At 40.4% G+C, this 561,627-nt stretch overlaps 7 protein-coding genes across 17 annotated transcripts; 4 read left to right on the forward strand and 3 right to left on the reverse strand.

Moving 5' to 3' along the window:
- The first annotated feature begins 29,870 nt into the window (after positions 1-29,870).
- On the forward strand, positions 29,871-155,292 carry TMEFF1 (transmembrane protein with EGF like and two follistatin like domains 1). Its single transcript, XM_075084492.1, has 10 exons — positions 29,871-30,424; positions 100,323-100,432; positions 105,028-105,157; positions 114,601-114,627; positions 126,891-126,987; positions 143,594-143,742; positions 144,588-144,653; positions 148,325-148,448; positions 152,597-152,755; positions 154,440-155,292. The coding sequence occupies exons 1-10, from the start codon at positions 30,163-30,165 to the stop codon at positions 154,522-154,524; spliced, it is 1,209 nt and encodes a 402-aa protein (XP_074940593.1). The 5' UTR covers positions 29,871-30,162; the 3' UTR covers positions 154,525-155,292.
- A 754-nt stretch (positions 155,293-156,046) lies between these two features.
- CAVIN4 (caveolae associated protein 4) lies at positions 156,047-171,751 on the forward strand. Its single transcript, XM_075084491.1, has 2 exons — positions 156,047-156,598; positions 169,631-171,751. The coding sequence occupies exons 1-2, from the start codon at positions 156,188-156,190 to the stop codon at positions 170,285-170,287; spliced, it is 1,068 nt and encodes a 355-aa protein (XP_074940592.1). The 5' UTR covers positions 156,047-156,187; the 3' UTR covers positions 170,288-171,751.
- A 1,364-nt stretch (positions 171,752-173,115) lies between these two features.
- LOC142053209 (dynein axonemal heavy chain 5-like) lies at positions 173,116-351,716 on the reverse strand. The gene is made up of 76 exons (XM_075084498.1): positions 351,401-351,716; positions 348,148-348,248; positions 346,658-346,846; positions 346,484-346,558; positions 344,065-344,151; positions 342,583-342,654; positions 339,607-339,708; positions 338,506-338,692; positions 336,826-336,991; positions 336,617-336,710; positions 335,337-335,435; positions 328,964-329,145; positions 327,001-327,120; positions 326,097-326,298; positions 322,987-323,082; positions 322,118-322,291; positions 321,935-322,024; positions 321,095-321,250; positions 319,969-320,108; positions 318,227-318,378; positions 316,242-316,449; positions 315,349-315,436; positions 315,109-315,232; positions 314,832-314,995; positions 313,571-313,663; positions 312,237-312,440; positions 311,573-311,653; positions 311,085-311,489; positions 310,808-310,926; positions 308,410-308,546; positions 307,170-307,332; positions 304,035-304,146; positions 303,568-303,696; positions 302,050-302,249; positions 301,794-301,947; positions 298,550-298,816; positions 298,242-298,370; positions 297,628-297,843; positions 295,849-295,995; positions 294,117-294,289; positions 291,278-291,456; positions 282,370-282,557; positions 280,990-281,184; positions 275,288-275,422; positions 274,074-274,263; positions 270,373-270,590; positions 269,140-269,451; positions 263,976-264,065; positions 263,641-263,877; positions 262,960-263,127; positions 258,774-258,980; positions 257,461-257,790; positions 255,893-256,099; positions 255,564-255,806; positions 254,606-254,760; positions 251,700-252,364; positions 250,170-250,450; positions 249,578-249,793; positions 246,758-246,925; positions 238,135-238,353; positions 235,108-235,284; positions 231,469-231,663; positions 228,321-228,476; positions 227,899-228,081; positions 221,926-222,096; positions 221,126-221,504; positions 219,788-220,059; positions 217,754-217,918; positions 213,225-213,492; positions 208,446-208,567; positions 206,860-207,207; positions 201,200-201,388; positions 191,396-191,528; positions 180,996-181,204; positions 175,897-176,118; positions 173,116-174,535 (listed from the first exon to the last, which is right to left on the reverse strand). The coding sequence occupies exons 1-76, from the start codon at positions 351,561-351,563 to the stop codon at positions 174,317-174,319; spliced, it is 13,971 nt and encodes a 4,656-aa protein (XP_074940599.1). The 5' UTR covers positions 351,564-351,716; the 3' UTR covers positions 173,116-174,316.
- Positions 351,717-352,924: 1,208 nt separating this feature from the next.
- On the forward strand, positions 352,925-380,536 carry EXOC3 (exocyst complex component 3). 3 transcript variants are annotated; one of them, XM_075084484.1, is made up of 14 exons: positions 353,033-353,140; positions 356,039-356,223; positions 360,231-360,450; positions 362,005-362,081; positions 362,460-363,141; positions 367,281-367,398; positions 370,292-370,417; positions 371,883-371,983; positions 372,465-372,575; positions 373,315-373,465; positions 374,849-374,971; positions 377,548-377,709; positions 378,990-379,117; positions 379,572-380,536. In XM_075084484.1, exons 4-14 carry the CDS (start codon positions 362,060-362,062, stop codon positions 379,741-379,743), a joined length of 1,896 nt encoding a protein of 631 aa, XP_074940585.1. In that variant the 5' UTR covers positions 353,033-353,140; positions 356,039-356,223; positions 360,231-360,450; positions 362,005-362,059; the 3' UTR covers positions 379,744-380,536. The 3 variants fall into 3 exon arrangements, with proteins under 3 accessions (XP_074940583.1, XP_074940584.1, XP_074940585.1); XM_075084482.1 differs by lacking the exon at positions 362,005-362,081 and having other exon boundaries at positions 352,925-353,140; XM_075084483.1 differs by lacking the exon at positions 362,005-362,081 and having other exon boundaries at positions 352,958-353,070.
- Positions 380,537-382,249: 1,713 nt separating this feature from the next.
- Positions 382,250-392,670, forward strand: PDCD6 (programmed cell death 6). 4 transcript variants are annotated; one of them, XM_075084493.1, is made up of 6 exons: positions 382,250-382,397; positions 384,864-384,925; positions 388,507-388,551; positions 389,750-389,908; positions 390,579-390,688; positions 392,155-392,670. In XM_075084493.1, the coding sequence occupies exons 1-6, from the start codon at positions 382,315-382,317 to the stop codon at positions 392,251-392,253; spliced, it is 558 nt and encodes a 185-aa protein (XP_074940594.1). In that variant the 5' UTR covers positions 382,250-382,314; the 3' UTR covers positions 392,254-392,670. The 4 variants fall into 4 exon arrangements, with proteins under 4 accessions (XP_074940594.1, XP_074940596.1, XP_074940597.1 ...); XM_075084495.1 differs by having other exon boundaries at positions 382,252-382,397; positions 389,750-389,902; XM_075084496.1 differs by lacking the exon at positions 382,250-382,397 and adding an exon at positions 383,802-384,767.
- Positions 392,671-398,575: 5,905 nt separating this feature from the next.
- LOC142053205 (uncharacterized) lies at positions 398,576-436,098 on the reverse strand. Of its 5 annotated transcripts, XM_075084486.1 has the most exons (16): positions 435,995-436,098; positions 435,581-435,672; positions 434,551-434,619; positions 428,436-428,469; positions 421,159-421,209; positions 419,148-419,225; positions 416,018-416,154; positions 415,324-415,443; positions 414,778-414,808; positions 411,073-411,094; positions 410,406-410,430; positions 409,457-409,495; positions 407,948-408,049; positions 402,198-402,303; positions 400,171-401,079; positions 398,576-399,404 (listed from the first exon to the last, which is right to left on the reverse strand). In XM_075084486.1, exons 2-16 carry the CDS (start codon positions 435,653-435,655, stop codon positions 399,349-399,351), a joined length of 1,854 nt encoding a protein of 617 aa, XP_074940587.1. In that variant the 5' UTR covers positions 435,656-435,672; positions 435,995-436,098; the 3' UTR covers positions 398,576-399,348. The 5 variants fall into 5 exon arrangements, with proteins under 5 accessions (XP_074940587.1, XP_074940588.1, XP_074940590.1 ...); XM_075084487.1 differs by lacking the exon at positions 421,159-421,209; XM_075084489.1 differs by lacking the exons at positions 428,436-428,469; positions 435,995-436,098 and having other exon boundaries at positions 435,581-435,658.
- Positions 436,099-443,419: 7,321 nt separating this feature from the next.
- On the reverse strand, positions 443,420-530,171 carry AHRR (aryl hydrocarbon receptor repressor). 2 transcript variants are annotated; one of them, XM_075084481.1, is made up of 11 exons: positions 530,061-530,171; positions 512,072-512,143; positions 504,819-505,000; positions 472,172-472,272; positions 455,788-455,877; positions 454,426-454,555; positions 452,833-452,966; positions 451,260-451,459; positions 449,469-449,587; positions 448,394-448,535; positions 443,420-445,835 (listed from the first exon to the last, which is right to left on the reverse strand). In XM_075084481.1, the coding sequence occupies exons 2-11, from the start codon at positions 512,131-512,133 to the stop codon at positions 444,716-444,718; spliced, it is 2,280 nt and encodes a 759-aa protein (XP_074940582.1). In that variant the 5' UTR covers positions 512,134-512,143; positions 530,061-530,171; the 3' UTR covers positions 443,420-444,715. The 2 variants fall into 2 exon arrangements, with proteins under 2 accessions (XP_074940582.1, XP_074940581.1); XM_075084480.1 differs by lacking the exon at positions 530,061-530,171 and adding an exon at positions 529,384-529,661.
- Positions 530,172-561,627: the final 31,456 nt, after the last annotated feature.

The raw sequence follows: 561,627 nt of genomic DNA on the forward strand, positions 1-561,627 counted from the left end.
GATACAAGCCAGAAGTAGGGGGGCGTTTTTGTCACTTAGGGTTCTGTACTGCCACTGATTACGGGAGTCATCTTCAGTGTAAAATCAATAGTATTAGCTATGTCTTCAGTGGATTTATGGAACATCTATTGCCTTGCTCCTGGATCTCATACAACTTTGTTCTTGGCTTTGTAACCTACTTAGTGCTGTAGGAGTCCAGCTATTTCCTGACTGCTGTTCAGTCTGTAATGGAGCTGGGGACAGACCCATTAATTTGATTGAACATTGAGAAGAAAACATTGCAAGCCTTAGAATCTGATCAGGAATCAGTGAAGAAAGGCTGGGCTGCATTTACAGCAATAGGTTATTTTCATTAGAAATTTCTATTCATCACAGCCAAAATTTTTATGGAAATGTATAAAATTTAGAGAAATTTCGGTAAGAAAGATTATATAGGTGTTGCATGGAATTTCTGACTGATGGGAAAAAGTTCAGGTCCTTGCTCTTTTCTGAGTCAGACTATGGTTCTTTTTGTTTCTGCAAATCTTTTTCTATATCCAAGTTCAGACCCTGAATTGGTAAACCCCACCAGTACTGGGAGGTTGAGGAGATAGCAGCCTAGACTAATGTGGTTAGGTGCTTGCTTGAAAGAAAGAGTGAAATTTCCTGGAAAACCAGACATGAATTAGCATCTCTGTAGAAAACTGATGCAGTCTGACATTTGGATTTTTCACTCAGCCTAGCAGGGCACAGGTGAGCCCTCAGGCTAATGAGTGGGGACTATGTGCTCTCCTAAAGCGTCACAGTTGAAATAATTGATGTCTTATTTATCTAGTGTGGATTTTACCCTGCATTTTACATTACTTAAGTTTACCAGGATTCTTTCAGTTTTCAGAGGCTTTTAACACTTATACCTAGCTGACAACACAAGATGTTGCACAGAAGGGGAGACTGGTGCCCACGGCACAGGAGCGGCCATGCAGCCCAGTGCCTTGGCACCCCCTGGCTCAGCTGGTGCCCCCTGGTGCATTGTGGCAAAGGCAGCAGCCAGCAGTCCCTGCTCTGTGAGCAAGGTGGGAGCCAGCGGGGCAAGGGAAGCGACTTTGTCCCTCTCCTCGCCATTTTTAACACCACAACTGAGGGGCTGGCTCCACCCTTGGGGCTCCCCACCACAAGAAAGTCACCAGTCCAGTGGATGGGGCTCTGAGGAGAGTGGTGAAGGGATTGTACTGCCCCTCGAGTCCAGTACCCCAGGGATTGGTCATGGGGGCTGTGCTATTGAACGTCTGGAGGACGCAATGGAGTGATTGATCCTCTAGTTTGCAGATGACACCAAGCAGGGGGGACCGATCGATGCACCCACAGGCAGGGCTGTTATCCAGAGAAACCCAGACAAACTGGAGAGGTGGGCCAGCAGGGACATTGTGAAATTCAGCAAAGACAAATGGCCAAGTGCTGCACCTGGGAAGGAAAGAAGCGTTTGTGAGAATAACAGCTGGGGTCTGAATGGTGGGAAGCAGCTCTTAACTCGACAGTGCCCTCAGGGACATGGTGTGAATTTTGGGGTTGTCCTGTGCAGGGACAGGAGTTGGACTTGATTGATCCTTGTGGGTCCCTTCCAACTCAGGACATTCTATGATTCTATGATTCTCTGCAGAGAAGGACGTGGGAGTCCTGGTGGACAGTAGGCTGGACACGAGGCAGCAGCATGGCCTGGCAGCAAAGAGGGCCGACAGCATCGCCAGCTGGATTGGCAGCAATGCAAGCATTAGATGGAGGAAATGATTATCTGTCTTGACTTGGCACTCATTGGACCCTCTCTGGAGTATTGCCGGAGTCTCCAGTCTCATTATTACAAGAAAGGCATGGATAAACTGAAGGAGGTCCAGTGGAGGGCCGCCAGGGTGGCCAGGAGCTGGAACATGTACCCTGTAAGGGGAAAGGGTGAACAGGCCTTGTTCTGCCTGAGGAGGAGAGGGCTTTGGGGGCATTGTTCCCATAGCTACAGGGAGGTCATGGAGAAGATGGAGTTCAGCTGGGTTTGTTGTGCGTGACAGGATGATGGGAGACAACAGGCATAAATTGAAACCAGCGAAATTCAGAGCTGATGTAAGGAGAACCATTTTCCCCATGAAGAGAATTATGCACTGGGACATGTTGCCCATGAGAGTCTTCATCCTTGGAGGTTTTTGAAACCTTAGTGGATAAAACCCTGAGCACCCTGGTCTGGCCTCATAATAGTTGATTTGGCCAGCCACCTAGGGTGCTGGTCTACTACGATGCATGACGATGCGTGCAAATGAAGAAACTGGAGTTCAGGTCATCTTTAGCAACTTGGACAATACCACCAGCACACAGGATGGCAGGGAGACCTCCAAGACTGCTGTTGGGGCTGGGCTCCAGTGCTGCAGGGGCACTCTCAAGCATTGTAACAAAGTCATGGGCAACAGGGGAGGATTGGTGGAGCAGCGGCAGTTTCTGAGGCCTAGAAAAAAGAGCAGAGTGCCCCCCACCTTCCAGATGGGCAGAAAGGAGGGATGCAAAGTGCATCTTTGCCAGCCATACTTCATAGCTCGCTCAGCTAGTAGCAGGAGGTCGGATTAGATGACCTCCTGAACTCCCTTCCAATAGAATTATTCTGTTATCATGAGCTGGCAAGTCATCTGCCACCTCCCAGAGGCCAGGAGTTTGTAAATGTCCTGGTTTGGGCTGGGATAGAGTTAATTTTCTTCACTGTAGCTGGTATAGTGTGTTTTGGATTTGGTATGAGAATAGTGCTGATGGCACACTGAAGTTGTGGTTGTTGTTAAGTAGCGGCTAAGTGTCCCTAAGTAGTGCTTATACTAGTCAAGGACTTTTTCAGCTTCCCATGCTCTGCCAGGGGCACAAGAAGGTGGGAGGGGAGAGGGCACAGCCAAGGCAGCTGATCCAAACTGACCAAAGGATATTCCATACCACATGATGTCATGCTCAGCCTATATATCTGGGTGGAGAATGAAGGGGGGGGACGTTCAGAGTGATGGCATTTGTCTTCCCAAGTAACCATTACGCGATGGAGCCCTGCTTTCCTGGAGATGGCTGAACACCTGCCTGCCCATGGGAAGTAGTGAATGCATTCCTTGTTTTGCTTTGCTTGTGTGCACGGCTTGTGCTTTTCCTTCTCATTATATTATTATTGTTACTGTTACTGTTACTGTTACTGTTACTATTGCTATTACTATTTTGCTTTACCTATTAAACTGTCTATCTCCATCCACGAGCTTTCTCAGTTTTACCCTTCTGATTCTCTCCCCCATCCCGCCGAGGGGGAGTGAGCGAGTGGCTGTGAGGGGCTGAGTTGCCAGCTGGGGTTAAACCACAACAGTAAACCAGGGCTGACCACATCCCCTGCATCTCAGAGGCAGCCCAGGAGAGCTGTAACTATGGGGCAGCTTCCCAGCTCTCCCTTCTCAGCCCTCCCTGGCCTCTGTGACTCAGTGAAATGGGCAGAAGTTTAACTTCTAAATCTTTGCCCTCAACCCATACCTACTATGTTTCCATTGTATGTCTCATTTGGAGCTGATAATTCCTACACAATTCAATACTGTCTCCATTTGCTGTTTTTGACTCTGATTGAGTTTCACCCATATGGTGTTTAAAGCAAAAATGTGACCCTGTGATTAGATACAGAGAGTAGGAAGTGGGGAGAAGAGTATAGGGTAAAGATGCTGAGTTCAGATTTTGTTCATGTTGAATTTAAAGATTTGTCAGATAAAGATGTGGAACTTGGCAGAAGACAAAACTATTGTTAGAGAAGAAAGATCTGTGAGAGTGTCATTGAAATGGAGGCCAAGGAGGGAAACCTGTGGATGAGAATGGTGTACCACAACCCAGAAGAAGATGTTGAAAACAGTCATCGTTGAGCTGCACAAATGAAAATCCTCTAGTCCACTAGAGAGGACTGTGCATGACAGAGGAATTTGAGTTCCTAGGTTTAATTTCTATTCCCTTGGACTGTTGCAGCAGCAGAACCTTTGCTTGCTAGGTTTTGTTTCTGTTCTGTTTAAGAGAAGATTAGTCTTAGAGACTACCACAGATTGAGGAATATAGGCTGCCTTGCAGAACACAGGTGGTGGCATCACTTGGCTTAACTGTGTGGTGGGTCATGTTGAAGCAGAGTTAATACCGGTTGGAGTCACTGAACTTTGATCTAAGAATTTGTTCTTGAAATTGTGGAGTCCTGACTAGCCATTACAGTATGAGGAGAATTGACCTATATCAAGAAGAGTGTTAAGGAATGTATCTTTCTGAAGGATATAATTTGTACTATGAATTGCTTAAAAATGCTAGGTCCCTAAAAAATAAAAAGGTCTCCTAGTTTTTAACTTTTCCTTTGAAAAGCATGGGTAATTTTCCAGAAATAATATGTCTTGATAGCCCAGCAAATTACAAAAATGTAATTTCTGCAAATATACTGGACTGAAAGTCTGTGCTGAGGAATAACGTTCTGCAGAAGGGAAAATAAGGAAGTGCCTAGGGAGCCAATACAAGCATATATTTAGCATAATATGGTCTATATGTAATCTATATCCTAGTCACTTCTTCTCTTTGATTACAGACCTGAAATGTATATTGATAAGCTTTCAGACAGTGCCTAGTAAAATGAGATTATGAAGGTACTTGGTTCCTCTGAGTACTACTGCAGTGTAAATTTTAAATTGTATTGAGATAACTATGTGAAAGGACCATTGGATGGAAAAGTCAAATATTGAAAAATTAGAAGAATCCAAAATTCATGCTTTTAAGCCTCCATGTACCGGTTTAACCCTGCAGAGCAAGAACTGTGCAGCTTCCTGAGTCTTAGTCTACTATGACCTATAAGGAAAAGTCAAGAGGTCCCATGGCAAAGGCCGTTGAACAGTTCAGAGGAGCAGATGTGCTTTATGATGGTGAGCACACAGGGACCAGCAATGGGTGTGCCATTCGCCTTATGGTTTAACTGTAGTTGCAATTGCTATACTATGCTTGTGTTGTGATTTCAGCATATTGCTGCCTCACGCTTCTAATTCAAAATGGAATGTAACGCCAAATATATCAAATAAGTAAACTCAGTGTTAAAGCATTAAACCCTCCTTGTGTGGAATATCTAAAAGAACTTGGTGAGAGACTGTTGGATTCTGACACCATGAGAGGTCTGGAAATAGTTCAAATGAGGGAATTTCATGCATTATTTATAAATGCATTGTAGCATCCTGATAGCAGTTTCCTTCCAGTAATAATACATTTCTGAGGTATGCATTTTTTTCATTGCAATGTAGAACGCTGTTCTAGAACATTACGGTTTTCAGGACTTGAATAAGTAGCAATGGGTCATATAAGCTCATTAAGTAGACTAGGTTCAGCCATAAAGTCAATATTTATAATTCCGTATCAAGGGAACTAAAGCCTTTTGTGAAATACTTGAGAATGAAGCAAAGCATTATTAGACTATTCCTGTTTAGTAACAGCCAAAGTGATTATTCTTTCACATATGAAGGGTGTGACCAAGTAAAATAGAAACTAAATTATACATTCCAGGGTATTGTCCAGATACAATCTAAAATGTTGTGTCTGAGAGGTGTGAATATTTATCTGGCTTAAGAAAGGTATGAAACAAAAATAGAGATTGTCTCTCCAAAAGGTTACTCCTTTGACCCTTTTTTGGTTTTTTTTTTTTTAGTGTCTGCCATCTTAGCTAGACTACTCATTTGGCTGGGTGTTGGAAATAAAATTGGGTTTATATCAAATAAACATTAGCTTGCTTTGCCTCTTTTTCTCTGTGAGTAAACCGCTGAATGTTTTTGGTGTTAGAACTTTCGTTACATCATTTGCTTAGTACAGCTTAACAGTCACAGGTTTTAACATCTCCTATTTATTTTTCTAAGCTTTATTTAATATAATCCTTTATACCCCTAGACTACAAGTGAATTTTCTTACAGGGGCTAGATTAAATTTGGTCTTGGCCTATATTGGTGATTGCTGAACCAAGTAGAATAAACTGAATCATAATTTCACAAATTACAGTCAAATCAGCATGACTTTTTTTGAGAACTTTAATATGTTTGTCATGTTTATTCACCAAACTACTGGTGATTTAGCATAAGGTTGAGCATTCAGTACGTAAATATTCACTGGAAGTATAGCACTTAATTAAAGTATATACATGTGACTAGAAAGTATATAAGTGACAAGAAGTTTATAAGTATATAAGTTACAAGAAGTTTAGAGGCTACTATGTCAAAAATGCAACCATGGCTTCACAAACTTTGCTCAGAAAAGCAATCACATTACAGTAATAACAAAAGTTATTACTAGTAAGTCACATCACAGTTGTGGTATGTATTGAAATACTGAGCTGTTGAAAAGTTTTAGTCATAGTATTAATAAAAAATCCTCTTAGCACATGTCATTAATAAGATGTTTGGAAAGTTGCTTTATAAATAAGCCCTTTAACCTGACCATTTGGAATATTCAGTGGCAGAATCTCCTCCTCTTTCATTTCAAAGAAATCTCAGAATATATGAAATGGATCTTTGTTCCCTCATTTGCTCTGTAGAAAACATCTTTAACTACACCTGGAATGCTGCCCATACAAATAACATACATATATTTATGTATGTATTTGTATAAATATATATATGCACCCATGTAGAGCAAACCAGCAGTTAAATAATCCACAATATCCAAGTGAACAAGCCCATTATACTTCTGAGAATTGACAAGTTTCAGATGAGAAGATAGTATTTTTTTCTCCTTTTCATGAAAAAGCTTATAAATCTTAAGTGGAAATATTCACTATCTCTTTACATGAGCACTTTTATTTTCTCTAGTTACGAGGCTAATAAACCTGTCGTCTTAAGGCAGATTGACTGATGGCCATGGATAAACAGAAAGTTTCCCCAGCTCACTTGGACAGTTAACCAGGGATCATTTGCAACAGATCTCTATCATCTCCCTCTCCATGGAAGAACTATACTGCAGAGCATGGTGTTTCCACCTCCGGGTGGAAGTGGTTTCATTTCTTTCTGTGAGCTTTTCTAAGGCTCAGTCTCATTTTCCCTCCTAGAATATTTTTTTTTATGGCTTCCTCAGGGCAGCAGTCCAGCACTATGTGCTCTGGGTGTTTTTTTGGGGTTTTTTTTTTGCTTTTTTTTTCCTGACAGGCTAAAGGTTGGCATTGCTAAAAACTTACGCATGCTATATTGACCTTTGTATTAATTTTCCTTCCCCATTAACATCGGTTAAACATAATCTATCCCTGCATAAGTTAATATACTGCCTGTTAGCATCTGCCAATGGGCTGCTGTTATAATGGGTATGGGTTTGGCTGAAATACATGGCCCATGATTACTGAGAATAAAATAAGAACAGTTACAAGTTATCCATATTCTCTGCACCTAAGCAGGAAAAATAGTGTTGCTGAAGAACAGCTGATTTTACCCCATCCGTTCTATCAATTATCTGAAGAAAGGAATGGCAGAGGCAGGGAGGGTAAGAAGAAAGTGCCATCTAATTCCCGAGTAGTCACTGAAAAGGGTTTTGCATTTCAGTTGAGCAAAAATTGAATAATCTCAAGGATTTTTAGCACAGCAGAAGACATGTATTTATCTAATTGTGCCCTCCAAACAGAGCTCTGTAAAAACACTGTGAACTGAAAAATAACTTGAAAAGTAACTCACATTAAGGCATTTTACAGAGATGAGTCTACTGTTCTATAACATTTGTTGCAATATAATACTTACAATGAAATTTGAGGAGTACAGTTTTTACCCGCAAACTTACTAGGATTATAGGGGGAACACTGAAAGACAAATAAACCAATGTAGTTTGAAAGTATCTGAATTATATAGCTGTTATTTCTGTTCTTTAAAACTACACATCAAAAATTAATTCAGAATGTATCAGAATAAAGAGAGTAAGAAAAGTAAAGCATAATAGTTTTAGGGTGAAAGAAAGCTTGATTTACACTAACTGACCCTGTCCATGTACTGGGTCACAGATAAATTCTTGACGAGGATACACATTCTGTTTACAAAAGTCCAGGGGAGTTCCTTAAAAGATTAATGAAGGTGATGTTTTAATGAGCTTCCCTAAGAAGAGATTAACAGTGGTAGCTTTTAGAAATATAATTTTCTTTACCTGGAGCAGACTCAGTGCCTGAGTATCGTCAAGGAACACTGAGCAGAAGCCTGTGACCTGTGACAGCACCTGAACTGTGCTTTCCCTTAACATGCTCCTTTCCCCATGCTCTGCTTAATAGGCAAGCAAAAAGACCAGTTCCTAATTTTGACTTGTTCTAGCATCCTCACAGGGTCAGGAGATGGCTGCATTGCATGGGAACTGGTACCTTATATCTTCTGTAACCAGAAGTTGGAACATAGATGCATTTGAGATTCTGGAAGGTCTGTCTTCTACATATGCCCATTCTAGCCCTCTTTTCTTCAAGGATGCATCACACTGTGGGGCTGAGCAGAGAGTGATGGAGAAGTTCACTGCAGGAGTGGGCTCCCCATGGAGTCAGCTGTAACGTGTTCAAAGAACAACAGATGATGTTAAAGGTTTAAGCCAAAGATGGAGTCATCTGACATCATGCACAGCACAGCATTCTTCGTCTTCTTTCCTCCCCACTGTCTCCTGCATTGCTTTGCACAGCCTTCTCCCTCTAAAAGCAGCTGCAATGGCAACATGAAGAGGCAATCTGCCATTTTTTTTCTCTTCTGCTGATTGCAGCAGCATAGGAAAGAGAATTTTAGGTCTTCGTAGTTGAGGTAGTGGGAGAAAAGCATCTCCTGCACATCCTTTAGTGGGGCTGGTGAGCAATCTAAGTAAGTAAGATGATTTGAGGGTACGTAACATACCTATCTTTTCAACAGTAATCTGAGATCTACCTTACTATGGCAGGGGCATATAGCAGTGCTCTGCCATAACCATGCAGTACGATACATACTGGCATGCCTCATAGTGGTTAAGCAGATTAAAATCCCTTTAGCGTTATAGGATAAGCAGGAGCCACGGCTTTACCTAAGAAACTGTATGTAAAGTGTGACTTGTTGTATTGCTACAGCATATCTGCAGCCTGAATCCTTGGTTCAGATTTGATTATTTTTCTTGAAAAGCTTGACAGCAGTGATGAAAATTAAGAAAGTATATGTGGGAGGGGAGAGAAATCTGTATATAACAAGAATTTTAGAAGAGAAATATTGTGCAAGATCTATATATCAAATACTGTGAAGTAAGCAGACTTTGTGAGCATTAAGAAAGTAACAAAGCAGAACACAAAGTGTGAAAGCAGCATATTTAAAATGGACAAAACATATACTGCAGCCAACACAAACGCTTTGTTACTGATAGATGTCATGGTGTCAGAAAGTCCAGCAGGCTTTGAAAGAGAATTGCAAAATTTTACTATTATGACATGGGAATATTATGGAAATGAGAAAAAAAGCAGGGCAAACCAGATGCAGTTTTTGCTATATATGTACTTTGGCTGAAAGGAAAGTGAAGAACAGTACCTATTACTAATACACCATGTCGACAACACTTAATGCATAATATTACAACACAAGAGCATAATATCATTACTGTCTGCCATAACTGAGCCATACCCAAGGTCTGATCCAAAGTTCACGGAATATCAATAAAAAGACTTTCAGTAACTTCAGTATGCTTGGGATGAGTACAGAAATAAGGGAACGGCTTATGCTACTCCTGCCGCTAATAGCTTATCTAATTAACACTTGGGTGCAAAGACCTCTTAGAGGTGGTTGCAGCAGCCCAGAGATAACCAAAATGCCGCATGCTGTGGAAATGCCAGTATGGGTTTACTTGGACCCTGACATGACCCCATGTTACTGCTGAAAGGGCAAAAAGCACTTAGCTCTTAGCTGCTACTGAAGTGCCTGTGAACCAATTGTCGCAAACTCTGACCACGTTCAAATGAATTCTTCCTCATGTGCTCACATGTCTCTGTAAGTATTTTAAAACATGTAGCCTGTAAGTATACCAGATTTATCAAAGAAAAAGCTGTAAGAATATGCTAGCTGGTGATAATCTTCAAGAAATGAACTTTTTGCTGCAGTTGTCAGTGTAACAGAGACTGTGTAATGATTAATAGTATAGTTAGAGAAAACATGTTGTACTTTCTTGCTTGCCTGCCTTAGATTTATTCTACTGCTATGCTATGCACATACATCTTAGAGAAATGGATATTTTGTAAAACTAGTAGCAAATGAGAGCTCAGCAATGCTGTCAGAAAGTTCTCACCACCACACAGACATGAACCTTCCCATCGCCTCCAGAAAAGGTTATTACATTTACTGTGATATTATATGGAATGAAAAGCAAGATGCAGCACTTTTAATGTTCAGTCTAGGATATTCTTGGGCAGGAAGTGCATAAAGGGATGCTTAAAAAAGGCTGTGGGTAAGAAAGTCTTGAAATCATGTGGAAATACATGTACTGTTTAACCGGCATCTTTTGAGAGATTAGATTCAGACTTGTCCTAAATGAGACACTCTGTGTTAGACCTCAGACTGAAGTCTACATCACTACATAAGCCTGTGGATTTGAATATAACTTAAGGTTAAAAAAACCCAAAACCTCTTCTTTTTTCTTTAAGGATCTTCGAAATTTCCCATTTACCATCACTAGAAGAATGAAGCGGTGAAAGAATGGCTACATTTGTTCCCTGAAGTGTTTTAACAGTTGTTTTAGCAGTTTCATTACACTAGCTGCCCTGTTTTCTTTTTAATGATTTAGTATGGTGACAAAATAGTCTTCATATTCATTTAAAAATTCTCATGTCTGTAAACACTAGCAGGGATCTCATTTCTTAAGCTGTGAGTTCAGCATGCTGTGAGTTTTAATAAAGCCATTATAACTGGCTACTCAGTTCCCTCAAGTGTATCATTTTTTTCTTTTAAAATGTGAATAGTGACATTTTTATTGTGAAGGTTCTCCTTCTTTAAAGTACTAATATTATTCTCTATATATCTGAAATATTTGCTGATATTTTTCGTACAACTGCAGTTATGGAGACTGAGAGACACACGGCCTGCAAAACAGCCAGTCTTATCTGGAAGACTCAGGACTTGATGTCTAACATAATGATGCAGCAAGGTGGGCTCTCAGTTTAAGGACATCCACACATTGAATTTGCTGGTGTTCATTAGGTAACTAACATACCTAACTCTTGGCTAGAAAAAATTGGTAAGATCCTCGCTTCCACACAGTGTATTTTCTTTCCTTGAGGAGATACATAAGGTATCTAAGATCCGGATGCTCAAAGGCTTGCACTCTAACCTGGAGTCACTTCATCCAGCTAGTAGGAAACAGAAATCTCTTAAGTAACTCCATCCTTAGTATTTAGCCACCTAATGCTGGATTGCAGGGATTTAGGGTTTCATTCACCTGAAACATTTTAACCTAAATTTTAAGTGCCTGAGCGCTTTCTATATCAAACAAAAAAGTGTAGAACAGCCTTTTATTTCAGGGGGCTGTAAAGGGAGAGTGTTGTGCATTCTCTTTTATGCAAAACGTGGAGGAACACCATGAATTTTATAGTCCGCACAAGACAGCTGGAAGACCAGAGTCTAGTGTCCTGCTCTGGCTGACAACGCGTAAACGTGTCTTTTCCACAGATATCGTTCTCCTTGGTCCACCAGGTATGTAATTGTTGTGCGCAAAGTTAAACAGCAAGAAAGATAGACAAAAGGGAGCCAGAAGGTCCCATCCCAGAGCAGTTTGTAGCAAGGTTGCGCAGCTACACTGTGTGGGAGAGCATGTGGAGGACCCTGACCCCACAGCTACCAGGACAGATCTGTGTTGCCCCATTTTTGTCCAGAGACGTAAGATCTGTTTTCTGAAAGCAATGTATGTAGAGAACACTAGACTGATTTTGAGTTACTTTTATGTTCAAATGCTTAGTCCTCTACATAGGTGTCTGACAACACCCTGCTGTAGCACCATCTGCTCTGATCCCAAGTCTGAAGCTCTCATATCCCCTTCCAATCCCTCTGGCTACTGGAAGCCATACTGGTCCTTAGTACTCTGCTGTCCAACCTCCATACTCTCTTTTCCAGCTGCATGCTACCGCTTCAACATTTCCATGCCCCAAGGGTCCTTTATTCTTTTTTACTGCATACCCCTAACTTCTTAGCCTCCTCTTCCATTTACACAGCCTCCTGGCCAAAAGTCTAGTTTCTTTATCCTTTCTGCCCTCCTCCCTTGCACCAGAAACCCTGTCCTCTTCATCTCTCAAGCCTTCTGCCCCACAGCCTCATGCAGAAGTGCCGTTGTTAGGATGGACCCAGCTGCTCCACAGGGTTTTGCTGATATTTGCGGGAAACAGCAGCTACTGTGCTTGCCATGGGAAATTACAGATCCAGGAACGACTTGCTGAAAGATAAGAAATCGTCATGCATCAACTGCTCCATGACAGCGACCCTGGTTCACCTTATTTTGTCTTGGTAAACAGGAGATGGTTTGCCACTTTGTAAAAGCATATCACATTTACTCTGGGGTAGGAACGTGTGCCTGGGCAGTTACCAGGATAAATTTTCTTCATGTGTCCACACAGCTTGCTTTATTGTCAAGCCAAATTACCATGCACCACATGACTGGTAAACTGGTGATGTCAGGTACCACACCTGGTCTTGGTACCCCGCTTCCTCCTCTCTGCCCATTACTAGGGTTGGGGTCAAAAGGAGAGACTTGAACAATTCGCAGAAACTAAAACAATTTTCTGGTCCAACAACCAGAAGAATGATGTGGATTACAGCTAAGGAGCGACATGGAAAAGAAATGGCTTAACAGCATGTGAAATGGTTTGCAGGATTGATCTAAATTACCACTGTAGCTGTACCCCGAAGTGTAATTCTGGTCCTAATTACAAGCTGAGCAGCTAGATTTTTGACAGCTGGAATGGCAGTCAGTAACAACTTGTGCACCTATGCAATAAAATTTCCTGTATTTAAATTCTAAATTTCATAATAACTAAAAAGAAAAAAACCCAACCCCAGAATGTTTATGAAAGTCCTCTTTCCAGTGAAATTCATTGCATTCTAATCCTAATTCAGCCTAATGTTATATTCTGGTACCAACTATCAATACTGATCCAGAATGGAAATATGAGGGTGTTTTATTTTCTTTACTAGTTCTTGCTTGCTTAACAGGATTTCATTTAGGAAGTGTGTGAAAAGGCCAGTAGTATTGTGCAGCAATTGGCTATAGTCAAAATTTAACCTCAGATATCAATAATATTTTCACACTTTTTAGTGATTGTGGACTATATTCTCATTTGTTAAGATGAAGAGTGTCGTAGTCTGTAAGCAGTAGCTGCAAAATACAACTTGCATGTGCCTAGAAGTACTTAATTATCTCCCTGAATATAGAATAAGTTTGTGTCGTTATGTCTCAGTTCACAAAAAGTACTATATATATCTATATTTTCAAAATAAATGGCTTGTTTTAAACAGGATGAGAGATTGTTTGTACAACGTCATCTGTGTCAGTCCACAGAAAATTTTGTAATGTTTACCTCCACTGAAAGCAGAGGTGATTGATATTCCATATATACAGTGGAAAAAACGCATGCCAATCTAAGTGGAATTATACACAAATATCAGTCTCTGAAATATGAGACGGAAACATCTAAAGAAAATTGCATGTCATATGACCTAGAACCCTCAGAAGCCTATATAACCTTCTTAAAGTATGTGCACAAACTGACTTCAGATTTATTATAATTTTGTAAGTCACAGAAACCACAAAATCCAGATGGTTTTGCTTTCTTTGATCTAAAATGGTAAAACTGATGATGACTCATGAACAAGCACTGTAATTTTTCAGACTCAGCATTGAGGATTCAGAAGTATCCAACCAATATAAATGTTAGATTACCAGCATAGCTGCAACACTGTCAAGTATAAAGTAAGCAAACAAATGCAAATGCATTTTGTGTGTGTGGTAATTAAAATCTGAGTCAGAATCTTCTGAGGCCTTGAGACAAGGGCAACAATTACAGGATATACACTGCTTACTTGGGGATGGTGAGATGCAGAAATTCCAGGTGTAGTTCACAAACAGAAGGCAACTGGTGGCTTCCCAGATGATCTGTTGAGGAATAGTGGTGGTCTTGGTGTGCAGCTGGATCCTTGAGGGGTCTGGTTCTCGCTGGCTTGCTTCTTCATACTGCTGAGGATTTACTGAGCAACCTTTGCTCCAGCTCTGCCCAGCTGCCAGTCACGTCCGCGCAGTCCTGGCATAGGGATTGCTCTTGAATTTGTCACAAACAGCTCGTCAACCACTACTGAGGCCTTCTGTCATAGAAGAATGGAAATAGGCTACCTGAAGTTCAGTTCAGCTGCAGACTGACTGATCCTACCAAAGGCTTTTGCAAGATTTTTCCCTAAGTTTTCTAAGATTTCTCAGAACGTTTATGATAGCAAACACTAAACCTTTCAGCTGAACTTTAAAATATGCTTTCTTTCACCTTAAAATACATGATGTGCTCTGCCGCTATCATAATTGGGATTATACAGAGTGCCTCTATTTCCAGTCATAGGCTCAAGGCAACATCAAACTCCCACAAACTTAGAAGTCATCAGGTTTCATGACAGCATATGATTTAGCTCTCAGCTTCCTAAAATTTTCTGATTGCCCCCTTACAGTCGGACACAGATGCTTGCTGGTTGTGGTGGGTTGACCTTAGTGGGCTGCCAGACACCCAGCCAGCTGCTCTTTTGTTCCCCTCTTCAACTGGATGGGGGAGAAACTAGGTTGAAATTGCTTGTGGGTCAAGATAAGGACAGAGAGATCACTTACCATCACAGGCAAAACAGACAACCTGGGGAAGATTAATTTAATTTATTGCCAATTAAAACAGATTTGGATGGTGAGAAACAAAGACAAAAGCTAAAACACCTTCCTCCCACCCCTCCTTCTTCTCAGGGTCAACTTTACTCCTTCATCCCTGACTCCTCTACCCCGCCCCCCAGCCCTGAGTGGCACAGGGGGATGGGGAATGGGGGCTGTGGTCAGTTCATAACAGCTCCACTCTGCCGCTCCTTCCTCCTCATGCTGTTTCCCTCCTCCAGCATGGGGTCCTTCCCACAGGCTGCAGTCCTTCAGGACACACCTGCTCCTGTGTGGGCTCTCCATGGGCCTCAGTTCCTTCAGGAAACATCTACCTGCTGCAGTGTGGGGTCCTCCAAGTGGATATCTGATCCATCATGGTCCTCTCCATGGGCTGCAAGGAAACACCTGCTCCACCATGGGCTTCTCCAGGGGCTGCAAGGGAGTGTCTTCTCAGGCTCCTGGAGCACCTGCTCTCCCTCCGTCAGGTCTCGCCTCCAGGTTTGGAGGGCTGTTTCTCTCACATTTTTCTCGCTCCTCACTGTCAAGCAGCATTTTGCCCTTTCTTACACATGCTTTTCCCTGAGACACCACCAGCTTGGCTGAAGGGCTCACTGTGCCCCGTGGTGGGGCTGCCGGAGCCAGCTGGAATGGGCCGTGTCCAGTGTGGGCAACCCTGGCCACTCCTTACAGAGGCCATCCCTGCAGCCCCCCCCACTAACACCTGGGCACCTGCACCCCATACACATTTTCAATTTCTTTCCAATTGTCTGGCTTGTTGTATTTTTAACTTGCTCATTATAACCCAAGTATCCTACAATCAAAAATATCTGAAGTTGGTAAGCAAAATTCGAGATAACTAAGTTACCTTAATATAGGTATTAAATAACTTATGGAGCTCCTATATAAAAGCCTAGTAAAGTTCAGATCTGCTTGGAAAAGTCAAACCTCAAAAGCTTTTGCAGAAGCTGGTACCAGAGAAACGTTTACATTTGTGTCATAGCCTGGCACACACCTGAGAAGAGAGTTAATATTTGGGGAAAAAGACAAATTGTCCGACACATCTACAGGATTTTGTCATCCCATAGGTATTTTGTCAAAACCAAGATCAGATCTTTTTGTCTGTGTGGTAATGTGCTATCCGAAAAATTAAGCACAGGTTAAAACTGGCTCAGATATGATACTGCCATCACGAAGGGAGAGTTGCTAATATATGGTGATGATTGCAGGCAGCGCTCTGCTGAAACCCTGAAAGGCCCAAACACCACAAAAGTGGTAAAAACAAGAAACTGATTTCTGCTTGAAAAGCTTTCACGCCATTTTTCAAGCGCTAAAATGAAAGGCTGTGCTTCTCGCCCAAAGTGCCATGATAAGAAAAATAATAAAGAGACTTCAGCATCTAAGCCCCACAACGGAAAAAGTTCAAGGGCGGAGAGAGGGAAAGTTAAAGAAAGGATGAGAGTATACAGGCAAATGGCAAAATAAACGTTCATGTAGAGGATGTGTGTCTGGTTTTCTGTCATCCAGGCCCCATATGAACAGACCTTTTGAGATTATATCTACTTATTTTTTGCAGTCTGGCTAATTATGAGTACATCACATAGGCATTTTCATAATTAGCATCTTACAATATTAGACACAGTCATTAATGAGGTGTTGTGTTGGTCTGTGAAACCTTTTGCTTCAAGTGAACGGGAACTTCCACGTCAGATACGATTTTCATGCTGACTGAAAAATTCTAGTTCCCTAGACAGTGTGCATTTCTGCCAGGGCTAAGCCCGTGTGATCTTCTTGGGGCTAGAGCTCAGGGTGAGGGGTGTTGGAATAGTTAGTTCAAATTCAAAGGATGATTCAGCCACAGGTGCCGCGTATTTGCACTTCCATCAGCAGGCCTTTTGTTTCAATGGAAACATGATGATGAGACCTAATAGAAGAACTCTTGAAAAGATAAATCAATACAACTATGCTATGCAATTCTACATTATAAGATGATCAATAAAGGTGCAGGAGTTAATAGCGTTCTGTAAACACATAGCAGTACACCGTCCCTTTCCTTCTATTGCCTTAGAAACAGGGAGCAAAACTCAGAAGTTACACCGTTTGCTTTCTGTGGGTTCATACACTGTGTTACTAAAAAATACTTAATAAGTAAGGCGAATGTTCAGACTGATATAATTTAAGATGTAACTTTTTTTGGTAAACATCAGTAGGTTAGCCTTCTCTTCACTTCTCCTCCTCAGCATTTCAGTTTAGCTGGGAACAACAGCAACGCACCAGAGACACAGCTCTTCACTCGGCATTGGATTTTCATCATTTTCCTCCTGGAAGCATAGCTCCCCGTGGAACACAGCAAAACTCACTGGAGAGAAATGACACCTCTCAGACACAGAAAACACAGCCACTTACTCTCTTTTGAATGAATCTACCTTGTTTGGATCAGTAGTGCAGCCCTGGAGTGCATTTCCTAGTCCTCTTTAATGATCATGATTTGCTTCACATTATGGAGGGGTCCCTGAACGCATGAATTTGATTCCTTTTGCATGAAACTAAACCGGAAGCTGCAGTCCAGGTGCCAATAGACATGCAGCTCATGGGACCAACTTCATCCTGACGGAAGACGTCATCAGATGTGTACTGCAAGGATGGAAGGTCCTCAGAGCCAGCTGACTTACAGATCTGCTCTCGCTGGTCCTAGATACCTGCTAATGTGAACATGGCCTTTGTGGTGACCTGCCTTGACCTCAGCAATTCACCACCAAGTTTTCACCTCTCCAACTACAGATGTAGCTTTGAGAAATTGTGAGCACTGCCAGGTGCGCTGTGAAGTACACAGGTACATTGTGCACAGCCAGTTTAGAGCACATCTCCCATCGACCAAGGAATATTTTGGCGATCACGCGGGACAGAAGAATGGCTGGATGATCAGCATCTCTTCCTCCTCCATGTGCAATGCTACCCTGAAATGTTGGAACATCATAGGAGTAGGTTTTATGGCATTTTAAGAGGTTTTGCCAGTCTTTCAGGTTGGACTAAACAAAACATGTGGAACATGCTAGGGCCTGGAAGTTGGTAACTTGCCCTTTTCTGTTTTTTATAAAGCCAACAAAAGGGATCCTGGCTTTTTGACTCAAGGCCAACCCTGGTGCCAAACGGTAAATCATGGAGAAACCACAGTTCCTTAAATACTGCTGCAAGACATTGCATAATGAAAAAATTCTGGTTTTCCTAAATAAAGGTCTCACCACTTCTTGCCTCACCAAGCAGAGTTTAAAATAATATGACAGAGCTTGCTGATTCACTTCAAAAGAAACTGCTGCTGTGCTGAAAGCATAGTTGGAACATTACTACCCAGAATAGATTAGTATACCCAAGTTAGGAGCAATTGAAAGGTGGTGGGAAGATGCTGCAACAGGAGTTGCATTTCTATGCCAGTTAGAACTGTCTTTGCCACAGCATTTATTTTAAACAGATGAATGAAGCAGACTCTAAGCACTGGATTTTTCAGGTGAGTTTGGCGAGCCACCCGCAGTTAGAGGTCAAACCAGCCAGATAGGTTTTCCAGAGAGCCCAGACCTGGGAACTGCTGGATGCTGGGCTCTTTGGAGCATGAGGGTCCACGAGGTTTCTCAGTGTTTGGAAGAATTACTGAAATACTGCCTAACATATCCTAGTCTGAGGACCTACCTAAACTTCCAGATGCCATTCCTAAATTTCTGTGTACCTACTGTTCCAAGATCAGCTTTTCTGAAGTAGTTTGTGTATTAGTACACACAATGTATACAGTAGTTGCATGTACCAACAGTAGTTAGTAGATCCAGATCTGCATCTAGCCAGGACATTGTTGGGGGCAGCACAGTATTTCCAAACGTGGCAGGTGTTTTTTTCTAGATGAGACTGGCCTTTTGTATATTACGAGTCAACAAATTTATAAATATGTCTTAGAGCCTACACATAACAAGTGCCTATTTTTATATCTTCATATTACATTTCTCTTAATTTCATATTAAATTTCCTTGTCTAATTAGATTTTTTATAATGTTAAAAAATTATCTATTCCCTAACAAAGCTCTCACTGTATCTCATTAGCTCAAAATGATAATAAGACATTTGAAATAGCAACATCATGCTATTGTAGCGCTGGATTATTTTATTTCTCTCCCCTAGTGGAAAAATGCCTTTTCAACATTAGTAATTTATGTTCATTTGTCTAGCCACAAAAATAATAACTTTTTGAACCAAAAATAAAAATTTGTTTATTAAAAATTTATCTCAGTTCGAATCCTTTCTTGTGAACACATCTCACATATCATTCCTCCCAAATGTCATAAATTAACAGGAGACTTTTTCTATTCCTCTCACAATAGTCTTCAGAACAATGGAAGGAAAGCAGCTGTATTGTTTTCTTCTTAGACATCCAAGTGCATACGATAGAGTTAGATGGGCTTGTTAGTTATGTATCATAAGTATTTGTTAGCTGCTTTTCAGCTCAGCATCTAAACACTTAAGGGAAACAGAGATGTTTTTTCAAGTGGGTAGTTGTATTGTCATTTCGAAAAACGTAAAGCGAAGTCCACATAAACGTTGGTTGGGGGAGATTCTGAAAACTGAAACAGTTTCCTCTTAAAATAATGTAGGAAAAAACTTCCACCAACACAGAGGTATTTTAGAGGACTGTTTATTTCCTACAGGAGTCAGTCAGCAAATAATGAACATGTACAGGAATAGTTTTCTAATAAAATACATGCTCACGTGCACTTGTGCTGTTCATCATCACTATGACTACAGTGTTCCTCACAATTCAGCATCTTTCATTTCAATCATAAACTAAAATAAACCAGGGATGTGACAAATCCATTCCTCTCCTGATTTGTCAGAACCGGCAGTGCTTGTAAGCACCAGCTGAGGTACTTCTTTGCCATGCCAGCCTTGCCTGGCCAGCATCTCAGCCGAGTGGGGACGTCTGTCAAGCTACCCATCCACGAGCTTTCAACTTCTCAACTCCAAAAATGAAGACCTGCATGGCAGATGAGGTTTCCTTTTCATTTCCTGGCCCACCATCTGCCTTGCAGAGAGGGTTTTCAGAAAGGCAGCGGAGGATGTGGCTTTGATAGTTCTGGCTACTGCAGGTTCCCAGAAGGCAAATAGAAGTTGGGTTTTGCTCCTGCCTAGAGGTGTGCATTGAAAGGAGGACACCAAATCTACCTCTGACACATACTCGTTGATTCGTCCTTTTTGGTTCTTTTGGTAGTAAGCCTGTCCTCTTCACATTCGTAAGCGTGTGAGCAGCATGGCTGCAACATATGGGTCTTGTCCTGGAAGACGAAGTGGAGACTGGGATAAAAAAAGGGAAAACATCCTGGTGGGGTGGGAGCTTCATGTGTGATGAGGCTCTGAAAGAGTACGTATGCACTTTGGAGGTCAAATTAAAAGCTCCTTGTTTCTTAGCGGGAGATGAGCTTAAACATTTTCTCCTCGGTTACACTGACTGTATTTGGCTCTGAGCTCATCCCAGCAGCAGTTTTGCCGGAGGAACTGTGATATTGTACAGCATAAGGAAACTTCAGCAGCCCTTCCACCACTTGTTCCCAGGGACAGAGTCTTGCTAAAAGTGTGTATAATATGAAAAGATGGTATGTACAGGAAGCTATTTCAAGCAACAGCTTCCTCATCCACAGCGGTGTGAGTGGGTGTGCATCTGGGGGTACTGGAACCAACACATCTAATATATCTATATGGAAAACATACTTTCCAGCATACTATAATGTATTTCAAAGTATTGTATGTGAGTAATATAGATGTTGCACATTTCAAACACCTCAACTGACAGAGATAAAAATAGAATTTAAAACATTATGCTGAACAAGCAGAAACATTTCTTATTCCAAGAACAGAGCCTTAAAAGCAGATTACATGCTACCATCATTACTACAAATTCATTTTAATATTCTTTTAAAAATGAGTTATCTCAGTGGTACTCGTCGCTAATGAATGAAAGATTTAAAAAACGCTCCATAAATTTTAACCCCACTTAATAAAAGCAAGTTTTTTCTCATTTCCCCTCAGCCTGCATGCGAAAGTTCATTGCGTGCAGATTGAAATTCAGAACACAGTTCAGAACCAGTTCTCTTTCCTGCAGCAGCAATCCTATTCTCAAGCTCCACACAACATTCAGAATCATGTTGTGCTATTCTAGAAGGAATATAAATATCCAGAGCTGTATCAACAATAAGTCCACTACATATTATGCTACTAGGCATAGAAAGTGCTTTGGTAAAATATGCCTTTTTAGAGCAATCTGCAGTTTTTGTGGCTCTGATGCAATGCCATTTCTCCCTTTGTAAAAGCAAGGAGTGTAGCAAGTTCAGGGTCTTGTGAAGTAAAACCCCTTTCATCCTCTCAAGCATCAATACCATGCATGACCTGATGAAGAACAAAGGGATTAATGATATTCTGAAAGTTAACTATGACTCACGTCAGTATCCACAGCATCATGTCTTTCGGGGAGGGAGGAAATAATAAAATTTCATTGCATCTCTTGGGGCTGCACGATAGTCATATAATTTCTCTCTATGTAAGATGTAGTGCATCTCACTTAATAGTTTTATCCAGTGCTTTCATATTGATTGATATATTTCAGCCAATTTAGCCTCTTGCCTACTTATAAGCAATTAGTGCCACTTCCCAACACAAAACACATATCCTGGGGCAGGGAGAAGGACTTATTTGAACCTTACAAGCTTAGAGCCATCCTGTGATACAGACAAAAGTTCTACATTTAAAAATCATGTGTAATTGATGCTATAATACCTACTGAATCTGCACCCTAATGCCACCTGTATTTTCTACAGAAGAACCCTGACCATTAAATATGGAGCAATGCTGCCTCAGGAGCATATGCAAATGCTCTATGTTGAATGTGTTTATACCAGCCATGCGCCTCTCAAAAGGAAAAGGTAGCCCCCCGCGCTCCAGGCAAGTGTCTGAGAAACCAGAATATGTTAGGAGACAACAGGGACTCCAGATATTTAGGCAGCTTGGTGATGAGGTTTCATCCCTATGACGTAGTCATCTGTGCCCAAGTCAAGTGGCAGAGCAGCCCGAAGAAGGAAAGCCCTGCAGCCTGGTGATGGCCGGGGAAGCCTGCAGAGCAGCGCCCAGCCACCAACACCCAGCAGAGCTGTTGTGGGAGCATCCCGCAGAAGGAGCTTAGGCTTCAAACAGGCTTTTAATCTGTCAGAAGCAGCTGGTCTTTGAGCAAATTAACGCTTATTGCAATATATCCGTCTAGGGCAAGAGGCATAACATTTCCTGAGGGGAAGCTGGGTCAGGAGACACTGATGCATACAAACAAACCATGTAATTACAGTAAGTCAAGAGATCTGCGTTACCTGCAAAAAGTTATATTACTCTCTTATCTGTTCAAGTAGAAATTTCACTATGGATATTAAGGGACTGCTTATTAAATCACTTTGTCAAAAAGATTGAAGCTTAATTCAGACCTTTATTACAGTTGCATGTGATTGATGGGAAATGCTTGGTTCAGCTAGCTGCTTTTTTTTTTTTTTTTCCTAAAAATGGGCAAGTCATTGTGAAATCATCCTAACTCACTATAAAACCACTATTATGCATTGGCCAAAAGTGCCATATTTCCAGGTGCACCCTCACCAAGGTGCACCAGCTGTCACTTGTCAGATGGTATGACAGCTTACCCACTGGGTCTTGTTCTTATCTTGAAAACTTCCAGCAGACAGGCAGAAACACACAGAACAAAGTAGCTGATGCTCTGGATGGTCTAATTCCCTAATAGTCTCATATTTCTGAGCACAAGTGTAATCATATTAGACAAGTTCCTGTGGAAATTTATTCATTTGGCTTTATTATACATCAAAGGAGATTTCACAAGGTTCTGGAAATCCAATAAACCTCCCATTTATAAGTCATGGCTTGTAAATACTTAGAGATGTACTCCACTGGAAAAAGCACATTACTGTGTTAATGGACATACATTGAGCTTCCACGACATTTGGAAGTTCCCTCTGAATTTTTGGGGAGAAACAAGACAAGAATGTATTATTACTTAAGAATGTCACTATTCTAGACCCTAATCTCTTATTGACCTGAACACACATCACGTTAGATTTGGGACCATGCCTGTTTCTTATTTTATATGCCACAATCACTGTGCATGTTAAAAAAAATACACAGTTTCTGTATCTCCTTCCGGTTATTTTTTTTCTAAGTATATAGTTACATATTAACATAATAATAATGTAATTGCTTTTCTGTGTATAAGCATTATATATAATGTGGATCAAGAACAATGTGATCTTTCTTTTTTGTGTGAACATCATTAAAATATCTAAGAAGATGAAGTTTGGACAGTTTGGTAATGACACAAGCATGAGAAATATAGCTAATGATGACAATGCATATGGCTATGCTTGAGAAGACTAACTGTAATGATAGAAATCAACATACAGCACCATGGAAATGGTTACTAGACTTTGAGAAGTTATGCAAAACTAGAGTACAAGAACAGCGGAAGGCTGGAGAAAATTAGACTGGGAAATGCAATGCAATATCGCAATATAGAAAAGCTTATGCAATTCTGAATTACACACTGTCACAGCGCAGGGAAGTAACAGTCCCTTTCTGTATGTCTTTAGCGGGCTGACAAGCTGTATGCCCCATCCACTTGTGTGCTTCCGTAGCAAAAATTAAAACAAAATAAAATTGAAATTACAGAGCCCCTTGACAAAAATGTTTGAGAATATTTTACTATGTAATGTACTACTAAAACCAGTCATGGGGGACAATTAAATGCAGCATAAAACATGTCATTCCTTAATCTGCTTTTACATTTTGATTAAGAATTGCAGATAACAACATGAAGGGTATTCTCAAAGCAAGGGGCATAATTGGCAAGAGCCCTAGTACTCATTAATTGAAGATTACACTTAAAGAAAACTGAATACCCATCTGATTCCAAATAGAGAGAGCTTTCAGGGCAATATAGCTCAAGTTCAGTGAAATATACTATATTTTTTCCTTTGAGGATGCCAAAAGCAAAAAGCAGGATTTAAAAATCAGCATTATTTTAGGGGCACAGTGGAAGAACTGCAGAACTGAATAAGGTGTGACCTTCCTGGCGCACCTGGGTGCATACAGGTTACTGTGGTGCGAATTAGCGGCAGTCTACACATGATTCACTGGGGTCCACACGAACAAAGAGCTGAAATAGTCCAATCAATAATCAACAAAAGCATTTATCAGCATCTGGAAATCACACTTACTGATCAGTGGTTAGATCCTGGCAGTATTTGAGTAAGAGAAAGATGTCAACAATTCAGAAGAAACTGAGAAAATTATAACAAACTGATTAGTGTGCTGAAGATAAATGAGGAAAGATTAAAAGACCTAAAAACGTGAAGGTGCTAAATGACAGCTCGTATTTTATTACACAAGCCAAGAAAGGAGTAAAGTTGGTTGGAATGCATGAGTGAGAACAAAGAATATGTACGTAATGACAATGCAAGATGGGCAAACCTATTTGTGCCAGCCCTGAGAATGTTTTGCAGCTTCCACTACTGCTCCTGCCACCACTCCAAGTCAACAGAAGGTGTTAGTGTTGGGAGGAACCAAAATGCCCTGGAGAAGCATGTGTTTGAAACTGGGTTTTGAAAGGTAAGGATTTTGTTTTGCCGTGGCTACAGAATCCTTTGTGTCCTGCAGTTGTCGCTGGAAAAGAGAAACCTCTTGGTGCTCTGGTTTTCTCCGCAGCAAAATGGGCTCAGCAATATTTCTTGATTCATGGGGATATTGCGACAGAAAATTCAATAACTGGTGTGGGCCAGCAAGCTAGTGTGGGGACAAGTTCATGATTACATTAGTGGGGAGATGAACTAGGAATGTCACTATGAAGACACGAGAAGAAACGTATCTCTAGCCCAGTTCTTAAAAATCCTCATTGACCCAGATGGGTTTTTGGTCATGTCTTTCAACTGAATAAAGATAGTCTGGGAAAGGAGAGGCAATTCAATTGCAAGAAGAGAAACAGATCTGGCACCACGGTGAATGGAAAAGTGAAAAGCAGAAAATTAGGAAAGAAAAAAAGTGTAGGTAAACATCTGTAAAACTAAAGATTGAAGGAGGGAAATAACAGAGAAAAGAACTACAGGAGTGAAGGTTTAAGATGCAAAACAGTGGCACAGCAAAACAATGGAAAGGGTTTTCAGCTTCCCAAGAGCAACTACACTGAGTTTTGCTGCCTCAAAAACCCATGAGGCATTGGTGCAGCTTTATGGGCTGGGAAAGGGCACTGCTGCACAGGGCAGCAGGGTGCTGGAGGGGTCAGTAAAATGGCCACTGCCCCGCTGCCCGTGTTGCTTTCCCCAGAGCCATGAGCAAGTTATACTGGGGGGAGAGTGGGCACAGGCGGTCGTTAGCCTTCTCTTTCCCACCTCCTAGGACCAGCAGTGTCCAGCCTGGCTTTCCTGAGCTCTTCCCCTCACTCTGTCCTCATTACTGTGCCAGCAAATTCAGCTTGGCCTTAACTGTCTTTTTTTCCTAGCTTTGAGAGGTGTCAAGTACTTTAATCACTTGATCAGCCTTCTGGACCAAAAGTTAGACACGTGAAACTTTAACAGAGGGCAAGTATTGATCTGAGGCTGCTGCCACATATTTAGTCCTGGGCTGAAAGGAGCAAGAGAGTACTGTCTAAACACTCTTTCTGTTCAGCAAAGAGCCTTCCAGGCAAGAAAACTTCTCCGAAGTGATGTTTGCATTGCAGGTGGACGAGTGTGGCAATATAAACCTGTGCAGGGCCTGTTGGATACGCTCCCATGTCCTGCACAGTCCTTGCTCTAGATTCTGGGCCACCTACTTGGTTGCTGAAGTGCTCAGGAATAACACAGAAGAAATCCTGTGGCCCTGAAAAATAATTTTAATCTGAATCAATTAAATATGAAATTTAATAGCTAGTGAACTTTGTATGAAACTAAATGACATAGCCAGTACTGCCTGGTCCTTTCCTGACTGTTTTGATTTTGCTCTCATTTTATGTTATCAGAATGCAGTGGGATCGTACGCTGAAGATCCTTATTTGTATTACCCAAGTTGTAAATGCTGAAGGTGGCAGATTTAAGTAGGTGTCAGCTGAGGTTTTGTGCACAGAAAATGAGCAGAAAAAACCAGGGACAGGTAAATGAGTTCAGCTATTGGACAAACTGAGTGTTTTTGATAAAAAATCAAAAGTGAAAGGGTTTATATGAGAGGGCTCCTGTGCCTTGAGGCTTTTGTTGAGGCTGATTCTAGATTTGGTTAGACAAGGTCTTTGGCTCAGGACAAGAGGCAATGTGCACAAACTGAAATACAGGAGGTTTCCCCCAACATCAAAGAAATACTGCTACTGTGAGGGTGACCAAGCACTGGCAGAGGTTGCCCGGGTAGGTTGTGGAGTCTCCATCCTTGGAGATATTCAAAAGCCATTTGGACATGGTCCTGGGCAACTGGCTCTAGATGGTCCTGTTTGAGCAGGGGGGTTGGACCAGATGACCTCCAGAGGTCCCTTCCAGCCTCAAACTTTCCATGATTCTTTGATTCTGTGAACACTGTTCCAATTTATACTCCTAATATTTTTGATGTCTTCTTCACAACTACAGGAGCTGGAAACGTTTTTTGGTTAAGAATGAAAGTTGAGATAGTAAGTACAATTCTCAGGCAAAATACCTGGCAGGGGGCTCTGAACAACAGTATAATGGTTTCACTAAATTGTAGTTCTCTCTTCTCCATTTTGTTCTCTAAACAAACATTCTCTAAAATAAAACAGCACTTTCACAATTAAGTGTATCGGTACTGTATCCAGATCTCTGGCAAATGAAATCACTCTCACTGGTCTGGCAGCTTCTCTCTGCTCTTGCATATTCCCTGCCTCCCCTTGGTTGTGCATATTCCTTTCTACAATTACTAGAGAAAAATATAGGAGGGCAGAAATTGTGCGTGCACCAGCAGCAGACTGAAAAACTGCTCTTGGTGTTCAAGAGCTCACCAAGCATGACAATTTTTGAAAATCTGTAGAGCTCCCTGCTTTCACAGGAGAGCAGTTGGAGGTGAGCAGGAGTGAAATTACTGTATAATTGCTATAAAGTCACGTTTACTTGCCAAAGATGGAAGGTACCAAATGTGACAAAGTTTAGCATGATCTCAAGGACACACCAGATCTGTCATTTCGTCACTGTGACATTCTCTCTGCCTGTAACAATTTGTGTCGCAGAAGCAGCTTGTTCAAATTCTTTCAGAGTTCCTTTGCTTCTTTAGCTGGCAAGAAAGTGTTTAGGTTTTTTTTTTTTTTAATACATGTATCAGAGAACAGAATAAGAATGAACACCCAGCTGGCATAGTGTGAATTTGCCAATCAAGCATGACTGTATCACTCACTTAAGACTAGCTAAAGATGCATCCAGGCAGATAGCTAAACTCAAGACGTGGCTTTTCTAGCTAAAAAAATGGCATGTCATCCATCCCGGGAGTCAAAACATAACCACAACAAAAACCCCAAAGCCAAACCCCATGAGATTTACTTACAGTCTATCTGGACTTGTTAAAAGCGTTCGTATGATGCTGCATGGGGATTTCCTAGTTAAGCTGAAAGAGATGGGGAACTGAAAGAAAGCTGCAGATTCAGTTGGGAAGTCACCACAGCTGACAACACAATGCCCTGGAAGGGGAATCTTTAAACTGGGAGAAGTTACTCTGGCTGTTTCTTAAAGTTTGTTCTGGGACCAAAAGTTTGTATTTGCATTTATTTCATTAGCATGAAAGTGGGAGTGTTCTGGACACAAAGAACTGGGCGGGACTGTCCCCAGAAAGAACGTTCAGAATATCCTACAGAGATTACTACATAATTTTGAGGACCAGAATAACAGAAATGAGATGAAATTCATTAATGGAAAAGATAAGGTCATACACATAGAATTTATAAAAAGAACTTTTATTATGGACTGTAAATGACAGACAAGTAGAAGGAGTTGCCTGTATTAGTCACTCACAACATGACCCTGAACCATCAGTGAGATTTGGTTATATGAAAAGCAAATTGGCTGTATGAGAAAAGGTCGCTTTGGAAGAAATCAGGAGAGACTGCCTCCGTTGCAAAGACTGGCAATGCTTTGCGAAAAACTGTTACACACTGCATGTCAGCTGTGCTGAGGAATGCTGAATTCAAACTATCTAGTGCAGAAAAATCGGAGTTACAGAGGCTCTGTGTTATAGGAGAAGATTAACAAAACTTACTGATAGGCTAGACAAGCTGAGAGCAGCTATGACTACTGCCTATAAATATATTATAGATTTAAATGCAAGGGAAAGAAAAATGCCTAACTGAAACACTGTATGGCACAAAGGCAAGTGGGTATGAACCGCTCTTGAATGTGTTTGGGCTAGGTGTTAGAAGGAGCTTTCTAACATAGAGATGAGGGCAGTTCTGGTCCAGCCCTCCACCAAGAAGTGCAGGAAAATAACATATTTAGTGTAAGATGAATCTAGCTGGTTTTTTTTGGAAAGTGTTATATCGAGTATTTGCTCCTACAACAGCGAAGTACTACGTTCCAAACACAAGATCTGTGCCAGTCCCATGACCTAAAGATCCGACAGATTTACCTGCTTAGCAGATGAGATTGCAGTACACAGATCTGGCAAGCTTTAAACATCCTGGCCAACGTGCCTCAGCAGCCCAGTTACAGCAGAGCAGGCTCCACGCGAGTCAATGCACCTCACCTTACCGAGGAGCAGAGCTCTTCTGTCATCTAGCATCACTGCTAGCAAAAGGAGCAAATAATTACAGAACATTTACTTGGCAGAGGCAGCCAGCGTTGAACCCCATATGCGAAAAGGAAATTGCTCTCTCAGTCTCAGTAATACAGGATTTATCTCTTCATTGCCGTATTTAAAAAGACAACAATCTGACTTTATGTGTCTGACCACTGTGCCTTCCCAGAGCTCACTGCTGGATTTATGGCCTTGTTCTTGACTGCTCCAGTTAATGAACTACTCGAAGGTCTCCTCAAACAAGAGCTATACCTTAGAGCAAGCCAGGTGCCCTCACACAAGCGCTGTACCTTGCAGCAAGCCGGTGGCACACAGCAGCAGCAGCAGAGAGACCAGGGAAATGGGCAGTTCCTGCCCCTGAAAAACAAATGGTTTGTACAGTGGATTAAAAAACTTACACAAAAGGTAAGTGATAGCTGAGACGGGAAAAATTCTTGTTGAAAGTAAAGCGCTGTCCTGTGTTTTCCCAATGTAAAAACGATAGCAGTGCTGTCAATTTAAACAAAGCTTTCAGCCACACAGCAAGATGCTGAGGGTCTGCACTCAAGATACGTGCCCGGCACCCTGTACCCGTGCAGTGCTTCTGACCCTCTGAAGAATCAACATGTATGGGACTGAAAAACCCCTGGACAGTAAAAGCACTGTGTTGCAAAAGTCACTACCTTCGCCGTAAACATATTTGTTTACTTGGATCGGTACAAATGCTCCCGCCGTACGTGCTGGGCTTCCGCTCAGTAAAAATTAAACACAGCCCTTAGAAATAATCAATAGCAAGGATGGTCTCTTCGCTTTTTTCCCCCCATCCCCGCTCACGCCGGCTTATTAGTGAATAAGAAACCATCTCGTGGGATGACAAACGACGTGCCAGCGGCCCTCCTTCCCCGCCGCCCCTTGGGACCCGCTCTGCTTTCATTCACCCGTCAGCACGATCCCCGCACGCCTGCCGGCGGCACCCACCGGCCCGGCCCCACGCCGCGCCGCGCCACGCAGGGACCCCCCACCCGCTCCCCGCGGGGGCGGCCCCGCCGTGCGGGGCGGCGCTGCCGCCGCCGCCGCTCGCCCTGCCCGCCGGGCGAGGAGAAGCCCCTCACCTCCTCTCCGGTCCCGGGGGAGGGGGCTGCCATCACGTGTGCTTCCTCCCCCTTCTCTCCCTCCTCCTCCTCCTCCTCCTCCTCCCCCCCCTCCGCGGCGGCGGCGGCGGCAGCAGCAGCAGCCGCCTCGGCTGCGCTCCCTTTGTTGCAGCGGAGCGGCGGCGCTGCCGGGCGCCTCGCACAAAGGAGCGCGGCCGGGGCCGGGCGCGGAGGCGGCCGCCGCACCGCCGGGCTGCGGGGGCCGCGCTGCTCCCCCGGGGCCAGCCCTGCCCGCGGCCGGGCGGCGGCGGAGGCGGCGGCGGGTCTGTGCGGCCGCCGCGGCGGGGATGCTGAAGGTGTGCTCCGGCGCGGCGGAGAAAGGACGGTCCCGCCCGGGCGGCGCCGCGGGCTCCGGTTGATGCTGCGGGCCTGCCGTCGCCGCCGCCGCCGCCGCCATCCCGCTGCCGCCGGCGCTGCTGCTCGGCCGCCCCTCGCCATGCTGGGAGAGAGCGCGGCCGCCGCCCGGCCGCTCCTGCGAGCGGGACCCCCGCTGGCGCTGTGCTACACCTCGGCCCTCCTGGCGCTCGCCCTCTCGGCGCTGCCCGCCGGCCGCGCCTCCCACCCCGTGCCCGGCTCCGAGTGCCAGGGCGGCGGCAAGGGGAAAGGCATCAACTGCTCAGGTAATGCCCCGCCGGCGCCCACCCGTGCGGGCAGCCCACGCGTGCACGTGGGGGGCTCAGCGGGGCTCCCCCCCCCTCCTCCTCCCGCCCCGGCGCGGCGCTGCGGGCGGCGGGAAACAAAGGAGCGGCGCCTGCCCGGCCCCGGGTGCGGCGGGCCGGCGGGGAGACCCCCCTCTCCGGGGGCGGTGGGGCGGGGGGACGCCACTCTCCAGCGGCCCCTCGCCGAAAGGAAGGAGCTCGCCGCCGTCTCCCGGCTTTTGTTGCCGCCCCCCGCCCCGCCGCCGCTGCCGCCGCTGTGCCGGCAGGTGCGCGCCGCCAGCCCCGGTGCCGCCCGCAGCCCGGCCCGCCGCCCCCTGCCCGTCCTGCCGCCGGCCGCGGGGCAGAGCCGGGAGGGCAGCCCCCGCGGCGCTCGGGCGGGCTGCTTCTCCCGCCTCAATGTGTCGGGGTGTGCAGCCCGGAGCCGGGGCAGCCTCCCCCTCTGTCCTTGTGCCGGTGGATTCTCTCTGGGTGAGGTGGTGTGGGCTGCAAAACGCTCCGTGATGTGCGCGGAGTAAGCCTTTTAGGCATTTTGCCTGCTTTGGCTGCATGGCAGGAGAACGCTTTATTAGGTCTGCCCATCCTGTGCATAAGTATATGCCGGCATAGTGCAGTTTCAATGTCGATGAATCGGTTTGGCATGACAGCGGTGTGTTTTCTCGTATCTTGAGGGATACGGTGTTTTTAAAGTCGAACAAAGTAAATAGGTACAACATAAAGTTTGCGGTTTGTCAGAAGGACTCGTTTTGCTTCTAAACCGACTATTTAGAAAAGGTAATTATTTTTTTTCTCAAAAAAAAAAAAAAAAAAAAGCTGTGTGTGCCTCCTACTGCTTTTTAAAACGGTAGGTTTATTCCACTGCGAGGATCGGCCAGCGAGAGCCCCGCAAAGTGCCTTCTCCAAGGTGATGAACGTTTCTTGCCCTGTGCGCAGAGGCCCCCGCTCCCATTGTCTTCAGCAGGGTTTGGAAGGCAATTTCCACGTTGGAAAGAGCTCTCGATACTTCCAGGATAGGGTCCCCAAACTGCGTAACAGCTTTCAAGAAATGAGTGAATGGAGTAGTTGGAATCTTTCTCCCAGTTACGTTTTATAATACAGGTAATGCCGCTGAAGCAGGCTATCAAATTCGCAGACCAGCAAACTGTGGCAAAATGATTTTGCAATATAATAAATCTGCTATTCACTCTTGATATGCTCATTTGCTCTTCATTTTAGCCGGTTTAGACATCTACTGTGTTAGTGTGTGATACCACAATGCTACTGTTTTACTGCTGCCTGACTTTTTCATTCTATCTGTATTAATATCGTGGTTATTTTTAAAGAGAGGTTAATAGGTTAATGTGTCACTGGCGTTAGTGGCTTACCCATCAGAGACATGTGGGTCATTAGACCACGGCATGTGCATAAATCAGTGAGATTAAATATGAAAGGCTGATGAAATATATGAGGAAGTTTCTAAGATAATGGTGGAACTCACAGATACACCATTATTTAGAAACCATCATGGAAAGAGGGCTTTTCAACCTGGAATTAGAAAACCGTATGCTATATCGAAGACACTCAGAATGATTTGGCTTTACTAAAAATAGCCAGAAGCCAATATATGTGCTATATATGTACGTATGGCAGGTGCTGGTTTTAGTGTAACTACAAAAATACAGAAGGAAAATTTAATTTAAAAGTGCAATAGTCAGATTCTGCGGTGTGTTAACCGTTTCATGCAAAACTGCAGTGTTTCAGTTCTCAGCATTTATTTTGAAAGAACTAACATCAACACCTAATATCTGGGACAGATTTTCCCCTCGCTTACCTCTGATAGCTTCATTAACTTTTACCGGATAAGCTGCTCCCTGCGAAAGATGCGTTTCCTATACTTACACGCTGGGCCAGACGTTGGTGTTAGCACCTTTCTCAGGGGACTGCTACCATGTACATTGCTATTTGTACTGAAAGTTAAACTTAAGAACACTATTATTAGTTTTTCTTCAAACATTTGGACTCCCTAAATTACTTTCCATACTCGAAGAAGCAAAATTCTTCTCTGTTATTTTGTCATTTTAATAACTGCATCTGGTTGACCTGCTGCCCTGGAACAGTTTCTTACACTTTTTGGGATGGTTCCTGAGCTTGTATCATTTTATTGTCACTAGATTAGGTAGCTACCTTTATTTTTTGTTAAATTTTTAGGAAATGCTGAATTCCTCTCCTTTATTCTGCAAAATATACTGCTTTTGCTGTAGCAAAAGAACATTATAAGGTGGAGGACACAGGCAGACAACGTGAAAATTAAGATAGCTTTTTCAGCCTTGATTCTGCCCTTTTAGCACATGCATTGCAGTTTGTTTTTTTGTTGAATTATGATATAATTGCATCCCCCCTGGCCAAGGGAAGAATAGAAGGGAAAGGCTGTGGATGTTGTCTACATAGACTTTAATAAAGCCTTTGGCACCATTTCCCATGGCATTCTGGAGAAATTGGTTGCTTGTGGCTTGGATGGGCATATGCTGCAATGGGTAAAACACTGGCTGGATGACTGGGCCCAAAGGGTTGTGGTGACTGGAGTTAAACCCTGCTGGCAGCTGGTCACAAGTGGTGTTCCGTAGGGCTCAGTATTGGGGCCAGTTCTATTTAATATCTATCAATGATCTGGACAAGGGGATCAAGTGCACCCTCAGTAACTTTGCAGATGACACCAAGTTGGGTAGGAGTGTTGATCTGCTCGAGGCTCTACAGAGGGATCTGGACAGGCTAGATCTATGGGCCGAGGACAATTGTATGGGGTTCAACATGGCCAAGTGTCAGGTCCTGCACTTGGGTCACACAACCCCATGCAACGCTACAGGCTTGGGGGAGAGTGGCTGGAGAGCTGCCTGGCAGAGAGGAACCTGGGGGTGCTGGCTGACAGCCAGCTGAACATGAGCCAGCAGTGTGCCCAGGTGGGCAAGAAGGCCAATGGCATCCTGGCTTGTGTCAGGAATAGTGTGGCCAGCAGGAGCAGGGAGGTGATCGTGCCCCTGTACTCGGCACTGGTGAGGCCGCACCTTGAATACTGTGTTCAGTTTTGGGCCCCTCACTGCAAGAAGGACATTGAGCTGCTGGAGCATGTCCAGAAGTGGGCAACAAAGTTGGTGAAGGTTCTGGAGCACAAGTCTGTGAGAGCACCTGAGGGAACTGGGCCGTTTAGCTGGAGAGAGGCTGAGGGGAGACCTTATCGCTCGCTAAAACTACCTGAAAGGTAGCGAGGTGGGTGTTGGTCTCTTCTCCCAAGTTACTAGTGATAGGATGAGTGGAAATGGTCTGAAGCTGCATCAGGGGAGGTTTAGATTGGATATTAGCAAACACGTCTTCATCAAAAGAGTTCTCAAGCATCAGAACAGGCTGCTCAGGGAAGTGGTTGAGTCACTATCCCTGGAGGTATTTAAAAGATGTGGTGCTCGGGCATGGTTTAGTGGTGGACTTGGCAGTGCTAGGTTAATGGTTGGACTTGATGATCTTAAAGGTCTTTTCCAACCTAAATGATTCTGTGATTCTATGACCCTATACGATCAAGTGATTAGAGCAAGAAACAGACAAATAAGGCATTGTCTGGAGTTCACTGATGATATAGACTTTTATGTGTTTTTTTATCTGTTAATCCATACTTTGCTAAGCTAGGAAAACTGAAATAGCCTCATTTTATCAGAATGGAGTAAAATACAAGTTAGTGTTTCTGGAAAAGAGAATCTTACAGTTGATGTTTTAGAGATATTGTATTATTCCCAGCGCTACCTGTAGTAATCTTCCGTAAAATTTCTAATACTCAGTGACTGTCTGTGAGCAGGGTGGCGTGATGCTTGCTTCTCGGCTCAGGCTATAAGATAGTTGTGTCTTTAATAACGGCTGTGAACTGCAGGGGGTTATTAAGCATCCTGAGTGTAAAGGTAAGTACAAAGTGTAGTTACTTCATGAGTTCCTAATCCGCCGGTACTCTCGAAAGACACACACTGTATGGGCATCTTCGGTTTCAGTTTCAGTCCAGTTGGGTCTCCGGTGTGGGATAGGCTCTGGTCACACCTGTGGCAGCCACAGGGGTTGCAGTTTGATCAAAACTGAGCAAACGCTGAGGACTTCGGTGAGGGGTACACAAACTTAACAAGAGAGATTGCTCAGCGCATTGGTCTGGATTTGTGCACCCAGGATTCTGATTAACAGAGATACGTTTGTGTTGGTAAGCCTCTCAGCTTGCTGCTCCTTCATGTGATAAAATACACTTGTTTGGGATGATTCCACACACCTCCTATGAGACTCATAGGCCATATACTGCCCCCAATTTCTTAAATTCTCTCTGAGTGAAGTGAGTAAAGATAAAATTGTTTCAAGATAGCTTACTGACGATTGAATGAGGTCAAGGAAAATTTAAGGACACCTTCTCTGTCACGGAATTCCTCTTCTGAGGGGTATAAATGCTTTTCTTTTACACAGTCATAACGTCTGAAATTGTTTGTAGATAAAAGTAGGTGGAAATTGCCGATTAGGGAGAGGGAAGGGGATGGAAGGACAAAGGGAAGTATCCATCCTGTGACAGGGTGATGGCTGAGTGTGTGATGGGCTGTTTATCGAACATGGAAGCACAAGCTGTCAAATAGCTTGTAAATTTTTAGAACAGCAGAGAAAGTGATAGTGGTACCATCCTTCACCATATATACATTATGTTAACTTTCAGTATGCTTTAGAGAAATGGTTTCTGCCCTGAAGTAACTCATGGAGTAAATTAGACAAACAGAGAATGTGGAAACATTAGAAAAAAGAGAGAAGTGAAGCAGAGAACATGGTAAGCCAACAGGAGTGCAACAAACACAAGCAAAACTCATGTCTTTTGATATTTTAAAATGTGGTAGGATGAGAAGGGAGGGGTAGACATCATCAGTGGGGTTGAAAGCATCTGAAGGCTGGACAAGGGCAGAACCTGAAAACGGATGGGAATGGAAGGTGTTGACTGGTACACGAGTGGGAGGGAGTAAGGAATCCATACGAGAGAAGATATGCGGCTGAGAGCAGGAGCAACTCAGAGGAGATGGACAGCGTGGCAAGAATTGACCACATATATGGTTTTAGTTTCCAAGCATGCCTTTTTCCATTGTGTGAACAGAGTTTTAGAGGAAGAAGAGTTGGGAAGGGTACAGAAAATGAGTGAGACGAGCAACAGGAGATCCAGTTTATATGTAGATAAGGCAGGAACGTCCAGGAGCATGATCGTAAGTATGTGTAGTACAACAACAGAAGAGAAAAAAATATGTTAATTATTGATTACTGCACACACCCAAAGAGGGAGCAGTGCATTTAAAGTATGGCTGCTGTCACTGTTACTAGAGATGCATGTGGTACCATAGAGAAATAATGCCTCTTTTTGTCTCATCCTTGCTTCTATCTACTTTCCATCATTTTTTCATCAATGAATGTGGTTTCCTTCAGAATTTGCAAGTCTTTTTCCTTGGCATCTCCTGCTGAGGTCATTGTTCCCCCATAACCTTCATGTACAATGGAGGCCATTCGATTAGGGACTCTTTGTTTCCATTACTTTATTAGATTCCATTAAGTCTGTTCTCCAGACCCTGTAGGAGGGATCCCCAAGCTTATGATCACTGGATACCAGTGCTAGCAGAAGAGACATAGCATGCATATTTCAAGAAAAAGAAATCTGCTCAAATCTTGCCTGAGTAGCACTTTGATGTGGTCCATGTAACATATTTGTACCTGCTGTAATCAAGGACTGGAAATTAAGAACATATCTTCTGCATTTTGTATGTGGGCTACCAGTGGTGCTGTCTTGTTCAGTGCTTGACAGCTCGTGGGGATGGTGGGGAGTGGCAAAATCTGAGGTCCTGGGGGCCAAACCAAAACAGAGGAGTACTTGGAATACTTTCCTTTGGCAGAAAACCATCTTTGCTCAAACATTGTCCTTGCCTTTGCTAGCTCTTTTTTCTTCCAAAAGGGTTTGACAGTGGCAGAATGAGACGCTGAGATTTTTAAAAGTGCTAAAAACCTAAATGAACAAGTCTACTGTAGGGTTAGAAGAACAACATTTGGGGCACAAGCTCTAAATGCCTAAGGAAGCCGTTTCCTAGGTATATGATTGTTCAGTCACCTTTGCAAGAATCTCTTTCTCAGAAGTATCTAAGATATGTCAGCACTGAGGATGAGGCACGCTTTCAAAAATGCTGTCTGTAGTTATCGACAAATTACAGTTTTAGGGCTCAGACCAGGATGAACTGTCACTACTTTAAGGCATGTTACCTATTATGTGCAAGCTATTGTAGCTGAAAATGTCACCTTTTTCCTTAGGATACAAAGGAGTCTAAAACTACGCACATCTGGTACATCTACACTGTGAGGTGAAGACTTGACTTTACGAGTGGGTTGACCAAAATGAGTTTTATGTACACTCTTTCTCACTCTAGGCTTGTGTGTTGTCTGAAGCATGGCTCCAGACTGTCCCTGCAGCTCCCTTGGCCCGGCCTGTACTCTATCCATGTGGCAGATATGAACACAGATTTGGGAAGATATAAACCTCAGGCACTCCCAGCCTCTGCAGCTCAGCCTTGGTTTGTGCCTGGGCTCTGTGGGGACTCACCCAGAATGAGATGTGGCCTCAGGACTGGCTTTTATCCATGCTTATCTGCTGGAACAGACATACTCTTTAGTTTTTTGTGAAGATTAAGTGAGTGAGGAGTTTTTTTGGTATATCATTCTAAGGTACACAAGGCCAAAACAATTTGTGTTAAAGGTGTGAAGCCACACTGGCAAGAACGTAAAGGCAGGGGATAGAAGAGATGCACAGGTTCAGGCAAATAGCCTAACTGTTTTAAAGGATGCACATCTTTTTTATGTTTGCATAGATAAACTTGATCTGAAATCAAGTGTACGGGACTAGAATAATTGGTTATTTTATCTAAGATACTATGGCTTATGTTCCTGTAAATTGATTCTAAGTCAGGACAAATAAACTGTGATATGTGTTTGTGCCGATCGAACTTCTGAAGTAAATGATCTAGACTCAGTCAGGTTACATATTGCTTTGAGAAACTATTGTAAGGCATGAATATAAATCAACTGTAAGTAAAAAGTAAAAACAATGATTAAAAAGAGAAATTAAAACTTAAACAGTAACATGCACGTATTTGTTTCCCTTTAGTGTAATTACCTAGACATGAAATGTCCTTTCAGTACAGATTCTTATGCTGATTAAAGAGCTGAAAGGTAATTAAAGTAGAATTTAAAGTGTCAGAATAGCAGCAAATCATCTCATAACAGGTGTCACTCCATCATTGTCACTAGTGGGAACTGGTAGCGTGATGGAGCAATTGAGGCTTGACTGAAGGCACTGGATTGAATCCAATTTCTTTTATCATTTTCTCAAAAGGGGAAAAGAGGAGTTATGTTTATTGTGGAAAATATTGCCAAGAAAATATTCTTTCTGTAGCAAGACCTCTGATAATTCCTGTTAAAGAGAGAACTAGAAGTGGCGTTATTAAGAGCAGTCTGGCCCTTTTCTCACTATTGATGTATGGATAAGTTCTTCTAGAGTTGACAGAAGACTGGATAAAGGGGAGAGTTAATATTTACTTGGGCTTAAAAAAAGAAGCTGTGGTCAAGGTCTTTGAGCAGCAAAGTACAAAAGCAGAGAATCGCACAGATAGCGACAGGAGGCTCGATTTACCCTTTTCCTATAAAGAGATTATCACGTTCCACCATTGATCTGTCAACTGAAAGTGCTTGTGACCTTTCCAGCCTGTGGTCAGACTTTGGCGAGTGTCCACAAAGCAGGTAGCGGCAGCAGTTCCCAGAATAACAGTAGCCGTAACATTTGGGGAAGAACAAATGCTGAGCACCAAAGATGTTGAAAAAGGATCTGTTCTTCTGACTCTAGACTACTGGTTATCCTCCTTGATAAGTCCCTACAGATGCTGTGGAACGGAAGTGGACGTAGAGAATGTATTGACATTTCTGAGGTTAAAGCCTGTCTTTTTTTAAAGCAGACTGTAATATTTAATAGAGCTGAAGACCAAGGAAGTTCTTTATAAAATTATTCTTTAAAAAATCATTCTATCCCAAGAATAGCTTTAGATAATAAGAAAATTATAATTAAATAATGTGCTGTAAACTAAATCGTTCTCTCTAATTGCTGTAGTTTATTCTTAGATCATCTTGAAATTATAACAATTTAGAAATACAGAGAAATAAAGGAAGAAAAAAAGAAAGAGCGTGAGAGAGTGGAGTTGTATTTTGTTGAGCTCCTAAGTGTGTAGAGAAGGGCTTGTTTGACTAAATCAATCCGTAACAAATTTTATTTTATGAAAGCATTTCTTGGCAAAATGTGTCTCCTTTATGTGATATTTTTCTTCCAGAAAAGGATAAGAAGATACAGACAAAATCTAGTTAGGAGTAAGTTCAGCAATCAAAATTGTGATCTGATGAAATGAAAGTTTCCCCGAGAACCTTAAATCTGTTCCTTTGTCGTGATGAACAGCTACAGTGTATGTTTAGTTCTAATTTAGTCCACAGATGGCTTCAAGGGGATCGGAGAGCAGAATTATTTGATTTTGTATTATTAGATAGATACCTAGTGGTGCCATTAGTTGTTTAAATATTTGGGATTTGTGGGTCATACGCTTTTCAATTTATTTGCTTGCTTGTTTGTTTTAAAAAAGAAAAAAACTTCAGGTAATTTTTTAACCTTAAAGATTCTTACCAGGGAACCTTTGTCTTCTTTGGAGTGGGGAGCAAGATGCCAGCGGAGCTCTTTGCTAGAAGAGTACCTAGAAGACTTCTGTTCTTGCTACCCAGTTACATCTCCAGACCTGTCTGGGTGTGGGCTGGGAGACTGACCAGGCTCTGGATGTATTTGCATATATATATTGCTGGTGTGAATGTCTCTGTTCCAGAGAGCAACTTGATGTTACACTGATATCACATGTACATTTTTTTTTAAGTTGCTCTAAAACTGCCTCATTGGTCATAGCATGGTTTGTGAGGAGGTGGTGTTGGACTAGCAAATCAGGATTTATTTTAGGATAATTTAAATTCTCATTATAGTAGATGATATCTAAAGACTGAAAAGAGAGGGCTTTTCTGATAATAGTTTATGTGTTACAACAACAGTGTTTAAAGGATCTGATTCAGAATAAAATTAAATCCTTGTAATACCTCTTTTTTGACTTGGTATTATAAAAATAAATTTAGTTGCAACTACAGTCTTGAAACACCCACATTATATAACAGTGCTCAAGCTGGCAGGATCCTCATCCATGCTTCAGATATAGTGTTAATTAAGAACAGCAGGAAAACGTGAAAATGAAAGAGAAGAAAATCAGGAACAAGACAGAACTGTCAGTAATTTTTCTGAAGGGACCTGGCTTCTCTTGGTAGCTGCCAGCTCTCCCCTAGCCTGTTTCTACCAGGCTGAGACCTTGCTAAGCTCCTGTATGTATTAAATAGGTGCAAAACTCTGTGTGCTTTTGTAAGATGCATAGAGCATCCCGTGGGGTGCAGCTGAAGAAGAGGACAGGAACGATGTTCCTGACAGACAAAAGGGTGTTCAGGACATGAAATGGTTCTCAGGTCTGGTCTGGAGGCCAAAACCTCCTCAAATCTGGCTCTGCCTGGACACAAAGCCTCTGTAGGCAGCCTCATTCCAGCTGCCTGGCTTGCTGGCAGGCAGCAGCCAGGTTCCTCAAGGAAAGGTGCTGGGGCGTCTCCTCTGCCTCACACCAATCTCATGGGATCGATGTGGAAGCAGATGGGGTGAATAGGGGTGGCCAGGCAACCTAGAGAGCTGGATCTGTGCAAACTCTGGTTAATCTGCCCTTGATCACCATAGTCTGTTGGAGATGAACACGAAATGCTCAACTTTAGGAGCTCCAATTGCATCATGCCAGATCCAGCCCTGGATATTTCCCAGATTGGCACATTTCCACCCAGCTTCAGGAGTTCGACACATTTCAGTGTTCACCTACCGCTGACCATCCTGCTTTAAGAAGCACTTAACTGGTCTCAGTTACTAACTCATGTGAGCACTGCATATGATGATGGAAGAAGAAACACACAGCCCCCAGTGAAATCATGCTGTCACATCTACTTGAGTATGACTGTAGAAAACCTTCTATAAACACGTATATCAGCAGTGGGTGAGAAAGTGCTCCACTGTTTAAACCTGAGGCGTAGAGAGGAGTTCATTGTACCTACCTTACAAGAGTTTTGCTTGCTTTCCTAATCAGAGACTGTTTCACATGCAGTTTCACATATGACTACAAAGAATGAGTGATTAGGTAAGTATAATTTGCAGAAGTTGCTGAATTTCCTCTAGAATTTTAAAGCAAACAAGAATCTTAAGAAAAGCAGCATAAAAGCTTGAGATATGGGCTAGGTAAAGGTGTCAGTGCATGTGCAGAAAATGCCCAGAATAGCCTATGCATTCAAAATGAGTGAGTGCTTTTGAAAATGTAAGTTTCAATCCTTAAGGGTGTCCATAAAACAGAAGACCAAGATATAAAGTCTTTAGCTGGTTGATGGAGACAGCCTAACAGTGTTTTTCAACAGGTATTTCCATGGAAAGTTTGATAAAAAATTGTGGCTAGGTAGCAGTTTGTTGCTGTAAAACTCAGGGAAGCATTGATCTAATTAAATGTTTACGTTTTGCTAATTAGTATTGACTCTGATTGTGTGCTGCCTTTATCTGATCCCTCTGGGAGAGGTAGAGGTCAGTGTGTTGTGCCGAGTGGGTTCTCTGGGGCAGAGGAGAGCAGCAGAAAATCCTTAGAAAGGCTGAAGAAAGGGACCCCCACCTGATATGTGCAGTGGTGGGCAGATGAAATGTTACTTACCTAAAGTACCGTGTCCCTCCAACCCCTTTTCCTTCATCCTCAACCTCTCGCAGAAGTTTACCTAGTCAATTCTGTGAGGCAGAATTCCTTTTCTCTGTCTTGATTGGAAGTATAATTTTATGGAAGTATCATTTCAAGGTTATAAAAGTGAAAATAAAATAGGCAGGCTCCTGTTAAGGTTATAGAAATTCTTCCTCATATAAAACATGGGCTGGGAAGGCAATTTATTTCCTTGTATTTCTTCTCTAACTGCAAAGGATGTCTTTTCTTTGCTTGCATGGATATTTACACCTAGAAGAATGTCTTTGCAAAAATAGTTATATGTGTTTGAAATGTGCAAAACTGGTTCTGAGCTGTAAGAAATATTCTTTTTCATGTCAGAACCTAGTGGCTATGGTAGCGATGAAACAAAAATTTTTGCTGGAAAACACAAAGAACAGCTGCTGATTATTTTTTTTTTAAAGTGAGGTTTATCGTTATCTTGATGCTCTTTGTTAAAATCTCTGGCTGTAAGAAGAGTTATCCAGGTGAGAGAACACAACCTCCACATTTGCAAGTGATATTCCTGCTGCTGGCTGAGCAAACAAAGAGGATCACTGGAACCAGACTCCGAATTTGAATGTTTTGGGTGATTTATCTACCAGATGGTAAATGCAGTCCAATGTAAAAAATTAGTCTGGGAGCAGGGAATCAATCATCCAGCAGGCTGATCAGCAAAGGGATTTGGGTGTTATAGCAGAAAAATTAATGAGCTGGCAATCCACTGCAGAGCAGCATTAAAACAAAAAGATACTACACTGTAATAAAAGAGTCCTCATCCAGAAGACAAAAGAGATGAACAGACTGCTTTATTAGACACTTGATAAACCTAATCTAAACCAGTGTATTAGATGCCAAAACCCTAATGTTATTCAAACATAATGATTAAAAAGTTCAGTATAAAAATCTGGAAATCAGAGTTAATTTAGGAAAGTGAAGTTTTTCACTGCTTTCACATTTGTTTCCCAAATGCATAGGCTCTTCTGTCATAGGAATTATTTATTAGTATGCTATATTACAGTAATAGATATTTCTGTGCTATTTAAAGTCACAGTACAGTGCATTCAGAATTACCTAATGAAAGATTATAAGATACCAATATAGCTTTGTGCCATAATTATGTCTTTCTATAAAGATCTTGAAAATGTGTCCCTAGCCCCTTTCAGTTACTCAGGCTACAAGAGATCAGAATAGCTTCGCCATCAAAAGCTCTTCATGACTTTTCTCTGATTTTTCATGGGAAGCCATGGAGTCTCCTTCTACCAAAGACTAAGAAGAGGTGGCTCCTGTGCTCAATTTCGACTTTTTAAGGATTTCTTTTTTATTCTAAGGTGCAGGTTAGGCTTTTTGGGAAATGACACTATGTACAGGCTGCTTCTGTTGGGAGGAAGGGCAGCAGCAGGCTTGGGACGTGCTGGTGTGGGGCCTCTCAACACAGGTGGAGAATGTAGCCGTGGGTCCCCTCTCAAGCCTGGGGCATCAAAGTTACCTCAGTGACTGCAGGTAGCAGAGGGAAGTAGGTTGGAAAATATCTCTTTTCTACTGTGGAAAACTGCCTGACACCGCTCTTGTGTGTCTTCTGTGAGTAACCGCTTTTATTTCTGAAAAAGACCAAGGAGATAGGGCTGGGATTGGTAGGTTGGTGAACAGCTAGTGAGGCACACACCCAAAATCTGCAGTGTCCCTGTACATCAGGCAAATGTAATTCCCAAATTGTCTTGCACTTACTCAGTATTTCGTGCTTGGGTTTGGTTTTTTTTTGTTTGGTTTTGGGTGTTTTTTGTTTTTCTGTTTTTTTTTAATGATTCCTGGAGAAAGATTTCTACAAACACAGGGGAAAGGAGGTGACAGTCTGACTACGTAAACAGTAGAGTGAAGCCCACTACCTAAGGAGTTTTTCCAGAAGGTCTAACCATTGCTTAAAATCAACAAGAGCTCCTTGATCACGTTCCCTGTGAAAAACCAGATTTCTCTATGTACAGAGTAAGCAGTAAGAACCTGCAAATATTAGTCTCATACAGCTCTACAGATTAAGGGTGTAGAAACAATGATTTTCCATAGACTAGCAGGAGCTGCAGCCAAGCCCATACCAAAGTGATGGGCTCGACTGCCTACATTTCTCTGAACCACAAAGATATATTTGCCTTAAAATTTTGCAGAGCATGTAAAAGTAGTTTCTGATGTTGTGCTGGATTATATTTACACAGCTCCAGTGCTAATCAATTTCAGCCTGGGTGTAAAGAGGAACTGTACCTCAGTCAGTGTTTGTGTATCTTGGGGCTGAAATTGGCCTTCTGTTTCATTTCAGTTGTATGGGTGTGAGACAAAGGGCAGAATTTAGTCATGTAAATATTTACATATACATGTAGGTTGTTTTTTTTTCTTCCTGCTATATATGAAGATATTTGCTAGCTGTATTTTTTCTGCCATTTTGGATGTGCACAGCACTGTTAAAGGTGGCTGACCAAGGCTGTGGCCTGAGGGTGCCTGTGGCCCTGCATTCAAACAGAAAATGCAGATTAAATTCAGATTGGCAGCGATGCAAGGTCTGTCAGCGTCACAGCAGCAAGATGATTCAGAGCAGGGGTGATAATGCGCCTGCGATCCTGGCCTTGTGCCCTTCCTCACCCTGTCCCCCTGGCCTGACTGGATGTACCCGGGGGGAGGAAGGGGCTCCACTCCTTGCTCACTTGGCCAGCTGTTGGAGGACACCTGGCAAAGTCAAGATGTCCTTTGCAGTGTCTAGGCAAGGGCAAAATGAGAGGCAGCAAGTCAAAGTTCCTTGATTCTCCACTCTACACCCGGTAATAGCGACTAATTTATGGCAATTAGGAAGTCTCCCACAAGAGCTGTAAGCTGACACCAGGCGTATTTTGGCAGTGTCTGATAGCAGTGCTCCTCGGCCCCGGGAACCGCAGGGAAGACAACCCATGAACTGGCTAATCCGCCGTTACATTTGCCGAGGGGATCCCCAGTAGGGAACTGTGAATAATTTCCACCTGCTTCGTACTGCATGAGTGGCGCGACAGGAACGGGGGGAGATGGATGAACGTATTGAAGGAGAGGTGGCCGCCTGTCCGTCCTTTACTTGTTTCTTAGTCTGAAATGCTGAGCATCGCAGGTTTAGCGGCTTTGTCCGGCTTGCTGGTGTGGTGGGCTGCAGGGATGCCATCGGCTCCAAGCAAGCTGGAGGTCATCAGTTCTCTGCAAACCTGGCAGCTCTACCAGCCCTGCGAAGCCATTGCTATAAGAGACGATGAGGCAGGAGAGAGAGCATGCCTTGCTGTAGGGATGCCGTGCTGTAGCCTGACTATAAACTCCCAGCCCCTGAAAATCCTTTCAAGGCTGGCAAAGGGGGTTAGCAGGAGCTTTGGGAATTGTATTTCTCCTTGTGTCTCAGTAAGGATAAATGAGCAGGCAGAGAGAAATTACTAGCTATAGATTTAGCTGACAAGAATGTGTATGGGAGAAAAACATATTTCAGTAAGCTGAGCAACTCCTCACCGGTGATTTGTTTTTTAGAAGCATAATATAGTTGTTGAAGTTTGAAAGGAATGGAGCTGGTGGCTTCAGTCCTTCCTGGTTTCTGTAACTTACTGGAATTACCAGAATTCATTAAGAAACCTTGACGATCAACTGGGGGCTTGCTTGTTTGTTTTCTCCCTGTGACTTTTATGTGGCTGGTTATTTTGTTACTTTTCCAGGGGTTTTCTGACTGTTTAATTATGGCTTTCAAAACTAGCCATAAATAGCATAGTGTATGGGTGTGTGGAGAAGAGAGTTTATGCAAGCCTAATTATGCTCCAGCACTATTCATGCTGCTTAAGTTTCAAGGATATTACCCAAGAGTTAATTTATTTCCTTTCTCTGTATACAAAATAGGAATCTAATGCTATTTTTATAAAAGTATGTGTATCATAAAAATGCACCACAATGATTTTTTAATTTATAGATCTGTTAAAGGATTTTAATGAGACTGAACTGCAAGAGGAAACTGAGGTTTTTGTATTAATTTGGAAACTACCAGATTTAACTATTACATTTTGATCTCTTACATGGAAAATATTCTTTTGTTGGAATTAGCTTCTATATAATATTCTGAAAATAAAAAGGTACTTTGTCTTTCTTTTGAAATCAGTAACTACTTAAGATATTTTTATAAACTCTTGATTTTAATGTAGACTGGCAGGGTCTGTGGGGACCCGGAGGTATGATTACCTCTAATTACATTTTGAAGTACACCCCTGTTGTTCCCTTCTTGAAAAGGTCTGTAGTTTTAGAACACTCACCGCTGGCACTAAAACCTTTCAGACCACAAATACTGTGACAGCCTTTAAATTCTTTTGGTTGGATAACTCGCCTTCTTAAGTAAGTCGATGTTTCATTTCCTATATGTAGTTAAGTTCTGTAACTTAGTTAGGTATTTCTTCCTGTGCTTTTAGATAGAAAGGTAATATTCCCACAAAAGAGCTTGTCATACATGCTGACTGTCACGCCGACAGTCTGTCATCCACATGGCTGGAAGACATCTCCCATGGCGTCGAGCCTCCTTGGTCACTATTTCTGCACTCAAGCCTATTCCTCAGAATTGCCCATTTCTTTCTGATTGACTCCACCATATACTATTTGCTTAACCACGTCTTGCCAATGGAATTGAAAACTTCGTTTAAAAACTTAATATGCAGCTTATATTAAAAAAAAAAACAATAAAGAGAATAGACATTAGGGACGTTATTGTAAATATTCTTACAGTAATCGTGCTCTTGCAACTTCTGTCTTCAGAAATTTCCCACCTCAGGAAGAAAACCAGTAACTTTTTTGGATGTGTTTTCAAAGATCTCTAAAACGTACACATGGACCAGAGCAGCCTGAAAACTGCTTTACACGTTTTTGTGTTAATTAGACTTGAAGCTTGAGTGAAAACTTGGATGTTAGGAAAAGAGTGGATTAGGGTACTTAGATTTTTTAAATAGAACTCGATATATTCAATGAACAGCTTCTACTGCTGGGAGTTATTGCATCCCACTTGAATTGCTTTAAGAAAAAAAAAATCCAGACAATGAGAAATGCCCAATTAGTGAATATGTCTGGAAAATCTGATTTGAGCAACTTGTCTAGCATTGCACAAGGACATAAAAATTACATTTGCTGAAATAACATTAATTTGGAAATCTTCTGGTTTCTGAGTACTTGATTTGCTCTTTTATTATGGCTTTGCTTAACGTAAGTTCCTTTGGAAAAAGAAAAAAGAACCACCCTGCCCCCTAACAGGTAGGGAAAATACAGACATTTCATAGGATGGACTGATTTTTAAGTGGCTGCAAGGAAGGTTAAAATCTTTATATCCTGGCAGAGACCTCTCACTTGAATTGATGGCATAATGGATACCACTGAAAGTAGTTCTCTTTCAGCCAGCCACCTGAAAAACAGAGTTTTTCTATATACTTACTGGAAAGCAAAGACCTAGCAACCCTCTCTGTCTCTCTGTCCAGGCCTGAGATCCCATATTTTCCAGTGGTGGTTTTTTTCACCATCCTTGCCTCTTCCACTCTGTGGCCCCTCTCCTCTGGCTTCCCTCGTGGTCTTCTTTCCACCTGTGCTGTACGTGCCAGCTCTCTTTGCTTCATAGTCAGTTCTCCGCTTTGTACTTGGACCGTTTTCTGCTCTCAGGCAAGGAGACCACTGAGACCTTACAAATAGGACAAACATACAAGCTTGCCAGCGCTGATTTTTGGTGATAGCTCACCTGGGACACCGCAAAGGAGGAGCACGTGGAAGGGGGAGCCTGTGACCAATTTTGCTAGTGGCATGTAACAGGTAAACCTCTTCTAGTGGCTTAATATTTCAGGTGGATTGGATGTATTTTCACATAGCAGAGTACAATGGTCTGAGCCTTGGAAATCATGCCTCCTTCACTGCACCTTGTATCTCAGCTCCTGTGTGCAAATGTGGAGAAGCTCAAACACCTTAATGGTGCAAGTTGCAATTTTATTACTTTAAAAAAAAAAAAAGACAGAACAACGTACATGCCCCAACTTCATTCTTAAAAATTGCACAGCTGGAAATTTTCTATGAAAACGATGAGCCTGCATGCTATAAAAAACTTAAAACATGATCTTATGATGGAAAATGTAACAGACTGTTAACTAAAAAGACAATTCCCAGCTCTGTGTATTATGGCAACTTTGGAGTTAGCTAGTTGCATTAAATCAAAGAACTCCGCATTTGAATCATAGTGTCATAGAATCAGTTGCTCGAGAAGCTGTTCAGAGGTTAGAAAATGCCAACATTTCAGACTATCAGATTCACTTTCTCAAATAAGTCAAATAATACCCTCATTTTCATGGGGACGTTCCTGAGATACTCTCACAACCAAACCTGCAGAAACTGTGTACAGCTTTTTCTTCCTGGCTCAGTAAGCCTGTCTATTTCTTGTTATGGAAAGGAAAATAATACAAGTGTAACAAGTATTTATGCTATTTATCTCATAGAAAAATCAGCTGAATAATACCATTAGATAACACTGGAAAACACTTTTGCAGAGCAGGAAGGGAAAGTTATAGGTAGGGTTTGGTTTTGGGGAGGGAGTTGGTTTTGGTTTTGTTTTTTAAATGTGACAGAAATCCTGATTTGAAGTCTGGTTTTATGAGCCAAGGTATTGACCTTATCCAGGGTTTCGCCCTCCTGCTCCTGCTTGCCCTACCTCAGCCTTCAACGCACCCCACGCTCAACTAGGTCACCTCACTAAAAAGTGGCAGAACACTAACGCAGCAGAAACTGCATATTTTCTCTTCTTAGTGTTATTACTGACTTGCTGGCTGTTGTGACAAGTACCAGACATGACAGGGCCACGAGTTGGAGAGAAGGGAGGGAAAACGAGGAGACGTGAGGCCTCGTCCCTGTCGGTACCAGCGAACTGCCTGCAAAACCGTACCCTTGCCACACCTAGAGAAGGTCCTGTAGCAGGAACTCTAGCCAGCGCTTCGCTGCCTGGCCAACGGGGCAGTCTATACTCCAGAGGTTAACCAAATAGGACGATAAAGTTTTTAGGAAAAAGTTTGTACCTCTTTGCTTGGCTAGTGAGACCATGTATGTATTTTACGTATGGCATGACTTTTGAGTGAGTCCTTGAACAGGCATCATGTATTCGTCTTGCACATCTCCCTGGCTTGGAAAGACTCGCTACAGCCATAAATACATCCTTTGCCATAGATTTTCATCATAACACTGAAATAATGAAGTTCAGTATTTCTCTTTCTGCATACTGGGCAGAAATCTTGTGGAGTAAAGATCTGATCTTTCTGAAAATGGGGAGTAGCGTGTGGGGATGTGCAATCAGATTGATAGGGAAATTTCCTGCAGATTTTCAGTGTAACTGAAGTCTGTCAGACAGAAAAGATTTGTTCCCTTTTTCAGAGTCTTAGTATAGAAGCTCTGTGTATGATTCATTTTCTTGTTTAATTTGCCTTCTTCTTCATGTTACATTTCACTAAGTATATTTACTTTTATTCCTGCCATTCCACATGACAGAATTTATCTGCAAGAAAGGAATTTTAACTGCAAGAAAGGTTTTATAGACAGAGAGTGAAGCGGCAAAACATGAGGCAGGAATCTAATGCAGGATGTTAAGCACTGTCTTTCCCGAAATCGAGGAGCAATTAAAGTTCTTATTCCACTGAAGAGCTTGAAACCTGTAAAGTAATATGGTAGCATAATGGGAAGCAGCTCTTAATGAGCTTATGCAGTTATTGCAAGTTAAAACCAGTTGCATGTTTGGCTAACAAAATACTGAGAATACATTAACATTAAATGTTGGTGATAATGCAGTCACAACAATAGCAATATATGTAAGCCTCACAGAGCTATTAAATTCACTGTATTTTCTATGAGGAGCAAAGAAGCAAATAAACCAAGACACAGCTGTAGGGTAAAAAACCCCACAGGATTAAACCAAGAAAGCATGGTAGCTAACAAAAAAGAGCAATCAAGTTCACCTTGAATGGCAAAAACAAAACAACCCCAAACAAAACAAAACATAAACCTTCTGTCTCTGAGGAATCTTTTTTCAGAGTTAGCGTCTCTGAAAACATGCTTGGTGGGAGATTTTAATCACCTAATCAAACAAGTAATAGAAACATTAATGAATTCTAACCTGCTGAAACTCGACATCTCTTGGGGTTTGCTTCATCATCTGAACTTACAAGATCTGCATCTGCCAGCTTGGCTCACGAGCACAAAACCCGAGAAAAACAGGCTATTTCTGAGAGAGCTGTGTGAACCCTTCCCACTTTAGCAAGACAGTTGATTTGAAACACAGCATAAAATACACAGGGTTTTTCCCTTGTGTTTGCGGAAGCAGCCTTCCCAGGTACTGGATGGTAGGGAAGCTGAGGGGACAGTGGCTGTACTGTGCTTCTACTCCTGCCCCTCCCTGCAACCTGGCATCGCCTGCGAGCTTGGTGACTTCTGTCTCAGCACAGGCCATGGATGAAGATATTCAAGGCTATGTGTCCCTGGTGTACCCAGCTTGTTACTGCCTACCAATGGTATGTCAAGGCATTGACCACTACTTTTTGAGCCTGGCAGTCTGGCCTATTTGCAGGCAATTGGCCTGTCCCACCTGTATTTCCTTATCTTAAAAAGGAGACTGCTGTAGGAGATAGTGTCAGAAATTTAAATGTATTTCACGTCTGCCACTCTCCCTTCAGACTCTTCCTTCATGGAAGAGAGTGAGTGGCAACAAGCATGATTTGCCTTTGAGAAACCCATGCTGGCTGCTCCTGCTAGTTTTCTTCTCCTGTCTGTCTTTGGAGATGGATTATGAGAGGATGTCTCCAGGGGACTTTGTAGGGGCTGAGGAAAGGCTGACCCACTGATTATTCCCTGGGTCCTCTTCCTTGCCCTCTATAAAGATCGGAATAATGTTAGCCTTTTTTGTGTCGTCAGGGACGTTCCCCTATGACCTTGGTTTTTCATGGGTGATTGACACCTTCACAGTCACTCTGTCAGATCCTTGGGTGAAACCCATCTGGCCTGATGGATCTAATCATATCCAGTTTCTCCAAGTAGTCTCTAACCTATTGCTACTTTGCTGTTGGGTGGCTCTCTGGTTTCTGAACAGGATTGATACCTGCTGGAACTTTGGAGCAGGCTTTGTTTACAAAGACTTGTGAGAAAGGACACTGAGTGCTTCAGCCTCTTTTTTGATGACTGTTGCTTGTCTCCTCCCCATACATCAACAGGCTCGTATTTTTCCTGCCCTTCCTCTTGCAAATAGCATTCCCACAGAATTGTTTCTTTTTAACCTTAATGTCCCTTGCTAGTTCCAGCTGGGCTTCTGCCTTCCTGTTTTTGTGCCAGAGTGCCCAGGCAATGCTTATATTCTCCTCCCGTCTTGCCTATCTTTATTTACACTTGTGTGCTCCCTTTTTGTGTTTTCAGGTCATTAAGACTCTTCTCAGACAAGCGGGCACTCTGCCAGAAAGGTGAACTCAAGAATAATCAAAGCCATATAAAGGTGTACTTGTGAAAATACAGCAGATGAACAACTTTCCTAAAGGAGATAGATTTAGGTCAATGAGGGCAAGGACTTTAAAATAAGAGGTAGTGGTGTCCTTGTCTGCCCAGGAAGAGGACATTGACAGTAAGGACATCAGAGTGGGTGAAATGTCAGACTGTCCATCCTGGTTTTGAATAAATTCTTCATTTCGTGCTAAACTTCATATTACTGCAGCTATATTGCTGCCAAGACATGATTCACTGTGGAGTCAAAAGTGGACAGGACAGCAGGAAAGTAATGAAAGCAGAGAGCTTCCTGAGGAAATGGAAAAGTTGTGTCTGTCTATGTAGAAAGTCTGTTGAAGGTTAACGTATAAGGGGAATTAGAGAGAGTAATTGGCTGGATGTCAGAAAAGGTGGGGCAGGATGGCAGAGTGAGCTCTGTGGGGTGAGGAAAGTTATTCCTCAGAGAAGAGGAATTTGAAGATGAAAAGATGAGAAGGAAGAATTCGTTATTAAGTCTGGGTCAAGTGGCTGAGACAGGCTAAAACAAGTGAGTAGGGAAAGGTCTTCAGTCAGAAGTGAATGAAGATTAAAATTGCTTGAGTTCAAGGCAAAAGTTAAAGAAACGGAAGAGGAAGACGCAACTATAAGAACAGAAGGAATGCTAAAAAGAGGATTTTGAGATATCAGCTTGGAAAGAAAGAGTAAAAATCTTGCTGGCCTCAGAAGAGAAGGCACAAGCCCATGGGGTGAGAACAGGAACCCTTCCTAGCCATTGGGGATCAAAACTGCATCTTTGTGAGAGAAGAGGCTGTGGGTGGTGGTGAGGCAGGATGCAGTGAGGGCATGGCAGGAGAGGTCATGGGCAGCAACCAGGGTGTTGGAAAGGCAACTGGAGAATTGGTGTTCAAAAAGGGAGAAGAGAGCAAGGGATAATATTACATCTAGCTGAGGAACTGGCTAAGTGAGAAAAAAGGTAAATTAAGAGGAAAGAAAAAACCCTCCTACGTTAGGAAGCAGGAGAGGGAAAATCAGTTCACCAAAATCTAATTTCTTTCTTTTTTTCTTCTGTCTTTCTTAAAACAAAGAACCCAGAAAAACAAACCTTCAGCCTGCTAGTGTATCTTTATCAAAATTCTTTTATCAGTTATTGTGGTTTCCAGTTAGAAAAAAAAATATATTCTGTGTTTAACAGACTGTAAGGAAAATTGACAGATTAAACCCCTAATCCTGAAAATATGCACGTGCTTAATTCTGCAGTCTTATACTTATGTTCTTAACTGTTTTGTTAGATCAGAGCTGGAGTGCTCAACTGCTTTAAATAGTGAAAATGAAGATGCTTTCAAAAGGATTTAATACCATTTCAGACTTAAAAGATTTGGATATTAGATCAATAATACTTTTTAAAAAAATCCACCCTGAAAGACACACATAATTTTTAATGTACTGTGATATCTTTATACAACAGTAAATTCCACGTATTTATTATTCATGAGATTTTCAAAGCTGAAGTTACTTACTTAATGTTTATTGGTACTTTTGAAAATCTCCTCCTAATTAATTTCAGAAAAATGTATATTCAAATCCAAAATTAAATTAAGACACATATGATGTTGGACCTAATCGACAGTGACTGGATCAAGCCTTTAATTTAAAACTAGCTAAGTATTTTTCTGGTTTGGAATCAGAAATATGGAACTTACACAAGCTGGTTTTTGTCTTCATCATTCATACCTAATTCATTCAAAACATTTGATTAATAGTTTTAGATTGAGATTTCTCATTGGAACTTCTAGCTGTGCTGTCTAGTTAAAATGAATTAAACTATATTGTCAGGGTTTTCTGAGCATACGCTGACTTTATTCCTAGTGTTCCATATTAAAATGAATGAGGCTGATATGAGAGAAATTTATGAACTCATTTAGAGGCCATTCTGTTTAAAAATACAATTAATTTTTGCATTCTTTTCTTATATGTTTCAAACTTTTGGTGAAGAAAATTAGAGTGGTGACAAAGAAACTGTGCCCTTTCTTTCCGCTGATTAATATTGTTTATAAATATGGAATCACCCAGTGTTATATTTTTATCCCATAGTCTTTATGGAGAAATACGCAAATGGAGGTGTAACTCTATATCTGTGACTTACAAAAATAAGTCTTATTCCTCTCTTCTTTTACGTAGTTATTATCCAATATAAATGTTATGTTATTACACTGTCACAGCTTAATGTAGACAGGCTGATCTTCATCAGCTTTTATCTTGGCAACTGCAAGAAGTTCTGCGATAAAATTTGGTACCCTGATTTTGGTTCTCAAATCATTACATTTACCTATAGGTGGGTTTTTTTGCACGTTTACAAGTACAGTATAAAGTTTAAATATACGAGTTGGATTTGAAAGACAGACAATCCAGAAAGGATTATACTTTTCTATGTGTTACAAGATTTTTCAGGAAATTAGTGTTGCTTGCTGTTCAGGTCTTAAACTAAGGGGCTCATAATTAAATGTCACTGGTATCATTTTGATTTGGTGACTTAGCAAAAACAGGGCATCTTGATCCATAGTGTAGGCATAAGAGAATGCGTGTTCTGGAGAAAAACTGGTTGGAGAGAACTGATGAAAATGAATGTTTATATACGGAACCAAGGCCTTTTTGTAAAAGCTAATATTTACAGCTGTAGTTGAAAAACATACACTAGGTACAGGAGGCACAGTTTTAGGTTCTCCTTCAGCCCCAAGGGAAATAGAGCGTCCTGGTGTGCTGACCCAGAAGCAGCACAAGCCAATGACTGATTCATCAGAAGGTCTTCTAGCTGAATATTCCTCCCTCGAATGCACCTGCCTGCCTAAAAAAGGACCAGCTAGTTCTGGAAAACCTTTGCTGACCCATCCTGGAAGCAGGGAGGAAGGCAATGTTGCAATGAGTGTATGTTTTTCTTTTAATAGCATGAGGCCATCTGGGTCATTCTCTGCTCCCATAATTCGTACTCCGCACTGCAAGGAAGACAAACAAATGTTCTGTTGGTGTGCTTATCTTATACATACAGTGATTTTTATGTTAAGGGTTTCCCTGAGACAATATAATTTAAATTGTCTGACATTTGGACAGTGTTTGGGTTTGACTGAGCTGTCTGACAGATGAATAACACAGTGAATTAGGGCTGGACGCAGCGCATGTGCATTACATATGTATATAATTTTTGTGAGGTTAGATGAAACACATGACCTTGTGCCCATAGAGACACATTCTCCATGTAACGTGCTCCTGTAGCAATATACTAGGGTACTTTATAGTATTACTAGTGTACTAATGCTAGCAGTTACTCCTGTAGAAATAGTACGCTAACAGATTTAGTCTGGTAGATACAGTATATATCCTTGAGCAGAAATATTTCTGGCAATATCTTTGTGAGAAATGGTCTTCCAGCCCTTGGAAAACAGCTCATTGCTGAATTCAGCAAGTATCCCATCTTCTGGCAGCAGTGTGCATGAGCAACGCACCAGCATCTCCAGCTTTTCACAGTGGACACAATTTAGAGTTCAGAAACTTCCTCTGCAGTCCATCGCTTTCTTGATTTTATGGAGCTGTGCTCTTTGGTGGGTTTTTTTTTTTAGCTCTCTTGCTTTTTGCCATCCTTTCCCTCACTGAGGTCCTTCTTATAGACAGCCTCCTCCTCTTCTCCTATTCTCCTTAGCCTTGTGATTATTTCATTATTTTTTAACAGGCTTATGGACAGAAGAGGTAGAGGCAGCCTGCTCTGCTAACGTGTTGCTGTAACCAGCTCATAGCTGTGGTATCCGAGTACCTTCCTACTGCGCGTTAAACAGAACGATAGCATTTGTCTTGTAGGATCCTCTGTTTTCTCTCTCCATCCCCTAGGGCAAATTGGATGCTGATTATATTGCTATACTTAATGAGTTTATTAGTGAAGCAAAAGTTGAGGAGAGGGAAGATGCAGACAACAGGAAAAAAATTGGAGGACCAGATTTGTCAAGACTCTCAGGCACTGTAAAACTGTCTGGGGCAGAGCACGGCTTGTCTCAGCAGGAGATGGAGTTCTCCCCAGGGACTGCAGAGTATGCTGTCTCTGGGCCTACGGACCATCACAAACATCATCGTTGGATATGCAAGGGAAAATGCATCTCCTAGTGTTTGTGTGTTCAGTCATGTTCTGTGTTTGGCCAAGTGCTGTCTTCTTCCTTCATTGAAACTCACATCTTCCAAGAACTCTTTGTGCTTTATGCTCCCTCTGTTATTCTACATTCTTTTTGCTTTTCTCATCTTGCACAGAGGCTGACTTTCTTGTGGCAGGACAAAGACCTTTTACTGTTGATGAACTACATCAGAAGCATTTTTTGTGCTCTATGTTTAACTAAAAGTGATCCAGCAATCAGAAGAGCACAAGAATTTCAAGGAAGATTTTATTTCCCAGTGCTAGGAACAGTAAGGGGAAGATTCAATCATTGTGTCCTTCTCCAGGAAGCATCCTCGGCCCAGGATGAGTGAAAAAGTGAAGCTGTGATTGGATCTATCACTTGTATCCAGTGTTGCCTTTGGTTTTTCTGGATGCCACTTTTAGTCCCACTGCTCCAGCTGCGGCGAGTCATTTTTACTGATATCCCCTTATCCCTCTCTGAAATATGGGCAGGAGCTTACAGCAGTCAGCATATATTGATTGTGGGCTGGATGGGGAGGATATTTGGACAGATGGGATTTTTCAGAGCTGTTTGTCCAGCATGGACATATCCAGCTGCTCCCTCCTTGGGCTTATTTGGTGCGTGAACAAATAAGCACTACGTATCTCCCTCTTTCTTCTCTGGACCTCAGAGAGGGCCAGACAAATTTGAGTCACTGCCATCGTTTCAGTAGCTGTGTCTTGGAGATGCAGAATTTTAATTATGGAGGTGTTCTGGGTCCCTGCCTGCTCAGCACTGTTTGTTACAAATATAAATAACATGCTCTATCTGTGTGCAACACTAGGAGAACAGATTTCTTAGCATTTTAAGACCAGTTTCAAAGAAGATTTTAGCAATGAGTTTGGCAAGTTTTCCTGCTGTTTCAAAGAAAAACAGAAGAGTGCCTGTTCTTACACTCCAAGCACTCTGCCAGTTCTTTAAAAGTACAAAATAAAAATTTACATTGGTCTCAGTCTTAATACTGCAGAGCACAGAATAGTGCCTCTACCTCCTCAAAGGGGCAGATGGGCAGGTATGTATACTGTGAAGGCTCTTCTCTAACAGGACTTTGAATACTCTGCTACTCTACCCAAAACCATCAGTTGGCCCACAGACGACAAAAATCACTGGTCTTCCATTTTGCAGGGTGATGGGAGTACCAGTGGGGGTACATTTCAAACACAGGTTTAGATTAAAATATGATAGCGTGCTTCAAAATAAAAACATTCAATACTTTAATATTTCATGTTTATGATGAGACATTTAGATGTTATTGTCTATATTGTTTACAAAGTACTAAACTTGCTTTCTCTTTTTTATGTATTTATATACACAGAGCGAAAAAAACCCCACACAGCAATTTGTGAATTTAATTCTGTTGTGGCAAATATCCACAGAGGACTTAGGTAAAAAATGTTGTTTGCTTAGCAAGAAATGTAAATGCTTTCTTTATAAAATGTGTTAATTTTTTTAAAAAAAAAAGACAAACACTACATCAAAAAACTTACTAGATCAATTTACGGATATGTTTAGTAAAACATCCCTTTTTTCCTAACTCTTCCTTGTAATGTTGTTGTCATTTCATGATGTAATAAATGGCCAGTCTACTAACTACTTTGGGGAAAAATATATTTTTGCAGAAATTAATTTGCACAGAAATCCTGTAAGCTTATATTTATTGGTTAATTAACATATAGCTCCAGTTGGCATAAATCATTGTGTCTGATATATAAGTATTAGATTAATTCAGTTGTCAACAGAATACGTGGAAGGATAGTCACTGAATGATATACTGCAGGTTGTGATAAATGTATGATTACAAAAATGAAAGTATTGCGAAAAGCATATGAAGCATTTTTATAGGGCACTTGGTTTTCAAATGACCTTGTAAAACTAATTGTTTGTGGAAAAAGAGTGTTGTTCTTCCTTTGAAAGCCTGCTTAATATTCTTTTGTTATTTTATCTATTTAAAGACAAAGTCAAAGGGAATTTGAAAGATTTTATATATTATTTTCAACCTAGTCTCTCTCTGAGGGTGATATTTTAAAGCCAGGTTTTTGCAGGTAGTCTTTTAAATCCCGTCACTGAAAATATACAGTGAAATGGAAACATAGCATTATTGCAGAGTTGCAAAATTCTCCTGCAAATAATAGCATTTGAATGTTTGACTACTGAACAGCTTTTATATAATGTAATTCAGATTAAGGCTGGTGTACAAACATAAGCCTTAGTTAAACTCATTCAAAGAACATGGGTGTGTGTATTACCTTTTTTAAGCCAAGAGAAATTACATATTTAAGTCATCACAAAATGTAAAATGGGACGGGAAATCGTCTGAAATTTAATTTTAGGGCCAGAAGGGACTGCTATGAGCATGTAGCCTAACCTCTGCATGCACATAGCCTAGACATTCCTTCAGTAATTCCCATATAAAGTCCATAATTTCTGGCTGAGCTGCAGTGTGCATTTTAGGAGGACATCCTCAACTTGGCTTTTAAAGACTTGAAAAGGCAGAGCATCCACCAGGTCCCTAGGTATGTTGCCACAGCGGTTAGTCCTCCTCAGTATGAAATCTGCTCCACATTGCAGCTTTGAATTTGTTCAAGCTTCTGCTTCCAGCAGCCATATCTTGATGTTCCTTTGTTTCCTAAATTAAAGTGCTCTCTACCATCAGGAGCCATCTTTCTGCTGAGGTGTTTGTACACAACATCGTCAGCTCAGCCCCCGAGCTTCCAGCTGAGAGAGAGGATGCTAGTGCTTGATGCCAGAAATTATATAGCCTGTTTCCAAATGACTGATGACAGAGATGTAAGTGGTCCTCAATGTCTATGAATGTGTCGTATGTGTTGTCCCAAGCCTAGCTGTTACAGACCACCCCACAGCTCTGGGGGATGTCATGGAAGACCCTCTCTAAGCATCTATTTTTAGTATATATGTGAAAGCTTTGTTCTAACACATGCAGCCAAGGTTCAAGAAATGTGTGGGAGCTTTGTCCTTGAGATTTCTAAATACTGCAGAGTTCCTTTGCTACTAGTCCCAGGTGCGGGGTGGTAGCATTTAATTGCTCACCTGAGGAAAGCCTCTGCAAACCTCCAAGTCGTGCTTTGCTGCTCAGGTTTAGGGGCCCCAGCAGCAGCTTCTGGGGAGCAGAACTGGGGCGAGCTTGCTGGCACTGGCTGAGCAGCCGCGGCAGGTGCCAGTGGCCTGCGGCCAGGCGGGAGCTGCTGGAGGGGGGAGCCAGCACGGTGGCACAGCAGGGCACCGAGGAGAGGGCTGGAAGAGGGATGCTGCGGGTCTCCTCCGCTTCGGCAAATCCTGACAATGACAGAAAGAAGATGCACGTGATACAGGGAACTGTGCAGCCATGCATGGGCCTGACGTGGCTGAAGAGTCCATGTTAAGCAGAGCTTTGATGCCTCCTCTCTTTGAAAACCAAGGGCAATTTCCCCACTTACACGCGGCTGTAGCATAGGAAAGCTGCCCTCTGCAGAAAAAAAAGAACTCATCACAAAAGCAGTTTTTGATGAGGTACAAATAATAATTTTTGTTTGCACATTACTAATATGACGGAAGCGTAAACCTCAGACAAGTATGTCTGAGGATAGTGTATATGTATATATGTACTTGGGCTTTTAAAAGGGCCAGTTTCACAAAGCTGATAATGCTAATGAAGCTCTGAGGAAAAACTGTTTTCATAGAGCATTCATATTGTTTTAAAGTTTAGATTCCAAGTATATTTTACCAAATGCTCTAGTATACTTATTCATCCACAGTCTGGTGCAGAGCGGAAAGAAGCAAAGTTAACAGGTAAATTAAAGTTTCCACATGTACATTAACAATTCCCATTTATATTTTTTTATCTATATATATGTGTGTGTGTGTAGAATCATAGACTTACGGAACATTTATGTTGCAAGCTACCTCCAGAGGTCACCTAGTCCATCATGTATATGTATATGTGTATGTGTTTGTATATGTATATGTGTTAGGAAATGAAAAATACGGATGTTGATACAAATTCATTGTTAGGAAAAGTAGTGAGTTGAAAAGGGAAACGAGAGAAGAAATCAATGCCCAGCAGAGGTAAGAATAATACAATGTTTTCAAGGCACAATGGGATGGAAAAAAAAATTCTAACAAAGGTATTTTTCCATTACTGCATGGAAAGAGTAGAAAATTGCCAAGAGTTGTACAGAAAAGTGCTCAACTTGAGGAAAAATTCAACAAATACTTTATTTTGAATTCAAAAAAAGCCAAATGATACATCTATATCTAGAAATAATGAGAAGATGAAAGAAGTATTTTCCCATTCAACAGTGATCGGGAAGAATTTAAAACTACCTGTTGATAATTTTCAGATAGGGAACCGAGGAGTTGTGTCAGTCACTGTCGCTGAGCTGGAATAAGCCTGAAAATGGGGATGTTTTGAGGACCCCTTCACCAATAATTGAAAGTGCCAGATGGGATCCTCCCCTAAGAAATGCTTGTTAGCCATGGTGGGACTGTTTTCCGAGCAGTGCCCAGGTCAGAGCAGTGGTTGACTGGGGACACAGCTGTGGCCAGTGCTGCCCAGCAGGGCAGCCTGACAGGTCACACGTCCAGAAGGTCTTCATGCTGTTTGATCTAGGAGTCAAGGTGTAGCTAAACAGCTCAATAATCACTTAAGCAGGGTTTTAACTGTGCAGATTTTGGTTTTATTACTCATCTCTGATATCTTAGTAGACTTCAAACATGGTTTCCCTTTTGGGGGGAATTGGGAAGAAGAGTTTCAGTTCCTGTTAACTACAGGTTTCTATCTCATTTTGGTGATTTTTAAATCCTTTTCTGAGGCAGTTTTACCATAACAAAGCTCATTGTTCTATAGACACGCACAACATTTTTTTGTTTCTCTTCTTCTCTCCATTGCCATGACGTGGTGTTGTGGTATTAAAATCCCTTTGGGAGTTCAAGCAAGCCTAAGCTAGCTGGCAAAACAGATCACTCTGTAGGTCAGCCTGTCTCCATCATATTCGCCCTTTCATCTGTTGTATGGCCTGTGAACTTTATTTGGATAAAGACTATATTTTCTCTCAGACCACTGATAAAAGTGTTGAATGGTGTCAGGATGAGACTAGGTCTCTGAGCATTTCATTGAAAATGCCCTCACAGAAATCACAATTCCTGATATACAATTATTGTTGTTGATTTATAAGTCAATAAGTGTCACGGAAATCTGTGTATGATTTTTTAAATAATTCCAAATGAAGTGCTTTGCAAGTCTATTTATCAACATAGTTACCCTTCACAAAGAAACAGTAATCTCACCAGAGAACAGTATCAAGTTTGCTGTCTGTCATAAAACTGTTGATTCACAGTAATAAAAATAAATGAAGAAATAAAGATGACAGCATACTCATTTCATTGTCCATCTGCTGTTGTGTGATGTTACCCAGGACCTATATCAACCTAACTTGAATTCTTAGGGGCGTATGATGCAGTATAATTTGTATAAGGAGCTGCATCTATTTCACAGTCTGTCCTGATTAGCTTGTCCTGTCCTTAATTTTCCTTCTGCCAGCGAGAAACAAGATTAGTCTGCAGAGCTCTCCTGTCCTTAGCAAACTGAGGCAATCCTCCACGCTGAGGTAGGACCTGATCAGAAGCCACTGTGAATTTTTTCAGAATTAGAATAGGTTTTGTGAAACAACAGCAAAACTTGATCAACTGGCTGGAAAGCAAATGGGCCCAGCTTTGCCCATCATTCACATGCCAGTCAGTATCTCTGTTGAAGGAGCTAGTACGTGATGCACAATACTTGGGGGAGGACCAAAGCCTTGCCATCAAGTTGGTTCCAGCAGATGAAAATCAATATTTCCTGTAGAACTCTTCTAGCATGTTCAGGGAAGTGACAATGCAGATATCATCCATTTAGATGAGAAGAAAGGGGTGATGAGGCACAGCATGAAGTAACATAACTAACCAGATACATCTAGAAAATGTGGTGCAGCATGGACTCCTGCCCAGGCAGCAAGGAGAGAGGCAGATAAACCATTCAGCCTTTCCCTGCAACTGAAGTGAATAAATCTCCCAGCGAGGTAATAAATCCCCTAAATTTTATGAGAAATGGTTTTCAGCTGCTTCCAACAAATGTTGGAAACCTACCTGATTTTCTTCTTGACCTGGAGACTTAGTAGCTGGATACTATACAGACATCACATCTTTAACGTTTACATTTGAATAAGCTTGCATTTCTAGCTAGTGAGCAACCACCACATTGTCAAGACTTCCAGAAACCAGCCCCCTTCCAGAAACCGGAAGATGAAGTATATGGTCCCCACAAACATTACCTAAACTAGCCAGAGGCAGCCTCACCAAGTCTTTTTGCTGTAACACCCAGGCACTTTCCCCTAGATGTTAGCCCTTCCTCGGTTGCTCCTTCCGTCACTTAAAAGGAAATTATAGCACAGAGATGCTGACAAGGTTTGTGATAATGAGATTTTGAAAGACTGAGCTCTTAGAAGTAAGTGATCAGAGAAGATGGTCAGTAATGGCGAAGAAAAACTTTGGGAACATACAAATCCAGAAACAAATGCAGGGAGCTTTAATTTATAGCTCCAAACAACAATTCATTAGGCTGACTGTAATGTGGAGAGCCTGCCTCAACGCTTTTATAAGACTGAGACTGGCAATAATGGATAATGCTGCTTTTTTGCCTTGCCGTCATCTTTCTTGATAAAAACTACTTTCCTCACCAGTCTCATAGCAGCAGGAAACATGTACTCATATTTCTGGAAACTGGAGAATATCCAGAACTGGGGAATTGGGGAAATGGATTTTCTGATCAACCCCTGTCCTGGTAGATATCAGTGATATTAAATATCTCAAGGGCTGGAATATCACATGCACTGTTACACCTGAGATGGGAGGAGAGAAGAGTTGCTTAAGTCCACTGTTTGGGAGAAGTTGTTAATGCAAATAACTGCAAAGACATCAAGTCAGTTTAATTAGGATTTTTTGTTTTTTTGGTAGCTACTTACTTGCATAAGTCCTTTATCCACAGTTTTTCTTTTGTAGGCCACGTCTGAGTTGAGCATAGTCTGACCAGGGTCTTTGTGCTCCTATCTTGCAAATCTAAAAAACAAATGTGTTGTCCCTTTAAATGAAGGCTGGCTTTTGCTTCTGTAGCTTTCTTCCTTTAGCTCTGATGGTAAATAGGTGAACTCCTTGGGGTCTTTTTAGAGCAATCTGAGACTTGTGATGCCAGAAAGCGTCTCTGAAAGGAATAAGGCTGTGAAATGAGTGTTCCCCATTATACAACTGTCTTCTAAGTGGTAATTATGATTCTCCTAAAAAAATAAAAAATACAAAAGCTGGCTGAAATGATGAACCAGATCAGCTCTTCCCTCTGTTCCACACAACAAAAATGTGGCTATTAGCCTCGTTCGTGCCCCATCCTCCCCAGCCTTCTATATCAATTTACCTTAGTATACTATACAGCACAAAGAAATTAGTCTTAAGTGAATATTTAGATATTATACAAGAATAAACCTGTCAGGAAAATAAGTTAATTATAAATGCCTCCCCTGTACACAAGTTATAATATAGGGGGTTTGTGTGCAAGTGGAGTAACAATATAAAAGACACTGTGCTCAAATTAGAATTTTAATTTCTACTCTAAAATTTGAACACTGTTGTTCAAAAGGTTTTGCTCTTTCCTTTGTTGTAACTATTCACCCTGGCTTTTCAAAAAAATGTTCAGTTGTGTGAGACAGGAGGTTCTTTCCTTTAAAGCTAACAGCCACTTTTAGGGTACTTCTAGTAAGGATGTTTAAAATTATCCATTCAATTAGCAAACTATTCTGGGGCATTTTGATGTCAGGAAAATCTATGTGAGAGCTGCCCAGGCACCTGGGAAGATGAGAGGAGTCATCTGTGAGTCAGAGAAGGGGAGAACCTGCCAGAATAGGTTCAGTTCCCAGCAGCACCACTGCCTCACTGTGTGGCTCCCTCTGGGTGGATCAAAACTGGAATAATCCACCTGATCAATACTTCTTAGCCAGCACTGCTGCTGCAATTACTAATGTAGAAGATTCGGAGGTGCGTGTTCCAGGTCGCAGATGGCTGTTCCTGGTCATCGTTAGCTGTGTCAAAGGCAAGACATAATGGGTTGCAGCATGCCTGAAAATCCTAGTCGGCGCGGCCCATCTGCTATTCATTTTACTTATCTATAAATAGGCTTAATAATGCAGATGTCGTCTTGAGAGGGAAATGTATGCTTTTAAGGGAACAAAGTTTTCAAATAGGAGGCACAGCTTTTCCCATGTATGGATTTGATAAGAAATGGTGAGTGCTTGCAGTGGTGGGTTTCTGTAGATGCTGCAGTTCTTCCAGTGTAGGCAAGCCAATTCCCCTGAAGTTAGGAAAGATGAGTCCAAGTCATGGAAATTTATGAAAGAGTGAAATACAATCATGGAGTATCTGATCAACATCTTCCCTTTTGTCCAGAGCAATGTGCATCAGGGAGGCTCAGGACGCTAACACGTTATTTTGTTTTCACTTAACCATTTTTTGTAGAATTGAGTGTCTACATGCTAGTTGTTGGGAAGGTGATGGATGTGGCTGAAGAAATGGAGCAACTATGAGAAAAAGGCCAGAGGGTGTTGCCAGAGAAATTCAATGTTCAATTAAGCAATTAACTTTTGCTAAACAAGAAGAGAAAAGAGCATTTATAAAACCATTCTATGAATTTGTAATCTGAATTTGTTGGTTTTAACAGCCAGTATTTAAAAACAGGGCTTTGAAGGTTAAATCTCAACCTTAAAACAGCACTAAAATTCAAAAACTGTGAAGGAAAAGGCAGATTTTAATGTGCTTTCCATATCTTCCTGAAGCTTCTTCTAACAGGTTTCCTTCTATCCTCATAGATAGGTTAACCATAGCTTAATCAAGTCACAAGTGTTTGAAATCTCTCACACATGCCAGCTGAGCTTTGTAGTGTCCTCCTGATCACACTGCTGTGCACCCCACCTGCGCTGACCCTCAGCCAGAGGACCACCTCGTGCCAGTATCACTAATAACTGAGAGGTTGTATGCAGAATCCAAAGCTTACCATGGTAGTTTTATCAATCCATCTCCTTTACAGGAAAAGGGTGCTAGGTGCGTAGATACTAAATTTCAGGACAAGTGATATGCTTTTTATTGAATGCAACAGAAATGTAGTGAAAACTGAAAGAGAACAACAATAAATCCTCAAGATAACGATAGTTTAAAATCAAGTTAGTCTTGTTAACACTAACACTTCAGGGTATTTGAAGTGCTGTGATACTTTTATCTATTAATGTGGGCTATATCTATTTTCTCAGCTGTGAACTTGGTTAAATGTTTGGGTTTGTATTTTTTTTAAATGCAGCTTTATATTAAATGATTTAAAAAATTAAGGTTGTAAAAAGAAATCATATAAAACCTCAACCTGTCACACGTCTTAATGCTTGTGCCATTAAGGATGCTGCCCTTTTGACACGGGGTCATGAAATACTGAGCAAATGACACATTTATACCCAGCCCTCCCACCCTCTGGGACCTGGAGGCAGTTACTCTCTGAACTCCCACCGACGCAGTTCCCTCTTTCTGACCACCACCACCTTTCTTTCGAAAGCCCTCAACCCCTTCCCTCCTGCCCATCCCCACCTGGCCTTTCTGTGACCTCCCATCCACCAAAATCCCTGACACCTCACTCTCAGCCCCATCCTTCCTGTCACTGCTCCCAGCTCCATTAATTCAATTCTTGTCTTGTTTCTGCTCAGTCTGTCTTTAACCCTGGGCTACCGTTTTCCTTTCTCAACACTGTGTGTTCAAAGCATCCAACTCTGGCTCGTGCCTGGCATATATGTCAGCCACGTGCCTCCACAGAAGAAATCTCAGGACCACCCAGGGATGTGCTGCTGAAAATATTTTCTTGCTTTTTCTGCTTTATTCTGTCACAGCTTGTCTTCTGCATGCTCGTGTTGTATGTCTGCATGCCTTTCTACAAAGCAGGCACCGGTTCCTTCTGTCCTCAGACAAACCCCTTGCCCTCCCTACAAGTAGTCCCGTTCCAAGTCCTTTTGGTCTCTGATACCCTGACGGCTGCCTCACCTTTTCCCTCTTACTTTGTTCAAATACATCATTTTTCTGCATCCTTCTTTGTGAATTTCTCTCCCTGAGGTTTCTAATAATCTGGAAAAATAATCTGAATTAAGCTGCAGACCTGCCATTGCTTACTTCACTGTGGTAGCTGAGGCTTACTGTAACACATGCCTTTGCTTAAAAAAATGTATTTTCAGAGTATGGCCTTCCCCCCCCTCCATCTGGTTCTCATCATACAGTATCTTTTGGTCAATTGTACCATCTATCCCCCTGCCTCCAGCCAGCAGTATGCGAGGATTATACTTTGATGTTCTCAGGGTCAGACTCTTGGTCACACAGTATGCTTTCTCTTTGCTTGATTCCCTTCCCTTCCCTTCCCTTCCCTTCCCTTCCCTTCCCTTCCCTTCCCTTCCCTTCCCTTCCCTTCCCTTCCCTTCCCTTCCCTTCCCTTCCCTTCCCTTCCCTTCCCCTCCCCTCTCTTTCTGTCTTTCTCTTCCTTTCTCTTTTTTTCTTTCTTCCTTTCCTCACCAAGTACCTGAATTTTCTTTCTCACTTAGTCTCTCCCCCCTGCTGTTCTCCAAATTTTCTCAAAATTACACCCGCAGACAGCATGCATCTATGGGTGAACAGTAAAGGTTTGTGAATGGGCTTCTTGTAGCGTTCCCTGGGAACCTTCATGGGCACCCACCCCGTCATAACCAGATATCTAGGTCTATTCAGGCTTGGTGTGGGTGTGGGCCTGCCTTTGTTACTGCTGTTTCTTAAGCACAACCCCCTCCCCAAACCTAATTTCAGGAAGCACAAAGAAGCTCCCTTTCTCTCTTCTGCTAGTGTTGTATCTGCAACTCTGCATCGTTACTACCACCTCTGTGGTCTGCACATTTAGGGCTTGTTTAAATCCTGGTAAGTACTTCTGAAAAAACATTTACCCTGGCTGGCCTTTTGTCCCTATTGCAACAGAAAATATAAGATCTATGTGTTGCCTCCTGTTTTGCTTATTGTAGTCTGTGCTAACACCTCTACCTCCTACTTCAAGCCCCGTGAAAGGCAGCCATCAAAATCCCCTTTCTTGCCTGTCACGATGACCTTATTACCTCCCTCTCTGAATCCTTGTGCCGACACCTTTGGCTGCCTCTAGTTTAAATTTCTTGTTCTTTTGTTTTCAGGCCTCCCATAACTCTTACCCTAGCAAAGCTGGTTCCCTTTCATTTTATCCAACTCCCGTCTCTTTCTGCTCAGACACTTCTGCCACTCGCACTCTTCTTTCTCCTTCTCACCCAGCCCTCTCCCCTAGTCCTAGGCTGCAAGTGCCTTGACTTTGTTGTTGTTGGTTATATTCATTCACAAGAAGCCTTGCTGGTTTTTTGTACAGACAAAGGAAGAAAGACTTCTTTTTTTTTTCTACGCTTCCTCCCATGCCCTGACTAGAGGCACCTCGTGGGCTTGCCCTGGTCATCTTGTCCGTCACTCATCCGCCACTGCTTGGCAGCTCCTCGGGGTCAAGGTGCACTGGGAACTTTGAGAAGGGGAGTCTCTTTTCCTCTGCACTTTGAGGTCTCTAAGAGGCACTCAGGCAATGCAAAAGGAGTTTTAATAATTAATCATGGCAGTTCAGGCATACAGATGCTGGGTTATTTCGGCTTCAGAGTATCTGGTTGTCCCTAGGATGAAGCTGATTTCCTCGCTGACTGCACTGACTTCTGGCCCAGGACACCACTGCCATGCCTGAGTGGTATTTCCTGAATTGGACCCTTTAATTTCAGTGATAAACAGCTTCCTGTACACTTTGAAGTATGCTAATCATGTTGTATGTTTTATAGCTTGTTCTATTTGTATTTATAAATCATTTCAGTTATGGATGATCATTATATTGTGCTAAAATATTTTTATATTCTTTTGTTTTATTATGCTTTTTGGTCACATTATCTTTCCCTACGTGGGCAGAATTCAGTGTCTTAACACCTTCAAGTGATTTCTAATATATTTGGTCTTTTTGAATGAATGAGTGAACATCAGAGAGAAAGCTCCTGATTTTCCTGAAGCTTTCCTATTATCCATCTTCACTAAGGGTCTGTAGCAGTCACCCACAATTTCAATGTTTTGCTGGTAACTACTCATATCTTTTTGCTGCCTGAGAGGCATCACATAAGGGTATCTTGAGCTGTATCGTCTGCTTTGTACCTCCAAATCCCACAGTGTGTGACTTGCAGAGGAGGCTTGGCAGAGCTGCCGCAAGGAGGACAGTGGGTGCCTGTGCCTTGGCACACCTGGCACAACCAGAGAGTCAGCCATGGCCATATGAAAGCAACACGGATTGGATCCATGGATGGAGAAATGCCCTGCGTGTTTTAGTCTTCTGTAGCATCTGGCTACCAAGCGGCAGACATAAAACCTGGCCAAATCTTGGCTGTCAGATGTGGCATCATGCTTGCAGTCCAGGGGAGAGCACCACCTGAGTTCACTGGGGCAGCTGAATCTTCAAAACTGTTAATGTTTTACATTTCTAAAATTACATTATCATGTTCATGCTTTGTCAAATACAAATTTACTCCTTTGGTTTAGTTTTTATCTGTATTGAAAGACCTGGTTTAAAGGACTTCAATGATAGGCTCCATGGGACTTTGTTGAAAACTGATTGTATTTTGCAGCGGTAATGGAGTTTGAGTCAAGAGATCAGTATTACCTGTTGATGAGCTACTCTTTTTCTTGATTTATATATATTTTTATTGGTAATTTTATGCATTGCCAAAGAGTTTAAACAAAACCAGTATTATCACTCCATGGATGCTGTCCAGTTTTGTAGAGCTAAAAAAAGCCACTCAGTGAAAAAGAGTTCCTTGATGAAATTATCATTAAGTCATTGGTATAAGTGAGGCTTTTTACTTACGTTTCCCACATACTTTTTTTACATTTATTTGAAATAATGTTTACAAGAATCTGCTAATTTTCTAATTGCCTGTATGTCTTGGAAAAATATTTTTCTATTAATGACTTGGGATTTTTAAGATAGCAATCAAGCTCAATCACTTTACGTAATCTTTTGTATTGTTTCTCTCCTTATTTATTAACAGCCATAATTTCTCACTGGTATTTCTTCCCCCTTCACAGCTGCAGTATATTTATAAGAACCCTTTTGTTCTCTGTAATCACTTTAGCTAGCATTAAATCATTCTTCTTTTCTGCTCCCCTTATCTTTTCTCTGCAAGGCTTAACCGACTGTAGTTTTCTTTCATTTTTCCCTCCTTCTCCACTTCCCTTTGCAGTTGGATCTGCGAGGAGTTTCTACATAAACTGTATTGGACACCTCCCACCCCTCTTTTCTGAAACTGTTTTTTTCTGCCTCTTAACTCAGGTTGGCATTCAGAATTTTCCAGCCTTCTTCCCTGCTCCTGGATTTGAGAGCGCCTTGCCTCATAGTGACTTACAGTAACACTATTTGAAAACTGATTTTCATCTGCAAAGTCCTTTGTAAAAATTAATTGATGAATAGTAAAACATTCCCTGAAGGCATTCTCTTATCAAATTCTGAGCACTCTGTGGGCCTGCTCCGTGCTCCGAAGAGGTGAAAAAGCTCATGAATATTGTCCTCAGTACTTTCTTTTATCAGGCAGGTGTGTCCTTAATCCTCAGGGAAGAGCTAAATCTAACCTGAGTTCGGGGTGAGCAGTTGAACAAAAATTTAAGAGAAATTCTGTCTCTTGCAGGAGAGGGCGTCCCTTAAAAGCTCAGTTTCAAAGTTGCTTCTGGAGCCAGAAATAAATGCAAATAACAAAATGCGAGGAGATAAATGTTCAAATAATTTACCTGCTTCTGTAGTTTTTTGATTGAGCTTTGAAGTAAATGTCTTATGCATTGATTATTTGCTTTTTAATGATCTTATCAAGAACGCCTTTTAGAGATGAAGAAATGCTTTTGAATGAGGATATGAATGGGCACAAAAAGATCCTCTCCGGTATGAATACCTGCCATTCAGACAGGATGAATTGCTTTTCAGAATCGTGTGGTTTCTCTGATCAGTTGCTACAGTCAGGAGCAGCCAAGAATACCAATAAAAAAGCAGACTTTCTGGGAGCAAGTCAGCAGTACTCTGCCTGTCGTTAACTTCCCAACCCTCTCTGCCCTTCAGAGGCACTGAGCAGCAGAAGGGTCTTCTCCTGCTTCTCCTTCTATGCTGGCTTTATTTTGGACATACTGAAGAGAAAATCTTAAAATACAACAAAAATTGCTGACAATCTGGGAGAAGTCGATATCACTTGTTCTCACTAGAGCCCGCAGAGATTTTGGATTTTCGCTTTTCTTCCTCACTGTAGGTTTGGTATTTCTCAACAGCATAGGTTTTGGCTGGAAAATGATTATTAACAGAATAAAAACTTTCCGCCAACAGGCCACCATTCTGAAGAAAGCTTTCGTCTCCCCAGAGACGAGAGGCAGCTGAGGCAGCCCTCTAAAGGCAGGGAGGTTTCATCCATCCTTCAGAGAGAGAAAGAGTCTCTCAGCAGAGGATGTCCCTCTGAAAGTTGGCATCTGAGCTCAGAAATGAGTTCGTGGCCCAAAGTGAATCCCCTAGTTGTCCTCACTTGCTGTGTTTTGATTTACATCGTGCGGTGGTTTTAGTGAACATGCGCTGGATTTGTTCAGAGAAAAGTAAACTGAAACGTGCAGTTAAGGGTTGCACCTGCCATGCTAATGGGCATTCAGTGCGTGGGGCCAGCCCAGAGCTAGGCTGGAACGGTGCCTCCAGGGAACACATGGTGGGGCATCAAGTCCTCAAGACAAATGGGTTTTTTTGCAGATCCTTCTGCTGTGCCACTCTGGAAGGCTGAAATTTAGGACAGTCTTATCTAATAAAAAGGAACTGGGGACTAGCTATGATTTTTAGACTTCTGAACTTGTAAAAGAGTATTTTGCTTCCAGTGTGCTTCACCATCTGTCTTTGCTCTGTCTTCTATTTGTGTTTCAGACGACAGGTTTAATGTGAGGAAAGTTGCAGACAGGTTCGACAACACAGACTTGGAAGTAGTGCCTTATGTAGATATGACAATATCGTTTCATGTTATTGGGCAAATCTGTAGGATGCAGGTTTGTGATATTGTCACATTTTGGTTGAGGGCAGCAGGTACTTTCTCTGCAATTTCTGGCCTGGAGTGGGTGGCTGGACTCCTGGCAGGAGAGACCGTGCATTTTGCGTAGCAAGTGCTCTTTGATACATGGAATGACTATCAAATTTTCTCTGTGAGATAACAAATTCATTTTTCACCGTGAAGCCTTTCCACCATTACTGGGAGCAATTTTTTTTCACTGGTTCTCACTGTCAGTATGAGGTCTCTAATGTATGTCAGGACCTCCTGAACCCTGCTTACTGTTAAATATTGAAAATTATGACAATTACCTTGCACACAGGACGCCTATTTTAGTAGTGGTTGGAACAACATCCCTGCTTGCGACTTAGCAGCAAATTGAAGTATCTTAATATTACAGTGGACGCCTGCTATTTTAACATATGTGATGCCATCTCAGGATGCCTACCTGCATTTAAGGTACTGCACCAAAAGGGTGCAGTGCTCCTGGGAATCCCATGCATTGTCTTTTAGCCCCAGATACACTATAGCATCTAAAATGGCTCTAGAAGCCGATGGTCAGGCAGCTAAACCTCTAGTCCAGCATGCTGGTATGGGAGGTTGTGATGAAAAGCACCTCCAGAATCTCTCAGCCGCGCTGAGGAGAGGGAGGTATTGCAGGGTATCCCAGGGATTTACAAGATGAGCATCAAGGCGACTGTATTACAGAAGGAAAGGAAAGAGTGATTTTTTTCCTAAAATTCTGTTCCATATTAGATTAAACATTTGGCAAAGGTGTTGCATGAATCACCAGGGAGATGTTGGTTATCCTTGAATTGCCCAGGCATTACATAGTTTCATCTCTTTCTAGCTCTGGTAATTCCTTGCAAGCAGATCAGGCACAGCTTGGTAGCAGCATGATATCCCCTGTATGTACTGTTGGTCTATTCAGCATATCAAGACTTCAGGTGAAATTACATTTATGGCATCATAATAAGCTACAGGGTTTCTTTGCTAAAAGAGCAGATGGTGCTTTCTCAAAGGAAACAGAGCAGTAACTTCACTCGCTAGTGGAGACTCGCTGCCTTTGCCTCTCTCTCTCTAAGCTCTGTTCAGATTGACAAGGAGGTCAGAGTTTAGTCTGGGAATTAAAAAGTTTTCTTGCTGGGACTGTGAGAGAGGAAAGCAATGTTAAAGATGGCAGCAGAGGGAGCATGTACCTAAGCAAGCCCTTGGCATGCCGCGGTTTAGCTAGCTGTTTCACGACAGCATCCTCATGTGCTTTGTGGGGTCATTGGGAGGTCTGTCGGTGACTGCAGAGCATGCCTGTGCAAAAGTACCTGAGTATTACTCCACTGGTTCAAGCAGGTGTAGTGAAGATATTAAATTAATGTGCTCTTCTCCAGTAGGTACAAATCAAAGCCCTTTTGTTTCAATCACAATGGAAGTCTTGGAAAAGAACGTTTTGCAGAAAGTACTGGTTTTGATCATCTTTATTGCTTTATGTGTCTTTTATAGTTTGGTTTTGAAAGTGAAAGAAAGCTAGCTTAGTTTAGTAGAATACCACTGTGTTTTGATTATGTTTGCTAGAAATGAGGTGGGGGTCTAGGTTTGCACTAGGAAATTCTGCAGGTTTTGCTTCCAATTAAATGCACATACAAGTTAATTTGAATTTTTGCAAAGCAAGTTCCCAGACACTGTGTAAAGAGGGAGAGAAATAAAGACTTCTCTAATAAAGGCTGCTCTATCTCACTTATTTTGATGGTGTTTTTCAAATTGGTCTTTCTCGGCCCCCAAGAAAACATGATTAAGATCCCTGTATTTCTGCACAGCCAAAAATTTAGTCATATTTCAGGGAACAGAATGCCTTAATGCATACAATTCACATTCAGCATCAGAAGTAATATTTTAAGTATCAGCCCCCTGCCTCAAGGCGCTTCTCTCTTTCTCTTCATTTCTCTCCATGTATCCTTGTGAAAGCCAGCTCTGCCCTTTACAAAGTCATTTTATTGTAGCTTCCAGTTCATCAGCTACTGGGAATATGCAGGCTAGGTAATATTCCTTTTGCTTTACAAGTGGGAGAGAGAGCATACCAACTAATAAGGGCATAGTATCAGAGAATAAGGAGGCAAATGAAAAAGTAATAAGAGAAAAAAGTATTTCTAGCCCTTACAGAAAAATCGCATGCAAATGTGATAGAGAAATAAAGGAAAGGAAGAGGAAATAAACCAAAGTGGACTTTAAAGAAAGGAATTATGCAGATACATATCTTGATTTTCACAAGTGTTATTAATTTTTTAATTAAATTGGATCTTGTAAAATATGCAGGATTTACAGTTCTCTTATGAACAGCATGATCAAATGATGACAATTCTTTCCCCCCTTTATACTCTCAATAGAGCACAGCAATAATGGTTTTTCTCAATTTAAAAGCTTTCTTATGTCTTATTTCAAAGATCAACTGTGGTCAGCTGGAAAAAAAAATCAAAGAAAGCTTAAAATAAGGATGAAGTGACATGCATTTACTTAAATTTTCTTGAGAGTGCTCCTTGCAAATACTATTTCTCATGGTAATGATAATATATTCCTGAAGGACAACATTTTACTGCTATGGCGATATTAGTAATATCATCTGATGCCATATCAAGATAGTTAAAGACCACTAGTAATTTCACCAGGAATGTAAAATATGCTATTGGACTGTGAAGAGGAAGAAAACAAATCAAAACCAGTTGAGATATCTCAAAGTTAAAAGCAACATCTCACAAAGCCTGTTTTAACGCAAAGAAAGGGAAAACTTTGTGAAGTATATTGACATCATTATGGGTGCCCCTACTAACGTAAATGGTGAAGACTTATTTCTGACGTTAATTCAGCAGTCTTACCCCAGATCAGAAAACCACCAGAGACAGGATTTAACTTTTAAACGCATTAGTATTTTGCACTGAAGTCCGTAAACACATTTTTCTGTATGTGCTGAGCCTGGAGCAGCCTGAGTATTGAATCTTAATTCTTGGTACAGAGTCTTGGGGCTCTTGAGTTACCAGAAGCAGAATCTGCCCTTAATCTAGACAAAGGAATTTGAAAACTCTGAAAAAAAATACTAAAAAGGACAAAAGGAAAAAAAGAAACCCCAAAGTGTTCATGCCTTCCAGAAAAGTAATTGTATTACTTTTGTTGTTATTCCCAGCTGTAAGCAATTGGTCTTTGAAGGTGGCCCAAACAGACTGCAGCTTGTGAGCTGCTGTTCCCAGCTTTGACCAGCAGCTGAACAAGACCTTAATGTCTCAAGTTTGGGGTCTTTCACAGCTTGTCATCCATTGTTTCACCCCTTCTGTCAAGGACATTGTGCAGGATGAAGAAGAGTCACGTAGCAGCTCCCATCCTCTTCTGTGATGCTCAGGGGACTTACATATGGCAGCCACGCAGGGAGGGTGCCTGCTGTCTTTCTCTCCCATCACCTGTGAGTGGGATGGGCTGAAGCACGTTAGACTATGCGGTTCATCCCAAGAGCAGATCAGGAGGACCATGTATCAAGGTTGCCTGGAAACACCAGGGAGTTCAGAGCAGGTCTGGGACATGTTGGCCACAATCAATCACCAAAACCAGGGAAGTGCTTCTGCAGACATAAAGGCGACCAGCAAACATGTTTGTTTCCTGTTGTTTTTTTTTTATTCATTGGGCATGAATTGGCCTAAGTAGTGCCAAATGCACCTCAAAATACAAGATTTGAAAAGCACTGACAATATTACCCTTATGTGATACCATAAAGCATTATCTGTTGTTCACTTTACTCCTCATCCTGCATCCCACAGCCTCATGCATTTGCAGGAAGGCAAATGCTGGGTGAGGAGGTGGACCTGTCATGGCAGGAAGGAGACCAAGTGGTTTGTGTGGTCCCTTGTTTTAACATCTGATACACAGACACAATGCAAATGTGCACTGTTGACACAAATGGCCAGCTGGCAGAGTATGTGTCTGTGCCTCTGATATTTTAAATTTAGGACATCTACTGCTCCATCCCTATTCATGATGATGAGTTTTTCAGAGCCCCTGTTTGTTTAATGTAATCTGTTTACTACAAAACATCTGATAGCTATTATAGAAAATGTCAGATAATTTATGTTCTATTTTTCCATCCTGAGGAAAAAAATATAACCATTTTATATCAAGAAACATTTCAATATCTTATAGACAAATGGACAAAATGCACAAATGTCAGATACACAGCCCTGAGCAATGGGACATGAGCTGAATAAAATTTTAGTTGCATTTTTTAATGCCTGATAATCAACATGATAATAGAAGATTACAGATATGGGTATTGTTTGTACTCTAACCCTATTTTCTGAGATTTTCACACTGCAAAGACTATTCCGAAAATTATATCCTTTTGGTATTGAGATTAGTTTTATCGATAAATTGAGATTTGGGAGTGACACTTCAAATTAGCTCTCAGGTAATGTTCAGGGGGAGCTGGATAAAATGGATACTGGAAAACCTATTGCATTTTCAATCTGATTACAGTAATTTACCTGAGATAAGAATGAAGCATCTCTTTCACTTTTCTGTAATTATTACAGGGTAAATTTTGTATTGTAAAATAAAAAATTTGTTTTCCAGTCTTAAATGTTTACTTGATTTTAAAATAAAGTAGCAAGCTCTAAGAATGCTTTTCTTATCTAATTAAGAGGCACAATGTATAATAGCATAATACTTGAATGATGGGATACTCTCTGTGAGTCTTTTTATTTACAAGTAAACATGAGCATTCCTGATGAATTTCAGTGAGGTTTGAGACATATAGCTGTTTCTGTTTAACCCTTCCATTTGTATTTTCAGAGAAACAGAACACTGAACTCAAGCCAAAACATTAGTACTTTGTATATTTGTGAAAGAAAATAAATTGTTATTTGAAGGCAGTTCTTTCAGATGAGTCAGTTAAATGTGAATGGAAATTAAAAGCTACGATTTAAAAGCATCTTGTGAGTTATACTTTTTAAAAACAGAAGGAGCCTGTGCCTTTGACACGGTGATTTGTAGGGAGACAGATTTTCCATGGTTTCAGTTATTGTGCTCCAGGAGCAAGAAAGAAGCAGCCGGTGTCCTCTTTGTCAGTTCAGGGGATTCCTGTCTCGCTGTGTGTGGCAAAACACTATCAGCAGCACTCACAAATATTTCATAAGCTAAGAAAGATCAGCTGAGGTTCAAGTGAAAGGAATTCTTTTCAACATCATTGACATCACAAACAATCTGTGTATGTTCAAGGGAGTGATTTATTATTAGCAAAACCAATACTCCCTTATTTGAGAGTCTGGCTGCTTTACCCAGACCTGTGTGTTTCTGAGAAAATGTTACCTTTGCTCTAAGCTTCTTGCTTTATAAACCTAGAGTGAGGATTTCCGCCCGCTTTTCACAACAGCTTTGCATATATCTTTGTCCTGGAGAGTCAAGAGAAGAGGGAATTTCCCCTTAATCTAGATTCCCTTTGCTCTTTCTGGAGCCTTACAGGTTGCCCCAATCTTGTTCCACTCTTATCACTGAAATCCTATGCTTTGAAACCTGGTTTATTTGTTAATGGTGGATTTGGCTCCCTTTGTCTAGATTTAAATACAAGGAAACCCCTATATTCTCTCTTCCCACACCCAACACAACTTATTTTGCATAATTAAGCAAAGGAAAATAGCTGTTTTATAGAAGCCTTGATATCACATTTGCAATGAAGGCAACTTAAGTCTTGTCCTTCAAGTGGTGGGGTTTTTATCTTCCTTCATGTTTTATTTATGACGTTTTGGCTGGCCTACTTCTACTCCCACTGGAAATTCCCCAGAACACGCTTTATAACGCTCTGCTGATGGAAGAACTGGCAAGCTTTCTCTCCATTAAACGTAGCCACCAGCATATTCTCAATCAGAATTTAAGTTTCTCTTGTAACAAGCAATGAGAAGAACATTTGGAAAATTTTTTGCCACAACTCCTTAATCACAGGGTTAGGCAGTACCGATCCTGCCTGTGCTCTCTTGTGTTTCTTTAGAGGAAATTGTGAGGCACTGATTCGTTTAATCCATGTTAGTTCCCTGCCTTGTGACTCCATTAATGCAAATGGCAATTCATGCCAGCTGCCTGGCTTTCGTGTTTGAATCCTGTACAACCATCCCTCTGTCAGCGCTTTCTTCAGCAGGTCCTCTTTACTCCTTCTCGTTTACGATGGTCTTGCCCCAGGCCTCTCTCCTTGCCCTCCCTCCTTCGTGGGAAACACAAGGCTACCTTCATCCCTGCCACTTCTTTGTCTCATCCTCAAAAGTGCTTTGTCTTTCAGTCTGTAACTTGTATATGGGTTTGAAAAGTGACTTACTGTATGTTGAAACAGAGCCTTGGGGTGGAGCGTTCCCGAGTGACCTGGCTTCTGTGCAAGCATGCAAACAGCAGTGTTGAATAATTATCGCTGATGATGGTGGCAGCAATGACTGACTATTTGTGTCTGTAGCTAGGGTGTAGGAATGGTTAATAGTTGCTCGTCTTTAAAGCTCTGGAAGAAAACGGAATTAATTACAGAGGGCCAGGGTGCCTCACGGCTTTAGTCCTAGCGATGCTGGTCAAGCAAAGCTAAATACTGATACTGCCATAGTAACTTCTAGTTAGCTAAAATAACTTTGCTTTGCTGAGACTGAACAATACTTAAACACAATAAATAGTTAGATCCTAATGTCTTTGGAAAAAGGCATGGGAATTGTAAAACCCATTTCTAACATCTAGACACCTCAGAATTAGCTAGAAGCTACCTTATTTGAACATCCACTTGGCAATTACTCTGACAAAGCACTCACTATTAGCACAGGGTCTGACTCCAAGACTAGGATTAGGTTTATTTATGAGCCAGGAACTTCTGAAGAACATCATCATTTCCTCTGAAGAACATCATTGTTTCCTTTTAAATCTTTAGAGCTTTCGAGAAGCATCTCATTCTTCAGCCAAGTATCTCTGTTATTACTAGTCCTGAGCAAATGCTGACATTTACACTGAATAGTATGCTAGCTTTTGGATTTCAGAGGCATACATTGCAGACACAGCACCTTGTAACAGAGGGCTAGATTTCACTGGAAGACTATAACCAGTCTATAACCAGAATATAACCATGTATTCAGTGGGGAGAAAATGCTAAATGAAATTGTATTATTTTACTGGAGAACAGGTTTCAGCACTCATTAATTTGGATTTAATACATTTGCAATGGAAGACTGCTTTACATCAGATACAGTGAATATTGAATTATTTAGATGAGGTCAAATTATAAAGCATTGTGATCATTTGTAGTTCTTACTTGTAAATGAGTAGACTTTTAAGCTTTTCAAGTAGTGTGCAATCCACTTCAGCCTTTTAATAATGATGACCTGTGCTTCTCTAAACTCCTGAGCTTTTGAAAAGGTTTAGTTATTTTTTTCCCTCGAATGTTACCATTGTGGTAGGAGATCTTCTCGGACAAAATATGTTCTTGTTCTTTTTCACTTTTTCATTAGTTTCTGCTTCACTCTCTTTTCTCAGCTGTGCTGTGGTAGGCATGGAAATGAGTACAGATGCTTCCTCACAGGTGGGATAGTGGGTTTTCTCCTTCAGAGGGTGAGGGAGGGGGAAGAGGGAAGAGGAAAGGATAGACATGCTTTCTTTTCACCTCTACCTGTGAAGGCTTGCTTTTGTTTCCACATCTGTCCAGATGAAAGAAAAAATGGAGTGTAAGGCCAAACGTCTTGGGGCGTTTAAAACAGTGCTATTGATTTGTACTCTACTTGACTTATACGTAATGATAGGTGTAGAGTATGCAGGGGACTCTTCCCGCCTGAGATGAACCAGAGCCTGAAAGGGCTCTGTTTCTCAGAGCTGAGCATCCAAGATGCTATCAGTGGTATCCACCTATATATTTTCATAAAGAAAATTCAGTCCAGCACCCATTCCAAACTGTTAAATACGGAAATAATTGCTACTGGGATTTCAAATGTACTCCTACTGTAAGCGGATACAGCTTACAAATTTGGCTTAGTAACTTACCCTTATAGTCAAGTTTACTTCTAGGACAGGATCTTCAAACATGCTCATCATTCTGTTTTTACTTGAAGTCAATGGGAATAAATGGGCCAATGCAGAGCTCTTGAAAATGCCACTGCAACCCAAAGACAGATTTATATTAAAGTTCTGCCCCTACAGAAAAAAAGCAAACAATGAAATTTATTGTTGGGCACTTAAAATGTTACCCAGCACTTCCTAAAAGAAAGTGTGATAAATTATTTACTGTTCAAGGAATGCAGGTATCTACAGTGGGATCTTTTTAACACCAGGGTTACAGAATACAGTTAGAGATGCAACTTCACTTGCACGACAACAGTTTGACTGTGAACATTACCATTTGGGAAGGAAATATGCCTGCTTTATTTTGCTTTTTCAACTTGTTTCTCTTATCTTGGGACTTCCTCACACCACAGGAGAGTGATTTCTCAAACGATCTGATTAATATGAAAAAGATAAGCCTTGAAAATTCTTCAATTTAAAAAAAAAAAGCAAAGAAAGGAAACTTCAGAATGAAAGAAAAATGTAAGAGGATACTGCAAGAAATCATGCCAGATGGAGCATTTCTCCAACAGTTTGCTCAATCACAAAGGCAAGGCATTATTTATTTCAATACTTTCCAATCAATCCCATTGTTTCTATGCTGACTTTACAGTGTAGGTCCTGTGTTTTGGTTTGCCATTGCTTCGAGATATCCAGGCAATGCTTCTGCAGGAGTCTGGTCATTCAGAAAGGATTCTGAAGAGGCCCAGGGGCTCTGAACAGCATTGAGCCATGTTCTATCTGCTGCACATCAGAGGTGGGGACCATCTTCCTCTTCTGTGAGAGTCTTTGCCTTAAGGTGACTAGGTAGTCACGTCCCAGACTTTCCTAGACATCCCTTTTGGTTCTTCTGCCCGGGTCCCATCTGATTCAGCCTTAATGTGTCATGCATCCTTTTTTCCTTCCCCCAGATTGCTTTAACAGGCTTCAACATTTCCTTCTGTGGGGCCCAGTGAACTACCAACCTGTTGCTCCCTTTACTTTCTCCTTGTGTTGTGTCATAGGGTGCTCAGCATCTTATGGTGTGGGTAGCAGTACGTCTTCTAGTGGCAGGAAGGAAAGTTAACCACTGCCATGCTCACTAAAGGGGGGGCCCCTATTGAAAAAGGAGGTGAAAACATAAAGGACGCATATTTTTTTTACCCAATAGACTGTCATTATATTTTATTTTAGCATCTCGCCCAGTGTTCTACGGTTATGTTTGAGGAGATGTTATTTAGTTTATTCCCTTTGTCTTCAGGTGCTTATAACTTTAGAAAACTTACCTCTGGACTAAAGGGTGTTTACAGCAAAGATCTCAAATGGCTTCACTCAGTCTACCTTTTTATACCAAGAAAATCTCATAGAGCCACCCATTCTACTGTATAATATTCTTTGACCCTTCTGTCTTAAAATTTGAAATCATACTACAGTTGCAACAGTAACTTAAATTGACAGATTATGCTGGGAAAATATCTTCATTGCTTATGCAAAGAGCTTTAGTTTTAATCATTTGTAATGTAATACTGATGACATTTATTGATAGATATTTATATATGGAAGCTTCTCTGTGTAGTGCCTCAAATACTGAAATTCAGTGCAAGCATTTGTAATCTTAGGGACTCTAAACTTCAGTCCTCTTGTCTGAATTTCAGGAAAACATGATCTGGATCACATTTGCCACTTACTGTTACCTTTCAGCTTTGTGTATATTAGCCACCTGCTTCTCCTTCAATCCTTCCCATCGGTTTTATTCCATATAAAATCCTTAGATAGCATATTCAGCTTAGAATGTAACCTATGGTCCACATGTGTCACAGATGGCATGGAGATATGTCCCTGACACTGAAGGTGGTGAACACTGACGGGGCCCGGAATGCTACAAGGAAGTCCAGCTGAATTCCTTCTTCCCCGCATTGGAAGGGGAGGCAATCCTTATTATTCTAAAAGCTATTCAGATACCTGTGTCATAAAGCTGGTTATTTTCCCTTCTCATGCAAAAGTTGAACACTTCTGAACAGACAGGAGCAGCATGTCTCAGTTTCCTTGTGAAGTATAGAGAGGTTGAGAAAAGCTGTCCAAAGCTCAGGGCACCTGCAGGTCTGACTCAGGTAAGCTGTACTTGCTGTGAAGCAGGAGGATCCATGGCTGCAGCTTCAGCTGTCTGAGAATTTGTCTCTCCATCTTCCCCTCTGAGTCCTTCTCCATTTTCATTGCCTGCCTACAGAAGAGGGATGATGGAGGCTCTGTGCCAGCTTCAGGAGGTCACTCGGATGTGCCACAGTCAGCATAGCAAGGGCAAGTTTGTCTGTCTGCTTTTTCTAAGGCCCTATCAATATAAGGCAGTGTACTAGAAGACTTCAAGCGTCTGCCCTGTTGCTATAGCATGTAGCGAGGATCTCAGCCTGAGCTGGGGAAACAAGTAGAGGTGGAAAAACATGGAGGGTTGCATCAGGGCTCCTGGTGGAGAAGGTGTAGGAAGATAAAGGAGTATAACGCCTGCCTGGCATGGGTGTTGATCAGATGTGACTGACTGAAATGGTCAAAAGCTCAAGTAAAATGCAGGTAGATCTGAGCTGCTGGACTGGGGATTTGCACAGTAAAAGAAGCAGTGTGGTGGTAGCTTGAATGTTGTGCTCCTCCAGGACAAAACTAACTACCTGAGTTCCTCTTGGGAGGCAGCCAAAATGCTGCCAAAATTATGCCAGGTGGAGACCATAAAGCAACATGGATTATATCACTAGAAATGCCTCCTTTTCCTCTTTAATTTCCATGCTGAGAAAATGCTTTTCTCAGAGTTGTGCTGAGAGGTGGGGATGGACATGGCTAGGAGCTAGGAGTACATTTAGTAGAACAAGAATAGAAATAGCAGTTTGGGGTTTTCTCTTTATCTCAGTAGGAAGCTAAATAGCCTTTTTAGAGAATGTGAGACTCTTAGTGGACAGAAAAACAAATTGCGTAGGATAATTTAGAAGATTGTGCCTTTAAATTCAGTTTGTGACACAACACTCTAAGGCTTTGCAGTAGTTTTCTGAAAAGTTTTTCCTCTTTCTCATTCAAGGATACCGGATAATAATGTTGTTATCTACATGGTGATTTTCACCCAAATGTCTGTAATTGCTTTACAGCTGTAAACATCAGGAGTCTCATTGTACAGCAGCTGCAGAAAAACATGCTGAAGTTTGTTACATATTTAGTAATATGTTTGAAAAGGAAAAAATCTGTGTTTGGACTCTGTTTTTTGCTACAGAAGAACCAGATTCGATATTTTTGTTTTCCTTTTGTTGTCTCTGGACTTTTTTCCATTCTATCATGTCCTTTTTGTGATAATAGACCAGACGGCACACAATATTAAAAAGGCAGGGTACGCTCTAGATTATACGGTGGCATAATAATGTTCTCTGGTTTATTCTTTCTTCTCTTCCTAATAATTCATAACATTCAATTTGCTTTTTTTTATCACTGTTAAGTATGGACTTGACATTTTTGTAAAACTGCCTATTATAATGCCAGCATTTTGTTCTTAAATGGTAATAATAATCTCAGGACCTATCGCTAATATATATGTGTATAGAAAGTTGGATTTTTCTCCGTATGGGTTATTTTACATTTATCTGCATTGAGTTACATCAACCATTTTATAATCCAGTCGCAACATTTCCATTAGCCATCTTTTTTAGCACCCTGAGTAACCTGATACTACCAGAGTCTTTTCACCTTCCTGTTCATGCCCCTTTCCCATCGTTTATCAACAGACTGAAGAATAGGGCTGAACACAGACCCCTCTTCGACTCCACTGGGGACATCCTTCTGATCTAAAAAGTGGCTATCTGTCCCCTAAGGTTTCTTTTGGGATAGCCAACCCTTTCTCCATGTGACCATTTGGTGCATTAGCTTTTTTAGAGTTTTTGATGAAGGCTTTTATCAAATGCACATTTAGGCTCCTGAGGATCTCCTTCGTCCACCTGCTTCTTTGTTCCTTCAGAGGACTCTAGCATGTTTCTGAGGTACAGATCTCTTTTGCAAAGTCATGCTGGCTCTTCCACAGCATACCATATTTATTGGGGGTGGGGGGAGCGTGGTTCTGCTATAGTTCTGTTCTTCTGACTGTTTTTCTGCTAATTTGCCTGGGAACGCTCTACGGGAACTGTTCACAAATTAGGAATCTGAAAGTTTACCAGTCATTGGGTGCCAAGCTTTTGTGTATGGGGAAGGATCCTGAACCTCTCCCCATCTTCACAGTGAACACTGAGGCAAAGAAGCTATTTAGTTCTTGTTGCCTTTTTATTTTTCCTAAAGGCTCTTTCTTGCTCTTTGGGCACGGCTGTCAGCCATTGTATTCGTGGACAGTGCCTTCCACGTGTCTGTGGTCCTTTTCATGCTCCTTCAGTTGTGGCTATGGTAAATAACATTTAAAAAAATCTAAATGCTGTAGTTTGTGGTTTCCCCATTGCTTTTGTCATATACACTGTTCTGGGTCATGTACAACCTGCAGGAGGGACCCTTGCCCAAAGGATTTTGAATCTAAAGTAATCTGAACTAAATCAACCAGGTATAAGACCAGTATACATTTCCATTTTCTCTTTCCATGACTTGTAGAAGTCCCAGGGGAGGGTTAAATCATCTGACTTTTCACTAAGACTGCAGGGCAGAAGCACTCATGACAGCTTCTATAGCCACGAACCACTGGTTATCCAGACTGTGGGGCTGGTTAGAGAGTACTGAGACACTCTTTTGCATCCTGTGCTCACATTCCCTTCCTAAGCAGTTGGGACATCTCTGAGGCACTCACTCAAATGGAGAAGCTGGAAAGTTTATATTAAGTGTAAATCCTACTCGTATATCAGAAAAATGTGGTGGTCCATTTTTATTGTAGAAAGTATTGATAGCTATGGAGTTGAAAGCTACTGCAAAAAGATTCTAACATTGTATATTAATAAAGTATTTTAAATATAAATGAAAAGATTTTGTTGTCAGACATGGGAAGCATAAATGTCATAATGATGAGGAAGGGGTGTAAGAAGTACAACATTCAGGTACTCTGAAAGAGAGAAAATGCTCCCATGATGACTGAAGCAATGTTTTCATATTTGTGTTTTGTATTGTATTGTACAGGCTGCTGCTTTCAGAGACCATTAAAGAGTTAGATCTCAAATGAAGATACTGGAAAGAGGAAGGGAAATGTTACATTTATTTTTAATAACTTAGTTAAAGAATTGTTTGAACCATATACAATAGGTGAGAAAAGGGCTCAAGAGACAGAGTGAGAGAATATCACCATCTTGCTGCTCAGATAAAGCAGCTTGTGCTGGGTACGGGCAATAAAAGTTGTTTTCATTTCTCTAATACATTCAAATCTTATCAATGCTAGCATAACTTTTACCCGCTCATGTAGAAAATACCAGATTCTCTATTTGTAGTCAGTGTTTCCAAAGACAGTTCTAGTGACCCCATCATTGCTTATAAGTTTAAGGTTACGTGAAGTAGACTTTTGTTGCAAAATTGCATTTTCATATAATTGCTTTTTTGCTTCAGATTTGCTACTGTCTTTATTCTCTACCTTTGTTTACAATGACAGTTGGTCCCTTAGTTGGTTTAAAACTGTAGGGTAGTTATTATAAGAATAGCCTACAACAACCTATAATACATTTTTATACAGATTCTTATTTATTTCCTTTAAAATTGTTGTATTTAATTTTTACACATTCTAAATGTGGATAATGCTTTTTACAATACCCACACGGATCCAGTTTCTTCTCCAAAGGGTTGGCTGTCAATGTGTTACAGCCTAAATATTAGTTCCAGGTTGAAAGCTGACCCCAAGTTACCATGAAAATTAGAAAATGAGATGGCAAGTCTAAGAAGAGAAACATAATAGGTGGGCAAAGAAATAATAAGGTTGGGATTGCTCACAGATAAAATGGAATAAAATTTCCCTACCCACCATGGTAGGTTTTAAATTGCTGATGAGTTCTATACGATGCTTCTCAAAGATTAACTTTCAGCCCATTTTGTTTATATCTTACATTTTAATACTAGCATTGAATTATGGATCTTTTCAGTCATCTTAATTATGCAAGATCATGGTTATCAATGAAAGTATGACTTTGACAAAATTTTTTTTTCTGTATATATGAAATAGGGAAGATGCACATAGCCTTACAATACAGTTGGAAACAGAGGGAAGAGGATGAGCGAACCCTGAAGCTGATCACTAAGTCTTCCAGTTGCCTAATTGTAAGGGTCCTTTCCATCCACTGAAGGATGCTGTCCAGCTGAGCAATGCAGGATGACTGAGGTTAATATTCTGTGGTGAGAAGGAAGAATTGAATAGGATAAGGAAAGAAAACACATTTCTTTGGATCTCTCCAAGGCTTCACGCTTTCTGAGCTAGTTAGAAGTGCTGAAGTCCAGTACCATGCTCCCTCTCCCCTGCATGCTGAAGGAGTGATCCCAGGGCAGCTTCAGTTCATGCGCTCAGCATAGGGGCTGCTTATTGTCCTCAGCACAAAACTGTAGCTCAGGCATGTACAGTGAGACGCCCTTGGAAATCTGCAGGAGGCTTTTGCGTAAGTGTATCAATAAGTGTCATACGATGGCATTCGACACAAAGCATTTTGTTTTCACATTAATGTGTTGGTGGGTTAATGGCTGTTTGAAAAATCTGCACGAACCGGGAGGAAAGGCATGAAGCTCTAAATGCACAAAAAAGTGTAAAATCGCACGGCACCAGCAACATGCATTATAATAAGGCTCATGCTGTTCTAAACAGTGAATGCTTCTAGCCCACTCTTTTCCCCCAAACCTTCTAAAAGCACCCAGCTGTGAGCCCTTTTAATGAAAGTCTAAAGTCTAAATAAAAAATAAAGATGTTAAATTTATGTTTTGAAATCAATTTTGAAAAGATTACATGGCCACTAAGCAATGCTGAAAACGCTTATTATGTGGGGCAGCTAAGAGTAACTACTGAACCCCTCCCAAGAGTTTTTCTTGTTATTTATTGTTAATGCCTGCCATCCTTTTTTCTGACTGTTTGAACTGCTCTTCATTATATATTCTTTTTTGTATTTTGATCTAACTGAATTACTATTTACCTTGCTTTTGAAATTTGTGTTAATCTGTTTTAAAGTCCTGCAGACACCTTAGGTGTTACAGAGTACATGTTAATAATATTTTTGACGTCCTGCAGTGGCACAATAGCAGATTTATGTGTTTGATATCTTAATGTTTCAGACAGCCTCACGTAGACAGAATGTTTTTCCACAGCCACCAAATCACCAAGAGACTAGCCCCAAATCAGTGATTGTGGGAAAACTGCACACAATGACAGAAATTTAACAGGTGTAGAAAGTTGATTAAATGACTGCATAATTACCCCTCAGTATCAGGTATGATCTGTTCATAAAAGCCATGTACTAAAAATAAGACTTGGCCAAGTTTCCTTGGCATTTCTCTGTAGTAATCCTAAAAGGTCACTGCTGTGGAAATGTGACTTCTCTGTCTCTAAACAATCAGGTCTGTTTGTAATAGTTTTTGCGATTTTTTAGTATTCTGAAGGTATGTCGGCTATGTCTTCATATTGCAAAGAGCGTTCTGGAAAAAAAAATATTCCACACAGTGGATATTTTAAATGTCTTCGTTCTGTGCAAAAGGGGCCAAGGTAGGGTGCAGACTTGGTGTTTGGGATTTAAACACTTTTAGAGGATAGAAGGGAGCTCTTTCAGTCTGTTCATGGGGCCCTTTGAGCCGGTCTGCTTTAAAGATGTGCATTTAATGGACCCAGAGGCCCCAAACATGTTTCACAGGGCATGGTGCAGACAGAAGCAGAGACTTGGAAAGAAAGAGGTGGCCCATGGGCTGTGCAAATTTCCTGCAGAAAGACCGGATCTTGGAAGCATCTGCAGGTCTTTCATTTGGTGTGCCTATGAAAGATCTTTTTTTTCATTTGTTTTAAATTTTTCATATGGACAAGTGCAGCTGACCTTTGAAGTAGCTACTGAGTCAATACATGGCTCTAGATGTATTCAGAGGCTTTGTTCTTCCCCCCACTTAGCATAGCAGAAATAGAAACGAAGTGATCATTTGGGTAATGCATGGGGGATTACAATGATATATACAATTAAAATTTAGTATTAGTGTATACACTTAGGGAGAATCCTTCTTTTAGTGTTCATCTCCACTATTGATTAAATGAGCTACTGGCATGCAGATTTTAGTGGTGGGACCTGCGATATTTGTGTGTTCCAGTGCATTGTGTGTTTCTCCATCTATGAATGCATCATGTCATACCTCAGGTCCATTTTTATACTTTTCTACCCTATTTGTAGGCTGTGACTTGGAATTATATAATAGCAATATAGTCGATATTCACGTAAGCAGTAATAAAAAGTTTCCAGTTATGTATTTGTTGAGAATTTCATAACATTCTTATATGTAGGATAAACACCAAAAATATGATTTCCTATCTGAAGAAAGTCCTCCTTCCATTTTCTTCATACATCTTAAAGAGGCTGTTAAACAGTTTACCTTAATGTTTAAACAGCTGTAACTGTTGATTGAAGAGCTAGTTAGGATGAAGGTGATAAAAAATGTTATGTTCTTGTTGAACCTGTTTCAAGTAACAAGTAAGTAGAACTAAGCAGATTTTCTTATAGGGAGTATCCCAAAGTAACTGGAAGTTTTTTGCAAAGTGCGACTCTGTTTTGTCATACGCTGAGTAATAGCAGAACATAATGCAAATTAAGAATTAATTCCTGATTCTCTTCCATATTTAAGACATTCCAGCGCTTATCAGTTGTAAATAAGAAATCATCGGAAAGCATATGGCATCTGTTGCATACCACATCATGCATTTCAGTACCAGGAAAATTACAAAATTAAGGGAGGAGCATGGATACGAAAACCTTTTCTTCCCACTTATAGCAGATGGTCAGATTTCTGATTTAAAACTTTCTTGGAGTTTTGGCATACTGCCATCTGTCTCCACAGCTGCAACAGTGCAATAACTCTGTCACCTCTCTTAGAAAATGTTTCTTGAGAGTAAATTTAATGCCTAGCGAAGTGTTGAATTTACAGCTGCTGGGAGCAGAATATAATATGTAAGAGATGGCCGTGAGGCCCTGCTGATTTCCCTCACCTGGTTACAAATAAGGTTGTGTTTATACGAAACTGCTGTGAACAACATTAGGGACTTGAAGGGAAGATGTTTCCAGTTATTTGTTTTCACAGGCCCTTCAGTAATCCTGTGTACAAAGAACCGATCAGCAGTGGAGTCAGTGGAGATCTTGCACAAAGGTTTGGCTGAGATTATGCAAAACATTCGTAATCATTATCATTGCAAGAGGACTGTTTTCTGTTTTTCCTTTGTCTCACCTCTGTCAGTCTCTATTAACATTGAAAATACTAGTGCAGATGGGCAGTTGTAATGTTAAATACCTTGCCAAGTGTTCAACCCATCTATCTGCCTAGGTATTCAATTGGAAATGGTGGCCCAACTCTGCAGTTTCCAGAAGTAGCACTGAACCGGTACTCGTGGCATGGGAAGTGTTGAAGGCAAGTCAGTCAGACTCTTCCAGATAGAAGATGAGTACCAGGCACTACTAACTTGATTTAGATTTGAAATTCAGTTTTGGGATGAAGATCTTCCTATCCTGTGACCACAATATGAATCGTCAAGTTTGATCTGTAGTCTCTGCTTGCAACAGCATGGAGGTTACACGTACATGAAATTTACTTCCTTTCAGAAATTTGTGTATATGTTTGGCTGACTATTCTACTTTTGTAAACATAGAAATAAGATTTATGACAGGTTTCCAGTTTCCAGATCTTGCAAAGCTTTCAAATCTTTTGTTACCCTCGTCACCTTTGGATGACTTGCTGGCATTTTTGGAAAATGTCAATTGGATACCCTGGATTCAGCAGGTTTCTGCCCACGTTCAGTCAGCCTTGAGCTATGCTTATAGTTGAGGCTTGCAGGAGTGGTTTCTCTTACAGTTTATCTGAGGAATGGATCTGTTCCTGGAAAACTCAGGTGACTGGAAAAAGGGAGTGGGGGACATAAGGTGTCTCACTTAGAAAATGGTGCTGGGTGCACAGGGGTGACAACTGCTCTGTCAGAGGAAACCGCACAGGTGAGAGCTGCTCGACAGTGGGAGAAATTGCAGAGCAGAGATCCTTTCCCTCACACCCTTGCAAAGACAGTTTCCTTTCTGAAAAATCGCATCTATGTTTGATTCGAGCCCAGCTTATGCTCCTGTTTTTTGTCTTCTTTCTCTCTGTCTCACCCTCCCTAGGGCAAAACACACTCCAAAAGCATGTTCATGTGTTGCTGCTCAAGAGCCAACCCCATACAATGTTGTGTTTCTGAATAAACAAGGGTTTTTCCCAGCGGGGCTATGAGGCACGTTTCTGGATTTGCATGGTGGTGTCTGCATTAAGCTCTGTCACAGTGGCACAGTTTGAATTCTGAGCAGCGATTATCAGCCATTTGAATACAGCAAATGAGTCCTACAAGCTGCATTAATACATCAACATAGCTCTTTAGTTAGCATTAGTAGCCTTAGAACGAGTTAGCATTCAATTTTCTCTCACTTTTTAAATTGACCAACATGTACTCCCTAAATCTTTTGTGTCTGCCCCGTTTTTGGTGATCATAATGATTTTCTAGGTGTGGTATTGAGGATATTTTGTTTAAAGGGAAGGTGATGAGACTGAGGAAAGATAACCATGTAGCAAAACAATTGGAGAGGGACAAGTTCTTTTGTGGCATCCTGCCTTGGCCTTGTGTTGTAGCCTTGGATAAATAATTTTATCTCTCTGTACTTTTCTTCCTCACCCATTGAAATGGACACAATAATATCTAATTTTTATCACAGTTCATATGACTTCTCTGCTTATGCTGTAACTAATGGATTGACTCTCATCTGTGTCTTTCAGAAGAGGGATCTGGTCTTCACTGCAACCTCTAGGTATTACAATATTTCACATAGCTGTTAATGATAATGGCTGGAAGTGATGAGTAATGTTTAAAATTTAAGCTATTTGGAGGCCATTTTTTAGATTTCTACTATCAAATCATGTTGCAGACAGCAACATTTTCCCCTTAGACAATGAATAATTAAGAGTAGATTAATATACTATCTGACAACATTTTGTCAGGTATTTTCTGCTGCTTTTAAGCGAGGGTTTCAAATCTGAGGAATAAATGGTGTCTTAAAATACTTGTGCACACTGTAATTCTACACACTTGTCTCCAATAGAAGGAAGACCTAGTCAAGTTAATTATTATTTGCATAAAAATCAGGTCCTCAAAATATTGCTCGTGTCCTTGATCCTCCAAGCACTTAAAGACATTCTTAATCTTACACATGATCGGTTCCATTTAGTTTGTTTAGACCGCACAGATGCTCAAGGTTAGGTCTCTGGCCAGGCATTTATAGGACTGGAACCTCAGATTACGTAAGCTAAATGGCAAAGCATCATTTCAAATAGAGTTATTCTTCATCAAAAACCATTTTGTAGAAAATAGTAGTTTTCTAGAAAATTCACCAAAAGCCACCTGGTTTTCTTGGTTTTGTAGCTGAGAAATGAAAGAACTTTGCCATCCACATAGATAGTTTTCTTCTTCTGTCTTTTTAAGTCTAAAGGAAAAATGTTGGGGTAATGGGAAGGCAGAAGGGGAGAGAGTGACGTCAGAGCCAATACTGAACACTGAAAATATTATTACTGAAAATATTGGGTTTGGAATATATGTATTTATATTTGTTTCACATTTTAAAAATATTTCTAATTTTTCCCACGAAACATACCATTCTTGGCAATCGTTTATAATAATCTGTGTAATATGCAGAGTTTGTATAATAACCTGAGTTGTGCTGTATAATCTACTTCAGCACTGTGTTGGTTTATCCCCAAAGGTCCGTGAAAACGTATTGGTTTCCTTCAGTATTTTCCATTATCCATGGGATATTTCTTTTTTTTTTTTTTTTTTAAAAACCAAACCAGAACTTATTTTAAAGCTTTCAAGATGAGTCACAAGAAAATGGCTCCCAGAAGGACGACACATCCCTAAGTGTATTAGCTGACAACCTGGGAGGCTGTTCTGCAGCTGTGACCACAGTTGCCTGTGGAGCTCTGACAGATCAAGATTCAGCTGCTCTTTAAACTTCTCTCTGGCACTGAAACCACAAGAAGAATACGGACAAGGGAAGGTGGTGGGGTTACCATAGTGTTTATAGTTGGCTTCGATTTGCCAGTCCTCCCAAATGCCTTTAAAATAAAGTAAAACAAACAGAAAGACCCTAAGCAACTTCCGTAACTTTCCTTAAAGGAAAGTGTAAATCCACAGAGCCCAAGTCTCCCTTCATGTTAGGGCTTCCAGAGCGCCAAAACCAAGCATATGTTGATGGGAACTTGAGAGCAAAGAAAATGTATTGGCTTTGTGATAAATGGACACACTTATGGTGTGCTTAAACTTCCGCTGACTTTAGCTCTTGTTTCAATGACAAAAAAACTCATGATCAGACCCTTTTACTGCTTCCCTTACTATTGCTCACAGAGGCATAGACTCCTTTTTCTGACAGCAGCACAGGGCTCTGAAGGCAGTGATCAGGGAAGGGAAATGACTGAAATGGCTATAGAAAGGCTACGTCTTCTTTGCATCAGAACACTGTTCACATCAGGGCCTGTTTCTCTTCCACTGCAGAAGAAGTTGAAGTGAGGACCAGACAAAAGAAGGAGCTGGGCTTTTACCTCCATGGCTAGGTAGATCCATTAGCCACCCATCCCCCACCTATAAATAAATACTATAATTCTGGAGGCTCGACAAGGCATGATGCCTCTCTTCCAGCTCTTAATCTGGCAAGCTGGTCCCCAGACTAAAGCAATGCCTTCAAGTTTTGTGCCAGAAATGGGATCAGAATTTATCCAGTGTCATTTTGCAATTTAGAATCGACTTGAGTTACATGTCACCTACGGATCAAAGAAGAAATTACCTGTAATGTTTATGGAAGCTAATTAGGTGCTTCAGTGTTGGTTTTTACCACTGTTTTACTTCTCTTTGGCCTTCAGGTTCTTCAAGATTATAAATGAGATCTCTCTTGTTTTGGAGTGTTTGAACAGCTTGTCATTCCTCTACAAGCTTAGGGAAATGACTGTTGTATTTACTTAACGAACAGGACTAAAGAGTTCACTTTGGTTTGTAACTGGCGTAGAAGGATTTCTTCAGGACAAAAATTCAGTAGCCAAAGCTGTAGCTTCCTGGGGAGCAGTATGCTTGCCTCCTTGGTTCTTACATGGGCAATGATGCTAGGAAGCAGGTGGAACTCCCCAATTTGGGGGCCAGGGGAGAGGAGAGTTACAACAAACCCTTAGCCAATCACTTGGAAATGTTTTGGATATTTGACCGTCCAGTCTACAGACTGAGAGACAGAGCAACTAGGCATTAAAGGAACAAAGACAAATAACATTTTCCCACTGACTGTAGTTGCACATGCTGCACAACTGTCAGGAATTAATGGAATAATTCATGCAAATGAAAAGTCCTGCCAGTTGAAAAGGGCTGGCGAAGATTACGAGCACGATTTTTGAAGTTACCCTACCAAAACGCATCCATTTGTATAGGCATCAGCATTCAGCAGCACAAGTTATATAGTATCCTAAAATGTCCATGTGTTTAGAAGTGTTTACATGATCCACGGTCTGAATTTCCAAGTCTCAATATACAAGGGCCATAGCAGTGCCCAGAGTGGAAAACAGACAAGGACCACTTATTTGCACTTGTTTGTGGCAAGGCACACTTTGCATGTGTTTGTGATTTTGTCGGGAGCCTTGTCCCGATGTATGTTCCCTCAACTCCTTCAAATAGCATGACCCTGGGCTCTTTTTCTCCAAGCAGCCACTGATTTTTCATGGACTGGTGGGAAGCTTATTGTCCCAGGCCCCTGCTGCTGTCAGATTTGGCTGAAATTTCTCAGTGAGTGCAAAAGTTGTTGGAAGAAACCAACAGAGACTCGTTTGAAGAATCGCTGCTTTTGCCCAGCCTTGATTTTCTTAGAAACAAAGATTGATAATACGTGCTGTAATCGGTCTTGCTGTAAATATGCTATATGATCATGTTTCTTTTCTAATATTTTAATTTTATGAAAAATATGCAATGACATACTAAATTCTTTATAACAGGCTTGCATAATCACATTTAATCATATTTTTGTAGTAGGACAGATTCTTCTTTGTAAGCAAGTTTTAAAGGCAGTGTCCTGGATAGTTGCTAGCAGAAAAGCACACCAGTCCTGTGTCCTTGTCCTGAAGGCCAAATTGCTGTACCGCATAACCTTGCAACAAAACTGTTTATGAGAGAAAAAAATCATTTCAAGTTCTCCCCGCGTCTTTCCCTGACTCCAGCCAATTGCACAGCTGGTCGATTTGTACCAATTGATGAAATATTCACCTACAGATTATACATAATTTCTGAAATATTGTCAAAGCTTTTAATGTAACAAAAAGGTGCCTCAACTTGCTCTACAAATACATTTTTTTAATGATGGAAAGAGGAATGCACCATGGGCTGAATCCAATATTTTGACAGAACTGTCATCCAAACACTCATCACTATGACACTTTCCTTACTTTTTTCGCACTGAATAGAGTTAGTCTGAAGCACAGTGGTAATGTGAATAATTGCAGTGTGGGAGACTCTCAGGTTCAAAGCCAATCTTGTTACCTTGCTGTGCGAGTTCTCGTTGTTAAAATTCGCTGTGGTTTCCTATTCTGTGCAAGAATACTAATTACTTTAGCAGCATGTATGCATTCTGTTTTTCTGTTTTAAAAGGAGATTACAGTGACTAGAAATGTAAAAGTATAATCATCCTAGGTAAATTGGACCGCACTTAAGCAATCAGATGTTAATGCAGTCTTGTAGAAGTAGTTTTAGGGAAATATTTCAAGCTTTATTCACTTGGATAGCGTTTTCAAGAGCCAAAGTACAGCTTTTTTTCTGCTCCGTTGAGTCTTAAATATTGCATCAAGACACAACAAAACAGGTTTTACTAGTTCTATAATACCGCTTAAGACTGTTTTGAAAACAGCAGATTTGCCATCAGCCACCCGAGGCATCCATTAACTGACCGACCGATTAAAAGAAACGTTGTCTATGTTTTGTTAGGGTAAATCTTGTTCCTTTTTTCTTCGTATAACCTCTAGGCTGTTCCAATGAATTGTCTTCTGATATGCCAGTGTGAAAGAAAAGTATACCACATCTCAGAAAAGGCATGGAAATGAGATTTAACTGTTTCAGTAATTTAAAACTTATATTTGTTTTAGATTGTCCTGTGTTACATATTTTATTTTTCTCCTTTTGTTCTCTGACTGCTTTTTTAAAAGCCTCTTTTCCTCATTCTTATCTTTCAATTATCCACACTTTCCACCTTCTTAATTTCTTATAAATTGTGTCTTGCTAAAATGTCACCTCAGGTCAGTGACAACAGCCATCTTCAAAGGGGATGTGCAGTGTCTGAATGGCACCCTCCTTATCCCTGAATCATTTCCCAGTAGAATTTGTCTTATTTTCTGGTTTTATTTCTGAAAAATATACTTTTTCCTATGAACAATATAATACAATCCATTCTGTCTTGCTTTGACTTAATTGACATGAGCAAGTATTATTTATTTGGACAAGTAATTACTAATTTGTCTGAGGGTTTCGTCTGCTCTCATATTCCTCCTTCATAACCCCAGACAATTTCTGAGAAGATTCAGCAGACAGAAACTCTAAAATGTAAATTATCACGATTTTCATAATCCACAACTGCTGAAACAGATGGGGACAGCAAAAAGATACGGATAACCTAATGTAGGGACTGTTCATTAGCTACCAAAAAAATGGTATTTTCGGGTTTTGTCAATGATACATACTTGTTTTGGAAGGTCATGGTTCTGAAGGCATCATGTTTTAGGAATACTTTGTGCTCTAACCATTGAAGTGAGAAACAACACTCACTCCTTTGGTTGCAGGGACAGGTAGCAGTGGCCAGTCACTCACTGTCTGCTAGGATGTTTCAGTGAAACACTTCAGTACATGAGATAATAAAAAGCAGGGGTAAATACTAGGTGGTTTCTTCAAATGGCTTCAGTGGCAGGTGTCAAAAAAATTGGTGCAAAGCCTGGGGGCTTCCTTTCCCCTAGAACTTGTTTGTGTACAGGTATGCATCTGTGCAGTACGTGCTGGCTGGTCTTAAGATAAACCATCTTTACCACACAGGCACAAAGCAGGTGGAACAACACTTCACCTTCAGTATTTGGCATATGTTAGGTGAGTTTGGCTCCTAGTTTTTCTTTTTGCTCCAGAAACACAGCACATAAATTGGAAGAAGAAAGACACAGAAGGCGTCAGGTTAGGGCTGGTGGATGTGGCACACTGAAGCTGGTAGAAGATAAAAATATCCTTCTGTGTCCACCACGCAAACAACCTCTGCTTCCCATCTCCTGCAAGGAACTAAGATATGTGTGTGTGCGCGTGAGTGTGCCCGAGTCCGTGTCCTTGTTTCACATTTCTACTGCACGAACTAGAAGCCCAACATATGGTTTCACTATCTTAAAAGAAGCCACAGAGTCTCCAGGAAAAAGGCTATTCTTAGCTAATCTCACTATTGGGGTAGCGTCATGCCAGTAAGGGGAATGCTCCATCTCTGCCAGTCATTGCTTCTTCAGTGGTTCTGCAAAGCAATCCCGTGAGATTCAGAGATTCATTTTCCCCTTAAACTTATTTCAGCTGGCAAAGCAGAAATATGCTGTTTCTTGAATGTTGCTCTGATGTTTTGAAGGGGGCAGAGAAAATATAGTGGATGAGATGTAAAGAAAGATTGGTTAAGGAGGCAAACTGGTGTAGTAGGTGTAGTAGGGACCAGTAGGGAGTTGAAGACCTACAATAAAATAAATAAAAACAAGTTCTGTTGTATATGGCTGTAACTTTTATTTATCTGTGAGATTTGTACCCAGTGGCTGAAATGGGGAATAAATTAAATAAATGAGTGCTGCCTCACTTCAAACACACATGCCAGCACTTCGCCTGCATCAGAAGAAGTAGATCACATGCAGAGACTCCCAAAATTACGCCTCCTGTGTGTAACAGCTCTGTAAGCAGTGGCAGTACTGGGTGCACCTTGAAAGACCAATGGGATGGGGCTGACCTTGTAGATTAAGACACCTAAATGTAAATGATTATGTGATGATCTGTACATGTGAGCAAAGTGTCTGAGCCAACGTCAGAGCCGCTGTAGGCAATGGTAATCTAAAGTGATTTAAGCTACTACCAGCTGCGATGCTCATATGTCTGCATGGGACTGGTAGGATCTATGGGAGAGCTGTGCTGTTTTGTTCGGAGCTGGCAGCTGGAGGCGAGCAGCAGTATTGCAGGGTCATCCAAAATATATTTTTTGCAGCAATTTTATTTACCTGTGATGTCACCCAAACTCACCTTCATGGTTCAAGTGGACAGGCTGTGCTTGGGAACAACTAGGGCGTAGGACTGTCTCTGAGTGTCATCTTTGTTGTGGGGCAAAGGGTGTGTCTGGCAGGTGAAGTTTTATTCAAGAGTTTAAGACACGTTATTACCGTACTTGTCACGTGAGCAGCTCAGCTTTATAATCCTTAAGGAAAAGGTTTTCTTTTTTTTTTTTTTTCTCCTATTAAGTTCTCCAAACATTCCTAAATAATTTGCCAAAACCAGAATGACCACCAGACAGAGAAGCCAATCTGGAGTCATATGACTGACTCCCAGAATCACATAGGATATAGGTTTTCTTCTCATCAAATTTTGATTCTCTTCTGTCTCCTGAGAGCTCATTCAGTCATAATGCCACTATCTCCAGTATACTTTGTGGGCTCTAACATACCCTCACACAACATATTTTCTCCTCTGAACCCTTTCCCAAGCCAATCTTGACCTACTTCAGCTGTTCTTACAATTTTGGCAGCTCCCCTGGTTGGGGTCTTACCCGTAGGAAACGGAAAACAGGCAGGCAGGCTGAGAGTTTTTTTTCCCAAGGCACAGCTGAAATAATCAGGAGGGCCAAAGCTGGCAGCACAGCTACTAAACCCATCCACTCACTTCCACATGGGAAAGGTATTTTTTTGGTTCTTTATATCTATTCATCATTACTTTGTACTATTGCTAACCCCAGGAGACACAAGTTCTGAAAAAACAAATTGCTTACGAAGTTACCAGATTTGCCCATCTTAAATTCCATTTTATTCTCAAGGTATCCAGATGGAAGCAACGTGTTCAATGTACTTAAACCTACAAATTTGATTTCATCTTCAGGTTCAGCATTTTGACAAGTGTAATTTAGCTTATAATAAGAGGTTCACACTTCAGAGCAATGCATTTTGAGGTCACAGGCAAAAAGCCAATCTCCAGCTACTTGTATCAAGCTATACTTCAAACTCCCCGAAAGGAGTCAAAATGGAGAAGGCTTTCCTCATTTTTCTTGATGTATCAAATTATCACAAGGTGAATTCATTTCAAAAGAGAGAAAAAAAAAACCAAACCCAAAAGACCTTGATGTGGGTCTTTGCAGCCAAATTCCTGCAAGCTGCTCTGTGCTGGTCAGCCCTCACACCACCAGGAAGTGTATTGGCTGCACAGATACTAGCAGATCATTTTTAATACCTCATTTCAGGTCTTTGGAGATTAATTTTATCATAAATTTGGAAGCCTGATTTAATTGCGCTAATTATATTTTCTCCTGGGAGTTGATGGATTACTACTTACCATCTTCTTTGCCGTATGTAATGAATCACACTGAGGCTTTCTCTTATTTATACCTGCTAAAAGTCTAGGATATGAGATGCGATAGGCATTAAAGAAACATGTAAGAAATTACCCTAAACCATTCGCTACGTGTTCTTACTCCTTTCATAGATCTGTTCTCACATATGATGATAATGATTCTGTTCTTCTGGAAATAATTGCAGAAGCTCGATTTTAATTCTCTCTCCATGGGGAATCCACTGAAGGGAGAGCATATTTCAGGCGTGCGAGACATCCACTGTTCCTCATCACATCGCTTTATTAACATCCATTCTCATCTATTAATTTTTGAACCGAACACTGTAGATGTGGGAGTCATTATAGCCACCACACTCCTCCGTACTTGTGAGTCCATCAGATGCAATCATGCTTATGTTGGAGGCTTGATTTCATGGCTGCTGGAATTTGCCACTGAATGGAAGCAGGTATTAGGTGAATTCCTACATAGAATAAAGTTCATCTGTCACGTTTAAGTGCCAGTCACCAGGGTATCTTGTTTATTGTACAGTTTTGGAAATCACACCGGTCCCGGGTCTCTGAATGACCTTCCCTGCTCAGCAATCATCTCATGCAGAAAAGCTTATAATCAGTATTTATCATTTATGTGGAAGGAAAACCAGCCCACTCCTAAAATGAAGTAATCATTAAAGCAGTGTGCTTTCTGTCATCTTAATTCCTCCTGTGGATTTAAAAAAAACCAAAGGAAGTCTCAGTTTCTTTGAGTGAGGTGGGCTCATAAGGGCTGATTCCCCACCCCCATCTTCACATCTCCTGTTACAGTTTTGTTCTGAAATCTTTCCCTTTCTCACTGGCTTTTGCAGCCAGAGCAATAGCTAAGTTAGGGACAAGTATACCTCTGGTTCAGCCTTGATGCTGAACTGCTAGCTGGGGACTGTTTCTGACTCCCCCTTGGTCCCTCCCCTCCCATGCAGAAAAGTGAGGCCCCTTGTCCCACCCTGCCCCAGCAAAGAGGCTCCTTCCTGGGCGGTCGTGTGCCCTGCTCACACTGGGGGACACAGAGGTTGGGGCAAAGTCTGCGCTACACTGCTTGGGTGGTCGGACACCGTGTAGCCCTTCAGGATTTCATGCGAAAGTTGCAGCTAACAAGGGGTTTCTTCTGCTGATGGGGCTATCGGGTAGGATGCTGCTAAGCACCGACTCCAGCGAGCTCAGCTGAGAGTTGAGAAGGAGGACCCACATCTCTTTAGTTTCCTGAGCTGGTGAAAACAGGATTTTGAAAGCTGCTTATGCTGTAATTTGTCTGGTTACTCCCTTTTATAAATTGCATTTTTTTATATGCAGTATCACCTAAAGATGGATCCTTCTTTCAGATATGACAATCATTTCCCCTTGTTAATCTTGATATTTTGTTCATCTTTGCAGAACAGATCTTCACGAGGAGAAAGAAAGGCACATTTCCTTCAGGAGGGAGTTATGAACACACTAAATTGAAAAGCTGCGATGTTCTATCACATTAACTCGGTCCTTACAATGCAGCAGTCGCACTTGATAAATGGCAACATTAAGAATAACATTAGAGAACACATGGAGGGGGTTGTGATGGCAACCAGGATACCTAAACACCCGGTGTTACATGCATTGCCCTACTCATTTATGCCTTTGGATATGATGGACATAGGGAAAAAGAAAATCAGTATTTTTTCAAATTTTTTCACAGTTGACAAAATAGAGTCATAGAATCATAAAATAATAGAATCAGTAAGGTTGGAAAAGACCTAACTGGACCTTCTGTTGAGCTGTAATCCTGAAACTTCAGTGCTATGAAAAAATACTTAATTGTGCTATGTTAAATATAGACATATATGACACGTACCATGATTTATTACACAAATTATTATATGATTATATATTTATTTCCGCAAACTATGTGTGTGGGTGCATAATGTTACATAAACCCACAGGAGCAGTTTTCCAAGGTGTCAGTCACTGTCATACCGAAGTGCTGACACTGCTGTGAGCAGGAGGGTGATGGCCTGTTTAAAACTGTGAAGTGGCAGCCAGCATTATTTTCTTCTGCTTTTGACCTACCTTTCCCCATTGCTGAACGGCTGGTGTTCAGTGCTTTCTTTAAGCCGGCTATCTGGATAGGGCTTGCTCATTAAATGTCACAGACATTATTTTCAATCACACCGCTGCCAATGAGTCTCTTTAGTGGGTCATATTACTGTGGTGTCCTGGAGGTTTCTGACTCGAGCCGAAGCACAGACAACTTCGAATGATATCTTTGATATCAGTGCAGCCTTAAACGGTGGCAGGGGATTTTTCCAGAGCCCTTGGTGTTATTTTCACCTCTTTATTACAATCAATAGTAACAGCACTGTTCCCATGCAGCCTGGTGAGGTCATGTTTGGGCTAACACTGACCACTTCCTTTATCCCACCAGTGCCTTCTTGTGCTCTCTCTTCTATATATAATTCAAATCAAATACTTATTTCAAAAGAATATATTTATTCTCCTTTAAAACTACCCTTGGATATGATGCTTAAAAAAGGTTGAAGCCATTTAATCAACTCTTATGTTGGAGCTATTGCCTATGCAGTTGATGCGTACAGCCCCCTGGTTTCCCTCTTGCCAGCTGTACCTCTGCTGCAAGCTTAGTGAGGCAGGAGCTGCATTTGTGCTCCATATTTTTATGCAGCAGCTAACACAGAGGGCTCTGGTTCATTACTCTGGCTCCTAGAGTGCAAGGAAATTATAATAGTTTAAACACACTTTGGCTTATTTTTAGTCTGAAGAGTAACAGTGTGGGCAAGGCAAAGATTGGAAAAGCGGGTAGAGAAATTCTGATCATCTAGCTTTTCTTCTTCAGGAGCTTTGTGGCGAGTAAGGCAAATAGAGGCAGTGGGAGAAAGACATGGGCTATGGTTTATGTAAAGTTCCTGATTCCTGCTAGGCATAATTTCTGCAGAAGGTTTTGTACTGGGGGCAGGGGGGACATGGAAGGGAATCTGGGTGGCGTAAACACGTGCCTGCTCTGTGTCTGTTTGCACGGTGAACCAGTGTTTAGCCACAGCCGCTGTGCCTGCCAGGCAAAGCTGCCTCTGGGGAGCAGGACGGAGCCAACACAGGGCAGCCCTGGGAACAGCTCTGGCTTTTTCCTTTCATTTCTTTAGGGGGGTAAGACAGCGGGGTGGGGGCTCAGTGAGTTTCGGGACAAGACAGTCCTCAAAATCACTCATCTTACAATTTCTTTTCTGTCTCCTTTTTCTATTTTTTCAACAGAGTTAAACGTAAGGGAATCTGACGTAAGAGTGTGTGATGAATCGTCATGTAAATATGGAGGAGTGTGCAAGGAAGAGGGAGATGGCTTGAAATGTGCGTGTCAGTTCCAGGTACGGGCTGCTCACCTTTTTGTTTGCCATTTCTGACCAATCTTTCAGGTGTGTTGAAGTATTTGTGGAATCACCACTTCAAAAATTTTGCTCATCAACAGGTTTATGTAGTCTAACCATAGGCTCCTTTATTAATGGCACTGATTGGGATGGTGTGTGACCATACTTCACCAGGGTGTGCTCAGGGAGCAAATGAAGAGCGTAGCAGCACGTTAGCTCCCCGCACGGTTTTGGTAAGTCAGCCAGCAGCACAGACCGACGTGGGGAAGAACGGAGGGCCACCACGTGCCAGGCACCCACGGCCCCCGCGACCAGCACGAGCAGAGGTGGGGAGTGCCGGACGACAGCCACTCTCTGCCTCTCTACCTTGCCTCATCCTGCCCTGAGTCCCGAGATGGGAGGGGAGGTGACCAGGAGCAGGGCATCCAAGTGTTGTCACACACACCAGATGGAGCTTTATAATTTAAATGCATAACTTATTATGGATTGCTTACTCTAATACCCAGTATTTGGAGGATTCTTCCCTGCTCTGCTGGTGGCCAAATGTGGTACATTAGACCCTGGAAGATCTTAAGGCATTTTGAAAATGAGATAATAACAGGATCACCAGTGATCATAAGGTTTTTGAATGATAACAGTGAATTTGTCCCACTCAGGAAAACAAAAGGTTTGGAAATTTTTTTTAAAAATATCCTCTGCACTTTTAAAAAGTAGTAAAGTAGTAAATAGCAAGTTCAATTTGCTTTGTTGGGTTTTGAGCCTTTAGTTTACAGTTCTTGTAACTATAATGGCAATCCTTCCTCCCCTACTGCCCCCCAGTTTTTAAAGAAAAGAGAATACTGAGGGTCTTTTTTTTTTTTTTTTTTTTTTTTTTTTACAGTTTACACCCAGGACAAATGTGTCAAATATTATGAAATGCCTGGTAAAACTGGAAGAGGTGTCAGTCTTATCAAACAACCCTAGAGTGGGCTATCTTTTAGTGTTTTAAAAATAATCGTGTGTTGTGTTCCAATCAATAATAAATCAAGGGGAACCAGAATCGCAACAGTGTGTATGTGATCTTACACTGGTTTTGGATTCCAGTGTTTCAGAGCTGGCTTTTGATGTGGTGTTGTTCAGGAGGGCACCTATGCCGAGGGCATCCTGCAGCTTACGTCCCATAAGAACAATGGGACCTGACTGCCTTTCAAAGGGAGGAAAATTTCCTAGGAGAAGGTTTATTCATCAGCCTTCACTCTGTAACTTTTATTTATGAAAAATAATAACATCAAAACCCAGTAATGATTAAAAAAAATTAAAAGAAATTCAACCCTAGTCTAAGCAAAGGTTTCATTTATTGTTTGTAGGTGGTAAATTTTACAACTTCCTAATATCCAGGTCAGGAGGACTAAAAAAGATATTTTTTCTTAAAGAACCCATCTTTAAAGCTAGTATTATTTTAAAGCTAATTATAACTTTACTTGTACGTCTTGAAAAATTTAAGGAAAGTCTAAGGATGAGGAGAATGTATTGTATTTTTCAGACATAACAGGTTGAATTCTTCCTGTAACTCTCAACCTTAATTATTTATCTGCATCTAGCACCACCAAAATATCCCAGGCAACAAACACCCAGCATGAACTGTTAGGTTTTCTACATGCAAGACTATCTGATAGCTAGGTAAGTTTGTTTTGCAGACATTGCAAGGCTTCGAAAAGGAGTTATGCAAATTTGTGTACAGTGGTTCAGCTGAACGCGCGCTGAAAGGAAGAGGCGGGGATACCAGCCTGTTCTCCCTGAAGCGCCTTTCCTATTCCCCACAGCTGGGACAGAGCGTGTGGATATATCGACCCCTGGTCCGATCCAGCCAGCCATTTCTTACGCTCTTAAAACTGCAGTTTTTAGAAGAACGCACTCTAGTGAGAGAGTTGCCAAATTAAAATGGTCTCAGGTCCACGTGCTGGTCAGGTGAGGATTTTCCTGCTGGAGGGGGGCTGCTGCCAGGTGTGGGGCTACAGCCCTGGCTGCCTGACAGTGGGGCATTTTGGGAAACAGAGGGGCACGGCTATTCGCAGCCATCTCTGAACTAAGTCCAAGGCTGGCACAAACCATCCCTCAGATTTGGGAAAATATATAGAGGTTTCTTCTCCCTTCCAGGCATCACCACTCTTTCTTCCTCCTCCTTATCTGTCCCCATTCCCAACCTGGCAGAATTTCTTAACTGTTTGGTCTTCTTTAAATATTAATGAGTCATAGTTTTTGCTCCTGGCATCCTCTTTGGAGATGGTGGGCTGCCAAATGTCAGCTTTGTCACTGAAACAGCTATAACGCTGTGGCAGCAAGAGCTTTGCAGGCCACGACCTCTCTGAACACCTTGTAGGCTTTCTCTATCTTGCCAAGTCACCTAACGTAAAGCAAGATACTGAAGTTTGATTCCCCAGAATCAAATTTACAAATTAGACTGTAGGAGGGGTGCTGGCAGATTCAGCTGGGCTCTGCTTGCAGTGACCTTAACGATATCCTGACTTTCTGCAGGTCTAGTCAGGAAAAAGGATAACTCCATTTTTATTACAATGGAGGTGGGGGATAATACATAGTCACCAAACTTTTGGAAAAGTCTTTTGCTGTAATTTGGATGATGTTTTACAGAATCTAAATTAAAAACTGATCAACACCTAGGGAGTGTGTTGTGGACCAGCAGGGGGACATGAGGTGAGAGAGACCGGCGTGGGGCCGCTTTTTCAATCTCAATAAGAAAGACTTGGCAACAAATGGGTTAATAAAATAACTGCTTTAATAAAACAGAATATGAAAAGGAATGTAGATAGCAAGTAGACCTTACATCCCTCCAGATGCTGGGCACCCCACAATCACACAGCACTGGATGGAGCCCTGATGGATTTTCTCATGGGATGCTGTGCAGAGCAGATCCTGTCCATGGAGAGATGCTCTGCCTTTTGGTCATCTGAGCTATTAGAGTATTTCCTCACAAAAAACCAACTCTACTCCTAAAGGACTTTTGCGTGAGAACTTTTGGCTGCACTGTGCCAAATCACTAAAGGCCTACCAAACTGTAAAAAAAGAATCACTTTGCCTCTCATTTTCTATCCTCAGGACAGAAACCTGCAACGTTAAAACATCACACAGCAACTTTAAGATTCAATAGAGAATTATCTGTTGGAAAGCGTTGTTCCCCCCATCAGTCACCTGTTTAATTATTCCTTAGAAGTGACTGTTCAGTGCGAGATGTGACAGGACTGACAGTTGTGGTTGAGTGTCTGAGAGCTACCGACTATCGGAAAGTATTACAAAACTGTTAGAAATAATATTCAGAGCTGGCAGCATGATTTATTTCTGTCCGTGGATGCTTAGTTCATTCTCAGTTGGTCATCTATGGCAGGATGACAAAGGAAGAAGGATAATTCCCTTCAACACTATGTTTTAAAAATTGAGTATTTTGAGGTTTGTGCATGCCAAAGCACAAAGAAACTGTTGTGGCAGAGACTGTCATTTGGAATTTGGAGAAGAAACTCTTGTCCTTTTGGGTCAGTTTTGTTTAACTAATGCTGCTATTTCTGTGTGAACTCTCACTGGTTGAACTATACCGCTTTAATCATACACTTTTTAAGGTTAAGAAATGTGGTGGCTAGTCTGTGTTTTTCTTCATTGCTTTTTGTTGTTTGGGTTTTTTTTCACCTTAGGGTTTTAAAGATGCAAAAGGTATCTGGAATTACAGTTACCATTGCCGTCCCAAACAGGGCAGCTTCTCCTTTTCCACACAGTGAAGTGGGGTTTGGATCTCCAGTTCAGCAGGGAGCAGTGCAGCACTCACCGGTGTTAGGTGGATTGGCTGCCTCAGTGTGTTCCCCAGCGTTTTAGTACACATTATACATACAAGGGGTATATAATCCATGTCGCTTAGAATGTAACAAAATAGCAAAATACAGGCTACCTCTGCCAAAGCCATTCGGAATGATACATTTTCCTTTCTTCCTTTCTTTTTATTAAATGTACTAATGCTACTGACTTCAAGCTCAGAATTTTTCAGCATAGTAATACAAAAACATTATTATAGTTGTTGACCAAGTAAAACAGTCTCATGATGCTCATGAATTTAATGGGGATGGTGATTGTTTCCACCTCCCCTGAAAGATCCCTCTATGATCAAAAACTCAGCAAATCTGCCCTTTAGCACTGATCACCTTAAATTTTCCTTTGCTCAGTTTCAGCCCACTGTGCCTAGTCATGCATTCTTCTATTATCTTGAAGAAGTTTTCTCCTTTCTCAGTGTGTTTATCCTTCAAATACTTCTAGATGCTTGTCATATTGCCTCTAGCCATTACTGAGTCCCACTATAGTTATTTTGTTCTTTTAATCTTTCCTACTGAATTCCTATATTCAGCCCATATGGAGTTGGACTATTATTTCAGTGATGTGAAAGGAATACAGAGAGTGATGTTGAGAAACTAATGTATTTTAAATCTTCCTTTAACGAGCAGGGCTATAAGTTACTGCTAGTAGTTCATATTTACACAACTATCTTCCTGTATCTTAATATGCTTTTGAGATTAATCACGTTTTTGTGTGACTGAGTTACTTTATACTTTCTTTTTCAGTGTCACACAAACTATATTCCTGTTTGTGGATCAAATGGAGACACTTACCAAAATGAATGCTTCCTCAGGAGAGCCGCTTGCAAGCATCAGAAAGAGATAACAGTGGTATCAAGAGGACCTTGTTATTCTGGTATGTAAAACATCACTTTGCGTCACTAATGAATGATGTTAGATGGTTAGCTCTTTAGTTTTGCCCTTAATTCCAAACATTGCGATTTTCATGCTTTTCATAGAATGAAATAACGTGGAAACCCCAAGTCCTCTTTAGCAATGGAATATTTTCATAGAGAAGAAATCTGATATATCTTCTGATATGCTAACAGGTTAATTAATAAACATTAAAAGTAGAAATACTTTATCTGAGAAAACAGTTTGTGAATGCTTCTGTTGTATGTATAGAGGAGCCTTGATATTCATCAAAAGGCTTACAACAAATTTGGAGCAGGCTCCACATTAGTCATTCCTTCAGGGCTTATTTTTTGGATGTACAAAATTAGTGTGACATTCAGCAAGTGACACTGATCATCCTGACTGCCACCCTACTTGTATTCAAGGCATCATCTTTGACTAAAATCACTTTGGGTCATTACATTGAAGGTATGCACAACTCTTACAAAATCATTGTACCTCACATTTCCTGCCCTTTTCTGTCTTTCCACACACTTAAAACAGATTTTCCACATGCTTAAGATACATGAGACAGGTTTTCACCATCTTGAATATTGGAGTGTGCTCTTGGACACAGAAGCTTTAGCCACCAGAGGTCTTCTGAACCTCTAGACAGATTCAAAACTGGTGAGACCAGACATGTCGCTGGATTTCTCAGAATGAAATTAAATGACTCAGTAGCATCAACAACTGCATTCATTGGTACACAAATAACACACCAAAAAATTTACGTTGTGGGACATCCCTCATCTTTTGATACAAAATAGTTACTCGGATTAGCCTAAGCGAGGTTACACCTGTGTGGCAGCCAAAAGCATGGTTATAGATCAGGTGCACACATCGAGCTAGCTTTATGTTGTCTAGTCTAGTTATCGATGACAATTTAGAGGTAGCAGCCTGTAACTCACAGGTAGCTGCAGCCTCCTACCTGGAATTCAGGGTAAATATCTGGGCAGAGTACCTAGGCCAAGTTCCTTACTGCTGCCGCCAGTTCCAGAGCTACCACATTTAAATGCAGTGTAGCTGTGTTTTGCCTGAGCTGCCTTTGACTGCAGCACAGACTTATACTGAGATTTGGGGTCATTTACCAAGGTCCAAAATGACCTATGACATTGGTCCTAGAACCAAAGGAAAACCTGCGTTTCGTGCCCAGCTCAGCCACATAATTCCAGCATACCTCAGGCAGGTGACTGAATCTACCTTCTTTCTCAATCTCCCACCTATAAATTATCTCCAGACACTGCAGAAATAGGAAAAAAATGCATTATAGTTTTGGAGCACTCACATATTCCTATAACAACACCCAAGAACTATGAAGGATTGAACTGAGGATATATAAGTCAATAATTCTTTTAAATTTCATACCCAAATTATTTTAAGAAACAGACTTACAACACAAAGTTTCTTTGCCTCACTAAAACAAAATACTAGGATAATGTTTTGGGAACAACAACTAAAGAGTGATTATTTTTATATGACTTCTACCCTAGTAAGAAAAAGACATTTTGAAATGAAAAATTGATTCTTCTCAGACTCAGGTTGCTTGCAGCTAATTACTACGTTACTGAGCTTTTTTTTGAGTTTTTTTTTTTGAGTTACTGGGATTTTATTTTTTTTTAACCTCCCTCACCTTTTCTTTAAGTCCTACGTAAAACCCAGGAAACACAGCATAATTTTTATCACTTAGTGTTATAGATACAGACATGTGCTGAGACACAATTGATCAGAAAGTACTGAGAACACATTTCCAAAACTGAGGATGCAATTCAGGCTGCATACACTGGTGCAATTTAAAGTCTTCAGCGGGCAGCTACCAGATTGGTACCTGTGACCCTGAGCGTCTGACGTGCTCCAGCTGATGTGAAGATATTGGACGATAAAAGCCATCCTCTGGAACCAATCCATGCCCTGGTCATCAAGAAGTCAGTATATTTGTATTCTTGATCTGTAATACACATATATGGAGAATCAAAATCCCAAATTTCAAAAAAATCCTTTACAGATCCCCATTAATTTTTACCGTGTGCTTCCGAATTTGCTATGAAAATGTGTTGTTCTGGGACATCATTGGGAGCTAAGTATAGGCTCACTGGTTTCCTATCAGAGTTTCGGTTTTTCAGAGCAAAGCTTCATCCTGGCAGGATGCACCCAAGACAACAGGGCAAAATTCCCCCAAAGTGTTGTAACAACTATTTAATATTTAAAGTACACCAGACTTCTGAATCTCATACAAGAAAGAAATACTTCCCATTTGCTAGGGATTGATACTTTCTGAGGCTATGGCACTGGAACAGACTATACTGAGCGATTTATTCAGACCTATTTCTTGGCAGGTAAAATTCTGATTAAACTTTTATAGTCATTTCATAATTATGCCGCATATAACAGCATAATTTCCTGTGTCCAAGTGCTGTTACAGTTGCAAAATCCTAAAATAAGCAACGTTAAAAAAAAAAAAGAGTCAATTAGAGGTGCTTTAGAAATTAACAAAATGCAAGCTTTGGCATTAAAAATGGTGTTTTAGAGAAAGATAATAGAATATATGGCTGAAGTTTTCAGGAATGCACAAATAGGTCTTAACATTGTCAAAGCTCATTTTTCAATGAAAGTGACGTCAGGTTTTTTTCAAAATACTGAGTTTACAGAGGTGTTTCCATGCCTAATTACCCCTGGCACAGGCTGTGATGACACGGGGCTGTGGGTTTCAGCCAATGCACGTAGCCCCACGTTGCAAAATACACAGAAACTAGGAAAATGAGCGAAATGCAGCTTTAGCGTTCTCTTTGCTTAATACCTTAATGTACCTTTGAGAAATGATGGCTCAAATCAAGGTATATACAATTTTGGTCTACACCTAACCTGGCCTTTTGCATTCATAAAAAAGCAATCATCTGGTCTGTGCCAGGGCTGCGAAGCCAAGTCCTTGCTAATACTACTTCCCATCTTCCACAGCTTCTCCTCCTTGCTCTGTGGGATTATGTCATGAATAAGATCAGAGCACTGTCCCAGCCTTTTCCTTTTGTTCTTTATTTCTCACTCATATCAGTTCCCAGTTTGCAGTTCAGCCCACAACCAAGTGCAGGGACAGAACCATCCAGCAGGCATGGGGAGATGGCAACACCTACACCAGCACTCTTGCCAAGCTCACAGCATCAGCGGTCTTGCTGCTGACCTGAAACCTTGATCAGTTCATAAAGGATGACATTGCACTGAAATTCATTCATGTTATGCCATCCTCTGCCGGAGGTTCTCCTGAACCGGCTTGCTAAACAGATATAAGAAACCGTGAAGAGAGGGCGGTCAGGGTGCTCAGAGCGTTGAGAAGGAGTGTCACCAAGTCGCTTGATTTCTCCTGCATTCTTTTGTTGGTGAATTTCTCTTTTATTAGTTTAAATAAAATAAATTAATTTAGTAAATAAGAAATAGACCTTTGCAATTCGTTTCTAAGAATGTGTTCCTGTGGCCTGCACACAGAGCCAGGATTTTGACTGCTGTCAGATTTATATTATGTGCACTTGAAAATATAACCACACAATGATGTAGTACTTGATACACTGTGCTTATAGATTCTCAGTGTACTGTATATATTTTGAAGGCACAGTGCATTGCTTTTTCTATTGGGATTTCTAAAGTTTTTTAAAAAAAGCTATTTGCAGAGCTAGAAACAAACACTATGGCTCTATGAGATTTAAGGAATGATTCTCTGAAGAGTGGCTTTAACTTAGTATTCTTCAGTCTGAAGTAATCAAACTCTTACCCTGAATTTGAATGCACAGGTTTTTACAGTAAATGCTTTTTTTTTTTTTTGTGGGAGGCTTACAGTGAAGCATAATTAGATGCACATATTGTCCTGAAAAGAAATATAATAAGCTCAGTTTAATCCTTTTGAGGGAGTTAAGGAAGACGTTCTAGGCAACTCACTTCCAGATTAAAAAAAGTGTGAAAATAACTCTTTATGCTCTCGCAAGAAAGCTGTAACAAACCTGAAAACATGCTATAAAAACATACAGTCATTCTGAGAGCCCAGCGAGACCTTTACTTCCAGATTCAGTGCGGTGCAGGAGCTTTCGTGTCCAGCCTGCAAGGAAGGTTTGCAACAGCACAGCGTCGCCCTTCTATCATTAGAAAATGTTTTGGAAGCAAAGAACAAGGCATACCCAGGCATACCTCATCAACACATGCAAAGATTTAATATCCTGTTTTGGGGTTTTTTTTATTATTATTTTTTTCACAGCATAATTAAGCAGGAAATGGCTACCAGGATGATGCAATAGCAAATGCCTTTCCCCTGAAGATGTCAGGGCAAATGGACATTCCCTACACACAACCTGGAGAGGCGGAGGTTAAAAGCCTGTCTCCAGCAGTCAGAGGCCTTGCAGCTGCTGGCAATTAGGCTTGTCAGCATTCCTCCCCATAAGCTCCTGCTGGCATATCAAAATCAAGGGTAATTGCTAGTAGGCAGCTCTGCTGCTGGAGGGTGGGGATACAAACCCAGCAGGAGGAGTGCTGATTTGTTGCTGCTGGGAGTGTGGGGCGGCTGGGCTGGTGTGCTCCTTCTGCCTGACAAACTGCTTTGCACAGCGGCGTGAGCTCCACTGTGCTGCCAGCAGTGGGAAGCTGGAGTTTGTTTTGCTTTGGTCTTTGCTCTGACTGGTGGCTTGAGGTGGTCTGTGCTGATTTCAGATCTCTTCCAAAACACTGGCTGTTGCACTGCTGCTGGCAGATTTCAGGGGTCTGTGCTGCTATAGGAGCTGATGGAGAATTGCGTAGTGCTGAGGAAAGAGCAGAAGTTAATCTCGCTGGGCAATGCAACAGCACTCTCATCATCGATCTAGTGCTGGCTGTAGATCAGGATGGTCTTCTTTGGTAGCAAGGTCTTGACAACTTTATCCAATTTTTACCTAGAGGCAGCCTTGTGTACCCAGGGTTAAACTGCAGGAAGCTCGCCCTGTCCCACTATGGAGAGGGCATCCTTGTTAGCTCTGTTAACTGGGAAATCCAGGCAGAACATAGTTAGCTAACAGGGAGCTATAACCTGAGACAGCAGCTGCCCTTTCTCTTTTCCAGTTCTGTTTCTCAAGATGAGTAACCAAAGACAATTGAATAAAAGAGTCACATTATCCAGGACTCGCTCAGTGAAGTTTCTGGAGTGCTGGTGTGGGAAGGCCAATTTCTGCTTAATGCAAAGAAGTGGAACATACTGTCTTTGTACTAAAAAAGCCCCACAGCTGTATCCCAAAAGCTCTAGGGAAAAATCCAGGACTTGGGTATAAAGACTGTAATAACTCTTGGGTGCTCCACTTCAGAAGCTGGAAAACCCTTCTCAGGTGTCGGCTAAGCTTTGCAATACCTAAATTCCACAAAACCATAATTTTTGGCTTTGTTTCCAGAACAATGGCATAGAGTTTTACCTCTGATGTGTCAAGAGGTGTTTTGTTCTGCCTGTGCCTGGATAGCTGCTGACCTGTTTCTTACAGCTCTACAGCAGCTGACCTGTAGATCTAAAAATGGTGCAGCATTTTGATGTTTCTTTGCCTGCCTCTCTGTGAGCAGGAGCAGGTAGGTTTGCTGTGGAGGTGCCCGCTGGATCACCTGCTCATGTGAATCAAGGGGAAGGGTCTGCTTGCTTAAAATTTGTCAGTGGACTGTTTACCCTCCTGTTTGTACTTAGCAGCTTGGAGCTGTTGCCCTAAATGGGGAAGAGATGGGTTCAGTTTTCACGCTAATTTTATTTAAAAGCCATCCCTCCTGAATGCGAGAGGCTGCAGGCTCTTTTGGATTTGGAGAGTGTACCTTCTGCCTCTGCACCAAAGCAGACCCACAGTACAAAAATGGCTCCTGTTCAGAGAGAACCAAAAAAAAAAAAAAGGGATTCTGACTGTAGCATAGTGCTTGCAGTGTTCAGTTGCTGTCTCTGATCCCAGTGCTTCTTTATGTATTTTATCCAGAAACTCCTTCACGGATAAAAGGAGCTTGCAGCCGAAGCCTATACATTTGTGCATAAGCATATTTTTATAAGTCTGTTTGGAAAAGGGTGGTTTAAGTAAAGAGAGATGTCAGTCACTCACTCTCTAATTACTGACCCGTGGCTGGTGATGCCATTTCCGTCCAGCTTCCTCTCTTGTTTGAGCATCTTTCTTGCCAGGGCTTGGTGCATGGAGACCACTTTTGGAAATCCTGAATTGGTTAGGGACCTGAAAAGATCGGGGCTGCTTGTCCAAGCAAGCTTGCAAAAAATGCTACTTTTTTAACCAGCAGCTGCTTGGGAAAATCTAGCCAAGACTCAGAAAAAAGCAGGAACACCGGCTTAGTTTAGCACAGTTACCCTGGAGACAAGACTCCCAGCACAGCTCCCAGGCTCAGAGGGAAGGCACGAGCTCCCAGTGAAAAGTTGAAAGTGATGCAAAGTGTTATAGAGGATGACACTCTTTTTTTTTTTTTTTTTTTTTTTTAAAATGATTTCTTGAGATCTGAAAGCCCAGAGAAGTGAGACTAGATCTATCCTGTTACTAGAATGTCTGCCAAGTGGAGAGTTGCCTGTGGACTTCATGTATATCAACCCAATGATCTGTAGAGACGGGTGGTCTGAGCATCACCTCTATCATTTACATGGCTCTCCCATCACAGCTCGTACTGTCTATGTGATGGTGCCTCCTCTGCTACACGGTGGACATACCTTCTGGTGTAACCCCATCTGCAGCTGAGCGGCATTTCTCATCTTGGGATTGAATGTGCAGGGGAAAGCAATCGGAGAGTGAGAGCTGGAAATAAAAACATGGAACAAGTCAAGTTTCTCTGAGACATTTTTGCCTTTATTTTTTATATGAATTGCGTGTTGAACTTGCTCATGTTTGTGTGTCAACCTTCTCTCCCCTAGAGCAGTTTATGACACAATTTCACCACTACAAATAAGCCTATATTCTTACCTCATATCAGTAAATTATATTCCTTCAAGTTTCTTAATGAAGCAATACCACATCATAAGGCCTATTTCTTAGTCAATCAACAGTGACATTTTATATGGTATTGTCTGCTTTATCAGTAAAGTGGGTCACTATCTATGGAACAAAAGCCCTTCTGTTTTTGCATTCATTTCTGTAAGGTAATAAGCTCGGTCTGTTAGACACAGAATAGTGGTATAGGAGGAAAGAAAGGAAAATTTAGGCAGAGGTAAAAAAAAGTCTCTATTCCTGATACTCCATGTGACAGGAGATTATTTTTAATGTGTGAAGTGACCCAGTAATGTGGAATTTCTCACTTTCATCCATGCAATAGAGGGAATTATTCTTAGAAATATAGCTGCTTAAAGAAAAAGCAGGGGAGGGAACTGGGCAAATGGAGAGTTTGTTTTTTCCCTCTGATGTGAACAATGAGCTCATATGTGGAAGTAAGAACCCCACTCCTCTCTCTGTCTGGTCTCCTCCTTCTTTCAGATTTGTGGAAATAAATTCAGCTGCCTTCTCTATCACCAAAGCAGGCATGAAAGGAGAGGTGTGGGATGAGCAGCGTGTGTGCTCTGCTCCTCTCCTCATCTTCAGAGAAGCTGAGCTAACGGGGATGGGGAGCAATTCACTGACAGTAATTGCTATCCCATCCTCTCCTCTCCATCTCCTTTGAGCAAGAAAGGCTGAGGGTGGACTCAGAGTGTGTATTTAAAAGCTAGCTGAAGACACTGTGCAGAGCACTGCCCAGTGGGATGAACATCCCCGTGAAAAAATCCCTAGCCAGCTCCATAATGCTCTGAAGTGGAATTAGTTGGCCTGGGGTGTCGAGGAAGCTCAAGTCCTGCTGATGCTTGAAATGCTAATGAAAGGGGATCCAGCCACAAGCTGTCACTCCTCAAATGCTAATCCAGTCAGTCTAATGTCAATGAAATAACTGTGCAATTAGAGCATCCTTATATGAAGCGATTGACTCAGCTGAGAGGAGCTATTTTGTCATTAGATGACTTAAGCCAACTTTACTTTGAGGACTAGTTGTCTTCTGGAGGTACTTCCCCAGAAAAACAGGACTGGGTCCAGTCCCATTCAATATATTCATTGATGACCTGGATGATGGGATAGAGTGTAACCTCAGCAAGTTTGCTGATGATACCAAGCTGGGAGGAGTGGCTGACACACCAGCAGGCTGTGCTGCCATCCAGCGAGACCTGGACAGGCTGGAGAGCTGGGCCCAGGGGAACCTGATGAAATTCAACAAGAGCAAGTTCAAGGTCCTGCACCTGGGGAGGAACAACGCCATGCACCAGTATGGGCTGGGGGCTGAACTACTGGAAAGGGGCTCTGTTGAGAAGGAGGTGGGAGTGCTGGTGGGCAGCAAGCTGACCAGGAGCCAGCACTGTGCCCTTGTGGCCAAGAAGGCCAAAGGTATCCTTGGGGTGCATTAAAAGGAGTGTGGCCAGCAGGTCTAGGGAGGCTATCCTCCCCCTCTACTCTGCCCTAGAGGCCACATTTGGAGTACTGTGTCCAATTTTGGGCCTCCTAATTTAAGAGGGACCGGGAACTGCTTGAGCAAGTCCAGCGGAGAGCTACCAGGATGATCAGGGGACCAAACATCTCCCTTATGAGAAAAGGCTGAGAGACTTGGGTTTGTTCAGCCTGGAGGAGAGAAGACTGAGGGGGGATTTCATCAATACCTGTAAATATCTGAAGGGTGGGTGTCAGGATGATGGGACTAGGCCCTTTTCATTAGTGCCCAATGGCAGGACAAGGGGCAATGGGCACAAGTTGGAACACAGGAAGTTCCAGCTCAGTAGGAGAAAAACTTCTTTCCTGTGAGGGTGCCAGAGCAGTGGCACAGGCTGCCCAGGGAGGCTGTGGGGTCTCCTTCCCTGCAGACATTCAAAACCCACCTGGATATGTTCCTGTGCCCCCTGCTCTAGGTGTGCCTGCTCAAGCAGGGGGGGTTGGATGAGGTGATCTCCAGAGGTCCCTTCCAACCCCTGCCATTCTGTGATTCTGCAATTCTGCAGTCAGGTGACTTACATATTACTTCTTCATATACCATTCCCAGGGCCAGAGAGAGAAAAAAAATATATACTTACCTTCATAAGTAGATTCCAAAAATCAGACTGGGTAGTCCACATCTGTTTTGGGCTTAACAGGTTTGGGTCTTAACAGTTGCAAAAAGGCTAGGAAAACAATTTAGTTTTCAGTATTGAATGATGGTGTTCCTTGAGTAAAAACATCTTGACAGGGAAGAGAGAATAGGGCACAGTAAGCATGGACAAACTGTATTAAAGGATGCCAGATTTTATGTGGGATGTTTGTTTTTACACCTGACTCATGAAATGTAACACCAGTATAATGTTTTACAGTGACAAATTCCTGAACAAACAGCTGCTCCTGGAGCAATATTTTCATTTGCTTTCTTTTTTTTTTTCTTCCCCCTCTGTTTGTTTTTCAGATAATGGCTCTGGGTCAGGAGAAGGCGGTGAGTACCAAACCCCAGTTACACTTGCATTTGGCCTTTCTTTTCTACTATAGGTGTGTCTGTTTTCTGTACATGGTTTTTGTATACCACATGAGTTAAGGAAAAATTATGAGAACTTGAAAATAAGCTTTAACATTGTAGTGTTACCTGACCATCTCAGAACAGTATTTGGATAGGAATAGATTGTAGTGTGCATTTGACCAATGTGGTTCTTTCAGATTTGACCTATATAATTTTCCATTTGTTGCCAGGATTATAGTATGATATTAGATACCTATTTTACCTGTATTTTGCTCCTGGAAATGTCCGTTCACAATAAATTTCTTACCTTTTTTTTTTTTTCTTGCATTCATTTCCTTAGCATCTACAATGTGCACTTATTACTTTATCCATGGTCAAATATGTTGCCTAATAATCATTACAGTATGATATCTGTTTTTACCAAATATTTTCCATGTTTCTATTCAAATCTGTATATTCAAAGAGGGGATGTAGTACAGCTGGTACTAGGAGAAGTGTTCCTATCTTTGAACACATCTTAACCTTCTAAGGATTAAAAAAAAAAAGTAATTTTTTCATAATTCTATCTTTGATACTACTAGCAAGGATGCATATAGAATGAGAATGTGAGATACAGGTGTATACAGACATGGAAAAGGCATTTTGCATTTAGGCTTTGCCTGTATTAAGGAAGCATTGCAGTTCATACTAATGGGGGACTGAGCTTTGAAATATTGGAAATCTACATGAAAACATGCTTTTGTGGAAAATAATAAATGGCATTACTGCGTGGCTGAACACAATAGTTAACTTTCCAAAAATCAGGAGCTAGCTCCCTCTTTATTCATGTATTGAGTGAAGACGAGGCATTTCCCTCCCCTTTAATAAGATGCTATCAGTAAATTCCTGGGCTGCTGCTAGCACATGGCCGGTCTCACCTTTGTTTCCTTTTGGAGCAGTGTCTGAAGGAATAATTCTCTGCTCAAACACTACCTCTCTTACTTTCACTGGTGATTTTTTTCTGAAGCTCTCCTTCCTGAGATAACATCATGCTCTTTCCCAGCTCTGTTTGCTTTTCCTTCCCCCTTTGTTACCCAGCCTGTTATTCCACTACAGCTGCTCCCTGCAAGCCGAGTGTGGCTTGCCTCAGTACTGCTAGGCACTTCTTATAGCACACAGATGACAGTAATTTAGTCCATGTCTGACTTTTATTTTTGGAACAGTTTTAGAAAGGTTTGAATGCTGCTGAGAATTTTTTTTTCAGTATTTCCCAGTCAAATACAAAAATCCCTGTTAAAGTCTCTTGTCAATGTTACTGTGTTGGGCTAGAAGGGATTGGCAGCTGACTGACAGATGCAGGGATTCTTTGGGTAATTTTATGAATAGTTTGGAGAAAAGTAGGACAGAACATTCTGCATTTTGTTGGTTAGGCTGCTCACTTAAAGAGGTGAAAGTTTCAAGTTCATATATACTCATTGCTTGATTTGGAGCAGGAGACTGCACCACCATCTCTTGGTAACAGAGGTTTGGACCTGGGTTGCTACTGTTGGTTTTTTTTTCACTTGAAATATTCATTGAGCCTGGGACAAAGGGAGTGGGAGGAAGGTGGCAGCCTGGAGGCTGGGAGGATGAATGCTATAGAAAGCCTTTGTTAGCTAAGGCTCAGCGTGCTAGTGAATTTTAATTATTTATGCAAAATCGAATGGCATCAAGGAGATTTGGTGGTCCCTCCGTGCTACCTTTTAGCAGTGGTTAATGCATTGTCTTGGGAGGTGGAATATGTAGGTCCAGTTCACTTCAGGCAGAAGGAATTGAAACTGGGTGCCTTGTCCCTGGGTGAGTAACTGCACTGCCTAGGTATTGAAGGGACGACATAACCACTACCTCCTCCAGCAGTTTTGTGATGTTAGCCCTTTATTTATGTGGCTTTCTTCTGAGTGCCTTTGGGCCAACTGAAGTGTTCCCACTTCTGTTCAGTATGAAAACAGTTGGGTTTAGTTCTTAATTTTAGAAAGAAAAAATATTTTAACCAGAAATTGAAAATCCTACTTGGCACTTTTTCTTTTTTTGGATATGTTGTGGTTTGACCCTGGCTGGATGCCAGGTGCCCACCAAAGCCACTCTATCACTCCCCTCTTCAGCTGGACAGGGGAGAGAAAAATGTGAGGAAAGGCTCATGGGTCGAGATAAGGGCAGGGAGGGATCACTCACCAGTTACCGTCATGAGTAAAACAGATGTAGTTTGGGGAAATTAGTTTAATTTATTACCAATCAAATCAGAGTAGGGTAATGAGAAAATAAAAACTAAATCTTAAAACACCTTCCCCTCACCCCTCCCTTCTTCCTGGGCTTAATTCCAAGCAGCGCAGGGGGACAGGGAGTGGGGGTTGTGGTCAGTTCATCACACATTGTTTCTGCTGCTCCTTCCTCTGCAGGGGGAGGACTCCTCACGCTCTTCCCCTGCTCCAGAGTGGGGTCCCTCCCATGGGAGACAGTCCTCTATGAACTTCTCCATCTTGAGTCCTTCCCACAGGAGACAGTTCTTCACAAAGTGCTCCAATGTGACTCCCTTCCATGGGGTACAGTCCTTCAGGAAGAGGACAGGGTCACAAGTCCTGCCAGCAAACCTGCTGTAGTGCGGGCTTCTCCCTCCATGGGTCCACAGGTCCTGCCAGCAGCCTGCTCCAGTGTGGGCTTCCTGCAGGGTCACAGCCTCCTTCAGGGAACATCCACGTGCTCCAGTGTGAGGTCCTTCATGGGCTGCAGGTGGATATCTGCTCCACCGTTAACCTCCATGTCTTCACCATAGGCTGCAGGGGAATCTCTGCTCGGGCATGTAGAGCACCTCCTCCTCGTCCTTCTTCCCTGACCTTGATGTCTGCAGGGATGTTTCTCTCACATATTCTCACTCATCTCTCCACTGCTGTTGTTGCACTGTAGTTTTTTCCCCTTCTTAAATATGCTATCCCAGAGGTGCTACCACCATCACTGATGGCCTTGGCCAGTGGTGAGTCCATCTTTGAGCCAGCTGGCAGTAGCTTTATTGGACATGGGAGAAGTGTGTAGTAACTTCTCACAGAAGCCACCCCTGTAGCCTCCCCAATACCAAAACCTTGCCCCACAAACCCAGTACATATACCTAGGCTATTTGTTCTCACAATATTTTTGTATCTGGAATTGGTTTTGTTCCATTACTGAAGTAACTGTAAAAGTGTTACAAGGAGACATTAAAACCATGAACTCATATTACAGATTAAGAGGAATTAGAATTAAAACCAAGCTTCTAAAAGAATGCTGAACCTATTGAGGATGGAGGGGCATTGTTTGGGATCCCGACAAGGAGAAAAGGCAGGAACCCAGGCAGAGGGTCACCTGCAGGATCAGGGTGCTCCCTGGTGCACACCACAGTCCTGCCTCCCTTGTTATTCCAGCTATGGGACTGACAAGCACAGCACAGCTCCTTCCTGGACCAGCCTTGCCTTTTTTCTTCCCAAGGAAGTCAGGACGTGCTGAGATACAGTAATCAGCCAGGCCTGACCATTTAGTATCATCTCCTTGGCTAAGGGTGCACAAATGGGAACCAAGCTGCATGGAGAGCTTCTGTGCCCTGTGGGGTAGGTACAGCTACTGCCTGTAAGTACGAGGAAGCAGCAATGCAAGTGGAAAAACGAAAGGATAAGTGAGAGAGCGCCAGCAAGTAAGCAAACATGCTAGCATAGAGATTTGTGTTTTCTTCCTAGGATTTACATTTCCAGGTGTTAATCACAGAATCAGTGTTTGCTATGTTTCTTAAACACACAATTAGTGTGATTGTGTATGCACCAGTGATGCTTGCACACACGGAATGGATGAGTGCAGCTGCTTGTATACTTTCAGGAAGCATTGCGATTGCTGTGCAGGAGATGTACTGTTTTCTGGTAGATTTTTAACTGTGAAGGCAAGTACTGGGAAAGTGTCAGAGTTGTGCTCTTTAGTTGCTATAGCTCTGCCTGTGACAGTCTCTGCTGAAATTAGCTGCTTGCCTCACGTGCAGCTGAGATTTGTGCTAGTGGTTCACACTGTTCTCTTTCATTTTTCAGATGCAGAACAAGCTCATTAATGATTCTGAAACTTGACTTGATGCACATTTTCCCTCCTACTCCCAAACTGTATGATGTTAAATGCATTCATTTTTATGTAAAAGAAAAAAAGAGTAGATTTAGAAGTGATTAAACACCTCACAAAAATCCTCTTCCTCAAAGACTCTTTCAGAGAATGTCTTGCCTTAGAAGTTGTCACACTGCCACAAAAATGCTAAAGACCATGGAACTACTGATCCAGGTTCTCTCCTGAATCATGTTTGCTGTTACAAAGATACCAGGTTTTCGGAAAATAATTTGAAGTGGGAGAATTTTTTCAGTATGCCTGAATGAGATGAAGGAGTGTAATTTGTAAGGGTGACACAATTGTCTAGTTGCCCTCTGACATTCTGGATAAGCGATTTCCATTTTCTGTGCTCTGACAGCACAGTATTAATAGAGAGTTGTAATAAAATTACTCATTTTGCTAATTTCAGAAGTCTGAACCTTCAATTGGCATAATAAAAATTACTCTTATGAAACCAAGCTGTTGATCACTTGTGGCAATGGGTATCCTGAAGCCACTTCTAGGAAGAGTATGCATTGTTAATTCAGAAATTAGAGAGATTTCAAAAACCTCATTACTCTATCATTTTGTTTCACCTCTACAGAAAGCAATGTCAGAGAGTGGGGCTCAGCCCTAAAGATGTTGCTTAGTTGAAGTCACAGCTGAAGATGGTGGGGTCCTTCAGATTTGCATTTAAGACATGGGCTTTACTCTGTAATCACATATCAATCATTCTGCAATTTCCCTGTTCTGAAGAATACAGTCACAAAACCAGCTCTTGACCTACTTTGTTTAAACAGTGATTTGTTAGTTCGAGGCAGAACTGGTGAAGAAGTCACAGGCTCAGATTTATGTTCATCTCTGCCAGTTGCAAATTGCAACACTATTTGACCTGCTGGATGAGGTTCCACAACTGGTAAATCGGGGCATGAAAAGAAATCCTGAGGCTGCAACATGTACATAAAGGAGGTAGATTGCTAGTTGCATGAAACATTTTCTTTTTTCTAACAAGAATGCTAAATTTTTATTTCTGGTGGAACCTGACATGTTCTCCCTGTAAAAAGAACTGTCGACCCAATAAAGTAGCCATGGGAAGATTAACTTTAGTAGGCTTATATGAATGTGACTAAGGATGAGGTTTTACAGTTTTTTCTTCAAGGTGCTTTCTATATGCAAATAGGGTTTTTTTTTTCTCAAGTTTACAGCTTGGTACTAGCTGAGAATATCTGAAAAAAAGCATCTGCGGGATCTTCTTGCCCTTTCACTATACAGATTGCTGGCACTCAGGATTCAATGTAGATTCAAAAGTAGATTCAATGTTTAGAAGACCTCAGTCTTGTGTTAAAGCCACTGTCCTTGTCAATATTCTAAAAAAGATCCTAGCACAATATTGCCCAGCTGGTACTGAGACAACTAAAAGGGCAATTGGTCTAAATTTCTAATTGGTCTAAACATCAGAGCCATTGGTCTAAATTCTGCTCAGATTTACAGTCACATATTACACAATTAGAAGAAATTTTGGCCCACTTGCAGATGGGAACACTGATTCTTTTAGGAAAGCTTTTCGAAGAAGCTAGTTCCTTTTTGTGTGTGTGTCAAAGGTATTGGTGACAAAGATAATTTGCTTTCATCTGGCAGTAGTCCTAATTTGTAAGGCTTTTTTTGGTAGTATTTTCCATCTGGCATCCAGGCATAGTGCAATAACTTCTGAAGGAGAACCTTATCCCTTCTGAGCTCCCAGGTCCCACCTTTGGTAAACAAGACTTCTGAGGTGTTCTTCCCATGTGCCTCCAAGTAAATGCCTTTTTTCCTCTCTCTCCAGGCAGTCCTTACTTTCTCTATTTGATACTGCCAGCAAATGGCAGCTGTGATGTTGACTTTGTGATACAGTTAAGCCTTTGCAAGGATGTGTTGAAAACCATCAGCATGTGTTACACACACCATCAAAGAGTTAACAAATGGTAATGACTTTCAAGCCAGCTTCTCAGAGACAAACCTGTGTCCTAGAAGAGGTAGGCTCTGTAGTCTAGTAATCAACCGACATGGGTAAGATTTCTAAGTGTCCTACTATGCCCATAACATTAATTTTTTATTCTTTTTGTTCAGCATTTATCCATGTACCTAAGCAAAATGCACTTTTGATATTAAAAAAGATGTAATGGTAGTTAGGCAGATGGCACCCAATCATTTCAGGCTTTTAAGCTAAGGAAATAACATGCTTGCAATACATATAGCTAAGTTTATTATTATTAAAATAATTTGTTTTGAATTTCTAATCCCTCTGAAATTTAATAGCTAAAGTATCTTGTGATGAACGTCTAGCAGATTGCATTTAGTAATTAATAAATTGATATACAGTATGTCCTTTTTAGCAGGCTGCCATCTGTTCCTTCCCCTCACTGGGGACAACACTTACCCAGTAATTGTCACACAGTCAGGGTGGTATACAGACACAGTTTAGAACCTCAAATATTTTTTATTTTCATTTGTAATAATGCTACTGATTTGTTTTAATGTACTTTAATATGACTGCAGAAACTTGATGGTGATTAACACCCTAGACAGGAGGTAACATCACGTCTTTTAGCATATTTCTGTAATGGTGTGCAGCTTAGAAAGATTTAAGTGCCGTTTCCATCATGTGGCTTGTCACTGAGTATCACTTCAGCTTCAAATAGCCCTATTTATGTCTGTTGAGATCCTACTCCCTGTAGGTAAAATTAACACTGAACTAAAACTTGGAAGAATGACTGTGTTTTCACCAAAGGTTTAGCAATGCAGAGGCAAAGGACCTGAATGTTCAGACCTGTTGGTGAAAACTTATTCTAAGCAGAGGTTTTGGGGGTCTGGAGCTTGCTTAGAAGGGTGCTGGAGCCAGGGGCATGGAAGAACAGATTCCTCTTGCTTCTTGTTCAGGATGACAGATAACAAACGAGGGCAGGTTCATCTTATGCAGCCTGTATAGGGCCTGCAGAATGGCATTTGGTGTGTTCATGAAATTGTGGGACACCTCCCTTGGTGTCTGGTGACTTTCTTGTCATTTCCATTTTCCACCATTGTCTACTCATCCGTAATTTACCTGGTGGTTACCCTGAAGTTGTTGTGTCTTCCTTTGGAGAAAAAGGAGGTAGCTGCATTTGAAGCAAGACAGCAGAGTAAACGGGTATGAATTTGAGTTCTCCAACCAGAGGGTCCTGCAGTGTAGAAGCTGATCCAGCTCTAGCAGTATGCCAGCTTTCCCCACCATTATCCATGGTGTCATACGCACAGAAGCAAAACAGGAGTTGTAGTAGTCAGCCATGTATAATACCTCACATGACGAGTAGTGATGGTAGGGAGTCTTACAGCGCACGTCCTCAAGTCCTTTGCTTAAAAGTGCACATGCTATCATTATCATAAACACTGGGCAAGCACATCAGCTTGGCTGGCTTGTGATTAGAGCATCAAACTTTGAACTCCCCTCCTCCAGGCTTCTCAGTCATAAATAGACCTTGTGTTAAACCTGTAATGCCCATTCTTGCAAAATCAAATTTCAAAGGCTGGTGTCTTTACTGGAGGGTGCTTACAGCTACAAAGTGTAGTCTTATACTGCACAGGGAAAGTGTCTTTCAGCCAGGGATAGATCTCTAGCTGTATCAAGCCAGGCTTTGCTTCTAAGCCAGCTGGGTAGTGGGATAAGAAAACAGGTCCTTCCACATTGGTAAATATTGCTTTTGCGTACGATCCAGCAGGATGGTCATCGTCAAGGTAATTCGAGACACTGATTGCCAAATTTTGGGACAGCTAAGAGTGGTTGTTGCACTTGCTTTAAATATATTCTTACAGACAAAAGAGCAATTTGCAGCTTTGCTTTAAATTATGGGGACAATCTCCATTTTAGCTAAGCGTGTCATTAAAGCTGCCCTAAAAATTAATGGAAGAGAGGATAAGTCACTAAACTGTTCAGTGAACTTCTGAACTGTTCAAAGCCCATAATGTGTGATGCTGTGGACTGTGGTTTTTTGAGAGGAATTTCCAGTGCTAGCTGTACTGAGAGAATCACAGTCTGATCACGGTGGGGGTGGTTCTTCTGTACTTTAGGGTGCAGAAGGGATTTGCTGTGGACCTTCCTATTTTTCCAAAACTTTTGGAGACTAGTTGCTCACATGAGACACAGCAAAAATCACTATGGTTTTCAGAGGGGCTTTCCCAGACAAGGGAATCTTTATTCCATCCGTACATGGCTACTGAGTAGTTTCAGCTCTCCACAAGCTCCCCCTGCTTCACTGTGAACAGTGATAAATACATAGTTACAGCACAGCTTCCTTTCCAGGCCATGCCTTGGGGCAGACCAGGCTTCTCCTTGACACAGACTGATGCTTTTACTTCAAGCCTGATTGAAAGCCCTCAGCAGAAACCCAGCCATATTACAATTGTAGGAACACACAAATGAGTTGCCGAGGGAAGCAATTTACTGCTGGCCAATTGCTCTACTGCTGCTGTCCTTTTGCAGGCTCCTAGCCTGAAGCTCCTAAGATACAGCTAGCCATCTTCTGCAGAGGAATAATGACTTGAGGAGAAGTGTTAGGGAGTGCTGCAGCTCAGAGAGACAACTGGGAGTCACAGATCCCATCCTTGTGCCTCATTTCTTTTGAAGGACAGAGCATTAATGAGGTGCTGCCCTGGAACACGAAAGGAAGCTGAAAAGGGGGAAAATGAGCTTTCACTCAACATGAAATTAAGATGTCAAAGAACAGAATTAATCAAGATACCAACGAAAGTGAGGAGAAGAAATTCTGTAATCATCTATACATCAACATTAGAAGCCTGCATAATAAACAAGAGGAGCTGAATTTCTCATTTAGGAGAATATTTTGACCTAATTGATATTACTGAAACCTGCTGGGAAGATCTGATTGATTGGGATATTAAAATTAATGGCTGTAACCTATTTAGGAACAATCAAACATGAGGGAGAAAGGAGAAGGGAGGGGCAGTCTGTCAAGGGATGCATTGCCTATTTGAAGACATATGCACCAGAGAAACTTATGGTCTCAAACATTAACTTATTTTAACAGCATGCAAGTGGGGTACTGAAAATATCTGCTACCAATTCAGGCTGAAAACCAGCATTTATGAAATGAAATGAAAGTAATGAAAGAAGCTTCTAAAAATTATAGATGACTGCTGCTTAACTTGGAAATGTTGCATCAGTACACATCCATCTATACTACACCTCATCCTGACAGGTGTAAATTATTAGTATCTGAGGTGCAGGTGTTCTTGACTTGCACATATTTATTATATGCAAACAAAATAAAGTACAGATAAATAATTCTATGTACATGAGGTCCAGCAAGTTCTGTCAAGAAAAAAAGGCCATACTCTAAAGCAAGCCTCATTTTAAAAGGTAGAGAAAGCAATTTAGGGGCGGGGGAAGGAGAAAGAGATTTACACTGAATAGCTTATAGAAACAATGAACAAGTAGTTGTGGTCTACTGTTTATGAAAATGAAAAGGTGTTGGAACATTCCCAGGGAGCAGAACTGAAGCCCATGAGGAGCGACGTGCGTGTGTGTGTGCGTACGTGTTGCTTCTTCAGCTCCGTTACAAAATTGAAATGCTAATAGTGCAGCGAAAATGCTCGGTAAAGCATTCTGGTTGTATTTGTAGTCAAGTCAGATAGCATATGTAGGATATGATGAAATATTTTCCATGCTAGCAGTACTGCAGAAGGATATTAAGCGCCAAGTGTTGAAGACAGGTGTTTTGTAACCAGGAGTTCTGACTGGTTTGCACCTGAAAACTTTAAAAATGGGTGGTAAAGAATTCTCTGGGCTGACGATGGCTTTGTTTCTTTTTCTTCAGTAGAACAATGAGAAATAATGTACAAATGTTTTGAGAAAAGATAAATGGGATGATTGGGTGGGCTACAGCCTCTCATTCTGGCATCCATCAGAAGCAAAGCAGTGGAATAGAAGCTGGAAAAATCAATTGAGTACAGAATTAAGGGAGGGGAAGATATTTAATGCCTGTCATCATGGGATCATGGAAAACCTTTACTGAGAAATTCACATTTTTTTAAAACTTATTTTTCCAAGAAAGGCATTTGTGCAACAGAATATCTTATGTAAACGTACCACCTCAAAACCATAACTTTTCTCAGTCAAAGGCAATCTCTTACAAGTCTAAGTAACTAGAGGGCACAACACCTATACAGTGCATGTCTAATGTGCCAAAATATTGCCAATCAGTGTGTTTCTAGGGACTGTTCTTGGCCTCATGACCCCTTCCACTGGTGACCTGGGAGCAAACCAGTCAGTACTGATCAGGCCTGGATGACAGAGGACAGGTCACTGAGCTAACAGGATGCAAAAGTAGGCGTGATTTTAATGCCCGAGGACAGAGTTACATGTAGGTAATCTTTCTAGGTGATTTTTCCTTGATGTCAGCCTCTCTCCTACAGACTGATGACCCTAAAAAGGAGTCACTGGGAAATAAGGTGAATAGTAAAGTGAATGTGAATAATAATGGTCAGTGCAGAAAAAGGGTCAAAATTTAATATGATTGTTGGATGTTTTAACTGAAAAGTATCATAGACAGTATTTGGCTTTGATGACAACTCTTCTGGAGCAGTGTGTCCAGCTCTTGCACCTGTAAGTCCAGCAGGTGTTAACATGCTGGGGAAAGGCACCGAGAGCCATAAGAACAGCAAAAGAAGTGGAAATACCATGAATGAAAGCCATAAGCAGTGCCATTTGTTTGACTTATTCAAACTGTAGGGGGTCATTTATTGGCATGGAAAAGTGAAATCTGACACTAAAGGACACTTTAGGATACCAGGCACAGGAATGTGGTATCTAGAAAGAAGGAAGAATCAAATGAGATGTACATTTGTAAAGATAAAAGCAAATGACCTCTACTGCAACTTAAAGTGATAATAGAATGTCTACAGTGGGAATTTTGTAATAACGTTTGATATGTATTAATCTTTGAAAAATGCACAGCATGCTTTAGACAGGAGTTAATTCGAGAGGCTCACCTGCACTGTTCTCCATGTAAGCCCAGCCTTCGGTTAGGAGAGAGAGGTTCCCTCCAGCCAATATCCAGGAAGACTAGGAAGGACTGTTGTGGATTTATTTTTCTTATTTACATTTAAAGAATGTAAATGAAGCTTTTTAATTGGTGGTGTTTGATTATCTGTTGCTACAGCACATAAAGCTGCTATGAGAAAGAGAATCACTTTGATCTCTGTCCATCTGACAGCCCTGTGTAGTCAGCCTTATACCACCATGATACTGCGATATGTTAAATGGTTCTCGACTCCCTCTGCAGATCACTGTGGTTGTTTTCCTGCTTTTCAAATGTCTCTCTCTCCTTTATGGCTTTGTTAAAATAAAAATAGGAGTTACTAATGCTAGTGAACCAATAAGGGTATAGTTATATTTCTCTTTTTCTCACTGAAGAGTTTTGATATCCATGTCAACAGTAAGACTGGTGCACATGTTTTTAGGATCAGAATATTCAAGATATTAATCTTACTTTTTTGGGGACATAGATTTTCTACCAGTTTCTTGTTAATATGGCTTTTTCTTTTAGTCTTGTACAACTAATCAGAGTAATCTGAAAAATATACCACGGCATATATGAGATATGAGCACAGTCTAATCCCATCGTCAGAAAGAGAAAGGGCAAAAAATGCAAGCAGTAACCTTGCATAAGGATATCAGTAATTAAAGACTGTCAGAGAAAATAGCATTCAAATCCCCACTACCTAATATTCAAGGACATTAAAAGGCACAGGGTTTACACATTATCAGTGCCAATTAAGATTAAATGTGACTGGGACATGTGTCAATGCCAGTTGTGTGTCTGGTGGGGTGAGAAAAAATACAAATCACTGAAATAAGAATAAAGGAAGAGTCAGTCAATAAAGCATTAGTGTTTTCAGGGATGCTTTCTTGTCACTGGTGCAGTTCTACCAACCTCCAAATGCCTGATTTTGAAAAAGGGAGCACTATTCAGGTTAATAGCTTCAGTATATGATAAGTTCATGTTGACAATATACCTGAAAGCAAATGGATTTAGGTAAGCAAAATCAGAGCATAATATGAAAGTGATGCTTTCTGTTAAACGTACCTGGTTTTTTTTTTGTTTTAGAATATGAAGGATCTGGGACAGAAGTTCAGAGAAAACACTCAAAATGTGGGGTTTGCAAATATAGGGCTGAGTGTGATGAAGATGCAGAAAATGTTGGGTAAGTAATAAGTTTTCCTTAACAATATCACTGAACAAAAGGGGGAAAAATGTTAAAAAAAAAAAAAAAAGAAAAAGTTTGTGATCATCTGCATGACTATGTTTGTTCTTACTAATTGAAGCTTTAATGCTGTGCAATAATAATGCGTTTGATATGTGTCTGTAAAGAACAAACCATCTGCAGCTGCAAGGTAAAGGAAGAAAACAACAAAGAGGTATACTGGAGAATCTTTATCAAATATTTTTCAAACAAAGGACCTTGATTTGTTTTATCCTGGCAACAAAAAAAATCCAAAAGCAAACAGGAATCCAAAGTAAATACTGCTAATTAATCCCTGAGATCTTTTTTTCATTACGTTCTGCTTGTTCTTAAATTATTACAGGCATTTGTTTCCATCAGTGCAACTTGGACCTAAGCATTAAGTTGAATTGGTGACCTGAGCCAGTCACTTCTTCCAAACTCACTGTGCCACTTGACCTCTCAGATGCACCCAGGGGAAAACTGATGAAAAATATCATTTACTTGTCAGAGCTCAAAACGAATGTTCAAGAAACCAGAAGATTTTAAAGACAATCCTTAATGCAGAAGCAGATGCACCAAATTTCCCTACTCAGGGTGCCTGATGATGAGAATATCATGTGGCTGTCCAGGCTCTGCGTGGCTCTCAGAAGGGGCAGAGACATCATGGAGGAAAGGGGTCCTTTAGACACCCCCGTGAGGCATTAAGGTTTGTTGGGAGGTAAAAGGAGTCCCATCTAATTGATGGGGCTTTGTTTTCCCAGAGCCGTTGTCCTGGCAGTGGCCATCAGTATGGAAGAAGCTTAACTAGAGGCTGGGCTGATGGTGGGTACTGAGGTTGCAGCTGTAGAGCATGGGAAGGTGTTTGAGAGGCACGCAAATGGTACGTTTTTGTGTACATAGAGGGAACAGCATCTCAGAATAACAGCGCCTGAACATCACTAATCAGGGGAAGCATCGCTCTCCCTTCTCCTGTCTTCCAGCTGGAATCCATTTCATGTTGAAATATGCCTTAATTGCACAAGATTTTATTATGGGATATCAGCATGAAGACATCTCACACAGTAAAGCAGCTTAGCACTAATATTCAAGAGGTATATTCAAGATTAAATCATAACGTACAAGGGAAAGCAAAATGGTAGTAGTACGCATGAATGCTAGCATGATACCTCACATTTCATAAGATGTAATACTACCAAAGTAGGCTTGCTCTTTTGTGGAGAGACAAATGAGCTGTAGCAGGTTTTTTATATTACTAATAATTTTCTGCAATATTGCCTTGGTCTGTTTCATTTATGACTGGCAAGATGGGTATAGATTTGTTTCTTATATGCACTGAGATGTGTTCTTGGCTTTGGAAAATAAATCCTGAAGCATTCCACTCCAGTAAAAGCTTGCCTGTTCGTTCCATACTTGTAAGGTTGATATTCCTGCAGCTATGTAGTATCTATAAAAGCATTAGGATAAAGTTGAGGAGAGTGGAAGATTTATTCCTTACAACTCACATAAAATGAAGCCACGCTTCCTCATCTCGATAACAGGATTAGAGTGCTCATTTGCCTGTAAGATTTCTTTAATTAGTCCTCATTTTAAAAATATGTGGAAGTAAAAATGTTTATCTAGCAAATAATCAAAAATTAAAAAATATTCCCATGAGGGTTGGCCACAAGCTATCAGATCTGTCATTTTTTTCAATTTTGTCAGTTTTTTGGCCTAAATAACTTTAACTTCATTTTTTGCCCAGTACCTTTGACCATTAAAATAGGCTTTAGTAATAGTCACTGTCTGTTTAGACTTAGATTAAATCAGGCTCTATTAACGTATATTGCCTTCACAAGGTTGATTTTGACAAGTCACGTAGAAAGTCACAGACTTGCTTAAGTAGAAGTTAGGGGTTGGCTTCTCTTTTTCCTAAAATCAAAATGTTTATTTACCTGCCAGAAACAAGATGGGATTGAGATCTTCTGTTTGGGAAACTCTAATAGAGCACCCCTTAAGAATGCTTTTTACATCTTACTTTGACTCCTTTTCCTGTTGGGTTTCAACATGCTTTTTAACCTCATAAAACTATATCATCATATAAAAAATTACTGGCAGCACAAGTACCTTTCATCAGTCTTGTATAAACACTGCTAGGTTCATATTATTATTGAATTTAATTTTGCACCACATTACAGTCACTATCACCCCTAGCTCTAGCAATCATACAAGCACCCTACTTTCATAAAAATATTCTATCTTGATTTTCCTTTTTAAGGCATGAGAATGGCCACTGTAACTATTTTGGATAGTGGGGTGTTGTCCACTGAACCACGAACAAAAAGTATTTGGTTCAAGTAGGCTTCTTAGGCCTGGATAGCCCTTGCAATGTCAAAACGCTTAATAAAGTGATTTACATGATTATGGAAAGCATTTTAAGAGATTTTGTTTCATGAAAGTAACTGAGTGAGTTAGCTGAACTGTCTCCTAATGTTCAGTAGATAATCTAGAGCAAAATTCATGAGATGCTAATAATTACGGTAAATATCCAATTATGCGTTTTTCATCCTCTTTTCCAAGCTGTGCAATCTGAGACCTTACAAACATCAGCTCCTTCTGCTCTGAGTGCTCTCCAGAAGCAAAACAATACCTGTATTCCCATTTTATGAATAGAGAAACTAAGTACGGAAAAAATTATTAGCCTGCGGACAGACAGCGAATTGGTGGAAGGGGAATCCATGCCACAGAGTGTTGAGTTGTTTGAGGTAAATGAGCTGGCATTAATGAGAAATCTCATTACCTGCCAACAGGCCAGCCACAACAGCCTGCAGTGGAAAATAGGCAGATTTTGCACCAATAATGGGAATATCCTGCTAAAGACAGTTTTATTCCATATGGACTATGGTTCATCTTTTGGGCCTGGAAGGATGTGGGAGTCCTATGCAAAAAATGGTGGCACCTGATAGTATCAGTGAAAACTGTAGGATGATTCATGCAACAAAGAAGCAGGAGCAAGAGCAACCACTTGGCATTTCCTGATTTTTAGAGTTGGATTTGCTGATGTCTAAGCAAGTCCTCTCTTCTCGGAGGTCCACAGTGATAGCGTGAGGGGCAACGGGTGCAAGTTGGGGCATGGGAAATTCTGATTTGACATAATGGAAAATGTTTCCACTATGAGGGTGGTCAGACACTGGAACAACGTGTCTGGTGAGGCTGTGGAGTTTCCATCTGTGGAGATGGTCTGGACTTGATCAGACACAGCCCTGGGCCAGCTTTGAGCAGGGGTTGGACTAGATAAGCTCTACACATCCCTGCAAGCCTAAATTATTCTGTGTAGTTACCAAATATTGGTGCTTTTTACAAGCAAATTTAAACAAGGTCAGCTGTACACAGCTGAGATGCACCCCATGTTACAAGTTAGTGATTTTAATTTTTTCTTGCTCTGAAAGTGTATTTTCCCCTTTCAAAAGTTATGAAGTTTTAGTTTTCATGTTTGGCATTAAAGCATTGTGGCTGTCTCTGATCAATGTTGCTAGGTATGTTTTTATTACAGAAGGTCACACATAGTCTGAAGAATTCAGGCTTTGCACAGTTTTAGATTTCACAGAATCACAGAATTACCTCAGGGATCATCTAGTCCAACCTTTCTAGGAAGAGCACAGTCTAGACAAGACGGCCCAGCACCCTGTCCAGACGACTCTTGAAAGTGTCCAATGTGGCCAAGTCAACCACTTCCCTGGGGAGATTATTCCAATGGGTGACTGTCCTCGGTGTGAAAAATTTCCCTCTGGCAACTTCTTGGAAATAATATCTATCTAAATCAGAAGTGGTTACAATGCATAGTAAATTGAATGCAAAAATATAAACAACTTTATAATTTCCACTGCTTCTGCAAAAATTTTCTATGTTGATTTTTAAGTGGACTGATTGAAACGAAGAAAGAAAGTCTGAGGAGATGGTTGTCATAAACAGCATGCCATACTTAGAAAATTAATGTTCAGCTGTATGCAAATCAGTACATTATTTCTTTATATAAATGCAAAAATGAATCTAGTTGAGGAAATACCACAGAAATATATTTCTCAATTATTTTTTTCCTTTTCTTACACAACTTAGAAGTATTTTTTAAAGAGTTGTTTGTTTATGGGCAGGCTTTTCAAGAGCGTAGAAAATCACTTGTGGATGCACTAGTCTAAAATTGCGTAAAGGCATACTATGCCATATTGTCCATACAGTGGTTTTCTGTAGGTGTGGTAGCAGGATGCAGGCAACAGGTTTCACATGGATTGGCTGTGATTTTTTTTCCCCTTTAGCGTAAAAGCTGGAACTTGGGTTGTATATGTCATGGGAAAAGCTGCTGCCTGAGACCTATCAGTCAGTACCTTCCTTTCTGCCCTGCCTATCAAAACGTGTCTCTGGCCAGAACCTTCCTCCGCTGTGTTGGAAAGAAAACGTGTTACACATAATGGTCCAAAATGTGCAGCAGGGGAGCGAAAAAGTATGTGAGAGGTTGGTAAATTTAAACTTTTTTGTGGGGAAACTGGCCAGAAGCCTAAAGGCATAGGAGTATGAGGATGGTGAGTATTTTCTGCTGGAATATTGAATTAGAAATGAAGTTAAGTTGAGAAGTGGAGAGGGAGGTGGCAGCACATGGGTTGGGGCCACCTAGAGCTGATGGGGTAAATCCTGCAAGGCACCAACCCAAACACATAAGGTTTGCTGCTGATATACTCTGGGGTAACAAAACTGCAGTTTTTTCTTAGCACTTTTCAGTTCTACTGATTGTTCATGTGATAGAGATAAACAGATTGTCCTATCAGTACACAATCAGAAGCTGGTACACTGATAATACTGAACCACTTAATACAGTATGAATGGAAAACAAATGAAAGCAGATGTGGTTGTAAAATCATTTTCACCAGTGTAGCACTTAAACCAACTCTTTCTTCAACGAAAGCAGTGTATATAAATATTTGTAATACTCTTGTGGCTATTGAGGACTCCAAATGAATTTTTTTAAAACTCAGATAAATAACGTTCAGTGTAATTTTAATAAAGCTTCTAAACAACATGATGCCTCAGTTTAGTGCATGTGATTGAAACTGAAATTATTATTTACAGCCTTCTGAGAGCTGAATAGCTGCTTTTTTTTTTCTTTTTTAGAATAGCCACCTGCAGCACTGGCGAAGAAACTGATAAGATAAATTTACTTGTGGATTTGGGGTTTTTTGATGTGTGATTAGAAAGGTGAACTTTTAAGTATATGTATTTCTTCATAAAACCAATTTTCAAATGGTCCCAATTTCCATAAATTTTTTTAAGGTTTCTTGCTATTATCTGGTAATTTTTTCGACAAGTTTCTTCTTACACATACCAAAATTCATGCTCAGAGTAAGGGACAACATTTTAATACTTAAATATAAAGAATATCTATTATAACAAATATAAATAATATATATTTATACTATTTCACAGAATCACAGGTTGGAAGGGACCTCAGGGATCATCTAGTCCAACCTTTCTAGGAAGAGCACAGTCTAGACAAGACGGCTCAGCACCCTGTCCAGACGACTCTTGAAGGTGTCCAACGTGGCCGAGTCAACCACTTCCCTGGGGAGATTATTCCAACGGGTGACTGTCCTCACTGTGAAAAATTTCCCTCTTGTGTCCAATCGGAATCTCCCCAAGAGCAACTTGTGTCCATTCCCCTTTGTCCTCTCCAGGAGACTCCGTGTAAAAAGGGAGTCTCCGTCTTCTTGGTAGCTACCCCTTAAGTACTGGTACATGGTGATGAGATCCCCTCTAAGCCTCCTTTTCTCAAGGCTGAACAAACCCAGTTCTCCCAGCCTATCCTCATATGGCAGCTTCCCAGTACTTTGATCATCTTGGTGGCCCTTCTCTGGACCCCTTCCAGCCTGTCCACATCCTTTTTGTAGAGCGGGGACCAGAACTGTACACAGTACTCCAGGTGTGGGCTGACAAGCGCTGAGTAGAGTGGGATGATGACTTCTTTATCTCTGCTGGCGATGTCCTTTTTGATGCAACCCAGCATCCTGTTGGCCTTCTTGGCCGCAGCAGCACACTGTTCGCTCATGTTGAGCTTCCTGTCCACCAGGGTCCCTTTCCACAGAGCTGCTCTCCAGCCAGGTGGATCCCAGTCTGTGCTGCACTCCCAGATTATGTTTTCCCAGGTGCATGTCCTTGTACTTGTCCTCCTTGAACTTCATAAAGTTCTTGCTGGCCCACTCTTCCAGCCTATCCAGGTATCCCTGCAGAGCAGCTCTCCCTTCTGGAGTGTCTACTTCCCCACTCAGCTTGGTGTCATCTGCAAACTTCATCAGGCTACACTTGATGCCGTTATCCAGATCACTTATAAAGATATTGAATAACATTGGGCCCAATGCTGATCCCTGGGGGACTCCACTAGCGATAGGTTGCCAGTTTGAGAAAGAGCTATTTGCCACCACCCTTTGGGTACGGCCTGTCAGCCAGTTCCCCACCCACTGCACAGACCACTTGCCTAGGCCATAACGCATCAATTTCTCCAGTAGGAGACTGTGGGGGACCGTATCAAAGGCCTTGGAGAAGTCCAGGTATTTTAATATTAACATTTAAAATATGCTGGATCGATTGAAGAGTAGGTGTTTCATCTCACATTTTCTTCTTCAAATGTGAAGTGTCTTTCCAACATAAAAAGTAGTATTGCTTACAAGGAGTTATATCCTCTGCTTTTGCACTGTTTTGTGTGCTGTGTCTCTATTCTTGCCTGCCAGATACCTGCTAGATACCTGAATAAAACAACGTGCCAACATCTAGTAGGTGTCAAAAGAAATGTTGCTTTAAGAGGCAATTTAAAGTATGTTGTAACTTCAGGAAGACAATATCCAGAATGAAATCGTGAACTGTAGAATAATTTAGGCTGGAAGGGATCTCTAGGGGATTTTCTGGTCCACGCTCCTTCCCTGCACTGCATCAAGGGCTAGTTCATCCCGGTGGCTCAAGGGCTCCTCCAGGATAGCTCTGAGCATCTCCATGAAGTGAGATTTAACATCTGGGCATCTCTTCAAGGGCTGAACTGCTCTTACTTTGAGAAATAATCTCCTTGTGTTCAGTCAGGATTTCTATCACCACGACTTGCAACTGTTGTCTTTTGCCCCTCTGCTGTGCACCTCTGAGAAAAACCTCCCTCTGTCTTGATAACCTCTCTTAGGTAATTGGTGACAACAATTGGTCACCTCCTCAGCCTCCTCCAGGCTGAAAAGCCCAGTGCCCCTAGCTATTCTTTTTGCAGCACACGCTCCAGCCCTCTACCCATCGCAGTGGCTCATCACTGGACCACCTCCAGTTTCTCAAAATAATTGCTGTTACTAGGGGACCCCAAAATTGGTCAGCGTGCTCCAGACGGGACTTCATGAGTGCTGAGTGGAGGACAACAGTCATTTCCTTTGCTCTGCTGGCGACTCTCCTGTGATGCATCCCACCCAGCCTGCTGCTCCCTTGGACCCTCACGGCCTTTTCTGCAGGGCTGCTTCCCCACCAGACCGCCCACAGGCTGTTCTGTGGCTTTCCCTTCATCTTCAGACTTCAGGAGGTTCCTCCGTCTTGTCAAGGCCCCACTTGACTGGTTATCTGGCCCTCCATTTATGCTCAGTAACAACCTTCCTTTCCTTCAGTCCCTAAATGGCTGGAATAAATTTCTTTAGTTTAAAATATTTTTTTCTTCCTTTTTTTTTCCTTTGATGGGGTAATCGTTAACTTAAAAATAACCTCACTGTAAAAGTTCAAATCTCTCATGTTCTCAATTTTACCTATATTTTGCGTTTTTTAACAGATAAAATATAGAAATGAGATTCTGAGCAGTCTTTTTTTTAATAAGCGTACTATGCTGTCAAACATTGGTTTTGAGTCATAATGTAGATTTTCAAGAAAGATTGACAACTAATCCCCAAGTAGACCTTTAGAGATTAATATTTTATGAGATTTACTTTGGAAACAAAATGTGTTTCAGCAGCATATAGATTCAACTGGCCTATAATGTACGTAATGTCTATTTTCACATTGGCCAAATCAGAAATTCAGAAGTGTAAGTATTATCACTTAGAAATACCAATATGGACATTTTAAAGTCCCAGTCTCTGCTATGTCTATCTAACTTGACTTCCAGGTAAAGATTTGGTCTGTTTGAAGTATGGCATGCTGGCTTATACTTGCCTCTTTTGACCACTTTTTCACTCATTTACCCTAGCTTTTTTTTTTTTTTTTAACCTTTTTAGCATATGATATCACATGAAGGTATTAATAAGGGAGGGTGTCTTAAACCTGTGTAAATGCAATTCGCAGCTTTCTGGTCCAGCAGAAAAGAAAGCTGAACTATCCATACGTAAAACAAAACACGTAAACAGAAACAATAGAGGAAATCAACCTAAACAAGGGATTTATGATTGTGTTGTGGGATTACTGAATTATGTCAAATTGGGCAACAGGTAATCCTGATATGAAAGGAATAATATAATGGTCTTTTCATTATACTGATTGTTAAGAAATTGAATAGATCCTAGATGGATAATAATCCAGGCCTGCTTTTTAATGTATATTTTTAATGATCTTTGCAGCGGTGTGTGCCAAGTCTTTCAAGGTTTCTGTTAATCGAGGGCGGAGGGAGGGTTAGGTCACTCTTGTGAGAACAAGAATCAGTTCGCCGTGTATGCTACTAGAAGCTCACTGCAGTTAGGGACTAAATTTGTACAGTGGTCAGAGAGAGTGGTGCCATGAAATTAAAAAAGGGCGTGAAAGGTTGGCTGGAAAGTAGCTGAAGCTTATGGTATTTAAAGGGTGTTCTGCATTGCTGGGCAGAATCAAAAGCTGAGAAGGAGCTCAAGCAAGACACAGAGAAGTTCATAGAATTGAAATTTGCTTCTCTTGCCCTTATCTCCCCAGTCCTACAAAGGGATTTTTAAAAAGACACCAAAAAAACTAATGAGGATTCAGCCTTAGTCAAATATGTAGAGAAATCACTTTGAAATCCAGATTTTCTTAGTTGAGGTTTCATCTGGAAAGAATTGCACACAAGGGAAGAAACGTCAAATGAAAGGTAATCCTTCATTTGACATGGTTATCTTCTTAACTGCAATTGCAACACCCCTGCTATTTCAATTCACCTAAATTTATTCCATCAAGCATACACTTATCCATCTGTGTGCATTTCACGCATTTTGTTTTATTCTAGTGTTTCCATTTTACATTTGTAAACAGATGTGCCAATAAAAGGGTGAGTAGCTGAGAAAGCTTACTGTTGCTTTCGGCTGCTGGGAAGGAGTAGCAAGCAGCACCCTCTGTGAGGCCAGGCCAGAAAAATACACTCATGAGCAGATCCCAGATGGGCACAAACACAGCAGCCTGATCTGTTGGTTAGAAATGGCAGCCTCTCTCCATAACCAAGCCCACTCCACAAATCTGTAATGCTTTTCCTTTCCTTTGTTTCCTCCTTCGAATCTACTGTGCTTCTTAAGCACACAGAACTTCCAACAAACCACATACACCTTGAAGCCTGAAAACAAAAAGGGGCCTTGAAATGTGTTCTGATCTCTGGGGATCTAATTAATTTACTGATAGCAGCAAGCGCTCTTACAGCCTGAGCTCATTTCAAACGTGTCACATCATTTTACTAAACACGTTTTCTCTGTTAAACTTAGTAGCCCCTATAAATGAGTTGTAAATTTTAATTTCTTATTTATTAAAACCACCTAAAATTTTTGTTTAGTTTAATTATAGCACTTTGTACTTTCCTGAAATTCAAATGCTTTCCTGTTTAACTAATGGTGTTAATGAACGATATGCATGAAGCTTCTAAAAGCATGTTGTCACAGCAAGCTGGTGCCTTTTTTCTTAGGACATTGACTCCCTGATGACAGGTGGCAAAATTAAGGTTTTTTTTATATATATATAATCTAGTACATCAGGAAAACACCTGAATATGTTCTGTTGACTTTCCAGGGCTAAGTGAGAGAAAAGATCTGTTGAGGACACTGAGAAGCAACCCTCTCCAGCAAGACATCAACTTAGAGAATTAGCTACCTGTTTCAATCCTTTTGGTTAAAAGCAATAGGAAGGTTACAATGAAAAAAAAACACTTCTCGAGCTTTGACTCTTGTAGTGCTCTGACTGCTTTTATTCCAGTGTGACTTTTACAACAAGCTGTTAGAGCAAAAACTTGAGGCACTCATTCACTTCCTTCTGATATGAAGCATCAAGCACTGTCAAGATGTCCTTAGCACATGATTCTGTTAAGTGACTTACTCTTTTCTTTTGAAGGTTGCGCTGACCAGCCACACATCAGTCTGAAGGTGCCAGTTGGTAGCTTTTTATTTTTTTCTTTATTTTCCTGGGGCACGAAGCAGGATCATGGTATCAAACACAAACAAAAGCCAACAGCAGAGGGGCGGTCGGGCTCAAGCTGTGGAGTCCTCACTCAGTTCCAAGCAACAGCGGCAAAACACCCAGGATCGGTAGTAGGGCTGAGATTTTGCCATAGTCTTGACTTGTATTGGGATGCGATGATTGATTTTACACAATGTGGCACAGCTTTGGCAAGCCTGAGTGAAGGCTGGCACTATGAAAAAGCAGCTGGGGTAATGAAGAAGCCTTTTATTGTAGAGTTTTGTGGGTTTTTTTTGGTGCAGACTTTGCTGTGCTTATCCCCACTTTCATCAGCTCAAGACCAGCTTCACACACTAATTTATGCTTGCACCACTGCTGGACTTCAGGCAATTGTTCCTGGATGTTACTCCAAAAAGCAGAAATAAATAATTGACAGCTAGCAGAAAGATACTATGATATTTAAAACTACTCTGACATTCTTGTTTTGCAAACTTTCAAAATAATTAATTTTCTCCTTCTGAAAATGTGCATGACTTTGGATTTTCTCTTGCAAGATCCTTCCTGATTCCCTTGTGGGGGAATAAACATACCTGTCAGAGTGGTGTTTGCCTGAGAGACAGGGCTCAAGCTTCAGAATTGTCTATCCACATGGGATGCCAGGAGTGTCACTGACTGTGCTTTGCAGGTGGGCTGCTCACCTCCCCTGTGGTTGTCCCATGTCCACCTTCCTGGTCTGGTTGCAGCATGGAAGCAACTCAGACCTCAGTTTGAACCTCAGGTTTTCCACACCAGAAAGTTAAGTACAAGGTGTTTTTCTGCAGCTATTTATGGCTGATATCATCCCATGCGATCATCTCCTTGGATTGTGTCAGCCATCCAAACTCAGACCAGCCTTTAGCATTTGTGAAAATATACCGAGGGGTCAAAATAACAGTGTTTAAGAGCTTCTAGAAAGTTAGTTTCTCACATAAGAAATTATGCTTCTATATATGAGTAGTTTCCTATTATTAGGAATACTATTGTGTGATAGGTACTTTTTTTTTTTTTTCTTTTTATTGCAAATGAGCCATTTTGTTACCTTGTAATTTCAGCTTGCACCTATCTCCTCACACCAGAAAGCACATGCTTTCAGCACACCTCATTTTTATTTCTACCAGTAGTTAGGGATGAAAATGCATCTCACTTCTTTTCTAAAAGGAATAGAATGAAAATGTTATCTAAAAATCAGTGTTAAAAATATTTAAAGCTAGAATCAAAGCTGTGGTGTTGTCTCAACAAATGCAGGATAGTGTTTTAATAGATCTTTAAACTGAGTAGAAGTAAGGTAGAAAATTCTGTTCAAAATACCATTTTTATATGGAATAAAATCCTAACCTAAACCTTGCTGATACAGGCTTTCCAATGCTTCCTGTTTCATAAAATAAGCTTCTGTTGCATATTGTTTCCCTAGTCTCCAATTGTATAGTCTAATGTTTTCATGCTGGGTACAGGCTCACACGGAATTGTGTTTTATTTTTTAAAAATTTCAGGTGCAATTGTGTAGTCATGGATAAGAAGGTTAGAGGCAAAGACCTGGAAGAGGCTAAGATGGGGAGAATGCCTGTCATGCTCAGGCCCGTGTCCTAATTCCCCAGTGTGTTACAGGCTTCCAGACAACATAATGTAGAAATACAGTCAAAACCTTTGCATCCCTTTGCCCCTGAAGCTAAGTTTTCAGGCTAGTGCCCATAGTGGGCTGGTAGCCACCAAGGCTGCCGTTCAGCAGTTATTTGGGTCAAGTCATGCTGGAAAGTGTCTGTAGCTGCACAGCTGAGCTCGGGGAGCTGCACGTGGCATTGCTCTCATGGACCACTGTATGTGGACACAGCGCTGGTGGGAGCTAAGGCAGAAGTGTGAATAAGTGCTTAAAAAGCAGGATATTAAGAATTTTACAATTAGGGTCTACTCCCTTTCCTCCTGGGTGCCTCTCTTCTGCTCCTCCTGCATATCCCTCCTCCCCCATCACGACCTCAGGTTTTCCCTGCCCTCTCTTCCTGAGCAGCTCTCCATGTTGTCCTCTGGTCTCTTTGTGCTCTCTCCCCAGCGTAAGCGGGGCTTGTCAGGGAACAAATTACAATATGGGACTTCAATTCTGTGTCCAGTTTCAGTCATCTGTGAAGAAAAATGAAGCCCACAGTCTGTGATGCCTCACATGGATTTCCCTGCCTACAAAACACAGGCCCCCTTAAGATTTCTGCCCACTGGGGCCCCACTTTTAGCTCATTAACACTGTCTGCTGCATCTTGTCCCATACTTTGTGTGCTGCTTATATGGCCTGTGGGATGGTTCAGCCCCATAAGCTGTGCTTGGTAGACTTGGGCTTTGACTCCTGCCTAGCTTCAAACTGGATGATGGGGGGAAATTTGTTGCCCTCAGAATGCTGGATTTTCTGTCATGTCCTATTGTCTGCCCCCTGTAGCTCTCTGACTTCAGGGTGTAACATATTTTCTGTATTTCATAGCGGGTTCGTTTGGGGATCTTCCAGTACTTCCCTGAGCTTCTTTTTTGTTTCGGTCTGTGGTGGGAGTCTTGTCCTCTTGCAGGGACTCAGCAGCCAGTTTTGATGTGTTTGATGTACAGCATCAGAGCAGCAATTCGCTCTCCCACAGTTTTACCTTCCTTCACAAACACCAAGCAGTTAAAAACAACTTTTGTGTCATGTTTTCTACTGAGAGCAGGACTCCCTGTGTTTCACTGCTCCCATCTCACAACTCAGCAATTCCAGCAGGCCTGGCTGTATTTTGGGTCTAGTGCCAACCTGCTATGAGGGAGGACAACTTCACTGCACCCCACGCGGACCCTGACAGGTACAGGTTTCTAACGTGTGCCCCTGGCTCCCTCTCTGCCACCCTACTGCATCTGCAGAGGCCCTGCTCCCTTCAGAGCATCACGCCCCAGCCATGTCCCCACCTTAACTTGTTCCCTTTCATCCCTCCTGAACGGCTTCAGGCTTTATGCTGGAATAATGAAGCATAATAGTCTCAATCTTTTTAAGTACATCAGTCCAGTTCAACTGTTCATTATCCCGTGGTGTATTTAAACCAGCTGCTTTTATGTGCCAGACAGCTCTGTCAAAGCATCTACACCAGTAACTGAATGGCCAAGTGAAGGCCAGACATACCATCTGGCATCATGGTTGTAGAAGTAGCTAATAGCATCAGGCAGATAATCAGGTGGATGTCCCAAATTGAATTCCTGAGCTGCAACCAGCATGGACTGGTTGTAAATTTTGGGTAATGCCTGGGCTATACAAAAGCGTCACATCCTTAATCCTCCAGTTAATAAAGAGCCATGAGACAGTGTCAGCAGCTGGGAAGCTGGTTGTGCAGTGCACTTCTGCAGATAGACCATTTAGACTGTGAAACCGAGGTCCTGGGCTCTGGAGAGAAGAGGTGTCCCAAAAGGCAGTGTCTTTGGACAGAAGTTGGGGGCCTGGAAGGAGGATGGCACCATCCTGGAAGCAGGGGAAGATCCTGGAGAGCAGGCATGTGTCCCACCGGCTGGCCGGGTCTGTCTCACTGCAGACCTGGTATGCCTATAGCACTCATGCCTGTGGGTGGAAAGCATGTACGTCTGCCAGCTGGTCAGGGTCTGCTGGGCCAGCAGGGCCCTGCCTGGGCTTTGGTGTGCTCGCAAGCTTCCCGCAAATCCCAGTATCCAGACTGGCAGCGGGCGGGCATTTCACTCGCTCTCACCCCTGGCAGTCACCAGCTCTGTCCTGCTCCAAAGCCACAAAGCAGCTGCAAGGCTGTTGCAGCTGGTCAGTGGGCTTCACCTGCTTCATGCTGTCCCAGGACAGATGGACAGATTACAAGCTCTCCTTTTGTAGGGGTTTTTTTTTCATTTTTTCTACCTTTAGATGTAAATTTTGAATTATAAAAATACATTTTTGCACATCGAAGAGATGGTTAGAGCTAAGACTGAGAGTGTTTTTCAGAAAAACAGGATCAGGAATTCATAACTATCCCCAAACCAAGCATTTGGCAATGCTAAGAAAGTAAGCATTTAACATTAGATGTTAAATCTGAACACAAAAAAGCCGGAAAATGTAAGCAGTTTCCAAACACTTTCAACTCTAGCCTGCAATGTCACCATGAGACAGAAAAAATTATTTTCAAAAGTCACCTTATTTGTCACCTGGAATGAAAAAACCAACAGTAATTATGATGCTACAGACCTTGAATGGTGACTACAGACAGAATTAGAGCTGTTTGGGCATAGAAATACAGATGGAATTGGTCTGCAGATGTGGATAGGAATGTGCTCCAGTTTGACAAGGATGGGCACATGCAGGCAGCAGTGATCCCTGAGAGCTAAGGCTGAGCAAAGGTATTCATAAGCACATAGCCAGTGTCATATAAATGAGGACTAGCTCTCTGCTCATTTGTGTCAACAAATGTGCACAACTGCTGAGCCATAAGCCTTTTATTTGCATATAGTAAATCCCAATAAGCCCCTCATTAGGCTTGTTAGGCTTAAAATCATGTGGGAGCATGTAAACAAAACAGTACTTCCTTTCCTGGGTCTAAGGTTTGCAACCAGCACCATTTCTAATGAGAAAAATTATCATATGTTCATCACGTTGATATTTAGCAGCTTCATGAGTACTTTGAGGAAGGTCCTTAAGATGTGTAGACTCATTACTGGGGCAGTTTTTCACTGTCAGTAGGTGCACTTAAAAACCTGTTTGTGCTAGAGACGGTCTTTTGTCTAGCAACAATCTGAAGTTCACGGGCATGAAATATTACTGGGAAAATTAGTATCTTTAAACTTACATAACAAAAGGTGCTCATGGAAAGAAAGGGAGAGGAAAAGATACGCTGGCCATTTTCAGTGTTTCTGCAGCATGGAATTAGGAATTAGGTTCTGCTGCAAGGTTTGTTACTGACTTGAGGCACACGTGCAACTATTTAATCATTTAATTGTACCTGGGACAGCTGGAAAGAACATAAAAAAACCTGGCAAATTGGTAGCTTGGGTTTGTTTGTTTTTTTTTCTACACCCTGTCTCTTACAAGAGTGAATCAATATGAAGCTATCAGCAGCTCCTAGCAGTCAGACCATGTGCCCCCTGTGTAGAGCTTTCTGGCATGGAGAGGACTGCGTGCCCACTGCCACATCCTCAGAAGATGCAGAGCAGGTCTTCCTGCTCTCACGGCATCAGGAGGAGCTCGATGGAGAGCTGGACTGGGTCCTGCCATACCTCCTGTTCTGCAGCCACTGCCCTTACTTTTCCCAGTCCAGAGGTGGAGCAGAGCTTGTGAAGCAATGTGAAACACACAGAGAAACTTTCATTCAAAAACAGAGGTTCCATTAAAAAGTAGAATATTAATTAAAAATAAACAAGGGTGTGGGGCTTGAAAAGTTGGAAAGTTTTCCTGTGCCATTCACATATGTAAAATTTCAGGACTTTTTGTTGGGGCAACAAAAATATCTAACCAAAACCAGGTAAGTCATAGCCCTATCTAAGTCTTTGGCTGTCCTACATTTGGGTGGTTAGGAACCAGCTACATACTAGGTCTTCAGATTTCCCACTTTCATTTTACAATGCCTAGTTGCAAATTATATGGAAAATGCTGTGTCTAAAACAACCAAGGTGTTGATTCGATGCAATATGAAATAATTCAGATCACATAATCCTGTTTTAAATCCAACATAATAAACCCACTGTTAACTTTCAAAGGTATGAATGAATGTCTGAAATGACACAGTTAACCAAGGATATTGATTCTGTACAGCCTCTGAAATAGCAAAACTCCTTTTACTACTTAAAACAAATGGGAGTCCTTTTCTTTTTGTTTCCTTCTAGGGATCCTGACACCCCAAAAAGAGCAGAAGACTCATCTGGTTTTGCTTACACTTGAGAACAGACACCACAAATGGTTTTTTTTAATGCAGTAAATCTTCCTAGCAATGTGTTATCAATTTTCAGGTGTTAATCAACAAGATTGATATTATAGTAAAACTACTAGAAACATCAATACATTATATAAAAGTGCACTAAAGCATCTATTCATAATTTTGTACATTCTGCTTGGAAGCCTGAGACATCAACAAATTCTTCAGCATCCTCGTGCAACATGTTCTTCTCTCCTGGTATTAGTGTATGAGCTAGTGTTTACTCAGGACTCTAGCTGACTTAATTTTTGTTTGTTGATTGTCAATTTTGTTTTGCTGTATGTTTCAATTAATAGGTGTGTATGTAACATAGACTGCAGTGGATACAGTTTTAATCCTGTATGTGCTTCTGATGGAAGTTCCTATAACAATCCGTGCTTTGTTAGAGAAGCATCATGTCTGAGGCAAGAGCAGATCGACATCAGGCATCTTGGACACTGCTCAGGTAGGCTTAATTTTTTTCTGGTAAATGTAAATTCTGACATACATGGGCTTTGTAGAGCTTTCCCTTCTCAATTTTTGATCGGAGGTCACTGATCCAGTTATCAGTGAACTCCCCATCTGTATTTTAGAGTTCCCTACATACATACGTGCTATGTTTACATTACCTTCCTTTGGCTGCTGTAACCTGGAAAGACAGTAAGAGCTCTCAGGAGAATCTAAGCAATAGTCTAACAACGGGTCTTACATGAGGGGGTGGTAAGAAGTAGGAGAGCAAAAGGAGTACTGGTGTATGGGAAACGTTCCCTCTTGCTGTTGTGGGCTGTACAAGATACTTCCAAAGTGAGCCAAGTTGGGTCCCGACTTGGGGCAGAAATATTTATCAGTTTCCTTTTCCAGTGTTGGAATGGTCCATTGAAACCTTCTGCCTGCTGCCTTGTAGTTAATCATATGCATGACTCTTCAGTTTTGGGGTCTTGCAGTTAGGACCTTCTGATGGGAATAACAGCTTTCTACCATCTCTTTGACAGTCACACCTAGATCTGTAAGTTGGACAGTTCCAAAACTGAAACAGGCTGTCACCAAAATAACCTAGACCCATACCATGGAAGAGTTTTTAGCTCAAAACCTACAGCCTGAGGTGTGCCATGTGTTGGTCTGGCCTCTAGGGTTACTGACCAGATGTGCTACCAGCTTGGTTGTATGGGGGGAACAATGTGGGAATGTGTCCAATTTTACTGCAATTAAAATACTTATTCGAATATTATTCTGGCTTCTCAATGGTGTACATGTAGTCATCCGGAAATAAGCCTCTCCTAATAGCTATCCATGCATGTATTTATTGTCTAGAAACAGATGACACAAACGCAGTTGGAAAGAAAGACGATGGCATGCAGTATCGGCCAGAGGTGAAAGGTACCGTGCTGACTTTGTGCTGTTTGGTCAGGGTTTCACAGAATGAGAAAATAAGAGCATGCAGGTTCCTTCTCGTCTGCCTTACAGCTTTAATTTCTCTAACTGAGACAGACCTGCAAACAGCTGCTTTCTTACCGCACTGACATTGCAAGGCTGGCAAGAAGGAGACGTGCATGATTTGTGAGGTTTGCCTGCTCTGTTTCTCTAAGATGCCAAGCTGATCCCCACCCTGTGCAGTGGTCACAGGATTAGACTCCCCCCAGGTGCTGTGAAAATACCTTTACTGCATGACAGCAAGCTGTGACATTCCTGATGAAATGACAGAAGCCGCCTGTGACCCCATCTTTTCTGGTAACTTCTGCAAAAAAATAGCAGATCCTGTATTTGTTAGGTTGTCTTAAAATGTTTTCAGTAAACTAATATTCTGAATCGCATTGGTTGAAAGCATTTCACCTGTATGAACCTTACCGTAGCTATATGAACCTTACTATGAATGAAATAAGGCAGAGTTTCACTTTCTGCTCAGTAGTTTTACATGGCAGCAGCCTGTGTGGTTAGGTACATTCTCAGAACAAATGTGCGCCTGCATTTCATGGCTCTTGCTCAAAGTGTTTTTCTCCAGGACAAAACATCTCTGTCTTTCTCAAGTTATTGGCAAAGAGCAGATCTGCATAGGTGGTAATCTTTCTTCCTCTTCTCTCACAAATAATAGCACTGTTATCTTCTCTGTTAGCTGTGGTCTTTAGTTGTTTCTGTCATATTTTACACTCCCATGGCCTCCCAGAGTAAAACTATCCCACCATGGCTTTTGACATTCTTTGTGTTCTTCTTCAAAAGCCATTCAGTGCCTGAAACCTCTGTATATTTTTCTTTTTTCACAAATTATCTTATTTTCACTCCATAAAATGTACCAGTTGGAATGATTTAATGTAAATTTTCAGTGTCATTATGAAGGCATAAAAGGCACCAAATGGAATATACATCTTATTATGTGATGTAATGAAACACTGCTTTTGGTTCCTATTCAGAAGAAGTTACAGCCTTTTATTCATTGCATATAAATTGCCCTTGAAATCTAGTTAGTGAAAAAAAGAAACATTCTATATAATTATTATTATTAATGTGTATAGCATGTGCAGTCTCAAGTTTGGCAAATGATGTGCATAGAGGGAGTATGCCTTGTGCAAAAAATTGTTTTGAATTTTTTTTTATGCAGTAGTCAGATGTTTTTAGATAGTGATAGCCTGAACTACTTTGAATGACTTTTTCTCCCAGAGTAACAGTCTGCGCTTCTGCTTGTTTGCTTTTGCTTTAAACTCCTCTGAGTTACTCTTGTTAAACCCTGTTCTCTGAGTGTATAATAGCTTCCAGTCTCTTGAACCATGATGGTCTCCTTCTCCTGTAGTGCAAGTGTCTACCTAAAGTTACCTCAGAAATGTCTCTCTTCCCGGATTCAGCTGGCTTGCTGGTTGTATTGTGCCAAGATGGGCATTAGGGTTTCAGTTTTTGTGCATGCCTCTTGCTTCTGGTGAAGTGTCTGAACTCTTATATCCAATCACTCTTTCAAGGCTCCTACACCAGTAAAATCTTTCACTTTGAAGCTCTGAAGCAGTCTAGCAGGCCTCTCAGATTAAAAATGGATTCCCGTCTATAGGTAGGTAAATATCTATTTTACACTAGGAATCACCTACTGCATTTAACAACATCTCTTTGCTTAATACAAGCTTTGCTTCTCACTTGGGTGGCCGTGGCTACCTGGCCATCTTTCAGGGGGTGCGTCTTTCACTGGGCCTCACATTCTGTATCAGTACACACATTAAAACCAGACATGGAACAGATATCTGAACAGACTAATATAATTGAATGTAGCTTATTACTAGACTTTGACTAGGACCAGATGTGACAGTAATTAACTGCTTGGAGGAGGAGGGAGGCAACAGTTTCAGGATGAGCCATCCCTACTTTTCTCCTCTTAGACATGCCATGACATAGTCTATTCCATCAGGGCAGCAGTGGACAGATCGTCAGTATTAGGCAATGTTCTTCCATTGTATCAAGTCTTCTGTATCTTTGAAGCATAGCCTGAACCAACGGACTTCCTTATATCTAAAACCTCTAATAGATTTTTTTTTTCTCCTGGAACAAATTAGAAAACATTCCAGAAAATGTTCAGGGAAAACCTAAAACAGCAGCATGCCTTTTTTTTTCTTGTATAAATACATTCACTTTCTTGCTGGTGTTATTTCAAATATCTGCAATTGTATCAGAGATTTCTTTTTCACAGACCCTTTTTGCTTTGCACCTGCAGTTCATTACAATCTGTATTTGTGACGCTGTAGTCTATTGCCATGGAAATGAATACAATTCCACAATTATGCTCACATCTTCAGATCCGTGCTCTTTAGAGAAGTTCATTATGAAATACCAGCTTCTGTATTTAAGACTTTTTTACAGAGCAGTTTCGGGGAAAGAATGGTTGAAAATGTACGCAGCTCTAGATAGTTTTAGTAATGTGACAGAAGCATGAAAGAAGTTGGTGCAGAAGGGGCTGCCTTCCTACGCTGACCTGACCCAGACAGCAACTAAGCACCCACCAGCCACTCGCTCAGCCCAGCCATCTTCTCAGCAGGATGAGGGAGAGAATCAGAAGAGCAAAACCAAGAAAAACTCATTGGTAAAGATAAAGGCAGTTTCAGAAGTGAAGGGAAGAAAAAGAGAAGAAAAACAAACGATGCAAAAGCCATCACTCACAATGTCCCACCAGCAGACTGATGCCCAGACAGTTTCTGAGCAGTGGCCACCTTGGAAAGACCAAATCCCCAGGTTTTTATGGCTGAGCATGATGTTGTGTGGTAAGGAATACCCCTTTGGTCAGCTGGGGTCAGCTGTCCTGGCTGTGTCTCCTCCAGGCTTTTGCCCACCGCCAGGCTACTTGCTGAGGGGGATGCAGACTGAGTAGCAGAGGAAGCCTTGATGGTGCGCAAGCATCAAGCTTCAGCAACAGCCAAAACACTGGTGTGTTATCAGCACAGAAATCTAAAACGCAACACCATATGGGGCTGCTGTGAAGAAAGGTAACTCCATCCCAGCCAGACCCAGTACACTTCCCAAAGGATCGGATATTTTAAGCTCATGGAAAGTTCCCTTTCCATAAAAGTGTTTCCCTGAGGAAGACTGCTATTGTACTGTGTTTGTTTTCAGCTATAAGACTGGTTGTACCAGTCAGATCAGGGCTTTATCGAGTTGTTTTCTACCCAGTAATCATAAAATGTGGTTTAGCTTCTTCCTAACCCTTCAGGTTTTTTTCCCTCTGTTCACCGTTCACACATGGCAGAGAGCTGTCTGTGTCTATGTATTAGCTCTTTGCCCCAATGCCACTGACAAAACTTCTGCTGATCTTCCTGCATTGGCTTGTTTCTGTCATGAGTACTTTTCTCCTTTTGGGAAACCTGACATAAGAAGCATATTTTGATGTCTCTGAGGGTCATTTTTCAGTGTAATACATCATGGCAAATCTCTGTAGGTGCCTGAAACTTCACCCTTAAGCTTTTGCTTTATTATTCTGTATTCTTTTAATTACTGCAAGTTTTAAGAGTATGGTATTCTTGGTTGAGATTTTTTATAAATATCATACAGCTGTGTATAATTGTTTATGTATATTTCTTTTTAAGACGCCAGTGATCAAAGAGAAGACATTTACATTGGAAACCACATACCTTGCTCAGAAAGCTTCAACGGCTACTGTATACATGGAAAATGTGAATTCATTTATTCCACTCAGAAGGCTTCCTGCCGGTAAGTCCTGCATGCCTCCAAAATGTGCTTGAAATTGCTGTAAAGCTTAATCAAAATGCTCCCTGGATATAATTAAAGCATGTATCGGTTTGCAGTTATCTAAGCAGCGGCACAGGAGCCAAATCCCTATGCTGTGGGCAGCTCCCAGTTGCTCCAGTTGTGCAGGAGACAGTGCTCAGAGGAGAAGCTTGGTCAGCCAGAAGCTGAATCCCTCTGAAGACTCTGGCCTCACTGTTGGCTTCTTATTTTCAGCTGCTAAATCCTGTGCAGAGGAAAAAAATCCACAAAAATCCTGCCTTTGCCTTCCATGGCTTCTCTGTATGACTGCTCTTTCCCCATCGACCTCTCAGTGTTATGCTTTCTACATGTTTTTTCCTCATGTCATAAACTCTCTCTAGAGTATCAATATCTTATCTTTAACAGTTATTGCCCTTTTTCACAATAATTGGCTTAATCTAAAGAGTATAACATTGCAAAATATTCTTTAGCCCACATTATTTGTCTACAGTATAATCTAGCAGCTCAGTACACTCAGTATTAAGCCACTCAGTGTTTTCCAGGAAATCTATTTTCCATTTTATTTCCTTAGCTCCCAGATAATTTTTCCTTTACATTTCACCAACTAAATTCTGCCTTTTTGTTTTCTTTAAAATATAAAATTGATTTAAAGAGTTCTTTATAGAAAAAGGCCACTTTGTAATAACATGAGTGCCCTTCTTATTAGGAGGTTTCACTCCTGAGCTTTTATCTTGCAGGCTTGTACTTTCAGATTAATGTGGTTGAAGATGCTGTAACTCTTTGCTTTCTTTTGCTTTGGAAACCTCAGCTGTAAATCCATTAGTTGCTATCACATTTTCCCCCTTGCTCTTTATTGATCAAGGATATTTAAGGTGTTTTCCACTGCCGAGATGTAAGGGTTTCCAGACTGACCAGGGAGCAGGAAGCCCAAAAGGCAGAACAAGTATGGTTGTCAGCTTAAGCATTTGAAAGCTTATATTATTCTGTTTCCTATCCAAGACCCTTTCTTGTTTATTTTCACCCTTCCAATAGGACTTACTTGTTTTTCCCTTTTTTCTGGCCAGAACCAAGAGAGCTCACCATGGCTTTGCTTCTCTTGGGAAATTGGGTGCATCCCCAACATCATCTTGATGGACATTAGGCAGCATTATTTGATTACAGTATTCTTTTGATCTAGATTTAACACAATTTCTGATGGATTTGTTCCTCAAAAGATTAAAAGTAGAGGTATTTCAAGGAAAACATTCCTGACTAAATGAACTGATTTTTTTATTTCTCAGAATTTTTTTTTGGGTGGCGCTCATCTTATAGTCATTTATTCATTGATGATTCAATTACTATTCAACAATTTAAATATTTGTTATTACTCTCTTAATTACTGACAGGCAATGTTTTGATTAATTTAATTAATGTGTTGTCCCTTAAATTCTACTTTAAAGTTACATTTACTATTTCTGCGTTCAATTATTTATTTAAAGAGCCTGAACAGTATCTCAGGACTGGGCCTAACACAACAAACCTCACATGGTTCCAGTCAAGAATTTCTGCCTCTCAGTTCTTAACCCTAAGTATCAGATCTCCTTTGGATTTTTCCTAGCTATTTAAATACTGATGGCCTCGTACTTTATGCATGTTTCCTGCTGGCGCAGAGTTATGAAGGGAAGAAATTATTTACATCAGACAGCAAGCCACCGTACTAATCTTGTGCTTCTACCAAAGAAAAAAATTCTCTTTCTCTGGAAGGGAAAAGCTAATGACCAGAGTTAGGGGCAGATTGTGCTTTTTAAATGCTTTGCACTCCTATACACATCTAGCACATACACTGTTTAATTTGGTCCTCATTTCCTAGTAGTGATATATGTGAGGTATCAGATGACCTACAAAACTGCAGGAAATACCTGCGCAAAGCAACATTCACTTCTGACTTTCACTTTCGCTGGGGCAATGGATTTCCTTGCTCAACGTACAGCAGAACCCCAGGACTGCCAGCAGGCAGATGGAAAGAAAGTTTTGTAGTAGTCAATTGCGTAATATTTACTTGCACAGCCTTTCCACAGCTGGGATCTGGGCAATCTCCTGCTGCCCCCTTGTGCAGTGCAGTTCTGCCCAGTCCATATGGCAAGCTGCAACAAGGAGGCACACTTCAACCCCTTGCAAAGAAATCTAAATTTCTTTATGCTAGCTCAATTAAGCGGTTGGTCAGCATATTTCGATAAATTCATGCTGACCTCTATTTATCTTGCTATTATATTAATGCTATGTTATCTTGCTATACATTAATGCAACAGAATGCTTTAAAATCTGTTCTACTAGCTTTAAGGTAGCTTGAACTAGTGCCTAGCACTTCATCCCACCACCAATATAGTTCTTAACACAATCATTTCTTCTTTACAGGAGTTCAATACCCCTGAATTTCCATTCAATATTTCTCAGAAATAATTTCCTGTCACTTCAGTGTTTCTGAGGAAACAACTTTGAATTACTTGTGCCTCCTCTGCTTTGTTTTGCCTCCTCTGCTTTAAAGCAATTCTGACATTGATCACACTTTGTTACCTTCTTTAATGAAAACAAAAGCTAAGTAACAAACAAGAATTCAGTCCTCTTCACTAGCAAGGAGTCCTCTTTCTTAATGTTTCTTTTTGCATGACTACTGACACGTTCCCCCTCCTTTCTTGCATGCTAATACATGTTTCTCTTGATTCCCTTCCTAGCCGGTCCTTAGCTTACTTAGAGTACCTGGGGGCTTTTCTTTAACAGCTCTGCTCTTAATGGAACTTCTTCTATGCCTGAACCAAAACTCCTTACACAGCATCTCATGGCTGGAGAAAGTAGAGTCACAAGATTATGAACATGTAAACTCCAACCATTATCCCGGCATGCAAAGGCGGATTAGGATTTGCATTAGCATTTGTAGGAAGGTCTGTGGAGTAATTATTTCATTCCTCCAAACAGAATTAATTCCTACCCTAGCACAAGGCTTTTGAATGGATGAGACTGTTTCTGTGTTGCATTCGGGCTTATCTGAGCCAGTTTTCAAAAGGATTGTTTCTCTGCTGGCATGTGAGTAATTTTTCTCCAGCTTTATACTATAGAGCTGGAGACCAACTCTATGATTCTGTTGTCCTTAATGATGCATTCACATCAGTCGGTTTTAAAGGATAGCTGTACAAGCCACTTGCTCAGGGTGTAAGTGGTGGCCTTTGATTCTGCAGACTCCAGCTCGTTGTCTTGGGTAGTTCTTGCCTTTCCTAGTTGTGCTTCAGCCTCTCTTACCTTACAACATGAATTCTTCTGGAGCATGTTTCCACTGCCATCTTCACCACTGGCACATCTCTCATTCCTTGAACACGCGTTGCTGATCAGGAGCAGCCTCTGCTGAATTTCTCACTGAGGAAACTGCTGCTTTTCTCAGGCAAATTTGCTCAGCCATTTAGAGCAGCCAATTCTGTCTCCGGCCATTTCTCTGCCATCCCTGGCCAATTTTTATGGATTCTTCCATGAACTCTCACTTGAACAGTTGTGGGCCATTGGGTCTTCTAACCAAACCCCTGTCAAATTTTAGTTTGGTGACAAGGCAGGAAGGGCTTTGATGCTGGTCTTGTGCAATAGGTTTTGCAGGATTCCACTTCTGTAGGCTGCAGCTTGAAAAGGGATCTTTCTTCTCCACCATTTTTCAAGGTTTCTCTTCCTCTCTGTCACTCCTCTCCCATATTGACATTGCAGCTGGATGAACATGCTCACTTTGTGTTTCGTGAGCATGCTTCATGTTTCATTTAGCCTTGTGTACTTGTTTCACCTAGTTGCTTTATTCTTCTTAAATATTGCCCCAATTTAATAAAAATCCCATGTATTTATTTTGCTAAATCAGGGCCTTCACCACGCTGGTGTGTTTTCAGAGGGCCACTAGTAACCCTAGCCAGGAAAGCAGAGCATATCTGCTCTGTCTCTTCTCTTGCCATAGAAATCCAGACCATTCTCCAACCCAAGCGCTGGAAATCATTCTCCACACCTCCACCTTCTCAACAGCTCTTTCACAGCTGAAGTCACCTTGGACTCCTTGTTTCATTCTGCAGAATGTCTGGGCTGTTGTCAAATTACAGATTCCATGAAATATTCCTTTTCTTTTTCAGGTGTGAATCAGGATATACTGGACAGCACTGTGAAAAGACAGACTTTAGTATTCTTTATGTTGTCCCCAGCAGACAAAAGCTTACGCATGTCCTTATTGCAGCAATAATTGGAGCTGTACAGATTGCCATTATAGTTGCAATTGTCATGTGCATAACAAGGTAGGTAAAGATAAAAACAGTGAAAAATTATACATTGTATGGATATACTTTTTCTGTATTTAAATATTTGACCCCCAAAATTTTATATGCTTTAACATATGTCCTAAAATACCCATATGAAAATACCTAATGAATGAAGTGGAAGGATTATGTAACATCCTATTGCCCTTTTTTTTTTTTGTCGCAAAGCACACAATTGTTTAAAGTCACAACCACCAGTAACCACTCTGAATCCCCAGACCAAATACCCAGCAGAACAGATCAGCCCTGAAACGCATCCAGAAGGTCAGCTACTGTGTTAGGCCTTCACCTGAGGAATTCAAGCATTGCTGATATCTTAGAGAAGCTATGATCCCCTCCTCCCCGCCCAGTGAAACCAGAGACGTTGACAAGATGCTGTTCCCTGCAGTACCGCTGTAAATGGTGTTACACAGAGAGAGAAGTATCCCTCACACCATATACACTTTCTGAAAATGAATGTGCAGCTAGTCCCCTTATTAGGCACTCTCCATGGAAACCTATTTTATGAAATGTAAAGATGCACAAGCACAGAGTTCAAGTTTCTGGGTTGTCTCAGGCTCTCACACAGTATGAAAACTGAGATGAGAGCCATGGATTCTTTTTGATGGGACGGGGTTCACTTTGCTCAACAAGGCCTTGAACCCAATGAGGACTGAGGGATCTGGGATAGATTAAGGATGACGTAGTTACCTTATAGCCACACGAAGCATTTAAGTCCTATGCTTGGGCATCCATGCCTTACTTTGCCTTTTTCTCCTCAACTCATCCTTCATTTCTTCAGCTCCAGTTACACTGGGCCATAAAACTTTCTGCTACCATGTTAGTGCATGGCTTCCCAAACTCGGTGTAGAGTGACATCTCTGTGAACGAACAATATAGGCCTCCTTCCCTATCTGTCTTGTAAGGTTCAATGTAGCAGGTATAAGAACACATACCTAACACCTCCTGCATGTGTAAAAGAGTTATTTCACCCATGCAATTGACGTCATCCCTTTTTTACTCCACACCATGCTGGCCAGAGAGTGGTGTGGAAGGCTGTGGTTCAGCAGCCCTCCTCTTTCGGCCTCCCTACGACCATTCCCCAGCTCACAGTCTCCCAGGGACAGTCTATCTTGCTCCATCGTGCATTGCCTGCTGTCTGAGGGGCTGAGTAAATCCCGTTCCATTCAGAATCACTGACTTCTATAAATCCTTTCTTACTTGTGTGTTCACCCTCAAGAAAGAGATCGCCTGAGACACTCCACAGAGTCCTGGGTGGGCTCTGTCTCAGGGGCTGCCATGAGCAGCAGGGCGCCTGGAGGTCTGGTGCTTCAGACTGATTAATCCAGTCTTACCATCCACTGGATCTTAAGTACGAGTGCAATTATACACCATGGTATGTGTTTTGCTGGATCAAGGCTGAAGGACATAGCACCTTGCTGTCTTCAGTCTCAAGTTCAAGCAGAACTCCCTTCTGCCTGATCTGGGGTCCCATGGACATCATCCCAGGTGACAGTCCGGTGCCAAAGGGCAGGAGCGTCCCCCCCTGTCAGCACAGCTCAAGGACTCCTCGCTATTGTTAAGTACAGCAAATTAAGTCAATGTGTTATTGCTAGATGTAATTTTATGCAGCATATATGAAATCAGCCCTCTTTTTTCTTTCTCTATCTCTTTTTTTTAACAGAAAATGCCCCAAAAACAATAGAGGACGTCGGCAGAAGCAAAACCTAGGCCATTTTACTTCAGATACATCATCCAGAATGGTTTAACTTAGTGATTTTTATACCTACATTGACCATGTGATGTACATTTTTATTATATCTTTTTTTAAAGAATGGAAATATTTATTTCAGAGGCCTTATTTTTGAACATTTTTAGTGTAATAATGTTGGTCTGTATTCTCGAAAGCATCAGCTCTAACAGCTATGGACTGTTTTAGTATCTTTACTTTTATGTTTTTGAATACAGTAGTTCATTTTCTGTATCTCTCTGTATCACATGGTTATATAATAGACTTGTGCTTTATCCATGGAATGTAATATTTTTGGGAACACAGATTTATTCCACCAATGGTTGTAGATTAAAAAAAAACAAACAACAAACCAACAAAAAAGTCCACATTACCTAGCAAACAAGGCATGAACTAAAGGTAAAAATGTTTACAGCTTACTTTTCTTATGAGAAACTAGAAAACACTGTGTTTAAATACCGTAGATATTTAAATGTTTTTGGAAGTTAGTAACTGATTTTTTAGACACTGCCTATCGCATGAACTGTGAAGCTGTGTGCTGTGTGTAGTTGTAACATATTTATAAAACGTGTGGGCTGGGTCTAAGCACTGCCATCTTCATCAATAATTCCAGCAATTTATTTTTAAAGAGGAAAATTATAAATTTCATAATTTGGGAAGTTACCTGGTGGAGCAGATGGCACAGGTCCAAAACAAGTAGGTCTTAGTAGATTTAGGTATTGTAAAAATTGGTGTTGAATAATTGAACACAAATAATTGGAATAAAGCCTACTTTATCACTGTTAAAGCTGTTTTAATACTTCGTAAACTTTTTTAAAGAAAATACGTGTTTTAACACCTACAATACGGATTGTATAGTGTTTGTGATTAAAACAAAAAAAAAATAAAAGTGAATGAATTACTAGTGCTCTTGTATAGAGTATTTTCAAGAGCTAAAGAAGTCCATCCAAATTAGTCTGCTGGTCATAGGTATATTAATAGACTGTTAGTTGTCGTTTGAAAGATCCCAAGATAAAGTGTGAATAGGATGTGTTCAACTGTTTTAACATGTAGTTTAGGCTTTCAAAATTTTGCATGTAGGATTTAATAATTTGTTCAATAAAAAAAAAAATGCTTTCGACATTTTGAACTGGAAAAGCATGTCACAATACAACGTTTTCACTATATTGCCTCTGGTTGAGTGTGTTTATTTGTTATCCCATGTGGTGATCGCAGCAAGCTGAAGACCTGAAGTTGTTTTGCTGGAAAAAACAACCATGTTAATTTTCCTGACCGCTCTTTGAATTCCCTCGGAGGAAAGCACTCCAGTAACATGAAAACAAAAGTAGATCGTTAAAAATATGCAAGTTTGCTTTCCTGCTTAATTAGTAAGTTACTTAACTTTCCTGGATTAACACTAATAACTTCATCAGTACAGAAGCGTGACCCTTTAGGCGTATGTTCCTTTCCAGACATTGCTTCCTAATTTTAGGGGTTTCATGTTGCTGAAAGTATCCGAACAATCATGTGTGGATATTTTGTAGTCAGAAGTATTTGACCAAGCTCCAGGAGTGGCTTTTCACGCCCTACTTTGAGCATCACCGGAGCCAGCTGTCGCCCTGGCTCCCTGCAGCAGCGCCAGAATCATTCTGGCAGGATCACCGAAACTTCGCCTCCCGCCGATCCGGCTGAGGGCAGGCAAAATGGATCGCCGTGAAATCACCTCGGAGGCTGAGAAAACCCACCAAAATCGTCTCTCCAGTGTCACTGAGGAGGAAGAAGAACAAGATGCAGCTTACACGATTGTGACGGTCCTCGACAAAGTGGCCAACATTGTGGACAGCGTGCAGGAGAGCCAGAAAAGGATAGAGGAGAGGCACAGGGAGATGGAAAACGCCATCAAGACCATACAGATTGACATTTTAAAGCTTGCCCAGGCTCACGGCAACACAGGCTACACAGTGAACAAGTTACTGGAGAAAACCCGCAAAGTCAGCTCTACCGTGAAGGAGGTGCGGGCACGGGTGGAGAGGCAGAGCGACAGCGTGCGGAAGGTGGAAGCCAAACAAGAGGAGATGCTGAGGAAAAACAAATTCCGAGTCGTAATCTATCAGGTAACTGCGAGCCTGATTTCTTGTAGCGCTGTCGTTGTGCCACTTCCTTGGTAGCCACTGGTAGGCATTGGTTAATGAACGAAAAGATGCAGCCTATCCAACACGAGGGTTATTTTATGCCACCTTTAAACACTGAGTTGTGCTCCTCAGTGCCTTTCAGCATGAACCTACTGGCGGCAGCACACACGGTCTATTATTAGTGTTGGTAGGTTTCTGAGCCAGTCGTGTAAGATTAACTGCAGATCAGCAAGGACTATTTGTTGCCTCTCCGAAAGGTAATATGAGGCAGGCCCTGTAAATCTTGTCATACAACCCATGCCTAACATTCATCCCTGTTATTTTGTTCACCGTATTAGGTAGAAGTCCAAATAGCAAAAATGTTTGCAGGCTCCCTGGAACACAAACTTTCTTCTAACACTAATTTCAAAACATAGGGTTGGTTTAACTTGTGGCATTACCCAGGCTTTCATACTGCCGACAAATTGGGGCTTTTTTCATTGTCTCAGTCTATAGCAGTATACGCACAAACTGAAGCTCAGACCCACAAACCCTCATGACAGCAACCAGTACCTTGCATGCTCTGCTTTGGAAATGGTTTAACCCAGCACTGTCCTTCCAATCATATTGGGCAAGCAAATTATACATTTTTCTTTCATTGACCTCACTGTAGGATGTCCATTGTTCTTACAAATTATTGTGTTTGAACAGAAGTTTCATGACATGCCAAGGTCTTGCCTGCATTCATACAAGCAGACAGGGCAGGCAGGTCATGGAATCTGTCACTTGCTAGCGAGCACAGTGAAACCCTTTTGTTTAACGGCCTGATCCTGCCATTTGCCGAAAATTCCCAGTTCCCCAAGTCAATAGAAAGTAAGAGCGTTTCATCTTTTGCCACAAGCATAGTTTCTCCTTCATACCAGTGAGTCCCCAAAGCTTCTTTCGAACCAGTCATATTCATCATTAGGCGTTCTTGAAAATACCAGCCCTGGTGAGTAATGCAATGCGCCCCCATCGCCCAACCTTACACCCTGGTCTTGCATCTGTTTGTACGTAAATAACATTACTTGCCATGAATGGAGCCGTGTGTTTCACTGAGCATACTCACCACTGTATACAGCTGACAAATTCTTATGCATAATCTAGCTTTCTTAACTACTTCAATTTCTACTACTGGGAAGAAATAGCTAAAAAAAAAGAATTTGTTACCTCTTTAACGTTATGTCAGTACCGTATGCAGCCAAATTGTGCCTCCCTGAATGACTTACAATGGATGCTCAGGTGAAAGCATGGCACAATTTGGCCTGTTATTACAATTATTGCAAAATGCACCATCGTGATGGAAGAGAAAACAGGCACTTTTGCTTTTTCCTTGCAAATCATTTCCCAGCTAAAGGTAATAAATATCTCTGACTCCCCTTGTTATTGGCATAATGCCATTTCATTGATGGCCTTTACCATAATATTTGCAGCAGAATCAATGCTTTGAAAACATTTCTTCTTAAAACAGCATTCATTACGGAATGTAATTTTTTCTCCTAGGAAGACATGAGTTGTCATTTATTTAAAAATACAGTAAAATATTGTGGAAATGGATTTACACACAGCCATAAAGAACAGCTGTTGCTATTTTCAGGTATTTCATGCAAAAAGGTGGCTCTTACTTTCTGTAAGAATCACCTTCAGTAGGAGTTTCTGAACTCCCTGCTGGTTTTGCCAGACAAAAATGAGCTTGCACCTGGTTCCATATGTTTAATTCTTAAGCAGTACTTTTCAGGAAGGGAAATGGCATTTTTGATTGCTCTCTTTTTAGCTGCTTCTATCTATGGCGGCTGAGAACTGCCAGCCTTTTGCAAGGTAGATCCTTTCCCCTAATGCATGGAAGAGGAGCACATATGCTGATCCTCTAGGATCCGACTTTTAACACTTTTCTGGAGGAGAACTGCATTGCGTCACAAAAACTGGAACATGCTAGGTAGCCAAGAGCGTGCTGAAGCTGTGAGGCACAGGTATGCTTGTGAAAGTCTCTTTCACACAAGCGCAGTGATTCTTAGACTGTTGATTTACACCAGTGTAGGCACACTGCTGGAGTGCCAGGACCTGAATGACTGAAGCTTGTCTATGACGAGTGGGAGTCTGTTAATAGCATACTCCCTTCACTATATTTTACAAATGGGTGTAACCATGTTGTTTACTTGGTCGTTGTGAGTGACAGCTCATCTGTAGTGAGATTTTTTTCCGATGAACCATTTGAGACATTGTAATGGAGCCAATGACCTGTGTGTAGCCAGCGTTGAATGCCTACGTGGGTGAGCGCACGTGGGTTTTAGTTTTAACTTTTGCCAGAACATTGGCATATGAGGAAAAGGGAAACACCAGTTAAATCCTGAAGGTTTTCTTTCAAGTGGATAGCTTTGATCTTATCATTGACAGAAGGAGTAGGCAGGTAGAAAAGGATCATTGGCTGGAAGTGATTCTCCCAAGAGACCTCAGCCATGATGAAAAGGCTTGGCAATATCCTCGCATTAAAAAGAGACAAAGTGATCATCCGTGTGCATGATGATTAGGGAAATTGAGAGCATTCATTTTTAAAAGGCCATGTGGTTGAGGAAAAGGCTCGGTAGCAGGCAGCTCTCCTCCCCAGGCTGATTGCATGATTAAAAATGCCAGGTTACTCCAGAGCTTCTAGCGAGGTCTTTGACCCTGGAGTGCTATGTGCCTAAGGGTGTAGTAGGGAATGCAAAGTACATTATAGGTTGTGCAGGTCACTGTTCACTTCTGTTCAGGTTAGTCTGAATAACCAGCTGTGAGAGCTATTATTTCTCTGCAGTCAAAGGGCATCTAACAATCTAACTCGTTCTGGCCAAATTATTCAGAAATCAAAGGGGATTTTTTTTTAGCCTGAAAAAAATTCGTTTAATTTGCTTTTCTGCATGTTCTGCTAATCCCTCTTTGTATGTGTACATACGGGCACCAGAAAGTAACAGTTACTGGGCTCTTTTCTACTATTATTTTACATAAGCACCATAAATGAGTAACAACTTCCCAAGAAGGGACATTGCATTTGTTTCCCTCACTGCTGTCTGACGTCTGAAATTAGTGGATAGTCGCAGTGGATATGTCAGAAACCAAGTAAGGCTATGGCTTGACTAACCTACACAGACAAGTTACAAACAATTTGTTTGCCCTACGATTGCTCTACCGCATGCACAGGGAGAGGCTAGCAGAAGCAGCCTTGCATATGCCACTCATATTATGCATAAATAAATTAAAATATAAGTGGCTTTTCCTGTCCGCTGTCCTTCTGCAGCATAATGACTTGCACAGTAAAGATGGTGAGATCAAAATGGGGACAATAATCTGAAAATCTGAAGTGGAAGCACTGCCATCCGAAGTGGCAGCAAAAGTCAGGGTGTCACAAGCTCAAGAGACAAGGTTGCAAACACAGACTCTGAAAGACCTGGTGTACAAACTCAACGTCCATCAGCACGGAGTTTTAATTATAGCTATTCCGAGAAAAACCTGTGAGAGTAACCGTGACATGAAAGGCAGCAAATATAACACTTCTATTTAAAAAAAATAAGACAAAGGAAATTATCTGAACCATTGCCATTCATCTGTTATAATTTGGGCATAAGAATGGCAGGCTCAGAAGGGGCTCTGCAGGACAGAATCATTAGTACCGTGGAGTTAAATAGCTCACCAAGAGCAGATTGTGCTAGGTAACTCATATTTGATCATTTTCTGTTTCACAGAAACATGAGAGGCCTTACCCTTTCTCATATTTATGTACCTGATAACTTACCTCATAACAGATGATCTGGAAAAACAACAGATGACAGTCAATTGTGTTGAAATGGGAAGTGAGGCTTGTGATGGGTTTCTAAAAGGGTTTGCTTCTAAGGCAGTCTTTGTCAACTGTTTAATATTCTCATTAAAGATCTTGGCACAGAAGAAGGTGTGGATACTAATAAAGTATGCTCAAAATGAGGAGCTGTCAGTCTGGAGGAACAAATATAGTAAAGAAACCAAATCATCTTTATAGCTGCAGTAATGCTAATCTAAGTCAATTCCTGTACTTGGCTACTTAGCAGAAGCCCTTGTTGTCAGTCTGTCTTCTGAGGCCCCATGGTTTGGAAAGGACAGAAAATGGTGCGCTAATTTCTCTCACAAGATGACCGAGAGCCCACTTGATGGTGTGGCTCTTAAAAAAAGTGATACGTGGGCATGAAATGCTTCAGGCAAGGTATTTCCAGAAGTGATAGACAGACTGCCCGTACCCTTGTCCAAAACACTTCAGAGCCCACCTAGACTACCAGGTACAGCTCTGATCACCCCTGTTGAATTATGTTGTGTTCAAACTGAATGGGTTTGGAAAATGGCTACCAGGCCAATCAGAGCAATGGGAAGCCCTTGTAAATGAGAGGAGACCAGGAGGTCCCAGCTTGGTTTGGCCCAGCAAGAAAAGAGGCTAAGCGACATGGCTGTCATTTTTACATACATTGGGGTAGAGATGAAGAGTCCAGTAAAGATCATTGTCAAACAGACGAAATGGGTGTAAGCTGTCCACGAGTCAACTCAGGTCAGAAACCAGAAATGGATTCTTAGTCCTGGAGACATGAGGGTCTGGACTCTGGTTCAGACCTGGTTCTGCTAGAACCCATGGGGAGAGAGGAAAATCTAAATTGCTATTAAAGTGGAGTCTGAAAACATGACAAAAAAGGATGGCGTAGGTTGACTACCTGTGACAGCAGAGCACTGGCCTCAGACACAGGGCCTTTGTTGGAGTCTTGGGGCATAAACCTGATAAATATTTTTACAGCTGGGACAGGTAATTGCCTTCACTGAGAGTACAGAGAATAAAAGAAAGGCAATGGTTGTGTCAGCGAGTGTAGCAAGGGGCCTTTGTTTGCAGTGTCAAGCCCAGTCCTTCAGTTCAAAGGGCTGAGCTGGCCCCGTGCTGTGCAGCCAACTGCTGGCGGAGTGGCAGAGCCAGCGCTAAAGTACTGGAGGCAGCCAAAAGGATCATAAATTACCCGTGATTTTTAGGAAAAAAATCACTGCTTTCAGCCAGCTAAAGAAAAACCATATTTCTAGGGATGTGTTCACAAGGAAAGAGGAGAAAGGGAAATAAATAAATAAATACAATTTAAAAGCAGCTATTGGGCCATTTCTGTGTTCCTAAAATGAAATATATTTCACAGGGCTGTGTTCACAGCAGATTATAAACTTGCTGCTACACCAATTGATCCAGTCTAACTGGAGTCCCCAGGCCTGTTCCTTCTTGGTGATCTTCACAAGGGAGAGGCTGTCATCTTCTCAGGGCTGCCATTGATTTTCCTCCAACTGTTAACATTGAGTGGTGGAAACAATGGATGCTAATTTACATCTGCACTGGATGCAGTTGTTCAGGGCTTTGCTTGCGGTTGGCCTGCAAGCTAGCGGAAGAGCATAGCTACATCATAAGCCTCTCATGTCATGCCTCTTCCCCACAGTCGTAGGGGCTGCCTGGAGTGACTTACTGGCAGGAGCTGTGGCTGGCCGCTGTGGGCACACACCTATCGTCGGTGATACCCTTCATGCCTGAGGCCCAGGTTCAGGAATGGACTTGACTCTGGGGAGATGCAGTTGGGCTTTTTATTCTCAGCACTGCTGAAGACAAGAATCTTGCAGTTGTTCTTTTAGCACAGTGATAAAGATCATCAGAACAGCGCAGGCACAGATGGGAGGGACATGTGATATCATTAACAGCAAGTCCAGAATTTGGGAGAGGGTCCATCTTGCCAGGCATTAGGCATTGGTAACGCAGATGTTTGTACATTTGGCCTATAGGCTCCCTTCAAATGAGCAGAGGGAAACATGGAGCCAGATTCACCTGGCCTGTTGTAGACATCTACTGCTGGATAGAGTTTCTACTTCATAAGTACCTGTTCTCTCTGCTGAGTTGAAAGAGTGTCCAGAGGCCAGTTCATAGGGAGACATGGTTGCTTGGGCAGATGAATTTGGCAACTCCTGATGAATGGTTAGGCTTCTGTCGTACTTGAGAGCACTTCCCTTCTCCAGCTAGCTTGCAAGAGCAGTCACCTTGTGATGAATGAATGAATCAAAACATTACCAAACATATTTTTTGTCTTATCGCACCTTGTGATCTCTCGTTCTCCTCCACTTACAAAGGGTTGGTATCTCCAGATAAATTGGAAGTGAGAAATTTCACGAGTTTGATTGCAAACCTGCGGGCTGACCTGCAGAACTATTCCCTAGGCTAGCTCCATAAAACAACAGCAAAGCAAAGTAAGTGCGAAGCCTTAATATTCCCCTAGAGCTGCAGTAGTCCTTTTTACACAGCATGTGGTGGCCTGGAGCCAAGGGCTTCTGCGAGTGATGTGGTATAACTGGGTAACACTTCCTTGTTGTCTGTAGCTCACTGCAGTCAGACAAGGGAATGAGCTGGGTTTCTTTATAGTCATTGTATGCTCCTGGTTAAATTAATGAATTTCTGTCGGAATTTAAAGAAAAGGGGTGTGTATTAGGCCTCACAAAAAAGAATTGAGAGGGGTTGACTGTTCTGGCCAGGCTGCTTTTTCATTACGTAAAAATAATTCTAAATACAAGCTACAGCACTTGATCATAAAGTCTTGCGTGCTGAAGTGTTTATTCTCTGTCTACTTTACCTGATAAAAATCCCTTAGGTGCCCTTTTAAAATAATCCTATTTCTCTGTCATCAGAGCAGCTTTTTGGCCTGATGGCACAGATTTTGAAATGGCATATTTGCAGAAAAAAAAAAAGAAGGGATTGCTTGAGATTTGTAAATCTTCACTCCTAACAGTTAGAATATGAGTAAAAGTATGGAATGATTTGTAATTGGTTATTCATCAGTGGTTTCGTATTGATTTAGAGAACAATTTCAAGGAGATGTTTTAGTGATTGACCTTGGCTGTCGGTTTGAATAACAAATCATTCATTTAACATGCAAATTTCTAGGATTTTTTGTAAACATTGTGGCAATGCAGTTTCCTGCCCATACGCTGCCAGTCATTTGCATCACCAGTTGTCATAGACACGGCAGCAGCACCAGACCAGGCGCTGAGTGGCCTTTGACCATTTTGCTGCTTCGTGCTCTGCTTCAGAATTGTCAGGTGATCACCAGTCCCATCTGTGCCTATGTTAATCATCACCTGCACCTTCCCCGTCACACATCCCAAGGCTGAAAGGCCGTGACTTTTTCCCTGTGCAACACAATGAATCCAAGTTATGGAGTTCCATCTGCCTCTCCTCCCTATTCTTCCTGTGAGCAGTTTAGGAATATTTTGAGTCTTGGTTATATATACACACACACACACACACATATAATGTGACTATATATATTAAAAATATATTATTTTTTTAGGTGGGTTTATTTGGTCATTCTGTTTTACACTGTTGTTGTTTTTTGTATTTAAAAAAATTGTTCTGCTGAAGTTTTAATTGAAATTAGATTATAGTTGAGAATTGATAACAGTTAAAGACTGTTAGAATTATATTTTGAAGCATTCCTAGCATATATTTGCACATAAGACGATGTTTGTTGTTTTTTTTCCTCCTCGCCAACTCTGGGCCCAGTCTGGGCTTTGAAATACAAACCCAGAATACGTGTGCAAAAAACCATGAAAGGACAAGGGGGAGTAAAGCTCCTGATCTGGCCACACCTATTAAAATAACCCATTATTTTATATTTTAAATGACATAATAAAATTATTACTGAAATAATCATTAGAAGTGTTAATGTACTTAAAGCCTAAGTATCGTTGTACAGTGCCACTATGTCACTGCTTCATGTAGCAGATCCAGTGGACTCTAAATTAGCAACACACCTTTTGTTAATGAAAAAAATACTACTGCTGCTATTAATTATTGATCCCACCTGTGCTTACTAAGAGTGGAGATTTAGCTAGCAGGTTTGTGAGGGAATTTTTTTAATAACGCTTTTTCCTTTGCATATCCTCACTGACCTCGCTGAAGGCATGACATTCCTCTTCCAGGAGCCCCTTTGGCTCCTTAGTTCAGCAGCAAGAGAGAAAGGTGCTATTAGAGCTGACCTGATCTTTGCCAGGACACAACTGCAGCAAAATAACCTGAAACGTCGCTAAACAATTTGTTCTGCCATTTCCCTTCTTTCTCTGCCCAGATATGAGAAAAGCCCGACTGTGCAGGCAGGGTTATCAAGTAGGCACATATTGAGACAGTCTCTTTTCCCCTGCAGTTTTCAATTATCTGAGCATCACCACCTCGGGAAGCTCATAACATTGATTAGGGGCATTGCCACATTTAAGACTTTTTACCTACTGTTTTTGACGTTTCTGTGAGGTGAAAGAGAGTCAGTACTTTGTGCTTTGCATAGTTTAAGGAAGAAGTGCATTAGCTTTCCTTCATAAATGCCTTGTTATAGCTTATGGGAAAAAAATGCTACTGCTGTGATCCCTTCCTTGAGATCAGGAGACGCCGGCAGTGCCTGCAAACTGGTCAGCGCCCTCACACGTGGGCACAGAGCAGCCAGAACTTTGGCAGTCAATGAAACATTTGCAGAGAGAAAGGTGTGTGAAGGACACAGACTGTGTCCCTTCGAAAATTCTCTAATTATGAATGAAACTGAAATGGGAGCAGAGAACAAAAGTGGCAATGACGGAGTCAGACTTTCTTGGGAACCCAGTGTTAGGAACATCTGGGTCTCAATATTCACTGTCCCCGGAGCCATCTGTTCAAATCAATGCCATACTGGCCGCCTTCACCAAAGCTGTGGTTTCCTCATGTGTTTACTTTGTATTCAGCCAGGCCCTTAAAAACTCAAACTTCTTTGGCTAGGCATATTTGAGAAGTTAATTTCTCAAAAACTAGGAAAAGCCAAAGTTCAGGTTTAAGTGCTTTCTTAGCAAATTTACTGTGGCAGGGGCATCAGCAGCCATTCCTGAATTGTACAATCATTCTGTTACAATGTTATACCTTTAAGTTTTGTTTGTTAAAGTTGTTTCTTAAGCAATGGCTCTAACTAACCTTACAGCATTGTGGCCTCTGTATTTCTCTCCCTACCCGGCTGAACTGCAAAGGTCTCCAGGCTTTCCCCTTATCACTGCAACCAGTGCCTTCAGTCCTTCCTCTGCTACCACAGAACCTGAAGCCTTTCTCCTTCCAGACCTCATTTCCTTCCACATACATACATTTCTCCAAAATATTTCCAGTTTCAACAGTGCGACATCTAATATGACTCCTTTCTCCCCTCTTCCCTCCTACACCCATTCACAGCACACCCCGCCTCTTCTAGCACCCCCATCACCTGCCGAAAACATTGGATCCGGATCTACAGGCAAGGTACTTAAACCACTGGCGTGTTTGCTTAGGACAGACATCAGCTGGGAGGACAGACAGAATGACTCACAGCACAGCGAGTTCCTCAGCATAGAGCTTATTTCTTCATCTCTGAGCTCATATCCCTTCTCAAACTGGTGGAAAATGCCCAAATGTTTACGAGTTAGTGGAGAAGCCGTGTAAGGGTGAGAAGGTGGGAGCTGCGCAATGTGGGCACGTATGCTACACTTTTTGTACAAAACCAAGACAACTTCCAGATCAACCACTTACATGACTGATTTCCCAACCTTTTTCTTGGAGAAAGAGGAAAAAAATTGTTTTGTTTTGAAAGGTTCAGGTCAATTTTCAGTTTGTTGAGTGGTGGACTGACTTTTCAGATTATGGCCAACAAGTACACCAGCAGCAGCGTGAGCACCCTGTGCAGGGTGCACTCTCTCCAGGTGCTCCCTCTAGGAGGATTGATGGAAGGGAAAGGGAATGATCAGCTTCCACAGATTTCTTTCTTGGTTTCTGGTTCTGGCATGTGAATGTCGTTAGTTTTTTGCCAGTAGGTAGGGCAAGCAGAGTACATGTCCTTTGTATTAACCAATAGAGACACCATATGACTGCACTCCTCTTCCCTCAAGAAATCAGGTTAAAAATACCTGACTGTTCAGTATAATCTTTTACTGTGATATTATCTCCTGTTTTCATTTTATTTAAGCACTTACAACTTTACCTTGAAGAGCCTCCCTTACCCATGAGGCGCTGGCAGCAGGTACAGGCCCTTCCTAGCAAAATGCTTAAGTAGAATTTTAACTAAAAGCCTGCAAGTAGCATCATCAACTGTTCAACTCCTTCTCACCCTCCTCAAAGGCTGGGCTGCCCAGCCCTGCTATTTCCAGTCCTGTCTGCTTTAAAGCCAAGAAGAAAGCTGTCACTCCATTTAGGGCTTTGTCCTGTGCAACTGAAATCAGTAGGTATTTTGTCTTTGCTTTTAGTGAATCTATAAAAAAGCTGGCGGCTATATGCTTTGACCCCAACAATTTCCCACCTGATGCTAAAACTTATCATTCCTGCTGTAGGAAGGATGAGCTCCTACCTTCTCTCTACCCCAGTGATATCTAGTGATAAGAAATGGGGAGGGGCAAGAGAGAGAAAGGAAGCGGATGAGAAAGCTCTCCTACTGAGCCTAAGTCACTGTATTTTTATGATGAAACTCCCCTAACATGCTGGCCAGTTTCACTGATACTTTCCACATTGGTAACATCTTCCATCCAGAAACCTTGAGAGGAGATAGAAACTCACACTAATTTTTAGCCTTGCTACACTCGATTCTGCAAGACGTGTGCAGAAACCAAGGAAAAGGGGAAATAGCAGATTTGGTAAAGATCATTTTCAGAGTCTGTAACAGAATGAAAAATGTTCCTCAGGACCTCCAGCTCTAGTTTCTGTGTCTTGTCTACATGGCCTTCGTCTCACATGTTACTGTTCGTAAGTCTTAATTCTAACACGTGGGTGCAAGTTAAAGCACTCTCTTCTGTAGGTAATAGACTATAAAGCGAAATAGAACAAAAATCTGGCAAACAATTGACAAAAAGTACAGAAAAATGTTCTTCTTCCAAAGGAAGACAGCTTAAATATTGCAGAGAAAATAGTCTCTCTGCCTTCTCTCTTTTTCAGAAGTAATCTTCATATGAACAGCATACCCTATTCACCACATTGTATTCATTTCTGCATGTATTGAAATTTCAGAATAGTCATTCTGGAAACATTTTGTTACCATTTCAGCTGAAGGAGTGGGCTATAATTTACAAACTTTGAGGAATTATTATCCAGCTGTGTTTTAGTTCATTTTCAGAAAAGAAGGGATTATGTTTATATATAGAAGTCTTTATATAATTAATGTTAATTTGCACGTTAATGAAGATGATTATTAGCAAAGCATTGTAGTTTTGTTCCTGCTGATTTTGATGGATGAGTTGAATAACATTCTGCTGTAATCAATGCAACAAACTCGTCCCTATTTTTTCTAAGCATTACCAACTATTTTACTAGGGAGTTTTTAATGAAGCCAAGACATGCTGACAGACTCTTCAGTGAGCTTTATCTGCCAACTAGCTTAATGTATTTTATTTTATGTATTGCTAGTACTTGGTAAAATAATGTTAAACATGACTTGCTACTAATAAGTTGCTGTGAAAAATTACAGTAGTCTTTTTGGCCAGAAATCAGTTCACAGCAAAATATGCAGACAGACTGACCCACTCTTCATGGGTCTACGACTTCTAATATCTCACCTATTTTCTGCATTAAGGCAATAATACTAAGGATAGAGCCCAAGCACTGTCTTGCCTCAGAAATCAACTGAAGTAGTTACTACTAATGGGAAACAGCTTACAGAAGTTTTATATAGCTGTTGTACCTGTCTGCACCCTAAAGGGCTGCTCGGCTTGGGAGAAGACCACATGCACGTGCACATAAACAGCTAGTCAGGAAGAAGGGGCTGGCGTTGTCCATCTCATGCACCTCCTACCAGTTATGGGTTTTCTACTCTGCATACACCCATACTTCTAGGCAGAAGTGACTCAGCGACAGTGAGCCACAAATTTGTAATGTCCATGCAGACAGCAGGCTTCAGATCAGGTGATCAACTCTCTTAGGAGATTCTCCCTGTTCAGATAACTCGTACTCCTGAATCCTTCCATTACCACAAGCTTTTTTCCTTTTTTTGCATGTCCTTAACTGCTAAGTGATTTTTCATAAATTATTTGTATACTGCAGACAGCTTTTGAGTCTTCTGTGTGTCTTCAAGTTTTGACCCTCTCGCAGCCTTTCTTTGGAGGAGCTACATACATTCCTAGTGCTAAGATATGGAGGATAGTCGCCACTTCCAAGCATGCAGCTAATATGTATCATATGTATAATATAAATACCTAATGCCACATGGTCATACAGGTCACCAAACTCACCACAGGAGATAGAGGTGCTTGCTCTGGGTCATTCATATTTTTCCAGATGGATCAAGTCAAGTTGATCTCAGCAGTGGTGCAGGTGCTGGATGAGTTGCAGGGAACTGGGTTCAGCAAATAACATCTCACTCCTTTAGTGACTTTGTCCCCTTGTGGATCCAGCACATGTAAGTTAATATAGTGGGGTTCATCTCCTTCTGGGCAGGAACAGAAATGCTTGCTAAGTTCCAATTAGTCAAAAATGTGTAATTGTCTTGGTGACAGTAAAGTGTGACAGTAAAGGTGTCACTGAGGCACCCATTTGGAGAGTGTACAGCTGACACAAGCACAAGAGCCTCTTTTGTCTACAGATGTCTACTTTTATTGGTGAGGAATAATGGATCTATGTCCAGTCTCTGAGAAGCACATCAGCTTCAAAAAAAAAAAAAAAAAAAGAAATGGACTAGACAAATCTGCTCTGAAGTCCATCAGGGGCCAGTACACCTAGGACCATGGCATTCATTAGTCTCAGGTAGAACCACACTGAAAAGAAATCTTTAGTCAGGGATAACGTCTTTACAGAAGCTGGCAAAGGTTTCTTCTGCTGTTTGCATTCGGTATAGCTCACGTGTGATGGTACAAGCCTACCTTCTTGGTTACAATACTATATTTCAGTTAACATTAATTAACTACAAGGCAACAAACAAAGTACTTGAATCACTAAAACACACTTGCTGGAAGATGACTCTGTGCTTTCCTTCACAGGAGGAAACCGAGTGTCCTTCATCTCTCTCTGTTATCAAAGAGAGGACAGCAGGTGAAACTCTAGAGGATGATTTCTTCCCACCTGACGATCTGTCTTCTGATGAAGAATATTATATCGAAGAAAGCAAAGCAACCCAGTTCAAGAAATCAGGCATGAGGCGCATAGATGATATCAAAAAGGCATTTTCAAGGGAAAATATCCAAAAGACGAGACAAAATTTTGGCAAGAAGGTAAACAGGCTTCGAACTAGAATAGTGACCCCTGAGAGGAGAGAGAGGATCAGGCAGTCAGGAGAGAGACTGAAACAATCTGGGATAAGGATCAAGAAAACCATTTCACAAGCTGCCCCTACGAAGGAGACGTTCAAGATCCATAAAAAAAATAAAGAACGAACAGGAGCCGAAGGTCAGGAGGGGATCCAGGAAGCCGGTGTGCACATCGCCTCTGAGCTCGCAGCAGCAGAGCCCTTCACTGAAGAAATCTCTTACACAGAAGTGATCACTAAGGTAAAGAAAGACAAGAATAGCGCAACAAAAGGTTCTTCCCAGTCAACTGAAAAAGGAGTGATGATCCCAGAAGTGGTTCTTAAGCAGGAAGGAAAAGAAGGAGGAGGAGGTGACGATGTCCCTTTGCTAGACTTAAAGCAATCGGCGTAAGGAATCAATTAGCAAACACACCATACTATCCCTACTGAACAAGAGATAACACAGTATGTATCCGCTCAGCTTTAGAAAAAATGCGTGAATTTGTGTTATATCACAAAACATGTTGGTGGTGTTCTATCATTTACACGGGTGTCTGTAGTGTTGTCTTCCTGCAAAAGCCAAGCTGTGCAAATGGAATGAAGGGGCTCCCCCTCTGCCTTGCAGTGTGCCGATAGCTATCATCCACCCAAATGGAACTTGCACGGCAAAGGGAGATGAAATCTGCTGTATTTTTCAAGATTGATTTAGCAGTCACTTTACAGCCTAATCACTCTCTTTAGTTTTATGTACAACAGCATAAAAATTATTTCCATTATCTTATACCAACCCTAATCAGAAAACAATAACAAAGCTACGACTTCATATTAGCAAGAGGAAGAACTGGAAAATGTCCATTTAGCGGTACAAATCTTTTTGTTTAAGGGCCCTCACTGAAACAGCAGGGGGAGGAAAATCCTGCTTTATCCAGGGTGTGACAAAATGTGGCAGGAATGATAAGGTTTGGAGTAAATTGTGTTTCTTCTCAGTGGAAAAGAGAAGCTCCTGAAAGGACTAAATATTATTTCCAGAGTTCTGGAAGAGGAAGGTTTGATGTATGTAACCAATGCATTTTCTGCACTTGTGGAGTAAGAATAAAAAAGCAGAAGACACATTAAATATGGAATAGCAGGAGGAAAAGAGAATGAGGTTTCATATTGATGTTTCGGGAAGATGCGATTGTGAGAAAGGCAAGGGTATGAAGCAGGGAAAGAGGAATAAGATTGATGCATGGGTTCTGGATAAATAGAGAAGAAAATCAGAATATTGCAACTGAAGTTTCCTCAAGATCTTTTGAAGAATTGTTACTCTATCCAGAGGATCACAGGGCTTATGAACATAACTGACCAGACAAAGGAATTGTTTTGTCTTCCATTCTCTGTGCTTTTTCTGAGTTTAAATTGCAATTGCAAAGTGCAATTAAAATCTATCCTACAAAGCCACTGAAGTACAGGGCCAATCCATAACCCAATTCTTTGTTTCCTTTGTTTCCATCATCATTATTGACCAGCCACAGCCTCAGGGATTATGACACAGACACCCTTTGGAGTATGGAATGCTGTTTATTTGCAACACTCAGGAGCCAGTGCCCTGACATCGGATATGTTTGTAAACACGACCCCTACGCTGACATGGGGTGCAGGACTGTATTGCTTTCTTCGTTCTTAAATGGAGTTGCCTTCAAAGCACTTATCTAAAGCAATGTTAGTCATTATTATCTGTGTGAAACTTGTACAATATTGCCAAAAGTTGTATGATTGTATTTAATATCTGATTCATTTTAACAGCAGAGGATAACTTGGTTATCCATATACATTGTTTGAGGACTCCCAGCTAATTGTTAATCTATAATTTAAATATAATTAGTTTGATTTCAAATATTCTGCCTGCCAGTTCTTTCATTTAGCCTGGTGTACATCACATCTGAAGTGAAACAGCTTTAGCAATAGTAACTAGCGAACACTGGTTGGGGAAGGTCAATGTTATACTATGTCAGTGACATTTCAAATCAAATTAGTGTTGTCAGATTGGAAGCAGCAGCTCCGCTGAATGGAAGGGCAGGATAGGGCAAGAGAGGGAGACAGGGAGAGGAAGACATTTCTTTCAACAGTAAATTGTACATCTCCACTGTACTGTAATAACATGCTAAAAGAAAAAAAAAAGGTTTTGTTATAGGATAGATAAGAGTTCGTGTTTGGTTCGTATTTTACTCATTATAGGAAGTCTTTTCTGGAACCAGGCGACTATATTCTTCTTCCAGTTCTGTATAAAACTGCAGCTATCTTCCATGAAATACTCTATGATTTTTCTTGTCCTTCTGTAATATGGCCTGCATTCTGTTCCACAAGATTTGATGTTTTCCTAAACTGACAAACAGGGTTTAGTTATTGAAACGAAAAAGTCGAAGTTCAAAGAAGCTATTTCTTTGCATTTTTGTACAGCAGAACACTAAGTGCTAGAACATAATTGCCTATAGATTTTCTTTAGATAGCATTTAATTTTCTCACTTGACTTGACAAAGACAGGAAGTGATGCAGCTTCCACGGAGCTTATCATGTAGCACCGCATATAACCTCTGTCAAATATGTATTCTTTAATGTTTATTTCTAACTTCTATTGTTCAGGGGATGATTTGTTTTCGTAGCAAGTAGTGAGTTCTTCAGGTGTGCAAAGTATTTCAATGTACGCTCTTCGTTTTAAGTTATTATCAATGCTACTGGCTTGAATTTTACACATACCAGGAGATGAAAGTTAATTTACTCCATATCCCCTCCCACAGATAGGGGATGGGGAGAAAACCGTGGTTTAAAACCTCAATTTCTATACAACAGCACAGCCTTTTGCTGCTTGAAGTCCCTATTTTTCATCGTTTCCAAGAGCAATGGTCTTGAAGCCCAATCTTTCACCCTTCTCAGAAACAAAGTTCTCAATGAAATCGGTTGATGTACAGCTTACTGCAGGGAGGCCTGGTGTATATTTTTGGAACAGGTGCTTTCACTTGGGAAGATAATCTCACCAGCACTGCCTGTGAAACAAGTGCCGCTCCTGGCTCAGTGGGAGAAAGGGACCCTGTCCCTGGCTGCTCTGTTTTCCAGGAAGAAATCTGGCACTTTCTGCTTAGTTGTGGGTGGGAGTGTGAATATCAAACTTCCTCATGGAGGTTGCTAACTCCTCATGCAGTTGCTAACTGCAGAGTAAAACTGGTTACGGGGAAGGATGAACTACTTTCTTAGACACCAGCTGAAAAGAAATTGAAGTGTTTATACAAAAATTGAAAGTATTCACAAGGAGGAAAAAAAATGAATAGCAAAGCACTCACTGCAAGTCCTTCTTTCATAACATCCAACAGCAATTTCTTTTGCTTTGAATTTGTGCTAGCGAAAAAAGCCAAAAATGTTTTCTACCAACTGCTGTCTGTCTATTAAAAGAGAGGCAGGAAGCATCCTTCAGTTACAGGGTAGAAAGCAATGGTGGTAGCAAACAAAAATTACTTCAACCATTTCAGGTGAATCTACTCCCAGAAATGGCCTGTGTGTCTTCTACTTTTCTTTTACACCTAAGCTGATGCAAAATACAGAATAAAAAGCAGTTAAGAGGTTTGAGTTTGCAGGATTCAGGCCTTAACACCAACGGAGACAATAATAACAGAGCCAAACTGGTGTTCAGATATGTTTACTCTGAGAACAGTTTTAAAACTTTTTTCTCACTAATACTGGGTGTGTGTGGGTGCGTGTGCGCACACATCTTCCTTACAATGGGATATAGGTTTAAAAATGAGTTAATATGTGCAAAGGCCACTGCTTGTGCAAAAATAAACTTGCCCGTTTGTACAGCTTCTGTGATTGTTAGCATAAAGAAGTAACTATTCAAGGAAATGGTAGCATCCATTTGTAAAACTGCCCAGTAAGTTTGCAAATGCAAAATCAAAGGAACTGTGCATTGGAATACATGCAGATAAAGTTCTACCATATGTTTAATTCACTTGTCATTACAGCTTTAATAATGCTATGGATGATAAGGTTTTAACTACAAAGTTGAATTTAAAAAGAATTATAGCGTATTATGAAGAAGTCTTGCATTAAGAAGAAAAGATGACATCTACAAAAGAACCACCATGAATGTCAGAGCAGTTGTCAGTATCACAAGCACTTTTTTCCTAGTGTTTCCATTATGTTGATTATATTCTCATTTGCTTTATAACAGTTACCAAATTTTACACCTGCAATGGTTCTCCCTCTGACATTCCCCGGTTAAACACATTTAGTATTTTTACTGTGAACAGAGTAAAACGATCTATGTGTAATTAACACAATCTCTATATGTCACTTGTTAATTCCCATGCCCCTGTGAGAAGGTAGCCACCACTTTGTCAATAACAGAAATCCTACTGGCCACAGACTAATCTTCCCAGGCGGTTCTTTCTTTATAGCTATCTGTTGGTCCTTATTTTGAATTGCAGAGCAGTGCAACCCCCCGTAAAGTCCAATGATCAGGATTCTGCACTGTTTTCAGATACAAAGAGAAAATGTAGGTCAGGTCTGTTCTCCGGGGCTTTTTGTAGACAGGGCAGGAGTACGCACTTCCTTGTTGCTTCTTTGGGTCATGTAGCGCTGTAGTGCTAACGGCATACACATGGACTACAGGAAGGCTTGTGAACAGCACCTGAGAATGTTAAAAGAGACATGGGGCTCAGCATTAGAGGAGCAGGATAGGGTGCATGAAATCCAAATGATGGAAATAAGTTCAGTGATGGCCTTCAGCAAAAGTGCCAGCACCCCAGCAGAGGTACATGCAAGAACAGGGGTTCTATGCTCACTACTACACTGACCCTAATTTTAAGCCAGTGGCAGCTCAGGGACAACATACATCAAGAAACCTGGAAGGAAAAGAAAGCAGCAGAAACCTGCAAAACTCCATGCCATGGAAGTAGATGGAAGAATGACAGGGTGGTTCTATGAGGGAGAAAGACCATTGGCTTTTTTCCCATCCTTTGCCCCTTTGGCTAGCATTCCCCGTTCTCTCCCCACCTCCTGTTCCCTGAATGGCAGGACTGGAGCTACGAAGGCCAAGCTGCATTTAGCAAGCCTCCTTGTTACCTCTGCACTGCTGGCAGTGGAGCTGCAAAGATCCAAGGTGCCTTTGGGTGTTTATGCAGACTAGATCCCGTCAGGTCTTCCAACAATATAAAGTATTCATTGGCGGGGGGAAAAAAAGACCCAAACCCAAGAGCAACATGGAGCCTTGCTGAACACTCCAGAGCACTCAAGTAAAAGCCATGTTTAAAGGTGTCTTTTGACAAACCAGGCAACAGCTGTCACCAGAAGCTACAGCTGGCACAGTTTGGTTTGGAAAAGTTTGCTCTCAGCCAGACACAGAAGTGTTTTGCCTACAGAGAGGAATTACCTCAACTCCAATTCCAGAATATTTATCACTGGTTTGGAAAAAGTTTATCAGTGCAGACAATGGCAGCTTTCCCTGGGCAGTGACCACAGCATCTAATCACTAGTCCATAGCTAGGTTTTAAATCTGCTTAGCCACGTCAGTAAAATGTAACTCCATGCATGGATAAGTAAGCATAAGCTCAGAACTAATACTCTTCCTCCTATTAAAAAACAAATCCCAGAGATCTCTAGTCATCCAAACACTGACGTCCACAGCCGCTGTTCTCAAACCCAGTCCTGGGGTTTGGAAGTTGTAATTGGGTCCCACTCGGTCAGTCAGAAGGCGGCTGCCTATGGGCTGCACTATTTTATTCAAGCACATCTGTGCTTCTAGGGCCCATGAAGCCAAGGAGCCCAGCATCTGGTCTGCTCTAGTGCAGTACATCCTAAATTCATTTTCTGACAGAAGTCTTCTTGTTCAGTCCTGGTGGATAAACACTCTGTCCTATTCCCAGTCCTGCTAGTGTTTTATGCTCTTAAAACCTGTTGTGCAACCACTGCTGCAGGCCCTCAAAATACTTCCTGGTGTTCTCTGAGCACTCCATATTCTGGCACAGTCAGTCATGCTCACGTGATCCTTACCTTTGGTGATGATTCAACCAGCTTACTGTTTCTGCGGTCCCAACCTGCCCCTTCAAGGAACAGGCCATATATGTAAACCCCACCAACGTCAGCAGGAGGAGGGCCAGCCACATCTTCTTTCATCATCTTGGTCACTTCATTGTGTAAAACAACACTGTCGAGTGCCCACCCTTTTGCTACATTCATGCGAGTTGTCTCTTGCCTCATGGCAGTTAGGAATCCCTAAGAAGATTGAATATGACACAGAGTGTTTTAAAATACTTAAACTTACCCATTTAAAACTTTTTTTTCCCTATGTAATAGTGACATCAGCAGTATAAATCCTTATCCCACGGAATTTTGTCTGCATACAAAACTAAATTCAGTTGTATAAATCCAGTGCTTTCCCACATTTTTGCAGTACCATGCATTCTTATATATTTGGTGTTCATAGCCACCAAATTGGCTTATTTAACATATTGGAAGCTGCATGTGTAACTCACCTCACCGCACATGCCTACTTCACAACCAGTCAGATGGAGAGAGGTTTACAAGGCTGCCAGATCAATGCGTTTTGTGAGGTTCCAAATACAGGTAATTGTTAAGCTACCAGTAACACTGGTATTTCGTGTGCTATATTACTCACCTTTTCTTATACCAACATTGTAAAATTGCTTTTCAGTCAACAAATCATAAAGAATTTTATAGAACACAAAGGAAGTACAAACTGGAATCATGCAATTAAATAGTGAAATCCCTCTGTCGCTTTGCTCAGTGCAAAGCCTTAATATACTACAATAACATACTATTGTAGATACCAGCAAGATACACTCACGGCACTTCAGCAGCACAGAATGAAACTCACTCTCTGTTCTAAAGAGCTACAATCTCATTACATGGTTACAAGCTATCACAAGACAAGCCAGGCTGAGGAGGCTGGTTAGCCTCTCTCATGTAACTGTCCATGTGCACGCACACTGCAGTACGTGGGAAGTGCCTTGCTCCTAAGAGACAGGAGGGTAGGCTGCTTTGCGCTTTCAGTGGACCTGCTGTGGATGCACAACTTATTTTACCTTATGGAAACCCGTTTGCATAGCCAGGAGATGAATAAAACACAAAAATTGAAGATGCAAGAGGGACTTACTGAGAAGGACAACTAGGAAGGAAGAAGTTTCAGGCCAGATTTCAGAGCAGAGAAAGAAGGTATCTGGAGACAGAGAGGGGGAATACAGAACCACATGGTGAACACACAGAGGTGGGTATTAGGGAGCCGACAGCACGGCTAGGAAGAAATCAGGAGCAATGAGGGAACCGAACAAGCATTTTATTTTTCTTCAATATTCACAGTGCAGGATGCTCTGCTGAGCTGCTGTTAGGGCCATATGATGGAAAGAATTCAGACGCAGAAAATTAACTTGTTGGTCTGCTGAATGCAGGAGCCAACCTCTGGCTGCTGGGACTCACTCTAAGCACTTTGTAGGTACGCAACACCCTTTAGGTTATGAGAACATGAGATGACATTCATGAACTCAGGTGTTTCAGTTAACTGACATTGGTTGCTTCTCATTAATATCATTCCAGAGACTCCAGGACAAGTGTTTTAAAGAGGTTTTGTGATGGCACAGATAATTGTAATTGCATTTGAAGTAGTTGAGAACTCCAGGATATAGCTAAGGGAGACAGGATTAAAGGCCAAGTTCTTCTATCAGAAATGCCATTAAATGAAAGCAGAATCCTTGTAGTTAATCTGTGGAATTTTAATTTGTAGAAACATGCTAGAACCAATAGTTTAAAATACATGGTGTTCACTGCCAGAAGGCCCCAGAGGGCTACTGGATCCCAGAAAAACTGAAATATTAAAGAAAGAAGAGCCTGAAGAGGACAGGACAGAGCAGTGACTGTATTAAGGGAATTGGTTCAAAGGCACTATGGAAACACTAGAATAAAAGTAAGCTCGGAGCTGTGAGTTGTCTTCAGGGATAAGATTTAGACTGCAGACTATTCTTACAGAGATGGCAGGACCTATTCGCTGTCTGCATAACACTCATAACACTTATAACACTCATAACCCCTATCTGCTCATTTGAATGAGTCCTAGACAGCTTTTAAAGACTACAGCTGTGAGCTGGAGGCCCAGCTGGGTATCTGGGAGTGGCTGAATGGCACAGTAAACTGCAAGAAAGAATCAAGTGGCTGAGTGCTTGGCTCCCCCCCCAAAACCCTCTGTCAGAGACATAATAGACCACTTGCCATGACATTTGTTTTGATTTCTGGTAATCTTTGCCCTGTTTTTCTTCTCTGTTTGTGTGTGGGTTCTTTGGTTCTTTTTTTTTTTCCTTTGGAGGCGTGGGGTGGGTGGGAGGGATGGATCTGGTGTGCAGCATGTTGAGATTTCAGAAACAAGGAAAATTATTCCTTCTTTTTTCACCTGGCTTTTCCTGAACTTCTCCCTGGCCTGCTCACTGAAGGCCGCGAAAGCTTTGTCCCTTGGCTTCTAACAACCCATGCAAACTAACTCTGAACCTTCTAGTGAGGGAGAAGCAAGCATCCCTGCAACCAATGACGAGAAATATGGAAATGTTAAGTCTATTGCTTTCACAAGCATACTCTCTCCTTTCTTTAGGAGGTTCCTTGTTTGTCACTTATTTTGCAGTTTCTACAGAGAGCAAATTATGTCAGGTTTACTAGACTTGAGTGGGCACTGAGGAATGGAGGCATTGTACTTCATATTCTTATTTATATTCACATTACTTTGGCATCTAAGGTCTTAGAAATAGGCTGAGGGTTCATTACGCTAAGTACTATACAACCAGAAAGACAGTTCTGCCTCTCAGGGCTTAAAAGCCATATACAGGACAAGTGACATAAACTAGATAGAGAGATGCAAACAAGGAAACAATAAAACAGTATCAGCCACAACTTGGAAACTGGGAGGTAGAAATGAGATATGCATAGTGTCAAGTTTTTTGAGGAAAAAATCCAGCAACATCAGTTTAACTTCCAGGAGGGAAGAAAACTCATAGCACTTCTTGATTTTTTCACCCCATTTATCTTGGCCCAGTGCAGACGCTGGGAATCCAGTTTCTTTTGCATAAAAGCCTAAGCCTGCTCTCATTTGTATCACTACAAATAAAGATTAACTTCTGTGAAATTACTGAATTTATCCTAGTGTATAAACAGTCCAAGAGAAGGCAGAGTCAGATCCTATATTATTTTTTATTGCCAGAATGCGTCATTCTCCCAGTGCTATAAATCTACTTTATTGTCTTGTGTTATCCATGGCATTTATCCATTGACTATAAAGCAGTGAAATCTATGCAAGTAGACACATTACAAATTACTTAGAAGCTGCATTTCATCTCACAAATGAAAGGATTTTCTGACACTTTCTCTGATATTACAAACAAGCCATTAGAACTGCAGGACTAATACTTCATCACCTCAACCTGCTTGAGAAGATGAAAATCAACTTTCTTAAGATATGAAATACTGATTTTAAACACAGCAACATGACTATTAACAAAATAATAGTTAATTAAATAGAAAAGAAGTCTTTGCTCAGGTGAATTTCTTGTAAAATTAGCTGCTGCCACAGCCTGGGTTACAGAAAATAGAGACTATAACAATAGACATCTGATTCTTAAGTTTGTGATTGTCAGCACAAATACATTTTTAAATCAGGTAAGCGCATCTCATTCTCAGATTTTTTTCTTTGCGCACTATGTATTTAGGGCCTTTTAGACCTATGCGTTATAAGTGTTTAATTTTTTATTTCTGGAGGCTTTCTCACTTATTAGGGTCTATTAAATGACAATTTGACTGGGGACATTTTACTCTCATTATTTGGAAGCTTTTTTAAGAAATCCAGATGCATGGATTAAAAAAAATATAGGATACCCAATTCAGGCTGGCAAAATTTCAGAACTGACACCACCTCAAAACACAAAAAGGCCAGCTAAAATGTCCAGTACAAAGTCTGTATCAGTTCTTGCTCACCTGTAGTGCAAAATCAAACATGACCAACACCAAAGCCTATTAGGGTTGCAGCTTGTTCATTGCAAAAGTTACTTAGGAATATCTTAGCATGCTACTATCAACATGATGCAAACAAACCAAGTATGGAAGCATAACCATTCTATTAAAACTCCTACTCCTCTCCCTCAGATATTTGTTGGGAGCCCTTTGCTCGGGGATTCCATGAGTACACTTCCATGCTATAAAGTGGTATTGGCAGACAGCTGACACAGACAGCATAGATGACAGATGGATATTTCCCAGCAGTAGTCGTAGAGAATATTTGCCACTGTTGCTTTCTCTATTCTAGGCAGCTGTTTCAGCTAGCTTTTGCATTGCTAACAAGTGCTGAGACTAAAATAGATCTTTAAAATAGCTTTTTGCTAAGGCTTCACAGCAACCTGTTGGCTGCATACTCTCACAATGACTCACTTCCACAACTCTTACTTCCCACAAACATCTGTGAATCATAAAAAGCTTTAATGAATGTGGATAGCTGTGCAAAGAAACTACACATCATCTAGGTATGTATACTTTACTCCTTTTAGCTCTGTTCTCAGCTGTTCCCTTTTTTGTGTTTCATTTTGTGCCAGGTTTTTATTTTAGATGGTGCAGGGAAGAGGCTGTATTTTTTATATGTCTCTGCAGACCAAGTCTGGCACAACTCTGGGGTGGTATAAATAACAAACCTTCCATTTTAAGGAACTGTTTTGCAAGGATTGAGAGCCAAGACCAAATCTCTTCTTCCTATGTCAAAATTTTGAAACTTACCTTGTTTTGTAGTCAAAGGGATTTTCATAGAAAGAATGAAAAGCACATTACTGTAAGAGTAGAGGCGAAAAAAGGGAGGATAACATTGCAATGTGAAAAGATGTATTTACCCCATTTTCACACAATAATTAAAACAACCAGGAAATGCACTCCATTATTTCAGTAACGTTATTTTGGTCTAGCAAAAATTTCTTTTGTCGAAGTTAATTTATCCTACATTTATGCTAAAAATTGAATTTTGATCACACTTCATATAGTCTCGATTGGGTCATCTTGAACTTGTCTCAAGGCCTAATTTAACATAGGATTGAGAAAGATCAATCTGGCAGTCTTACCTGTGGATTAAAGAATCCTGTCATCCAGAACTGATTTGGTCGGCCACCCTGCAGCCAGCTGCTGAACTGCTGGTTTCTTTCAAGAAGCTCAGTAAACCAAAATCCTAAAGTAGTTGACTCCCAGGAAATCCTAAACCATAGTTTGGGAATTCTAGCATCATACATACTATCTAAAGCATCTTGCAATTCTTCTGACATAATTATGGTTCCTAGAATATAAATAAAACATTCAGAATTAACTTTCCCTTAGCTTGCAAAGGCAATTAAAACTTCCAAATGACATTCTGAGTCTAATAAACCCTCTTTTGTTGTGCCTTAATTGCACACCTGTTGCACTAAAGTCTTATCAGTTTGCAGTTAATTTGCTGAAACTTATAAGACTTGATTCAAAGTAAAAGGTGACAAGGTAAATGATATTTCTTCTGTTATTTTGATTGGAAATAAAGATTTTTTTTTGAACAACTTCTGCCTCACACATAATATTTATATTCATAACATTCACGCTGTGTTTGGAATGTGATTAATCATTTAAAGTTTTTATATATTTTAATGGTTCCCACATATATGATCAATGATAGAGGTATACTGTGTAACTCCTCTATATCTTAAGCATGTACTGGCAGTGATTATATTAATGAAATTCACTGTTATTAATGATAACTTTGTACACTTCCGTTATCAGGATTCCCAGTGGGAAAGCAGTACATAGAATAAACCTAGAGGCAAGATTTTTTATATATTTTTTTGGCAGTGGCAGTGTGCACTGACATATTGCATGCATAGTACTGCTGCCTCCATTAAAATATTGGCATTTACTAAGACAATGATTTTTCAGTGTCACCATTTCCATGTGCCAGAAGTGCCTACATCTTATCAGTTTGTACTCTCAATAGTACAGAGAGCTGGCACATGGCCATGCCTCAGGATTTCTTCTCTAAATTATAGAAACTGGCCTGGCAGCCCCTGTTCCAATTAAATGTTCATGTAATGCCAATGTTCAATGCATCGTTATACACACAACTGCTGTAATTGCCACACGGATGACATGAGATACCAAAAAGAATTAGGTGGCTTCCTCCACAAAATATGTAAAGGAAAGAGAAGTGCTCTGGGTGCAAACAAGAGCTGCAGAAGCCCATCCAAACATACCTGTATTGGAAATGTGGCCTGCAATAAATAAGCATTTCAAATCCCTTCCTTCCATTGAGGTTGGCAGGTCCCCTGTTCAGGGGAAGAAGAAGAATATCCAGAAACCAAACCCCAGCTTTTAATTTAGAAGAATGCAGTGGCTGCCTTAAACACTAGTATAAGTGTATGTGCAAATCCAGCACTTTCTATTATATATCAATGGCAAATTGGCTTCATTTTCTTCTGGCAGATCATTACCTGCTCTATTTTATGGTCTGGCTCTTCTTTTTGTGAAACAAATGCTATGAGAAAAACATCAAATTTTGCAAAACTGCAAATATTAAAAAATACTGTCTACCCCACTGTGGTGGTTTGACCCTGGCTGGACACCAGGTGCCCACCAAAGCCACTCTATCACTCCCCTCCTCAGCTGCACAAGGGAGAGAAAATACAACAAAAGGTTTGTGGGTCAAGATAAGGACAGGGAGAGGTCAGTCACCAATTACTGTCATGGGTAAAAGAGACTCCCTTCTTCCTGGGTTTAACTTTACTCCTGATTTCTCTACCCCCTCCCCAGCAGTGGCGCAGGGGAACAAGGAATGGGGGTTGTGGTCAGTTCATCACACCTTGCCTCTGCTGCTCCTTCCTCCTCATGGGGAGGACTCCTCACGCTCTTCCCCTGCTCCAGCCTGGGGTCCCTCCCAGGGAAGAGAGTCTTCCATGAACTTCTGCAATGTGGGTCCTTCCAATGGGCTACGGTTCTTCACAAGCTGCTCCAACGTGGGTCCCTTCCACAGGGTGCAGTCCTTCAGGAAGAGACTGCTCCAGTGTGGGTCCCCTACGGGGTCAACAGTCCTGCCAGCAAACCTGCTCCAGTGTGGGCTTCTCCCTCCATGGATCCACAAGTCCTTCCAGGAGCCTGCTCCAGCACGGGCTTCCCATGGGGTCACAGCCTCCTTCAGGCATCCACCTGCTCCAGCATGGGGTCCTCCATGGGGTGCAGGTGGATATCTGCTCCACCGTTAACCTCCATGTGCTGCAGGGGGACAGCCTGCCTCACCATGGTCTTCACCAAGAGCTGCAGGGGATTCTCTGCTCTGGTGCCTGGACCACCTCCTCCCCCTCTTTTGTCACTAACCTTGGTGTCTGCAGGGATGTTTCTCTCACATATGTTCACTCCTCTCTCCACTGCTGTTGTTGCACAGCAGTTTTTTCCCCTTCTTAAAAATGTTATCCCAGAGGCACTACCACCATCACTGATGGGCTTGGCCTTGGCCAGTGGTGAGTCCGTCTTGGAGCTGGCCGCATTGACTTTATTGGACGTGGGAGAAGTTTCTAGCAGCTTCTCACAGAAGCCACCCTTGTAGCCTCCCCACTATCAAAACCTTGCCATGCAAAACCACTACACCCACATTCTCTGTGATGGCCTCATAATCACGTTCAAAATCATGTTTTGGGATAGCTAAGAGTCTTTTATAACACAATTAATAAACATTCTCTTTGGGTATAAATCTTCTCTAAGATATAACCACGAGCACCAATATTTAAGAAAGAAGCCACTCTGTGTCATCTCCCCTTTGCCTAGAAAAATGTAATATTAGACCATACACTCTATTCACCTTCTGGAGGCAGAAAAAGTGTAAAAAAATCATGCAACTCATGTCGATTTCAACTTCAGAGCAATGGTAGTGAGGGTAGAAAACAAGTGAAGAGCATGCCATTTGAGCCCTGGGAACCATTACCATCTGAACTAAGAAAGAACAAACTCTTTCATCTCTAGTTCTTCCTTGTTTTCAGGCTGATGCAGTCCATTTTCTCTTGCAACATGGGTTGTGAGAGAGATATTATTGTGGTCAGGCTGGAGCTTTTCAAGTAGGGAGATACAACCAGTCTCTGCTCTGAAGCATAGTGAAATAGGATGTCTGCCCATTATGACTCAGAGCAGCTGCTGAGAACGCTAAGCCAGAGTGTTCTTGAGGATGAGGTATGTTCACAGTTCGGGCCTTGCCCATATAGCTGCATAAATATTCCTAGTGAGTGGGTGTAATCTCTGGCAGTAGGCATACAGTGATTGAATTTCAGCACTAAATGACATCTACGGGTGTTGGGATGCATTCCTGCAGCTAAAATACTCCAATAAAAACAAAAATAGTTTAAAAAATAAAATAATTTTCAGAAATAAAATTAGTAACACATAAGAAAAATAATGGCATCTTTCTGGAGAAAGGTGATACAGGTAATGAAAAACTATATTTGATAAACTGAATGAGTAGCACAATACCATAGGCTTCTCATATTTAACTAATGAGAAGTTCAGAGCACTGGCTACCATATGAAGAGACGGAATGTCCTATGAACTTAACATGACAGGATTGAATGGTCTATGAATCAGACAGGCCAGCTGGCTATTTTGGGGTTTACTTTGTGATATTCCATTTATTCCTGAATGGAATAAATCCCATCTGAAAAATGACTGATGAAAGGTCGCTCCAGTTAAAGACATTAGGGTATTTCCATGCTTCAAGAATAATATGCACTGTAACCATACTATTTGCACAGTACGCACAGTTTGGAAATCAGGATTCCCCTTTTTCATTGCCCTATATTTATAGTCTGTATCTGGACTAGAAAATGTGTATCTCATTTAAATGAGTGGATAAAGTTAGGACAAAGGAAGGATCTTAAACTCCAACACGAACCAAAAAAAAACCACCCCTCGATCCACTGACTGTTTCTCTTCCCGCAGGCACAGATGTGAATCAAGAATAACCAGAATAATTATGTAGGATATAAATGAGATGAGAAGAAGGTAGTTTCTCCATCAAGTACAGTTTGCCAGTAGCTGACAACATTATAATAGGATTGGAGACTATCCCTTGAGGACAATACTTGCTAGACAATGAGTCTGTTAAGCTAGCCGTAACAGTACACAGAGGAAAAAGCTCAGTGAAAGCATCAATCCATTCTTGACTGTCAGAGTTGCAGTTACAGAAGTTGATCTTTTCAGGCTTTAATCCCCACTTAAGTTTACCTCCCAAGCAACCACGTTTGTTATTGGACCAGTCATTCCTTGCCTCCATGTCCAAGATGCAACTCCCTCTTTGTCATTGAACGTGTTGAAGAGAAAACCCCATCATGCTTGTAACTTCATAAGCTTCCCTCCCTTTCTGCCTTATGGCAACAGCTAACTTGCTTGTGCTTTCCCCAAATAAAGCATTATTTATTATTCCACCTAAAGGCACAAGGTATACAGAGTACCAGATAAAAGCAATAAAAGCTAATGTATGTTTCTCCATACATAAAACTTAATCTTGTTTTTGCAAGCTTTAGTATGTTTCTGCTAGCTCAGTGACCACCATTGCTGTGCTGAAAGAAGTCAACTTCTTTGCCTCAGGCGGTTCTTCGGGTATTTCCCTCTTTCTTGGCTTGCAGCACTTGGGCACTTCAGCACTTGGAGATGCTTCCCAGAAAGCTCTCAGAAGCTCATTTAACCCCACCATGCTGTTTTAATCCAAAGGCCCTCAACAATTTATCACTTCCTTTTGTTCCTTGTCTCCAGAAGAGAAAGAGTAAGTCGGGCAGCTGAACCTTGCAATGCACAACACTCTCTTCATTTTTTATTTGTAGACTGTGGTATTCTCTCCAGCTGCACCTGGCCTTTGCCCCTGTTCTGTTTTCTGTTTATTTCCCACCTTGCTTTTCTGGTGCAGAATCCTCGAATTTAATTCTTCAAGTCAGGAGAGATGAAAGGCATTGGAAACTTGAGTAGCATGCAATTTTACCCATAGATGAGCACACAAATCCTAGATTCTCTGCAATAGCTAATTCCTTCAGTCAGTAAGAAGGCAATTTGAAAGTAACCTTGGCCAATTGTTCTGAAAACTTACCAGCTCCAGTACTAAATGCACCCACCAAAGGACTGAAAATAAAAATTTTAAAGCAATAACTTGAAGATGAACATACATGCACTCTTCCGAAAAAGTAATACAAATCACTACCCTGAGATAGAGTAATAGAATGGGCAGATAAACTTTCTGCAGTTTGTCTGAAAAGTGCAATGTGTGTTTCTAAACAGTTGTGCTGGCCGGCATCATGGGAAGCATACATAACACTTATTAAGAAGTCCAGAAATAACATGCCACTCTTTGTAAAAGACAACAAGAGGCCTTCTGGCATTCTTATCAGGATGAGAAGTAAATAACGGATGAGAGCTGCTGAGCCAAGAGTAACTACACCACAAGACATACTAGACTCATCCCCTTCATTCTTCAAATGAATTCCCCATTGTTGCATTCCATCACTGTCCTCACTGAGTGCTCTTAATCATCTTCAAATAAAATCCATATCCAAAAGTGAAATACGCAGATGATCCCTACGAGCCTTGCACACACACACTCTAAGAATTAGTAAGGTAAGAGCCCAAGATCCATCAGTCCAAAAGTCCATTACCATTGCAAGAAGGCCAAACTAAAATTATGTTAGTGTTAGCAGCCTTAAAGCATTACAAATCAAAATTACCTTTCCTGTGCACTCTGGCAAGACTAGTTTCCCAAGCTTCAGTTTTTCACCACAGATTAGCATAAATTATCAGCTACCTCTTTTGGCTCTTTTGGAGTTCATTTATATCCTTCTTGTAAGGTGCTACATACAATGAACAGAAGTTACTTGCAGCAACATGATGCAAAGACTACCATCAAGACCATGGTACTCTGACTTGGAAGAAAACAGTGAATATTTACCTGATTCCTTCATGGGCTTAACATACAAGTTTGTGCAGATGACACAGGAATTGTAAGTGATTCCTATTATGTATGTAGAACTATATGCTACCGCGCATCCATATGAAGTTCTGGGTGTCCCGACATATTCTTATATGAATAACAATAAGGAAACACCTATGGCCAACATGCTGGTTAACAATGCAGTATAAGGATGGTAAGGAGCTAAAAGCAGGTCATGAAACAGGTTTTAATAAGGTAGCAAATCAATGACTGAGATGTACAGAAATTAGTGAAATGCACGAGTATTCCTCAAGGCCTTGTTATTAACTGTTATTATTCAGCTTTTGTCTGAATTATAAAGTTCCAAAAATATTAGAAACACATACAAAAATGCACAATTTTTTACTCTTCAATACTGCTGTCTCAATAGTCTAATTCATATTTTCTCACACTTCTCAACCTGAAATGTGCTAGTGTATTAATTTTAATGAGTTGTCATGCATATAGCCTATGTGTCATTTAAAGAACATGCACATGGTACACATCTATGTGGGTATAAGGAGGGCAGAGAGCGAAGTCCCATCCCCCTTTAGTTATATCCTTGTTCCTGATCCTATTATTCCAAAAGCTCTTATTACCCTCTCTTTGAGTGTAGGATAAGAGTGATCTGTGATTTTTTTTCCCAAGTCCTGGCACGTAGGTTATGTACAGTGTGCATTACATGCATGAAAATATCCTAGCTTTGTAACATGAGGGGTGCCAGATTGTAGTTGTAGTGGAAAGTTTAAGCCTGGTAGACCTTCTCCATGACAAATGCCATGATGACTTCTGAAGCAGATATTTGTATTGATTCCACTTCTTTTGCCTTCTGTGTTGGCCTTAAAGGTTATGGCTCCTAAAGGTACTTGTCTTGCAAGTACTAAGAAAAATGCAAGGAACAAAAATTCTGGGCCTGTGGAAACAAATCTTTACATGTTACAAGTCGTGTAAAAGCTGTTAGAGGGATTGCTGTATTCTTAGGGAATATGTTAACAGGAAAAGGGCTTCTGTCTCCTAACTCTGCAAGTATTGCACAAATAGCAGTGGGGGCTCTGTGATCATGTGGCACATATATGACATGAAAGGGTAACAAATCCAAGGCTTTTGTATGGCCTTTACTTTTTCATGAAGTAGGCAGTTCCAAAGGTTTAGTTTGAAAACACAAAGCTATAAAGTACCAGAAACAAATGCGAAGTGGATGCAGTTTTATGACCAAAGTAGAGTCTAGATATACTAATATATAAATGAGTGAAGCATTTGTTTCTTTCACAACACACCCTTAAACAAAATGTTAAGTAGGTTTAAAAAAATCAGGAACTATAATCAAATTAAAAGCCGTGCTTATTTCCATTGCCAAGGATTCAATATCCACTTTCAGTGCTACTACAAGCATGCTCCACTGCTGAGACTCAGGGAAACCAGTCAACGGGGACTAGGGATAACTCCCACGGAATCTCTCTTCTCGCTTTCTTCACCAATAGAGGACACATCAGAGTGCCATCAAAATGCTTACCACTGCTGCTTCAGTGCGTGGAGAAATAAAGAGAACCCCACCCAGTCTCACAAATAAGCCACATTCAGTTCCCCTCTACTCAAATAAACTCCAAGAGACTACGAATAATTGACTGGGTCATTAGATTTTACTGCATTTAAAGACACTGTCTTTATTAGTGGGAGAAGGGGTTTGAAGTGCCCCCTCTCCAACAAGTGCCTCAACGCTTCCACAGGAGGAAGACAACGCACGTACACAGGAACTCTATAGCTCATATACTGCCCTAAAAAGAATACGGTAACCTTCTGCCAGGGACTCCCAATCTGATATTCATAACCCATTAGGATCTAGAGCTTTGATTCAAGCCCTGTGTCTTACTGCTCCTCAGATGAAAAGATGAGAAAACAGGTCTTCCCTTGTCTCTAAAAAGATTTTTGTGTTTGGAACTTAGCCTCTATTTAGGTCACTTGAGAGGAGAATCATCATTGCTGTTTTCTGATTTATGCGAAGCTCTGTATTATACCAACTGTGAAATAAATTCAGGGCAATCAATAAGTAATTAAAACAGAACTAATGGTTTGGACATAAGTGAGAGTACAAAGTACAGCTACAATCTAATTATTACAATTTGATCCAAAAAAAGTATCCCTCTGGGCAGCAAAGTTTATTGGTGGAGATGTAGGCTTGCAGGGCATGGCAAGTATCTCTCCAGGCGGCAAAGTTTATTGGTGGAGACACAGGCCTGTGGAGCATGGCTGCCAACAAACATGTTGGACACATGGTAAGCACCCTCCCCCCTCCCCATAACTGATAACTGCTTAATCTGCCCTCTGGATAGAAGGACGAAACTGGCTCTGCTAATTCCCTCAACATCCCTCATGTTCAGCTGCACATGGGCTCTCACTGAGGAGGGCTTTATATTACCTCAAATGTACCTCAGTGAGCAACAGCAAAATGACAAGGTCCATCTATTCACATTCAACCTGCAGAACCAAATATTCTAACCTTTCACAAAGCTACGTGACACAACATAAAGACGGACTATATTCTTAAACACAAAATTTGTTTGAAAATTTAGATCTGCTGTAAGCCGGTGCTCAGATCTTAGCAGGTTCACGAAGCCAGAGCCAGGTGCATGACCAGGGCAGATGTCAAAACTCACATGACCTGTTTGAGCAGGCAGATCAGTTTACTGCATTGCAGTGAAAAAGGAGCACCTCAGATGATCTAAAACTGCAGTTGACCAGTTTTGGGGGAGAATCTAGCATGAGAGAGTTCTGGGTTTTCTCCTTTGCTGAGGCAGGAGAGAGTGCCAAAATGTTCTTTCCATCCCCTAATCTACCACATGCACCTATCTGCCAGAAGCCGTTAATGGTTATTGTTACCCATACAACCAATTTTGTTTTCAGAGCAATTTTTCACTATATTTAACTTGCCTGTCTCTAAGAAAATGATAATGTTTTTAGAGGATTGCACAAAAGTTACAGCATTAACTTGATTAAACACCGGTAGAGGATTGTGCCCACTGTGAAACTGAACCCTAAGTGCAAATAAATTATGTTACTTATCCACCCCTCTGCAGAATATTGTACATCTTGAGCATTTAAATATATCTGTCACAATCAAGGAAAGATTAATACTGTCCGGGATGGGAAGCATTATTTTAATTTACTTGAAAAGGGACTCTATGCACATATAAAAGGGAACCTTCAGCTCAGTATTGAAACAGAGGACAATTGTTCCTTCCAGTTTGATCTTTGCATAGGTTATTACAGGATATGGAAGCTAATTAGCCTTAGGCACATTTATGAACCTCTTTCCTAGATAGAGATTATAGGCCCGATGCTTCTGAAGCACGCAATGTTGCCTTAGTGTATCATACAAATGACAGAAAAAAAAAAAAAATCCCTTTTGATTCTTATGTAACAAACAAATTTAAAGAAATCTCCCTTCATTAAAGATTTATTATCAAAAGACTGGGAAATTCCAGTAAGACAGATCACAGTACTTCCATTACAAGGCACTAGTTCTGAGGCACTCTGACCTCCTTCCTGTGGGGACGGTTTGCTCTCTCAGATATTTTCTGCCTTTCTGCTGGAGAACAGCAGACTTGAGTGAGGTATTAACCAGTGGAACTGAACCATTCCCGCTTCGTTTTCATTTATTGTTAATCCAAGATGCTTGGCTGAGCAACAGTATACTTTCATTCCTGGACATTTCAGCTCTTGCAGATGAGCAAAATGGGAAGTGAAAACAAAAAGCAGATGGTGACATCATCATCTCTTCTCTTTCCTCACTCCTTTTCTAATCAAATTTTCCATCTGTTTCTAGTCGCCTCTGCTCTTGATTTATTTTAACTACATTCACCATTGCTCACTTTCAGCCAAATACTCCTATCTGAAAGATAGAGTGCTGTTGCCTACCTCCTGTGATGGCTAAAAGAAGAACCTTATCACTCTCGTTTGACTAGCACTCCCACTCACTTCAGCTTCCATTTAAAGACATCCTATTTGATATAACCAGTTTCAAGAACATTGCAAATCTCACCTTAAATTAGAGTCTTTACCACCTGGCTCCTGCATGCCCTGTCTCTGAACTACTTAGCGGCAACAATTCTACCTTGTTCTATATCATTATGTCTCAGCTTAATTTCATAAATGACTCTGGCACACGACCTGTGGACCTAATGATGCAATTCCTCTCCTCTGAGCTCTGTAGAGATCCTGGAGAGAATCACAGAAGTGTAGTAATGCTGTGGGACATGAACTGCAGTACTGGAGCACATACATACAGAATAAATTAAGGTGGAGTGTCCTTAGAGATGCAGTCAGGAGGCTTTAAGGGCTAGAATTAGTGGTCATATGACAGAGAGAAAAATAGGAAAATTGGGGGAGGGAGAAAACAAAAGAGAAAGAAAGGGAGGAAAGGAGGGGAAATATTTATTTAGTTATATAGTATAAAAAACCATTAGTAATAAACATTGCATCTTAATTAGCATGATTTTTAATATTGCAACCTACCATCAATAGCCAATTTGAGATCAGTCAGTGTACTTCGAACTCTCGATATAACATCTTGCATGCAGTCAATTTCTTGACGGAGAAATATGTTCATGGGTTGAAAAGCTCCCATTTTTTGAAGCTGGGCTTTCACCTAAACAAGAATAGTGTAATGATTATAAAATTTAATCTCCTGTTTCCCATGAAAAAAATTTGAAAGCAAAAGTATGTTTTTCAATTGTATCACATAATTTCTGAGAAAAGAAACTTCTATGTAACAGATGGTCATTCAAGTCCTGTGCCAACTGTAAGATTTAGCACACTGTGACTTATTAGCTTACCAAAAGAACCTTCTCCATCATTCTAAGAAGGGAAAGTTCCCTCTTTTTGAAGGGACACAGCAGTTCCTTCTGTCCTTGTTATACTGCAGGGTCTTAGATCTTAAAAAAAACCCCACATGCCAATCAAAAGCATGTTTGATGGTAACTTCTTCATATTTCAAAATTGTGCTAGGTGAACTTTCTCACCTCTTCTTGCCCTGCTGAGTTGAAATAATGCTACAGAGTTTGACTTAACAAGCACAATTACATATAAAAGCTGCTACTTCCTCTAGCATGTGACTCACGAATAAGGCAAGGTGCTCATAGATGCATTACTAGAGAGGCAAGATTGCCAGGAATAACACAGATGCTGCCGGATTCTGTTACATCATTATGTGCACCATTTTGTAGGCAGAAGCTTTTGGCCTTCTTAATTTTTAAGGATAACAATTTCACTCATTTTCAACAGAGAACGTTTTCAAAATGGAATTAGTTGGCTGTGTTACTTAAGTACACACCACAGCGACAGCAGCAAAAGCATTGCCTGTCTCACTTCAGTATATGATGCATATACAATATGCTTCAGGCATACCATGTATGTTCCATGTATATCAAAGATTACTGTATACAACAGTGCATGAGAGAGGATTTAGTGGCACCTGCAGAAGTCATGGTGCCTATACCTCACATAGTACCAGAATTCTTGATTTTTAAGACTTTCAAATGTTTTTCCTTACTATGACTTGGCTTCCAGAAAGCCAATGGCCTTCTCTCTGTACTTGCTACCACTCAGTCACATGCATCATCTTTCACATGGAAGCAGCCTGAACCCTGATCTTTGCTACAGTCATTCCCTCCCTCTGCAGGTAAAATTCTGCAAGGCGACTCTGGAACCAAAAAGAGATTTCAAACAGTAAAATAAGATCCTAAATCCAGATACCTGTATGGCCATTAATTTATCATAAAAAAAGCTGACCCATAGGATCAATTTGCTAAAAATGATTTAAGAGCTTGCTTTGAGCTTACTAACAAAAGGTGAAGAAAGAGTTAGAAAGACTGTTCTTTTGAAGAGCAGCCAAGTAGAAGTCACAAGATTTGGTATAATGTGTGCTATTTCATCAAGGCCAGAAGTCCACTGGATTTTGCTTTGTGTTTTTCCAGATATATCTCTCATTGTGGACATTATTATGTAATATAATTACATATTAAAATATTATGTAATATATGTAATAACATATAGTCATAATTACATAAATACAATACTATATTACAATAAATAGTAATACACATAGTAAACATTACCAAATATCTTATTATTACCCTGAATAGTGAGTTTCTGCACAATGAATACAATATAGCAGTTGAGTAGTTGTAACCACTAGTATAAATGAGTAAATGCTTTGACAATTTCCAATTCTCAAGCTTCAACTCAAAGCCCAATAAAATATCCTTTTTCAGCTTTATATGCTACCCTTCCTGTGACAGATATCAGCAATGTTATTAATCATATTTTAATCAAAGACCCATGAGTTTGTCAGACAGAATGTCCAAGAAGTAGGTGTCAGCCAATTATGCTAATTCTTTGCAGTGTGACAGTTCATTTTACAGACTGAGTTAATGTGTGTCTTCCTGTAAAAGACAAAAAATCTACTACAATCAGCTATCATGAGACCAGAGCTGAGAAAATAAACTCTTTTTGGATAATTTACACAATTAAGCATTCTGGGTTTATTTTTTCATACAAAATTCAGGGAAAGCTTCTGCTTTCTGAAAATTTCACAGGATTTGATAATTCTCCCTCTTACCAAAAGAGCAAAAAAATGTTTTGGTTTGCCTTTTTTTTTTTTTTCCGGAATACTTAGAAGTCTAGTGGATGCCACTAATAAGAAAGGAATTATACGGAATATAGTCCATGTATTTTATCCTTTGAATAAGAAATACAGGGGTTTTTTTAGTCTACAAAGCATGTGCTGCTTTTGGGGATCATTTAGAGGAAGAATTTCTCCCATTTGAGGAAAAATTGCATGGGAGACATTGTTAAAGGGGTTATTTTCAAAATATTGATATTAATGAATCTACAAATAGAAGATGAAATAAATATTATAAAATATGACTGTACTAATAACCATACAATTTTTTTAACTAGTGAATTCTCAGAATTTAAACATTCTTCTGATTTGTTTTCATGTACCTACAAAAATACCTGTAATGTTTTGACTAATGGAGTGAACCAATAATGCAGAAATTTTTTAATCCATCCTAGGTACGTTCACAGCACTCAGCCTGGAGCACCAAGCATAACAAGATATGAAAACTGAAAAACAGGACATACTTCCTACCTTATTGTATACAAATCAATCCTGATCTGCAGTAAGATTTACTACTACCTTTCTTGGAAATCTTGCTGTTAAGATTAGTTTTAAATACCAGGTCTGAGGTATGGTTGACTGGTTTTGTATTAGAATTCTTACCAAGCAATCAGATGACTTACTACCAGTGCTGTATATATTACGACATAAAGAGACGGACGTCAACTGACAGAAAAAAACACAGAAGACAAAACTCACTAACCAAAATAGTGCTTCTGAGATTAATATACTAATTCCATAAAGCCCACTTACAACATCTCTTTTTCATCATGAAAACAGCTGTCTTCTAACATAAAACAAGGTGATTTAAGAAAGGAGCAACTAAAATTATAATCTTAATAGCTTTGTCTACATGATTTTGCAATACATATCTCTACTATGTCAGATTCTTCTATGCACTTTTTGTAGCTGTCCTATCTATCTAGTTAGTAGTAAGTCTCAAGTCACCAACTCCTTTATAGGACATTCAGCAGAAAAGCAGTTGCCGAACTCATGCCTTTTAATGATCAGTGATCAAGTTACTGTAGTAGTAACTGCCTAACACTTTCTGAAAATGCTATCATTTTCAATTAGACTTGGTTGCTTACTATAGTCTCTGTCAGCAGATATGGGAAGTCTATAATTTTGTGAGAGGGTCTAAGTAAGAGGCCTGAATGAGAAAGACGAACTCAAGGTATGTCCAAGCTAAAGTTCTTTTCAAGTGGTGTCAAGGACCAATTCCTGTTGTATACAAAGAAGCAGGCAGTGAAATATGTAGAAAATAGCTGAGGCTGTAGAGCTGGGTGACCACCATGTCTGGTAGGGTTGGTAAGTAAACCAGAGACACCTTACAAAAATATCTACATTAGTGTTTCAGTTCAGAACCCAAATAATTTTTTTTTTTGTAGCACAAAACCTACACTGAAAAGTAGACTCCAGGCACACAAACTGGCTTAGCTTCAAATTAAACTAACACAAAACGTACACTTACAGGGAGTCTAATGTACTCCAACCACTAATGGGTGTTCAGCCTACAGGCCCAGATAGAATTAGACCAAAGTAAATTCCCCAATAAAACAACTAATGCAGGTCTGAGGCCCTCAGATGAACTCCTATTCCCACGCAATACTTGCTAATGTTGTCATAGCCTTAGCGGAGGATAAGGCGAAGTCAATACTACAAAAAAAAATTAAGGAAAAAAAAGGTTGCTACTTGGGTTAAGAGCCAACCTCCAATAAAGTGCAGTATTTTTGGAATGTCTCCATGTCTATTCCCTAGCAAGCTGTTTTCAAAGCTGCAAGGATAATTTGCATTATAAACCTCTGTGTGTGACAGGCTGATATTTATTCTTGCATCTATCTTCACTCACATGGACTGACTGGACCTAATCATTTTACCACTAATCTCTTTGTTACCTGTGAGACATGACCCAGAAGCAAAAACGGTCATGAAAGCAGAATTCTTACTCTGCCTCTGCATCTGGACTGATTAAAAACGAAGACAGTTTTAGGTCAGGAAGAAGGTTTATTTTGCTTTTCTATCACCTGTGTCAAACTGCAGTGTGATAAAGCATGCAAAGGTGACTTGTTTTATTTACAGACTTTTGGGTGGACATTGAGTCAGTTATTTGACTGATGAGAGGAAGCATTACAAGAACACAACAGAAGAAGAAGCAGCATATATCATGGGGTAAAATGGTTGCCCTGTTTTGAAAGTTGTTGGTTCCAAAGTCATTGCCAAAGGCTAATAATTGAGAAATGAAGGCCTCTGTGTGACAGCCTGAATTTACTCTGGACTCAAATATATCAACAGAAAGTACAATCCAGAGCTCTGAATGTCAGCAAATAATTGGTTTGAGTACCATCTGTCCCTAATCTAGTCTGTTGGGGTTTTAACTCTGAGCAAATTCACTCCACGCTTTCTAAAGAGAGCCACAAGAACTGATCAAAGGTGGCAAAGGCACCTGCCACTTTCCCTGAAGGGTATTTACTTTTAATTACCTTCATTTGTTTCCTAGATTTTTTGTTCCTTTTTTCCACTGATAGTATCTCCATAACTGGATTTCCAAAGACTACCACATCATGGCCTTGCTGGAGCACAACATTCTTCTAAAAGAAAAACCAAGCTGCACTGCTAGGACTACTGAGTGTTTTTCTTTTTACTGCTCTTATCCAATGAGGCATGCATAGGAAGTCTTTTTGACACATTCCCTCAGTCTCTTACAATTTAGTACATTAGTTTTATTTGTTTGAGAATTGTTAAACTGATCTAGTAGGTAATAACGTCCTGAATATAGGTAATAACGTCCTGAATGAACAAACGTTTACTTAAATTGACAAACAACAGAACTCATCTCATTCCTGGTTTTTTCAGACATCACAGGAAATAACTGCATAATCCATTTCACTCCTTATACTTGCTTATTATATTTTAGCTTCTGTTAAATTCTGTTGCCTCTCCCCTCAGAGGACATCTAAACTACCCCTTCTTTTCTGCTCTGACTAGTGTAATTCTTGGCTATATGTTAGTGAACATAATTTTTTTTTTCCTTTTGGTATTTTAGACATTCTTTTTTTTTTTTTTGTCAGTTTATGCAAACTTTCATTTGAAAGTATAGCTTTCTTTACAGCTTACTCCTGCCATCTCTGCCCCTTCTAAGAGGTTCCTGAATAACAGAGCTTCAGTTCAGATAAGAAATGCATTTGAGACAGAATTTTTGCATATTGTGTAGAGGTGGCTGCACTCCTGGCACATAAACAACTGCAGCAAAGAGTTGGAACTGGACAGGAATGGCAGAAAAGGGAAATTTCCCTCCAACAAAGAAAGCATTGCTGAAGACCCAGATGAGTTCTAAGATCTAGAGAATGAGAAAATGGGTAAATCCATTAGGCAAAATGAAGAAGGAAATATTGAAGAATCAGGAACTGCAAGAAATAATGCCAAATCTCATAACATGGCAGAAGTAAAATCTGAAGTTGTAGTGCAGCTGACACAGCCAAAGAAATGTACAGAGGAACACATTATTACCAATAACAAACTGTTGGAAAATGACCAGAGGATGTTCTGTAGACCCTCAAAGCAAAGGAATGATTACCATGATACAGAAGCAAAGCGTGATTTTTTGATGGTTCTGTGGAAAACAAATATGTCATCCATCAGCAATGTGGACTGAAGAAACAGCATGTAAACAGAGTGGTGTGATTAATCAAAGAGAAGTGCAATTCGCAGATCAAGGTATACAGAGCCTGAGAAAACTGGAAATCACCAGGAAGAGGTGGTATCTACACTTACTGATAAATGAACGAAGCAAACTTACATCCTGAGCTCAGAATATATTTACAAGAAATACAGAGGGGAAAAGTAGATCCAACAGGACATCATCTGACTGTGCCTGTAAGAATGAAGGACCGGGAGTGAGGGAAGCAAGCTGATGCTAAAGTATTAATACCTAATATTGGTTTGTCCTGCACAAACATGAATCTCCTTACTTGAATCATAAGAGAACAGCTGTCAAGCAAATTGAGGCAAAAGAGGTTTCCTTGAAGCTCAGAGAAGATGACAGAGAGGTTGCATAGAAGCAAAGAACTACCTAATTGTGAGCATCATTATAAAGATGATTGCTTATAAGAAAATGAAAACCTGCATGTATGATTGGCAGATCATAGGAAAAGAAAATAGCTTGTCATACTACTGGGTGATGAGAATGAAACACCAATGAAAACAATTGGTGGCGATTTTTTCTTGCAATCACATGGAAAGGTATGTATTGTACCCAAATATAGCAGTAACATAGAGACAAGTTAAGAGTGCAAAGTGGAACTTCCAAAATAAACTCTCCAGTCTCTTTGTCCTTAACTACAGCTCCTGGCTCCATACTGGTTGTCTCCAAAGCTAAAACACTCAAGACACTCATGACTGAAAAGGGGAGGCCTCCTTTGTGTGTGTTTAGTGTGGATAAACTAAGTGAATAAACCAAGAAGGAACGAGAATGAACAAGACCAAGATTAAACAGAAGAAATGCCAGAGTAAAACAGTATTTGTTCAAACCATTTAGAAGTGAAATTTGGATTAAACAAGCATGTGAGCATTTTACAAGACTAAAAGGCACTGCACAAATTTCCCAGAGGTCAAATCTGAGGGAAAGAATACCCTCTGGTTACAGTATAAAGTCCAGTACTATTTATGTCTTCTAAGTATTACAAATTTTTCAAGGAAGAAAAAAGTTGGCAGTTTAACAAGGGAATGAAGAAATACCCCTTTAGAGGATTTAGCAAATATATTGAAAAAAACTAGCTCAATACATGTATTACAAATATGGTAAAACCATATATGCTACCCAGGCATTCAGTATTCTACTGCTAATGCAAAATGAAAAAAAATTTCTAAGGAACTGAATAAAACCAGAAGAAACTATTTCCATGAAAAAGCTTTACTCTGATAGGAAGGATAAGGGAAAAGGATTGAGAACAATCCAAGGTGTAGATTATAGGTGTAGATCCAAGGTGTAAATTATTAAATGTATTAAATTAGTATTTAAATGTAATTAATTATTATACTTACTATAATTAAATTTATTTTGTATTTCTAATATTTATTTACTATTAAATAATAATGTGAAAACTAGAAAAATTCTAGTTGCCTGGTTGACATGGGGTGTTGCCTGGTTGACATGGGGCGGGCAGTGGACATTGTCTACCTGGACTTCTCCAAGGCCTTTGATACAGTCCCCCACAGTCTCCTACTGGAGAAATTGATGCGTTATGGCCTAGGCAAGTGGTCTGTGCAGTGGGTGGGGAACTGGCTGACAGGCCGCACCCACACAAAGGGTGGTGGTAAATAGCTCTTTCTCAAACTGGCAACCTGTCACTAGTGGAGTCCCCCAGGGATCAATATTGGGCCCAATGTTATTCAATATCCTTATAAGCAATCTGGATAACGGCATCAAGTGTAGCCTGATGAAGTTTGCAGATGACACCAAGTTGAGTGGGGAAGTAGACACTCCAGAAGGGAGAGCTGCTCTGCAGGGAGATCTGGATAGGCTGGAAGAGTGGGCCAGCAAGAACTTTATGAAATTCAACGAGGACAAGTGTAAGGTCATGCACCTGGGAAAACATAATCCGGGAGTGCAGCACAGGCTGGGATCCACCTGGCTGGAGAGCAGCTCTGTGGAAAGGGACCTGGGGGTCCTGGTGGACAGGAAGCTCAACATGAGCGAACAGTGTGCTGCTGCGGCCAAGAAGGCCAACAGGATGCTGGGTTGCATCAAAAAGGGCATCACCAGCAGAGATAAAGAAGTCATCATCCCACTCTACTCGGCGCTTGTCAGCCCACACCTGGAGTGCTGTGTACAGTTCTGGTCCCCTGTAGCTGTACGCTTCTACGGGAGAACTTATCTTGGGCCGCATATCTCCGGGACACAGGGCTCTACCCACCCTGGGGACAGTGATGCACAGACATCAATATGATGGATACAAAATGTCCGTTTATTTAACTGCGTCACACGCTTATATAGCTCTTGCGCTTCCTGTTCCTGCCACTCCTATGGGGAGGAGTCTATCTTTCCGTCACATCCCGTGATCTTCCGGTCGCCGATCCCTGTCTATTCCCCTACAGTCCCCGCTCTACAAACAGGATGTGGACAGGCTGGAAGGGGTCCAGAGAAGGGCCACCAAGATGAAAAAAAGTACTGGGAAGCTGCCATATGAGGATAGGCTGGGAGAACTGGGTTTGTTCAGCCTTGAGAAAAGGAGGCTTAGAGGGGATCTCATCACCCTGTACCAGAACTTAAGGGGTAGCTACAAAGAAGATGGAGACTCCCATTTTACAAGGAGTCGTGTGGAGAGGACAAGGGGGAATGGACACAAGTTGCTCTTGGGGAGATTCTGATTGGACACAAGAGGGAAGCTTTTCACAGTGAGGACAGTCACCCATTGGAATAATCTCCCCAGGGAAGTGGTTGACTCAGCCACATTGGACACCTTCAAGAGTCGTCTGGACAGGGTGCTGGGCCATCTTGTCTAGACTGTGCCCTTCCTAGAAAGGTTGGACTAGATGATCCCTGAGGTGCCTTCCAACCTGGGATTCTGTGATTCTGTGTGATTCTGTGAAACTTATTCCATTCCAAATCAAATTCCAGAAATACATGATTCGCATACTATCATTGGGAATCACTCAATAAGCAGGTGACAAAAAAAGAGAGACACAAGCAGGGATGGATGGAGAAATAACTATATGGAGAAAGCTTTTAGGAAACCTCACTAAAAAAAGTTGCAGATTGTAAGTAGCTTGCCAAGAGGGGAATGAAAAGAGATGTTCTGAACTGAATTATGACAGTACAGAAGAGGTTATTTATACAAGACATATTAAATCTGAAATGAATAGTAGAACAGAAGACAGGAAATATTGCTAGAGCCCCAAGACTATTGATTGTAACCTAAGCAGACATTCTAAGTTGGCCAGAGAAGAAAATAAAGTAGAACATAAGTTTCAATACAGCATACTGGGCACTCTATAATCTTGGACTGCAACCAGGGAAAAAAAGCAGTATCAGTGCAAAACAGAATTGTAAATAATAAAAGCATGGACATGAGGGGGTTTCAACAGTTACTGTTCATGTAACACATTGCAAGACACCAGATCCTATTACCAACTGATGCAAGAGTGCTTTATGCTGGACTTCCATTTAATAAGACTGTTAATCAATAATGCAAGAAAAGATTGACAAATCAGTTATGGCTCAAACTCCAAAAAATCTGGGGCATGAAAAGGTTGGTAATAAAATCCATTATTGATAATGGTGGTATCATAATAAGAGTAGGTAAATTGAAAGCTGCAACCACTGTGAGATCACTGATACTTCAGAAGGAGGCACTGGTGTCCTTCTCTAAGCTACTAGGAGGGCAAGAACTTTCTGAAGGCTCTAATGGCTCTTCTGAGGTAAGGTGACTAATTAAGTGGACTATGGCCTTTGAAACATATCTTTCCAATGTAGCAATATTTTAGATAACAAACCAAAACAGACTTATAAAACACTATGCATAATTTTAAGAGCCTTTTAAAACATGTGACAGGTAAATCTAAGAAGCACAGTAAAACTCATAAAACATATATATACACATACATACATAACCCATCTGTGTCTATAAAGCAGTATATACCTCATGAGGGTTATAATCTGGAGGCAACTTCTCTAGCATCTCATCAGCAAGACGCTGCACCACTGCTTCTCGGGTTTCCCCTCCTCCAGTGCTGCTGTCTTTGGGCTGGATGCTCACTATTGTATTTAATGTCTCATTAGCCAGGTTAATCTGGTAAGTTATATCTGCGTTAGGGTGAAGTCCAAATACCTTAAAGTAAAAGGGGGAAAAACAGAAAAAGAATGTGATTTTCCTTCTAAAACTATATCAGTGAAAGAATGCATGAAAATGGATAAACAAGGAAGAAAACCCTCAGCTCTATAAAACAATAGATATGAATAGCTCAGTGGAATTACACCCATTTAACTGGCCAAAGACCACGTCCAAATTACAGAAAAATATTAACATAGGCTGCATACACAATAGCATTTTCATTCATAGGAGTGGGTTTTTTTAACTGATCTTCTGACTATCTGCACATAAGAGGCTTTGGATCATGCTCTGGAGTGCTATCATGCAGTAAGAACTGATTCCTTTCCACTGGCTCAGACTAGAGCTTGTTAGAAACATGTCATACGTGGATACCGACCGCTCATGACTAGCTCTTTGCCTCTACAGATCTCTTGCTGTTGTACCAGCTCAGGTAGATGCCCCTAATAATCAGACCAGTTACAATTTCCAACACATTCTGTTTTACTCTGTCTCTTAGGCTTATAAGGCATGCAGCATAGTGAATAAAACACTGCCCATATTGGAAGTACATAAAGATTTTATGACTGGAGATATATTTAGGATATTTTATGGTTTAGCTATTTTTTTGGTTTAAGTCTCCCACTCCTTACTTCCCCTTCTTCTGAAACTGAATTATATTATTTAAGATACAGCTAGCACAGAATTACTGCAAAGCTGCCCTTTGTCTGAATGCTAATAGCTTTCTCAGAAACTTCCACTGAAATATCAGTAAGTCTATAATTGTCAGGTTGACAATTGCAACTCTTCTCCAGGAGGAATTGTACTGTGAGTGATTTCACAAGCCCTCATTTAATTATAGCCATTAACTATCTCTTACAAATGTTGAACCACTGATCCAACAACAAGGAATTCTTGCCCTCAAACCGAGCACCAAAGCCAAGCAATCTTCCGTTTCTCATTTTTCATGTTTTCATATTTTACATTAGAATTGGTATATTACAGAAGACGCTTCTAGTAACCAATGTTTACATACTCTGGGGACAGAATAAAAAGGGCCATATGTAATTTTGTTATGCTTTCAAATCTAGAAACTCAGAGACAAGGGATATAAGTGGCTGCACCTGTGTCAGAGCCAGCAAAGCTGCACTGATTTACACCAGTTGTGGATCTGATCCTTACAGCAGCACAAGGAACACAGTACAGACCTAATACCCTGTGCAAGAGAAGATGTGATTATAACTAGCATGGAATTAGGTTCCAAGTAAGATTTAACATGTTTTACACATAGTGGTTTACTTAACCTGAATATTTAGACCTGTAAAAAGTGAAAATATCAATGCACTTTATTACATTAATATTCTGTATGAAATTGAATACACATTTGAAGATACACTCTTTTCTGCTTTTGCTCTTGCACAATATGGGTTTGTTTGTTTGTTTTTGCTCCAGCAGATTTTGTGGCAGTGCCCAAGTTAGAAGTGTGAAAAATATCTGCTATTGTGAATGTAAATTGTAGTTCTAGCCCAAGCACTAACTTCAAAATTGGTGTAACATTGCCAAAGACAGGGATGTTACATGGGAGACAACTCTGGTCCTATGTTTTTATGCAAGTGATGGATGAAGGAATAAGAACAAAGAAACTCGAGTAGTAAAGCAGTGGGTGGACCAGTGTCCTGGATGTCCTGTATATTAATCAAGGAGCCCAATCTCTCATTCTTTTTGATCCAAAATCTCTGGGAATTTTGATTAAAAAGAGGATGTTGAATTCTGTCTTTCAGGTTGGTTTTTTTTAGCCTGATAAATCCTGAAAACCAATTGCTAAAGCTCTATACCACTCTGAAATCAAAGTCATTTTCAAAGGGATTGCTGAGTTCAATAGCCCTCTTCAGAAGTCAGTGTTTATTCTGATCAGAGGTTGAAATCTCATCAAAAGAGCAAGAATACAGCAATCAGACTTATTCTGCCTTTCTTTCTTAACCAAAAGTGGAAAGGGGAGGAAACAAAGATAAACTGTTTTGACTAGCACAATATCCTTTGTGGAATGAAGAAGACTGGGAGATTAAAAGGTTAAAGGTTTCCATGAGCAATATTGACAGATTTTGGAATGACAGAAGAAAGTCGTAGCTTTCTTCCTAACCTGTGAAAATGTGAAGGATGAAAAGATGTTTGCATTCTTGAACTTGATCCTATTTACATAAAAGTCAAAGGTAAAACCCCCCTACATCAAATTATACATACAGATTTTTTTACAGTCATCAAAATACTTTAAAAATGCATTGCCACATTGTGAGAGAGGTTCCCATGTGCTTAGAAAAACAGATCCATGAAAGTAGCACCTGAAATCTGATAGAGTGAAGGTTCATACACTGATAGGAACCACTTCACGAGCTGGGCTCAGATGGATCCCACTGGTGCTTTATCATGGCTGCATGTACCCTCACTTGGAAAAGGTGCATCACTGCCAGCACAAACACCCTTCCATTCTGCTTTCACTACCTTCAGAGATTCAAAACTTGGAATCTTCTCACCCTCTCAGCCAGCACATTATCATTAACAGAAAACCAGGGGGGTTTTTTTGTTCAGTCATGTCTATTTAATTTTAATAGAACTTACTTACAAAGTCATTTATCAACTTAATAGAAATGAGACAGAAATCCAGATCATTCACTGCTGTTGTAATTTTAACTAACTTCATCACGTGAGCATGAGGGAGGGAGCAGAAAGTCACAGTCCTCCAATTAATATGACTACTGCAGTATAAACACACTGGGTCATGTAAAAGTATGGGCAACCAGGAGCTACCCTGCACTCTACCCCATCAATTCTTGGCAACATCCAGATCTTCCTGTTGTCAAAATGGAATAATCTCCCAATTATAACTTGCAAAATTAGACCATATGGCTTTTTTATTATCATTATTGCTCAGTCCACAGGCCTGCTCAATCCCATACAGAACTGCAAAATCATAAAATAGTTTAGTTTGCAAGGGACCTCTGAGGGTCATCTAATCCAAACCACCTGCTTAAGCAGGGTCAGCTGGAGCAGGCTGTCTAGCACAGTGTCCAGCTGGGATTTTAATATCTACAAAGATCAAGACACTGCAACCTCTCTGGGTAAACTCTTCCAGTGCTTGACCACCTTCACTGTAAAAAAGTTTTTTCTTCTTGTCAGATGGAATTTCCCATTGTTTAATTTATGCCCATTGCCTCTTATCAAAAAGGCTCTGGTTCCATCTTTACACCCTCCCAACAGGTATTTATACACATTGATAAGATCCCACCTGAGCCTCCTCTTCTCCAGGCTAAAAAGTCCCAACTTTCTCAGCCTTTCCTCATATGACAGATGCTCCAGTCCCTTAATCATCTTCATGGCCCTGCTCTGGAATCACTCCAGTAATTCCATATCTTTCTTGTACTGGGGAGCCCCAAACTTGATACAGTACTTCAGATATAATCTCACCAGTGCTCAGTAGAGAGGAAGGATCACCTCCCTCAACCAGCTGGTTCACCTCCCTCTTCCTAATGCAGCCTAGGATACTGTTTGCCTCTTTGCCATGAGGGTGCATTGCTAGTTCATGGTCAGCTAGTTTTCCACCATGACAACCAACACAGGAATTTGCATTTCCCCTTGTTGAACTTCATTAGATTCCCCTCTTCCCAGTTCTCCAGCTTGTCTGGATCTCTCTGAATAGCAGCACAACCAACTGGTCTACAAGCTACTTCTTCCAGTTCTGTGAAGAAGTTCCACTTCTTCACTCCTGTGAACTTGTTGAAGGTGCACTCTGCCCCATCATCCAGGTCATTAACAAAGATATTAAACAGTATTGGCCCCAGTATTGACCCCTGGCATACAGCACTAGTGATCACAACCCTCTGGGGACAGTTAATTAGCTAGTTTTCAAACCACCTCACAACACGCTTATCTAACCCATACTTTGTCAGCTTGTCTATGAAGATGTTATGGGAGGTAGTGTCAAAGGCCTTACTAAAGTTGAGGTAAAAAACATCCACTGCTCTTCCCTCACCTGGCAAGTTGGTCACCTCATTGTAGAAGGTGATAGGTTGGTTAAGCATAATTTCTCCCTCATAAATCCATGCTGGCTACTCTCAATCACCTGCTTGTCCCTCATGTGTTTGGAAATGCTTCGCAAGAGGATTTTCTCCAGCACCTTCCCAGGGACTGATGTGAGGCTGACCAGCCTGTAGTTCCCCAGATCTTCCTTCTTCCCTTCTCAAAGATTGAAGTGATATTTGCTATCTTCTATTCTTCAGGAACCTCTTTCAATCACTGTGACCATTTAAAAGTAATTGGGAGTGACCTGCCAATGACATCAGCCAGGTCTCTCAGAACTCATGGGTGCCACCCATCAGGTACCATGAATTTACATATGTTCGGTTTGTCTCAATGCTCCCTAACCTGGTCCTCTTCCACCAGGGGGAAGTTCCTTGTTCTAGACTTTTTGTCTCAGGGGCCTGGGATTCCTGGAGGCCAGTTTTACAGGTAAAGACTAAGGCAAGGAGCCTTTTCTATATCATTTCTCACTAGTTCTTCTGTCCCATTCAGCAATGGTCCTGCCCTATTCAGCAATGGACCCACATTTTCCCCCACCATCTTTTTGCTGTTTATGTAGTTGTAAAATCCTTTCTTGTTGCCCTTCACATTCTTTGACAGATTGAACTCCACTTTGGCCTTGGCTTTCCTAACCCTATCCCTGCAAGATTGGACAGTATCTCTATACTCTTGCTGGGTCACCTGCCCCTGTGCTCACCTCTTGTACTCTTCCTTTTTATGTCCGAATTCACTTAGGAGCTTCTTGTTCATCCATTCAGGCCTCCTGCTGCCTTTGACTTCCTACTTGTTAGGATAGCTCTTTCTTGAGCTTGCAGGAGGTGATCCCTGAATATAAAACAGTTCTCCTGGACCATTCTTATCTCCAGAGCCATATCCCATGGGATTCTTCCAAGCCTGGAAGAAACCTCTAAAGAGGTTGAAGTCTGCTCTCCTGAAATCCAGGGCTGTGGTCCTGCTTTTTGCTTTACTCCCTCCTTTTAGGATCCTGAACTCCACCATTGGTCATTGTGGTCAAGGCTGCCTCTGGATTTCACATCCCTGACCAGTTCTTCCTTGCTCATAAGTATCAGGTCCAGCCAAGCACCTTTGTTGGCTCCTCAGTTACCTGTGCCAGGAAGTTGTCATTAATTCACTCAAGAAATCTCCTAGCCTGCATGAACCCTGCTATATCACCCTTCCAGCAGGTAATTAGCATCATTGAAGTCCTCCATGAGGACCATGGTCTGTGAATGTAAGCCATCTTCCAATCGTCTGAAGAAGGCCTCATCTACCTCTTTGTGGTCAGCAGATTTACACTAGATAGCCACTGTAATGGTCTGCCTGCTAATCTTGACTTATACATTCATGGATCTGGAAAATATACCTGACTAAATTATTTATCTAACAAAAACTCCCTTTAATATATCAAAATATTTTACCTCAGGTGTATCAATCACTGGCAATTGCTCTATGTACTGGAGATAGTCTTCAACTGTTTTCCCTTTTGGAATAACATAATCTTTGTAGAAACAAAATTTTTCACTAAACATATGCTCCCCAAACCACACTCTTGCATATGTATTCAGCAGTGCTTTGTCAAGGTCATCAGTTACACGGCCGCCATACTGTACTTCTCCAAGCATATAGCGAACACAGCTCCAGTTCACTCCACGTTTAATGTCCATATCATCCAAATGATTTTGAACAAATTGCACGCTGGCTGTGAAGTCTGCCTGATTAAATTCATAAGGAATATTCCAGCCCAATGGACCAAACTTTCGTCTTTCCTGTAAAATAGAGTTAAAGGTAAAAGGCTGATTGATAGTAATTGTAAAGAAACATTAAATACAGAAGAATACATGAAATATGCTAAGAACAGTGTATTCTAGCTGGGGCTGTATTTCACCAATTTAAAATAAATTATTCTTCTCTTAACACACACAAGGCCAAATGCTTGATTGATTATCTAGTAGTTAAATATCTCTTCATTTATCATCATCAGTAGAGAGATATGAACAAAGAATAGGAATATTAACATTTTCACAAAGGAAAATTCCTCTTTTTTAAGTGTAGTGAATCTGTGAGATTCAGATATATAGAACTATAGTTTTTGAATTTCAAAAATAAAGCTACTGTTTTAGGAAAGGATGTCCAAGCTCGTCAGCCATGACCATTGTCTGTGGTCCTCCTATGGACTAGGTGTATTTGTACCACTGATACCTCTGCATGGTGCAGATGCAAGTAGAAAGAGCTGCTTCTTAGTGAATCATTTATGGATGGAGCTGGCAGTATGTAGTTGTTAGGGCAATATCTGGTATTTAAACATTCTTAACTTCCACCAAGAAAGAAGTGATGGGCCAAAGACAAGCATACTTTTCGAGGCTTCCATTTGACCACAATGTATCAGTGTATGGATGCCACATAGTTAAATTAACTAGGCACCAAATATAAACTAAGGATATTGCAAAAATCTACCAATAGAATGATGAAAAGTTGTGGTTAATCCATAATGCACTTTCTTTAATGGAAGTCCTGAAAGGCAAGACCCAAAATCATCTTCTACCTTCATTTCCTCCTACAGGTTTCAGTGCGGGAAGGATTTATATTCACCCTTTTAGCCCTTCTCATTGTAAAAGCAGCAGTTTTAAGACTATGGTTTTCCAACCCAAGCTGTAAATTTCTTTAATGTGCTTTTATGATTTAAAATATTAGTAAAAAACCAGTTAGTTGAAAGACAGATCACACAGCCAGGCCCAAAGACTTTAACAGAAGAGTATACGAATTAATCACTGGTGACTGTTCTTTTTTCCTCTGAAATATCATCCCTGTTGGAGGTATAAGATCAACATAAGCAGAATTCTAAGACAGTTGCAGTAATAGAAGTGTGTTGTTTTCTTTCTTATTTTATTTGTCTTAGTTTACCAACATGGGATTTCCATTTAAACATGTTTTTCATTTAATAACATGGTGCATTAATAAGTGAAACATGGCTTTATGACAGAAGAAAAGAAACACATTTTTAAACCTGAACAGTTGTGTGAAGAAATGCTACAGCGTATAGCAATGGTTTCCACTGTGGCATGTTGCTCACTTCTAGGTGATCCTGAGTAACAGCTGAGTATGTTCGTTTTAAGCCAGCTTTCACACCTAGAAAATAAGTACAAAAATGTAATATATGAGAAAAAAAATGTATGGAACCTGTAAGTCCAACTTCTGTTAAGCAGAATTCTCTATTCCAATTTTGAGTATCATGTTATTTATAACCTCAAATAATCTCTCTGAATCAATTATCTGTTCAGCTCGTCATAGCAGGCAAACTTCAGTTACTTTTTGTTTCAGGTAGATGACACACCAAATCGAGTTCAAGAGTCTGGAAGGAATTACAATTAAGTAATCATACCTAAATGTTATCAATACAACTGTAATATAAACATAACTATTCAGCAACTATATGGCAATCAAAAAGACACCTAACGTCATATGAAATATAGCACTAAATATTCAAGAGTTTGTATTTCATTATTTACATATAAAATGAGATTTTAGTTCTACTGAAGAGAATTTTATTTAGATTTCATTCTTATAACAATCCCAAAATTCTATATGCAGCTTCTCAAACTGGCATACAGGCACAAAGCTGATGAGACAAGAACCTAAATTCATAGTGGAAATACTAATTCTTGGGGAGTTTTGTTTGAGCACTGACATTTTGTATCCCATAACAGCTTTAGGCAGATGATATTAATACAGTCTCAGCTTCCCTGGAATATGTAAGCTCCACTACTCCCAGATGCTTTCAGGCAGCGCTACTGAAGCATCATCTGCCTTTGGCACACAACACTGAGCATGAGTTACTGTCACCAAGTCCCTCTTACGATATCTTCCACCTAATCAGCTTAACACAAGGCTAAAAAGACAGAATTCAAGTGCAGTGAATAGATTGTCCAAGTCATCATACTTCCTATGACACAATAAAAACCCTTTGGCTTCTTTCCTACTTCACAAAGATCCTGTAGAACAATATTCAAACAAATAGCTTTTCAAAATATTCTAAGGATATCATAAGAGTTCCAAAATCAAGACAAAGTAATCAAACAGAAGTGTCTTATCACATTGTGCTACCATGTGGCAGGACAGTGTCAGAAAACTAAAACTGTTTATATTTCATCCTAACTTGAACTGTTACACTGGGCATATTTCTTTCACTAACTGCAAGCTGTAAATTGGCCATAACCTGACTTATAAAATAGCCTCTTGGAACTACAGGCTGTTATCATTTGAATGATATCATCTGAATAATCATTTGAAAGATCATAGTACAATAAAAAGATGCTGAGCACTGAATTAAAAGGGGGTGAGGAGAAATAAGTAAGACATTTTCAACAGCAGGCTAACTGCTCTTGGGACTGGAATATATACACTGCAACAAGATGCCTTTCACAAGATCAGACATTTTGTAGACATCTTACTAATGTTCAGAGGAAGATGAATACTGAAATAAGAGGTGTAAATGATTGAGGCATTAAATATGACCTTGGATAAAATTTCTCAGCTCCTACTGACTTCATTAACTGAAATCAGTGGCAACACATATATATAAATGAAGGGCAATTTAATGTATTACACAGTTAGTTAAAGATGAGGGAGTTAAAAGACAAAATAAGCATCAGGCCTGAGGATTTCTTTCTGCCATAGTCCAAAATACAAAGTAACCTTCCCTCATCATAGATAATGAGTAGATATAAGGCAGGGTAGTAACTTGCTTCTATAAACATATAAAAGATGTCTGCAGGTAGCAGCATAGTTTGGGTAAGAGAGACATTCAACAGCAGGAGAGCAACAGGTAAGGAGCAACTACTTTGGAAAGCTGGGTGTTTTCATATCACACAGAAAAACACCAAATAGTTGAGGTTGGAAAGGACTTCTGGAGGTCACTTTGCGGAACACCCCTTCTCAAAGCAGGGTCAACTAGACCTGGTTTTTCAACACCTTGTCCCTGTGGGTTTTGAGGATGGAGTCTACAAACTCACTGAACAAGCTGTTCCAGTATTTGACCACCCTCACAATGGGTTAAGTTTTTTCTGATGCTGAAGTGAAATTTCCTGGATTTCCATTTGTGTCCATCACCTCTCTTTCTGTCACTTGGCACCACTGAGAAAAGTCTCGCTGTTTTCTTTACTTACTCCCATCACATATTTATATACATTGGTAAGATACCCCTTCTCTCCTCCAGGTTAAATAATCATAGGTATCTTAGCCTCTCCTCATATGTCATGTTCTCCAATTCCTTCAGAATCTTTGTGGCCTCTCACTGGAGTCATTCTGTCCATGACTTTCTTGCCCTGGGGAGGCCAGACCTGGACACACCACTCCAAATATGCTCTCACCATGGTTGAGTAGAGAAGACTCACCTCCCTCAACCTGCTGGAAATTATCTTCCTAATGCAGCTGAGGATGTTGAATACCATCTTTGCTCCAAGGGCATATTGCTGGCTCATGTTCCACTTAATTTCCATCAGGAACCCCAGGTACTTTTCTGCAAAGCTGCTTTATAGCAGGTCAGCCCAGTCATGTGAGTGCATGATGTTCCTTCTCCACAGGGGGAGTACTTGGCATTTCCCTGCGTCGAAGTTCAGCAGATTCCTGTCAGACCATTTCTCCAGCCTGTGAAACTCCCACTGAACAACAACATGACCTTCTGGTGTATCAGCCCATTATTTCCACTTTGTATCAACTATAAACTTGCTGAGGGTGTCCCATCATCCAGGTCATTAGTGAAAATTTTAACCACTGCTGGCCCCAGTATTGACCCCTGGGGTACATCACTGGTGACAGCTCTCCAGCTGGATTTGTGCAGCTGACCACAACCCTTTGAGCCTAGGAGTTCACACAATTTTCAGTCCACCTTACAGTCCACTTCTGTAATGCCTACTTCATCAGTATGTCTATGAGGATGTACTGGGGGGCTGTGTCAAAAGCCTTCTTCAAGTCAAGATAAACAACACCCTATGCTCTCCCCTCATCCACTAAACCAATCATCTTATTGTAGGAGGCTAGCATGCTGGTTACTAGGTTCAAAGAATAGTAATTAATGGCTTAAGATATCCCAGCATCCAGAAAAAAAAGCAAAGTACACCAGGGAGAGATAATGTTCAATATCTTCATCAGTGGCTTGGATAAAGAGACAAAAGGCAACCTCAACACTTTGCAGACAATATTAAATTAGAGAGTGTGGCTAACATACTAAATGGCATCAGTCCAGAGGGATCTAGTGAGAGAGGAAGACCTGGCCAACAAAACCTGCATGAAGTTCAACAAGGAGAAGTGTGAAGTTCTACACCTGCAGCACAACAACCCCATGCATTCGTACAAACTGAGATCTACTAGCTGAGATCTACTGCTAAGCACCTCAGGGTTATCGCAGATGGTAGTTGACTATAAGCCAAAATTGCACTCTTCTTGCAAATAAGGCAACCCAGACAGTGGGCTGCCTTAGAAGAAGCACAGCCAGCAGACTGAAGGAGGTTCTTATCACTTTCCACTTAGCACTGATCAGGCTAAGATATATTGCCCACATTTGGCACACAAGGGAGGTGTGGAGAAACTGGATGGGGGAATAAAGGTGATCATATACTGAGAATGCATGACCTACAAAGGTAGGACAAGAAGGCTGAGTTTGCTTAGTCTATGAAGAGGAGGCTGTGGTATGCAAAAAACAGCTTAAACTGTGAAGACTGAAAGGTGGCAGTGCATGCATGCGTGCATGCATGAGGGATGGTGGCTGTCCAAAACTGAAATTTTGAACTCTTTGGGGCAAACCTGATACTTGCTAGCTGCAAATGGTACAGGCTGCAAAAAAATGAAACATCCTGAAACCTCCAATTAATACAGAAACATGAGTCAGAACTGCCAGTTAGGATGCTGATCACACATTGTGCTTCTGCACATAGACTACTTAGGTTAGGAAAACTGGAGGCTTAGAGGCCCAGAAAGCGTGACATTAATATCCTAGCTTGAGGAAATCTCCTGAAAGTGGGGAAAGATCCTGGAGGTAGGGGAGAAGCACGGAGGAAAATGCCAGGGGATGCTCAGGGACCTAGGCCTGTAATGTCCAAGACTGGTGTGCAAGTAACTGCACAGCATGAAGCCAATCTGACTTTCTGCCCAACTTTCCTGGAACAGCAGCAATCTCTCCAATGGGAAGGGAAGTCAAGCAGAAATGGATGCAATACAGGAGGCATGAAAGAGTGAGTGTGTAAAATAAGTAAGTAGCATAAAAGCCCTAATTTCATCATTTCATAAGTAAACCCCACTATAGTGGATCCACTATGGGTTGTTATAAACTGTTTTGCCTGTGACAGAGCCTAAGGGGTATATAGCCACAGCTATATACTGCAGCTTGGGAGGTTGAGGTTGGGTGTTCAGAAGAGTCCTTCCTTTTCCTTATGGGTAAGGAAGAGAGCACAGGATCGGTCCCCCTCTGCAGCCTTGGGTGGGGTCAACAGGACAGAAAGGAGAGAGTGATGAAGCATACTAAGCTTAACAAAGGACCACTCACCTGGCATTCTCCACAGGTTCTACACAAACAACAAAATCACTATCAATTTCTGTTACAAAACCAAACAATATAAATTTTTTCCCCCAACGATTCATGCTTTACACATCGCAAGACTGACTTACACAGTGCTGTATTTAGCTAATGAAACAATGGAGAATAAAAACTAAAACACTGCACAGAGTATAGTGGTATGGCGGGGGCTACAGAAAGCAAGCCCCAAAACTAAAAAAATGTATGGTTTCCTACCTTGAGGGGGTTCATTGGTAAATTTGATAGAGGACTGTAAAAGATTAATAGGAAAGTCTGGGTGAGCCTCTGTAGTGATCCAGGTCCTGAAACCTTCACTTATAGATTCTGTTGTTGTGATGATGTCCATCAATTCACTAAGAAACTCCAAGCCAAGGTGGCAGTTCTGTAGAAGGAGCCATCCTCCATCTTGCATGCACTGATTTAACAGGCGCCTTGCGTGGACTTCCTGGCCCTGACCCATTGAAATGGCACGACAGGGAATGTTCTGCAAGGAAAAAAGAAAGTTTCCTTCATATAGAGTTCTGTAGAATGACTATACACATGATGTATTGCTTCTGTAGGTCCATGTGTAGTGACATTGTGCCACGAAGAAAACCACTACTATCAGTGGAGACTGTTTATATTAAAATAGAGTAAACAAAAAAGCAAAACCCTTCATGTTGCTCTTTTCTTCCACCTGCTGAAAAAACTACACCCACTGGACATAAACTTTTTTTGCAGGTCTGACAATGGGATAAGACAACTGAAACATTTCCCCGTCCTTTTCTTCGCTTTCCCCAATAAAGCAGGACATACACACAGCAACATAGCTGCCTGACTATTCTGTTTTGTATGATGTGGACTATCTTGAGATGGACAGATATTAAGGCTCCACATAATAACTAATGCACAGAGTAAAGCCAACAATTTTGGTGTCTTTTTAGTGTCTGAACATATTTGTTTCATCTAACAGAGAACTGTCAAGTAAGCAGGCAGGACAGGAAAGACTGGTTTACGTTAAATCATTCCTTAGCAAATATCCTGTATTGTTAATTGGCAGCTGTGGAGCCACTGATTCAGAGGATTCTAGTTTGGTGCTCTTCTAGCTTTAGCTAGTTTTCTAGCTGTTAGTTTTCTGGATTCAGAAGAGAGAAAGCTTATAAATGCAAACACAAGAATTCTGGAAATTTATGGAGTCTTTCCTCCAGAGGCCATGGGAGAAGAAAGCCAGTTGTTCAGAAAAAAACAGATGATGATACAAGCTCTTACAAGGGTATCTGAAAAAGTCAAGCTGATGAGGTTGTGATCAGGACCATACAAGTCTGTAAATAGCATGCAGGCAGACCCCCTCTTACTCATTGTTCTTACTACCCTTGTTCTTATTAAGTCCCCTGGTTTAGGTTGCCTGCCTGACTCCTACCAGGGAAAAACAGAATTATCAAACCCAGGTGAGCAGATTATTCTATATACATGCTGAGGACAAGGAAATTGATGAAAAGACTTAGTTTCATGGACAGTTTCATGTTTAACACCTACAGCTGAGTATCCCTCATGCTGTGAGCGATAAACTGCATAAAGACTTATCAATCTGGGCCTATCTTCAGCTAGCTGAGAGCTACAAAGGTTAGTCTTATGTATTCCTGCTACTGGGACTCTCTCCCTGTGAAACAACAAAGAAGGAAGCCATCCAGTCCTAAACAGTGTGGATGAGGCTGCCCTACTTTTGCAGGAGAAAAAAGTTAAGTGCATGGACTCAAGCTGTGCTGGGTCATTTGGCCTTAGGGTCAGAGAACAGGCCCTGACCTGATTTTACTGAACAGTATAAATACAGCTCCTGTATATGAACCCCCACATCCCAGCAAAAGGTTTAAGAAGAGAATGCCAAAGATAAGAAAGCAGTCAAATACTGCTCTCAGGTCAGTAAAACCTGAAACTGCAGCTAAAAGAAGCAAAGCTAAATAGCTTGTGAAGTTGCGTGTGTGCTGGAGGAACAAAAATGTTACCTTTTCGAAGATGTATCTAAGTAGAGCTAGCACCCCCGTTAAGTCAAAGACTGTGACTACCCCTGCAGACTGCATAAATATTCAGTGGGTACATTATTCCCTAACAAAGCATGTGCTCATAATTTGCTTTTCTCAGCAATATTACCTCTCAAACATACAACCATTAAAAGTTATAGAAACATGAAGACAAGGAGAAAAGTCTTCTTCACTATGGGTTGTCCTAATTTTACTCCTTCTGAAAGAACTCTATCAAAATGTTTGTGTACAGAGTGTTTCTCTCAATGGTGAGTCATACCAAAATATCTGCATCATCTTAATACTTCACTATCCAGATGAAAATACTATAATTTTAGTCACTAGAGTGTCCCTGACAGTTCTTTTGAAGGTTCTGTGATTCATTCCCTGAAAGAAAATATCTCTACAATAATAAAAATATCTGGTTTTAATGAAGCCAAAGTGCTAGGCATAATGAACTTCATTTTAATTCAGAAAGTTAAATTTTCAATCCATCTTCAGGTGAAAGTAAAAGGGACAGAAATCCAACTAGTTTTAAGATAGAGCTTGCTTGGTGTATAAACAAGGTTATATAGGTAAGTGTTCACAGATACTGTTTCCATTTCTTTGGGAGAAGGCCATCTGAACAACTAAATTTTAGAGTGCAGAATAAAATCTGGTCACAAATGTAAACATTTCCAACTGCAGGTAATTGATTTATATTGTTAATATCATACTTAGAGGTACCATCAGTACTGATAACCCATTTTAAGACTACAAATCATGGCTGTAAAAAGGAAATCAACTGAAAAATAGGCCCAGCGTGTCTTTTGGAAGTTTTCTATCATTAAGTTGAAAAAAAAAAAGGATACTTTGGAGGTATAGAATCACTTTTATACCAAGATCAGATCCTTGGTGTAGCTAACCTATGTTAAGTCAAAGGATTATTCTGGAAAAAAGCAGAGAAAGCCCAGAGAAAGACAGGAACTAACTACAATTTGTTGACAAACTAGCTAAATAAACACAAAGTGCTCTTGCAGATGTTTCTGAAAACTGTAAATGTTTTCTAGATAAATTTTTCAAAAGCTAGAGAACTACTGAAATACTCTTCCAGTCCCACAATGTTAATACACATTTTTACATTAAAAAAAAATAAATCTGTGTTTGTAGTTGGATTTGCAGAATCTGGTTGGCTTTTGTAAATTTGAAAGGTTTCTATATGCTCTGTGGTAAGATATTTACCGCAAGAAATCAGACAAGAACTTTAGAGTTAAACTTTACAGTTAACTTTACATTTACAGTTGACATTACAGTTGAACTTCTACTTATGACAGCCTAGCTGATACTGCCTTGTTCATAAAATATTCCTCATGGTTTTAGACGGGATAGAGTTGATTTTTCTTCACTGTAGCTGGCATAGTGCTGTGTTTTGGACTTAGTATGAAAATAGTGTTGATAACACACTGATGTTTTAGTTGTTGCTAGGTAGTGCTTGTACTAGTCAAGGACTTTTTAGCTTCCCGTGCTTGGCCAGGTGCACAAGAAGCCGTGAGGGGAGGGGGCACAGCTGGGACAGCTGATCCAAGCTGGCCAAAGCGATATTCCGTACCATATGATGTCATGCCCAGTGTATTAACTGGGGGGAGTTGGCCAGGGGACACAGAGATCACAGCTCAGGACCGGCAGCGTTGGTTGGTGGGTGGTGAGCAGTTGCATAGCTTGTGGTTTTTTTCCCTTTTTTTCCTGGGCTTTATTTCTCTCTCTCGTTACTTTCCTTTTTATTATTATCATAATCATAATAATAATTATTATTATTATCATTACCATTATTACAGGCCACCTTCTACCTACCAGCACTTCCCTAGACAGGCTAAGGTCTTGCTTAAGTTTTGACAGAATGGCAGAGCATTTTGTTCCACTCCTTGCAAGAGTGACTCTAAGTGACAAGTTGACTTCAGGTGACTCTATTAGGAGGTTAGTGTCCCTCATCCCCTTACAGGGCCAATGGGATAGAAATACTCAACTCCTCAATGCAAGTCAGAGTTAAGTTTCAATCATGCGCTCGGAATTGCTTTCAAAGGAGCCTCTCTTCATTGATTACAGAAACTAACTCCCACTGGAGACTTACTTTTGCAGGTAAGTCTTAGTTAGTGCATACCAAATCCTGTGCCTCTAAATGAAAATGCATGCTAACAGGGAGGAAAATTTATGGATATCTACTGTGAATGACTTCTTCTTGGGAAAGTTATACTTGCATCTACACTGTGAACCATAAAACAGAAAGCACAGAGTGCTTTAAAGTGATGCTGTGCTGTAAGAAATGTTGAACCCCTCCATCAAGTGAACTGATGGAGAGCAGGGTCTCCAAATTAATTTCTCATGTCACCATATTTGTGATTTTTTTCCTCTATCTTCCTGTAATCATAATTACTGGCAGCTCCTACAGTGAATGCGACACAGTGTAAACCACAAGTATTGCTTTGTTCTTATAGCCAAGTACTTTCACTGAGCCGTGGACTATCATAGTCTGCTGGATAGAGACAGAGGGCCTGTTGGAATGAAACAACTGGAAAAAGCAAGAATGTAACATTTCCATTTCTTCAGTAAATGCATTTTGGCTACCAGTCCAAAGTTAACTTCCAGAGAACACTGGTATGAATATAAATATCATCATGTGAACTTCTATAAAAAGTGGAAATACCATTACTTGTTCAAAGAATAGTTTTAAATCTCTTCATCAGCTCTAGGAAACTTGACTTCGGAGGATACCTTTGATTTTGCAAGACGTTCTATATTTTCAGTGGGGTCAGACCCCGTTGATAAAAAGCATGTCAAAGGTGTTCGACAGTCACTTTCTGTCCACATTGCTTCCATTTCAAGAATAAACCCTTCCACATATTTCCCTCCAAGAGATTCTGCAATGTAGTGTCGAGCCTGAAAAAAAACAAGTTACCAGAAATATATACATTTAATTTTTTTTATGTAGCATTAATCACTGATGTGGAATTTACCAACACCTACATTGGAAGGCAACAACTTTCTAAACTTTCATTTTCAACTTTGATGTAACAAAAATTGCAGTCCACAGGAGGCAACCATTGAAATTCTCAGATAGCAATCTTCCAGCAAAGAAAAGAAAGAATTCTGCTCACACAACAGACATCCTGTGAGAATTGTTGCTAGAGGCTGCTAAATGTTTTTGAAAAAGAGCTGAAGAAATCCATGCAGAATAGATCCACTGTCAGCTTTGAGGACAGCCCAGATATTGCCCCTGAAGTACTGACTGCTAAAGCTTGGTGGATAGCCAAACAAAAGAGTTTCTCTGTACCAGCCCCATTCTTAGCTCCTCTAAGTATGTATTGTTGACACTGTCTCTACAGCATAGCAGATTAGACAGATCTTTCATCTGACCCAGTTACAACCTTCCATATATTTGTTGGAACTTCAAACAAATTCTCCTGTCCAGTGGTTATCCAATTCAAGTCTCTTATGCTGAATATCTGTTTCTACAAAATATAAATGAAACAGCTCAGACTTTATCCTTAAAGGTCAAACCTTCCCTATGCCTCTATTGTCCTCTTTTCACAGACATTTTCTAAAAGGACTAAAGCTATCCTGGTCTGCGAAACGGTTTTTTGTCTGATACGATTTTCCAACTGTGTAAACTACTAGCACAGATTCTGAGGTATGTATTACAGAGAGAAACTCCCAGGAACAAGGTGGACTGAGGAAGATGCCAATTCCAGAAAAAAATAACTCAATCATCTACTATTAAGTGTAACTTTTGCCCTAGTGAAAAGAGGTAAAATTTTGTAACACTTGGGGATACACAGGAAGGAAAGAAGAGATAAAGAAGATAATAACAAAAAGGATCCTCTCTTTCCTTAAAATAAATTTTAAAAATCCAGTTTTTAAAACCACTGTTCAGAGACACTCTCAAAGGTGGCTGTACAAGACAATAAGAGTGTTCATAAATGAGCAGTAGCAGCTTTATTATTTTGGTCTGTTTAAATCGTGGCAGATGAAGTTCCCATACCTCTCTCTTACCAGCTGAAGAGAAGAAAAGGAAGGAGGATGGAGGGGTCTTGCTGAAAAAGAGGTCCACAAAAAAATGGTGGCCCTTAAATACAACACAAATGCTGTCACAACATGTAACATGTAAAGTTGAGATATGCAGGAAATCAGAAGTACTACTTTCCAGTGTAGCTAAAGACAAAAAAAAAAAAAATTGAAAAAAGGATACTCACAGGCTCATACATCTCTTTAGACTTACACAGAGAAGAAAAATCCATATATCACAGACTGTGGAGAAACTGCTAGTTTATTGCAGTTTCTTTTACAATATCTACCATGAGACAGTCTTAACTATTACTTCCTCAGCATAGAGGGTACAGAAACAGTTTATCCGCTATTTTAGTGCACCTGTAATCAAAAAGAACTGTTCTCTTTCCACTTCTTCTCTGAAAAAGCAGGGATGTGTCTTCTGAATCACCAGAAGAATGCAAACGCTTTACAAGTTTCATCACTCCACTTTGGAAGTGCCACACAAACAGAATGGTATTCTTACAGCTCCAACACCATTCATTTAATGGTTTGCAATGCCCTTTCTAATTCATTGCAATTAAATAAATTAATAATTCTTTCACATGTATTTGTTATAAGGATTTCAATATCTGATTTTCAATATGGCTCACTCTGCAACAAATATTATGACAAAAGCAAATTCAGAGAACATAAGTTTGGAACTAGCAGTTCTACAGGAGACGCCACATGGCTTAACCAATGTACGAAAGCATATCTTACTTGGGCAACAGTGTGATCAGGGCACCAGCTACGGACAAGGAGCAGTTTACGGAATTGATCCAGTAAGCTGTCATACCCATCAGGAATAACAGCTTTTTCAGGTGCTGCTTCATCAAACCAAGCTTTCCAAGACTTCTCATTCCTAACAACTTGCACCAGAAGTTGATTAAAAGGGTACAAGCTGGATAACTGCACGAGATTGAGCCATGTCATGTCAAAAATCCACTTTTTTGGTTTTGGTTCCACAGAATTCATATCCAAACTGGCACCTCCTGCAAAACGAAAAGCATTATAGAGGAAAATCACCATGGTTAAACAGAAAAATGACAAGTAATAAAAAATATTTCTACAATTTAGTGAGTAAAAATCTTTGTAAACCAGGACATGGAGACCTAGAATTTGCATGGAACAGTAATTTAACAAAGAACTGTTGGGGAAGTGGTCTCAGTGCCTCCCAAACCTGATATCCCAGTAATTTTTGTGCTGCTTTTTCTCCATCTGTACAGCTGGAATAGAAGCTGCCTACCTAAAAGGACACTCAAACCCAAGTCTTCACACCAGACATAAAAAGGACCTATGGTGCATTCATTTCCAGGACAGTGCAACTTCAACAGCCTCTTAGCTCAACCACCACTCCAGTGTCATGATGATTTGCACCTCCAACACAGGTGAGTCGAAGCTGAACATTAAATCGGTGTTTGCAAAGAAAACTGAGATATTTGGATGGCAAGTACCTGACTGTACTTATCTCGGTACCCGATTGTACTTACCGCATCTTGGAGACAGTGGGGTCCACCCCCATCAAATTTTATAAACTTTACTAGAATTTTTTTTTGTCATTGTGTCTGAGTAGTGACGTACAGTGGTGGCATAATGCAATGTTTTACAACATGGTAAAAGATTTCCTTTTTTTTTTATACTGACACTTAAATGTGGTAGAGTCCTCATGCATTCATATGCCTGCTCACCAGCCATCAAAAGAGATTTTGCTGACTGTCTCCAAGCCCACAGACATCGGTATGTGGCAACTCAAGAAAGAGGCTCACAGGAGAAAACTATAGGGTCTCTTACAAACTAATGGACTTTTTTTTCTTTCTTTTGCAATGTAAAACAGTTAAATATCCTCATCTAAGCATTATTTTGATAATAATTAATCGATATTGCTTGCATTTTGGAAAATTTGTCCCTTAATCCCTTCTTGGGCTACATAGGCTTTCACTCACCAGTTTAAAAACATTAGATCCACCGGATACAACGTACTGTTATCGCAAGCACTGCAAAATCTGAATTTGGCAGTTCACAGACATATGCAAACAGGAACATTTTTAGAGAAATTACCTTTGATCAATGTCTCAAACTCAGCGTGTGAAACTTTCTTGGCCTGCAAGTCAATCTTCAGTGCCAGAAGCAATGTAAACAGGAATCTGTGATTTTCATACAACCCTCGAACTGTGTACTTGAAGACTTCATAGGTGAGATGCTCGATTACATATACTACCCTTTTTGCAGTGATCTGAGATTTCTGAGATCTTTCCACTGATAGGTCAAAAATGCCAAGGAACTGCCGTAAGGATGTTTGGTACATGACATTAACCAAGCTCATTTCCACAATTAGGAAATAAAGGATGCTACCACGACCAGCAACAGGCCGATACTCTTCACGTGCAGTATTGATTTTCACCTCTGTCTCCGCTGCTATGTTTAATTTTTCACTGACCTTAAAATTAATGGAAAGACCATGAAGATTAAGTCATGTCACTTGTGATTTACACTGCACAAGCAAAGAGAAAAGGTCTTAAGATCACAATGGTATTTTTAGTCAAGCTTTGCTTCCCTCTGTCAGTGTTTCAACACACACATTGTGTCTTCATGTGTTCAAACACCAAATACAATGGGATTTGATTCAAGCTTACGCCTGCAAAGTATGCCTGGAACATAAAGCGGTATCCAGGTAACAGTTTAATTTTGCAATATTTTAGGAAGAAAAAAATTATAGTGTTTCTACCATTTATTTGTTAGGAAGTCAGATGTGATATAGCGGTTCTGAATGGAAAAAACAAAATCAGAAAAAAAATCTGTCTACAAATAATCTTCAAATTACAATTACAAAATGTATTTGCAATGCACTCAAAATTCACCTCTTCCGCTGTTGTTTTAGTGCTTCTTAGGACTTCTATCAGAGACTCATCTTCAACCAAAGAGCCCTCCGTACTGGTTAGGCGGAAGAGTAGATTATCTTCAAGCTCCTGCATTTTCCTCTTGTTAGACGTCACTTCTTCCATCAGTTTGACTCTTTCTGCCTCCAGTTCCTGTATTCAGAAATTTTCCTTAGAATGTTTAAGATTAATTCAAAGAAAGGTTCCTTGTAATGACACAGAAAATGTAATTTCATGCATGATAGATTGGAGGCTTTCCTGCTTTTTCTATAAAGTACAGAATTATTATATACTATAGCAATTTATATGCATCCTGCATTTATTTGATTAATGCGGCATACTGAGGAGTGAAAACACATCAGAATTACGAGGAAAAGCATCCTCACAGTAAGATCCACGAAGCACTAAAGCTGGTTTCCAATGGGAGGTGATAAAAGCCACATTACATTAAGTACTTAAAATTAAATCAGATGAAAGACTGAAAGATGCATTGTATGAATGGATTTTACATTGTTAGGGAAGGTGACTGGATGACTTTTTCAGTCTCTAATTTCTACGATTCTGTGAATTTTCAAAATACACTCTCTATTGCTATAAAATAGGAAATGTTACAATTATCTGTGTCATATGGAATTTTTATGCTATTTCTACAAGACACACAATGGCAAGGGAACAATGGCAGACAAGTCAACACAATGCCAAGTGAAATGAGGCGTCTATAGTGCACAGTCCAACACAGCTCAGGGACGCTCTTGCCGGCTACCTTTATTTAATGAATCAAGTCAACCTTCCTGTAAGAAAATCGTAGTTAGTATTACCAGTCTACCTACACCTATGGCTTCAGTTTATTTTTTTTTCTTGTCAACATGCCAAGTTAGAGAAAAGGGAGATGTACAGAGTTATGCTGTACAGGAGAGGGTCTCCTGTATTTCAAAGAAGTTACAAATTTCTTTACTCTCACAAACTTCTTGTTTGGAAACCTGTCTGTCATATATTCCAGTGCTATAGAATGTAGCTCTGTGGAAGCTACAAACTGCGTCCCAGAAGAGGAGAATGACTTAAGAATCAGTCATTGAGAGCTTGCGGGTAAAAATTAAGGGACAGCCAAATATGGGTGGCACTGTTGTGGGCATTTGCTACAGGCCACCTGATCAAGAAGAGGAAGTTGATGAAGCCTTCTACAGACAGCTGGAAGTAGCCTCACAGGCCCTGGTCCTCATGGGGGACTTCAACCACCCTGATATTTGCTGGAAAAGCAACACGGTGAGCCATGCACAATCCAGAAGGTTCCTGCAGAGTATCAAGGACAACTTTTTGATGCAAGTGGTGGAGGAGCCAACGAGGTGAGATGTGCTGCTTGACCTTATCCTAACAAACAAGGAAGGGCTGGTTGAGGATGTGAGAGCTGGGGGTACCCTTGGCTGCAGTGACCATGAGATGGTTGAGTTTAGGATACTGCGAGGTAGAAGCAGGGCTACGAGTTGGGTTACAACCTTGGACTTCAAGAGGGCCGACTTTGGCCTCTTCAAAGACCTGCTAGGAGGATTCCCATGCGCTAGGGCTCTGGAAAGCAGGGGGGTCCAAGCCAGCTGGACAGTATTCAAGGACCACTTCCTCTGAGGTCAAGATTGGTGCATCCCCAGGAGGAAGAAGTCAGGCAGAGGAGCCGGAGAGCTACATGGATGATCAAAAAGCTTCTGGAGAAACTCAAACAGAAGAAGGAGGTTCACAGTATGTGGAAAAAGGGACTGGCCACGTGGGAGGAATATAGCAATGTTGTCAGGGTGTGCAGAGATGCAACGAGGAAGGCCACTTGGAATTAAATCTGGCAACGCATGTCAAATATAACAAGAAGGGCTTCTTTAAATACATCAGCAGTAAAAGGAAGACTGGGGATACAGTGGGCCCATTGCTGAACAAGGAAGGGGCCCTGGTAATGTAGGATGCAGAGAAGGCGGAGTTGCTGAATGCCTTCTTTGCCTCGGTCTTTACTGCTAAGGCTGGCCCTCAGGCATCCCAGCCCCCAGAGGAGAGAGGACAAATCAGGAGAAAGGAAGACTTACCATCGATTGAGAAAAACTGGGTCAGAGATCACCTATGCAAACTGGATCCTCGCAAATCCATGGGCCCTGATGGGATGCACCCATGAGTGCTGAGGGAGCTGGCGGATGTTCTTGCTGACCCACTCTCCATCATCTTTGAAAGGTCGTGGAGGACAGGAGAGGTGCCTGAGGACTGGAGGACAGCCAATGTCACTCCTATCTTCAAAAAGGGCAAGAAGGAGGACCTGGGGAACTATAGGCCAGTCAGCCTCACCTCTAGCCCTGGAAAGGTGATGGAGCACTTCATCCTGGAGGTCATCTCCACATGTAGAGAACAAGGTTATCAGAAGTAGTCAACATGGATTCACCAAGGGGAGATCATGCTTGATCAATCTCATAGCCTTCTACGATGGCGTGACTGGCTGGGTCGATGAAGGGAGAGCAGTGCATGTTGTCTATCTCGACCTCAGTAAGGCATTTGACACTGTCTCCTATAGCCTCCTCACAGGTAAGCTAAGGAAGTGTGGGTTGGATGAGTGGACAGTGACGTGGATTGAGAACTAGTTCAACAGAACTCAGAGGGTCATGATCAATGGAGCAGAGTCTGGTTGGAGGCCCGTCACTAGTGGTGTGTCCCAGGGCTCTGTGCTGGGTTCTGTTCAACATATTCATCAATGACCTGGATGATGGGATAGAGTGTAACCTCAGCAAGTTTGCTGATGATACCAAGCTGGGAGGAGTGGCTGACACACCAGCAGGCTGTGCTGCCATCCAGCGAGACCTGGACAGGCTGGAGAGCTGGGCCCAGGGGAACCTGATGAAATTCAACAAGAGCAAGTTCAAGGTCCTGCACCTGGGGAGGAACAACGCCATGCACCAGTATGGGCTGGGGGCTGAACTACTGGAAAGGGGCTCTGTTGAGAAGGAGGTGGGAGTGCTGGTGGGCAGCAAGCTGACCAGGAGCCAGCACTGTGTCCTTGTGGCCAAGAAGGCCAAAGGTATCCTTGGGGTGCATTAAAAGGAGTGTGGCCAGTAGGTTGCGGGGAGTTATCCTCCCCCTCTACTCTGCCCTAGTGAGACCACATCTGGACTATTTTGCCCAGTTTTGGGCCCCCCAGTTTAAGAAGGACCGGGAAATGCTTGAGCAAGTCCAGCAGAGAGCTACCAAGATGATCAGGGGACCGAAACATCTCTCTTATGAGGAAAGGCTGAGAGACTTGGGTTTGTTCAGCCTGGAGGAGAGAAGACTATGGGGGGATTTCATCAACATGTATAAATATCTAAAGGGTGGGTGTCAGGATGATGGGACTAGGCCCTTTTCATTAGTGCCCAATGGCAGGACAAGGGGCAATGGGCACAAGTTGGAACACAGGAAGTTCCAGCTCAATATGAGAAAAACTCCTTTCCTGTGAGGGTGCCAGAGCAGTGGAAGAGGCTGCCCAGGGAGGCTGTGGGGTCTCCTTCCCTGCAGACATTCAAAACCCGCCTGTATGCGCCCCTGTGCCCCCTGCTCTAGGTGTCCCTTCTCAAGCAGGGGGGTTGGACAAGATGATCTCCAGAGGTCCCTTCCAACCCCTACCATTCTGTGATTCTGTGTGATTCAGCTTCAAATTTTCTGCATTTTCTCCTCTTTCTTCACCGTTAACACAAAAAGGATTAGATCACAGAAGGAGTAGTTCTACAGAACACTCAAACACGCCTTTAAGTACATGCTTAAATTCTACTTAAGGACATGCTTAGTTTAAGAACAGGCACCTCACCCATTTTATTTGGAAGCCTGTAAAGAGTGTCTTTCAGAAAATTAGCAAATATACCAGATGTCAGGCTTTTGTTTGCAAGAGGATTTCACAACCGCATTTAATATAAAAATAGCTCTTCTAAACACAAAAAGTGGCAGCAACTTCATTATCAAAGTACAAAATGATGCTGATAGTAATTTTTTTTTTTCATATAGTTACAGGAGCAACCTTTAAAGCTGAGAAGAATAAACACTTCTTTGATCATATATGTTATTGATCACTATAGCAACCTTTAAGAATGTCTTGGTTCCTTTAATCTATTACTTTAGCTCAGTGATCATAAACTGTCTTCTTGTTTGTAATAGAAAACCTGTTCTTCAGATTCTCTGTTCATGCTCTATCTTTACTTTGAACTAAATTTATCAGAGCTCGATTGGCTCTGGCTATCTACACTGGGATCTTCATCTCCTATTGAGACAGAAGAGACAGAACAACAATTATTTATTCTTATCTGCTAAAGCAAAGAAGTTTATTAAATGTTGACCTGTAACCATGTCCCTGTGCAGCAAGTAGTGCTGTTCGTAACCAGCTACCCTTGCAGCTCTCTTCAGCTGATATGCACCACTGGATGAATGCTTTTCAGTAACTATATTTTTGACCCAAAATGTAGTCGAGGTGTTGCTACATTCAATATGAATTCTCTAACAGTTTTGTCCAGGAAAAAAAACGCAGAGTGAGAGTATCTGTGTGTGGGAAGATGAGTTTTATATGTAGGTCATAAGAAACCAATTTCAATTCTATCCTGATTTAAACCTCTGTCTCCTGTCAGAGGTAAATTATTGAGTCAGGATAGTCCCAGCCATTCCTGCTGATGCTGTTCAATTTTGCTTACATAAACGTACATCTACTGGAGTAAAGATTAAAAGTTTTGCATCCCTGGCATTTGTCCCACCCTGCTAATGGATAGCTTTTCCTTACTACCTGCTGTTGTAGCTTTTCCATTTTTCATGGAACAATTCACAGGAAGTTTGGGCATAACAATAACCTTCTAGCCCCTGGTTGTGACTGCCAGATGAAAGGAAAGGCACTTGAATTCTTGTCCTTTGCTCATTTGAGCAAAGTGGAAAGGCATTGGTCAGAGAAAGTGACAGCACTGCTAAAGCACACTGGTTAGAATATGCATTGGGAAGTCGAAGGAGGAGGAATTAATTCCCTTAGGCAGGGAACTGCTCTCACATGAGCAAGCCTACCCGAGTTACCTACTGAAAGCAGCAGCTCTGCTAATACAAACCTTCATCTTTGTTACTTTTCTCACAAAGACACAATTACGAAATGTTCTACCTGAAATAAGTCATTCAGTTTGATGTGAAATACAACTTCTGTGCTTTCACTTTAATGAGAAAGGAAGCAAATATTTCATTTTAGTGTAATTGGACCATAACATTAATGTATTTATTGGTATGACTGCCACAGTAAAAAACCCACCTTTGTCCCCAGTGCCTATGATGAATTGACTCCTAAGTTTTTGGATAACCAGGCTGTTAAATTAGATCACACAAAATGAAATAGGAATGATCTAGATTAAATTATTGTGAATGATATCTCAGATTTGATATTATGAAATAAAATTCCTGAAGAACACTTGAGAGAGGATTTTCTTCCTTATATTTGCTTCCACATAATCAATGGAAATTTTAGTAAGAGCTCAGTCAAGTCAGTGTTCAGGGCTCCTTAAAAATCTCATATCTCCTTGCACACTAGAGCCTGGCTGGCAAAAATAGTTTGAGTTCATAAGCAGTTTTTCATGTAATTCAAATTAAGTTTAAAAAGGTATTCAGAAATAAAAGACGTTTTTGTCTGAACAGGGAGCCTTTGCTATATATGAAGGAATAAAGATGCTTTATGTATGTCATATATATGCCTGTGATGCATTTTTAATGAATAATTTTATTCCTTCTCTTTCCAAGGCCAGATCTTAAAATAACTGTTTAGGTCCCTCCACACAGTTAAAAACCAGCTCCATATGGTCTTTCAGCAAATGCACAAACCCCTGAACTTTCAATCACGTTTTTATTCTTGCATTTGATTTCAACCAAGACATTTAATATATCCACTTACAGTGCAGATATCGAACAAGCCTTCCCTCTATACAAAAATTGCAAGCTACGAGATACCTGTTTTTCTGTGAGGATGACACGGCCAAGGAGCTGATCTTCCAGCCCTTTCATAGTAACAGTAAAGTCAATCACAGTTGTTCTTGCACTAATTTCTGGAGTATAGGCAGGATTAGCCAATTTCGTTGTCATATAAAGTGTAAACCCCTTCATCAGATCTACCTCCTTGTCACCTACTTTCACCTGGAAAAAAAAAACATATTACTCAGTTTTCAAAAGCTGAATTCAGAAAAAGTTATTTTATCCCATGAAAAATAGATAAACTCTTTTTTTACATTTTCATTTACACTTTTTAAACTTTCTGCTTTCACTACTCATCTTTCTAAGTGTTGCAAAGGTGTGAATGTTGGCAGTATCCAGACTACCAGATACCCAGCATCTCTCCTATTGTTTTTTAATTTCACATTCACAATTCATCTTACTTTGTGTGCTGAACCAGATTTTATGAAATTTTTTTCCAAGACATTATCTAGGGCAGGATCAAGTTCCTCTCCAATATCTTCAATCAACAAAGGTCGTCCAAGGGACAGGCAGTCTTCTATATGACTTCTGAAGAACTTGTGGTTCATAGCTGTAACCTGGGAAGATTGGTTCACAATATAGCATGCATTTGCAAGCACATAGAAAACAGTATAAAATCTATTGCAACTTTCAAAAATTATACTCATCCTGGGATATCTACACAAATTATTACATTTTAGAGACCAACACTCACTTCTACTGAAATGAATAGAAGTTTTTATTTAAGCTTAACAGAACAGGAGATCACACTTCTTTATTGTTATCTGTTTATTTATGTATCTACATATCTATCTAATCACTGTAGTATCTTAATACATTTTAAATATTAATGGATTTATGCTCAGAACGCTAATGTGAAGTAGGGAAGTATTTGTAGGTTTCAGACAGGGAACCAGCATTACATAGGAGGCCTGGTCTCACATCAGGTGTTGAATTTCCAGTTCAGCTCCCATTTCACAATATAAAGTCTTAAAATTGCTAAAAATCACATAGACCCCTTTTCATTTATTTAAATTCAATAATTTTAACATAAGCCTTTGAGATGATAACTGAATAGCCTTTCCAGGCATCTGTTAAGCCATGGTTTTGGGGTGTTTTTTATTAAAAAAAAAATCTAGGATAGACATGTTTTTAAAATAAATCCTTGTCTTGCAGGCAGTGCTCTTTGAAAAAGGTATAATTAAAATATCCAGAGGCACATTACACAGTCTTAAAACAGTATATCATTTAAAAATTAATACTATGTTCCACCACTCTGCACTTTTAGCTTTGTTACAATGTAAGCATATGTGTATCCACCAGAACAGCATGTTGCCTGTATTTTCAGTCCACATGAAACTGAGGGATGAAGTTAGTGTCTTTGTGACCAACAATATAATCCTAAAAAGACCATAGCAAATTACAATATCCCCAATGTAAAAGCATAATGTAAACACTTGGGTATTTAGAGTATTAACTCTGTTCCTGTTGGACTTTACAGGGGGAAAAACTCATACTCTTCTAATACAGCTGACACCTGAGCCAGGATGTCTAAAAGCCCACCACTGACCAAATTTTCAACTGAATTTCCATCAGGAAAGCTTCCTCTGCACTTAGAGGCTACAACTGCGTGTATTCAAATCCGTGTAAGTTTTCAGACTACTCAGGATCTCAGTAGTTAGGGTCCATCAGGATTCACAAATCTCATAGGCTGGATATTCACACATCCTGACCAGAAGGCAAGCCTGGTAGACATTTTTCTCTGGCTCATCAGTCAAATGCCATCATCACTTAGAGTGTATGAATAGGGGGGAAAGAGGAAATGGTATTTTAATCTACATCTCCCAGTCCCTGCTTTGGTGAGTATGTGATATAAGACCCTTAAGCAATTACTGGACCATGGAATGGAACTTCTGTGTTCGCAGTCTCCTTCCACAGGCTGCACGCTGGCACATGGTGAGAGCAGCCACCTGGAGGGGGGGGCAACTGGGCAACACAGCCTCAGTGCCAATTAAGGGAGGGAACTGAAGGTGCAGGTTGGAGGACACTTCAAAATTTTTTGGGAAAAGGCTACAGCATGGCAGAAAGAGACCGTGCAGGTCCCTAACTGAAGGAGGTTCACTGTTGTCACTCCATAGCTCAGCTTGGCAGCTCTCTGAAATCCTGAGTAGGATATGCAAGTATCAAAGAGGGTGGAATATGAGATACATCCTTCTCTCTATTATTTCTTGTTGGTTACTCACACTAGTGTTTCTTGATCCAAGTTTTGAGGGCCAAAGTAAGGACTGATGTAATTTAGAGGAAGCCATGTTATCTACTGTAAGACAGTAGATTTCACAGTGTCACACAATGCCTTAATTCTTCTGTCAATACAACTCATATGTTTTAGGAGAGCTTTTCATCATATTTTTAATAAGGGCATCCATTTTTCCAAGATCTTTGAATGTTCCACATTATTTTTCTGTTTCTTCTCAGTCAATACTTCCCATTTCTATCTGTGTTTTAAACAACTTTTTGAGCATGTTCAACTTCCCAGAAGTTGAAGATTTGGTGTGGGATTGAACGTTGGGCCTTTCCTAACAGTACTCGGAAATACAGATACATCTGAGTCAAGCTCCAGAAGGTTAAGGATTTAGCTAATGACATCAACATGATGTCATCAGCTCTCTGGATGTCACCAACCTTACCTTCATTCTTAGTGTCTTTTTCTTATCCGTCACACTCATTTTGAGTGAAGATAGTATACCATGGTATTAATGTGATCATCTACAGTTGTAGGATAAACTTGATTTATTATCAGCTAACACTTTAGTATCATGCTCAATCTGGACTGAAAATAGATCATGTGTTTATGTTTTTATCATAACCCATCTTATCCTTATTGGTGTAACAAAGCATGGAGGGTAGGCTGATTAGAAGAGAAAAACAGATAAAATTTTGAATTAAATAGAAGACCCAGATCCCAAGCAGGATGTACTGCTAGACAGAAAGTGAGAAGGGTGGATAAATTAAGCAATAAATATTTTTATGACAAGCATTTAATCATCAAGATGCAGCCTAAATTTGGGCTTTGTGTTTGATATGGCTCAAAGATCACTAGATTCCCATTCTACCTCAAGCCACCATTCTTTTTCCAACTCCTTCCTTTTTCTTTTCCCTATTGTCCTCTTAAAACACTTAAGCTAAAATGTTATTGCCACGCAGCACTAACTGCCTGATCCTGTCTGATCTTAATTTTGCAAGTCAGTTACTTCCCTCTACATTTCTCTTTCTCTATGACAAGCAATTAAAAGACTTGTCATAAAAATACATATGGCATAACATATAATTCCAATTTGCTCTTGAAACTGTCTTTCTGGGAGATGACAAAGCAGTACAAGCTACTTCACCCTGATACAGATAGGTCACAGGTTTTGTGTCAGTCTTGTTTTAATTTCTGCCTAACTGTGTACAATAAACATCAGAATTAAATTACACATGGCCAAAGTATGATGACAGAAAAAATATTTTGCATTGCCAACTATGATGTGAAATGAGACACATATACAAAATATTAAATGAACTATTTACCTGGAGTCCATTATTCTTTTCCTTATTTTTAATCCAGATCTTTCCTTGACCTTGTGGATCAATCAGCAAAGGATATCTTGATGCTTTTGTGACAATGATACCATTCTGAATTGAAAGGTCATCGTTTGGAAGACCCTGGAGGTTCCATTCACCCACTGTAGCATTGTCAACAAGCATACCAGTAAGGTTCAGGTCCTAATAGAAAATATGTAATTACAAAATTAGTACCATTTAGGGTACTAAAATGTTTGATGGAAGGTTTTTCTTCTTATTCTGATCATAGAGCATGATAGAATGTATTTGGTAGGTATTGTTTATTGTTTCCTTTCTTTAAAGTTCAGTGCTTTTTACCCCTTTGATTTTTTTACTACTCTGATTATTGAACAATCTGAATGAAGTAACACAAACCATTCTCAGAAGACAGAGAAACTTTAAGAGTCCAATCTCCATTTGTGAAAAGGACAGTAAATCATTTAATATCCAAAATTTTCAGCAATTGGAACCTAAAACCATATTTAGCTCCTTAAGTAGATGAATAGGGTCTAAATAACTCTGAATTTTTTCCTACTGCAGCAGGAAGTATCAGTCACTATGCAACTCTGAAACTTAGCCAATTTAACTGCCTAACTATACAGATAGATAGCTAATTTTAAATAGATAGCTCTCTTTAAACTGTTATGCCTAAATGACTCATACACCCACAGTCAGTTAGTCTGTGACAAAGGCAGATGTCAAGCCTTTTGCTTGAACTGCAAAGCTGCTTTCTTTCCTGTAGTGTGAAGTATCAAGAGAAGCCCATATGCTGCCTTTTGTGAGTACTTAATTCACTGGAAAAAATTAAAACCCTCTTCCATCCGCTATAATTGAAATCATAATCCTGTCTTTAAAGGCAACTATCTAAACAGAATGGTAATTACGGTTTGAAACTCATTAATCATGGCATTCTGTGTCTAACTTGTCCATATGGAAAAAAAAAAAGCAGCACAGAAAAAAATCAAAAAGTATTCCTCAAATTTTGAAGGAGGTAGCTGAGTCGTAATGTGGTCAGAACATCTTCATAGAGGCAGAATTTTAGTTCTTTATGTCTTGCTTTCTAAGGACATTATACATCCAAGTTCTTATCCTTAAACGGTAAGAATCTTGACAGATATTCTCCAAGGTAAGTAGCTTTTAAGAACATTTTGTAAACTGAATTTGAGAAAGAGCCTCCCTGGGATGAATGTATGTAGGATAACTCCCATACCACACTGGTAAAGAATCTTGCCTGAGACTGCACTGCTACTGGTACTTTATTAATAAATCCATCTTGGCCTTACATATTACTTATCATCAGGAGCTTTCAAAGAGCTTTGCTGGGCAAGTCAGAATCATTCATCTTTGCAAGTCATAGCATAAATTGGGCTGGGCTGTGAGGTTCACTCTGTCAGGTCAAGGTTAATCACTGTTACGAGAAGCATTATGCACCACCTAATGTAAAAATAATATTCACAGATAACTTCTATGAGATGAACAGCATGACAAGCCTCTCATGGCAAAGAGGTCTCCCTAATACAGGTTTTAAGTGTCAAATATCCCAAGAAACTGAAAAGAAGATGCAGCAGGGATCCTAATCTACCTTCAACTGTCTCACAATGGTACAGCCACAGCTGTACACACGTTGCTCACTTGCTCCAAGCACTTTCCAGGAGCACCTGCTCTGTCGAAAGCTTTCACAGCTGAGGACAGGAGCCATTTGGGCTTAGTGCCTCCACTCCTGTACTGTGAGAAAAAGAGACTCCCTGAGCTTTTTCTCCAACCTTTACTGCTGGAGAAAATGTACACAGGTATTCACGAAACCAAGTGGAATGCAACAGGAACAGATTACTCAGAAAGACAGTTTTGATTATTATGGCCTAAATTCTGCCTTCAGCACGAACATGTCTTCCAGGTGCAAGGAAGAATATTAGACAGACCTCCTAAAAGTCATGGAATAGAAACAAGGCTGCTGCTGGCCACAAGCAAAGCCTGTGCACCAGAACAGCTGCCAGGTCCGGCACTCCTAAAGCAGATAGTGGTAAAAGGAAAGAACAAGATTCATGTTAAGGAACCTGCCCTGTATCATGGTCCCAGCATGCAGGTTGCTCACTTTAATAAAGGTAGTATATGATGTGGCAGGGAACTGAAGCTGCACAATAGGACCGTAGCTCTGCTGCATTTTAGGCCACCTCTGCCCGCACCGACTTAGGCCAATTGAGGAGAAGCTGTACTGTCGGACTCGCTGAGAATAGCCTCACTGGTGACAAATGTACATGGATTTAAGAGCTTAGACTGGAGCAAGCTGAAGTGGTTTAAACCAAGTCTTACAAAATCCAGGTTTTGTTTAACTTACTCATTTCAACAAGACACTTCAAATTAAACTAAATTAAATGGTGTGGGTACACAGCAGAGGGTATGACAGAGGGTATTAACTGACAATACATGGAGGTGCAGAGGCGGTATTTCCTGGTTCAAAATGTGCAATGGTCTTTTCTATAACTGGGTGAAAGAGTATTTTTATGTCAATCATGAATTAATCAAGTTACACTAAGAATAAGAATGTGAAACTTTAAAAAGGAAAAACTGTTTAGTTCCATTTTACAAATATTTTCTAGCAAATCTAGATTATTAGAATGTTGTACTTAAGTAATCTTAAAAGAAAATAATTGAAATTTTTATTCCTAGACTAGCTTGTTGTGTTCAAAGTTTAATATATTAAGAACAGTAGATTAAAGAATTTATGACATATGTCAGAAATACAAAATACATTAAAAAACTTCCATTCAAATTTACTCTTTATAGTCCAGATTTACAGTTCAGAGTGAAAAGTGGATATCTAGAGCAGATTTTTAGTGGCAGCACATGAGGCTCTAAGTGATAAAAGTGGAAAAATTCCCTGAAAGTTGGTTGGGGCATAACTTCCATCCAACTCAGGAGCCACAGACCAATCTCCCCACCTCTGCACCATTCTGTGGGCCTAACCTGGGAGCGGCTGCTTCAAAGACTACCTGGAAAATTATAGGGGCACAGCAATACCAGTTGGGGGGTGCTGTTCTCAACCACATATTCACAATTTCTTCCTTGTAAAAGGATAACTTAAAATGTTAAAGGACACAGTTACAACTGGTGTTTTCTTCAGGATACATATTTTCTACTTCCAGTAAAAGATCGATGTGGCTAATTTGCTTGACTGTGACTGAAATTATGGACACAACATGGCATTTGCAAAAAAGCACCAACTATGGGGGAAAACTGTGACTACCTGATGGAACCCCTTATGATAAGATAAATCTATTCTAAGCTGGTAAATTTTACATTGTTCCCCAAATTATGAAATTTCCTCCCAGTGCAGCTGACCTCAGACAGCACCTCTTCCTCAGATTTGCCAGAGCGATGGCCTAGATACCGATCTTGCAATGCATGACAGTATAAAGAGGATCTTAGAACACATTTTTTTAGAAGCTCAGTTGTCAACTGCTCAGATTTTTTATATATTAAAAATCTGATGGAATGTGACAGCCTGTAAATAATCTTCCAATTACATACTTTTCTGGAATGGAACGCTCTGAATATTATTTCTCTGCAAGGCAAAGAGTAAGGTCAGGACAGAGTGTGACCACTTACATTACTATATGGAATCTTGCTGTTGTCCATCTCCTTCTTCCACAGGTGAAGCAGCAAATTCCTGTACTCCTGATTGAAAGGTCCAGAGTAAGAGAGAAATCCAGTGGCCAGAAGAACATTCCCCACTAAATTAACAATTTGATTTTGAAAGTTTTTGCTGCTTGCTGTCCAACGAAGCTGTATGTAGAATTTTATAAAGAAGTTAGTCTAAGCAGGCACAAAACTAACATGAAGATCTAACTTAAGAGTTTATGTCTTTCTGGTAAATAACTGTTCTTTGGACCAGGAGTATTTTTGGCTTTAAATCATTCTTCGGAATTTGAAGTTTTCTTGGAAAAGATGGCAACCACCTGACAAAGTGAAGAAAAAGCATCTTTGCCAACAAGCTGGCCAGATTGGAGGGAGAAGATGACCAACAATCATATGAGGAAGTGGAAGACCAGCTGGCAAATAAAATATGTGGTGTGATATAAACAGCAGGGACCTTGTAATCAATAAAACAGGGCTAATGGAGGAACACCCCAAGCATATCCACAGAAACAAAGAAGTGCCTATGAGACAGAATGATGGGGATAACTTTCATACTGTTTCTGGGAAATTAGCACAGCTGGGTACCTCTCTGAAGTGCTTGTACACTAATGTGCACAGCATGGAGAACAAATGAGGAATTAGAGGTCTGCATGCGGTTGCAGAGTCATGATCTCATGGGGATCATGGGGACATGGGAGGAACGCTTCCACAGCTAGAGTGCTGCAACAGGTGTACACAGGCTTGTTAGGAAGGGGCATTTTCTTTTATGTGAGAAAGCAGCTGGAATGCATGGAGCTCTGCATGTGAGACTCTGGGATGGACAATGAGCCAGTTGAGAGCTTATTGGTTAGGATTAGAAGGCAGACCAACATGGGTGATGCTCTGTGTGTCTGTTCCAGACAACATGATCAGGAAGAAGTTGCTGAGTTTTTTTTTCAGACAACGGGAAGAAACCTTGCATTCACAGGCCCTGGTCTACACGGGGGACTTTAACCACTCTGATATCTTCTGGAGGGACAACACAGCAAGACACAAGCAATCAGGAGGTTTTAAGGAGTGCACTGACAAAAAATTCTTAGCACAGGTAACTGAGGATCTGATGAGGGAAGGTGGTTTGCTGAACCACAGACTTGCAAACAAGAAATAACTGGTCAGAGATATAAAGGTTGGGGGCAGCCTTGGCTGAGAGAATTGAGATTGTTTAGCCTTGAGAACAGACACAGCTCAGGGGGAATTTTATCAATGTGTACAAATACCTGACAGGAGGGTGTAAAGATGATGGTGCCAGACTCTTTTCAGTGGTACCCAGTGGAAGGACAAGAGGAAATGGGCACAAATTGAAATACAAGAAATTCCAATTAAACACAAAAAACTTTTTTACAGTGAGAGTGGTCCAGGGCTGGAATAGGTTGCCAAGACAGGTTGTGAAGTCTCCATCTTCAGAGATATTCAGAACCCAACTGGACAGTGCCATGAGCAACCTGCTCTATTTGACCTTGATTCGAGTTGGGGTGGAGTTGGGTTAGATGATCTCCAGAGGTCCCTTCCAATCTCAATTATTCCATGATTCTGTGATTGTTCTGAATATTATTTTTGAGTTTTACTTGTTCCTTTCTCTCCAGTTTTCTGTTCCCTTCCAATCACTCTACATGTAATCTTGGTCAGAACCTTCATGCTTTAAATTTAGAAAATACACATTTAACTGGGTGTCAGTTTTGCCCAAGGCTCCAAGTGCCCTACATAGTCTTTCAATTTTTTGTCTGAATTTTCAAAAGTAGAATGGGATGACAGCTTTTACAAGACCTGATAGCATAAGGCTTCAGAAAACTCACGATAAGGCACTTTAACTTCCTATTTTGGTGTTGCTCTTAAATATAGAAATTCACTGAAAAATATGATAGACCATCTAATATTTTTGACTGATATATTTTGAAGTACAGCTATGCAAACAAATGCTGAAGTCCTGGCCTCACAGGACGCAATGGTTGAAGTCAAAGCTCTCATCAATTTTGACTCTGTGTGAAATCAACCAAGGAATTATCAAAGCAAATAATCAGATGAGAAAAAAAGAATATCCTGCTTCCTCTGGAAGCCTTCAGGATGAAGCCAGAAAAATCTGCATAGGAAAGGTAAATTTCAAGCGTAGTGCAGAGGATAACGATTAGCCCGTAATTCTGTAAACAGCTCCAGTAGAAATCTGAACTTCAAATATAATTCAGGAAATTACTCAACCTTCAAATTGGTATTCTTGTACACTTGGTGAGAAAAAGAGAGTAATCCTTCTTATATATAGTTTAGGTTAAGCCTAATTCCAATTCTTACTAAAGCTAAACGGAGTTTGGCTCTTTGGCTTTAAATCTGAACTTTACCCCAAAACAATCCAAATGATATGACATAAATCTTCACACAGAAGATTTAAGTTAACACAAAAAATTGTTTTACTTTGTTAGATACATTAAGTTCAAGCAAAAAGCCATGCATATAACTAAAATAAAGTGTCATATGATATTGAGATGTCACCATGCTTTGAATTCCTTTAGCACTACTAATGATCTTTATGGAGTAGTCTCAAAACTGAGCACCTACTTTGTGTTGGAAACCTGCTCATATATACTACAGAATCACACACAGAATCACAGAATCACAGGTTGGAAGGGACCTCAGGGATCATCTAGTCCAACCTTTCTGGCAAGAGCACAGTCTAGACAAGATGGCCCAGCACCCTGTCCAGACGACTCTTGAAGGTGTCCAACATGGCCGAGTCAACCACTTCCCTGGGGAGATTATTCCAATGGGTGACTGTCCTCAGTGTGAAAAACTTCTCTCTCATGTCCAATCGTAATGTCCCCAAAAGCAACTTGTGTCCATTCTCCCTTGTCCTCTCCAGGAGACTCCTTGTAAAACGGGAGTCTCCGTCTTCTTTGTAGCTACCCCTTAAGTACTGGTACAGGGTGATGAGATCCCCTCTAAGCCTCCTTTTCTCAAGGCTGAACATACCTTTTCTCCACCTAATCCTTCAATCAGAGCTGTGGCATTGTTCATCTTCCTTCTGCATGCCTCAGCATCATCAACTAAGGCCTGCTTCTCTTTCATAGCAGTATCATACATGGCTTGTACTCGATCCAGTTCCATTTGCTTCTCATCCAGCTGAATTTGTGCATTATTCAGTTCCATTTGGGCAGCTACAAGTCTTCCCTCTTGCAATGCTAAATTTGCCTACAAGCATTTAAACGTAAAGAGTAGTTAATACCTATTATTTGGCAAGAGCAAATGACATTCATTTAATGGCACATATTGTACTGTATTGGGTACTTTAAAAAATAATACATGATTAAGATGACAGTGGATTTTTTCCTTTTTTACTGTTCAGACTGGAACACAAGCATAACATTAAAGTTATTCAATGCAGTCTTAAAGTGTTTTAATAATATTTTCAGAATGTTCTATTGATCACACAATGATCAATGATTTGAAATCACAGTACACTTGAAATTGAACACTAGATATATGAGGCAACCTATACAATGTTTTCTGTAATATATTCTCAGTGCAAAAGAAAATTAAGATTGTCCTCATGGATTATAAAATAATAATAATGATAACAGAAACTACTCTTCTGCTCTTTTTTTCCCATCAATTACTTCTACAATAAAAATATAACAAAGGCATTTTTTTCTCCTCTGGAAACTAAGACTCTAGAGACTTTTCTCACATCTCTATATAAATTTGAATAAGTTGCCAGTCATTTAAATGTGGCCTCTTAACTTGTATATTCCTAACAGGGAGGGAAAAAAAGTATTCTGTGAATTCAGAATGTGTTTCCAAATATATGTTTGCAAAGGATTAGAGACTGACAAAATTCTTGTGAAAATCACACTTACAGATAAAGGTTGCTTCCATTTACCCTGAATATTTAAAACCCTTGTTTAAGTATAATGAATCTTAGTTCTATTTTTTCTGCTATAAGATTTATGAAGATGGAAACCAAGAAAGTGTAAAAACTGTTTTATTACAAGTATGAAACTCGACTGGATTTTTACATTATATCTCAACTAAAAATAAAGATGTAATTCTTATCAAAATACGCTAAATTCAGCAAGTTCTTCTTGCATTGCATAGGGAAAAAAAAAAAAAAAGAGGAGCCAAGATCATATTTTGAGGTCTAGGCATGATAAAATGTGCAGCATGAAGTCTGGTGGATTTCAAAAGCTAGGTCTGTGAGCAGGGAATTAGAGAAGCATATACGTACTAATCAACAAAGTAGTACTGCTTTATGAGTTACACATCTAGAGAATAGCACTGTCAGCCAAAAAAAAAATGCGTTTACTGTAGCCACTGTCTGTTGACAGATCCTAGAGATAAACAAATATTTTATAATGGAGATAAGCCAGTGAAATTGTTGCTTATAAAATTTCCATCATGTAAGAATACGGAAATATTTTTACTCCACTGTTCATCAAAGAGCACATTAAACAGCATCTCCTAGTGATAAACACTGTTAAATCAGTCTTGTTAAGACCCAGATAAGCAGATTTTAGAACCACTGCTGGGTTTTTTTCAGTGGATCTTGGACTATCAGGAAAAGTTTAAACAGTAAAGGATTTTTGAGTAGGTGATGTAGTGTCCTGCACCAGGTGAGAGGTGGAAAATGGGGGTGGGGGGAGAGAGAGCAGGGCTTTTTGTGGATCTTAATAAGAAAGGCACAACAAAAAATGGCTTAATAAGATAACTGCTTTAAAAAGATGTATAGTAAGAAGAGGAACATAGATAGTGAGAAAGTCTTACATCCCTTCAGATGCTGAGCACCACACATTCAGGCAGCATTAGACAGAGCCTGGATAGATTTTCCCATGGCATGCTGTGCAAACCAGATCCTGTTTGTGGAGAGAAAACTCTTGTCTTTTGGTCATTCAAGCTATTATAAACTCCTCTTATTATTCTGTCTAATTTAAGCAGTTACCTTATGAAACCATCTGTTGTTGGGCCTTTCTTACTGAGACAGAAAGAGCCCTGCAACGGCCCTCTTTCTCCTGCCTTACCCCTGCCCCCCCTTCTCCAGTGCAAAGCATCCTCTTATCCTTAAACACTGTGAGGGCTAAAAATGGGGGTAAAACAAAGTTATGACATATTGTTTCACCTCCAGCTGACAGATAGTGAGGTTACACAGGGAACAAGATCCCTGGAGAGCTGGGAAGAACAGTCTAGGCAGAACCGCTGGAACAACAGATAACTTACACCTGGCTGTGTGCATCCATATTTCACCTTGACATTTATCACAGCAGGATGTGAACCTCAATGGAAAAGAATGGCCACATGAATTCCCAATACATATGAGCAATGATGCCTTGTAAAGATGAAAAACAGACCTCCGTGCAGCAATAAACTACCCAGAAAAGTGCAAAAGACTGATAGAACAGACTTCCCAGTTTTTAAATCTTTAAAAGGCTACCAGCTTTGAAGATGTAAGGACAACGAAAAAATATTTCAGTCAAGTACAAAGAAAAAATATACTGTACTCTAACATGAAAAAAATTATTTACAGAAGATTTTGCGGGATCTTTAGAAGATGACTTACAATAAGAAATTATTTTACAGACAATTTAACAAAAGTTTTCAGCCAATTTTAGCGTAATCGTAACGAAGTAGTAATACATTTTGGTACTAGTTTGATTTGTAGGCTGCTTAATTATATTTGATGAATAATGGTTGGTTGCACAAGAATGACTGCTAACATGCCAGGATGACTAATCTGTGTGATTCCCAAAGGCAGAAAGACTACTTTTTCAGATTACCCTATGAAATCATCACTATTTTCTTGCTCCCTGTCTTTCCAACTCAATTTTTCAAAACTGCATGGGTACAAACACTGTTTTTGTATTGATATCACTGGCAGGTTGGCTGGCAGCTTCCTGTGCAGAGCTTTGCCATGAGAGCAGGAGGCAAGTTCTGCTGCCAAGGAGAATCTTCTGCACAAGAAGGCTATTACAGTCGCAAGCAGCTTCATACAAACATTTCCAGCTAGTTACGGGCGGGAAGCAAAAGTGTCTCCCAACCACAAAGAACCACTGTGGCCTTTCTAATTTTAGCGGCATTGCTATTGAACAAGCTTCACACCCTTCATTTCAACCCTCTGAGTCACACAGCAAAGCAAGGATTCACAATTTGTTCCAGCTGGATGCAGTATGAAAGCCTGAATAAATGGATTTTATGTGAATGAATCATGATTTGAGACATGAGATCCATACTCTTATCTGTACTCCCGGAGGTGGGGGGTGGCTACATTACAACATGCCTAGGCTTGTGTGAGAGCAGCAGTTTCAGCCTTTTCTTGCCATTGGCTTTGTGAGGAACCACAGAGACAATCCTCTCAACATCTGCTCCAGCCAGTGCCTCTACCTGCTCTCTGTATCTGTCTGCATAGGGCAAATATGGAGACAGTACCTAGAATCATAGAGTGTCCTGAGTTGGAAGGCACCCACAAGGATCAAGCCCAACTCCTGTCCCTGCACAGGACAACCCCAAATTCACACCATATCTCTGAGGGCGTTGTCCAAGTGCTTCCTGAATACCGTCAGGCTTGGCACCGTGACTGCCTCCCTGGGGAGCCTGTTCCAGTGCTCCACCACCCTCTGGGGGAAGAGCCTTTTCCTAATATCCAACCTAACCCTCCCCTGGCACATCTTCCTGCCATTCCCTCGGGTCCTATCGTCAGTCACCAGAGAGAAGAAATCAGCGCCTGCCCCTCCTCCTCCCCTTGTGAGGAAGGTGTAGACTGTGATGAGGTCTGCCCTCAGTCTCCGCTTCTCCAGGCTGAACAAACCAAGTGACTTTAGCTGCTCCTCGTATGGTTTCTCCTCTAAACCCTTCACAAACTTCGTGGCCTTTCTCTGTACACTCTCTGGTAGCTTTATATCCTTAATGTACTGTGGTGCCCAAAACTGCACACAGCACTCGAGGTGAGGCCACACCAGCGCAGAGCAGAGCAGGACAATCCCCTCCCTCGACCGGCTGCAATGCAGGGCTTGATGCACCCCAGGGCACAGTTGGCCCCCTTGGTTGCCAGGGCACACTCTTGGCTCATGTTCAACTTGCTGTCAACCAGAACTCCCAGGTCCCTCTCCACAGGGCTGCTCTCCAGCATCTCAGTCCCCAGTCTGTAGGTACATCCAGGGTTGCTGTGCCCCAGGTATAAAATTCAGCACTTGCGCTTGTTAAAATTCATAAGGTCAGTGATTTCCCAGCTCTCCAGTCTGTCCAGATCCCTCTGCAGGGCCTCTCTGCCCTCGAGAGTGTCAACAGCTCCTCCCAATTTTGTATCATCAGCAAACTTAATTAGTTTCAATGACTGCAATGACTACATCCAAGTCATTTACAAAGAGATTAAAGACTACCGGCCCCAAGATGGATCCCCGTGGAACCCTGCTAGTGACTGGCCACCGGCCCAGTGTAACCCCATTTACTATGACCCTTTGAGCCCAACCGTCAGCCAATTGCTCACCCACTGCATTACGCGTTTATCCATTGCGTCCAGGAGGATACTGTGAGAGACAGTGTTGAAAGCTTTACTGAAGTCCAAAAAGATCACATCAACTGGCTTCCCTTGGTCAGCTAGGTGGGTAGCCTTGTCATAGGAGGAAATCAAGTTTGTTAGGCAGGGCTTTCCCCTCGTGAACCCATGCTGGCTATGACCAATGACTGCATTGTCTTCCAGGTGTTTTTCAATAACTCCCAGAATAATAATCTCCATAATTTTGCCAGGCACAGAAGTGAGACTGACAGGCCTGTAGTTACCAGGGTCATCCCTGTTGCCCTTCTTGAAGATTGGGACAACGTTTGACAGCTTTGAGTCAACTGGGACCTCCTGTGCCAACAAAGGCCAGACTAAATTGTTAAGCAGCTCTTTTGCCTTCTTCTGAGATGCCCTCAGAGAAGGCTTCATAGCAGGTGGTGAGATGATCCCGCCCCTTTTAATCTTTTTGCATTCCACAAAAAACCAGGACAAATAAACATGTTATTACCATCCACAGCTATACTGTTACATTAAACATGCTGAGGACCTTTCTCTGGCATTGAGGTTAACTAGTGTAAAACAGGTCACATTAAGCTCTCCTGGCCTCTAAAACAGTACAGCTGCATGCAAACAGCCTCATGGAAATGGCCCTTGGACCAAGCTAGCTCCTGAAAGGTGCCCAGAAATTGCTGAGAAAATGCTTAGCCAAGGCCAAATTCACACTAGGGACCATTCTAACAATTTAACAGTGCAGATGATCACTTTCCAATGTCTAGAAAAATTCTCTAGTACTGTTTAATTTATTAGTATTGACATAGCCATAAGTTTCTCGTTGATTCATTACAAACTCAGTTTTGCTAAGCACTGAATATAGCTGGCCCTGATACAAGAAGGCATTTAAATAAAAATGCCTTGTCCAATAAAAAAACTCACACCATTTAATGGTATCCCCGCTCTTGAATGGAATGCCCAGACTAACTCCAGATCACTCTGAAGAGTAGGTGTTGCTCAGTAAATTCAGGAAACGTTACTAGAAGTAGGAGAGCCCATAAGAAAAAAAGTGGCTGAAACTTTATAGTTCACCAGAGGTAAGGACAATTTGGAGCTTTCCTAGCATCCCCAGTTTCAGGAATTGCAGTTTTCCAAGTTCACTGTTCTTACAGTCCATTAAGCACTCACTACTGCTGGACCAGGCCAGAGGGCTTCTTGCACTTGGAGACTGTCACTCTGCTCGTGAGCCTGTCGATGTGCTGAGTGACCACCTTTGCCTTTTGCTTCGGTCCTGTCCTGGGCACATGGCATCTGACTGACAACTCTTCATGGAAATGCAATCTCAAGCTGCTCCTGTCGCAGATCACTGCAGATTTTTCACATAGACACCCCATTGGCTTTGTACCACTTTGTCAGAGCCTCAATATCATAGTAAATTTGGGTTCATCATTATTTAGGGCAACATTATAAGAGAGGCGAACACATACACAGGTTTTGCAGATATTCCAAAACCAATGTGTTCACTTCACCAATCTAAAAAAATTATACTCATGTACATATGTATACATATGTACATATGTACACATGCAAACAGATCCATGCCGAGTGACATTAATAAAACCTTGGCCTCAATTTCTTTACTATCACTGACCTTTCTTTTGGATTAAGATAACCTTTGAAAGGCACAGAGATCATGCCTCTTATCTGCTTTTCACAGCTTCTATTAGCTACTTAAAGATTCTCCATTCTTTTCATTCGGTTACATGTCCTGACTTCAATCTGTTTTGTTAGGTGATCCAACCCTCCCCTTCACCCCCCAGAGGATATGCTTTCCTTCCACAGTTATGGAAGGGGCACAGTTACGGGCCTTGAATTCAGACCTGAATGTTTGCTTTCCTGTGCACTGGGCATCACTTTGACAAGGACACACCTATTTAAATGGACGATCATCAAATTTTGACACTCCTTGATTGTTACCTCCTCCTCAGGTGCAAGATTTCCTCTTATTGCTTGCTGTGGTTTTTAGTTCACATGGAGACAAGTGAAAGCAGAAAAGGCAATGAAGTCTCATATTAAAAACTGAGTTGGACAGGGATAATCCTCAGTATCAAACAGAATTTATAAACTGTGGACAAACTTCCCTTGATCATCATTAACAGCATAAGCATAACTTAATTAATATCACTGGAGACATCTCTAAGGGAAATTATACCCCTATAAACAGTATTTTAATTGGAGGCTAACAGAATCACAGCAAAATCCAGGCTCGCTTCATTCTGCTGTTGTATTCTTCAACTAATGGATAAATAGCGGATGGTGATTCAGAGCTACCAGGTTAATCCAGCAGGCCTGTTTACTAGGTAACAAGCTAGAGAGGAACAGCTCATGGTCATGCTGAAGGTTTATGGAAAAGTAGCACACATATGGTGACCACTGTATGATAAGCAACTACACAGCATTGTATTTGCAGGCAACATTGTTTATACTTTGTGTGATTCTAACTAATGACCCTTCAGCTACAGGCCACATCTCTAAAGAATGCAGGTATCCATTTCTAGGAATGAGTTAATTATTGCACACTATATTTACTAAAATATAAGTCACTATTAATTAGTTTTCATAAGATGTCACATTTAAGATAAATGAGGCACTGAGTCTCGGTTAAGGTGCAATTTAAAAATATATTGGTTGAATTTTGCAGATGTTGAAGGGGGTTTAGCTCCTAGAACAGCAGTTAGGACAAAGCAGCTTGAGTAATTCATTCAGTAAAACTGCTTTTAGCACTGGATGATTTAGCCTGTGCTAGTACTTTCTGCAGTTTAATTGTACATTCATTTTCAATTATTTTCTTAGCATCACTCCAGTGCTTTCCGCAATATCTCCTGCATACTTTAAACACTTCCTCCCTCTGTTATCCTTGGTTTTAAAGTATTTGTAACTGTTGCTGTACCTAACAATAGGCACCACTTTGCTGAGAAATGCGTGCTCAGTTTCTTATCAGCCACAGTGTGACAAGAATGTAAATACTTGAATACAAAGTTAAATTTACACATAATCTTAAGTCACTTTTGCAGCTTTCAGAGTTGCATCTGCATATTAAGCCACAATTTCCTCTAGGTCTTGCTCTTTTATAGCTCTCAATAGCCACATTTCAAACTGTTTTCATTAAGTGAACATCTCATTATTTGAAAAGGGAATTGCTACTTATATATCACAGAAATATGGTCTTCTCTATCAGTAACTTGGATCAGAAATATAATGCTTTTAAGGAATTTGAATCAGATCTGTCTAGATATAATAAAAGAATATGCCAAGAGTTTTGAACATATTATTGATACAGTAGCTTATACAGTAGGAGACTGAACATAAGTACAGTGGAAGCATAACCAATTTAATGTATTTCTTCAGAAAAGAGCCATAAGATCCCCCACAGAAGCAATGATTATAAATCACTATATGAATATTCAAAGTCCTTTTTTTTTCCAATACGCTCATAAACGAAACATTTCTAAGACAATAAAGCTATCTGTAGGAACACAGACAATGGTAGCTTATCCCTTTCTACTGTAGTTCAATGTTACAACAGAATTCTATTCCAGGTGACTACTTACTTTATTATATATACACTCACATGTAGCAGTTTGACACTCCAAAGTTTTCTTAGAGAGCTGAATTCCAGCTAAATCCATTAAAGAATACTTCTGTGCCAAGAAGAGTCTCTCCTCTCCCAGATTCTACCAAGACCACAGTGACCTCAGGCCAGCATGACTGAGGAGAGGTTTTCTTGAAACCATAGTGCCTGGCACCAAGTCTGAGAGCAGAGACAGTATCGGTATCTCCCACTTGCAGATAGCCAGGCTCTATAAAGAACCTGTGTACTAAGGCTTCCATTGAAAACCAACTGCATTCACAGAAATAACAACTGTACCACAGGGTAGCTGTGTAAGGGGAGAAAATTGCCAGGACATATTTAACCTCTGTATGCTTGACTTCACAACTGGATGTGAACAAACAAGAAGCTCTTGTAATTTGTGATCTTTTTTAGCCAAAATAAGACAACATTTTTTCCACTCAGCTATAGCCATCCCTCAGAACAATAAAATTAGTAATGTGGAATACCTTAAGAGGAAGAACTTCTTTATTAATACCATAGAAGTAAGCCATTGCTTGTGTCCATGAGCAAAGACCTGCTACATTTCCACACACTTTTTTAGCAGTCTCAAGATTATAATCCTCCATATCCAAATAAGGCTCTAAAAGCTCCACGGTTTCTCCTGTAATTGAGTCCTAGTCAATGGAGAGGAAAAAAAAATTAATGGATTTTAGAATAAAGTCTGCTTCACAGAAACATTTTTCTTTTTAAAAACATGGTGCTACCACTTCTTACAAAAGAAATGAACAAACCAACACTGTTGCTTCTCACTCTTATAAAGGACAGAAGGTAAGTTGGTTTTTTTTGTGAACTCAGGTGAAAATAGGTCCTACTTCCATTGCAATAGATTGACTTGAGTTTGCATTTAATATCCTTATTTGACCCATAAGATTTACAGACAGTACTTGTACTCATAGCTCCATGACAACTTAAGCTGATCTAAGTTATTGCTGCTACAGCACTGTACCTTCTCTCCTCTCCCCCTCAACCAGATGTTCTTGCCCCATCTTTAATACCATCATCAATGCTCAGTGAGCTAGTTTGGAAGCTAATATGACAGAAATCTAAGCCAGCAAACTAGTCATTGGTTTTCTTCTAGGCTAGTTCCCTGAACAAACTCACCATGGCATCAGACAGGCATCAGTGTGAACACAGCTAAGGGAGTCAAATGTGCAGCTTAGGAAGGAACAGGGTGAAACTGCAAGGCACTGACTTCACTACACTGAAGCTAACCCTTTTCCTTAACCGTAAAAGGGATTTCTTTCATCTGTTCACTTATTTATTCTAATCTCAGATTTTTTCCACCCTTCACAATCTGTTGAGAACATGAAAAGCCAGATCTTTGATGATGGCAGTTAATCTATAATTAAGTGTCAGAAGAAAATGGAATTCATCTCCTTAAGCAATGTAGAGAGCAGAAGAGCTTATACAGGGTAACAATGGTTGCTTAACAATAGAGGCATTAAGAATCTTCTGGTTTTTTGGCAAATGCCTCTCTTTTAATGCATTTAAAAATCATCCTCCATTCATACTGTCAGGCAATATACCCTTTTCCTGCTTTTCTGCATAGCAGAAAGGACTGTCTTGCACTTGTCTGATCCTTAGCTACTATAATAACAAAGACATTCATTATATTATTCCTAAGATCAGCCATGGAGATGTTTTCACTGTGAGCATTTGCTAAAATGTAAAGAAGTGCTGGAAAAACTTTTTGACTTTTTCATTATCCGACTCAGAGTTATGAGCTAGCAAGCTGGCAAAGGTAAAAAGCAAAGACCAATCAGCAGAGGCCTAAATTTCTGTTCAAGAGCTTGGAAAATGTCATGCTTTTCCTTCTAAGTAATGAATTTTAAACCAAAGGAACAATTTCATCCACTAATCTTTCTTGCCTAAAAAAAATTAGGAAAGAACAAAAATCTCACAAACAAGTAAGCAGTGTAGTCTACTCAGAACTCCAGACACAATGAGCTTTCTTCTCATATATACTCAATCTTAGAAACAAGAAATGAGGCAGGAGGACCTCATCAGGGACAAAAGTTATCTAGTGTTCTTCACCACATTCATCAGTATGGCTTCCTGCAAGAACTCGGTCGCACAGAGGTTGTTCTGACTCCTCTGAGTAAAGTTAAATGTGTTGCAAACTACCAGCAGGAACACATACACTATTAATAAGTGCCCAGACTGGAATCCTCATTAGAGAAAAGATTAAGGAGTGCATAATTAGTCCCCATTATCTGTAAACTTATTTCCTCTTTCTGTTTAGTGAAGATAGCACTTGGAAAAGTGACCAGCTGGACAACCACAGGAAGAGACTGTCTAGGGAGGCAGTGCAAACTTGCCACATGGTGCCTTGTCAGTATAGCTCACTGGGAGAAATGGCTTCTGGGGATAGTGAGAATCATGGTTTCAAGCCCCAGCTGCACAACAAAAACACTCCAGTAGCTTAGAAAAGGCATTAGCAAAATGCACAGCTGAAGCAGATTAAAAAAATCAGTGTACAAGTGAAAGAGTATGTTCTGCAACATTGCAGAAAACCCAGGTTTTGCCAAAACCTGCTTGGTTTCTGGATTCTAAGGCTGGGCCATGATTCTGCCATTCCATAGCCCTGCCTGGCTCTTTTTCTGGTCCAGCTACCTGTGACATTTTTCTTCTCTTCCCTGCAGAGAAATTTCCCTTGTCTCACAGTCCAGTGAATCTTGCTGTAAACTGGACAAATTTCTGTCCTGACAGAAATAAAAACCTGTGTTTGGTTTTATTTTTCTTACAGTTGATACTAAGGTTCTTAGTTCATTCTGCATTTCACTACTTTTCTAGTGAAAAAACCCTGAAAATTCCCAAATATCTCAGTAGTTTTCCTGACAGGAAGCTCATTTTCTTCTGTATTTCCTCCTAGCTCCTCACCAAACAATTTTGGACACAGAGTTTTAGAGTGCCTTATATGCAAACAGGCCTGGTAGCACTGGAGATGGTGAGCCATTTGAAAAACTAACAGTGAGTCCTTTTAAGGCAAATTCCTACCAAGAAGCAGGAACTGCCTGAATAAAGAGAACACTAAGCTTCTCAAGACCTGATCTAGCGCTTGGGATACTTGTCTCTGCCATCAAAACTGTGTCACCCAGGAGAAAGTTTACTGAAATAACGAACCATGAAAATGGAGAGGAATACAGTCACAACTATAGGTATACAAAAGCCTCATCTGTTTCAAACTGTCTTTGAAGGCAGAAGACACTTTCAAATTGTCTCTAAAAGTAGTTACAGGAGTAAGAGTGCCAATATTAACGTCCTACCTTCTGGAAAGTAAGCAACATGCTAAGAAATCCTGAATTATTCATTAGCTTCAGAGCCTCAGTCCATGATGGCTTCACACATGAGCGTTCTTGATCAGGTGTTACTGAGTCTATTTTTCTTTGGAATAAAAGTAGCACACAATCCATAATTCGCATTATCAAGTGAGGAGGTTTACCCAGCTTGCGAACAGTTGCAATGTCAGAAGGTTTTATTGTCTGAAAAATTAAAAAAGAAAATAATCCATTTATTTAAGCAATCACCTGATGATAAAGATGGTTTTTGGGAAGACTGTATGTGTAATGCAATTGCTGCAGTTTTGCAGGTCACCCAGAAGAAGTACTGCAGAAAGCCCTTAGTACCACTCAATGACTGCTTTATTACCAGTGAATAGAGGGAGTACTGCCCATCTTACCTCTCCACTGCCTCAGTTTTCAGGTTTTTTCCTACAAGGATTAACAGGTCAGTGCTAGTCCTTTTGATATGTTTGTTTGGTTTTGTGGTTTTTTTTATTTTAAATCAGAAGCATAAGCCATATTATTACAAACAGCAATCATTAACTACATGCACGTTCAGAATATCTTTGATTCTGACCTGCAGGGCTGCCTCAGCTTCTTCCAGTGCAGGTCTTGCAGCTTCAAGCTTCTCTTCTGCTGCTGCTTTGTCAATGGCAATGTCATCCACAATGGCCTGAGCTTTGTCTTTTACCTTTTGCACCTGCATTTTCACCTGTTCGGCAGCTTGGGCTTTCATAGTTACTTCCAATAAAACTTCATCAGCTCTTTTTGAAGCTACAGCCAAATCTTTCTCCTTCATCACCAACTCTTTGGAGAGCTGATTTACTGAAACCTCAGCTTCCATCAGTTTTGCAAGACCTGTGTTGAACAAACTTCATTTTAGCAATAGGAAGACCTATTGAGAGAAACCTCAGTGAAGCAATCTGGGTACTTAAAATAAGCCACTCAGATTCATATTTAGGAACCCCAGTGAGTGATCCTTTTTACTGATCACCAGAATTAAGCAGGGGTAATATCCATTATCTATTTGCTATTTAAAGCTTTTTTTTTTTAAATGGGTAAAAGTCTTCAGAATCTGTCACTTGATCACTTGTTTGTATTCTTGTATATGAGAAGGACACTAAATATTAAGCACATGTAGTGAAAAGCGTTAGTTTTGTGAATGGCACTCTTAAGAATTATGTGTGCAATTTCAGAAATTCATGAGGCCGTAAGAAGTACCAGAGTGTACCCTCTGTACAAAACAAAGAGGAGGAACCTGGCATCCTAAGCAATACAAGTGAAGACACAAGGAGACTAGGCCGAGCTTCTAAATTCAACATTACTTGAACGTCCAGATGAAATGGGGTAAAAGAACTTAAAGATTCTTGAGCAATGAAATGTTCCAACATTCTTATGAAGTGATGAGAAAATCACCCAGAAAAGCTATAAGTATAAAAATCCTTATATGTAAATGCATGCATCTAAATGCAAACGCATCATGTAAATCTTTCTAACCCTCAAAAAAACCCACATATGTTCCTTCCAGGCACCCAGCCACCCTCTGCCTATGGAGATATGTGTCCACAGCTCCGTTCTGCAACTGGCAACAGTGGGAGAAGAAACGGTTTAAGTTCACATTCACTTCCAAACAGCATTCAGTTTCAGAAACTCTTTAATTGTATACTGTGTATGACCTTGTGCACTACAATATTTTGGAAATTTTACATTTGGCATATAACTGTTTTTTTAAAAGATTCTTCACAGTGATTGAATCTGAACATTTACTTACCTTCCCTGAGATTTACTTTTAGCATGATTAAATGTGAAAACTAGGATCTCAGTAGTTCCTTGGTATGCATACATGTCAAAGCAGGAGTTTCAGGTATCTTAACTGCTAACTAATACTATTTTCAAAATTAATCTGCCACCTGAAACATGCACAAAGTTCATTGAAACAAAACCTCCGCATATTTGTAATCACACACAACACAGCTGAAAACATATGAGTCGGCTTCCAAATGAAAGCGAGCTCACAATTTAAATCCATACTTTTACATTCTTTAACTCAGATTCTTCTCACCTCTTTAAAAACAAACAAACAAAAATCAAACAGATTTTACAGTACCTGTTCTCATGCGTTCAGACAAACTTCCAACACTGGCAAACTTCTCTTCGTAAATAGCTTTGTAGCCTCCAATGAAGGACAGGTAAGATTTCGGAGTCACAAATGTCCGCCGCCTATATCGTTCAAAGTATTCAACACATTTTTCAGCTACGATATCTTGAAATGTTCCCATGGTGTTAACAACACTCTGTTTCACTTCATCTGTGCACTCAATATGGTAGGAAACTAAAAAATGCTGTGCAACTGCTACAAGAGCATCTTTAGGCCAGCGCTGGAACCAGTCCATGGTACAGCCTGAAATCAGACCTGGAAATTTGAGTGCATGTGTTCTGAATTTTTCCCCAACAGGAGAAAAACAAAGAACAACATGCAGGTTATTACGAACTCGAGCAAGAAAGTAATTATAAAGGTTTTCACCAGTAGGAGTACGCCTTGGATACTCCCTCTTCATTGCTGGTATCAGGTCTTGTGTGATTTCACCTATTTCATCTCGTGCAAAAAGATTTGAGACTTCACCTGAAGCCAAAACATTGTTCATGTACTCAAGAAAAGATTCGTCTCTGATTTCATTGTCTGTGAATATAAAGACAATGCCCTTTCCTTTCTGCCCAGCAGTGCGGTACAAGATTTTCAGATCATCCAAAAGGTTATTGGTGGCATATGTTCTGGGATAGAAAAGGATTAAAGAAAAAGAACAAAAATTACAGATCATTTTAGGAAATATCTATCATCTGGCTCAGCTTCCTTAAGGCAAGAAAAGAACTACATAAGAAATTAATACCATATCTCCTGGTTTAATTTTTTCAGGGTTTTTTTCTTAAACATTTTCTCAAAGTGAATGATCAGTACCATAAATCACAGGAGAGGAGGTGAAATCAATAGAATAAAATGCTGGGAAAAAAGATGGTAAGAGCAATACTTCATCTAAGGTAAGTTTGCTATTTTGCTTCCCTACAGTCTGTGGATGTAAACTCTTTATTAAACTGAAGGTTACTACAACTGGATTAAGTTGTCAAGTAGGTTCTGATACCTGGAGCCATTACATACATACAGCTAGATTATCCTTTGAAGATACTGAGAGCAGGTCAAAGGAAATCACAAAGAGACAAAAATAACCAAGACTGAGGTTTTTACTGTGTTATTTGGTTTAACTGAAATCAAGCCCCAGAAACGACGTTTGAAAATTATCATTTGGGCTGGTTAATTCTGCTGCAAATAGAGACCATGACTGTTTTTTTATTACACCTCTTACAGCTGGTGCATACAAGTAAGATTCAGATGAAGTCCATGCAAATTCAACTACAAATTTCAGATTATACAATATCAAGTGAAGTAAATTAAGGTTAATAAAATGGCAGATATTGTCCCTTATTTCCTTAGCCAATTAAAGCTGAAGAACCCCTTTTCTTTGAAACCAGTTTATTATTTCCAAGAGTCTCTTCAAAGTCATAAGTAATATTTGCATTGCACACATGTCCCATTCTTCAGTATTTGAAAAGAATACTCTATTTTGAAATCAAATATACCATACAGAAAATTCTCCAGTTCTCTTCCAGCTCCATCTTACCACTGGTCTATAAATATCCCTAACGCAAGCACTACAGAACTTGCAAAACAATTTAACTCTTCAGTTTGCATGTGTCAGCTACTGTTATTACAGTTACAGTGATTTGTGATATTCTGATAAGAATGTAAGAATTTCTCTACTGAGTCAGAATCATAGAATCATTTAGGCTGGAAAAGACCCTTAAGATCACTGAGTCCAGCCAACTGCTATCCAACCAGAATAGCAGGCCATCTAGCTCAATACTCTTAACCCCAGCAATGGGAAATGCTACTTAGAAAACACGAGCCAGCACCCACTCTTACTGCTCATTTCTTTCTTCTCCCCTCCATTCTCATTCCATTGTATTAGGACTTTTAGAAGGTATGTCCATCTTGTCCTCTTGGTATCCATTTATGAACCTGCTGATACTGTCTTCCTCCACAGCCTCCTGTGGCAAGTCACACAAGATGACTATCCGCTTTGTAAATACACACTTTCAGCTACCTCCTTTTAGCCCACCTCTAGTTAGCTGCATCAAATGCACGTCTCCTAAGTGACTGAGATATTTATTTGCCTTCTTAGTGCATTTTGAATCTTGCAAGTCTAGGGACTTTATTCTGTGACTCTACACATTTTTCTTTCTTGCTTTTTTTTGTTCCCACTGTTCCTTGCTTCTGCGTCTGGGACACAGGAAGAGGCTGTGATATTTCTTTCTTTCTCTTTCCTTTCATTAGAAACCTCATAACATAGTTCAAAGTCTTGATTTATCTCTCTAAGGAAGACTTCTCACTGTTGAGTAGTTTGCAGAGTGAAATACACACTGCTGGCCTCCACTGCTTACCCCTGGAAACCCTATGTCAAAAATGAAACAGATGGAAGGCAGTAGTTACTCCCAGTCACTTCAAATTTCTACAAATTACTAAATTCCAGCACTATGTATTATTAAGCTGTAGATAGCAGCTGTAATAACACAGTCTGTGTTACTTAAGCATCTATAGAAAAAGTTAGTATTTCCCCTGGCCATCAGCATTTGCCCACTATGCAAGAATACACCATCAGAATATTCCATGTTATCTTTAGTGCAAAATGGTATTTTGGTGGGATTTCACAAGGGTGCACTGCAGACTCAAAGGCTGAAGGAAAGACAGATTTCTTGTCAATAGCATAAAGGCAGCAAAACAAAGACCCAGGATCTGTCATCTGTAGACTGTGCATTTGCACAGATGCTTTTGATTGAAAATGTAGTTTACAATGAGGGATAAAATGTTTGACACATTTGCATTTCTTTAAGTTGATTGTGAGATGTTAATTTCTATGGCAAATTAAGGAGCAAATGTCTTTGTACACTGCACTATGTTACCTTGTTAAAGTAATCTGAAAGCTCTCATATCCAGCAATATATGACGCTAGTCTGGTCAGACTCTGTTTTCCAGATCCACCCACACCCACCAACAATGCATTTCCTTGTGGAGTACGAATAATCCGTGATATTTTAATCAAATGGATGATTGCATCCTGTGCATTGAGAGAAAAAGGAATAAAAAGATGTAAAAATAATATAACATATATCAGCTAGAAGCACACCACCAAGCAACTGCCTCTCAACAGCTAGATGACTTCTCTGGAGCCTATGCCAAAGACTCAGTCCTGTACTCACCAAAATCAACAAGATTTCCCCCTGACTTCAGTGGGCAGTAGGGCTAGCCCAAGAGAAATGTCCTTCTATCAAGCTCATACAAAGCAATGTCAGATGCAGTGTTCATACTTGGCAGAGCTGAGGGCATGTCCCTTAGGGGACAGAAGGAAAAGTAGAAAGGATGTGGATTATCACCCTCCCCCAACCTTTTAGTTGAGCTATTTGCAGGCTCTCTAAATAGGCTGCCAAAAGTAAAACACAAGTACACTATAGATATTTCTTGTTCTACTCCTGTATTTATCTTAAATCAAGAATTAATCTGGAATGCCCTGAAAGTCTAACAAACCCCCCAGTTTAAAGCTGAAGAAAGCATCATGCATCAAGAGACCTTTGAGAAGGAAGTAACGTTAGAGATAGAAGATGACATTCACAATGCACACTGAAGAAACAAATCAGTTGTGCTTTGGGGAACTGCAAAGAGATGGAATAATTTGTGAGAGCAAAGGCAGCCAGGAGAGAGCAGCATGGCTTTATAGGGTTTATTTATAAGGCTTGCTGGATACAGGGCTAGCCATTCTGGGCTATCTCCAAAATAATTTGATAGAAATCTACAAGATCCATTTATCAGTAAGTGCAAAAGACCTGACATTTTCTGTATTAATATAATTACAGGCACTAATACCTTGAAAAATACTAAATCCATCTTTGATCCTCTGATGGTTTCATTGTACTGTTGCATGAACATCTGTAATCTTCCAGCCAAATAATCCAAAGATGGGATAGGCTCGTAAATTTTAGGAGCCTTCAACTCTGCATCATCAGGTTCATCTCCAGTAGCTTCTGGGACATCGCGCAAGAAATCCACAAAGTATAATTCTGTGGATTTATCTTCAAATAGATTTTGACTATGTTCTGCAGTAGCAATCTACAACAACACATTAAGGACTGCTTAGTAACAGAACATTTCATTGACCTCTTTCTGTGGCAAATACTGGAACACTATTTGCCTACCTTTTTCATCATATCTTCAAACCAGTCTTTATCACTTTGGCTGATGAACCTGTCTGCAATAACACGTCTGCATTCATGCTGGAACAAGGCTACCAAAACACTGATGCTCTGGCAGACTTCAGAAGTAACTGTAAGTATTCCTTGCCAAATACGACTGAGGTCTCGTAAATTAAAGATGTAATGAAATTTAGCTGGAGTTGGCAACATCTACAAAACAACGTCGTAAGCTATATTCAGATAACTACTACGTAAAAATATTTTTTTATCTAGTGTTAAATAAATATGGAAATTTTCACAGACTTCAAAATCAATATTGCATTAAAGCAGAAATACATGCTTGGCATTTAAGAGGTAACAGTAAAAATGAAGAAATGACAGTAGCAATGACCAGCTCTTTAACTTCACATAGATTTAACTCAAGTTTCTTTGGATCTTTCAAGTCCCACAAGCATAGACTGAAGGGTAGCCAAGACAGGTTAGTTAACGATGGCATTAAAGGCCACATTAAAATGTCAGTATTGCTTAACCTGTGGTATTGCTCCTGCCCTTTCTTCCCATTCATCTTTGTCACTGCCTTTTGTCCTTTCCAAAAACATGTGAGGAAAAGTTCGTGAGGAAAAGTAGATGAGAAAAAGCAAACAAATGAGAGCGGAAAAATGAGAAAAGAGGATTTGAAAAAATTAACAACTTAGCAAAAGCTATATTTTCTCTGTAGGCAGTTAATTAGCAGTAACAAGCACCATTTCTGTTGAATATACTGGTCAATAGTTGACTGGACAATAGTTTCAATAGAACACACTCTATATCTCTGTGTAAGCCAAATTTATGTCTACAGTTGAGTTGTTTGGGAAATTCTGACCAACATTTTTTGGACTAGAAAATATCATTTATCAAATCCCTGCCTATCCCTATCTTTCTACCATCCTCCTCCACTTTCTTCATTAGAAGATAAAATCTGGCACATATTTCTATGCTGTAATTTCACTCTTAACTTTTAAAATTTCATTCTACACATAAATTTTATTTTCTATTTCAAAGCAACATTTGTTTAGGAATTGCAGTTCAACATTTTTACAATCTGTTTGAAATGGAAGAAGAAAATATTTGGTATTTACTAAATACCAGATTTCATTTGATTTGAACTGGTTCCCTCTCTGCCAAATTTGAATTCTTTCCTTTAATTCAGATCTTTAAAGTTTCTCACAATCCCAAACATTTTTACAGAATATTCCTATCTAATTTTTAATTTATGATTCCTTATGCCCTTGATATTTTCTCAACCAGAAGACCTCTAAATCTTCCTATCAGCTATGCTGAATATATTATACTTACATAATGTAATTCTTAGATTAGCTATAGAAGGCACTGCATATGGTTATGATTTTAGTCAGCTAACTAGGTGCTGATAGCTACAAATTCAGAACACAGGCATCAGCCAGTAGTTATACACACAGGTCACAGCTTCCCATTATGAAGAGTGAACACACATGACAGTACAAAAGACCTGGGTCTTGTTGCTTTGTCATAGTACAGATATTTCAAAGGCTTCTTAACAAATGTAATTATACCTTCGCTTTTGTTGTCTGCCAAACCTTTCGAGTTGTAGATACTAATGCTGAAGCCAGTTTACATATTTCTTCAGGGAAACCTCGTTGTTCACAGAAATAGCCTTCAGCTATTGTTTGAAATATTCTATCAATAGAGGAACTGGAAGGCAGTGTGCAGTTGTAGATGGTGAACTGGCGTTTCAGGCGCTGTGGGATGTCGTTTCGACCTCCCCCAGGGTGAATCATAGCAGCTACAAATTGGGTGTCAACCACATTTGTGAATTCTCCTGGCTTCTCCAAATTGTAGAAACCTTTCTGTTCCATCAGCTGTCTTACAATCTCATTGGTGATCTAGTTGTTGAAAAAAAAAAAAAGAAAAAAAACCCGAGCAGTTAAGTATTTCAGGGTTCTCAACTTTAAAAAAGGGAAGAGAAAATCTCCAGTATAACAAATTAGTGGACAGAAGAAAAGACATCTCTTATCTTTCTTAATTTCAGGTATTCTGCTGGATACTTCAGCAATTTAAAAAGCTGTGCAACATGGTACCAAGCGCTCTAATGCAGTGGATTGGCTGCATGTAAGCTTCATGTGCTAAGTAGCTGTGGACATGAGGCCAGACATTCAACTAGACTTCCATAATATCAATCTAAGAAAATTCAGCACTTTAACGTTTCAAGCCAGACTATATATTAAGATTGACAGAAGCACTTAGTGACAAAGAATGGTCAGTTTAGCACGAAGTATAGTCACACATTCACTTGTATAGAGTCAGCGACGGAACAGGATTAGAGCTACACTGGGAGCAGCAAAATTACTTTTTCTCAGCAGTAATTTTTTTGAATTTAAGTCAGATTTTCTGAGATAAGTCTCTAGGTATTCATTTATCAATATCTCAAGGCATCTCACTAGCCTTGGATGTCAACTGTGATGTTAGATTTCACCTAATAATAACTGTACTTTAAAGTCCAGAGCAGATGGAAGGAAAAAGTCTCTGACTGCTTCTTTGATTTGCATGCTTCCTTTCCCAGACTGGTTCTTAGTACAGCTAGTTTGGAAATTCTGCAAGCTCTGTATATAACCAAAACAAAAGGCTTAAAAGCTACAATGATTGCACTGAGTGGCTTGATGCTGACCATAATCTTTTAGGACTGACAGCTTATCACTCCTGGCAAAAACTGGCTTGGGGAAATTGCTTTTAGTCGACGTACTTGGTCTTGTCCATACTATGATAACTTTTTCCTAAACTTCCCTATTTTTGCAACCCACAGACCAGCATTTCCATCAGCAGCAATGGTAAGACCCCCAATTCCCAAATGTTAACGTTTTCCGTTTACCTGATCACCCCATTCATTAATCACAGGCATGTTGATGTCATCAATAAAGACAGTCAATTTTTTCCCTGCCGGAGGACCGTATGTGGTGCCCATTCTTTTATCTATGTAACTTTCTATGCTCCTTTGGAACATATTTGGCAGAGTTGCAGAAGAAAAGTTTAGGCATTTGGTCAGGTGAACATCAGGATCATATTTGCGTGTGTAATCCTGCAAGATAAACCAATTTTAAGTAAAGTGCACCGGTAACTCTAGATGAATTCAGCCAAAAGGAGACGCAGATGCTCAGCAGCCCTGCAAAAACCAGACATGTACAAAATCTCAGCCCTGCTATTAACTTCAAAATGTCAAACAGCAGTTTATTAAAGATACATGTACCATCTCCGACCTCTCTGTTAATGTTTTGCATAAACTTCCTAAGTATTAAAATTTATAAGCTTTTAACAGACCTCACGAAGTGTTACAAGTAGATGTTGCAACTCAGGATGCAAATAAACTTTGCATTAGCAGTTGTTAGGGCTTTTCTAAATTCAAGCTGTTAGTGATGGTCTGTTACAGCAGTCTGCAAGGAACAAGTGAAAAATTAAATCCTTTTTCACATTTACACTGCAGCACCGTATCTTACAACGAAGGCAGTATAAAGGAATGGTAGTGTAAAATCAAACCCAGCTGCATTGTGTTCACTGATATTTATCCTTTCTTAATGAAGAAAGGAATCCTTGGGTTTTATGAATGCATACAATTCCCACAGCTGCTGCTGATGCCCTAAGGCAACAAAGCTCCATTTTTCATATTTAGTGAGATTTTATCACAGAACCAGAAAGAAAAAGATGTAACCCTGGAGTCATGCTTAGGCATATATATAAAGCACAGGAAATATTTTGTTTAGCAAGAGTCTTGGGACATAAAAATAGTGTTAAAAATTCCAGACTTCCAACATTATTTCTTTTTAAAGATTAGCTCTTCTGCAGTAACAAAGTTGAATATAATTTAAATTCTTATCTTTATAAGAGGTTAACTAGAAATGTTCCCATTTTGGTAACTCAGAAAAATAAACCTGGTTAAGCGCTCTGCGAACATCTCCAGTGAGACATCACCCTATGTGACAATGGAAAGGAATATACAGCTAAGCCCCCTCAAAGTATTTTGGTGAATAGTGCTAAACTGTTAATTTTGTTGCTACAAGGTTGATAAAATTATCCCAATTTAAGAAAAGGTGCCCTTCAGAAATAAGTTTTTCTTGGACATCACACAAATGACCGTCTACACATGCAATGTACATGCAACAGCCCTGTTTTGGTGAGTACTCTTGACAGCTGATGGGTTGGTGCAGGTCACTGCTCAGATCTCTCCTTGGGGCTCCAATAGTTTGCACAAAACCAGTGTAACAGGTGCAGGTGCCCAGGTGCTGGCAGTGGGGGCTGTGGAGCAGCCCCTTGTGAGAAGAGGACAAGACTTCCCCATGCCAGATGCAGCTGGTTCCAGATGGCTCCAACAGACCCACCAGAGCCCCTTAGTGTGTGTGTAACAAAGGGCAAAATGCTGCCTGGCAGTTAAGAGAGAAGTGAGAAAAATCATGAGAGAAACAGCCCTGCTGACACCAAGGTGAGAGCAGAGGGAGGGGGCGAAGGTGCTCCGGGAGAGATTCTCCTGAAGCCCATGGAGAAGACCATGGTGAGGCAGGCTGTCCCCCTGCAGCCCATGGAGGTTAACGGTGGAGCAGATATCCCCACTGCAGCCCCTGGAGGTCCCCACGGCACAATAGGTGGATGTGCTCTGAAGGAAGCTGTAGTACATGAAGAGCCCACATCAGAGCAGGCTCCTGGAGGGAGGCAGAGGCCTGTGGAGAGGAGCCAATGCAGGAGCAGGTTTTCTGGCAGGAACGGTAGCCCGTGAGTGACCCACACTGGAGCAGCCTGTTCCTGAAGGACAGTGCCCCAGGGAAAGGACCCATGCTGGAGCAGTTTGTGAAGGGCTGTATCCCGTGGAAGGGACCCCATGTCCCCATGTGGGACTGTGAGGATGAAGGAGTGGCAGAAAGGAGCTGTTATGGATTTACCACAGCCCCCATTCCCCATTGCCCTGCACCACTCGGGGTGGGAGGAGGTAGAGGAGTCGGGGCTGAAGGAGTGAAGGTGAGCCTAGGAAGAAGGGAGAGGTGAGGGAAGGGTTTTAAATATTGTCTTTGTTTTTCACCATTCTATTCCATTTTTAATTAACAATAAATTAAAATAATTTTCCCCAAGTTGAGTCTGTTTTGCCCTTAATGGTAATTGGTGCGTGATCTCCCTGTCCTTCTCTCGACCCATGTCCTGCTGAGGAGGGGGAAGGAACCAGCAGCTGGGTGGTGGTCTTGCAGTTAGCCAAGGTCAACCCACCACAACTATGGATACACAACTATTCAAAAAACACACTTATTCATTATGGCATTTCATAATCTTTACATGGTAACAGTATTACTCCACGGTACATAAATGAGAACTATGAAAAAGAAGAGGTTATTTAGTGGGATTATTTTTTTGTTTAAACTGTCAGATTCTGGCTGCAATTTTGAACTCTACCATATCAGTTTCACGTTAAATTCTGGGAGTTTTGCAATTCATTAATTAATAGTATAGAGAGTAAAGGTCTTAAATAACACTCTGTTGTAAGTTCTTTATTTTGATATACACTGGTGCCTTACTCAATGCTGAAGATTACTTCAGATGAATTCAGATTACTACCTGAAGTGTCTTTACTCTTTCATGAAACCAGCTGCTTATATCTGGAAATTTCTTTTCCATGAAGTATAGTAAAGCAAAATTCTACAGAAGTTGAAAGCAGAAGGGATCAGTTGTGACGGCCGTTAACTTTTACTCCTAACCTTCAATGAGATCAAGTATCTACTGGCATTATGCTCCCTTGTGTAAGGAACATACTCTGCTCTATAGAATAGACACGGGGTAAGCAACTCTCAAGAATCAGCTCCAATTATTTTTAGGGACAGGAATGGCAGCTGAAGGTTGCCAGTATCTGGCCAAAATCCAGTATGCAGAACATCAAGAGCACCACCCAGACCCCGCCTCTTCACTTTGCTAAAATAGTTCTCCAGCTGCTGCCAGGAACAGAAGCTGACATTACACCAGCATGCATGTTGGCATCAACAGCTAAGATGAAAAAGTAGTATTAATGGCTATTGGCACTGGTACAACTTGCTTTATGTCAGGGCTCAGAAAGCACATGGCTGAGGGACACAAAATGTCTCCAGATTTTAAGAAAGCCAAAGGTCAATTTAGGCCAGTGTTTTTCAGCTATTTTCAATTTCAAGACCTCTACAGATCATCCACTGGAGGTACAGATGCCTGAATGGGCAAATTCAGCTTTCCCAACAGTAGATCAGTTTTATTTAGCTGCCTCTCATTGATCAAAGAGTCTGCAGATTCCCCTGGAAATCACAGGCATCGTGCTGAAAACCATTACGCTTGCATTTTTTCAAATAAGGGATGCCAAGTTTGGAATGACATCTGGGTTTGTTCAGCCTTTTCATTATCGACCCTTCTGTAGTAAGTTATTAATTTTTTAAGTGTCATATGATTAACCTGCACCACTTTATAATATGGAAAGCATGTATTTATTAATTTAATAGCAATCCTGTTATTATTTTCTTTTACAGAAAGAACAGTATGTCATTTTCAGTGAACGAATTAAGAGAGCAGATAATAAACAATAAATTTACCCTCTGAAAAACTACCCTGAGTAAAGAAGGAAGTTCTTTATTTCTCTTCAGTTTGGCTTGTGAAGAAAGTCTGTGCAATGTCTGTGCAAAGCGGATATGCAAAAGACAGTCCACACATGGCACCACCGACAAAGCACAGGGAAATAAAAAATCCTCCAAGGATCAGCATTTTCTTAGCAAAATCTCCAGTTTGACTTCTCAAAAGAAAAGAAAGCATATAAAAGTGCATTTATCACATGACCTTGTGGCCATGGTTAGCAAAGCTTAAAAGCACCCTTTATACTAAAATACAGACACTTATAGGTTTTTGCTTGTAGGCCATGCGAGTACTGGTAAAATGCTTCAGTAAGAATGCTAGTATGTAGTCTGAAGAAAAGCCAAATTACTCTTACACATCAATTTAACATTTGTGCCAATGTCAATTATTGCAATGTTATCATACAAAAATATTATATATTTTTCCATTCCGCTTACCTTAATCATAACTGTTTTTGCTGTTCCCTGTTCCCCAATTAGCAGAACAGCTTTTCCTTGCCTCATGATAATGTCCATCAGAAAGTCTGTTCGGACACTGTCTACATTTGGAACTAGAATGGAAGTATATTCTGGTACCAAATCTTTAGGGTAAATATATTCAGGGACCTGTATAAGAAAGACACACAAAAAGTTTGAGACTTTCGATCTGCCCACACAATCACTTTGCATCAGAACACAAAACCAAATGTAATTTATAAAATGTACATTAGCAAAACTTTCTTCCTGAAAGCCAAGCATCCATTTATAATCAATCAGTACCTTGCCAAGCTTTTCTAAAAGGGTGTTAGACTAACGGGATATTTTCACTCCAGTATTCTCTGTTACATAAAGAAAGCTTTCCCTTGCTGGGAGCTCTTAAATAGTAGGGCAACAGACAAAGCTAAGATCACCTCTGTTTCACTTCCAAAGCTATTTCAAATGTATGTTCTTATTATCTGCCAAAGATATTTATAAAGAAAGAAAAATATCTTTCAAAAAAGAAACTCTTTAGCACTTGGTAGGGTTAATCTCCCTAACCAAATTATGCAGGGTTTTAAATAAGAAAATAATATGCCTCTAACCAAATACATCTTTCTTTTATACTCATTAAGAAAGCTTAGCATGACACAGCATACGAACCTTCTTTGACCAGTGCTCCCACTGGCCACAGGCATTGATACCAAATTCAAACATGGTTTCTTCTCCATTCACAGCTGGAAGTTCTTTCACTGCGGAATGCTTCCGTAGGAACAGCTCCATTTTCAGCCTGTCATCTGGTTCCAAAAGAGCTCCAGCTGACCACATTACAGCAAAAATGAACAAGCGAGCAATATGTTCCTCACTGAGCTGCTTCTCATACCGGTCAGACAATAAACCCTGCAAAGCAGACACAATATGTAACGACTGCCCTCCTAGAACAATGTCCCAGCATAAATAAGAGAATGAGAGAGGGAAAAACTGAATGTCATATCTACCTGTAGGAGGTCAATAGCTTGTTTGATGTACATACATTCTAAAATTGGCATTTTTGGTGTCACAGCAGAGAAAACAAAATCTATCACATCCTGTAAAGGAAAAACATAATTTAAAGAATCTATTTACGAGTTTCAATGGTACAATTTATTCTTAGATGAGACCAATTTCTTAATTCCAAATACATTCTAAACTTTATTCCAAACAACATTTTCCCCATTTCTGGGATGATATATGCTCAGACTTAGACCCTGAAATCTTGCTAACAGTAACATATTAGAAAAATAATTTTGATGTATCACAGTCAGCAGAATTATTCATACGAGCCCCATACAGCAATTTCCTGAAGAGCAATTTGAAGACTGCTTTTCAGTTACATCAGGGATCTGCCATTTCTGCTCTCCACTGTAGATTTTAGTCTACCATTGCTATTTTTGTAGTGGGAAGATAAAAACACTAGAATTGTTATAATGATACATATATAATGCACAACCTCACCGCTATAAATTTCTATCCCTCTGATCTGTTCTGACTGCACCATAATGTATCTCTCCCTCTCAAAACCAATACTCTCAGTTTTCTATAAAACTCTGGCAGGATCCAAAGGGAATTTTGTAATCGATTTTAATGGAATCTGGACTCTCCTCAGGTTACTCCACAGTGATGGCTACCATGCCTGCCTTTGCCAAGTGTTCTGCAACATCTTTAAGAAAGTTTCAAATAATGTAAAGTCCTCTCTGAGATTTGCACTGCAGAATTATTTTAAAATATCAATTCCATCCATAGAAGAGTGATGTAAATTATAACCTACTTTTGCCTTCATTTAACAATTTTTAATACAATCCCCCCCCGTGGGTTCCATTTGCAATCTTTGGAAATGAACACTGCCTACTCATTCTGGGAAGTAAAAGTACAACAGGGACACTGTGGGAGATAGTAATTTCGGAGGATTTCCATTTATGACTCCCATGTCCTCTCAGTGAAAAGCTAAGACAATGAAGACGTTCAATCACCCAAAGATGTAAACCATCACCTAGCTATTTTTGAAAAATCAGTGAGCTGCGTGCCCACTTACTCACCAGCTTTGTTCCAATTTTCAGTTTACTTTTTCTGCCACTAAAGTTCTATAAGTACTCTATGCTGAGTATTTATTGGCATAGAGACTGAATCAAGACTCCTACCCATCCTCCTGAGTTCCATCTCACTAGAATAGTTGGTAAGACACACAACAAATATATATATTATGAGAAAAACCTCACTTAAGCATCTTAATCTAGAATAGGGCTTATGTCTAAGTGGTCTGAGAAAGAAGACAGTCTGAATGTGGGCATACACAGGAGGAAGAATGCTTAGAAAACATCCATTTTTATGTTATTCCTTGTTGACTAGCAAAAGTGCTTCCACCTCTGTGTGTTGCTTTTTGTGGCTTAGCCTCTAAAATGCATGTTTTGTCCCTGAGCAGTACCTAGGGTGCTCAGGAGAGTAACTGGGGGTTTGTGGGTTCCACGAGGAATGGGTAGAACTAAGGCACTGAAAGCAGTGTGGAAGATTCAAATTGAAAAATCTTTAAAATCTGGACCTTAATCTCTCTGACATTCAGTTTCTTCATCTGTAAAATAGACTAGATGTCTCACAGGGCACTGTGAATTGTTTAATAATTGACACTCAGAATAAAGATATTTAATGAGTCAAAGTAGTCTGTATTTCCAAGAGTGCAATTTTCACCAGAATGAGTTTTATGCTACTTATGATTCCAGTGAGGTTTCTGTAATTCTTGATCTTTGAGATTATGAAAAAAAACAATCAGGCCCATATACGCTAATACCTTATGACTACTAATTTTAAAGCAATACATGGCAGAAAGAAGGATGCAAGATCAAGATAGCAATTAGCATGAATTAGCTACTTATTATGGTATTTTTTTTTGGACGGGGGGTCTGGAGAAATGAGTTGGGCCATGACAAATACACACAAATTGCAAAGAATTTGGATCAGAAATTTGCTATCCCTAAAAGGAGACTGCAAAATGAAGTCAGGTGGTAAAAACTCATACGAGAAAAGACCCTTTCACAGAGAGTACAGTCACTGTGGAACTCACGGGACTGTAGGATGTTCTTTAGGACAAGAATTTGGCAACATACTCAAAGGGGTTACACAAATGCAAGAACAATTAAATAATGCAATGTTATTAGTATTTGTACTACTAATTTGAACACCAGCATTTAAATATTAAAGCCAAGAAACTCTTCGGATTATATATTTAACATCATGTTCCAGAGGCAATAGCAGCCTTCACCTAAATAAGATCAGGGTGAGATTTAATGTGGGGGGAGGAATAAGTCACATATGACTACACTGATGGTTTTAAGGCTTCTCTGAAGCCTCCAGAATAGATCAATAAGGGTTCCAGGGCACCAGGTGTTATTTAGGGGCGGGGGGGAAGTGAGTGTGATTTTAAAATTACTAGATTTTTTTTCATTTAAACAATACCTAGACATGCTGAAACTTACATTACTTGCATAGCATCCATCGCTAGTTTGAGTTTCACACTTTGCAGACAAACTAAATAGTGCCACTCAGGTAATTATTTCAATTATTTCAGTTCTTTGAAACTGTCTCTGATAATTACTTCCATCAGCTAAGCAGTTCTGTGGCTTATAGGTAGCAGCATCATTCACAGACAAGAAATTGGCAGTAGAGCTTCTAAATTTAAGAGTAAAGACTTTAGATGTGGATGGGAATTTATTTAAAATTACTTCTAAGCATGAAAAGTTGCTGAGAAGAAAGAACTGGGAAAGGGAGGGTGAAAGTCCAACCCCTCAACCACCATTTTAAAAAAATCCTGTGGAAATAGAAAGAACTTAAAGATAAGCTCAATTCAAAGTAATGTTGTTTTTTGGAGGGTGGTTTGGGTTTTTTTTCCATTTGTTCTTTTAAATTTTTACTTGTCTTTTGGGCTACCTTCTGTCTTTTATATAAAAACTAATGACCTACAGTGGATTTTAGAATATACATGAAAAGAATAAATACATTCTTTCCACTGATTCATGGCTATTATTCTCTGGTGCTTCCTCCTACATTATTGCTGCTTGCTGTACCTTTATTAATAATGATTTTATCCAATATGCAGACTTTCAGTGACAAACACTATTTCTGTTAGCATAAATAATAACTGTTTCTTGTAAGCAAGTTGGAATTACTATAGCAGTTGTCTTAAATCTATTTTGGTTGAATTTAGATTGACTTCAAAAGGTCTCTATAGGTATACTTAAAGACTGATTGGCATAGTTACTATATTTCCATCTATAGCCTAACCTTCATTTTCTTCTAAAAATAATATATTTCTAAGCTGCTTATATCCATGTTTTTCTTAATACTAGCATTAAATTCACTGAGGTCTGTATTTGGGGCTTGACTACCACTGCTGATCCATCTTATTTCACAAATTTTCTTTTAGAATTTATTTATCCATTTTTTACAGGGGGGGAAATAACTACTGTAAAAAGAGACACCTGAACACAAAAGTAGTGTTACCCTCATCTATAAAATCATTGTTATCACTTCTATTATTTCAGAAGAAAAGACAGCTCATTAAAAATGAAAGAAAACTGACAGCGTGACAGCTTTCATTTACATTTCGGTAGTTCCAAATGCAGCCTTCAGCACAGAACTAACTTCATATTTCACTACATTTTCATCTCTCAGTCTAATAAAATACATATTTTTCTGGACTTTATTGCTATTGCTTCAGGCTTGGGTATTTTAAGTGTTGTCATTATGCTTTCAGAGCAAGTTGTAGCATAAAATATAAATAGAATTGTGGCAAAGAAGCAGTAAATTGACCCACATATACATTACTTTGGAAGCCTATTTTAAAATTCATTATCAGAATTGTTTCTCTTGCTGCTGCAGTAAATACTATGTCATATCATTATGTTTTAGAGGTAGAACAAAATGAATAGCTTGTTAAACATTGGTTTTAAAGTAAATGGGCACTGAAATGAAACATATCTGTAAGAAGACATTTGCTAACATTCAAAGCATTCCAAAACCATATTAATCATTGCTTTTATCATGATTTATAAATAAAATCTCTGAACTGACACTCAAAGTTCATTAAAATCTGCATGTGTAAAATCCAGGAATGATGAAAAATATTACAGGAGAAACCCCTGTGAAATCCAACACCAATTACACAAAAAAACTGGCAGGAGAGAGCCAATGGGAAAGCAAGGTCTACAAGGAGGTTGCATTTGTTCCACAGATGCTGAGGAAATCAGAAGATAACACCACTGAAAGATTGGAAAGGAATAACTATTTCTTTTAAAAATTCCAGAGGAAAAATAAGAATTTCAGTGTCACTGACAACAGAGTATACTACTGAGATTATGCTTTTAGATCCACTATTGAAGACAACCATCCATAATATTAATGAAAGCTTTTTAATGATTCAGTATGCTAAGACCAAATGGAGGGAAAAAAGATTCAGAATTCTCCCTTTGGATCTACTGATTGAACACAATTTAGTTAAGGAATGTATCAAAGAGATGCCATCTCAAAAGTCTCCTTCCGACAATAATCATGGATTATAAAACAGAAGACTCCACTCCAGTCACCTGTGCTGAGCTTCAGAACACCAGAGAGCACAGAACTGCTCTTAATTAATTTGAACTGTAGAATGCCTTTCAAAAATAAATAATGGGCCAAATGCATTCTTGTTGCAGCTGAAATCAAGAAAGATTCCACCAGAGTGAATATAGCTTAATTTCTTTCCAAACTGACTTCTTCACATTTGAAGAAAACAAGGAAGTTTATCCACTCCCTTTATGTATCCGAACAAGAATGAATATTTCAGTTACAATTACAGCCAAAGAAAATATCTGCTTTTCCAACATACATTCTAAAATAATCAGATTTAACAGTTCATTGTCACCTAACCTATGCAGACAAAATAAAGCATCCAAATTGTTCATCTGTTGTAGTTTCACTTGTTCATTAATATTAGAGAAAATTTTCTCCCATTTTCTTTTAAATCCTTCATCCTTATTTTACTACATAAACAAAGATAAATAAATAATTGAAAAAGCACCGAGGAATAAACAATGCTTCATTGAATAAAGAATAAGAAATACAATTTTTTTTTTCTCAAGTTGTTGACTTAAGTACCTGAAACACAGCATTAAAGCAATTCCATAGGACATCAGAGTACGTAACAGGTAGTGTTTGCAGCCAAGCTCTTAAAATAGGCTTCCAGTCTAACACTGAAGAACTCATGAAGACCATCCCATTACGAGAAACTGTTGCAGGGGAAGCATTGTCAATGTTGTGAGGTTCAAAAATAATTTTGCAGCTGGGGGACATCGGAATGCGATCTCCATTGGCCAAAGTAAGGGTCTTATTATCATCCAGAACAGAGTTCAGATTTTCAATCCATATTGCATCAACAGGTCCATCCAAAACTATCCAGATATGCTCACCCTAAAAAAAAGGTGAAACACACCCATGCAACTTAATGTACATTGACCAAAAAATACATATTTACTTAGTCTCAGGGAACATACTCTTGGATATAAATATTGAGTCATAATTAGGTGCTGATTAGCTCAGCATGAACTACAGTTTTTATCATTAGCTCAATTATTTTAATCCTTCTTTTGTTATCCTGTGTCACACCAAAAAGGATATTAAGGAATACTGACAAAAATTAATTTGAGCTGTTCTAAGCACAAAGCTGTCCCTTTCTTCTGCAAAAGTACATCAGCCAGCCCAGCATCCATCAAGGCAGATGAAAACATTTCCCATTAAATATGGTCACAGACATAGGCACGCAGTCAGTCCTCATGGGATGTTAGCTAAGTATTTCATGTAAGGCTTCTCATTTTCCAAGTGAGAACTGAATGAAACTTCTGAAGATTTAAGTGTAATTATGATTCCATGAAACATGATCTGCAGGTTCAGTAAGAGAATTTGGAAACGCTTATACTGATTTCTTAGCAAAGCCTCTTACATTCTGATACAATTAGTGAAATACAGCCGCAATGACATAAAACCAGACAGGAGAAAATTACCTTTCCTGTCCTCACACCAAAACATGAATAGCCCTTGCTTTTGCATTTGAATGGTAGGACTACCTGCTAACCAAAGGAAGCAAAACCCTTAAAATCTTTTCCAGTTTAATTCTGGAACCACAAGTGCTTGGGAAACCTAGTGTTTTGTGGCATATACATGTAATTGTGACTCCAGCGTAAATTGAGCTATTCAGACACAAAGCAAAACTAACTCTGTATTTTCCCATTTGATTTTATAATCTAAGATATTTCACATAAATGGCAGGTAATGAGATCTTACAGAAACAGTATTAAATGTCCTTATTAACTATCATGATACAATATCCATTACCTTCTTTGCTTTTAAAGTTTTTCTCCATAACGTAGAGAAAATACCATCTGTCCAGTCATTTGTAGCAACATCAAGGGTACCAAACATCTGGGAAGCTGTGATTGCCTTTGGGTTCATTCTCATCTCTTTATGAGGAGCACCACAATCTGTCATTGCTTTCATCAAAATATTAATGCATTTTGTCTTTCCTGCACCAGTTGGGCCTAGAGTCATCATACCTTAAAAAAGTACAAACATGGTTTAAAATGAAATGTCAAAAAGTCATGCTGCCATTTAATGGTTCTTTGCATCAATGATCTTTGATTTATTTTTATCAGAAGCCAATACAAAAAAAATGTTTCTCACTCCACTTACTGAAATGGAATTTAAAAATGTTATTAAAAGGCCTCTATAAATGTCTGCTCTATTATGATAGGCAAGCCTATGTGGGTCTGTGTCCTCCCTCAGGCAGTTCTGTTCCTTTTTCTAATTGGAAACCACAACTGCCTTTTGATGTTTGCATGCAGTGACATTGACATGACTGGTAGTAAACAAAACCAGTAATTTCTAAACTTATTTAATGAGAATGAGTAGCTCCCAATGATATACAAAATTCAGTGTATCTTTCTGAAGCAAAAATAACAAAAATATGTACCTGCATCAATCCATGCTGATATAGAAGTTTTTCTTACATGGAAAACAGTTAACAGCAACTACATTTTTAATTTCGTCAGTGTATACATGTATCACCTTAGGAAAAGAAGCCATGCTTCAACAATGAATTGAGCCTACAGTTGATCCTTTTTAGTTATATTTTCTAAACCAACTATTCAAAAGGCCCAGAGTATGTCCAAAAGCAGATGCGACATTCAAACTGAGACTTCCGAAATCATCTAACGGCACTAGATAACTCCTATGAAACCTAGAGGAACCTTGACAACATAATCCTTAGTTGGCTTTGAAAACCTTTTCAACAAAAGTATGGAATAAACAATCACAAACCCAAGTTACAAATCTAATTGAGTACAATGCAGACTCCCTCTAAAACTAAAGGGAGCTGAATGTTCCCAAAAACAGTTTGGGTACCCGGACAATCGCTTACTCATGCCATATATTACATATGGGGAGATCTAATCCAAGCCTCTCAATATTAATGGAAACTCCTTTCAGCTGGTTTCATCAGCATTTGGATCAAAACTGTTATGCAAAAGAGATTTCAGGATCCATGCACTGAATCTCCATGCATATGTGCACACATGTGTGTGTGTGTGCATGAGCACTCCATTTGCATATATTGACTCTATTGCAACCAAGAGAAGTCATGCATTTTACAGATTTTTCCTCATTACTTGAAATCCCATCATGACCTCTTCATAAATCCAAGCGTCCATGAGTAGGACAAATGGAAGTCAGGAAAACAGAAATCTTTTTGCCTCCATGCAACAACTTACATCATAGAAAGGCCCTGGCCATCCAAGTGTTAGGCCAATTGTAGCTGCATGACGCCTGAAAATAGCAGGGACATGTGGAGAGAAGAGGCACCTAAGCAGAATGCCAGAGTGGATCCTGGAGATTTTTGGGGAACAGCAGTCTGTGGTGTCTCACAGACCAAACAGCTTCTTCTAACAAGAGGCACATTTAATCATGACTGAAATCATTAAAATTTCATGTTTCCTATACAGATATAGGTCTTATGATTTGACATGCAACATTGGCAGCCAGTCACAAGTGGTGTTCCCCGGGGCTCAGTGATGGGGCCGGTCTTGTTTAATATCTTTATCAATGATCTAGATGAGGGGATCAAGTGCACCCTCAGTAAGTTTGCAGATGATACTAAGCTGGGTGGGAGTGTTGATCTGTTTGGGTGTAGGAAGGCCCTACAGAGGGACCTGGACAGGCTGGATCAATGGGCCAGAGCCAACGGTATGAGATTCAACAAGGCCAAGTGCTAGGTCCTGCACTTGGGTCACAACAACCCCATGCAACGCTACAGGCTTGGGGAAGAGTGGCTGGAGAGCTGCCTGGACGAAAAGAACCTGGGGGTGTTGATTGACAGCCGGCTGAACATGAGCCAGCAGTGTGCCCAGGTGGACAAGAAGGCCAACAGCATCCTGGCTTGTATCAGGAGTAGTGTGGCCAGCAGGAGCAGGGAGGTGATCGTGCCCCTGTACTCGGCACTGGTGAGGCCGCACCTCGAGTACTGTGTGCAGTTTTGGGCCCCTCACTACAAGAAGGACATTGAGTTGCTGGAGCGTGTCCAGAGAAGGGCAACAAAGTTGGTGAAGGGTCTGGAGCACAAGTCTTACGAGGAGCGGCTGGGGGAATTGCGGTTGTTTAGCCTGGAGAAGAGGAGGCTGAGGGGAGACCTTCTTGCTCTCTACAACTACCTGAAAGGAGGTTGTAACGAGGTGGGGGTCGGTCTCTTCTCACTAGTAACAAGCGACAGGACAAGAGGAAATGGCCTCAAGCTGTGCCAGGGGAAGTTCAGGTTGGATATTAGGAAAAACTTCTTCACAGAAAAGAGTGGTCAGGCATTGGAACAGGCTGCCCCGGGACGTGGTTGAGTCTCCATCCCTGGAGGTATTTAAAAGAAGGGTAGACGTGGTGCTTGAGGATATGGTTTAGTGGTGGACTTGGCAGTGATAGGTTAGCGGTTGGACTCGATGATCTTAAGGGTCTTTTCCAACCTTAACAATTCTATGATTCTATGATTGAACCCAGTGATCTGGATGTTGATTATTAGCTCAGCACAGCATTAACCAGTTCTTTGGTCTAACCAATAATCAGAGCCAGACCTTTAAGGCATTTAGCTCTCAGACTGTGCTATTCAAATGAGTATTGCCTTTTATTTGTTCCATTAGTTTAAGCTTACTATTCTTTTATTATTACATGAAAAGGGAGAATAAAAAGGATGACATCTTCATAAATCTTTGCTACTTTAGTTATATGAAGGAGAAAATATAGAAGGAATGTAAAAAAATCCTTAATTGTTGGAGGGGTGGGGGACATTTCAAGGTAGGGGTACTTTTTTTTCCCACTCAGCTATGAACTGTAAACCTGGTTTTACACTGTCTTTGGTGCCCTTCCAAGGACAGGATAAACTTTACACATTAGCCTTTTGTGCACTGTAAAAATGTGCATAAGATAGCTCTGGAGGCTATCTTGTCCAACCCCCTGTTCCAGCAGAAGGTAGGCTTATTTCTCCTCGGTTGAAATGGCCAGAATTGAACACAAAGAACAACACTTGGAATTATACTGCATGCTTGGTAGAATCTATCAAAGTAAAGGTTTGAGAGATTATTTTTTATAATCTTCTCAGCATCATAATCTCACAGTAACATTAAACACGAGCTTCATGAGTGAACTGTGTCTGAAGGCAACGACTGTTTTCAGAACACTGAAAAAATCAGCTGTTTTTGAATTTTAAAGTATACTCTACATTTTAACTTGTTCCACAGAAATTTCAGTCACCGAAGGCCACACTCATATTTCCCATAAAAATGTAATACAGAGGTAAACAGAGGTAAAATCTCACTATGTGTGCATTGCTCACCAAAAAGAAGTCATAACAGTTTCCTAGCAAAATATCCACATAGGCTTTAAAAATTACATCTGTTCAATTTTAAAACACATTTTTCATGAAAATAATCTGCATTCTGTTGCAGATAGTATAAAAAACTATTGCTTTTATGCAGTCTCAAAACCTTATCTAGCATGCTAACCATGTCGGACTTGTTGAGTTTCATACAGCTGAATGAGTTTAAGTATCCATGGTGGATGATGAATAAGCCCTGCTTTCTCTGCCTGTTTCTGAATGGCTGACTGTAGTTCAGGATACCCAGCTTTATCCAGAGTAATTCCAGGGAATAGGTCATTAATGAGACTCATAAATAAAGGTTCATCTTCATCCACCTGTCAAGGATAAAGTAGGGGGAAAAACATTATTTGTTCATTGAAATTGTTATTACAGCTATAAACAACCTTCAAGAATATGCCATTTAAAAGTTGGCAGTAGAAAACCTTATATTTTCCAAAGAAAGTATTATAATTATGAATCAGTTTTATTATGTGAATTTCATACAATGCAATCACAAGTAGTAATTTCTAAATTAAATACACAAAAACTTATAAAAATGTTAACATCTTAATACAGTTTTCTTTGAGAGAGATATATACACACACACACACACATTCCTTCATGTGTTACATAAACCAGCAAGATTCAGATCATATTTTGCCTTGGAGTTTTGGGGTTTTTTCCCCTCTGTAAATCGCTGGAGCATGCCTATAGGTTTGAACACGTGTACCAATATGCTGAATAGATTAATATCAGAAACAGAGTATTGGTTCCATCACAGAACTGGCTCCCAAGGTAAATACACAGAGTCTAGACATGCTATAACCTTTCAATTACATCAATAAAAAGAAAGATGAATACTTTAAATAGTAATATTGAAAGAGATTAGACTATGCAAGTAGGCGCTAGCTGCTTCCAATTACCTCACTCATTGCAAATCTTATGACGTTCTGAAAAGGTAAGAGAATCCCAAGAAATTTATAAATTGAAATTCTGCATTAAGAAGGATCTTTAATGACATTATTAAAAGTTAATACAATGTATTCTTCCTTTCTCTACTTAGGGCGGAAAGAAGAAAAAACAAGAGCCAATCGGAGGACCAGGTTAGGTCCCCTAGGTTTTAACAGTATTTCTAATGATTTTTTCAGCTAAGGCTCCTGATGTGTCTTCCTCTCTTCAAAAGACAAATAGTGCTCACACTGTAACTGTATTGTGGTTCTCCACTCACTGATAGACCATATTAAAAACCGCAAAATAACATATCCAACTGCTGAAAAAAAGAGATCTTTTCAAAGTGCTTAATAAATACATTTAAAAATACAAGTGCTTTTCCTGGGAAAGTCACCAGTGTTACAGTACCAGTTTGGAGAGGTTCATGTCCCGCAGAACTCTCATCACTACAGTTTTCTCCGGCTCTTTCGGATTAGATCTTTTCACTGCTCCAAGTGTTCTTAAAACAGACAGGATATTTCTAAGCCCGAAGTCATAGTGAACCTTGAAATAATGCATAAACACAATTGGTAACAAAGATTAAACACTTTAAAATCAAGAGACGGCTGAATACTAAATTAATTAAAGAAATAAATATGTTATTGAACCTTTAAAGATTATTACTTTTTACAGCTCTTCGTCTTTTCAACTGGATTTTCAGTTCTGTTGCTATCATATCCTGAAGACACTTTCCAGTGTTGCATGTCCACACCTGCCAGCTGTCCCTTTTGGTGGTAGACTACCGCTTTTACAAGTCACCTGTAACAGAGCTTCATCTCCTATCATTTTCCTAAATTAATAATTTGCCAGATGCACAAACAGCAAACCACACATCTTCCGACTATGCCGTTTTCTGCTTGTGCAAGGACTGTTGCTATCTTGGTACATGGATTCATGACTAAAAGGGCCAATATCTTGCTCATATAAAGAAACATACTTAAATTATTCAGTTATAATTTGTTATATGTAAGCCTAGCAAACCCTGTGCTTAATGACTTTCTGCTCTGTGGATGGTTTCATAACAACTTGGTTCCGAACAGAAGGATTTACTTCTGAGAGCCATGTGAATTCTAGAGGTCAATCTAACCAGCTTTGGACTTAGGCAGGTAGGGCCTGGAATATTTTCCCTTTCACTACAGGTGCAGCTGCATATTTGCAGAGCCATACAGTCATATTCAGTTAATTTTAGCACAGGTACCCAAACATACAATTCTTTCTTAGTTAACATAGATTTGAAAATATATGCAAATGTTCTATAATAGCTTTCCTTCTAGGATTTGTATCAACATTCAGAGATGAAACATATCAGGGTAAAGGTTTTAAATTATGAGGTCTCCATTACTGTCAGCTCCTTGGAAGACTAAGTGGTAAAGAGAGACATGGAAGGAGATGATAAAGATATTCTTACATTTGGAGAATATCTGCTCCCTCTGATTGATCAGAAATGTTTTTGAGACCAAGTGCATAGACTCTTTTTTACACTATCTGTTGTGCATTGACCTTGGCCAGCTTCCAGACACCCAGACAGCCACTCTCTCATTCCCTCTACTCAACAGGACAGAGTAAGAAAAGAAGATTAAAAGAAAGGTCATGGGTCGATATAAACACAGGGAGATCATTTACCAGTTACCATCACAGGCAAAACAGACTTAACCTGGGGGAAGTTAATTTAATCTATAGCCAAGCAGAATATATCTGGATGGTGAGAAACAAAGACAAAATTAAAACAACTCCTTCCTCCCAGCCCCCAGCCCTATTTCCCAGGCTGACAAATTGGAACGATACATTGAGTACAACCCAGAATTTTCAGCAAGAAATAATTTATTGATGATACCAAGCTGGTGAACTAGACCACAACTACAGTTCAAAATCACCAAACGAAATTCAATAAATGATCTATGTATGATGCAATTAAATAAAGACAAGTACAAACTACTACACAGATAGAAATAACCAACCACACAAATAAATAAGAGTAACAACTCTTCTTCATGCAGTTGAGAAACAGGTCAGGTGCAGAAAGCTTTGTAGAAAAACATCTGACATTGGACTGAAGCCACAAACTCCCCAATGACATATCTACAGCTATAATGGGCAATAAAAATAAAAGCATCCTTTTTAGGACAGTTGAAAAGACATTTCCGTAGCAGTTGGTAGTTCTGTACTGTGCCCAAGAGTTGGATTCAACACTTGAAGATGAACCCTACTGAAGAGATCTAATTAGAAAAGAACTTAAAATTATCAGCTGAATAGAAAACATGCTATAACAGGAAGAAGTAAACAAAAATCTACTGCTGAAGTAGGAAAAGAAAATATGTAGGATAAGTTGACATGCAAAAATATCTGCAAAGAGGAAGACAGAAGGAATAGAAAGGAAAAGGAGTAATGTACTTAACTACAGCAAGGGACATTCAAGTTAACTTCTAGAGAAAACTTTGTGACCATGAGGAAAATGAAACTTTGGAACAGATTTCCCAGGAAACTGCAGGCTATATGTCAATGGTAAATGTTAAGGACAGTCACAAACATTTATAGCAAACTATTTAGCTAAGAATTATTTTCCCTCCAGAAAGGTGAATGGATGACCCCTCAAGGCTCTGTCCAGCCTCATTTTCTATTACTCAATCAGGTGCCAAGTTGTTACCAGTTGAAAAAGTTAGATATGAATATTCATCCAGGTACTGCCAGGAAATCTCATTTGTATGGAAACATTAAGACAAACAGATTAACAACTTCCTGTGAAGTTTGGAAGGCAGATTACATATTGATGATGGAGTCCAGTATCATCTACTAAATGGTATGTCCTAGTGCAATATCCAGAGTCATGACAAGGGCTGATATATTTATTATCCTCCTTTCTAGATGACCACCATTGACATACTGGAATGAGTCCAGCAAAGGATGACCAAGAGAGAGGAAAAGAGACAGTGGTCAAAATTTGCAACAGGGGAAATTGCAATGGTTTGCATAAGCAAAAGATTCTTCACAATGAGACTGGTCAAACACAAAAAAGAAAAACTCAACAAGTGCCTTATCAGCCTGCTCTAAATTGACCCGTGTTGAGCTAGAAGTTGGACAAGATGACCTCTGAAGGCCCCTTCCAACGTAGGTGAACCTATGATTCTATAGGAGAGACAACCTTGTTAAGTTTGAAGAAATACTGTCATACCTATCAGAACATTTAAAATAAACTAAAATGACTTTTAAACACAGATTTTCTGGTGCATTACAACTGACCTACACAATGGGTGGTTCAAAGCAATCCCCGTTTATTTTCCTTAATCAGTCTGCCAGTTTTCAACTGCTTTGCCTTTCAGAAATGGCACAGAACAGCTGGAATTTACTGTCAAATGTGGATTATGAGCTATATCTTTACTTCATCTTTTCACGTGAGGCAAAAGAATGCATTTGGGCAAAATGGACTACAGTAGTATAGCTGATGCTCTTGTAAGAAGAATCAAAAATCTGCAAATAAAAATCTCAATACTAGAATCATAGTTTGCTGTTGTGGGGAAAAGAAAAAGGGTATCAGCAGTTTTATCCATATGAAAGCACCTTAAACAGATGATCCTCAAAGAGAGATTATGCTTCTATTTGCTTTCAAGCTTTGTTAGGTTTTTATTTTCAGTCTCTATGGTTTTCCCTAATCTGGGTGAGGCTCTGTAGGAGGAGTCAGTAGGGAACTTTGGCTAGAAGCCCTATAACAAAGGCAAATAATTCAGCTTTGGGGGCTCTGTCAGAATAATTGTTTCACAGGCTTGTGGACACCTTGGGCTTCTTACATCTTCTAAGGACTAGTCTTTTACTTTTGTATGTTTTTCTTTACTGAAGGAGATGATAGTCACCCAGGGTGCCTTTGGCTATTTGTGAGTCAGAGTTTCTCTTTCTACAGAGTCTGCATCTGTGTGTGGAAAATGTCTGGAGGACTTCATGCATTCCTTCTGGCAAATTCCTGTTAGAATTCGTGGGAGGTAAATTCAGCTGGTGAATACTTGTTTGGTGTTATTTTCTTCTTTTGATGTATATTGCTGAAAACAGGCAATGTTCTGCCATTTCCTATTGCCTTGATTCTTTATGTGACCCTGTTCTTTCCAGTCCACTGTCTGGATACCCAGCAGTACTTACTTCAAATTTAAAATTTACCATTAAATAAAGAAGTTCCACTGGGAAAGACAGATTAATATGCCTCTAAGAAAGCCTGACTGTACTTTATAGTTCTAGTTTTCTGGCTAGACAGAAGTCATTTCCAGGAGGGCCAGATGGGAAGTTGCTCTTTAAAGTGAAAGAGTGGGAGCGCTTTGCCTTAGGATGCCTGGTGAGCCAGTTGAGAGCATTTGGGTTAGGATTAGAGGGCCAATCAACATTGTGGCAGAGGTCTGCTGCAAATTTCCTGATGAGGAAGAAGCTGATGAGACTTTCTTCTGGCAACTGGAATTAGCCTCTTCTTTGTAAGCCCTGGTCCTCACTGGGTGCTTGACACAACCAATATCTACTAGAAGGGCAACACACCAGGGCAGAGGCATTCCAGGAGATTTCAACGCTATCTCTAATAACATCCTCCCAGACAAAATCGTGACTAGCAGGGTGGTCAGACACTTCAACAGCTTGACCAGAGAGGATGTTCAGTCTCCATCCTTGGAGATATTCAAAGCTCACCTAGACAAGGTGCTGACAAGTTTTGGATATAGTTTTGTTTGGGAAGGGTGTTATTTTTAAGTACACTGTCCAAGAGTGAAACAGTGCCAATACAAAATAAGCAAAGCACTTTTGCAGAGGTGGATGGCCAAATTTCTGATGCTTGCTTAAATGTCTCTTCCACAGTGAAGGAAAGAAACATGTCCAGGACAAAAATGACCACACAAACTGAGGCAATGAGAAAATTTAATCCTACTGAGGCCAAGCCTGAGGGTAAAAAAGAGAGATCCATACTCAATAGTCTGGAGACAAGCTATGTTGCTAACTGCTGAAACTGTGCATATACAAATTTTCCTAAACAATGCCCACAAATTCCACTTAAGAGAGAGCTCTTGGAAAATGATCCTCTGACATGCAGATGAGAGGATTGAGAGAGCAGGTTGGACAGCAACAAATGGACTAACACTAGTGATGCTAGATCAATACATGGTGATTCAGACTGCCTAAATACTAATTCTAAGGCTAATGGCGGCACCCTGGGCAACATTACAGGGAAGCCAGTAGCAAATATGACCCTTCAGAAGCCAGCCTACAACATAAAGCTGGTGGAAGAAACCTGACAGAAACGAAAATTGGAATACAGTTTGGTTATATATAGAGAGAATGAAATTACAGAGGTACAGAGAAAAGAAGAGAAAATCCAAATCTGTACTTTTAAAAGTCTGAAATAATAAGGGCAATATTATCTTTTTCTGGTGTAGTCCAAGCTTTCTACATGGAAGTCAGCATAGTCACTAATAAATATGTGGTATAGGACTGAAATAATATAACGGACAATGTAGACAATATGCCCAGGTTCATTAGGATCCAACCAAAGCTTGTTATTTGAGCTGCAACCTCCCTACCATTCATATGATCTCTCTTTCAGACCCTCTAGTGAACAGCCAGCACAGGGCATTCAAAAGGCAACAACTAGTTCTGTTCTTAAAAGCAGGTTTATCCTTTGTTCCTACTTTAATACCCCATACCAAACAGAATACCACTCTTCTGGTAGAGCTCAACCAAACAGTGTCTTCTAGGCACTCTTCAGTTATTTACAATTCATACACTGTCTCTCCAATAGGCCTAGTCTTTGTAAGTGAGGAGACTGAAAAATATGTTCTCTACAAAGTTCAGCAGAGCATTCTACACCGTTCCTCATAACTTCTCCAATAACTGCACTGTATTTAAAAATCACAAATCAAACTTCCTTTACTACACAAATTAGTTTGAAAAATAAAAATGTGCTGATTTCACACTGTTTCTAGAACTTGAAACGGAAAATCCTAAAAAATGAATAGGTTCATTAGTGTCAAAATAATTATATATTCTATGAAAGTATACTCTCTACATTCCCTTCCAGTGACAGCTTACAGTTGGACAAATATTTATTTTACCTGTTTAGATAACTGCTCTTCACAGAGTTTGTAGAGTGTATAGAATTTTTGACTGAGGACTTGGTTGTCTCGGAAACCAGCACTTGCCAGCTTGACTCGCATAATAATGCTACGGTCAGGCACCATCATAGCAACTGTGCGAAACTGAATCTTCAGATTTTCTGGAAGTTCCTGTCGTCCTGCATAGCCAGGGTTCTGACAAATGCAAAACATAAAATAAAATATTATATAATGAAAGTAGGATAGGAAGGTTTATCTTTTCTGATAATTACTTGGCAAACACAGGAGCACATGTTATATCACAAAGGGTAACTCAAGCATGTCACGGTTACACATCACTACACAATTGCCTAAAAACTGCCTTTCATGAAGTATGCAGTATCACAGGTGTTATTTGGAGATGTCGAAGACACACAGAGACAGACAACCACTTACAGATCTTGTTGGACTTGTTTTAAATGGTTAATTCCTCAGGGTCTTGATAGTAGTCCAGTGCTGGAGGTTACTGTCCCTTGTGAGCATTCCCAGACCATTTCAGTGCAAAGTCAGTCAAGCAGTGTGAGCCATTACTGAACATAATTTAAATTAACAGATCTGACCTTTCAACCACAGATATCCGAGTCATTCATGTGACTACTGCATGGCTTAGCTGTGAGAACAGTAGTCGCTGGCCCTGCAGTGATAACTTCTTAAACTCTTCCAGCTGTTTCCACATTGCCTTCCCACTGGCCTTTGTATGCCACTAATTTGTCCTCTTTTTCAAATTAAAGTGATAACATCAACACCTTTTCAAAGGTGGGAAACCTTGAAATAAAGATAAATGTTTCCATTCTGAGATGTGGGTATGTAAGCCTACAGCTAGGGAGGGAGGTATACAAAGACGTTTTTAAGGTATTATTAAGCTTTCCTGCATTTTTGCTTCCTGCACTGCTAGTAGCAGTCCACAGGCACCAAAGATAAATCTTGAGGAGGCCAGTGAACAGGAGCAAGGGTGGTTTCCTTCATGTTGTCATACAGAAGGATTGTGGTCAAAAGCTCTCCACAGGTGGTGAAATACTGTGGTAAATTACACCTGTTTTATTTTGACTGACTTTGACTAAAAGTATGAGGTGGTTGGATTTAGTCTCAATCTGTCAAATTTTTAACTAAAAATCCCTTAAAATATGTAGTTAATGATAATCACATACCTCAAGTCCTAAGTTCCAGTTAAAAATATGGGGAAGAGAAAATATCATCATTATTATTTCACCAAATTGTTCAAATTGTATTCACTATTTTCTAACAGACCATTCCAATATTTTCAACAGGGAAATTTCAATGGGAAATTATATAGGAAAGATTTTTCACAATGATGTCATTTACACATATGCACACACATACCATAGTCAGAAATATACCAAATTCTCTGTCCATGTCAACAACATCACCATCAGTGAAAATGAACTGAGGTTTCTTGTTTTTCTTACACTGAAGTACAATATATATCTGCTGAGCAGCTACTGATAAAACTGGAAGTTCAATGCGGTTAAATTCATCAAAGCAACCCCATGCACCTGACTGGGCTAAACCTAAAAAGGCAAAAAGAAAAATATTTTGTTAAAATATCAGATCAAACAAGAATAATTTATATATCAAATATAGCATGTCCCATATAACTTAATGTAACTTGAGAAGAACAGAGAGTAAAATGAAAAGTAAGAACTCAAAATAAATTGGGCTGTGCATTAATGACACCCAGAAAAAGAATTACCCCTTGGAAGAAAGACACACAAACTTCTTTACAAAGAATCCTACACTTTTACAGCAACCATAAGGCAGAAAGTGTTCAATAATATTGTATATAGCACCTAGAAGCACAAATATGCATATAGCATGGAAACCTATTATGCAAGGGTGAAATTGTCAAAGATGAGCTTGAGAGACACCTACCTAAACAAAAAGCACATAATCAAATTCAGAAATCACTACATTTGTGACTGAAGCATTGTAGCATTTTATAACAATTCATAGCTCAAAAATTGTTAGAGAATAGCATCCTGCTGTTCAGGAGAGAGGAATCTGATGTCACATTTACAACTGTTATTTGGAACAGGCCATGGAGTTCTAGACAGACATGAGTATCCATAAACATCATGAAATGAATGTCTTTTGGGAGAGTCAGGTACTCCCTCTTCTGTATCGTGTTAGCAGGATTGAAATAGGAGAGTCTACAGTGGCAGATTTCCAGAGCAGTAACGGGAAAGCTATGTAATCCCCTACTATTCCACATCCATTTCACAAGTGACAAAGGCTAGTAAGTCTACGTAGGAACTTCAGGGGTGCCATCTCCTCCCTCCCCTCCCAAAGCCCACACCAGAAGTATTTCCTATTGCCTGGGTCCAGAAAGGACCTGGATCTGTACTTTAACTGGTGCTACAAACAAATATTCAGAGGTGCTTAATCCATTCCACTGGGCTGGTGAAGCTCTGTTTGGCTTAAGCCATTTGAAGGCAGTGCTAAATGCAGAAATAAAGCACATGTCCAAGAAAAGGCATTTGTGTGTTTGCAGTGTTGAATGACCATGCCAAGAGCTCCCCCAAATCCCCATACTTTATATGGCAATGCCTATAGCACCGGTAAAATAAATCAAGGGGTGGTTTATGTGTAATGCTAATTCCTTAAGATACTTAAGCTAATGGAAGAGAAAGTACTCAAAAATTAATAATAATACTATTAATACATTTTCTCTCTACTTTGTTTTGTTTTCTCTTTCATATTTTCTCTTCTCTTGTCTTTGCTCTGGCCTGTTCTGCTCATATTATCCTTTTTCCCTTCCCTCTGCTGTTCCTTGACTGATCTCTTGCTCTTCAAGATGTTCCTCTAGAAACACTCATCTTACTGCAGATCCCCTTGAGGCCCCTTTTATGTTTCTTCTCTGCCCATCTCCTACTCTGTCTCATCTTCTGCTTTGATCAGCTATCATAGCCAAATCAATACTTACCAGTTTTTTCAGATAGCAAAAGGAAGAAAACTAAAATAATTCTTACATTCATTTTTTACCTTCTTTCATGCCCATCAACCACTCCTAATATTGTTGCATTTACTGGTCTTTTTTACCCGTGTAACTTTGGAAGAACTCTTCAACAAAATTAGTGGAGTCACATCAGAGAGAAATCAGTGGTAGTAGAGCCAAAATTGGCTCTTTAAGATTTGATTCAGCCAGGGCAATACTGCAGATCTCCCATGAAATTCAGTTCAATTCTATATGTAGAGTAATCTTTTTCCTAAACTGCTTCTAACTAATTTCTGTGATATTACAAAGAAAAACATGCTCCAAAAGGAAATAATTTGAAGAGAATAAGAAGTCACATGGACTTAATTACAAAATGTAAAAGCAAATGGAATATATACAAATACCACAATGAATCAAATTATTGAATTTAATAAGAAACACAAATAATGAAGCAAAGATTAAAGTAATTAATTCTAAAAGCAAAGACTAAAGTAATTCTATTGACAGGTACCAAATTTGAAAACATGAAAGACTCAATCCTACCATCTTTAAAAACAAATGAGGAATGTTCCTTGACTTCACTGGTCTGGCAGCAAGTCCTTTAAATAATGTTCTCCCTCTTGTATGAGGAATATCAGGTCCCTGGATGCACCAATAGGCCTTAATTCCCTGACCAACCTTACCTAGGGCTTCTGTCCACGCTCTCTGTCCTTCAGTCCAGGAATTCCGTTTCAGCTCAGGGAGGTCTGAGCCTTCAGTCTTTGCCTGAGCTATGTTGTATGTAGGGCTGAGCACAGCCCTATCTCCTGTTGCCCTGACTTGCTGACTGAACTTCCTGGAGGACCTCAGAACTATCCACAGTGTCACCTCCAGCTCTGCCTCCTCAGCAGTTCCTGACGCAACTTCCTAGATGGACCCTGGACCCAGCTTATTATTTCACCTTGTCTGACAGTCACTAGACAGCTGATGGAACAAACTGTCACCAACCTGCCCTGCTCAGGCACTGTGGGACTGTACCCTGGACAGTGAAGTCCCTGCCCCTGCCTGTGTGGTGGTCACCCTTGGGCTCCTGGCTTGTCACCCCACGTGGAGCTGCCCCGCTCTTGCTGCTCCCTGATGAAAAAGTCTAGCAGAGATTTTTCAAATACATTCGGCCCCTTTTGTTACATGTGTTACATGACCACCAGGATCCATTCTGGAAAAAAAATATTTTTTGCTATTTTTTTAATTAAACATCAATATCTACTCTTTGGGATACAAGAACAAAAAGCCCTAAAGCCGGACATTCATTGAGAGACTTTGTTCCATTTAATATTGCCTCTTACACTTACTATCCCTATAGTAAAGATTTTTGGTATTAATTTCTCTACAGAATGGTGAGATGAGGTTCTAGCCAAACAATTTCTCCTTGGGAAAGGGAAAATAAAATCACTTATTCTGTAATGCCACCTGCTGCATGGAGTTAGGAAACCTGACTCTCATACAAGGCCAATATCCCACAGCTTTGAATAAATCCAGTTCTTGCAAAATTATTTCATTCTTGTGGAGCTTAAAAAGAAAAAAGAAGAAAAACACACATGCATGCATACACCTACAAGCAAAGGCACAGCCAGCAAACTGTCAGCTGTGTAACAGCTTAGAGACAAGGTGATTTTGTTGTGCCCTGTCATGCTGTGCACTAACTGTTGTCCCCACGCAGAACATAGTATGGTAATCAAATAGAGAAATTGAGTAAAGGTAGAAAATAAAGGACAAGACTAAAGTGATCCTTAACAATGAGTAAGAAATATGACACATCCCCAAATCGGTACAGACATCCTACAAACCTGGTATTCATATGATATAAGAATCAGACAGCATAGTAACTTAAAATGCATCTCTGCAATGAGGTGCCATGTCCCTTTCCAGGTCAGTGACCCTATGGCCTAGGCACAGCTGGGTGGCCTGACCCCTGAATGCTACAGTGGGGCCATAGTCCCCAGTGCAGGCACTAGGGCCCCACACACGAAGAAAGTATGTTGCAGCCTACTGTGAAAACCTCTGTTCTGCCAGATGACCCAACAGGCCCTATGTGCTTCTCCACACTGGGAGGCCTGGCTAAATATAGTGTGGCAGTGCAGTAATTAATCCTGATGAACCAGCTATAAATTCTCTTTTGTATTGAAACAACACATTGCTTAAGATTTTATGCAGGGGTAGAACTATAGTGACATAATTCAAAGCAAATTTCACTAATGCAGAACTCTGTCTAGCCAACGTACAGCCCACAAGCAGTAAGCTACACAGTATTCATTGGTTCTGAAAGAATTTACAGAGCTCTTACTCATTTATTCACCTTCTGAATTAAGATAAATATCACATCTTACATTAAATATTGCACTAAATATCAAATCACAAAACGCACTTCAGGTAAGACTAAAGTTGTTTGACTGTAACTACAGAAAACAGAACCAAAGCAAACATGATTTTTGTACTCACCTACAGACAACCACAGATTAAAGGTTTCCTAAAGGGTATTCACCAATGCTTTTCAGTAACAATAGCCTTGATTTGTTATTCCTGGGCAATTCTAACACTGAATTTGATACAACAAAAAGATTGAAAATTCACCTTCTCACTTGCTTCCCTGGCACTTTCATGATTTACCTTTGGTTCAATTCATATGAACCTACTTTTTGGTTCAAATTTCAAAAATAAAACTATCAAAGATTAAAGTCCAAGCCTTGGACATCTTGATTAGGCCACCTGCCTGTGAATAGCTGGAGTTACTCAGGAAGACAAAAGAGACAGGAAGACAGAGAAAGAGGGAGACAGAACCTTATCTCTGAGCCAACCAGAGGAACTTTAAATTATAATTCTATAGTATACAATATATTGCTATGTTATGTATATTATATTATATTAATATTATATTAATTTTTCTATTTCCTTATTCTGAAGATCGAAATTATTGTCCTTACAGAAAAAATCTGGAAACATGGCTGCACACACAACACCACCACCTCCACACCCTCTTTTTCTCCTCACTGCTAAATCTGTTAATATCTCATCACTTGACCCACAGCACCAGATGAAGTGAAAACTTTGGAGGAGGAAACACTGGTGATCGAGTACAAAGCCTATCACAGACATGTGGAATTCTGAAGAATTTCTCAATGTATGCACTAAAATACGTAGTATGTTTCATGAGAAGTTTCTCATCAATCTGCATGAAAGTGCTTCTACAGCTGTGAAAAACATCCTTCTTTTCCATTAAAAATCTCATATGTATTAAAGAATCTTTCTCTAAACACACTTTGCTCCTACTAAAGCAAAAAAGAGCTCATTTTCTTCCCTGACTTCAGTATATCCGCTCTTCAAGAAATTCTAGATATCTTAAAGACGTTTCAACACAAAAATTGTGATTCCAAGCCAGGCCTTTCCAAATTGTGAAAATAAGTCCAAATCAACTGGTGCCCTTCACAACTGAAAGCACCAGTGACTTATGTAAGAACATAAGAATCTTACTTTTCCTCCCAGACACACAACAGTCTGATGAACACTGAAAAAAATCACCCTATCCAGCTTCTATTCAGCTGGATCTATTATCTAATTCCCAGGCAACACCATCCCACTAGCAAATTGAATGAGGTAAGCAGTCACAGGCATCACAGTTGCCTGAGCACCAATTTTTTGAATTCTGTAAGCACCTTTTCTAACTCATATTGGACACCAGCATGCCATTAAATGAGGCAGCCAGATAACAAGGACACATTACACAGTATTATTTGGCTTTTGTTACATATGATGACAGTACTACATGGAAAATGGTCAGCTTATAGAGAACAACAAAGGTAGCCGAGCCCTAAAACTCCATGTCCTTAGACACAACAATTGTGCCCCATTTTACTAAATGAAGGCAATGAGAAACTGCAGTTATCATTATTGCCTCAATCTGAAACAAGAAAGGATAAGTTACCAAACTGCGCAGGATAAGAAGGCAGAAACAAAGAAAGGATACAGAGGCTAGACGTCTGGGTTGACTCAAGTCAGCAACAGTTTAATACAAAGAAGTGAAATCACCAGGGTTTGTGGGGGGGAAATCTGGCAACATAAAGAGATACAAACATTCTCACAGAAGGAGCAGAGAGGAAAAAGGCAGCTTGGTGAGATCAAAGACAAACCCACTGCAAGGAGAAACAAAGACTGACATGCCCTTTCTGGACTGATGACTGCAGGTACAGCAGAGACCCAGTAGATGACTGTGCTTGGTGTTAGGAGCACATTCATGCTTAGTCAGACAGCAAGCTGGTCCCAGCCCTCTTCTGTTTATTACCAACAGGTAAAATAAACTGGGGACCCTAGAAGTCTGCAGTGTCTCCTTGACACTGTTTTCTCCAGCTATCCTGCTTGCTCCAGGCTGGCCCCTTACTGCAACTCCAGCTTGGGAAATCCCCAGTAGGAGGGAAGGCAACAGACATGAGCAAGCCTTAGAGAGAGAGAGCGTGAGAGAGGGAGCAGTGCCTTTTCAAAGTTCAGTGTATCTCTTCTGTCATGGCTTGTGGCTCAGAGGAATAGGGGATGGAGGCTTGCTGAGGCAAAGAAAGCAAGAATGGAAATGTTTCTTTCTTATCTATTTCCATGTTCTTATAAATGGAGCTACTGTGTTCAATTAGTGAGAAGCAGGGCATTCTGCAGAATGCACAGCTACAAAACTTCTGAGCCATGATTAGAAAAACTTGTCAAACTGGTTAAATAATTTTTTCCTTTCTTTCTCTGCTCTATTTCTTCCCATTTCCCTCTTTTTGATATGGTCATTAAAGAAAGTTAACAAGTTAATGAGGCCTAAAAAAGATCTGTAAAAGAAGAAAAAGATTAGAAGGAAGAACAGCTGTCGGTGAAGTCAGTACAAGTACTGCTTTTAACTCAGTTCTTCCCAAATACGTACTGTGGGTCTTCTTGATCTAATCCAGCCACAAACAAACCCAGTAAGGCCACAGCAAAGATAAGACAGAAACATGAAAAATCTTTTCACAATTAATTACAAAATCACCTTGATCCAAACCTGGCATACCTTTCAGGCTTTCTGTCTCCATTAGAAAAGCTTAACTGGATAGTTTGAAGCTCTTGGATAAGAAGCTAAAGACAAAAGTGAGTTCTACTAAAATCTTGGCGAGCTTTGCTGACTTCTTCATTAAAACTAGAAATGATCTCCAGGTTATCTTTTAACCTTCAGGAGATATCACAGCAGTGAAAATTATGTTTATGATGCCTTCTGTTAGATTGCCAGAAGAAGGATCCAGGGAACTACAGGCCTATCAGCCTGACCTCAGTAGCGGGGAAGGTCATGGAGTGGTTCATCTTCAGGGAGCTCACCAGGAAAGTGTAGGACAACCAGGGGATCAGGCCCAGCCAACATGGCTTCATGAAAGGCAGGTCCTGCCTCACCAATCTCATCTCCTTCTATAAGCAGGTGACCTGCCTCATGGGTGAGGGAAAGGCTGTGGATGTTGTCTACCTGGACTTTAGTAAAGCCTTTGACACTGTCTCCCACAGTATCCTCCTAGAGAAGCTGGCGGCTCATGGCTTCGACAGGTGTACTCTTTGCTGGGTAAAACACTAGCTGGATGGCCAAAGCCCAGAGAGTTGTGGTGAACGGAGCTAAATCCAGCTGGTGGCCAGCCACGAGTGCGGTTCCCCAGGGCTCAGTGTTGGGGCCAGTCTTATTTAATATCTTTATCAATGATCTAGATGAGGGGATCGAGTGCACCCTCAGTAAGTTTGCAGATGATACCAAGCTGGGTGGGAGTGTTGATCTGTTTGGGTGTAGGAAGGCCCTACAGAGGGACCTGGACAGGCTGGATCAATGGGCCAGAGCCAACGGTATGAGATTCAACAAGGCCAAGTGCTAGGTCCTGCACTTGGGTCACAACAACCCCATGCAACGCTACAGGCTTGGGGAAGAGTGGCTGGAGAGCTGCCTGGACGAAAAGAACCTGGGGGTGTTGATTGACAGCCGGCTGAACATGAGCCAGCAGTGTGCCCAGGTGGACAAGAAGGCCAACAGCATCCTGGCTTGTATCAGGGAATAGTGTGGCCAGCAGGAACAGGGAGGTGATCGTGCCCCTGTACTCGGCACTGGTGAGGCCGCACCTCGAGTACTGTGTGCAGTTTTGGGCCCCTCACTACAAGAAGGACATTGAGTTGCTGGAGCGTGTCCAGAGAAGGGCAACAAAGTTGGTGAAGGGTCTGGAGCACAAGTCTTACGAGGAGCGGCTGGGGGAATTGCGGTTGTTTAGCCTGGAGAAGAGGAGGCTGAGGGGAGACCTTCTTGCTCTCTACAACTACCTGAAAGGAGGTTGTAACGAGGTGGGGTCGGTCTCTTCTCACTAGTAACAAGCGATAGGACAAGAGGAAATGGCCTCAAGCTGTGCCAGGGGAAGTTCAGGTTGGATATTAGGAAAAACTTCTTCACAGAAAAGAGTGGTCAGGCATTGGAACAGGCTGCCCAGGGACGTGGTTGAGTCTCCATCCCTGGAGGTATTTAAAAGATGTGTAGAGGTGTCACTTCAGGTCATGGTTTAGGAGACATGGAAATGTTGGGTTGATGGTTGGACTTGATGATCCTAGAGGTCTTTTCCAACCTTAATGATTCTATGATTCTATGATTCTATTTAAGAGCCCACCACTCACAGAAAATGGTGGCATTCTGTGGTCTGCCAGTCCATATAATCAATAGTAGTTACATACAAGAAAATAGACATAATGGAGTCAACAAATATTGGATCACCTGATGACTGTTTGCAAAACTGACTTCAAAGCCCTGCTTATCATGCAAAGTTATCAGAGTTTGACACTATCTCATTTTTATAGTTTCAACAAAAGTTCCAGAGTTTGAAAGAAGACACTGCACCACTTTGCATGTTTCCCTGCCTTGCACAACATCATTGAGCTCTGCATTTGTCTGTCTTTCATGATACAAAAATGGCAAGGGAGGGCTAAATGTCCTTTAGTTTTTCTATTTAAATATTATTCCTTATCTAAATTCTCCCTTGGAATGGGTGGGATAGAGGCATAAAGACAATAAGTAGAAATTATTGAAAGGCAAATGGAAAAGAGGGCAAAGATAGGAACCACCCTCCAAGAATATAAAATCTGGAAAGCAACAGAAAAACAATTCAAATATCAGGAAAAGTTCACGAGAATCTGGGAGTAAGAGGAAACAGAGAAGAAAACACCCTACTAATAATTGCTAACTCACTAGTGAAGAGACAAAAACTGATTACTCTAAAAGAAACAAACCAGATTATTTCTTACCTTTATAGATACGGCCAAGTCCTCTATAGTCCATTTGGTCTGAACAATTGAAAACAACAACATACTTTCCCAGGCATTTGCCCATGTCTTTAGTTGTCTCTGTTTTCCCTGTCCCTGCTGGTCCTGCTGGTGCACCACCCATACTCATGCCCAGGGCCTGTGCCAGCGTGATGTAACACCTAGTGAAGACCAAAGAGGTCTATTAATCTTTTTCTACTATTAATTACTTGAAGTCTATTAATGTAACTACAGCAGTTGTATTACAAAGAGCTGGGGAAGGGGGCAGAAATGACTGGGCTTTCCTGTGGTAAGTCCTCAGTCACCCCCTTTGCACACTGTGAAGCTGACTTACCAGGTACCACCTTTGCTCCACCTGCAGAAAAGCATGTGTCCAGCACAGTGACGACTGCAAGAGTCCAGGAAAAACACAAGCCAAATCTAAATGCTGAACACCAAAATACTGCAGTATTGTGATTTTCTCACACTAATCATGAACCCTCCCTCTGTGACTCAGCCTTATGCTGCGGTACCCAGACATTATGGGTCTCTGCCTTTTTTACCATCTTCACACTCTCTCCCCAGAGCACACCGGATGGGCTCCTCTGATGTGGTAATAGGAAGGCACAAAGGCTGAAAGCAGCTCCTGTTCCTACCGCTTCCCTACCAGCATGCCAAACCAGAGCAATGCTGCCAGACATATTAGGTCTTTGAGTTCCAGGGGGAGAATGGAAGAAAGGGAAGATTGTAGTGGGCAATGAAGAAAGAAGAGGAGGGACGCATGAATCCTAAGACCATCTTCTGCTTCAGTCTCCATCCTGGGTTGACATCCTCAGGTTTAAGTGTCAGCCTCCCCAGATGGTGTGGAGACTACTGAAGGGTGTAGGAAGACTGTTGTTCTAACCTACAATGCTCCAGAATCCCAGTAAGCCCATTTTAACACTGTGAAACTCAATAGCTTTATCCTGTATCTGGGGAGAGAAAATGGGCACTGACAAAAACCAAATGATACCAGCTAGTATCACTTCCTATAAGATAATACAGTACTCATTCTAATTATAATAGCAGCAATAATGCTTTATCACCTTATTTCTCTGTAATCAGTTAACAGGCACTCAGTTAACACAGAAAAAATAACACTCCTAATAATTCTGCTACTGAAAATGAGGTAAAGACAATCTGTATACATAGAACAAGTCCTAAACAGAACTTGCACTTCATTTCTTGTATCTGCCATGACACGGACTGTATCTGACATGGTGTTTAGGAGCACCCAATTTCAGTCCCATTATCTTAATGTACTGTACGTTACCGCCAGTGCGTATTTATCATGTGCTTCGGGAATCCTTCTGAACACAAAATCATTAGCCAAACAGCCCTTGACTCCAAGTTGATTAACGGAAAGCGAGGATATCATTACCTGAAAATTGCCAGAAGCTCATACAAGTCCGTATACCAATATCAAAAATGTTAAAATGGAAAAAGCCTATAAGGGGAATAAAATTTGTTCTTACGCAACACTGCTGAGGTACATAAATTTCCCATGCCAACACTAGAAAACATTTCTGCTTCAAATACTCTTTCAGTGTTCAACAGTGGATAGCCACCAATCCCTGCAGCTCTGTTTGGCTCTTCTAGGTTTGCCCAAAGACTGATACCTCGGTTCTTTTTTGTTGTTATTACTAGAGTTTAAACTCATTCAGAAGACTTATTTTATTCAATAATGTCATCCTGCGCTAGCTTTCAATCTCATGTGACATAGTGCCTTGGATCAATCCCTAACTAATTAGACTCCATTTTAATTCTGTGAACAAATATTGCATGACAACATTTTCTTGATACTGCCTCTCCTGGTGGGCAAAAATATTGTCTGTGTGGTAGTGCTGCCATACTTAGTAATCACCTGCATGTTTACTGCTGCAAACAGATCTCTATCTAGCATAGGAATAGTAGGGTATATAACATAGAATTTGGCATATATGTGTTACTTATTAAAAGGCAGGTATCCAAGCACAGGATTTTGGCTCTCTTAAATAGCTCACTGGGCATAATTTTGGTCTGAAACTTCACTAGTAAACAAAATCTAGTAGCACAGAGAGCACAAAGACAACTCCAACATTAATTCAATGGCCTACAGCCATTCTTCATACAACAAAGGACTGAACATGCACAGTATTTTGACATTCCTATCCATACTTGAAAGAACAAGCTCTGGCATAGCAAATACATCTGCCTCTTGCCTAGCTGAAGTACGATCAAGTGCTTTAGGAAAACATGCATCTAATGGAGTTTGTACTGTGCTGTATAATTAACATTCCAGCAATAAAAAGTTCTCCTTACGTTTTGCCCTCTGAGCTTTTCTGTGTTTATAGTCCTGTAATTCTCCATAGGCCTTGCTTAAAACCATATTGGCACTAGTTATTCGATGCCATGTCCTGAGTTACTGCTTTTTCCTCTAAGGTGACTTCAAATGAACCACTAGCCATAATCCCAAATTCTCATACAACTACTAGCTTATTGAAAGCAGCAATATATTGTTTTTAGATCCACTCTGTTTAGGCTAGCGGCATGTATGCCATTCAGCTATATTTCTCTTGAGTACAATTTTTTCAATGCCTACCACAGCACATATAGCTCAAGCAAACACTCAAAGAGAATTCAAGACCACTCCTAGGAGTGCCTGCTTTTGCTAGGTGAATATATAAGCACTGGCCTCTGCTGTTCATCATCGATATTGCAGCACTATAGTGCAAGAAGCCTGACTCGTGAAAGTTAGAGGAATTAAGTCAAAGGAATTAAGTCTTAGCTTCAGTACTATGCACTGCATTCTTTTTATAAATACCTGTCGGTTAAGGGAGTTATAACAAGTCTGTCTGTACACCCTAAGTATTCATTGCAGTATGTGAACTCTACATCAGTGATTTGGATAATGCATTTATCCAAGTCTTCAAGAAAATAAAATCGAGACTGTTTTTGCCATTCAAAATCAGACGCAGATTTAATGTTCATACGGACCTATAATGGAAAAGAAAAATCATTAACACAGAAATGAAACAGTATAACAAAGTAGTCTTAAATTCCATAGAAGAAGAAGGTCTACCGTGCGTCAATTCAAGAGCTGGAAGAACGAGCACAGAATCTGTCAGGAGTCAAGAACATCCAGAAGTATCTTTTCAACCTGGCTGTGACGTGTTCTGAACTTTCTGACCAATTTGATTTTCCTCTGAATTGTGTGTAGAGATTATGAATTGTGTCTTACAGAGATATTGAAGACCAGTGATGGAAAAATTCACAAAACACTATGTAGCAATACTGGCTACACTGCATGGCATCTGGTGCCATTACTCACAGAAATACTAAATCATAGACAATGCTTGAATATATTGTATACATGTCTATGTGTTTATCTGGGATGTATTTTTCAGTATGAACTTGCCACACACATATTTAGATTTGTGGCAGATTAATAGATCTTAATTCACTATTTTTGACACTTGATTTCAAAACCGCCGGCCTCTTATGGAATATGCAGTCCTGGTTGTAAGCCTGGCAGCCATAGTGTAAGATGAAGAGGAGGTCCTGGATTCTCAGCCACTTCCCTCTACTTTCTCGCAATCACAAAAGGACATGTTTAGCAGGGAGTAGAACATTTTGAGAGAAAAGGATAATATGTGTACTAGTTAAGAATCCTTTCCCCAGTTTAGGACTTGCACCCCCTTTATTTCACATACAGACCCTTTAAGTTTAACCAGTTTTCTGTCATTTAATTTTAGTATAATATGACATTTAATTAATTGACAATGAAATGTCCAGTTAAGAAAATAATTATGAAAATAAATTTAAAATTATGGGCAGAGGCTAAAACCTCATGACTTTCTTAGAAGCTGGCAGTTTTCTTTCTAACTTTTGGTATTTTTCTTTATGATTTTCTATCTTTCTTTACATATGCACTAAATTTTTATCTTTCTAATATATATGCATAAGTTAAACAATGCGGTATTGAATTATTGACCTTTGCACCATGCAAGCTTTTAAAAAGTTATTTAACTTCAGTTTTTATAATTATACTTTCATGTATTTAATAAACCTATCTAAAGGAGTCTGATGCAACTCAATAATAAAAAAATTTAAAATACCTGTTCTGGTTTTGGTTGCTACCCTTTTCAAATATCTGGAGCCTCACCGCTTTAACCTTTGAATAAGTATTACCTCAAGTCATCACAGAGACTTTTTTTCCTTTTACATTTCAATTAAATAATGTATTAAATTTTCAATTTGAAAGAATAGTTTAGTTTAAAAGTTAAACTCCTTTGCTCACAGTGGATTTGTGCATGATAGGTGTCAACAACCATTTTAAAAACTGAAATCTGAACCTATGAACACACCTATATAAAATTCACCCTTATCTCTGCATGACATCTATATGAAAGCATACTAAATCTATTATGCTATATCACAGCACTAATATCAGAGCTACTCAAAGTGAATAGATGATTGTAAGAGTTTTTAATATTTTTTTTATATGTGCAAAAACTTCCATACAGAAAGTCCCTTAAAGGTTTTCAAAAACTTACCAAACCATCGAAGATATCCTTCTGGTGCACATGAATGGTGATTAAAGTTTCGTATTTTGTGCGCTCCATTCTTGTCAGATTGTGCGTTGTCATGTCGATCAAATCATTTAAAAGTTCCAAAAACTTCTGATTTGTTGTGTGCATTACCTTGTCCACATAGTAAGAACAGCCATATTAATAGAAACGTCATTTGTTCTTCCAATGTTTGGAATAAAAAATAAAAAACATCTTCAAACGTATGGGCCCATGACATCTATGATCTGCTTTGTATTTATGAGGCTTGGAATCCTAAATTTGGATTTGCCGGCTGCCCTCCATGCATGCATTCTTAGCCCAACAGAGTACAATGAGGTTATCTCTAGGTCAACAGGTCATATTAGGAGATCTTATTCCAAGGTTGTTGCTCCCTTTATTACACATCACATCTTCGGCTGATTGCATCCCTGCATATTTTCAGAACCACCAGTGTCTGGTTTTGGGTACTGCACATCGGCCCAGGCAGTATCTACTCTTTAGGAGGAACAGGAACCTGGAGATCTATCACATCCTCTAACCAGAAGAGGGGGAAAATGTAGTGTAATTTTAGATGCCAATGCTAAACTAATAATTTCTTATGTGGCACCAGATTCTGTTACAGAATACAATACCCTCTATACAGTATTGGCTCAGGTAAACAGCATCAGCCTCCATCAGTGGTGTTCCTCGTACACAACAAATTACAAAGCGCTGAGGTTTCAGAAAGGGCAGCTCATATATACTCCTGTTCTAAATGTGTGAGAGAACAATCACACTCGCTTTCTGTAAATATAGGCAAAGCCTAAAACTTACACTGCTTATTGAGAAAAAAAATCCTAAACCACTGCAAAATGAACAGAGAACTAAACAACCTCCCCACCCCCAAACACACACACACAGAGAGTTCATTCTAAGTAAACTAAAGTTGTTTTTTTAGTAAATGCAAAAACATCTTTGTGTCCAGTTAGTGTACGAACTGGAGTGGACTAAAAGCAGGCCTGTGCCCTTTTTAAACTTTGTACAATGCAGAAAATACAGCACTAAGTGGTCTTCTCCATAGTCTAGACTCTTTGTTTTCATTCAGTATCAAAGTACAGGTTGGTACCATTCCCCTGCATTTACTGTTATGGTAGGATGATGTTACTGGTTCGATGTCCAATCTCACTGTATTTCTTGATTAATGGTAATTTGCAACTCTTTAGTTCACATCCTCCCCTTCCTCCTTCGCAGACTCATTGTTAGTAATAACACCTTGGTATTAACAGGACCTTCTCTACGTGTTAGCGATTAGACAAGCACCGCCTCAAATAGCTTTTGTTCTTTCTTTTCCCCAAAAAATGAGCTCATCAACTAAAGAACCTAATACACTCTGTTACCATAGACTAATGCCCATGAAGCACAGTTATTTCCCCAAATCTGGGGCTCTCTTATTTCTTTCCAAATCTGATTTTAGGAAAGCAACAGGATAAGCTTCCCTGTATACCCAAACTGAGAAATTGTCTCTTCCCAAGATGACTGCGCTGACAGAACAATAGAGAAAATCACAGAATTAGGAACAATCTAAAGGACATGCTGGGGGGTGGTGAGGAGGTGTGACCTCTTAACACATTTTCTATCATTCTGTTTTCCTGTTAGTTTATTTGTTATTGCGGTTACTTAGCTAGTATTTTGTGCTTTTTCCTACATGTTACTTCTACCTTTTCACAATATGCACTGTTCCAAACAATGCTTTTAATTAATCCCCAAAGATTCATTAAATACTACCTTTTTGTCTGTTTTGGTACTGTTCAGTGCATTCTCTGCATCTCTGGTCCAGATCATTTGAATTCCCAGAAGTCCTATTTGTGCAGGAAACATTGCCTGAAAGTCATACAGCTTAAATCCTGAATCACTAATGGCCATTGATGCTTGTCTAATGATGGCGTGGATTGTTTTCCTAATCCCGTCCAGCAGCTGACCTAACCAGAGTTCCACACTGCCCTGAAATAAACAAGAAAGTACTTCTAAAGAATTAGTTTATGAATAATTCAAAAGGATAAAAAGCCCTATGTGACTTCTTTTTCCAGTCCGTCATACCCCCATTTGCCTCTTTGTTTTTCTCTAATCTTTAAAAGATTCCTCTCCTCCTTCTGCTCCGCTGCCCTTTTACACATATGTGATGGGTTTGACACTTCACATCAGAACTGCTGAAAAAACAGGGAAAGTAATCGTTACAGAATGACACAAATGTCCTGTCCTTTTGGGCCTTTGCTCTTGCTGTTCACATTGGAAGGTTTTCTTTCAGCTAGTTAAATAATAGCATGATGCGATACTGTTGGTCTCTGCAGCATAAATCTACTTTAAATCAAGTCATGAAAAACTGTAATATATTCCATTACCTGAGCTAAAACTGGTTCAATAACATTGACTTGTTCTCCTTCTTGAGATTCAAACAATAAAATCTGGTCGTAGTTTTTTTCATTAAATCCCACTCGGTTAACATTGTCAAACAAACTTAATAAATGTGCCTACAACAGAACCAGAAAAAAAAAAGCTCCATAAACTTATCTGATATGGCATTCTTACTTTTCCTTTAAGTCCTGTATTAGAAGATTCTACAAATCTTTCCATAAGTGAAAGAAATTCTCCCAACTAAACAAAATCCTCCATCGCCCTCACTTACTAATACTGACCGTATTACTTGTACCTGAATAGTGTGGGAATCAGATGCTTGACCAAGGATTTCCAGAAGAGCAGGGTCAGATACAAAAAAAAATCTTGGAAATATTAACCGTTTTTTTTCCAAATACCCAGTCAGTGATTTCTGACAGATTTCCAGTTGTTCCAGCAAATGTGGTAATAGCTGTGCCAGTGTCTCATCTCCAACACAGCATTGCACAATGTTTGATGTTTCATGGGCTCTCTGCATAATTCTCTGCCATGATTTATCAATGTTCTGAAATCTTCGGGCTTCCTGGAGTACACGAAAAAATGCATTAGCTCTTCCTCATGTTTGTCAAATTCTAAAAATTAAAAAATTCCATGAGACAAGGTAACAGTTTAATATTTCCCTTGCTGTTCAAGTCTTCTTTGCAGGACTAATGTACAAATATTTACAGGCATGCTCATAATGATCAGTGCTTGTAATTGTTAGAGTCCAAATTGCAAGCAAAAAAGCCCAATGGGGCAGCTCTGGAAATGGCTTTTACTTCATGTTGGGCACCAAAATTGTCCATATAAAAGGATTCCAACACATACAAGAGAACTCAAACAGCAGCCTTCTCAGAAATGACAGTCTTCCTCATAGCAATACACAATGTCATGTAATGGCTGCTCCACAGATGTTATGAGTAAGTCATTAGTAATACCTGACAAACAAAACCAGTATAGTCTGAAACTGCCACACTTGTAAGGTATTGTAGGCGAAAGGAGACAAATTCTCAAATACTGGAAGCTGGAGAATAAATGGTTTTCTACACTGTGTATACTGCCTTTAAAAACTTCTTCTTCACCTACGATAAATGAAATGTTAATGGGATCATAAATTATCTGAGAACAAGGAAAGATCTCAAGAGACCATCCAAAGCCATTTGCCTGTCACAAGACAGGATCATACCCATGCCACTCTTCAAAAACATCTGTCTGTCTTGTGTTTAAAGGTGCTCAATTCTGGAGATTCAGAAGACTCTCCAGGCAACCTTTGCTACCGGTGACTCTGTTTCAGTACCTAAGCTAAATTTTTCTTGTGTGTACACCAACTGCTTCTCATCTTGCTCACAGATACAGAGAACACACTGTTCTTCCTACTGAGAGCAACCCTTATATTTTTGAAAACTTATCACATCATCTCCTCTATTTTCCCTCTCCTTCACACCAAACAAGCCTAGCTTGTTGAATCTTTTCTTGTGTGTCATCCTTCATGGAGAGTTCCTCATTCTTATCACCCTTTTTTATTCCCTCTCAAATTTGTCTATGTATTTCTTTAGCCAAAACCAGGTACAATATTCTAGTTATCAGTTATTGCCATTTATACATCCCACTTTTCTGTCTGCATTTTACATATCAGCAATCTAAAACTAATTTTCTGATAGTATTATGAGAGACAATGTCAAAAGCCTATCAAGATATATAGCAACTACTTTTTCCTCTAACCACAAAGCTTGTTGCCCAGCTTAAAAATAAACTAGAATTGTTTGACAAGTTTTGCTTCTAACAAATCCAAACTGACTGTTACTTATCTCCTTGTTAACTTCCAGATGCTTACAGACAGTTATTTGTTGCAGTATTCATCCAGGAACTGCAATTAAGTCTACTCATCTATCATTACTCCTCCACCAAGCTGTTCCTTCTCCTCCTTCTTTAAAAATAGTCACATTTGCTTTTTTCCAGAATACTGTTCATGTATCATCCTTGTAAGAAGTAGCTTTAGCAGTTATTAAATGCCTCAGCCGTGCTACAGCATTTGTGCATCTGCAAAAACTGCTTATTGATTCTCTGATAAACATTAACAATATAGACATCTCACAAACTAAAAAAAAGTATTGTTTTCTTAAATAACAAGAAAGCTTTACTTAACTTAGAAAAATCAATGTTAGTTTTGGAAATTGTAATTCTTTAATTAGAAAAGATGTGGTCTAAAAAAAAATTAATGTTTAATAATTTCCCAATAATCATGGTTTTGTTAAGTTACAGCACTGGCTGATCCAGTGCTACTAAACTGTGGTGTGTTAGAACTATATGAAAGCCTCTCATTAGGAGACACACAGAAAGGGTGACTTATTTGGTATTGCTCTTCTGCAGGAAGTCAGATCATTCCTTAACTCTTTTGCAGCTTCTAGCATGGAAGGTCATAACTGCCTTTTGAAGAGGTTGTAATAGTTCACACAGATTAGCACACAGGCAGCTGCCCAAGCCTTGCAGCATCTCTCTGTGGGACTTCATTATACTGAGTCCTAGAGAGTGCAGAATTCATAAAGAAAATCTGTCATTCCATTATTATATAACTTAGAGCCTATAAACAAATACGCACAGGAAGAGATGGATGTTTGCATATATGGCAAAAGCAATACATCCGTGTTGCATCATTACGTAGTTGTCATGGTTTTAGCTGGGAGAGAGTTGATTTTCTTCACTGTAGCTGGTATAGTGCTCTGTCTTGGACTTAGTATGAAGACAGTGTTAATGACACAGAGATGTTTGGGTTGTTGCTGGGTAGCGCTTGTACTAGTCAAGGACTTTTCAGCTTCCCAAGCTCTGCCGGGTGCACAAGAAGCTGGAAGGGGAGGGGGCACATCTAAGAGAGCGGATTCAAACTGACCAAAGGGATATTTCATATCATGTAACATCATGCCCAGTATGTTACCTGGGAGGAGCTGAGGAGCTGGTCGGGGGAGGGAGGCATCAATCGCAGCTTGGGGACCGGCAGCATTGGTCAGTGGGTGGTGAGCAGTTATATAGCTTGTGGTTTTTTTCATTTTTATTATATTATCATTATTATCATAATCATTATTATTATCATGACTGTTTTATTTGAATTATTAAACTGTTCTTATCTCAACCCACAAGTTTTCTTGCTTTTGCTCTTCTGAATCTCTCCCCCATCCCACGGGGTGGGGGGAGTGAGTGAGCAGCTGTGTGGTGTTTAGCTGCCAGCTGGGGCTAAACCATGACAGTAGTCCTGAGCCCTGTACTATCACATGATTTACTAACATTGGAAGCTCATGGGAACATTTGAACCTGAATTACAAACAATCCCATTCCTGTATGTTTGACCAAGTTCTACACAGTTCAGCCAGACAGTCCCTAGTTTGGCAAAGCTTCTTCTGAACTACCTGTGCACAGCCAACAAAACTTAAATGCATGATATGCATTGGCAAGTAAACTCTGTGATGCGGCTAATCTCTTGGTACAACTTATTTTCATTAACATATTGTTATCATAAATCAGCATACCTGAGGTAGTTGTTTTGCAATGTCTCCACCAACAAACACAGCTTCAAGGTAAATCCAGAGGTTTTGTACAGTAATCCAGTTTTCAATTATCTCTGCAGTATTGGTCAACTTCTGAACCCACTGTTGTATAGTGGACTTAAACGGTGCATTATACCTGTATGAACATGAGGCAAAGGGCAAACGAACCTAAGTGATCATTGTTTACTTTTAGGTTTGATTAGCTTTACACGATACGTGCATTTATTAAGTTTCACACCTGTTGCTCATGAGCGATCCCAGTATCATGAGGCTGTCTTCCACCAAAGCTATTTTCTCCAATATAGCTGATCCTTTCAGAAGGAGTTCTCCTCGAGTTTTGAAATGGCCAAAACTGAAAGCATGAGTACTCCATTCACTGATGACATGCTTCAGTTTTGCTTCAATATCCTTTTCTTTAACAGCACTGATGCAGATATCCTGTGCAAATTAAACTAGTCAATTTCGTCTAAGGCTAATATAATGCATATTTATAAAGACAATTAAAATTCGTTGGCTAGATCCAGATTTCAGTGCAAGTTCTAGCTAATGAAGAGACACATTGAAGCACCTCAAAATTACTGTATTATAAACGAGATTATATTATAGTACTACTTTTAACTAAAACACTTTATGGGCTATACTTCATTTTCACTAGCATTAGCACCTTACACTTTTGAAAATTCACTGACTCAGTGAATCTGCAGGCAGCATTTGCCTGTTTGAAGTCAAATATACCTACTGAGGGGTTTAAGGAAAAGACACATTACCAATCAAAATAAAAACCAGTCCAAGAAAAGAGTGTACGTGGACAACATGACTGCCTGCTACTTCTTGAAGACAGAACAGGACTGTTATAAAATTGATTGTTGCATCAGAGAGAAAAGCAGCAGCTACTCAGATTGGATCCCAAAGTCAGGTTCAGGAGCATATTGGATTCCATCACAGGTTTCAAGTCTTTCCTTGAGCGTAAGGCTATCACTCTGAACCTTTCAGATGGCTTAAATTCTTGTCTGGAAATTGGGTACAGCAGAGGTTTGACTTCATGTTTCTGTTTTAGACTAGTGTTCCTTTGTGGAACAAGACAAATCAGGTCCCTCCTATGGAGAGACCACAGATTTAGCTAAGTGACAATAGAACTGAAGATAGAAACTGTTGGGCTTTTCCTTCTTTATTTTTAGCTATACTTTGTTCTTGCAAAAGGTAATGAGCATAAAACTAATGTACTTGCTAGATAACTACTATCCCCAAAATGGAGGGGGCAATAGCCCTGTAGCTTCCACACATAGCCACCTCATCTCTGTTCTCTTGTGAAGAATTGCTTTTTAAATAAAGAACCTTGTTCTCCTTTAATCCTATATCCTCCACTTCTACTGTGTTCCAAGGATTCTGAGCACTTAATAGGATCAGACTTACATCAATGATTTTTCCTCTCTGATAAGACATTTTAAAGGAAGAAAAAAGTATAAGTAGACTAACGGAGAACCATGACAGAATCACACCTCTCTTAAAACAACAGAATTCCTTCTATGGAAGGATTAGCGTATTATCATGTATCCATTTAATCCTTCTCCAGAATGAAAAGGAAATAAACTAACCATCACTGTTAATACCAGCTACAAAACTCCATTCTTCAAAATAATTCTCCAACTAAAGCAATTTTTTTTGTGTTACAAAGCTGACTAGAAACAGGATTCCAAGGGCACAGAGCCCCAGATCACAAGTTATTAATTAAAAACAAACAGAAGAGTACATGTACCTCAATATCTTCTTTATATTTTAATAAGGAGGCATCCATTATGTATTTCAAGGAGAAATTCTCAGAGTCAACATCAAAGTGATGCCCAGTTACTTGTGCAATTCTTTCCCAGTGGCGTGACATCATTGCCTAGAAAAGTACACAGGAATTAGGAAATTTTTAAAAAGTGTATTGTTTTTAAGACTAGAATGATGGCATACTTTTGCACTGCATCTGTTAAACAAATAGAAGAGTTCTGATTTCCATTCAATTGAAAGCATTACAGAATCACAGAATCACAGAATCAAATCACAATATGAAGTATTTTGTTTTATTTCTCTGTAACTAAGTGTAACTAGATTTTTGCCATAAATATAGCTGCTTTTAACTACAAAAAAGAATTATGGAAAGCATCTTACAGTCATACAACAGCCTTCAATAAAGTTTTTCAAGTGAATCTTATCTCCAAATTATTATGCTGAACATACTTTGTTTGCCATCATTTCAAGTAAAGGACAGCTTTCTGCGAAGTCATCGATTTTTTTTTTCAGGTCTTGAAAAGCTTGCCATTCCTTCAATGCTTTCGGTAACTTACGGATTCTTTTAAAAGCACAAAAAATAAGTAATTTTATTCTTAATAATCACAGTCCACCATTTAATATTACAACATATTCTCATTTTTCAACCAATCGACCAGTAAATAAAAATCCAGTTGCAAGCTGGCAATTTAATATATAGCTGATGGTTTCTGACTGCAGGCATGAAACACTGCTAAAGACAGCAAAAATCACACTAGAATGGTTTGGTTTCTATTTCAGTTTTAATTAAATTAGGTTAATTTCATGTGCAAACCCATGTCCGAACTTAAGCTTTTGCAGTATCATTGTTTTATGAAAATTTTGCAAATGTACCCGACTTTGTAAAGGGGAAAAGGATTAAACATTAGATTTTTTTTTCAAGCAAAGTGAAGTACATCTACACCAAAACCTGACCCTCTTGCACACAGAAAAATGCTTCTGTTTCAATCAAACAAGTCCTATTTTTTGCCTAGTTTGTACAAAAGATATTTAAAGAAAAATCTTCCTTCATGTACAATTTCAAGGTGAAAAAAAAATTGAAAATTAAGGATCTCTTGTACTGTGAATTGTCACAGCTCCACTTGCTTCTAACAAGTCATGCCAATTTTCATCTTCCAAAGCTATGGACCAAAGACTAATGGCAGTTCTGTCACATCTCAATGGCAGAAATAAAAAGCTGCATAAAACCAACCTATAATGAAAAATTATTTCAAAGAAATTCTCCATTTTTCACAGCTCAAAGTCAGACAGATCTGTCACACAACACTGGAGCATGTGTGAATTCTTCACTGCTTGCTGGTAAGAGGTAGATGAACATATGCATGCTGTCATGGCACTGCAATAATATCTGTAGCCCATCCTGAATCCAACAATAGATAGTATTAAATATGCTAAAGAAAAGCATTGCAGAATAGAAAATTATACTCTGCCATGTATGGATAAGGCTTTTAGAGGCAGTTCCCAGCTACTTTTAACCTGAGGCACAAGTGACATTCTTACAAACTTTAACTTAGGCTGGCAATTGGAAATGAGATCGCTTAGCCTGGTAATGAAAACTGATAATTTTTTATATGGGTACCTTTTTTCTTTCCCTTGGTCTCAGCAATATCTTCTAACAGCAAATTCCATGAGTTACATACATACTATGTTAAAAAAATACTCCATCGATCAGGTTTAAATTTCCTTCTTAAATTTACTGGACATTCTTTTTACACTATATTACTATAAAACATAAAGGCAAACTTCTCTTTAACTGTTATTATAAACTTCTATAATGTTCTTTACCACACGTTTTTTCTAAATATCCTTTTTATATCTTTTTTAATTGATTTATTTTCACCCAGTTATTTTCTTGATTCTTCTTTCCATGATTCCAGGTTTTCTATTATATTACTATTTTTAAAAGGGTAGCAAAAAAAGAACATTACAGTAAAGAACTATGCATATCTTTACAACTACACTAAAACACTAATTGTATTTCCAGTACTCCTGCTCCTTTCGTAACACAGCATACCAACTTAGTTATTTCTGTGGGTACTCCCTGTACACTGTTTATATTTCTCCAGCTTTATGCAATAATGCTAGCAAGCCTGCCAAAGGAGGGATAGAATTGGGTTAGACTTCTAAAAAAAAACATTTACCACCTATTGATGGTCACCTTGCTCCAAATATAGCTCAAAACTTAAGAGGAAAAAAAAGTCATATGTGAAATAAAAAGGGAAACAAGTAACTTTCAAAACTGTTGTCATGCAATGGCTTCCTTCAGAATTCCAGGAAAAGAAAGCATATAGTCCTACCAACCTGTAAAATATAATTAACTATAAAAAAATGATTATGCATATTCCATAGTTCTACTGAAATGATACCAAGACTTATAGATATCGTCCAAATGCAGAAGTATATATATTTTGCATACCTTCATTTTTACTATTATTTTTTTTTAAAATGAGGTGTTTTTTCAAATTAGTAACTAGAACACAGTTCACTCAGTTTTTTCCAGAAAAAGAAGAAAATCTCCACCCCACTCCTTCTGTGTGTACAGAAATGGACCCTGCTAAAACGGTTTATACAAAAATAAGAGAGAAAACAGACAGTTCACATCTTTTTTTTCCAATCGATATGCACAGGATAAAAATATTGCACATTTATTCTCAAACTTTCGCGTGTAGTTTGGTTCTCATGTATGTTTTGTAATTCCCATTAAGAGCAAAACATAGGCTGGTACAGGTAACTACCCTAAAGGAACGGATGCGCAGAACACTTAAGACCTATATATAGACTCTCCACTTTTGCACATAACAAAATGCCCCTTTTCTAGCAATTTTGGCCATGCTCCAGTGCCAGGAATCAGAATTCAAAGAAAGCTGTCAAAGGGGAAACAATCCAAGTCCTGTTAGTTCATGAGCCCCTGCCTCTGAGAGAAGTAACAAGCTGGGTCAGGGAAGTCTTGCAGACCCAGGCATGGCTGTTGGAAAACGAAAGGTGCGTCTTTACCAACACAGTAGAAAAATTCCTCTGACTTCAGCAAAGCATGGTTTCACCTAACAGTTATTTCACATGCAATGTGGAAAACATTCTTCCTCTCAAACCTCATAAATAACCCCTCCAAATTTAGTGTGGCTACCTACCCTTGTTGAAATATCAATTTCAATCTATACAAGTTAATCAAAATTCTGTCTGACATCATGGACAATCAGCTGTAAACTAAATCACTGAGAAGGTAATATATGAAGATCAGTTATGAAGGTTATTTAGACTTACAACCACCTTGCCACAGGTTTATGCACCTTACTCATTAAATAAGATACAACCTACCATGTCAGTATATGCCAGCAAGCCTAAAGTGACTCACAGAACGAGCTAAGTATGGTCACACACTAGCTGCATATTGCACCACAGTCTGCAACTATTGCAGCTGTACTGAGCGCTTGAGCAAGCCTGAGATAAACCAGCAGACTTTTGCCCCTCAGGGCAATTTTCGCAAGGTTATTAACACAGAAAGCTGAGAAATAACAGCTGTATGCACTTCAACAAATACGAAATTACCTCTTTTGAAAATCCAGAAGTTCATTGTTAATTTTTTCAATATTTAAATCATTCCAAAGTATTTCATTGTATCCTTCAATATTAGCAGTAACTGAATTATAAAGACTGTAAAGTTTCTGAAGCAATGAAAGCTCACGTTTAATTTTGTGCAGTTCAGGATACTCTGTTTCAAATTTTAAAAGAAGAAATTTGTGAATGTTAATTAGGTACAACTGTATTCATGAACATCAAATCCACATATTTCTAAAACTGGTATTTAATTAATGTCTGAAATCAGACTTGCAATCTTTTAGATAGTATCTAGTAAGACAAACTTTTCCAGTTACATTACATAAGAACATCAGATTTTGATGCACAGGAATTGTTTAGATTGCTGAGATTTTTGTAAGTGTACTTCTATAACAGTAGACATAATCTTATATGGGAGGTGCTGCACCGATCTCTGTGAGGAAGATAATGTTGAAAAAGTAGTTGAAATAGCAAAGGAATGTACTATAATTTTATACAAGAGCTAAAATATCCCCCATCACAATTTGCACTATTTACTTAACAAGTTGAGGTTGGGGATGGGGGGTGTGCTTTCAAAATAAAAATACAGAACACGTTACACGATAAAAGTATTTTAAATGGACCTCCCTAACTGAAATATTTTGTTTAGCTTCTCTCATATCTTTGGGAATTCCTAGTTAAATATATCATGATTATTGCATATGTCTTCAGACATGAAAATGTACTGAATTTAGTATGTACAAATTAAAGTGCCGTACAAATTAAAGTATGTACAAATTAAAGTGCTGTAACTTTAATTCTCACTATGGTCTTCCAAATTTGAAGTGTGTCTGACTAGGAGGCATAAGGATGTTACAGATCAGTTGCACAACCCAAGGGAATTCATTATATATCTGGAGCAGGGACAACTTGAGTACTTCGGCAACATGTTTCCCAAATTTGGACATGGAAGAATACAGACAGGAGATGTACTTATCTCTGAACAGAAAAAGCAAGAGAGCTAAGCAGCTGGACCCTGAAGTACATGGAACAGTGCAATATTTGTCCACCTGACGTTTATGTATGTACAGACTGAGAGCCAGTTTCACATAGCTGCTTTTCATAAGAAAGACAATATAATTTACTGAAAGGAATTTTTCTACAATGAACCCAGCACTGAACACATTTAGTAGGACCCACAAGTAAAATTTAATAGCCTAGGACCAGGTATCCATATCCCCTGAGAAGCTACCTGTAATAGGAAGACCAAATAATTCCTCCCCACCAGAAAGAGAGATATACTTCCTCCATAGTTCATCAAATTTGGCTTGAAAGATCTGTAATCTGTCACTTGCTTCATGGGGAGGAATATTTTCCTCACCAGGGCCCCTGTAAAAAAACAAAACAAATTCAGTGCAAGTATCAACCATACAGGCTTCACAGAGAAGCACAACAGAACCCAGACCTTATTTACTGAACAGTATTTAGTATTTTCTAACATGTTTTCTAGACACTAAAAGAGAAAATGCAAAGTATATTCAGTATCCCAACATTACCTATTGAGTAGTCCCTGAAAGAAAGCCCCATTTACTTTCTACATAAAATTCATCTGGGTTACCATACATATTACAAATAGCTAAAAAGATGTACAAATATTTTGTCTTTGTTATTTTTCATTCCTTTTCTTCTGTAAAATACATTTTAATTGTTGGGTTGGTTGTTTTTTTTTTCATTTATACTCTTAAAAAGGGAAAGACAGCAGGTATATAATTCAGGGGTGAAAACTGTGGTAGCTTGTACTAGAACCATAATTGAGCACTCAGAAAAATAACAGAAAAATATGATTTTGCCCTAAGGAGTACATCTCAGCTGGAGGACTGGGTGTAATCCCCAGCTCTCATGTCTGGGACCACTTCTTGGCTGCATCATAATATTTTGGGATGAGAACTGTTAGTATGTCATCTGTTGTGCCATGGTTATTTCTAGAAAGAAATACAGGCACATGGGCATGAGAGAGCAGCACAGGCTGGCTGCTTGGCAGGGAAAATGGAACCAGGAGATGAAAGCAGTAACATGGTCAACAAAGGCAGCCAGGGCATGGTCCCATAGTATCTGAACAAGGAGAGCAGGGCAGGCGTGGGAATGTTAGTCAGGTTCAAATGAGAGTCCAGATATTTAGACAAGTCCACAATAATTACGCAGGACCAAAGTCAAGCAGGGAAAGTGAGTCAGTAAGTCAGGGTCAGGAGCAGGTCTAGTGAAGGTAACCATGATGAGACACAGTCCAGCAGTTACCAGGCTGTTCTCAGATCAGGCTGAGAAGTGAGTATGTGCGTTGGGGTCCAGGTTCAGCTCAGTAGGGTCCACGGCCAGGCACAGGCATGGCTGTGATAGTGCTGGAGCTGTAGGTCAGAGGGCCAAGCAGTGAAGTCTCAGTGTAAAAGCAAATCCCACAGGAAGGAGCGTCAGCCTTCCTGAGGCCTCTCAGCAGAGCTGTATAGGAGTGCTCTGACCCCAAAGGAAAGGGGAAGCCCTCAGATGCGCTAGATTTATGTTGGCCCTGAGCCCAGGCAGCTGAACCTCCAGGAGGCAGTATGTTCTCAGGGTCCCTACAGCTGGTAGCAGCCACAGGGTGTTTCCATGAATTCCTCTGTACAACTCTGAGAGCAGAACCACAGGCAGCACTATGCATGCACCCACATTCGCAACTTGGTGCTCTGGCAGGTTGCTTTTAGGTGCAAATTCACCCTCTGTCTACAGCCAAAGTCTTGAAGCTTGCACTCAAATGCACTGCTAGTGTGCCTTCAAGAAGTTTCACTCCTGGTGAAGCCAAGGTTGAAGCCAAACGCACAGCTACCATTTGGACCACCCTGCTTGTAAGACCAATGCAAAAGCATCTGTCCTAGGAGAACAGTACATATCCTCCAAGGCCCTCCAGGAGTGTGTGCTCTACGTGTGCACTGAATTCTGTTCATAACAGCAAGGCAGTCTGCAGAGGCTGTACATAAAGCTGCTTCACACTGCCCACAGGCTATAGGTGTGCAGTGCATGCCTAGGGTCAGCTGCTGATGTGAACTTCAATGCCAAAAACCATACACAGTGCATGTATTGTCCTAGAACTATAACAGATCACAGGAAACCATATTCTGGTCTTTCCTTCTTAGCTGCTAATGTAGAAGTGTCCAATGAAGCACACATACCCCACAATCCAAATAAAAAAAGCCACAGCAAACTTAGAAGTAAGACTGAGTAAGACTCGGTGAACTTAGAAACACACAGAACTGGACTCTCCACTCACATCCAAGGCACTACTTACATACTTAATATTAAATATCTGCTTAAGTGCTTTTTTAGGTTTAGAACCCCCCAAAAAATTTAAATTCAGCTCTGGGTGAGAATTTGATGTTTTTTTTCCCCCCAGCCTATTAACTCCTCTGGAATTTCACTGACTCCAGCCTTGAAATTATGGTAATGAATCTGCGACAGTAAGGGTAACTGCCCATCTTATATTATCCTGAAATCAGGCTTTTATCTCAGATGTCATATAGACATTGAGGCTGTGCTGTGCTTATTTTCTGGAACCCTTCCAATACACCATTTTTGAACAATCACTAATGAAACATAACTGTATTGCACCACAGGCCACCTACTTTTCATCATAATCTTTGTAAAATTCTGCAGTATCAATCTGGAACTTTTGGACATCACTCAGTAAATCTGTTTTCATGTTTGGCTGTACCTTCAGCAACAAGTCCTCAACCTGCAGTGCCTACATGTAGACAAAGAGAAAAAACAGGCGTAAAAGTTGCAGGAAAAAAAGCACGGAGTTTTAAGTAAGAAAATAGTTTTGTTCTGCATGTCAACATTAAAAAGTCTGACAATAACTTTGCTATATATATAATTTGAGAAATAATACAGCTATGATACCTGTCTGTTTAGGTTCTTCCAGGCATAAGCCAATCCATCAACTCTTTCTGTATTACCATCTTGAAAGAGAAGATTGTACTTATGAAGCACAGAATAAGATTCTTCTATAGGTCCAACTGTCATGTCAATTTTAATCTCATTCTCTCGAATTTCCTTTAGCGCTTCCATTGCTCCGCGTACATCGTCAAGGTCATGGATAGGTCTGCTTAACCTCTTGCTAACATTTTCAATGAATGCATAAATTCCATCCATGTCTGTGGCAGACTTATTATTCAAAGCTAATCCAAATGCTCTTTGTCTTGAGCGGCATTCCTGAATTAGGGCTATTTTCAACGACTCTGTCGCGATATCTATTGATTCCAGCACACAGTGATTTGGCAGTTCTCTGATTTGCGTTTCTAATTGCTAAGACAAACACAAGTGTTCAGCTTTTAATTTCACTACAGTTTCTCTGAACAGTTAATTTTTATTAAAGATATAATACTTACAGAAAAGTATCTGATTTGAGTTTGGAATTCAGCCATTGTTGGTTTAGTATCTATAAATTCCCTTACTTTTTCCTCTGGATCCTATATAAGAGAAGTTCACTTTAATTATTATTTAGCATTGGTATGCTAAAGCTTCTAATCCTACCACGTGCCTGGACCCACCTCCTAACAAAGACAACTCCATCAGCCCAGATTCTCTTCTGCTTTGGAATCCTTATTACTAGAAAGATTTCCTAGCTTTAGTTTATCATTTCTGTGAAGAAATAGAAAAGCTGCTTTCAGCAGTGGTTGCTGAAGAAGAACTAGTCAGTTTAATATTCAGGAAGAGTTTTGTAGTCTGCAATTTCTCAGATTCTGCTGAATAATTTTTTTTTACAACTTATGCAGACACGATGCTGTGAGAAAGATGCACAAGTGTATGAGAGCATAAGCTTATTTACACTCCCAACATACTCTTTTGTTCTTCTGCTTTCTTCCTTAGGTTTAATTGGTAAAGAATGACAAGATCTAGTGAACACATGAGGAGACAGAGGAGGTACTATTGGTATATGGATTCTACTATGAAACCAATGCTCCCTGCTGAGCACACAGTCTTATGCAACCCAAACCAGTTTATTTAGAATATTTCACAATACAGCAACATATTTTATTAAATATGTATAACCTTGTTCCAGATGCCTGAAAATTCAGAAAAGCTGTTCAGGAGATCCAATGCTTCAGTTTTGAGAGATAAAATAATTGTATTTAGTTGGATCACCACTTTGTTTACATCCTTATGCTCGACGATCTGTTTGTCTAAAGGTTTCAGTGCCACCATCCTGGTGAGTTTGCTCTCATCACCCAGCTCCACAGCAACAGCTTGTTCAATCTGGCATAAATTAAACAAGAAAAAGCATATGTCCAGTAGTTTTATATTTCTTTTTACATTATAGAATGCCCAACAATGATACACAATAAATGTTTCTAAGAACAAAGTGCAGAGAAAGCATCCATCAGGAGATTCCCGGTTCTTAGCTTAGATTTTTACAGAGCTATAGTTCTAGTGTTAAAACTGGTTTTATAAAAAGTTGCCATGTGGAGCTCTATATTAATCGTCTCTGACATCTGTCAAATATGCTTCATATACTAGTACAGCTGTGCTGTTTCCTGCTCCTGCACAACTGCTCAGGTCATCCTGCTTGCTTTAGCGTAGAATTACAACCTATACCTATTCTTGGCCAAAAAAGCTCCTGTAGGCGGTGGGAGGTTGGCTGCTTGGAAATAAGTGAACAATTCTGCATGAGGAAACTGAATTCAACCCACTCCCTCCTAATTTATTTTTTTATCCTTTATTTGCAGGACTTCATGGGGTTTTTTCATTGAAATGAGCCAACCTGTTTTTCATGTCAGGTTGACAAAATAGGAAGATCATTTTTCAGCACAGATCTACATAGATCTGTATTTTGTTACCAGAGGAGACAATTAAGGCCATCTGACTACCACTACTGTGCATTTTTGTACGTCAACAAATTTCAGTTTCTATCTATACCTCAGACCTCCCCAAGGTTTTAGGGCTCATTTTAATACCAGTTAAAATATTTACATTGTATTTACTGTAGCACTATAGCTGCTGTATGCAGCCTGAAAGTTTAACTTAAAATACAGTTTTTGCCTGGGAAGACTGATAATAATTTATACTCAGCTAGTAGTTCCCATGGATAATTCCAATTTTCACACATTATCTGCACTATCATCATCATCATCATACTTGAACAGTATATTTAAAAGATTTTTTTAAAGCAAATTTTTATTTTATTATTAGAAACCACCAAACATAAGGTTTATGAATTATTACTCATGTTCAGTTACTGGGTATAGAGATTAACAACTAGGCTTTCACTTAACAGGAGGATCCACCAGCTTACAAGTCAAAGTATTGGCACAGAACATATTCTTCTGAGATGAAGAAATGTTAACCAAAATAATAACAATTTAAAATAATCAACATAAAATACTCACCTGCTGCTGTTTATGATGTAAGTAAGCAAATTTCCACAGGGCGATATCTTTGGCTATTGATAATATGATATTTACTGCTTTGTTTACAGCACTCTAAAAACACCAAAACATTCACCTTGAGCACACAGAAATATTACGACAAATTGGGGGGGGGCGGGGGAGGGTGCTGGGGGCAGGCACAGAAAGGAGGGAAGGGATCCTTCAAACAATACCAAAATGGAAAAATTATACTTCTATCTTCACAGGAAATGTTCTAATAAGCATTAAGTAGGATCACCCAAAATACATTTTGTAAGGGGGAAGAGTACCCCATAAAGCTTTATCACAGTCCTTCTATGTTTATGTGGTTTTCAAACAAGTATATGAGACACCTTTATGAGCAGTAATTACGGATCACTGGGGATCGTAACTCAATTATAGCACTATTTCCCCTTAAACTGGTTAGAAACAGTTATTTATTAATAATAATAATAGTTTTCACATTCTCATCAGAATGCCTGAACACATTAGTCTGAATTTGTGATAGTATTGTCTATAATCCATATGGGCAGCTATATAAATTATTATACAACTTCTTCTATCGATGGTATTTTAAAATGCACTTTTGTAGTCTGATTTCTTACTGACACCACCATGAAGGCTGCAAATGAAATCTGAGAAAGAATTCAACTACTGATTTTGACAGTGAAAATGCTAAATGAAAAGTCCAAAAATCAACACCTTAAACAACTAATACCTTGTGAATAATTTCAGACATCACAGGAGATTGTAACTGTGTGTGTAAGAATTTTGCTGAATTAGTATAAGTTTAAAGGATTATTTAATTTTTTTCACAGTTTAGGGCCTCAGGCTGGTAATATTTTTCTTTACATTTCACTGCTGCAGAATGCTGATTCACAAATGATACTTTAAACTGATAACATCGTTTTATATTCTGAAAGAGTTTAGGAGACCAGGAAGTCAAATCAGGCTGTATCAATGGCATTCATTTTTATTTTTGCATTCACTTTGAAACCTTTTCCCCTAAGTAGAGGTTTGTGAATGAGAGTAACTGAGCTTCTAGGAAAACACTTCCTTCTACAGGCCTGCATAACAAACCTGATCAGTGGCTTCATGTCCTTAGCACCCAGTGACTTTTAATCTTTTTTTTTCCCTTTCTTTAAGTTCTTAAATAAGATTTTAATTTGCACATATTGTTTTAAAACAATGCATTTATAAATGTTTTACCATAAATGACTGAGATGTGCAATTATATTGTTACCTGAATATCTTCAAGACTTGGTCTCAAAACAACATTTGGGATAGCCAGTTGAACTTCAGCTTTGAACAAAGGAACCCTCTGTGTCTCTACAAACTTGGTCATCTGATACCTGGAGTCAACAACATGTAATCGGTGTCTTAAGGACTCTAAAGCAATCTTCACGCCTAAACAAATACAAAATTTAAGTGAGGTTATTTTTCTTTACCACAATAAGTTTAGGAAAAAAAATTTAAAGTGATATGAAAAAATTGAACATATCTGAAAAAGACAGGCTCACATCTGACTAGAGAGTCAGTATTCTTCTGGCAAAGCTGTCCCATCAGATTATAGCAACAACAGGACAGGCATTCTTGGCAGCGTGTTTTCTGTTTCATGTCAAGATGTGTACAGGCATATGAATCCTGAAGAGTTAAAGGGAAATTCTCAGGAAAATAACCATATTATCCAGCATGTAAGTGAAATATCAAGTATCTGACTACGTTATAAAAGGTTACTTTTTACACTGGAGAGGTCTTACCTCCGGAGTTCTTCCGGCATCTGCTTTCAGCCTGTGCTTAAGAATATCTATCAGTTCATACACGGAGCATTCCACTTGCTGACTCTGTCTAGAAAAACAACCTTACAGTCACCCACACAGAATTAAACATAACGAATATCCCTTGTTATTTGTCAGGCACACACCCCCAGTCCTACTGCACTGTGAAGAATTGTATGTGCAGGGAAATACCCTCATACTTTTCAGTTTGTTCCTATTGCTTGGGCATATGAAGAATGTAAGACATTAAGATATGCAGGCTACCAAGAAACCCATTTGTCAGACTCTGTTATATCTGATATAACCAGACTTCATAATAACTAAAGAAAAACTGTTATTTTCCAGCTGTAGTTAATAAAAGAGGATTATCATGATGATGCAGTTAAGATAATCTGTGAAATCAGAATTAGTAAAAAAAAATAAATAGAAGGTATCTTGTTTTGCACAATGAGCATAGACATCTTTTTGGAGACAAAATGAACAGCTATTCTGCTATAACTTGGAAAATAAGCATAAGCAAAAAAATTGCAGCACTGGGAGAATGGTAAGTCTTACATTAGCTAGCTAGCATTAAGCATCAAACAATTATGGGGATGAGATTGCAAGTCCTATCCATCTTCATTTTTCTTGATGATTAGAATGCTGTAAGAAGAAAAATACAAAATGCTAAACACTACTCTTGCAATTTTACACCTGCTGTGTTCAAGATACTTGGGAGTTTCTCCACTGCATCCTGAGGCCACTATTTTGCTTTAGACTAGTAGTCTGTTGAAAAAATTTTCACAAGTAAACTCTCTATGCATAGAAAAGTAATACATAAAATAAATAATCCCTCCCAAATATGGCCCTGAAATCTGTGCAATTAGTAAACCTACTGAGACAGTTTGTGAGCAGCAGAGACAGCAAGCTTTTCTGTCTGTTCCAGGAATGAAAGCACATCTATAGGTTCATCTTCTGGCAAAATTATCAGAGCAGTGTTTGACATATCCTCCAGAATTCTTTCAATTCTGCATTCCAGAGTATCTGCCGCTTCCTTGACTACATAGTCCAACTCCCTCAGGGTACTATAAACGCTATCAATAACTAAACAGGGAAAACAAAATGAAAACAAATGATGCAAAATACAGACCTCTTAAATCACACACACATGCCCCCAGGTATTACAATAAAATGAGGATTTAATGGCAGTGAAATATGCAATTAAGGCCTGAAATAGAAACATGATGGACTTGCTCTACTTTGGAGTCTTTAAAGGAAACCATTTTATAATAAATAGTACCCTAGCCTTCAAAATATCTCTTTTTTGTATTAAAGAACATTGTAATGAAACGGGTCAACAAAATACAATGGAAAACAGAAAGGATACAACTGTCCAAAAATTACTTTGGTCCATCTACATACATGCACAGTGAAATCCAGTACTATTATAATTGCAGTTAACTTATAAATTCAATAGTTAATATTCTTCTAGCCAAGATTACATACTGATCTTCTTTCATGTTATGAACTAACTTACTTTGGAAAGAAAGAAACTAAGTGCTTTAACAGATGTGTTTATAGACTACGTAAATAGGACTTTTTCTGAGTAGACTGGAAAAATTATTTCTCTGTCTTTCATACTTTTCATTGCAAAGAAGAAGGAAATATGTCACCTGACACCCTTTGTCTTTGTATTTGTTACCACAAGACAGTGTCATTTGAATCACCAATACCATTTCTTACTCTATGTAGAAAGAAATCACTATGGTATCTGAGACACAGCAGTGTGACAGTGGTGTTCAGCTGCTGATGCTTTAAGTGGAAAACATAATTTATCCCTATTAAGAAGTTAATGATGGAGCTTGTCTTTTTTATTGAATAAAACAGACAAATAATCCATCTGATTCCCTAGCCTTTTTTTTAATATATTAATTAGGTGGTCCTAAATCCATTTTTTCGCCCTCCTGAGTTTTAGTCTAGAAGGCAACCATGGGCCCCCATACTTCCACAAATGGATTAAGGCACTTAAGACATTAAGCTCGGGCACAGTGAATTCAGCACATCGCTAGCAGGTCAGAGTTATTTTGTAAACACTGAACAAATTTTTAAGAGTCCAACATGCATTCTGGGCATGTTAGACATTGCACATCTTCAAAAAGATACATTGTATTCAAGAAAAGCATTCACTTCGGGGCGTGATTCCACTTCAGCTGCAGCAGCAGGATACAAGAGGTACCCCAGATAGTCCTGCTGCATAACCTCTAGCTTGTCAAAAAAGGCCAGCTTCCACCAGAGCAAATCCTGGTCCAAAGAACCATTAAAACCTGAATTATAGCTATTCAGATACTTAACATAGTGCAGAAAGTATCTAAATGAATAAATAAATAAATAATATTGCAAAGACCTTCCTTATGATGTGTTACTAAACTATGCAAACCAAACACAAAAATTCATTTTAGAGCTATAAAAAAACCCGACCAACCCACCGACCAACCAAAAACCATAAAAAATACTTGCCATTGTTTTTTTGTGCTCTGGTCAGGCAAAGGTCAAGTAAACCTAAAAGGTGACCTGCCCTGCCTTAAGCCTTCGAGCCCCGTGCACTGGTGCCACATGGCAGAGTCACAAATGAACAGCTGCACAAACCCGAGCCCTATTTCACTTTCGGAACAGCTGCATCTGTTCCAGTTTATCTTATTGCTTTTCATTTTGAAGAAGAAAAGTGAAAGCCTAACACCAACCTACTTCAGCTGAAAACTGATTTACAAGCATTTTTTCCCCTCATATAGATGGAGTGCTCTTCCCAAAACCGACAAGGAAATATCTGGGAGGTACCACATAACAGCATCAACAGTTCACAACTTCTTTTCCTGCTACATACACTTATTGATGTTTGAAGAAGTCCATGACAGCTGTATCAGGCCTGGTGTAAGGGCATCCTCAACCTGTCCTATGAATGGTTTCATCAGTGGTTTCAGCATAACAGGAACCCCATTCAGACACTCTTTGTAATTGATCAACAGATTCTGGAGTCTGCAAGACATGATCATGTTCAGAATGTGCTTAATTCAGATATTTGAAACATCCAGAATTTTGGACATGTTTTCTGTTAATAAGATTTGCAAGTTCTGATCCCATGTTAAAACTAAGAACTCTTCCCGCAAACTAAGCCTCTTTCTCCCCACTAACAGCAGAACCGGACTGGGGAAATAAGCACCTCCAGCAAAGTGACTGTGATCAATTCCAAGAAACTCTCTTCCAAGGAAAATTAATTGCAATAAAAAACCAGGACATTGAAAACAGTATTTTTGTTCCCTTCTTCCTATCTCACAAGTCATGGTATGAAATTACACTGCTTATAAAAAAAGCAACATTCAAACCACTTAGGACACCAAATCCCAAAGAAAAAGAGGCCAAATTCTGAATCAAGACTTACCAATATAGTTCCATGAAAATGGAGCTACACAATGAAGCTGCATAAACAAGAATTAGAAGCAAACGCAACTCAGAAGTCAAAGATACAAAAGGGGTTCCTTACAAAAACTGCTGCTGCTGCAAAAAAAGTGTAATAGCTGTGTTCTGTGCCAGATTAAAACCATGACTTTAAACATCGTTACAACTCTATACTGAGATAACTCATTTGCAATATACCCAGAAGCGTTCTTCCTGTGTTGCTTAAGCAAAAATCTAGAGTCTCTGAATATTTATTCTTTGGCTGGGGATTCAGTCTGAAGTCTTTTTTAGAATAGAAAGTAAGTTTGGATATTTTTTTATTGCGAACATTTTCTGTACTTTTTTGTTTCTCTTGGATGGCAAAAGTTGGGGCTGTTGATTTTTAGAGGACTGTAGCACATCGAGTTTGCCTTGCACATTAGAAATGTTTGTCCTAAAACACTCTATGGATAATTAATGAAAAATGTCATATTATAAGAACGAAAGACTGAAAGCTTTAACAATAGAAAATGGCAGGAGGGGTTGAATTCAAGTGTTTATGAAAATTCTTGAACTTTGTCTCTTTTTGTCCGCTTCTATTTAAAAATTATCTAAAGAACACTCCTCACAAAGGATGACCTTTTTAAGACCTATCATCCTTGCTTAGAGTTAGAGAATTAAAAATCAGTATCCCTGAGAATGAAAAGAACTCTTCCAGCATAGAATCGGACTGTTACAAGAAGCAGAAAGAAATTATTCAAAATCGGCAAAAGTTATTTCAGATATTCAACATGAAGATCGTATTATAACTTGGGTGATGTATTACCTATACAAATGTTTGGGTTGTACCTTAATCAAGTGGTAAATTCGAGCTTGTTTTTCTAACACAAAAAAGCTTTGGATGTTAACTGTAATATTTTGGAGTGTAATCCCTTTGTTACAGTGCATAGATGACTGAGAAGTACCTAGAAGCCCCACTTACAGAGCAGCTGTTGCAGTAACAAAACAAAAGAATGTAGGCATTTTCTAGTAATGAGGTATTTGTGGAGACAGACACAACTGCATGTTTCCAATTTCAATTAAACTCCATCAAAGATAAAAATTATAAGAAATCAAAAGCATATGCAACAGATTCAAAGCTACAGATTCCCATTTGGAAATGAGAATTGAATCAAAAAAATGTTCACTCACTCCATTTGATGCCTTTTAATCTGTTCTTCATCTGCACACAAGCCAAGGACAATATCTGGAACTTCAAAATGCATTTTTTTCAGGTATTTTGTTTCATAAAGTACTTCCAGGACCACTGGGTCCAAGTTTACAAGTATTTCCTTCATGTAGCAGTACAGGGGGGAAAGAAAAGAAATAAAAAATAAGGCAGTAGTTTGGTAGTTACATGTAGCATGATATAACTAGAACATAGAACAAGATGGAAATGACTGAAGAAGATTTTTAAAATGGATACCCATGTTTCTACACAGATCTTCATCCTCCTCTACAAATATCTGGATTTTCCAAAGTATTAATCAACTAATATATTACACTGATTTCAGTTTTGTGTGACTCCTTCAGCGTGACCAAACCAGTTGGCTCCTGTGACTTCTTAAGTTTAATTCTAGTTCTGCACCTACACTCTGTGGAAACTAATTTGCCTTTTCATCTCAGTTTCCATCGGTAGACTGGGGAGAAATGTTGTGAAGGTTGACCTCTTTACACTTTTGTGGGCACTAAAAGCTATTAAGATGCTAAATAAATTTGAAAACTAGGTTCTAGTTGTCCATTATGGAATCATTAGTTAAAAAAATGCCACATTGTAATCATAATTTCTCTGCACTACAGCAGAAAAGATAATCTGTAAAGTAAGAATGGCAAGATTTTCTGTCTCAGCAAGCAGTTTTGAAAACAAATTCATGAATGATTGCAATATACTCAACACAGTGAAGTTAACCACTACAGAAAAGACCATGATCTAGTTAAAAAATCCTTCCTTGAGTAAAATTTTGGTTAATATGGGAAATAAAACATGAAACAATATCTAAAAAGATGTAGATAAATTAATAATAGATATGTATTTGCTAGGTACTGCCTCTTTTATTCCCTGAATGAGGCAGGAGCCTTAGGAAGAAGGGACATGATGAAGTCTGTACCACAAATATATAGAAAAAGGAAAAAAAAAAAAATACCAATTCAAGTAGTTCATATTTTTAACCCTCTTAAGATTATTTTAATGCTATGCTTGTCTATCTGTGATATGATTAAAGCAGTATGTGTAATACTAAACAATGCAACAGTAATACAAAGAATAAATCATATTTACCTTGGTTTCTGGGTGCCTGACAAGTAAGGAAGCACACAGAGCATTTCTAGCCTGGTCAGCAAACCTGCACCAGGCTCTATGATAAATAAATTCAAATTCCAAAAGAACTGCAGCCATTTTATTGTAGCTTTTAACAACGTTTTTCATTTCCAATGTCTGCCATTCAAGGGGGAAAAAAAAATGCAAACACCACTTAAACAATTCAGTGACTTTAACATAGTAGAAATGCCTTCCACTAGGCTTTTCCTCATCACCATCAAGAAAAGAAAACAAATAGAAAGCTTTAAGTTATCCTATTTTAGAGATAAGGTAAGACAGAGAAATAACACAAATAACATAACATAACATAACATAACTCTTCCTGATTTTTCGCCCTGGTCTTGCTCATAAAACAAAGTCTATACTATGACCTACACAAGGCACCATTGTCCCATTGAGAAAGCTGTAAAATTACATTCTGAAGTGTGGCTAGTGTTTGAGGTTAAATATCTCAGTCCTCTTCATTACAGAGCACAGCAGGCAGAAGGCTCTAAGCTTAGATAAGTACATGGCCAACAGTGCTACTATCAGGATTAACATGAGTGAAGCCCCAGAAGGGACAAAAGTACCAGCCTAAGTCATCACCTTAATGTCTCAGGGGAAGTAACTGTCCTGAGGTGCAGAATAATAATGCTGCAAAAAGGAATTAAAATCCTGGAGCAAACACTAACACCAATCCTGTTGGATGAGCTTGAATACAAGTTGCTACTAAAGTGAGCTTAGGAGTATAAAAATAAATCATGTGTCTGTTAATAACGTGCTTGAAAGCTTAGCAGAAATCCTCGTCTGCTAATTTCCAACCTTGAGAAGTGTGGTTTTCTTTTTAAGGAATGTCATTGGATGGTCAATTTTTCTGTATAACTGCTGAGCCCACATAATCTTCCCTGTTACCTAAAACACAGAAGATATGAGGTTATATTTCCATTAACTTAAAAACAGTCAAGACACAAAGTCATTTTTCTCCCTCATTTATTTCATTCTTACTGGTGGTATATTACGTGGTATAGGTGGATTTTCTTTTTGCTTCTGGTAGAGTTTTTGAACAAACTCTAAATCTTGGCTGTACTGATGAAGGACAATGGTATATTTTTCACTAAGATCAATATGATTTTCTCCTATTTGTTCAAGCTTCATCAGAAGTCCCAGCATCTGTTCAGTCTAAAAAAGAGGATGGAGCATTTAGTCCAGAAGATGTTAATAGTTCAGAAAGTCATTGTGTATAAATTGTTTTTCTAGTTCATTATATAAGTTATGTAAGTTTGCAAATTGTTTTCTAAGAAACACAGAAAACTCCATCCAGATGAGTTAGTGAATTTTACTTCTGTATTTTGTCCCATTTAGAATATATTTACCATACTATGAACCAAGAAACTGCTACCAGTACAGTATACTGGAATATTTAAATTTTTCTGACTCTCAAATCGTCACTCTTTTTTTCTGCCAACAGTTGTGGTTGAACACCTACACCCTTACTCATGCTTTATTAACATCTCATACAATGACCAGGGCCAGAACCAATGAACAGTATTGACATTAAGGTAACAGATGGCAGAAATTACACAGGAATAACTTAGAAATGCAACCGGAAGCATGGGGAACACCAGGATGAAGAAAGAAGATAAAATTCAGAAACTGGCAGCAAGTAACAGTGAACATTATCTTCCAACGCTTTTGCAAGTGACTTTTAGAACCCTTGTAATAGGTTTGATGTCCTCCTACATTATCTCAAGCAGCCACCAGCACAGTATAGAACACCGGCAGTAATAAAGGAGTTCAGTAGGAGCTGTGGGTACTTGGGTACTCAGCCTTTCTGAGCACCAGAACAAGGGATTTGCATTTGTAAAATTACTTACAGTTAGGGTCTTCTCAAACCAGGAATCCACAAATTCCTGTATGGATTCATACAATGCTGCAATTTGGTTCTTAAATTCAAGGTAATCTTTTTCAAACTAGAAAAGAGCAAAAGAAAAAAGAAAATAATCTATAGTGTTGCTTTCATTTCATAGAAAATTCTTTCCCTGAAGTTTTTATGGAATTTTCTTTATCTGCCCAGAACATGTGTCCAGCACTGAATTAAAGAGAACAGGGACACCACCAGTAACAAAGGCATTTACGTTCTAAGCAAAGCAAACAAAAATAAGAAGTGTTAGGTTATATGATTAAAGCCTCATCTTCATGAACACAAAGGAATACAGAGGAACAAGAACAGGCAGAGGAAATTAATAACCTCATCAGCGCGAACAGAACACACTCACCAGCTACTCCCAGCACTGCCACAGGAGAGCGCTCAGCTCAATGTCTAGGTATGCAAGCCATGAAGATGAGCAAACTGGCAGGCTCTCTAGAGACCTCATAGGTTAAAGGAGGTTATTGGCTAGGAGATAAGGGACTCATTACAGTTTACTAGGGAAGAGCATTTTGGAACTACACAAAACGTATTATGGGAGTTAGGGAAGAAGCAAAGGCAGGGATCAGTGTGGTTTGTGGGAGGAACAAGTGTGGAAAAATGGAGGCATGATGGGATAAAAGGCATCTGTCACATGTGAGCAGGTTGCTGGGTCAGTACACTTCTCTGGCCGTGCCCTGTACCTGATCAGCACAGTCTGTTTTCTCTTCTTACTTATCTCCCTTTCTAACAATTTTTATGGGTGAAAGGGTTCTCTCTCCTGTGTGTGGGAGCCTATGTACCAGCAACTGGAGTGGAAGGGCTTAAAGGCAGCTTATGAGAAAGATGAAGAGAGACTTTTACCAAGGCCTGTGGTGATAGGACAAGGGGTAACGGTTTTAAATCTACCCAAAACAGTGTTGATTTAGATGGGACATAACGAAGAATTTTCTTACACTGATGGTGGTGAGACACTGGAACAGGTTGCCCAGAGAAATTGTGGATGCTCCATCATTGGAAGTGTTCAAGGTCAGGCTGGATACGGCTTTGAGCAACCTGATCTAGTTGAAGATGTCCCTGCCCATGGCAGGGGAGTTGGACTAGATAATCTTTAAAGGTCCCTTCCAACCCAAACCATACTATAACTCTGTGGAGACCATGGGTCACTGGGACATGTGCACCTGTAGAGTCAGCAACTGGAGAGACTGGAGTGCATTGAGGTCTAAGCATCAACCACAGGGTAGGAACCACGGATCATAGCAACTAGAAACAATGGAGCATGTGCATACTGGGTGAGCGGGTGTGTCACATATAATGGTTAGAGAATACCAAGCCAGACTAGGGAGCAAATAGGACAGAGGCTTGGGAACCAAGTGTTGGAGCCGCCATAAGTCTGCACTGGGAGTAAAGAGACAAGAGTTGTCTAAGAGTTGGTTACCAGAGGGACCAGGAGGCCCAAGCCAGCTACCAGAGAGATGGTAGGGTCTGAAGGTCAGCTACTGGTAAGGTTATAAGCCTGGACCAGCTACAAGAAAGAACTGTTTGCATGTGTGCATCTCTGTGTGTCAGCAGCCAGGACAGCAAGGGGATCCAGGGATCAGGTAGAGGGCAGACTGATTGCCTAAGACCAGTTGCTGGAGGGACCCATAGTGCATGTGTCTGTGCATGTGTGTGTGTGTATAGTCTGAGTACCAGCAATTGGAGCGGGGCTGTGGGCCTTGGGTGGGGGATTCTAAGTCCAGGAACTAGGGAGACCTGGGTATCCAGGGGCCAGCTGTTGGACAGAGTGAGTGTGTAAGACCAGCTACTGAAGGGATCCATGTATATGTATTTTCCACTTACAGGCTTTCCTCCCGCTCAGCCAGAGGGGTACAGATGAGGCCCTTTAGTACTGTTTGGTATTATGTAATTGCTGTGTTTTCAGTTTGTGTTGAGCTGTGTGGCCAGACCTCTGTATAAATGTACTGTGTGTACATGCATGCCTATTGGGAATTGCACGCTCAGCCTCAGCTCAGTGGACCTGGGGACATGGAACTGCAACAGTCTCCCCTCTATTGGGCTACCAAATTCAGCAGCTGCTAACTAGAAATAGAGTATTTATCCAAGATAACTTGGGTATTTATTTGTAATAATTTTTCTTAAAAGTCCAAAAGACTAAGGACCTACAAAAAGAGTTCAGTACAAACTTCTTGAAGAAAGCACTCCACAAGCTTGGGAAAATAGTCCAGAATATACATTGCTCCAACCATTTAGGTGTAGAAAAGCCAGGCAATTTTTAAACACCTTCAAATTCCAGTTACCAGTAAACATTCTCTTTCAGAAAAGAACCACACAGCAAGTGTTACAAAAATGTAAGCCATCAGCCAGTTAGAAGAAAGCCAAAGGCACTATAGACTGAAATGTTTAAAGGCAAGTTCCTGACAGTTGCAAGCTACAGTTCAGGAAGGTGGGAGAGTAATTCAACATTTCTAGCACTTCTGTTGTGAGGCTATCAATCCTCCAAAGCAAGCAGGCTACAGCTCAAAAAACCCCCAGTTCAATTCCAGCATGTGCAGGATGTGTTAAAACATGAGTCTGGAGCACTTGAAAAGCCACTTCATTTTTTACCACCCTGCTCAGCGCTGGGCGTGATATCATTCAATTCTCCTCCTAAAATGTTCATCAAAGTGTCATTGCTACCTTTATGATAATACTGCTTTTACTATTCCACCAAATATTTTCATTAACACTGAGTAACTCTTACAACTAGATAAACTGTATTTAATGCATTGACCTGCCTGAATTAGTCTTCAGTCTGCAGTTCAAAATACACGCATCTCAAAACAAACAAGTTTAGGAAAAGTTGTTTGTAGCATTATCTGTCGCACAAAACCTAATTTATCAAAAAATAACAAAACTATTTGAAATAAAAGCCAAATTTACCCAAACACTTTCAAATTGTGTTACAAGATATGAAAGTATTATTATTACAGCAAAATACTATGTGCATTGCTATAAAATTTAATCTTCTTCACATAACTCCTGTGAAAAGCATAGAATTAAGGGAGTGATTGTCAGACAAGTGCTGAACGTATATACCTCTTTTTTTCTGTGATCCAGAACATCATACTGTTTGGATTTGGTGTTTGTAGCAATGCTCTGGTAACGAGTACTGATCTCTTCAATACCTTCTATTTTTATACGCTGGAGCTCTAAAAGGCTTTCCATAATATTGCTCATGTCTGAAATCTTCTCCAAACGTTTACAGAATGTATCAAGTTTTCCAAATATGTAGTTTTCGCTAACAATAAAGAAGCAACAGAGGGAATGTTATGCAGATCTATTTGTAATATTTTTAACCACGTATATTTAAACCACATATATTCTTCTGGAACTGCTACCAAGTTTCACATTAAAAAAATCTATGCTGTAATAATTACAAATCAAGTAAAAACCATTTGAAATTAATAGATATAAACCAGAAAATGCTTAATCCTTATATATGTCAATTAAAAGCCTTTACCACATTTTACAGGAGTTACTCTTGTAAGCAAGACATTTGCAGGAGATCAAAATGTGAATGTACAATACTAAGAAATGCTCCATGCTTTAAGTGCCAATACAGGTAGAACTCCCCTTGGCATTGTGATAGTCAGCCCAGCCCAAAGCTGACTAAATTGCCCTGGAGTCCTTTCACTTACATTCATGACTCAAATTTGTTGGGATTTCAGACTGTACATAAACATATGTATTAAATTAACACATGCATAAATTCCCCTGAAGTCCCCTTGGACATCTGCTAAATCAACAAGTGACTGGCAAAAACCTGCCACTGGCTTATCCTGAACAAAAAGAAGAAACCTCTGCAAGGTCATGTTCTGATTATAATAAATACTATATTTTAACTGAGTATTTAGCTTTTCTGCTAGCCAGCAGATATAATGACATCTCATTTATAAACTGTATAAATGAATATGATTCAATATTAGAGTGAATTATTTACCTGAAATCAAATTGCCTGTCACTTGGATTTTCCTTTAGCGCCTCCCTAATTCTCTGAAAGGATGCTTGGTACTGTTCTTTGAGGGAAATGCATTGTTGTATCCTCTTTAGCAATTCTTGCCTGAGGAAAAAAGCACAGAAGACAGAAAATCATCCTAAGGAGGTCTTCAAAAGAGTATAAACAAAGACAGAACATTTGAGTCAGATACGCAACTTTGCAAAATAAGAACACAAAATTATACATTACCTGAAAAACGCAAAATATGAGGGTTACATTACAAGATTTTGTTTTAAATTTGTTATCTGGATTGGATATTTGTAAGTTTAGGTTTTATTGTCATCAACCCAAAACTTTCACAGCATAGTCCTGAAAGGACTTATATCAGGTAAACCCTGGCTACTGAGTGCCTGCAGTTTGGCCATTTCTCATCCTCTGTAACTTTGGTAGTGCTGATGGGTTTTTTTCTTCGTTTGTTTCTCTGTTGTTTTCTAAGCAGACAAGGCTGGAGAGGTATTTTTCCAGACTACAGTAAGCATGAGGAAAGTCTTGTTTCTTTACAAAGACACACCAGGAAGATCTCAGTTCCTAAGGCCACAGATAGTTACATCTTATACACAGTTGTTCCTTAATCCTGTGGTACTACCGTACATGAAATATACAAATAAGGCATGGAAATCAGTCATAAGCAATTTTCCCAAGATGGTTGCTCCACTTTGGCTTTATCTTTCATCTTCTGAAAGATCAACGGGAATTAAAATGATAGTTAAACTTTATAGATTGAAACCACTAACTGGGACAGAGAGAAACTTTTGCAATGGGAGCAGCAGCAGCAAATAAGTAAATGAGAAGAACGTCTCAAAAATAAGTTCAGCTAGAACAAACAAAAAATGCATTCTATTTTTATTTACATTAATTCTTTAGAATAAACATAGACAGTACTTAATTGTTTACAGATAATTTCCGAAAAGCTTCCCTTTACCCACACCAAAATACAGGAGAAATCCAAATTACTTGGTAGATTTACTTTTATGTCTCCTAGCATGTTACCTCAGTGTCACCTTTGACTTGGCTGGAATTTAAGCAGAGACATCCTGACTGGCTATGTCCTGATGAAGTTTGTAAGACCTTTACCTTCTCACCTCAGCAACCATAATCTTGCTCCAGCTATACTCTTTCAAGAGACTGTTCCAATCATTACTTTCCTAGCTGATAAGTTTAGAAGTCATGCTCATCTTAACCCCTTTCCATGGTTTCCCCCTTTTCTTTTGCATGAAAATAATTGTTCTTATAGTATGTGTTCTTCCTAGGCTACTTAACTTCTGATCCTTCAGATACACCTGTTTTGCCAGTGACATCAGCACTCACCACCCACTTGTTAAGTTTCATACAAACACTTCTGTGCTTCCACTTATGCTGTATGTAGCACTTGGGAGCAGCTCCTTGGAAGAAGCCATAGAGCAACTAACTCATCCCTTTCTTGAAATGTCTCTCTTAGTCCTCCTGGCAGTGATGCCTACAAAACACCCAAGGGCGTCACAAGGTTTGCTGAAAACACTGTCTTTCCAGCTGACCTACACTGCATGATTCCTGGCTTTTCTCCAGCCCTTTTTCCTCCCCCCATCTCACCATTTACTTCTTACATTTCAGACTGCAAGCTCCTTGGAGCTGAGGCAAACTTTTTGTTCATTTTCTGTATAGTGCCTAACATTTGCTGAAAACCAGGGACTCTTGCTGTACTAATAGCTGTAACAAAAACAACAGAAATTAAGAACAAAACTAGTCTTTGGCATGTCTAACTAGCAAACTTAGAGTAAATCCAGCTTTTTAAATTTAAGGTGCCTCATTGGCACTGGTAGGAGGACAAGGGGCTACTTAAATTTACCTTTTAATAATTTTGGTGATTAATCTACAATTTTACTTCTAGAGTTAACAAAAGAAGATGAAATTATTAAAATATAATCACCTGTCCAGATCCCAGATTTTTGAAACACCTTCACATAGATACGTCTTGCATGTGTTAATCATTTGATTAGTGATTTTAAGAAGAAGACATGTCATGTGCTCTGATGTGTTGTAGTATGGTGATGTACAGTAGATCATACAGATGGTGTTCATTAAACTGGGTACCTGTTCCATCATTGTTACCTACAACAGGAAAAAAAGGGAAAGTCAGCAATTCAAATTTCTTAAAAATTAACACAACAGCAAATGTGGCAGCTCTGGGAATATGTTTGTCAGTGGATAAGTATCTTTTTGAATGTAACACATTGCTTTTGGAGACGTGAGCATCCACATGATGTACTTTCACAACCAGGTTCTCTACCCAGGCAGCAATATCTTGACACAATGCAGCAGCCCAGATGGGTTTGCCTCTGCGCTGCCAGTTGTTTTGCTTCCATTGTTGTAACCAGCCCCACAGGGCATTTGCCACCATCCATGAGTCAGTACAGAGATACAGCACTGGCCACTTTTCCCATTCAGCAATGTCTAAGGCCAGCTGGATGGCCTTTACCTCTGCAAACTGGCTCGATTCACCTTCTCCTTCAGCAGTTTCTGCTACTTGTCGTGTAGGACTCCATACAGCAGCCTTCCGTCTCCGGTGCTTTCCCACAAGACGACAGGACCCATCAGTGAGCAGGGCATATTGCTTCTCATTTTCTGGCAGTTTGTTATACACTGGGGCTTCTGAAGAAGCACGTGTCACCTCCTCCTCTGGTGATATTCCAAAGTCTTTGCCTTCTGGCCAGTCCATAATCACTTCCAAGATTCCTGGGCGACTGGGGTTTCCTATTCAAGCCCGCTGCGTGATCAGTGCAACCCATTTACTCCACGTAGCATCAGTTGCATGGTGTGTAGAGGGGACGTTTGCTTTGAACATCCAGCCCAGCACTGGCAGTTCAGGTGCCAGGAGCAACTGTGCCTCAGTACCAACCCCTTCTGAAGCAGCTCGGACCCCTTCATATGCTGCCAATATCTCTTTTTCAGTTGGAGTATAGCGGGCTTCGGACCCTCTGTATCCCCGACTCCAAAACCCTAGAGGCCGACCCCGGGTCTCCCCTGGCGCTTTCTGCCAGAGGCTCCAAGTAGGGCCATTCTCCCTGGCTGCGGTGTAGAGCACATTTTTTACATCTTGTCCTGCCCGGACTGGCCCAAGAGCTACTGCATGAACTATCTCCTGTCTAATTTGTTCAAAGATTTGTTGTTGCTCAGGGCCCCATTTGAAATCATTCTTCTTCCAGGTCACTTGATAGAGAGGGCTTACGATCAGACTGTAATGTGGAATATGCATTCTCCAAAAACCCACAACGCCCAAGAAAGCTTGTGTTTCCTTTTTGCTAGTTGGTGGAGACATGGCTGCTATTTTGTTGATCACATCCATGGGGATCTGACGATGACCTTCTTGCCATTTGATTCCTAAGAACTGGATTTCTTGTGCAGGTCCCTTAACTTCACTTTGTTTTATGGTAAAACCAGCTTTCAGAAGGATTTGGACTATTTTCTTCCCTTTCTCAAAAACTTCTTCTGCTATATTGACCCACACAATGATCTCATCAATGTATTGTAGGTGTTCGGGAGCTCCACCTTGTTCCAAAGCATTATGGATCAGTCCATGGCAAATGGTAGGGCTGTGTTTCACCCATGGGGCAGTCGATTCCAGGTGTACTGGACGCCCCTCCAAGTAAAAGCAAACTGTGGCCTGCACTCTGCTGCCAGAGGGATTGAGAAGAATGCATTAGCAATATCAATTGTGGCATACCACTTGGCCGCCTTTGACTCCAGTTCGTATTGAAGTTCTAGCATGTCTGGCACAGCAGCACTCAATGGTGGAGTGACTTCATTCAGGCCACGATAGTCTACTGCTAGCCTCCACTCTCCCTTAGATTTCCACATCCCATATGGCCATATGGGACTGTTAAAGGGTGAGTGGGTCTTACTTATCACTCCTTGGCTCTCCAGTCAACGAATAAGCCCATGGATGGGGATCAGAGAGTCTTGGTTGGTGCAATATTGCCGCCGGTGCACTGTTGTGGTGGCGATCAGCACCTGTTGTTCTTTGACCTTCAGCAACCCCACAACAGAAGGGTCCTTCGAGAGGCCAGGCAAGGTAGACAGCTGTTTAATTTCCTCCGTCTCCAAGGCAGCTACACCAAAAGCCCACTTGTAACCTTTTGGGTCCTTGAAATACCCTCTCCTGAGGTAGTCTATGCCAAGGATGCATGGAGCCTCTGGGCCAGACACAATGGGGTGCTTTTGCCACTCATTCCCGGTTAGGCTCACTTCGGCCTCCAATACAGTTAGCTCTTGGGATCCCCCTGTCACTCCAGCAACACTGACAGGTCCTGCCCCTATATAGTTTGATGGCACTAAGGTGCACTGTGCACCAGTGTCCACTAAAGCTTTATACTCCTGTGGGTCAGATGTGCCAGTCCATTGGATCCACACAGTCCAGTAAACCCAGTTATCCCTTTCCTCCACCTGGCTGGAGGCAGGGCCTCTCTAGTCCTGATCATAGTATTCATCACTCACTTCCTGTAAATATGAATCACAAGTGTCTCTATTAAGATCAGACAGAAAATCATCACTTCTGCTCCTCTGTCTGGGGAATTGCTTACTGGAAACTGGAGCAGCAGCTCTCCTAGAGAAACTCCCCTGAGTGATTGTTTTCCCTTGCAGCTCACGTACCCGTGCCTCTAGGGTCGAGGTAGGTTTTCCATCCCACTTCTTCATGTCCTCTCTGTGGTCATGCAGGTAAAACCATAGGGTGCCCCATCACGTGTATCCCTTCTCTTGAGCCAAGGGACGCTTACTCCTAATGGCTGAGATACTGGTCTGTACTGGTGGGGAGTAGGACATATCTTCTTTGAGTTGCTGGACCTCTCGGGACAGTTTCTCAACAGCAGAGATGAGCGAGGAAGAGAGATATGCTTCATACTTCCGGAGTTTATCAATCAACTCTGCCACCGTTGGTGTCTCGTCATCTTTCCAGGACATCGCTGCCAATGAGTTTGCATATGAGGATGGTGCGCTCCATACAAACTTCCGCCACATGGGTCGTGTGCACTTGGCTTCATCTGGATCTTTGGATGACCATTGATCATCCAGGTCACCATAAATCACCTCAAGCATGGCTAATTCCTTTAGATACTGGATGCCTTTCTCCATGGTCATCCATTTTCCTAGGCGAAATACAATATATTCTTTGAAGGGGTACCTTTCTCTCACTCTGGACAGGAGTCGCCTCCAGAGGCTGAGGGCTTGTGTCCCTTTTCCAATTGCTTTATCAATGCCCCCTTCCCTAGAGAGTGATCCCAATTGTTTGGCTTTCTTCCCCTCTAATTCCAGACTACTGGCCCCATTATGCCAGCATCGGAGCAGCCAGGTGATAACGTGCTCACCTGAATGACACTCGAAATCTTTCCGTATACCCCGCAATGCACTCAAGGATAGGGATCGAGTAGTTTCCGTTTCTTGTACACATTCTTCCTCTTCCTCCTCCTCTTCTTGTGATGGCCCTGGTTCCTCATAATCTCTTTCTAAATGAGTTGACTTTCTCTTCCAAGATTTCTTCTTGAGTATAGGGGTGACTGATACTGGCACAGGTTGGTCCTCTGGTTTAGCTGCAACGCTTGTCACTGGGGTTGGAGTAGCTGCAGTGTCTGTCGTGGGGGTTTGAGTGGCCGCAGTGCTTGTTGCTTTCCTTGTCTTTGTCTTTTTAGATCAAGAGACCTTCTCTTACCCTTGGGGGTACTGAATAGTGTTAAATAGGGCTTGATAGGCATGAGCTAGGCCCCAGCACATTGCAGTGATTTGTATCTCTCTGGAATTGCCAGGGTGACAACATATTTCCTCCAAATATTCTACTAATTTTTCAGGACTCTGCACTTGTCCAGGAGTGAAGTCCCACATCATGGGGGGTGCCCATCATCTTAGGCATTTGCCCATACTATCCCACATACCCTGCCACGCATAGCTATCGAGCCTTGGGGCAGATATCTGGATTATATTCTTAACCTGCTTATTAACCTTAGACAGAACTGACACCGTCTGCCAAAACAATACCAACAGATGTATCTTAACTACCCAAGGATGTTCAAGATACTGAAAAGTTGTTGTAATGAAGGAGGAGACATTATATAAGATGGTAGCTAAGGTGCCATTCTGTATTTCCTCCATAAAAAACCTCTCAGAGGAGGAGGTATAATTGCTAATTGTCTCCATGAGGTGGTAGCTGAAGTACAGTAACGGCTTCCATGCAAGACCTAAATAACTGATAACAGTCAAGGCCAGTGTTTTAATAACATATCTCCTAGGCAAAACAGCTCTAATCACTGCAGAGCACAGTAAACTACAAAAACCAACAGCAATTTTTAACGTGTACTTTACAATTGGCATGGTAAAGACTGGACAAACTAATATTGAGAGCAGATGAATCAATGCTTTGACCAGCAACTGTTATTATCTCAAACCCTTCGAGCCCCACGTTGGGCACCAAAATGGACTGTCATGGTTCAGCCTCAGCTGGCAACTAAACACCACGCAGCCACTCGCTCACTCCCCCCCCCACCCCTGTGGGATGGGGAAGAGAATCAGAAGAGCAAAAGAACTTGTGGGTTGAGATAAGCACAGTTTAATAATTACAATAAAATAATAATTATAATAATGATTATGATAATAATGCCAATAATGTTAATAAAATGGAAAAGGAAGGAAAAAAAACCCACAGAAACACAAACGATACAGCCGCTCACCACCCGCCGGCCAATGCTGCCCGTCCCCAAGCTGCAATTGCTGCCTCCCTCCCCGGCCAGCTCCTCCCAGGTAGCATACTGGGCATGACGTTACATGATATGGAATATCCCTTTGGCCAGTTTGAATCCGCTCTCTTAGCTGTGCCCCCTCCCCTCCCGGCTTCTTGTGCACCCGGCAGAGCATGGGAAGGTAGAAATGTCCTTGACTAGTACAAGCGCTACCCAGCAACAGCCAAAACAACTGTGTGTTATCTCAACATTTTTTTCATGCTAAGTTCAAAGCACAGCACTGGGCCAGCTAGAGTGAAGAAAATTAACTCTATCCCAGCTAAAACCATGACACATCTCTATGAACTGCACCATCCAATTCATTTGCAGGGACTTAACACTCTGTGACTAAGAGAAAAAAATGAGGAATGGGTAATGAATAAATGAATAGGTCTTCTTCCAGAGTGGGATTTTCCAGAGGGAAAACAGATGCTGTACTCTTTTTGGCAATGGCCTCCAGTGTATGAAGGTGCTGGAGCCTGCTCTGCAAAGGAATATGCTACCTGAGGAAAAGAAGCCATACACTGCTACGAAAGAGTCAGCCTGCTGCAGGAAGGACAAGAAGAAGAAAGTTGGCCTTTCCTCTTTTTGCCTAGATCAGTACAGAAGAGAAATCAGAAGGGGGAGGCAAGGCAACAATAACCTCTCTCTTTCTGAGGATACTGAACCATAGCACTTTCCATCCCACAGAAACATTCAACAAAAATGCATGCAAGCCAGATATACTGAGAACCCAGAACAAGAGACAGCAGCTGGTCTACAAAAGGATAAAATAGTATGGTATCTAAAAATCAAGTCCAATATGGCAGAACAGTGAATATTTGCAGAAGAAAAGCAGTGTAAAATTGCACAATGGTGTCAGATGGAGTTCAAGCTTTGAAAACAATATTTAGAAAATTTGTAAGCAGCTGGATTTTCTGTAAATCTCCTGAACCATGTAAGCTTAGACAGTTTTACCTGGTGGCTGTATATTCAAAATTCATGCTCTCGCTTAAAAAATTAAACCTGAGACCCACATGGTTATGAAAATAAGTTTTATCATTTGAACCAGGATGACAGTAAATATGTGCTACCTGCAAGAGAAACAGCTTTAACCTGTAAAATAAGTGGAAGCTGCCCAATTTCAGCTCAGCTGAAGGCTTAAGACCATTTTATTGTATAATATTTGCATTAAAACAATCATAAGTAACTGCTAACTGAAGCATGGAGACAGGAAGAGGTATCAGATGTAAGGCCCGACCTCACCAAGACAAATCAGATCGATAAAAATTTTGGAAAAACATCATATTTTTCTTATTTTTCTCATGCCCTTCAAATATCTTCTGGAATGACAACTGCCTCCTACACAAAAAGTAGTCTTACATATGGCTTATTCAAAATCTGTAAACTCAATTCGCTGATGCCAAAGGAGTTAAGCTGTCCACTAATCATTAAGCATAGGACTTAAATACTGAAAGGAGAAATATCTGTCTTTCAGCAGCAAAAGCCTTGCCTTTCTTTCCTGAATTTCATGTTGAGTGCCTTTAGAGTACTACTTACAGGTGAAGCTTTGGCAAGTGGACCGAAAAATTTATCCAATGTATATAAATATTTCACGTTGTCTTTAGCTTCATTGGCAGCAACTGTTATACTACCATCCTGAAGGGAGAAAAAAAAAATATATAGAATTAATACCGTTAAAATTTATTGAACAGGTTCTCGCATTTTTACAGTACATGCTACCACAAGACTGTGATTCCACCTTGCAAACATTTTCTCACGGAAGTTCTCTCAAATAAGCCATTTCTTCTTCCTTACATAAGAAATAACCAGGTTTACATGCAGAAAGATCTACCTGGCAATCAGCAACATTTTGGATGTGATTTAGAGGAACTGCTTACCTAGACCACCAAAGTTTTTTCTTCCTGATGGAAGTACAATAGTGTGGTTTTGATAATCCAACTTACATTTTAGAATGGTATTGGCATGGTACCCATTCTACAGAACTTAGACAAGATCCCTGAAATGTACCAGGATGTTTCCCATCATTTTTTAGTAAATGCTTGTTAGGGCAAATGAGTCCACAAATAATGCCTGTATATCCTTCTGTTCATGACAGGTGGAACTATCCAGTACTTAGGAGGCAATTCTGTATGACGAAAGAAATCTAGTTCATCATACTTAGCTTGTACTGGCTCTGTACAGACACTGTCATCCAAATTCCACTTATCATAAAAGTTTGCAAATATGTTAAACACAAAATTAAAAACTCAGTAAGGTGATACTGTTTTCCTGGTTTATTTTCAAAAGAGTAGAATACCCTCTTTCAAGTGCGAGAAGATCTGCATTCTGGTGTTTTGAGGGGGTCTGACTGGCTGTACGTGGTCTACAGTTTATTTTCTGGCTTGCCTACAATTTTGACTGATATGTTTACATTACAGCAATCCACTTATCTGAAGTAGTAGTAAAGTTACAAAAAGCCAGCTGTCAAAAATTCTAAAAGAGGTATGATGAACTTTCAGACATCTCTACAATTGGCCTGCACAGGGTACAGCTGGAGAGAGACAGAAAAATGTTGATTTGCTGCATTGCTTTACTTTTGCATAACCATTCCACCCACCATGTTACTGAAAAACACATTACAGAAGCATCGACATTTCCAAGTTATCTATCTAACTTCAGAATCATCCGTGTCATATTTTTCAACAAACAGGTAATAAACCACAGTACAAAACCAGCATAAACACTCAAAACTATTTTTAGCACTGTGTTCAGTTCTGTGTGTATTACAAATACAGTAGTGTACTCATTTAAAACTTTTGTTAAAACATTGTAATTACCAGCTCTTTCCATTGCTTTAATGTCTTTGATCTCGCTGCCTGAAGAATACTTATAACTTTCTTTACTCTTGAACTCTTGATCTCCTCCAAAAGACTTTGAAGAAAAAAACATATTTAATACTCTCTTTGGAATGAAAATGAACATTTATTTTTACAAAGCTTTTTTTTTCTTTTTTTAGACTCTGTGAGAAATAATACAGGGATTTAACCTGTTAAATGCTGACATTCTTGTCTTCCAGTGTTCCAGTTCTGCAGATGGGCCAATGTCATCAGCTTCTCTTCTTATTTGTTCACTCTCCAATAAAACTTGTCTGATCTGTTTGATCCAAATCATGACCAGTTCTTCAAGTTTCTCAGTGACCTCTGTGTTACTGCCTTTGAAATCATAGAATGGGACAGTCTCATAAGTACCAAGAAATAAATACTGATTTTTAACTACAGAAGTTAAATGTCCTTAGCAAACATAAGCTGAGACTTTCTGTAAGCTGAGTATATTCAAATCACTCCCCAACAACAGGAAAAGATTAAGACTGTAACAACAAGATGCACATATGTACAACTTGTATCTACCTACTCTGTTACTATTGCATATCCTTTACAATGGAAACTTAAAAATACAGTGAGTTCATAAGAAAAAAAAAATACAGTGATGTGATTTTGGGAGAATCACATTTCAGAAGTCCAAGAAATGCATTAACTATTATTCGTATATTTTTCTGCTTGTATTTCATAAGTAAAGGCTTACTTCACATTTCTCTCTTTCTGCCACTGCAGCCTATTCCACATTAAAAGCATCACATAACAGACACCATTATTAACAGTCACAAAAGCTCCCCATAATCTATAAGTGGCAACATCTTTTAGATTGCCCTAGTAGCTGAAAGAGTCATAGAATCACAGAATCATAGAACAGTTTAGGTTGGAAGGGACCTTTAGAGGTCATCTAGTCCAACCCCCCTGCAGTAAGCAGGGACATCTTCAATGAGATCAGGTTGCTCAGAGCCCTGTCCAGCCTGACCTTGAATGTTTGCAGGGATGGGGCACCTTGCACCTCTCTGGGCAACCTGTGCCAGTGTTTCACCACCCTCACTGTAAAAAATTTTTTCCTTATATCTGGTCTGAATCTACCCTCTTCTAGACTCCTTTAGTTTAAAACCATTACCCCTTGTCCTGTCTCACTTGGTGCATTATATTTAGGACTCATGGAGCTTGTACTCCTAAATGGATCTAAAGAACTTGTCCAGTTACCTAACGTTATTGCCTCAGCTTAAGAGTCACTAGTTCTTCTGTGAGAGCTGTCCTCCCACAGGCTCATGTAGGGTTGAGTCGGATTGCAGAAGTAATGACTAGTTTGGCATTATTTCACTCTGAATGTCCATGTGATAGTAAGAAAGGGTGGAAAGCTATTGTTCAGAGAGACATAACTACTCTTTTTCTTACATATACATTTACATATACATATATATGTATATATAAATTTTTATAAATTCATCCTGTTTTGACTCATAGCCTTCAGAGCCAGGCTTAATATCAGATGGGATTTCCCCAGGAACAAAGAACCTGAAAGGTATATACATTAGTAGAGTATGCACACTAGTAGATGACTTCACTCAGCAACTATTTGGTCAGCAAACTAGGAGGAACACAGGCCACTGCATACATTATATGTCAAGGAACCACCTAATCCTTTAAGATCTACGAATTAAAAGGTGGGCAAATGATTGATAATTTTATGATCACACAGTCAGAAACCTGGCAAGAGTAAGCAGAAAAATGTATAATAGCTCTGGGAAGATTAATTAATTCCTCCAATTAAATTTTTACTAATGGCATAAAAATTATTTTATTGACATCATCATTGTGTTTGCTTTGCTTTAGGAATTATGCACCTGCAGTTATGTAGTCAGATGGGTTCTGTAAGTTGCTGACATAAATATCAATATCCACTTTTGTGAGCTGAACTTTATCTTCTATATTCTGTCTTGATGATGACAAAATACCCACAAACTTATCCACTGAATACAGAAAATCTTGTATCTGGCTGTTCTTCAAGCCTTCTTTCACAGCTCCCCAGTTCTGATTATTTTATGATTTATGGAAAAAAAAAAAAGTAAGATGAGGGTCACACTTTTATTTTTTTTGAACACAAAATGTATCTTATTTTTCATTAGAAAGGTATTTCTTATTCATGGCAGTATATGAAGATTTATCAGTATGCCCTTTAAAATACACTTACCTGTACTATAACGTAAATACTTTAAAGTGTGCATTGATTTAACTATTCTGTTAGGCAAGAGACAAGCAAGAGGCTCTCAAGAAATAAAAATGTCTCCCTGCTCTCACTGTCTTCACACTGAGTTGTCTTTTTCTCAGTTTGATTTGGTGATCTCTGAACAGAGAAAACCGATTCTAATCTCCCTTCCTGATCCTGGGTGAGACAAAATGGTAGCATATGGTAACAGCATACGACAGCATCATTCTCGACAGACACTGAGCTTCATTATATTTCCTGTCTCAGAATGTGTTTTTCTGGAGGCAACAGGACCAACTGTGATGCTTTGCAAGTGCCACAGAACAAGGACAACTCAAAGAAGCTGGATAACCTGGCTGTACTGATACAGCGCTTGCTGTCCACGCTCTAGAATAAAATCATGGACTGATCCTTTGTGCTGCCAGAAGGACTTGACACTTCTTTCAATCCAGGCTTAATCTAGATTTAATTAAGTCATCAGTTTTACCTTAGTATGGTTGCTATGCTATGTTCTCCTTTGTCATGAGCATTATGGCTGGTGCTATTGCTTGAAAATAAACAATAACTATATGAATTTCAAACACGTATACAAATTGCATTACTTCCATAAATGCCTATAGTAGAATTGTATCTTTTTGTATCCTCTGTTTTATGTTCAACTGATGCACAAACAGGACTGCAGCAGCCACTTGCCTTAATTCCACATGTTCTTGAGAAAAAAGACTAGCTATTTGATTACCTGTTGGGATTTAAGTGCTGGTATCATGATTTGGGACAAGAAAAATTCCAGGCCCTGAAGGATATTTCCATTAGTACAATCAAATACGCCAAAATTCACCTCCTTCGGGAAGAAACAAAAATTAGTAGACTGCATGTAAACTTCTGCAATATTATACTATCTGAGTGAAATTCAGACGCATGGTAGACGTATACACAGTCCATAACTATGTAGGTTCCATGAGGATATTGCCTCCCAGCTACTGAATTTGGATTGGATATAAACTAAAATTCAACCAGAAGTTCCAAGACTTGCTCCTAAGTTTGAGTCACCAGGAGAGTCAGTCCCATGTTGTAGCAACACTCCAGCAACCAATTAAAATGAACCATTTAACATCAACGCATTAATTAATCTTAAGACAATTATATGCCTGCATTTCTCTTTCAGAGGAACAGCTTCCATCTATCATAAATGCCTTAAAAAGGACAACAAATGTATCAGGCAAGAAATACCTCTCTCAGTTGCATAGTTCTCTCCAGTTCATTGTTACTGAACTTATCTTAGGAAGCATTTCTTTACCAAGAGGGTGGTCAAACACTGGAACAGGCTTCTTAGAGAGGTGGTCAATGCTCCAAGCCTGTCAGTGTTTAAGAGGCATTTGGACAATGACCTTAACAACATGCTTTAACTTGGTCAGCCATGAATTGGTCAGGCAGTTGGACTAGATAATCACTGTGGGTCCCCTCCAACTGAAATAGTCTATTGTAGTCTGTTCTAGTTAATGTGAAGCAAGAAGCAGTGAATTGCTGAAGGTGGGTACAGGGAGAGACAGTAGTGGTGAGCATAATTTTAAAAAGCATAAATTAGAAGAGGAGAGGTACTGCATCTTTTCCCAATGGTATCTGCTTATGGACTGATTGGCTTTGCTGCTGCTGGCATTTTGCTTACAAATGTATACATCCTGAACATGGGCCATGTGCTTTCTACAACTCATACTGACTAGCCATTTCAGCTCTGGGTACGCCTCTTGTTAGCAGAGAGGGAGTCTCATTCAGAACTTCCGAACTGCACAAACATACAATAATTTTGCCTTTATCATAATGAATGTTTCACTGATATGGGTGAATGCATACTGACTTCTGCCCTGGAAGCTTCTACTCTCAACTTTTGCCTGTGCTAAGACAGCAATTACAGAGTGTTTTAGGAATGGAAACAAGAAGTGAATTTTTGTAGAGGCTTCAACATTCTTGGCTATCTTGGTTACTAATTTCACTAACAGGTTTCTTACTAGTTCCCCACTTGCGTGCAAAAGAAGAGTATTTAAGATATTTAGTTGTTACGTATGGGTAGAATACTATGTCCTAACAATATTACAGTAGTATAATCCCACTAAAGTACAAAAGGGTTTCTTTCTCAAAAAGTTGAGGACAAAAAAAAAAAAAGGCATCATTCTGCTTGAAGAAGTGCTTACGAGGAAGACAGGTTTCTTTGCATGCCTGAACATGTTCCCTGGGAGGCAATGCCCGCAAGGTTGTTAACAAGGAAATGCTCCCCAACTACTTCCTTCTGCAAGAGGGTGTGCTAAAAAAATAGCAGAAAGAAAGGACAGAAGGGTAATGAAGCAGTGAACAGACGTCTATTTTTCCACTTCAGATGCTTTTAACGATACCAGTGTCTCCCATATGACAGTGTTTGCATTTGTTTCGGGAGGGGGAGATGGAAAATTAAGTCTTTCGACACTTCTGAATTTCTAGGACAAGGTTGACATACCACCTGATCCATTTCTTTCCACAGGACACTGACGATTCAGCTATTCCTCTTGAGAAATAGGGGACAAATCCATGTATTTCTAGGGGATCCTCAGGTTCTGCTTCCAGCTGACTGTTTCTATGCAGCTCTTCAGGATAAACCTGAATCTCCCAAACCAGCCTGAGCCTAAGCTCCAAGCTTAATCAGTGTGAAGACTGGCTGAAAATTAGGGCTTGTTCTACCTTCTATGGTATCTAAAAATATTGCCTCACATAAGGAATGAAGTTTGATGACAGCTACATGGCAGTCCCTGGCAAAAGAAGGGCATCACAAGACAACCACAAAGAGAAGGCACCAAGGCAGCTAACTGAAGAGTTTGGACAACCATTCTGACAAGGACCCAACCAAAGCAGTGCAGCAGGACTGACAGGGGGCGAGGAGAGGAAGCCTAGAAATTACTTTTGCACCCCTAGAAGAGGTATTAGTAAAAATATTGCTATAAAGCAAGTGACTGACAGAAACTGAAGTACTAATTTCCATGACTGTAGCTGGAAAACAAACTTAATACAGCCTTGGCCTGCTCAAATAGAACACATCAACCTACTAGTGATGAATAAGGAGAAAATCTGTAGAGCATAAAAATGAGTCCATCAATGTTTTTGAGAATATTATTTCAGGGTTATGACATTTTTTCTTTAATATCTATTCTTAGATGTTAGTATCTGGATGCTCTTTGTAAAAAACTATTGCGAACATTTCCCAAGAACATGAGTATTTCTGGAAGTCAGAAAAGGCTGTTACAGTACTTTTCTTATACATAACTAAAGCTCTTAGGGGAAGGAAAACTTTAGTTAGTTTCAAGTATGAACTTTATTTTAAAAGTTTAAAAGATACAGTTATTTAAGTGCAGCATTTCCATAATTTAGGCTAATTAATTAAAAGAAAATCTCCTGGTTTAGGTCTTTATTCCCTATTACTATTAAAATCTATATTTTTAATGACTGACTAATAATAAAGTTTCATTAATTAAAATCTTGTTTTTAATAACATTGCAGTAGCTGATTTCCAAATCAGTATAACACTACTTTATCATAAATACCTATTCAGATGAAAAAGAACTTCTGTTAAACACAGAACTAGACATTTTCATGAAAGCACTCCCCACTTCTTTTCCTGGTTCCAGTTGTGTGAATAAAGGTCTAAGAAAATATTAAGTACACTGCAAACACTGCATGATTTTGGTCTGACCTGGGAAACATTTGATGCAGTTATGACTTTATCTGATGCCCTTAGGAAAAATGCACAAGCTCCTGTAAAGTTCTGTAAAAAGGACAAAATGCAGACAGTTAGAAAGAATACGTGTACAGTAGAAGTAACTTACTTAACAACTTAAAAATGTGCTGAAAACAAAACTGTAAAAATTTAATTACTCAAAGAAGTAGTGAACTGTTAGTAGGATATTTGAAAATCTGTCCCTCTCAGATCAAACACTGTTTTTTCTCCATGTGACATAAAAACATAAAAAATGCCTTTCTGGGCAGACCGTCATCTCTACCAAGAAAATGCAATTCAGGGAGAGCTTGCAAGCTAGACTACTTCCTGGGCTTCATTCCTCTTGGATTCCCTGACCACCTGCAACCATTGTTTGAGAGCTGTTAGAGGACATATTCCTGTCCAGTCATTTCAGTGTTCATCTATGGACCTATCCATGAGATTGTCTAATTCCTTTCTGCATCTGCCAACAGAAATTCACTGAAGAAAACTAAGATATCCTCAGCCTTCAAACATTTAAACTACTTTTCATAGACACCTAGGCCAGAATCAATCATCTTAGAATTACATTTATTTAATTTAAAAAAAAAAAAAAATTAAAAAACTGACAACTTCTGATTCAAATACTTTTTAGCATGTATTTTCATCTTTTTGATGGACTGAAGTAATTGAAAACTTTCAAATCAGTACTGCAACAATGCCCACTTTTAATCTATAAAATCTAATAATAATTCAACTATAACAAATTTGAAAAGGCATTCTAATTTGTCCAATTAGCATATGAATGAATCTCACTTCTCCTATGAAAGCAAGAAAGAATTCTTCTGCTATGTCTTTTCTAACATAACAATGTTAATATAAGCTCATTGGGGGGGAAAAAAATATATCACCATGTCTTATTCAAAGAAAATTGTAGATGGTACACCTGATTCCCCCCAAATTAATCAGAAATCTTAATGACTACTCTGAATACACTGCTGAATAATGCTTAGACACTACAGTAAGGAGGCCGTTATAAGAATTCAGATGGAATAAAGGAATTATTAAAGGTATTTTTGGAGTAATGTGCAGTATTATTATGTGAAAGCAAATACAAAACCACGGATGAACCGCACTTTTAAACCAGAAGTGCATAAGCACTGGAAAACACTTAAACATGCAGCCATGAACCAGAATGTTAGGATCTGCAATTTTTCAACAAAGGTTTATTTGACCTGCTCTCCATTCAAATGGAGAGTCAAATCAATCAGTCAAATCCATTAATCACTACTACTTTACTGGTGAATTCCAACCTCAGCTCGAGAAATGTTGGGAGATCTTACATTATGAGAACATGGACTAAGTACTTAAGTATCTATTCAAGAATTACAAAAAGTTGTTTAAGACTGCACAACTGTTACGGGTTTTTTTTCAATATTTTACTTTTCAAATGTCATCTAATGAAATTTTCAACCATACCTCAGTAGAACCCATGGTAATAAATAACTTCTTCTGAAGCAAACTGTTCGTTGACCCATCTGACCTCAATGATGTATTCGATTTTTGCTAGCAATTGAATTATAAATAAGAGGTTAATAAAATATAAACTTTTGTCATACAGATACCTCATCCTATTTGAATATGTGAATTATAACTAAGCTTATTCTGAATCAGTTAGTAATTCCCAGATAGAAATAATGAGGTTGGTTTTATCTGGAGAATAAGTTTTGCATGAATCTCACAATCCCCAGTATACAGTTATTTCAGAAAAATCTCAAAGAAGGAGGGGAAAAAATATCTCAGAAAATATAATGAAATTAAATCCCAAGTGTTTCCTAGAACAAATTCCTCCATGGAAATAAACTGGGTGTCTCGCAGAAAGAGTCATGTGCCTGGTCCCCAAAGTCATAATGTAATTGTGAGCAGGACTCACGAAGAACCCTGTTAGGTAGATCCTGCTAACAATGCAAAGAAATTTCGTTTTCTGCCCATGTCTTTAACCATACATCACTTTGAAAAAATTTCTCTCTGAGAAGCCTTGCTGCCACTGGTCCCTCTCCACTGCAATGTGCCCACAAACTCTTCTCTTTGAAGCAACAAAAAAAATTAAGCCTGATCAAGACCTGCTTCCCTCTAATTTTCTGTCACTCACTTTGGAAAGTAAGTCTGTTGGAACTTGGAAGAATGTAACAGAAAGTAACGTGAAAGAGGCCTGCAGGTGTATTTCTCTTTCAAGTTTGAGAAGGAGAGGCCTCTTCCTAAAAGGTCTAGCTCCTGCTAGACTAAAAGTGCGATGTATGATACACAATGGTGGCTCCCCACTTCCACCCCAAATCACCATCTTCTAACCCCTATGCACAGTCTTAAGTGAACATTATGCACCCAAGCTGGTGAAAAAGAGAGATGAGCAGCACTGACAAATCTTTGACAAATCTTGGTAAGAACATGCCTATTAGGTCAGGCCAACGGTCTGCCCAGGCCAGTATTTCATCTCCAAGGATGGCCAAAAATGGGTAAGAACAGAGCAAGCATGTATGATACTGCCCCTGTGTGATCTCTAATTCTCCAATATGATTGAAAGCAAACTGTTGACAAAACAGTCAATTTAATGAGATCTCTAGACTCGTCAGAATGGGGTGCAAGATGCTAGAGATGGCATTCATACTTTCCATCAAAACCATTTATTTTTATGCTATGCTGCTTTTGCAACAATATATTCAGAAATTCAAACTTTAATGGTTAAAAAGACAAAAATAAAATAAAACTAAATGCAGAATTGAAATGTTTCACTTAACCCAAGCTGGACATTTATTTCTGGTTTGTCAGTTAAGGAAAACAATTTCAAGATTTTTAGTTTCATCTTAAGTCAGAGAACAACACATTCATCACAGAAATGTGCGCACACAGTCCCAGTGAAAGGAAAAACTGATTAAACTGTTTTGACAGGTGAACTGATCCTGTGCTTTGCAAAGTCTCTAAGCAATTACAGTAAGACTCAAAAGTTCTTTTAACTTATATGGGTTATAATGAATCTATAATTCATTCTTGCACTTAACTGATGATCAAGCATTATCAAACAGTTTTTCTCCCCAACAACCCTAAAATATCACCACATGGTGAGTTAGCTCACCCTAACATGGCTCCTCAATGGCATAACCTGAAAGGACTGAGGAAGGACTTCCGCAGTTCAGGAAGCCCACAATAGTCATGTTAGGTAATTTCAGGGTTGGCTGGCACCTTCTAATATCACACACTCAAGTGGAAGCTGAACAAATGATTTTGCTTTTTAGGAAGAGGCTTCTCCTTCTCAAAATTGAAAAGGAGAGAAATACATCTTGGGGACCACAACTTCCTTATTCCTAGTCACAGTTTTCGAAGCTTAAGATTATTTTCCACAGAACGGGACAGACCTGAACATGAAGTCACCTTAATTTAGAAAGCAATTGCATCATTTTTCATCCTCTTGAATCAGTGCTTTGTCCATAGTGGAGTTGATGCAGTACAGACCAAAAGGAGAAAGTAAAATGGTTCTTATACAGACAGTTCCCCTGTTCTTGAAATACTTATGTTAGCTAATCTAGTATATTTTAACTCTGAATACTGTGATCACTTTGCCTCAATTATCTTTATAATTTTTGAAGTCTGGATTTTTACTTTACTTTGCCATTTTTAATTTTTCTTTTGTGAAAAAAAGAACAGTATGAAGCCACACCACAGGGAATTCTTCTGTTTTCATGTAAGCTGAGATGGCAGTATCTAAACAATGAAATCCAAGTTCTTTCCACATTGGCATGCATAGCAAAATAAATCTCTGTTAAAATTTTCTGAATTTTGCAAGTCATGTGATTCTTTTAAAAAATGCAACTCTGCTTTTGCAGAAGTAATAACAGAAACATACCTGCAATACATCTTGGTAAAAGAAGAGCAACTTTTTAAGTCCAATAGGGGCAAAGAATTGTTCTATAAGTTGAAACTGAAAACAAAATTACAATTGTAGTTAATTGTGAAGTAGCGTCAAAAGACTGGAAATTTTGGAAACATATTTAATAATAACAATTTAATTAATATTTACCTTGTCATCAGAAATAATGGCCTCCTCCACTTGCTGCTCACTTAAGCCTATCCCATCTGCTAATCTTGATATCAAGTACTTGTGTCTTTCATCTATCTGAGCTCTTCTCTCCTCTTTCATAACTTTGGCTTGCTTGGCTAGTTCTTTCCTAGTTTCACTGGAAAATACTATACTTTTCTTACCAGTTGTCTAGAAAACAAAAGTTTGTTATAGACAGATTGGTTTTCCTCACTTAAGGACTGTATTTTATATCCTTGATTTTTAAGCTGGTTTCATAAACTACTTACAGCAGGAATATAAAAAATTACATCTAAAAATGCAGAGTGAAAAGATCAGTAATAATTAACTCGTTAGGCCAGAATTATTTCTCAGTATAAAGCTGCTACAATGGAAACTTCAGATGAGAAACTTCAGATCAGGGCCTCAGAATCAGATGTGGATCCAGGCTAAGGTCACAATACAGGTTTAGCACTATAAAGGCTCTAATTCAAATCTCAGCTTTGTGGATCCAGCTTCCAAACTTCTATATGTTCATATTCCAGATTTGAGACCAGATCTATCTCTATATTTCCAGCATTTTAATATATAGTATCATGCTGTTATCTCAAAGGAAATAAATAAAACAAATCCACTATAAAATCAGTCACCAACTGAACAAATATACAACTGATGTTTAATACACAGGTCATATAAAGGTAGCAGCAATATGATAAACAAGGAAATTTATGTAGACAAAGGATTTTTAAAAATCTTTGTAACAGTGTGAACAAGACTGGAAATAGATATGGTGAATAACATTTTTAAGTCAATAGACAATCTTCAGAAGCTATATGGAAAACTAAAGATTTGGGTAAAAAAGTTACCATACTGAGCGTTTCCTTCTACACACAGCTCCCACTGACATGAGTATCTGGAGTCTGGGATGTCTGGAGTGTCTCTGTACCTCTTTGAGACCAGGAGACACCAAGAATGCCTGAATACCTGCAGTTGTTGGTCAGTACCATTCTGATGTCTCTAAAAGCTATGTCTTTCCTGATTCACCATGCATTCTTCTCCCACGTAGATCCCAACTCATCTATGTCAGTCTTTTATCATCTCCGGCTTCCATGCCAACAGCTGGATCTCTTGTTTGGCATAAGCCTTCCCTGATGCAGCATGACCTTTTTCAAGTATTCTTACCAATATTAATTTCATCTTGGCAAAGAAAGGGGATTAACCAGTGGATGATCAAACCCCTCCCCCCAAAAAAAATCAAAATCCCAGCAACACACATTGTGAGCACAGAAAGTAAATGGCCTAACACTGTATACACTTTTGAGTGGTTCGCTGTTCTTTTTCCTTGTTATTAACAGAGACTGAAGGAAGTCAGCACTCTCCAGTATTAGGTCAAACTTTTGTCAGTGAAGGCTTCAAGATTAATCTGTACAGAAGAAAATTTAACAGGCAAAAGGTAGCTGAGTCACCACCTATTTTAGCACTAAAACACTTGCCGGAAGAACAGCAGTCAGAGGTGATCCTGTGACAGCAGATCCTAGCTCAGTGCTCCTTGTCTTCAGGTCCCCTCCATGTCTACGATGCTTACTTTCTATGTCTAGGGAAAAGAAGTAACAAGTTCAAAAGTAACAAGTAACAATTATTCAGGTATATGCACAAAAAATGCATTTACAAGACCTCTAAGGCTGTGTTTTAATATCTGCTGGCTAACCTCAGGCTGGGGAAAATGAGACATGAAAGAAACATTAGAAAACCTGTGCCTCAGCAGAAACCCTCAGAAGCCATTAGGGGGAAAATATGTCTTATAATGGCTTTTGTCTCGAGTTCAATTGCAAACAATCCCTGCCGACAGCGGTAGAGGTAAGAAAAAGCAATTTAAGGTACTAGCTTGAAGAAATCAGTTCTGGAAAAAATAGAGACTCTGAAATATTGTCACTTTTCACACTTGCTATTGTCACCCAATTATTCCTCTTCTGTTACTTCTTTATCTAAATTCTAGTTGTCAGCCTCATGCATTTCTGACAAACTTGCTACTTGCAGAGACTTGCAGGACAGCTTGACCACGCAGAATATCTGAAGAAGAAAGATTGCTACTATTTGCAATAAAAACAGGACATACATCATTAGAGTGTGTAACTATCTTCTGTTGATCATTTAAGCCTCCTTAAGAGCTTTTGAAGCCCTTTCAGTTATTCAACACAAATTTATTGCATGCCTTTGTTTTTCCTAGAAATATTTATAAGTAATTTAAGTAACAAATAAGAGTATTTAAGTTTTCCTGATACTAAGTACAATAAGTTCTCTCTAGCCAGCCACCATTTCTCTTTTAAACATCTTAATTACAAAGCATTCCTAAATATTGCTTTGTCTCTCCTTAACATAAATACTGCTTTAGTTAGCTTCAGAAAGATAATTATTTGAAAGCACTCAAGAACACTATTTGTAATTGCTACAGCTTGCTTTTAGTCCAAGAAAAAGCAGCTATATTATTTCTCAGAAGATGATATTTAGGTCCCATCCTTGGCAGTAAATAGGATCTTCAGCAGAGCATGCAGTAATGCTAATGAGCAGCTCACTAACTTTCAGGAGCTACTGTTTAATCTATTCTAAATAAATAATGAGGCTGTAACTAAAATTAATACCCTAATAGTAATTATTTCCTTATAATTTTTCTTACAGATTGTGTCTCTTCCCCCCCCGATTATCATGTATTATTCACAGAATCACAGAATGATTGAGATTGGAAGGTACCTCTGGAGGTCATCTGGTCCAACCCCCCTGCTCAAGCAGGGCCATCTAGAGCTGATTACCCAGGACTGTGTCCAGATGGCTTTTCAACATCTCCAAGGGTGGATCCTCCACAACCTCCCTGAGCAACCTGAGCCAGTGCTTGGTCACCCCCACTGTGAAAAAGTGTTTCCTGATGTTCAGAGGGAACCTCCTGTGTTTCAGGTTGTGCCCACTGCCTCTGGTCCTGTCACTGGGCACCACTGAAGAGAGCCTGGCTCCATCTTCTTTACACCCTCCCTTCAGGTATTTATACACGCTGATGAGATTGCTGCCCTGATCGTCCTCTTCTCCAGGCTGGACAGTCCCACCTCCCTCTGCCTTTCCTCATAGAAGAGATGCTCCAGTGCATTCATCATCTTCGTGACCCTTCACTGGATTCTCTCCAGTGTGTCCATGTCTCTCTTGTACTGGGAAGCCCAGAACCAGACACAGTACTCCAGGCAAGGCCTCACCAGTGCTGCACGGAGAGGATGGATCACCTCCCTTGACCGGCTAGCAACACTCCTCCTCTCCAGCCCATGGTATCATTAGCCGCCTTTGCCACAAGGGCCCATTGCTGGCTCAAGTTCAACTTGGCATCCACCAGGACCATCCAGGTCCTTTCCTGCCAAGCTGCTTTCCACCTCGGCAGCCCCCAGCATGTACAGGTGCATGGCCTTGTTCCTCCACAAGTGCAGGAATTTGCACTTCCTCTTGTTAAACCGCATGAGGTTGCTTTCAGCCCAGCTCCCCAGCCTCTTGAGGTCCCTCTGGATGGCAGCACGACCCCTGGCGTATCAGCCACCCCTTCCAGTTTTGTGCCATCATCAGCCTTGCTAAGGGTACACTCTGTGCCATCATCCAGATCATTAATGAAGATGTTAAACAGGACTGGGCCCCGTATTGATCCCTGGGATGCACAGCTACCTACTGGCCTCCAACGCGACTTTGTGCCACTGACCACCACGCTCTGGGCTTGTCTGTTCAATCAGTTTTCAATCCATCTTACTGTCTGCTCATCCAGCCCACACTTCATTAGCTGCTCTGCAAGGATCTTATAGGAGCAAAGGGGAAATTCAAATTGTAACTGCTCAGCAGTGGTAATTTGTGACCCAGGAATGAGAGCAAGAAGGCCAACTGCAGAAGGGGTTAAGCTGGCTAGAAGCAGGAATGCCAGAGACAGAACAATTCCCTGTAAGGGAGTGTAGTTTCCCTTGGTGATGAGTTAGGAAACAGCCACCACTGTTGTCTTGTAGCCATCCTGGAATGCGAGGCTCAGGGTCTATCTCTAGGCAGCAGAGCTGGTGCTGGGGGATGCACCCAGCTCTGGGCTGAGGTGCTCCATGCTGTCAGGACTGGTGCCAGTGCAAGTGTATGTAAGCAATCAGCTTTGCTCTAACCTGATCCTCTTCCACAAGGTCAGGGAATACTGAAGCAAAGTGGGCATACATAAATCCATGGGCACTGATGGGATGCACCCATGAGCACAGAGGGAGCTGGCCGATGTCACTATGAGGCCATGTCCAATAATATTTGTACTAATTATTCAATCTATTGTCACGTTTCATAGATACCATGCCATATGCCATACTATAGAGTATACTGTACTATAGAGTATTACTCATTTAAATTCCAGAAGAATGGTTCTGATCATGTTACTATGATTCAACACTAGGAAATGTGCTAAGGGATCAGAGTCGTACTGTGCATGACCCTGTAAATACATATATATATACACACACACATATATATAAAAAATATATGTGTTTGTTTATATGTACATATTTATTCATAAAGCTGAGAATTGCACATTGCAGTCCCTACACTGGCACATTCAGAATAGCATGTACCCACCCAGTATATATAAAAAGCTGTTATAAAAATAAACACTATACTTAATAATTGGTTTCTCATTTCGTTCCTGGAATATTTTTCCGTACAAAGCCAACACGAAGTACTTATCATTATTTTCTCCCTTACCTTTTTTTATAGCAATGAGAGGTGGACAGAGATCAATGTTGGGTTTGGAAAAAAGTTGCGTAGCTCTCAGTCGTTCTGATTCCTGCTGTGCAGAGTGACCAGGAGAGGAACTACGCTCGACTCTTCCCTCTAACTCACTCTCACCTCCCACAGCCTCCTCCATCTCCACCACCACACAAAGATCAACCTAAATCAACAATACAGAAAATGACTGGACAATGTATCATTGTAACAACCAGCCACACCCCAGTATTTTTATCCCTGTTATATCACCAATATGATAGACTAGCAAGGAAATGAAAAAAAAAAAACACCCACCCCTCTACTTTTGGCCGCTAATTTAAAATGAGAAGATCTAAGCAGATTACAAAATTATAAAAGCATCTTCTCGGGTTGCCTGTTAAAAAAACTTTATTTCTGCTTGCACAGCTGTCGTTTCTTTCTGATCAGACTGCTGCAGGTGGGAACTCACGCAGTGAGGGGCAGGTTAAGCTCCTTCTCACACGACAGCTGCAGGTCCCGCTGCAAAGCTCTGGCCACGGAGTGCCGGCTGAGGCGCTTGCTTTGTGTCCACAGGGGTTTTTAAGCCTGCGGTCTGCCTGGGCACTTGGAGCTGCTGGCAGCTGCTATGGCAACCCCTACACAAACCCAGCTAATAGCCCAGGCCCCAGGAGGCACCCCGTCTGTCCCCATTTCCCACTCTATCCACCAACCCAGGGCTAATTTCATAACTTGTCCATTTAAATGCACCATAGTTTTCCCTTAAATATAAATTAAATCCTAAGCAAGCAGCTTCCCTGAGCCTCAGCATTTCCACGTGCAGAGCTGGGGAGGCCGTAGCGAGCTGCACCCCGTCAGGCACCCCACTCTCCTCGACGCAGCCTCTCACAGCAGGGCAGCAGCTGGGGTGCTGGGCAACATGTGAAGCGACACAGCTTGAGGCGAGTGGCTGAATGAGGCCTGTCCCTTCTCCTCTGCCGGGCAAAGCCACTTCCACGTAGATCCCAAGGGTACTGCACGGTTCGCAGCTTACCCACCCGGGGCACGCTTACTTAGCGTGCTTCATTTTTCCGGCCGATACCCAACAACCGAGCTTCCACTGCAATATGTTGCCATTCAAACACAAGGGTTTAACACCTCAAATGACTTCTACATTTTATTTTTTTAACCCATCTCAGTGACCTTGAATCACGCCCCGTGAGTACTGACAGTGCCCACGACGCTGAGAGTGCGTAAAGAAACACGGGAGGAAGAAGAGGCAGCGCCACCGGCAGCCCCGCGCCTGATCTGAGGAGACGGGGGCGCTCCCCTCGCACCCAGCAACGTGTGCGCGTACACGGCCGCCCCACCACTGGGACAAATATCCTCAGGCAGAGCAAGCAGTGGTGCTCCGCGGCTGCTAAAACGCCCCGACCTGCTGCCGCTCTTCCACTGCCATTTTCCGTTAGCGCCCACCCCCTCCACGCCCCTACCCCTCCCGCCCCGCTGCCACGCAGGCGCAGCCCGCTCCCCCGGACAGGTGAGGGAGCCTAACCCGCATGCGCGCCGGCCAGCGGCGGGGGGGCGGGCTTCGCTCTACGCCTGCGCGCCCGACTGTGCGCCGCTGCCTGCGCCCGGCGCCTGCGCGCTGGCGGGCTGTCAGTCCCTTCCCGAGGGGCGGGCGGCAGCCGGTAAGTTGCGGCGGCGGCGGCGGCCACTCCTTCGGCCCCCGCCGCTGGCCCAACGCCAGCGCCCCGGACGGTGAGCGCAGCCCCGCCCCGGCGGCTCCTGCCAGGCTGTCCCTCTCTGTAGCGACCCGAGTCTGGCACAACGGGAAGCGGAGGGGGGACGGGCTGGGCCGGGCCGGGCCGTATGCGGGGAGCCCCTCGGGATGGTGAGGCCGAATGGGGTGCTGCGGGCTCCGCCGCAGCCCGCGGGCTGAGGCCGAGGCTGAAGCAGCGCGGCGTGTCGGGGCTGCAGCCCGGCCTGCCTGCCCGGGAGGAGGGCAGGTCTCCGGCCTTTGCCCGGCGGCAGGAACGGGCACCTGTGTCGATACAGATAATTCGAGCTGAGCCACCTCCGTCAGGGAGTGGGGCCGGGAGGAGCCGGGCCGCTGCCGGGGGCTGCCCCTGCTTCCTCTGAGCTTTGTTTTGAGGGATTGTGCCCCAAAGCTGGGTGTCGCTGCGTGCCTCCAGCCTAGAAGCTCGTTTGCGGAGGGGGCAGAGCCGTCCCCGCTGGCTCTCTTCTCGGAGCCTGGGTCCGGAGGATGACGGTGTACTTGCTGCTGAAGCCTTTCCAAGACTGCTCAGGGCTTTCTTTTGTTCGCTTTTTCCAGTGCTTTGCTCTGAAGATGTTTGTGGTTTTGGCTAACAGCCTCTATGTAAAGTTGGCATGGTTCCTTAAAGTTTGCTCTTCCTTTTGAATGGTTAGTAGTTGTGCAACAACCTGGCTAACTCAGCAAGTTAGTATATAGTCGGTTAGGACATTGCAATAGACTAATTTTGTTTGTGAGGTCAGCTTAATGTGCCTGGGTAGTGACTGTGTGGGTTAAAGCTATTGTAACTTTGTTGAATGTATTCAGCGTTGTTAATAAAAGCAGAAATTCAGTATAAAGCTGTCTACTGCAGATACCACTTCTGTAGTAAATTCGTATTTAAAAATAACAATGTTTTTAAAAAATTGTACATATAGCCCTGATAGCTTGGAAATGGATTGGGCTAAACAAAACCGGAGTATTCATTCAGAAGTGTGAGTGGTAAGAATAGATCCTGCACCTTGATATGTAGAGTAGGAAATCAAACGTTATTTGAGCTAAACAGGCCGTTACTAGAGAAATGATGGATATGGTTGCACAGCTGAGAAGGTAAAGCAGGGCATGTGTTAACAGTGTAGAAATAATTCTGGAATAAGTGCATACTTATGCATGTAATTTTTGAAGATACTATAAATACAGATCTTGAGGTATTGGATGAAGGAACTTAAGACTTACTTAGGGTCTTACAGACTAGCTCTTGGGCAAACCTTGTGTGGAATCTTTTTTAACCCTGGTAAGTTTTACAATGACTAATTCTACTAATGCTGTACTGAGTCTGTCTGGGATGGAATTAACTTTCTTCGTGGTAGGCTGTATGGTGCTGTGTTTTGGATTTGTGGCTAAAACAGTGGTGATAACACACCAGTGTGTTGGCTGTTGCTGAAGGATGCTTGCACAGTGTCAAGGATTTCTCTTTTTTCCTACTCTGCCATCCGCTCCCCTTGGATAGGCTGGGGATGGGCAAGAGATTGAGAGGGAACACAGCTGGGACAGCAGACCCAAGCTAGCTGAAGGGAGATTCCCTACAAGATAATATGCTCAACAATAAATGATGGGACAGAGGAAGAAGGGAGGTTTTTGGCTTCCAGGGTGGCAGTTGTTCAGAGTCTGGCTGGAGCATTAGTTTGCCTGTGGGAGGTGGTGAGCAATTTCCTTTGCTTCACTTGTTTTTCGTTTGGGTTTTTTTCCTTTTTGGTGTGGGGGAGGTGTTTCCACTTCCCTTCACCTGTCGAACTGTCTTTCTCTTGACCCATGAGTTTTCTTAGTTTTGATATTCCAGTTCTGTGTACTTGGCACAGTTCTTCATCAGCTCGCTATTCTGTTGAGATTAAGTGATGTGCTGGATATATGAATGCAGTCTGCTTTGAAAGTAGATATCTATTTTCAAGGAATAATATGGATATGAGAGAGTATTATCTGTAGTTGTGGCAGTAGAACCTAAAATGTTCTGTTTGATTACAAGACTGAAAACATAAAATGTTGGAAAGAATTTGGAAGGAATGAGTAACTCCAGATGTGTTCCTCGGAGTTCTGTGGACACCATGTTCTTGTATCTTTGGTGACTGGGATCCTCCCTGCTTTCTGTTAGTAGCTCGTGAAGCTTGAGAGAACACGTCTGGTTTGATGGCCTGCAAATGTTACCTTTTCTGCATGCTAGTTTGCATTCATGTCTTGACTTCGCTAGAAATTCTGCTGGAGACTTAGGTGAGATACTTGATTAATTTTTTTTCCTGCATACCTATACCTCTGATGGACTCTGAGAAGAACTGAAAGCAAGAGTAGGAAATAAAAAATCATCCATCAGAAGTCTAAAAGGAAGTGCTTTATAGTTAAGGTTTAAAGCTTTCACAGCTAGGTTTCTTTCCACGTTTGGTAGCAACTTTGCCATATTGCTGCAGGGGGATTATGGTTCTCTCAGGTCCACCAGATTCTAGTTCAGGAAGAGTTAGGATTTTTGCTTGGACCTGCTACGAGATTCCTTATGCTTGTGTCATTGTGCTTTTAATAGGCAAACCTACTCTAAGATTAGGTAGAATCTGTTTTTTAAATGAAGATTTGCTGTTCTGTTGTTGTCTTTTTTTTTTTTGATACAAACTTATGGAGAGCAAGGTAAATGCAAAAACAGTAACCAGAGAACATTTCAGGTAAGCTAATGCAAAAGAGTTAAGTGACTTCAAGTTCAGTTTGTGTAGAATACCAATTGCTGCTCTTTATAACGTGGTCTAGTGATGCTTCGGTCAAATTGCACTGTTTTTATTGCCATAGTTCTCCAGTTGTTAACTTTGAAATGACATATAGTCATCAAATGAAAAAATATTTTCCAAAAATGTCTTATTTGTTTTCAGAACTGTTAAATTATGAAGGCATTTTGAGGTCCTGATGAACAATGGAGGAAACGGATAGGGAAGCAGTTGCAACAGCCGTTCAGAGAGTAGCGGGAATGCTTCAGCGTCCAGATCAGCTGGATAAAGTGGAGCAGTATCGCAGGAGGGAAGCTCGGAAGAAGGCTTCAGTAGAAGCTCGACTCAAGGTACAGAGTCTGATAAACCTGAGTGTCTGTGGTACAGCATGAATGTACCTTCTCTTTTTTTTTCCTTCTATTTTTTGAGTCTACATTTTCATCCAGGTAGTTTGAAACCATAGACTTTAATTTTTTCTCTGCACCCAAAACAGAAGTTTTGCATCCTGGAAGTAATGCAAACTAATGCTGTACCTGTTACTGAAATTTTCTTCAAGCATTTCAAGTGTTCTTATGTCCTGTAACTTCTACAGTTTATCCATGGGCAGCTACCCTTGTGCTGCATAGCCTGTCAGCCAGCAAACCTTTGTCTTAATGATTGAGTACTGAAACTGTAATAAGAAATAGATGATTACACCTGAAAAAGATCAGTCAGTTTAGTCTCTGACTTCTAGCTATCTTCCATAAACCTATATAAAATCTATCACATTCTTGTCTCTTGAGGAAGTGTATCCCATGATTTTTCCCCCTCCTTCACATGTGTACACGTGAGTGCATGCACACACGTGCAGGGACAAAGACTTAGCCTGAAATATGAGTAAGGCCATCCTATGTTTACTGTCTGTATGTTACTGAGCTCTGTGTTTTCTTCCATTAGTGGTACTCACTAGCCAACAGTCATTTTAGACCACTGTGTTATGTAATTGGAGTAGATACTTAGAAAAGTGCTTTGGGAAATGTTTTTGGGTTTACCAGATCAAGATGGCTGGTATACACTGTACCTAATCTTGTATTTCAGAATAAGTTAGTGTATCTTACAACTATTTGATGGCTCCTTCTTTGTGGGAGTCTGCGTGAAGTAAAAGACAGCCTGTCATCTTTGACAGTGAAAAAGTCTGTTAGCAAATTGCACATTAATTTTTGTCTGTAGCATAGAAACAAATTTTCCTGATGACTTGGACTAGGTTTTTCAGATTTAAGGCAGGAAGCATGTAGTGGAGTCTCTTAATAATGTAATGGATCAGCTGTTTAGTTACTGGGATCTATTTATAATATATGAGCACAGTCCTTTGCCTGCTCCTATAGACAGTGATGACTAAACATAACTTTGTAAGCTTTGTAAATGCCTAAATCCACTTTATAGTTAGTTTTCTTGTCATGTTCCTTAAGTTACCTTAACTTCAGTCATCTGTAGATGGGTCAGAAATACCAGTTCCAAAAAAGTACGATACCCCTTAATCCATTCAGGATGCATTCCTGAAACAGGTGATGGTTAGTGATGCAATGGATAGCAAAGTAGTTTTTTCCCTTAAGAATTACTATAATGGCTGGGAGCACAGAGAGGATGTGAGAGAAACTTTTGCTCTATATTTAAAGTGTGTATATATATGGCATGGAAGACGGAGAGGCAGGATCATCAGCTGGAGAAGTTGCTGACTTTTCAGGGTGGATCACTGTTGAAAAATCTCAGCTGCTTCATCTATGTGAATGAGCCTATGGTTAATCTTTTAGAATGAACATGTTAGTGCTTCTTTCTGACTGGATCGTCTTTGTAATTTTCTTCAGATGAATCAAGATGATTAAGTCAATCAAGGGTGAAGAGTAGAAACCCAGGGTAATGTGACACAGTTGTGAATCACTTACAGGGATGAAGCAGCAGATATCTAGAATGGTGTTCCCCCAAAAACCAGCATCTCCTCCAGTTGGTTATCCTACTCCTCTCTCTGTATTCTCTCCCAAATGTTCAGTTATGTCCATTTCTTACATCCTCTCTGCATTTATTATTGCATTACGTAATTTCTTACAGGGAAAAACTCCTTTGAAATGTGTCAAAATTACCTGCTTCATGTGTGAGACTGATGGTGGTTAGTGAAACAGTGTTGTTAAGCATCGGTAACAGGACTCTGAAATGATGGGTGGAAAAGCATGAGCTACCACTGTAGGCTGATATTTCTGGGCTCTGTAGTCCAAAATGTAGGCGAAGAGCTGTTCTGAATCTTCGGAGTCAGAGTCAGAAAAGTTATGAGCATTGACAGCCATCTTTTTTTTTTTTTTGTGCACTTATTCAGTCAATGGGAGAACTTAGGTTTTGGTTTTCTCTCACCCTGAGGAAATACTGTATATATATCCTAGGGGAGTTACTAGATCATGCGTTTTCCTGAGTATAAACATGCTTGAATCCTCTACCTTTTGATTCTTAGCTGCTGTGCAATCATGAATTTTAACTGTAGGGCTCTAGGGAGACCAGGCAGCGAGGATCCTGGTTGCATGGGTTCATGTTGAGGGCTGTCACCTGAAAAGAGATAAAAATAAAGTTTTGAGCCCTGTTCCTAGGATGGTTTGGTTTTGTTTTCATTTTTTTAATACAGCAATGGTCAGTCCAGTTTAAGATAATATGCATTCTAGGAAGGAAAGTCCACAATGCTAGGACATGCCCCACTCACTGCTCCCTTCCCCTGGCCCAGCTGACTATTAGAAGACAAACTGAACATGGGTGGATATCTGTTTTTAGAATTTTCCTTGGCTGTTTGTGTTGGTGACCAAGGCTAGTGATTGTTTGTCTGACATAATCAAGTTTCTGCCAAAGTTAAAAAGGCAAGAATTTGAATATGTAATACTTAGAAGATCTGCCTCAGAAGATATTGAAATATCAAATCAGAAGTATTGAACATTTAATGGTCATGTGATTTTCAAAATACTTTATGGTCAGCTTCAGAATATTGTGTTGGAGTATCATATTGCATGTTTTAGTATCCTAGTTACCTCAGTTCCTGTAGGGGAAAAATGTGTTAATGCAGCACTTCTGTAGATAGATATTGTATAAAAATGCCTTATCACTGCTTGACTGCACTGAGTCTGACAGGAAAATACATTTTTATCAACAAAATCAGCTTGTCATACTTGAAAGTACATAAATAGCTCTAGTTTAAGAATCACTGCATTTTTCTGTGACTTTCCCAGTACATTTAAAACACAATAAATGTTGTTCATAGTTACCAGGATTTCCTCCTTGGCTTTAGTATCAGGCAAAGTTCCATGACTGCCCAAGCTTTTTGGCCTCAAAAGTATAATCTTAGCAAAACTATTACTGCCTCATTTCTTTAGTGATTACTTCAAGTCCTTGATATATGCAGCTGCTTTTTCACTGTTGTCTTGCCTTTGGCTTGTCTTTTGAAGTCTCTTATTTCCAGTTCCGTTTTCCACTGACCTGATTTTATCGTAGTCACATCTTTTTAAAAATACATATATAAAAAACCATGGTGTGGATGTGATCTGATTTCTTTCACTCAGCTATGCACTAGAATGCATTTTCTGTAAGGTGTCTGGACTGTCCAGTGATATTCACGACTGTTTGAGGAGTCATTATTTCAAGTCAGCTATTACAGATCAGTAACCTCTCTTTACACCACAGTAATCTAGTAATTGGATTGTTGGTCTGATGGTTGATGTTTCAGTGTGAAAATTTTATTCAGTTTGGGTTTTTGTTGGTTTTTTGGTTTGATTTTTGATTAAATTCCTTGATTTTTGTCTTTTTGCTTTCAGGCATGACAGGCAGGAGGGTTTTTTAAGAACATTTCAGAATTAAAATTTATTTTTTTAGAGCATTTTCAGTTGCCAGTCAAAACCTGTAATTGCTTTAGTAAAATGCTGTGTGAATCTGTACATACCAAGGATTCTATTGAAACATCTGGATCAGCTTTCTTCTGATATTCTTTGAAATGAATTTATGAAGGAAATGCAAAGAAATCTCATTATGCCTTCCCTTGGTTTAATATAGCTTTATAAAGATGGTGATCTGTCTGCCTGTGCTCCTACGTTAGCTTTGTGGGTGAACCAGTTTTATCTAGGTCCTTTAAAACTAAATACAGCTTCAGAACTTCAAAAAAAAAAAGAATATGTGCGTGCACACAGAGTAAGTTACATGTTTCTAGTAAGTTATAATATTACCTTTTCAGGTTGTTTTTTTTCTCTGACAGTGTTAGATACTGAAATAAAAATTAATTATTGAGAAATGTTGAAAATATGGAACTTATAATGATTAATACAAGTTCTTTCTTGGTCTTTTTGTTCTGTCTAAGGCTGCAATCCAGTCACAGTTAGATGGAGTACGAACAGGTTTAAGCCAACTGCACAATGCTCTGAATGATGTAAAGGACATTCAGCAGTCTTTGATAGATGTCAATAAGGACTGGAGACAGAGCATCAACACAATAGAAAACCTCAAGGATGTTAAGGATGCTGTAGTGCAACATAGCCAACTGGCAGCTGCTGTAGAAAATCTCAAGAACATCTTTTCAGGTAATCTAATGTTCTTCCTATAATCCATAACGTACTGAAAGCACTTTAAAATGGTACTAACAGCTGTAAGGTTGTCAAGCTATGTTGAAAACTTTAAACCTCACTGGGAATGAAGAAATAAAGAATAATCACCTACACATCACATTCAAGGAAGTAGCTGGTAACCATTTAATATATATCAAGTCTAAATTGTGCCGTAAGAACTTCTAGTCTGGCCTCTCTCATCATCAAACACAAGTCACAAAGAAGCTTCTTGCTAGCAATCAGTAGCAGGGATAACATGTTTAGTATAAAAGACTGAAATATGCAAGCAGCATGTACAGAAATAAAATCTGGAAAAATCAGAAATATTGCTAGTAAGTTGGCATCTACAGCAGGCCTGTTGGGTAAAAATAGTCCCAGATGATTTTAGGAAGTGAAATTTTTTTGCAAACAAAGGCAAAATATGAAATAACAAGACCTCCAGTCAAAGATTCCCTGGCAATCTTTCTCACACACCAGCTAGGAGCCTCAAGGATTTCTATTAATGATGTAAGCGTAAGTATGAACTACCTGAAGTTCAGTTTCAGCTGTACACAGTCCTTTCTTCAGAATCAGGCAGACCAATCACAGAAACCAACTCATATGTAAAGGAATTATACATGGGAGACACTTCTCCCGTGGACCACTGCGCAACTGTGAAGGTTTGCAAAATTAAATAAGATTAATGTGATACAATGGATACTGTAAAGATAAAGAAAATGGGGTTGCCTCTCTCCTTACATGCAGCCTTTTTGGTGCACATTCCATTCCATCTTGTATCAGGCTGGATTCCTTGCCAGGACTTCCCGCTTACAAGTAATTTTAAGAATTTTACCCCTATAATGGGGCTAAACCTATCATACCCCTTTGCTTTTATTTAAATAGTCTTTTCTCTCCTCTCCTGATAGTAATTAATGAAATGTACCTATAAAGAAAAATTGCTTCCCAGTCATACCAGGTTTATTTGTTCAATCTCTGTAAGAGTGTAACTAAGCGCCACAGTATCAAACTGGGATACGTTGTGCAACTTAAAGAAAAAGAGTAGTATTTACATGCAATATCTAGCAATAAAAAAAACAAACCACAACAAAGTTATGTGTTTTCTGATGCTGAGTTGTTTTGGGGATGATGTTTTCTTTTATGCTGATGAATGCAATTGAGACAATAAGGCTTTTTTTTTCCAGCATTCTCAGAGGTTTTTAGTGTGAAACGTCTTCCCCCAGCATTGGTAAACAGCATGATAACTTCACTCGGAGCAAAACGAATATTTTTTTAAACCAAGTGATCTATTCATCGTGATTGGTGATTGTGTATAACTGTCTTTTCAAACCTTTTTTGGGGCTGCCAATTTTATTACTAGCTGCCTTTTCTGCAGTGACTGTTTTCCTGCTGAGATTTTTAAGTTTGTTCCCCTGCAGGATCCTAATCCTCTTCTACAGTATTCTTCAAATACTGGAAAATAATAAAGAAGAAAAATCTTCTAAATAGTTTAGCAGCATAGGTAATTATCCCTATTCTTCCTTTGTGCCTTAGGCAGGCAAAAACTCTTCCTTCAAGAAGGAGGTAAAATTCAGTATTTGTTGGGTATATGCAGCCTCAGGTTCAACAGGGTAAGTGACTTTTAGTCAGGCAAGTTAAAAGCCTTTTGTATAAGATATAAGAAAGCTAATGCTGCAATTTGTTTCATAGTAGATTTTCATCTTTTTTTTTAAGGGGGGGAGGAAGAGGAAGGAAGTTATGTTCTGTTGGCACTATGATCTTTGTTTAGCCATGGATCAAAATGGAGCATTACAGATAATGTATAAAGATATATAGCATTTACTAACAATTTTTGAATATTTCAAAATAATTTCCTTTAAATTATTTCAAAATAATTACTACAGCTGTTCTCTAGTTGTTTTCTAGTGCTTTTATTGTCTTGTATTTGTTCTTTGTATTTTGATTGTGTTGTTTTACTCTCTCTGTTTATTTTCTTCCTTGCCTTTCAGTTCCAGAGATAGTCAGGGAGACCCAAGATCTGATTGAGCGAGGGGAACTTCTGCAGGCTCATCGAAAACTGATGGATTTAGAGTTTTCTCGTGATAACCTGATGTATGAGCAGTATCGCATGGACAGCAAAAACACACATGACATGAACCTCATCCATACATACTTCGGGGATATGCAGAAACTTTCTGAGGAGTTGGCAAAGCAGCTTTGGATGGTGGTTCAAAGATCTCTTGTTACAGTCCGTCGAGATCCAACCTTGCTTGTTTCTGTTGTTAGGATAATTGACAGGGAAGAGAAAATTGACAGGCGCATGTTAGACCGGAAAAAACAAACTGGGTTCATACCTCCTGGCAGACCAAAGAAGTGGAAAGAAAAAATGTTCAACATTTTGGAAAGAACTGTGAGCACACGAATTGAAGGCACCCAAGCAGATACTAGAGAATCTGACAAAATGTGGCTCGTGCGCCACCTAGAAATCATACGTAAATATGTCCTTGATGACCTGCTCGTGGCTAAAACCCTGCTGGATCAATGTTTTCCTCCACATTATGACATTTTCAACAAATTGCTAAACATGTACCACCAAGCTTTGTCCACCCGCATGCAAGAGCTTGCTGCAGAGGATCTGGAAGCAAATGAGATTGTTAGCCTTCTAACTTGGGTTTTAAATACATACAAAAGGTAAAGTCCCCTTAACTTTTCTGTTAGGCAATAGTTGAGAGTAAGCATGCAAATCAGAGTTTGTGTGCTAATATTTGCGTGTCTATTAACATATAAGAAGATAAAAGAGGGGCAATAGTAAAAAATTTACTAGTTTGATTTTTTTAACGCATTTTGCTTTCTGGAAATTGCTCCTTGAAACTTGTTTGCGTTTTCTAGTATGTGATTTTGAGTTGCTTTGTAAGCTTAAAGTTTTAATGCAGTTAAAGACCTGCTTGAAGCCTCAGTCACCTTGTATTTGTGTGCCAGTTTGAAGTATTGGGAAGATCAGAAGAGACTGAGCTTGTGTGTGAAACAAAATGTTTGTTCTTGGCCACAGCCCCAGAAGATTTCTACAGTTACTAACTTTCTATTGGTTTGGTTTGGGTTTTTATTTTTCCAGGGGTTGGGACTGTTTCAGTGTTGCTTCATTACTGTTAAATGGAAAGAATTTAATAACTTCAGGTTTTCTATCAGAACTGTGTGTCGATTTGTTTATTTAGAATTTCTGCTTACAGGTTGTCTCCTGTGATACTCTTAAAACTCTCTTCTTTTGAGTTGTGTGATTTGTGGGGATAACTTAAGCACTATGTCTTTTTTTTTTCATCTTTGAGGTAGGAACAGCTCAAATGGCAACTGTTTAGTTTTTGCTGGCATGTAGTTACTAGAGCAACTGATTTGTTTCGGAAAAAGTAATGCTAGCCTTTCTGTGGCTCATGACTGTAATCCTGTTCTCAATAGCTGGCATTGACCCAGAGTCTGGGCTGTGTACACTTTTGCCGTCTTCAATTGTTCAGTCTCACTAATTCAACAAATTGGACACTTGATAGATTTAGAGTTTCATACCATAAAGCAAATAGATAGGAGATAATACTGTACTGTAGAATTTTGTAACCAGCTTTAATATTTGTTTTGGGTTCAGAACTCTGTGCTTTGCTCTACACTGTGAAGTTCTCCTGCTTGATCCTTGCAGGGAAGAAAATCGGGAGCACCCACTAATGCATACTTACATACCTGTGCAGGATATATGAGAGATGCAGCTACTAATAAGGAGCTGAGTTCGTTGGCCTCTTCTTTGGTGATAGAAGGCTAGAGGAATAACTCCACAGTGAATGAAAATCAGAAATATGTGAATCCCTCTACCTATAGGAACATGGCCTCGGCAGAAATCTGGCTCCCAAGTTCTTCATTTATGTTCTGGAGCCGATGTTCCAGTAAGGCAATTCTTGGTCTTAAAATTGCCCTTCTACCCTTCCCCCAGAAAGTAGAACAAATTGCTACTGAGTTAGACAGTTCAGAGCTAAGGCGCTATCAATCCATGTGTTGGTTGTAGGAAAGGCAAAGGGAGGGAGCAAAGCCAGCCTTGCGTGTATTTACAAAGCAAACAAATCAGAAAGCGATCACTCCTGCTAAAGCAAATTATGTGGCTCGTAGCACCTGATGGGAGATTCTTGTAAAGGAAGTGAAACGGTGAGAGGAGTAGACACGGTACAAGATACCGAAGAATGTACTTCTCTGTGTATCAATGTAACAGGTGTGACTGAAAAACAGGTGTGAGGAAATATCTCAGGAAAAAAATTAAGGCTTCAAATTCCTCTTCTCTAAAAAAAAAGTCTGAGAGGGCAGTACAGTAATTGTATTCTCATATGTTATAATAAACTGTCATAAAGATGATTATGATTAGCCGTTCTGTGTTTGTAACAGACAGTGGAAGAAGAAATCTGCTCAGGCTTGTGAGTGGGAAAAGTACAGTCCTCAAGTGGGATACTTGCAGAGCTCACCAAATCTCAGACGCTGGACATCCCTTAACAATTCTCTATTGGGATATATTTATCATAAACTGTGAAGGAGGATAGCCTATACAACATCATGAGGACTGTTTCTGTGATATCTCACCCTCTTTTCCCTGTATGAAAAATAGGTTCTGAACTGCTGTTATGTTCCTTGTTCACTTCTATTGAACATTGTATGGTGGAAGATAGTTTTGTCCTTTCTGATGTTCTCTACTTTTATTAAACGTAACCAAATATTAGAGGGAACATACACATTTGTAGTTGCATATTACAGCTGCACTTCAAAACCAGCTGAGAAAATACTAAGAGAAGCATTGAAGTTTTTTCCATGTAATGAATTGATAAGCAATCCCTGCATAACTTCTGCTTACGGTATTTGCAAGATAGGAGTTTTAAAAGAACCGTGTTCTTTACAGAGTATGTTTTGGAAGCTGTTTTTAGAACTGCGTACAGCTCATAGCTGAGAAATAAAGTGATGCTCCATGTGGAATAATAGCCTTGAATATTTGAGTGGGATGCAGTTTTACTGTGCTAGATGTATTTCTCTCTCATATTTCAGACAATGAGAGCTTTGGAAACATACTGCTATTACTAAATCTGTACTGGCTTGGGACCAGGTCTCTAATCCGTGTTTTAGTGAAAATACAAGTCTTATAAGATCCTGATGCCCATATTCATAACGTCATTTTATCAGATACTGATTAAGTGTTGACAGAACTGCTGAGAGTTCACCAACACTGCTACAAACAGTGTCGACAGCCTTCACTCTGAGGAACTGAAGGAATGGTACTGTGTGTCTAGATGGATGCTGCCTCTAGATTGAGTACCTGTTTTTAAAAGACAGAGCGGGATTGGTAGCAAGCCCAACATAGGAGGCAGAATAGAAGCTTTCTAAAATGTTAGTTTCCAGATAACACAATTTTGGTTGAAACTTCAACTTGATTATAAACATTTTATTGAAGGGACATAACCCTTCCCTACAGTTAGAAGCCCCCTAACACTTCTGAGAGGGTTATCTATCACTTCCTTTCCCCCAGACACTTGGGTTGTGGCAATCATGAAAGAGAACTCCTGTATAGGAAGAATTTTTGTCTTTGGGGGCTGAAGGTCTTTGGGGTTTCAGTTGATAATCTTTGGGAAAGATTTAATGTTTTATAAGCTTTGAGAAATATTTAATGTCTCTGTGGCCTTGTGAAGTAGGGATAATGATGGTATAATGAGGCTAGAAATATGGCACAGTGCCATGAACAGCTTCTCACATTTCCCCTCAATAAGCCTACAGGAGGTCCTGATATTACGTGTATCCTTTATGTAAGCAGCAACAGAATGGAATTCAGTTTTCTGAATAGCTTGAGCCACTTAAAATATCTTCAGTTTCTTTTCCTACGGGCTTCGGAAGACACTACAAATGTGAAGTGTTCAGTTACAGTACCTTTTGTGGTTTCAAAGACAAGAATTTTGTTTTTTAAGCAGTTAGCCAGCTGCATGTACCCAGAGAACAACTTTAACTTGCAGAAATATACAGACTAAACACTTGTTTAGGAATTTTTTTTATTTGCTATGGTTTGTTGTTTTTTTTATAGTTGCCACTGTAAATACAGAATTTATGGCTTCCTTCTGAAAAGCACACTAGAAATGGAGTGGGAAACAATTTATGTTATTATGATTGAATATATTTCCATTAACTGTTAATGAAGCACTCTCTGAAGAGTGTGGTTTTGAGTCATTGATTTTTTGAGCATGAAATATTTAGAGTTCTTGCTATGTTGTGCTTTGCCATAGCTTTGGTTTTTTGTTTGTTACACAAGCAACTCATTATATAATCTTATAATATAAAGATGCAAAATATCACTGTAAAGTATTAATTTTATGTCTTGTAAAAATATTTTTGAGGGTTACTCTAGTTTCTTTCTAATCCTATAAAATAAAGACTTTTACTTTGCAAGCAAGTATAGCTAATGGTGCTGTTATAATACAGTACCCATGAAGTACACTTTTGATATAGCATGCAAGACGCCTCTTCCTCATGTATTAGGTGTGTCCTCTACCACTACAGGAAGCACTGGTAGATTTTTGTTTTTAATGTATTTTAGCTTTGATATGGATGTGACACAAGTAGCAAAATAGAAGCTCTTTTGAGAAACACTGAGGAGAGTATTTTGTACTTTTCACTGATCTTTCTCATTCTGAAATATAGAATGTGTGAGTTGTTATCACCTCTGAAATTTAAGACACAAAAGTATCACTTATTAAGAGCCCATTACGGTGGTCATACAAAAACAGCTGCATAGTTTTTAACTTTTTATCTTTTTTTTTTTGTAAACTCAGTGCAGAGATGATGGGAAATTCAGAACTGTCTCCTGAAGTAGATGTAAATTCTCTGAATCCTCTGATTTCACAAAATGTGGTAGACCAGCTTCTCAGCAAGTATATGTCAACGCTTACAGTGAGTAATCATAATGCAAAGAGACCTTTGGATAAGTATATAGTTGCATTAGTGCCTCAGTGCTGTTCCTCCATCAGAGGAAACTAATGTGACAAATGCGGACTCTATATCATTACTTTTATAATTTTTCATATACCACATGTGGTTTGATTATAAAGTTACAATCAGATGATTTTAGAGATGTAAACCATGACATTTCAAGGAGTAATGATGCTTTACAGACTGCATTAAAAATATTTTCTTAGAAAGGAAGGAATTCCAGTGTTCATATGTCTAAATTCATGGTGGTAGGTGTTACTATACTTGCAAGCCACTGGAATGCAGCTTGGTCCCTATAGTAGCTACATCAATATTTCATACAGATGTGATCTTTTCAAAGTAATCAGGATGCTCGTGTTTGCTAGTTTGAATCTTTTAAGTCTTCTTCCTTTCATGCCTGTCAACTGCATGACCATAACTTCCATTTGTGGATGCCATTGCAAGTGCATCCTAAATATAAAGACACTGCTTCTTGGTTATCCTAAGAGTCACTGGAAATTGGTCAACTACATGGCAAAGAGATCAGTATGCAATTATCAAATTTTTAAATGTATTCTTCTGTAAAGATTCGCTTTAAAGTTGATCACCCCTGAGGCTGGATATTAGGATAGTTGGAACTTTGGACTTGCTGTTCTTACATTGTTCAATTGAATTGCTACTCCCCCTAAGTTTAGGAGTTCAGCCAAGCAGAGGAGGGAAATGTTTTTGCTGCTTTGGATGTGTCAGCTACTGAAATATGTCCAGCAACAGCAACTACTTGGACTTGATAGTCATCACAATAATATGAACTGATCTTGTTATGTCTCAAGGAAGTTGCTGGTTGAGGCCCTGCTTAACATTAGCTTTACTAGGACTTTTATGCAAGTTTATTTTTCTGCACTTACCTTTAGGACAAAAAAAATTGGTTTGTTTTCTCAAACTACTTCTGTCTTGACTCAGGAAATGCCTATGAATTGATTTTGTTCCCTCTTAAGAGGAGAAAATATACCTATGCTGGTTTTTCAGAAATGTTTTTCCCTACTTACTGAAAAATATTATATATAGAACATTGCTGTATTAAAATTTATAAATAAAATAAAGCAAAGCTGCTATTCTGTTAAACACAAAATAGTTTTCTTTTGCTGGTTTTGATTTTTGGCTGTATCTTCTTTTTAAGGCAGAAAATACTGAAACTGCCTGTTTGTTTCACAGGATGCAGCCTGATCTCATTTTCTACACGTTCCCACTTACACTTCTACTTTTATTTCTTTTGGTGTTGTGTTTAAAACTGTTTATAAACAAAAGATATAACTAGTTCTGTTTGGGTAAATGAAAGTATTTCCTAATTGCAACTATCAACTTAAATATTGATATCTCAATATTTATTGAGATAAATGTGAGTAATAGACATTATTATAAATTGTAAAAGATAAAATCTCATCATAAAATATTTACTTATTATAAATAATAAATATAAAAATATCTCATTTTCATGAGAAATAAAATGCTAATAGATTTAAACAGATTTCTGATAGATTTCCCCTCCCAAACACCTCAGCTTGAAAAAAAAGGTTCTTGTAAGTGATGATCTTAAGGTGAAAAATGTTGCTGTTCCCTTGGTTGCTGGTTTGAAAGATTAATTATTCTTTGCAAATCATATCTCATCAGAGCAGTTCCATGCTTATGAGGAAAAAATGTAGTACATAATTCCATGTAATTGAAGATGGTGCTATATGTACTTAGCAGATGACCAGGCTACTCACTGTAGTCAAAAAGCGAAGAAAACTGCACATCTGTGTTTGGTCAACAGCCTTTCTTGTGCAGCTTGTACAGCTTTCAGTTTCTTCCTTTATCTTATCTGCTGATAGGAGTTTTGACCAAAATTTATTGATTTAATACATTAAAAATGTAAACATTTAAAGAAAAAAGTACCTATTTTAGACTTTTTTGCCCTTTCTGTACATGCCTGCTGGTCGTGTTGATTTTGCATGGTAGGGCACACTAATATATCTGTTAGATATTGGATAGAAATATGAACCTTTATATTACTAGAGGTTTTAGCTAAATGTGAACAAAGTAGAAAGAGGCAGAAACCTTCAACCCCTTGAAAACATACGGATAATTATTTTAATAATTATCAAATAATTTTATTTGATCAAAGAATCCAATTACATATTTGGCAAACATGCTGGTCTTTACAATCTATACCAGTACTACAACATATCAAAATGTCCATGGTATCTGTGCCATGCAATTGATCAGAAAACTGGCTTAATCTAGTTCTATAAAAAGTTGTTCTTAATGTCTGTCTGCTGTATAATGTCCTTGTCAGATGATAGGAGAGCCAACTATTGTATCTCCATCACTATTTTCTGCAGCACTTAAATTCCAAGAAATGCAATTTACTTAATCTAATCCTGGGTTTTTGTCCCCAGTGGTAAACAGCATCGGTTTCCTAAAATGTAGGTAAAAGGAACTACAAGTAGATACATGCTATTTTTTCCTATGTTATTACCCTAACTTTTTCAGTGTTGAAAAATTCAGTTTGAAACCTAAAGCCTGACACTTAATAAATGCTTTCAAATTAGTAAACGTTTTGATTCCGACAAGTGACTTGCTGTTTGTGCCTGGACCACTCCCCTTCTAAAATGTGCCTAAGCTCGACTCAAACAACATCACTAGTTTACCAGTAATAACCTTGTCAATGCAAATTTTGTCTGTTACCTATATCCTATAGGGATGACGAGTGGTCAACACTATCTGTTACTATGCCACTCTTCATTATGGAAATGGCTGCTATTCCAAGTATGGTAGTAGGGGTTTCTTGTGGTGTTAAATTAAAAATATATTTTCTTGGTTGCTTTATTTAATGTAGTCTAACATCATTGGCTGGCTACGAAAAGCACTGGAGACAGATAAAAAAGACTGGATAAAAGAAACTGAACCCGAAGCAGATCAAGATGGTTACTATCAGACTACGCTCCCAGCTATTGTTTTTCAGGTATAAGAGAACTTGGTTGTTCTAGAATATCTACGGAAGTGGTACATGGATTTGGGGGAATGGAGGGGCAGAGGGTGGGAACGAAACTGTTTGGAATGCCATTGTTTCTATGTCTATTGAAGAATAGGGTTTTTTTTCCTGTAGAGTTGTTAGTTGGAGGGGTTGTTTCTTTTGAGGTTTCTATTTGCCCTTTTCACTTTAACACTTAGAGACTTAGTTCTTTTTATTTGTAGATTAGAAACATATTTTTGCCAGCCTATTTAGTTGATATTTTTTAGTTAACTGCTTTTACTTAGGCCTCTTCATGTAAATTTGTAGTATAAGCTTACCAGATGAGGTGTTTGTAAGGTAGCAGAATATTGTTTATTAATATGGTTCTGAGGTAGTTAAGCATGTGTGTGTTTCTCTAAATTATTCATTATACAAACACCTTAATACTGGAAAGAAAAGTTCTGTTGAAGATCAAAAATGTGCTATTTAAACACTACGTCAGTTAACATTAATGCCTGTCCAAATTATTAGTTAGCCTCAAAACAGAAAAATAAGGCTATTTCTAAGATTCAAAAAGAAAAAAAGCCACCAGAAAAAAAAACCCAACCTGCACTACCCTGTTGTTGGCACTAGAAATTGAAAGTTTTAAAAATTATTTTTATCAGCCAGAAAAATGTCAGCCTACTATGTTAATTTTCTCTTTTTTTCATTACAAATATTGTGTTAGGTACCTTCAATGGAAGATAGATGGTCTCTTCTGCCTGCAGTTGTTTCCTGCTTTGTTTTTCCTGTCTTATAGGAGGATTTTTTCTACATTCTTTCACATTTGTATTAGTGCCAAGGTTGACTTCATCTAATCCTTTTCAGAAAGTGTGTGCTACCAAAGAAACTGGTGGCTGACTGGCTCTAGTGTTGTGCTGTCAAAGGCTGCAGTTTTGAGATTCATGTAACAGTGAAACTTTCAAAATAATCTCAGCACAAAAGCAGCTCATGTTTCCACCTGGCTTTGTACCCTCCCTTTCCAGTCCCCCTCCTCTCAAACAGTTCCCTGTAGGTCACCTAGACCTTGTGCCTGGTTGCGTTACTCAAGTTATGGGGTCCCTTCTACTTCATTAATGTGAACTTAGCTACCTTCACATATGAGGAAAGCAAAGGAATTCAAGTTATAAGGTTATTCATTACCAGCTGCAGGAGCTGACTCAGCTTGATCCACTGTAAAGCCAAATTCCTGCTGTATTAGAAATATTAAGTATATTTTTGCTAAAGAAAGAATGCAGCTGTTCAGTGTCAGGAGAAGACTGCAGCATAAATTAATGATTGTCAATATTCTATTAATTACACTTATGGAAATCGTGATTTTTGGTTTAGTCAGCAGCAATTATCTGCCTAGTGAGAATCTCCAACAATACAGGAGTTCTGTCTTTGGTTTACCACTGATAAAGGCCTCTCTTTATAACTGAACTATTTTTAACAGATGTTTGAGCAGAATCTTCAGGTGGCTGCTCAGATAAATGAAGATTTGAAAACAAAGGTACTCCTTCTATGTCTTCAACAAATGAATTCATTTCTAACCAGGTAACATAATTTTTAAAATATAAGTGCTTTATCCTGCCTCAGCCTCTTGTTCCTACAATTCCAATACTTGTTTTTCCTATGGACATTTCTTTCTTTCTTCTGTCGCATCCATGCCAACCAAGCTTTCCTTCCCTTTCCCTTTCTTGCTTTCTTCCTCCCTTCCCCAGTTTCACCGTAGAAGTTGTTCTGTGCTGGTGAGTGGCGCTTTCAGCTCCTCTCTGCAAATGGCTCTATTTTTGGAGTCAGTTGCGCTTTCTTTTATATCTCAAATTTGTATCTCTTCCTCATAAGGAAGACAGAAAACACCTCCTTGGCTGGATTCTGCCCAGAACAGAGAGGCTAAACATCACATGAGCCACAAGCCCTTTATAAAATACTTATAAATACCTGGCAGGCCCTTATGGAGCATTCGGTCCTACAGGTGTACTTAAGTTGTTACAGATTTCTGTCTGTTTAATGCCATTCCCTGTATACATTACAGGTACAAAGATGAAGCACAGTTGTATAAAGAAGAACATCTTAAAAATCGTCAGTATCCTCAATGCTATGTTCAATACATGATTGCAGTCATCAACAACTGTCAAACTTTTAAGTAAGTGTGCATGTTCTTGTAGTATTGTGGGAAAAATAAGTATTGACATTTTGTTTGTAATACTACATATTCCCAGGACCTTCTTTTGCATACAAAGAGGGTTTCGGTTAAGATAGTTTAGCTGACTAAACAAAGGCAACAATTTTAAATATATTGCTGTTTTAAGAGGCAGATATTGTGATTGTTCTTGCCTTTGGCAAGCCAAACCATTGCCCCTCACCAGTGAAAATCCACTTCTTATTCCAAGAATAGCATTGCTAAAGGAAAATGTCTCTCCAACTTTCAGAATTTGAAAAAGTCATTCCAGTTAGTTTGTCTGGTGCCTGCCATCTTCTCTTATATTTGATCTCTCTCAGTTCACCTTCAAGCAGTGTGATGAAGGTGAACTGAACTGGAGAAAAGTAAAGGTAGAGCTTGCTCTATTAAGACTATCAAAACAGGAGAAAAATCCTCATTGCTCATGTTTGTGTTCAGCAATCTAACCCCATGTTCATCTATATCTGCTGTAATTCTCAAGTCTACAAATCGGCAGTAGGTTTTACCCACATACAAGTAGCCTAGGTTGATCACTCTAAAATCATGCTGGAGAGTAAATTAAGGCTTCCAAAGCAAGCAGCAGGCATTATCTCCCCTTGCAAAAATAAGACTGTCTAGTATGTCTCTAGTATGCACTCCAAAAACTTAGTAGCAATGCAATTGTGCATCAGTGGATGATGAAAAGCCTTGTTATTTGTCACAGAGAATCTATAATCAGTCTGAAAAGAAAATACTTGAAAATTGACATGGAAGACACATTGTCAAGCAGTCATACAAGCATGGATGCAACTTTAGACATCATTGCCAAAGAAGGATGCTCTAGCCTGCTAGATGAAGTCTTCATGGATTTAGAGGTTAGAACTCTTTTCCTCAAAAAACCCAGAAGTGTTATTTTATAAGGAAAAATAATTCAGGAATGAAGTAGTTACGAAGCCTTTTGATTGCTAAACATAGTTTGTACATAGTGTGCTAGCAAAATGCCAGTAAACGTCAGTATTGTTCTTCACTGGTATAATTTGCATGTAGGAGACTGAAAGGTTGCTTAATTATATTTCACAGGATGACTTCAGGCAGGTGCTTTGTGTACAGTGAATATTTTCTGGCAGATTTTACTTAGTCTTATGTAGTTGAGTTTTAAGAATTATTTAGGAAACTGCTGCTGATATAAATTATCTTTGTACAGGTGCAGTACACCTATAATTAAGATAGTTAATTGACTCTAAAGGTGGGCCCATTCTGACTGATAAATTTATACATTTAAGAATTCTAGCTTCTTGTATAGAATCCCTTTGGGGGGGGAGGGGGAATAATTCTTTTTATTACTAAAAATAAATAGGGAATATGGGGAGGGAGGCTGTGATATTAGAGAAATGGCAGGGGCAAGAATGATGCTCTGGGACTTGTCAGATTTGTAATAGTATTTTGAACTAATGTAAACACCTTGAATGGCTCACATTAAGAAAGGTGTGGCAGCAGTGTTTATTTTAAACTTGGAGCTTTTAAGGAAAACCTTTATTTCTCATCACCTATACTCACTGATTATAAGAAGACACTCTATCTATTCCTAATGACCATTCTTTGACATTCATTAACCTCAAGCCTCATGTCGCTATTATAATTTAGAAAATACCATGCTCTAATGTGTGAAGAATTTTTCCTCCAGGGAAAACAAAGCAAGATGGGTATGTAGATATAGAGAATACTGCAATTAGGTATTGTGGAGTTCTGGAAAAGGAGTAAAATGCATAGGCCACCAAGTTTGGTATAGGCACCGTCAAAGGTGAGGGCATCAAAGAGGAACAACTGAGTAGCCAGTAGCAATTCAAGAAATCAAGCATGAAGCTGCATTATCACAACAGTTTAAACGTGCCTCTTATTTAAAATTGGAATAATTCTCTCTTATGCCAATTTTGTCCTTGGACCTTAATTTTTTTATTTAGTGTAGACATTTAAATACAGAACATAATAAAGGATTTTGGAGGACTCGTATGAAACAAATGCTCAGCTTAGTGCAGTTGCTTTACACACATCCCCAGCGTGCATGTCAGGGTGGCACTCTGTGGAGACTCGTTCTGACAACTGATCACGTTTTCCTACACTAATTGCTTATTCCTTCTGGAGGAGCGTAGTTTAGAAATGTATGATGCTTAAAATTGTCTCCTGTTTTTTTTGTGACTGCACTGATATGATGAAAATGTCAAAAATTTGTTCTGATGAATTGTTTGTTACCTTCTCAGCCACATCTCAATGAGCTGATGACAAAGAAGTGGTTGATGGGCTCTAATGCAGTGGGGACTATATGTGTCACTGTGGAGGATTATTTCAATGACTTTGCAAAAATAAAAAAGCCTTACAAAAAGGTAGGTGCAAAATATTCTATGGTACTTTGTTAATGTATTCTGAAGGTCATGTTGGTTGGTCTGTATTCCATTATGAATGGAATTCATAATTGGAATACAGTTATTGGAATTGATTCATCACTGGAAACAAAAAAGTGTTCATAATCATATTGCAAAAGTCTGAATCTGATATTTCTGGCTCATCTGTTTTGTTCGCAGCCATATAATATTGTCAAAGACAGGTCAGAGTTGTAGAATTTAGTCCAAAAAACTGTATTGGCATGTAACTAGATTGTATTCTTACCTGTAGTCTTTTACTTTTCTACCTCTCCTTAGAAGTTTGTAGTCAGATAAAATTAGCTCTTCTGAAACTAGTTTTGCTGGCCTGTAATTACTTTTTTGGTAAGTTCATATTCTGTAATTCCTAGTTTTAGTGTGTACAATGAGTTATGCATTTGTTAAACCTTATGGCACCAGTTTAACTATGCCTCATGTTTAAAGCTGTTACAGCAGCACAGTGTGCTAGGTTAGGTCATCTCTCCCCGGGCCCCCACCCCCATGGTCTGTGAAAGGTTGTCTGGATTTCTCTATTATCCTTTAATCTTTACTATTATTGTTTTTGGTTTTATCCTTTATTGAATTAAAGTCAGTTTTGTGTAGTTAAGATAGCATGTCTTTAAATGATTCCCTAAGATTTAGGAAATACTTGACGCTAGCAAAATCGAAGATTTAGGTGAGGTCTTTGAAAAAACCCTTACTAAGTAGCAGCGCCTAAAAGACAGTTTCAAAATCTACACTTTCTTACTTTAACTCTTAAAGAGATAGAGGGGACTGCTCAAAGTTCCTCTGATGACCACCTAACCTTCAGTATTTGCAGATCCTGGATGCCTTGTTATGTAGGTGAATAATTTTCAGTCTAGAAAAAGTACACAGAAGAAGTTGGGTCAGCCTCATAATTAGTCTATATCCATGGAAGAGTCGTCTGGACAGGGTGCTGGGCCATCTTGTCTAGACTGTGCTCTTCCTAGAAAGGTTGGACTAAGGTGATCCCTGAGGTCCCTTCCAACCTGGGATTCTGGGATTCTTTTCCAGATCTGTGAGGTAATACCGCTTGGCATGAGTGTCTTTGAGTGTTAATACCAATCTCTGCAATCACATGTGTTTCATCATGTAGCATCTATTGCTGCCACCTTATGGGGAAGAAGATGACAAACACATTTTTTGACATTCACACACCTGCTATTCCACTGTCTCCCAGCACGAAAAAGTCTCCCACACAAGGCACCATATGTTCTAGCACTGGATGGGACACGCTTTTGTTTCCCTGCTTTGGAGTGGGCTTTTTTATGATTTTAAAGTATTCTTGGTTAACCCTGTGTTAAAAATCTCATTTTGAAAAGCCATGCGAACTAAGCAACTGCAAAAGGCTATAGCCCAATGGGACGGATGCTGTTCAGTGGGATGGGGCATACATGTTAGTCTCCCTCAGTCTTTTCTGTGCAGTTAATTTTCCTCTGTGTAATTGGCATCAATTCCACCAATGCAAGAGAAGCCATCCCTGAACAACCAGCAAGGTCTGGTATTTCTGCACAGTCTTGAGAGCAGGACTTGGAATCATATTTTCCATGTCCTGGATGAGGGCTGTGACTTCCAGTACTTTGCAATCTGTTGTTTTCTTTTTGTTTTTTTTCTTTATTTTTTCTTTTCTCTCTTTCCTGAAACATTTCTCCAAAATCTTGACTGAAGAACACATTGATTGCAACTAAAGCTTGATATATACTAATAAAATATGATAAAAAGTTTGTGACTACCTGTTACGCAGGCTTTTTCTTAATTGTAGGTAACTTTGCCATCATACCTGGGGGGAGGTTGGGGGAAAACATGTGAGGACATGTGGGATTTAAGGGCTCTCCTTACAATAGAGTTGAAAAGACATGTAAGAGTTTTGGGGGTTTTGTTTTGTTCTTTATTTCCAAACCTCAGTGTTATTCTTGCACCAATACCAGATGCTTCTCTTAGTTACCAGTAGCTATGTCCTGTAAAAGGCCAAGTGCAGAACAGCAGATCAGTCAAGGAAGGTCTGAGAAAGTGATTGCTGCTAGCTCTCTAGGCTTCTTACCAGACTTGACCCAGAGCACAGATAATGTAGGCAAGATTTGTGATGCTTAATGCAACATATGGAGTTCTCCAGCAGAAGCCTCTGTGATGGCTGGTCATTCCTTGACTGGATATAAAGAGCAAGGTTGCAAGGCCAAGCACTGGTCGGTTCTAAAGATCATGAAAATTACTTCATATTTGTTCTTCTATCTTCGGTGCTCCTCAAAAACAACTCAGACGTTATTAGAGAGATCTTGATTTTGTTGTTTCTTTCTCATAATAGGGACATCCTTTTCATTAGGGAGGGACAGATTTTAATTTCTGTTAGCACTGTGAAAATCTAAAGTCACTCAAAATGTGTAGTAGTAGCAAAAAATGTGTACTGGTGATTAAGTGCAAATACACATTTCAAAGCCTAATAATTGTTCAAAGACTAAAAGTAATGGCTATGTTTGCAGGTACCACTGGCATAGTCCACCATTTTTTTTCTTTTCTTTCAGACAATGACTGTTGAGGCCCATCGGAGAGTGGTTGTAGAATACATCAGAGCAATCATGTTAAAACGTATATCTTTCAAGAATGCGGAAGAGAGAAAAGAGGGTGCAGAAAGAATGATCAAAGAAGCGGAACAGTTCAGATTTCTGTTTAAGAAGCTTGCGGCTGTAAGTATTTGCGTTGGGTAATGCTGGTAACCTGGTATTTTAGAACAAACCATGCATGTTTACCGCTTGGGGAAAATGGCTAGAGTTAGATCTCCATGTCTCCAAAATGTTGGGTGACTTGTGAATATCGAGGATGCTAGCTAAGGGCACAGACAGTTTCTGAACAGACACAGGCCTGCTGCTGAAGTTTCTACTGCTTTGCTTTGTACAGCTCTCTGCACCTGAATATTTGAATGGCCTCACAGAGATAGGTACCCTCTATTTGTAGTGGTAAGTGAAAGGAAAAAGCAGCAAAGCAGCTGTTTGTTAATTCAGAAAAAAAAAAAAAGGAGCTTTGCTTTTCCTGGCTGGTAGAAAGGGTGATACCACATCAAAGAGATGTGGTTACTTACACCTGATTCATTTAGAATTCACAAGACAAGTATGTTGACTCCATTCAATCACAGTAGTAATAGAAAAGACAGACCAAAAAAGGTATTTGAGAAACAAGATAGGCCTAAAATGAATATTAAATGTTTTTAACTGCATGAGGAGCAGGAATCTGCTGGAGAGCTCCTAGGGCCAACAGATGACAAAGCAAACAGAATGCAGACAAAGATAAAGCCTGAGAAACTGTGGGGTGGGAATGGGCCAGAGTTCATCTTTGCTCACCGGGAAAGATGTTGGGGCAACCCCCACATCAGAGTCCTTCATTATGTGGGATTCTGTGCAAGATCTGTTTCAGACAAAGGCACTGATAGAAGAGGTTACAGAATAAATTAGATTGGCAGGGCCACATGACCTGGAACTAAGAGCACTAAAATAGTCCAGAGATTAAATAACTATGACAGTTCAGTTGATCAGTTGTTGAAAGCTGTTTGGTGGCCAGGTGACTAGAAGGAAGGTAATGCAGGGCCAGTTTTTAAGTAATGCTTCAGAAGAGATCTGGTTTTCACATTAGTTATTCCTAATGTTTATGCTGACATATTAGCAAAAGTTGCAGATTAGAATGCATCACCATGTGCATAAACACAATGTATTGTTTGTAAGACATGACTTTCTTTACTGATATTCTGAGGGTAGGTCTCTGGATGAAGAACAGGGAAAGGGAGAAGAGGTTTATGGTGACAATTCACAAATATTTCATTTTCTTAATGTCTGAAAATTTAGCTCCTTGGGGAAGTCAAGAGTGTTGTCAGAGAAAATAAAAAAATTAAAGGATTATTTATAGATATTGGGGGATTTTATTTTGTTTGGGGGATTTTTTTTTAATTTGGTTTTTATTACTTTTCATCTTGCAGGGCTCTGGAGAGGACACTGAAGGACTCTGTGGCATCATTGAAGCCATTGCAGAGGTTATAAAGCTAACAGATCCTTCACTGCTCTATCTGGAAGTTTCAACTTTAGTCAGTAAATACCCAGATATCAGGTAATTCTTTGTCTTCAAAGTTAAGAGATAGATGGACAGATAACATCATATTTTCTTTGTAGTCTTGGGCGAATTTTAAATCAATGTGTAAATGCGTTCATATTTTTCATACTTTGGAATGTAGCCACTTATGAAAAACAACGCTAATACAAAATGTATGTGAGCTGGACTAGGAGGTACATGTACTTAAGAATTCAGTGGTACAGCAAAGGGATAATGAAAATACTTCCCTTATGTGTTTTGTGAGGGTAAAATATGTTTTAGAGTCTCGAGAGCAGCCAAAATAGTGCTTTATATTGAGATGGACAAGCCAGTTCTGAGTTACTAGAGATCTGATAAAGAACCGAAGTACACACCAAAACAGAGTAAAAGGATTGCCGACTGGGTGATGTTTCTGACAGTCTTACTTGTGCAGTTTCCTTCTAATGCCAGTTCTACCATTTCCCCTTGGCAGGGATGACCATATTGCAGCTTTGCTGACAGTGAGAGGCGATGCCAGCAGAGATATGAAGCAGACCATCATTGAGACTTTGGATCAAGGTCCAAGCCAACCGAATCCAAACTATGTGCCAATTTTTAAAGAAATTACAGTTCCTACTCTAACTGTGCCAAAACTTCTTAAGTAACTGACATCTCTGTGTTTGTGTGTCATTCCTGGTCTGGGATCAACAGGTTTGAAAATAATTGAGGACAAATTTGGCAATGCTATTTTGAGTAAAGTTCAATATACACTGATGCTTGCTAGGCATGTTTCTTTCTAAAGACTTGGATGTGGGAAAATGTAATCGAATTTCTGAAAGACGATGGATGTAAAGGTCGTGTTTGAAGAATGAAGCTTCTAATGGCCAAGGGGTTTTTACTGACCCATTTGTTACAGCTGTTTGTGCTGTCAGCAGATACATTTTTCTCGTGGAATATGTTTGCACGGTGCACTGCAATGCCGTATAAAGATATTTATACCCAAAACAACAGAGCTGCATTAGTGTTGGATAAACTAATGTACATGGCTTACAATACCCAAGCAGACTGCTTTGGAACTGTCTTTATATGGCACTGCATTGAGCACACATTAACATCCTCCATCCACTTTCACATAATACTTTGTGTATGTACTTACTTTGGTGTAAAATAGTTTATTGCAGAAAACTTAATGATGAAATCAGTTTCCTGACTAAGGAACTGAATGAAATTGCTACCGTGCAATTTGATTATAGAATGAATAAATAAATGAAGACACATGAGGTACAATTTTTTTATTGATTTACTAAAAACAGCACATAAAGCACTACCAGTTCAATAAAACCTTAAACCATTGCTACCTTTAGCTATGTATTCTTTGTACCCTGATAGATTTACAGTAGATTTAAATCTTGGTTTTTTGGTTGGTTGAAGTGTGAATAAACTCTGGATTTAATAGTTTTCTGGAAATATGTGATATGTTTTTATTTCCACAGTATTTTCAGATTCATGCCTAAAGCTAATTTTCAATATTATCTGTCCTAATTATAAAACATTCCTAGAAAAAAATGTGAATGATATGGTGGACACAATGAAGGCATTATCTGTTAGTGCCTGAACAGAGTTGTGAGAGCTAAGTACAACTAAGGCACAAGCCTACTTCTGTTCTAACGCGCTGGAGTTTGTATATACAAACTTGTTTGGCCTGTGAACACCTAGACCTTGTGCCATTGCACCGCTCTCACCAATGACTCCTCACCCCAGAAGAGGTACATGCAAGGTTGGCGGTATCGGCTGAGAATAAAACAAAGACTGTGGCATTTTTCATTGATGAGGGAGCGTGTCCTAAGAGATGAGGACGGCTCAGTAGAGCACTGGGTTGTACCTGAGTTGTTTTAGTGAGGTCTGGAGGCACTGCAGGTCCCTTGGGACCTTACACTGTTCCTAAAAGGTGGAGCTAGAGTGAGGGGAGTTGTGCTAATTTCTGCAGGGTTGCATTCAGGTGAAGAGTTATTGAGGTGATGCTCACTAATTTGGCTTATACTTCAATTCCAATCCTGTGGTTTCTTGTCCTACGTGCTTTTGATCTTCAGTTTGTCCAAGGGAATCACTTCATGGGGTGTTGTTTCTGTCCCTTGGATGTTAAACTTAATGCAATGTCCCCTCTATGCCAGCCCACCTCCTCCAAGTCCTGCCCTGTCTGCCAGGGAATGCTTCTGGGGAGGGCTCGCGCCCCTGTAGGGAGCCCCTGCACTGGATGAGGGGCTGGGCTGAAGGGCTGCCATCAACCTATGAGCATGGGTCATAGGACCATAGAACCATTAAGGCTGGGAAAGACATCTAGGATCATGAAGTTCACCCCCATGTCTCCTAAACCATGCCCTGAAGTGCCACAGGTTTTTTGAACACCTCCAGGGATGGTGACTCCACCACCTCCCTGGGCAGCCTGTTCCAACACCTGACCACCCCTTCAGTAAAGACATTTTTCCTAATAGCCAATCTAAACCTCCCCTGATGCAGCTTGAAGCCATTTCCTCTCATTCTATTGCTAGTAACTTGGGAGAAGAGACCAACATCCACCCTGCTACAACCTCCTTTCAGATAGTTGTAGAGAGCGATAAGATCTCCTCCCCTCAGCCTCCTCTTCTCCAGGCTAAACAACCCAAGTTCCCTCAGCTTCTCCTCATAAGACTTGTGCTCCAGACCCTTCCCCAGCTTCGTTACCCTTCTCTGGACACGCTCCAGCACCTCAATGTCCTTCTTGTACTGAGAGGCCCAAAACTGAACACAGTATTAGAGGTGCGGCCTCACCAGTGCCGAGTACAGGGGCACGATCACCTCCCTGCTCCTGCTGGCCACACTATTCCTGATACAAGCCAGGACGCTGTTGGCCTTCTTGGCCACCTGGGCACACTGCCGGCTCATGTTCAGCCGGCTGCCAACCAGCACCCCCAGGTCCATCTCTGCCGGGCAGTTTCCCAGCTACGCTTCGGGGTCCCCGCCCCCGCTGCCCCGCTGGGGCCCAGGCCGCGGCCCCCGAAAACCCCGGCGGCTCAGCCCCGGCGGGGAAAGCGGGTGCAGCCGCCCCGCACCCCCGCCGCGGCAAGGGGCGGGCGGCCCAGCACCGCCTCCCGGGATTCCCCGGGGCGGGGCTCGGCGGCGTCACCGCGCGTCAGGCGGCCGGTGCCGGAAGCGCGGGGCGGAAGGCGGGAGCTGCCCGGCAGCGGGGCGGAGGGGCCATGGCGGCGGGGTACCAGTACAGGCCCACCGGCGGCGGCGGCGCCCTGCCGGACCCCGCCTTCCTGTGGAACGTCTTCCAGAGGTGAGGCCGCCCCCACTCCCCCCACCCCTTCAGGGGTCCCCGCGGGGCGATCCGCGCCGCCCTCACGGCTCTGGGGGGCTCCCCCCCGCAGCCGCCGGGCCCGCAGGAAGGGCGTGAGGAGGAGTACGTGTGGCCGGGCTTTAGGGCGAGGGGAGGGGGCTGATGGAGGCGGAAAGGTAACCTTGAAAACGCTGAAGTCATTCTTTACCCGAGAATCCAGAGGGGATTGTGGAGCCTGGCGGGTCAGCGCAGCAGTACGGGAAGGCTCCTAGAAAGGAATCTCATAAACGCGTAACGGCAAACCTAAAAACTAACAGCGAATGTTCACTTGAACGCACCTGGAGCGGGAACCCGCGAGGCAGTTAGCAGGCCCGTGTTACAAAACCCCCGCGCTGCCGAGACCGTAGTAGCGATGGAGCTGAAGGAGATCTCCTCCACCTTTGCGTCGTGCCCAGGAAGGTGGGGACGTTCCTACCTCGCACCCGTTTTTATGGGAGATACGTCAGAGGATCAGTCTTGGCTCAGGTGGCAGCAAGAAGAGGTTAAGGAGGAGACAGGCAGTAATAAGTTGCTAAAACTGGCTAGTATTTACCTAGTAACTCAGGAGTGACTCAGGAATGCGGCAGCCTGCCTACCCAGCCTTCTGTAAAACCACTTCATCTGAGAATTTGGAGGAGGCACGCGTGATGCCGGTTTTTTTTTTTTTTTAAAGGAACCAGAAAGAAACAGATCGACAGCCTGACCGCTGCACCACGCAAACCAGTAAAAACCGTTGCAAATAATGTAGCTAGTGAGGAGAGTTGCGCAGCTTTTATTGAAAGTGTTCCTCTCCAGCAGACTACCGTGTAAGCCTTGGAATAGGTTTGATAAGGATTGGGCATGGATATGATGGCTAGAACTGGTGCAATTAATATAATCTGTATAGTTTTCCAAAGAGACTCTCGACATACAAAAGTATCAAAGGTCTTTAAGGAAATCCAGTGTATGTAGGGTGAAAGGGAGGGTCCTTTGGTGTGTAAATAACTGCTTAAAAAGAAAAGCGTGTGGTCATCCGCCACCCTGACAGATGGAGTTGTTCTAGGATCTTTATTCAATATATTCAGGAGCAGCTGGGGGAGGAGAGGGTGAATGGTCAGACGGAGTTTGCTGGTTACGCTGACTGATTCCTGCAGTGAGTCGGGCCTGTGGAGGCTTGTGTGAGCACCTTGTGCTCCTGAACGCCTGGGTCATATCAAATTTGTCATGGCCACATCGTGATCGCTGTGTGATGGCCAGAGGAAATCCAGGGTAGACACCTGATGTCCGTTGGGAAGAGGCACTTTAACTCTGCATCCTTTCGTATATAAAACGGATGTGCTCTAAACTGGCTGGTGGTGCTCGGGAGCAAGATAAGTCAGTCATAACACGTTTTTAATGAAAGTATCAGCTTCGCACTTAGTAGCAGCTCATAAAAGGTAAAAAAAATGTTTGGAATACCTAGAAAAGAGAAAATATAGAATAAAAAAGGGGAGTATCTTTTTGTTATTGTAATCTATGCACCTTATGCTTGCAATTTGAATGTTGTATGTGGTTTATATAATTTTTGTGAAGGGGAAGGAATCTCATAGAATGAACTGAAACAGTTTAGGAAAAAGACAGCAAAGACTAAAGAAAAAAAAAACCAGCTTCTGCAGAGGGATTAGCTAAGCAGGACTCTGCTTTGGGATGCTAGTAACTGAGGGAAAATAAAAACTGGAAGTGCAAGGGGAAGTTCCTTGTCTAAAATGGAGGGAAGTTCCCACTGCTTTCAGATATCCTTCTGAAGAAGGCACATTTCTGCCTTCTTTGGGCAGAAATTATTTAGTTTATTAATTTTGGGATAGAACTCCATTCCTTAAGACAACAGACTGTGAAGGCTCAATGGAAGCTGGCACCTGCCTGCTCTTTTTTGCTCTTTGAACCCCTTTGAAAAGGGTCAAGGCCCTGCAGTCAGTTCTTTCAGTACCTGGCGCTGGTTACATCAGTGGCTTTCTCTACATCGCCAACCTCTGAGTGCCAAACCTGGGGCTCTGATTTCGGAGCCAAACAGCTTACTACCATGACATCAAGCATTCTGTGGATTTAACCAGCATGGTGTGCTCTGCAGTTCTTTTAAAAATAAATTACAAAAAAATACTTTCTTGTGTGGAGTATGCAGAAAGTGTTTTATTGCCGGTGTGTGATTTTGTGTGTCTCTTCACTCATAAGTAAGTCTTGCAGTTTTCTTTGTAGCTTTTATCATGTTCCGGAATGTCTCACCAGTCTGAATGAAGCATTTAATTTGCAGTAACTGAATGGTTTACCAAGTAAAATGCAATTAGTGACTTTTCAGGAAAAGATTTATCTTATCTGGTGAGTAAGAACCAGAATGTTGAAGTCTTCTGTAAGTAGAACCTGTTAATTTCAGCCATTTAAAGCTTACAACTTTTTTTGCTTTGTTTTCCCCAGGGTTGATAAAGATAGGAGTGGAATAATATCTGACAATGAACTTCAGCAGGCATTATCCAATGGTAAGTCTGTAAATGAGCAGTGAGGTAGTTAACTGTAAACTTAATGTTAAATTTCATGTGAGACTGGTTTCTTGATGCCATGATCCCTTGATTGGGGGGTGGGGAGGAGAATGTTTCTACCACTGATTAATGCTATTTAATCTACAGCAAAAGGTGGAAGGGGAGGAAAAAAGTGGACAGTTCTCCTGACTTCCCCCCAGACACACACTCCTTCCTGGACCCAGTGTTAGTGATTTTTTTTTTTTTTTTATGGTTTTGGATTTTTTGGGTTGGGTTTTTTTGTTGTTTTGTTTTTTAAATTTCTTTTTCTGAGGGAAGTTTTCTGGGTTTGGTGCATGTTAGGAAGAATGCATTATAAACTGAGTACCTATTGTAAACGTTAGTGATTCATATTCTGGGGAATGAAGGCGAGCACATCCCTTTATTTTTTGCAGCTCTGCTTCCTAGAAAGCTTAAATGGTGATTTATGTATTTCCTCTCTCATCACTACTGAACCTTTGTTTTTTAACCAGGATCAGTGTATAACCTGGAGAAAGATCAGATGTTTACAACCAGCCTTTTTACTGCACATAAAATCTTTTCATACAGTATGGTGCAGGAATTGAAGATGGTAATTTTAAACTTTTTTTTTTTCCAAATCAGGCACATTTGGCGTTTTTTTTTTCTTTTGCTAACAAAGTAGAAACATGCACTGTAGATCTAATATTAAACCTTGCTAGTAGTCTGTCACTTCCCTGTCATAATGCTTCAAGAATAACTAGGGTATGGTCAAATAACTCATGGAAGCAAAATAAAAACCAAAAAAATTTTCCAGTAGTCTGTTTTAACTTTTCTCAGGTGACTTAGGGTGGGTAGGGTTATACTTTGTGGTTTTTTTCCCCACTTAGAAATCTGAAAAAGTGGATATTGAAGTTGTTTGTGGACCTTTGAGTCCGTATCGAATCCCCCTTCTCCCAAGGTTTAACTCCTTCATCCTTCTTGTGCTTTGTGGTTGAGAAGGGCTTCAACTGATGTTGTGAGCTGCAATGGACACAGACAGAAAGGCTCCTTTTTGTCAGTAATCACCTGGCTTGAAATAGATTTGGACGGCTCTATTTAGTAAAATTGTGGCCTTGTAGCTAAACTGGCTTTAGTAGAATATTTGTTTAATAATATATCTGATAAAATAAAAGCAATATATTGTAGCTGCTGTGCCTGATCCATAACTAAAATACTGTTTTGAAAAACAACTTCAGCAGAAGATAAGTTAAATTGATTGATCTCATTTAAGATCACAGTGCTGTTTATAATGATGTGGCAACCTGGCTTTACCTGCCATTTTAAACTTCATATATTTTAAATATCTTCCATCTGATTGAATTTGAGGGTAATAGGCAGTGATGACTCTCTGAACCCTTTTCTTTCCTTGTTTACAGTGTAGATAGCAGTTTCAGTGCTTTGCAGTTATGAAGAATCCCCAGCAAGTGAATTCACTGTTAGACAAAATATTTACAGAACTGTAAGCTTCCTTCATTCTAAGAAGTTCTAGATCTTGTACACCAAAGTCACTAACAATTCACTGTATTCTTTTCAAAATACATCCTCTAGTGGATGGTTGTGTGTAGCTGTTCTGCAATCTAACATGGGCTAAAAGAAAGTTACGTGTTTATTTCTAAAATGTTAAAAAAAAGTCTGCGTAGTGCTCATTAAAATTTGAAGTTCAATGTGTTTTTGACATGCAGCTTTATAACATGTCAAGTTTATGCAAATAACAGTCTACTTACCTGGCAGGGACTGATCATCACTTTGCATAGCTGTTTACACAAAGTAAAATCCTATGCTTCCTTCTTGGTTGTTTTCCTGTGCTGCCATGTAAAGCTGAAAGTAGAGTCAGGGGAGGGGAACAGTCTTCTACTGTTTAACAGAATAGGCTGAAATCAGCGCAGTTCTTCAGCACTGGAGGTGCTCTGGTTTCACTATAGAGTATCTGTATGAGCCTCTTGAAATTTTCAACATGAAATAAGTTATATTCCAAACTCTGTTTTCCCTTCTCCTCAGTTCTGTTCAGAGTTAAGTGCTGGTACCCTACTAATAATTCCATTATTTTTTGTGTTTGTCAGGAGACATACAACTCGAAGGTAGTGATGTTTTCTGTCTAAAATACTGCTTAAGCACTTTCAGAGCGACTTATATTCCTCTGCTGACATTTCTCTTTATGTGCAAGTAGTCATGTGGCCTGCCTACAGGGTAGGGTTTTTCCCCCTTGCTGCATCTGTAGACTTCCACTGATAGGGTTTCCCTTCTATGGGAGAAATTCAGCACTGGTACAGGCACTACTTACACCCCTGCAGCTTGAACCAGCAAAGCAGCTAGGCCGTCACAAAGCCTGCTTAGGACCAGCACAGCCTGTCTGTTAGGACCTGAGGGAATGGCAGGAAGATGTGCCAGGGGAGGTGTAGGTTGGATATTAGGAAAAGGGTCTTCCCCCAGAGGGTAGTGGAGCACTGGAACAGGCTCCCCAGGGAGGCAGTCACGGCACCAAGCCTGACAAAATTCAAGAAGCACTTGGACAACGCCCTCAGAGAGATGGTGTGAATTTGGGGCTGTCCTGTGCAGGGACAGGAGTTGGGCTTGATCCTTGTGGGTGCCTTCCAGCTCAGGGCATTCTATATGCTATGATTCTACCTGTGATCAGCCCACTGCATGGCTGCAAATGCCCCTACAGTACCCCTTGTCTTCCTGGTTCCTCCCTGGTGCCTGCACTAACCCTCAGTGAATGTAATACATGCTTCTTGGTCCTCCCAGTACCTTTGCAGGTTCTAGGGAAGTGATGGTGAAATTCTAGATGAGGCACAGTATCTCTCTTAATTTAAAGCTCAATGCTTCCAACGGAGTGAATGCTAGTCCGAAGTATTCAGAGAAGTACAAAGCTGCTCTTCAGATGATTACTGCTCAGGCTCTTTCAAGCAGCAAGATTTCTTGGTCTGAAAATACTTCTTTAAACTAACACTTCATTGATTTAGCAGTGGAGGTAGGATTTATAGTAAACTCAACTCCAAGTCGCACTGTGTGGTTATGCCATGTTAGGAACCTTTGCTGTTCACTTGTCAGAAACTAAATGCCCTGGAGTAGCCCACCTGTAAAAGAGGAAATAAGCAGATGGGTTTTTACTGAGGAATAGGTATGAGACCTTGGTTTAACTTACAACTCTTCTGCTCCCATCAGTAGAAAAAATGGCGCTTCAGTTTTGATATTGCATTTTATCCTCCTGACTCCCTGGGATGAAGAAAAACCTTCTTAGATCTTCCAAGGTTTTGGACTTTAGGGGGTTTTATGTGGTTTTTGGGTTTTTTTTTTTTTTTTGGTGCAGCCTGGATAATGTTGGTTTGAGTAGTATCTGGGAAGCATTGGTCTGAAGCCATCTCTGAATGGTCAAGAACATAATTACTTCAAAGCAGCCTTATTTTGTAACATGCTAGCCCCATGTCATCTAGCTCTGAATTCACTGCTTATGTTCCTATCTGATTTTTTTTGGTTGGTTTGTTGCTTTTTTTTTTAATGTTACTTAGTATTAAGGAACTAAGTAATTCTTTCTGTTTCAGGCACGTGGACTCCATTTAATCCAGCAACAGTCAGGTCAATCCTTGGTGAGTGTACTTGTGTGATGTGAAGTGGTCAAGATATTGTTTTGTGATCTGCTCAGATGATTGAGAATGCTGCCAAGTGCTGCGCTGTTCTAGAGAAATAAGTATATACAAATATTACAATATGTAGATAATATGTATTTCTACTGTAATAATGAAAGCCTGTTAAAAGGTCTCTTGAACTAATTTGGCTGTAGCATTAACAAGCTGGTGTTTCATTGCTAGGTGGCGCGTTTCCGTATGTCTGTCTTTACTATTCTTTTTTTCCTCTCCCTCCAGACAGCTCAGTGGTACTAAGTTAAACTCAAATATTTTCCCTTTTGAATAACACAGAAATGCCCTTTGTGTGCACACACATGCACTTGTCGAAGTAGTCTGAGAAAATGTTACTGTACAACTGGATAGATAGTAAATGTAATTTATGCATGGGGAAATCATCAGCTTAAATATTCTAAAAAGATATTCTATAGCTTGTCTTCATAACTAGTTCTTCCTGTCTTGCATTTTAATCCTACATTCTGCTCCAAAAAGACCAAACAGAAGCCTTACAATGTTTGAATTCTTTAGTCCTAAAATAATCTCCAGTAGTGTGGAAGATGATGGTGATAGAACAGAAGGATAAAAATTGAACAAAAAATCTTTTGTATCATACAGTTCCTAAATCCAAGGACTGAAGTTTTTGCTTTGTTTTTATTAAGTATTCAGCAGCGGTTCGAGTTCCATCGCTGTGCACATGCTGTCTGTGTAATGACAGTATCAGTGAGTCAGATGCAGGTGAATACCCCATCGCTTTGGGCACGATGCCTGTCACTACAGATACTTGACTGCAGATGTCGTAGACCTTACATGAGTCCTTAGAAAACAACCACTCCCCTCTCTCTCCTTCTCACTGGATGATCAGCCAAGCCCTAAACACTTTCCAAACTGGAAATGAAAACCCAGGAAAAACATTCTGTGATTCATTCTGGTTCTCTTTTGTCTTGCTTTGTCTTACCCTCCTCCGGCAGACAGCTACTTGCTTTTTTTGGCAGTACTTTCCACAATATCACTTGTATTTTTGCAGTTTCTTTTCTGTCTTCAGTACTGTCCACAAAGGTCTCCTGCTTCCTTCTTAAAATACAAGCAGATCTTACTGAAGGTCTGCTTGTATGATTAAGTATGATTATAGTTTTAAATGTGTTTCTTATTTTTTTTATTTCAGGAATGTTTGACAGAGAAAACAAAGGTGGTGTGAACTTCAACGAATTCACAGGAGTCTGGAAGTACATCTCAGACTGGCAGAATGTCTTTCGCACGTATGACAGAGACAATTCTGGAATGATTGACAAAAATGAACTAAAGCAAGCACTAACAGGTTTTGGTAATTCATTTGTAATTACAGTTCTTATGATTTTGGGTTCTGTCCTCGGGTGAGCTTCTTATCTTTGGGGCTGTAATGCTCTGACAAATGCGACTAAAACTGAGGCAGGTGAAACACAGTTGTCCTTTTAGGTAGAAGGCACCTTTAAAGACACCTGTGCTGTGAGCACTTTTTAAGCTATTTCCTTAATGGAAAAAAGTGAAGCTGGACATGTGTGGAATGTTTTCTGTCTCCCCAGTCTCAGCTGCTCTGAGAACGTTACCAATACTTCAGGGAAATGTCTGCACTTACAAAGGTGCCTGATAACAGCTTGCTGCTTGTTAAAACAAAGCCAGCGGGCTCGCTACAGTAGCATTCTGATGGCAAAAGGAACTTTCATTTAATTGACTTCACTTACAAAAACTCAAGTTGCAGCCCTAAACCGTTCCCTCAACCAACCAGTCACTTTAGTCGGTAATTATGGTTACCGTGACTCTGTCTATAATTATTATTGAGCATGGTTTTTACTGCGTGCATTTAACACAGAGATGGCTCGCAAAGAAAAAAAAATGTTCTCTTGAAACTGCCTACTGTTTTCTGGTTTTGTTATACACGCCTGCTGAACGGCCTAGTTCATTTTATAGGAGGAGTGCAGCAATTGAAACCTTTTAAAGCATTTCTCTTTTCCAAGGTTACCGACTGTCTGATCAATTCTACGATATCCTTATTCGGAAATTTGACAGACAAGCAAGAGGACAAGTTGCTTTTGATGACTTTATTCAGTGCTGTGTTGTTTTACAGGTAAGAAAGGAGGTGTACTTTTAATGCCAATTGAAAAAAAAAAAAAAATGACCTGCTCCTGAACTTTTATGGTTCTCAGTTTAACTATAATAGCGGTTCTAGAACTTGCTTATAAATAAACCATTTGCATAAAGTATATGAGAGGTGCTAGGACCCTCTTCATTTATTGGTCTTCACTTGTTATCCATTCGCATCACAAGTAAATTTGATACAATATTTTTGACCTGTTACTTCTATGTAGCAAAAAAATGTAAAACAGTCTGTGTTTCAAAAGGAGAACACTTAATGCTATTTCCATTAGTTTAATACACACACTTCCTCTGGATCTTGGGTGTGTTAGAACTGGAGCATGTCATGTCCTGTGATGCCCATCCTTCTCATATCTGAATTGTGAGCTTTGTATATATCTTTGTTTAAGGCTCTGACTAAAAGGAATTTGACCTAGCAGCCAAGTTATTCAGTCATCTGTCACTGCTGTTCCTGCAGGGGCAACGGTAGTAACAGCTACTTAAACACAAACCCTTTCAGTAACAGAAAGGCATGTGTGTATATACATAGAGAGAGAGAGAAACTGTAGTTTTACAGGTGTATTATTTTATTTAGAAATCAGTCACTGGACGATTCCTGACTTCAGTGCTTAAGGCTTCTCTAAGTGTCTCTAACTTGTCTGAAATACATGTAAGACTTTGGGGGGGGGAAGGTTGGGAAACTGTAGCAGTGGAAGACCTGAGTTTAGCAGGGTAGGAAAAAGGTTGCTCTTCTGACACTGGCCAGCATTGCAACAGTGTTTTAAGATCTCTTCTAGTATGCAACATGAAGAGACAGGAGTGCCCTGTAGAAGTATCTCTGCTGTTTGCATGCGGGTGCTCTGTTCTTCTTTAAGCCTGTAGCTGAAAATTCAGTTGCCTCTATATTAATTTGTAACAGAAACCAATTATGCTCTGTAATAAACTCTGGTACAGAGGGCTTTGAAATGGAGTATCAGCCACCTGGTGCTGGCGTTATTTTGGTCCACTCTCTGTACTGCTTGGCACCTCTGGGGTTGCACAGCGGCAACTCGGATGCTAATGATGCGTAAAGCATGGTTGGGGAGAAGGTGAGAAATGGACAAGGTACTTACTGGAGTCTGTCTCCAGATGACTCTCAAGCGGCTCACAAGAACTGTGCATTGTTCGCCCCCAGCCCCACCCCCACCCCCCCTTAAAGCTGGCTATATAAAGAAGTGCCTAGCTGCTAGCCTTAGGCTTTGTATCGTACGGTGGTTTTAGAACCAGATCTGCCACACAGCTGAAGCACGAGATGTGGCAGAGACCTACCTCTGCATGCACGAGATTGTAAAGTCTCTACAGAGGGGACGAACAGAAAGTGTTCGTGTCAAGCTGTAGAAACCTCGGTGGCAAGGGGGAATACATGGCAGCCTGAACTGTCCCGATGTACAGAAACGTATGGTTTTCCCCCGTTTTCAGAGGCTGACTGATGTGTTCCGACGATATGACACTGATCAAGATGGCTGGATTCAAGTGTCCTACGAGCAGTATCTTTCCATGGTCTTCAGCATCGTATGACACTGATAACTGGGGACTGCACGCTGGCATCACACAGACTGGAATTGCCAAATCGTCATGTACTGAAACAAGATTATTGATGTATTATAATGGATGTAACTTCACATTCTTAAATTTTGTATATTGGCCATCACCTTCAGAACCTGTACTCAAGTTGGTTGTTTTTTTTGTAGGACCGTACGATATGACCATCTCTGCTTACTCTAGTACAGAAAGCACAGAATCTAGATTTAACTGGTGCAATGTCAAACTTGACCCTCATTCACATATCCTGCACGCCAAATTAAAATAATGCTTGTTAGTTTATAAGAGAAAGTCAGAAGTTGCACAACATGTTTTGCATGTGCCTTACTTTTGTAAGAGATTAATGTATTAATTTTTAATACAGAACTTAAAATTAAGTAAAAATATTAGATCGACTTTTGTAGTCTGCTTTTGTACAGCTTTTTTTTTTATGGGGGTGGTGGTTTTATTCCTGTATTCTAGTTTTCTATGCTTCAGGGGCTCCTCCTACTTAACAGCAATGGCCTTTTTTCCTTGCCGTATCTTTTTTTCTAGCTGCCTCCTTCTCTCAGTGTATTCTTGGGACATCTTCAAACACAAGCTCTCCACACCTATATCCAATATTGTACCTTCCTCAAGAAATTCCCTACAAAAATAAACTATCTCTAACTACTCTGAATCTATAGTTCCCTCTGCTTTATGGGCTCATTTAACACCCACAGCCTTCCATTTTGTGCCGAAGCATTTATTTGAAGTCGCCTCGAAGTGACAGTCAAACATTCTCAAAACCTTACCCTCCATCTTGCCATTTACAGATGGAGTGGGACTCAGGAAAAACTGACGCAAAAAGTCATGACTGATCCCTGCCACACACCATCACCTGTGGTGACTTTGATGAAGCACCAAATCTCTTAAATTAAGAAAATCTTATACCAGTGCTATCCCAAGTACTTAAAAATCCACAGGCAGCACTATTACTTACCTGTAACTGCTGCTCTTCAGGACATGTTTATAGGCAAGAGCATCTGGCTTTTATCCAAAGACTTTTCCTTAAACTGTAGCAATACTGATTTACTCCTAAGCCCATCCCCCTCCCCAGCTCCTTGTACGCAGGCAGCCCACGTATGCACTTTGGTTGCAAATTTTGTACAGCCACAGGCAGGTAAGCTGTTGTTGATGCAAGTGCCTATACATATACTGTCAGTGATACCGAGCAGATATTCTAAGAGATTATGCAGAGAGGGTTTGGGTCCACAGAGAGAAAGACATCCTACCTAAAAAAAAAAAAAGAGTTATAATGGTCTTCCTCAGTGTCTCAGCCAGAGTCTGGTGTGAGGGTGAAGACAGCCAAGTGGCAACTGTGCAGTTACCAAACATCTGCCATGCAGAGAAGCTGCTACTCATCAAGTGAGCAGCAAGCAGACCCTTAGTGACAGTCCAGCAACATTTTCTGAGCACGTTCCTGGTGCGACCCCTCTGGGGAGAAACCAATGGCCTCCATAGCATAAGCACACTGGAACAAGAAGTGCCCCAAAAGCACTCAGCATCGTCACCCAAAGGGCAAGGGATGGTTTCTGCGGGAGGTGGGGGAGTGGGAATTATGACCAATGTCAGAGACCACCTCGTCCACCAGCCCTGAATGAATTCCCGGTTATCTTTAAGAAGGCAAGGGAGAAAGACTTCCAACAGTTACTGCTTGAACCACGCCTCCCCACGAGGCTGAGATGTCCACTATATACCTTCTCTTCAGAACCAACCACTCAAAAAGCCCCAAAGTTTTGGGCTCAAAAGAGCTTCTCCATTAAAGGGCCCCATTCAAGAGACCCTCCCCATTCCTTTCCTGCTAAGGAAGCCGTCCCTTTGGATCATACATCCACCCAAATTAAATGCTGTAATTCTGGGAAGCATTATGAGGATCATTAATACTTAGGTGCCAAACTAAAAGTAAAAAAGCTGAGGCCTGAGAAACTTCCCAAGTTGTCTCCTGCGAAGGATGGCCCCTTTCTCAGCCAATCTCATCATACGTCACTGTCCTTGGTGCACAACAACCAGCTCCAGCACTTTCTGAAGGAGCCTTACTGCTACAGAAAATCAGCAAAGTGGCTCTGGACAGGAATGACTCTTGACTCTGTGGGAGACGGATGCTCTGAGGGTGTGACAGCAGGTACACCACAGACCAAGAAACTGGCTGGGAATCTTAAAATAGAACCATAGAATCATAATGGTTGAAAAAGACCTCTAGGCTCATCAAGTCCAACCGTCAACCCAACACTTCCATGTCTCCTAAACCATGCCCTGAAGTGCCACATCTACAGGTCTTTTAAATTCCTCCAGGGACAGTGACTCCACCACCTCCCTGGGCAGCCTGTTCCAATGCCTGACCACCCCTTCAGTAAAGACATTTTTCCTAATAGCCAATCTAAACCTCCCCTGATGCAAGCTGAAGCCGTTTCCTCTCATTCTATCGCTAGTAACTTGGGAGAAGAGACCAACATCCACCCTGCTACAACCTCCTTTCAGGTAGTTGTAGAGAGCAAGAAGGTCTCCTCTCAGCCTCCTCTTCTCCAGGCTAAACAACCCCAATTCCCTCAGCCGCTCCTCATAAGACTTGTGCTCCAGACACTTCACCAGCTTCGTTGCCCTTCTCTGGACACGCTCCAGCACCTCGATGTAGTGAGGGGCCCAAAACTGCACACAGTACTCGAGGTGCGGCCTCACCAGTGCTGAGTACAGGGGCACGATCACTTCCCTGCTCCTGCTGGCCACACTATTCCTGATACAAGCCAGGACGCTGTTGGCCTCCTTGCCCACCTGGGCACACTGCTGGCTCATGTTCACTGGCTGCCAACCAGCACCCCCAGGTCCTTTTCCACCGGGCAGTTTCCCAGCCGCTCTTCCCCAAGCCTGTAGCGTTGCATGGGGTTGTTGTGACCCAAGTGCAGGACCTGGCACTTGCCTTGTTAAACCTCATACAACTGGCCTCAGTCCCATCTATCCAGCCTGTCCAGGTCCCTCTGCAGAGCCTTCCTACCCCCGAGCAGATCGACACTCCCACCCAACTTGGTGTCATCTGCAAACTTACTGAGGGCGCACTCGATCCCCTCATCCAGATCATTGATAAAGACATTAAACAAGACTGGCCCCAACACTGAGCCCTGGGGAATCCCGCTTGTGACCAGCCGCCAACTGGATTTAGCTCCGTTCACCACAACTCTCTGGGCTTTGGCCATCCAGCCAGTGTTTTACCCAGCAAAGAGTACACCTGTCCAAGCCATGAGCCGCCAGCTTCTCCAGGAGGATGCTGTGGGAGACAGTGTCAAAGGCTTTACTAAAGTCCGGGTAGACAACATCCACAGCCTTTCCCTCACCCACGAGGCAGGTCACCCTGTCACAGAAGGAGATGAGGTTGGTCAGGCAGGACCTGCCTTTCATGAAGCCATGCTGGCTGGGCCTGATCCCCTGGTTGTCCTGCACATGCCTGGTGAGCTCACTCAAGATGAACATCTCCATATCCTTCCCCAGTACCAAGGTCAGGCTGATAGGCCTGTAGCTCCCCTGATCCTTCTCTCAGCCCTTTTTGTAGATGGGCGTCACATCGGCAAGCCTCCGGTCGTCAGGAATGGGAAGTAGACCATTTATCCCCCAAAGCATGTTCTAGTCTGGAAATTGGTTCAAAGGGCTCTGGTGCAGCCTCATAAATTTTGCCTCAGTGCCAAAGCTTGTGGTGTAGCTCTGTTAGTGCTGAAGGACAGCAAGCATTTAAAGTGATGCTGCTCTGCAGGCTATCAATGCCTGCCTTGGGAAGGTTGTTTCCTGATGAAGGACCAGAGTCTAGAGAAACAGGAACAGGCAGAGGAGCCAGTTCTATACTACATGGGAGCAAGATAAGGCAAAGAGGTTTCTTGGGAGTAATGAGGAGCCAAAAGTTAGATCAAAAACAAAAGAACAGAAGCAACAGGAGGTCTCGGCTCATGCAATCCTACCAAAGAAGTAACTGGTAGGATGACAGAACTTCCAAGGCACATTTTACTTTTTCTTTTTCCACAAGGTCTTCCTACCTCGTGCCTTTGTGGACACTGCTGGTCAGGCGCCAAACAGGTCAGAAGCCTGGATTTATGCTATCCTTTTCTAGCATCAGCTGAATCCCCCTTTAAAGGTGGCAGGGTTGAACTGAGTGTGAACAAGTAAGACAATGCAAAGTCACCACCTCTTGTAAGTCATGTTTGTAGGATGAGCTGCTGGCCAGAAAGAAAGAAGTGAAATGGCCAGAGAGGTCCTCAGGGTGGATGTCCCCACTGGCAAAAACTGATTGAGAGAGGGTCCCTGTAAAAGAAAACAGTCTGAGTTGCAAGTACCTGGCCCTGCAGAGGAAGGGAAGGTGCCACAGAAGCTCTCCAACTGAGTCAATGATGCTTAGTACTCACAATTCTACACAGCCCCCCAAAAAAGGAAAAACATTCATCACTCCTGTCACAGGGATAAATGATCTCTTTGCAGAGCTGCATCCTGAAGATGCTTCTGCCTCTTTCTATTTGCCCTTCTTTTGAACACTAGGAAATTGAACTCCAGGAAGGAATGTGTTCCTGTAATCAGAAAGAAGCTCCTTGTTTGACACAAGTCAGCTATACCTGTTCGTGATATGGGACACAGGAAAAAAGTCTTTGAAACCAGTCGCAGAGGTGACAGCTATAGACCAAAAGTCAGTCAAACCTGGGAGTGCCAAGTGGCAAACCCTAGGCCAGTATCAGTACAGAAACTGCAAACTGAAGCTCTTAATTTCCAAAGCTAGGAAGATCTTTGGAAAGAAGACAGATAAGAAGAGAATTAAGGAGAAAGCAGTGATGCAGCTGAAACTGCTTCAGCCAAGTGATTGAAAGAAACTGAGAAGAACACACTGCTGGTAGTCATTGCACATAAAGAGATAAGGCAGGCTTGGACTTTATATTGCAAGATACCACCAGCTTAAAACAAATTCCCTGCATGGGAGTGCCTGTGTATAAGAACTAACAGACAATCACCTCAGGAACTTCACTGATTTTGGTAAGGACTGAAAATCAAAACAGAGCAGCAAGGGGCACTTAAAAGGCTCCAAATGCTACCAACAGCTCAGGAAACCTTTAGTAAATCAATGCTGAAAAGCATTTCCTATCCTAATGTGGTCACTACTCCAACTCCATTTCAAAATGCAAGAACCATTCCCCCAGCGTAGGTCCCTGCACAACAAGCAGGGACAGAAACTGTTCCCCAGAATGAAAAGAAAGAAGGGAATGTGTAGGCAGAAAGAGCATCATCTAATGTGGGCAGAGATGACGCAGCTGCTGCATGCCACTGGGATGGCAGTAAGATCCCAAAGGCAGTGACATGTGGGAAAAAACAAGCTCCCCACAAGAACCTCAGATGAAAAGGGCTTACCTTGAGTGGACAGAGCTGTAGCAGTAACATTTTTCTAACAACATTTTTCTACGGTTTCAGAATTTTAGTTGCATTACACTTTCTATGGAAAAAACAGCTATGGTAGTAACATTCATAGAAATAATTTCTGATATTTTAAAAATGTAGATAATAACTGATTAGTCGCACAGAGTTTTCAATCAAAACTCTGGCAGACACCTGTGGAAGAAAATAATGTTTTTCTCCTTTAAGCAAGAAGGTCCACTAGGCACTTCAATGGATAAAAGTGTACAGCACAACCGCTGAGTCTATGCCATTAGAAACTACTTAAACCCTTCAATAAGCATGAGAAGGAGAAAAGGAAACAGTGAACAGGAATGAAAAAGGGAAGTGGATCTTTTCTGATGCACGAGCAAAATGATTACAGAAGAAGAATTTTAGGGAATTGGGTTTATATGCTCTCTCATCAATTGCTTTGTTGCCTTTGTGTTAAAATTTACATGACAAGATCCAAAACATTATTTTAGTGAATGCAAGAAGATGTGTGACAGCTCATGAAGACTAATCCTGGATTAGCACAACTATTTAATGCACAGAGACAGAGAAATATTTCTGGTATGGGTAAGAAGAAAAATGATAGTCCGCAACACAGCAGTGAAAGGGAAAACAGGCTCTGGGGAGTAAACTGTCTCACTGTACTCATTTCTTTAGCCACATACAAACTGGATTTGATTATACGAAGTAGACATCTAAAGCCAGGCATTCACGAGCTCATGGGTCAGAAGTGTGGGGAAATGAAAACGTAAGTATGAACGACTGATAAACATCAGGAGCTGGGAAGTATTTCTCAGTTAGCGTGTCATTTTGATGATTTATTTTGCCCCATTATTTTATCTGATTACCTTATAGATTCTATTTCTTAGTACGCTTTTGCCAGTAGAAAGAATCAAGAATTTTTATTTTAGTATGGATCAATTGATCAAATGAGTTAAGTTGATTTGTAACCATTTCATTCTGAACAACATGATTAAAAACCCCTGCATATTTCACGTCTCTTTTTACGCTGCAAAAATGAAAGCAGGTAATATCCCCCATTACATACCAATCCTCCAGAACAGATTACATTTTCCTCATGTAGCATCACGTTAAGACAGAGAATACCTTTGCTGGGACATTCTCCTTTCTTTGTCTAAACAGAAATGTAGTGCATCAATTTCTTAAAATATGCTAATCATAAAGCCTTAAATTAACAGAACTGGCCTTCCATTTGTGTGAAGAAAAGCAAACCTGAATTTCTGTGCAATGGACCTGTGTTTTCAGTGAATATTCTTTCTAAGTAGATAACATAAAAGTAAACGTTTGGGTTTTTTCTGAGTTGGGAAGGGTGTTAAAAGGATTATTAGCTTTTTGTTGACAGAATAACATTAACATATTTTCAAAAAATAACAAAAGATTTTTTTCTGTAATATACTAAGATATAACAAATACATTAAAAAAGCCTAAACAAAATAGTATGTTCACCTCCGTTATGTGCAAGTTTGTGTTCCACCTATAATTCACATGTTAAAAAATTAAACCCTACCTCCCTTTCCCCTTCCAAAACCAGTCAAACACAGATTAAATGCAGTCTTTTTCCTGAAAGCCAAGAGATGGAGATTCTTGAACCTCTTCATGTGTTCCCAGTTCATCTGCTGTGGCTCCTTAATCTTTTCCTCTAGTTTCTACTAGCACATTGACTAATGTCTGAATATTTAGTTCTAGAAAGGGGAGATAAAAACATTTAAAGTTACTTCTGTTTCACGTTATTTCACATAATACACCACATAGAATGTTAAAATTAAAGTTGTACTCTTAACTACCTACCTAGTTAATGAACTAATTCTAGTACCATGAGCATAGTTTGCATTTTTCCAAACTCACACTCAAAGACAGCTATACAGTAGCAGATGCCCACCTCCCTTTAAATCCCTCTTAAAATCTATTTCCAAAGGAGAATCTTTTCTTTTGAATAGTATATCACTATGTTTAGCATTAAGGAATATTTCTATAATAATTGGAAAAAATAATTTGTCATATAACAAACCAGCTCTTTGATAACATTTCTTTTTTGTTATCCCAATGCGTTTGATCCATTTGGAGTATTTTCTAATGCCATCCTAGTTCGATTCTGCACTCATTCCAGTATTTTTTTCTTTATGCCAATACATTCCCTCCCCATAGTTGCCACCCCAACAGTACAAACTCTGATCATGATACAAGATGACCCAGGCCAAAACTTTCTGTTCAGGAAATTTTTGTGCTATCAACATTTCCTCCCGCTCGCAGCTCTGTTTAGCTGTCAAGAGGCAAAGTCTCCTCAGACAGGCAATTAACGCCATTCTTTAACTGACACAGATGTTGAGCAAAATTAACTCAACTCCTCTGAACGGAGCATACTACCTCTGCAACATGCAGCCTCCTGCTCATGTTAAAGCAAATATGTTGATGTAACTCATTTTACATGAAAACTAATCACAATCTTACTTTGAAGGGCTGGATAATACGGAGCCAACTGTTTAAGCATCCTGGTCATTGTAGGTGTATCCTTTCCTTGTAGTCTGTCCAAAACGTTGGGAGTAGGACCAACAGCATCTTCATCAAACATGTTATCTGAGCTTTTGAATTGCTGGTAATCTCTGTATGAACCCCTGCCAGAAAACGAGTACTCATGTGACCCCCAATCACTCCTGTGGCCTGGCTTCTGCTGCCTGAATCCTTGACACCTAGATTCCTGGTTCCAGCTAGACTCCTCATTCCACCTAGAGTCCTCGTTCCACCTAGAGTCCTCGTTCCACCTAGAGTCCTCGTTCCACCTGCAGCCACCTCTTCCTGAAAGAGCAGAATTTGCAGAAGGTGAACAAGTATTCACAGATTCATCATTCCTGTAAGAGGAGTAGCTTTGTGAAGGATAGTTTGTGGAATATCTTCCAGATGAAGGATATGAGGCAGAAGAATGGAGATAGGGTAATCCTTGATCACACATACTCCTTGCTTTTGAACATCCTTGTTGATTCCTCCAATTTGTACTTTCCCCGCCATGTGACATTCTGTTATCAGGGAGCTTATTTCCTCGCACTTCGTTGGGCATGTATTCTGCCGAGTACTTGCTCACTGGACTTGTCTCATAGGAAGAGGCCCCACCAGCTGAATTACTGCCAGAAGCAGATCGGCTGAACTGCCTCAGCCATTCACTGATACCACTGGCAGGACCTCCAGTCTGAAGAGCAAAAAAGTCCCTGAGTTCAGACATCATTGCAAAGTCATTAGATCTTAGTCCATAGGAAGATGATCCATCATCTGTTTGGTAACTGTATGAGTTACCAGGAGCAAAAGAAGTATCTGCAGAACACTCTTCATACTGAGACAAAAAACCTTGATTCCAGTTAGAATTTCCTGAATGAATGAATGAATGAATGGATAAATAAATAAATAAGTAAATAAAGGGCACTACTAGTTTGTTAAATGCAACTGGTGCAATTGTTTGCAAAATAAACTTAACTTTTTTGCCTGACTATTTATATGGCATTTAATGCATATTTACTGCGTTAGCAAACATCAGCCTTCTTTGTTTGACTGCATTTGTAAAGCTGAATATAATCAAAGCATAATAGGGGGGAACAACTGACTCAAATCAATTAATCACTTGAACTAAAACATCGTCTGAATTCAACTATACTTTGCTTTACTGTCAAAGAATCTTAAAAATCAACCAGTGGAATTACCATCTGAAGGCTTCTCAAGTAACATGTACCTAAGAGAGCTCATGGGGATCAGAATACACTAACAGTACATAAGAACGATTATAAATAGTAAAGCTAGCATCTCTCAAGAACTCAATACCTTTGATTTGATACATGGTGGTAGCACATGTGCTCTTAATCCACTGTGGATATGAAATAAAATAGGTTAGCTTAAATCATAAGAATTTCTGTCAGTGCTTGTTTTCTTATTAAACACATCAGTTCTCCAGTTTGCAGGGAAAAAAAAATAGATGAGGTTTACAAAATTAAAGCCTGTAAATCCTCTAGAAATACAGCCAATCAAAAAGTTACCAAAGCTCTACTTTTGCAGCTCACCCTTACATCTTTTCTTACTGAACTTCTTTCCACCCTAAGATTTGTGGGAAGTAGAGGAGGGCAACCATTTAGAATGCCAGCAGCATAAGGAAACAAGCTAAGAATCTCTTTCCTTGTATCCCTTAGCAGCACTGGTACATTCACTTTCAACGTAAGGAAGGCAAATACTTCTTTGAAGATACCTTGACACACCTTCACACCAAAGCCAGGCAGGTGTAACTGCCTGGATTTCCAGTAACCTCTACTGCTGTTTTTAGACTGTCACGGTTTAAGTCATTAAGGCTTCAGAAGATGATACCCTAAACTGACTCAGAGGGCAAAGACACAGAGTACTCTAGCAAAAAAAGCACTATGGCTGGCCATAAAAGTAAATTTTCGCAATCCGGGCGGTGTTAAGAGTAGATTTAAACTAGTAGAACAAAGTGCCTAAATTACCTTTGGATTTTCCATATGGCTTATAATGTTTTGGCATGCTTTTCCTTCCTGGAAATTCACCTTGAGATATTGACATCAGTGGCCTCAGACTGTTAGTGTAATTAACCTAGATAAAGCAAAAGGTCAGAATGTCTGTTTCTAAACTCGAATCTTGAACATTCAAAAACAAAATAGTAAGTTCCCCATGGAAAGTTAGCAGAGTACAATTTCAGGCAACAGCAAATTCTATATGAACGATGTGTTGTTTTGTTGTTCACAGTTACCACATTAAAGCACAATGTTCAAAAGTATTATTTGGAAGAGGTACATGTCTGGAGAACAGAATGAGGTGTCTGGGGAAGACAATGTCACCTTTTTCAAATTTCTTTACCTTATTGCCCCATATCCCTCAACATCACCTGGCTAAAATATAAAACTAGTACATATGGCAGCAGATATAAATGCGGTGTAACCGCCACCAACAGTCACTCACAGAGGCAATCAGCTCCCATGCAGGCATGTTCTGCAGGGGACCATGGCATACAGGGGTGTTTCCTGAGCCAGAGAAACCCCAGGGGAGCACAGAGGCCTGCCAGGAGCCAGCATCTCTCATGACAGTGGCTGACAAGGTGTGGGCAGGGACAGGAGTAATGGCAGCCACCCTGCCTCCCACAAAAGGCCTGGCACAGCAGTTTGTGTAGGAGGGCACCTCTATGAAGGAGGGGTGTTCTGCTGGCCGAGTGGGAGACTTGAAGCACACATAACCCAGCAACCAGGCATCATTCCGTGACGATCTGCACAGGTCATGGGCACTCATCCTACCCGACCCTCAAGGCCGAATGGTGGGCACTTGTTGAAGAGCAAAGGCTGCAGCTTCAGCTGGGGGGTCTGCACCATCTACCCCAGCAGTGGCCAATGCCTCCACCCAGATGGAGCTGCTGAAGGGAGAGGCCGCAGGGCAGCCCTCAGACCGCAGGAAGCCCCTAAACCTTTTTGCTGGGGCAGGGACAGGCAGCAAACCTGCCTGCACAAGGTGTGCCCAGGTGGAGGACCTCCTGCAGCAGGTAGTTGAGCTGCAGGAGGGGATGAGAAGGCTGTGTAAAATCAGGGAGGCTAGAAGGAGTTAGACAGCTGGTTCCACAAGCAGTCTGCAGTGGACCCACAGCCAAACAGCCCAAAACTCCCCCCACTGGCAGACACAGAAGGGAGGGGGGCCAATAATGCAGAATAATGGATGGCTGCAACAGCAAGGGCCAGCAGAAATAGACACTTCCCCCAAAGCCCACAGTGCCCTTGCAGAGCCACTTCACCTCTTTGCAGACTGAAGAGGAAAGACCAGTCACACCAGGAGAGACGCTGGAGCTGAGAAAGGCAGCCTAATCTGCTCCCTGTGTAACAACCACCACAGCTAAGAAAAAGCAACAGGTGACAGTAGTGGGTGACTCTCTTCTAAGGGGCACAGAGGCACCCATTTGCCAACATGACACACTCTCTAGAGAGGTGTGCTGCTTACCAGGCGCTCAAATAAGGGTTGCCACTGAGAGACTACCAAGCCCTGTACAGTCCACTCACTATTATCTGCTGCTGTTGTTTCACGTGGGCACCAGTGATACACCCAGGAGCAGTCTGAGGAGTACCAAGAAGGATTACAAAACCCTGGGAGTGGTGGTAAGGGACCCTGGAGCACAGATAATTTTTTCATCAAGCCTTGTGGTCAAAGGGAAGGGGTTTGAAAGGACCTGTTCAATCTGGTGAATCAACAAATGGTTACAGGACTGGTGCCATAGCCAGGGGTTCAACTACTTAGACCATGGGACTCTCTTTGGGCAATGTGGTCTGCTGGAGTCCATCTGTCAGGGAAGGGGAAGAGCATCTTCAGTCATAGGCTTGCCAAGCTGGTGAAGAGGGCTTTAAACTAAAGCTGCTGGGGGAGGAGAACCTCAATCCATCCCACTTCTACCAGTGTGATGCCAGTGCCAGCAATAGATGCCCAGAGCCTGGGGAAGGATGACAGGTCAGCAGGAGAGAATCTGAAGAGCATCACAAAGGAATTCCAGCCACTCCAGCAAGTAAGTCAGCTTCATCGGGACTCAACTTAAATGCCTTTATGCAAATTCACATAGCATGGGGAATAAACAAGAGGAGTTAAGAGAGGCACACATGCCTGCAGGACTATGATCTTCTTGGCATCACAGAGGCATGGTGGGATGGCACCTATGACTGGAGTGTTGGAATGAAAGGATACAGGTTCTTTAGGAAGGACAGGCGGGGGAGACAAGGAGGCAGTGTTGCCCTCTATGTCAATGACCAGCTGGATTGCGTGGAGCTCTGCCTCCGGATGGATGAGGAGAAAACTGGAAGTTTATTGGTCAGGATTAAAGGGAGGGCAGGGACAGGTGACATTATAGTGAGGGTCTGCTACATGACACCCAACCAGGAAGACCAAGAAAATGAGGCTCTCTATGGACAGACAGGAGCACCCTCACGTTCACAAGCTCTGGTCCTCCTGGGGAACTTCAACCACCCTGATATCTGTTGGAAGGCATAAGCACAGCAGGGCATAAGCAATCCAGGAAGTTCCTAGAATGCATTCTGGTAACTTCCTTCTCCAAGTGATAGAGAAGCCAACGAGGAGAGGTCCTGTACTGGACCTTGTTCTCACCAACAAGGAGGGGGGCTGGTGGGGAACGTGAAGCTCAAGGGCATCTTTGGCTGCAGCAGCCATGAAATGGTGGAGTTCAATATCCTTAGAGCACCAAGGAGGGTGCACAGCAGGCTCACTACCCTGGACTTCAGGAGAGCAGACTTTGGCCTCTTCTGGGATCTGCTTGGTGGAGTACTATGGGATAAAGCCCTGGAGGGAAGAGGGGCTCAAGAAAACTGGCTAATGTTCAAGGATCACCTCCTCCAAGCTCAGGAGTGACGCATCCCAATAAAGAGGAAGTCAGGCAAAAAACCGCCAAGAGGCCTACATGGATGAACAAGGAGCTCCTGGACAGATTCAAACACAAAAAGGAAGCCTAGAGAGAGTGGAAGCAAGGACACATAGCCTGGGAGAAACACAGAGATAATGCCCAAGCAGCCAGGGACCAGGTTGGGAAAGCTTAAGCCCTGATAGAATTAAATCTGGCCAGGGACATCAAGGGCAACAAGAAAAGCTTCTACAGGTATGCTGGTTATAAAAGGAAGACTAGGAAAAATGTGCACCCTCTCCGGAAGGAAACAGGAGGCCTGGTTACCTGGGAAATGGAGAAGGCTTAGGTACTCAGTGACTTTTTTGCCTCAGTCTTCACTGGCAAGAGCTCAAGCCACACTGCCGCAGTTGCAGAAGACAAAGGCAGGGACTGGGAGAATGAAGAACCACCCACTGTAGGAGAGGATCAGGTTCAAAACCATCTAAGGAATCTGAAAGTGCACAAGTCCATGGGACCTGATGAGATGCATCTGCAGGTCCTGAGGGAACTGGCAGATGGAGTTGCGAAGCCACTATCCATCATATTTGAGAAGTCATGGCAGTCCCGTGAAGTTACCACTGACTGGAAAAGGGGAAACATAACCCTCATTTTTAAAAAAGGAAAAAAGGAAGACCTGAGGAACTACAGGCCAGTCAGTCTCACCTCTGTGCCCAGCAAACTATGCTAAGGCACGTGGAAAACAAGGAGATGACTGGTGACAGCTAACATGGCTTCACTAAGGGCAAATTGTGCCTGACAAATTTGGTGACCTTCTATGGTGGGGTTACTGTGTTGGTGGATAAGGGAAGAGTAACTGATGTCATCTACCTGGACTTGTGCAAAGCATTTGACACAGTCCCGCACGACAGCCTTGTCTCTAAATTGGAGAGCTATGGATTTGGCAGATGGACCGCTCGATGGGTAAGGAATTGGCTGGATGGTCGCACTCAAAGAGTTGCAGTCAACAGCTCAATGTCCAAGTGGAGACCAGTGACAAGTGGTGTTCCTCAGGGGTTGGTATTCACACTGGTGCCGTCTAACACCTATGTCAGTGACATGGACAGTGGGATCGAGAGCACCCTCAGCAAGTTTGCTGATGACACCAAGCTGTGTAGTGCGGTCAACACGCTGGAGGGAAGGGATGCCGTCCAGAAGGACCTTGACAGGCTTGAGAGGTGGGCCCCTCATGAAGTTCAACAAGGCCCAAGTGCAAGGTCCTGCACATGGGTCAGGGCAATCCCAAGCACAAATACAAACTGAGGAGCCCTGAGGAGGACGTGAGGGTGTTGGTTGATGAGAAGCTCAACATGACCTGGCAATGGGAGCTTGCAGCCCAGAAAGCAAACCATATCCTGGGCTGCATCAAAAGAAGTGTGACCAGCAGGTCAAGGGAAGTGATTCTCCCCCTCTACTCTGCTCATGAGACTTCACCTGGAGTGCTGCGTACAGCTCTGGGGCCCTCAATATAAGAAGGACATGGACCTGTTGGAGCGAGTCCAGAGGAGGGCCATGAAGATGATCACAGGGCTGAAGCACCTCTCCGATGAAGACGGGCTGAGAGAGTTGGGGTTGTTCAGCGTGAGGAAGGGAAGGCTCCAGGGAGACCTTATAGCAGCTTTCCAGTACCTGAAGGGGGCTTATAAGAAAGCTGGAGAGGGACTTGTTACCAGGCCATGTAGTGTGTAATGTAAGGTGTAATGGCTTTAAACTGAAAGAGAGTAGATTCAGATTAGATGTAAGGAAGAAATTCTTCACTGTGAGTGTGGTGAGACACTGGAACAGGTTGCCCAGCAAAGCTGTGGATGTCCCATCCCCGGAAGTGTTCAAGGTCAGGTTGGCTGGGGCTTTGAACAACCTGGTCCAGTGGAAGGTGTCCCTGCCCATGGCAGGGGGTTGGAACTAGACGATCTTTAAGGTCCCTTCCAACACAAACCATTCTGTGATTCTATGATATGCATATCCTGCCTCTAGCTGGGGAATGGAGAATGAAAGGCTCAGCTCCTGCCTGAGACTAAGCTAGGACAATTTTTAACTAGCTCATGAGAACCATATTATATTCAAATACATGACATTTTGAAAGTGCAGCTCTCAAAAAGGTGGTGGTGGCATTTGCACAAAGACAGTTACCATAGCTCAGCTGACATGGAATACGTTATTAATGCCTAAGAAACCAATCTGAAATATCTTACAGAAAAACACATGCTGAATTTTGTGAACCAGTAGCTGCCAGAGGTGATGAGTCATTTTTGTACAAATTCTGGTCCCTCTTAGGACCCTTTTTTCTACAGGTATTCAGTTTTTATGCAAAAAAGCTATGGAGGTTTGTAAGGGCCAACAGAAAGACAGGAACATCTCGTCTATGTTAGTCTTAACAGATTAAAGCTCTCAAGTGGGAGCAGAGCTCTAAGTCCCCAGTAAGAAAGACTTATCCACACACCCACAAAGGAAGAAGTGACACATTTGGGTAGCACTTAAAGCCTGATTAATCTTAGAAGAAAAGCTATCATTCAAGCAACGAACTGCAAAGGAACGTTGACAACCGGAAATCATGAAGCGCAATCCTACCAAAACAGAGGGAGAATGCATGCAAAAGAAAACCAAAACAGATGGAAGATGATGGAAAACTAACAGAAATGTGCCATGCAACTAATGTATTTTGTACTTAGGAATTGTAAAAAAAAGATTAAAGTATATTTAACTGGGTTTTTTTGACCTATGTCTGAACTGTTACAGTTTGGCAGGGTGTTAACACTATGAGTTCAACAACTCCTTTCCTCCCAAAGGTAAAAGAGCTCTGGGCAAGATTAAGTTACTTACTGCTGCTTTCTTTTCACAAAAGGCCTTCAAAGCTTCCGTGAGCTCCTGTGTTACATGAACAACAAGTGTTGCTTCTGAGTCTGAGGTGATGTGAAAAGTCTCCTGTAGAAAAACATGGTTAGAATTGGTCATTAGGATGCCGAAAGGTCATATACACAAACAGATCAAAGCTATACTTTGATTTTCGTATGACCATTTATACTATTAGTTGACATGTAAGACATATACTATATATGTACACACAGAAACATGCATATGAAAAAATAAAATTGTGAACATAATTACGGCCTGATAAGAGGTGAAACATAACCCTGGATGTCTGTGCCACTCCCATACTGTCAATCATGAATGTTTCGTTGCAGATGGAGAAGGGCACAAGTCCTAAATGTGTGTTGTCTGTGTAGAAAATTGAATAAAAAGTAAGCTTCGGCACCATCAAATGCCTTTGATTCCCCCATTTTAGTAACAAAGGATGAAAAGTTTCCTTTATAATTTTCCTATGTGTAATTTTGGGAATAAAAGACACCAAAAGATACTGATATAATTCTATGAAGTGCAGAACAATTATGGTTATCTGTCTTTTTAACATCCAAAGAGACTGATTAGTAAGTATATAAAGTTACAAGTGATTACAGGAAGTTAAAAGAATATAGGCATTCTGCTGTAAGGAATAGCTGTGATTCCTGTAGATAAAAATCAATTTTTGGTAGTTTACTGATTATCTCCAGACTTGCTTTGTCTCTACCTCTTCCTAAAGTCACAAGTAATCACAGCTTAAAAGAAAAAAAAGAAAAACTGAAAAAGAAAAAAAAATTCTCTTCAGCTGGTAATGAAGCATGCATCCCTAAACATTCTACTTGCAATTTAGTGTATAAACATAATTCAGACTCAGATGAAATTTTGTAATTGCCTTAGGTACAGAACATGACTTTTATGGAGTCATTAATAAATGGTCAAAGATTAATGGGCAGATATTTTCACAACAAAAACCCAAAAAACAAACAAAGGCTTACTATCACACCGCTAATAGCAACTGAACTGATAAAACTTCTCCACTCCAACACCAGCAGCTGTGCTCTAGCATCACCCAGTCTCACTTGGCTATCCAGTTCTGCAGCAGCAGCGCTAGCCACAGCACCACAGGCAGCAAGACCAGACTGGCTCCTCTCATTCAGCATTAACAACTACCCCATTAGATGTGGGCAGTCAACAGCACTTGAGCAACATCAGTGCTGCTAAAACCGCTTGTCAGGGTGGCTCCTCAGCAAAGGGAAGAATGATCCAGAGAACAGGTAGAGAGCTCACACATCATCCAGCAAATTCTTCTGCACTGACAATATGCTACAGCTGCACTAGCTTTTCAAAAAGCTGAGTCCATTAAGATAGAACTTAGAAAATAATGTTGTGGTCAGATGAGAGTGATCAGTAACCAGAGGCTCCTTCATAATATTAATTGCATCATACCAGTGAAACTGCACAACTCTTATCACAATTATTTTACATACATACCAAGAACTCGAGAGCTTTCTGTTTCCGAACAGGATCATTCTGTGGGATTGTAGAATGGGGAAGAAAAATTAGAAGGCTGATACTACAGTATTTGTTGCATTATCTTGTACAAAACAAGACCTTTTAATCTTTTATCCAACAACAAAAGTCAGCACAAAGAAAAGTAAGTATTTTAGGTCACAGTCATAAACATATAACGTTAGGCCCTCGATAGTAATTAGGTAGCAGCTATTACAAATGCAACTGCATTACTTCCAATAACGGGAAGAACACATTTTACATCTAAGCTACATACCTACAAGAGCTATCTTTCCCAGGCTTTCCTCACTCAGGTCCAACCTCATGGTTAAAAAAAGTGAAGTGCCCACCTGCATCTAAGCATAGTACCTGACCAGCCTCAGGCCTAAAAGAGCAAAACATCACCACAAAATACATCAGATTACAAATTGATCTCTGCCACTAAGATAAAAATTAGGCAGTTCTCAGTGTTTGTGCCCAGTGCTATTCAGGACAGATACTTGAGAGGTCACTTTGGGTTTCACTTTTGAGTTAGAAAAAAGGACTGTACATCTTTAGATGCATCAAAAGGTTTAAACCAAATCTTCAGTATAGAATACCTTTGATCTGAAGAGGGGCAAAACAGAGAAGTGGAGACTGCAGCACAGGCTGGGAGACCTGGCCTGCAGACATTGGGTCTGAGACTCTCAGAGATTTTGAACAAGAATTATGAGAGCTAAGGCGGATGAGCATCCCAACGTACAGCATTCATTTCCCTTCTGCTGTGATGAACACAAAACTCTGGTCTTTATGTCAGTTATTTTGCTTCTGGAATAGTATCAATAAAATGTCAAATGAAGCCGAAGAACAAAAGTTGTTTAAAAAAATTAAAAGCAAACATAAGGAAACTGCTACAATGTAAGACACTTGCAGAATAACTACCTCTACATACCTCATGTTTATAATCATCTTCCCACCTTAAAAAAAAAGAAATGAAAATATTAAACTGCATTCTAAAGATTATTAAGACATCAGGTTTACTCATGGTAACTAGAATCAAAATATTTCAATTTCCAAATTTACATCACTTACCAATACAGGACATATTTTCCTACAGCATATCTACAATACTATATTTATTAAAGGTCCTTATACTGAGTGACTCTCAAAGACATCAGTAGTACTCATGAACTTCTTTACAGATCAGCTAAAGGAGATAACTAAAGTAATGGTGGGGTTTTTCTTCCTATATGAATAGGGGTGCCTTTTCTACAACTTACTTGAGCAATGGTATCCCACAGAAAGCAGTAACACCTTGAAATTTGAACTGCAATTTCTTTGTGTGTGCGTACATCAGACTGCTATTAACTGCATAACCAGTGCAGGATTTCAAAAGTCATATCCACTTATAAACTGAATAGCAAAATTTATTTCTGGTTATTTCTTCACAGACAGAAAGGAACAATTTACATAAGAGGGAGAAGTACAGTGGAAGAACAATATAAAATATTTTCCTCATACGTGACAACATATGTTACAGAAAAGAAGATCTATGTAATAAGTAAAGAGATCTAAAACCAAAATCTCTGTGGATCCCCCTGTAGGGTTTGTATTCTCACCTTGCTTTCTTCTTCGATGGGGCTAGAAAAATTAAAAAGAATTATTAGCAACATCATAGGGTTTCCACTGTATTGCTGCAATAGAAGCTTTACACAAACAGAACAGTTACTGGCCCTAAAGTGGCTGCAGTTTTTTTCAAGGGCAGGATTCAGCAGCCTAAATCTAAGCATATACAACCAGGCATCCTTGATGAAAGGACTACAAGAGACTTGTGCCCTAACAGCTTTGCAGGGTACCCTACAGCATCTATGTTCAGGCAGCTGAATTCCACACAAGAAGTCAGTATGACTGAACTGAGGTGGGCATGACACCCCCTATGCAAGAAGTGAAAAGTTTTTTGGATTTTGTTCTGTGAACGTAGAGGCGTACCTCAAAGTTGCACTTATTCTAGGTCAGTCTCCAACAAGAAGTTATGGAAATTAGAATGTCTAATCATCTCCCTTGCCAGTACAATGTATAAGCCTGAGGAAGGAGGGAAAGCTCAGTAGAACAAGGCAGTCTGTTTAAGACAGTAGCTATGCTTCAGAGAACCAGCTAATGCACAGTACATAATTTATCACTTAAGTATTTATTAGCACAAGTGTTCCAGGATAAGCAACCAGATAAGTAACAATCCTCAGGACAAACAACATCTTTTCCTCTACAATATGAGGCTGAAAGACTCGTGTTACTGTTTTAACCACCTGATGTTGAACACATGCTGATGAGTTGAAACAAGAAGTTGCACGGTAGGTCCCAAAGTTTTCTGAATGTCGGGAGAGAAAAGGACTGCCACCATTTCACAGAACATATCCAGTAAAGTAAGAATCATGGAAATGTAGGATGGGAGGGACCTCTGCAGGTAGAATCACAGAATCATAAAAAAGTTTAGGTTGCAAGGGACCTCTGCAGGTCATCTAGTCTAGCCTGAAAGATAAAAGTACCACAGATGTGATAAGTAACAGAAACCAAACAATTAACTCTAAGACGAAGACACTGGACAAAATAACTTTCCTTGAATTATTCAATTTGTGCTGTCTTTCCAATAAGCTTCCAAAATCCTCCCTCTTTGAAAATAAGATTAGTAGAGACAAGGAGGGCTACTCAGGTGTTGGAAGCTTCACCCTACTCATGCTAACAATTAAGTTCTGCTCACTTTGACAAAGATTAGCCTCAAGATTAGATCAGGCTGCTTAGGCCCAAGTCCAGCTGAGTTTTAAAAGTCTTCAAGAACGTCAGTTTCCAAGCCCTTTGGGCAGGCAATTTCAGTGCTTGATCACTTACTATGCAGAACTTTCTGAATGTTCAATCAGCATTTCCTTTATTGCAGCCTGCGAATGTTGCCACTTGTTCTTTCCCTGTGCACCTTCTTGAAGTCTGGCTCCTTTGCTGTAGCCATGTTTTAGGTAGAAGACTGTAATTAGATCCCTTCCTTACCTGCTGCCTTCTCCAAGGTCATCAAACAGCTCCCTAAAGTTGTCCTCCACATCATATGCTCTAGTCTCCTCATGATCTTTTGCAGCTGGTGAGTCCTCTGCTGACTCTTTCCAGATCACCAAAATTTCTCATGTGCACAGGACAAGTATTCCAGAAGCAGCTTAACAAGTCCTTAACAGAAGGCAATAAGCACTTCCCTCAACCTGCTGGCTACACTTTTGCTAATGCAGTCCAGTATGCTGTTAGCCTTCTTTACACCAAGAGTGCGCTGCTGATTCATGTTCATACTGTCATATATCAAAACCTGCAGGTTCATAAGATTTGCTCCCAGCCCAACAGTATCCAGCCTGTATCCAGCAGGGTGTTGCTCCATCCCAGGTGTAAGACTTCACAAGTACCTTTGCTGGAACTCAGGACGTTTCTGAGGCCCATTTTACCAGCTTGTTGAGATCCCTCTGAATGGCAGTCTTGCTCTACCACATACCAGGCATTCCCCCAATTTGACAATGGTCTATTATATCCCATTATACAGGTCACTAAAGAAGATATAGCCAAGCTTCTCACGGCATCTGCAACTTCAAGGAAGCAATAATTCAACCTGAAAAGCCTGGTCCAAAACAGCAAAGTAAATCTCTGGACTTACTTCCAGTTAGCTGCTGTATTCTGTAGCAACATTAGGAGTAGTTTTTAGAGAGGAAAAATAAAGGACATAGGCAGAATCCAGAAACTACATTAGACCAGAACTTAATATATTATACTACCAGACTGTCCTTATACGCAGTGTCACAAGGCCTTCAAGCTCAACTCCCTACTTTGAGTAACTGGTTATAGGAATTACCTTCATAAAACAGCATTTTTAATCTGAGGCCCAAGACAAAATTCAGATAATCTCTCTTCTTTAGAGGATAAAGAAATACAGTAATTTTTCTTTTAAGAAAAGCAACAAATCAATCAATTCAAGGCCCCTCATACATACATGTATATTTATACATGTAAAAGAATACATAACCTTCTTTTAGTTTTGCATGTCATCTCTGCAGCAGCCAAAATTTGGGGTTACTGTCATCACTTGCAGAGCAGTACATGCCACCAAATGGCCTTTCTTAATTATATCCTCAAACTCACTCTTGCTGTCAGAAGGGAGCTTTGAAGCTGGAAGTCAATCTCTGCCAATATGATCTAGTCTAAAGACACATACCTGCTAAACCAGACAGCATGATTTTGTTCTAAATAACTAGACTATGTTTACTTTGCAATTCACTTGATATTGCCCTTACCACCTAACCAGATGAAAACTTAATACTGAATGGCACAACACTTGCAGCTAACTTCATTCTTGTCCATTCCTCTAGTTCTTCATATCCCGTAGGACTGGATGGGGTCACCCTTTTTGAAGTTCCGGTTTGATACGTGAGCACGTCTTCCGGTTCTACAGAAGTCAGTAAGCATTGATGTCAATTTACTCTGAACTGAGAATTAGCGAGCTAGATTACTGGGTCACATTCCCTCTTCTTGAAAAGAGACAAACGGAGCTCAAAAAGGGCCTCTGCCACCTTGTTTGCAGACCAGTATTGAAAGGTACAATCCACAGAAGCCACCAATGATCAATCGAAAAAAAAGCACAGCTATGGTAGGCAACTACAACAGGATTCACACTGACAAACTGTTGATCTATGGCAACCTTCACCCATTTCAATCAAACCTACCTTCTCACCGATACTAGTACTAGGCTTAAAAGGTAGCAAGTAGGTATTTCTTCAGGTTGGCATCGTTAAGCATCAATAGCACATCTACAGTAACAAAGGCCGTAACTCAAACATACTGTATGAGGGAAGATGCTGTTTTCCTGTTTGAGGGTTTTGTTTCTATTGCTTGTGCCAATGGACTTCCTAACGAACTGTAACTTCTGCTTTTACCAGTGATTCAGCACGTATGTGTTCTGACAACTGAAATGAGGTACAGAAGGCTTTATCATCTTATTCAGAGAAAGCCAACAAATACCATTTTTCCATACTTTTTCACTTTCCTTGATTGGTAAATTACTGTAGTTATCTTAAATACCTCCAAAACCAAGCAATTAAAAATGTCTAAGAAACACCGCAAGTCTAGCAATTCCCTTCTTCTCTCATTTCAAATTCACAAATGCTGGAAAATCTCTGAAAACATTTTGTGCTATTTCAAGTTGAACGTTTTATATCAGTTAAACCCTTTGAGTGAACTACTAATTCAAATTAGGCTAAATATCAATTACGTCAAATCTATCATATTCAAGTAATTCATAGACTTACGTGAGGTACTTGGTCTTACGTAACCTTCAATCTAGGAATAGAAATAGTTTCACATTAGATTTTCTGATTAAAATTTCATAACAACAGTCTGCTGCAACTCCCTTTAGAAGCTGAACAAGTACTTTATCCCAGCATAGTGTAGCCCACAATTGTATAGATATAGAATGTTGTAAATATAAATGATGTTTGAGAGAAAATTTGCTTACATTTGAGAAAACTTAAGTTGCAAATATTAAATATAATTGAAGTAAAGCAATAAAATTTCCAAACCACTGAATTCAGACTGGATATTTTCTATCTAAAAAACCTAACCTTAAAAATAAACAATTTAATTTTTTCAGATTAATTTTAAAACTACTGCTCTTTTCCCCAGATTTTTTACGGCAGCTTTAAGTTAAGCCTCAGTTCAATTTAATACTACATTTCCTAGAAACACACAGAAATTTAACAAGCTTTGTCAGCACTACTTTTGATATTTACTAGGTCAAACATAAATGCACTGATAAAAGAAACATTACCAGATACTTAAAATTTACTTCCAATTACCTTATACATTTTTAACCCTTCGGTCTTCTCTAGCTCTCCTGCTATCCGCCTGAGAAATGAAACTCTGCATTCTTTTACATCTGTTGTCTTTCTCTTCATTTTGTCTGGAAATTCTTTAGACTGTTGACAAAAACAGCTTGAAATGGTCAATATCAAAATTCGTCACAATATTAAAAAATCAGCACATTTCACCTTTCGGACAAGCTTCCAAAAGACTGGTAAACATTGTTTTGAACATTATGAGCTAGTTTTTCTCTGTAATACAACTAATTAAATTTTAATGTTAAAGTTACTAAAGTAGTCTTCAATAGAAAAAATGGATACTGTGCAAAGCTTGCTACTAAAAGGTAACATGCTCTGTACCATATTTAACAACACTATGGGCACACTGAGGAATAAGAAATATCCCCAATGTTCTACGAACCTGATCTTGGAGGCAATCAAAACACTTAGCAACAGAGTTTTAGCAGATACAGACACGCACCTCTGGATCGCACTTCCTCAATAGTTCACAGCTTCATAGGTATTCATGTTGGTCTGACCCATGAAGAGTATTGACCCACTCAGGTGTTACCAATTTATTTTATGGGGTTTTAAACATCAAACTTGGTGTTTTACATCAAGTATTTGCAGAAAAAAATAAAAGGGGAGTATCATAAAGAAATTGTGATCAAAAGGCATCAAAATTACTCACAATGTATGCTCTTCTGTGTTTATATCCACTAAGATGTTCTATCATAGGTGCCATTTCTGTATTAAACCCACACAGCTTGCACTCATAATGTGGCTCTTTTCTTCCTTCAAACCTGATTTCAACCACATGTTCTAAACCTGTAAATGCAAGAGTTACAAATACCTCTATTTTAGTATAGGCTACTATAAACAAACGTATTATCTTGAATATTGCTCATTAAAAGCCAAAATGAATAAACAGTATTCCTTTTTCAGAATTTCAACACTTCTTCAGGATTACTTCAACAGTCCTTTGTACTTATTACTCACATCAGTTAAATTACTCTCTTTACAGTGCTTTATTCTGAAAGGAAAAACACTGTCTATGGCAGATTTGCAAGCCCACTTGAATAAAATATTTCATGTACCTTTTTTCCTGCCTGGGATATTTTTAAGAAACTAAGAAAGAACCTTTCATTCAATACAGTCATGTAAGAGAATTCATGGAGAAGCGCATATAAAAAGAGAATGAGAACAGGAAATGCCACGCAAAGGACTAGATTGAAAAACTGCATTTAAGCTGCTTAGTCAAACATAATTTGGACAGTGTCCAAGTAGCACAAAGCACATGTACGAAAGACAATGATTGCTTCACAAAATCGAGTCCTTCATAATCTAAAAATTTTCCACAAACTTTTAAGAATTACAGGAATGAAAATGGAATTTTTCTTCATTTTTCCTAGAAATGACTGAAAGACTATGCCTTAGAAGTATTCAGAAATACCTAAGTTTGAGACTTTAGCATGAAAAGTTTTACTGTGAACAGCTTAAATGTAACAAGTTTATAAGCAGCTTAAAACAAATAGGAGAAACCTGCAGCTGTTCCCTATTATCATAATTTCCAATACTGTGTATTTGTGATGGGTTGACCCCAGTCAGCAGCCAAGTACCACATAGCTGCTTGCTCACTCACACACACACACCCCTCAGCAGGATGGGGAGAAAATAAGAAGAGCAAAAGCAAGAAAACTCACGGGCTGAGATAAAGTCAGTTTAATAGGTGAAGTAAAGAGGGGGTGAAAAAAAAAGAAAAGAAGAAAAACATGTGAAAACCAGTCACTCACCTCCCCACAAGCAGACCAATACCCAGCCAGTCTCTCAACAGCCACCTTGGAGGCCAGCCTCGCACACACTTCTTCCTTTACCTCAGCTATGATTGCTAGGCATGACATTATGTGGTACAGAATATCCTTTTGGCTAGTTTGGGTCAACTGTCCTGGCTGTGTCCCTTCCCAGTCTCTCGCCCACCCCCAGCCTACTCCAGGGCTGAGGGGTGGGGACCCAGAGTGGAAGAAAAGAAGAAAAGACAGTCTTGATGCTGTGAACTGCTCAGCAACACCCAAAGCACTCATGTGTTAACAACACCGTTTTAGTCACAAATCCAAAACATAGAGGCTGCTCTAAAGAAACTAAACTCCATCTCAGACCCACTACGGCATTATACCACTAAATCTTGACTCTGAAAATAAACTACCACCAAATGAACTGAGTACACAAGAAACTAACACTTTGCTATCCACCTTTTTCTATTAAAATGCTTACAATAAATTGCTATGCTTTCTAATGTTAATGTTGTATGTAGAGTAAAAGCAAGACAATTCACTAAATGAGACATTCCCTGCTAATACTAGGAAATTTGCTACTTGGCTCTTTGTCAGGGAACATATTTCTCTAGGCCACCAGCACATACTAGGAACACTAAGGCAGCATTGCTTATCATCTCCTAAGGGTTGCCTAATCCAGCAATTAGAAAGAAAGAAAACCTTAAAATTAATCTCATTACTTTTAGTATTCCCAAAGACAGTGAGGGAAAATATCTCACTAGACAGAAACACCTGTATATCCCACCAAACGGAAAGCCACAAAGAATCACAAGTCACCAGTGGCATGAAGTCTAGTTGGAGGCCAGTAGGTAGCTGTGCATCCCAGGGGTCAATACTAAGTCCAATCCTGTTTAACACCTTCATTAATGATCTGGATGATGGCACAGAGTGTACCCTTAGCAGGTTTGCTGATGACACGAAACTGAGAGGGACGGTCGATACACAAGAGGGTCATGCTACCATCCAGAGGGACCTCAAGAGGCTGGGGAGTTGGGCCAAAAGCAACCTCATGCAGTTGAACAAGAGGAAGTGCAAATTCCTGCACCTGTGGAGGAACAAGGCCATGCACCTGTACACGCTGGGGGTTGCCCAGCTGGAAAGGAGCTTGGCAGGTGATGACCTGGATGGACACCAAGTTGAAGATGAGCCAGCAATGGGCCCGTGTGGCCAAGGTGGCTAATGGTATCCTGGGCTGCATGAGGAGTGTTGCCACCAGGTTGAAGATGATCCACTCTCTCCACTCAGCACCGGTGGGGCCATGCTTGGAGTGCTGTGTCCAGTTCTGGGCTTCCCAGTACAAGAGACATGGACATATAAAGGGCCATGAAGATGATGAAGGCACTGGAGTATCTCTCCTATGAGGAGAGGCTGAGAGAGCTGGGACTGTTCAGTTTGGAGGAAGATCGGGGGCAGAGGGAGAGTTTCAACAGCATGTATAAATACCTGAAGGGAGGGTCAAAGAAGAGGGAGCCAGGCTTTTTTCAGTGGTGCCCAGTGATGGAACAAGAGGCAGTGGCCACAAACTGAAACACAGGAGATGCTGTCGGAACATCAGGAAACCCCTTTGACTGGGAAGGTTACTGAGCCCTGACACAGGTTTCCCTGAGAGGTCGTGGAGTCTCCCACCTTGAAGATACTCAAAAACCATTTGGACATGGTCCTGGGCAGCCTGCTCTGGGTAACCCTGCTTGAGCAGGGGCTTAAGACCAGATGACCTCCAGAAGTCCCTTCCAACCTCAACCATTCTGTCATCTGTGGAAAGCTTCTTTACTGAAATGGCTCTTCAGGAACAAGTTGTCTAACAATTAAGGGTGTAAAAGAGGTGGCCTTTATAGTACCTAGTGTAATAAGCTAAAAGGTATATCCTATAAATCATTCAACACATTTGCAGAAAATGAAACAATATCTACAATTCCACCTTTTATTTCAAAACAAAAGCCATTTGGTCACAAATTCAAAGACATACCATCTAGAAAACAAAAAACATACCAACTAGAGGTTCTTCTCTTTTGGGATCATTCATAAAATCCTTCAGACAGGTTATGTCCTTTGTGAGTCCTCTCTTCACTAAAGTAAAAAATACATGCATAAAGAGATATTACGTGTTAGTTTGCACATAATTTTGATGATCTTAAAGGAGTTTCTCATGGAGACTTAAGGCGGACAAAATTTATTTTCACTCTGAAATGCATAAAGAGAATGGGCAAGATCTCAGTCACTCACAAAAAGACTCCAACACTCTGTTTTTGATAACAATTTTACTTGCAAGGAATGAATGTCTTCAAGAAGAGAACAAAATAAGCAAAACAGACCTAACACAATTCAATTTACTGAGGAAAGATACCAAGTTCACATTCATAGCATGCCCCAGATCATGTCAGTTCTCACTAAAAAAGCCACCATCCTCCTCCTTCCCCCAAAACCCTAATATTCATATAGCATACCAAGACTGCTTGTTTAGAGCCTGAAGTGCAATAATCATCTTGCCTTAAGTCTAATAAAGAACACATAATCTTCACTAATCCAGCGAGCACCTCTTGTACTCTAAGCAGACCAGAAGCTGCACACCAGTTAGTGAAACACTGAACTAGCAGTGTTTCAATCACGGCTGCATCTTGCTCCTCACTGAGTTTTAATAGCTTGGTTTTTCCACCACCTAAAACACTTTTAAAGTATTCCTGGTCAAGTCAGAGCACCAGCAGAGTTCAGCCAAATATATCTGCAAAACAATCTCAAAGAGGCGTTAAGTGTATTCACGTGTTTGGCCGTTACAAAAGAGCATGCTGAAGTGTTAAAATACATGTTTTTAATCTGAGGAAAAAAAAGTGCAGGAATAGAATGCATCTTCCTAATTACATACAGCTGTATTTTAACTGACTGATGAATTTCATAAGAGGCATAAACACTGCCAGTTTCCCCAAATCAGAGCAAACGAGTAGAAATACCACAAGCACTGAACAGTATGTTACTGTATTCTTTCCCCCTAGGATGACAGGTTATGGTTTAAAAAAACCAACCAAACAAAACTTCAGGAGGACAGGGAATTCTGTGCTTGTTCTTAAAGAACTCCATTAGGAATATGACTGTGCTGCCATCAAGGCAAACTCCAGGGCTGCAGACAAAAAAATTCACAAAGTTCCAGCATTAAATTATATGGAAAATCTCTTATAATTGTGGTAGAAAACACATGATGGAACACCTCCTGCCACAGGAACAGTGTGGCCCATTCCCACCAAAACTTCAGTCTTGTTAAAAACTTTCTCTGTTGTTTTGATTTTTGTCGCATGAAACATGCAGCAGTAGTATAGTGTGACAGAGGCGATGTGTAACAAATTGGTGCCACGTAATCAGCCTCCACAGACAGATTTTTACCAACACTTAAATGCATAAGAACTGCATAATACATTTATGTGCCTGTGCAGTAGCTCTCAGTGTGAGCTGGCTGTTACCAAGCCAACAGTGATAGGCACGTGGGATTAATATGGGAAGATCCATGCCAACAAAAAAGATAAAGGTCTCTATAAGGTAATGGCCGTTTTCTTCTTGTTTCCTAACATACAACTAAATATTATTGTCTTGGTATCATCTTGATAATAAACAATGGTTTATTATTTACTGTTCTTGGTTTATATGCTTTTGTTTTGTCAGACTTTCACTGTATTGTATGTGTGTACACATGCTGCAAAATTTTCTGTTGAAAACTTCCCCAGTTAAAAAAAAACATTAGCTAGATCCACTGATATCAGATAATCAGGAATAAACTGTGTCTCTAGTGTGGAAGTCTTTCTGTGAAGATACTTGTAACTTTATATTCACCTAGGATATTTTCTTACGTAAATTAACCAGTGCACAAAAGAAAAGCAATAATTCAAATGTTTGGTAAATTGCACTGCTTCTTCCTAAACCACAATCAACCACCCACTTTGGTCATCATTAAAGCAAAACCACCAATTCCAAAGTTGCATCTGAAAAGGACATCAGCTCATTTATATTCAGCTACCTGGTCTCTGTGTTTCATACTTCATCGAAGTTCGGACGGGAGCTGGAGCACCTACGGTAACAGTTTGACAGTCAGACTACTTCTTCTCACTTGCTTTTATTAAGTACCTAGCAGGTCATCCAAACAATTTAGAGAACTGAACAGTGATCTTCATTTTACAGTTTAATATAGGCTCAGTAGTAGCAGTATTCCATCTTGCTACGCTTTCCTTTTGTAACTTTACTGCTCTAAGTAAGATAAAGTCTTCATTCCCACTCCCCTTCCCCATCAACACAATATACCAAACACATGAATGTCACAGAAGCATAGAATATTAAATTTTTATTTCATTTTTAAGTGCTTTCCATGCTGCCTAATTCTTTTAATTGTTTTAAATATTCAGTATTGTGCATGACAGTCAATCCGTATTACAGGTACCCAACAAAAAACTCCTGGTCTAAACATTTAGAGCCTAAACACAGTCCCAGAGACAATTCATAAAGTCATAAACCTGCACACAGACTAGTATCTTCTTTTACATAGGCTGCTGTATATATTTTTCATCACTCAGCTTCAGAGTGAATTTTCAGATGTGCTTTTGTAAAGGTACTTCACTACCTTCCTCTGGAACTTCTTCCCCTTGCCCCCTCTTCCCGCAAATCCATAGACACAGACACACACTTCAACGATGGTCTCAGTAATTTTTAAGTTGCAGCATTCAATATTAAAACATGACACACCAGTACTCATTTACTGGAAAAAAGTGAAAGTTAAACTCTTTTTTGCCCATGTAATTCATACTTTTGAAGTGAGGAAGTTTTCCATAGCCATAGCAAATACAACGTGTTGTATACATCAATGGTTTTCTCCTCCTCCTGCACAAGATAGGCAGCTAAGAGATACCTATCAAATCTGTAACTCAAATCAGAGTTATAAACATTTTGCAAACAACTCTGCAATATTAACAGAAGGGAGGGGTATGAGGAGCATACCTCCTTGATTTCTTACAATAAATTATCCACCTTTTTCAGTAAAAAGCTTCAAATTCTCTGGTAGCATGAACAAAAGATCTCCAGGTACTCTGTAAGTACAAAAATTACTTAATTGCAGAGTTCTTCAGTTAGTGCTTGAAGCCCAAGTTAGATTTCAGGTCCAACATCTGCAGACTGACATAGCCAAATGCTAAATGACACAAATAGGCACCTGTGAAATAAGATTTTTAGTGCTTTATTTTGTTTACTGTTCCTAGAGGAATAAATTGTATTTGCAGAGAACTGTGCCAGAAGCAGTTCACAGTGCACTCTGCCTTAACATGGTTGAAGTTTACAAATACGGTGAAGTTAAAAATCAAGTTGTAGCGGCTACTGTCACCAAGGTGAGCGGTTTGGGGTTTTGAAGTTGGGGTGTGGTTTTTCTTTTCTGTTGTTTTCTTTTTTTTTGTTTGGGTTGGGTTTTTGCAGGGATTGTTTGTTTAGCTTTTGGGGGGGATTGTTTGTTTAGCTTTTTGGGCATTTGTTGTGGTTTTTTGTGTTTTTTTTTTTGTTTTGTTTGGTTTGGTTTTTTTAAAGAGGTATTTAGCAAATATCATTGCTGCCTGCAAAAGTTTAACAAAGGCAATTATGATCTTGAAGACACTCTTCTATTCAACAACAGCAGGATGCCAGGCTAACATTCAATTCACATTTACTAGCCACATGGCTTTGTAATGTTATTAATACTCTAAGTTACCAAAACACAATGGTATTTTCCCTTAAAGCATATCAGACTGACCCATGAGCTGAGAATCAGCTGGACTGCCAGGCTCAAAGGGCAACCATCAACAGCCCAGCCTCTTGGTGTTCAGTAAGCTCAACCTACTCCAAAGTACTCTGCACAAAGTACAAAGCCAGAGTACCCCAAAGACTGATGCCAGGGCCCACAGCAATTAACATAATCATTAATAACCTGGTTGAGGATGCATAGAACACCCTTGGCAAATTCACAGACAATAGTAATTTAGGGGATACAACCAATATCACAGCTTCAGTTGAGCAGGACCTTGGGAACATTAAGGATTAAAGAAACCTTTGTGTTTCTTTAATGTGATATGTGTTATGTGATATGTGATATGAAGCATAGAGTTCTGCAGCTAAAATAATCCCATCCACAAGCACAGGCTCCAATCTGGCTGACTGGGCAGCTGCACTGTCAGAAAGAACCTCAGACTTACAATGAGCTGAATATTGGCCAAAAGCATGTCTCCCATAAACAAGGCAAACCCCATACTGAGATACTGCACAGGCAGCATACTTCAGAATACCTTATCCTACATTATTTGGGACTTGTGAGGCTGTCTAGTTCCATCTTTCTCCAGTTCAAGTAGGATGTGGAGAAACTAGAGAGGGTCCAGCAGAAGGGCTACCAAGACAAACAAGCCAGGAAAAATAACTTAGGAGAACAGGTGTGGGAGCTGGACTTGTTTAGTCTGGTGAAGTGGAGGCTAAGAGGAGATCTAATAGCACGGATACCTGAACACAAGTAGTTGCTTAGGAGGCACAGATTAGATGTTAGGATAAAATTCCTCTTTAAGACAGGGGAGCAACTGCAGACATTAAACACAGGGAGCCGAGACTCTGCCCTTGGAGATGTTCAAGGCTTCAGTAAGCAAGTGATGACCCAGCACTGCAGTAGTCCTGCTTCTGTCAGGAGGTTAGGAAATTACCTAATCAGTCTCAAGAAATCCCTTCCAACTGATAATTTTATTTAGTAAGGGATATTTTCCAGATACTAGCTATCTATATGAACAAAAAAACCCTTTCAATATTCAGTGACAGTGCTGATCATATTTTTGTTCTCTACCTTTTACATCTATACATGTGTAACACGCACACATTCCTAATGACTGCCAGAAATAAAACAGCTATGTTTCAGAAATTAAGGACCATTTCAGATATTGTCAATTCAGTTACTCAGTGGCAACAAAGAGGTACTGGACTCAGCAATGCAGATTCACTTTTGAATACAAGATGTAAGTAAAGTGCACAAAGACTATATTCCACTGTATGGGCAAACTCCCCAAGACAGAAGTGGTGAGGGAGGTGGAGTAGTGTTCAATCTTAGTACTTCTATTATTATGGTTCCTGAAATATTTTCTCTTCTAGTCTGTAATCCAGAAAAGAACTTCCAGGTTTCCTTTCTTTGAAAATGTAGCAGTAGTTTTACACCCCAAAACTTTATGTGTACTCATCAATGCTTGACAGACACCGAGCATGGAGGGACATGTTAAAATAAATAAATTTATCTTGTATCATAAAGCTGAAATGCTGATCAGGATGCTAATAAGGTTGTCATTGGTGAACCCAAGGCAGAATATATGACATTTGTGCTTTTACTGGAGGAAGAACTTGTAGTCAGTGCTGTTAAATAAATGCAGCTTATCTTCAGATCTGATTCCTCCCCTTGACTCCACACCTTACAGAATCACCATAACGAAGCTTTCCTTACACTCATGGTGCTACTTTAAGGTTTTAAGTTGAAGAATGTAGATGCAGGTTGCTAGATCCAACAATTAAACACATACAAGATCCCGTATTACACTAATACTTTTCAATTGTATCATTTTAAGAAGTACCACAACATAACTCTGCATCTTCCTGTAACACAGGACAAATTCCACAGGCTGTGCAAAAAAGTTCCATTAATCTACTCTTCTTTGTACCAAATTAATTCCATCAATAAAGCTAGGCAGCCCAGAAATTACTTCAATAGGGCTCATACTCTATTCTCTGCCTCCTACCTGAGCTGCCTTGTTTTAGTAGTAAACCACTGGATTTTGCTAATGCCCAGGGAACATTTGCCTAACATGTATATTGGCATTCCCCCTTCATTTAATGCCTCTTCATCAAAGCAAAAAGTTTCCCAAACCTCTGTCTGCTTTGGCCAACAGGCCCCAGGAAAGAAAGCAATATTCTGTCTCCTCTCCCTCCTTATCCCTGAACACTATGTGCAACTGCCTCAAATAGAGCTGAAATAACTGGACAGATGGAAGACTTCTATCATTGTACAAAAAAAAAAATCACGACTGAAATTTATGTACTTAAATGACCTTTAACTCTCTTAGTAAAGCCCTAGAGCATCAGCACCTTTTCTTCCCACATCTTCCATTAAGCTGCTCTCCTCTGAACTGCTGGAGAACAGCCAGAAAAACCACCCCAGATATCCAATTCTGTCACTACCACAAAAATAACTTACAGAAAGTGGTACTCCTCCAGACACAATGATCTGGAAACAGATGCATTTCCTGACTTAACTGACTTCAAAGTCAACAAGATTGTACAGTTAAACAGTCAGGTTACTCATGCTCATTGCTTCTGGATTATGGATAGTTACTTTCGATGAGTTGAGAGGATACAATACATGGCACATCCCATCTGAAAACACTCAGAATCCAAATAATTTGTCTTTAAATTTTGCTTTATAAATAACAGCAGCACTGGTGGCATTCTCCCTACTGACAATGGAACTTTTTTTCCTGCAGCAAGGAAGGAATTGCAGATGTTGGTGTAAAACATTTTAAATATGCCAGTACTCATCTTCTGAAGTACCTGTTGTTCTTTAGACAATGTACATGTCAGATACTTGCCAGGTTTTGTCCCAAGTGGTTTCCAAGAAAACTATTTCTTCACTTTGACAACATCCATACAATTTTGTTCCTCGCTCTTTGAACTCCAGCTCTGTGAACATGCTGCCACATTTCACTCTCACTGGAGTATTTGATAACATGAACATTAGAACAAGATTGCAGATCCAGCAGTAATAGCAGGAGTATCTCATTAATTGATATCCTGAAATACCAGACTCATTCTACATAGTGCACCTAATCTAAGCAAATTCATACTTTCCCCGCTCTTCCACAAGACTTCACTACTTAACTCCATAACTGTAGAAAAAAAATCAACTATTTAAAATGAAAAAACAAAAACCAAGAAAATTCATAATTTATTATTGTATCTCAAGTGACAGAATACAATGAATTTCCTGGATCCACTGGCTCTTGAGGGAGTGTTATTTGTGTGATTGGTAATATGTCCATGGGAGAGAGTTTCAAGAAGTTCTGCATATATATTGAATGCATAATTCTGCATTGCAGTTCCCAAAATGAAATCTGAATTCACATCTTTGAAAAGTTACACAGGTGGAAAGCTTTTCTACCTGTAAAAGAAAAGCTCCACACAACTAAAACATACAAATAAACTTCATCAAGCCAAATTTCAGCCTCTTTTGGACAAATAAACCTTGACAGTGGCTTGCAAATTGGCCTCCCACATCTGGATCTTCAGTGAAGCAGAATTCAATATGGATAAGTAGAATAAAGGAGGTATCAATAGTATGAATTATTATTTCATATTAGAAATAAAGGATGCTGATTGCTTCAAAACAATTACTGAGGCACAGAACTTTCTAGATTAAAGCACATTTTGTAATGCTTCTGACATGCAGTACCCTGTGATGCTAGGACTCCTCCAAAAGTTACCTCTAACTTGTTTACCAACGTTTCACATCTAGATTCTTTACTTTGATAATCAGATGTTTCAACATCTCTTCTCCTTAAATCACAGCTGAAAGAGTCTAACCTATGACATTTCCAGAGATGCAGTGTTTTAAATGAGCATATGTTCTTAACCTGAATTATCCACGGAGCACTGAGCTTGTAGTACATTTTCCTACTGTACTGTTTCCTAAAGGTGTAGGTCTTTGCAACAGGCTCCTTTATTCCACCACTCTTTCTACAGTCTTGCTGCCACACCTTCCGTCCTCTTATTCAAGTCTCACTTTCTGACCTGTGCATCCTTTACATTACTCCTCCAAAACAACATTTTATGGTCTTGAAGCAAGAACCTTTTCAGTTAAACAGTATTACTTTTAATGACCCTTTCTGATGAGAAACACAAAAATCTCTAGAAATTGTTTTCCACTAAAAACACTAGCCCAGAGCCAAACAAATCTGTTGTTGTTGAGGTACGAATACAATTTTGGACTGCTCAAATCCACTGGATTTTGAGGAGACTTATGTTTTCAGAACTTTTGCAGAAATTCTGTCAAGATGCTTTATTAATGGCATTTCTAAAATGAGAAGATCTGCACACAGTACTCATATCTGCTGAGGCAAAATGTCTCAATTGTTCATACTTGAATATGTCTTGCACTGATATTCTTATCAACACCAACCCATGAGAGCAGCTAATGAAGCCCAGTCTCTTAGAAAATGTACTCTGACCAGTGCTTTTCTAAATCTTTCTCGTGTTGATTCTTCAGGGTCCAGTAAGTGGTGAGCTCAGCCTGCAGCACTTCCCTCAGTAGAGGACTGACACAATCACTCTTCTCTGTGCAGATTCATATTTTCAGGAGCCCTTGATCAACTTGGTTCAAAAAGGCTGAGATGTTCAAAAGATACTGAGGAACAGATGACAAAGCCAGTATGTAAGCCTTGTTTCTCAGGAGAACAGGCTAAGAAGATAAAGGAGAACTGAAAGGCTTATTTCCTGTGATGACTGACTGTATAACCATTCTGGATTTTAAACTTCTCATTGGTTTTTATCAGCATTCCCAGATCTGCCAGTGTTCTCTGCTTCCTGTACTTTAAAAATCTCGTACATGATCATCAGTGCCTTTACAACAAGATTTCCATTTCCACTGCAAGATAGCTATATCCCATATTTTCAGCCTCTCACCACAACTCTTATTTTCATTGACATATGACAGTCTGGATTCACCTTCTCAGTTTCCAGGGGAAAAGATACCCCAGCAACTGAGCTTACCTTGAATAGGTCTTTGCTACTTCAAGTCTGCCAAGTCCGCTACAATAAAGAGAGGCATAACATTCCTGATGCAACTAAGCAACTCCAGCACTAGTGCAGCTGCATCTGCAACAGTGCTCTGCTAGCCTGCTGATTTAGCTTCTTAGCATACCCCTTGAAGCTTGGCAGTGAGTGCATAAAGCTGACAGACAAGTGGGAGGTGGTTTAGCCTGGGAAGGTAAGAAACTAAAATACTGACTATCCAACCCTCTACTAGACAGAAATACAAATATTTAGATGTGGAAAGGCATAATAAGGTTTCATGTTCTAAAATATTCCTTGCTTAGCAGTTCACTAGATGGAAATCTCAGAAGAATATTCAGCATATAAAGAGCAACACGGTTACAGACACATAGATCTGGCAGATACAAATACCTGAACTACTAGAAAAATCAACAAACATTAAAATCCCCAAGCAGTATCTACCCTAGGAGGCTGGAAAGAAAAAAGTGTTATACTTACAATAGACAGTCTTGGGTCTCAGGGCTTTCTCTTTCTTTAATTATGAAGATGCAAGTCATCCCAAAATAAAATAAGAAAAAGAAATTAATGCGCTGCACCATTTGAAGGAAAAACTCTGTAGTTCCTGAGAAGCCTTTGCAGATGAATTACATTACAGGCCAAAGGTTCCATTACCAAACAGGAAAAGTTAGAGCCTTTATGATTTTCTGCAAAAGCTGGAAGTGCTGGCAAAAGTGTACTTACACTTAATACAAGGTTAATCTCAAGAAAGCCCTGTTATTAATGAAATTTTAAGAGATTATTACGGTTTGAAACAGAATATCAAGGATGCCAGACAAATCCGAGTTCTGCAGGATTACAGCTCCTGTTTTCAAAAGTTGTAGTTCCAACAAAAAAGAAAAAGAAAACTCACCCCAAAAGAAAAAAACTAAACAAAAAAAACAGTGCCCCCCCCATTTTGAGTGCATTTGGCTAAACCTTAAGGCTACCCAAATCTCCTAAAAGTTTATTCATATCATGAAGAACAGGAAAAGCGGTTTTCATCAGCTGAATCCGGAACAGATTGCTTTTTGGCAGAATCTAAGGAAAAGAGAAACTTAAATTTCCATTTCAGAACATGGCTAAAATGATCCTGACTAGTTCTGAGAACTTTTTAGCAAACACACACAAACTTGCCATTTACAGGAATGAAACAATAAGCATGATCATTCTACCGGTAAAGGAGCTGTCTACCCAGAGCAGTCCATGGAGTTGAATGCTATATTTTAAGTATTCAGTGGCATGGAAGAGATGCTGCACAGCAACGTGACAATTCAGTAGGAAGCAAGACTGACACAACAGTTAATTGTTTAAGAAGCCAAATAGCTGTTCTTTCATGGCAGTTATAAAAAAAGGAAGTTACTTAAGTCCCAGTATCACCATGGATAGTGGGTAGTGGTGTATGAGCTCAGCAGGATTTTAAAAGCTTAGAATACAGACACATTCTCCCTTGCTATGCTGCCGCAAGTGTTTTGGTTACTTGTCATTCTACAGAGTTTTACAACAAACAGCTGCTCATACCCAACTTTTCAGACTCACTAGAAAACGTTAACAACTGAGCTGCTGCTCAAAGGGTTTTCTTCCTGACCATTTTCAGACAATCAACTTCGACTTCGGTTGCACTTGGATTATGGTTTTTATTAATGTTAGAAATGGAGTTGCACAAGTGAAGCCAATAGGTCCATTTATCTTGTGACCCCTTCTTAAGGCTTCTTAAAAAAAAAGGCAAGAAGCAAAAAAACCCCAAAACCCAAAGCTATGTCAAGAATGAAGATTCTCACACATTAAGCAAGAAACTTATTCTTGGTCCTGGGTCATGTGTTGCAAGGAAGTTGCAACAGCTGTTTTTGAACTATGAAAAGTCAGGGTGACTTGTAACAAAGTGTCTAACTTTGAGAGGCCAAAACTCAAAACCTGCCATTTTTCAGGGTTCAAACCTCCCACACACGCTGTAAGAGCGGCTATATAAATTAGTTTTCAAAAAAATTCAAGTTCAGAGATTATCTAATAAGAGTTTCACATGCATAGTTAAGCATTATATAAACATAGCTTATTTTTTCCTACGTATATACACTCTTGAAGTCACATCAGCTAGATGTTAGCAGCCCATACACAAAAATTATATTTAACTCTTCAAGCCTATACTAAGCAAATCAAGTTTTTTTGTAACAGAAAAAAACTCTACAGTTTAAGCCTCTTTGATCATGAGGATAAGCTGCAAAACGTAATAGCATACTTCTGGAGACAAAACAAACAGTAAGGCGATTTTCCTGTAACTGAAACCTACCTATGTTAACTTTCCAAGTATCAATACAAAAATGTCCCATTAAAATGCTTTGTATGGTATTAAAATCAGCTATGCTGGAAAAAGGATAGAAAAGTTGCCTGTTCATCAGGTATTTTCAACCACGAGTTCTGATAAACAACAACCAGGGCAAGAGGTACAGCAGAAATGAGAACACTGAGACAGTGAAAATAAAAAGTAACAACGCTCTTCAGATCTGAACATTCCGTGTTCCTAATGAGGCTGCAGAGTCCTGAACACACATTCCTCTCCTTTTGGAACACAGTAGGCACTTCTACCCTATCTATCCCCAGATATGAATAGAGGGCAAGGACCCTGAATCCTTGATAGAACTGGAACAATCTTAACTGTGTTCCAAATACAGTTCACAGAAAAGGCAACAGTCTTCTGGCGCCACACGTGCAGGGGGCTGTTCAAAACACATGGAAAACATAGTCCACTCTGGGATTTCCCCTCTAGCAAACTGAGCACTAAAACTAACATATATTTGCAAAACCAGAATAAAATATATCACATACTATCATATTCCAGGTATTCGAATAGCAGGTGTATTTTTATCTGGTAACTGCTCCTTCAAAAGGACTTAGCTTTTCACTCAGCTGTCAAAAAAATAAAAACAAATCTGCCATTTGTGCAGTATATCCCCATCACTCTTTCAGACTTGGTTCAATGAAAAGCATTAGCAACTGTATATAAGCATTCTTTTCTAACCATTTTACTATAATGACTAAAGTAACATTCAACTGTTTTTTAAAGTATATAGTACAGCTAACTCCAATTTCTAAAGAGCTAAGGACTATATGCACACGCATGAATGCGATTTTGCCCAAGCCATTTTCCACACACACATAATCCCCATTAATATCTATGCAGCAACAAAGCCACAAAACCCATCCGTATGCAGATATACCAAGGTCATAAGGCACTTGATGCACAAGATATGTACTCATCCCAATGCCACAATCTTTTGTCTATCCATACTTTTTATGGGGGTTTGGCCTCATGAACTATCAGCACTAGAAAAAGTTAGACATGTATTCTGCTTAGCACTCGAGTTCAAGGACACAGAGAAGCATCACATCATGACCACTGAGGTAAACAAGAAATACAGACTCTTGCTACAACAAAGAATCAGCTCTCAGGGATAGAAACTAAATGCACTCTAGAAGAGATACACCATATAGAAAAATACTACCTAACATTTTGTAAATGAAGCAAAGATTTGAGAAGTACATTAAAGTTTCATATATCATAAAATGCAAGGGGCAGCCACAATTTTATATAATTAGATAACTGATAATCTGTTATTTGACTAGGGCAACTACTCCAAGACTTGTTTGGAAAAAAAATTCACATAAGTTTCAAAGTGCCAACAGAAAAGGCTTCAAATAAACAAAACCTAATCTAGTAACAAACTAGGAAGAAAGTCATTGCACTGACTAATCATTTGCTTGAAATATTTTTTAGTTACATCTATTTTACTATGCAATATGTCATCCAGTCTATTTCTATCCCTTGAAATCAACCACACATCATTCCAGTGGGTTACAGAGCATTAAGCCTGCAAATATACAAATGAAACAACTCAGGAATCACTTTCTTGAAAGTACTTAGACTCAGCTTAATGCACCGAATTATTAGCCTCCCACAGTCAAAGGAATTCCGTGAGGCTTCAGGTATAAGCTTATTCTCCTTTAGTTTGAGAAGTAATAAGATGTTGTGGGTAAAACTAAGAATAAAACTTCTGTCCAATTTGTAACAAATCTGGGTAGTCTCCCCAATATCTGTCTCTTCATGGCAGCTTATTTATATTTTCACCCTCCAGCAGCAAAGGATTTAGGCATCGTCAGTTCAAACACCCCGACTGAGAATCAGTAGAGAAAAAAAATCTCTAACTCATCAACAGCAATATCTTGAGTCTGAGAAGTGTAGCACATATGAACTGGATTTCCTTAAAGAAAAATAAGAGGTCTTAATTCTTTGATTTTACATAGGTCACTAACAAAAATCTCCCTAGTTTTATTGAAGCAATGTATTCAATAAAATTTATTCAAGTACGCTTCCACATCCAGGAAGTGGCCTTTTTCAAATAAACTATGCATTCTGGTGCTATTGTTTAGGAGTCAATGCTACTGACATGGGGGGAGCAAACCAATCAACATATAAAGACGAAACAAAGGTACGCAGAAGTAACCTAGATAAATATCTCATGTACCATCCAAAATACAGATTAACCAAACAATAACCATGTACACAAAGTCAACTGAAGTATTCCTACAAATCTGTCAGATAGTCAAGCTTTACTAGTGCAGCTACTCAAAAGAATGCATTTTATTTTGAATAGATATGGGAAATGTAGGCCAATGAAATGAGAATCATTTCACACATGTAGCAAGTGTTTACATTTGTTTCTTGGAATTTTCCTCCCAGTGACTGTTCTTCTCCCGATGAACGGTTATTTCTTGTGTTTTTGAAAGTTCCTCTGGTGGAAGAAAAGCACAAAGTATCTTTACCGATACCATATTAAAAACAAATGGGTAGCTGAAAGAAAAAAGTCATCTGACTAAAGTAGTTAAAGAAATGGATGGTGGGTTGGCCAGCGTTGCAATTTAGATAAAGAACTACCATCTTCTCTTCATTGTTATGTATCCAGGACATCCCTTAGTATTATTTTGAACAGGAACTCCTCTAGTAAGGAACAAACTAAGAGCTATTCACTATCAACACCTAGCCTGTATCAGAAAGGAATATAAGCTCAGGACTTCTACAGTTACTTCTAACTTGGCGATACAAAAACTTCTTGTGATAACTCAGTGAATTCTGATCTTCTTCCACCAAAACATACAATAGATTTCATAATTTAAAGTGAGGAATTAGAGGTATTCGAAGACTATGATGATGCGATCTTGGAGAGGTATTCCTACAGAGATGCCGTCATGGGACTTACCAGGGCTCCACACACCACTGCTAACATTTAACATCTAGCATACATCCTTTGAACCTGCCTGATTTTTGTTCACTATCAGTTTGCAGTCCTTCATTAACTCAGTGAAGTTTGAGAGATGTAGCCTGGCACACACTGATTTCCAAGAGTGAAACGGAAGGAAAACTACATGCAGATTTTCTAAGAAAATAATCACTAGTCTTTCCACTTTAAAAGTGAGAAAGAGCAATAACTGGACTTCTGTGAAGGTTAGCTAGGAAACAAAAAGAAACAAGTACAAACCCAAAAGAAGTTCTTGCATCAGCAAGAATATTTGGCAGAACACGAAAAATACTACAGTACTGTACAATTTTACTGGATCAACAGGGAACAAGAGGACAGAATCCTGGGGGCAAAAGTGTTTGGAGAAAGTGTACCCAGTGATTCAAATAACAGTCATTGCTGTTAAAGCGATCAGCAAGTAAGTAACAAAATATTATTAATCTGTCTTCAAAACCAAGAGATGATCCTCATCTACAACTGAAGCAAAAGTGGTACACAAAGACTTGAGAAAGACAGTATTGCAGTTAGTCTTTAGTGTTCCAGGAAGAATAAGATGTCATTAAGAAGACATCAGAGCAGGCACTTGAGTGCCACAACATACAAACAATCTGATGACAGCAATCATAAGTAACAAAGTACAGACAACTGTTTATATCTCAACTTCACAGACTGAAAATGTGGAATTTTAAACAAGGATAATCAGCCAATCAACAGTCAAAAGTTCAGTCAAACACTTAAAAGCCTCATCCCTAAATACAGCCTCACAGAACATTGTTTAATAATTTAAGTACAAAACAAGCAGAGGCAGTAAATCAGGAAGCTGCTATTGAGATGCTTTAAACCAACAGAACCATGGGACTTGGTACTTAAGCCTTTGTCAATCCTGCAAGAAATCTGAACTGATGTTACTACCAAAGGAACAGGTAAGCTAGTTTTATTCACAGTACAGGTGAGTTATGCAGACTTGGAAAACAAAGCAATACTTTTATCAGCTCTATCCAAAACAGATGTTTGCATTCTTTCACCATCTGTAACTTCTGTGTAATTCAAATGTTAATTTTACAATTAACACACATTTACCTTTAGGTAGGGTTGATGTTTCAAGTTACAGCATTGTGATATTCCCACCTCATCTTTTTCTTGGGATTTTTCATGCAAATTACTGTTGTAGATCTACCAATGAGTTAGGAATCACTTGAAGCCAAATGAAATAAATTATGTAATTTTACAAGACTCCCAGACTTTTTATTAAATTTGCATATACACTTAATATGGAAAAAGGTTACCTTTCTATGCTTTGCACCACGGTAGTGTGACTGAAGACTTATAGAACTCATACACGGAACTTTACAAACCTAAAAAGATAAATTGAAAGCACATCTTCAGTTATGCTATGGATATTCTGCAGTTGGTGAGGTGTAAGAAGTGGCAATACATCCATCTCTACAGCATAATTCTCAAGGTCTTTTTAGCTTAAACAGTACAATTTGCATGGTGTTTAGAGAGCAGCATACCACTAAAGTGACCAGAAGTAGTTTGCAATGCTGTTCAAATGATACTTAAATACATGTTTAAATACACCAGGTGGTATTATTCTTTTAAGAGCCTCCCCATTCTCTCCTACCACCACTTTCTGGATTCTTAGTTCTCTAAACTTCTCCAGGCTGGAAAGCCAGCAAAAAGGGATGATCATATAGTGACTAGAAAGGAACAGAGACAAAATTATGCCCTGGAATAACTGCAACTCGGTTCATTGTTACATCAAAGGGAGCAGAAAAACAATGGAGGAAGACAGAAGACATCTGCATTTCATTAAGAGCCAGACACACATACACCATTACAATAATTAATGGAAGACAATACAGATCAATAATTATTTCTTACTATCTTTAGCTAAAAAAACAATGACTAGTATATGCCAATATTGTCTATTCTCGGTATACTGTCCCAGAAAAAAATAAATTACTGCTAGAATATACGATTGACAAATTTAACACATTCTGAGCCAGTGTTTACAGATAAATGAGCCTTTGCAGTGGCCTAGGAGAAATACTTCACAGAGATTCAAGAGACAACAATTAAGGACCATTATATTGCACCTGTGACGGCTCAAGAACAACCTGGATTCGCCGAATGCTAAAATAAGCAGCTCTTCCAGGGACCGATCACGTTACTCTGCACATTAACAGCTTCTCTCACTTAGAAGTTTGCCACACCACATCTAGGTTAGGTCTGCATTTCTATGAGTACGGTCTTCAATAGCCGAGGCCCGCGTTTTAGCGTACAGTCTGAAAAGCCATCAAGAAACGCACTCACTTCACAATAAAATATTTTTTTTTCAGATTCCGGTTTGCCATCTTCTGGCTTAACTTCTTCGGTCACCGCGCTCATCCTGCAAAACTGGTTCACTGCACACAATGGGAAAAAATAAATAAACCCAACTCTCGCTTATACGGCACTTTTCAGCAAACAATCGGGGGCAGGAGGAAAACGTTAGTCGGAAGAATTAAGTCGATTGTTTTGTTTCAATGCATTTCGAGATGAAACCCCGCCTTTTACCGCTCGGACACCTTTACAGCCTTAAGCCTTCCGGTACAGGCACCCTCCCCACCCGTCCTTATGGAGAGGTTTCACCGAGAAGCCGCCCCCCAGGGAGCGCCGCTCCCCGGCCGCCCGCACCCGCACCCGCACCCCCGCTGCTCCCGCCAGCCGCTGCAGACGCGGCGGTACCTCAGCGGCGCTCTCATCCGTCGCCCCCCGGCGCCTGCTTCAGCGGCAGCGCCCAGGCCCGCCGCCCTCCCCGCCGCCGCCGCCGCCGCCGCCGCGTCCCCCGGCGGACCGGTAACGACAGCAGCCCCGCACGGCGCGCGCGCCGAGCGGCAGCCGGCACCTCCAGCCTGCCCAACCCCTCCCCGCTCGTCACTTCCGCTGCCTCACAGCAACGAGGAGACACCTCAGTGGGACGAAACCAGCGCCAGCCCCCAGCGCCACGCGCAGGTAATAGGCAAGCAGCCAATAGGCAAGAAGCCGCCCGTCTCGACCAATGGAGAGCCAGCACCGCCTGGCGCGGCTGGGAGCCTGAGCCCGCCCCTCCCTTCGGGGCGGCGGCCCCGCCCTCCCCGGCGGCCTGCTGGCGACCCCTGGCGGGCCGGAGGAGGCGGCGCGCAAGCGAAAGGACGGTTCGGCCCGAGGTTTGCAACCTCCGGCCCTGGGAGAAGGGGCAGGGAACGCGCTCGGCAACGGTTTTAATTTAAATGCAAATATTTATTTTAAAATGTCTTAATTTTACACTTCTGACGGGTAATAAATGTAAAATATAATTTAAGAAATACACTTGAAACTTCTTTCTAAAAAGCAGACTGAGGAAACAGTACAAAAAAATAACAGAAAAGTGCACCGGTTTTAACAAAGTTCCAAAATACCGAATCCACGTTTTACTGCCTGGATTTAATTAGCCCACTAGTGATACATCTTGACATCTATTATACTTGTATATGAAGCAGCACAGTCAATACTGGTCAGGTTACAGGTAACAAAGGTATTTCCGTTAACTGGTTTTGCTTTTGCCGGAGCTGTGGGTTGACCTCCCCAGGGAGGCCATCGGGGCTGGAGCTGTGTCTGCCCGCTGCTGGCCTGCCTTGACACTTCAGCTTGCCAAAGGAGCCAGCACGCATACCCCCATCACCTGCCTAAATGCACGCGTTACATCCACAAACTGGTACGTTTTCAAATAATGCTCGGGTGGTTGCGGTTTCCTCTCCAGAAACATGCCCTGAATCTTGGGAATCGTGCAATACCAGTTAGGCCAAAACTGTTGGTAGATTTCCACGCACCTTGTTTTCTAATCTTGTCTTCCATTGTGTTTCTTCAGGAGGTGCAGGAATGGCATTTTGAATACAGGATTATTAGCGGAGTTTGATGGCAGATTATACTCCTTTTCAAGATGCATTTTATTACTTCTCTTTTCCTGGGCATTTCTGTAACAGTCAGAGGGCTTTGCATGGAGTCACATTAAAACACCTGATAGTTCTTTGTGGTTCTAATCTCAAAACCTAAAACAGACTAACTGAAAACACTGCACTGTACATATTGTGTAATGCTTCCATACTCTTCTTTAAAAAAAAAAAAATTGCATATTAAAAGTGCAATTGCACACTGAAAAAATAAACACATGTAGAAAAAAAAAGAAAGAAGCAAAATAGGAGAAAATCAGTTCCCTGATTTTTTGAAAGAGAGACCAGGTCTAAACACAAAAGGATTTGGCAGTATATATTCTTGCAGAACTAAACCGCTGGTGGTAGCTCAGAGTTTCTTGGCAGTACAGTATCCTGAAGAGAAGACGATATTTCACCAGCGAAGTGACTTTTTGTCTCTTTTAGGAGTACAGCTGTAATTAGTGAGTACCTCTGTCTTATTAAGGAGGGGAGGGGGAAATGGGGGATTGCACTTCAGCCTAACATTGTTCGTTTGGCAAAACTTTTGAAGTATGCCTGAAGTGGAAACAAAGCTACAGACGCAGAAAACAGAAAGGGTGGAGGCCTCAATGTACCATCCTGTAAAATCAAAAAGGTAGAAAAGCTAGAGGAAGAAAAAGGAAAAGTTTTTTTGATGGACACAACTGCCTTTAAGGAAGAAAGTGTTCTTTGGTTTTGTAAAGAAGCTTTGTAGAGGGGGAAGGGTGTGAGGAAGGACCTTTTCAGAAGAGGGAAGTTTATTGACCATGTAGCGGAAGAATCTTTTTGGCTATGATAAGAGTAGAAAGAAAACTGAATACTTTTACTAAGAATTGAGAAAACTTTTGCCTTTTTGAAGTTCTTTCTTAGAAGGACAAAATTTAAAAGAAACCACACAAGAATTGATGCTTGCCTCTCTTTATCTCACACTTTTGATGAACAAAAGGAGGATACATATGGTCCCAAAGTTTAAAAAAAAAAAAAGATAAAAAGAGGTTCATAAGGGAGAGTAGTTGTATAAGGAAGGAAGAGACCAAGGAGTGACCTAAGAAGAGGCAGAGCAGCGGTGTAATTCCTATGACACCCTCCTGTGCAAAATGGGGAGCTCTAGACCAGAACTTCACCTGATTTTTTTAACATAGGCTTTTAATTAAATACAGTTACTGAGACTCACTAAGCCTCTGATGTTCTTTCCATTACCATCTGCCACATTTTTGTATTAGTCATCAGAATACCATAATTCTACCGATGCAAATGTGAAACTGGAAGTTTTGGCTGTTGTACAGCTGTTTTGGCTGTTGTACAGCTGTTTTGGCTGTTGTACAGCTGTCCCTGGAGCCCTGTTGCATCAAGAAAATCCTGAGAAACATCAGACTGCATCAGACTGCTCCAGCTGCACAATTAAGCTACAATGACCAGCAGCACGAGAGTTGATGCAGACACTGAATTTACCAGAGTTTCGAAGACAAACCCCAAGAAAGGAGCAGGAGCACTTCATGCCTCCTAGAATGATGTTTTCAGTCTGACTGAGAAATACAACTTAGCACTGAATTACCTCAATCTTTGTTTTCAAGAAATTATTTTCAGCCTGAAAACTTATAACTTCAATTCTACAGAAAAAAAGAAGGACATTATTTCAGAGCAGGGCATTATTAGCAGTGGGTGGAGAATTAATGCTGTAGTCACAGAATAATTACACCTTGACAGCAATATATCAATCAAGGTGATCTTTTTTCTCCCCAAAATTTGTCTTAACAATTTTTTTTTACTTTCCCTCCAAAACTCCACCCAAAGAAAGTCTTTGCCTAAGCACAGGCAAGCGCTTGGATCTCCATACATTGTTTTTTTTAGAAGTACTTTGTGGTTTTAGTATATTTTTCAGTCTGTCAGTGATGATTTTATTCAGAAGCATTTCTGATAGATTGATAGGGAAATGTATTTATAATGACACGAACATATGCCATGTGTATTCAAACACAACAAAGATATATTTGTCAGGGTGGTAGTGTCTATGAACATAAGCTACTGGCAGCCCTCTTGTATGAGTCTCCTTCAGCTAGATAAGAACCTTGTGACTACAACCTGAGCATGGCCACCTGCAGAATCTCTTTGCTCATTATGTATGTTATAGGAGTCTGCTTCCGTTGCAACACATGATTTCACATGGGACTTTGCAAGATTTAAAAGAGAGGAAGAAACTCCAGGGAAAGAAACCCCTTTTCTAGCAAGACATTTTCTGCGATCTGGTTTAGGTTTAGGGGTTTTGTCTCAATATAATCAGAAAAGTCTTTACATTTGAATGTTTACACTAAGACAGTAGAGAGAAAGGAAGAGAGCAAAAAGAAAATACAAGAAAAATAGAAGAATGGTTCTATACCTCTGTCATTCTGAGGTTGGGTTTTTTAGTTACATGACACTCTGATAAAAGAAAAATGAGTACGTTAACTTTTTTCCCAATCCCTAAGCCAATGTATGTCTTCACAGGTAGGGGAAATGGTGCCTTTTAACTATTTCAGTTAAAACATCACACATTGTTACAACGAATTAATGGCTTTTCTGAGATAACTGCAGTGGGTGAGGCTGTCCTACTTAAGTTCCAATATGGCTTCAACACAAAGAGTTAAGAAAGGCTTCTAGGCAGCAGAAGCTGATCTTATTCCACAGAATTCCTTGCCTCAGGCCTGTTGCCTTCTACTTAAGCATTTTAAGCACTAGGAATTTCCCAAAGAATTGCACATGCCCTGTCGATCTCAATACCATATCAAAGCATCAGCACCTAAAGTCTTACTGAACAGGCCAAAGCACAAATGTCAGACCTCCCTATGCCATCCAGAGGAGACTCAGTTCTAAGGATTTTAAGAATACATCACTGTGTTCTAATGAAGGGTGATTAAATCACAGAGATTTAATCATACCTCTTGCATACCTATTATAGATATTATACTCATTACCCTATTACAGTCAAGGAGTAGGAAGTCAGTCTTTCCTACAGAGAATTCCTACAGTGAATGTCATTTCACTAGTTGAATCTCCAAACTGAGGACCACCTGAAACCAGTTTACCCCTTGCACACTGCTCACTTCAGATTTTCAAAACAAAGTTCTCCTTTGGTATCTAGAGAGTCTAAAGTGAATATAAATTATTTCTAGTGTTACCTACAGTGGAGGTCTGCCCCAGTTTCAGCCACTGGTGTAACTGCATCCCAGCAAACCTTAGAAGGAACAGGAAAATCCACTCTTTTTGCTGTATAAGTTTACCCCTAGCTCAAATCAGGTTGGTTTTCAGTAAAAATAGTGGCTTGCAATGGTGTACTTCAGTTGGAGTAGCATTTGTATGGCACTCAAAAGCTGTCCGCTGGTGGCTAAAATCAGGCCACATTCTCCGTAAAGACAAGACCTTAACCAGAATCTTTACCATTTATAACAGTCTCTGCTGTCTGTGGACCGAGTAACATCTCAGAGGGAGACACATTCTCAAAGCTTTTAGAACCGCTCACCTCTCATACCAAAAATTACCCAAGCACCCCAAACACCAGAATTCATTAATTCATTGTGTCTCAGACTCTGGAGAGTTCATGGCTGAAGAAGTTTGAATGCTATCATGAGTCACATATTAGAGGCATGCAGCAGAAAAAGAAAGGTATTTCTTTCAGCTTGAACGCTCCAAGTTCGTATCAGACAAGCGTTTGACTAGGCATTTCTTCTACCAGAATAATTTTTTTATTGTTGCAATAAATGCATTGGGAGGCTCCTAAAACAGACTCAGGGTTGCGCTTGGAGGGTACAAATACCAATTTGTCAAGGATAAAAGCTAAACACCAGTGATTGAAACATCTTAAACCCTACTTCTCAGTGCTAGTTTTTAAAATAATACCAAAGAAACAATAACCACTAAAAAATGTAACCACTTAAAACAACTGTTCTGTCTTTCCTGCTATTTACTGATCAGTGTCAGGGGATCATTAATGTCTGTATACAAAAAACTTCTATAAGATTAAATCAATGGCAACTTAACAGGGTACAATGCAATGTCAGATTTCAGTCCAGACTCAACCCAGGGCATGTGTCACGGGGAGAGGATGAACGAATATCTGTGCCTTAAAAGCAGATACCAAGAGATTCTTTCTATTGTTTGTTTTCTTGTTTTTTCTGAATGCTGCAATATACCAAGTACTCAGAAGGAACTAGTCTTTGTTTACTATCAACAGCAGTTAGCAATTGTCCAAAAAGGGGATAAGCTGCTGATCTCTTTATAAGCACAGTTCTTAGGAAGTTGCTGCATGTGTGTGATAACCTAGACTAGAAAGAATTCCACTGATATCACATTTTTTTCATGTGAGACCTGGAATAACAACTCAGCCACAAATTAAGTGGGCCAAATTCAAAAGCAATGTGCAGGGTAAGTGTGTTTTTCTTGGGTTCAGACTTTATGTAATGATAAGGAAGCAAACCTGACTGCATTTACACAGGGGGCTATCTTCCTACAAGGCTGTTGGATCTCTTAGATTAGATCCTCTTACATCAGATTAGACTCTCTTACATGCAGAAGCTTCATCTACCTCTTTAATATCAATTAAGATACATAAAATGTGTCTGGGTTTGTTGGGAACAGGAGAAAAATCATCCCAACTGAAATAAACCAGGAAAGCCTTAAATAGAGTTATGTCAACAAAATAGCCTTTATTCTGTAAGGGAGAGATCTGTACAGAACTTCTGTTGTTAGTATAAGTTGCTTCTGGCTGGTATAGTTCTCCCACTGCAGTTATGGCAGGAAATATTTCTAAGCACAGACAAAGCATTCAGTGGCACAGTCCCCTACAGAGTTGCACCTGGTGTGACCACCTACATCCCTGCAAAATAGCACCAGCATGTCCAGATGAGGATAATAGTGTTTTACAGTCATGTTGCATCAATGTACATGACGAGAGAAGGTGCAAAGTAGTGTGAAATCAGGCCCAGGTACTCTCATTCAGAGGGGTATTACAGTGAGTCCAAGAGTAGAATTAAACGAGCAGCTTTTCAGCAGTCATGCTGGCGTGTCCTCCACTTGCCCGCAGCCATCTATTCCCACACTCCCCCATCTCCACACTATCTCATTTCTGCCACACAGCTGCACAAAGAGCTGGAATAGAGAATATTACAGGTTTCATAGCACAACCCTACCAGCAGCTGCATGGCCACAGCAGAGTGTCTGGCACTGGGATGTAAGCAGTGCCACTGCTGCATGCCAAGCAATGGCCTATGAGAGCTACTCTGAGAGAGTCTAAAAAGAACTGCTACTCTTATCTTTGCAGATAGTGAATCAATAAGGCAGAGTCATGCAGTGCCACTGGTATCTGACAGTCTCACTCTACCTGAGTAACCAGTTTGCTTGCCCAGAAGTGTTTTTGTGATTGGCATTAAATTTATGTGGCATGAATAGTGGTGTACCAGAGAGGGGTGTAAATTCCACCATCACATTCTCATGTCTGAAAGGGGTCTGATGTTGCATTGCACCCATTGGTAAGAGCATTACTCCAAGGATATCAAGACTGTCTCAAATAAGAGGCAGCACATAGCCAACAGGGACCTGATTTACCTCAGACACAAAGAGGTAATGGCTTGGGTATGGTCAGCTGGACTATGGCAGGTTTAACTTGATCTACAGTAAGGCATTATTGCACTTCTTTACTGTCCACTCTTGCCTTTCTGCTGGGAATACTGCCTTCTGCGGGACAGACGTCAAAAGGTACATGGGTTATCTCAACCATTTCAGTGTAAAGTGCAGCATTTCAGATCAAACCATTGTTCGTAAGCACTTAAGTGATGTGCAGAGAATGTATAACTTTCAATTGGCCAACTCTAACGTACAGGCAGTAATTTCTACAAGAGAAGGCAGACAGTCTCGGAGAAGAGCAACCTCCCAGGTGCAGAACCATTCCCCTACCTGAAAACTACATTTATGACATGTATTTATAGCATTTGGGAGAAGTTTATGCAACTCTTCTGGCATGACAAGCCATGCCCTCAGTGACTGGTAGATCTAGAAATGAAGACATTATAATTATTTATAACATTTTGAAAAAGAAAACATTCATTATAGGGGTTCTTTCAAAAAGCACATATACATCTAAGCTTTTTTTAAAATGGTGTGTTTTTTATATAGGTGAAGTTGATGTAAAGTTGGAATAGTGCAATTTTAAAACAAAAGTTAGTGCAGGAGTCAAACTACAACAACAAGAAACAAAAGCTGTAGATTTTTTTTTTTTTTTGTGGAAATACATTACTGCCTGGGTTCAAAGGAAAGCATATGGATCTGTTTTCAAAAGCACCAAAGTGCACCAAAGTGCTTTTGGAAGGTATATGTCCTCCAGTTAGCTCTCAGTGAGATTAAGATTTTCTTTTGGGAATGAAACTAGGATGCTTTTGAAAATAACATATCTAACCTTAGTGTGGGATTTGGTTTTGATGTCAGGTGATGATGTCTAACAAGCTGCTATCAGTCAAAGAGATACTATCAAATAAAAAAGTGCATTTCCTTTGTTAACATTACAAGTAACAACAACAAAAATAATTGGAGAAATATTTTCTTCTCATGTTCATTTAACAGCACTTTGTAACTCATCTACAGAAGTGGATAACTTCCCGTTGTTCAGTTTTTCAAAGAGCAACATGAAAGGCTGATGGCTTTAAAAGGGAAAAATATGGGTACTAAACCTTAGTATTATAAAGGAAACTTGGGAAGAACTTCAGTTTGAGGTGAAATAATTTCTAATGCATTTTATGAAAGTCATTTGTTTTAATTAATGCTACCCTTTTGAATTAAGAAGTTGTGTTGGGAAGCCCTTGCCTGTTGCCATCAATTTAATGTTGAGATAAAGGAATAGCTGATGCTTCTTATTAGAGTTACCAAAAAAAAAAAAAAATGCAAAAACTCCTAAGGTAAACTGGCCACACCGAAGACCATAAACATTTTCTCTTTGCACAGAGGCATCACATCAGCTTGACAAAAACAAACAGAACAAAGGCAGGGAAACAGAAATAGATAGACCTTGGCAATGAATTGTAGGCAAGAGAGGAAAGATGATAAAGACAAATTAGCAGGTATACCTGTGCAGTAAGTACTGATTATTTTTCTGTGCCTGAGGTTTTCTTCCTTTCTTTCTTTCTTTCTTCCTTCCTTCCTTTCTTTCTTTCTTTCTTTCTTCCTTTCTTTCTTTCTTTCTTTCTTTCTTTCTTTCTTTCTTTCTTTCTTTCTTTCTTTCTTTCTTTCTTTCTTTCTTTCTTTCTTTCTCTTGATCACTAAGAGAAGGGTGGTAGGAGGCTTAGAGGGTATATGGGGTGTGCGTATGTGTGTGTGTGTGTGTCTGGTTTTTCATACACACAGATGCGCGCTCACACACACACACACTCAAAATCTTTCCACTGGCTTTTAAATTTAGTAACTCATTTAACCCAGCTGGAAGAGAATCTACAACTTCTTGCTTTTAGCATTATAAATATTCCAAATGTTATAAAATCTATTGTAAAAATGTACATTCAGTGGTTTTATGAGGCACAGGACCTGCTAATGTGTTTTCAGGGAAGCTCATGTGTACTCTGTTCTGTCCACTGTTGGACAACGGTGGAGAATCCAGGGGCTCACGCTTGATTGCTTGGACCAAGCAGGCATTTTTAAACTCGCACGGCATTTTAAACACCTCGTTATTCTGCTCTTTCTGCTCCCCTGAGCTGGGGCTGTAGAAGTGGCCGTAGCATGCCGTGTGCGGCAGGTCGGGCATGCTTTCCAAACACCCAGAGGAGTTCTGAGGGCAAAATGGGGCCACCTCCTTGCTACGTGAACTCTTGCAAGGTCTGTTCAGGTTTAGGTTGTTGGGATGATTTGCTACTATGCATTGCCAATTATGAGGCGCGTAAAGGCAGTGCCTTGGCTTCTGACAAGGTGAGGCTGGCTCATAGAGGTCTGGTTCTGTTTTGAGGTGCACTCTACTGGGGTAGCTAAACACCTGCTTTCTCACTGAACCATTCTCATCCATCCAGCCTCGGTTTTGTGACATCAGGTAGTTATCGGCAATGTTTTCAGAATCAGAATCATATTCCGTTTTGATAGGCATCTCCAAGGGAAAGGCTGCGTCATAAAGAGACTCTGAGGATATTAATGATCTCTGCAGTTTCAGATGGTCCGGCACATAGTTCTCTGCACAACGCTGTTGTACACCCAAGTAAGACTGGCAGCTTTCTGCACTCCCCCAGTGGGAAGGGCAAGTTGATGCTAAATTCAAGAAACTTTGGTCTCTGTTGTAGAATGATGCAGCTCTCCTGTTTGAACATGTGTTCATTCGCTGGGTCATAGAAGAAGAGCTTGAGTTTCTTAAAGTCCAGCTACTGTTTGTGGTGCAGTTGTTTTGAACACCTAAAACTGATGTGCTAGAACTGAGAGGTTCCTCTTGCATAAAACACTCACCATTTGTATGAGGCTCAAACTTCACTTTTACATTATCTTGTTCATTTTTTACTGCTGTCCAGTTAAGATGCTTCCACTGGCCCAGAGTTTCGATGGCACTGTTATAGGAAAGTCCCTCCAGGTTTCCTTTCAAACTGGCAAAACTGCTTGGCATCTTCAGTTGTTCATCTTCTTCCCTTTCAATAACAGTAGAAAAAAATCAGTCAATCAGAGCGTTTCTAAATGGATGTTTTCTGAGATACAAATGGAGTGGCTCAACATACATTTCAAGCAATACTTTGTCCTTAATGTGTGACTCTCACACCTTTGTCCATATAACCTTGCATTTGTTCGAGAGAAAAAAAGTGTGCGTGCATCTGGGTGTCAATGTGTAAGCACAGCTACCTTTCTGTGGCACTGTTTCATTTAAATTCTGACATACATTTACCATCTCAGGCACACAGTTCACAAAGACCTTAAATATTGTAGTACAGCATGATAACTACCCTACACTTTTGTTCTTCTCTTAAAATATATCTAAATAACATTTGTGTGCAGAAAAATCTAGGTATAAAATGCTAAGAGTATCTTAAATGAGATGTATTTTGTTAACAAGGAATTATTCAGACACATAAGAACGTTCTGATCAAAAAGATTTGAGGGAGAACCATGGGGGTCTTATATTTTGAGAATGCAGAGTTAGCTGAGAGGAAATAAAATGCTGAATTAAGTGTCCAAAATAGTCACAGATGTTTATATTGGGCATAGGTTTGTTTTACATGTCTAACTGAATTCATGTTGTCTCTTCCTAAGATGGCCACTGAATTAATTTTCCATGCCCTCCAGCTGAAGTACTCAACATTAGCGAAGAGCTCTGGCAGGGAAATTTGCCTGACCATTTCCATGCCCAGTGCAGAAGTTTTCAGAACTTGGGGTCCAAATCTTCAAGTACAGGATTTGTCTGGAATTCACTAACGTGCTGATTCCCGACCAGGCAGGATCATTGCTACAAGTTGGCCCCCTCCCTCTTTGAACAAGAAGTGGACATCTCAATAAAAAACCAAGCATGAAAACCTGGGGAGCTAGTAAGGGTTTCAGAATGCTTTCTTCTTAGCTCACTATTAGCAATTTTTTCCTTGGGTATGGACCTAATGTGCAAGTATAGGATTTTCCAGTAGATGGAGTCCATGTAGTTACAAAGAGAGAATCTCCCACTGTAATAAATGTACACCAATAAAGGAGAATATTTTCTCTCTTTATTTTTTTTCCATTAGATATTAAATATTTTCAGTCCTCTGCTAAATATTGTTATTGTTATTATTGATAGTTCTGAGATGCAAGTGGTATCATAGAAATTTGCTGCAGAACTAGCTTCTCAGGAAATGGTCTAATTGGGAAACAATGGACTTAACAAAATGTAATAGTCAAAAAAGCTTAGACCCCCAAATGAAAAGTTTTACAGTGAAATAGTATCTAGTGAAAATTCTCCAAAAGAATGTACGTTTCCAGGAAGACAGCATACATTTTAACAAAAAGAGTAGCAGTAAGGATCAAAGCTATTGCAGACTATCAGGAGGACAGAACTGAACATAATCTCCAAGGCTAACTCTTTTAACACTTCAGTCTGCAGGAACTATCAGGCACAAAGGAAGGATTTTAACCACTCAGAGGGGAAAAACATAACTAAATAAGAATGAATAAGTGTGCTTAATTAGACAGAAAACAATTTGCAAGTAGAGACATGAATACAAGAAACAGCCCCTTTTAATCTGTTTTTTAATAGCACGGCAGGATGATGTTTGTCCCGGCAAGTAACGTTAAAGGGTTCCACCACCCTCAAGCAGGAGTTCCTTTGCTATTCACATGAATCCTGAGAAATACACTGCCTGCAAGTGATATCTATTCTAGAAGTTCAAAGACTTTTTCATTTATTTCTTCCACCTGCGAGGCATCCTAAAGAAAAAAAAAACAGTGGTAACAGCCACATTTTTTTCCACTGGGCCAGATGGTGGCTGCGTACACCTTCTGGCCCCTGCTCATTCAGTCCACCCTCTTACCTCTTCCCTCAGACCAGCTAGAAGAGGTACCTCAACAAGGCCCACGGGAGCTGGAACTGACAATCCCATGGGGAAGGAAGAAAAGCCTATTTGGGAGGAAAGGGCAAAACCCAGCAGGGAGGTCCTCTTTGAATGCAAATCTGTGAGATTAGCTTCCACTCTAAGGCAGGGCCTACAGCCAGCTAGACGTACCTGTCTACAAACGTACAATGAATATGAGCATCCCTGTTTAGATTATGTTGAACATCCACAACTAAAAACATGAGCTAAACTGTCATCCATAAAGAAAAAAAAAGCTTAATATAATCAAATGTTAAAAAGTAGAAAAACCAGGACACTGAATCAGCGAAGAGTTTCAGCTGCAAAGTAAAACAAAACCCCAAAATACATTTTTGTGCAGGAAAATCAAAACATATTAATAATCAAGCATTTTGGTTTTGAAGTATCTATTTAGTAGGTATGTACACTCAGCTTCAGAAGAAAACAGAACTGAAGAAAATTAATAAATATTGTTTAGGATTATAACAGCCATTTCGTATGTTCCAAGACACAAATGGATTTCCATTTCATAAGTAAAAGAAATCCTTCTCATTCAGCTCTTCTCTTAGGTCACTACAGTCCTTTTAAGGATCTCATACATAAAGAATACATTCATTTTTCTGAAATACAGATGTTTTAATATTGGAAAATATACTTACTTTAACATTTGCTGTTGAGCAAGGACATATTCTGAACAACCATTTCGATACAGAAGTTGAGTATTAGCTTGAACCCAGACCCAGTGATCTTCATTTGTTTGTACTTTGACTAGAGAAATCCCATTTTCTCCATTATTCTTTGCTATACAATTTGAAAGAAAATCTATTTTAGTACAAGCAGTATTTAGTATTTTTTCTTACCTAAACTATGAGTGAGTGTTCACAGGTTTGTTTGCTGCCCTGGAAGCATCAGCATAGGAAAGTACAAGCTAAAAAATGTCACAAAACTAGGAAAATTACATTTGAAAAATAAAATTTTAAAAACGTAATGAGGCACTTACAACTTTAACCAATGATTTTTCAGTATTATTAGTTCATTATTATTTTTCCCTCTCAGTAATAGTACTATTCCAACAAGAAAATGTTCATGAAAAATGGGGCTATGACAAAGGAATGGTTTTACAGAAATTAAAGGTTTCCAGCAGGTATGACAGAAGGTTGAGTACATCTCTACTCAAGAAGAAGTTGCCCATTGAGGTAGACTCACCATCAAAATTTTATCCATTGTATATTCTGAAATACGGCATAGATTCTCATAATAATGCCACAGCCAAACACTGGAAAATCATGAGTCAAAGCTGCAAGCAAATCATGAGTTTTAAAGACAATACATTCCCATTTTCCTCTGTTTTCTGATTTTTGGGGTAAACTAGCATTTGTAACATATCATCCAGTTTTCCTCAAAGAGGGATGGATATTGTCATTAATTATTAAGATTTTCACATATTCTTATTAAATTCAGTGCTGCCATTTTCAGGAAAGCATACATTGAGTATTCTTATTTACTCTGATTGTTTATATATCTGTAAACTTGGCACCAGAGTACTTATGCCCAGTCTGAAACAGCAGACTATCTTTTGAAAGCAGACAATACTTCTTGCATTTTTTTTTAAATATGGGGTTTTAGAGAGAAGAAAAAAGGGACCAAAACCTGAAAAACCTAACAGGAGAAAAGAAAAGATAAGGTTCTTTCTCCAGAAACTGTATATAATCCAGAAGTATGTAGCAGACACACCTTTGATTTGGTTTTCAGCAATCTGTAACACATTAGTGAAAGCAGCACCTTCATGATGACTGTTTCTTCCATATAATTCTGCTGCTTCACACAGCCCTGAATTACCTTTGGAACTGGAGCTGTAGAGGACAGAAAATGTAGAAAATTCCCTGTCAGTGAATGACCACACAGTAGAATCACAGACTGTGAAAGACGTGATCTTCAAGCTGTTGACCATTAGCAAAGACTTATGCTTTAAGTATATAGTAACCAACACTAAATAATTATCTATGTTTCCTGCATTATTTGGTTGCCCAAACTGGTGTGTGATTGGAATTCTGTAATCAGTTATGAGGAATAGTTATGTTTAGGAATATTCTGCTGACAACTTACTGGATCTGGAATAATAAATTTCAGCTTGAATTGAGACAAATGCTGTGTATATTCTGTTCTGCCTGTTCAAGGTACATTCAAGGTATGTACATCACACTGACCAGCAATGCACTTAAGAGTTAACATGACTTCAGTTTGCAATAATCATCATATGATTTGAGTGGATTTCTTCCAATCTTTAGCTCAAAATGCATATTAGGGCTTGGAAAGGGTGCAAAGTCTGTAACACTGCTTTACAAATTTTTCCCCTTTATTAAGACCATCAGAAAAAAAATGACAATTTAAATTTGCCCACCATTCCTGGCTAGCATGCTTCAGGCCTGAACCAAAGGAAACACTGAAATTAAATACCCACTTCATTCTTGTCAAATCCTTGGCCACTGCCCGGTCAGTTAGTAAATCTTAAGTAAAGCACCTCTCTTCTAGGAGCTAAGTTCTGATAATCAATTAATTTCACCTGGACAACTGAAAAACTAACAAGTAGAAATGACTTTCCAAAACTGTTCCAAAAACGTGCGTAGTCTGTTATATCAGCCTTCCAGTAATTTAATTCTTGTCAAAAGGATGTATGTGCTAGAACCACATTACACGTCTGGATAGTAAATCCACACATACAGAGGTATAGCCTTATTAAAAGCCAAATTATGATACTGTCAGTCACGCTGATGAGCATTTTGCTTCACAGCAATGGACCTCGCTGCTGTAAGGTTATATTTAACCAAATAAGGGAAAACATAATCCTAGCCCCAAACACCAACTAAAATTCAATCACTGAAGGGTAACAAAAATAAGCATTAGGAAGGGAATGAGTCTGGACACAATCTGTCCTGATCTTCTGTGATTGCTACCGAGTGATCAGTCCCAGGTCATTTAGTGCAATTGTAGACTTATGTGTTTGTAAGCCTTCTGTTGTAAGATAAATACATACACCAAATACATATCATTTGACTCTATGTGAACACTCCCACAAACACACATTCAGCTTTCTGAAGTTTTGATTTTCCTTTGATTGTTGACAAAATGCTCAAGTCCAAATAATTGTGCTACCAGAAGATAATGAAATTTGAAAACTCTCAGTAAAAATACTTTTTCTTTTCCAGTTTTACAACTGGTAGAATGACTTATTGCATTGGTAGCTTCTGAAGGTTAGGAAGATATCCTAACTTTCCCATTTCTATATAAAATTAAATATATAGTAATATAATATTTAATGTGCATTAGAAAGAAATTATGTTATAGTATAGTATAGTATAGTATAGTTATGCATTGTATCATTAAATCCAGATAAATTATTGACTTTTCTAAGAAAAAGTTTTAAAATGGAGAGTTATTTAGCCTGATTTGTGCTTTTTACATGGTTAACAAACATCAAGCCCATAGTATACTTTACTAACTGCTAAAAGATTAATTTGAAAATACTTCGTATTAACTGCTGCTGCCTCATCAGGTTTGTGTTTTGCTTTCACAAGCAGGTTTTTCATCTTCATCTCTGTCACAGAAGGGAGCAGAAGTGGTACCACTATGCAGAATAAGGACAGCTGAGGTGGCAATACTGTTCCTGATGAGGACTTCTTCCTTTGTCCGAAAAGAAACTTCAGTTTGCCTTGGAACTGCATTGTCTGTTATACAAAACAAAACAAAACAAAAAAAAACCCACCACAAACAAACAAATAAACACCAACAACATTATCTTAAGCATTTATTGTATTAACATTTAAAATGCTAATACAGCCTAGGGAGTGTGTTTTTTAACACCAAAACCAGTTTTGAAACAGGGAGAAAACCTACGAATTTCATTATCTTCATACATCTTAAACCATGCCATTTTGGAGGCATGGAGAGTGGGGGTACTATCAACAGTAAAATGAGACATTTGAGGCTGGGCTTTTGGTTTTTTCTCTCCTGTATACTTAAAGGAGGAGTTCTGCATTGTGTTCTGTTCGCCAAGATGGGCAGCATATGGTGGTGCAGAGAGGTATTTCCTCTGTGCCTCACTCTGAAGCTGGAACTGTTATTTTTCCATGCTCTGTTGTCTCCAGTGAGATGGTTCCTGAGTTTCTTTCCTCTTGCCCTGCTCTTTCTCTGGGAAGTATATGGACTGGCACAACCCAAGGGCTGTGCAGGCAGATGCAAAGGGAAAAGATATGCCCAAGGTAGCAAGATACAAAGCACATAGCTTGGAGGCAACCATCCATCCCTGCCTCAAATCTCCATATAAACAGAAGGCAGAGATCAAGTTGCTGCCTGTCAGTATAAAAGTTACCTACCACAAAATGACCAGAGAAAAATCAGTCCATTTGAGTTGGGCATTTTCCAGAGCTACAAGATTAAAGCAGGGATGCAGAAATCACTAACTGGTACCGCTGTTCAGACCCATAGTCTGCCAGCAAATGAGCACCTGAGACAGAAGTTGCATTTCCTTGTCTTGTGCTGATCCTCTCATTTTCTTTGCATGTGCCATACTTTGTCATGGGAAGAAACAGGATTGGTCTTTACTAAGCAAATGGAAAAGTGATTTCTAGAAATGAGCCATTCCTAGTAAGGATATTTGAGGAGTGTGTGGGAGACTTTCTAATTCTGGATTTTATTGTTTAAGGACCCTTTACAAAAGGGAGAAATGGATCATTGTTATTTTTGTTCCTTAAAGCAAATACTTTGTTCTTAAATGTTAATCACTGAAACTCAGGCTTGCCACTCTTGTGCTAGGCCCACTACAAATTGAGGACAGATATTGTCCAAAAGAGCTTAAAATATAAAAGCTCATAGATTCTTTCCATTTCAAATACAGCAACCTCCTTCCATCACTCTTCGTACATATTAATAAATTAATTTAGGTGTTTGTTGTTAGTGCAAAGCAAATGAAAAGTGTATCCTGTCCAAGGCTCTCCACAATATTTATGTTCAATATGTATGTTGAAATAGTTTTCATATGAAGTAATTAAAAAATCTAGTATGTCATGACTACAGTTCTCTAAGGTGAAATTATACTTACAAGGAAGCCAGAAGTACTGTCCAACAAGCAGCGAACCCGACAGATGAAACAACGAGTTAAGAAGGAAGAATAATCTGTTGTCATGCTGTCATTCTCTTGTGCTTTAAACAGTTTACTGAGAATATATTCTTCTCCTAGGAACAACAGTGGAGGAAATATATATCAGATCACACTAAGAAAGAACAAAAATGTTCTGTAGCCAATTGAAGAAGCTGTTATGGAAATTGCTAAAAATTACTTTAGGGAAGGGTGAGTATTAAATTGCCTCATGTGTAGATACATCTGCACATGCTCTACCAAAAGAAAAAACAAAAGCTCTACAATGGGATTCAGGTGAGTTTCTTCAGAAACTTTGACTTTTTTATTTCCTGAGTTTTTATGATTTTTAATGATGCAAAGCAGGGTAGCAGATGTTGCTGGTTTTGTGATCAGTGATCACAGAAAATACATTAGAAAAACAAACAAAATAAGGAAAAATGCTAATGCAAGAAAACAAACAAATTAACAGCGGCTGATTAGCTAATGTTCATCTGTTGCCTCCTTGATTTTTAATAAGGCGTTTTACAGCTTTGGACTACAAGTGCGTAGCTTTTGAAGTACTTCTTTCCCAAAAGACACAAGTATTTGAACAGAAGTATGAACTTAGGAACTGAAATTCTCCACTGTATATATTAAGACAAAAATTCCAAATATTTGTAACTTTTTATAGTTTGAAATATTAATGCACATTGTTTAATTTGTTTTCTGCATACTTCCTACAAAATCTTAAGTTACTCAGATATCTGTAAGATCTTGAAAAACATAGAAACTGCTAGAAATTCTACCAGAGTTTTGTGACTGTGTTCCTGAGGACTTCATAAAAGCTGCTGAAGGATTTCTTGCAAGTTTCTCCCCACCCATCTGGGGACTGCGCTTCCTCAATTTCTTTCCTCAATTACTTCCTCACCTTCTGGTTAAATGCATACATCTTGCTGGGATCCGTAATTCTTTATAAAGTTAACATTTTCAACCCCATTGTATTTGCTGTAGTCATGATTTCAGCTTAATGCCTCATGAAGGAGAAACCTCAAGCACATGTATCCACCTGCCATCCTCAGGAAACACAGCCTCAGAGAAAAAAGTGCGTTGCTAAGCCTACTTCTTCTTCTGAAGACTCCTGTCTACCTAATTTTGCAAGGGAAAACAAATGGCAGAAAGTGATGTTGCCCCTGTGGTACTGTACAGAAATGTTCTGCATGGGGCGTTTTTGCATTAGTGAGAGGAATACTGATGTCCTGATCAGTGTGAACAAAAGTCTGGTAGGACGAACACTGATGCGGATCATCCTGCATGGATAAGAATATCTGAAGGTACATTAGTCAGAGAAAAATAAAGGAAACATCACCTTTGTAGCTTCAATGGCACACACTACCTTATGAATGTCAAGGATCTGGAAGAAACGTCATCTATGGGACAATAACATTATGAACAGCCACTATGCAGCTTTCCAGTGAAGAATCTGACTTGATATGCAACAGACAAGGATGTAGGTGGAGTGCAATTCTGCCTCTGTACAGTGGTGCCTATGTTTCCAGTCTACATATACGATCCCACCTGTTTCTGTCTGTAGTTGCTGTCCAGACAACATCTGGGGAGGATTCATGGCCCAGTGCAGTTGTCTACAGAAATCCTGGCGATCATCCACGTGAATGTAATCATATATGTTTTGGTGCATTACATCAGTCTGAAACAATTACAACAAGGAACGCTTAATTTGTGAGCATTAGTAGTAGGGCAGACACTTATCTTTAGGTTGATACTTTCCTTCAAATAATGGCTGGTGTAGGATACCTTCAGAGCAAAGACTGATTGAGGAAAGTTATTTCAGAGGACCCTGTTTTTCAACATCTGTTTTCTGACTTCATATCCTAAGATGATTGTTTTTATTCTTAACTCTTTTGTGCATATGCAAATGTGAGTCATAAAAAAGTCCAACTGGCAGTCAGTGACTAGTGCGTCCCCCAGGGACTGATGCTGGGACCAACCCTGTTTAATTTATTGATTAGTGAATGATGGGAGAGAGTGCACTCTCAGCAGGTTTGCAGAGGGTACCAAGTGGGGAGAGGAGGGTGGCTGCTCAGACCTTGATGGGCTGTAAAAATTGCACTGACAGGAACCTCGGGAAGTTCAGCAAAGGCAGAATTCTCTCTAATTTTGGGTACCCCAGGAAAAGAGAGGTATTAGCATACCAGTGAGCCCAGGAGAGTGCTACCAAGACACTTAAGAGGGCTGGAGCATGTGACATATCTGGAGAGGAAAGAACGGGGTTTGTTCAGCTGTAAGGGAAAACTTCAGGAAGAACTTAACCGCTGTCTACATCAAGCGAATGAGTGGGTGTAGCGAAGACAAAGCCCGACTCTTCTGAGAAGAACCAAGTGGGAGGACAAGAAGCAACAAACGCAAGTTGCAACATGGGAAACAGGGACTTGATATAAGCAAAAATAAAATTTATAGTCAGGGTGGTTAAACACTGGAACAGGTCATAGGGGTCATAGAAACTCAAACCTTGGCTAGATGACTCCCAGATCAACCTGCTGACTGTACATTATATTTATTATTCACAGACAACCGGTCTAGAATAGCAACATCTTATACTGAAATTGAAGGGAAACTTTTAGCTAAATCTTATTTTTGTAATAGATCATGTATCTGTTAACAAAAGCTTTACAAAGGGAACAATATTACAAGGAATTCATCTTCACCTGTCAGATCACAAAAACAAAAAAAGAAATTAGTCTGAAATGGCATAGCAAAATAATTTAATTCAGTAATAGCCTATGTCTAATCAGCAGTAGAAGGATAAGGCAAAACAACGTACGTTACTGCATGTTAGAAAGCCAGTTAGCAAAAGTGACTACAAGAAAGCCATTACAATTACAGTGACTAAGGATTCTAAATATTTGTTAATATATTTACCTGATGAAACCCTAGATAGTCCACAATTGTTGATGATGCATAAAATATCATTCCATCTGCACTCACCACCAACGCAAAACCATTCAGTGACTAAAGAAGGGAAAATAAAATAATTAAAAAGATGATCAGAAAGTAAAGAGTAAAATTCATATAAAATATAATAATTTTAAGAATATTATAGATATTAAAAAATCACTCTACAAAAAAGTTGGACATCAAATTTTTGCAGAAAGGCAGTTTTTTCCTAACATGAAGAAATTAATCTGAAACAATCTGGAACATGCTTTTTCCTTTTTTTGAAAAAGTTAGGATAGCTAATTACAGTGTAACTACCATATTACATTACTAGTTTATTATGTACTTTAAATTTTATTTTGTCATTAGTTCACATATTTAAAAGTTCAATAGCAAATGTCAACTATTCATTTTTCCTTTTAATTTAAAACATCACATTCCATAATAATTGCTTTGAATTTATAAGCATTGATACATATAGATTATGTCATAATCTCCAACAAGAACATTAAATACCTGTGCTGTTGTAGCTACGCCTTTAAAACTGGATGTGTATTTTAAAGTATAGCTATTTTCTTAAGCTTCTATAAAAATGCAAACATAGCATAATTGCATAAATGCATAAATATAAAAAGCAGGCAATAAATACTTCACCGATATAGACCAGTGCTTAGTCTAGAAAAAAAGCTAGGTTAATTCTCATAGACACAGTGATGCAAAAAGAGCAACCAGAGAAATAAAAAAATAAAAGTAAGGATTAAATTAAATACATGATGTAAAGATTAAGATCCATTATGCTGCATGCACACTGACTAATTTTGCCTCTCTTCCCTTGATAAAGATCCAGTAACATATCTTCACTCCAGCAGTTCCAAGGTAGTTTGGATGATCCTTTCATGTGATGATTTTGAGGTCTTTTGAGATTACAGTTCAAATAGCTGCTGATGAAATACTGCTATATTATTATTATCCTTGCTTCACCTTTCTCACAATTTACTGTTGTAGTGATGTGCCTATTAATCCTGAGTTAATCCTGAAGCACAATGAGGGCAAATTTTCAATTGCTCAGTAACCAGATACACTGACATATTTTTGTGAGCTTGGTTCCCTTTTTGGTTCCTAAATAAGGACCAGATTTCCAAGACTGCTTGAAGCCTGTTCCCACTGTGACAATGGTGGGCAGAATTTCAAGAGTTCAGTGCACAATAGGCCGACCTCCTCAGAAGATTTGGCCCCAGTCACAATGTGGAGCACCTTTGGAAATGTGGGCCAGTGGGACCATATATGGCCAGGGGCTCTGTGCCTCAAAGAACCTGTGAAATGATGACTGGAGAGATGTAGTGGAGGCGCTGCAATGGCTCACCTATGTTTGGAAAGAGCTGTAGCAGTAACTGATTCAATCAAGTCAATGCTAACCATGAGTCATCACTAAGAATAGTCAAGGGCAAATCGTGTTCAGCTCCAGGTCAGCTCCATAGATACAGATCCTTTCCAGAATAAGCATTATGTCTGCTTAGTTGGGTTTGTGTTGAACAGTAGTTATCCTTGTCAACTCTTCAAGCACAAAGACTTGCTGGACTGGTGCTATTTTCTGCTCTAAATAATGCCCAAATGCGCCGCAGCACCTCACCAACCAGAAGACAATGTGTCAAGATTTCTACATCTTCACATCTGTGCCTTTCACTGCGCTGAGAGGAGCCTCCATAGATGGTATCTGTCATATCCATTTTCAATGTCAAGTGGAGACAAGAAAGCATTTTTGGCATCTTGTCTCTTTGGACTCATCTTCACAGCAATGAAACCATCAGTGATGCGATGTTAGGAATTTTATTACATTTTGAACATCTGGCAGGCCTTTTAATTTGGACAAACTAAAAATTTCCACAAAGATAACCATAGGACAATTAAGGAAGCGCCGTCATGTCTGTGGCTGTTACCATGCATGGTCCAAAAGACCGCTAGTCCTGCCTGTGCAGCTAGGGCAGGTAGAAATTAAGAACATTAAAGAAATGTTCTTAATCTGTGAAAGTTAATGCACCAAGCCCTATCTGGGAAGGCGTAAAAAAAATGACAACAAGATCTGAATATGAACAAAGAATCTCACAGAGTATCATGCTGAACATCCTTAAAATGTGCTTTCTATTGCCCTGCAGGCAAGCTGGAGTTTTCAGCCCCTGTAGGAAATAGCCGGGGAGCACCTGCCTTTGTCAAGGCTTGCTTTTAAAAATCAGGAAATAAATACCCCTATTCAGCAATGAATCTTCTTCATCCAGTGATGGTGGGGCAGGTTTCTCTTTACACATTTTTCTTTCATAGAGCCAGAGTCAGGCTGGACAAGGGGCAGCAGTTTGTAAAAACGAGAAGGAGAAATGGGACCATGTGTATTTATAAGCGTTCAGATCAGTGGACTGGCAACAACATCTGTGAGGTCAGAGGAGGTATTAAGGAAGAGTGAAAGGGAGAAAGAGGAAAGAAGTAGTGGAGGAAAAGTTCAAGGAGCCACGTGTTTAGATGAAGCCAGAAACAAGTATGGATTTGAGGAAGGTATGTAAATTAAGAGAATTACAAACTTCCCCTGCTTTATTTTTGTTTTGTTCTCAAAATACTGATGTCCTTTTCTGAGTTAAGATCTCTTAACTAAGCATCGCCTGGTTTTTCATGACCCCAAACGCAGACATCAGATGCTCTGCCCTGCAGGCAGGAAAACCAAAACCCACTTTGGTGCAACAACAACTTTTGTGGAGCCACATGAATCTATTGAGGATTAACACAAATTCCATGTGTCTAAACCTCACTGTAGCTGGGAAACCTGCTGCTTCAACCACACTAAAAAGAGACGAGCTGGGCATGGAGTAAAACTTCAGTGAGTCTTACCCATGACTGCAAATTTTTCTCTTTCCTCAATACTATCCTAAAGTGCAGTTCAGTGTGAAACGTGACTTCTGTAGCACAGAGGACTCTGAATAGAGTCAGAGTTGGGCTGAGATTTATACTTTTCTTACCTACTTACCACAGCTGGGGAAAAGGAGGAGTGTGTGTTAGCACAGATCTGGTACCCCAGAAGTAGGTAGTAGTGATTGCAAGTTAGTAGGAAAAGACCTCTTCTGACCTCTCAGATAAATCTCTCAGGTATCATATACAACTCCATACTCAAGCCCTTTACAGTGCCTAGAGACTTTTCATTATTCTGGCCAGAATCCTGGGGATTTGTTAGACTGAGTGGAAGAGAGATAGCTTCAGTCCATGACAATGAACAAAAACTATTCCCAGCTTTTTTGTTCTAAGTTACAGGGTCTCACATTAAACAGGACAACAAAGTATATGGCTCCACTTATGATTTTAAACATTCTGAGTTACTGAAATAAAAGTCTCGGCGACAGCTTTCTCTCATTCCCAGTGAATGGGAGGTTATTGATAACCTGGGAGGAGGAAAAAGAAAAGAGGGCACAGACCAGCCTTAAACCCGTGAAGATCACACTCCCTAATGTAAGCACGTCTGCCCAAAACACAGGGGGGCCAGCACAGAGAAGTAAAGGCAGCTCTCCTCATTTCTCTTTATTCCTTTCAGTAGAAATAATGGAAAGTTTAGGATAGGGCTCTTGGATTTAGAGGACAAAATAACCAAACTCCATGGCTTGACGTCAATGTTATTTACTTTGTGTACAGCTGGTGTGGTTTAATCAATAAAGTCCACTTGCATCCTATCACAATTTTTAGCAATTTGCAGATACTTACACAAGCACACAGGGACACAGTCACACATAGAAACACACACACATGAAGACATTAGTGTGGACATTAAAACTTTTGCAACAAAAACTAACTAACTTTGGATTCGCAGAAAATACAGGGTTGTAAACTGTCATTTGGTAAACCGTATGGATTCAATGACAGATGGAATTTCTAATCCAGGATAATAGCTGAAACATGTGAGACAGACTTAAGTATGTATTGTGAACATTTGTTTGTTTGTATTTGGCTTTTTAAAAACACTTACATGAGTTTTCTACATTGTACTTAAAAAATGAAATAACTTTTTTTTTTCCCAAATGGAAAAAAAAAAAAAAAAAGAGCTTGGCACCAGACAGGGGCCTGTGTTCTTTTGAAAAAACATGTACATCCAATTATGTACTCACGAAAAGCTGCACCTGCTACTGAAACAAAAAACAATTAATCTGTCAGTTCAAAGAAAATACGACATTATTCTGGTGCCTGCAGTAGCTGTGAGATGAAAGTTATCAGTTCCTTCCATTAAGAAGGTTTCGAAACATTATTAGTCAAGAGGTTCTCTTTGGGAATGAAGGCAAATATTTTTAGGAAGATAGGACTTCCTTTGGCAAGATCCTTTATATATCCTGATATTTTTTCTGGTCCCATAGCAGAAAATCAGCCAGCAAGTACTTCAAAGATATTTTGGTCAAGGTCATGGCATAGTAAAAATAAGGAGGGGAGGGGGGAAAAAAAAAAAAAAAAGAGAGAGAGAACAAGTTCCAAGCCACATTTCTCTTATTACTCTTCCTTGAAATAAAGGAAAATTCACTAGCATTAGGTCTCCAGAGACCACGTTACTATGGTTACTAAAGTACAACAGTCAAGGCCTGCAGCCATGCCTTGCTTTGAACAGATTTTCAAGTCACGCAACTTGGGTACTAAATTTCCAGGGTCAGTTGGCTCGCAGTTTATCTGGAACGGTTTGATTTAATAGTGGATCGCTGGGTTTTTTGCATCCTATGTGGGATGGGGCCATTTTCTGATGATCTAAATAAGTAGCTATTTAAAAACTCTGGAAATGATATATTCATTCTTGTCTTATGAATATTAGGAGGAAAATGCAGACAGTTAATGTGTCTTCTGTCTTTAACTGTATTGTTTAGTGAATCAGTATTTCTTTCCACTGGTGTTTTTAGGACTCATAATTGCCCTTCTCAAAAATCCCTCTGGAATCCCTGAGGTTCTCTTTATAAACCAAAAAAAAAAAAAGAAACTCTTACAGAACCCTGAAATAAAACCCCGCATAAAAGACTATTCAGAAATACTGTATCTGGTGACATCAAAATATGGCCTTTGCTCAACAAGTACAGTATCTTTTAGCCCTCTGGACTCTTATGCATTTCTCTGGTATCTACAAAGCAACTTCAAAAGGAATATTTCTGTGAGTAAGCACTATTTCATGCAAAGGAGGAGTGGCAGAATTGTTTTTAGCACTCAGTTTTGATCAAAGGCTTGCGTGTACTGCTTAGTTTTCAGGCAAAAGAAACAAAACAGAAGATGAATTTCCATCATTTGAGCCAGAAGAGGAAGTAAGTCCTACAGGCAGAAGCCTATAGCCGTGGGTTTATATGGGAAGCCTTTTGAAGGGAAAGTGTTCAATCTGATTGATTGGTTTTCACAGGCAGCAGAAATGTTTCTTTTAAGATAGAAAGAAATAGGTATGTATGAACATTATGCCCCTTTCATTCCTCTTGTCTTCCCAGGTAAAATGAAGTCCACGTTCCTGCCTATCTCCTTGAGCCTGGATATCATTTCAGGCTCCTCAAACACAGCACGGAAATTCAGCATCTAGTGCTGCACTACCCAGAGCAGGGACCAGCAAAATTTTCAAAGATCATTCACATTGCCAGAAGAATTTGAGCCCTGGCCCTCCCATTTACTGTTGGAGGGAACAACTGTGCCATCTGAAAGGTGTGGATGCTTATGAGCCATTTGGCTGGTGAAATTTCTCACTATTCCGTTTTTTGGTATCCCATCACTTCCACCAAGGAATTAGGGAAACTCTGGGGATACTTGTTTATATATGTGTCTTCAGTCTAACAAGGGAGCTGGAATGCTGTGGCTTGTCAGGAGGCAGCAGACAAAAAAACTGGCCTCCTGGAAATCAGTTAGGAAAATGTAAGTCATTAGGCTCTGGTAATTGTGAGCTATAAACTTTCAAGAAAACATAGTAGTTCCCCGGAGGCTGAGATTGTAATGTGCGCACACATGTAAATGAATTTTAAACCATGGTGATGTCGGGTTTTGTATGCTTGATATGTAATAAGTATTGGACACAACCAAGAAAAACTTTGCCTTTAAAGTTGTTTTGATTGCACGATGCAAAACTGTAAATGTAGTTTTTCTTTCCTTAGACTTTCCTTCCAAGCTAAGCTTTTATAACAAAGCTTGCTTAGTCTGTTTCAAGTCATTGGGGTAGGGCCTCTCTTCACTATATGCATGAACTGCTGGTGTCTGATGAGCCCAGCACCTCAAAACCAACTGCTCTGCCCAAGATGGTACTGTGAAAGAACAACTGTATGCAAACTGATCTGAGAGCTATATGCAGATTGAGCTGAAGCACCGTTTGACTTTGTATGTGCAGAAAGTTGATGTGGTGCACTCTAGAGAGAGACGCATGCCAGTTGAATCCCGTTGTTTTCACAAGCAGTACTAGTGACTAATAGCTTAAGGACAGCTTAGGGAAGGTTTTGTTGCTGCAAAAGTGAATTCATGGGTGACAGCAAACACCTCAGTACAAATTTGTTATATGGCATGTTTGTTTAGAAGAAATTATTAACACCAGCAGTGCTTGCTATTGATGGCAAGGTTTGGTGGATTTTTTCATGTCTAACTGTAAAAAAAAAAACATTATTCTTTTCTTTGCATTATCAATTAGGATTTCATATGGGAAGTGAGTATATGAAAACTGCCTGAGTTTAATGGACATAATAGAAGTACTGGAGACTATTTATAGTAATCTAACATTCAAATCATTAATCATAAAATTGTCAGAAAAAACCACATTTTATTCATTAATACATAGCTATATGTATTATGATTATTGGATATGCTAGCAAGTACTTGGATGAGTAACATGGTAACATGTCATTTACCTTAGCAGTTATCACAAAAGGATACTAAAGTATGACATAATCTTGTATATCTTTTCCTTTAGCCTCCTCATTAATCATGATATTGAAATCAAAATGGTGCTCTGCCAGTAACGGAACCCTACTGTCAATATTCTTTCACAAATACTATGCCTTGGACTACACTTGGAAATAGAAACAATCTTTATATTGATTTATGCAGCTTCTCATTTCACTTCCTCAAAAGCAGATGTTGTATTCACAGATGGAAGGAAAGCTGGGGCGATATTGTATCTTCAGTGCAAGTTCAGCCCTTCATTCTTCCTGAGTTCTGCAGCTGTTCTGGGCTTTTCAGTCTTCTCTTCAACAATTTCAAAATAGAAAATGCAAGCCTGATTAATTCCATTTGAGAAGACTCAAAATGAAGCATTAATTGCTCACTACTCTGCACTTGTAATAACAAATTTAGTTAGGTAGCCTTTGCAATAGCAAATGTAGTAAGATTACCCATTATCTTTCACAGAAATAACTTACTGAAAGAGTCTTGAGTAATATTTATCCAACATGTTGGACAATTAGACATATGTAAGTACCAAATGTCTGGATTTTTTTTTTCAGTGTTATTTACATATAAGTGCATCAAGTCCTGAAGAGAAGAAGCTGTCATAATATTCCATCCACAGCTGACTTCTATTTGTACTTGCAAACTGTTAACGAGCATGAATGGCAGTCATCTCTTTTTGTAAGGAATCAAAACCTAAAAAAGACAATGTTGTAGCCTATAGACTGTAAACAGAATGTGATGCCCTAATTTCAGAGCACTATTTTCCTGTGTATTTAGCACTATATATCACATTTTCTAAAGCAGAACTATTTCAGGGGGTGCGATGAAGAGCAAAACAATCTGTATTTCACATACTGTTCAATAATATATGCTAAACCAGCTTTTTTAAACACCATTTCAGGACAGTGGATTTTTCAGGGAGTGTGGCATTCCTGAATTTGACTCTGGGCACAGTCTTATTGTGCTAGCTATCATCTTATGCATGTTTTGCATCCTGTATAAAACACACCCTGTCCCACACCGGCAACAGGTGTGAATTCTGCTACTCGTGTGTTACAGCAACCCAGAGAGGTAAGCAACACTTTCTCTAATCTAGGCATGAAGTGGATGATAGTGGATTGTCTGGGAGGAGGTGAGGCTGGAAAGTTAGACACAACTCCTCTAACCAGCAGTAATGACTGCAAATCTTAAGCTGAGTTACACACTAGATGAACCCCTCTCTAAGGCCCTTCTGCAAGCCCCTGCTTTAGTTTGAGCAGACATTTGTTTTCTTATTGGTAAAAAAAAAAAAAGCCCAGTCTCTGCTACTGGAGAATTCTGGGGTCATTGCAGTACTGGGAGGGGGGGGGAAGGTATAAAACATGTTGGGGAAAATGCCTGCTGTTGGCCACCATCAGCTTTTGCAGCTAGGAATTCCTGGAAGAACTGCAGTTACAATGGGATACAAAATATCTCATTTTTCTTTTTCTACTCATAATATGTCAGGGACAGTTAAAATCAGAAGGATGGTGATTTCTCTTGAAGTTCTTGGAATAGAAACAGAACTACCTGAAGGATGCCTATCTGTCCTCCTGTCTCCAAATCAATACTTTATCCTTGCTAATAGGAAACAGTACATTTAATCGTCAACATCATGCTTTTTAACAGCAGCTTTCTTTTCAGTTCAAACCCATCAAATAGCATATTCAAGTTTTACTGAGGTAGGCAAAAAGTAAAATTGAAATGTACTCAATATTTCTAGCAGAATATGTAAGTTTTCCTTTTGAAACTTTCGTAACGACAAAACAAAATCACTGCAAATTTGCAAAAATTCTGAAGACAACACCCAATCTTGCCTGGGTCTGCTTTCTTGCTCGTCACTTCACCTTACTAAGAAGATAACAAGGCTGCAGCTCATTAGTTTTTTGGAGTTGAGAATGAGAAATACACTGGAAAAAAGTGTCAGCTATAAATACAGATTAGGCTACTAATTTACAATTTCACTTCAACCAGTTGAATACCAGTCAAACAATGTAAGATTGCAATTATCTATGATAATACGCAGGCATTATTTAAAGCGTATTTCTATTTCCTCTGAGTTTGGTTTTTGGGTGGGTTTTTTTGGTTGTTGTTTTTTTTTTACAGTACACAACTTTTCCATCTTCTCTAACAGGACATTTCCCCAAAAGCAAATGCTGATAAAGAAACTTGTATGGAAGCAACAGTGTGTTATGATTGCCTTCATTGCTTGAATGCAAGAAGTCCAGCTCTAGCAGCAGACTAAATCCCGGTGCATCTACACAACACAGTGCTCACATAAGGATATTGAACCTATTGATTGGCAAGAACAGTTGCCAAGAGTTAGCTCCGGAGTCAGTGAGGAAAAAACCTAACCAAGCTGAAATGGGAGAATATGTTTTGTTGGGGAGGAAGTCACGTGGCCGCTGGACCATCTCCAGAGGCACCGAAATAGCCTGAGCAGGAACAGAGGAAGCGGCTGTGAAAAGTGAGCTCGGGTGGAGTTAGCTGTGGTGAACAGTCTGGAGACAGCAACAGTGCTCTTAAATTCAGATCCACATCTGGTCTGTGCCCAAAGCTTATTGATTCTTAAGACCTTAATTGATACACACCTTAATGCTGCTGATGGACAGCTTCTCCATTCACTGGTACACCTAAAATTTTTCAGCTAGGCCTCCTCATATGACAGCAGGTTTGCCTCTGCCCTAACAAATGGAAGCCAACTTTTCTGATGCCAGTGCAAAACAGAGAGGATGCTGTCTCTCCTCACTGCACACCTGCACTGGCTGCCCACTCCCTCTTCTCTATGACATTAAACATAAACTGCTTGTCCTGATTTTCCAATTTGCTCACAGCTTGCTCCCCCCTCAATTGTAATCATTTCATGTTGGAGAAGCGAAGTACTAACTCTCACCAGTCCAACATGTTACCCTTACCCATATGCAGGATTTGAAAACAAGCACTTCATGGAGTTCCCCATTTTGCTAAAGGCTACATGCAAGCCTCTGCAGGGGTAACGGATTTTTCTCCTCAAATCCCTCCTTAAAACCCTTGCAAAAGTCCTGGCAAAGGTCAAGCTGCTCATACACTATGAGTACTAGCAATCGTGGTTACAATTTTGTTCATTATTTCGACAGAGTGTGTTGCCCATTGAAATGCATCTTTCATCACTTGTCTCGTATTTAGGCTGAGAATCTGAAGGGAGAGGATCACATATTTTTGTTTTGCTCTGCCCCTCTGTCAAGCTGGAGGGTGCCACCACCTTTATTTCAGAAACCTCCGTGCTATGGCAGCATCATGATCATTACAGTCCTAACAGTAGAACTAAGGGCTGGAGGACAGAGCAAATGGAATTTAGAGGTCACAGGCTTCTCTGACCAGATTTGTCTGAGAAGAAAAAAAAAAAAAAAAGAAGGAATAAGTGAGAACATTAGTTATTTGTTTAAAGGGCAACAGAAAGAATATTTTTTGCACAAAGTTGTGGCCATGCCAAATTTCAAGTCTGGATTTTAGAAATATGCCTATTTGCTAAGGAAAAAAAAAAGGACCAGGGCCTCTGAAATGTTCCTTTGTGTTTTGCCTGCGCCTGGCAAGAAGAAAGTGAATGTACACATGTGATAAAATGGCAAGTTACTCCTGACCCCGTTTATGGCTTTTTTTTCCATGGATAAATTCTCTGTAAGTCATCCCAAGTGACTAATGTCAGCTTAAATCATGTCATCTGAATTACTGGGAGAAGGTTCATGCTTGAAAACAAAGGAAAGCAAAAGGGTTGTTTAGGTAACTTTTAAAAGTTGTATTAACTGAAAAAGAAGATGCACTGAGACCACGAGCTTTTCTTGAGAACTTCCTATTTTGATGGCCCCATTTTAAACCAGCAGATTAAAAGGTGAAGCACTGTATCATCACCTAACAGGATTTACTGTAGAAGGACTGTACTAAGAGAGTCAGCACTGTTGGAAGCTGAAAAGGAATTGAAGACCAGAATAAATCAAAAAGTCTTTCTCTACCAGCTTTTGACTTCTGAAGTCTGTGCCTTGGTCATAGCCCTGTATAACAACCACGCACTTTTGTCTGACTCCCAATTTTCCTTTTCAAGTTGAAATTAAAAAATAACAGGAAGAGTAAAATCTCTTGCTCTCAGACTGAAATTCAAACTGGAGTACCTTTTTCAAGAGCACAGTTTTATCAAGTACTGATTACATAAATCAGTTTGGAAGGAGGAAGTGGAATTAGACTAACAAGTTTTAAAAAATTACAGGAAACCAAGTGGGAAAAGGGCTTGCTATGTTATTTCCTTATGCAGAGTGAAGAACAGCACCAATAGGATGTTTTCTAATGTATCATTTTCCAACTGCCTTGGAATGAAACTTGAACTCTAGTTCAAGCTGTTAGCAGAAGCCACCTGGAAGTACCTTTCACTGCCAAAATGTGCACATGCACCTCTCTGTTCAAAGTAACTCCCAGAAAGCTTATTATTTGCAGCCGCTTTTAAGGTAATGACATAATGTTAAATAATATGCTTCAAGCTTGCATTGTATCAAATCCTGAGTCTTTTACTTAGATAAAAAGTCTGACTTTCGTTGGTTTTGATTAAGAAGACTTGGTCTCTATTTGTTATTCAAGGTAATGAAAAAAGGCCTCACTGACTTCAGTGGGAACTACCAAGCAAGAGCCAAAATTTCCTATTCACAATAGTGCCCAAATCTGTGATATGGAATTAAAAAATAATATATAAAGGACTTGTCTAAATGATAAAGTGCCTATACCTGATTATGCTGTAGCTTTGCACCAACAGTCAATTCCAAGCACAAATGCTGCTTGTTCAGTAGCTAGATACCTGAACTATCTCACTAGTCATGTTAGTTACAACTCAAATCAGCAAAATTAATCTGCTAAATGGTAGAACAAAAGCACGCCTAAAAAACACGGAAGCTCAGTTTGAAAAATCCAACTTTAGATGATTAAGTGATTAATGTAATGAAGCTACAATTATTGATACTAGTAGAGAATTATAAGGGCCACACCACCCAAACTAGCTTTCACTGTTTTTCTCCTCTCCTGAAGACAGACATGATTTTGAAGAAGCTATTTCTTTTTAAATAAAAGACCATATGTGTGATTTTAAGGTATTGTTTAAGATGCCAGGCATCTGAATGTCTTTGTCTAAAAATTTGAGTAAGTAAGTTGCAATTGCAGTACTGTTTAGGAAGGGTGGAGAATGAGACCTTTGCCATAGATTAATATACAAAATGTCAATAATTTGCTTTTGCTGCCATTGGTGAAAACTAAGAGGTTTGTTCTGTGTTTGGCCAGAAGAAACAAAGTCTCTTTCATACAGGAGGAGATTCCAAAGCATTCAGCAGCCTGCTGCTAAGCATATACACTGACTGCATGGGTCTCCTGGGCAGTCTCCTGACACGCTAAAAAGAATAAAGATTGGCGTAGTTACCACTAGAAGCTCCAGAAGGGTGGGGTGGGCTGGGCTGCAGAACCGGGGAGGTGCAGATGTTCCCATTGAAGGGCAGGTGATTCTGCCATTGGATCAGTGCTGTGGAGGCTTTTGTAAGGGAGCCTGTTGTCACTCTGAACTACGTAGAGAAAAATAGGCTATGGTTTTTTCCTTTTCTGCACAGAGACATGTTAAGCCTGCGGCCGCCCTTCTGAATTGTGATTCACATTATGCCTGAAAGGTCCTTGCATTTCTTGCTCCCGCACATGGGCTTTATAGTGAAATAGCAACCAAATCCAATACTTTGTTATTCAGCTGTATATCATTATTTGTTTTCAGCAGGAAAAAGGTGAATTGGGCATGCATAGCTGACTATCTCTGCTCAGGAAGAATGAGTGTATAGTGTCACTGAATAAGAAATACCAGGATAGTATGATGACTGGCATCTTCAGTGCAGCCATAAAGAAAAATATGAGACAAAACCACAAAAATGTGATTCTTGTGCCCTGAAGCCTGAAGAGTAGAGGAGTCATGTGGAAATCTGCCTGTCAACTGGGAAAAAGAGTGGCTTGGAACATTCTGAAAACAACTTGGACCTTCCCTGAAAGAGTGTAAGCTGCCAGTGAGCATGGAAATGACAAAGCAGGCCAGGTCTGGCCTTTATCAGTATTCATCAGCAAGATGGGGCATGACAGAATCAGGCAGTCTTACTCCATTAGCATCTGTTTGGGAGCTGCCTGGATCATCCAGATTTCTTTCTAATTTTTGTGACATTTTGGATATAAAACATTATTTTCACACCTGAAAAGAATTATATCCAGTACATCTGGAGACAGAGATACCATAAATCCTATGCTGCAGCCTACAACAGCAGAATGGAAGACCAATAGACATAACAAAGGAAGGAAGACATCAAGACATCTCCTTCAGCAGCAAGTGTTGAGGCAGAAATTTGAACATCAGTGTTTCTTCCATAACAAGCAGAAAAACTGCAGGAGCCACTGTGAAGTGGTCAGTAAAGTCCAAGTGACAATTTTAGCAGGGTGCTGCTTAGTATTTAGTTGATAATTACACAGGAAACAGTGTCAGTGGTGATGATGGGGCCACTGCCTGACTGCATGTCATTGAGAAGGGCCTCCTTCTTGGCAATGGACATTTAATTCTTCTGATAGGATAGTATAACACGTGAAAATTACACATGCATTTGGGACAAAGAATTACCTGCACAACAGTGTAGACTCTGAGTCTGGGCTTGAGACTGTGAGTGCAGCATAGCTGGGAGGAAGAGTAGGAGGCGGCTAACAGCCATGAGATGATTATTGCAATCAAGGATATTGCCTAGATACCCACTAGTGATTCATTCTTATTTTTCCAAGTCACCATTTTATTGTGTTTCTCCACCCCATCACCCCATAAATTCTATCTGGATTTATTGACTGCCAATGCAATTTATTTTCCCGCTTTTCTGGTTATGGGTTTGGCTCAGTGCTCTTTAAATATTCACTAACAAGCTTCAGAAACTGAATGTGGCCCTTTTCTGCCAGAAGGCATGTGGCACAAGGGTTGCAATACCACCTGTCTTGGAAAATATTTTGAAAGTGCGAAGTTAAAAATCATTATTGCAGTCAAACAGTTGGAGTCTGAAGTCTCCAAGGAGAGCAAAGATTGCAAGAATGGGGTGTACTCAAAAAGACCATTAATAAAACTGGACTTTGATTCTTAGCGCTTTGTCTGTTTTCCCTCCAAAGGGAAACAAAGATGGCAAGAAAAGACTCTCTTATCCGGAAGAAGTGATCTTAAAACACTGGAAGAAAGTATTTATTTAGATACCTGCTGTGTTCCACTAAAAGGTCTTTGATAATCTGCTATCATTGTTTATTGTATGATTGCTGATGAAAGCTATTTGATTATAGCTGTAAAAAATCTCTATAAAATCTTAAATAAAAAACACATGTCGTGGCACAGGCCTTTAGAAATAAAAAACATTTTAAACATACTTTGAAGACAGCCTAATTCCATTGTTTTCTTTCAAGCTGAAAGAGGAAGCACTGCATTGTTCCAAGACTTGAGAGTCACAGATACGTTATTTACCAGTAATTAGGGTTCTTGTTATTCCATATTTTTATCTATACACAGAGCACAGTGATCATACCCACTAGAAAAAAAAACCTAAAATAATTAACCCTGGTTTTCTGTTAACATCGCAGTCAGGGACAGTATTATTCACACATATTTTGGTGATTCAGATTATTCTGGTTTGTATTATATAAAGCATCTAAGAAAGGTTGCACAGTGCAAGGTGGTGTCATGAGAAGGAAAGCAGCTTTTGATAGCTGAAAAATATCTTTTGAGAGCCAATAAAGTGGCCAGATTCAGAAGGCACTATACAAAGTACAGCAACCACCAGCAAGATCGTTTGCTTCTCCTTGGAAGGAACCACAAATACAGCTATTTTGTTAAAACCCCACAGTCCCTAATAATCAACATGGTGAATTTGGTCGAACAATTAAAAAAACCCCGCTTTTCTTCACATGCCATGGCCACTGAATGAGCATCTGAGCCAAACTCAGTCCCCAGAGAACATTCCCAGCAAGGCCTAAGGAAAACTCATCCTCTTATTCTAGGCCAGACGTGCCCATAAACGAAGCCTGGTGAATACATTCATATCAACATGCACTTAATCATCTAGTTAATGATCCACATTAAGTATGATCCAGGATAAAATATCTCCCGTATATTCAAAAGGAATGCAACTCTTACATACCCTGTAGTAAGGAGACCATTAACCTACTGAGTAGTATTATTCTCTTGTAACCTACCTGAAATTATGTATCGGTGTTCTCTCCACATGCTCGTAGCAGTAGGGCTACTGTTTGAAGATCCTTAATGATTATAATTTGTGGGCATGTAATATACACTCAACAAAACATAGACTAAAGATAGGAGAGCCTTATTAAAAATTAGATACTATATTTATCATTTATATTATGCCCTCTACTCCCTATTCATTGAGAATGGAAACAATTGCAAACAATACCTGACAGCCAAACATCTCATTTTGGCACTGGCACTAACTAATCAGATGCCTCTGTGCTACTTGCTTTGAAATACAAGATTTAAAACTTCTAAAGTATTAAGAGGAAGGAAAGCAGGGTGCCGGTTTCCATTCCATGGGCTTGAATGACTTATCGTATTGGATCCCATGATAAAATGTCTTTTTTCTTTAATAGCATACAGCAGTTATTTGCTGGAGGCTACTATTTAATTTACATTTACACATATATCGGAGCTGTGATTCAAACACAATTTTTATACCATGAATATTATCCTATCCAAAACAACTTTACATATGTAGTCTTAATCACATCGGAATTTCCAAGGACCTCAGTGTATAAAAGGCATTATTACATCATGTGTTTGAAATGCAGATGTATCTGGGATGGACTGCTGTGCTCTAGCTGGTTCAGTAGTTCACAGCAGTATTAATTCTTCATCCAGATTAATGGATCCAATTCTCAGTAACAGTATGGCCCCTTTATGCTGTTCTGCCAATATAAAGTCATCCTAAAGGGGATAAAAATACATAGAAGGAATAACTTTTGGACGCATGGCTTCCCTCAGAGCACAGAGCTGAGGAAGTAGGATAAATTAAAATATCCCAGAATAATCTTAACTCAGATCAGAAACCAGACAAGCTCCTGTTGGCACCCTCAAAATACGGGCCAAGCAAAATAAACATCTGCTAACATTCCAAGTGAAAAAGGACTGTGAACTGGCCCACTGGACTTCACTGGTAATTTCAAGAGTGTAGGGGTGTGAGGTACAATTGTCCAGAGACTGACCAGGACTATCACGACTGCCAGTTTTGCTCTTGCAAGAAGCGCTCACAAGCGTGATTCTTGAATGACTCACACCAAGACTGACCTTGTTCAAAGTTGCCACAAACCATTAACCTGAATATTTGATCAAACTGACAAAATTAGAGCCAGAAAAGACAGTGTTTTTTTCACTCACTTCCAGTAGAAGTCCACCTTCTTGTACAGCAGTCTTGTTAGATACATTGTCTTCTTTTATTGTTTGGCCAACTTGCTTCTTAAAGTGCTTTTCTTGCATGGCTGTTGGAAAGAGTATTATCAATTTAGAAATCATAACGATTTGGGCCACTAGACTAAAATTCTTATTTAGGCACTTAACATGCATTGATTTAATTGGGAATTACTGTCTTTGTGGTCTGGATCTCAGTTACTGACAACTTTCTTTTGCTGTGAGGGAGATAGATACATATTTGGCAGTCCAGATGTTTTTTATATGAAATATCTATCACATTTTTTATTGAACATATTTTTTCCATTAGTGTACTCTACATAAAGCAACAACCAAAACCCACAGGAAAGAAACAAAAAAAAGTTAGCAAGTTGTTTTTTATATAAAAATATATATTATGACAATATAAAGAAATGCCTATATAGCTCAGAAGACAAGAGACCAAAACAAGTTTTTTATTTTCAGTGCTGACCTTCTTGGCATCAGATTATTTTCAGTCTCACTTTACCCTATTCACTGCTACAAGTCTGAGCCTGGCTGTAAGATTCAAGGGAGCGTTCTAAACTATTTCATCTTTAAACAGAGTTTTAAAGTTTGGTTTTAGCAGGTCATATATGACATGAAATTAATGAAAATCTCTCAATGTAGATTAAAATTGCATATATTTTTCCTAATAATAATGAAAACCTTCATGGGAGCCAAAACTGGTGAGTGCTCTTTGCACACATGGGTTATCATTGCTTGATCTGAATACTCAGATTAATGTCTTCATATCAATATATCCCACAGAAAAATCGCTGAAATACAATCCCATTTCTGGGGATAATGAAAGAATTTCTGAGAAGGTCAACATCACTTGATATTTTGGGCTTCTGCATCATCTAGGGAGTACGACAGGAACCTGTCTTTATCATTCGGTCAGTAAAAATTAAGAAGTCAGCTTCAGTCTTACTGCCCCATCCCAGAGATGGGTCATACACATGCCCCAGTAGCAAACAGAGATTCAGTTTTCTGTTTGTTCTCTTTTCCATGGAGAGAATGAGAGAGGAGGGCATACCAGTGAGATTAGCTGGGATATTTGACACACATTGTTTGTTCCAGCTAAAGGAGTGCTGGAGCAACCACAGCCAGAGATGGTTAATAATCCGAAATAGAATGGTTGAGACGGGCAGGGCTAGTTTATACCAAATCAGAATAAGAAGAGGAGACAGCCAGCAAACCTCTAATGCTCCTGAGCTTGTTGCTAAAAGTCATGACAATGGGATTTAAACTTTCAGTAAGATACCAAATTAAGAAAAAGTTCTACATTTTTAAATGGCTTGAATAATATCTGTTGGAAATGACCAAGAATATGATCTAAATGGAGTCACTTCCTTTCAAAAGGGCTGTGCAAGAGCCCTTTATCAATATAACAGCCTAGTGAGGGACTGTTGCAAGATACATCAGCATTTTACAACAGATGATGGCAATACAGAACCACACTGACTGAACATCTGTGATGTTTTTTAGCTTACATTGTAAATATTTGCTGCCAGTGATGATATCAGTCGTTACCCCAAAGCAATCATCTCCAAGGTGTAGTTAGATGTAATAAATCCCTCCCCTGGGCATGGGAAAACACATCAGGAAAATCCCAAGCTGCCTAAAACAGACCCCTACCCGTGTTTTCCAGCCAAAACAACTTTGTGATTTCAGACTTGCAAGCTAGGCTGCTATGAATGGGATACACAGATTCTTCGAGCTGCATTTTCATTTTGGTGTACCTTTTGAACTAACTGAAAAAGGTCACTGTTTTTTTTCTCCCTGATCAGCCAAGCCTTCTACTATACCTGTCCATAAGAACAGACATATGGACACCCATGACAATAATTTTTAAAAGGCCAGCCCCTATTCTAATGGCCTCTTTCAGAGTTTCCCTCCTCAGAGAAGATGTTTTTGTAATTACTGACATGGTGGTTTACAGACTTTGTGCAGGTTAAAGGACAGACAGGGAGGGGTGAGAGGAAATGAAGGTTTATTTTTTTGATGCGTTCTTTTGGCGTTGTGAAAATTCCACCAGTTTGAGCTTCATCATTAGTGGAAATTATTATTTTACCCAATGAGCGGGCCAGAGCTCCCTGCCTGTTTGTTAGCCTTCAGGCTTACACAAACACAGCAGCAGAAGCACAAGAGATGTTTGTTCCACAGCTCATCTGGCTACTATAAATTCCATCTCCAAATGGAAAGTATTTTAATGTTATTTTGCCAGCTAGAGTATGTTAGGCCACACACATCCGTTTCATAACATACCCTACTCACTGGCCTGGACTGCAAGGAGTCCCACTGCACCATCAAAGATGAATGACACCGCTCACACCAAGAAGCAAGAGCTCCTCAGAGACGGGGACGTTTTGTTCCTCGCACCTGAGGCAGTAGAGCCACTGCTCACTGTTCACATTTGTTCTGCCTCCCTGTTCTGGAAATACTGAATTAATCCACCCAGGGCATGACTGATACTGCAGTGACAGCTCAGAGGAGATACTACTGCTGGCGATAGCCTGTCACTCGGAGAAAGCACAGCAAGAAAGGCAGAAAACCACACAGGTCTTCAGAAAGGAATGAGAAGGACGAAATGCAAGATGTGACAGGGTTAGGAGGGAAAATTGCAAGATGTTATCTGTCTGAGCAGAAAAATACGGGAAAGAAAACAGAGCAGCCTAATGATACCCCTGTCACCACCAAGAATCAAGTGGTAGAACTGAAGGAAATTAAGTATTGGTTACGATGGGTGGCTTGATAGCAAGGGCCCTGATGCCAAGACAGCTGTGCTCAGCCTTAGACATTACATAAAATGGTGGCCCTCTGGAGCAAAGGTGAAGCCTATGATGACAAAAACAAATGAAAGGCTAGAGAATGCAGTAGTACTGTCTCTAGTAGGCGGGGAGGAGCAAACTGTGGAAAGATAAAAAATAACAAACAGCAAAGGATGACTCAGTGACCTGAGGGGGAAACTTCTGGCTGCTAGAGTTCCTACATATCAAGAATGGTGCAAGAAAAAAAATGATATTGCAGGCAGTCTGATGAATGTTATTGGCTGTGAAAAACTGGAAAGTTTCAGCTTTATGGAGCCCTGGACTGCTTTCTATGGGAAAGCCAACTCTTCGTACTAGATCGTCAGCAATTCAGAGTAGAGCGCTCACCTACTAGGTTCAGAACTGGCAAACTGAAGGGATGGGAAGCAGGAACAGCAGAGACCTTTTTCTGAGCACAGCTTATCTAACTGCACTTCCAGAAGACAAAATAAAACAGAAGATGGAGCTGTTCTGCCAAAGAAGATGAATGAGCATATTGATACTATAGGGTGATAAATACAAGATATACATGTACGAGGGCTGGCAGTTTTGCAAGATCATGTGATCTAGTCAGCATGGTGCAATCCCAGGCAACATTAAAAACCCACAAGTTTGGAAATGCTGTGTCCTACAGCAGGACAACACTGTGGAAATATACAAGGCAGGTGGGAAAGCAGCTAGGATGAGGAAGAGGAGGGAGAAAAAATGAAGAAAAATGGCCAATGCAGTTTTCTTGAAGGAAAGGTCAAAGATCGGAGGACATTGTTCCAATTTTTGATCTGAAAGTGCTGAAAGGAGTGGAAACCAAAAGGTAATGTAGAGTTAGAATTGACAATTAATGGAGAAAAACAAGTCCACAAGACGGATGGGACTATCTCAGACAGTGCTGGAGCCTTTCACAGCTGTACTGCCTCTCCCCAGAACACTGAATAAAGCTGAGATCTCTTTTGAGCCTCCAGTTCTGATACGAGCATCGCTATCTGCATTTGCAAACCTCTTGGCTTGAAAACCAAATCTGGAGTATTGTAAAGAAGAGAAAAGTTGCCTGGCACTTTAAAGTCTACAGAAGCATCATGAAACCAGCCGTTCCCTTTCCCTCAGAAATAACAGAACATTTATTCTTTGCAGAATACTCCTTAGTTCAGAGAGATGGAAATTTCAGGACTCTCATAAAACCATACTTTTTAAACTCATAGGATTACACTGTCCAAAGTGTTTCTATACCCTTTCCTGTGCAAGCACAACTTCTTTCTTCAGAAAATAATTAGAAAAATACCTGCCAAGCTATACTCCGTAACAAACTAATGCATGGTCAAACTGTACCCCAGCCATCCCAGGGGCCTTGCAATGCTCAGGCTACCTGTGTTAAGCAACAGCACAGGAGAGAAATGAGCAGTGAAGGGATGCTGTTTCTTATCTGAACACCTTGACTGGGTTCATTTGAGGTGTAAGAAGGGGGTGGTACTGTCTTCTTCAGACTTGGTATGATGCAGGCGTATCAGTTTTAAGCCCTTCCTTCTATGAGGAGTACCTGTGAGACCATTTCCCTCCACTGATGCCCAGGGGATAAATTGTGTCTTAAACTGGGCAGATGAAAATACCTGAATCTAGCTTGCAGGTTCAGAGATACTGCTTTAGGCATACAAGTCTTACTTTTGGTAACTGTTACTTGAAAGGAAGTGAAAACAGGGTCTTTCTTCCTGGATTGTCTAGCTGCAGGAAGAATCAGTTGTGCGTGTTACCCTGAATGCTAAGAAAACAAAACAAAACAACGAGGAAACACTCGGTGTGAGCAATTCTGCTTAACAAACCTACAGCTAAGAACTGAAATGGTCTGTTTCCTCTTGCTGCATTACAGAGGACACTGAGTCACAATAAGGACAGCACTCATTAAATGCATGCTGAGATTAAACAATATACAACATAAAGAACAGTTATTATATGTTGCCGAATGATATGAAAGGGGTGTTTGCACTCTGAAATGCCACAACATACAGATTGCACAAACACTTTGGGAAAGAAATCAGGACCAAAACGCACCCTCTGAATAAAAGATGTATGGAGCTCAGTCCTGTTGCAGAGGCTACCAGAACGCCAGATGAAATTATGCTAGCAATAATGTGAAGTTTTTCTTCCCAACTTAGCGGTTTTCTCAGTCTGCTTCTTCTTAAAAGATGCTTTGAAATCTGACTGCCCTTTGAAGTTTCTCGAGTACAGCATGACATTTATTTAAGGTATAAACCGAACTGTTTGCTTTCCAGATCCTGTCCCCTCTTTCTTTCAGAACCACTTTTCCCCTTTCTCGGTGAGCCCCATCCATTTTCCCCTGTGCACGAGAGGGGCATCAAAGAGGTGCCACCGCCCGGCAGCCCTCCTCTCCCCACAGACCTTGCATGGAGCTGGTGGGGGCACCTCGCCCCCCTGAGACCCCAGACCATGTCCCACCCCCTGTCCGGGGGAGCCCTTTTGAAGAGGAGGGGAGGGGGGGGAGAAGTCCCTGCTGTGGAGGAGGCAGACTGCTGACTAACCCCAGCCTCGCTGTCACGCAAGCCTCGCCGCCTGTCAATCTCCCAGCGGCTCTGACAGGGGCCTGGCGCCCATTCAAACCCTTGCGTGCGAGCAGACGAGCCACATTACCCTATGAAGTATTTCATAATAACAACAGCTGTTAAATATTGATGACTTCTGGCAAGCGCTGAATGCTTTTTGAGAAGGTTAAGCCTTCGTGTAATGGAACCTAATTCCTCATTATATACTGTATCAGATATCTGGAAGTTGCCTAAAAAAAGCAAAGGGGCTTAAAGTAAAGGATCAGGAAATAACTCTCATACAGCAGGGAGAGGGGAGAAAACCCACAGTGCAAGAGGTGAGGAGTGCTTCCCTGAAGTCAAATCCTTTCGCAAACTGTAAAAAACTGCTGCCAGAGCAATCATCAAAATGGTTGGTTTTGCTGTGTTCCACTGGACAGTTTTGTGTTTTTAGAAATTATTGCAGATGCGAGAAACTTTCTAAAATGGTGTTCCAGCTGCCACTGCCGTCTGTGTATGTAAGAGTACACATGGAAATTATTTCTACAGGAAAACATAGAAAAGAGGGACAAAGCTCACATTCCTATACTTTTTCTATGAACATCAGCCTTGAGAGATCCGGCTTGTTAGAAGACTTAGTGGTGATCAGACAAGATATTAAGGATGAGATCTCAGAGAGGGTTTCCAGCAGGCAAGAAAGGGAGAAGGGTGAGCCTCTTGCCTTGGGCAAGTCCTGCTGTGCTCTCCTCCAGTTCCCAGAAGAAATTCCCCCTCTTCATCATTGCCCTCTAAAACTCATCAGTCCTATCTTTTCCCTCTTGACCTAACCATTGAGCAAGTTTGTGTCAGGAAGGGAATCATTTCGGGGGTAGGAGTTCACAATTGACAGACAGAGTCTTTGGGATGGAGCTGGCATGATGCCAAGGCAGGCATTACCAGCGAGTCTAGAGAAAAGGCAGCATCAGAGGCAGGGTGCGGGTGAAAGAGAAGAAACACAAAGCAAGAAGTTCTTGGGGAGGTGACCAAATCAGAATATTTTTCTCTTGCATGCCTTTGGGGAATACGATTTAGATGAGGGAAGCTAAGAAGCTGAAAACAATTACCTGCTTATGTTCAGTTGTGCTGCGGTGCAAGGAGTTCTACAAAGCTTTAGAAAAGTATTTTACCTGTGGAGAACACAGGCCTATTAATTGAGTCAGGATAGGGAATCACAGAAACTTAGGACAATGTAGGTTGGAAGGGACCTTTGAATGTCATCTGGTCTACCCCACCCTGATCAAAATAGATCTAACCAGTTAGGCAGGTTGCTCAGGGTTTTTGTTGAGTATCCCCCATAATGGACATTTCACATTCCCTCCGGGAAAACTTTGATTGTTTAATCACAAACAGGATTAATTTTATAAGGTAAGAGCTGCTTATGGTTTTAGGTGAATGAGCATTAGGATAAGTTCTAGATGGACACTTCCTGTTTCCACAATTCTTGGTCTGTAAAATGAGCAGAATAATCTAAGAACTGCTGAGAATGGTTAAATGGGTGTCATGAAAAGTGTGTGCATAAGGAGAATATGTGAATTAAGTTATTAGCTATTCTTAGAATGTTTTTTGATGGTTTATTCTATCTGTATCTCACACAACCGGCTCACCAGAAACCACACTTGTATGTCATGTTTTTACGTAGTCTGGGACTGTAATACCTCCCTTATCCCATAACTTCTGAGGGATCACAGATCCAAACAAAAGCTGTGCCTTCATGCAAAACCAAACTGTGTGCTAACTATACAAGCAACAGACTCAAAAGAACTTGCCTAGAAAGCACATTTCCTCTCTGCAGTCTACTGTTGCAACCTTTCTCTCTTCATATGACTCAACAGATGATCTCCCCAACAGACAACCCTGTGTTGCGCATTGGCAAAGAAGATATTTTAGAGATCTCTTTGCGTCACTGTGAGTAAATATTTGAGTTATCAGTCGGTCTGGTACTCTATATTGGCTATAAAACTGCCAAAGACATGCAGTCCTCCTAAATTATCCCAAGATACAAGACTTATTCCAAGTAATTGTCTTCCATTTCATCTTCATAATTCCATTTGACTACCTACTACTTTAAATATGATGATTTGGGAACTTGCTGACTTAAAGATTCAGTCCTGGATCCTTAATTTCATCCATGTATTATTCCATTCTTAATTTAATTAAGCTGTAATATATTAGTTTGTCTGAATGTGTATTTGCTTGCACACCCTTTTGAATAAATCCATAAAAGGTAAATACAAACAGGTTATTCTACCAAACAGATCACAAGCCTGAGTTATTGGCAACCTTGAGTAAGAAATCTGCAAACCACTTAGTCCACTTGCAAATCAATAGCCACATCTCTCATAAAAATTAAGATGTTTCCAACAAATTCCTTGCCTCTTAAGTCATGAGTTTCTAAATTACATGTCCATTAATCATAATCAAGATATACAGAATAAGTTTAGTGTAGAAAAAATAAATTTAAGATAACTACTCTGTATTTAGAAAACTTGCTTAACATTGGTTAGTTCCAGAGTTAAGGACCTCAAAATGTACAATCAATGCAGTTTTATGTTTGTTTTACTCTAGTTTCCATTTTCCTCTGTACTACACTCTGAACCACTGCATGTTAAGTCTATGTAGAGGGATTCAGACTCCACCAAACTAACCCACATTAGCCATAGGTGTACTGCAGTGTGTTCTGACCTGCCACATCTTGATTGCTTGACTGGCATCTCAGCAAATCCCACTGATCATGATATACATACATATTCAGAGGAGTAGCACCTCAGGACACATTGATTCTAGGATCTATGGAGCAGATGGCCTATGAAAAGAACTTGCAGAGCTTCCCAGTTCTTCTAAGTGTCCTTCCTTCATGACGGCTTGTTGGCTGAATAGCTGTTCATCTTTTCCCTTGTCCAGATATTTTAAAAAATCTGTACAGGGAAAAAGAAAATTTAGGTTCTCTATATCCCCTGAATTCCCAGCACTTTCTCTCTCGATGGTCCAGGAATGTAGTCCTCTTTTGCTACAGCTCATATTATTTCATTGTCCCAAGGCCATTTTTCACTGGTTTGATTCTCCCAATGAAAATAATACAACAATGGGCATTGGGGTCCACAGCAGAGGCAGCCACCCTTTGAGGAGAGGCAAAAATGGCTATGGCTGTTTACTGAGGAGGAAATGAGGGGAAATGTAACAGAGGTTTACAAAACTGTAAAGGCAATGAATAAACCGAATGCAGAACTGCTGTTCACCCAACCCCAAAATATGAGGACTGTGAAGTGCTCAGTGACACCAGTACAAGAATGGTTTAAAGCAAAAAAAAAGACAGCAATTCTGGAGATGAGAATACCAGACTAGAGGGACCACTGGTGTGACACAGTAGTGCATTTCTTATGTTGTTATATTCTCACTGCAATGTCACAACCTTGTCCACGAAATTTGTTGCACACAGAAAATAAACAACAGATGAACATGAGCAGCATCTGTGATGCAAAACAAAGCATATCACAGAAGCGACAATAAGAAAAATCAGAACCTTATGAGAAAGCCTGTATGTGACTAAATTTAAGCATATGATGAAAGACCAGCTTGTGACTAACCATTGCATCCAAACAAAAAAAAATATTTCTTTTATGCTAAATAGCCTATTGAAATAAATTTTAGTCTGAAATATTTTTCAGAAACATAAGTAATGAGACCAAAATCCATTTTTACTGAAAAGATGGCTAAGAGAAAAGCTATGTGTGTTCATAACTAAGCTACTACAGTCTACTGGAATCTTCCCCGCTTTAAAAAAGGAGATTGTAAGAATTGCATCTTACAGAAGAAATGTGATGAAGTCCTGATAACAGTATTATCTTGAGAATATCAGAACATTTTTAGTCTTTATTGCCTGCAGAAGATGTGCACCATTTTACCCTCTTCAGTTTAGATCTACAGTTTAGAACATTTAGTAAACCAACCCCTGAAGAATGAAATCAAATCAAAGACCAAGCATGAAAATAAATGCAACAAGGAAAGTGTATAAGAAACATCTCTCCCCCTTCCTGATTAAATCAATCTGACAATGGCTGACTTATGTGAGATTTACATGATCTTTGCTAGACTTTTTGGATTTGATAACCTCTTTTCCAGGCCTATGTTTCAAACAATCACCTGAGCTTCCACTCCTCATGCTTTTATAACATCCTTGCCCCTTTAGAACTTCACTGGCACTGCTCTGCATGGAAAGGCACAGGCTAAATTCATACCTGCTAGCTCCAAGAGGGAATTTAAGTCAGTATCTCTTAGAAGACAGTTGAAAGAGCATATGTCAGTAGGCCAGTATATCACCCAAGAGACTGTTTAAAAATAGCCAAAGCACACGATCTGGAGAGGATAAAGGAAACCTTTAAGATGAAATAAACATTGCATCTAAAATATTCACGCTGAGACCTTAACGCACAGGATGTGCATATGTTACCCAGAAAACCAAAAGTGGCTTCATCAGTTTCAGAGTCAGAAATATCGTAAGAGCAATTCCTTAATATCTGCTTTACATAGCAGCCATACTGTATCCGATATTAAAGGCAAAGACACAGCCACGTTTGCTTTCCAGTGTACTTTAAATAAGCAAACACACTTGACAGAAGAAACGCAAGAATCTCCACTTTTAAATCAGCTGGATACCACAACACACTGCTGCACAATCACCGACAAATACACACACCCCACAGAACACGGCACTCTCTTTCTAAGGCAGAGCTGGTTTGCTTTGGTCTGTTCTGCTATCTGTGGAGGCTGCCGTGATGAGACTGACTGTATGAAGCCTTGAGAGGTTAAATGAACCTAACGAGCTGTGGGAAAAATATGCCTGAGAGGAGGTTCTTAGGCTTTGGCTTTTATACTTCAGGAAATAAAAGAACGTGCTGAAACAAGATACAGGCAAATGAAACATCAGGAACAGTATCTAAAAGTTTAAAAAATTCATTCAGAATCAATTTTCAGGATAATTTTAAAACACTGAACTATATTCCAGAACTTTTTAGAACAATGAAGAAAACCAGTAACATGAAAATCTTACCTAAAAGCTCAGAATGAAGAAAAATCCAACAACAGAAGTCAAAAATTGAACTACCAGAACACTAAATTGATAATTTTACAATCCCTGGGTATGTTTAATGAGTTTTTATACACATTAATATTTTAACATATGCATTTAAAGACTAGTCCTGAAAAGTTATCAAAACAGATGGACCTTGCTCCCAACTGGAATCCCTTGTAAGTCAGAGGGCCTGCAAAGAAGACATTACAGTTTGTCCAAAAATAAATTGCTTTTCAGAACAGGAACCTTATGCAGAAGTAGAAAATGCATGCATGTGATGTGTTCAGTTACTACAAGAACCTTCATTTTTCACTTCCTCACAGACATTTTGCTTTGCCTTTTTCCACAGCCAGGTTCCATACTCAAGAAAAGATCCCAGGCAGATCCTAGAGACCCTAAGCAGGCCAGTAGTGGGCTTACATGTTCTGTTCCCCTTAGCGCTACAGGAATTAAGTTTTTAAAAAATGCCACAGTCCCTAGGTCACTGACCAGATTACGACCTCCAAATTTTCTAAGCATAATAAAAAATACCATCTTTTAAAAAGTCAGAAAGGTAATATTTGAATGCTCGAAAAATGTAAATTGTGGCCCTGCTTTGATTTGCTTTTCAATTTTTAAAAACAGAGACTACTTAGAATATGATAAAATTAAAAGGCAGCCACAGAGTTCTTATCAGACTTGTTCCATGTGAAGGCATGGAACAATCAAACAATGTTCTGTATTTCAGAAACAAAGTTCTAGCTATAAAAATATAACCTTTTCTCCAGTTTCAACTCTTCTGCATATGTGTCATTGACTTGAACAGGCAAGTCTGACTCCTGCGAAGGTGCCTGTTACCTTGACTCATAGCAAGCTACCAAAGCAATAACGAGTATTCCTTATGGGATAAGGACAGGGAACCTGTCTCCCACTCAGGAAACATATAAGATTGCAGCCTCCATTTTCAAGGCAATTATAGTTAATTACAGCTTTCACCGAGTGATCAATACTAGGTGAATAGTACGTATAAAGAATTATTATACATAAATTACTTCTAATTGTTCTTATTCTGCCAAGGTCTTCTGGATGAAAACTGGTGATTTCTTATCTACTGATTCATCAGATCTGTTTTAAACTCATTATGTGACGTAAACATCAGTTCATATTGGTTTTTAATCAATTATAATATTCATATGATCTTCATTGGATATACACCACATCTTGCTGCCAGTGTCAGTCCAATAACCACTGAAACAAAACTTATTAGCGCTATGCTAAGGAAAATATGAATAGGTTTAAGGCAGAAAATGAACATTGCAAACTGCAAAAAGCAAAAGCAAAGATGCTTTTGCACATATTCTTAAAAAATGTTTAAGTGAAAGTTAACTGGAGAAAATGTATGCTCTCGAAACTACTTTGTTTTAAGCCGAGTATTTTTCAGAGCAATCATTAAAGACTTAGTCTATGAATGCTGCATCCAAAAGAGGAACATTTTTTCTCCTGCCGGGGCAGATTTGCAGGGAGGAGGCTCATTTCTGCCTTGCTGGTCTGGCAGGCAGCAGAGCTCTATTCCTCTGATCAAGAGATCACTTTCATAACCACTTTTCTGAGGTCACAAATGAGTCTGCTGCAGTCACGCAACCCCTCGCCTACCAGAGGTTACTATAACAATACAGGTTCATGGAAACCTTTTAAAGAGGCAGCCCATCCTTTCGACCCACGCAGATGTAAGGCACACGCATGTTATCATATGGGCTTCCCCCAAATATGTCACAGGACTATTTTATTTCAGTTCAAACAGGGAAGAAATGTATAGCTTGGAGTATTATCTGGATGGAGTCATGTAGCCTGAGTAGAATTAAATAAAAGTTTAAGATAAATAGCTTTTAAACTATACTGGCACCTTTTTCAAATATTTATTCAGCCCGTTCATTCTTATTATCTTAAAGGTCCATGTCTGCCAACCATGCGCTACTGTGAATTATGCTAATTAAGATATTTAAAAGCCATGATAAACAGTCAAACAAACATTAGATTCAATAAACAACAGATACGGTTGCCCTGAATTAAACACTTTCCTGCTGTGGTGTTAGAAACACCACAGAAATGGTAGATCCGGAAATGTGCTTACTATCAAAAATTTATTCTGAAGAAATACTATGAAGATATAACAAGTACTAGTTAGAGCTTGTTTCTGGGACAGAAAAGCCTATATTATATTTTAGCTGTGAGTGTCCCACAAATGACCAATATACTAATCTGTTGTGCGGACATGACTCGTAGGTGGTAGCTGGAAAGGCCTTTGGGTGATGGGGGGCAGGTGGGAATTTAAAGAAAAAAGTTAAAAATATTTTTCCTCTTATGGTAAGTCAACTCTACCCAATGAAGGGGGTGGGAGGTTTGACCTATTTTCACAAGCAGTTAGCGCTATGAAAGCAACCGTTGTTGTTCCATCATGAATTATTTGCACTAATTACCTGAAATAAAGTTTTCAAAAGCTGTTAAATTACTTTGGAGCCTACAGTTTAAAAAATTAAGTTGGATATATTGCTCATTGACATTTTATGAGGATTAGTATACAGACACATTTCATCTAAAGGCGGCACAAACAGGCTTGCCCAAACCAGCTTTATAATCCAGCTTAAGTAAGTAACAATAGCAATGAGGGCACAGTGCTAAGCCTATTGAGGACTCAGAGTGTGGGCCAAGATGACTCATTTGCACACTGTCCCGCAAGTTCATTGCTATTATTAGCCATGCTAGCCAGGTGAAAGCTCATTCAGGTGCACCCACACACACTACAGACACCTTCAGGGACTATGGAGATGCACCCACAAGTTGTAAAGTGTCCTTGGCTTCATTAAAAGTGATATTCATGCTTCACCTTGATGTGTACCTTCACCCAGCTCAAGCAGTGGGAAAGGTCCCCTCCCAGTCTAGCTTTCATATGAAACTGATGACACCCCAAAATCAGCCTTGTCTCTGCTCCAGATCTCACCTATATTTATGGAGGGGAATTAGGCCAGAAACTGGATGGGGTATTGTGAGATTACTGCTGGTGGACCTCACTGACCGAGCCTGGCACACTCAGGTCATGGATGGGAAGTCAGGGCAGTGAGACAGGCTCAGCCTCGGACACCAAGAATCACCACAGTTTCTCAGGACAAGTGTTCAGTTCTTGGACAAAGTGCTGGTGGAGGTGGTGAGACAGACACGCTGATCTATAAAGGGAGGATGTTGACAGCCTCCAGAGTGACCTTGAGGGTAACAGTAGCAGTGCAGACAAGGCCACAGGCATTTTTGAAGAGAGGCTATAGTTTCAAAGGCTTCTGAAACTTCTGAAGATATTGCCCTGAGTCTTATGTTACTGATTTGTGCCCATTCACTTACCACTACAATTACTTCCAATGGAAATGAAAACTATTCAATCAGGTCAATGCCTGCCTAAGCAAAGAGATGTGACTTTTTTCCCATTTATGAACTTTGGCTAAACCACAAGAAGTTTATCTAAAGTAAAAGAGCATTGGTTACTAATGCAGGTATTTAAATAACACGGCATTTTTTCCTTGCTAGTTATGGAAAGAGATACATGTACTGTTGTGCTACGTTACCTTAACAAACAAATTATACTGTTCTTCTGGAGGCAGTTGGTGAAAAAATCATTGGTAGTAGCAGGAATGAGTTTACATATGGGTATTTCAGGGTAAACAGCTGCTAGAATACTTGCTGCTCAGTTCTGTTCTGCATGGCAGTCTGGCCACAGATGTGGTACCTAAAAAGTCTTGTCTCACTGAGAGTCCTTTTTATATTCCTTATCATATGAAATTAAAATATTTGCAATCTTTTTTCAAGCAGATGACCTCTTCTACTCAAAGACAGTATGATCAATTCCTCCATTTTCCAAGGAGATGCAAGAAGGCATCTAATACATGTGCCTAAGTGCCATTAGATCTACAGTTCTAGAGAAAGAATTGGTCAGTAATTTAGTAGAGTGAAATCAGGATAAACAATGACCTCTGATATGCCAATTTCCAAATAATTACTGCAAGCTTTCCTCATTCCCTCCACAGCTCTAAAAACTTGCACCTGACAGTTAAGTATCTGTACACCACCTATATATATATAAGAGAACATGCAGACAGTAATTTGAATTAGCTGCAAATCTGCCTTTACATTATTTTTTAGTCCTTTTGTGAAGTTTATTTAATTTGAAAATTATCCAGAGAAATGTAATCCAGCTCACTTATACCCCAGCTAATAATCCAAAATCAAACCATTTCAGATTAGTGTAATATATATCATTATTTAAGAAATAAAATTACTTTAAACGGCTACTAAGAGGTATTCTTTCATTAGAAACAAGTTTAAGTACTGTGAGAAATTACAGTCAAAAAACAGAGAAATTACAATCAAGCTTTAAAGATTTCTGAGTAACTCAGTTATAAAAATTAGAGCAAGTATGTCACAAAAAAAGCTTCTACCCTCACCCTCTTCCTGCTGCCCCAACATACTGTACATACTTGATGCTCAGCTACCTTTCTACCCAGTACTTTCCAGCCAGTGTTCATTTGGCAGCGGAGGAAAAAAGTGTTCTGTTACTGCAACGTAAATGAAGTTCTAGCTCGGCCAGGGCTGCTGAAGGATAGCTGGCACTACCCAAGTAGAAGGCAGATTAAAGAGGACGGCAAATAGTGCAGCTGCAGAAATAAGTTTAAAGGAAATTGCTGTGACAGAGCCTTCCGCATGGGGTGGTCCATACAACCTGTCCGAGCACAGTACAGCTTTTGCCTGACGTGCAGGAAGGCAAAAGGAGCTGGAATGCCCAACTGTAGCACCCCGGCCAAGGCAACACAGCTGGGAGTCGATGGAGTCAAGGCAGGACGGGGCAGGCTGGGAACAGGGCAGCTGGAACATTCTTATGCCTCATGTATTTTCCACTGCCCAGATGTTCCCCAGTTGACACAAGCTGTGAGATGCTGGATACGCCAGTCCCGGAGGGTGTTCTGACCCCTGGGAAGCGCTAAAGAGGCCCAGGCCTGCCCGGCATCGAGGAGGCACAAAGGTATTTTGAAGCTCTGATCGTCTTTTCTCCCACTCGGTCCCTGTGCCAAGTTCAGCTGTGGAGCGGGAACTCAGCTGTGGCGCAAGACTCATTTTGTACATTAACCCGATGAGCTAAAATACCATCTGAGACCAACATGTAGTTAATTGCTGTGAGAACAAAACTTTGAATTTCCTGACCTATTCAAAGTCTGAATTTCCCATTAACTCCACACTCCCATACTAACAGATGGTATACAGGGTGTAGTTTCAAAACTTCCTGCATTGGGGCATATGCAAAGAGAACAAGATGAGCTGAATTGCACACACGCCTGGAAACCTGCTCTTTATATGCAGAATGGTAAACTTCTAAATAAATCAATTAATGTGCCCAAGCACCCCCCCCCTTCCCGCGCAGATAATCCTGCCTGTAACTCTTATGCCAAAGCTATCTCTGCCATGGGGAGTTGGAAAAGCACTGGTTAGCAGAGCTGACTCATCAGCTGACTAGCCCACAACATCAGCCACAAAGGACCAAGAATGCTGGTGGTGGCATGAAGCGTGTGGGTGGGAGCAAGGAATAAGCAATCATCTGGCAGCCTAATGCAGTAGGGAGGGTTGACAACAATTCATTATTTATTCCCCCCTCCCGCCCTAAGGCTTCATCCCTCTGCTGCAGTGATTCTCATCATCTTGACACTGTGGTAGGGCTCTGTGTAGGGGAGGGAATGAAAGGTACATCCCCTCCCTGTGGCCCTTGCAATGAAAGCATCAGCAGGCTATCTGAGCTCACCACACCCAGACCACATAGGGCAAAAGGCCCTCATGGAGGATAATGGAAAAGAGGTTTGCCTGGTCCCTCTTTCACCCAACAGGAGATGAGAACAATGTCTTACTAGAAAAAAAAAACACAAAAAAAACCAAAACCGAAGAATCACTTTCCCACCAAAGTCAGTCAGTAGAGAGGAGATGGAGATCCAGTTCTGGAATGGCAGAGGGCAGATGTAAGAAAAAGCTCTTAGGGATGGAGCAAGGAATACAGGGAAAAGGGAGAATGCTGTAGCAAAGATGAGAAAAGATGGAAAAAAACCTATATGGAGAAAACAAGAAAATCTACAGATGAGGAAGATGCAAAAAAGAGGTGAGGTGGGCTATCTCTAGAAAGGGCACTGGAGAAAAAGAGGTAGAAAATATTTCTCAGAGATTTTGGAAGAAAACAGATTAACAGACTACTGAAACAGGGAAGGAAAGTCACCAAGGTAAACAGCAAAAGCGCATACAGCAAAAATAAAATTGGCGGATTTAATTAAAAGCTTGACATAAAAGTACACTGATAAAATCCCCCAAAATGTTCACATGTCTCCCATTATCTCCATGTAAATCTGAGTTCACTTTCCAGTGTTCTTTCCCTCCAGCAGCCTGCTACCACTGCGAATCTGGCTGCAATATGGCTAGCTGGTCCCCAATTTACCTAGCACGAAACACTCTCCAGCCAAATTATTCGAGTGGTGAAGGTGTGAGCTCACCCCTCCCAGGCTTCAACCTTTTCAATGGCATTTTTGCTTTGATTCCTAAAAATATATTTAACTTCAGGTAATGCAGTTTTCAAAACACTGGGCCAGATTTTGAAGGCCTGACTTGTATTACTCCACTAATGCCAAAGTGAAGCAAAATATAATAAGGAATTAAGGACTTGAACAGCTGTCTTTATGTTTCCTCCCCAACCAAACCTGCTGTTTTCTGAGAAGAGGCTTTTTGCCGGAATTTTGCCTACAGTAGGTCTTTCCTGGCAGATTACCTCAGTGGGATGGAGATTAGGTTTCCCACTGTCCTCTTCATCCTTGGAAAGTTTCTGTTACATTTCCCAGTCTCCACTACAGGCATTTCAGGGCTTAAAAGTCTTCCCTAACATGTTTTTTGCATGCTGTTGTATGTATCGTTTGGCAACAGAGCCATGGAGAGTCACAAAATTGTAGTTCACCATCGCAGCTTTTCTCTAGCTGGAGAATCTGTTCCACTTTATTTCCTGAACTGACACTAAGCTAGCTGAGCATTATCCTCAGAGATTCAGAAGAAGGAATATCTGCTGAAGCTAGAATAACTAAAGTAAGCATGCTGACCCCTGTCTGGAGACTGTGATTTGACTTGATTTGACTTAACTAGATAAAGACAAGAAACAATAAACTCACTCCTCTTTTCCAAATGACCTCTTGGAACTTGGTGTCCCTGCAGTGTTGCTGCACGGGGCATGTCCTCTGCCCAGAAACTGACCCCTCCTCCCACCTCATTCTGCCAGAGGTGACTATCTCAGTCACACTACTGGTTTTAAAGACATTATTAATTACCACCGCGATACTGGAGACTCCGTTTTTACACGGAGTCACATAGAGAGGACAAGGGGGAATGGACACAAGTTGCTCTTGGGGAGATTCCGATTGGACACAAGAGGAAAATTTTTCACACTGAGGACAGTCACCCATTGGAATAATCTCCCCAGGGAAGTGGTTGACTCGGCCACGTTGGACACCTTCAAGAGTCGTCTGGACAGGGTGCTGGGCCATCTTGTTTAAACTGTGCTCTTCCTAGAAAGGTTGGACTAGATGATCCCTGAGGTCCCTTCCAACCTGGGATTCTGTGATTCTGTGATAATTATAAGGTGTGATCATGAAGCAAACCTTCAAACTGACATATCTCTGCTTTCCTAGCCATAAGTCATCAGAAACAAATGTAGGGTGGATCATTGTCCCCAAATAACACAGCACTTACTACTGAATTTATTAAATATTTCTAAAATGCTTGCTAGCATCAATAAGAATGAAGACTGAATAGTTCTGATGGTTCTGAAGATGTGTTGAAAATGATTAGTTCCTGTTGAACACAGTAATTTGAGAGTACTCTGCACCTTGCATGACTGAGCCTTTAATAACTACTAAATTAATTATTGTGATTTTAAACATATCTTAATTTCCTCACACAAATATTAATTGTTTTGAGATGTACAGCCTTTTTCTTTATGCAGTGATGTAGACTAAGACATAAAAAAGTATGGAAAGAAGAAATGCAATTCCATTTTTCTCCACTTACCGTCTTAGCCCTCATAAAAACATATTGGAATATTTCCCACATAAATCCTTACATTCATCTGTTCAAGACGTATTATCTAAATTAGATTATTTCTCCTCTTAAGAAATGTTTCCATAAAGTATTATTTATTGGGCCATTTTTCTGTATAAGGTTTATAGGGGTCGTTTGACGGCATAGTATCATATTAATAAATTATTTGGAACAAAATACAGAGTTTTTGTGACAAGTTTTCAGTGACACTGATATACAGCATAATACTAACATGGAAAAGATAGCATTTTCTGTACAGATGTTGAAACACTCAGGGGAATATATAAGATTAACATAAGGTGGCATGTATGTTTTGCAACTATGCAATTAGTAAAGTGGTTATGAAGTTCTTAATGGACTAGAAAAAGAAAACTTAAAATATGTTGCATTTTGACTTAGATCTGATCTTTTGGTCGTTTTCAATCCTCTTCTCTCAACTTCTTTCAGCTGTTTCCAATATGTAAGTAGCCAATTCATGTTGCAGGTTCAGATGTAAATGGGAATAGCGGACATTTTATTTATTGTAACAAAAAACTACTGGCAGAAATTTACTTCCTATATATACCTTCAACTTGATATATTCCATGCAGATATAAAAAGGGAATGCATTGAGGGGATTTCAATGGAATTTTAGGGACACAGTAAATCCATGTGTAAGTGTTTGGCAAGACTGTTACATAGCATTGAACTTTCACAAAAAAAATTATGAGCTTCTTTGAAGGAACTTTTAAAGTCTGTTTGTAACTTCTCTTTGTAAGCGTTTAATTTAGTTTACTGATACGCATCTTGCTTCCACTTCTACTCACATAGATGTCAAGATTTTAGAGACTTAATTAGTTGCATTTTATACATAATTGCAGCAAAAATTATAATCAAATTAAAACTGGATTTATAAAGGGAAATCTGCTGTGCCTCATCTAAAAAATTATTTCGTTTCAAGGTGGTGAATGTTCAGAGCACTGTCTAATATGTTACTGCTACATTAGATAGAGAAGAAAATTATCTGTATTAGTCAGTTGGGATTTTCTTTCCAACAACACAAAAAAGACACTAGACCAAATACAATTCAATGAAAACAAGCCCTTTAGAGTAATCAGTTGAGCCAAACTGTAGGACTAATAATATATAAAAATGAGGTAAGCTTTGCAGAAACCAGCTCCCATCTCATGTTTTATGATTTTAAAGACCTAAATAAGATCTAGTTGCAGCCTAGAAAGACAGGTGCCTTGCACAGACTCAGCCATATAAACTGTATGATAAATCATAAACTTTTGGGTTCGACTAAATCATCAATTTGTTTATTTACTTTCATAATTCTATAAACTACCAGCCACCTGCAGCTCTGCTTATAACTAACAAGATTTTTTATGCAGGAGAAATTGGTGGGTAAGCCGGCATGATTTCAGGAAGAGTATTTCATCCATAAATGGCCATGTGAAGAAAATTAATGATGGTTGTAGGAGAAAGAGTCAAAGCTACAGAAAGAGTGAGGATTGATGAAAATAAAGACTTAATAGGCAAAGATTATTACAATTACATGGCCTTATTGGGAAAAAAGATGGGCACAGAGATGCTCATGGAGGTAGCAGAGCAAGTTACTCAGTCAAAGAAATGGTCAAGAAAGAGAAGTTAGTAGTTATGATTTCTGTGGAGCACAAACGCCAGTGATGTCAGGAAGGCCTGCGGTACAGAGGTTACAAAACTATGAAGATGCAAAATTTGGACAACAGTCTTTGCATCGTGTTCAGAAAGGAAGTTACGGTCCAGAAGTGGTGGAGGGAGGCAAGATGCCGCCAGCGTATAGAGGCAAGACAGAGAGAGAGTTTAGAGTGTGGCCTCAGCTGGATGCCAGGGAGGTGCCCGCTGCTCCGGGTTGGGGCTGTCCCTGGTGGCCCCCGGCTGCCCTGCTCCTGGCTGCAGTGGTGGGACAGGCCCTGGTTGGGAGGCCCTGATGGACACCATGGGGAGCCTCCATCCCTTAGGGAACAGCCAGCCCTCATGGCTGGCTGACAGGGGCTTCTGACAGCAGGTGCTGGAGCAGCAGTGATGCTGGCAACCAAACGGACAGAGGTTTAGGAGAAAAGAAAGGAAGCACCAGTCTTGTCTATGGACAGCATTCAGACAAAGATATGCCAAACCATTTTGGAAATTATGCAACAAGGAAGGCTGAAAGGCACAAACTGAAAAGACTTAACCCTTCTCCAAGACCATGAGGACTGGTCAGAGTGTGGAAAATCAATTATTAAAGAAATCCTGAGAAACGGTGTCTGCAGGTCACCATAAAGTTCCTTCTCCCATGTCAACACTGAGCAAATGCCTCAGGCTGCTACTCAGAGGAGATGTCACCACTGAGTGTTGCATGACATAAAATAAGAGTTTCCAGGTACTGGCACACATTTTCTGAAGCAGTAACTAGATTAACCAGGGCTGCCTACCTGAATTCTATTGAGGTGTTTTGTTTATTGCCAGCATTTAATTTAGATTTTATTTCCTTGTTTTAAACTCATTTAAAACTCCAACTACAGTATGTAAAAAAATCCCATGCACCCAAGTACATTCAAAAAGGTCAATAAAATGCTATCAGTAAACAAAATATAAGCTGAATTTGTCAAAGGCTAAATAAAATCTTGAAAAGACACAATGAATCACAGAAAACCCTCAGAGAACTTAGCCTTGCCCTCTTCCTTGTCTTGGTATCCTCTTGTCCCTGGGTTGAGTCATTCTAGTGGATCTTCAGGGCTATTAGAGATGGAAACACACTTGGCCCCTCAGAATAAAACATGGGTCACTCACTGACAAAGCATGCACATACCTAGTGTAAGACAGGAAACAACACACACTTACAGACAATGCAGAGTGAGCAATAAAAAAAAAAACAGTGAGACAATACTGATGCATGACATGACAGGCAATGGTCTCAGAGCTCCAGTGGCCTAACAATTAGCAGGACTTTGGGGAGCAAAACAAGAAAGAATTTTTTAAAAATAAAACTCTTGCAAGTAGATAATAAAACACATCTGTGAGTGGTTAACAGACAGAAGCAACACAGCATTTATTTGAAAATCTGGTAAATAGATGATGGAAGCCAGTTAAGGATCTAGCTATTAATCTTTATCCTCTCCCCTCCAACCTATACTTCGTATATTAGGTATAAAGTCCAGCTGAAAATCATGATAGGGAAAAGTGGTTTTAAATGCAATTTAAAATAATCTCATTTTGTGTAGTCTTGACACACCTTTGCAACCTCCACATCTACCCTGGCCCCATGCCTAGTGTTCAGACTGCATCTCATGGACTTCTCAGAGTCCCAGCAACCACTGTGCGTTGCTAGTGAGGCATATGAGGCAAGACTTCAGAACTTCATGAACTGACTCTATGGAAATACTGCGCAGTCCAGAAGCTAACTGGTAGTCTTGAATTAAAATTTTTTTTTAGAAGTCTTAAAAAGGAAGAATTGTTTTAGATTTGCATCTGAATCACAGGGTCCTAATTCAAGATATTAATGGGTTTGCAGCTTTCTATCTCCATGGACCACAAGTGTCGTCTTGAGATCTGCCTTGGCACAGCCAATATAATTGTACAGACTCAAAAGATTGAAGTTAACTGATCTGGCAAACACCAGAGAGGTATGTCTGCACTGGACATGATAGAGTGTAGCACAGAGATCTTTGAGCTAGCTCTAAGGATATTGTCACGGCACTCAGTGTCTTATGCTGCCACATGTTGATACCAGGAGCTTGAAAAAAAGTGTGGCTGTATTGGGATGGTACATACTCTAGAAAGCTCTGCCTCTCAGAAGGACTAATTCCTGTGGGCTTTTCCCACAGTGACATAGCCACTCTGCTGCTTGCTACAGGACCCACTCTAACATCCACATTGTTTCAGAGCTCTCTGCAGAGAGCTTCACCACATGCTGTAAGTCAAAAGTGAGGCAGTAGCAAAGTGAGAAGAGAAACCAGGAGGACAGCCTCCCACATTGTTCTCTAGCCTAAAAGTATTTGTCCTATTTGTCTTCAAAGCCCTATGCAATTATATTATGCCAAGCTAAATTCCTTGTTCTGTTGGATAAGAGGTATTGTCTTTCCTTTAAAACATATCCGGGTTTAAAATAAGAAACAAAGTAAATCATTTTCTTGACAGTAAAGAAACATGCTTCCTCTCAGAGATGGTAATAACTCATGAAGCTGAGAACGAGTGTAAACCAAGCCAAAGTTCATGCCTGAGGGAATGCTTTCCTACCTCCCATCCACTGCAGCAGTGATTAGGACAGAACTATTGCTAGGACCTTCTACAATCACTGCAATTGCCAGCAACTTCAGGAGTAAAAATACAGTCTTTGCTATGATGAAAACCTATCTTGTTTCCATATCCAAGGAAAACTTGCGTTGCAGCTGAACTAAACGTATGCTAAGCTCTTTCTCAGCCTCCATCATCCAAACACAATTTAACTTTAAAAAATGAGGTCAATAAAAGTTCATTCATTATAGTGTAGGATAATAGAATTTGATCCACGGGGGACTATGAGGGTATTTCAACAGCTGGTACCAGGGTGGGCCAAGGAGGGTCTTAGCTGCAGAGGAAGGGTTGAGGAAGCACAGTGGTTGAGCAAGACGAGCATCACTAAATACAAAAGACAGTGCATATACCTGCCTACTGGATTAGATCGGCCCAGTTTTTTCCTTGCCACACACCTATGCTTTTTTAGGTCGATGTTCATTAGATGCATACTGTGAGCTAACCAAATGCAACCAAGCATAAAAGCTTACCAAATCAGAATGGTTAAAAATGACTAAGCAAGCTGGAGAAAGACAAAGACCCTCACTTAATGGCTCAAAGTATTTTGGGGACTTCCCCTAGCGTTGGGCCAATATAGCAGATGTGGTTTGTGGGAACACCTATAAAACCAGCCACTGTGTGTGTTTGTGACCGTGTTGTCTGGTTCTGAGTGTACTTCTACTATTGCAAGAAACAGTGGAACTCTCCCAGTGCCAAATGCCCTCAGGAGAAATCTAACAGTCAAAGATTCCCCTCCCACCACTTGTCATTTCCAGCGCCCTGGTTTTATAATCAGTCTTGCCAATACCAGGAGAAACACTGAGGCCTACAGGAATGTTCATTTGAATGGCATCCAACAATAGAAAAGTGGTATAAGATATAGGTCCAGAATCACAAGAGGAAGTTCTGCAAGAAGAATCATAATGATGGTGTATTTCCTGAAGACAGCAGGAAATCTATAGAGTTCATCCTTCTTTGTGCAGATGACTGACGCAGCCTAACAGCTCTGAGCTTGTGAGGTCTGACAATTTGAACAACCATGCTCATAGTTGTACATGACACGAGTACCCAAGGAGTACCAGAAAAGATCTGACATTTATTTATAACTAAGGTCCTTTATTTGCCATTACTCAAAAAAAAAAAAAGGTATGAAATTTAAGCCAGCCTCAGAATATGACACTTAACATAGTGTTGCACTAACAGGTTCCCTTGGTCTTCAAAGGTGACAGGAATTCAAGCAATTTAAGAGTCCTTTTGTTCTTCCTGAATATAGGCTTATCCTGAAATAAATGCTGCTTTTAAATCTACTCTCCTTCTCCTGCAAAACCTATCTTGTTTGCAGGAAACTAAACAGAAAGCCAACTAGCAGAAGGAGGTCCATCCTCTTACGACAAGGCACAAAAAGGAGATACAGTCTTCTTCCAAGAGTCAGCAAAGGTCTCCCAAGGGTCAGAGAAATCTCCAGGTTATCCAAGAGGGCGTGTAGCACAGAACAGTCTCTGGTATTTGCTAGATTGAATGAATGGCATCCCCAGGTAACAAGGGGAAAAGAAAAAAGTGAAGCATTGGTATAAGAAAGACGTCACAATAAAATGGTCTCTATGGCAATTAAAAATGTCAAAAAAACTAGTCAAAATAATCCACTGTTTGAAAATGGGTAATGTAGAGGAGAGTCAATATGTAGCTGCTTCTCCAGAAATGAATCCTGCCAGATCTCAGAAATTAATATATGCAGCTAGCCTGCTTAAAATCTTGACGCTTGTACTAAAATTTCACTGATGTAGTATTTTAGCACTTGATTAGTAATGACTTGCGCACAGTAGGTCTTCCTTCAAAGATTTACTTACGTACCACTTACGTAGCAGAACACTTTTTCCTCTTTTCTATTGATGGTAAAATCATAAAGCAGTAGGAAGTGGAAAATGTTTCTTTCATGAGCACTCCCTTTTTGGCTGAAAGACTCTGAATGCTGTGGTAATTTGAATACGATGATTCAGTACTGCCACAGGAGTAACCTTACCTGTTACCCACTCTGACCATTTGTCCTGGTTTCAGCTGGGATAGAGTTAAATTTCTTTGTAGTAGCTAGTATGGGGCTGTGTTTTGGAGTTTTGCTGGAAACAGCGGTGATAATGTGGAGATGTTTTAGTTGTTGCTAAGTAGCACTTACACTGGTCAAGGACTTTTTCAGCTCCCCGTGCTCTGCCGGGTGCACAAGAAGCTGAGAGGGGACACAGCCGGGACAGCTGACCCCAACTGACCCAAAGGATATCCCATACCATATGACATCATGCTCAATATATAAAGCTGGGGAAGAAGAAGGAAGGGGGGGATGTTGGGAGTGATGGCATTTGTCTTCCCAAGTAACCATTACTTGTGATGGAGCCCTTCCTTCCTGGAGATGGCTGAACACCTGCCTGCCCATGGGAAGCAGTGAATGAATTCCTTGTTTTGCTTTGCTTCTGTGCGCAGTTTTTGCTTTACCTATTAAACTGTCTTTATCTCAAGCCATGAGTTGCCTCATTTTTACTCTTCCGATTCTCTCCCCTGTCCCACCAGGGGGGAGTGAGCGAGCGGCTGCGTGGTGCTGAGTTGCTGACTGGGGCTAAACCACGACACTGTTAAGGCTCCTTCTCAGTGCAAGTCATTTAATATGCTGCCCTAAGAAACCTAAACAGCCTAAATGCTTTTAGACAATTTAATAAGTTGACTGTGGACTACAGCAACAACTATCCTGAGGACATTTTGTATGTGTGCAAAAAGAAAAGTCCTTATTTCTCTCTAAAGAAATAAATTATTCAGGCATTCTGTTTCAGAGGACAGCACTGGGAGTGCTCTAAATCAGTAGAATATGTCTTTAAAAACCAAACTTGTAATTGTTAAACTGTTCAGATATGTTGGGAGCTCTTGCCTCAGGGTATCAGCTTCAACCCTAGCTAAGCAGAGAACCACAACTGAAATCCTAGATTTATAAGTCAAAGTACAGGTTTCATCAAAAACTAGAGGATTGTTGATAAGCTGAAAGCCTCTTATTATTTCCATAATGGAAATCTATATATAAATCATACCAAGAAAAGATTGGTGGAGTGAAGAGATGGAATCAAGGAGGTATAATTCCATAATTGTTTAGGATTTAGGCATTTTATTCTGTTCTCAGCGTAGCCTCTCTTATAATCTTTATTTGTATTTAGATCTTTTATTACTGTACTTTTCCTGTATCTGTTCTAAATATATCCAGTAGAAAGAACCTGGAGAGAGTTCAATGAAAAGACACGAAGATGATTAAGGGACTGGAGCATCTCTCCTATGAGGAGAGGCAGAGAGAGGTGGGACTGTTCAACCTGGAGAAGAGGAGGATCAGGGCAGCAATCTCATCAGTGTGTATAAATACCTGAAGGGAGGGTGTAAAGAAGATGGAGCCAGGCTCTCTTCAGTGGTGCCCAGTGACAGGACCAGAGGCAGTGGGCACAACCTGAAACGCAGGAGGTTCCCTCTGAACATCAGGAACACCCTTTTTCTACTGTGAGTGTGACCAAGCACTGGCACAGGTTGCCCAGAGAGGCTGTGGACTCTCCACCCTTGGAGACATTCAAAAGCCATCTGGACACAGTCCTGGGAAACTGGCTTTAGGTGGCCCTGCTTGAGCAGAGGGGTTGGCCCAGATGACCTCCAGAGGTCCCTTCCAACTTCAATGCTTCTGTGATTCTCTAAGACTATGATTTTAAATTTAAGAGAAAGCTTCAGGCTCCTGGAACCAGCTAACAAACAAAAAAAGAAATTTTCCCATGGAAATGTATCCAGTATAGGCCATAATTGTTACAATAAACCCAAATGTATGAGTTTAGTGTCAAAATCAGTTAAATCTTGTTGTGGAAACTTTTTTTTGCTTATGTAAACTAAAATCTAAAAACTTATTTATACCAAAAGAGCAGAACGTGTCAATCCAGAAAAAAAACTTTAGCTGAGAGACTTTGAAAAGAAAACTCTGGGGAAACAGAAATGTTAGGGAGAGACAGTAGGGAAAAAAGGAATGCCTGATAACCCCTCTGCCTGCACTGCAGTGGAATCCTGGATCCTCAGACCAGAAGCTTTGGTTCAGGTAAGCAGCACTCATAAAGCAGTGTTGAATAGCATTACAGTGCAGATAACACACTGAAAGCAAGATCATTCTTTGCTTCTCTACTCACCTCAAGTTTTAATTTCTTAATTTTCTGTGAGTGTCACTGGATTGACAGGCTTAACACATCAGAAACAGGTCTGCAAGCTACGGATTGTGGACTGCAGCACTAAATATTCAATACTATGATAAATAATAGCTGTCCTTCCTTAGGACAGCCTAATCTAAAGAATCCAGTGAATTAATGTAAGGAATCTGAATCAAAGTAGTAAAAAGTCCATCTATGTTATTGAGCTATGAGATCAATGGCCATGGATACTGTAGGAGGAGATGAAAGCTGCAACAGACTTCAAGTAATTGAGTATACTGAAAATCAGGCCAGCTGGGAGGAATCCTTTGTTGCTTTCTCCTAAAAAGGGATAAATCCAATTTCCATTAAAGATAAACAGTGGTGGGAATTGGATCCCACCAAACACATAAATGAGTAAAAGGAAAGCATCCACTAATATAAATGCTAAATCAGAAGAAAGACAGAAACCACACAGTGTGTGCTATCCTGCCAGAACTAAAAAAAAAATAAATATATAAAAGAGGTTTAATTGAAGGGGAGAAACAGGTTTGAAGGAGGGGGGGCAGCTTGGTGAAAGTGACCAGGAAATCCTGGAACCAATGGTTCTTCCAGCAGCAGCACAGGAATGCGAAGACACCGGACCTAAAGAATGGACACTTCAGAACACCTGAAGAACTGCAAGGCAAAATCTCAGAGGACGTATATCTAAGGGGAGTTAAGAGCTGGACGTTCTTTCAACCAACCAATATGTAGGGGGATAAGTGTAAAGTATCTCAGTGGCAGTGAAGGGTGGGAAATATAAGAAAAGATTATCTTAACAAAATCCCGAGTTCTTCAATGACTGCAAGCTCACAAAAAATACTTTTAAAAAAAAAAACCCAACAAATAAAATAAAGCACAAGTGTATAAGATGAAAAAAAAAAGAAAGCCAATGCATAAAATAAGACGTAGCGACAAAGCGAAGGTTATAAAAAGTATGCTGGAAGTCCTTTAACCATACAAGGTCGGGAACAGTTTTCTGCTGCTCAGCAGAGGGGAGGGTATAAAAATGGTTTAAGTGTTTGTTGCCTCTTCTTGCTTCCATCAGCTAGGATCAGACAGATACTGCTACTGAACACCAGCGAAAAGGCTAGCACCTCAAGTACTTGGATGAGTTTTGTATTTGCAAGTTAGCTGCACCTGGTGAAACTCGTTGCAGCATAATCTGAGAATGAGCTGAAGCATTCTCAGAGCTCCTAGCTATTAGTCCATGAGAAATCATGATAGAAAAGGGAGATTTTGAAAGGCTAGAGGAGGACAAACATGGAGCTTATCTTTAGAAAGCATGGGAAGAGAAAACAAAAGAATACTAGGACCACTATGCTGAGCTTCAATCCCTAGAAAAATACTGGATAAGAATAGAAAACACCCTATTTGTAAAGACTTAAAGGTAATAAAAAAGAAGTAGAAATCAACAGGTCTGTCATGGATATTTTGCCATGTTACACTACTTAAATTACCTATTACAACTGGGCATGTGGACAGGCAGAACAATAGATATTACATGTCTTCATAACTTTGAAAAGGCTATTCCTACTGTCTCGCAATGTTTGCATAAGTAAACTGAAGAATCTTCTTGGAAAGGGGTCCAAGCTTACTTAAGAAACCGTAATCTGAGAAAAGTTCTTACACTAAGAACTGAAAGATGAGGAGCTTTAAGCCCTAGCTGTAACTGTATTAGTCTATCTGAATTGTCATAAGTGTTTTCCTTACAGGTATTGGGAAGCTTAAGTTAGCTATCTCTCAGAAAGGATCTGAGATGGTAAAAGAACAAGGTGCTAGTCTTTTTACATTAATTTAGAGAATTAATACCTGTACTAGAAGGGAATGACTTAAACAGTCAACAACAGGGAGCTAGTTTTGAAGTGGAGCAAGACCACCATTTTTCCGCCAGTGGAAAAACTGAGAAATAAGAGGTACTAAAGGATGTATTGTCAAGAGTGGTAAAGGAAGACAGACTACAATTAACCGAGATGGAATATGGCCAGGACAGAGGTCCAGCAAGCTCAAGTGGTCACAGCCACTAAGTACCACTCTGCTCCCACAGGAGCCCCACCCAAGGCAAAGTTTTCTTAGGGCCAAATGACCAGCACAGCTTCCTGTAGCATTTGATGTCTCTCAGTCTAAGCACTGGTTCAGATCCGTGCTGCTTTATACATGAGATCTGGTGAGACTGGAAGGTTATTGCTGCAAGCCATTTTGAAGTCCTTATCAGGAAAATGCAAATGACTAAATGCATATAGCTTGGGGCAAGTGGGGCTATTAATAGAGCTACTGCCAACTGATAACAGAGATAGGAAGGCCCTAAACCAAGTAGACAGAAGAATTGTTTTGAAGGCAAAAGAAAACATTTCTGAGAGAGGGAATCCACCATAGTGACGGCTAAACTGAATAGTAGGAAAATCAGCCTCAACAACCAGATCTAAATTTTAGAAAATAACCAGGCCTTTGCTTAAATAATGTAGCTAAGATGAACTGGCCATATGCTTCAAGGTACTAACCTAACCTGTAATGGTCGCCAAAGAGGGAGGAAATGACTGATTAATATTCTCTATCCCCTAATACCTAGTTCTCTGCAAAATCATTTTCATACTTGAAATCAATATGGTGAAGTCACTCCATGCCCTTTAATTGGCTATTGATCTTTACAAATACATTTGTGCTACACACTGAGTATTGCAGAGTAGCTACTGAAAGGACACCTAGTGGTAAGTAAACGAGTATGTCTAGAAACCACTGGGACTGCTGAAGGTGTATAATTATAATTGTCACAGGAATTGCTGAACTGTTATGGGTTGAATCTGCAACACCATATGTGAACTTAGGTGTCAAAGGTGTTATGTCATGATTTTTAAAAGATTGCAAGCAGCATTCTTACAAGCACTTTTTAAAAACATGGAATTTAAGCTTGACTTCGTTAAAACTCACAGAACAGCATTTTAAACAAAAGATGCACATCCTTGTGTGTCAGCGATTACAAATTTGAATGTCCTGAATCTCCACTGCATCAGTTTTAGGAATATGGATATCTGAACAGAACTCATTACAGATATGTTTTGCTTGATATTCAAGCCAAATTTCAGCTTGCTCGTCATTCCTTGGGTCCTCCACTGTGCTACTCTAAAATATCCTAAGCAATTCCTTCCTTTCTCATCCTTCTCTCCTATGGAGACAAATGGCTAAAGCATATAAATTGTACACATTAGAGCTAATTTCACTCTTTTTTTTTTTTTTGACCATCCAGCTTTATAGTCACTTCTTGCCTATGTTTATTCCAAACCCCTTAATATGTACTAATGCCCTTGTGACCAGGAGATGCCCACAACAGAAAGCTGTATTCCAGATGGAGTCATGCTGGTCTCATGCAGAGAGGGATTATAACCTTCCTGTGTAGTGACATGCTGCCTCTGGGCAAACAGACCAAAATCTACACTTGGCTTTCTTGTTTATGTCAACATATCGTATTACAAGCATAGAACAATTTGCTGACCACTGTCCCTCTTCGATTATTGTTTTTATGTTCTCTTTTCCAGGTTTCTCTCTTCTATTGAACACCAGTTGCTTTGGATTAATTTTCCCTGAGTGAATTAGTACGGATTTGCTAGGTCAGTTTTTCCAGATACATTTTATTTTATCCAATTTTATAAGAACCCTGTATGCCACTGGCCTGTTCTCTGTCCTCAGAGCGTTTATAACAGCTCACAACTTAGTACCATCCTTTGATTTAAAAAGCCACAAACAAGCCATTTCTGCTCTTCTGTTGTCTTTCATCACGACAAAGATCGAAACACTGGGATGGGTATTTTTTGTTTGGTGGCTTTTTTTAGGTTACTTCTTACAAAAGTTTTTGCTTTAAAAAATCAGATTCAGCCTTATTTCTCCACAACTACAAGGAAGCAGATCATGACATGCCATGAAGCTGAGGCTGCAGGTCCTGCTCTTACCCAAACATTAGCACCCATTCCTCTCACCCAGCTCTGTTTCCACAGCTCACCTCTCCTCCAATGCACCCTTTTGAAGCTCTGGCCTGCTCTTGTCTTAAAATGGCATGTAGTTTCCTTCCTTTACTATAAACAATGATTTCTGTAACCTTAGTTTCATGATGTAAACATTTAAAAATAAGAATGAGGGGAACACAAACTATGTGTTCAATTAGGTAAATCGGGGATTAAATTAAATGAAATCTCTCAAAACATGGAACATTTCAAAGTAATGAAGTCTGGCTTTACTTGTTTTCCTTTTATCCCATCCCTTTAAAAAAAGGAGACGATGGATCTTAGAAACTCTGGCAGAAGAGTAGTAAAGGCAGCTGAAGACAGCTTATTGCTTGTGAATCCATGGGGAGCAGAAGTAAGCTCAGAGGAAGGGGCCATAAGACTCAGGTATGTGTTCAAAGGGAAAGAGAGGCACTCTGTAAACTGTAGAACGCTGGAGGCTGGGCAGCCAGCTGCTGCAGTTAACATGGGAGGCTCCTGCTATCAGTAACTTCACCATCTGTAATCTGATGTCAGCTTGTAAAATGCCCTGCAGTCTGCCAAAGCCTCTTCAAAATCTGGCATTCCTTTTATACTAAAATATATTAGAAAAAGCAAGAAACCAACCAGCAGTTACCATTCTTCGGTCAAAACAAACAAACACAAAAATAGGGCTCCCTTGTATACACTGTGCATAATAAAGAATGGTAACAGGAAGAAGTAGAAGAAGAGCACTAAAGGAAAAATAATGTCCATAAAAAACCTCTACAGTCCACCTATAAGTTTTGGTCAATGATACTTCTCAAACATGCTTTTTTTTTTGCCTTTTTTTTTTTTTTTTAAACGACTCTAGGGAAGATTTTAATTGTTAAATCCCTAGTCTGGATTTTGCTCTTGTGAACTCTTCAGCTACAGAAAAAACTAAAACTGTCTGCAAATTGGAATTATTTTTATTATGCACATCTGAACATGCACATTTGGCTTTCATTGTGCAGTGTGCCAGACAGCTACAGAAACAAAGCGTAGCCTGTTACAGCTTAGTCAACACTTCAGATTTCAGATCTCACTTATCCTGAAAGAAAGTGATCTTTTTGGCCTTGCAAGGAAGCACATTTCCTCTTGGCATACAGCAAACACAGGTAATACAGTAGTTGCTTGACTTTCACATTGTATTTAAACAGACTTTTCAAGCATGCATGATAATAGCTTCAAAAAGGGAGTTCAAAGTGATTACAGGTATTACATCTGCCCCACGCCAGTTTAGGATTTTACAGTCATGTTTTCCCATTTCCTAAAGCCTGCTGAGGAAGGTGGGGGTTATCCCATTATTTGGTGAAAAACACACAAATGGCATAGAAGGAAATGCACAAAATTTCCAGCACAACATCCCATGCACAAAATAAGTTCAATAGTAGATATCAGATCTTTTTTTCTTACTGTATCAATAAAATACTGCATGTTAACTTTACTCATGATAAGTACAAAGCAGCAATAAATTAGAGAGAGACTTTTAACGGGATATTGGTATCTTAAAGAGACCTACCTTGAAAGAAACTTTTGACTCGGAGATAGCTGACACTAAGGCGCAAGACAGAGAGTTTGTCCAGCTTCGATATGATGTCAGGTGGAAAAGGCAAGAGGCTGGCCAGGTGGTCCAGTTCCGCATTCAGACGGTCCCTGTGTCTCTTTGAAGGATTTGATTTCTCATTCCCAACTGCAGGCCTTCTGTGGTGGAGAACACATTTTCAATTACCTGTTTTACCTCCAGATAGTACAACTGGAGACTGAGATGTTGTCTGCCATTAGTTGATTACAGGCATATTTAACATAGCTTCTATGAAAATAAAGTTTCTGTCCCCTGCCAAAAAGAGATTTACCATTTTGTATTTGCCATAGTGCAGACATGGACATTGGCCTCTCTTTTCACACCTGCCCAGTGAAAACAGATGAAGAACTGATATCTCTTACTCAGAACCCTCTCACCTTAGGAGAATGGGTACTATCTTCATGTTCTAGTGAATACCAGGAAAAATTATTTCCCATCTATGCTGTACAAATGATGGTCAGAACAGCAGAGGAAACTTACCATGACTAATGTATGAACCCATTCAATATCTTAGTGCCCTCCATTTAATGACTCCAAGTTAACCTGTGGCTCAGGACATAATTAAGAAAAGAGCCTGTCTTTAGACATGATTTTAAAAAGTATGGGAAGCAAGGTGAAGGGACATTCTTTCCTCAAGCTCAAAAATCCTGTGAACATTCTCATATTTACCTTCTTACATCAGTAATAACAAAGATAAGAATTTTGTTTCTCTCTTAAGAACATTAATATTCCTTCCAAAACATAAAGACTAATGTGACTCAGCTTTCTAAGCCAAGCACTCCTAGTCCATCCCCATTTCATGTCCCTCTCATGCAGTGAATAGGACCAGATGCCTCAGAAAAGCTGTTGTGGACATGCATTAAGCCTAGACACATCAAAAAAGACACTCAATTTTTGGGTGTCTGCTGATATTCTTCTCACAGAACATATAAGAAGCTTGTTCTCAAGAGGAAGAAAAGGAAAAGCTGGTGCACTTGCACACAATCATGGAAACCTGATTTCCAGAACAAAGCGAGGAGTAGTCAGTGCTGAAGCACAGACCTGTCGCTTAAGCAAGAAGACCTGAGTTAGAAGTTTGAGAAGGTAGTTATCCAGGAATGAGCCACAGGCCACTGCAGCCATAAGCTACGTGGGTCCACGATCTCAGAGGCAGTACAGCAGCCCAGTGCTATAGCTGAGCTAGCATCTCCCAGGGAACTTAGGGCTGTGTCTGCTGATCTTCCACTGGCTCATGTAATTCCCATTTTGAAGTTCTTACTGTAGCACATTGCCACATTCCTCCTGAAGCATCTTCTCCAGGATAAGAGACATGTTGAGAGAAAAATCAAGGAGGAAAAGATATAAAAATACTCAAGAATGGGAAATTGTAGGCAAGGAAATTAGAGGTGTGCTAACAGTTTCCACTTTCATCTAACTAAAGGCAAGGATCATAATCTTGTGTAGTTTAGCTGGTGCTCCAGTGGAGAATCAGAGCAAAACTATTATTAGTGGCACTTTACTACTGCATTTCCACGCTCCACACATTCACGATATTTTCAATCATAATTTTAATTTTGAACATTAGTATTTCACAAGGTGGTTAAAGGGTTAAATTGCAACATTTGCATGTTCCCCTCTTATAGGTGCAATCTTAATTTATCATTGTAACTGTGATTAAAAAATATAAAGTTGTGCTTAGGAATTAGTATAAAAAAGATCAATGTTTTGTACATGTGATTGCTGATGCTGCTGCTAATTGAAAACCTCTTAAACCGAATCAGATATGAAAAATTCATTGCTACTTTTGAGAACCTTCAGTTCACTTTAATGGGACAACACTGACAGACATGGAATGAACGAAAAAATGTTTGAGGTAGCTGTCAGTGAAGAGATATACTTCCTGCTTTTTCATTTAAAATTACCAAAAGTGGTATATGGCCTTTCAATAACACAATGATTTGCTTTCAAAGACATGGGGGAGATTTTGTTGATGGGATGAATAAGCAACCTTCCTCTATTAGAGAGAGCAAATATGCAACAGACAATACAATCAACAAAGAAGGAAAACTCTTTTTTAACTTTTCCAGAGTTAGCTGTTTTTCAAAAAAGGGTGTACATATTGGGCACTAATTTTTTGGAGTAAACCCTGAAGCTCAGCCATCCTCACTATGACACCAAAAGATATCTGACCTGTGGAGAGTAGTAATTTTGTGGGTATATAGCCTATAGTTCAGCAGAAGCTAAAGAACATAAGCTTTTAATAATTGTTCTTTATATCTGACAACACAACAGAAGCAAGGAAGCAATTTAGGATGGAAAAAATTAATTCCAATTAAGGAAGATTAGACTGATGAGTTCAAGGGGTAAAAATTAGCAAGACTAACACGGAGTAGAAATAGAAATTGTTCAAGCCTATTTACCACGTAAAATGGTGACTGCTCTATGCCAGCAAGGCATGGTTTGAGGCAATTACGGGGACTGCATTTGTACTGAGCATAAGTTTTCCGCAGATTGCAAGGAATGGTGTAAAAAGACTATGGAGGAAGTTCAGGACAGAGTCTTCCTGAAAACTCAAGGAAATTGTTCAGTAATTGAATCCAAACAAACAGGGGTTTGATATAAATGGTAATTAGGTGCCAAGTGGATGCGATTTAAAACAATGCAAGTTCCATGGAGAGGCTAGGGTAGCTATCCACAAACGGAAAAGGGCAGGCAGGGAAATTCAGTGTTTTGAGGCAAATGGAAATTATAGCCCTTATTTGGAGCTGAAAGTAGATGGTGCTTGTTGTGTTTGAGTTAAACCAGGGATTCTCAAACTGTGTAAATCAGGTCTAATCAGAGGCAGAGCACTCACTCTATGATACCTCTTTTACTCTGCTTTTCATACAACACTACTACAAAGTAGCACATGTAATTAAAACAATAAAGCTGGCGTTTCCCTCTTTGCATTATGAAAGCATTCTAATTCTGCTCTGCAGTAACAAGAACTGCAGACCCATATCACCAGTCCCTGTTTGGTAGGAACTGAGTGTGGGAGATGGTGCAGGGAACTTTTTCTGTTTCGGTGGTACAGAAGGCAGTGAGCCATTTGCGCTTTAGTGATTCAGTGTGCCCATGACACACAGACCACCGCTAGTGTAAACCAGTTTGATGAGATTGCAGAGGAATTTCCTGCAGCTACAGCTCTGTCTGCTGTTCGCTACCCTCTGAGGGAGCCCTACCCTCTTAACGAAAAGTTCACTCTGAATAAGTTTTTAAAGTATGCTGAAGTGTTAAACCAGCAGATGATCTAAACCGAGAAAAATCTAATCATTTACTATGATGGCAAGCTTTCAGTAAGAAGGGAAAGGGAAGAGAGAGACCATGAGATGCAACAGATAGGCTAAGTGCAAAGTAAAAGCAAGATGACTATCGTGGATGTACTGACCACAGCCGCTGAGCTGTGCTTGGGCATAGGTATCCTGGCAGAGCTGAGCTCCAGTGCCAGCTGCATACATGTAGGTGTCCACTGTCTCCTATGAGCAAAAAGGATCAATTGAGAGAAAGCTGTGTGAAGGGAAGGGGACCCTGTGCCACCTTCTACCTCTTCTGGGTTTTCATACTAAGGCAAGGCAAAAGCAGAACTAATGGTCAAGAAGACAACACATGGGCAGAGCAGATGAGAGGTGGGATAGTGTGATACCAAGTAAGAGGAAGGGCTATGCCACGGAGGGCCTTAAAATGAGAACTAGGAAGCAGGAGAGAGCTATACCTCCCGAGGTCTCTGTTTACCTTGGCACTGGTATGGTTCTGGCTGAAGTGGGCAGTTTGGGGCAGTTGTAGATACACCCAGAGCTAAGGCAGCTGTAGCTTGCCTTTAAAGAGCTGTAAAACATTACAAGAAATGTTTTGTGGAGGCAGAGAGTTTTATAAGATGCCAGAGTTTGAGAGGAAGCTCTCAAATGGTAACTCTCCTGAAGTGTTGCCTTAGCATTTCTAGTATAAGTATTAATTTCAGCACAGTGATTTTAGTTTGAGGTTAAAAACAAGATCTCTTTAGTTTTCGCATGCTTGAATTACCCGTAAAATGTTAGATTTCCACAGGAAACAAACACTTGGTAGAAAATATTTCCTTTAGTCAAAACTCCAGTTCTCCAGCTGAAAAGCATATCTGATGGAAATTTTTCAATCAGTCCAAGCTCCAGGTGTTTGAACTGGTTCCATAAAAGCCAAAAATCTTTAGTGTAGACCACATTTAATGGGGCTTGTTTGGAAGCTTTCTGGGGCAAAACAAGAATAGCTAGGGCTTTTTATTTATTTGCATGTATAAAAGTAGAACTTGAACCCGATGAATAGCAACCTAATGAAGATAGTCTCTCCTAGTTCTGTGTAGAGCAGAAGGCTGAAACATTTTAAGTCTTCCTGGTTTTCCCGCACATTCTTCCACAGTCTTGTGGGTCTTTGCATTCTCCCGTGGAGCTTCTTCGTACATTTTCATTACTATTCTGTAAAACTACCTCAGGATAGAATTTCTGTGCCTGAAAAACCACAGAAGTATTGAGCAGTATCATTCTGTGATATCCTGAATTACAAGCCAGTGGCAGGATGACCACCTGGCTTGTCAGCCTGATCACAAAAAGCTAATGGAGAGGCAGAGAACTGGCCTCCTGGGATTCATTGAGTATGTACGGGTAGACAGGAATGTCCCAGTTGTTCTGCAGAGGGGATAACTGTTCCTCTGTCCTTTGAATCCTAGCCTTCAAAAGGACTAATCCATTAATCCCTACAGAAATCCATGTATCCCGCTTAGACTGGCACCTGAGCTCGCTTATTCCTTTGTCAAGCGAAAGTTAAATTTCTAGAGGTTATTAGTGGAAAAAAGAGAGGAATTATTATTAGGACTGGCGAAAGAATTCCCGTCAACTTTTTTTCTCGGGAAAAATTAGGTTGTCCAACTGAACAAATATATCTCCCAGAACAGGTGGCAGCATCTACCATGGTTCATCACCAGAATGACATGGGGAAAAAGTAGAACAAAGCCATGGAGGAAAATATGTTATGCTATCAAAAAAGAGAAGAAAAGAACTGTAACAAAAATGGTATGACATGGTCAAAATCCTGGTTAAATATACTGTTCATTTAACAGACTATGCCTACCCTTCTAAAGTCAAGCTAAATTATTTGAGGCAGCATAACAGTAAGGATACCTTGGAGTCCTGAAATCTCAGTAAGGTCCGTGGGACTGAAGAACAGAGAGCATGAAAGGAGTTCTGTCAGCCAGCCCATTCAGAGCCTCTTTAGATCAGAGTTAAGAAGCCCCTGAGTGAGGTAATGAGCACAGAAAGGGCTTACCAGAGACCAAACCCACAAACAGATAAGGTCTGAGGAAGAGACCAGTGTTGCTAGGAACTCAGAAATCATCCTCAGCAAGTGATAAGTAACCAACCACAGAAAACAGAGGGCCTTCTCCAGTGCAGGAGCTCAACAGTCTAATAATCCAAAGCATATGATTCCCTTTGTTTTAACCAAAACCAAGTTTCTTGATCTTGAAATTGTATATGTCCTGGCCGGATAAGCTCATGATCAGATACCTGTACTGCAATCTCATAGCAAAGTTATTTTCAAGACAGCATTACTGGTGATAACTCACAAGGTGAAAACTTGGCTCCATGCAGTTCAGTTGCCTCTGATTTTGCTGGAGCCGGAATTTCATAAAAGGCTCCTGAGGACATTTACATCCTTTGTTAACAAGTAGCTTTGTTAGCCATTGCGTTTATCTAGAAGTCATCTTCAAGAGGAGGTCTTCTAGCTAGTATATACACTCCAAACATGCAGCTTAATGTTTCTCAAAGCAACTGCAACTCTCTTTCCTTTCTTACAAAAGTTATGATCCACAAACAGTTCTGCACAGAGGTAATTTCATGTATTGGAGCGGTTCCATACCTCATGCAGTTATAAATTTAAATATCCACATCCATACTTGAACAGTAGTGCAGAAATGTTCGATAAGATTTTGGATTTAACACTCAGGTTTTGCAGGAAGAATAATTTTCTTATGTCATTATCTTTGTCTATTGAAATTGTCACCTATGATATATTTTACACTAAAAGAAATCTTTTTTCAAGTAGGAACAAGTGGTTCATTTGCAAATACTCTCCAAAATCCAAACAAAATCAACAGATTTCACTCAAACATTCAGAGAAACTCCCCTTTGACTTTAGACCAATATATACAATTTTAAGCCAAGTGGGTTATTTTTAGAAGTTCTGAACAACTGAAAATAGGGAAATCTATTTTAGCTACCTTCTCATCCTTAAATTTTCTGTGAAGGCCACCAGTGCTAGTTCATAATTTTAACACAGTAAAAATGTGTGGTTCATAACCATACGACCCAGTGTAACACAGAAGATGTGGGATGACTGTATTAAAAAGTTTCATTTCACAAAGTGGCTTATGCTACCCCAAAATTATTTTACATTTGAGTGATAGCAACCTTTTTTTCCCTCCCATTTCAAGCATCTTTTAGTAAGAACTTCCCATTGCTTTTTTTCTTTTTCTGATTTGCCTTCACACATACAATTCCTGTCTCCCATTTTTCTCCAAATGAAAGTGATCTCATAGTAAACAATGGTTTGAAAATTATGTGTTCTTTATGCAAAAAGTAAGTCACCAGTCCGCTTTTTCAGTTGGCTGAACTGACCCACTTTCCAGACTCGCGCATGTTGGACTTAGCGATGCCCCAGGCAAGGCTAAACCAAGGAAGGGGGAAGGGGGGAGCGCAATGCCAGTGCACTGGTGCCACTCAACACACAGCTTCTCAAAAGAGTCCTTGAACAGGCAGTGAGGAACACAGAAGTGCAGAGCTCTGGCCCATTGCCCAGATGACATTTAGTCCACCAGTACCTTCTGCCTACAAACAAGCGCTGTCCCTCTCTGCTCCTCACGGCAGCGTACTCTGCAGTACACTGCAGTACACAGCACAACCACCACTGGCCTCCTCCTGGGACACCTGGTGATTGGTAAGGATGGTTTGACCCATGCTCAGCATCCTTTCTGGAGCCAGTCTTAACCATGAAGAGCTAGCCTGCTGACCAGGGGTTTCTCACTGCAGAGAAAGAAATTAGGTGTCTTCTGTGTCAGTGGGCCCTGGGAGGAAGGGACTCCTCTTTCTACCTCATTTCTAGTACGTACATTCGGAGCGAGATGTCTCCTGATGAATATGATACTTAACTGTTTCTGAATGGGTTTCCTCCTTTTCCTCCCAGCATATAGGCACTCCCCTGGAGGAATCATTGTTTTGATGCTGAAAAACAAAAGGAACAGGTTTCTTAGTTTAGAGGCTTCTGTGTTTCATACCGCCATACAAAATGACAGCACCGAGAAAGCTCAACCAAGGAAAATGTTTGTTCCTTGAGTGTGGCTTTCAACAACACTAAAAAGCACAGTGGCATTAGTTAAGATAGAAGCTTAAGGCTTATTCCAATTTCCTAGCTTAATATTATTAGAATATTGATGTTTATATTCAATTTTCATTTTTTTAAATTAAGCGTATTATGCATGGTATAAAAATGGGTATAAAATACATCCTGTTTACTTGATATCCAAAATTAATTTTTTTCCTCTAGGCTCATTTTTAAATTCAGCTAAACAAATAAGTATTAATAATACTACCTATCATCTTCTGCAAGGAGGATTTCACAGCTTTTTAAATACACAGGAATATTGTCTTCCATTACTGACACCATGATAAGTAGGATGCAATTATTCAAATCAGCATTTTTCCAGGTCCTCACACCCTCATTTTTAATGACTGAAAGTATATCTGTTGACAGCTTAAGAAGTGACACACAGTATTGTGGTTAGCACTAGGACCCATCCCAAGGCAGGGCTGATGGAGTTGACAATTTTTAGACAAAACTTAGCCTTATTATTGCTCTGTTTGAGTATGTTAGGCTTAGAGACACTGCAAGCTCTGAAACAAGTCTCTGCATTGGGTCTGTTTAAATCTTCTGGAGACTAGCTGAATATTGAAGCCTCTTGATTTTCTGTCTAAAAGAGTATTTTAGTCTTGCTGTGTGCTGTTCATCAGTGGGTGCATGCTGCCTGAGAGGTTACTGTATCTCAAGGCTATTTGCTGTTTTGTGTAAGATTAAGGGGACCTTCTATGCCACCTAATCAAATCCCATGCTACAAAAGACAGCTATGTCATATAATGCAAATTATAACCTACTGAACTTCATTTTAAAACTGTTTAGAGGAGCTTTACTTTTAATTGAAGACAGCTTTATGATAACTAGAAACCTTTTGCTTTCCAGCTTAAATTTGTTCATGGTCATTTTATGTCCATTTGTTCTTCTGCCAACATTGTCTTTTAGTTTAAATAGCTCTTCCTCCTCCATTGTGTTTACTCATTGGTGTATTTTTAAATATCAGTCATATCTTCACTCAGCCTTCATTTTTCTATTCTAGGACAATCCAAACTCTTTTATTCCCCTCTCATGTTACAAACTCTTTATTCTTCCTATCATCTTAGGAACATTTTCTTTCCCATTTCAATCAATATGCCTAAAACACAGATAAACATAATCATGCACATTATATTAAGTAAAATCTAAAAGTATTTCATACATACATATATATACATATGTATTGACAAACCATTAATTCTTTATGGAAATTATCTCACTTGATATTTGTGTGACTGTATTTTCCTTTTTCATACCCATTATCAAATTCATGGCTCACAGTCACCTAATGCACAGTTCTCCACCATCATGTATAACTTGCAATAAATAAATGAACAGTTTATGAAGAAAAATCTAACTTAGTGCCAAAGTGCCCAGCCATCCCATTCATACAATTAACCTCCAGTTTATTTTTGTTATGTGAGAATTGTATCCTCTTCTGTAGTGATGGTGCAAGCAACTAAGTTTATTGGTAGACTCCTGGTTTTGCATGAAATTTCTTAGTAAAAATATTATTGTCTCCAAACTGATTGTTAAGGAACTCTGCTTCTAGTTTCCCTCCTGATCAGTCTTTTTCCTTTCAGCATGTGTTGTTGACCCAGTTCCTTCCTCCAACCCTTTCAAGTCTTGTCTTAGTCCTCAGCAGCACAGTATACTTCACTAAACTCAGATTAGGTCTACCTGATCTGGAAAATCAGTTATCGTATCAACAGAAAGCTCTCAGGTTACTCTGTCAAAATCATGTAAATCTACATTCCATTTTTATTTCATTACACAACTAACCACTGCCGTTAATGGTTCCTCCCTTGAGAATTCATTCTAAAATGATGCATAGTATAGAAATCAGGTCAGTAGTAGTCTTCTCTCAGTTGTAGCCAATGGTGGAACCACCAGTCATTCTCCAATTGGTGCAGTGTCAGGTATAGAGTTCTTCCAGAAATAAACAAAAGAGGTTTTTTTCACTATTAATGGGACAATTTCATGCGAAATTGGATGGATGAACTGCTTGGCCAAAGTCTATGAGGGATAAGTTACAGTGCAATAAATACTGCTCCAGGTTAAGAAAGTTTGTTTATCCCACAGCCTTTACTTAGATAAATCCCACAGCCTTTACTTAGATAAAGCCTCCTTGCCACCTTCAAATACCTTGTTAGGTTAGGCTAGTCTACAAGCACATTTTTTGCAACAGTCCCAGTTTTTAAGATTTCATCTACCCTGGTGGGTTTTCTGCTCCGGTGGGAAGCTGAAATGGTGTGAAGGTGCCGAAAGAATTGCTGCAGTTTCTTGTGAGACCTTGCATTAAAAGATATTTTCTTTATATTGTAATACTTTTGTGTTCTGAGTCTTTCCCATCCATAATATGATTCTATGACTCATAGTTCATGTTTCAAAACAGTGTCACATGCTAGACTTCCCTTCTCTTGCGTTCATGAGGAAAATTACAAGGAGGAGAAAGACTTGGACAGCACAATTCAACTGAAAACTGGAAGTTAAGGTTCATTCAATTTCCCAGAAGGACCACTTTGTTTTAAAAACCATTCAGGTCCAGTTGATGACTATATGACAGCAAATAGAAATAAACTAAAAGACCTCAGTATTCAAACAACTGAAAACAAGGCAATAAATAGCAAGGAGTATGAGTTAGAATTTATGAAGTGTAAAATGCTGGTTAAGAAAGATAAAGGCCCAAAGGAAAAGTCCAAGTTGCAGCGCTAAAAAGAAAAGATAGTATGCTTTTCAAAGAATATTGTGAACAAAAGAAGTCTAAAAAGTGAGTACGGTGCTTAATAGATGGAGATGGCTTTATGTTAGAACTACATAAAAGGTAAGAGTGTTCAACAGATTTAATTCTAGTCTCTGAAAAGAAGGAGAATCATGCACTTGCATCAAGTAAGAATAAACCATGCACTCTTCAGGCTTTCTACAGGAACTTTCTACAGAATTAGGACAAGGGGTTACCACAGCAACATCGTATGAAGCGCTGCCTCAGCAACTGAACACCAACATCCTAGATATGCACACAGTCAAGAGGTGCTTCTGCTACTACCGCTAATGCCAACAGTGCCATGTAGATAAAATGAGTTTCAGAATGAATGTATGGGAATAAAAACCAAGTCAGAAGGCTCATGGCTAGTGGTTCTAAAAATACAGCTGAAAACAACACTTGAAGTTGTTGAGCTGCACAGAACCATAGACCACGAAAATGTTTCTTTTAAAAACTGGGAAGAGCATATATTCATGGTCCTGCCTGGACCATGCCCTCTTCTGATCATCTGTGAGCTCTCCTCTCCACTGCTGGGACAGAACAGCCCATCTCCACGGCTGCAGGAGGCTGGGAGCTTCTTCCCTGACCAGCCAACCAGCCTCATGAGTGAATGAGAAATGGGAAGAAGTTGTGGGGACAGCACTTGGCTGCTCAGTACAATCATGCTCTTTCCTTTCTCTTTCCCTTTGTCTCAGTAACACTTGAGAGTCCTCCTGTGCTCTGCTCCTGTCTGAGGCAGGACAAAGATGAACCAAGAGCTGCAACCTTCCACCCCTCTGGCAGCAAGAAAGGGGGATTACAAGCTTGAGGAGCTTCAGGAGGATAGCTAGGACTGAAAGGAACAGAATTCCTGGGAAAGGGCAGATGTGGGCCTTGATCATTCAGTTTCTTATGTCAGATGCTTTTAATCACCACTGACATTAAGTTGTAATGAATCTCTGAACACTGGGGAAATCCAAAGGACTGAAAGACAGCTGTTATATGACAGTCTTCAGAGAAGGGAAACAAAATGATCCAGCTAACCACTGGATGGCGAGACTGACATCCAGCACGAGCAAAATACCAGAAAAACTGATAAGAAAGATGAACGACATCACTTAGCAGAATTCTATGGAATATTATGCTTTTTGGAGTGAAACTAGCTCACTGAGAAGTTATCACCTCTAGCTGATAAAGGAATTTGCTTGCATTAGTAAATCATTTAACTTAACAGCACAACATCCTGATTTTAAAAAGCTACCATGAAGTATTATAGAGCACAGTTTCAATAAGTAAAGAATTTGTCAAGTGACAGGTCCAAAAAAAAAAAAAAAAAGGAGTAATCCTTGAGGTGAAAAATCACTGCTAAATAGAAAGGCTTTTATAAAGATCTTGCAGGCATCAAGGTTCAATACACAGCCATTGGTGATAATGTCTGCAAAGTCACAAAAATTCAGAAGAGTGGTAAATAATGCTGAAGACACAGTGAAACAGAGCAATCTGGACTGCCGGGTAGGCTGTTTCTGTTTATCCACAATACATTTTAATACCGCCAAATGCAAACACTCACATCTCAGAATAGGGAATGCAAGTCGTTGCTACTGAATAGGGACTGCATCCTGAAATGCCAGTGATTCTTGAAAGGAATTAGGGATCAAAGTGAAAAATGAATACAATCCATCCCTGAGCTCCCAGGGAGAGCTGCTGCAAAGGCTGCTAATGCAGTTGCTGACCTAAGTGAAGTTATTTTACCTCTGTTTTCAGATATGATGAGATCGATGCTGGAACAGCATGTACGTGTTCCCATGTAAGTGTTTTTCAAATAATGTTAGAAATTGGAAAGGGCAAGGAAAGAAGCTAAAAAAAATACTCGCAGGCTGAAGAAACTGCCTTGCATAGAAAAAATAATTAGGTGACTTGAGTAAAGGGAAGTACTTTCATGGAGAAGATACGGGTCCTGAATTATTTTAATCTGAAACATAGGAAGCTCTTAGAAAGCTGAAGCCAGATACATCCAAATAAGAAATAAGACATTAATCTGTGACATTGTGAGTATTTAAACACTGGGACAAGCTACAAAGGATTTAATGGCTCCTGCTGTCTTGAAATCACTGTTAGATGTCTTTCTGAAGTGTACACTTTACCCTAACAGGAGTTATGCTTAAATTAAATACAAGCAATGGGGCTGAATGCAGGCATACTCAGAAAAAAAATTTGGTAGCTTTGGTAGCTATAGGAGGTCAAACAACATTATCCAATGATCTCTCCTTCCATTAATTTTATGAATCATTTCCTGCCCAAATGTGATCACACACCACGCATTCAATGCCTGAACTATATAAAAGGGCTGTGCAGACCACAGCTTCAGAACAACGCAGGTTTCGAAGAGGGAGCCTGCGAATAAGGAAGTTGTGTTCTCATCCCTACCGCACAGCGGAACCATGGCGCAGCTTCATGGGCAAAGCAAGAAGGGGATCGTGCTGGAGTTTAGCTTGGCGTTCGGCAGGATTACATGTTGCTTCTGCCCTGGGATGCAGCGGCTCTGGCAAAAGACTTCCACTCGCAACGGCTAACCAACAGAAGAGAAATCTACCTGCCTGCTGTCACTAAATTAATTGTGATTAGCACATTTCTGCCAAACGTTTGAACGGTCATGTGTTAGGAGAAAATCTGGTAACAGCTTCAGACATATTATCTTTGAAAATATCATGTAATACTGTGTCCAGAAGCATCCACGCTTCAAGAGAAACTGGAGCAAAGAGTCACAAAAATGATTAAACGTTGAGAAAATGAGCCCCGCAGTCAGAGTCCAGGAGCTCAAACTGTTTGGGTTATTATGAAGAACAGCAGTGGAGAACTTCCTCACAATAAGTAACTACATTATGTAAGAAACAAACATTTCCTGACAGAGATCAAGCTAATTCTAGCGGAGTCCAAAAACTTACAGAATTTGAGGCTAACTAAATTCAAATTACAAATAAATGAGGATGACTATTAAAATAATTTACCCAGGACCGTAGAGGACTCTTCATCACTGAGCACTTTTTTTAATCAAGATTTCTTTTCTTAAGAAAACTCTTAGACCTGTGTGGTGAAGATTCTGTTTAAGTATGTCTGATGGTCCATGTTTTACATGAGATCAAAACAAGATCACGGTGGCTCTTTCTGGCCCTAAAATTTACTTTTTTGCCTCAAACTTCTCTCCAGTGAAAAAGGAAGAAGGTTAATTTCCAAACCTGAAGAGTTGTTAGAAATGTTAATTGACTAATAAAAAGGTATATAATGCTTGACTTACAGAGGGTGTTCTGCAAATACCAGGAATCATAGATTGGGCTTCCAGCACAGCTAAGGTCATCTTACACAGCATATATAAAATCTCCTTTTAATTTCCTTTAAAGAAAATATGTACAAATTTGGCTATGTTTGGAGCTTCTGGGAAAAAAATCCAGTTTGCGTGTGCTCGGGAGACTTGTTGTAGTCTGACAGTTATCTATAGTTTCTGCCTGAGCTGAGCACACGTCATCCCCTTCATTCCTCCCACAGGCATCTGCACTATACATATGCATCCCCATGCGCTTTACATGCCTTCCTTCGCAGTGGCAAAGGCAGAGCCAGACTTCTCCTCTCACTGTTCCTCCCCATCCTGGTGTGCTCTCCCTCCTCCAGCTGCTGCAGCCCAGAAACAAGGGACTCCAAATATAAGGCACGGGAATGAGGAGTCAGCTGTGGGAAGGACTGGGAGGCAGACAGACAAGGCAGGGAGGGGACAGAAGCAGACTGCTTGTAGGCCTGAGTCTCAGCATCTCTAAGATCTCAGACAGATAGATGCTGTGCTTCGTAACACTCCAGAAAGGGACCTTGGGGGAGCACTGCTTTTGAATTATCCGTAGGACTTCAAAGTAACCATCCAAAACTGGGGATTTTTGCCAGAAATTAGGTGGCCTGCACCTCCCTACTGCAGTCTCCCGCCCAGGTCTCCTGCAGGCTCCTCTGCTGTCACTGCCTGCATTACGGGAGTCAGACCCCTGCCCCACTCAGAGAGCTTAGGGAAGGAATTGGGGCTGTGCAGGGGCTGTAGGAATAAGGGCTGCGTGATGCAAGGCATGCGACTACAGCCAGTGACATCAGAGGCGTCAACTGTCATTTTCTGGGAGCCTTGGTCTGATTTCTAAAAGTGACGAGCACTCAGTGCCACAGCTGAAGGCACACAGAACTGCGCTCTGCATGAATGTATCACCTCCTGAGTGAGAATACATCTTTCAGATTTATCTCTACTAATAAGACCATATGTCTCAGCAGTATAATAAAGATTAATTCAGCAGTGGTTTTGATGAACTTAGATATTAGAGTCACAATTCTCACAGAACAGTCTGTGACAAAATTAATAGCACTGTGTTTGCATGGGATTTGAACAGTGCGTAATAGGGAGCTGGGACCACAAGGTGAATGCAGATGATAAAAACAAAATACACAATTTCTATTTTTAGTACGAGATTAAGATTAGTGCCTGTCCACATAGGTGAGGGATTCACGTGCCACCTTTAACTAATGGGTTTCTTAATTTGCAAGTGTTTGACTTTGAAACATGGCAGCCCTTTGCTACAGGGTGGGTACGCAGCCGCGCTCTTCAGGAATCTTTAGCAGAACAATAATTTCAATTACTATTCTTCCCTCACAAACAAGTTCATTTGGGGACTAAATTATCTCATCAGCCCTCCTTTCTTTATGTGTTTATACAAGAAAGCCTGAGATTAAGTTCAAGGAGAGTTTTTTTAAATTTGAGGATGTATATTACTAACTTTTAAAAAAAGTTTAGATGCAGGGGTCTTTTTTTAAGTACTGTTTTAAAAATTAAGCTGTTTTTAGAACTTCTAACATGTGCACTGTCACTTCAGGACGGATATGGAGCATAACGCATATAAAAACACACAAAAAAATCTGATTGGTCATATGTCTGGTACAATTCTTTAGGGTTAGTGGAGTGGCATCTCTTTCTATCAGGCTTGACTTTGGTCCTCCATTGTCTTTGCCACAGACCATCTGAGGAGAATATGGAGTTGCCACAGCAGCCAGACTATCCCTTCCCTAGTAAGGTGCGAGCAGCGATGAAAAGTTTTGCTACAGCTGGGGCATTTAAGATATTGTCTGAACCCTATGGATTATTTGATGATTAACAAGACACTCAATCTCACATTGCAATCTTGCCCTGAGTACGGATATTAGTGTAGCATGTTCCACCTTTAAACTCTCAGGAACATAATATCTTTGAGATCTCTGTCCCTCTGTTATGCTTGTTAGAACCTGACTAACAGGTCAAAAGAAGTAACTTCTGGAGACTGAAAAAATGCTGTGAAAACACAGGCATCATTTCCATAGCAAATTTGACTAAAAACAGTAAGATATGTCAATCAAATATTTCTGCCATGAATGTCTAGTGTACCAGGGCCTTGGTTCAGCTGTCTTCAACCTATAGCTAATTCAGGTTCTGGGTGCAGCTTTATGCTGGCAACACAGAGCTCAGTACAAGCTAAAAAACTCAAGTATATTTATCAAGCATGTATGTAACTCTTCAGATAGGTTCTGCCCAGATTTAGCTCTGTGCTGTCACGATAAGGTTGCTAGAGCTAGTTAGTTCATCAGGTTTCTCTAGTTCATTAGCTTGTCTACAATACTCCACGATTCTAAGTGAGGGGTAAAAGCCCTTAGATAAAAAGGATTACAGCATCACATGGAATGGGTTATGTCACTTTTTTCACAAGACACATGTGGCCCTGCATTGCCTGCTTTTTGGGTTGTTTTATCCTCATGCCCCACACCCCTGTTCCACCATAACGTGCTCCAGCACCTGTACACCACCGTGGTGGGGTGGACTAGACATGTCACTTTGAGTTGCAGACTAGACACAGGTCGCAAATACAACTGAATGTTGTATTTATATACATATATTTATATACATATGAATATATACATACCTGTGTATATACATATATGTATATAAATGAATATATACATATTCATTTATATACATATGAAGTATGAAGTTATGCTGGTTCTCCAAACCCTCTTGTAAGTACACCAACATTCCTGGTGTTACTCTCCCAACCACCCACATTTTAATACCCTGCTTGTCATTTCATCAGGCTTTGATTGTCTAGGGTTTGGGGTTCTCTTTGAAATGCTAGAAGAACGATCTTTGATAAGACTATTTATCATACTGCATCCACCAGGCCAAAATAGAAGCGTGGTGCAATTTTGGGGCACATGCTAAAGCATGATGGGAAACCCTGAGTTATACAAAGGGAAGCTACAGATAGATTAGAGGATTGAAGAGATGTGGCAGAAAGAGAGGAACACTAGGAACCATTTTTAGGAGTTTGCTACTGTAAAGCCAAAATAGGACTAATTTAATTTAAATCTTTATCAGGAAAGGATTGCTTATCAAAATCAGGGAGACTCTCCACAGTAGCCAGTAAGCTGGTGATCCCCTCCTGCAAATGGGCCAAGATCCAGCTCCAAGTCTTTCAAAAAAGTCTGCCGTATACTGTAACTGTACTCTCATTTCTCTGATTCCTCTCTTCTTTTCCACAGAAGGCTTCTTGAAAGGCTTTAGTTGCACTCCAGTGCAGAATAGGAGTCAAAATATGTGAGAGCTCAATTATTTTGTATATCTATCTTATATATCATATATCATATACATTTCATATATATCATATATCTGTATATTTCTATATCACTAGAGACAGTGTAGAAAGAGAAAGAAGTGGCTGTCTCTGGCTCAGAGACTCAGCCTGTCCTCAGAGGAGCCTCTGTGACACCAGGAGAACACAGCACAGCACTTTCCCCAAGAAAAGAAGCGAAAGAGGGCTGGATCTAAGGCCAACAAAATGGGGACTGACATCTTTATTATTATAAAAGCTATGATGAAATGTGTGTGTGTAAGACTAGCAGAGCAGGGAGAAAAATTATTTATAAACCCAGATGTAACATCAGCTTGTTGGAAAGATGCAATCCCATTCTTCTCCTGGCTTTGCCCTTCTGTGTTCCTCCTCCCCTGTCATTCAGTGGAAGAAATGGAGAAACAGAGAATGAAATGCCAAGAGCCCCGTAACAGAGGTTCAGCAGAGCTTAGATATCTGAAAATCCACAGGAAAAAAAAAAAAGCCAAAAACTTTCAGGGAAAAAAAGAAAGTGTTTTTCTCAAAGCTTGAGATGGAAAATGGGAATGCAAAGAAAAATTGAAATGAAACATGAAATACTTTCTCCTAGAACTGAGCAAGTTATGTTAGCTTGGTGCTTAAATTGACATTGTTATTGTTGTTACTGCTGCAAGTCAGCCTTTTAAAATGTTTTTGCTACCAGCGTAAGAAACACGGCAGCATTTGAAAGAAGCAGATCACAGTTTAGAAACGCACGCCGAGAGCCAGGCTGGCACGCGACTTGTCAAGATTTCGCTCAGTCCTTGCAAGCCTTCAGTTTAATGAAGCACATGAAAATCAGAATGAAAACTCAAAAGTTCCTGTTCTTTCAGATACAGACGCTCTAGACAAAAGTAAAAATAAAACCTGATGTAGCTATTATTTCTGAGATTATAAAAGTAGCTAAACAAGTTATACTGGTTGAAAGGCTGGCTCATTTTGTCTGCTACACTGACAAGGAACTACTCCAGTACCTTGGTTTGGATATGTACTTAAAGTTACTGCAGGTCCTTAACTATGGATGTATAAGTATACGATTTCCTCTCCAGGAACATGAATCTCTCCTTGGTAAGCAGTATAACGTATCTATTCCTATTCTGTTTCTGTGATCTATGGACATATCTACCTTTTTTTGTTTGTTATTTGACAATTTTTGGCACTTTCTGTTTTAAATACTTTTACTGTTTTAGAGACAGGTCTCCAGAGGGAAAAAATATGTTTAAATACATTTGCAAGTTGTCCGTAGTGCAACTCTGTCTTCTAATACTATTTATATCTGTTACTACCATAAAGTAATCAATATATACAAATTCATTCTCATTAATGACCGCAGCAGTTGTATTTTATCTGTGCTCATTAAATTTTTCATCACGTATTTTTTTATTTTCAAAAAAGAATTAAATTTAATTTTCATAAACAAGTAATGACTGCAAGTATTTCACTTTATATAATTAGTGCAAGAAAATTAGGGGAAAATTTGGCCTCTTGCCTTCAAAACTCCCAGAATTTCTTTTAGTCTCTAAGATAAAAAAGCAAATGTTTTATGGGTACATCCTACCACAGTATAATTTGCCATAAAGCATTTGCTACCATCGAAAACCACCTGACACTAATAAAGCAGCTAGTTTAATATTTACTGATTCTCATCCACTCTTGAAAAGCAATAAACAGGAATTTTTCATGTAGTGAAAATCGTAGGGAATCTCCCCAATTGCAGGGTAGGGGAGAGCTCTTTTATCTCCTTTTATAGCATGCTTTCTCTCCCCAGTCCCTGAACACCCATCTATCCCAAGACAGATTTTGTTAATCATTACGTCTTTGCAAATGGGGCTGAAAGGACCCTCAAGAGATCATACAGAACATCCTTCCCTGCTTCATACAGAAGCAGCTGTACTAAAACCATTCAGAGGTTTCAGATCAGAGAAATGGCTTGTGAGCATGAAAGCCTTGTCTGTTTTTTCTTCCTAAATCAATTGATATAATAAAAAAGCACCACATATTTCTAGTCTTTTTACATGCTTAGGCCATCATAGCTGTAACAACACAGCTGCTAAACCACTCCCAAAAGCTGCTTATACTGAAGAAGTATAGTTTCTATGAGTACCCCAGAGATTTTATTCCAGCATTTAACTATTACCAAAATCACAACATTTTTCCTAAGCGTCTTAACCTAAATTTTCCTTACTGCAACTTAAGACAGTCACTTCTTGCCCTACATGGCATGAACTTAAATAAGTTTGAGTTCAATTAACTTCGCAGCTAACCCTATATTTCTAAAGATTTCTTCCGCTTTACTCTTCCCATCTCTAGACTAAATAATTATTTTAATCTTTTCTTGTAAGTAATGTTTTGTAGGTATCTGATCATTCCTGTTGCTCTCCTCTGGACTCTCAATTTGGTCTGCAATTTTCTCAAGCACCCTGCTCCCAAATGAACACAATACTCCAGCTAAGGACCTACCTGGGCTGAGTAGGATGGAAAGACTGCTCGTGTATCTTAGAAAAAACACTCCTATTTTTACACTCCCATTTTTACACACCATTTTCACAACAGTGCAATGCTACTACCCTCTGTTTAGTTTGTGATCCACCGAATTTCCACATCCTTTTCTCCTTAGCTCGTGTTGCCTAGCCAGTCATTCCCCATGCTGTGTTTGAGTACGTGATTTATTGCTGACTGAAGATAAACCTTTGCACAAAACTTTGCAGGCTCGCATCCTGCATCCCGGTTTTCTGGAGGTTGTGGCTGTCAAAAATCACTCTGAATTTGACTCTTGTCTTCCAGGGTGCCTGAAACCTGTTTTAGCTTGGTGACATCTGCAAGCTGAATGCCCACATGCTCTGACCCATCACTCGAGGCATTCATGAAATAGAGAACAGCTCTGACAGACTGTTGCAGAATCCCAACCTGAATGACAGTCTTGTCAATATGGCCCTCCAAAATCTCTAGTACCGGTATTCTTCACCCACAGAACAACCTCAGCAAATTTGCTTCTCTAGAAATGGCCCGAAACAAGAAGAAAATACCCTGTTTGTGGAAGGATTCCTCATTTGAGAACCAGGAGAGGAAGACTCAAACTGACAAGTGCACTAGGAGTTCTCAGACATCAGAAAAACATATGTTGGAGAAGCAAATCCCTGCAAAAGACAATGAGGCCAAGAAGGCCCGCTTTCCAGACAATGCTGCCGCGACTGCACGGTGAGAGCATAATATTTAGCGTTTCAGCAAAGCAAAACGTTCAAGAGGCTACTCAACATCATGACTCCCAGAGATCAGAATATGACCAAATGTAGCAAACAGCTCCCAGGAAAGCGAGACAATGACCCAAACCTGCCATGAATTCAACTGCACTCTGCCTCAGCTCCGGTGTTACAGAAGAGGGAGAAACCCACTAACGGTGGATTTTTACAGTCCTAATGAGGGACAAAATTTGATCTATCGTTAGCATGTGTTTTCAGCAAGCTAAACCTACTGAAATGACCACCATTTAGCATCAATACAAACAAAATTTAAGAGTAAAGAATAAATATCTAATATGTTTAATGCATGCACAGATATTGCAGTTGAATACAGAGCGATAGCTCTGGTACCAGGCACCACTGCAGTCACAGGGCAGGCCAAATACATGATTGCAAACAGCAGTTTTGCAGCCCCAGCTTAATAGACTGTATCATGCAAATTATTTATTCATTGTCTGCAGATGCAGTCTTGACTCAAAACCATAGACAGTATGGTCCGGCCCAAAGCAATCTCGTCATCTGACAAGTACCTGGGTGCAGATGAAATGCTTTGCTCATATATACCCATATTAAAGATGTTCCACTGGCATAGGCTGCTAAGCACAACCATCTTGCACAATTTTACACCACCATCCTATACTCGCCCTGCTGCTGCATACCAGAAGGCACCTATGGGAGGGAAAGGGTAAGATCCAGAATAAAGTTTTTTAAAAAAAAGGTATAAAAGGTACACTGGGTATCTTGCAATTGTAGCTACACACCTGTGTACCTGAGGATTGCACTTGAGCAAACAGATCCTGCCTTATCTACACTGAAATGTAGAACGCGTACAACTGTATCACACACTGGCACTACGGACCTTGGGGGTTCATAAGCATTTGGGTTGCATTTAGTTGGCATTATGTTGGCAGTACCTACATTTTGTCCATCCCAGCTGTACAATCCTGTAAGTCCATCCATTGAAGTTCTGCCGTTTACCCTGCAGTATTTTTCATCTTGACAACAGCACAACACAGCCTCAAGTGCTATAGAAACCTCAAAGATCACAACTCTGAAGGTAAGTTGAACTAATTCCAACGTGACCGTCAACAGCTCTGTGGGAGCTCTGGACCAACAGAACAATGCAAACATGCTCCTAAACCATTTCCATCTCAGGATGTTCAGCTGGTCCCTAACTCAGTCAAATTCCTTGCAAAGCACCTTGAAGCTTTCATGGTTCATGCAGACCCAGGGGTCTGCGTTAGGGTCATCTTCTTAAAAAAGCATCTACTTGGTACACTTAAGGCTGCATATTTGCTCCTGTGTCCACCTTCTTTGCTTTGACCTCAGAATGTTTGTAGAAATCCTAGTCTGCATTTCCCAGCAGTGATTTGCACAGAGGACCAACAACGAAACAGTTTCCCCCAAAGCAGCAGCTCTCGCTTCTCCTAGCCAAGGATAGCTGGATATATATATATACACATAAGCATATACCTTTGCCTCAGCTGGTATGAGATGATCAGTTATATGTCAAAGAGAATTTTTTACTTTTCACCTCTTGTTGCAGCCATGCCCCATTCTGAGCATCAGCGAGTGCTGCACTGCTGCAAAGTCCTCCTGTCCTGCTTGCCATGGCCGTCTGGTGATGGCGACCACCACCAGCGAGCTGTCACAAACACGGCAGTTACACAGCAATGGTGTGGGACCGTTCGCATTGACAAACATCCCGCTGCTTACCTCATGGCCAAACCAATGACCTCTTCACTCTGCCTGTACCAGGGGAGCAGGCAGGTGCTGCCTGCTGTCCAGGTAACCCTGTTCTAGTGGGAGCAGCCAGAGCTGAGCAAAATTGCACTTGTGCCGTTCAGGCAGATTGTGTTAGCAGTTGATGAATTGTGGTTATCTGAGCTATAGCTTATTCCTCATGGGTAAGCCAAGTCAAATTGAAAACATCACCACTCTTCAGCAATGAGTTTGTGTGTGTGGACATGATTCAAATGAGAAGCAATGTCTGAGTTAGGACTCCAGTTATTCCATAGTGAAGACAAGCCCATGTTATCCAAATCACCCCCTTCCCAGCACTCAACTTTATTGGTTATTCAAACATTGCTGTAAAAAAAAAAAAAAACAAAAAAACTGGCTGACACTTCCTACCCAAACTTGGCAATTCCTTAAATTTTCCTCCAAAATCTTCTTTGTCCTAGTTGTCTCTGGGCACAAAGAGACACTCCCACATCCTTTACATTCCAGTTGGGGCTAATTGAACTCACATGTCAACATGAGTCAGCAGTAATTACCAGGAATATTAAGGAAAGATTTGGCACCGGACCTTACTTATTCAACAGCAGAGCCCCCAAGTTTAGTGGGGTCTTGGCTAAAATCGAACCCCTTAAAAACACAACAGCAAAAGCTGTACCAAGTTCTCAGTCTAGTTCAACTACGTATAGGCAGTTCCTGATAGCGAAAGTGTCTCTACTATATTTTTAGATATACCTAGAGAAAGGCAAATCTAATGAAAAAATCATTTCTGACTACTAAATCCTGCACGGTGGAATTTAAATCTGTTTATACACTGAAACCGATGAATCAATATTAGACTGACTGGCTGATTTTCGTAAGCATCCGCACTGCAAACAGGGCCTAGCAATGCATTTCCTCCTTACAATTCCCGGGCAGAAATCAGAATCGATGGGAAGTTGAGGTAATAACATACCACCCCCTCCCACAGCTCATTTGGAATAAAAATCCTGAAACCACAACAACCCAGATTTTCCACTTGCGAGTGTTCGTTTTCCCGACGAAACAGTCCCCCTCAGTACACCTTCACCCTACGGGCTGCTGAGCCTTGGGCTTCCAGAGCTGAAGAGGTGTTTACGCACCAGCCCGATGAAAGCCCCCAGAAACCCAGTCCTCTCCTCGAGACCAGAGAACACCCAAATACACTTTTACGGTCATCTACTGAAAAAAAAAAACAGTAGTCAGGAGCATACACACTGATGCGAGATGCGGCGGACGCGGCGGTGAAAAGTGAGGACTGTCTCAGCCTGTGCTCAGGCAGGGTGTGCCAGCAGGAGCAACGGCGTTAAAGTTACTGCATTTCTGGTTACTCTTTAGTTACTCTAAAGCTACTCTTTCTGGTTCTTCATATCTACGGTGTTAGGTACTCGGTTTTTCAAAGCAATAAATTCTTGCTCTTGGTTGCAAATTGACCAAGTGTCTTGCCAGTGAATTTGATCTTGTCAGTCATTAAGTCTCTTGCTTAAATGTAACGATTTAGTCTTAGCCCTGGATAACAACACTCTCTACGGTTCATAAAGGAGAACTGTTTTATTTTATCTACTGCAAACATATGTGCATCAACATTCTTCTCAACAGACTACTTCTGAGCCCAACCAGATCAGTCAGTTTTATTTAAATGCAGTCCCGGTTGTCTTTTTGAAACCTCCAACTACCAAACAACGTCAAGCATATTCTTGGTTTTTTCTGGTGGTTTTTGTTTCCTTTTTCTTTTCTTTTTTTTTTTTTTTGGTCTTAATAGTCTATCTCCTAGAAACTCACTAAATGACGCACAAACATTGTTTGTGCCCGTCTTCAGAAAAAAAAAAAGGTTTTTACATGATATAACTTGGGGTTATGCTATTTGCATTATTCTTTAATAAAGGCATAAAACTACAGCTTCACCCAAAGACGTCCAAAAATTTTTGTTTACCAAACAAAGTAACACAAAGTCAGAAAAAGCACCGGAGACCGTACACACGCTTCGCCCTTTCCTCGCTGATTTTTTCCCCCTTTGGTATGTCAAACTGAAACAGCAGAAGAATTTTTGGCTCTGAAGTTATAATCCCCTGAAAAATCTTCCTTTTCATTACTGAAAATGAAAATGAAGTACTGACTGGCCCCGAAGCGTACCCACCCCGCTCAACGCCAAGCAAATGCAACTCGGGCTTGGAAGAGGCAACGGGAAACTTTATTTCACTTGCTTTCCCCCCGAAGGTCTCTCGAGGTATCAGTGGAAGGGATGGGTGAAGCCAGATGTGGCCCAGGTGTCCGGGCAGAGCTCTCCGCGCCCCCACCCCTCCCGCACCCCGGTTTCAGCCCTCGGGACAGCGGGGCATCCCCCCGGGCACCCCCCCACCGGGGGCCGGCGGGCACCCGGCACCTCCCGGGGCTCACGCGTGGGAGCTCCGGACCGTCACCGGCGCTCGGCTGGAAGAAGCGGGGCGCGTCCTCCCCGGCTGCGGTCCCACCGCCGCCGAAACGGCCGTGGGGAGCACCGACACTCCGGAGGGGGAGCGGAGGGGAGGGGGGAAGGTGGTTTGGGGGCGAGGTGGTCGGAGCCGACGGTCCCTCCCGGTCCCCCCGCAAAGCCCGGGTTGACGCCTCGCCTGCCCACCGCGAGCTCTCGGGATGCAACGACTTACCCCACGGTCCCCGCCACGACCCGGGGGTGCAAAGTTTCTGCGGGCGAGGAGCAGCCCCCCGGCCGCGGCGCAGAGCGGGCGGCCGAGGCGCGGCGGCGGTGCCGGGGGCGGAGGGTGCGGGAACGGACGGCGGGAGCGGGCCGGAGGGCGCCGGGGGTGGGGAGGATGCTCGGCCGCCGCTTCCCTCGTGATTCAGGTGGCGGGCTGGCGGCCGAGTGACAGGGCGAGCCGACGGCTCCCCGCTCGCACGCGATCCCCGGCCCGCCGCCGCCGCCGCCGCCGCCACCCCCCGCCGCCGGCAGAGGGCGCTGCGGCGGCACCGGCGGCCGTTGCTGGCGGGGGGGGGGTGGGGGGGAACGGCCGCCGCGGCGGGGACAGGGCCACCGGGCGCCGCCGGACGGGACCGCAGCGTTGAGCGACGGTTCCCGCCGCTGGTGCCCGCCGCTCCGCCGCGGGACGGGGGCGCCGAGCCGGGCACACACCCCCCGCACCCCGCCCGGTGCCGTGCACCTGCCCGCCCCGCCGCAGCCCGGCTCTACCGAAAAGTTGAAAGGGAAAAGTACCGTGCGAGTCCTTTCCCCGCCTCCGGGACGCCTGGAGCAGCCTCAGTCCCCCCACACACACCCGCACCCCGGCATCGGTGTCTCCGGAGGGGGCTTCTCCATCCCCCCACTCACCGATCTCTGCCCGACGCCGGTGTCTTTGCGCTTGTCGCCTTGCGTGGCAGAAGGACATCTCCCGCTGAGTACCGGGACCTTCAGTTCAGCACCGTATTTACCAGCTTCACCAAGAAGCTGAGTAATAGCTGGGATTCATTTATTTATTTATTTATTTATTTATTTATTTACGTGTTAACTAGCAGCGGTTTTTTTCCCCAGAATGTTTTGTGGACGGATTTTCTGGTTTGTACCAGAAGCGGCTGGGGATCCCAGTCAAGCAGCGAGGCCTTTTGCGAGTGGTGTTAGATGCTGGTGTTTGGTAAGTACGTAAAGCGGCTCTCGCACGGGAGGCTTAAGGACAGGACAGGCAAAACCAGGGCACGCTGATGCAGAAAGTCCAAGATAACAAAGTGCAAAAGAATCCCCTCCCTGGTGGGATGCCAGCCCATAGCGGGGAGATCCAAACGTTGAAGCCCCAGCAGACTTCTGGGGCTGGCTGCTGTGGGGAGGAACTCTCTACTGCTCCTCAGCTATGGACTGCAGAGGTGTCCCCTTGGCTGCAGGTGCTGTGGCAGGTATCGCCTTCAGAGAGCAGAGCCCGGCACTGCCTGTCTTTGCCCCAGATGCAGTGCTGCACCTTCTCAGGCTCCAGCTGGCTGAGCTGTATATCCTTGGGCAATCCTCCTGGGAAAGCCCAATTATCAAATACAGGTGGCAGGAATACAGTATAGGAAAGCAAAGAACCCCCTTTTGCTAATCAGTGAACCATAGAATGGTTTAGGTTGGAAGGGACCTTTAGACGTCATTTAGTCCAACCCCCCTGCAGTAATCAGGGACATCTGCAACTAGATCAGGATGCTCAGAGCCCCGTCCAGCCTGACCTTGAATGTTTGCAGGGATGGGGCATCTACCACCACTCTGGGCAACCTGTGCCAGTGTTTCACCACCCTCATCGTAAGAACCTTTTTCCTTACATCTAGTCTGAATGACCCAATAGGTGTTTCATCCATACAAAGCTTTACTCTCAGGTTGCTCAAGGTAGAGTTTGAATGAAAATGCAGTGCCTGGGCATGAATTTACTGGGGAAGGAGTACTGGAGAGGAACAGGAGTCTTAGAGAGTACCTGAGTCTTCTCTTCTTCCCTCCCACCCTGGTCAGCAGTGAGGAGGGTGGCACCAGCTCCATCTCAGGCTGCAGCTGTGTGGCTTCCCGGCTTCCCCAGCAGCTCAGAGGTGTATCTCGCCACAGTGCCCCACCGCCTGACCTCACAATCACTGTTAAGTGTTCGGCTTGACACGGTTAAGTCTTTTGTCCTGCTTTTAGCAGGGAGACCTCACTCAGACAAATGTACCCGCATAATAAGCTTCCATCCCTCTTTTGCCCATGTTCTTCAAGACGAGGGGAAGCCCAGACCCCAGCCCTCCTGTCCTGCACATGAAGACTGAAGAGCCCAGCTCGCAGGAACACCATTGTTCCAGCAAAATAGAACCAGTCAGTGTTGTTGATTGCTCTGTTACATCTTCCCAGACAGAGCCTTGGCTATAAAAATAGATGCAATAATCCACATGGACAGTTGCAATTGTAAACGGCATTCAAAAAGCAAAAACGAATTCATAGTTTGACACAGACATATCCCCAATCCGTCAGGATGTGACACATTGGCAGCACGTCTGTGCCAAACTATGAATGCCATTATTTACTTTTCTTCTGAATGCTATTTACGATTGTAACCTTCACAGCAAATTAGTGTATCTATTTTATATCGGACATTTTCTGAGAGGCTTTGGTATTGTCTGCACTTATTATATTCACAGAATTGATGTAAGTTAGACCAATTCAGGCCACAATAAATCTTCGGGGACTACAGACTGTGCTTATGTTAGGAGGATTTGCCAGCATAACCCTACCAGCAAAATCCTATCTGGCAGAGGCGAGGCCTATGTTTGGAAAGAGAAATCAAAGGCCATCAACACTGAATAGCTCTCCACTAGATGGAACAATGGTGCTTCTGCTGCCAGGCCATTGACAGGGAGTGATTTACCCAGAAGAGAATTGGGGGGGGGGGGTGGCAGTGTGGAGCCCAGAAAGTGCTGGATAATGGTGAGTCAGTCATGGGACAACTATTGTTCATCGCTTCTCCTGGTGAATGCAATGCCACAAGGAGAGCCGGGGAGCTAGGAGGTGCCTTGCTGTGTGAAGACGTATCTGAGCTCATTGACCAGGCATGAACCGGCTCTCATTTAGAAGTGGTGTCACCACGTGGTGTTCAGGCCACTCTACCAAATCTCTTAGCGAGTTCGTTTGACTGGGAACAGGGCCGAGCTAGCATATCTCCAGCTTGGAATCTGGACCCTTTTGCACCTGTCTGCATTGATACGTCCAAAGACGACGGTTCAGATGTTTCATGGGAGTTTATTCCATGTACAGCTGAATGACCCAGCCTGCAGAGAAAATATTTGTGCTGTGTTCTCTTCACTCCCTGGTTTTTAAATTTTGTTAAAAGAAATTGCATTTGCCAGGCAAGAATTGTTTTTCATAATCTCATGCTGCTGACTGTTTATACTTATACCAGCTATGTGCAGATCTTTTTTATACAAGTTAAGTCTTTCTGAACAACTGCCAGATAGTTCTGCTTTCCTTCTTGAATTTTAATTGCTTACTTGCCCAGCATCTATTTTTAAAATGGAACTGTAAATGGAACAGTAAGTTCCATCACTCACCGTAGAGGCAGGGGGTCAGCGCCCTCCTCACTCCTCTGCCGCTCCCTCCTGCAGGGGAATGTGGAGGCATCGGGACCTGAGCTGTCAAAGCATTTAACCATGGGCATAAGCATTTAAGTGCAGGCATGCGTCTAAACACTGCAGGACTGGAAGTAGAGCTCAGTATTTCATAGGGCTGAGACCAAGGTTATCAGGACATACTGATTTTATATTGGAAGTGTGATCATCTATAGACTCACATGGACAAACGCACACATACATGTAGAGGCACAGAAATGGCTGTCGTTGCAATGCACAGAGAGTAGGAGGCTACAGACCCGTGCAGTCTCAACTGCGTTGTGTGACCAGGGAAGCAGGTTCTGGATAGTGCTACTAGGTAGCTTACAGACCCTTCATCCACTTAGTAAACCTGTGCCTGCATGGGATTTCAAAGCAGAAACTTTGAAATATCGGTCTGCTTTCTCCTCAAACTCACTCTGCTTGGTGGAAAACGCAAGTGGAAAATTCAAAGGTTTGAACACTGAATATAGACTCTCATCTACACCTTTGTTTTCAAGACCTCGTGCCATCAATTTTTCACATAACCCCACTCCAGTACTGAAAAATAATTATAGACCTTAGTCTTCATCAGTCTTCTTATGGTCATCGTTACTTCAAGTCCTACACACTCAGAACATCCATTTTATTTCTAGTATTATTGCTTTTCAAATGTAACTGGCTCCTCAACTGTACCCTTTTGCTCATTTTTTAATATTTCCCATTATTTTTAGACTACCGGGAAGGGAGGTGATCTTGTGCAGGAAACTAGCAGGGAGCTGGAAGCCAATATAATTTTCTTCTTGATGCTTTAAATGACACACACTATTTGAAAAAAAAGAAACAGACATTCTTAATATTCTCATAAACACAAGCATTTCCTCATGAAGCAACATTGGTTGCTTCTTATTCTTTCCATAGTGCTTTTATAAACTCTTAAAGTGCAAAGTGATTTAAATACAGTAGGTCTCCGGATTGCCAGAGCCAGCAATTTCAAATTACCTTCTTTTCTTTGAACAGAGTTTTTCAAAACTATCATATCCTATTTAAGGGAAAAAAAAAAGATGTGTAAGACATTTGGATAGCATTCTTGTTAAACTGCAGGCCGTTCTCAATCTGTATTTAGTCCCTGATTCAATCAACTGCCCATCATAAATGCAGAAGTCGTCAAATCACAGCTCAAAAAAAGCATCATGATGACTAGTTGAGGTTTTTTATTTTTTAATTTTTCAAGATGTGTTTAACAGATATTGGATAGCTCTCTACACTTGCATACTTCTAAGGGTTGGCTCTATTAATCTCATCTGACTGTTACATGACAACAAAAATTTCATTGTCTGAGCTACTTTTGCTTCCATTTTTCTCTTCTGACTCCTCAGAGCGCTGTAGGATGGTAAAGGCTGTTGTGCTGCTGTTTCATTGAAGGCTTCTGGATGCTGCAGAGAGGGAAAGAGGAACTTCGGTTTACGTGCTGCTGCTGCTGCCTGCATGCAGGGGCTGCTGCTTGCTTGCTTGCTCAGCAAGAAGCAGGACTGGGAACCGTGGGGGACAGAAGGCTGAAACCACCGCTTGCTGCTGCCTGGGGTAGTGGTAGATGTGAGATCTCAGATAGAAGATCTCAGATGAAAGAAAACCCTGGAAGTGACAGTGACCTCATTATGTAAACTCAATCACTTTTGTTGTCACTTCTCCGCCAAGCGGAAGGTTGGCTTCAGCCAGCGGTGGGACCTGGTGTCTATCCCATAAACTGTAGGTCAGTGCCTGGGGAACAGATCCACCATTACATGTCACTGGAGAAATTGAGACTAAAAAGAAAAATTAAGTGGTTTAAAATAAATGCAGAGAGATCAAAAGAAGTGCTTATAACAAGATATTTCTTGCATCCTTCTGTGGCACTTTTTGCATGCTTCTGGGTGCTCCAGTTCTGTGTCTAGCAGTTCCCCTGACTTTTCTCACCTGGAAGTCCATATGAACCTGTGAATTGCAGCAAAATGCAAGGACAAATGTTCAGCACACTCATATGGAGACTGGAGAAAGAAGAAAGTATGTTTAGAAATCTAAATTCTAACTGGTTTTTTCCCAATGGGAGTAAGCACAAAGGAAAGGATAAGAAAATATTTATAACAGCACATTATGAGATACCAAAATATGATTTGTCATATTATTCACTTATTGTGAGAAGGCATACAGACAGCTTCCTTAAGTATTAAAAGAGGGTGCTAAAGCAACAGGGAAATGGCAGAGAAGAGCCCATACAGGTCATTATTGCCTATAATCACTGCGTCATGTCAGTGAATTTTTAAGTCAGTTCATTCCACATGGTCCATCTTCCCTCAGACAAGTCATCTGCTAAAAACAAGCAATAAATCATCCCCATTCTTTTATTGTAATACTGTAAAGAATATTTGTTTTTATAACCAAATTGATTTAAGACTTAGTGCAGCCACAAAGCATTCTAAACAGATGTCTAACTTGAAAGACACTAGTATACTTTCTTACCCTGTAGTTATGGAAATTTGGGGTGCATGCAACCTGAAACCTAGTTTTTTAAGCCCAAAGTATTTAGATAGCATATATGTTATTATAAATATGTATTTGTAATAAATTACTTCAGTGAATAGAAAACATGCTTGCCACACAGCTCTGTAATGGAATTAAAAGCTGTGCAAAAAGAAAAGTTGTTACGATACTTAGGATTTATGTGCAGAGGGAATATCACTGTATTAATACGTGGATTTCTGTTTACAGCTATAGATGGCTCAGAGATGGGAAAGTTTTTATTGACACATATATGAAGAATTTGATGCGTAGCACAGCCCATGAGCTTTTATAATTTTTTGTGCATACCACTTTCTCTGAGAAGTCTTAGAAATGTTTCATCCTGAGGGACACAGCAACCGAGGAGCACCAAATACTTCTTTCTTTGACCTTGGGCTCAGAGTTATGACAGTATGGCAATGATATTCTCTTTCAGAAAGTTGCCTGCTGCCTTTCTCTGACCGGTGCATTGTCCAGTAAAGCGGGCATTGTACATTCATCAGACTATTCTGGAGCTTTTCCAGTAGAGGATTAGGACTGGTAATGAGGCTAAACTCAAATCAATGCAGGAAAAACCAACCACAGTGAAAAGGGGCACCATTCTGATATTTTTCTGAGTCCTGTATAAGATAGAGGGTATTTCTTCTACCAGGAAAAAGCTTATGGATCTGATATGAAGCTGTGCCGCTCCATCTTGCCCTTGCACAGTGCAGGCATGGGGAGTGTGTGTGACCAGCTAGCACTGACCCCATCACTAAGTGCCCCATCACCGACTTTCTGCCTCTGCTCACCCTGCTCCCTCTCTACAGTCCCCAATTAGAGACTACCCAGGAAGGACAAATGAGGCTGTTTCCTAAAGGAGCCTCTGGCATATGAAGCAGCATAATATGGGAACGGGTGCCAGGCTGTGATGTGGATTAGCAAAAAGGCAATGCCGGGCAGGGAGACCCTTAGCTCAGCTCCCACTGTGGAGAGCTCCTTGAGATACTTGGAGTGGCCTTAAGCTGCCCTGTCCCAAAGAGCAGCAGCCCATAAGGTGAGCATAGGGCATGCTGGACTTCTGCTGTGGAGGACAGAGATGTAGAGCATTTGTTTTTTCATTTTCTGGATGGCCTTCTGAATTTTAAACTGGCAGAATACCACTTGTCAATCGTGGATGCTTGTGTGTGTGCATGTGGTGAAGAATGGGAGGGTAGATCTGGGCACACTTTCATATTTTCATTGCATTTAAAATGTTAAATACTGTAAATTGCAATTTGATGACTGGTTTGAGTGCCTGGACCTACCAGGTTCCTTGTGAAGGCCCTGGGGGAGAGACGGATCGCATATGGCTAACGGTACAGAGAGGGAAAGCTCTGCACAACTCAACAGCTTCTTGCCCATCCCACAATATAGTTTAAAGTATTCATCTTGGTGAGGGGAGGCAGTACTATCTCCTGTGTTCACCCAGGAAATAGTTTGGCTGTAGGTATCGCAGGTACATGACTTCGTATATGACTAAGATCAAAATATAGGTGTTGCCAGGTGTGCAAACCAGTGTGCAAGTATTATATACATATAAGTATATATAAAAAATACATATATACATATTACTGTGCTAACAGTAAAAGTTCAAATTAAAGAAAAGGCAGAATTGGTAGTAATACCTTGAACACAATGAAGTCAAAGTTGCTGGAGTAGACTGCCTTCTTCAGGGTTGTTGCAAGAAGACAACAACCCAACTTTTACATCTAAAGGCACTTGCTCCCTCAGGAATGGAAGAATTGAGACAGGTGAGTCCTGCCAGCACAATACCTGGTAGTGGTTTAATCACTTATGTGCTGATAGAAATAAGGTTTGTGAACCTCGTATCTTAGAAAACAGGAAGCAGGCAGAAATTTTGACAGAGGCTGTTCTCAGGGAGTTTGGTTGTTCACCTTTGCAAGGTGCCATGTCACCTATGTATCAACTGGCATTTTTAACAGCCACATCCCATTCAGGCACCTCAAGTCCCTCTTCTGTTAGGTCATCTGACAAGTTTAATATTTTCACCTCTCTCTGCTGTCATCTTTACTCTGCTGAGTTACATACTGAAAATTCACAAACTTTTTCTGAAGTTATTTCCTTTGTGATCAAAATCCAATATGTATACTGTAAAGAGAAAAATCCTCAGCTGTGCAGTGCTTTCCTCCCAAAAGTTGCTGTGATAGGTTTCATCGTGTGTCAGGATGGTCCATGAAAGCCAGGTATGCAGCACCACAGGAGAAGCAATGGCCAGGTTAGAAAGCTAGTGCAGGGGAGAGGCAGCGTTACAGGAATCGAGTTGATTGATTCCAGGGAGTGTAAGGGGGAATAGGTGGGCTTTCCTAAAGATATCGAATACTTCTAGATTTTGTGGATAACTATAAAACACATTTAATACTTTAATCAAGGGATTACCTTAATTCCTTGGTAGACACTTTCAATTCCATGTAGAATTAGATATTTGAGCCAAATTTTGGCATCTTTCATAAAAATAGGATAAGTCGCATTAGCAGGTCTCATTCTTGAATATCTTGAAATTGTTATATCAAAGCCAATGAAGATTTAGAGTTTTGATGTGACAGGTCGGCTGAACTGGACGGCACTAGACCTTTACACTTGTTTCTCGAGGTCTGGCCAATCTGGCCCTGTCCTTTTCTTTCCCAGATACTCACCCCTTGAGCTGCAATGGATTGCTATCCCTCCTCTAAGCTCATAAGAGGCACATTTTTTACCCACCCCCACCCCCACCCCCCAAAAAAAATGAAGGCAAGGCAAAAACCGAACTGAGATGACATATGCAGCAGACTGGGCAAGAGTTCACATTCAGTCATTTTCATCAGTGTGCTAATCCTGATATTCCAGTAAAAAACAGAGTGCCTAGGGTGAAAGAAGAAATATCTAGTCTTTCCCGTAGCGAATCCTAACGGATTTTTTCTGCCTATTTGGAACTTTGAAATCAGCATACCAACCTCAGGCACAGAGCAGTTTTTATCATCTTCTCTGAAGCGTTGCTGACAGGGAAAGCATTCTCAGGGGAAGGAGGCTGGCTGGTGGTAGAGTGAGAGGATGGGGTGCCATCTCCATTTCTGCAAAGTCTTGTCAGGCTTCAGCTATCTGGTGCACTCTTTCAGGAGGAGTCATCAATCTTGTTTCCTTAGCACTTGTTGTCTGTCATCAACCTCTCTACTGCTGGCCATGCCTAAATGTGTGGGTCTGAACAAGTGTACCATGCCAACAATCCTGTCCAATTTCAGAGCTGGGAGACATGACGGGAGCCTTGCCAAGGGTGGTGTTTGCCTCAAGTGCTGTGGTTGGCCACTTTCAAATCCTTGATCTTTAGTCCATGCTCTAGTGTCGCATCTGCGGCCCTACACAAGCATTACAGTGGCAATACCACCAAGAGTATCAGCTTCTGCCTTGATACAGGACTGTCTCCATTGTCACTTCACCCCAGGGGTAGGCATCAGCTGGAGCACGATGACCAGGACTAGGTGAAAAACAGAAGATGTGTTTGCCAGGGTGTGCCTGTTGAGTCCTAGAGCATGCAAGTGCAGCAAGACGAAAACTTGGTTGTACGAGAATGTTAAGGTGGAACAGTAGCATCTGCTCACTTTGACCCCAGGAGCAGTATCATCTTTCGTATTTCTCTCCCACTGCCTCATTCCTCCCATGAAGCAGAGCAGCAACAGGCACTGCCATGCCCTGAAGCAAGAGTCATCTGCAGAACAGCCGCCCTTTACAAACTGGCTAGCCAGAACTTGAGTACCATACTTCAGTTGCTCCTATGGATGGGGAAGGTTTGTGTATCCCTCTGAGACAAGAGACCACCTTGGGCAGCAGTTGGACTCCAGTCCTGGTTACTTAGATAGCAGCATAATCAGATGAGAGGTTGTAGCTGGCTCTCTCCGTCAGTTATAGGAGTTGGAGAACTACATCAGGACTACTGCCAGTCACTGTGGTGTGAGAAGCTCATCTACCATTCACTAAGACTCTGCTAGTTAAAGATTTCGTGCACTGTCTTTCCTCAGGAGTTCTCTTTAGATCTCCTCTATGTGTCACATTTTGCAAATGGAGAGTCTTTGCTCGCTTTTGAGTTCCCAGATGTGCAGATAAATTTTCCTGGTTTGGGGGTGAGGAGATCAAGGCATCTTTCTTAAGCATTTTGGTATGTGTGCCTGGAAATTGAATCCAGTCCCTTTTACAGTTAATCATTGCCTGGCAAAAAGGTTCATATAAAAAGTTGGTTGGTGATGCAGAACTTAATATTGCGGCCACAGATTTGTACCAATGGTGAGAAGCAAGCAATAATGCTATTTTTGCAAATTAGATTGTTAGTTTTAAACTTTCAGAACCTTTGCTTATGTTGTTCTTTGCCTGCACTTTTGAGAGAGTCATCCTGTAGGTTGAAGAACGGAAAGCCACGTGCAGGCTCTGGTTTTGTTTTAGGCTCTTAGTGAAAGACGCTAGTGTTAGGAGAAGATCACACTAAGTGGTTACAATATTGTTGCAGTGACTTGCATTTTTGCCATATTCTAAGCAACTGAACCAAGATTCAGACTGAGTAAAATGATATTGCGCATACCATCTCGCTCTTCCTCTCCTACTCCAGCATGACCTGCTAATGTTATTCATATTCTTGTAACTTTTGAGGACACATAAAGTTAGTGAGGGATAGTGAACAACGTAGTTTTTAACCTTTTTCTAGTCTTTGTCTTATAAGGCTATTCTGTGCAACTCTTGGGAGGAGTATGCTTCTGGAAAATTCAATGTAAGTCAACATAAGTTATTTGAGCAACCTCATTTGAGATTCCTATTTTTTGACCAACATTTAGAATGACAAATGGATTTTCACAGTTCAGCAATAAAGCGTGGTACCAGAGTGATCTTTCATCTCTGAAAGTTCCAAGTGCTGATATATATTAACACAGAGAGAATATATATTTCTATACGTATGGGAGAACTCCAATCTGCTAAGCAACTTCTTACTCGCTATTGAAAGGAGAAAGTGGCACCCTTGTACCCATCTGTAAGTTGTTCCCCAACAGGTACTGCAACTAGGAAAGGGAGATACTGCTCATCTCCTTTTCCTCCAGTGTTAATTGACCAGGGAAAAGAACCCAGCCATGTTCTCCTTTCTGTGCATTGCTCTTTCTGGGAAACTGTGATCTGCGGTGGGGAGAGGGATGTAGCAGGCACATAACTATCAAAGCCTCAAAGAGAGAAGTAGGAATACTCTACAGTTCTGAAAAGAGCAATTCATGATTGTGTCATTTCATGTGTCATGCTTGTTTTGTTCAGCTGTGAATGTCAGTGAAGAGACGGCTTCATTTCACACTTGAACCTCCCATGCTGCAGATGGAAGTGTGCAACCGCCTTCTAAACTCCTGGTCCATAACATGCATCACTTACTTCTGCCTGCAGATGGTACATACGGTTCTTACAATTCACTGTCTGCCTTCTTTCCGGGGTGGCCAGGGAAGAGAAGGATTAAACCAGTGAAAGCCTGGAGAAGAGTAAGGGAGAATGGGTGGAAAGGAAGTGATCAAAGCTGTTTAGAAGATAAGTGAGCAGAGCTGTTTTCTTTAAGGCCATCCTTTACCACTATATCCGCTGTGGATGTGCCCAACCACTCCATACAGGTAAGGTGCAGGGTCTAACAAGATTACCTTCTCCAGGTCAAATCCCTGCTCTGTGACATTACCAGTTGTATGAAGACCACAGACAGACAACAGACGGATGTTGAACTGAAGAATAAAGAGTTCCCAGTGAGATTCCAGAAATTCCTTTGGTAGCCTGTTCAAGTGCTTCAATATCCTATTAAAAACTTTCCCATTATTATTTTCTGCAGAGCAAGTCCACTTATTCTTGTCCTTTTCCCAGCGGAGGTTAGTAATAAGTAATCACCATTCATTCTAATATGTAGGATTTAATAAGTTCCTTCTCGAAAAGAGAGGAAAACAGAAAAAACCTGTCTCCTGTCTTTTGCCAGACATCGTTATTTTTAAAACTCTGATCACTTTCGTTGCCCTACTTGGGTTCACTTCTGGGGGTCTTTTTTACTTGAAGTATTGTGTTTAAAACTAGGCACTGCTTCAGTTCACTGGTAGCCTCTTATCCTAAACCAGCACTCTCATGTGGCAAGGTGGGCTGGATGATGCTTGTGCAGCATGGCTCAGTTCTTCAGTGGAAAGGTAGATAAAACAGGAGCAACAAAGCAGTTTAATGATGATTCCCTGGAGGTAATGTGGGCCAGGGAACATGGAGATTCCAAAAACCTAATCAATACAGAATTTAATTGCTTAGATCTATCTTTAATAAAGGGGTATAAAGTTATGCGGTAGATACTTTGCAGCCTTTCAAAACATCCTGTTCTGCTACATTCAGATCTTTGGAGAGAAGGCAAAATACATGTTTGCCCCAAACCAGAGCTCAACTCGGCATGTCATTTCTCCCCCTTCAGAAGTGATAGGATTTTTTCAGAATGACCCAGCCATGAATTTTTCCATAAAAAGACTCTGCAGGGTAAGATATAGCACCCTCTTTTAAATTAGAGAGCCCCAATCTGCTTATTGCTCTGTATTAATTCCTGTTCATTCATTATATTAGGGGCTAGTAAACCAAAGAGTGACAAGATCAATTAAAACAGCCTGGCAAAGCTGTCTAGGGTAGGGGAGCTGCAGTAGGATATCTGGAGTCATATTTCAATGAAGAGCTCTGCAGATTGTGTGAGTGGCAGCAATCATGGTCAGGAAACTTTCTTGCCTTAGCAATTCCAGCCTTGTGCAATAGCACTCCCCATAGCTTTAAGGATGACGAGTCTCAGCAGGAAGAAAAAATGAAGCAGTGGTGATTTCTGGTGATGTTCTGCAGCAATTTGGATGCTTTCCACCTTCAAGACTTAATTTCCCAGTATGGAGAAAGGCTGTGGCTGGAACTGGCACTTCTCGCTGCTACCACTGGTGGTCTTACCTTCACTAATGATGTCTGGGAGGAGGGAAGGGGGAAAGTGTCACATTCACTGTGCATTGCAAAAGATGGACCTGTAAGACTTCTACTATTTCCTCATCCCCTGTTTTCAAAATGTAGCTACTCCATGAGATCTGTCTCAGGGCAGATTGCAAAGACATACTTTAATCAGCTATAGAAATCTGCAGACTTCTGCCAGCATCTCTAAGTGTGCCTTGCTCCTCAGCTAACCTCTAACTTCTTCAGGTGTTTTGGTGTTTTTCCTCTACAGCATCTGCAGTCTTTCCTAACCTCTTCACAAATGCTTGTGTTGCGTAGAAATTGAAGTCTTGCATAACAAAGAGTTCTTTCCCCTTCCAGTAGCTGACTTCTTTCTTGTGATCATATCTGGAGTACGAACAGATGGCTCCAATCTCTGCCTAGGAAAAGGAGTGGACTGTTCCTCTGCCAGTCCCAGAGCAGGTCTCCTCCCACTGCAGTGAGACAAAAAAATGAGGAATCATCTCAAGCAGTCCCTCTAGCATGCCAAAGGGAACACTGTTGTTTCTGAGTCTCCAGTGGGGCTCTGAGTATGCTCTTCACATGTCTCTTATCCCCTAGTCCTACCCTGACAGACAGTGTGGGAAGAATGTAAGTGGTGTCATTCCAGAAGTCACCCCCGCTGTCCTCATAGCCAGAGGAGAGGGTTTGAGGCACGACTGTGTTGCTGTTCATGTCTATTGAGTCTTCTTAGTCCCAGGCTTCAGGCTTGCCTCATGGGGACAGTGAGTTTTCCTGCTATGCAGGAAGAACAAGGCATCTGCCACAAGCCACTTGCCAGCAGAACTTTTATGCACCAAAGCATCCTTTGTTTACAGGTTTTTTGGACAGCCCAAATGTAACCCGTATTTTCAGACTGTTAAAATATTCAGTAGTAGTTATCAGCAGTGCTGAAATTCCCAAGTGTGTTTCTTCAGAAAAAATACACATGTTAAGCAAAAGTATTTTTCCACTCATTTTGTTCTTTCCACTACTTTCTTTTACTAGCAAATGGAGTCAGTTTATTTTGTCAAAATTATTATACCTCTAGAATGGCAAAAGTTTTGTCTATTTTAAGAAGGTGAAAGACTGCAGAAATGAAACCCCAAACAGTTTAGACATCTGTGTCTATAAATGCCACAAGTGGAGTAACTACACTGGTACATGATTTATTGATTACACATTGTGATATGATGCACTAATTTCTTAATATGCTGACTTAGAGTGGTTTACAAGCTTCACTGTTGTGTTCATTTTCTGAATCAGTTCTTTATTGTTTTCCAATATAACGTTTGAGTTAAAGACAAATATTTTAAAGTGCAAATGGATCATCACTGCCATCATGCCATTCATAGATTTTGGTCATCTCTAATGCCCATTTATACACACTCTGTGGACTCTGTGGACTTAGTTCCTCTAGCTTTTCAGTTCAGTGTTTCTTTGACTATATTTAGAAAACACAGGGTATCTTATACTGCAAGGGAATGAAGACATATATGAAAAAGGGGGAACCTTATCAATGTATATAAATACCTGAAGGAAGGGTGCAAGGAAGAGCCAGGCTCTCTTCAGTGGTGCCCAGTGACAGGGCCAGAGGCAGTGGGCACAACTGAAACACAGGAGGTTCCCTATGAACATCAGAAAACACTTTTTTACTGTTAGGGTGACCAAGCACTGGCACAGGTTGCCCAGAGACGCTGTGGAGTCTCCATCCTTGGAGATGTTCAGAAGCCCTCTGGACATGGTCCTGAGCAACCAGGTCTAGGTGACCCTGCCCGAGGAGGGGGGATGGCCCAGATGACCTCCGGAGGCCATCTTCTCACCTCAACCCTTCTGTGGTCTGTTGTGATCTATGATTCTGTTAAAAAGACACAATAAAATTTATTTTAAAATGAGAATATTCACTCTAAGTCAAATGTTTCTGTCACTACAATAAATTATTTGCAGAATCATAGTTTAGAAGTGTCTTTTTATTTCAGTTAATTATAGCTTGGTAACCCCTTGTTTTGCTAAGGAACAATTGGGTACTAATTAACTTCCTGTCAAAATACAGACTTTCTACCCATGCTGCCTGGGTCTTCCTAAGTCACCCAGAACTATGCTGCATGAGAAGGGGCAAACCAATTCTTTGATGAGTCAGCCTGTTTATTTTTCTGTCCAAGTTCAAAGTCAATGAAGCCTAACTTTCATAGTACTCAGAAGGAATGGACATGAAAAGACAGAGAGATGAAGGGTATTCCTGCAACAAGTGCGTCAGCCTTTCCCTTGGTAAATTTCTCCTGTGGTTTTTGTGGTATCCAGTATGATACACACCATTCTCATTGCTGAGTGCATTCGTTTCATCTGATGCCTGATGTCTGTCTCTTGTTTATTAGTTGCACTGTTGACACTCTCCATAAACCTAAAAGCAAGGAATTTATCATGAAAACATAGGTATTAACAACAGCACAACAGTAATTCTGTGTACAGTGGTCAAAGAGTCAAATATCCCCCGCCGTTTCCTTTGCAATAGCTTTGCTCACCTATCAAAAAGGGTAGAAAAGAGTGTAGCCCAACGGTATTCCAGAGATGAGTCCTTCATAGTCCTTCCTCCAGGAATCGCCCCAAGTCCCCAGTGCAAAGGAAGAACCCTTTAGCTATGGCTGTATACTTGGTACCTATGTGCACCTGACAAACCTCTCAGGTGCAGAAATTGCTCTCAGGCCTCTGGGAGAGACACCTTCTGGAAAAATGGTACCAAGGAAGAAAGTCTGGAGACAGTAATTTCAGAACCGTACATCAGGGATGCAATCACAGCAGTGAAGCTACAGTGATATCTGGTGGATGGGAGAACTGGGACAATCCTGTGAGGTGGATGGTTTATGTAGGGTTTGAACATCCTGAATCGAGTTTTCTTGGAATGGGAAGTGCCCTCACGCTTTCTGCTTAGACAATTGGGACATTCTTTGGGTGAGGGTACTGATGCACAGCAAGAGAAGGAAGGCAGTGCGGAGCTAGTTTGGACCTGCCTCTAGTGGTCATGACTGCAACATTTCTAGGACAGAGCTGATCTATCACTACTAGCATTGGTGCTTTAATAAAGCATGGAGGTCAGACTCACAGATCCTGAAGGGCCTCTGACTGTTTGCATGGACTATGCTTCCCACAGGTGTGGGTCTCAGGAAGGTTTGTCAGCTTGGGCACGATGTCAGACTCAAACAACTTCTTGGTATTTATGAGGGCCGGCACATTGACAAGTAAGCTGCCTGGACAGTGAGAGACTTGGGAGCAGGAGGGAGATACCTAAGGAGTTCTCCTGGTGTCAGCATGGGTCCAGCGGGACTGGCACTGATCCAGAGCTAATGAGCTCCTGCTGAATGGACCTGACTCTGCCGCTGGGCATCTGCATGCTGTACACTCACCACTGTGTTTCAGTGGTAGAGCATTTTTCTGAAGCTACTAAATGTTGTGAGACAAAAGCTGACACAGGCTCTCTCCCCATCTCTTACCTTCCTTATCTCCCCTACCAATTGCTGCGTTGCCCACAGTTCCCTTGTCCTGCTATCACAGGAACCCCGAAGCAGTTCACGTCCAGGAGGTGCTGCATGCTGTCTGCCTGGTTGACCAGTGAGCTAACAAGCCCTCCTGGAGTTCAGACCAGTGGCTATCAGCATAAGATGCTCAGAAAGCATTGGGACTTCACCAAAGGTAACGAGCCTAGATAGACTCAAGCTTATAGATGTTCATCAGGTTACTTAACATAGCCCAGAAACAGCTTGGCTATTCTCTGACAACGGTAGTGCAAAATTGGTGGAAAGCACTAACTTTACTGGCTACCAGGAGCTTTCCAGACTTACCCAGGCAGGCAGTGGTCTTTAGTTACTTGTTTACATTCTGTTTCTTCAGTAATACAATAAATATCAAGTAACTCTTCTGGAACTTGAGATAGGGATCTGTTGCATTTTTCAGTCTTGGCACAAATACTCTTTATTAAAAACAAAAATTGGGGGAGGAGGGGGAGTTAAAACCAGAAAACTTTATCATATATGGTTCTTCTGTTAGAGAGAAGGAAACTGATACCATCTGTAGATTTGACTTCATTGTAGTTTGCGCAAGTGCCTGGATAGCAGTAGTCCACAGGTTCCTCTTTTCTGCCCATTGCAGTCTTCTGATTTTCTCCAAAGTGACTAGAAGCAGAGAACAGTTTATTATTCATTTAGTTTGCTCTACTATACAATACATGGCTTACTATTTACTCTTTGAATAGTCTCACTCATGTTTAGAAAATTCCTTGGCATTTTTGTATATTGCAAATACACTGGCAAATGCAAAAACTATTTCTGTGTCTAGCTTATGTCCTCTGTGGGTTTTGCTGTGCCATTTCTAACAAGATCCCAGTAGCTGGAGAAAGCAAAAGGGGCTCACTCACAGCAGCCACCTGTGAGGATGGGGTGAGCCCCTCTCAGGCCTCCTCCCTCCAGCAGAAAGGCTGCATGAGCAGCTGGCTGGAGTAGGGTGCGTCTCAGCTGACACCTGTTTGCGGCTTTTGGTTTACAGCTATCCCGTTAAAATAAAGGTATGGTGGCAGTAGGGCTATATTTGTATTTAATGATAGAGGGCCAAGACATGTGTGCCTGTGTGGCTTTGATGCTTGAGATGAAGGAGCCCTGGGCAAGCAAGACAGGAGAGACGGAGAAAAAAAATCAAATAAAATAATGTAAGGATGTCCTTCTTTGCTTAGAGGGACTAGATGTGGATCCTGTTCACCACTCTGTTAAGAAAATAGACTCGTGGTACCCTTGGACCCATAATGTCCCAGAAGAGTTAAAGAGGCTGGGGAGGCAGAACGGGGAGTGGGCTGCCGGGACTGCAGTGGCTGCGGTGGGCAGCAGAGTGTTGACTTGCAGGCAGCTGGCAGTGGGCAGCGACGGTTGCTGCTTTACCAGCCAGTGCTGAGGCTGCTACCTGGCGCAGCAGCACTGCCAGGGCCTAAATACCAACCCCTGGAGCACTGGGATGCATATAGGCCAGAACGATAAGCTGGGAGCGGGTGCAGCTACTAGCTAGGGCAGCGTGGCTGTCTTACCAACCGTGTCGTGCTGAGAGTCAGGACAGGGTCAGGATGATTGCCAGCGGTGGATGGCTGTTTCTCCTATTAGTTAAGCAGGTTTTCCAAGTTTATATGTTGCTGTATTTTCTTCTCTTCTGTGGCCTCTCTCCTTGGGTCAGAAAATGTGTACGTCTAGAGCCCTTTTGTTTAGCTCTCAGCTTGGGAGCGGGAAAAAGTTACTCATGGCTGAGCTCTCAGGGTATAATTTAATTTCCTGGGTCTGGGGCTAGTAATTCAAACTGGTGTCATTTAGGAGTTTTTTACCAAGAACACATAGAAGCTGAATTGGCGGAAATGATATGACAAGGTACAGGTATGTTTTCCTTGAAAACGAGAAACAAATGTGAATGCTACCAAGAACCAGGAACTTCAGTTATTTTGTGTGTACTTTAGTGTTATCTGTGCTGATCAGCCTCCCCAGCCTTTGGCTGTCTTTGTTTTCATTTTCACATGAACACAATGATGGTGCTTTTAGACTGAGGTATTTCAGGCACTGTCTCTTACGCAATTTGCTCTTAAACAACTCAGACATGGGTGCCTATCTGTGTATGACAAGGATTAGTTTATTGCTTATTTAATAGAGATCTTGAAAACTTGTTTATAACTGTTTACATACAATTTTTTCAACAATTCGGATTGCCTAAGGCTACGGCATGTTCCCTGTGCTTATGTGCAGTGTGTAACCCCCGTGTGGCCTCAGGCAAATGCAGTGGTTAAAAGATTTATGCACTGTGTGGATAAACAAAATCTGGGAGAATTTCCCTGTGGCTTTGCCTGGATTGGCAAAATGGTGTGATTTTAAAACATAATAATTAGTACCTGGCATTTCTCATATATGCTGGCTTGATGAGAAAAAACCTGTATGAGAGAAACAGGGTTTTCAAAGGAACCCCACTTAGGTATAGTGTATGTTCACAGCTTGTCCTGTCTAACTAACTTTATAAGACAGCGACTACTATCACTGAAATACAACCCTTTCTCCTAGTGTAGACGTAACCTGAGAAAATAAATGCCTCAAAGACTTCCAAGAATTTCCCTGACCGGACGATGGAAAGGACACGCCAGACTGAGATGGAGATTTGGGGAATTTCTCTTTCTGGTGAAGGAAACAAAGAGGAGGCTGCCAAAATCTCCTGTGGGTTCGGATCCTGCCCTGACCCTTCTCGAGGATTTCCTGGAGCCCGATATCAATGGGAAAAATTCCAGACGCTGAAAACTGAGGATTTCACCTGCAATGCATTTCCCTTGTTCTGGTTTTGTGTTGAACCCACAAAACTCTAGACTTTGGGGGAATGGTAGCCAAAGGATTTCAAAAGCCATGCTCACTTTAATTTGGCTTTTCAGTGAAGTACAACAGGCTATATAAAGGGCATATGTAATTCTGATTTCTCTAGCAAAGTGATTGATTTTCTTTTAGGATAAACCAGTCTCTCACTGGCTTGGGCCGAAATGAAATAAAGATGTTGGTTTGACTTCCAACACCAGCAAGGAAATTAATTTTAAACCAGCACCGTCCGTTACACCAGGCCAGTGTTCGCCTGGGCCTCAGACGACCACGGACAGCCGCGGGAGCCCGCCACGTCCCTCACACCGCTGCCGCAGGCCCCCAGCCCCCGCGGTGGAGGCGGCTCTCGGCAGCGGGACGAGGGGGGGCGGGGGGACACCGCGCCACAAGCCGCTAGCACGGAGCAGGTTTCCTGCTCGGGAGCTTCCCGGGAGACCGGCGGACCCAGAGACCCTCCTGCTCCTCGGGGAGGAGCCGCCTTCCCCCCGGGAAACCGGTTGCGGCCCGAGGAGCGCCCCACCGCCGGGCTGCCCCAGCGGCGGCTCAGACCCGCGGCCCGCGGCTGCCGCCCTCTGGAGGGAGCGGGCAGGGCCGGGCCGGGATGTCCCGCCGCCCGCTTGTCCCCCGCAACGGGCCCGGCCTGTCAGTCTCTGCCGCCCGCTGCCTCGGAACCGAGCCCGTCGCTGAGCTATCGCAGCGCCTGGAAAGGCACCTGGCCTCAGTGGGATGGCATCGACAGGCGAAGCAGCCCTGCAGGGGTTTTTCTGCCGGCAGTTGGCTGCCCATCACGTTTGGACTTACAAGTCTCAGGCTTACCCTTCTAGAGCACTTATTTTCTCGATCAAAAAACCCTTCAGCAACCTTTTTTATTCCTGAGGGGAATTCTTACTCACTTGGATCATGCTACATTACCTAATTCTTATTTATAAGCCCAGAAGGCTGCTGTGATTAAGACGGCTGTATAAGGAAACGTCTCTTAACCATCATTCAGAACAGTTCATATCCACACCCTCATGCATTCAGGGTGTAAAGCATAGGCATGATGTCCAACAATATTTTGTTGTATTCCTCCGGGCTATGTAGGGAGGTACCACTTCCATCTCTTGCCACTGTTCCTTGTTTATATTTCCATTTAATCCTCTTTGCAAGCGCAAAGAGACCTTGGGAGTGTAGGTCAGGTGCCTGCCCCAGTGATCAAGAAACATTGCTCACTCAGGGTGTCTGCTTTTCCCCTTAGGCACAGCCTCTGAGCGCCTGTTCCAAATACAGAGTTTTGCATTTGCATTGAGGTGCTTTCATGAGCTGGCCTGTCTCACAGAATAAGCCAAGCTGTACCATATCTCTGCCTTGCCCTATCACTACTTTTTGGGGAAACTTGGTGCTAACTGTAAACAAGAGTGATGACTTGCACATTTCCTTTGAGATTATTCCTGCTACCAAGGCCTGTGGAACGTCTCTAGAGAAAGCTTTGACCAACAACTGCTTTTCAAGTGGTTTTATGCCTGTCAGTTAAGCAGTTTTTAGGCCATTTAATTTGGACCGTTTCTGTTTCATAAATCATGTTAGACTGAATCAAAGAGTTTATCAATGTTCATGTGGGGTTTTTTTGTGCAATTATGTCTTTTACCACAATTCTGACTTTGTATAAGAACAAAACCAGATTTATTTGATAAGGGGTTTGGGTTTTTTTCTGTGGAAGCGATGCTAGTTACATTCAGCTTTCTCTACATGACCCCTTCCTCAACTAGCAATCATCTGCGCTCCTCCAGGTTTCTGAGTTTTCCCAGTCTTCTGAGATGAGTATCAACTGAGCAGTAATTGTCAGCCATCATTTCTGGGACTTTTGGTACAAGTTACCAGCACATTTTAATGAAAAAACCCCAACCACCCAAACCTGGTCTTTCCCTCTAGCAGAAATCTGATGCTCTCTTTCTGTAGAAAGGACTGTGAGGTTCTTTGTCATCCTTATATGACAAATCAACCATCACCCATAAAACAATATCTTGCTGCTTTCTAAATACAGAAGAGACTACTCATTTTAACATTTGCCTTTTCTGTATCAGTAACAATTTACCATTGGCATATAGTAACAGGACTATATACTTTAAATTTTAAGTGGTTTTGTTCCCTGTCTTGTACACCTCAAAAACTCTTCTCTTGTGTATAGGTCTGCTGGTCAAGGCTTCTTTTCCTACTGTGTTTAGCTTTATCATTATTGAACTGCATTAGCTTCTTGTCTGTGTTTACTACTATCTATTTTCATTTCCTTCTGTTTGATAAATTACTGCCAATAGGTACATTTATTTCCCCTTTGAAGCGGACTGCACTTGTGTTGTTCTCTTCACCTTACCACCAAGAGCATGAAGTGTGGACACTGTCCTGACCCAGCAGGGATATGGTGGCAGCACGGTAGTGACTGCCACTATGGGGAGCCAGTCAGGTTTATAATCACTTGTCATATGAGATCCTTCAATTCATGGCTTTACCTTTTTCAAGGAGCACTCAGATTAGCTGCAAAAAAACAATCCAGATTATGGCATAAGGTGCTGAATCTTGCAGATTCCATTACAAGGGACAACTGCTGAGTTTGATGGTGTAATCAGCCACAAACCTGGCTACTTCTGTTCAGGAATCAACAGTGGCAAGATAAAGGTTGTAGACAGAAGCCTTCAGGTGCACAAACCTCTCTTCTGCTGTCCCGTGGTCACATTCTGGAAGTCTTCAGGAAGATGAAACAATTTGAGGAACATCTTGCTGGCCAAAAGCAATCATCTAGCACAAAGGCTTTTTTAAATCAGTGGAAATATTATTTCCCATTGAAAATCAGTTAGTGAAGAAAAGGAGCAAACTTATTTTTAAGTGAAGAGTGGCTGCTTGAAAATTATAAAAGTGAAGTTCCGTCCCTGCTTTTATATGTAACTACGCTACCCTTTCTTTTTTCTTTCAGATTTCGTGAAAGTATTTGTTGCCTTCTGATCAAATGCACTGGAAATTATTTGCTGATATTTTTCTGTATCAGTTAAAAAACAACCTTGTGTTGATGTAAGAGAAACCAACTGAATAAGCTATTCTAACCCTTATCTGATTTGAACTAGTCTTAAGACCTATGAGTATCTAACTCAAGGTTCTACATGGAGAGATAGTAAAATGGCAGGAATTGGCTTCAGAGCAAATAAATGAAGGTACTTCTTCACTCTACTATATTTCATCTGTGGAACACATGGTTACTGATAGCTTACATAGGTTCAGAAAGATCTTGGACAGATTTATCCAAGAAAAATCCATTGACGGTCATTATATGCAAAGATTCCACTATGGTCCCATGTAGCATCTGCCTCATGGAGCAGTGCGTGCTATGAAACTATTGTACACTTGCTTTTATTTTTACTTTTTGCTGGGCAGATGCTATTAGCCTCTTTTGTAGGCAGGATACTGGATTAGATGGAGCTGTGGCTTTTGCATGGCCATGAATCCAACTGCCCCTATGGTCTCGTCCCAGTTCCTCTAGACATCATAATACTCACCACAAAGTTCTACATGTGGCATAGAAGAGACACCACTGGGAAATTGTCCCATACCAACATGGCTTTCAGAGCCATTGGGTCTGCAAATAAAATCCTAGAGAAGCAGGGAGAAAGCTCAGGTTGTCCTTATCCACTCATTGCTCTCCCTGTGCTCTACTTGCTTCTAAACACTCAGCCTTGGGGCTTTTCACACCCCACTGTTCATCCTGCTGCTCGTGAGTGGGATGGACTTTCACTTTCTTGAATGTGTCACAGCATGGTTTAGTTTCCTGGATTTCTATGTAGGCTCTGAACTGATATTGTTAATATGCTCTTAATAGGAACCCAGTTACTTTTATTGCCCTTCAGTGCCTGACACAGGCTGCCCAGAAGCAAACTGCTAGTGCTTAACTTCAGTTCAAACCTGATCCACTCAATAGACTTACAGGTTGAACATTTCAGAGGAACCTATGGCTGTATCAGCACTTAACCAAACAAAATATAAAGTTCTGTGGAGAATACACACAGGCCTCACAAATAGCATTTCCTCCCACAAAATTTGACAGTGCAACTGAGAAAGTTTCTCTGTTCCATGCAGTTGAGTGGAGTTTAGTTTAAAAGGCAGAAATAGCACAGTTGTGTGTAAATTAAATGACATTATTTGAAAACAACTCTGAAAGAATGGAGACTAAAAATCTCATATAATTAATGCATAACAATAGTTGATGATTTATTGACTTTTCTGTGAATATACAGTTTCTGTTAACAATATTTAGATACATTTTCTCAGAAACTCTTAATTATTTATGTTTAGTAATTCATGATTAAACATTTTACAAGAAACAAGGCACTAAAATGTACAGTTAGTCATCCTTATTACATACGCTGTGAGTTTCAGACATACAGTAGATTCCCTTCACTTAGACAATTATTGAAGCTCTTCCTCCAGTGGTACTTTTTGTTCCATTTCAGACATCCCCAGCTGTTAGAAAGGATACATTTTAGGGCCCTACTTTTGTCTCCTTTTACTCACTGTTTCTGTAGGAAAAGCAAAGAATTTGCTATGAAAATTAGCTACACAATAAAGAAAATTAAAACCCCTTTCCTTACATTTCTAAGGACTTGGACATACTGTGAGCTCTTTAGAGATTCAAACTATAATGTAGTTTGTAATTATTTATCAATTAAAAACAACAGTAACAAAAAATTTTTCTTCAAAGGTGCAGTTCGAGAAGCTACTTCCGTGCAGAGCAGAACCAGCTTTGGTAGTGTTTGAGGCACTAAAGTACTAAACCAACACTTTACAACAGGTGAGATGACTGAGGCTGATGCCATGCTAGGAAAATCAGATTACCCTAGTGGCTACCATTTGGCTAAAAAGGGGATCTTAAATAATGTATAGTGTTTAGTGCAGTTTAAAAAGAAAAACTCAGAAACTGTTGCTAATAAAAGGCAAAGACCACAAGAGATACCATCTAATACTCCGTTAAAATATTTAGTATCAGAAGGAGTGTATACATTTCCAAGTATCTTATGACAAATAGCCCAGTACTTAAGTGCTAGTTCCATTTTAGATGCTCACCAACTATAAGCACAAACACGGCACAATGTAATTTTATATATTGTTAAAACACAACAGAACCTAATGCCACATAATAAATACAACACAGTGTAAAGAAAGAGTGGTTTCCTAATTATTTGACCACTGACAAAGAGGAGCGCCTAGATTCAAGTTTCTCCTTGAGATTCTCAAGCTCTTGTGCTGGCAGTATGGTAGAGGTCCAATTTTCAGTGCCTTTGCATTTAGATAGCAGTGATTCTGAGCCCCCTGAACACACATGGAAAGATTACGACTTTCAGAGGTTTTCAGAGGATCCTTGCAGTCTCCTTGACAAAAGGAATTCAGGTGCAATTCCAGTGCTGGTGGAATGTACATGCAAAGTATGGGAAGATTCGGCAGGATAAGAAAAAGTGACGGTGGAGAGAGAACCTCTCGAGACAACCTTGAATAATACCCTGGGTCATTGCCAAATTAAAGTGAAAGTTACTTTTTCCCCTTGGAAAGACAAGGGGAAAAACATGGCCAACATGACATACCATCACAAGATGGTAGTACTGGCAGCGAGGGCATTAACACATCTGGAAACAAATTATCTCATAAAGTGTTTTCGTTTTGTGAGTATTGTAAAAATATTTCCGTTAAATGGCATGAATTTTTGGAGGAGAAAGGCTCTTACTCACGTAGCAATATGAGTCACTCAAAAATCACAAGAAGAAAAAATGTTAAAGAAAACTATTACATGATTGCTTTTGATAAGCAAAATTTTTTTTCCGTGGTGTTGCATGGGTTGGAAATTCCAGAAGATACCCAGGGGAAGCAGGGTTCTAGTTCTCCCTGGAAATTGGTGGGATCTGAAGGTGTAACCAACATACTTTGTTGAAAATCCCATCCGTGGTTTCTAGAGCCCATTTTGCCCCAAAGTCCTGCCTCGCCATGACCCTTGCTGAAGACAGTGGGTCAGCCCCTCTGAAAAACAGGCCCTGTAAGTACACCAGTGCTGCTGGATGCTAGTTGGTGGTAAAACAGCTTGTACATCTTGTGACTGGAAGTTCAGAAACACAACCACAAAAAGAAAGGTATGATTAGGGCTATGCCTTCTAGTTCTCTGGGAAGTAGAACAGACCGTGTTTGCATTTACAGACTACAAGAACTTTTTTCAGGTACCGATCTAAAATCTCAGGACCCCTGTATCTCAAGAAGCTGAAGATCAGATCTCTCATTATTTAACCTTAGACTCTTCAGAAAAAAAAAAGGTGGAAAGTATAAACAAACACAAAAGCCCACATACAGCTGAAAATACAAAATATTAGAAAAAGGTTAGAGATATTGTTCATTTGGTTGAATTTATGTATATATCTAAGTGGGGATGGATTAACATAGTTGGCTTCATTTTTTTAAATTACAAATGTAAACTAATTTGATGGAAGTAGCGAAGATTTTACAAGGAGGAAAGGTGAGAGTGTGCCTGTGTGATACACTAACCATACCAGTTAACCAAATCCTAACAGAAAATGGAATCTGTCAGACTGAAGCTGTGTTAATTTATTGCTTTTGGTAGATGAACACTGACAGGGCATAATTTTAACCTGTCCCATGATTTGGAAGATCTTAATATATAACAATTTTTAAAAAACCGGTTGTTTACCACCCAAAGCCATTTTTACAGATCACTAAAGGAACGCTCTGCTGTTACTAAGACCATACTTGTGCTTTAACTTGTGACAGGGTGCGAGCTTGACTTTGCTGTGCTGGGGGGCTTGAGCCACTTATGTCCATGCTGTGCCTAAGAGAAGGGCTTAAGTTTAAACCAGTCTTTTCCCAAGCCTGATTTTCCCAGACTGGCTCCCTGACAGTGCACTCGTACTGGATTTACAGAGCAGCATTGGTAGCTGTGGCACTCGGACCTAAATGAGAGCGGAGATGTACGCTTATCTCTTACGGCTGCAGTAACAGGTAGGGAAATGTATTGGCTTCAGCGGGACTGTGGAAGTATAAACTGGAAGCAAGCAATGAATTTATCAGTCTACAGGAGGAGTGAAAGCAAGATTTACCCTGGAAGACAGTGTTGTAATTGGCTGAGACAAAGTACCATTGCGATCGTTTATACCTCTAAATCTGCCTCTGTATCAGTGTGACAAGGCACCTCAGTGACACAGTTAGCAATGATGGTTGTTCCTGCCAGCCAAAGCCTCTCATTTTTTATTAAAAATCATCTACCACCATTGATTTGGTAATCGGAAGAGATGCAGGGAATCAGTGCCGGACAACTTGAGAACATGAGCCTCTTGCCATGGTCCGACTGGCACCACTGCATGGCTAAGTGCATCCAGGTAGGAGTATTGCTTTCAAGAGGAATGGGACAAAATCAGTACAGGAAGTCTTCTTCAGGTGCTATCAGCCACCAACAGACTGCAACATAAAGCCCAGTCTAGCCTCAGAGACCTCATGCAAGCCAGTAAGTGAAAGTAAAACAAGTGCATTTTGGAAACTAATGTTGCTTTATTTGGCAAGGACTTCTCATTACACCCCATTTTAGATGGAAAGTTGGAGGTAAGGCAATATTTGGATTGGACATGATTGTTCCTTAAGCAGAGGTTGAACCTCTGTATTAAGTCAGCACTGATAACTCCCAGCCTGCCAGAAATCCTGCCCTGGTTTAAATACCAGATCCATCACATCACCTCCCTAATTTGTACTTTTCAGAGTCTCAGTATGCAAGAGCATTTTCAATATCTTTCTCAGATAAATGGAATTTATTGTGTGTGTGTCAATTCAGACTTTGTACAGTCCATAGGCTTGGTATTCAAAAGTTACAAAGCCACGTGGCTCATTGAGTTGAAGGATGGTTCTGTGGGAACGCATAGGTGTCTAATGGAACAAACAATTCTTAGCGAAGCTTCAGTGAGATTAACAGGTCAAAATTTTTGGACTCCACAATTAAACAGAAGCAGGAGATTTTTCCCCTGCACTATACTATGATACAGGCTGCGCAGCAGGAATTTATATGGGCGATTCAGCCGGTCCATTTGTGGCTTAGTACATAATTTCAGGGCATAATTCTAAGAAAAGGGAAGGGACTTGTACGTGACCAAATAATGGACAGAAATGGAGCAGCTTATATGTCACCTCGTTAGTGCCATAGAAATAATAAATTACTACTACATTGATGTATAATGCCAGTTTCAGACTCAGTGCTGTCCAAGAACAGCCTCTTATATCTGAGAAGAAATATTTGAAGACTTGTGGAATACAATCAATCTCAAGTTGTGCTGAGTACAAACCTACTTCTACTCTCTTGCCAAACAAATTTGATTAATGAGGTGCTCTAACATTTGGTCAGAAACTGAAGCAGGCAACTATTCTGCAGCTGGACTGAATAACAAAAGGAAAACAAACAATCTCAATCATCGTTTAAAAAAAACCCCACATAAATTAAATAAGGACGATGTAAAAATCTATCTTGACTTGTTACATTAGAGTTATTTCCCTAAATACACATATGTAGCTTTTTATCTAGTCAGCTTTTCAGCAGGAAGGCAACAGATTGTTTCTAGCTATTTTGACTGCTTAATTATTTTTTCTTTTTTTTATTTCCTTTTGCTTTTGTCCTGTGGCTGTTTTGACAGATTGGGAAATCTAGACGAGGTTGAATTAGAAGATTTGGCAAAAATACTCCTGGATTCTTACCCTTAAAGAGGTTGCCCATCCAGTGAGAAGCATCCACACCACGCCCTCAATGAATATAACAGTTTTATAACCCACAGCCATGTGGCGGACAACCTTTTCCTCTCCCTTGCTGTGTAGCCTATGCCATTTGGCAGACTATGTGCTGGACAGGTTTCATGTGCCTTTCTGCAGTGCATAGCATGCATGTCTGGATAACGCTGTCTCAGAAAATTGTCCAGCTTCAGTTTAGTAAAGAGGGAAGTCCAAGAATTCTGGTGGGGTTCCTACTTGACGTGGTTACTTTTCTTATTGTCAGGCGGCTCTTGGAGCTGTGAATGGTATGATAGAAGTGTCCCAAGTCTCAAAGGAAAGAGTGGTCAGGGAAGGTGAAGACCACGTGGGGGAACTGTTTGGCATACGTGACAGCATTACCTCTTGGGACAGCTAAGAGCTGTCTTCACTTCTGACTCGCTCTGAAAAGCATACCAGCCGTTTTATTTGCCTTTGCAAGTTTTTAATTTGTTCAGTGTTATTAACATGACTGATGATGTTGTGGGATGCCTGATCCCTTCACCACCAGAAGAGTAAAATGTTCAGAGCCACAGCTAGTACTTTTCTATTTATTGCTCTTGTTTTTGGCCCAGAAATCTGTCCACATTTCTACAAGCACCTTCTTTACATATAATGGAATCAAGCTGTTTTATGTAATTGCATGACAAAAAAATCCCAAAACAAAATTAAGGAAAAAAGAAAAGATATCTAAGGAGCAAAATCCCTTGTATATCAGCAGCACAGAAGTTTATCTGTGATGCCAGAAACAGAGATCACTGCTTGCTTTCACTGTAAAAATGTCTTATTATCTTATCCTTATAGATGGCAACAAATTGTCTTATTTCTTTTTATCAAATGTACAGAGCTGACCTCTGTAAGGTTTTTTAAACTGTATTAACAGTTGCTGCATATTATCCTATCATCTCATTACTTTGTTTATTTTATTAGCCTAAATGTATTCATTAGTACTTAATTTGCATGGAAACATTTTGGAATACCTAACTGGACACAAAGTTCAGGAAGAGTGATGATGTGTGAGTTTACAGTCAGCTGCTTTGAGAAGAAACAGAAAAATAATGCGAAAAGACAGGCAATTATCTTATGAAAACAACTAAGATGCATCGGTCTTATAAAAATAGCTTTGGACAAGCTAGCTCAAAATATGAAATCACAGGACTACTTGTGAGGGACTTTACTTGCCTGGAAAAAATACAATTACGTGTTATTTTAAGATTGGCATGTAATTTCTTTACCCCCAAAGTAACAATATATAAATGTGCAGCAGTTTATCATTTCAATGTCATCATGAGAAAAATAGCTGAAAATATGATACTGCACGGATGTGGGGTTGTACAGACTGTAACCACAGAGATTCAGAATGAAACTGGAAGCATTATAATACAAGTGGGGAAGAAGGAAGAGGATGCCTTGTAAAAGTCACTGTAACTATAACCAGCAAACAAAAAATCTACAAAAGATCATTGAAAACCACCTATGTAACCATACAAATCCTGGGGAGACTGCTAAAATTTGGTATTGGAAACACACAATTGTCATTAAACAACATGCAGGACAACATCCTCAGCAGCACTAGATGTGGTATAACTCAGGAAAGGGTAGCCCTGAGCCACCCGTCCCTTCTCCAGTCACAGGGCTGCAGCGGGATTATTTCAATGCTGTGGTCTGAGCGCTGAGCTCAGCCACGCCAGCTGCACCTGCTCTGCAAGGACCGCTTCTCTGAGCAACAGCTGGCCAGGAGGGCTGCATTTATCAGCCCTGGCTAAGCATGTCTCTGCAGTATAGGAAGAAGCATCACAGAAAGGATCTGTGGCGAGCAGCAAGATCCCTTGCTCCTGTGATAGAGCAGCCCGGGCATTGAAAGTAGTATAATAGATTGCAGGATGTGTTATTTATTTGTCAAGGTAGGAGCCTCGATTTGAGGAAATATCTGTGAAAATCTTCCACTGAGATCCTTCCACTACCTAGAAAGAAGGAACTTTGTCATCAGGAAACCCCAAACCTAATGTCTGCAGAACCCCAAGGATTTATGAAGAATCAGGACCACTTACACAGCTTCATCACCCTGTATTAGCTCTGGTCCTGATGAATGACTTTGTAGTCAGACTGTCCTCCCAGAATTACATGGAGCTAGAACAGAGAAAGTGCTCTTCTTTATACAGACCTTTCTTTACACTAACCTCTCTTCAAAATCCTTTAAGATGTTTCCTAGCCTGTGAACAGAATCTGGAAAGTATGGGCAGCTCTGTAGAAAAGGCTAACTAACCAGGCTTTCTGTGGAAGGGGAAGATGACGACTGAGGAGCACCCATTTCATGCACAAATGTCATATAGGTAACCTGGCCAAGAGAAAGGAAAGAGCAAACCACGCAGCTCTGGGTGAAATCCCCTGCTCATACTGCTGGTTAAAAAACCCAAGGAGGAACACAGACATAAGAAGTAAATACAGGAGAAAAAAAATCAACAAATAAAAAAGATTCTACCAGCTAACAAGTTAGATGATCTCCAAGGAGAGACCGCACTTGGAGCCAGGCTCATGTCATTTTGGGGAACATAAAGGAATTCATCACACCTTGCCTGGAAGGTCATTGCTTCTCTCCATAAGAACATAGATGCTGAGGACAATGGCCACATGTCTGGTATATATTTTTTCTTATGGAGTTAAGCAGGGATCATTTTGCCCAGTGCATAAGTTCATTCTTGCCAACAGCTTGCATAACAAATCCAGAAAAGAAGAACAGGCATGTTTCTTAAAAGACTGCTGCATTTTACCTATGGAAAAACCTTGGGGAAATGCCTATATAGCTTGGCCAAATGGTTAACAGGAAAACAAAATTAATTATGTGAAAGTATTTGAATGATGTAAGCTAGAAAAAAGGGAGAGGAACAAATGGACATATTATCTGAGATGGCTATATTACATATATGAAAAGTCAAACAAAAGAAAAGATAAACCCTAATACCAGAGGAAGTAATTGGAAAAGAAAAAAAAAATTAAAAGCCACATTTCTCAAGTCATTTAAGCTCCACCACACCAATCACTTTATAAAGCCTTTAAATGGAGAAGCCAAAGCTGGGCAAGGAGACACATTACTTCATCTTGTTGGTCTTTTACATTTTTCTGTGTCTATCACCCAGCCTTACAGCAACCAACAGTCAACCACAGATGGGAAAGAAAAAGCCTGTGTCACCAGTAAACCATCTGTTTCCTGCACCACAAAAGCACCTTATATCACTTGTGTTAGGTGTCACATTCCCATTCTTCCTCTATGCATGTACTGATCATTCCTTCTTTCACGTCTTCATCTTGGCTCTAATTTTTCTTCTGTGACCTTCTTTCTTTTAAATAGAAGCTGAATTAAAAGGGTCTATTGTTCAGCTTAAAATCTCTAAGTGTTGGTCTCTGAATAAGAATAAATACCAAAATGCAAGGCATTGCCCACTTAGTACAGTCTGAAAACATGCATATTTTAAATGATTTTTTAATATAAAAATAAAACTATCTTTCATGAGCAATGGTATAACTTTCAGGAGTCAAAACCACCCTTCTCTCACATTTAATGAGATTCTCCCTGGACTATTTCATACCTTCTCACAGGGCTATCTAGACCTGGATTGCCTCTCTGTTCTTGCTCTCTTCATAGTGCTGAAATTGTCTCCATCACCTTTTGACACCTTAATGCACGTGGTTTCAATTTCACAGTTTCAAATCACTTTCACTTAGTAGCAGTGTGGAAGGAATCCCATCATTGGTTAAAACAAATGTCTTTCCTATTCTTTTTTCTGGGTTGTCATAACCACTCAAACAACTGACTCATCTTCCAGACCACAGAACACAGCCTCAGAACAAAAAGGTCCTCACTGCTGTTTACTTCTTCCTTTTGCCTCTACTGGTACTGTACCTTCCAATAGTGTTCCCACTCAGCAGAAAAAAAAGTGTCCATAATGATAACCTTCCTTAGAAGTCCTGTGCTTCCTTCATACAGCCAATTTATAAGAAAACTGAGTTTGCTGTCAAAAAGATCTGTCTTCAGATTTCATACATGGCGTATTTTTTTGGTCTTGCAGCAGCTCTGTAAATTTTTTTTCTCTGTCACATAAAATAAATTGTAATAAATCACTCCCATTGTGA

Source organism: Phalacrocorax aristotelis, chromosome 2, assembly GCF_949628215.1.
Source record: "Phalacrocorax aristotelis chromosome 2, bGulAri2.1, whole genome shotgun sequence".
NCBI lineage: Eukaryota > Metazoa > Chordata > Aves > Suliformes > Phalacrocoracidae > Phalacrocorax > Phalacrocorax aristotelis.

What these genes read in the sequence shown, in the direction of transcription:
- TMEFF1 (XM_075084492.1), top strand. Translation starts at nt 30,163, where the DNA reads ATGCTGCGGGCCTGCCGTCGCCGCCGCCGCCGCCGCCATCCCGCTGCC. An exon ending in GAAAGGCATCAACTGCTCAG is followed by an intron (nt 30,425 to 100,322) that starts GTAATGCCCCGC and finishes TTTTTTCAACAG; the next exon opens with AGTTAAACGTAAGGGAATCT. An exon ending in ATTGTCATGTGCATAACAAG is followed by an intron (nt 152,756 to 154,439) that starts GTAGGTAAAGAT and finishes TTTTTTTAACAG; the next exon opens with AAAATGCCCCAAAAACAATA.
- CAVIN4 (XM_075084491.1), top strand. Translation starts at nt 156,188, where the DNA reads ATGGATCGCCGTGAAATCACCTCGGAGGCTGAGAAAACCCACCAAAAT. An exon ending in TCCGAGTCGTAATCTATCAG is followed by an intron (nt 156,599 to 169,630) that starts GTAACTGCGAGC and finishes TTTCCTTCACAG; the next exon opens with GAGGAAACCGAGTGTCCTTC.
- LOC142053209 (XM_075084498.1), bottom strand. Translation starts at nt 351,563, where the DNA reads ATGGAGGAGGCTGTGGGAGGTGAGAGTGAGTTAGAGGGAAGAGTCGAG. An exon ending in CTGCATCAAATGTTTCCCAG is followed by an intron (nt 339,709 to 342,582) that starts GTCAGACCAAAA and finishes TTCTTCCCGAAG; the next exon opens with GAGGTGAATTTTGGCGTATT. An exon ending in TCTCAAATTGGCTATTGATG is followed by an intron (nt 181,205 to 191,395) that starts GTAGGTTGCAAT and finishes TTTATATTCTAG; the next exon opens with GAACCATAATTATGTCAGAA.
- EXOC3 (XM_075084482.1), top strand. Translation starts at nt 356,080, where the DNA reads ATGGAGGAAACGGATAGGGAAGCAGTTGCAACAGCCGTTCAGAGAGTA. An exon ending in AACAACTGTCAAACTTTTAA is followed by an intron (nt 372,576 to 373,314) that starts GTAAGTGTGCAT and finishes TATTTGTCACAG; the next exon opens with AGAATCTATAATCAGTCTGA. An exon ending in TGTTTAAGAAGCTTGCGGCT is followed by an intron (nt 377,710 to 378,989) that starts GTAAGTATTTGC and finishes TTCATCTTGCAG; the next exon opens with GGCTCTGGAGAGGACACTGA.
- PDCD6 (XM_075084493.1), top strand. Translation starts at nt 382,315, where the DNA reads ATGGCGGCGGGGTACCAGTACAGGCCCACCGGCGGCGGCGGCGCCCTG. An exon ending in CTGTGGAACGTCTTCCAGAG is followed by an intron (nt 382,398 to 384,863) that starts GTGAGGCCGCCC and finishes TGTTTTCCCCAG; the next exon opens with GGTTGATAAAGATAGGAGTG. An exon ending in AGTGCTGTGTTGTTTTACAG is followed by an intron (nt 390,689 to 392,154) that starts GTAAGAAAGGAG and finishes CCCCGTTTTCAG; the next exon opens with AGGCTGACTGATGTGTTCCG.
- LOC142053205 (XM_075084486.1), bottom strand. Translation starts at nt 435,655, where the DNA reads ATGAGCGCGGTGACCGAAGAAGTTAAGCCAGAAGATGGCAAACCGGAA. An exon ending in AAGGGTTAAAAATGTATAAG is followed by an intron (nt 414,809 to 415,323) that starts GTAATTGGAAGT and finishes TTCTATTCCTAG; the next exon opens with ATTGAAGGTTACGTAAGACC. An exon ending in CGTAAGACCAAGTACCTCAC is followed by an intron (nt 411,095 to 414,777) that starts GTAAGTCTATGA and finishes TAATTTTTCTAG; the next exon opens with CCCCATCGAAGAAGAAAGCA.
- AHRR (XM_075084481.1), bottom strand. Translation starts at nt 512,133, where the DNA reads ATGATTCCTCCAGGGGAGTGCCTATATGCTGGGAGGAAAAGGAGGAAA. An exon ending in AAGGTGGACTTCTACTGGAA is followed by an intron (nt 455,878 to 472,171) that starts GTGAGTGAAAAA and finishes TCCCTTCTTTAG; the next exon opens with TCACTGAATGGTTTTGCGTT. An exon ending in GCAGCAGCAGTTAATACGAA is followed by an intron (nt 449,588 to 451,259) that starts GTATTTTCAAAT and finishes TGTCCTCTACAG; the next exon opens with CTCCAGTTCCAAAGGTAATT.